Here is a 527,536-nt window from a genome sequence, read left to right on the forward strand (position 1 = left end):
AGAACTAATCAATTGAGAAAAAGTTTGAAGCTCTAGGAGGAAAGACCCTCCAATACCACAGCAAGTGCATAAGTTAGTGATTTTCCCAGTGCTTCTCCAAAAGGACTTGACTTATGTAACTATACTGGGAATTGAAAAAATACCCAATATTTGACTGTTGGGCACAATTTCCAGGTTGGCATTGATGCATAGGAACCAAGAATTGTCATTCCTCTTGCCCCATTATAGTGTGGAGCATGTGAAAGTTAGGTAATAAATCTAATCTATGGGTAGTCCTCAGCCAAGTCTAGTTCATAGTCCATTGTGCCTACAGATTCAACATACCAATTAAATACCTTCAGGAGTAGGTGATTTTCCTTACTCCTGACTGTATTTAATTGGTATGGACTTGGTGTTTGGAAAATCCCTACTGTGTTTTCTTAGTCTATGGAATTAGAATTACTATCAGAAGGAAAATTAAGTGGAATCTTTGAAACTACTCCCACACTTTTAACAACAATAGTAAGTAAATAGCACTGTTGCCACTTGGGGAAAGGGGCAGAGATGAATGCCTAAAAGATCTGAGGATTAAAGACCCAAAGAACTCAGATCGGTGGTCTTTATTATGTCCCCATTTAATTGATCAGTCTGTTTCCTCCAGATGGGTCCTGGAAGATAACCGTACTACTATGAACTCCAAGCTGCAGCCCCAATTGCAGTTGTTTTGCCAAACATGATATCTGTTAAAGCATCTTAGTAAGGCCTCCCTCCAATTGACGTTATGTGGCCACTGATCTGGTAAATACTTTCTTTGCCATCCCCATTAGAAAGGGTCAGAAAATTCACATTCATCCTGGATACATAAGAGTGTACTATAAATATTAACCCCTCTGTCCTTCCTCTTACTGTAGTCAGAAAGTATCTGGATCTTCTGGATGTAATACTGCATTGGTCCACATGTTGATAACATTGTGTGATTTGGACTGGATGAACAAGAAGTCAAAAGCTCATTGAAGGCCTTAATAAGATACCTACCCTCTGTGGTCAGGAGACAAGCTCTATGAAGATTCAGGGCCTGCCATATCAGTGAAGTTTTTAGAGATCCAGTGGTCTACAATAGCCCTTTCACAATAACATTGCATCTCATTTTTTTCTACTAAGAGGAAAATGGTGATTGGTAGGCCTTTTCAGATTCTGGAGGCAGCATATTTCATATAATTCATTTACACAAACAGCTTTCATCTTGAGGCCTAGAACTAAAGGACTCTGTAAGAGGTTTATGCTGCAGTGCAAGTGATTCTCCTCCGTGTACCCCACTACCTGATAGACCCAGTGTTGTTAAAGCTATCCAGTGATGGAAAAAGATACTGTGTGGTGCTTATGGGCATGCCTGAGGGTAGAGAATCACAACATAGGCCCCAAGGATTTTGCAGCCAAGCCATGCCACCTGTAGTGGGAAATCTTGTGTTGTTTGAAAAAACAGCTCCTTCAGCTTCTGGTGATTGTGTGTCCAGAACTGAGTTGGGATCTGGAAAAACCCACAAAATCATGAGGTCAGGCAGACCCACCAACAATCCAATAGATTGAAATGGTACCTGGGAAAGGATAGGGCCTGAGGGCATAGTAATTTGAACTAGCCCCTGTCCCAATTTTATTCTCCACTGTTGACCAGCACCTCTCCTTCAGCTAGTAAGTAAGGCAGTAGGAAGAAAAATCCTTCCTGTGGGCAGAGTTTTTAGTTTTGCACATGGACATCCACTTAGGGTGTGTGTTTGTGTGTGATTGTTAATTTGGGGTGTCAACTTGATGAAGAGATGTCTAGGGAACTGATAAATCATTACTTACAAGTGTGTCTATGAAAAAAGATTAGTATATGGGTCAGCATACTAAAAGCGAAAACAATCTTGGATTGGATGGGCAGGTACCATCTAATCAGTTGGAGCCCTAGATGGTGAAGAAAAAAGGAAGATAGGAAGAGGGAAAACTCTAGCTCTTTCTTCCAAAGTGGGGTGCTTCCTCTCCCATTGCTGCCCTTGGACATCAGAGTACCAATTTATCAGCCTTTGGACTCTGGGACTTAACACCAATGACCTTCTGGGTTCTCAGGCCTTTGGCCTTTCTTCTGAAGCTTTCAAACTTGAACTGAGCCTCACCACCAACATCCTGTAGTCTCCAGTTTGCAGATGACCATCAAGGAACTTCTCCGCCTTCTGTGATTGTGAATCAGTCTAACGAATAAATATATTCTATTGGTTCTCTCTCTCTGGAGAACCCTAACACAGTATGAAAATAGAAGTGGCTCAAGGTAAGACTATATGTGGAATCACAGACAATGGCTACTATCTTTACTATTTGGTTGAAAGTATCAGGAAGATCAGAAGCAAGGACATTTAGGGAAGAGGCATGCAAATGGACCTATGGGATTAGCATAGAAATATAAAAGTTCATTGTTGCATTTGAGGGTTTTTTTTTTTTTTTTTTTTGGTCATATATTATCCATCAGAGATTCTGTCACAGAATAGAGCATTATACAATTGAATAGGCAAATGACTTGGCAAAGAGTCACTCTGTCTCTGTAACTGGCCACTAGTGTTGGCGCAGTGGGAACTTGGAGTAGCCTTGGAATCAGGGATGGAGGTTAAACATGGGCTTAAGAGCAAAGGATCCTCCTCACTAAGGCTGATCTAGCTACTTCTTCTGTCGAATAGTCCAAATACCAGTAACAGACCAAAGCCAAAGACCCTGGCACTGTGAAACTAAGAAGCCATTTTGGTGACAAATGACATTTGACTCCTTCCATCTTGACAGGGAATTAAATTAAGCCTGACTGGAATGGATATTTATTCTGGGTACAAGCTTATCCTTCCTAGCTGTGTGGCTTCAGCCAACATCCTTATCAAAGGACTTAAAAAGGTTTAGTTGACTACCTAGTTATTGTTGTAAACTTTTTTACTGCTGTGACCAAAAAGACCTGACAAGAACATTTAGAGGAAGAAAAATTTATTGGGGGGCTTACAGTTTCAGAGGTCTCCATCTATAGATGGCTGACTTTATTCCTTAGGCCTGAGATGAGGCAAGACATCACAGCAAAGGCATGTGCAGAGGAGAGCAGCTGGAGACATGACACCAGGAAGCAGAGAGAGAGACTCCAGACTAGGGACAAAATATATACCCCAAAGGCATATATGCCCTCAGTGACCCACCTCCTACAGCCACATTCTACCTGCCTTCAGTTATCACCCAGTTAATCCCTATTAGGAAATCAATGCATTGATTATGTCAAGACTTACACATAAGCCAGTCACTTCACCTCTAAACTTTCTTGCATTGTCTTACACATGAGCTTTTGGGGGACATCTCACATCTAAACCAAAACACTAGGGTCCTGTATAACATCACAAAGGACCAAGAAATCCACTGTATAGTAAAAGATGTGCTGCAGTGAATACAGATCCATGAGATCCACTGATCTTGGACCTTGCCAGAAAATCTAGTCACTGGAATGATCTTTTAAAAGTACACCTGAGCACCAGCTTGGGTGTGATACCCAGCAAAAATGGAGCACCATACCCTGGAATATAGTATACCTTAATTCAGTAATCATTGTATGGTTTTGTGTCCCCACAAGTATACCACATAGGACCAGGCCCCACTTCCACCACTCCTAATGATCCACTTGGGGAATTTGTACTTGTGGTCACAAGTCTAGGATCTATCAGTATAGAGGTCTTGGTTCCCAGAAAGGAAATGCTTTTCCTTAAGACACAGTCATGTTAACTTTTAATCTACAGCTGCCTTCTAGTCTTTTCAGGCTTCTCATATCAAGAGAGCAAAGAGTTGGCAAAGAAAGAATTCCCCACCCACCCTGCCACCATGCCTTCACAGTTCATTGAAGTCTGGCCCCCCCCAAAAAATGTCTTTCATGGCACCATAAAGAATAGCTATTATGGCTTATGTGGTGGAAATAATAGCCACTTTGGAGATACGTTTTATTGAGACCGTGATGCTTGGGTTATTGCTTCTGACTTACAGATCTCTCAGTAGACTCTAAAACCAGATGTTAAGTCTGGTGTGTATGGGGGTGGGGAGAGGATAAGAAGGAGGAGGCATGAAACTGAAGAGTAACTGATTACTGCAGGTGAGGAAAGGTAGGGATACCTACTAGGCTACTATCTATGTATGATCACAGGATTTAGAAAAATGTAATCTCTATATCACAATTATTGACCATAGTAGGTTGCTCCATAGATATTGAAAGGGTTGAAAAAGGTAACTCTGACTTCTCCCATTTCAACAGTCCATACCTTAACATGCCCTGCAATTTGAGCCCATTTAAAAGTAAACCTTTGGCAGTGCTTGAAAGAATCCCATGCACTGCATGTCCCAGGAGATTAGTTGCATGATTTCTAGTGTCAAAATGCCTGGTTTCTAAACCTACCTTGGTCCCTTATTTAACCTAGTAATCCCCTGAAGCCTTAGTTTTCAAATCTGTAAATTGGAACACCAATGGTACTTACTTTCTAGAATGACTGTGACAGTTGTATGAATTAATCCATGTAAAGTGCTTAGTACAGTGCCAAACAGGTCAGCAGCATTTAGTAAATGATGGGGGTTTTGTTCTTCATTTGTTTTGTTTTTAACTTATGTGCCTTTGCTCTATACAAATATAGAAGAATTCCATACACATATAGAAGGAGCCTGACTGGTTAATAAAAAATGTTTTTCACTTTCACGGGTTTGTTCTGCTTGGAACCTTACCTTCTGGAACCTTTCCACACACTTTCCTAAACTGTTCAAGTTCCTGAATTTTGGTTTGTTAAGACCTCACCTCACCAGCACTCCAGCCTCCCCCAGGGTTGGGGAGGGGCTGCATATTAAAACACAGAAATTTAGATCACAGCATTTTCCACAGTAAAGCTATTTTAGTTTCAGGAGGCAAGAATTCTAATTATTATGTTTAAAACTCTTTGTAGTCTATCTTCCACTTCCTGGAGTTTATTTTTATTGGTGCTTTCATGTTCCTGTGAAAGGAGAAGAGACTAGGACTCAAACCTCAAAGTAATTGACTGTAGAACTATTAATGATACATGTTAAGATTTTTTCCCCAAGGACCCCCAAATTTGGAAGCTAAAATAGATTATTTTCATATTCTGTCTTTTGACACTCACCACCACCACTCTGTGCCCGATGTGTACCACCCCAAGCCCCAACCCCAGAGGGCTGGCTCTGTAATAAGAACCTTAGGCCTGTCTTAGTTGTCCCATATTGGCTTTAATTAGATGTCATTTCCTAAACATATGGTGTATTTCATCCCAGTTATTTGTAGAAGCCAGTTACTGATTATTCCTTTTACCCTTAAGCTGCTTTCTAGCACCCTAAAATGGAACATAGAATTAGAGACACTGGTAAAGTTATTTTTAGAGTGAAAAGAATTTTTAAATGGCTTTATGATGTAGATGTTATTATCTTTACAGTTTTCAATGGGCCAGTACAACCTATGTCCTTTTCAAAGTCTCTTCCAATGTACTTTTCATACAATTGCAGTAAAATCAAACCTCAAATAGCAGATTTTTAGATGGTAGAGATTAGCAGTTTTGCAGTTTTGGAAGCTTGAAACAATTTGCAGATGTGCTTGTTTAGTTCTCTAACAGTGACAGCCTAAAATAGGCCATGGTATACCAAGATCTCATGCACACATCCCCATTCACTGCTTTCAGATTCATTAGTTAACGCCTTTAAATGCAGCTATCACTTATTACAAGCCCAACTCACAGGAGCTCATGATGATTTCTATTAGGTAGGAGAGGTACTGGAGGACAGGAGACACAGAGACGGGTTTCAAAAGATACTGAACTGCCACTGGGCACAGCTGACTCAAGAGAAAATGTATCTGGAGCAGGATTTCTCATCCTTGGTGCTGTTGACATTTTGGACTGGATAATTTGTCCCTGTGGGGGACTGTGCTATGCTTTATAGCATACCTGCCTCTACCTTCTAGATAAGTGTAGCAGCCTCCTTCCCACCTGTGACAGCAAAAATGTCTCCAAACACTGTCTACCCTTCTTAGAATCTACTCTCTTCCCTGAATGCCAACATTGTTCAAGATGCTGTTTAGGGGAATATGAAGTCAATTTAATGACTACAAATCTGCATTTTTTGAAGAAATAACAAGAATATAATAAAATAATAAAGAAAATTTCAGTGTGTTTCCATGGAATAAATACTGATTTGCAAACTTTTGTTCTCTGTTTTGGGTGTACAACTGTATGCTTGCTCATATTAGCTATTGATATAAAATGTATTTCTTACCAAGAGTTGCAGTCAACAACGTTTTAGAATCTATATTCTATTTTAACATATCCCAAACATACACATTTCTCCTAATGTCTGATGTATTCATCTCCTATTGCTGTAACAAATTACTACAAACTCGGTTACTTGGAACAACACAAGTTTATTTTCTTGCAGGAGGTGAGAAACTCAACATTAGCTTCAGTACACTAAACCCAAAGCGTCCAAAGGGCTGGTTCTTTCTGGGAGCTTAAGGGGAGACTCTTATCTGGCTTTTAGAGCTCCTTCCTCCATCTCAAAACCAGCAGTGAAGCATCTTTAGATCTTTCCCTGCTTCTTTTCATCTTGCTTCTTTCTCTCTTATCTTTGCCTCACTCTTCTAGGGACACTTGTGATGACATAGAAGCCATCTGAATAACAGGGTAACCATCTACCTGAGGATCATTAATCACATCTGCAGAGACCTTTTTGGCATATAAAATAATGTACAGGTTCCAAGAATTAAGACATAGGTGTCTTGGGAGACATTCTTCATCCCCACCACACTTGACCTTTGGTCTGCTGCTTCCTCCATCATAAGATGCCCATTCTCCTCTGTACCCACTCACATCTACCCCTACATGAAGGCTTTCACCTCACATCCCAGTGTTGGAGATATAGAGTGAGAAAGGATCTCATGTTTCTTGTTTGTAAGATGAAAACTTTAGGCTAAATCTATGGTGTCCAAGCCTATTTTCTGACATTCTTGAAAACTTTGTTCACACACAATTTTACCTGGTGTGACAATATGTGATTAAGATGAAAGCTGCACTGTCCTCCCCATTTCAGTAATTTGCTCAATTTGGTGTCACCAAACTGAGTTTTGGAGTCCCCCCCCCCCACACTTGTATCAACATCTAATAGATACAGGGATGCCTGAGAAGCTTCCACATAGCTCCTACTTTAACAAGGAATGTAAGGTCTGAAGATATAACTGCTACGGGCTCTCGGCCTCTCCCAGTGATCACTGAAGTCATTGTCATCGCAAGGGTAGACTGGAAGCTAACAGATAGGCTTTAAATGTCAGCCCCTTGATGGCATATAATAAATCCTCCTTAGTAATTCATAGTTGGTGCCGTTACATATATTCTCTGGGCCTCAATTTTGTTAGCAAAAGAAGCATTGGAGGAAGCCTTCACAAATGCTTCCTGAGAAGCTTTTAAATTGTAGAAAGGAATAGGGCATTATGGTAGACAGAACATTTAAGATAACCCCTAAAGACCCTTGCTTCCTGTTATACAAACCCTGAATATTCCCTTTTCTTGATGTGTCAGGACATGGGAAGATGATGAGATTTCACTTCTGTGAAAAGGTGGCAAACATGAAAGGATTTTGTAGATATGATTAAGTCAGTGGACTTTGACTTAATCCAGAGGGATATTATCCTAGATGAATCTAACTTAATCAGGCAATTTCTTTAAAAGATGGTCCAGGCATTTGCTGAAGGGAGGGATTCAAAGCAAGACAGGCACACTTCTGCTCACCCTGAAGTAGACTACATTATAGAAAACCACAGCCCTGAGGGAGCTGAAGAGATGAGAGAGACCCTTAGCTGACAGCCAGTATGAGGACCTAAATCCTAAGGCTGCAAGAAAATGAATTCTGTCAAGAAGCAGGGAGCTTAGAAGAGGATTGTGAGCCTCAGAAGAGACTAACCCTGTCCCACATGTTGACTGCAGCTGTGCCTGAACAGAAGATGGACTCCAGACCCATAGAAACCATGAGGTTATAAGTGAATATTATTCTAAGCCCTTACATTTGTTGTGATTTGTTATGTGACAGAACAAAACTTATTTCAGGCATTGAAGGGAATCACCAAAGCAGAATCTGAACTATGCTGATGTAAGACATGAATATTAATATAAACTTAACATTAAACTTAAGTGATTTTATGCAACATCCCGGAAAAAAAGTTGAATGCATTTTTGTTAAATAAGCAAGACATAAAAGGCTAAATATTGTATGTTTTCATTTATATGACATTCTGGAGGAGAGAAAGTTATAAGGATGAAGAACAAAACAGTGATACCCTGGGGTGGGGGAAGGGAAGGGATTTACTTCAAAGGGCAAAAAGAGAAAATCTGGGTGAGTGAACTGTTCTGTTATGATTATAGTGGCAGGTACACATTTCTATACATTTGTCAAAATCCATAGAACTGTACATCACAGAGCTAATTTTACCAAATATACAAATTTAAACTTAAATGATGTTAAAAGACTTACAAATTACTCACTTGGATTTTTGGAGGTCTAGAGAGAGTGGTTTTATAGTCTTGTCCTCTAAACTCTTCTGTCACTTTTATGAAGTCAGAATCCAGACAGGGAAACAGTACCCACACTAGGTATTTTAACAGTGCTATAATTGGATGTCCTCAAAGGCCCATGTACTAAAAGCTTAGTCCCCAGCTTGTGGTGCTTTTGGGAAGTGGTCGAACCTTTAGGAGATGGGACCTAGAGAAAGGAAGTGAGGTCACTGAAGGTGTGTCCTTGAGGGAGATTATTGTGACCCCAACCCCTCTTCTGTTCCTGTCCCCTTTGTTCTTCTTGGCCATCATGAAGTGAGCAGTTTTGCTCCACCACACACTCCCTACCATGATGTTCTAGCTCACAACAAGCCCAAAAGTAATGGAGCTAATAATCATCCATGGACTGAAAAGTCTCTGAAACTGTGTGCCAAAATAAATCTTTCCTCCTTTAAGTTGATTTATTTCAGGTGTCTTGTCACAGCAACAAATCTGACTAACAGAGAAGATGAGATTTTGATTCAGACAATGGATTGATTATACAGGTAGAGAACTAAAACAGCAAAAAGCAATGTTAGAGTAATTCAGAAGTAATTGTAGAAATGAAACCTAAGAGGCTAGCGGGAGAGCCCTGAGGAGCAGGTGCTGGCTGGCTTCTGGCAGCATCCCTGTGGGGACTGGCCCTTTCTGAAAGAACCAAAAGAAGCTGGTAGACATCAGCAGTTGAAACCAACTGTCACACAATTACTTGGGTGACTGTCAAAAAAAAAAAAACAGAAAAAAGCAATAAGTTCTTTTCTCACCTTCTGGTCTCCGTATTGACAGAACTTAACTGGGAACCAGCTGCCAAAGGCTCATTCAAAATATAGTTTGCAGAGTCCTAGCTCCAGTATTAAAAGAACTGTGTGTAGAACAGAGAATTTGGAACCCAGACTCCATTCATAATTTTAACCTGATGTGCTGGCCAATGAATGAGCAGTGTCCAAGCTGCAGATGGAGATTGGGAACATGAACATGGTGTGCAAGTTCAGCTGTTCTGCTGATGGCCAAGGAGTCACTGGCATCACACCAGTTATCCAGTGTTATCCTTAAAGTTAAGCAAAGCAAAATGATCTAAGAGAACTTATAAACAGGGGAAATTGCTTTAGTCATTCCTAAGTATTCAGTCACTGTAATCACGACTGGTGGTTCTTTAGAAATGTGATGAGAAAAATGTGGCAGAAATCCGTGAGCCAAGAAGGTCCAGTTTATTCAGTGCTGAGACATGGCCTATAAATCAACAGTCCTTACTCATCAACAGTAAATACTGTGTCTTTTGACCTAGGACTTACATGCCTGCTCTTACCCACACCTAAAAACAAAAATCCCAAAGAATTTCATCTTCTGTTAAAATTAAATTATTCTGCAACCCTTAAAATGTTTTCCTGAAGCTTGCCTGCTTAATAGATCCCATCATTACTTTTCATTAGCACTAAATAAAGCAGAATGAAGTTCTTCATATGAAACTTCAGAGTTTTTGCCATGATAATTCAAGTGCCTACTATTAATACATTTCTTTTTTATTCAATAAACTTATGACTTACATAGAAAGTATTCATTGCTCAATCAAAATTGGCATTACCAAATAAAAGTGAGTTGAATTATCATATTCTGTGGGCTGCTTCTATGAAGATGAAAGTATCCATAATAGAAGATTTCTAATTAATAAAGAATGTCACCTATCCATGAAGGTGTCCTATAGACTAACAGCCTGGAAATTAAAAAAAAAAAATTCAAGAATTCAATTTCCATGTTCAGAGTAAGGAGGATGCTGTCCTACTGATCGCTGGTAATCATCAGAGTTTCCAACCCAGGAATCGAAATTTCCAGTGAAACAATTTGTTGGTAAATTGTTTTACAATAGCTTTTCCCCCGCTTTGTTTAACCCACTTCTGTGAAGTGAAATTTATAAAATAATTAAGAAGCAAAATCATCTATTTTATGGCTGCTCATATATTAGATCATCTGGCAGATGAGCAAGAGAACAGGTGCAGAAATGAACTGTTCTATTAAAGAGAGAAAAGATTTGGCCTTCAGGAGTGTGAAGCTGCAAGAGAGGGAATGGTGGTGTAATATTTGAAAAGTAAACCAGAACTTGAAAACCAGGCTAAGAAGGTCTGATGTTGTTCCCTGGAAGCTTTTTAAGTGCATTGACAATGTCTTGTGTTGAGTATTTGATAAATGCACATTTAATCAGAGTTTGAATTATCTGGTTCTGCCAATTTGGAAAATGGTTAGGGAAAGAAACACTTAAGAAATCATCAAGTGTTCCAGTTAAGCATAATTGAAGAAAGCATTTTTTTACTCCAATGTTCTCAAAACTCATTGAAAAATCTAACAATAATGGAACAGTAAGAAAAAGACCCCACCCAAAATATAACCAAATGACCATTCCATCTTCAATAAAATAAAGAAATGTTTGCAAGTTCAAGCCACAAACTCTGAAACATACTTGACAGTATTGTGAAATCGAAGTGAAGGAGAAAAGTGAAAGTTGAACCTATGTTCTAAGATCTTTAATTGGAAACATTTCCCTGAAAGGAAATTTTACATTGTGGAAAAGTCTATCTAAAGAAAAAAAATCTTAGTGTGGTCAACCTAAGAATGTAGATGACCCAGAAGAGAAGTAGGGGATGTCTCTAGAGACAGTTCCCTAACCACAGAACAGCACGGAAATGGGGCTGAAGAAGGACTCTGTCCATGTGTCACCCCCATGCATTTCAGGCCTCTTACTCTGGGAACACCACATGTGTTCAGAGCCCCTCTACTTTAGATACCAGTACAGAAAGCCTTTGACTGAAAGCCTTGGCTGCCATATTGCCTCTTGAATGCCAGCAAACTAGATAAACTTCCAGAACAAAGGAAATAAAAGATATGTGATCACTGACATCATTAATCTGAAACAAAGCCAAGGGCTTTGTTCACTCCACTCCTCTTCACCCATTTTTTCGACCCCATTTGACAGTAAGTAATGACTATTAAGAAATAACATGTTACATAAGTCCATAGATATTACTACAAAAGTGGGTGGGAGAGGAAGAAAGGAAAATGCACTGAAAGACAAGCAGAAATTAATCAAAGAACTCAGAGTTATGTATAGTTTCAAAGAAATGTCACATGGGATAATTTCTTTAAAAAGAGAAGACAAAAAGTATAGACAATAGCATGTGAGTATACTTCACAAGAAAAAGAAAGGAAGGGAGGAAGGGAAGGAAGGAGGAAAGAAAAAAAGAGAAAGATGAATGAAAACCTCCATAAGGCACTGGGGGCAACTCAATATATGACCCGAGGAAGTCACTCAATTTCCAAAATAAGCAACATGGTTGGAAAAGTCACTTGTGTAGTAGAGGGAAAATCTAGTTGGCTGTATTCTTCTCCACAGTTGCAATTTCTATAAAATAGGTGATAATGGATTCAAATTGGAAGGTTTGTGATTTCATGTTTATCTTAATAGAGTACAGCTGGATAAATGTAGAAATATTTGTAAATATGTGCATATATACCAATACACACACATATATTTCTTTTTTTTAGATAACCAATATTTTTTATTGGTTGTTCAAAACATTACAAAGCTCTTGACATACCATATTTCATACATTTGATTCAAGTGGGTTATGAACTCCCATTTTTACCCCGTATACAGATTGCAGAATCACATCGGTTACACATCCACGTTTTTACATATTGCCATACTAGTAACTGTTGTATTCTGCTGCCTTTCCTATCCTCTACTATCCCCCCCTCCCTTCCCATCTTCTCTCTCTACCCCATCTACTGTAATTCATTTCTCTCCCTTGTTTTTTTTTCCCCTTTCCCCTCACATCCTCTTATCACATATATTTCTTTACTCCATTGGCTGAAATGGTCTAAAGGAAGGAAAAGGAAAGAAGTACCATACCCAAAGGCAATGAGGACACCCACTCAAATCTTGGATTCTAAATATCAATAACCAATAAAGCGGAACAGGTCTTCTTGGAGAAATGGGAAATTCTAGGTCTGGGGCAGGGATATGCAAGATGGGCCTGGAGCAACTTGTAGTGACAGGAAGTACTGCTTAAGAGCCAACTGAAGGATCTCCCAGTGGCAGAAACTAAAACAATTTTAGTAACAAAATAAATAACATAGGATTGCATCATAAACCAAAGTACAAAATAATATCCTGGAGTCCATACTGATGCAAATAAATGATTGAGTAAATCAATTCATAAATAAGAACAGGGGAATATGTACAAAAGAATTCCAAATGTATGTAGATGTTTCCACTCCAAGTAGATAAAACATAATTCCCTACCTTTCAAGTACAGGCTGCACACAGTGACTTTCATCCAAAGAGTATATATGGAAATGGACCTAAAAGAGTGGAGAAACCTGAAACACTGAATTAACTGTGTGGTTGTTTGTGTCAGCTTTTGTCTCACTGTGACCAAAAGATCTGACAAGAACAACTAAAAGAGGAAAAGTTTATTTTGGCTAATGATTTCAGAGGCCTCAGTTCATAGGCAACGTCATTGCTCTGGGATAGGGGTGAGGAGGAACATCACAACAGAAGGGTGTGGCAAAGGAAAGTGCTCAGGACATGGAAGTAGAAAGAGAAAGCTCTGCTCACCAGGAACAAAATACAAATTCCAAAGGCACCCCCCCCTCCATAGCCCAGTGATCTACCTCCTCCAGCCACACCTTACCTGCCTACAGATACTGCCCAGTTAATCCATATCAATAGATCATACCTCTCATCATCATTTCACCTCTGAACATTCTTGCATTGTCTCACATATGAGCTTTTGGAGGATACCTCATATCTAAAACATAATAGTGATCAAGATAACAGCATCACTGATAAGTCATGTTGGTAGTATGTGCCCTTGATACAATGTGATAAGAATGATACTTTTTCTCTCTGCTCTGTTGTCCAAGAACCCCAAACCCTAATTTCATCGTGAGAAATACATCAGGCAAATTAAATTGAGGCCCATCTACAAATCACCCTGAGCTGTATTCCTCAAAACTGCCAAGGCCGTTCAAAACTTCTGGTACAGCCAGAGGAGCCTAAAGAGACATGATGGTTTAATGTGATATGATGTCCTGGATGGGATTCTGGATCAGAAGAAAAAAATCAGATTAAAAACTAAAGGAATTCAAGTAAAGTATAAACTTTGGTTAATAATAACTCATCAATAGTGGTTCATTAGTTTAGACCAATATATTAACAATAAGGGAAACTGGGTATTGGGCATCTTTTTAACTTTTCTGTAAGTCTAAAACTATCTTAAAATTTAAAAATCATAAAAAACATTTTCATAATATATTTATTTCACAAAATAATTTAAGGCAGTGTTCCTTGAAATATGCTCCCCATATGTTTTAAAATTATGATTCAACTTATAAAACTTGAATGCATACCAACTTTTTGGAATTCATCTAAATTTAGCAAATACACATTCCTGAAACAACTTCTGTATATGAGGCTCTGTGCTAGGCACCTCAGGAATTGCAGAAATGAACCACAGCTCTTCTGGAAAGTAATGTATGACCTTGCAGAAAACAATTCATCCTGTAAGTTGACACTTTCTGCAAACATGCATAGCAGTTCTCAGAAATCATCAGAGTTCAGCAATAAGCAGCAAAAGCTCTTGTCGGAGCCTCACTCCCACTCTTCCTGGTGCCTTCATCTTCCTCCAATCTCTGCTTTACTCATGTACCAGTAGGCAAGCCCACAAATATCCAGCTAAAGCAAGTCAAGGGTTTATATAAACAAATTTTCAAGAAAACAAAGCACCCAAATGAATAAACCAGATGGAAGAAAATATTCATATTTTTCTAAGTCCTTTACCTATTCAATTGGCTTCATTTTTAAACTTTTTATTATGCAGTAGCCTTGATACTTTAATTAGCCAGATAATTGTCTTCTAGCTTTAATCATACATTTGGGGATTGAATAAAACCCTACTGTTTGTCTTTTTGAAAGGAATATATTGAGATTTTACCAGCAAGGGGAAAGAATATGAAAAAGTCATCTAAGTATCATTCAGCACAGTTTTGAAGGCCCCACCCTGCTAGAAGGTGTTTACCTGTAGACAATCATAGACTGTCTAATTTCTTGGATAATTTGTAAAGTCAAATAGGCCAACTCCAGAACAAGGAATAAAATGAAAAGGAAACACAATTTAATCCTTAATTTATAGAAGCAAAGAAGCAGTGTGGAAGTGAGGGCAATTATTTGTAAAGGTCTGATAGTTGGAGTAGAGTGATCAAAGTGTTACTTAAAGCACATCAGTGGTAGCCCTGACACATTTATGGTAGTGAAAGGATCCATGCAGATCCAATAGGAGTTCCATAGAAATGAAGTTCAAATGTATATAAAACACAAAAATCTGTTTTTTAATGGTACAGTGTTCAAAATTTATTCCTGATTCTCTTCCCTGCATCCCCAAACCGCGGCTTCCAATCATAGAACCTGCAGTGGCAGCATTCTTCACTTGGCGTGTGTGTCCAAGTTCAAAATTTGGAGTAGTTGGAAAGATAATCTGACTAGAAGAAAAGCAAAACTCAATAACAAAAACGACTTATGAAAGGAGGAGAAAAGTCAAGGTGAATTTAGTTTTCTAAAGATGCTATGATCTGGCCAGGGGAAGCAACACATTTTGCCAGTTGGCTTCATGCAATCTCAGATTAGGCCCAGACACACGTGGAACTTCTTCCTGGAATTGTATGGCCACGCTTCTGTGTTCCTTAGGATTCCCCAGCTTAATCATCTAAAAGTTCGGAACTTGTCCCTGGCCTCTCAGTTCATGCATGTTTCATCAGAAGCAACAGCGCTGAGACGCTGCTCTCCTCCTAACAGGACTGAAAAGTGCATCATGTTCCTGGCAGTCCTTGTGTCCTGATCTGTCCCTTGGCAAATTCTGCCACTTCTGGGAAGACCTATTGCTGCTTATGTTTCAGGCTTGCCCTTTCCCTCCCTCTTCCTTTCAGTCAGACATTCTTTCCTCAGCATGCAGAGAATTCCCCTTGGATTTTGCTAGAAAGGGTCAGTACACAGCTAACATTTATGGGCTGGTCCATATCCACATTCCCTAGACAAACTAGAAATCTCAATAGGCTTGCAGGGAGTTAATGCAACATGCTGATCATCCTGACATTTCACAACCACGAAGGACTTTTCTGTAGAAAGTAAATGGAAAAGAATTCAAGTGTCAAAAGATTAGAACTTAAAAAATAAAAAGTCAGAGCAACATTGGCAGCATATGAATAAAAGCACAGGGGAGTTTCCTGATTCTTTTAGGAAGAGTCAGCTTATGCCTAAGAGAGATGCTCACATCCCAAAGTTTTAAGCAACTTACACACTGGGCAGGGTGGAAGTGGAGGAGCAAAAGGAGATGCAAACTGTCAGCCACAGTATTTCATGGCCATTCATCTGACAGCAGAACTGCTGAACTGATAGGCATCTTTCATTTAAGTTCAGTTGTCTGGGCTGGTACTTAAAGAATAATGATAATAATAATGACAACTTATATGAAGTATATTGTAGCTAAGTTTCCACTGCTTTATGTAAGGTTGTTATGGTGTAGGTATGAGGTATCCCCTAAAAACTTATGTGTGAGAAGATGCAAGAACTTTCAGAGATGAAATGATTGAATTATGAGAGCCTAAACTTAATCAGTGCATTAATCTATTGATAGAGATTAACAGTAGGCAGGTAGGGTGTGGCTGGAGAAGGTCAGTCACTGGGAGTGTGACTTTGGGGTATATATTTTGTCTCTAGTGAGCAGAAATGCTCTCTGCTTCCTAATTGTCACATCCTGAGCTGCTTTCCTCTACCACATTCTTCCACCATGATGTTCTACCACATCTTGGACTGAGACCTCTGAAACTGTGAGCCCCAAATAATCTTTCCCTCCTCTATATTGTTCTTCTCAGGTCTTTTGGTCCTAGTGATGAAAAAACTGACTAAAACAGGGGCTGGGGTCATAGCTCAGTTGTGGAGTGCTTACCTGACACATGTGAGGCACTGGGTTCTATCCTTAGCACCACATTAAAAAAAATAAATAAATGAAACAAAGGTATTGTGTCCCTCTACAACTAAAAAAAAATTTTTAAAAAGACTAAAACAAAGCTTTTCTTTCTAGTGACTCAATATTGTCTCAAAACTAAATTATAAATTGGGGTGATCAGACATAGTCTTAGACCTCCATTTCTAGGCCAGCTAAAAAATTGCATGATATAAAACGGTGTTAGAGTTTCTACTACAAGAATCCCAAATAGAAATCTTCTCATCCAATGCCTTATTAAAATAAGCAGTTGATCCTTTAATTCTCTGGAAGATATATATTCTCTTTCTCTTTGTGCTTCTCTGAAAGTGAGAGGATATGAACGTCTTTCATCTTCCAGACTTGCCAGCCACCTTGTATGTAGTGGTACAGCTAAAACAACTGGTAAACTACTGAAAATGCATTTTTTTTGGGGGGGGGGTGTACATAGGCATTGCTCTAAGTTTCTAATTGTCCTCTTCTGCCACCTTGGCTCCATTCTTGAGACTCCCAGTCTGCCTCATCTGTGTTAGGTGCTGGGGTTGCTATACAAAGTACAATAAAATGAATTGCTTAAACAACAGACAAATATAGAGTATACACATCTGTGTGCAGTGGGAACATGAGGTTAACGGAACAATTCTATAAACTGGGCCCACTGTACTAACCCCCATATACTTTTTTTGGTACTGAGGAGTGAATTCAGGGACACTTAACCACTGAGCCACATACCCAGTCCTTTTTAGTGTTTTATTTAGAAACAGGGTCTCATGATTTGCTTAGCACCTTGCTGTTGCTGAGGCTGGCTTTGAACTTGCTATCCTCCTGCCTGCCTCAGCCTCCTAAGCTTCTGGGATTACAGGTGTGCACCACTGTGCCTGGCCCTAGCCCTTTTTATATTTTATTTGGAGACAGGGTCTCTCTGAGTTGCTTAGGGCCTCACTAAGTTGCTAAGGCTAGCTTTGAACTCGCAATCCTCCTGCCTGCCTCAGCCTCTAGAGCCATTTTAAAAATAAAAAAGCAGCTTACCTTTAGTTCTGCTTGGCTTAAATTAATAGGATATGTTATATTCCTAGTAAAAAATCTGTTATCTGCAGGAAAAAAGAAGGTCCCAAATGTCCATAAGAAGAATAAGTTACTCTAAAGGGGCATAAAAGTTTTATGACCCTTACACAGACCAGATCCCAGAACCTAGAAAACAAGGATAATTTCCCCAATCATAAAATCTGTAAGAACAGTTTCCAATTAGAGCTGGTCAGCATGGGCCAAAGTGACCTAGCATTGTTATGTGTAGTAGGGAAAGTCTGATGTCATCTGCTGTCGGTTGATAAAAGTCAAAAGGTGGATCTGGGTGGGATTTTCAGGAAACTTCCCTGGGATCCCCCCAATAAAACCAGAGGACAGAAAGGGCATGTCATCCTTTTCCTCTTTAAGCAGACCCATACTCTCCCTTAAGAGTGTTCCCTTTTCTTGTCTCTTCTAATAAACTCATGCCTGCTACTGTGATCTGAAATCTTTCCAGCATGATTGAAAGAACCAGTAAAGAGGGGGCCTCCTTGGCTGCCTGAGCTTCTCAACAATTGGGAGTCCTGTAACAGGGCCCATTGCAGATGTGGTATTAGTGACCAGGCTAAGTATGCAGACAAAGACCATCCCTTGGAGGGATGACACTATGGAAGAGAGCTGCCTGCCCATGTGGATCCTCCACTTACCTTTGGTCTGTTAAATAAAATCCTGTCTTACATGAACCACTGAGGGGGTCTCTTTATTATAGCAGCCTAGCTTAAACCTTAGTTAGTACATCAAAACTCATTTGGTAATCTGTTTCATGCAGATATATATGAGACATTCTTCTGCAACCCTTAATTACCCATCTAAATAAACAGGTAACCAAACAAAATATTTTATTGAAAATCAAGTTTTTAAAATTTGGTTTTATCTAATTAAATGGATGGCTAAAAAATAAATGAGCACATATTTTAATATATGTATTTAGTATTATTACCTAGGATGGCTTGCTTCTTCATGTGTTTTTCTTGCTCTCTGTTTTCTATGAGTGTTTTTCATATTTGTGGTTCAAATACCAGATTTTACACAAGATACTACAGAGAACACAACACAATTTTAGCCATCTCTTCTGTATGGTTTGATTGCCAAAGTCAGGTTGTATGTTTCCTATTTTAGAAAAGATTGTCAATTTACACAGAGTTGATCTTCCTTTTGAACACATTAATTTGGTAATAGTGACTAAAATATTATATGCAATGTGACAGAGTAGGAGAAAAAAAATTCTTGGGAACTAATTATTTGAATTCTATTATTCATTCCATAAACAATTATTGGATTTGTTACGCTGTGAGAGTGCTGTGCTCAATGCTCCACTGACACTTAGGCCTTGGTTTCTGTGCCTATTGCCTTTAATGCATAGAAGAGAGGAAAATCTTATATAAAAGTGTAAGTACTGGGATAGAGGCATTGGTAAGACAGCATTTCTTAAGAATTTCTACTGTAAGCCCTCCTCCCAATTTGTCACTATAATATCTAATCAGCTTAGAAAAGAATAAAAATGTCACCACCAAAAATTAGGAGTAAGAACCAACTGTTAATAAAATTTGAAGGTGAATCAATACAGTCAGAATTATGGAAAACTCTGCTCATCTAGAAATAAGTATGAATTGTCCCACTTTTGTCTCAACTCATCACTCCCTAGATCAGACATAGAATTGTTCTAAGGAGAGACTGATAGGTGTACCAAGTGTCTCCTTCTCACAATATAACTATACAAAGGAGGAAATCTGTTCAGTGCTGGCACTTGGGCAAAGACAGCATCCGGTCTTTGAACTGAGAAAGACGTTTGAGAAAGTAGGTAGAAAGTGGAACCAGGACGGTAAGGCTGTGTTTAATACAACTCTTCCGTTATCTACTGCAGCCCTGATGCTGAAATCTTCTCCCCTGTCCTCGCTGCTGCCAGCACGGTTGTCATGTTCTCTGACACTGAACAGATGGAATATAAGGAAGACTATAATGCATAAAGGTTTTTCTGATTCCTGTCTCTGCCCCCCTCCCTGACAAATGCTTTATATGTTTAGATGCAGCATGTCACTCCCTGGATACCTTTCCTCTATTTCCTAGGAATTGCAACCATTTATAGGGTAAGAAAAGAAAGCAGAGAGAATAAAGAAAAAGAGGATTGGGAAGCAGTAGCACTATGGCTGTACCCAAAAGCTGTGCTGGGAAAGCAGATGACACCCTCCATGAACAAAACAGAAAGAACTTCAGATAAAAATAAAGAGAAAGTACAATATGTAAAGAAGACTAATGATAGTAATCCAACCTAAGAATTGAGATGTTTCTGATGAAGAGACAAGAACAATTGAAAGATAAGCAATAATTAATAACATAAGCCTGACCATCCCTGTTTTCGACTGATCGCAGCTCATTCAGCTATAGAACAGGTAATTTCAGGCTGCCATTCGCCTGCGTCTCGCAGACAAATTACTCAGGCTCAGTGCTAAAGACCCGCGGAAACTGCTTCTTGGAGCCTGCTCCTATCAGAACAAACACCGAGCCCGGAGCGGCTGAATTCCGGCTCCCGGAACTGCACTGGCCCAGGGCTAAAGAACCCACGGAAACTGCTTCTCGGTCCGGGTCCTGCTGAATACTGTGGAGGTAAATACCAACCGAGCCTTCACAGGCAGTGGCAACAGGATTGAGACGGGGCTTGTGAGGGCCGGTCAGGACTCACCCATTGCTTTGGTCACCCGGCAAAGGGAACGAAATGCTGCCATTCGCATGGGATACCAACATGGCAGAGATCTGATGTCATCAGAAAGCGGCAGAGGAGAGAACTTCATCGATACCAGCGGCGACAGAAACAGTTGGTCTCCTGGTAAAGAAAGTGAGTCACAAACACCCGAGTCTCTCTCGCTTTGTCATCAAGCCAGAGGGGCAGAGCAGAGCCGCCGCCCACGCCCAGAATAGGCCCAGCAGCCTGCCGGCGTGCCAGTCACGTCACCCCAATTGGAGAAGGGGCAGAGCAGAGCCGCCACCCGCGCCCGGAACAGGCCCAGTGACCTGCCGGAGTGGTAGTCACAACACCCCAATTGGAGTAGGGGCAGAGCAGAGCCGCTGCCCGTGCCCGCAAGGTAGGCAGACCTGTGACTGACCGGCAGAACAGGCCCAGAGATCCGCGGGTGTGGTAGACACGTCACCCCAATTGGAGTAGGGGCAGAGCAGAGCCGCTGCCCGTGCCTGTAAGGTAGGCAGACCTGTGACCGACCGGCAGAACAGGCCCAGCGGCCCGTCAGCGTGGTAGACAGATCACCCCAATTGGAGGAGGAGCACAGCCTCCGCCCGACCCTGCAAGGGAGAATTTTCAACTATACAAGAGCAATATAAATATATAGGGGGAAAATTTCAAAAACACAACAGTTTCACCAAGCAGAAAGAAACGCAAGCAGTATGAAAAGACAAGGAAAGAAAGGACCACAAGCAATGCAGGTCAACTCAACTTTAGAAGAGGTAATAGCTGCAGCAGATGGAATGTCAGATAAAGAATTCAGGATATACATGCTTCAGATGATCTGGAGTCTCAAGGAAGACATTAGACAGCAAAATCAGACAATGAAAGATCACTTCGACAATGAATTACATAAACAAATCCAGGAAGCAAAAGATCAACTATACAGGGAGATAGAGGTTATAAAAAACAAACAAACAGAAATCCTAGAAATGCAGGAAGCAATAAACCAACTTAAAAACTCAATGGAGAATACTACCAGCAGAGTAGAACACTTAGAAGATAGAACATCAGACAATGAAGACAAAGTATTTCAACTTGAAAGAACATAGACAGCTCAGCAAGACTGTTAAGAAACCATGAGCAGAACATCCAAGAAATATGGGATAACATAAAGAGACCAAACTTAAGAGTCACTGGGATACAGGAAGGTATAGAGGTCCAAACCAAAGGAATGAGCAATCTATTCAATGAAATAATATGAGAAAACTTCCCAGACTTGAAGAATGAGACAGAATCCCAAATCCTAGAAGCCTACAGGACGCCGAATGTGCAAAATCATAAGAGATCCACACCTGGACACATTATAATGAAGATGCCCAACATACAGAATAAGGAGAGAATTTTAAAAGCTACAAGAGAAAGGAAGCAGATTACATTTAGGGATAAACCAATCAGGATAACAGCTGATCTTTCAACACAGACTCTGAAAGCTAGAAGATCCTGGAATAACATATTTCAAACACTGAAATAAAAGGGGTTCCAACCAAGAATTGTGTATCCAGCGAAATTAAGCTTCAGGATGGAAGATGAAATTAAAACCTTCCACGATAAACAAAAGTTAAAAGAATTTGCAGCTAGAAAACCATCTCTTCAAAACATTCTCAGCAAAACATTACAGGAAGAGGAAATGGAAAATAACAATGAAAACCAACAGTGGGAGGTAGGACAGTAAAGGGGGGAAAATAATCAAAGAGGAAAACAAACCATGTTTAGTAACATAAATAAACAAATATGGCTGGAAGAACAACCCATATCTCAATAATAACCCTAAATGTTAATGGCTTAAACTCACCAATTAAGAGACACAGGCTAGTAGAATGGATCACAAAACAAGACCCAACAATATGCTGCCTACAGGAGACGCAGTTGATAGGAAAAGACATACACAGACTGAAGGTGAAAGGTTGGGAAAAATCATATCACTCATATGGACTTCGGAAACAAGCAGGAGTGTCCATACTCATATCAAATAAAATAGATTTCAAGCCAAAGTTAATCAAAAGGGATAAAGAGGGACACTACATACTGCTCAAGGGAACCATACACCAACAAGACATAACAATCATAAATATATATGCCCCAAACACTTGTGCAGCTATGTTCATCAAACAAACTCTTCTCAAGTTCAAGAGTCTAATAGACCACCATACAATAATCATGGGAGACTTCAACACACCTCTCTCACCACTGGACAGATCTTCCAAACAAAAGTTGAATAAGGAAACTATAGAACTCAATAACACTATTAATAACCTAGACTTAATTGACATATATAGAATATACCACCCAACATCAAGCAGTTACACTTTTTTCTCAGCAGCACATGGATCCTTCTCAAAAATAGATCATATATTATGTCACAGGGCAACTCTTAGACAATATAAAGGAGTAGAGATAATACCATGCATCTTATCTGATCATAATGGAATGAAACTGAAAATCAACGATAAAAGAAGGAAGGAAAAATCATGCATCACTTGGAGAATGAACAATAGGTTACTGAATGATCAATGGGTTATAGAAGACATCAAGGAGGAAATTAAAAAATTCTTAGAGATAAATGAAAACACAGACACAATATATCGGAATCTATGGGACACATTGAAAGCAGTTCTAAGAGGAAAATTCATTGCTTGGAGTTCATTCCTTAAAAAAAGAAAAAACCGGAGGGAGGGCTCGGGAGGGAGCCTCAGCCTGCTCGGGCCCCCTGCAGGGTTTCCATCTCTCAGCCCAGAGATTTGGCGTTGGGAGAGAAGACACTGAAAAGAATGGAAATTATAACGAACATACAGAACTCTTTAATACGAGACTATTAATTTGAAAGAAAAGCCATCGAGGAAGTCCTCAAGATGGCGGCGAGGGGAGTGCATTGTCCCCGTGTGCTGCTTCACTGTGTGGGAGTATGACAAGTCAGGACGGCTAAAGGATATTTTGTTAGGAATTTCCAGCAATAGTGGGGTGCTCCGGAACCTGGAGGAAGGATTTCCATCGCACGAGGATCGGCTACGGGGACTCAAACGCGAGAGGTTTGTCGCATGGAGGGTAACACTGCTTATTCAGCAAATCGCCCCGTGGCTAAAGTCTGGGATAGAGACGCAGGGTTACAGCGCTGCAGTTTCTGCCAGCCGCGCAAGCACCGTACTCAGGGCTGAATTCTGGGTTCGAGACGGGGGAAGGAAGCGGTCCATCTCGGCTCTCCACACCGGTCAGACCACAGAGGAGGCCAGCAGCCACCATGTTGGTAAACTGACGTCACCACCCCTGTTTTTGACTGACCGCAGCTCATTCAGCCATAGAACAGGTAATTTCAGGCTGCAATTCGCCTGCGGCTTGCAGACAGATTGCTAGGGCTCAGCGCCTGGGTGCTTCTTAGAACCTGATCTTATCAGAGTGAATACCGAGCGCGGGGCGGCCGAGTTCCGGCTCCCGGAACTGAGCCCGCGGTGACTGCTTCTTGGAGCTTACATTTATAGGAGCTTACACCGAGCACGGAGTGGCCGAGTTCCGGCTCCCGGAACTTCCCTGGCCCGGGGCTAGGAGCCCGCGGAAACTGCTTCTCGGTCCGGGTCCTGCTGAGGGCCGGTCAGGACTCACCCGGTGCTTTGGTTGCCCGGCAAGGGGAATGAAATGCTGCCATTCGCATAGGATACCAACATGGCAGAGATCTGATGTCTGCAGAAAGCAGCGGAGGAGGGAACTTCATCAATACCAGTGGTGACATAAGCAGTTGGTCTCCTGGTAGGGGGGGTGAGGCACAGTCACCCGAGTCTCCTCAATTTGTCATCGAGCCAGAGGGAAGGAGCCGGGCCGCCGCCAGCGCCCGGAGCAGGCCCAGCGGCTCGCCAGCGTGGTGACCGCGTGACCCCAATTGGAGAGGGGGCGGAGCGGAGCCGCCAGCCGCAACCGCAAGGTGGGCAGACCCGCGACCCAGTGGTACATGGGCGTGGTAGGAGGGGCAGGGCAGAGCCGCAGTTCGCACTTGCAAGGTAAACAGACCTGTGTCAGCCTGGCGGGTCAGGCCCAGTGGCCTGCCAGTGTGGTACACACGTCACCCCAACTGGAGTAGGGGCAGAGCAGATCCTTCTCCCACGCCCGGATCAGGCCCTGCCGGTGTGGTGGTCACGTGACCCCAATTGGAGTGGGGGCGGAGCGGAACTGCCACCCGTGCCCGCAGGGTGAGCAGACCAGTGATCAACCTGCAGATCAGGCCCAGGGGTCCGCAGGCGTGGTAGGAGGGGCAGGGCAGATCCGCCGCCTGCGCCTCCAAGGAAGGCAGACCTACAACAGACCGGCGGATCAGGCCCAGGAGCCTGCCGGCGTGGTACAAACACCACCCTAATTGGAGTAGTGGCAGAGCAGAGTCGCTGCCCGTGCCAGGAACAGGCCCAGCGTCCTGCAGGCGGGGTAGCCATGACACCCTAATTGGAGTAGGGGCAGAGCAGAGCCTCCACCCGTGCCCGAAAGGTGGGCAGATCTGCGACCGACCAGCGGGACAGGCCCAGTGGCCTGCCGGTACGACAGACACGTCACCCCATTTGCAGTAGGGGCAGAGTAGAGCCGCCGCCCGCGCCTGCAGGGTAGGCAAACCTGCAACCGACCGGCGGATCAGGCCCGGTGGCCTGCCGGCGTGGTACACTCGTCACCCCAATTGGAGTAGGGGCAGAACAGAGCCGCCGCCAGCTCCCAGAACAGGCCCAGTGACCTGCCGGCGTGGTAGCCACGACACCCCAATTGGAATAAGGAGAGAGCAGAGCCGCCGCCCGCACCTGCAGGAAAGATACGCAAGCAGTATGAAAAGACAAGGAAAGAAAGGACCACAAGCAATGCAGGTCAACGCAACTTTAGAAGAGGTAACAGCTGCAGCAGATGGAATGTCAGATAAAGAATTCAGGATATACATGCTTCAGATGATCTGGAGTATCAAGGAAGACATTAAACAGCAAAATCAGACAATGAAAGATCACTTCGACAACGAATTACGCAAACAAATCCAGGAAGCAAAGGATCAACTATACAGGGAGATAGAGGTTATAAAAAACAAACAAACAGAAATCCTAGAAATGCAGGAAGCAATAAACCAACTTAAAAACTCAATGGAGAATACTACCAGCAGAGTAGAACACTTAGAAGACAGAACATCAGACAATGAAGACAAAGTATTTCAACTGGAAAAGAACATAGACAGCTCAGCAAGACTGTTAAGAAACCATGAGCAGAACATCCAAGAAATATGGGATAACATTAAGAGACCAAACTTAAGAGTCATTGGGATACAGGAAGGTACAGAGCTCCAAACCAAAGGAATGAGAAGTCTATTCAATGAAATAATACAAGAAAACTTCCCAGACTTGAAGAATGAGACAGAACCCCAAATCCTAGAAGCCTACAGGACGCCGAATGTGCAAAATCATAAGAGATCCACACCTAGACACATCATAATGAAGATGCCCAACATACAGAATAAGGAGAGAATTTTAAAAGCTACAAGAGAAAGGAAGCAGATTACATTTAGGGGTAAGCCAATCAGGATAACAGCTGATCTGTCAACACAGACTCTGAAAGCTAGAAGATCCTGGAATAACATATTTCAAACACTGAAAGAAAATGGGTTCCAACCAAGAATTGTGTATCCAGCGAAATTAAGCTTCAGGATGGAGGATGAAATTAAAACCTTCCACGATAAACAAAAGTTTAAAGAATTCGCAGCTAGAAAACCATCTCTTCAAAACATCCTCGCCAAAGCATTACAGGAAGAGGAAATGGAAAATAACAATGAAAACCAACAGTGGGAGGTAGGACAGTAAAGGGGGGGGGAATAATCAAAGAGGAAAACAAACCATGTTTAATAACATAAATAAACAAATATGGCTGGAAGAACAACCCATATCTCAATAATAACCCTAAATGTTAATGGCTTAAACTCACCAATTAAGAGACACAGGCTAGTAGAATGGATCACAAAACAAGACCCAACAATATGCTGCCTACAGGAGACGCATTTGATAGGAAAAGACATACATAGGCTGAAGGTGAAAGGTTGGGAAAAATCATATCACTCATATGGACTTCGGAAACAAGCAGGAGTGTCCATACTCATATCAAATAAAATAGATTTCAAGCCAAAGTTAATCAAAAGAGATAAAGAGGGACACTACATACTGCTTAAGGGAACCATACAACAACAAGACATAACAATCATAAATATTTATGCCCCAAACAATGGTGCAGCTATGTTCGTCAAACAAACTCTTCTCAAGTTCAAGAGTCTAATAGATCACCATACCATAATCATGGGAGACTTCAACACACCTCTCTCGCCACTGGACAGATCTTCCAAACAAAAGTTGAATAAGGAAACTATAGAACTCAATAACACTATTAATAACCTAGACCTAATTGACATATATAGAATATACCACCCAACATCAAGCAGTTACACTTTTTTCTCAGCAGCACATGGATCCTTCTCAAAAATAGATCATATATTATGTCACAGGGCAACTCTTAGACAATATAAAGGAGTAGAGATAATACCATGCATCTTATCTGATCATAATGGAATGAAACTGAAAATCAACGATAAAAGAAGGAAGGAAAAAGCATACATCACTTGGAGAATGAACAATAGGTTACTGAATGATCAGTGGGTTATAGAAGACATCAAGAAGGAAATTAAAAAATTCTTAGAGATAAATGAAAACACAGACACAACATATCGGAATCTATGGGACACATTGAAAGCAGTTCTAAGAGGAAAATTCATTGCTTGGAGTTCATTCCTTAAAAAAAGAAAAAACCAACAAATAGATGATCTCATACTTCATCTCAAAATCCTTGAAAAAGAAGAGCAAAACAACAGCAAAAGAAGTAGAAGGCAAGAAATAATTAAAATCAGAGCTGAAATTAATGAAATCGAAACAAAAGAAACAATTGAAAAAATTGACAAAACTAAAAGTTGGTTCTTTGAAAAAATAAACAAAATCGACAGACCCTTAGCGATGCTAGCGAAGAGAAGAAGAGAGAGAACTCAAATTACTAGCATACGGGATGAAAAAGGCAATATCACAACAGACACTTCAGAAATACAGAAGATAATCAAAAACTATTTTGAATCCTTATACTCCAACAAATTAGAAGATAGTGAAGGCATAGATAAATTTCTTAAGTCATATGATCTGCCCAGATTGAGTCAGGAGGATATAGAAAACCTAAACAGACCAATATCAATTGAGGAAATAGAAGAAACCATAAAAAGACTTCCAACTAAGAAAAGCCCAGGTCCAGATGGGTATACAGCAGAATTTTACAAAACCTTTAAAGAAGAACTAATACCAATACTTTTCAAGCTACTTCAGGAAATAGAAAAGGAGGGAGAACTTCCAAATTCATTCTATGAGGCCAACATCACCCTGATACCTAAACCAGACAAAGACACTTCAAAGAAAGAAAACTACAGACCAATATCTCTAATGAACCTAGATGCAAAAATCCTCAATAAAATTCTGGCGAATCGGATACAAAAACATATCAAAAAAATTGTACACCATGATCAAGTAGGATTCATCCCTGGGATGCAAGGCTGGTTCAATATACGGAAATCAATAAATGTTATTCACCACATCAATAGACTTAAAAATAAGAACCATATGATCATCTCGATAGATGCGGAAAAAGCATTTGACAAAGTACAGCATCCCTTTATGTTCAAAACTCTAGAAAAACTAGGGATAACAGGAACATACCTCAATATTGTAAAAGCAATCTATGCTAAGCCTCAGGCTAGCATCATTCTGAATGGAGAAAAACTGAAGGCATTCCCTCTAAAATCTGGAACTAGACAGGGATGCCCTCTCTCTCCACTTCTGTTCAACATAGTTCTCGAAACACTGGCCAGAGCAATTAGACAGACGAAAGAAATTAAAGGCATAAAAATAGGAAAAGAAGAACTTAAATTATCACTATTTGCAGATGACATGATTCTATACCTAGCAGACCCAAAAGGGTCTACAAAGAAACTATTAGAGCTAATAAACGAATTCAGCAAAGTGGCAGGATATAAAATCAACATGCATAAATCAAAGGCATTCCTGTATATCAGTGACAAATCCTCTGAAATGGAAATGAGGACAACCACTCCATTCACAATATCCTCAAAAAAAATAAAATACTTGGGAATCAACCTAACAAAAGAGGTGAAAGACTTATACAATGAAAACTACAGAACCCTAAAGAGAGAAATAGAAGAAGATCTTAGAAGATGGAAAAATATACCCTGTTCATGGATAGGCAGAACTAACATCATCAAAATGGCGATATTACCAAAAGTTCTCTATAGGTTTAATGCAATGCCAATCAAAATCCCAATGGCATTTCTTGTAGAAATAGACAAAGCAATCATGGAATTCATATGGAAAATAAAAGACCCAGAATAGCGAAAACAATGCTAAGCAGGAAGTGTGAATCAGGCGGTATAGCGATACCAGACTTCAAACTATACTACAGAGCAATAGTAACAAAAACAGCATGGTACTGGTACCAAAACAGGCGGGTGGACCAATGGTACAGAATAGAGGACACAGAAACCAATCCACAAAACTACAACTATCTTATATTTGATTAAGGGGCTAAAAGCATGCACTGGAGGAAGGATAGCATCTTCAACAAACGGTGCTGGGAAAACTGGAAATCCATATGCAACAAAATGAAACTGAATCCCTTTCTCTCACCATGCACAAAAGTTAACTCAAAATGGATCAAGGAGCTTGATATCAAATCAGAGATACGGCGTCTGATAGAAGAAAAAGTTGGCTACGCTCTACATACTGTGTGGTCGGGCTCCAAATTCCTCAATAGGACACCCATAGCACAAAAGTTAATAACTAGAATCAACAAATGGGACTTACTCAAACTAAAAAGTTTTTTTTCTCAGCAAAAGAAACAATAAGAGAGATAAATAGGGAGCCTACATTCTGGGAACAAATCTTTACTCCTCACACTTCAGATAGAGCCCTAATATCCAGAGTATACAAAGAACTCAAAAAATTAGACAATAAGATAACAAATAACCCAATCAACAAATGGGCCAAGGACCTGAACAGAGACTTCTCAGAGGAGGACATATAATCAATCATCAAGTACATGAAAAAATGCTCACCATCTCTAGCAGTCAGAGAAATGCAAATCAAAACCACCCTAATATACCATCTCAACTCCAGTAATATTGGCAGCCATTATGAAGTCAAACAACAACAAGTGCTGGTGAGGATGTGGGGAAAAAGGTACACTTGTACATTGCTGGTGGGACTGCAAATTGGTGCAGCCAATTTGGAAAGCAGTATGGAGATTTCTTGGAAAGCTGGGAATGGAGCCACCATTTGACCCAGCTATTCCCCTTCTCGGTCTATTCCCTAAAGACCTAAAAAGAGCATGCTACAGGGACACTGCTACATCGATGTTCATAGCAGCACAATTCACAATAGCAAGACTGTGGAACCAACCCAGATGCCCTTCAATAGACGAATGGATAAAAAAAATGTGGCAGTTATACACAATGGGGTATTACTCTGCATTAAGAAATGACAAAATCATAGAATTTGCAGGGAAATGGATGGCATTAGAAGAGATTATGCTAAGTGAAGCTAGCCAATCCCTAAAAAACAAATGCCAAATGTTTTCTTTGATATAAGGAGAGTAACTAAGAACAGAGTTGGGATGAAGAGCATGAGAAGAAGATTAACATTAAACAGGGGTGAGAGGTGGGAGGGAAAAGGAAAGAGAAGGGAAATTGCATGGAAATGGAAGGAGACCCTCATGGTTATACAAAATTACATACAAGAGGAAGTGAGGGGAAAGGGGAAAAAAAACAAGGGGGAGAAATGAATGACAGTAGATGGGGTAGAGAGAGAAGATGGGAGGGGAGGGGATGGGGGATAGTAGAGGATAGGAAAGGCAGCAGAATACAACAGACACTAGTATGGCAATATGTAAATCAATGGGTGTGTAACTGATGTGATTCTGCAATCTGTATACAGGGTAAAAATGGGAGTTCATAACCCACTTGAATCAAAGTGTGAAATATGATATATCAAGAACTATGTAATGTTTTGAACAACCAACAATAAAAATTAAAAAAAATAACATAAGCCTAAAAAGCTTTTTTAAACTGAAAAATAACTACAATTACAAATGTTGGAAGAACTCTAATTTTTAAAAAAATAATTGAAAAAGGCTTACTCTCTTAAACATGTCCTTGCAACAAATTCTGAATTTTATAATTTATTTATATAAAGAAAAAATTATTTATGTATCCAGACAAAACTATAATGCGACAGTTTCTATATATAGCATGGAGTCAAAAAAGCTTACTCCAAAAGGGATTCAACATGCAAAGATTTTTGGGGGGAAACGACTGTGAGGGTGAAAGGGCAGGGAAGCCAATAAAGCTTTACACCATGATGGAACTCAGACTGTTATAGAGACAGAAGGAAGAGAGAAGACTCTGGCCCAGTATTAAGAAGGTCCCTGGCAAGCCAATGGGAAGTTTTTCAGCCAGCGTTGCCTATCAATTAAGTCCTACAAGTCCCTCACATCCATTGCAGGATCTTCATTAACATTCCTGCCACACTCACATTCATTGTCTCCCAGCACCAGATGGGAAACCCTCAGTGTGAACAAGGTGGGAAAGCGTGTTCTCAGTGTGAACATGGTGGCAACTCAGAGCAGCACCAAGGGTCAGTCAACTCCTTTCCCTGCAGCAGGAGGTCAGAATGACAAATTTTCACTACTGCATGAGGTCAACCAAAACCTTGAACCTGGGGAAGCTAAGTATCAACACACTGTAAAAGTTTATAAGCACTTGGAAGCAAAACTTAATAAAGGACAACAAAAGCTACCCCCACCAAGCTTTGGAAGAGAACTCCAGCATTTAGAATTTCAAAAGAGAATATTCAAAACGAAATTCTCCTCTTCCTGAAAAATGTTATTCTCTCTTTAGTTGTCCCTACCCTGCTTTAATATCAGAAAAGATATTTGCAACATATATAATCAACAAAGACTCATAGGTGTAATATATACTAGTCAAAAAGAAAGACATAAAGCTAGTAGAAAGATATGTAAAACACTTGAATACTCAATTCACAAATGAAGAAATCCCCAAAATCTTATGATCACATGAAAAAGTGATTGACTTCATTGTAAATCAAGGAAACAGAAATGAAAATCAGAATGAAATACCACCACACATGTACCAAAATAGCTAAAATTTAAAAGATTGGCAATATCAAGTACTGGCAAAGTTAGAGAACAGTGGGAAATTTACGTGCCTCCCGTGGGAATATAAATTGATACAGTCAATAGCGTTGCATCATCTACTTAAGGAGAAGGTATATACATATCCTATAATTGAATATATATCCTATGTATATATTCATCAGAAATGTATACCAGAAGACATGTACAACAGTGTTTATAGCAGCAATTTTCATAAGAGTCACCCATTAAAAATGACTCAGATATTTAAGAACAGTAGAACAGATAAATGCATTGTGAAATATGAATTCAGCAGAATATATACATTGGTAAGAATAAATCCAAAGTTAAATGCAACATTGTGCATGAATCTTACAGATGTAACATTGAGCTAAGGAAGCCAGACATCATAGAATAAACATTAAGTTGCTTTCTCTTATAAAGTTCAAAAGTAGAAAAACTTAATTTATAAGGATTATGGATGCACATGTAAGCAAGTGAATGTCATCAAACTAAAGGATAGGAATTTTATGGGAGAGGGTTTATAATTGGCAAGGGGATCATACAGGGTTTCTGGGAGAGCTGGTAATGGTTTTTTATATATATTAATTTCTTCTAGTCTTTTATTCCAACATAATATTCACTTTTCAAAAGAATTCATATTTTTCCCTTAGTAGTTTAATTATTAAATTTCCAAAGCCACAAATACAACAGACATTCTTGGTACAAAACATAGCATGACATAACTTTTAAGATAATGTGTCTACATATTTACAGGTTTTAATAAGTAATAGTTTTGATCGCTATGAATACCCAAATATTACTATAATTCTTGTGTTTATTTTTGGTTGTGGGAAGGTATATATCACAATCTTTGTAATTTTAATTGTTTGTAAATATATAATTCAATGACATTAAATACATTCACAATGTTTTTCATTATAATCTATACCTAAAACTGTATCATTATTTCCAACAAAAACTTTGTATCTATGAAACAATAGCTCTTCCCTGGGAACCTCTATTCTCCCTTGATTAATTTGCTGCTTCTAGGTATCTCACATACACTCATACCATCATACAACATTGTTTTCTATGTATCTGGCCTATTTCACTAGGCCTATTTTCAAAGTTCATTGAAACTGTAACACATGTCAAAATTTTATTCCTATTTATGGCTGTATATTGTGTGCACATAGCACATTTTGTTTATACACTTTCATCTGTTAATGGACATTAGATTGTTTCCACATTTTAACTATTGTGAATAATTTGCTATGAATATTGGTATGTAAACATTTTTGATTTCCTGTTTTCAAATCTCTTGGTAATATACTTATGAGTGAAATTGTTGGGGCCATATGGGCAGTTCTGTATTTAACACTTTGAGAAACCACCAAACTTTTCCACAGTGGCTATATCATTTTACATTCTCACCAGCAATGCATGAGGATTTTGATTTCTCCACATCCTCACCATCATAGTTATTTTCTATTTAAAAAATATATAGCCATCCTAGTAAGTGTGAAATGGCATGTGTGTGGTTTTCTTTTGCATTTCACTGAAGACTAATAATGTTGAACATCTTTTCATGTGCTTGTTGGCCATTTATATATCTTTGGAAAAATATCTACTCAAGTCCTTTGGTCAATTTTGAATTGAGTTGTTTACCTATTTGTTGTGGGGTTGTAGAAATTTCTCATATATTCTGCATATTAATACCTTATCAGATATAAATGATATACAAATATTTTCTCCCATTTTGCAGACTGATTTTTTATTTTCTTGGTATTTCTTGCATAAATATTCTAAATTTTGATAAGGTCTAATTTATTTTTTCATTGTTACCTGTACTTTTGGTGTGCTATCAACAATATTGTCACCGAATCCAATGTCATAAATATTTTCTTCTAAGAATCCTATAGTTTTAGATTTCATATCTAGGCCTTTGATTCACATTGAATCATATTGTGATGACCTTTGATTCACATTTTGAATGTAGTATAAGGTCCTAATTTCATTATTTTGCACATGAATATCCAGTTTTCCCAGCATCATTTGTTGAAAAGACAATAATTTTTATTGAGTGGTTTTGGCACTCTTGTCAAAAATCAATTGACCATATGGAAGGGTTAATTTCTGAGCTCTCTATTCTATTGGTCATGAAGCAGGCCAGAGACCCCCACCCAGATGACCCCTGCCATAACTAAGTTTCTCCAGAGACCCTAAAAAATTCTGTTTAGCATAATTGTTCTTAGACTATCAACAAGAATTTCTACAACAGAGTTTTCGGGTGCACAGAGTGTGACAATGGACTCAAGGACTCCAGCCTGCATCTGGAGCCTACACAGAGGCAGTTGCATCTCAAAGGACTATAGTTGGGTCCCATCAAGCCAGCTGGTGGGAAAAGGGGAGGGGGACTCTCCCTTTTTCAGACACTGATTTTCACAGTGTCCTTGGCTTGAATTGGGTGCCCAGAACAGTGAAAAGGCTGCTTTTACATGAACTTCTACAGATTGTGAGCCTCTGAGCCCCTCCAATTACACACTAGGTATAAAGTTATAAGACTTTCTGAACTTGATTCAGAGGGGTGATTTGATAGAGGCAAAAGGCCTCCTTTTGAGCCTGGCTGTAGCCAATAAACCTGCTTCCTGCTATTCCTTGGTGTCCAGACTCATCTGCCCTACTTCAGTCCAATATATGTCTTTATGATAGTACCTCACTATCTTAATTACTATTGCATTGTATAGATCAAGTGTTCCTTAACCAAAAGTACTTTATATTTTAGGTTTTTTGGATTTTGAAACACATACATCCATATTATGAGCTATCTTGGGTACAGGATCCAAGTCTAAATACAAAATTCACTTATGTTTCTATTACAACTTATTCACATGAAGAGGGTTTTATAAAATGTTTTAAATAATTTCGTGCATGAAGCAAAGGTTGTGTATCATAGCAGAAGGAACCAGCAGGGTCTTTTTTCCCTTGAGGACAGCATAACAGTGCTCACAATGTTTTGGACTTCGGAGCATTTCAGATTTCAGATTTTTTTATAAGGAAGGACCAAGACCTACAGTGTTTCAAAGTTGGGAAGTATGAAACTACCATCTTTTTAATTTCTTTTTCAAAATTGTTTTGGCTTTTGGGGGCAGCTTGCAATTCCATATGAATTTGAGGACTGGCTTTTCCACGTCAAAAGGCTTGGAATTTCTAGAGATTATATTGAATCTATAGAATGGTTTGGGGTGGTATCAATGTCGTAATGTTGTCTGCCTATTCTTGAACATGGGATTTCTTTCTATTTATTAAGGCCTTCTTTAATTTCTTTCAGCTATATTTTGTAGTGTAAAACATCAAAGCCTTTCACTGACTTGATTAGATTTATCATATAGTATTTAACTCTTTCAAGTGCTATTATAAATGGAATTGCTTTCTTAATTTCTTTGTCAGATTGTTCATTGTAGCTGTATAGAAACATAACTGATTTTCTTGAGTCAGTCTTATATCCAGCAAGTTTGTTCAATGTGTTAGCTCTAGTAGCTTTCTTATGCACTCTTTGGGATTTTTCTATATATAGGATCATGCCATCTACAAATAAAGATAGCTTTACCTCTTCCTTTCCAATTTGGATGATTTTTGCTTCTTTTCTCTTATCTAACATTCCAATATAATACTAAATAGTAGCCTTGCAAGTAGGCATCCTTGCTTTATTCCATCTTTCACCATTGATGATAATGTTAGCTGTGGGTTTTTCAGCAGTATACTTATGATGTTGATGAATATCCCCTCTACTCCTATTTTTCTGCAAGTTTTTAATCATATAAAGGTTGGAGTCTGTTAAGAATCCTCTCTGCATTGGCTCAAATGATCTCATTTTTTTTTACTTTTTTCTTTAATGTTATGTGTTACATTGATTGCTTTTCGTATGTTGGATCATCTCTGCCTTCTTGAGATCAATCTCACTGGGATTATGATAAACAATCCTTTTAATATGCTATTGTATTTGATTTACTAATATTTTATGGAGGATTTTTACATCCATATTCATGAGTTATATTGACCTATAATTTTCTTTTCTTGTGATACCTTTATCTGGCATTGTTATCATAGTAAACCTGGTCTCATAAAATGAATTACAAAATGTTCTCTCTTTAATTTTTTTGAATAGTTTTTAAAAGATTTTTTTAATTCTTTTTTTTAAGCAAGAGCAACTTTTTAAAAAAATATTTTTTTAGTTATACACAGGCACAATACCTTTATTTTGTTTATTTATTTTTATGTGGTGCTGAGGATCAAACCCAGTGCCTCACATATGTGAGGCAAGCACTCTGTCACTGAGCCACAACCCCCAGGCCTGTTTTTTTAATTCTTTAAAGGCTTGGTAGAATTCACAGCTGAAGCAAACTGTTCCAGGGCTTTTTTTTTTTAATAAAGGTTTTTGGTTACTTATTCAATCTCTTTCCTTATTATAGATCTGGTGAGATTTCCTTTTTCTATTTCTTCTTAAGTCAGTTTACATAATTTGTGTATTACAAGGAATCTGTCCATTTTTTTCAGGGTTAACTAATTTGTTGGCATATAATAATTCATTGTATCTGATTATTTTGTCATTTTTTTCCTGCTATGGTCAAAAGACATAACTAGAACAATTGGAAAAGGAAAAGTTTATTCGAGGGCTCATGGTTTCATAGGTCTCAGTTCATAGATGGCCAGCTCCATTCCTTAGAGTTTGAGGTAAGGCAGAACATCATGGTAGAAGGGTGTGGCAGAGGAAAGAGGCTCAGGGCACCACACTGGGAAGCAGAGAAAGAGAGAATCCACTCACCAAGGATAAAATATATACCCTAAAGGTATGCCCCTAAAGACTGACCTCTTCCAGCCATACCCTACCTGCCTATAGTCACCACTCATTTAATCCCTATCAGGGAATTAATTCACTGATGAGGTTAAGGATTTCATAATCCAATTGTTTCACCTCTAAACCTTCTTGCATTGTGTCACACATGAGCATTTGGGGGCTACCTTACATCTAAACCACAATACAAATAGAATAATTTTATCTCTGTAAGGTCAGTAGTAATGTCCCTGCTTTGATCTATGACTTTATTTATTTGTACCTTCTCTCTTTATTTTCTTTGTCAGTCTAGCTAAAGAGTTGTCAAACTTGTTTATTGTTTCCAAGAACTGACTTTTGGTTTCTTTGCTTTTCTCTATTGTTTTTCTATTCTCTATTTTGTTTATCTCCACTCAACTTTATTATTTCCCTCTTTCTTTTAGCTTTGAGTTTAGTTTATTCTTCTTTTCCTAATATCTGAAGATGTAAAATTGTTACCGACTTGAGATTTTTCTTCCTTTTCGATGCAGGCATTTACAGCTACAAATTTCCCCAAGCCCTGCTTTTCACTGTCTTGGTAGGCATGTTGTGTTTTGGCGGTCATCTTGTGTTTTTTGTTTTCATTCAACTCTAAGAATTTTCTAATTTCCTTTTTGACCCATTGGTTGCTTAAGAGTGTGTTGTTTAATTTTTAGATATTTATGATTATTTTAGTTTTCCTTCATTATTGGTTTCTAACTATATCCCATTGTTATTGGAGAAGATTCTTCATATGATTTCTATTTTTAAAAAAATCTATTGAATCTTCTTCTTTGGGTCTAATATGTGGTTTTTCCATGGAGATATCTCACATGTACTTGAAAAAAATGCATATTCTGCTATGTTTGGGTTGTGTTGTGCACATGTCCAGTAGATCTCATAGGCTTGTTGTGTTGTTGAACAACTCTTTTTCCTTACTTCTCATATTTCATTGACCTAGCCATTATCAAAAGTAGGGTATTGAAGCCTTTAAATATTATTCTAGAACTGTCTATTTCTCCCTTCAATTCTGTGCATTTTGCTAATATATTGTGAGAATATAATATATAGGTATATACTATTCATAATTATTATATCTTATTGCTATATTGAACCTTTTATTAATATATGATATTCTTGTCTCTTGTAATATTTTTGGATTAATTGTCAATTTTGTTTGATATTAGTTAACCCATCCAAGATCTTTTTTGGTTACTATTTGTGTGGAATATCTTTTCCCCTTCTTTTACTTTACCTCTGTGTTTGAATCTAAAATAAGTCTCTTGTAGATATCTCTTGTAGATAGAATTAGAACACTTTTTTTTAAAAAAGCTATTCATCCAGTATTTTTCTTTCAAATGGAAAATGAAATACATTTACATTTAAAGTAATTCATTATAAGTAGGGACTTATTTCAGCCATTTGTTTTCTATATATGCTATGAGTATTTTGTTCTTCCTCAAAAGAACATTATTACCTTGTTTTGTCTTTAACTGATTTTTTTATTTTGGTTTCCTTCTCATTTCTTCATGTGCATACTCTGTAGATATATCCTTTGTGGTTTTCATTGTACTTACATTTACAATTTTAAAAGTCATAATAATCTAATTTAAATTTATGCCAATTTAACTTCAAAGCATATGCTCTGTTCCTATATAACTGCCCTTCCCTTTCATTATTAATATCATAGATTACATCTTTATACTTTGGGTATTAAATAACATAATAATTGTTTTTATGAATTTGTCTTTTAAATCACAGAAACTCAAAGTTGAACTTATAAACCACTTTTTTTTCAAGAGGAGAGACATTTAATACAAATTATATGAATACTAGCTTTTATAATTATGCCCACTTATCTTTCCTGGAGAGCTTTTTATCTTCATCTGACTTTGAATTACTATCTAGTGTCCTTTTGTTTTAACCTGAAAGATTCTCTTTAACATTTCTTGTAGGGTAGTTCTAACTAAAGGGTTGTTAAATTTAAAGGACAGTTTTGGTAGATTTTTTTTTTCTTTTGGTATTCGGGATTGAACTCATGGGCACTTTACCACTGAGCCATATCCCAGCACTATTTTGTATTTTTTTGTTTTGTTTTGTTTTGTTTAGAGACAGGGTCTCACTGAGTTGCTTAGTGCCTCGCCATTGCTGAGGCTGGCTTTGAATTTGTGATCCTCCTGTCTCAGCCTCCTGAGCCACTAGGCTTACAGGCATGCACCACCATGCCTGTAAGTTTTGGAGGATTTTTATTTTAGCACTTTGAATATATCAACTCACTGCCTTTTAGGCCCCAAGTTTTCTGATAAGAAATCAGCTGATAGTTTTATTGGGTGGGGTCACTTGTATGTGATGAATCACTGTTTTCTTGCTACATTGAAGATTTTTTGTCTTTGTCTCCAGAGTTTGAATTTATTTCTCTTAGAGTTTGTTGAGCTTCTTAGATTTGTAGAGTTATATCTTGCACCAAATATGGGGAATTTGGGGCTATTGTTTTGTTGAATAAGCTTTCTATTCTCTTTTCACTTTCTTATCCTGGAAGTTTCTACAATGCATATTTCGTTCTCCTTGATGATATCTCACCAAGTTTCTTTGACTCTGTTTATTTTTCTGCATTCTTTTTTTTCCTTTCTGTTCCATATACTGAACAATCTCAATCAAACTATCTTCAAATTCATGGATGATTTTTTTTTGTGATAAGAACTGTTATTGAGGGTACAACCAGAGAACTGAGCGAAAAGTTCTGCTCCATTTGTGTACAATGAATCAAAAAGCATTCTGCTGTCATGTATAATTGATTAGAATAAATAAATAAATAATTAAAAAAACTGTTATTGAGCTGGTTAGTGATTTTTTTCAATTCTAGAATTTCTATTGGTTCTCTTTTTTTTTTTTTTTTTTTTTGGTGGAGGTCCTGGCAATTGAACCCAGGGGGCCTTGTACATGCTAGGCAAGCCCTCTACCAACTGAGCTGTATCCCCAGCTTATCTATTGGTTCTTTGAAAATGCAATTTCTATTTGCTTGTTGATATTTTAAATTAGATGTTACTTTCATTTTTTCTTTTAGTTTTTTAGACATAGCTTTTTAATTGGTTTTTTAAATTGTTAATTTAAACTTTGCCTACTTTTGGTCTAATGCCTGAATTTCTCAGGGACATTTTCTATTGACTGCTTTCTTTTCTTAGGGGTGGATATACTTTCTTGTTTCTTTGCATATGACCTAATTTTGTTATTGAAAACATCATTGAAAATGTACAGCTCTGAAAATCAGATTTTCTTCCCTTTCCAGGGTTTATTGCTACCATCTTTTTCTTTCCCCTCTGAAGTAATTCAGTAAATTCTGATCCTTGCTCAGTTAGCTTAGTGGTCAACTAATGACTAGACAGAGATTTCCTCAAATGCTTAGAACTTATAAGCCTACCAGTTTTTAAGAAAGGTGTGTGTGCAACCAACAATAAAAAATTAAAAAAAAAAAAAAAAAAAGAAAGGTGTGTGTGTGTGTGTGTGTGTGTGTGTGTGTGTGTGTTGAGGAATCCTCCCAAAGCTCAGCCAGGCAGTTGACAACTCTGCCTTAGCCATCATAAGTATTGCCTCAAGATTAGCTAAAAGTGAGAGCTTAGATCCTTCTCAGGTCTTCTTTGAGCATGTTTCATAGTTTTTTTTGTGTGTGTGTCTTTTTAGATTTTTAGAAATGAATTGGAGCTTTTCAAAGCTCCTTATGGATATATTTTTCCTGAGCTTTTCCTTTTAAGTCTTTTGATGAGCTTATTATTTGCCTCAATTGTTTGCCCACCTCCAGGAGCAATATAAAAAAATTGCCTCTGGTTGTTTTCAACCAAAGACCCTGGGGAAATACTGTTCACTGGGTGAACTCTAATCAGGTCAAATAAAGTCAGTCTAGCAAGTGTGTCTTCCATTTGTTATGACAATTCTCTGAGAATGAGGCTTTGATGGGGCTGCAGCACCTTTCTGTTCTTTCCAGGGGCTGCCAGCTGCTGTTTTTCACCATGCTTGTAAGTTATTAATTTTCAGTTTCTAAGGACCTGGAAAGATAGAGAGAATAGCTCACTTCTTTTTTACTGAAATTTGGCAGTTTTCTTGAATAAACATTTCTAGAATTGTTGCAAGCCTTCAGTTAAGTTCCAGAGTTCTGCAATAATGAATTTTGACACTTTTCCAATGTTCACATGAATTCTAGGGGGGGAAGGATTTTCAGTTGTCCTTACTACGTTTTCATTCTGGATATATGACTTTTGACGCTTGGCCAATTTATGATATAGTGATTAAATTTCTCTGAATTTCTGAATTTCTCCCTGGAGACTCCTAGGGTTGGTTTCTTTACTAATGTTTTGCAACTGAACTTACATGTTTTACAAATGAGGCTTGATTATTTAAAGGGCCTAAGAGTTTCTTCTTTGAGATCCCTGTAGACAAGATGTCTCTTACAGAATTTGGTGGTTCATGCTGGTGATATGGAATGGTTCAATTAAGGGCCCTAGGGAGTTTGCACAATGGATATTTTCCTGACCACTAGTGTTTGCCTGTACTCTTCTTTTTCTTGCTGCACCATATCCTTGACTTTAAATAAAAGCCTGCCTGACTCTACTCTGATAAAACCTTTCAAATAACCCAACTTGGGTTATTTGCATATATCCATTCAATATAATGCTATGCAGCTGTAGAAAACTATGGGAAATGTATCTGTGAAATGATATGCAAAAATGGCCAATATATTTTTTAATAAAAATTCAGGTGCAGAACTATAATATAGTATACTAGGAGATAAATACATGGGTTTGTAATTGTATTTATTTGCTTTGCATGAAAAAATACTGCAAGGATACACACATTAAAAAATTACTAATAAGTAGTGGAAGCAAGATACTTCAACTTAATTTTCATAAGTTTTTATTTTCAAACTTATGAATATAATACCAATTAAAATGGAATTTTAATGTAAGATTAGAAAAAGAAAAATTAAGTCAAGGGACCCAAGAGGTATAATAATGTATTAAAGTTGCTCATAATAAGTACTAAAAAATAAAGATGGAAAAATAATAGACATGCCAAAGTATAAACATGAACAACAAAAGTAAATAGCACAAAATGAATAGATGAAGTTTTACCTGGATATTATATAAAAGGCTTTGATAATTGCTTCTTCTCGGAATTTCCAAAAAGCAGTGCACATGGCATTTTGTGCAGGCTGCTTCATTTTCTTGGGGGCTGTTCTGTGTATTTTGCAAAGTTTAGTGGTATTCCTGAACTCTACCCACTAGATAACAGTAGCACTTCCTTCCACCAGTTGTGACAACCAAAACTGTCTCTAGAAATTGCCAAATGGGGAGGAAGCACCAAAGTCACATCCAGTTGAGAATCACTGTTTTGACTGATCTCAGTAGTAATTAGATTTTCTGAGAGGCTCATTAAAAACATTTAAAATTTTTCTAGTGAATATTTTCATTGAGATGTCAAATACTTTCCCAGTTTCTTAAATTGTTATCATAATTCTGATTTAGTCAGGATGCTACTTTATAAATTCTTTTCAGTAACTTTAATGATTTATCAGAAACATTTTCTTTTTTAATGAGATATTTAAAATGTTGAATCATTGGGTCTGATTTTGAAACTTCTTGTGTAGGATCCTATCTCTATTTTTTTTGATGTTAGAGAAATAGAATCAAAACTCGCATTCACATACACATTTTTCAGTACAGTTTCTTGTAATTGAGGGGTGAAACATGTCTAATGTGTTTGAAGTAATCCTGTTACTGACTTTTTTCCTTTACTTGTCTGGAATTCTTGAAATCTTTCAAGAAATTGTCCAGAGGTTGGTAAGGCCAGCAATTAGTTAAATAATTCCACATCTGTCTCAATTCCCATCTGATGACCTAAACCCAGAGACCCTGCCACTGCAGCAAATCACAATTCTGACAGCTCAATTTCTGGTAGGTATGTAGAAATACAGGAGGCTTCTCCCTCAGCTCTACCCAGCATCTTCTGAGAGTGATGCATATGGTCATAAGTACTTTAAAATGGTTGTTCCATTTCTGAAAAAAGTAACCCAAGAATCTAGAACCAGGAGACTGGTTCACAAATTACAGCACATCCCTCCACCCGAGTTTAGAGTCAAATCTCCTTCCACCTTCCTGTCTTCTTCCAGCGGGTTTATTGTTAATGTGATTAATTGCAGTTACGGGAGGGAGCGAGGAAGCACACATTCCCCCCAAGAATCACAGTGGTCTACCCTGTTTCCAAATTCAAGTGAAAGGGATTTCATTATTGGAAGAGAGATACAGGCAAAGCACGAAAGTGAAGCCAGTTGTATAACTGGGACAGAATAATTATTTTCATTCTGGGGGAAAAAAAAAAAAAAAAAAAAGGACCGTAAAGACAGGATGCTCCGAAATGAATCTTCAACTTACAATGGGATCGTAACCACAGTCCCTTCCCTCTTCCCCGACGCCTTCAGATACTTGGAATCAATTCTCCTGCGTGAGTGCGTGCAAGACCAAGCGCACCGCCAGGAACTCGCCCAGGATCACCGGCTAAATAGCAAACAGATGCCTGGCAAGCCAGAGACCTCACTGACGAGGGCACAGCTTGGGAAGCCTGTTCCAGCCCAGTGGTTTCCGGGTGGAAAGGCTGTCCGGCCGGCTTGTTTTATCCTCTTTGCTTCAAATGGGCGGGTTTCGAAAGCAGGAATAGAATCCCCCTCGCCCCCAGCAAAGCTGCGGAGAGTTAGATCCAGCTCCGGGCAGGGAAAATCCTGCAGCAGAAAATTGGGGAAGAATGGAGGCTTCCTTGTTCCCCCTTCCCGAGGTAAAGCAGCCCTCCCTTCCTCTTCTCCCTTGAACTGCAGACTAGGTGCTCACATAGTTTTTTGTCGACCTCTCCTGCAGCCCAACTTCCTAAATTCCGGAAAGACTCCAGGACCCCAAACCTTGTTCCCAAGTTCTCATTCTCTGTTCCAGCCTCATGCATCCTGTCTTAATTCAGGAGGCCAATTTGGGGGCCATAGTTTTGGCTTCAGATATTATGAAAGCGCAGTTGCCTCTCTCAGGGTCATTTCAAAGCGTTTCCCCAAATATTCCTGTCCTCGACTCCTCGCCAGCACACGAGGCCCAAGCTGGTGGCCAAAAAAATTTTATTGCCGGGAGCTCATCGTGGTCAAGCTTGGTATCACCCCAGCAATTCTGAACTCCTCGAAAAGGTCCAGATTAGAGTTTGGTTCTACAGCTCCCTCCTGCACTTATCCCGAATGCTTCTTCTGCGTGGTCATTCACTTTGGACCCCCAGGGGCGCGCATCTTGGTGCGCCCGGTCCGCCTCTTCCCAGCGATCTGGTGGGGCGGGTTGGGTAGGCTGGGACCTGGATCTGATTAACTGGGAGGGGGAAGCCCTGGTCCCAATCACTTTCTTTTGTCGCAGTTCTCTTAGGCTTCTCGAGGAGGAGGGTAGTACAAGAGAGAAAGGGCGGAGAGTGTGGGGGGTCCCACCAACCAATACCCTCGCTGGGGATTGTGTCTCTTCTGCTATCTCGAGTATCCTATCTCGCCAGCGCCACACTCGCGTTATGGAACCCCCCTCCAGCTCTGGCTTCTATGTGAGCCGTGCGGTGGCCCTGCTGCTGGCGGGGCTGGCTGCCGCACTCCTGCTGGCTCTGGCAGTGTTAGCTTCTCTGTATGGCCACTGCGCGCGTGTCCCGCCGTCGGATCGGCGTAGCCTAGAGGTCCCAAACGCCGCGTCCTTCTCTCCCCTCGGGCAGGAGGGGCCATCGTCAACGCAGGAACCCGTCCCTACAAGTGAGCCGCAGGTGACAGCCACCTCGCAAGACTGGCGACCTCCGGGCCCCTGGGACCAGCTGCGCCTGCCACCCTGGCTGGTGCCGCTTCACTATGATCTGGAACTGTGGCCCCGGCTGCAGCCCGATAAGCTCTCCGTGCAGTTGTTGCGATTCAGTGGTCGAGTGAACATCACGGTGCGCTGCGCGGTGTCCACTAAGAGACTGCTGCTGCACAGCCTCTTCTTGGACTACGATCGCGCTGAAGTGCGGGGTCCCCTGTCCCCAGGCACTAGGAATGACACCGTGGGCCGCGTGCCGGTGCATGACGTGTGGTTTGCTATGGACACTCAATATGTTGTGCTGGAACTCGGTGAAGCTCTACAGTCTGGTAGCCGCTATGAACTGCACCTCAGCTTCTCTGGCCCAATATTCCAGGAAGTCAGGGAGGGGCTCTTCCTCAACACGTACACCGACCAGGGCGAGCGCAGGTAAGGGCTGCCTAGCCCAAATCCCCTGTGTCCCTCCTCTGCGTCTTGGAGCAGGCTGCAGATCCAGCTGCCCATAGTGTCCAGGTGTTCACTTCCTGCCCTTTTCATAGGCATTTGCCTCTTGGACTTTTTCTTCCAGAGCCAGAGGACGAACGCCTCCTTTCTCTCATTTCCTCCTGAAACTGCTAGGAGTTAAAGTTTCCAGACCTAAGTTCCTCCTCTGATTAGTTTTCTTCCCTATCCTGCCCATCTAATTTGAGGTCTCTGCCACCCCAAATGTTCATCGTTTTCTTCAGAAAGCCCCTTTCTCTCCAGCCCAGAATTTCTTCACCCTCCTACTCCCGAAAAATCCCTTGCTACTCAAAGATTGGTGCTTTGACCAACAGCCGCTGTAATACTTGGAAGTTTGTTGGAAATGCAGATTCTCAGGCTCTACTCCTAACCAAGGAGCTCAGAATCTTGGGATTTTAACGAAAATTTTAACGAAATTCTTGGGTTTTGTGGGTATTAAAGTTGGAGTAGCGTAGGGTTAAAGCGCCCTTCTCTTTCTGAGGTTCTTCCCTACCCAGAGCGCTCTAGGTGCTCACTTCCCTGCTCTGCCTCTTTTTCGGGTCACTTTTTAAGAGCTGCTCTTGCAACAAATATACCCACATCAGGGTTGTTTGTTTCCAGGTCCTTTGGTTTTCTGCTAAGGCTTGCTCTCCACAACTTTGGGATTCATCCCCTTCCACTACTGTCTGGGGCACTCATCCCCTGGCAAGTAGCATCTTCTCCTACCCTTTCTGTATTTTGTCAAGCTCTGCAGAACGTCAGAAATGGGTACTTCTGAGATTCCTCTTCTGGGAAAAACTAAATAAATAAAAGCGATGACAAGACACGTCCTCTCTGAGTTTCAAGCCCACACAAAGAACTTGTGTTCCTTTTCCACTCCTTTGAGATAATGTCTCCCAAAGGGGGTATTTCCAGCCCTGTTTAAAAAAAAAATCATCCCTTCCTTACTCTGCCATCACATTACTGAAAACCAGAGAACAATGGGGAAGTGGCATATATGGAACAAAGGAAACAGTTTATCTATTTTTTTTTTAACCTGCCATCTTATCCTTTATTCATTCAGTGGAGGAGCATTTGTGGATTATAGGACTGCATGTACTTTACCCATTGTTATTAGAGAAAATGTTCTCAGAGGTTCTGGGAAGGGGGGACAGTGAACCTATTAAATCACCGTCTAAACAATCTCTTGCAATTTCTTTTCCAGTTTCAAAGGTTTTTAAATAAGTTTAATGACCTGCCTTAGTGGATATGTAATCTGTAAGTTTTGTTTTTAAGGACAGTATGCTTGTTTGTTTGTTTGTTTGTTTTCAAAAATGCATTAATACTTGAAAAATAGCCTCAAAATTTTCTCATTAGGATGATGTCTTACCCAACTCATACACATGTAGACCTATCGAAATAACTGTATTTCAGGGTGCAAGATCTTTCAGAGAAAAAAATAGAAATTCTGCATAGATATCTGACAATATTTTGTTTTGCCACCCAGTAAATCTTAATTTGTTCATCCATATCCCCTCCCTCCCTTCCTTCCTTCCTTCTTTCCTTCCCTCTGTCTTAGTGGGAGTATGACTCAGACAAAGTAGCAAACATGGTAAAGGAATACATTTCTCTCTTGTGCCAATCAACTCTAACAATAAGTAGAAACCGTGCTTTCAGAACATTAAAATTGAGGTAGAGGGGCTGGGGTTGTGGCTTAGTGGTAGAGTGTTCATTTAACACATCTAACATGTGCAAGGCCCTGGGTTTGATCCTCAACACCACATTTAAATAAATAAATAAAATGTATTGTGTCCAACTACAACTAAAAAATAAAATGAATATAAAAAATTGAGGTAGAGTTTCAAACTTGTGGTGTTTTGGAAGAGATGTAGCCAAGAAGTTGTCCCTTTGGTCTTTGCATTTGAAATCACCAGGAAAAGACAGCTGTAGTTAAACATGAAGCCAAGGTCATGAAGAACCTGGTATGGCAAATTTGGGGATCCCAACAGATCTGTATTTGAAACTGAGCTGTGTGAATTAAGCCAGTTTCTTAGCCTCTGTGAGTCAGTTTTCTCATTCATTCATTTCATGGAATAGATATAATAACTGTCAACTGCTGGGAGCCATTAGCCAAGTAGGTATGACAATTTCCTTGCCAGTGTACCCCATGTTGCAGTGACATTGAATGTAGGTGACCTTGCTCAAGGACCAGGGCGGATTAGGGTGTTCCCGGTTTAGGATAATCGGGTTTAGGGCGTTCCAGGTTTAAGATTATTCCTGCTGGGAATAGGGCGTATCCTGCTGCCTGAGTTCCCCCTGAGTTCTCACGGGATTCAGACAGTATATTTTGGGAGAGAGAAGCCCAGTGGATGTGGATTTGGGCAGAGAATGTGGATTTCCCCAGAACGTGATTGTAGACAGCTGGTGTGAGTTCGGGAATAAAGAGTTGCTGTTTGAATCTACAAGCTGTGTGGTGGCTCGTGATTGTGTGCCCAGCCAGACTGCGGCAGTCAACTTTTAGAATATTGTAAGAATTAAGTGAGAAAGGAGGTGCACAGCTTGGGCAGTGATACCAGCTATTATAGGTCAGGTCATCATTGTTGGCAGCAAACAGCCCCCTCATTATCTAAACATTAAAACTGTCAAATTCCTAGATTTGAGTCTGAAAGGTCCCAGACAGGAACAAACCAGGGGCCAGGGTGCTACAGTCTGGCTGGGCACAAATCACGAGCCACTGAAGCAGGAACAAACTTTATTTCTGAACTCCACCAGCACACTCCACACACGCTCCCCGGGAACTATCCCGAACCCCATGCGACTCGTCCAGGAACCAGCCACCAGAAATATCTCCTCCGGAAATCCCTCCTCCTCCACTTCCCCAACCAATGGGAACTCTCCGGGAATCCCCAGGAATCCCCATGAGAACTCCAAAGTAGTGTGAGAACTCCAAAGTAGCGGCCAAGGTGAATAGTAATGCCTCGCCTGTCAACCAGAACTATTGGCAAAATGCCAGGGGCCATTCTGACTCAGCTGTGGCTCTCAGCATCTTCACCCTTCTGTTTAATTAAACAACAAGCAATGTGGCTTAGGGACCGTGCCTGTTAGGTTGTCCAATACAACATATGGTCCTTACCCGTCATCGGATGAGCTGACCTCTAGGCATCAGCCTCCTGTCTTAGGTTGGTACCACTGCAATTGGATCATACCTGTCACTGACTACCGGTCTAGCATACAGCCATACTTGTGGATAGGCCTTTGCACCAGTGGGGGGGTGAGGTTCTTTGCCTCACCTCTGTTGGCCCCCAAACTTGGCCATCACTAGCAGAAGGGAGGAGGATACAGAAATGCCACGACACTAAGCCAATTGACGGCTCCTTTGAAAAATTATACCACCGGTGACACCATCAGCAAAGATACTCCAGCATTACCACAATTCGCTGCACCAACAGATAGTTAACAATGTATAAAAGTGATATATAGTCCAGGCAAGTTCTGCAAGCAGTTCAAAGCAGAGGAATCTATCAATATGTCCATTTCCTCCCAAAGTAAATCGAATCCTTGATTGAGCATTACTTGTTGAGTTATTATTCATTGATGCATCAGTTTATACAGTTTGTTGTGATAACTATCAAAGAAGCTGTAGTTTGGTTTTATCTTTGTCTTCACCTGCACTGGGATGAAGATAGGAATTCTGGCAATGATGCTAAAAAAAAATTATGTAACATTCCAAATGGTACTAAAAGAAAGCAATTTTCTGACCAATTTACATTATCCTGAACAGAATTACTAAATATAATGAAAAGGAAAGGTGAAAGTAAACAAACAGATCTGTTAACCTCTTTATTTGTTCACATATTAAAACAATCCTCAACAGCTGTTTACCCAATTTAAATTAAACCATTTAAATCACGTGAATAAAAAAAAATTCGGATCCATTTTTTCATGTCCATATGATATATGGACATACACACACACACAGACATACAACACAAAACACAAGTGTACACACAAACATGCAACACATAAGACAATAGTAAAGACCTTGTAGCTTTACACAGGTGAAATCTCCATTGCAATGTTTAAAAACTCCACAGTCAAAAAATAAAACTGATCAGAAAAACATTAACCTAGGTCTGTATGAGCTCAAAAAATAAAATAGAAATTTATGATGTGGAAAAATGCAATAATAAAATAGATATTGAAAAAAGCATCCTGGTTAATCACTGTCACAGATGTAAGAATAGCCAAGCTGGAGTTCTAGATATCAGCTATTATGGATTTGAGTCAAATCATCTTCTTTTTGGTCTGTAGAAATCGCTTTGGTTAGTCTCTCTGGAATCCAAATCGGCTGCTGTTCTCCCTGTGGAAACACACAAACAGAACCCTGACTCCAGACAATCACTGGGTCAGGACCTTTCCATTGTCCTGTTAGAATATCCTTCCAAAGTACCTTAGGCTTATGTACATTTTTTGGATACATATGCCTTTCCGCAGCTCTAAGCCCTGATGAATCCAAATTTAAAAAGTTTAGAGTAAAAAGCATTATTTTAAGTTTATCTTTGGGGGATATATACCCCTTTCCAATTCCCTCTTTTTGCTTTAATAAGTACATTTTAATAGTTTGCTGAGCTCTTTCAACTATGCCCTGTCCCTGAGGATTGTATGAAATTTCTGTTATGTGAGTAATGCCAAATGATGAGCAAAATTGTTTGAAAGAGGTAGAGGTATAGCCAGGACCATTATCTGTTTTTAACTGTTTTGCAACACCCACAGTGGCAAAATTTTGTAAGCAATGAGCTATAATATCTTTAGTTTTTTCTCCAGCATGAAGGGAACCCATCAAAAATCTGGAAGAAGTATCATCTGTAACATTATGCAAATATTTTAATTTTCCAAATTCTGGCAAGTGTGTGACGTCCATCTGCCAAATATGGTTAGGTATCAATACTCTAGGATTGACTCCAAGATTAACTTGTGGTAAAAATGTCACACAATTTTGACATTGTTTTATTATTTATCTAGCTTGTTCCTTAGTTATTTTAAAATGCTTTTGTAAAGTATTAGCATTGACATGGAACCTTTTATGAAAATTTGTTGCTTCTTCTAGTGTAGAGAAAATATGTATGTCATGTGTAGTTTTATCTGCTAAATCATTGCCCAAACTAAGGGCTCCAGGCAATCCTGCATGTGCTCTGATATGTCCTATAAAGAATGGATCTTTTCTTTCCCAGATTAGACTTTGTATAGTGGAAAACAAAGAGAAAACAGTAGAGGAAGGAGAAATCCTATTAGCATATTCAAGGGATACTATAGCATTAACTATATACTGACTATCAGAAAATAAATTAAATACAGAATCTTTAAACATCACAAAAGCTTGTAATACTGCATTAAGCTCTACCTTTTGAGCTGATTGTTTGGGTACTAAAAATGTAAAAGTTTGATCAGGGGTAACTACTGCTGCTGTACCATTATTTGACCCATCAGTGAATACATTTGGAGCATTCATGATAGGTGTTTTTCTTGTCATTTTTGGAAACACTACAGGATGCGAAGACCAAAAAGACAATAAAGGATTAGATGGTAAATGATTATCAAATGAAACATTATATTTACACATGATTATTGCCCAAGTATTTAACTCATTAGCTAACTCATCAATTTGATCCATAGTATATGGAGTAATAATTTTATTGGGAGAAATTCCAAACACTCCCTTTGCTGCTTTTATTCCTTTGAGTATTAATTGTCCTACAGCCTCAGGATACCTAGTAAGAATAGTGTTAGGAGAATAAGATAAATGTATCCACAATAATGGGCCTTCTTGCTAAAATATTCCTGTAGGAATATTTTTTGTTGGTAGTACAATAAATAATAAAGGCAAACTTATATCAATTCTATCCAAATGCATATTTTCCATATATGTTTCAATAATTTTTAATGCCTTTCTTGCTTCAGGCGTTAACATGCGGGGTGAATTTGGATCTGATGGACCTTTTAGGATATCAAATAAAGGTCCCAACTCTCCTGTTGGAATGCCTAGATAAGGCCTTATCCAATTTATGTCTCCTAATAACTTTTGAAAGTCATTAAGTAATTTGAGTTGATCTACTCGTATTTGAATTTTTGGTGGATGGACCATGGTTGAGGATAATAGAACTCCTAAATAATTAATTGGAAAATTTAATTGTACTTTATCTATTGCTATCTCTAGATTATAATTTTTTAATAAATTTGTAAGTGTGGCATAACATTCTAGCAATGTGTTTTTAACTTTGTGTGCTAACAATACATCATCCATATAGTGAAATATTTGTAGTTCAGGATTTTGATTTCTAAGTGGCTGGATTGCTTTGTTAACATAAATTTGACACATAGTTGGGCTGTTAGCCATCCCTTGAGGGAGTACTTTCCATTCATATCTCTGATCAGGACCTTCATGATTCAGTGCAGGGATAGCAAAACGTGGACTATCCTCAGGATGAATTGGATTTGAAAAAAAAAAACAATCTTTAATATCTATAGCTAAAATGTACCAGGTTTTTGACAAAGCAGACAATTGAGGAATCCCCGATTGAGCAGGTCCCATAATAACCATCTCATTATTAATGGCTCTTAAATCTTGCAATAATCTCCATTTACCAGATTTCTTTTTAATGACAAAAATGGGAGTATTATAGGGAGATATGGAAGGTTGTATATGTCCCTCCGCTAATTGTTGTTTGACCAGGTCATGGGCTACTTGTATCTTTTCTTTAGTCAGGGGCCACTGAGGAACCCATAGTGATCTTTCTGATTTCCAAGTAATTTTTATTGCCTCAGTGACCCCTTCTTAAAACCCAATCCAAGTCTATTTATTCCTTGATCTATTTGAATTGGTGCTGCTATACCTTGTTCTTGTTCTCCTAATCTTTTTTCTTTCCTGAAACCTTGTCTAGCCCTAATAGTGGGCACATTTGGATTGATGTTATTTGTTAATGTCAAACCTAATTGATCTAGGACATCTCATCCCCATAAATTTATAGGAAGATGATCCAATATATATGGCTGTATAATTCCTTCACATCCTTCAGGATCCTTCCAATCTAATACCATTGCACTTCTATGGGGATTAGTCGCCACTCCTAGGCCTCGAAGCGTTTGAGTGGCTTGTTGTAATGGCCAATGTTTTGGCCTTCTTGACGAGATATGATTCTAAGGTCTCCACCTGTATCCAGTAGCTCATTAAATTCATGTCCTTGAATATTTAGTTTTAGCATTGGGCGAGAATCTAAATTTAAAGACAGCATAGCCCAATCTACACCTGTGGAGCCTAATCCCCTGGAACCTCTTTCTATACTACTACTGGAAAATTTATCATGTAGGCTGGGTATTATTAATAACTGTGCTATTCTATCTCCTGGTGAAATTACTGATATACCCTCTGGAGAACTAGCTATAATTTTTATTTCACCTTCATAATCGGGATCAATTACCCCAGGACTTATCATAAGTCCTTTTAGAGTAGAAGAACTGTGTCCTAACAATAAGCCTACTGTTCCTTGGGGAAGAGGTCCTTTTACTCCTGTGGGAATGATTTGAACTCCCATCTCTGGAGTTAGTACTGCTCTGGCGGAGGCGCAGATGTCCAATCCTGCACTCCCTCTGGTCAAGTACAGGGCATGCTAATCTTTGAGGTCCTGTCTCAGGATCCCATCTATCAACTACGGGGGTTGAGGGCCACTCAGCTGTCTCTATAGGTGGAGCTGTTGGTTGAATTATGCCCTCTGGTGATAGAACGGTGTTAGTAGCAGCCTCCTGTTGTAGCTTTTTCCCTAATAGCTGTTTCTCCTCTAAGCTTTCTTCCTTTAAATTTTCTTCCTCTATCTGACTAGCTCAAGAGACCTTCTCTTTTACTTGATCTAAAATGTCTTTCTCCATGGTCTGAACCTCTAACAATTTACTTAACACTCTTTCGGTTTGTTTTTTACTAATTTCTAATCTACTATAAAGATAACGCAACCCAATAAGATAACACAAAACCAAACCAAAACAGAATGAAACAAAAACAGAACAAAAAAATCATTGTATCAATTTTCCTATTTTCTTGACATGTGCATTTGTGGTCTATTTCTATCTTTTCCTCAGGGGCAAACAACTTCAAACCTTGAGCCAACCATTTTTCCCAGTTTGCCTGAGAAAGTTCTAGGGATAGGCAGCTTGAAACAAAAACAAAACAAATCAAAACAAGAACACATTGTTTTTTGAAATGGTCACCCGTTCTCTAGCCTTCCCTTAGGGACGAGCAATTTCACTTACCCCCGAGCTTCAGGCGTTCCCCGCACGGGCCGCCAAATGCCGCAGTCTGGCTGGGCACAAATCATGAGCCACTGAAGCAGGAACAAACTTTTTTTCTGAACTCCACCAGCACACTGCACACACGCTCCCGGGAACTATCCCAAACCCCACGCGGCTCGTCCAGGAACCAGCCACCGGAAAATCTCCTCCGGAAATCCCTCCTCCTTCACTTCCCCAACCAATGGGAACTCTCCGGGAATCCCCACGAGAACTCCAAAGTAGCATGAGAACTCCAAAGTAGCGACCGAGGCGGATAGTAATGCCTTGCCTGTCAACCAAAACTATTGGCAAAACGCCAGGGGCCATTCCAACTCAGCTGTGGCTCTCAGCACCAGGGAAGTGAGGAGTTATTATCACATTCATATAGAGTTTTTTTTAATTAGTTGCTCAAGACAATACAATGATCTTGACATATCATACATTTGAATCCAATAGGGTATGAATTCTCATTTTTCCACATGTACACATTGCAGGATCACATTGGTTATACATCCATGTGCATACATACAGCAATCCTAGTGTCAGTTGTATTCTGCTGCTCTCCCTATCCCCCCTCACCTCCCCTCCCATCACCTCTCTCTACCCATTCTACTGTGACACTTATCTCTCTCTCTCTCTTTTTTTCTTCCCTCCCCCCTCACACCATCGCATATGTATTTTGTGAAATCATGAGGGTCTCCTTCCATCTTCCGTGTAATTCCCCTTCTCCCTCCCATTCCCTCTCACCTCTTTTCCTTGTTTCATGGTAATCTTCTTCTCATGCTCTTCTTCCCTACTATGTTTTGAGTCACCTCCCTTATATCAGAGAAGACATTCGGCATTTGTTTATTAGGGATTGGCTAACTTCGCTTAGCGTAATCTGCTCTAGTGCCATCCATTTCCCTGCAAATGCCATGATTTTGTTATTTTTAGTGCTGAGTAATATTCCATTGTGTATAAATGCCACATTTTTTTTATCCATTCATCTGTTGAAGGGAACCTAGGTTGGTTCCACAGTCTAGTTATTGTAAATTGTGCTGCTATGAACATTGATGTAGCTGTGTCCATGTAGTATGCTCTTTTTAGGTCTTTTGGGTATAGTCTGAGAAGGGGAATAGCTGGGTCAAATGGTGGTTCCATTCCCAGCTTTCCAAGGAATCTCCATACTGCCCTCCAAATTGGCTGCACCAATTTGCAGTCCCACCAGCAATGTACAAGTGTACCTTTTTCCCTACATCCTCGCCAGCACTGGTTATTGTTTGACTTCATAATGGCTGCCATTCTTACTGGAGTGAGATGGTATCTTAGAGTGGTTTTAATTTGCATTTCTCTGATTGCTAGAGATGGTGAGCATTTTTTTCATGTACTTGTTGATTGATATCACTCTTAGCAATTATAAAGGAGTAGAGATAACACCATGCATCTTATCTGATTATAATGGAATGAAACTGGAAATCAACGATAAAAGAAGGAGGGAAAATCCTACTTCACTTGGAGAATGAACAATATGTTACTGAATGATCAATGGGTTACAGAAGACATCAAAGAGGAAATTTAAAAATTCATAGAAATAAATGAAAACACAGACACAACATATCGGAATCTATGGGACACAATGAAAGCAGTTCTAAGAGGAAAATTCATTGCTTGGAGTTCATTCCTCAAAAAAAAAAAAAAAAAAAAAAAAAGGAAAAACCAACAAATAAATGATGTCACACTTCATCTCAAAGCTCTTGAAAAAGAAGAGCAAAACAACAACAAATGTAGTAGAAGACAAGAAATAATTAAAATCAGAGCTGAAATCAATGAAATTGAAATAAAAGAAACAATTGAAAAAATTGAAAAAACTAAAAGTGGTTCTTCGAAAAAATAAATAAGAGCAACAGACCCTTAGCCATGCTAACAAAGAGAAGAAGAGAGGGAACTCAAATTACTAGCATACAGGATGAAAAAAGCAATATCACAACAGACACTACAGAAATACAGATGATAATTAGAAATTATTTTGAAACCTTATACACCAATAAAATAGAAGATAATGAAGGCATTGATAAATTTCTTAAGTCATATGATCTGCCCAGATTGAGTCAAGAGGATATACACAGCTTAAACAGACCAATATCAATTGAGGAAATAGAAGAAGCCATCAAAAGACTACCAACCAAGAAAAGCCCAGGACCAGATGGGTACACAGCAGAGTTTTACAAAACCTTTAAAGAAGAACTAATACCAATAGTTTTCAAGCTATTTCACAATATAGAAAAAGAGGAAGCACTTCCAAATTCATTCTATGAGGCCAACATCACCCTGATTCCTAAACCAGATAAAGACACTTCAAAGAAAGAAAACTACAGACCAATATCTCTAATGAACATAGATGCAAAAATCCTCAATAAAATTCTGGCAAATCGGATACAAAAACATATTAAAAAGATTGTGCACCATGATCAAGTAGTATTCATCCCTGGGATGCAAGGCTGGTTCAATATAAGGAAATCAATAAATGTAATCCACCACATCAATAGACTTAAAGATAAAAACCATATGATCATCTCGATAGACGCAGAAAAAGCATTCAACAAAATACAGCATCCGTTTATGGGATAAGAGGAACTTACCTCAACATTGTAAAAGCTATTTATGCTGAGCCTCAGGCTAGCATCATTCTAAACGGAGAAAAATTGAAGGCATTCCCTCTAAAATCTGGAACAAGACAGGGTTGCCCTCTCTCACCACTCCTATTCAACATAGTTCTTGAAACACTGGCCAGAGCAATAAGACAGACAAAAGAAATTAAAGTTATAAAAATAGGAAAAGAAGGACTGAAATTAGCACTATTTGTGGATGACATGATCCTATGCCTAACGGACCCAAAAGGTTCTACCAAAAAACTTCTAGAACTAGTAAATGAATTCAGGATGAAAAAAGCAATATATAAATATATAAAATCAACACTCATAAGTCTAAGGCATTCCTGTATATCAGTGACAAACCCTCTGAAAGGGAAATCAGGACAACCACCCCATTCACAATATCCTCAAAAAAAATACTTTGGAATCAACCTAATAAAAGAGGTGAAAGACCTTTACAACGAAACTACAGAACCCTAAAGAGAGAAATTGAAGAAGACCTTAGAAGATGAAAAGATATACCTTGTTCATGGATAGGCAGAATTAATATCATTAAAATGGCCATATTACCAAAAGTACTCTATAGGTTTAATGCAATGCCAATCAAAATCCCAATGGCATTCCTCACAGAAATAGAAAAAGCAATCATGAAATTCATCTGGAGAAATAAAAGACCCAGAATAGCTAAAGCAATTCTAAGCAGGAAGAGTGAAACAGATGATATAGTGATACCAGATTTTAAACTATACTACAGAGCAATAGTAACAAAAACAGCATGGTACTGGTACCAAAACAGGTGGGTAGACCAATGGTACAGAATAGAGGACACAGAGACCAATCCACAAAATTACAACTACCTTATATTAGACAAAGGTGCTAAAAGCATCAATGGAGAAAGGATAGCATCTTCAACAAATGGTGCTGGGAGAACTGGAAATCCATATGCAACAAAATGAAATTGTATCCCTTTCTCTCACCATGCACAAAGGTAACTCAAAATGGATCAAGGAGCTAGGAATCAAACCAGAGACTCTGTATCTAATAGAAGAAAAAGTTGTCCCTAATCTCCATCTTGTGGGGTTGGGCTCCAAATTCCTTAATAGGACAACTATAGTACAAGATTTAAAATCAAGAATCAACAAATGGGACATATTCAAACTAAAAAGTTTTTTTCTCAGGAAGAGAAATAATAAGTGAGGTGAATAGGGAGCCTACATCCTGGGAACAAATTTTTACCCCTCACACTTCAGATAGAGCCCTAATCTCCAGAGTATACAAAGAACTCAAAAAGTTAAACAACAAAAAAACAAATAACCCAATCAACAAATGGGCCAAAGACCTGAACAGACACTTCACAGAGGAGGATATACAATCATATAGAGTTTAATTTTGCAAGAATTAACTTTATTTGAATGATTGAATATTTGGTGTTCTCACTCCTTTTGATGAGAGCAGTTGTTGTAAGTAAGGGAGGATAGAGAGGACTTCCAACATAGGGAGAAAGGCTTGGAGGAGAGAGAAAAGGACAAATAGAGAGAACAAGTGTCTTTAATTTTCACCATCCTCTTTCTGACAGGAGATAACCCTCAGACAAATTTTCCTATGAGAATAGTTGCTTAGGTAATGTTCCTAGGAAAAACCACCTGGAAAATGGGGAAACATGCTTGGAAGGGAAGAAGGCCAATTCAGGGTGTGAGATCAAAGAAAGTCCCATGGAGTAAACTTCTGGAGAGTATGAACCATCTCTCATACCTGTCCCTATTAAAAGCAAGGAAGCAGTAGTATTTATTCCCTCCACATTGGTTGTAGATTGGCCCTGAGACTTAGTTAATTCCCAGATACTCTGTTCTTTAGAAATGTATGCAAAGAAGTTCCGCAAGGAGTTTGTTCTTCCTTTTATGATTGATATGACTGTGAAGGCAATGTTCTAATGTTCTAATTCATAGAATAGAAGTAGCTTAGGCCAGTAGGCCTAGATAGTACAGGCAGTCCCTGTGATCTTTTTGAGGCCAGAGGGTATCTAAACTTACTCATATGGCTGAGGATATTGACTGGAGAGTTATAGAGGGGCCACTATACTACAGATCAAAATAACTGTTACAATGAATGCTGTAGAAATGGTTGCCCAAAATATAGTTCCAAAGAGAGTTAGAGCCAGGTTCAAATGATTGGCCGTGCAAGTAAGAGCCCACACGAGGGACATATCACCACTGGGATCCACTGCATCTTGACTATTATGAAGAAATGGTTCACAAGTCACACTAGTACAGAAAATGTGGTCACATCTGTCTGGTGAATTCAAGAAGTCCTCTCTTTTCAAGAGGCCTTCTCTTTCTATCCCCTTTTCCAATATGGCATTTGAGTATATAAGGAAATATTATCAGTTTTCATGTCCTAAGGAAAGAGTCAAGAAAGAGAGTTTAGACTATCCTTTTGAATAAGATTGATTTAAACTGATAAAATAATTGGTAAGCTTGCATTTTTTTTCTGTACTATCAGTGAAAACATGGGTCCCAGAGAATGAAGAGATTAGTTATAAGACAGTTTGTTTTGCACGTCTGAGTTCTGGTAAGTAAATTTTGATGATACTCTATAATCTTCTCCAAGAAAAATAAATAGCTGATCCAGAAAAATGACCAGAGTTATAACATTTTGATTCATCCAAAGCTTCTAAACAATTATTATCAAGGACTCCATAAAACATTGCATTATGAAACTATTCTTTGTACCCACTGCTTCTGACCTTTGGAACACATTGCAGAGAATGTTCCTATATTGAAAGCCAGTTAGCTTATTGAAGATTGCTTACTCATCTGATAATAGTTGAATTGGGAAAGTAAAAAAAGAAAAAAACATTCTTTTCTGGTAAGTACTATATGAATCACTCAAATATTTCAGAACTATAGAATGGTTATAGGTTGACTTCCACCATTGATGACTTTTGAATAAAAATTTAACAAATAAAGAAATAAGGAGGCCTTTTCTGAAATTATCATCCTGAGGGTAAAACTAGATACACCACTACTGAGAATATTTGGGGACTATGTTCTGTTTCTACCCCTTGAAGATGAGCTTGGTCCTCCCGGAGACACTTTTTCATAGTACTTATCCCAGTGAATTAACTGAAACACTTGAAATTCCTTCAATAGGATGATATTGTATCATTGCTAGTTATGCAAAAAATTTTACATCCATATATTCATTTAATATGTGCAAAATTGACGTAAGGAAAGTTTGAACATAAGAGGCACAGTATCTAACACTATGAAAAATAATTTATAGCCAGGCGTGGGGGCACACATGCCTGTAAGCCTATTGGCTTGAGAGGCTGAGACAGGAAGATTTCAAGTTCAAAGCCAGCCTCAGCAATAGTGAGGAGGTTCTAAGAAACTCAGTGAGACTCTGTCTCTAAATAAAATACAAAATAGGGCTGGGGATGTGACTCACTGGGTGAGCGCCCCTGAGTTCAATTCCAGTACCAAATAATAATAATAATAATAATAATAATAACAACAACAATAATAATTTATGAACAATAATAAGAGTAACCTCCCTTTGTTGTTGGCATGAGAAGGCATGTTCAATCTTGAGAGGGTTTGGAATGAGATCTTTAAAATTAACATGCAGGAAATGCCTTCCTTTTGTTTAAGAAATCTGAAGTTCAGATTTTCACTTAGAAATTTCAGTGCTTTCTGAAGTTCCCACAGCATTTTTTGAGAGAAGAATAAGAACTAAGCAGGCTGTATTCTATGCCCCTCATCTTCTCTCTTTCTTTTCCTATTCCAGTTGTTTAATAACTAATGTTTATATTATGTATTTTTTCCTATCCTTTTACTTTTAACCTATATGTGTCTGGATATTAAAAATGAATTTCTATTGAAAACATAGAGTTGACTCTTGCTTTTTATACAGTCTAACAATCTGTCTTTTAATTGGTGGTAGACTGTTTATGTTTGATTTAATTATTGATTTGGCTGGGCTTAAATCTACACCTTGCTCTTAGTTTTCTATTATCCCATCTGCTTTTGCACTCACACCTGTGCTTGGTCTCTTCCTCTCTTTCTTGCTTCTTTTGGATTGAATATTTTTTAAATTCCTTTGAATCTTAATTCTTGGCTAATATGTTCTATTTGGGGAGGCGGGGATATGTGCATGGGAGGATTCCTCTAGTGTTTATAATATGCATCCCCAACTTACTATAGACTAGAGTCAAATGTTATCTACCACTTCATAAATAATCTATGAATCTCAGAACCATTTCCTTCCAGGTTCTATTATCCTTTGTGCTATAGTTGCTAAACATTTTACACTACATAGATTATATATCGCCATATATATGTATATATACAATCCCTAAACTACCTCTTCCTTCTTTTCCTCCTCCCTCCCTTTCTTCCTTTTCTTTTTTCTTTTTTTGAGACAGGGTCTCCTTAAGGTTGCTGAGATCAGCCTTGAAACTGTGATCATCCTACTTCAACTGAGGTGTTTGTCCTGCAATGGGCATTATTGATGACTTTTGAATAAAAATTTAACAAATGAAAAATTCTCTTTGTTTATTTTCATCTCTAGTGCTCTTCATTTCTTTGTGCACATCTAAGTTTCCATACTGTTGTGCTCTCACATGAAGAACTTTAATATTTCTTCATATTCAGGTCTAATAGTGATAAATTCTCTCAGCTTTTGTTAATCTAGGAAGTTATTTTTCCTTCATTTTTGAAAGAACTTTCTGCTGGATATAGAATTACAGGTTGGCAGATTTGTTTTTACTGTTGTTTTTAATTTCAGCAATTCAAAGATGTTATTTCATCATCTGGCTTGTATAATTTCTGCAGAGATGTCTGTGACTTTAATTTTTATTCTTTTATATATGATTTGCCTTTTCTGTATCTGTTTTTAAGCTTTTTCTTTATCACTTGTTTCAAGAAATTGATTTGCCTCAATGTGGTTTATCCTGTTCAGGGTTCATTGAGTGTCTTATATTTGTGAATGTAGAGTGCTTATAAAACTTTCAGACATTATTTTATTTTAACATTTGCTTCTGTCTCCTATTTTTTACCTATTATCCTGGGATTCCAATTACCCATTCGTCTGCTTCATCATTCCCTAGCATATCACTGAGGTCTTTTTCACTTTTTAAAATACTTTTCCTCTGTGTATTTGATTTTGGGTAGTTTCAATTGCTCTGCATTCAATTTTTTTTTCAATCTGCTTTTAGTCCCATCCAGTGAAATTATCATGCAAGACATTGCATTTTTTTGTCATTAAATTTCTACATTTTTATGTAATTCATTTTGTTCCTTAATACATTAGTATTTTGCTTTATATCCTTGGGCATATTGGATTTATTTGTAATTATTATTTAAATGTTTTTGTCTGCTAATTTTAGTATCTCTGTTGTTTTTTATTTCATTTATATTGACTTCATTTTCTCCAGATAATCATGGACATTTTTAAAAAATATTTATTTCTTGGTGTGGATGGACACAACACAATGCCTTTATTTTTATGTGGTGCTGAGGATGGAACCCCTGTCCCACCCTTGCTAGGCAACCGCTCTACCGCTGAGCCACAATCCCAGCCCTCATGGACATTTTCTTACTGCTTTCTTTTTCTAGTGATTTTTGAACATTTGTATTGAAGTATAATTGACATACAGTACACTGTATGAATTGAAACAATACGACTAGAGAAGTTTTAGTATATATCTGCAAATGTGGTAGTAAAAACTATACCACAATCAACATAATGGGAATGTCCATCACCTCCAAAGTTTCTTGTGTTCTTTATAATCTCTCCTTTCTCCACTTTAGGCAACCATGCACCTACTTCCTTTAACTGTAGATTAATTCACACTTCCTGGTGTTTTAAATGAATGGAATCATATAGTTTTTCTCATCTGACTTCTTTTACTCAGTAGAATTACTGGTCATATGGTAGGTGAATGTTTAAGTTTTTCAAAACTATGAAACTGTTTTCTAAAGCATTTATTTGACCGTTTAAAATTTCCATGAACAGTGTGGGAAAATTCTAGTTACTCCACATCTTTGCCAACACTTAATATTGACAGACTATTCCATTTTAGTCATTTGATGTATCAGGCTTTTAGTGTTACATCTGAGAAAACATTTGAATATGAATTGAAGTTTTCTGAGTTTTATTACATCTGAGAAAACATCTCAACATCATAAAGATTTCCTTCTATACCTTCTTCTGGAAGTTTTAGGTTTCATAGCTATAACTATGATTCATTTAAAGTTTTTATATATATGATAGAAGGTATGAATTGAAGTTCTCTCTCTCTCTCTCTCTCTCTCTCTCTCTCTCGCTCTCTCTCTCTTTGGCATTTGAAAGTTGAACTGTCACACCAAACTGTTAAAAGTTTGCTCTTTCTCCATTGATTGTTTTTGCGTCTATGTAAAAAAAGGGTCAGTTGTCCATATGTATATAGGTGTATTTTTCAATTCTTATTCTATTTCATTGACTTATTTGCATATATTTATTCCTGTTCCATGCTGTCTCGATTATTAGCTTTAAAAATATTCTTGAAATCAGATAATATTCATTTCCAAATTTTGTTCTTTTTAAGTTATTTTGGGTACTCTAGGTCCTTTGGTTTCCATATAAATTTCAGAATTATCTTATTAATTTCTAAAAAAGAAAAGAAATGAGAAAGACTGCTGAAATTTCAAGTGAGATTGCATTGAATATATATAAACATTTGGAGAGAATTAAAAAATTAAGGAGTGGGATAACTGGGTCAAAGGTGGTTCCATTCCAAGTTTTCTGAAGACTCTCCATACTGCTTTCCATCGCAGTTGCACCAGTTTGCAGTCCCACCAGCAATGTATAAGTGTGCCTTTTCCCCCACATCCTTACCAACACTTATTATTGCTTGTATTCTTGATAATTGCTATGCTGACTGGAGTGAGATGAAATCTTAAGAGTAGTATTGATTTGCATTTCCCTAATTACCAGAGATTTTGAACATTTCTTCATATTTGTTGATCAATTGTATTTTTCTTCTGTGAAGTGTCTGTTCAGTTCCTTAGCCCACTTTATTTATTTATTTGTGTGTGTGTGTGTGTGTGTGTTAAGGTTTTTGAATTCTTTATATATCCTGGAGATTAATGCTCTATCTGAGGTGCATGTGGTGAAGATTTTCTCCCATTCTGTAGCTCTCTTTTCACATCATTGTTTCGTTTGCCGAGAAGAAGCTTTTTAGTTTGACTCCATCTCATTTGTTTATTCTTTATCTTACTTCTTGCACTTTAGGAGTCTTGTTAAGGAAGTCAGTTCCTAAGTCGATGTGGTGAATATTTGGGCCTACTTTTTCTTCTATTAGGTCCACTGCACAGCAATGTTGATTAAAACGATAATTACTCATGACCCAGAACACTCTATTTGTGCTTTCTTTTAAGGAATTAACAGGAAATAAAGGAACTTCTTGTTTCTCTGCAAATAAAAAACAATTTTGAATTTCTAATTGTTTATTGCTAGTTTTTTTTTGTGGTTCAATCTTGTATGATATAAACTTATCAAACTTCCTTGCTAGTTTTTGCAGCATTTTTTTTGTGAAAAGAATGTAATTTTCTATTATATTTTCTACATCGGTTATCACACTATTTCCAAGTAAAGATGATTTATTTCTTTTCTAGTTTATGTGGCTTTTGTCTTATTTTAATGGATAGTGTCTTTGATACAATATTTAATAGAAAAAAAATAAGTGAAGATATCCAAGTATCCTCTTATTTTATTGCAAAAGCATTTAGTCTTGCATCATTAATTCTTTATGTGGGTTTTATTTTATTTTATTTTATTTTGTAGATATCTTTGAATAGATTGAGGAAGTGCTTTCTGAATTTTTAATTTTCTGAGTTTTATTGGAAATGGATGTCAGATTCTGTCAATTTTTTTCTGCATATTAAGATGATCTTATGATTTTTCTTTAGTTTGTTAAGTTACCATTACATTGATTTTTTTAAAAGTTGCATTTTTGTAATAAATCCACTTGGTCTTCATACATTAGCCTTTTTATATATTATTAGATTTGTATGCTAAAATTTTGTTTAGAATTTTTGCATCTGTGTTCATGAGAGATCCGGACTTTTTGTTTCCCTGCAATGTCTTTGGGTTTGATAACAAAGTAGCATTGACTTTAAAGAATGAATTCAGAAGTATTCCCTCTTCTTCAATTTTCAGAAAGAATTTATGTAATTTTTATTACCTTTTTCTTAAACGCCTGGATGAATTTCACCTGTGAAGCCATGTGGGCCTGTGAATTCTTTGTGAAATGTTTCTTAACTGCAACTTAAATTTACTCAATAGATATAGGGCTATTTAGACGATTTCTTCATGAGTGAGGTTTAATAGTTTGTACCTTTCAAAGGACTTATTCATTTAAACAAAGTTGTCAAAATGTTTTCTTTTTATTATTTTAAATTCAGAACCACATTACTTCTTTCATTCCTGATACTGGTGATTTATATCTTCTGTCTCTGGGAGCTGGAGCCCTTGTCTGGTACTAATAGGGAACAGAAAAATGTGAGTGACGGGAAAATGAGGTTAAGGGAATAATTCTGTAAATGGGGTCTACTGCATTGACCCCAAATGCTTTCTCTTTTTCTTTTTTTTTTAATGTAACTTACTAGCAGTCATGCCTGGCTTAGATCAACAGAATATGTTTGTTACACTCCTCAGCAAACAATCTGTTCACTGCAAATGAAATGCAGAACCAAACTGCTGATGAAAAAGAGCACAAGTTAGGGGCTGAGATTGTGGTTCAATGGTACAGCATGTGTGAGGCACTGGGTTCGACCCTCAGCACCACGTAAAAAGAAATAAAATAAAGGTATTGTGTCCATAAAAATCAAAACAAATCAAATCCTACAAGTTACCCTTAGTAAGATAAGGGCACTTTTGTGACCCTTACAAAGACCAGATCCCAGAATGCAGGCAGATAAGGATAATTCACCCTAACCATAAATTTGATAAGAACAAGTTTCAATTAAAACTGATCATCAAGGGCCAAAGTGAATTAAAGTTGGGATGGGGACTTAAAAGTCTGCTGTCCATCACATTCCACCATCATTTCTAACCCCATGACCCCTTCCTTCCCCTCCCACCCCTCTGGCCTAACTAAAGTTCATCTATTCCTCCCATGCTCCCTCTCCCTATCCCACCATGAGTCAGCCTCCTTATGTCAGAGAAAACATTCAGCATTTGGGTTTTTGGGGATTGGCTAACTTCACTTAGCATTATCTTCTCTAATTCCATCCATTTACCTGCAAATACCATGATTTTGTTCTCTTTTATTTCTGAATACTATTCCATTGTGTATATATGCCACTTTTTTTTTTTTATCCATTCATCTATTGAAAGGCATCTAGGTTGGCTCCACAGTTTAGCTATTGTGAATTGTGCTGCTACAAACATTGATGTGGCTGTGTCCCTGTAGTATGCTGCTTTTAAGTCCTTTGGGTATAGACTGAGGAGAGGGATAGCTGGGTCAAATGATGGTTCCATTCCCATTTTTCCAAGAAATCTCCATACTGCTTTCCATATTGGCTGCATCAATCTGCAGTCCCATCAGAAGTGTACGAGTGTCCCTTTTCCCCAACATCCTCATCAACACTTATTGTTGTTTGTCTTCATAAGAGCTGCCATTTTGACAGGAGTAAGATGAAATCTTAGAGTATTTTGATTTGCATTTCTCTAATTGCTAGTGATGATGCATTCCACTGTCATATATAAATAAAAATTAATTAAGAAAAAAGAATTTTAAAAAAAGGAGATAAGTTGGATTACTCAAATAAACTCCTTTCTTCTTGATTCTAAAAAAAAAAAAAAAAAAAGTCTGTTGTCACCTTGCTGTCAGTAAAAAGTTAAGACATGAACCTGGGTAGGATTATCTGCAAAGCCCTGGGACTCCCCAGTAAAACTGGAGGGCAGGAGGGGTGTGTTGTCTTTCTCTCTGAGAGGACCCATTATTTCCTTGATAATGTCCCTCTTTTTCCTTTTCCTGTCCCTTCTGTTTCTCTGAGAGACATGTCTGAAATCTTTCTAGCATGATTATAAGAATCTGGGTGAAGAGGAAAGCCTGTGAAAGCCTGCTTCAGTTCTGTGACAGGCCAGTGCCCTGTAACATTTGGTGTTAGGCCTGGTTTTACATACCTTATCTAAACTACCTCCATTATATGCCTCAGGTTCCTGGTGACTGAGGGAAAGTCTTGAGACAATTCATGGTTCTTTGGCTAGAGCACGCTCTAGTAAGGACCAAAAGGTCTCTTGATTAGAATTTAGATGCTACAGCCCTTAAGGATAAGAATTGAGGCTTTCACCTTTGACATTTTGGGGGAAAAAATCTTGCCCACTGGCAATTGAAAGATTCTTGGTGAAGGCCTCATACTTGTAGAATCTGAAAGCCAATGATCATGAGACTTTTCAACCCCAAGTTAAAGAGTCCTCTTTTTCTTCCTTTTACTCTCTAATATTTATCTCCAGACCTAAAGAACACAGTTAAAAGGATCCCTCTACTAATGAAGAGGTAATGCTAATAAAAAGCTATTTTGCAGAAATCAGGTGGCGTTAGATATCTTAAATATAACTCAAGGGGACACCTGTGCCATTATAAAAACTGAACATTGTGTATTTATAGCAACTTTGCTTATTTTTCTAAAGACTTAAGTGGTCTCCACTCACTAATCAGTAGCATGTTGGACCCTACCTTAAACTTTAATGAATTGCTGTCTAAAGAGACTGACTGACAATACTAATTGCTTCTGTGCTGTTTACAGAAAATGATGTTTTGCTGTCCTGTTTATTGTTGTCCTAGCATAATTCCTGTCCTGTATTTGCTTTGTTCAGTCACCCACCAATTGCCACCATGGATCTCTGGATTGCCTTGTTGCTAAATTCCCTTAACTGTCTATGCCTGTACCTGATAGAGAACAAGGACTTCACGTCATTTCACCTAACTTCACCCTCTCTCATACAGAAGCATCCAGGTCAAATCAATGCCCAAATATCCTAAGAGAATTTAGGGACCCAAAGTCATTGACAGGGGAATTATAGGGAACAAACAGATATAAGTAGTGGGAAAATGAAGTTAGGGATTAATTCCATAAGCTGGGCCCACTTTGCTGACCCCACATGCTTTCTTTTTCTAAAAAGGAATTCACTTACAGCCCTGCCTGGCTTAAGTCCACAGGATATGTTACATTCCTTAGCAAACAAATTGTTATCTGCAGGAAAAGTGGAGACCCCAAATGCCAATAAGATGAATATAAACTACTCCGAACGGGGTGAGGGGACTTCTGTGACTCTTACACAGACCAGATCCCAGAACTCAGGGAGATAAGGATAATTCCCCCTAACCATAAAATCTGTAAGAACAGGTTTCAATTAGAACTGGTCAGCATGAGTCAAAGTTACCTAAAGTTGTCGTAGAAGTGGGGACTTGAAAGTCTCATGCAATCCTCCTGTCAGTCAAAAGTCTAGAGGCAAACCTGGATGGGACTCTCTGGAAACCTCCCTGGGATACCCAATAAAACTGGAAGGCAGGAGAAGATTGGTTCCTTCTCTCAGAGAGGATCCCACTTTTCCCTTGACAGTGTTCCTTATTCCCTTTTCATATCCCTTCTAATAAATTCATGTCTGCTACTCTGAGAGACATGTCTGAAATCATTCTGGTATGATCACAAGAATTGGAGTGAAGAGATAAGGGGTCTTGGCCCTCAGCTTTAAATTAAGAGGGTGGAACTTTTCAAGTTTCCTTCTATTTTTAATATTCAATAAGTTTGATAAGTCTTCTTAGAGATTTATCTATTTTCTTAGCCTTATGTAACCAGGTTTTTGTTTTATTGATTTTTTTCTATTATTTCTTTAATTTCAATTATCTATGCCTTGATCTTTATTATTTCCTTTCTTCCCCATACTATGGACTTCATTTCCTTTACTCTTTTTATATTCTTCAGTTTGATACAAGGACATTAATTTAATATCCTCCTTTTCTAATATAGACCATTAGTGTTATAAATTTCCTGATATTTCTTTAGCAACTTGTCACAAATTCATTCAGTGCAAAATATTTTCTAAGTTCCATTTTGATTTCTTCTTGGCTTCATGCGTTATGTAGAACATTGTTATTTTACTTCCAAATATTTGAGCATTTTCTCATGGTTTGTACTGAGCTCCCAACATTTAAATTTTTATGTTATTGAGCACTGGATTTTTGTTGTATCGCTTTAAAGAATATTGATCTGTAAGATGAGTATGTAAGTTACTTGGTGATCCTCTTGAGCCTTGTTTTTAAGCTGAGAGCAACTCTGCCATGACTTCTACTTTAGTGCCTCTTTAGCTCAGTACTAGACATTACCTTTCTTACTTCTTCTACACAAACCACCTATTCTAGGAATTTCTATGCTCTGGTTTGTTGGAATTCAAACAACTCCTAGTACTATGTGAGCTCTTGGAATTGTTCAGCTTACGTTCCCTGGTACTTATTCCTTCACCAATGTTCTTCCTTTGTCTGACCTTATAAAATGCAGATTAAGGCATACATCCTAATGTAGTAAAAATACAATTTCGTTTTTCCCACTGTCCTTTCACAGTTTAGTCTATGGGATTATCTTTCCTATTCCTGCACGAAGACTCCAGCAACCCATAATTTTCTGCTCATTCTTGGGTGATGATCTACAGTCACAAAGTCAGAGGCAAAAACAAGGAAATCCAGGGGAATTCTATGAAGATTTCCAGAGGTCTTTCTCAACATAGCTGCTTCTCTCTTCTACTCTACACTGAAAATTTTAGCTGTGTAGGTCTTCCTGAGCACTAATCTCTGTCTTCTCAACTTAGTGAAATCATTGGATTCTCTTTCATTTCTCCTCCCTGTGCTATAGTTTAGAAATTGCTTCCCAGAAGAGAGACAGGGTGATTGTGGAGTTCACCTTGTCTCTTCCTGGGGATCACGGTTCTGTGCTTCTTGTTTTCTAATGTCTAAATTCAATTGTTTATTATATTTTGTCAGTGTTTTTAGTTTTTTTTTTTTTTTTTTCAGCATAAGGCTGATTTCAGTCAGATTTTCCCTCCTGGTGGAAAATAGAAGTTTTATCCTGTCTAAATTTGGAAATTCTATTAATTATAAGATTAATGTTAAATCACCTTCATGATACCTTTGTTAGATTTTTAGTATTTATTAAATTGTATACTTGAAGTTAGGCAGGGAACTAAAAAGGGCCCCAGGCTTGGGAGCCTGGACCCTGATTCTAGTACCATCCCTGCCACTTACTAGTAGTCTAAGTTGTGTAAATTTCCAGTGTGTCAGTGTTCAAATCTGTAAATTAAGATGGTGGGACTCTGCAAATTCTCTTCTACTTTCTAAATTTAATTAGAGAGGATCTATATCCCTACTCTTATATCCTTAGGAATACTTCTTTCATTTTTGATCATGGCATTCCCTTGATAAAAGATCAGTAGTAGTTGGGAGATATTTAGAGAAAGGAAAATAGAAAGATCCAGAGAAAGAAGTATGAAATAGTTGCAGGAAATTAGGATTAGGTTTGAGGAAAAAATAAAAGCAATGTGGCATGATCAAAATCAATCTCTTTCTGTACATGTAGACAGAGTGAAGAAAGAATTGAAAAGACTTTCTTGTAGTTTCTTTTTATGCTAGGAAACTTGGTACAGTGCTTAGGGTATGACACACAAAATAGATAATTGAGCAATATTAGGAAAAAATGTGGATGTCTCAAAACAAGGCCAGTGAAGTTAAGTGCCAGGCACATCAAGTTGATGATGTCATAGAGGGAAGAGGTCATTTCATTACCTATGTAAGCATTGAACCAATGGATTTCATTGACTAAGCAGTTTTCTCTGGGAAATGATTTTGATAACCAAATATTTAAATCCTGCATCTTTTGCAAACATACTGAAATGGCATACCTCATAATGCTATAAAAATACAAGTTTGTTTTTCCCACTGTCCTTTTACAGTTTAGTCTATGGTATCATCTTTCCTACTCCTATAACTCCAGTAACCTATAATTTCCTGCTCATTCTTAGGTGACAAATGATCTATTGTCACCACATCACAAATACATTCAGAGGCCAAAAGGAGAAAATCAAGTCTTGTGTAATACTCAAAACTTTGAATTTTATTTACTGTTATCTCTCCTTCTCACCCCACTGCATCCTCACTCCCTACTTCACAGTTGGCTCTGAATGGAAGCCACAAATGTAAGCAGTAGGAAAAACAAGAAAATTCAGTGACCAATGATTCAAATCTTTTATGAAGATTTATGAAGGTGAGGAGTAGTTGATCTCCATTTCTCCACCTCCTGTTTCTAGTCCTCCCTGCTGTTTTGATAGCTGCCACTTAAATCTCACAAGGGTGCAGAGGGCAGGGGCCACAGAACTAGGTGAAACATAGGGCAAGTACTTCTTCTGGCCTAACAAATGTCTTTATCCTTTAAGATATCATTTTGTTAGACTCTTCATGGTTTTCCTGATGTTTCACTTTCTCCTGTCATTCCCCTAATCCAGCAGGATACTTATTTCTGTGTTCTGATGGTCACTGTGACTCTCGGTCCTTGAACATCAAGTAATGAATCTCCACTGTCCTTCAGCTTCTTGCAGGTGGCTCTACTGGACAGGACAGGACAATCCTCATCCTGGCTTACTTTGTCTCAGACCCCACAGCTCTCAAGGAACACTCATACAACCCTTGCCTGGGACTGTAAGTGTCCCAAATTTTTGCTTCTGAAGCAGTCAGTTCTCTTGCCTTTTGCATTTCGCCTGGTAGGAATTGTTAGATTCTGGCCACAGTGTCAATTTCAGCTTTCCCATAGTGAGTTGGACACCAGTCTTTAAGTCTTTTATCCTTAAGAAACACTTTTACTGTTCTCTGAGGGTCTTCTCCCACTAGACTAGGGTTAGAGGATTGACCTTTTCCTATCTCCCTGACTTCATGGAAAGCTTGGCAAAATACCCACTGCCAGCCAAAAGATCTCTTCCCTGGTCTCTTTTGTAATCATTTCTTACCCTTGTCTTTTATATCTAGCTGAGAATCCCAAAAGGACCCCAAGTAAAGATTATTTACTTTGAAGATCTTCAAAGCATGGTTTGGCACCTTTCTTTGGAATGTTGAATCTATTATATTTTGTTGCCTGGTGGAAACTTCAGTTTTCAGATCCTATTACACAAGTAATAAACAAACATGATTTATGGGCCAATCCTTGAACCACAGTCCAGTGGTGTAACATCTGGCTCTACTAAACATTTTGATTTCTAAGTGTGTATTGTGTAAAAAAAAAATTAAGTAGGGGTGGGGGAAATGACTCTTAAAGAGTTTTACTTAATCTTTGACCAGCTCTGCTGTTTAGCACTTATTAACTAGAGCTGCAGGCATACAGAGTTCAATAATTTGGAATGAAATACCTTACTGTGTGTATATAGTAGGTATTTTTTAATAAGGTTGTAGATTTATTCCCCAAGGGCATCATGTGGTTCTTGACCACTGAGATCTCTTCCAGCACCAGAGAGTGGCAAGTCCATGTTTCTTTGGCAAGACAAGAGGGCAGGAAAGTGGCACTGCAAATATTTCCACATTAATTCCCTCACCAGTTGACCACTCTAAACATAGACTTAATGTGCACCATAATAACATGTTTCAGTAAAATTTGAAGGGAGAAGACAGTGGTGGATGGTTCTATTTTTTTGAGGTCTGAATAGCCTTACAGGGTTACTTGACTCCATAGCAGAGGGTGAGGGAAGACAGCACCCTTAGGACACCAGATGTGACTTAGTGAGATCCTATATACTGCTGATTGTTCCTGACCTTTGTAGTTAAGATTGAAAACCAAAAGGACAGTTTGTATAAATCTAAGAGGGAACTAGTTGAATAAGAGTCAAGTGAGTTTCTTCTATTTCACCTCTCTGGAGACCTGAATCATGGAGTTGGAAGGCATTTGCTTGATGTTTGATTTGTTCAAATGGTTACTCTCCAAGCTGGTGTCCTATTTGAGCCTGTAGCATAAAAGTTTGCCACTTTCTTGAAGAGTCTTGTTTTCTCCCTACTCTTCACCTTGTAACTTCTCTGAGATTCCTAAGTTTTGTGATGTCACAGCAGTGGAGAGGTTATCATCAAGCTTTATTTTTTGGTTTCTATTATAAAAACAATAGTCATCTTTTGGTTTTCCATATGTATAAACATGTTTTATATAATTTGGTGTGCTTTTTCACTCTGCACCACAATTTTTATGTTAATATGTCACCATCTGAACAAGTGCTCTGTAATTTCATAGTGCTATTGACTTCCTCAAAGTCATGCATGAACCCCCAAGGGGAGGGTTCCCCAACTTCAGATGACTCAGTCATGGTCACCTCATGGGCTCTTTATCCATCTTTGAATCACAGTTTTAGCATTCTAATTGACCTTCAAGATCATCTAGTCCCATACCTGCCTTTTAAAGAAATGGATTTCTAGAGATTTTAAGCAATTTCTCAAAGTTACACAAATTTGTCTATACTGAAGATACCAAGCAAAAACTCATAAGACTGAATTCTCTTTTGATATTTTTTCCCACTAAGCTGTCAGTTGAATGAATATTCTCTACATTATCCCATGTCTCCTAAAAACAGCAGCTAAAACTATAAACAAATGCCAGTATAAAAAACACTACAGGGCTGGGATTGTGGCTCAGTAGTAAAAGTGCTTGCCTGGCATGTGTGGGGCACTGAGTTCAATTCTCAGCACCGCTTATAAATAAGTGAATATAATAACATCCATCAACAACTAAAAATATATATTAAAAACTCTACAAAATTACTTCAATATTATATATGCTAATATTAAGCTGTTGGTATTTTATAATAGCTCCAAGATTGAGCAAATGCTTATTTAATTGCTATGAAACAGCTTTTGTAAAGTATTGTAAATGATACAAAAAAATGCATAATCCCTAACTTCTAGTAATTTTTATCAGAGAAAAAAACAATTATTATTCAGCTTGTGGTCAGCTCTAACCCTACAACCTCTTTAAAACATTTTGTCCCATCATTCCAGACATGGAACACCTATTAAAACTTAAATATAATATATAATATGCATATAGTTATATCATAGTATTAATAATAATATAATTACATATAATAATGTTAACTATATTAATGTCAGTTAATGTAATAATATATATAAGCTCTAATTTAGAATTTCCAATATATTTTAATACACCTGTGCAATTTCTTTGAAGTAGTCACAGAAATTAAAACTTGGGATTTAGGGGCTAATGCATTTGTAATTAGTGATTCCCAACCCTCCACCCCTACCTTGTAAATACTGCTCTTTGATTTCTTCTCTGATTCATCTGAATCAAGAATGATTTCTTAGATTTAAAGAACTATAGGATAATTCAAATGTGATATTTTGGTAAATTTAGTCCTTAACATTATAAAAGCTCAAACAGCAATAAAATAGTATCATTATTTTTTTACATGGACAAACTGAGACTCAGCAACCTTATGTGATTTGTTCAGGATTTCCCAGTCAGTAGGAGAGGGATCAGGGTCTTATAGTTATATTGGGTGGTGTTAGAGCTCACAGGCTTCCTGCCAGTCCATGCAATAGAGTATAATAAAATAGGAAAAAGCAAATAGCAAAAAATGCTAGTTACAAATTATAGTTTTGTCCCAGTGAAGTTATAGACACACCAAATTATCTGACTATAAGAGGTTTCCAAATGTGTCCCGGTGCCCCATGTGTCCTTCCTAAAGCTGTGTGAATTTTTTTGTTAGAAGAGAAGCCTTATTGTGGGGAAAAGAAGGGTTCCCCAGGGTAAGGAATGGAGGGACACACCCTTTCAAGATATGTTTGTTGAATTCACCTTTTCCAAGAATTGGGCCTGAAGCAAGAATAAAGGGATCAGAGATAGTAAGTCTTAGGATCCTAATTGACAAAAGAATTTAACATTCACAGCAGTCATCTAAAGACAGGGTCCCAGGTCACCAAGTGGCAAGTGGGATAATAGGATTTCAGGTTATTTGCTAAGATCCCTGTTCTTGTCTAACTCAGGCAGTGTTGTGATCCTGACATCATCTTGTTTGTTTAGGGAACCTTGTTCCCAAGATTTTCCTTATAAATTATCAGTGCTCTGTGAGATAATGTGAGTTTTGTGTTTTTCCATGGAAGAAGAATAAGCAGCAGTAGAGATTTGGCGAATATATGTGGGTAGCCACATATAACTAAAAGTTGTTTTGTTCAGTTGGCATGAACCCATAATGTTTACCCCCAAGGGTGTCCAAAACAAAACCTTTCATAAGTTTTCAACCAGGAAGAAAAGGGAACGTTTGGTAAAAAGAAAAGAAATATAGACATTTTTCAAACTGACTTGATGAAGGCTGAAAGCAATATACTATCCTCAAAGAAGTAATCCTCGTTTTAAGAAGGCCAGTTCCTCAAAAAACAGGCATGTGTATTTGCTATGTTTGTTTCTATTTTGTTTATAAAATGTTTTAAAGGTTTATGATGCAATGAGGAAAATATTATTTTGTGGTTGAAAATTAGAGAGTTCTTTTTTTATTTTAGGTCTTACAGGAATTCTAAGGTGCAGTGAGAACTGGAGAGAGTGTTATGGGAGCGCAGTGAGGAAGATGCAGAAAAAGTACCTGGCTCCTTCCCACACACCAGACTTAATTATAAGCCACAATCTCTCGCTCTTTTTTTTTTCCCCCTTCCATCAATTTAGACAAAAATAAATGAATTTTTCTCCAAAATGTATTTCAGGGCCCTCTTAGCATCTCAGATGGAACCAACATTTGCCAGGAGTGTTTTTCCTTGTTTTGATGAGCCAGCTTTGAAGGCAACTTTTAATATTACAATTATTCATCATCCAAGATATGTGGCCCTTTCCAACATGCCACAGCGAGGTAAGTAATACTTCCTGTCATTACAGAAACATAAACCTTGCAATAGCTTTTATGATGATCGTTTTTCTATGCAGTGTGCTAGTAGTTGTGGCCTGTTCGAACTGGGGAGAGCCATCACGTAGGTATGTGTCAGCCCCCACATTTTGGAGATGATAAATCCTGATTCTTTTTGCTTTAGAATCCAGGGCTGTTAACTGTTCTTATACATTGGCAGCCTACCTATCCGATAGTTTGAGTTTCAGCTATTGATCATGAGTGATAACCAGCTAGTGGACTTGGTCTGAATCTGATACACAGGTGTATTTTATTTGTCTCATGTGATTTTTCTTTTGATTAAATTAGTTCCAATTTTTAAAGGTCCAGACATTTCATGTAAAAATATAGATTTTTATTGCTTCAAGAATTCAGCACCTCTAACAACACTGGACCTGCAACTTTTACTGATAGCCATCAGTTGCAGCTGAGAAATGTCTCCCTTCTGCAGGCTGGCCTCCATCCCTTAACCTGTCATTGTCTCCAGCACTCAAGGTTGGCGTACACCAGCCCCTGTCACATCAAATGCCTAGCTCTCATGAACATTTGGGTTTGCAATTTCAGCCATAAGCTCTAGACTGCCTCTGCTGGTTACCTTGCTGAAACCTGAGAATGGTAGAATTGTATCCAGGCAGCTCTAGATTAAGCACTGGGGGAAGTGGGCCAGAGTAGGAAAGAGAAGTGGGTAGAAGAGAGAAAAGGCAGATTGGGGATCAGATTTACAGGCCTCATAAACTTGACCCTTAGACAACCCCATATAACTCAAATTGCTGACTTAGGCCCAAGACTTTGTCCTTAGGTCTCCTCTTAATATACTTTTAATTAATTTATTTGAAAAATTAATTATTGTTAATTAATTGTACATATTTGTGGGTACAGTGTGATGATTTACTATAGGTATGCAATGTGTACTGATTACATCAGGGTAATTAGCTTCTCTATCTCCTTGTCATTACCTTGTGTTTGGAGTCTGGGGTGATTGTAGTTTACAATAATTTAATGCAGTTTTGATGGTGTAGGGATAGTAGAGAAATCTAAATGCTAGAACTTGGGGAGTTGTTGGTAAGTGGCTGGAAACTGACTTGACAAATTATTTTAGAGTTAAATTTTATTGCCTATGTTTACAGTGATTTGGACTAAAACACATTTCTCTAGGTCAGTCTGAAAAAGAAGATGTGAATGGAAGCAAATGGACTGTTACCACTTTTTACACCACACCCCACATGCCAACCTACTTGGTCGCACTTGCCATATGTGATTATGACCATGTCAGCAGAACAGAAAGGGGCAAGGAGGTAAGGAAGATTCATTAGGAAGGAACAAGGAATTGACTGCAATTATTCACTTACTCTGCCTATATCTGGGTGTTATGCCTATATATCCAATTGTCTCTTCCAAGCCCTGTTAATGCTTTTGGTGTGGTTTTGCAAAATGAGAGATAATATTTCCTGCTACTGCTCTGAGGAGGGGTTTCCATGGAAGCCACTCCTCAAGGCAAGTTCTGAGCACCCTCTTCTTGTTTCTGCCTTTGCAGAGGATGGGAAAGAACAGGGAGAGCAGCCACGCTGTTACCTCAAAGCTCAGATTTAGTATATATTGTACTTAGCCTCAAGTGCTAATGTAGTCTTGAAACTGGTGATACTCAAAGTGTTGAATACCAATTGGGGCCCAGGCACCAACCAATCAAAATAGACACCAGCCAGGGGCAACTGCTGTGTCTGAGATGGTACATGCAGGTAAAATGTCATCCCTGCCTAGAAGCTGGGCTGCTGTGTTCCTCAAAGTCTGTGTGGGGTGCTCTGTTCTGAAATACCTGGTTTCCATCCAATAATACCCTCAGTACATCATAAACTTTTAGGAAAATATTAAGATTATTGTGATAACTTTATATACTGTTCTCCTCCTATCAGAGTGCGGAGGTAAGTAAGGCCAGAGCCTTCAGCCCATTTCTTTCTACTTGCATTAGTTTCATGGGGTTGAGAGAGATCAGGCCCTACTGAGTGTGACTGAGCCACACTGGAGCCTGAGATCTTCCAGGCTCATACCATTGACAGGTAGAGATGAGGAACTGTAGGTGAGCCAAGCCATCATGGGGGAAGAATCTGTCAAAGCTGTTCCTTGTACATTCCTTCTAACCTAATGAATTAGTAATACTGTCTTGGATGCAAACATAAGTTTGTTATCTTCCTATGCTATTTACCCCAGTCTGATTTCCCTTACTGAATAATTACTAGGAGATCCTTGACATTCATAGATATAATATTGGTCAAGAAAAATTTTCATGACATACCTCGACAAATCTGCTCAGGCATGACTTGCAAACTAGTGAGAGACCCACAGTGGTCCCTCGGAATCCACCCCTCAGGTTGCTTGTTGTGGTCAGTGCTGCTCAGCCAACAATTCTTAGAAAGAAATAAAATCTGTTACTTCATGAAAGATCACCCTATAAAGAATACCATCTGCTATAGAAACAAGGAGGAAATGATTTGCATGCCTCATAAAGTAATATTCTTAGCCAGAAAACTGAAGTTTGGGTTGAGTTTATCAGTGGAATGTTGCATTTGGCTATGGCTCAGCTCTATAGTGTTGATGAGTCCACCATATACTCTACAGGGATACCAGAATGTTTGCTTGGAATAGTGTCCAGCCTATCTAAACATTGCTCATTAAGTAAGAGATAAAGATTTAGTGGAATGGGGAATGTAGTTAATGTGAATGTGAAGTATGAGGATAAACATAGGAGACTCATAAGTAGGGATGGAAATAACTCTGAGTGGAATTTGGCATACACAGACATTTTCAAAGATATTATTCTTTTAGATGTCAGGACCTGCTGTTTTCAGTAAGGACCACCAGAATACAGTGGTGAGCCAGGTATTATTTGGAAGGAACTTCATAGCTGCATCTCCAAAATAATCCTTACCATTTTGTGTTCCTTGCTGCATTTCCAGGGGCTACACATTCCATAGTTCACCTCACTTTGGGCTGGAAGAATGGTCACTTATGGGAGGAGTGTTGTAAACTGAAAATTAATATGTAAACATGAGTTGTCAATGCTATTATTTTCTGGAAGGCTACGGTTAAAACACACACATTATCTCCACTGTGGCGAAAGATGAATATTATTTCCACCTTTGGTTGATCAGGCTTCCTGTCACCTCAGAAGTTAGAACTTGAGAAGGGGGAGAGTAGGTGTAGTGCAAGGGCAGGGTCTAGTTCTGAGGTCATCTTTCCCTCTGTAATGAGGCCTCTGCAGCTCAGAAGAGGCAGAAAGCAATGAAAGGAACCAGGCTGGAGGCTCAAGAACAGGTGGTTGTATTTTGTGCAAGAGGAACATTCCTGAACCTTCATGTAATTCAAAATTCACATAATTCAAGACAAATTTTCCAGTGGAAATAAAAGCATGGTTAGGTGAATGTGTTCTTGGAGTACATAAGCCTGTAACTATTGTTCAGCTTTTGGGTTTTTTGGGTTTTTTTTTGACATTTCCTCCGGTGTTTTTAGAGAGCTCTTTCTTAAGTTAATTGCATTCACATCAGGACATATATTTTAATATCCTCACCTCTAACTTTTGCTCCAGGCTTTCTTAATTTTATGTATTTTCTTTAGCATTAATAAAACTATCCTATTAAAATTGTTTAGATGCTATAGTTGTAGAGTATTTTATACTTCCATATTACAGTAGTAATGAATGTTAAAATAGTGGAATATTACTCAGAAAAATCACAGATAAAAGTTCCCAAGGACTCAAAAAATAGTGTGGTTACATAAAACTGACAAAAGACAGCAGAGCTTCCTTTTTACCATCTAAAGTGGAAGTGTCCTTTTGCAAGAGAATAAGCAGAGAATATAATTTACTTGCTTTAATAGGTCTAAAATTATTAAAATTTTAATGGACTTTTTAAAATTAGGGGAATTAATTATATTTTAAAATTTGAAAATAAGATGGGACAATTAATATTTTAATTGCTGAAAACCATTTTAAATTTATATAATTTGATCTTCCCTCATTTACACCATATGGTATAACCACCACTAACAGCCCAATTATGTTTTGGGTCATTAGAAATATATCCTGAAAAGGGAAGAATGGATTCAAAGTGTCCTTTTATGTAGAATCTGCATTTTCTATGGGATGGTGGTATGGACCATTCCAAGGGTTGTTTTTCAATTACAGAGTAATGCATATTACTGTCAAAAGTCAACATTACACACTTTTGGATCTTAACTCAGTCAACTGTCTTCTGGGGTTTTCTCAGCACAAGTATTCATTGAAGTGTTTTAAACATGGAGCCTCTGAAAAGGTAAGAATTTGGCTGTAGAGCTATAGGAAGAGGGAGCAAGCAGGCTGCCACTTTTCCAAATCTCTATTGGTTTTCCTAATCACCGCTGAATTGTTTTGATTTAGATACACATCTGGGCCCGGAAAGATGCCATTGCAAATGGAAACGCAGACTTTGCTTTGAACATTACAGGTCCCATCTTCTCATTTCTGGAGGATTTATTTAATATCAGTTATCCTCTTCCCAAAACAGGTGAGGCATCTTTTCTTCCAGTGCAATTGGTTTCTTGTTATGGGGCCCTTGAGTTGAGGTCACAAGGTGCTCATGGGAGCCTTTAAGGACTTACCTTCCATTGTTATGTTTTGCATCATCTGAAACCATAGAGGCCTATCTGTTCTTTCTCTGTGTGGTGCCATGTCCCCAGCAGGGATTCAAAAACTTTGGGGTTTAAATTCCTCCTGGGCACTCACTGGCAGCTCGCTTCCTCCAGATCCTTCTTTCCTTTGTGTTCTGGGCTTTTCTCACATAATGCAAGTGTGCTGTGTGGGGTTCTGGATCCTTTTAGCTAGTGGGCTTGCATGACATACTCCACTTCCCTTCAGTTTTTTTTTTTTTTAATATTCTTTAGCTCTGAGTCATTGGATTAGGACTTGGTGGTCACATCTGTGAATTTTCATTGTATAAAATTGGAATCATGTGTGAATAAAATATGATCCTGAAGGTGATATGTAAATATTTTATTGCTCATAGATATGTGGTATGTATGTAAAATTGTATGAACCACTCAGTTCAGAAAGTTGCTCAAAGTTTTTTTTCTCTCTAAATGGAGAGTATCATGTAAATATGTTTTATTCCTTGGACATGTTAGTGGAAGTCTTAGAAATAGGACACTCTGCCTGTAGTGGCAAACGGTGAAAGAAGGTGGGGAGTAAACATTTGAGGCCTGAGGCTCTGGAACACCAGAAAGCCAGAGGCTTTGCAGCTCTAAGATTCTGCTAAGAGGGAATAGTGAGTGAAGGGATGGAACCAACTTCAGCCCAGTGAGAGATTCTGGAGGTGACATCTGTCATTTATGGGGTTGAAGGCAGCAGAATGGGCTTGCAGATGAAGCTTCTAGCATTTCTTTGCTGGAGGCTCTCAAGGTGAACTTTGTCTAGACAAGAAAAATTCCATTTGTGTTTATTTAGATGAGAGTCCAGAGTTATCTTGTTCCGTTAAGGCACCCCCATCCAACTAATTACCTTATTATCTGTTACACCCACCCACTCACTTCTTTCCTACCCCTAGTTCTCTCTAGTTTACATCACCAATATCTCTATATAGAAGTCCTCGTCTGATTTTACTCCCCTTCCATTTTGCCCCGCATTCTGTCCTTCCATACAAAGCCAGAAGGATCTTTTCAGAGAAAAATCTGATCACATTTTTCAGTCCTCTTTAAATCTGCCTTGTGGTTTCCCAGTTCCCCGAGGATAAAGTCCCAGCTCAGTACCATGTCTTTAGAATGGTGCACCGACCTCTTCAGGGATTTCTCCAATTCCTCAGAGTAGAAAGATGTTTGAACACAGTCTTTGTCCCTTCCTATGTTTCCATCTCCCTCTTGTTTCCTCCCGTTTCTTGCACATGCAATTTGTACATCCTGGACTGTCTTCTACTCAACTGGCTAATTCTCATCAACTCAGTGTCCCCTCCTCCCAGAAGCCATCCTTGACTTCTTCCCTCAGGCTTCCACAGGATCCTGTGCACCCCTCCACTTGAGCCCTTGACAGGCTGTATTCTAATTGTCTGCCCCATTTGATTGGGAGTAACCAGGGTCAGGATCTGGATTGTCATTTACCTCCAGAACCTTGGCAGTGATTCTCTCTGATGGTAACCAGTAAATAAATTCAGGGTGGGGCGTGTAGGATGATAGAGGAATAAATACATGTAATCAGTTCCGCAATGCCACTAGTTCTGACTAACTTATCACCTCCTGAATAGTGAAATTGTATGTGCACTTTAAATATATAAAAGCATAGCACCCTTCATAGCATCTTAGCCAATGTTGCCCTATAAGTACCCATAGGTGCTTAATTAATACTTCATTTCTATTGATAGATGATTAAAATAAGAAGTTTCTCTATTGCTGGATCTTTAGAAGAAAGATAAACTAATGTATCTTAATTATTTCAACTCATGGTGGAGTCACTAACAAAACAAAACAAAAACAACAATGCCTTTCCCACCAGCAGTTCCCACATATGTCATTCTTGGTGAGTCAGAAGTGAGTTATTGGTTAATCCATTCTCTCGATGAATTCTGAGCTCAGAATCTAAGATAATATAAATTGTATTTGTATATCTATAGTAAGTAGTAGCATTTTTTTTTCTGGTGTGGCTATCCTTTTAACTCACTTTTTTTAAAGTCAAAATTTACTGAGCAAATACTGGAAAATAACAATTACTTCCCTAGGTGCCAAGTCAACATAAAAACAGAAGGTGGGTAGGGCTCTGCTCAAGAAACAGAGTTGGGGAAGCAGCTTCTACATGTCAGAAACACAAGTAACAAATTATATCAGCAAGAGATAGAGTATTAGGCAAATAAGAGTCTTAAGAGAAAGAGGATGAAGAAATGGTAATTGAAGTGTCCCAAATATATAAACATCTACAAATAAGTAAGAAAATACAACCCAACAGAAAAACAAGTTAGATGAAAAGAAAAGAGAGTATATGTGGCTAATAAATTTATGAAGAGATGTTTTACTCCATTAGTAATCAGAGAAATGAATATCCAAGGCCACAGTGAAGCATCATTTTATATTCGGTTGTCAGAAAGTAAACATTTTAATAAGTGGCAACTGTTAGAGAAGATGCAGTATCCTTAATGAGAGTATCAATTATTACAACCATTTAAAGCATATTTATTCTCTTTCAGTATTGACATTAGAATAACATTCCTAAGTAAATCCTTAAGAGAAATCTAAATACACATGTACTAGCAGATGTCAACTGGATTATTCATAGCTAGCTGAGCACAGTGGCCCAGCCTCCCAGAGGCTCATAAAGCTGAGCAGAAGGATCAACAACCTCAGCAATTTAGGGAGGCCCTAGGCAACTTAGCAAGACCCTGCTTTAAAATAATAAATAAATAGATAAATAAATAAGGCTGGGGATGTGGCTCAGTGGTTAAGTGCCCCTGAGTTTAATTCCTGGTACCGAAAAAAGTCATAGCTGTACTTTTTATAATAACCCCAAAATGAAAACAACAAAATAGTCATTGATAGGAGAAATGATGAATAAATGATGGTGCAATTTTCCATTATGTAAAATTGGTATAGCAATGAAAATAAAGCACTTATTCAACTACTCTGAATTTTGTTACAAAACTAAACTATATATTTATGTATAAATATATATACATACATACATGATAATATTTCTTTAAAGTAAGGGAATGGCAAATATAAAATGTGATGGAAAACATATAGCTTGACACCCTCTATTTGAAGGGTTGAGTGGTAAATGCACGCATGTTTATATTATTAAAATAATGAGTTAATCATTTGAGTCAAGTAAAACAGGGTCCTGTGTGAATGAATGTTAGTTTATCAGGAAACAAGGATTTCTCTTAAGTCTAACTGCAGCTGAAGTATGAAATGGCTTCTTAGAGCTGGTGAGATTGGACGATTGGACCACAGATTTCAATAACATTCACAGATTGGACAGAGGATTTCCTGGGATAGCAGACAACATGAGCAGAGAAAGACTCTGACTGTGGGGAGCAAGAGGGATTGGGTTGGCTGGCTGGAGCAGAGCAGTTTTTTGTGAGAGAAGTGGGTGGGTTGGTAGGTGGGATGGGTGTGGGTGCAGGTAGTAGGAAGAATAACTGAGGTGGAGGTAGCTAAAGACCAACTGTGCCCATGGCCCGCTGAGCAATGGAGGTGCTAAGCAATGGACTATGGGGCTCTTGGCTGCACACTCCTCCTCATGGGTGTAAACTCAACTTAAATATTCAGCATAGCACAATTTAGCATGTTCATTAACAAAGGTAGCATGGACTAGAAGAATGACATTTCTTCCATTAGAAAAAGAAAACAAAAACATCTATTATTCTAGTTATAAATATAAGTAATAAATAATCACAATGTAGAAAATTTGGAAGAAAATAGAAAAGCACAAAAAAGAAAAGTAATGTCTCCTGTAATGCTGTCAGGCAGATGTAAAACCATGAGTGATATTTTGGTTTATATTTTATCAGTCAGTCTTGATCTCTTTCTATTTGCATTTTAAATGAAAATGGCACCATAGAGTTGACACTGTTTTTGAATTCCTTTTTTGTTTAAGTTAACGGTACACAGGAACAAGATCCAAATAACTAAACATTCTTTTTTTTTTTTTAAAGAGAGAGAGGTAGAGAGGGGTAGAGAGAGAGAGAATTTTTAATATTTATTTTTTAGTTATCGGTGGGCACAACATCTTTATCTGTATGTAGTGCTGAGGATCGAACCCGGGCCGCATGCATGCCAGGCGAGCGCACTACCGCTTGAGCCACATCCCCTGCCCCAAACATTCTTTTATATTATTGTTTTCAAACATAGAGTTCCTACACATTAATTTAACAAAGTAATTTATTTAACCCTCTATGATTGAACATTTGGATTGATTTAACCTTGGCTACCTTGAAAACACTAAATAAAATCCTTATAAGGAAATATTAGCATATATCTGTATTATCTGCTTCGGTATGGATTCCAAAAGTAGAATGGTTTAGTCAAAAGTTATAAACATTTTTTAAAGATTATGAGGCATTTTGCCAGATTATTCCAGAAAGATTGTGCTTTTTGACACTTTTACCCATCAGCTTAGGTGCCAGTTTTCTTATATATGCATCAACACTAATTATTAATCTTGTACATTTGAAAGTATTATAGTATATCCTTTTAACTTTTGGGTTTTTTTAAATATGCATTTTTTAGTTGTTGATGGACCTTTATTTAATTTATTTATTTATATGCAGTGCTGAGAATTGAATCCAGTGCCTCACACATGCCAGGCAAGTGCTCTAACACTGAGCCACAACCCCAGCCCCTTAACTTTTGATTTTTAAATAATTAATCAGATGGGCATTTTAAATAAGATCTTGGCTGTTTAAGTGACTTCTTTGGTGAATTGTTCTTTTTATTTTATTTTTATTCATGTATTTATTTGTGGGACTGGTGATTGAACCTAGTGGGGTTGTACCTCTGATCTACAGTCCCAATCATTTTTATTTTATTTTGAGATAGGTTCTTGCCAAATTGCCAAGGTTGGCCTTGAACTTGCAGTCCTTCTGCCTCAATCTCCCCAGTCACTGGGATTACAGGTGTAATAAGCCATCAAATCAGGCTTATTCTTTTAATTAATTTATTTACTTTGGTACTGGGGATTGAACCCAAGGACACTTTACCACTGAGCCATATCCCCAACCTGCCCTTTTTTCCTTTCTTCCTTCCTCCCTCCCTCCCTCTCCCCCTTTCTCTCTCTCTCTCTTTCTCTCTCTCTCTCTTTATTTTGAGACAGGTTCTTACTAAGTTACTTAGGGCCTTGCTAAATTGCTGAGGCTGGTCTCATATCTGTGATCCTCCTGCCTCAGCCTTCCCAGTTGCTGAGATTACAGGTGTGCTCCACCATGCCTAGCCTTTTTTTTTTTTTTTAATGGGGTCTCGCTCTGTTGCCTAGATTGGTCTTGAACTTCTGGACCTCATCCTCCTAAGTATGTTTTTTCTTTTTTTTTCTGACAGATTCCCTTCCCCTCATAAACATACACACCCATACGCACACACTTTCTAGTTTTTTTTTTGTGTGTGTGTGTGTGTGTGGTATATATTATAAATATTTTTTCTAGTTTGTGGTTTGTCATTCAAATTTGTTTCAGTTATTTTTGATGAACTAAGGCATTCAATATTAAACTTAAATTACTTTTAAAGCAGTTTTAGGTTATTGAAAAAATGTGCAGAAATTGTGGAGAGTTCCCACATACCTCCCCTCTTCTTCGCTTTCTCACTATGGGCTTCTATTGTTAGCATCTTGAATTAGAGTGGTACATTTGTGACAATTGATGAGCCAATGCTAGTACAGTATTATTAGCTGAAGTGTGTTGTATAGTTCCTTGGGTTTTGACAAGTGTATATGATGTGTATCTACTGTTATAATATCACACAGAATAGTTTCACTGCTGTAAAATTCTCCCATGCTCCACCTATTCATCTTTCTCTGGATCGCTGACAACCACTGACATTTTTACTGTTTTTATTATCTTACCTTTTCCAAAATATCATATATTTAGACTCACACAGTATTTAGCTTTTGCAGACTGGCTTCTTGTACTTAGCAATGTGCACTTAAGTTTCCTGCATATCTTTTCATAGCTCTGTAGCTCATTTCTTTTTGTGTTGAATAATACTGAATGTACCAGTTTATCCATTCACCTACTGAAGGGCATTCTAGTTGCTTCCAATTTTTACAATTATGAGTAAAGCTTCTGTAAACATTTATGTGCATGTTTTTGTGTGAATGTAAGTTTTTAGCTCATTTGGGTAAATACCTATGAATGCAATCCTTAAATCTTACTGTAAGCCTATATTTTGCTTCTTAAAGAAACTACCAGACTGTCTTCCATAGTGACTGTATAATTTTTTGCATTTCTACCAGCAAAGAGGAGAGAGTTCCTGATGCTCTGCATCCTTGCCAGAATTTGCTTTGCCAGTGTTTTGGATTTAAGCCATTGTAGTAGCCATTTAATTACCCAATTCTGGTCAAACCCCAGTTTGCATAGTGGTATCTCATTTTCATTTTCATGTACACATATTTAACAACAAATGATGCTGAGCATCTTTACATGTTTGTTTGCCATTTGTGTATCATCTTAAGTGAGGTGTCTATCCAGATCTTTTCCCCATTTTGTTTTATTATTTTGGGGTTTTAAGAGTTCTTTGTATATTTGAATCCATCCTTCATCAAAATAGTTATATAATCAAAACAATTTATTTTCTGTCTTTGCTGTTACTCTCTAAAAAGCCTTCTCTCCCCTCAGGTTATAAATATTCTCTTGTAAGTTTCAGTAATTTTGTAATTTCATGTTAAGATAATTTATAGCTAAAATCTTAACCTTTTTTGGAGGGGATGATTTCATTTTTTCCTCCACTTAAATCCACTTAGATTTAATTGCGTTGCCTGTTTTTGACAACCGTGCAATGGAAAATTGGGGACTACTGATGTTTGATGAATCATTATTGTTGCTGCTACCAAGTGATCAACTGACCGAGAAAAAGACTCTGATCTCCTACATTCTCTCCCATGAGATTGGACACCAGGCATGTGGTAAAATGTTTTTTTTTTTTATTTCACATGGAGGTATTCTCCAGCTGCTCTACCAAAAATAGCATAAAACAAAAACACTGCCACACAACATTTTTTAAAAAACCTTAAAAAATGTGACAGTGAGTAAAATCAAGGAAGGATCTGCTTAGTGGGATTCCAGCTGGACTTGGGCTGTTGGTGATGGACCATAGTGATGAGGCCTCAAGTCCAGGCAAGGGGTAAGGATTTACATTCAGAGATAACTGATCCACAAAGTCTTCTTCAAGGAAAATAAGCATTTGGGTACAATGGTTCACACCTGCAATCCCAGTGATTCGGGAGGCTGAGGCAGGAAGATTGCAAGTTGGAGGCCAGTCTCAGCAACTTAGTGAAACCTTGTCTCAAAATAAAAAATAAAAAGGACTGGGGAAGTAGCTCAGTGGCAAAGCATCCGTGGGTTCAATCCCTAGTAGAAAAAAAAAAAAAGAAAGAAGCCATACAGAGCTCTGAGTATTTGTTTTTCATTCTATCTTAAAATACAGGATACCCAAAAGGGTCGCTAAAAATACACACATTTTATCAAAGAATTGTTTCAAACTTTTACTTAATTTTACTTTGGAAAGAGATTAAATGGATACAGGCAACATATTAGTGAGGAGAGCAATAATTAATCCTCTAGCTGCATCAGCAAAGGCAGTGTAAACATTTACTTTATTAGATCAGTGTTCTTTCACATTGTGATTTTAGAAGGTTAGCCCTTGGATTTGGTGGAAATTCTCACATCTGCATTTCAGTCTATTTCATTTACATGCATTTGTCAAGAAAGAAATCATCTCAAGCATGGAAGTGTTACTTCTTAGTGATGTGGCTCCATAAGAAGTTTGGAAAAGAGCAATTTACTAGGATTGAATAACACCCCAGTGTATAATCAACACACACACACACTTTCACCGGCTTTGATCAGTCATCACAAGTGTCATTTTTTTATTATACCTTAAGTTGCATTCTGTTTTTGAATACAGGCTGCTAACAGTTATTACAAAACTCTGGTTAAATCCCAGTGCATTGTTGGTTTTGGAAATTATTGTTTTTCTTTCTTAGTTCCGTTCAAAATGCACACTTATTTTTTCTGTTCAGTTCAAATAGAAAATAATTACAGCAGACCACATTGCATAACATATGATTACTTGAATGATTTGTATGTGGCATAGATCAAGTCGTGTTTTAAAACATAACACAATGAACTCCTGTTTAGAGTATAATGTGCAAGGATTACTAGGTGGTAACTCAGCAGTCAGGACTTCTGCTTCATTTAACTAAACCTAATAATTTTGGGCAATGTGAACAGTTTAAGAAATGTTACAGTTTGAAAACAAAAATTGCTTTCAATCATTGGATGTGAAAATAATTACAAAAGAGAAATGCATGACTTGTATCTCATGCTAAAACAATGCCTGCTTTTTGGAATCCTGTTTTCAAGTTTTGTTATTTATAGAAAATAAAGTTTAATTATGTCTTTTTGAACTTGCATTTATTTAACATGCAATTACAATAAATATAACTTAAATTTAAGAAAGCTCTTTTTTCTCTCCCATCTCCAAAAGTGGTTTGGAAACTTGGTTACCATGAATTGGTGGAACAATATCTGGCTCAATGAGGGTTTTGCATCTTATTTTGAGTTTGGAATAATTAACTACTTCAATCCTAAACTTCCAAGAGTAAGTATGTTTGTTAAATTTATTTTAAAATTTTCTCCTAATTTATAATTAAAGCATATTCATTGTTGAAAATATATAAAATATAAAAATTAAATTACTAATATTGATATCAGACAGAGGTGATCCATATTATCTTTTTCATATATTTTTGTTCTGGAATTACCTGTTTAAATATTTTTTGAAGTTGGAATTACCTAGAAATTCATAATGCTTTTCTACTCCATTTTATATCATGAGAATTTCTACACATCATTGAATTCTTTTATAAGAAAAAAATTTTAATGGATGCCTAATATTTTATCATTTCATCTTATAACATGTTTGCAAATAATCTTTGCCTTTTATTAGGTTTTGGTTATTTTCACTTATTTTTACTGTTATACCGATACCGAGACTCTCAAATAACTCTCAGACCACACATTGCCATTCCAATTAAGCCTTTATTGCTGGCCAGCAGCGGACACTCTATTCTCTAAAAAGCGAGATGGTCAGAGTGACGTACCCGCCTTCAGTTGGCCTCATATTTAAGCCAAAAAACCGAAAGAGGGACGTTTGGGGGTTTAGCCAATGTAAGCAAGCAAGTACAGGAGCTGAATTGGGCAATTAATGAGACAATGCAATGGTATTATTATATAGTAGTATTTCCCACAGGACTTTCCAGGTTGGCATAGCAGCAAGTAAGCAGAAAGGAAGTGGATCAAAATGACCCTAGTTGAGTACAAGTTAGAGAATGGTTACTAACGCCTAGACAATTAATCTCTGAAAAGGTAAATTGCCCAAGAAATATGGAAAGCAAAGAGAACAATTTTTATATAAGAATTGCTAGGTAACTATTAATGGGTACAGAGTTGGAGCTTTCCCATGGGAGAAGCATTTCTTACATGATATGGAGTCTCAGGGTAAAATGGAGTCTGTTTGGTCATTGCCTAGCCTGGCCTATAATAACACTACCCAGACTAAATTTTAAAGCAGTTTTAATCTGTAGTCTATGGCCTTAAAGATAAGTGATATGCTAATTATTGTGACTCTTGTAGAATACTATTGTTGATATTGCTTTGTGGATTGGAATAAAGAGTAGTATGTATTTTAAAAAATTTATAGATATGAAAGCCTGATGGTTTCAACTATAGCTTTTATTTCTGATGTTTAGTTGTAGTAATTAGGTAGTGCTTTTAGAATGGCATGGAAAAAGCCAAATTGACTTGATTTGATTTAGATATTTAAATATTTAGATATAATGTTATCTGTTGATATAGACCTCTCTTCTCAAGCAAAGCAGAGGTTCTTTTCTTGGCTTGCATTCCCGATACCCACATCCCTACTTGGTTTCTGCCTCCTGTCACTTCTCTGGTCTTTGGGGTTGCTCCTTCCTGCTACTCTTGCTTAGCTACTCTGTCATCTCACTCCTCATTGTTCCAAATCTTGACCTCTTCTCTCTTCTTCCTACCCTCACTCATTCAAACTGCTTATTAATACTTGAGATGCTGATTTCCACTCACCAGATCTTTTTTACAAGTGAAGTCTATTCATTATAAAGAAGATTCTAAGATTATGCTCTTTCTACAGTTGTCCCTCAGCTTTCGTTGGGAGAGTGATTCCAGGATACCCCTCACATTGCAAAGTCTGTAGATTTCTCTTATATGAAACAGTGTAATATTTGCATATAGCTTAAGCACATGTTCCCCAATACCTGAAATCATCTCTAGGTTTCTGGTTGATACCTGGTACAATACAAATGTTATGTGAGTAGTTGTCATGCCATATTGTTTAGGAAATAATTAGAAGAAAAAAAAGTCTGTATGTATCCAGTTCATACACAATTTCCCCCCTATGTTTTTGATCCACAGTTAGTTGAATCCATTGGTGAGGAATCCATGGGTATGGAGGGCCAACTGCATTATTTTTGTAGTAAAATTTCCTTCTTTTATGAAAGATGGTGATAGTAGATATTTGTTTCTGTTGATTGTTTGGCAGAATAAAAAATTGAAAAACCTATTTTGACTCATAAAAACTTTTAAAAATTCCTTTTCCCTGTTTGTGAAATCATAGTGTTTGGGAAGTTCTGAGGTGGAGAGACCTCTTAATGTCCCATTTCCAGGCCATACATCCTGCATTCTGAAAGCTGCCCCTAGTCCCGGCCCTGTCACTCTGCAGTGCCTCCTCTTTCCTCCCCTGCACTGTGCACAGGCCCTGTTGTCCTGAAAAAGGAGTTTAGATGTTATTATATAGAACAGGAGACTGAAATGTTCAATGACTTTCCTAAGCTTGTTTTACTAACTGAACAGAACTGTATTTACAACACAGTTGTCTGAGCCTAGGCTGATAAGTATAACTAAAATAATAAATAGATAATAATAACTAGAATAATGTGGTAATAACAATAATAAAATTGAATTTGGCATTCACCTAGATACCCAGAATATCAGTGTAAAGCACTGAGAGTTCTATACATACATCATCTTATTTAATTCTCAGAACACATATGTGAGTGTAGTTGTTATTTCTATTTTACAGATGAAGGAACTGATGCATCAAGCATCAAGTTACAAGGTCTGAGGTTCAGTGCCAGGACTGTTAACTCCCAGGCTTTCAACCACACTGCTTTTCAGGGAGAGCACACGAAAGTGTTTCTAATCTCAGGGAGCCAGTGTGTGTGTGTGTGTGTGTGTGTGTGTGTGTGTGTGTGTTCATTTTGACTTTTTACTCTACATATAAACTTTGCATACATGGAGTAAATCTTTTCTTCAAAAATCCTTTCAATATACTCAAGTGTACCTACAAAATTGTGTGTGTAATTCTTTTATGAAATAGAATCACACATGGTTAATGTTATTTATAACTTTTCAAAAGCATTTGGTTATATCCCAGATTAACTGCACTTAAATCAATAATGCAGTTTCATTCCCATCAGACAATGAAATTCACCCTTTCTTATTTTTTTAACTTTTTTAAAGTTGTAGATGGACATAATACCTTTATTTTGTTTATTTATTTTTTTATGTGATGCTGAGGATCGAATCCAGTGACTCACACATGCTAGGCGAGCGGTCTACCACTGAGCCACAACCCCAGCCCCCACCCTTTCTTTTCTTAAGTGAATGGATCATTAACATCAATTCAGTTACCTCTTAATGCAACCAGACTGGCTAGATATTACCAGATTCTGGCAAACTTGATGAAGACTTATTATTGGTAATTTTGAAGTTAAAATTGCACCATTTAGTTGATTTTTTTTAATCATTGGTTTCTTAATCACTCTTTTTCTGGGTCTATATTTCTCAATAACTTGTGGAATGGAGTGAGTATAACTCTTGCCAAAAGAACATCAGATCTTGGCACTTGAGGAAATTGCCATGAGCTTTGTGATTAAAAAGCTTAAGTTTTTTCTCTGGAGACTGTGAACTTTGGCTTCCATTTAATTTAGTAATTTGATTGAAATTGACTAATGGAATCACAGAACCATATGCAGAAACATTTTCATTTTTTCTACATCTTGGTCTAATTTCAGCTGCAAGTCATTAAAGCATGATGTGACTGGGTCGTGGTCAAGGGTTCAGAACATTGAGTACCAAGGGTTTCCTGGCTCCCAAAGCTCCAGCTCTGACATTGTCACTCAGTGACTTTTCTTCTTCTTCTTGGTCTAAGGAAATAGCCGATCTGTGGAGGACTCTGCAACGTGGCAGATCTTGTTTGTCTTTACTATTGTAAGCTGAGGCACACTGTTGAATGCCTCTGAGTTTAAATGGGTTTCATGCTGCCATTCAACAGATTATTGAGCATTTAGTGTGTCCTTTTATTGACAGCTATCATCAACTAAGCTCTCTATTATATGCTTACAGATTATTATATACATTATCTCATCCAATCCTCAGAACAACCCTGAAGAAATGATGATGATGATGACAATGATGATAAATAATCACAGCAGTGGAACACTTATTGAGCATGTTCTAATTATTACATACAGTGCATCACAGTTATCTTGGGTGGTCACAGTGATACCTTAAAGATTATGTAAAACCTTATACAAGGCAGTCAAAAGAGACAGAGACAATTCATTCTGAGGGGAGGAAGCCCCACAAAATAGGGAAAAGGTTACATGTAGTATAGAAACGTTCATTAAAATGGTTATAACAGCAAAAGCTAGAAACAACGCAAATCTCTAATAACAGGGGAATGATTAAGTCAATTATGGTCCATTGTACCAATAGCTATGTTTACTTATTTTCTTATTTAGCTTTTGCAAAAGTTCTGTTTGATAAACTTTGAAAAAAAAGGAGTTCACCTCTGACTTGACCACCTGTGAGAATTGCTTCTTATATTTGACTTATTTCTTTCAAGTTTACATTTCTCTTTCACTTACAATGCAGCGGTCCTTATAAGAGTTAATTATGAAGATGAGGTAGTGAAATTTTAAAATGATATGATAAGTAAAGTAGAATATAAAAGTTTTTACAACTATGGGAATCAATATATAGGAAAAAAGATAGGAAAGAATTATACTAACATTGTAGTTATGCTTATATTGGGTGTGAGATTATGGATATTTTTTATTTTCACTATTTTCTATGTTGTGCTTATATGACACTTGGGTCAACAGAAACTCTCAAGAACTCTTGAGTTTAAACCAATACAACCTATTTGCATATGATTTTGGTTTCATTCCTAGATTTACATCAGGGAGAGGTTGTCCTTGTTATGTGTGATAGAGATCTAGTCTCTAGAAGATTTCTGCGATTCTCATTATCCTTAATAAATAGGAGCAGACCTGTGTAGATGTTTCCTCTAAATTCTTGATACTGTGATTCTTGAACTAGCAATATTAGTAGTATCAGGTAGTTTATAAGAAATGGAGGTGTCAACCCAGACCAATTGAGTTAGAACATAATTTGGATGAAATTCCTAGGTGATTCTTATTTACATTAAAAGTTGATACCTAGCTGGGCCTAGTGGTACATACCTATAATTCAGGCTACTCAGAAGACTAAATTATAAGGTTTGCAAGTTCCTGGCCAGCTTGAGCAACAGAGTGAGACTCCATTTGGGAAGGAAAAAAAAAAGTTTGAGACACATTACTCTATGTGATTGGCTTTCTCATTTGGGGAAGAGAGAGTCTGATAATGGCCTAATCAATAGTATTACTAATTTAAAATTAACTGCTATTTAATAGGAAAGAGTTGATCAGAACATTGGACATAGAACACAATTTGAAAGATTATCTGATAACATCCCAAGGGGTGAGACAGTAAACTTGGAGAGCCCAAAGACAGTAGGGATTTGAGGCCTTACCAGGGGCTTGACCTGCTCTACAGGTTATGAACAAACTGTCTGTTTAATTTCTCCATTATCTTTTCTCTGTTTTTTGTCATCCCATATCCCCCTTTGTCCATGATTTCGGTTTCCTTCCTAGATTTACATCAGAGAGAGGTTGTCCTTGTTATGTGTGATAGAGTCTCTAGGAGATTTCTGCGATTCTCATTAAAATGTAATAAACTGCCTTCTCAAAATGCCTATGGATTTCTTTCCAATTGTAAGTTATTATGTCTACATCCTTGCAGATTTACAAATTTAGTATACTTTTGGCTTTGTAAATGTCCATGTAAGAGAGACTGATCAATTTTAAGGAATCACTAATATAATTACCAATCAAATTCCAGAGGATTGAAACTACATAGAAATGCTGTTCTCTGGAAGGCCCTGGCAAGTAGCCATGGGCTTCTTTAGGGGAAATGTACACAACTCTTAGATACCACATTAACTTTATAATGATTCTTTAAATACAACAAGGTATAAAATGGGAAGGGAAGTCTCCTATAGTTTTGTTATTCAAGGAATTATGACTCTAGGCCTACTATGATTCACAGATGCTTCTCTTTTTTTTCCTCCTTCAATAGAAGTTTTTGGAAGTGTTTTAGGACCATTTAATTTTGTGTTTCTATGACACCCCAGAAGTTAATGTGGCTTAATCTTTTCCTTTATAGAATGAGGTCTTTTTTTCTAACTTTTTACATGGTGTCCTCAAAGAAGATCATGCCCTGGTGTCTAGAGCTGTATCCATGAAGGTGGAAAATTTCACAGAAACAAGTGACATAAATGAGCTCTTTGACTTATTTACATACAACAAGGTAAAAGCAGTTAGATATTTTCCTCTGTTCTTGCAGAAAGTTATATAAAATGGATTCTAAGGTTTGTAGATTAATGTGAAACTTAAAACTTTTGATATGAATATCCTTAATTTTATTGAATAAATGGGTTTCAGAAAATGTAGTCAAATTAGTTATAACTTAGAAAATATTAACAGGAACCATTTTATCTTGGAAAGGTTGAAAATCATCATAAATAGATTATTATAAAGACAGATCATTCTGTCTGAGAAATACATTATTACATATAAATACCTGAATCAAAAAATTTTAGTGTACCCTCAATTTTTTATATGTAGTACACTAGCTCACTGTTTACTTCTTCATTAGTGACAGACTACTATTTTATCAGTATATTTAGGGATACTTCAAGCCTTCAGTTAAAGTACAAAATGCGATCAGGAACACAGCCCAGAATATCGCTTTTTAAAATGCAATGTGTCAGTATGTAGATATTGAATTTTGTGCAAATAATGAACAGCTTCTTACATCCTAGGGAGCATCTATGGCCCGGATGCTTTCCAGTTTCCTGAATGAGCATTTATTTATCAATGCACTTAAGGTGAGTTTGCAGACCAGTTGCTACCTGGATGACAGCAAACACATATAGCTAAGGCATGCTATTTTTCAACCTTAACTTCCCTATTTTTACAGTCATATTTGAAGATGTTTTCTTACTCAAATGCTGAGCAAGATGATCTATGGAGGCATTTTCAAATGGTAATCATCCTACTTTTGGATACTTTCTTACTGGGTTGTTTTGTCTGTTATAGTACAAGATTGGGAGGCCAGGGGTCAATGGCAGCTTCACAGAAAAGCAATTTTGCCTTGATTGTGAAACTCCCTTAGGTCAGGAATTGGAATTGTGTCTTTAGTCTTCTCTGTATTCTCATGCCCAAAACAGAGCACAAACTAGATTCATAAATATGTACTCTGTAAATGAATGAATAAATGAAGTATGTAACCACTCATATATAGTCACTTCTCTGTATTCAACCAACCCCAGATGCAAAATATTAGAGAAAATTGGACTTGTACTGAACATATACAGAACTTTATTTCTTGTTATTGTTCCTTAAATCATACAGTATAACAGTCACTGTATTTATATAGTTTTTACATCCCAATAGGTAGTATAGAAATAATTTACAGTATACAGGAAGGTGTGCATAAGTTGCATGCAAACACTACTCTGTTTTATTTAAGGGACAGGAGAATCCATGAATTTGGATATCTCCAGGAGTCTAGGAACAAATCCCCCTCATGCCAAAGGATAACTGTAAAGAAATAAACAGCGTTCTGAATTTGGCCCAGATCACTGGGGATTACTATGTAGATGATGACTAGCATAGCTACTGCATTTCTTTTAGAAGATTGCTACTTCAAAAAGTTTTGCTGATAACTGTGTCTGCATTTGTGATGATCTTTTTTAAACCAGGCCATAGATAACCAGAGTGAGATCCTTTTGCCAGCAACAGTAAAAACCATAATGGACAGTTGGACACACCGGGGTGGTTTTCCAGTCGTCACTTTGAATGTGTCTACTGGTTTCATGAAACAGGAACCATTTTATCTTGGAAAGGCTGAAAATCAGATTCTTCAAGCTCACAAGTAGGTAACTTTGCTTCTCTTTGTCTTCACCTGCCTTGGGCTGAGCTCTGATGGAATGGAAACCAGCCAGTGGGGAGGAAGCATAGCCCTTGATGGGCACATGGCCTACTGCAAAGGAACTCTACATAGGATGCCACTGTGTACCAGGGTGAGACAGAGCCCCAGAGTCCTGAGCAAGGCTGGAGATCTGCAGTTAGGGGCCCAAAGCATGTCCCTCTCCTGGGATTTAGAGCCATGCCAGTGACCAAGGCTTTGGGGTGTTATATGTTGCTCATAGTCTTTTAGATAGAGGTAATGAATACTTTAGATTCTGGGTGAAAGGCAATAAGATAGTGCCACAGGAATTATGGCCTTTAGATGCAGTTAGACCTGCATGGAACACTGATCTCACCAAAATTCAAATCGTAGGTTCATCTTGTTTAGACGTTCTGACTGGCACAGTGGCACACACCTATAATCCTAGCAACTCAGGAAGCTGAGGCAGGAGGATTGCAAGTTCAAGACCAGTCTTAGCAACTTAGAGAGACCTTATCTCAAAATAAAATTTAAAAAGGCTGGGGATATAGCTTTGTGACAGAGCACCGTGTAAAAACAAAATAAAAACCATAAAACTGAGTTTCAGTTCCCTTATCTATAAAATAAATGTATTGACACATCTTAGAGAAGTGTTGTAAAAAAATGAAATATCAAGTAGTTGCCCAGAACTCATTACTTCCTCCTTCCCCTCTTTTACCTTTCTTAATTTGTTAATTTTCAACTGTTTTTGATAGTTTTGGTTTTCACATTTTATTATAGTAGATATCAGCACAAATGAATAATCAGTTTTCAAATACCATCACCAAAATTTTCAGGTTGTCCTACTCCTTCGTTAAAACCCCAGGGGAAAGAAAACAGGAGAACTGAGGGCTGTTTCTCACTGTAATATTCTGTGCCTTTGAAAGAGAGGGAAGTCTTAACTCTGCAAAAAAAAACCAAACACATACTTACACTTGCAAGTCTGAGAGACCAGGCATGTGAAAATTTGAGCAAGACTGGAAATGCTGCCCAACGTCCAAGTCATGTGTCTTTTCAGATGACTAATGAGCTCCCTGTGGTCAGCAGGTTCATCTGGGTCACACCCACCAATGTGGAAAAAAATGTAGGGATCCAACAAATATAAATGTCCTGGATGATTTCTGTTGAGCATATTTCAGATGGGGAGAGAGATAGAGACTAAAAAGTATTTTTAAACATTTATTAAGCATTTTCTTAAACTATCCTTCACCTCTGGGCATGGACTGATTTGGGTCTGTGTACAGCCTTTGAATGCCCTTGAGAGAGGCCAGGTGGTCTTAATTTCACATAAATTGGCCTTGAAGGGAGCAGATATAAAACAGTCTTAGAAGCTACCTACACTGTAAGAATAAATCTGTAAGACACAATAAGAGAGGGGAGTGAGCAAATAGCCAAAGCAAAACTGGCTATTTGTAAAAACATTAGCAAATAATCCTATGAGCAAAAAGTCCAGAGGGAATGAGCGAAGAATTCCAGTTCTGTCTGCTATTTTATCATGTCTTTAATATTGGCTCAGAGTGTGCATTCTTATGTGTTAAAATCAACTAATTTTTTGCTTTTCTTCCCCAAAGTGACACATGGATTGTCCCTATTCTTTGGATAAAAAATGGAGCTCCACAATCTTTAGTCTGGCTAGACAAAAGCAGCAGTAAGTAGCAAATTTTAAAAAACAGCTTCATATATACACATATATAAAGGCAGTGAATAAGATGTTCAAATGTCTGGCTTTTGAGGCCTCATTTAGAACTAAAATGTATCCTTCTTGTAGAACATAGAACTTTAAGGAAAAGTTTTAATTAAAAGCCATTACATGTAAAAAAATATAATTATATGGTAAGACCAATATATAATTTGAATTTTAAAATTTTTTGTTAGGTTTATTGTTAGAACTGCAAATGAATTATATAAAAATGTATTGAAAAAAATTTGTAAATGTACCATTTCAAACTATTCCTATATTTTTTTGTAGAAGTATTCCCTGAAATGCAAGTTTCAGATTCTGACCAAGACTGGGTGATTTTAAATTTGAATATGACTGGCTATTATAGAGTTAATTATGATAAATTAGGTTGGAAAAAATTAAGTCAACAGCTTGTGAAGGACCCTAAGGTAAGGTTATGTTGGGTAGTTTGAATTAAGTACTGTTCATGGTGTCCTCTCTCATCTTTAGAAGGTGAGCTTTCTTATGGGAAGAGACTCCATCCCTATTCCCACCCCTCACCTCCAGCCATACTGAAGAGGTTGTTTTTCTTATTCTTAGAAAAGGGGTGGTTTTGGTTGAATGCATTATGTTTTTGAACATTCGTCTTGCTTTTCCAAAATAATTTTACCTTCAGGTGAAAATCAGAATACATTTTCCTACTAATAATTTTGCAAACTGTGGCAAGTGACTTAAATGTTCTGCTTCCATTTCTTCACTTTAAAATGGAAATATCACTATGTCTTATTTATCATGAGGATTAAAGATGATGTAGGTTTAAAAATACTTAAAATTTCTAAGCCCATATAGTTACTTAATATATGTTAGAAAATATTAACTTTATTCCTGAAAACATATTCATGTGCTTCCTCAGAGGACAGAATTTAATTCATAAAACAGCAATAATGATCCAATATCACTTTACATTATGAAATCACTATGAAATCCATAAACACTAAGGTTGAACAGCTCAAATTAAATAGATTTTAATTGGTTGAATTAAACTGAATCTCCACTAGTAGCAATGGATGGTGGCTTAGGGATCTATGCCGCTGGCTCTACTGTGATGTGCTGTGAACCATGGACAGGTCACTTAGATCCCATTTATAAAACTGCAGTGTTGAATTAAAATATGTCTTAAATGTCTGCTTTTCAAAAATTCTGTGAGGACACAATAAGCCTCTCTCCCTGAGGAAGCCATATGGCATGATGACCCATAGGTTCTGGGTCAGGGAGACTCATGTTCATATTTTTTTGTTCATCATTTACCATAAGTGTGAACTTGGACCTCTTCTTTGACCAGCACCTCAATTTCTTTATTTGTATAGTGGGTATAATATACCAACCTTAAAGTGCTGCTGTGGAGATTAAATAATTGATACCTGTATTATGTTTAACAAAGATCAAACCACAAGTCAGGTTTTCAGAACATTTCAGTAATTTTTAAAATATGTATATTGGGGATTCAACCCAGAGTCAGTCTATCATTGAGCTACATTCCCCAGTCATTTTTTAAGAATATTTTTACTTTGAGACAGGATCTCACTAAGTTGCTGAGGGTCTTGCTAAGTTGCTGAGGCTGGCCTTTAACTTGAGATCCTCCTGCCTCAGCTTCCCGAGTCTCTAGGATTACAAGCATGTGCCTGCACACCCTGCAGTACTTTTTTTTTAAATAAGATTTTAAATAAACTTACAAAATCCACTTAAAATAATATCTTCTTTAAAAATCTTTATCAAAGTGGCTAAATTCTTATTAGTTTCTAAGGGCACTTTACAACACAAAATACTAGGTTATGTAATTTTAGCAATAATTTCTTGAAACCGTAATAGATTTACTTATGGATAAATGGAGGTAAATTCTTTCTACAAAATAATTGGTGAGCAAATAAATCCTACTTTGTAGTATTAGTATTCATCTAGAAAATATAAGTATTAATGCTGCTAGAAAAGTGATGAGACTATTACTGAGGGAAGAATTTAACTTGGCTTGCTCTGATGCTCAGAGGAATGTTGTGAAGATAAATTTTCTAGGACCAAATATGCCAAAGAGCTGGGAGATGTTTAAGGAATGATGTAGGAGGCTTTGGGCACCTGGAGGGTATTGAAGCTGAGTTCAGAGTCCTGTGACCTGGTAATGCCAAGGAATTTGGACAAAAGCTAACCAGTTAGTGCCAAAGGTACCAACCTTTTCATGTATATAAGGGACTCTGTTGGTGCTATGTGACACATCAGTAAAATCTTAAAAAGACAGAATACCTTGGTATTACCAAAGTGGTGTGAAATAATATTTATTTAAGTCCTCCCATGCCAAAAACTCACCTGAACATAATTTGGACACTGTATTACAATTTATTGTATGCTTTCTGTTTTTAGAGAGGCCTTTTAAATATGGCTACCTTTTTATTATTTTTTAATGTGGTATGTTTAGGGAGTACTTTGGCAAAATTCTCTGCTATATTTTAACATTATGATTGATGTCCAGAGGGATCATTTATCAAAAATAGATGTATAATGAATAAATGATGGGGATTGTCCTTAGCAATTACTTTGTGGATGAGATAATTCATGTGAAAATACTTTGGAGGCAGCAATGATATTTAAAATGTTATTTTTTAAAAAAATATTTTATTAAAAGTGTTCTCATCTTTCCCTTCACCTATTTGGGTCTTATTCTGCAGGCCATTCCTGTTATTCACAGACTGCAGTTGATTGACGATGCTTTTTCCTTGTCTAAGTGAGTATGTTTACTTCTCTCATAGTTGTTTTAGAGTATACCTAAAATTCATAAAAAATAATAGCCTCATTGCAAAGAGTTTATTCTTTAGTATACACATGACTTAACTGATTAGAATTAGTTTCAACTTCTGTGGTCATATTGGAATTTTACAGCAGAAAGAGTTGCTGAAAATAAATAGGCTATCAATTGAGATTTCGAAGTCATTTCTTTACCCAAAGGTGATGACTATAGGTATAATTTTAATGAGATCTAGCTTGTATATTAATGCATTGCAGAATTATTGACTTTAAATATATTTATTCAGAGTAATTAAGATGCACTGCTAAGTATTTAACCAGGTAAATTAATTAATATATGTTACAGATTTAAAATTTCCATGCAATAAAATTAAGGGTTATAATGTAGTAAGTTATCTAGCATGCTCTGTGTCTTTGTCCTGTCATATTTCTTGAGGATGTCATGTCTTTGCTGCTTTTTCCCTCTGTGACTTGCAGCTAATTTCCTTATGCAAAACCTTTCTGAAAACCTTCTTTGAGGACACCCTGACTTTGATACTGTTGACTACAACTTCCTAAAAACTTTTCAGCTTCCTGAGACTCCACTTGCAAACCCAATTCTCCTCATGTATTGACTTTGCTTTTTCCTATTGCTGTGAGCATACTGAAGCCCAATCATGGTTATGTCATCTTCTTCCTTTTCCTTTGGATAGCTCATTCATTCTTATGATTTCAGTGACCATTTTATATATGTACAGTACCCAGATGGTATATGATGATTAATAAATGCTCTAAATTGACACATCAACTTTGCTTTCCTCCTGTCTTATGTTTATCCTTTAGTCATTTAAACACTGAACTTTATTTCTATCTCCAAAATGCTCTTGCTATCAATTTCTATGCCTGTGTCAAGAATACCACTATTCTCATTACTCAAACTAGAAACCTAACAGATATTCTCCTTTTGGCTCTCCAGCTCTCATGTTTCACAGGTCTGTATGTATTATTTATTCATTCTTGTTGTGTCCTTTGGATTATTACCTTACAACTTTAGTTGCTTCATGCTAAGTAAAATTTTTGGCATCTTTTGCCTGGCCTATTGCATTAGGACCTATTTCATTAGGCTCTAGGCCTTTAGTTCTTTTGAATTTTTCATTCTGTCTTTGTCAGCACTGCAGCAGTGAAATTTTTAGGCATCAATTGCATCATGTTACCCCAGTTACTTAAATATTGACAGTGCTTTCCCACCAAACCTAAGCTCTTCATTCTGACATTCAAGGGTCTTCGAGGGTTTGAACCACCTCACCTATTAGTTTCCACCTCTCACCACACATAGAGGAAATTCCCTCCCTCTGTTAGGTTGGTCTGCCCATCACACTAATTCCCATGTTACTTTTGTCCTGGGCTGTCTTCTTCCTTCTCTCTGTCCATTTTAATTCTACCCATCCTTCAGTGGTTTTCTCAAGTTCTTCCAAAAAGCCATGAGGCCTTCTCTGACTGTCCTCTCTTTTCATATTTCCCCCTTTCCATGCGAATGCTTCTTTCTTTGCCACTTTATGGTATTCATCACCTGTCCCGGGACCTAATAGCAAGTTTCTGCTCCTCACCAATGCTCTTAACAGTGGGCAAGCGTAGGGTCTTATGGATTATTGCCCACTGGCAGCTGACAGAGCATTAGATAATGACTTTATATATATTGAATAGAAAATATACTCTCATAAAAACACACAATAGATATCTAATATTCTCTTGCCCAATAATTGAGCCAACATTTGGCCTGGACTTTCTACAGCTTCCAGTTTGGATGCATGAATGTACTAGATTGAAATGGAAAGTCTGGCAACACTTCTTGTGTTTCATTTTACTAGTAACATGGAATCTTAAGTAACCTTCTTGCCTTTTGATTTATTCACACACCTTATTGAAGTCAGGCATTGAAGCACGGAACAAATATGGAATCAGTACAAATCATTTAGCAGGTGAAGGTTTTTTGAAAGTGTGTGTCTGTGTGTGTGTTTTTTTTAAACCAAACAGAAGCAATTATATTGAGATTGAAACAGCACTTGATTTAACCAAGTACCTTGCTGAAGAAGATGAAATCATAGTATGGTATGAAGTCTTGGTAAACTTGATAACCAGGGATCTTGTTTCTGATGTGAACGACTATGATACATACCCATTATTAAAGGTAATTTCATGCTTTGTTATGTAGTTTTATTTTCTGGTGCTAGGGATCAAGCCCAGGGCTTTGCACATGCTAGGCAAGCATTCTACTTAGAGCCACGTCTTAGCCCATGTTATGTAGTTTTAAAATAAATTTTCTCTTCCTTTTTCCATATTCTAGCCAGCATCTGAAAGACAGCTCTTTCCCAAAGTAATTGTCAATTCATTCCATGTAGCTATAGTCTTCTTAGTAATAGCTGATTATTCTTAGCTGGTCTAGGAGATAAGTATGAGAGAAATTTGCAAGGGTACTTCATTCTTGGTAAGGTGACAGTGTATTTTAAGAAACCAGAACTGAAGGAAATAATGCATCTTCTTTCATATAGAAAAGGACAGTATCTATTAGAAAGTATTTCTCTAAGAGTTTGTTAAGTAAACACAAGGTCTTTTTAACAGCCCTGTTTTTATAATTGCAATACTTTCATCTACCAGATCAACACTTAAAATCAGAGGAATATATTCCAGAAAGAATAAAAGTTTTGTAGTTGTTTTTAATATTAGGAAGAAAAAGTGGGAAATTAAATTAATGAATGAAGAAATGATATGCCACCATCAATGACAGAATATAAAGAGGAGAATTTTCACTGCTACATCCTAAATAACAGTCACTTATGGGATGGCACCTGTATAATCAAAGCAAGAGCCAGGGAGCCACCCTTTTGATATTTAGGGGCCACAGCGAGTCAAAAAGTGTGTTCATTTCTGGGTCATTCTGTGGGTGGCATTACAAATATCTCAGGTCCTAGATGTTGATTTTTTTTAGTATCAAAAGTACTAGTGGGAACTTAGTGGAGCATAGGGGTGGTGGCCAGTGGCAGAAGGCACTGTTTTGGGGACTGAGTTGGCTTATTGATAACATCTAATGCTTGGTTATGGGTAAAGAAGTAAAAAAATTAATACTTATCTTCAGAGAATTTCAATGATTAACATTTAGTTTGTTCTTAGGAATATGTTACTAATTGTCTAACTTTCATAATCTTGTATTTATGAGCTGGAAGCTCAGAGAACTTTATTTCAATTCGGGGCTTTAGATTGTCCAGGGCATAAATCAGTTCTCATTACTTTGAAGATATGATATAGTTCCTAGGCAAAACCAAATAAGTATATATATATATATATATATATATATATATATATACACACACACATATATATAAATATATTAAGGCTATGATATATATATATAATATTTTTATTACATATAAAGGTACCTTTATTGTATATAAGGATATGATATCCTTAAGATAGACCTGTGGCAAATGTATCACATCCATTTACATATTATAAAACTTTAAAAACTCTATTATATATAAAGACATGATATATATACACACATGTGTATGTATATATGTACACTTGGCATCGAAATGATAAGGTAGAAAGGTTGTTTTACATTTTTATATATTTTCTCCATATGGAAATGTTTTGGTTGATATTAAATGTTAGTTATAGCTAATATTTACTGAGTTCTGACCATGTGCCAGGTAGTGTGCTCATAGACATTATATTACTCAATCCTCACAATAAAGCTACAACATTAGCATTATTATAAACCACTTTTATGTAAGAGGAACTGAACCCAAAAAGTTAAAAAGAAAACAATTATACATTTAATAATAAATAAGGATAATTTCTGAAGAAATATGTAACTTCTCTATTAATATCTTTTTAAATAAAAAGAAATACAATAAAAATGTAGTATTCTGAGTCAGAACTAACTGTATATTTTCTTTGTGGCTTATAGCAGTATTTATTAAAAAGGCTTAACTCAATATGGAATATTTATTCAACAATAATTCGTGAAAATGTAGCAGCTTTGCAAGATGACTATTTGGCTCTGTAAGTATCTTTTTAAGCAGTGATAATTGAATACAATTATTCATATTAATATATGGTTTTCCAGATTCATAAAATATCATCTTAATAACTATTATTCATTGGGAGAGCTTGTACATTATTTGATTGGTGGGCTATATGTGTCCTTACAGGGAATAATAGCTTGGAATAATAACTTTAATTTTTTTTTTCTTTTTTTATGACACAGTTTTCATTCTTACAATAGCCCTGTGACAAATGTATTATATCCAATTACATATTATAAAACCTATCCAGGAAAGTTAAGAAACTTTTTCAGAGACATCCAGCTATTGGGTGACATTCCTAGGTAAAACTAAATAAACAACTATTTCTTATCAGTGATATGAAGATTGCAACCTCATTCTTTTCATTCCATTTTTTTAAAAAGCCAAGAACAAAGAATATCCACTGAGGTTTTAAACAGATTAAAACATCAGACTTTGAAGACTTAGCTATTGTTTTTTTTGTGATAAAATTAATTTATTTTTTTTAGTTATTTATGACAGTAGAGTCAATTTTAACATATGTATACAAACATGGAATATGTCTTATTCTAATGAGGATACCTTGGGTCTTAATTTGTCTGCAAAGTATATGTGTGCACACACAGGAGTATATAACTCTATATTCTCAAAGTTAGGCTACTGGTTGAAACCAGAGAAGAGTCATGCTAAGCAAACTACCCTATGCCAGCAAGTCTGAGAACATGGGAAGGCCACAGGGGGAAAAGTCCCCTCTGTATTATTGTTAACAGGAATTCTATCATGTAATGAGGTCAGTTGGCAGGGATACATAGTGGTCACTAGTATATGAGCATGTTTGAGTATTGCAAATGAATTTCCCAAGGGGAATAAGCACATCATGATGGTCTGGGAAGGAGACAAAAGGCAACCTGGGGCTGTGGTACCTCGGCACACCCCATGACCCAAGGCTTGTGTGTGTGGACGTTCCTTTCTGGATTTAGGGAGGGAATTCCTAGCCACCAAAGTACAGGCATTATAGCTACAACTTCTAGTCAGCATCAGGCTCAACTCAATTAAAGACCAAAAAAGAGGAGATCCAACATGGCGACGGGCGCCAAGAGATCAACTCTCTGACCTCTTCAGCTGCGCGGGCATAAGGAGTCGTAAACTGTCTAAATGCTGCTTGCTCAGGATCACTAGGCAATGCTGAGCTGACGTGGATCTAGGGCGAACAGTCTGGGCCTCTCAGAACACACACCAAACCTGGATCGGCTGCATTCAAGCTCCCGTCCGCTTGCTTCTTGCAGCCAAACTGCCGTGACTCAGCACTAACGACCCGGCTGAAATAACTGGTCAGCCCTTCTGAACTTACGGAGGTAAAAGCCAACCGAGCCTTCATAGGCAGTGGCCACAGGTTTGAAACGGGGCTTGGGAGAGACAGTCAGGACCCACCCGTTGCATTGGTCACCTGGCAAAGGGAACGAACTGTCACCATTTGCATGGGATACCACCATGGCAGAGAACTGATGTCACCATAATGCGGCGGAGGAGATAACTTCATTGAAACCAGCGGCGACAGGTGTGTAATCCCCTAGCCATCCCTCTCCACACAGCGCGGAAACCTTAAGGGCCCCTCCCAGCTGTCCCGTGAGCGTGATAGCCAGACTGAGGGAATCAGGAGTGGCGCGGGACTCGCGGTGCGGAACTCCCGGCTACCGCTCCCACCAGTGCTGATAACTGAGGTCTCTTGCACCAGCTACCAGGGGCGTTGCTACCGGAGGGCAAGCAAATTCGCTGGGGGATCTCAGCCCCAAGCTCTACAAACTTAGGGTCTGAGGGAATGGCAAACAGGGAGAGTGTGCCCAGGCGTTCATGAAAACAGGGCTCCCAGGAGCAGCAGACCTGGCGTGTAGCCAGTATTGTGGTGAGCGTCACCGGTGAGTGGGGCCTGGCTTGAGGAAAAGTGGGGAAGTGACTAGACACAAGAGAAGGCCCTAGGCACTCAGGATTGGAGACCCGCCCAGTCTGGGAGGAAGAGCTGCTGCACAGTGATTGGTTCCCACCTATTGAGAGGAGAAGCTTGGCCCAGTGGACACAGCTCCACCTACTGGAAGATAAGTTAATCAAACTCTAAGACTGCATTTATTAATTTTTTTTTCATTTTCATTTTTTTGTTGTTGTTTTTTAATTTTTTTTTCTAATTTTTTGTTAATTTTTTATTTTATTATTGTTATTTTTTAAATTTTCATTTTCATTTTTTTATTATTATTTTTTTAAAATTTTTTTTCTCTTTTTCTATTTGCTATTTTTTTTCTTTTGTCTTTTATTTCAATTTTCTTATCCCCCTTCTTTGAATTCTACCTGCTTACTCTCATTCTCTTTAGTGACCTATTCCTTCCCTTCTAATATCTTTCCTCCCAAGCATCAAATAAATTTATAAGAGTAACAGTAACTCAGCAGTCAAACAGAACAAGAAGTAACATGAGCAGCATGAAGAAGCAAGGAAGAAAAGGAGTACAAACAATGCAGGACAGCCTAAATACTCAGGAGGACCTAGAGTCATCAGAAAAATGGTCATATAAAGAACTCAAGGAATACCTTAGACAGATGGAATGGAACCTTAAAGAGGATACGAGACAGCAAATTCAAACAGTGAAAGAACACATTGAAAATGAATTACATAAACAGATAAAAGAAGTTAAGCATCTTTATCAGGAGGTAGAGATAATAAAAAAATCAAACAATAATTCTAGAAATGAAGGAAATAATAAACCAAATTAAAAACTCAAATGAGAGTATCACTAACAGAGTGGAGCAGGTAGAAGCCAGAACATCAGATAATGAAGACAAAATATATCATCTTGAAAAGAGTCTAGCCAACTCAGAAAGGCTGGTAAAAAATCACGAGAAAAACATCCAAGAGATATGGGATAACATAAAAAAAAGAAATTTAAGAATCATCGGGATAGAGGAAGGTATAGAGATTCAAACCAAGGGAATGAGTAACCTGCTGAATGAAATAATTACAGAAAACTTTCCAGAAATAAAAAAGAAAACGGATATACAAATTGTAGATGCATACAGGACACCGAGCACACAAAATCACAGTAGACCAACGCCAAGACACATTGTTATGAAGACATCCAATATACAGAACAAAGAGAAAATATTAAAAGCTACAAGAGAAAGGAGGCAGATTACATTCAGGGGTAAACCAATAAGGTTAACAACGGATTTTTCATCACAGACCTGAAAGCGAGAAGATCCTGGAACAACGTATTTCAAACACTGAAAGACAATGGATGCCAACCAAGAATTCTGTATCCAGCAAAATTAAGCTTTATCTTTCATGATAAACAAAAGTTAAAAGAATTTGCAGCCAGAAAACCAGCATTGCAAAGCGTCTTGAGCAAAACACTGCATGAGGAAGAAATGAAAAACAATAACCAAAACCATCAGTGGGAAGTGCCTCGGTAAAGACAGAGGGCGGGGGGAAAGCTAATTATGGAGAAACAAACTAAATTTTAAAGAAAAGATAAATAATCAAACATGGCTGGAAGTACAAACCATCTGTCAATAGTAACTCTAAACGTTAATGGCTTAAACTCTCCAATAAAGCGACATAGGCTGGTAACATGGATTAAAAAAACAAATCCAACAATATGCTGCCTCCAGGAGACACATCTGATTGGAAAAGACATACACAGGCTGAAGGTGAAAGGTTGGGAAAAAATATACCATGCACACGGTCCTCGTAAGCAAGCAGGGGTGGCCATCCTCATATCGAATAAAATCGACTTCAAGTCTAAGTTAATCAAAAGGGATAAGGAAGGAAATTATATACTGTTAAAAGGAACCATTCACCAACAAGACATAACAATTATCAATATTTATGCACCAAATAATGGTGCTGCGACGTTCATAAAACAAATTCTCCTCAAGTTCAAGAATCAAATAGACCACAACACAATAATTATGGGTGACTTCAACACACCTCTCTCACCATTGGACAGATCCTCCAAACAAAAGTTGAATAAAGAAACTATAGAACTCAATATCACAATCAATAACCTAGACTTAACTGACATATATAGAATATATCAACCATCATCAAGTGGATATACTTTTTTCTCAGCAGCACATGGATCCTTCTCAAAAATAGACCATATATTATGCCATAGGGCAACCCTCAGTAAATATACAGGGGTGGAGATAATACCATGCATTTTATCTGATCATAATGGAATGAAACTGGAAATCAATGATAAAAGAAGGAAGGAAAAAAATCCTACATCACATGGAAAATGAACAATATGTTACTGAATGATCAATGGGTTACAGAAGACATAAAGGAGGAAATAAAAAAATTCTTAGAGATAAATGAAAACACAGACACAACATATCGGAATCTATGGGACACAATGAAAGCAGTTTTAAGAGGGAAATTCATCGCCTGGAGGTCATTCCTCAAAAAAAGGAAAAACCAACAAATAAATGAGCTCACACTTCATCTCAAAGCCCTAGAAAAGGAAGAGCAAAACAACAGCAAATGCAGCAGAAGGCAAGAAATAATTAAAATCAGAGCGGAAATCAACGAAATTGAAACAAAAGAAACTATTGAAAAAATTAACAAAACTAAAAGTTGGTTCTTCGAAAAAATAAATAAGATAGACAGACCCTTAGCCATGCTAATGAAGAGAAGAAGAGAGAGAACTCAAATTACTAGCATACGGGATGAAAAAGGCAATATCACAACAGATGCTACAGAAATACAGAAGACAATTAGAAATTATTTTGAAAACCTATATTCCAATAAAATAGAAGATAGTGAAGACATCGATAAATTTCTTAAGTCATATGATTTGCCCAGACTGAGTCAGGAGGATACACACAATTTGAACAGACCAATATCAATGGATGAAATAGAAGAAGCAATCAAAAGACTACCAACCAAGAAAAGCCCAGGACCAGATGGGTATACAGCGGAGTTTTACAAAACCTTTAAAGAAGAATTAATACCAATACTTTTCAAGTTATTTCAGGAAATAGAAAAAGAGGGAGCTCTTCCAAATTCATTCTATGAGGCCAACATCACCCTGATTCCGAAACCAGACAAAGACACCTCAAACAAAGAAAACTACAGACCAATATTTCTGATGAACCTAGATGCAAAAATCCTCAATAAAATTCTGGCGAATCGGATACAAAGGCACATCAAAAAAATTGTGCACCATGATCAAGTAGGATTCATCCCTGGGATGCAAGGATGGTTCAATATACGGAAATCAATAAATGTTATTCACCACATCAATAGACTTAAAGATAAGAACCATATGATCATCTCGATAGACGCAGAAAAAGCATTCGACAAAGTACAGCATCCCTTTATGTTCAAAACATTAGAAAAACTAGGGATAACAGGAACTTACCTCGACATTGTAAAAGCTATCTATGCTAAGCCTCAGGCTAGCATCATTCTGAATGGAGAAAAATTGAAGGCATTCCCTCTAAAATCTAGAACAAGACAGGGATGCCCTCTATCACCACTTCTATTCAATATAGTTCTCGAAACACTGGCCAGAGCAATTAGACAGATGAAAGAAATTAAAGGCATAAAAATAGGAAAAGAAGAACTTAAATTATCACTATTTGCGGGTGACATGATAATATACCTAGAAGACCCAAAAGGGTCTACAAAAAAACTACTAGAACTAATAAATGAATTCAGCAAAGTGGCAGGATATAAAATCAACCCGCATAAATCAAAGGCATTTCTGTATATCAGCGACAAAACTTCTGAAACGGAAATGAGGAAAAACACTCCATTCACAATATCCTCAAAAAAAAGGAAATACTTGGGAATCAACCTAACAAAAGAGGTGAAAGATTTATATAATGAAAACTACAGAACCCTAAAAAGAGAAGTAGAAAAAGATCTTAGAAGATGGAAAAATATACCCTGTTCATGGATATGCAGAACTAACATCATCAAAATGGCGATATTACCAAAAGTTCTCTATAGGTTTAATGCAATGCCAATCAAAATCCCAACAGCATTTCTTGTAGAAATAGACAAAGCAATCATGGAATTCATATGGAAAAATAAAAGACCCAAATAGCAAAACCAATGCTAAGCAGGAAGTGTGAATCAGGAGGTATAGCGATTCCACATTTCAAACTATATTACAGAGCAATAGTAACAAAAACAGCATGGTACTGGTACCAAAACAGGCGGGTGGACCAATGGTACAGAATAGAGGACATAGAGACTAATCCACAAAGTTACAACTATCTTATATTTGATAAAGGGGCTAAAAGCATGCAATGGAGGAAGGATAGCATCTTCAACAAATGGTGTTGGGAAAACTGGAAATCCATATGCAACAAAATGAAACTGAATCCCCTCCTCTCGCCATGCACAAAAGTTAACTCAAAATGTATCAAGGAGCTTGATATCAAATCAGAGACTCTGCATCTGATAGAAGAAAAAGTTGGCTCCGATCTACATATTGTGGGGTCGGGCTCCAAATTCCTTAATAGGACACCCATAGCACAAGAGTTAATAACAAGAATCAACAAATGGGACTTACTTAAACTAAAAAGTTTTTTTCTCAGCAAGAGAAACAATAAGAGAGGTAAATAGGGAGCCTACATCATGGGAACAAATTTTTACTCCTCACACTTCAGATAGAGCCCTAATATCCAGAGTATACAAAGAACTCAAAAAATTAGACAATAAGATAACAAATAACCCAATCAACAAATGGGCCAAGGACCTGAACAGACACTTCTCAGAGGAGGACATACAATCAATCAACAAGTACATGAAAAAATGCTCACCATCTCTAGGAGTCAGAGAAATGCAAATCAAAACCACCCTAAGATACCATCTCACTCCAGTAAGATTGGCAACCATTATGAAGTCAAACAACAACAAGTGCTGGCGAGGATGTGGGGAAAAGGGTACTCTTGTACATTGCTGGTGGGACTGCAAATTGGTGCGGCCAATTTGGAAAGCAGTATAGAGATTCCTGGGAAAGCTTGGAATGGAACCACCATTTGACCCAGCTATTCCCCTTCTCGGACTATTCCCTGTAGACCTTAAAAGAGTGTACTACAGGGATACTGCCACATCGATGTTCATAGCAGCTCAATTCACAATAGCTAGACTGTGGAACCAACCCAGATGCCCTTCAATAGATGAATGGATAAAAAAAATGTGGCATTTATACACCATGGAGTATTACGCAGCACTAAAAAATGACAAAATCATGGAATTTGCAGGGAAATGGATGGCACTAGAGCAGATTATGCTTAGTGAAGCTAGCCAATCCCTAAAAAACAAATACCAAATGTCTTCTTTGATATAATGAGAGCGACTAAGAACAGAACAGAAGAGCAGGAAGAAAAGATTAACATTAAACAGAGACATGAGGTGGGAGGGAAAGGGAGAGAAAAGGGAAATTGCATGGAAATGGAGGGAGACCCTCATTGTTATACAAAATTACATATAAGAGGTTGTGAGGGGAATGGGAAAATAAACAAGGAGAGAAATGAATTACAGTAGATGGGGTAGAGGGAGAAGATGGGAGGGGAGGGGAGGGGAGATAGTAGAGGATAGGAAAGGTAGCAGAATACAACAGTTACTAATAGGGCATTATGTAAAAATGTGGATGTGTAACTGATGTGATTCTGCAATCTGTATTTGGGTTAAAAATGGGAGTTCATAACCCACTTGAATCTAATGTATGAAATATGATATGTCAAGAGCTTTTTTGTAATGTTTTGAACAACCAATGAAAAAAATAAAGACCAAAAAAGAAATACAAAATATACAACATTGATTATTCCCTCAATTGTACCCACTGAGAGGCTAGAAATCTTAGCTCTAGGGTATGTAACTGGAAGGACATAGAACTGAATACATGAGAAGGTGGAAGAAGGTGAGAACAGCCTAAGATAGAATGGACCGGCAAATTGTGTGAATGAACAGAACGGCCAAATGTGCTCCATCAGGCAGCACATATGTTAACCAGACGTATTCTTGGCTCTCCTAAATTAGACTGAAGTGGCTTACTTTTTGTAGCATCCTAGGCCGGTTCTTTTCTTCGAGCAACCTTGGGGAGTGACTGCATTTCCTCAGAATTCCGTCTTTTTGCAGCCAGCTTGGGGTTGGCATGGGTTGGGGGAGGGAGTAAGTTATGTAAATTAATGTCCAGAACTCTCTCTCAGAGGATCTCCACCCTTGGACATTCCACTTTTGCTTATCAGAAGGTCAGGCTAGGCTGGGTTGAAACTATAGGGTGGAGCAACAGCGTTTGGCTTTTGCATTTTCTGGAAATTTACAGCCAGTTTGGCTTCTTTTACCCAGACCCCAAACTTGGAGAGGGTAGGAAGACACACTGCAAGGGATTTCTTACCTGGATTTATTGTTGCTTTTCTCTCTATTATTTTGGAAATTATTTTGCTTTGAATCACAATGTGTATCCTTGCTCAGCTATAAAAATAAATCAAACCAAACCAACACCTCTGTTCTTTTCCTGTACATGCACACAATAGCCAGGAGGAGTAAGGGAAGAAACAGATACTTAAGCAAGGGAAAGCAAACTGCAGAAGGAGCAAAATAAACTATTTTCTTTCTTTTTCTTGCAGAGAGATCCTTATTTTTAAGTGTATTAGATCAGATACTATAAAGACTTTTTTTTAATCCATAAGGCAATTACTGTCAAAGGGAGGAAATTGACAACAGATGTGGAGTGTGTGTACACCCATGTGTGTTTGAGGGAGATGAAAGATGGCAGTAATTTATTTCTAACTTTCAAAAAATACTAGTCTTAGGAGTTTTTTTAGTGCCTGAGAGCCTCTCAGCAAAAGTTTCTCTGAATCTTAAATCCATTTGTCATCCACAAAAGCTATTTTTTAAAAACAGACCTGATATTATTGAAAGGAAGCTTTAAAGTGCTCATTATTTCATGAAGCACTCACTCTTGGAAGAAAATGAAGGTGATACTGTGAAATGAAATGCTTTTCTTTGACTTTTTCCTTCAAGAATATCACTGGAAAAAGTTTTTGGAGCTGCATGTTGGTTGGGTCTTGAAGACTGTCTCCAGCTGTCAAGAGAACTCTTCAGAAAATGGATGAACCATCCAGAGAACGAGTATGAGTGACCCTGTAATTTCCCTTGTTTGTGTCATATTTTAGAACCAATGTCTCTATCTTTTGGATGTTCTCACAGTGGCAGTGATCATTTTGTTTTCACTTGGTTAATATCTCTGTCTAATTTCTTTTCAAATATCCTTTTAAAAAACAATCGTCTATATAGAATGAAATAGTGATTATCAGGGGTAGAGATTTGGAGGAAATGAGATGTAGATCCAAGTATACAAAGGTGCACATCCATAGAATGAACATGTATAGAAATATAATGTAAACCACTACTAATATAATGAGTGATATTGTATTGATTTTGGTATTTTTGCTAAAAGAGTAAATTATAGGTTCTTGCCACAAAAAAATTGTCTTTGCATAACAATAGAAGATTCAAATTCTTAGGTAAATTGTCACCCAGGACCCCTCATTGCTGGTGCATTCTTTCCATAAACATTTAACATAGAATTCTCTCTGCTGCTTGTTTTGAGTCTTATTGGGTTGTTCTTTGTGACTGTTTATTCACATTAGGTCTATGAACTTATCAGAGCATCTCTCCCCCAACCCCCGCCACCCTCTAAATTTGAAGTCTCACTGAAAGCTGAGACTACATTTTTGTCTTCATTACCTCTACCACAGGAGGAATATGACAATGAGTTAGAAGACCAAATTGCTTTTATCCACCTACATCATACTATTCATTTACTTCTCTCTGAAAACTCACTTTTTAAGCTAATTAGATGATCTTTTCTTATGGCATGAATGCAAATGACAGTTCCTGCATTACTTTTCTATATCTCTACTTTGATTTTTATGTCTGGGGTTTCAAATTTTTTTTTTCAAATATTTTTTCTACTTCTAAATATGTGACAACCTGAATAACTTAACTACTGTGAGAAATATCATTGCATGTTATACCTTACAGAATACCTTATCCAATTAAAAATGTGATTTTATGTTATGGCGTTGCCTTGGGAAGTGATAAAGAATGGGACTTTTTGTTAAATGTCTACATTAATACAACAAAGGAGGAGGAAAGGATCCAACTTGCTTATGCAATGAGCTGCAGTAAAGACCCATGGATACTTAACAGGTGATTGTGGTCAACTTATTTTAAAAGTTCCTGGTGGAGGGATTCAATTTATATACCAAAAGGAGAAAAACAGAAATGTGCTAAAGATTTAAAAAGAAACGTGTTTATGAATTGCTAACTTAAAACCATGGGATTTTAATTCAATTTATTTGACTCTGTATTGAATTTTTTAATTTTTTTTTTTTTTTTTTTTTTTTGCAAATGCACTCTTGAAGATATATGGAGTATGCCATCACTACATCTCCATTCACTTTTAATGAAACAAATGTAATGGAAGCTGTGGCAGCATCTGAAGTTGGCCGGTACATAGCAAAGGATTTCTTAATCAACAATTGGCAAGCTGTGATTGAAAGGTAAGAAGGAAGCTGCGATCTCTCTTCTATTTAGGTCACTGACCTGTGCCAGCTTGTGACTGGCATTGACACAGGAGTCTTTTGCACTGCCTTTGCAATGGTTTAGAGAAGCAATGATCTTTCCTGCATTTTGTCTCACCACAAATGGGAAGCCATTACTTACCTTCAATTTTGAATTTCTGTATGAAAATGTATTTGCACAGGATATTTATCTACCTTGGTTTCCCATCACACCCATGAAGAAGTTTGTCTTAAAGAGATGCGGATTTGAGCAGATTGTGTTTTGGTATGTGCATACATGATCCATTCATTTATTTTGTGACTATTTCATCACAGTATCTTTAAGAAATAATGCTCAGCTGGGTGCAATGGAACATGCCTGAAATCCCAGCGGCTCGGGAGGCTGAAGCAGGAGGATACTCAGTTCAAAGCCACAGCCTCAGCAACTTAGTGAGTCCCTAAACAACTTAGTGAGACGCTGTCTCTAAATGAAATGTTAAAAAGGGCTTGGGATGTCCCCAGTACCAAAAAGAAAAAAAAGAATGTTCATTACTATGTTGACCTGGGATGTTGCTCATGTCTTTAATTTTTTGTCAGATTTCTTTTACATAGCTGAATTCTGTATCCTTGAGCTCTTTAAATTTCTTACTTAAGATTCAATTTGCTTGCTTCCTAGCATCTCTGTTGGGTAAAATATATATAAACATGTAAGACTCAAGACAGTACATCCTTCACGACTGGTTTTTCTAAAACATTACTTAACCATTCATTCTGAAAAGCCCAGAATTAATCTGTCCTACCTGCTATTTAGATTAAGCAGCTACAAAGCAGCCAAAAGTTAAGATCCAAGCACATGAAAAGTTGTAAGATACCTTTTCTAAATATATCTCTTTAAAACAAAATATGTAGAATATAAATATTTAAGAATATTGAGTATGATTCTTTTATGCAGCAAAATAATAGAATGTTTTCCTTTTGTAAACATTCATTGAACACCTTTACAACACCAAAAAGGTGGTTTTGATTCAGAAATTTTAAATGTTCAGATGAGAATTTATCTATACTGTACCACTTCTCTGGTTCATAATGGAACATACATATTATACCCATATAATAAGAATATTGTCCTTTTCTCCTATTTTAGATTATCTGTTATTGTTGGTTATTTGCTTTAGATGGTCATTTAGAGGTGAATTTTGACTTCAAGTTCTGCTTGGGTCATTAAAGACTATCCCCTCCTTCCTTAGCCTTAACTTCCATGAGGAATTTGAAAGTCGAGTTTGAATTCAAAATTATGTGCAAAGGTACCCTGATTGCATGAAGTTTCAGAGATTTGAGCCTCATGGGCTGTTTGTTAGTCTCTGTTCTCTCTCCTTGGAGCTTTTGACAAAACCCTCTGTCCCCATGCCCACCTAGGTCTAATGGGCCTGGCTTTTCTGGTCTATAGGTGATAGCCACCTATCTTTTTGTTGTGTTGGTCAGCTTGCTCTCAGTCATTCTCTTTAGCTACCATCCTTGACTCTTCTTCCAGAATCCCTTGATGACCTCTTTGGTAGCAATTTTGGAATTAAAATGTTAGGCAAACAGCTCATTTAAGAAGTGTGTCGTGGTTTGCTTGAGGACCTGTGTTGTAATCACCACAAGGTGTCACACTCTCCATTCCTTCTGAAGCACTGTTGGGGCCCCGAGGAAGACACAGGGTACAGTAACTTCCCAGGCTTACTCTTTAGTAGTGCCTGGCACTCAGCATCCTCATAGGATGTCCTGGAGTGGCTCAAAGTGAAGTGGTGCTGGTCAACCCCAGGAGTTGTCCACATACAGAGAAGGAAGCCTGAGTCCCAACCAGAAACTTCCAAATTTAGCAATGTTTCAGAATCACCTGGAGTGGCTAATAAGCATGAAGATGCCCAAGTCTATCTAACCTTTTCAAATCAGAATCTTCTAGAACAGTATAGAAAATCTGTATCTCTCACTGGCTTCCCAGGTGATTCTAGTTTTGTTTAACATGAGACCAGTAGATGCTGTATTTAAAATTACATGAGGCTGCATTGCCCCAATATGAGAGCCATTAGCAAATATATGGAAATTTACATTAACTGAAAGTAAATAAAATTTAAAAGTCAATTCCTCAATCACACTATCCCTGTTTTAAGAGTTTAGTGTGCTTAGAGAACAGCACAGATACCAAGGACATTTCTGTTATTGTGGAGAGGTTAATTGGACAGCATTGATCTCAGGGGGAAACAGCCACTCCATTCATTATTCTTTCTTCTTATACCATACACAGCCCATGTGCAAATTGAAACTTCAAAACAGTTTTATAGAATCCTGACATAAATAAATGTATGGTGCCACCTGAAACACATATCTGGACTTTGCTGCTCTCTCTCTCGTCTATGATAATGCATTCCTCATATTGGCCTCTTTAGCCCATAGACGTCACTAGACGAGAAAATAAATGATAAGGGCATGCTTCTAATTTAAAAAAAAAATCTTATTTATTTTCTTTATTAAAAATTAGAGGACAATCAGCCCATTCATTAGACAAACATATTGTACAAATGTTAACCATAAGAGAGAAACTGAGTGCCAGGCACATGAAAGGTTTTTTTGCAACTTTTCATATAAATTTAAAACTATTCTGAAATGAAATTTTTTTAAAAATTAGAAGATGCACTGTACATGTGCTCTATTGAAAAGGTGTTAAAGATGGCAAAAATTGCTTTTAATTTAAGTGACTTTAGGTATGTTTTAATTTTTATTCCTCAAAATAATTTAGAGAACAGAAAAATGTTGGCAATATTCTAGTGAGGCTTAAATTCTACTCTTTGAAAAGTTTATTTTATCTGTCAATTTATTAAATTAAATAAGAGCATATTAGTAATTCCTTTCTTAAACTCCAAATGAGTCTTATCATTATCTCCAAGAAGTTCCTAGATTATAAATGCATGGCCTTTTAACTATGGCTTGAATATTTCTATTGTTTACTCAAGAAAACACCACACTAATATAATAGATGCCATATTTATGGCAAATTAATCTTTGTTCACTCCTTTTGCACATTCTACTACAAAATTTCTTTCAGATTCAAACAAGTTTGCTTTCTACATTGAATACATTTATTTTCTGTGTTTAGATTATAGTTTTGTTCAATTTTGCTGATGGTTTTATTTAGAATAGACAGTGATATTTTATGAGTGATTAAAATAATATTTTAATTTAATAATTAAAATATTATATATCTTTAAAATGGCACAGGAATGTTTACTTCTTTGTACATCAGAATATTTAATTATCACTTTCTGAACTGTTATATTTGACATGAATATTAATATGTCACCAGTCTTCATGTAACGATGAAGATAGAATAAAAAGCATAAGTTTAAAAAGATTATGCCAAATTAAGCTTTATATTAACTGTGCAAAAAGTATTTATGCTGGATTTTCTAAAATGTGACAGATCACTTAAGGTTTCTCAAGTGTGTTCCACTGAATGTTATTCATGGAAAACACTGATATGCCTTCTGTGAACAAGGTAGAAATGGCCCAAGCTGTTTAAAAATTGTCGGTTTTAACCCTCCCTTTTGTAAACCTATAAGGTATGTTAACATTGTAAAGTCTTGAAAAGCCCTGCAAAAAGAAATGTGGAGTTTTCCATGCATTTTGAATACTTAGCCTCTTACAGGTACAGTCTTTCTGAACATAAGCTTGGGATATGTGTTAGTCAGCTTTTTGTTGCTGTGACCAAAATAACTGCCAAGAACAACTTAGAGAAGAAAGAGTTTATTTGGGGTCATGGTTTCAGAGGTTCATTCCATGGTCAGTGAGCTCCACTGCTGTGGTCCTGAGGTGAAACAGAACATCATGGTGGAAGGATATAGTGGAGGAAAGCTGTTCATTTCATAGCAGCCAAGAAACATAGAGGGAGGAAGAGGCTAGAGAGAAGATGAACTTGTCTAGGGCATACTCACAGTGACCTATTTCCTTCAACTAGATCCCATCCCCCAATAGTTCATTCAGCCACATGATGAGATCAGAGCCCTCATAAGCCAATTATTGCCTAAAAGCCCTACTTCTGAACACATGAGGGAGTACATTCCAGATCCAAACCATAATAGGATACTCCATTGTCAACAAAATGTCCTTTTGCCAGTAGATCGCACGCTCCAGAAGAAGGATAGAATGGAGAGACATTTTTTTCCAGCTCTTTCATCCAGAAATGGAACTGAAACATGTATTTATTTTTTGTGTACTAGTTGACATTCAAGCATTGGTTTCCTCCTCTGTAAAATGGCAGATGTTGTATCAGACAAATTCTAAGGTTCTTTCCAGTAACAAAATATCTTAGTTTTTTTTTTAATTTCTTATGTCAAGATACAGTTCAAGCTGTTATGGGGAGGTAAAGTGATAAGTACATAGGTCTGATGAATGCTGTGAAAGAGAGATCTCAAGGGCTTTGGAGATTCAAGAGGAAGTGGGGAGTAGATTGTGATTGGAACAGGTGGTTTGGGAAAAACACTCCTTCTATATGAGAACCTGACACCAGGAAATGTCTGGATGCAGGACTGGGAGGCTTATTTGGGTCTGGTCACAAAAACTGATCTGCTGGAGCTTAGAGCACCGGAAAAGGGAAGATAGGGTTGAGGAGATAAGTTTGGGGGTAAGAGGTTGGACATGTTATAACAGGATTTGAATATCTGCCACGGAGTTTGATTTTGTGTGTTCCTCACTGGTGATTTCTTATTTCTAACTTGTGTCTGTGAGGCACATACTGGTTGTGCTTAATGCCGATAGTGTGTTAAGGCTATTAGGGCAATTGCAGAATGTGGGGGGCGGGGGTAGTGGGAAGATCTACAAAGAACTCTATAGCAAAGTGGTGGTTTATTCCTCTAAGAATTATAGAAAGTGTCTCTTCATTGTTTTTCTTGTCCTTTTATTTACTGTGATTTTAGTTTTTTCTGTCTACCCGCTATTCCATTAAAGACATAATATGTCATAGAGTTAAGAACACAAAATGTAGAATCAGGTCAATCATAGGTTGAGAAGAATGCTAATGTGTGACCTTAAACAATTTTTTAAAATCTAAGCTTCAGTTTTTTTATTCCTAACATGGGGATGATAACCATAATCATGTTTAAGATAGTTTATGAAATGCTACTTAAAGTACTCAGCACACAATAAGTGCTTAAAGTTCATTATTATTAATATTATCTTACTGGATTGTATATCTGTTTTATTATGAGTCCTTATGTCAATCAGTTTCTCTTTCTCAATACTGTCATTTTCTACTTTATGACATTGATAACATCCTTTAGCCCTGTTGGAATGCCATGATTAGGATGAAAGAAATGTTTATACTTGTAATAATTGAAGTTTTCACAACCACCCATAAAACAATTCTCAATTAATTTTACAGGCAATTAATTAACCCAGACTCAAAAGTTTTTAATGGGTGATGGGTTTGGTCCTGGCTGTAGGATCTGGAATTAGGATTAGTATGACCAGAGGGCTTTTCACCACTCTCATATGGTGATATCCTTCTGGGATCCTGTGCTTAGGGATGCAGACATGATGGGCATGGGGTGGGGGACTGGTCGGCACATCTAATGCAAAAACAAACATCATCTCAGGATGTCTAGCTTTGGTCCTGGTGGGCATGCAGTGGTCAACACTGGTTTTAAGTACATCCTTCCCCTGTCTCAAGCAGTCATGGGCATGTTTCACCATGACGTGCAGGCAGTCTTGTGGACGTTGTCTCCTAGAGTAAAATCATAAATGTTGAACACCCTGGCAACAGCAGTCCACAGACTTTCTCCTCCCCTCAGCCAGGTCTAGCATTCTTCCCAGGAAATCTAATCCAGATAAATATGTTCAACATTTGATTCAGTAAGATAACTTGATTCTTGTGGGCCTGGAGTGGTCAACTGCTCCCACTCCCATGTACAGGGCATTACACTTGCAGCTGGGGGGATTTAGTTAATTGTTGGATCAAAGATGAATTTTTGAATGCCGACTCCAAGGGAGACTCCTTGTCTTATAAAAGATACCTTTTAGGTTATAGAAAGTCAATAGGTAACAGCTATGGATGGATCCTATGAAAGAACTTGAGCAAGAGTAAAACAATAATATTTTTGTGACTCTTTTATTGTATGTGATAAAAGTGGTATTCATGCCCTTGCCATTCTTGTTAAGTGGGCTTCACGGCTGATAGGAAAACCCTAGTTTTATTTGAATACAGAATTCAATCAATTTCACACCTAACTGGTCCAAAATGCATCCTTTCTTCATCTTCCCTAAACACATGATTTCTCCTACTGCTGTTATATTGCTTAAGTCCTAAGCTTGAAAGCAGGGGTTCATTTTCTCTTCTGCTCTGTTGTATTTCATGATGGAAACAGGGTTGAAAAGGTTGCAGAGGAGCAAAAACAAACTGAGATGTTATCAGAGTACAGTGGCCAGGCCCTGGATTAGACCTCAATGCTTCCCTGATGACCTGGTGGCCATGCTCTCTGCAAGCAATCAGACCTGGCTAGGGACAGTGGGGAGAACTATGAGAAATGGGAGAGGCTGAAAGTCAACCATACTAGAGTGCCAAATCACTGTACCCACACTAAAATTGAATATTAGTTACCATTTTCTTTTTATGAAGGATAAAAGGTTAACTATTGACATACATTGGCTCTTCATGTTAATTATAATAAATCGGAATTCTGAAGTATAAACTATTGGTAATGCATATATTTTTGATTAGTAATAATGAAAGAGAATGCATTTTCAAGAGAGGTAAATCATGTCTTTCTCAAAAACAACTCCTGAGATTGAGGAGATTGGGAAGGAGTGGAGTTGTTTGGGACCCTGGTAGGCCTTGCACACACACTATCTCATTCAATCTGCTAAAGCCTACATCTAACTCTGTGTTCCATTTTTTACACTCTGAAATTTGATAAAGATGATTTCAAACCCAGCTCCATCGCTTGGGGTCACCTTTCTCCTGTATTTGGCAGAAAATCACACATTTGACATAGTAGACAGTTTTCTTCTGTTTTATGTTTGTCTTTAAGAGTGAAGCTTGATTTTTTTGAAACTCAAATTTCTTATGCTTTGGGTTTTTTTTTTCTACTTGTCTCTTTAAAATGGAGCACAAAGAGATATTTACCCTTTCCCCATAGACACAGGTTTGTTTGCTTTGTCCTCTCTTTGCTCCAGTAGCCATAGCTTGACACACTTGGGACCCTAAAAACTGAAAGCTCAATTTTCTCTTTTATTTGAACATATGCAAATGAACTCTTACAATTTTTAATTTCAAGTAGGCATTTTGAACTAAATCAATTGCGTGTATTAATTATCAAGGCAATGAAACCATTTATTTTTCAGTCCATTATAATAATCTTATTTTAATTTAATTTTTCTCTCTTTCTTTTAATGCATCCAAAAGTCCTTAATTTACATTTTTAGCTACAGCAACACTTTGGACAGGTATGTATCTGCTCTTTTTCCATAGCAACAGCTTTTTTTTCAGATTATTCTTGTTAGATATTCAAGGACACTGACTGAAGGGCATTTTTTAATTACCATGCCTATTGGAGGTTGCCATGGGACTGAGTTTTCAGTGATCATCAACATTCTGAGAGTACCTGAAAATAGGAATCCTCTCTCCAAAAACATAACTAATACAACATTTTTAATACAGTGCACGGTACTTTAGTCAGTGGTTCTGAAACTGACCCTATGCCAACTATTGCTTTTTAAGGGCCATAATTTTACATGTTTATTTACTGCCTTATAAATTTTCTTAATTTGAGACATGGAACATGTATTCTAACTACCTCATTAAAAAAATAAGCACAGTTGTTGCTTTTAAAAGAGCTTTTAGTATTTAAATCAAACTTCAAAAACTGTTACACAACTCAGTATTTATAAATGTCTTTAGTGCTAATAGAACTTTCTATACAACAGATTTTCTATTAAAAGATGAAATTGGACTTCATTCCTGTTTTTGCCTGGATTCGGGAGATAGCAATTAATAAGGGTTGTACATTTAATATTTATCTGCTGCACAAAACACAGCTTTATTTTGCAAAATAATTTTGACCCCTGAATCACATTTTTACTGTTTTGTAGGTATGGAACACAGTCACTGGTTACTCTAATGTACGTAATTGGAAGAACCATAAGTACAGATCTACAGATCATGGAGGTAAGCACCTTAAACATTGAAAAACATATGATAATTTGGAAAGCACTTATGATACTATTTGGATTTGCTAAAATTAAAAATAACATGCTTACCTAAATTATTATACTCTATATTTCCATTGGTGGTATTATCACTGTAAAGGAAGTGGTTTTTAGTTATCCTTCTGAAATGGACATGTCTGTCCATGGAGGGTTGGATTTCATTCTTGCTCACCTGAACTGCTACAGTGGACTGGCCTGGGCTCCCTCTCCCAGGTTGCTCTTCCCCTCATGCCTTCCTTTACATTGCTGCCAGTCATTTATCCATTCTTTGGGGTTCTTCATAGCTTTTAGAATAAACTTTAAAAATATTTTAATTAGTACATGATGCCCTTCATCATCTGGCCTCTGCTTTACTCTCTGGCTTCACTTTTGCTTATATTACCACTGAGTATGAGAAAGCAAGAGAGACTAACAAATACCCCACATACTTTCCCTCAAGTATACATAGTGCTTACAGATTTTATTAGGTTATCATTTTTTTTATGTTTTCTAGACTTCAGAAACATTGTACCTTCTGTTTCTGGTATCTTCCCCATCTCTGCTTTGGTTGGATAATTCCTAATTGCCCTTTAAGATCCTGCTCCAACCACATATTCTAGGAATTTTGTAACAAATAGATTTATACCCTGTTTTCCTCCATGCCCCCAAATCATCCTATGAGTGTCTTTATCATAGTGCTTACCACATTATCCTGAAATTAGTGTGTGAATATGATGACCATGTGAGGTTATTATAAGTTCCTCAAGGACTGAGATAATATCAGCCGTATTTGTATTCTTGAAGCCTAACACAGGGCTTTCCATATCTTGTATTTGCTTTCCTCTGGGCTGCGGTTCTTCTTACACAGGCTTTCTTCATGTGGAAGCTCCAACTTAACATGACTTTTTGCACTCTCAGTTGCAGAAAAAGTAATCCTTTCTTACTCACCTTCAGGTTTCTGTCCTGAAAAAAGGACTTTGATTTGTCTTAGCACTAATCATTGTGTGTAGCCGTGGAGGGATAGAGCCTAGGATACTACGATTGGTCTCATGTATCCAAACTTGGAGCTAGCCCAGCTCAAACTCCAGGCACTGGAAATGGGAGAGGTATAGTTCTGGAAGGAAAAAAAAAAAGAATACTATAATCAGAAAGTAAAATGAGAGGGGAAAGAAAATGTCTACAAAAGGACAAAAGGACACCACACACACACACACACACACACAGAGAGAGAGAGAGAGAGAGAGAGAGAGAGAAGTATAACCTTCACATATCCAGTTGCATAGGCAAAATTAGATTTCTAATACTGAAAGTTGGGAAAGACATGGAACAATTGGAACTCCTTTGAATGGCCGGGGGGTGGCAATGTAACATGGTACAATCACTTAGGAAAACAGGCAATTTTTAAATGTTAATCAGACACATATGACATAACAATTCCAATTCTAGATTTCTGCTTGAGAAAATGAAAACCTTTGTCTATAGAAAGATTTATACATAGCAGCTTTATTCACATTAGCCCCAAATGGAAGTCATCTAAATGTCTACAATGGGTGAATTGTAATGTCACCACACAGTGGAACAGTACAAATACAAAAGGAATGAATTTGTGTAGAAATTCAGATGAATCTTAAGTTGATTATGTTGAATACAAGAATCCAGTTGCATTCTAGGAAAATTTAAAATGACAAAAAAGGCAGATCAATGGCTTCCTGGAACAGAAGGAGGGATGAACTGTAAAACACAAGAGGGAATTCTTTTTTTTTTTTTCATGGTGCTGGAGATTGAACCCAGGGCCTTGTGCATGAGAGGTAAGCACTCTCAATGGAGCTATTTCCCTAGCCCAAGAGGGATCCAATGAGACAATTTAGCCAAAAGATGAGTTAACTGTCAAAATATTGTTTTGAGTGATGAAAATGAGTACTGTTTCTTGATTGAAGCCGTGGTTTCAAAGGTCATGGCTCAAACTCATTGAACTATACAGCTTACTGATCAGCTTATTGTTCACAAATTATATTCCAATAAAACTGATTAAATTAAACATCATGGCCTGAAACTATATTAATATGTACATGAAGATGCTGTGTAAACAAAAAAGGAAACTCAACTCTCCCCAAGCAAGTAAACAAACAAAAAAAATGTGTAGGACCTCAAGGCCTAATATTTGATCCTAAGTAAAAAAAAAAAAAAAAAAAGAGAGAGAGAGAGAGAGAGAAAGAAACAGTCTATTATGCAGTAATCATGAGGGAATTCCTGAAGGAATTATCTTTGTTTGGGGTTTGGCTGGCTTGAGGCTGAACTGTCAGAACTTGATGTATCAGGGAGTCCCCACATAGGAGGGAGGAAGGCACACCCAGAACATGATGGGAATGAAGGTTCCAGGATCAAGACTGAGATTTTGTTTGTATATTCCAATGCATATTAGTTCATCTTTGGCTTTACAGAAACCAGTAAATTTGTGGTGCTGTTTAATAAATGAAAGAATACAGTTGGTATAAATTTAACAATCCTCGAACTTCCAAAACTATAGTTACTATAGTTTTGGGAAAATGCACGAAAATTTATTTAGCAGTAGTTATTATTGCAATTCTGAAAATTAGTTATGATGGATATCCTTGTCAAAGTATTAGTGTCCAACAGTCCTACTAGAACATATTAGTCAGTTCACATGATAATAACTAAATAATTACTAAAAAGGAAAATGAAAAAGAAGTCATCTGAGTCCCTTGTCCCTACTCACCCACACAGCTTCCATACACCCTCACACTTCTGGCCTGGTCTTAATGCTCCACTCTGCAAGAAGCCTGGCCTTACACATGCTCTTAAGCACATATGGAATCCATCTATGGTCCTGCAGGTCCCCAACTCTCTCAACACTGCAATAGCCCAATCATCAGCATGCCACCTGTGGTGTGGAGCTGTGGACATGTGGCTCCCACTTCCTGGCAGGTGTGGGCAGGGAAGGAAAGAATGAAAAGCTAGTTCCTAGATCCTTAATCTGTTTTCCACTAGAACTTTTCCATACACAGTAATTAAACTTGATAGCCTGATTACTACTCAATCTCAAGTGCATCAAGGTTTAAGTGGGTTTTATGAGCAGGTACACTATCATCTTATGGTGATATGTGTTCTGAGTTCTAACTCACTGACACAGAAATAGACTTTCAGAATATCATATTCTGTTGTGGTCTGACTTACGTATAATATTGTGGCAAATATTATACTATCCAGTAACTAAGTTCTAGGCCTGATCCAATGAGACAATTTAGCCAAAAGATCGGTTAACTGTCAAAATATTGTTCTTAATTTTTTTTGAACTAATAAATAAAATTACACATATTTATAGAGTAACTCTTTAATGTTTTAATGCATGTATGTTATGTAATGTTCAAATCAGGGCATACCTATCTTCCTCCTCCTTCTTATCTACTCCATCATTATTTCTTTTTAAAAAAATATATACATATTTTTAGTTGTAGGTGAACACAATACCTTTATTTTATTTTTATGTGGTGCTGAGGATTGAACCCAGCACCTCATGTGTGCCAGATAAGTGGCTCTACCACTGAGTCCCAGCCCCAGCCCCCATTATTATTTCTTTGTGATTAAAACATCATCTAGCTTCATTCTTCTGTGTGTGCTTCTCCATTTTCCCAGTATTATTTACTGATATGACTGACCTTTCTCCAATGCATGTTCTTAGCACTATTGTCAAAGTTCAGTTGGCTATAAATGTGTGTGGGTTTACTTCTAGCCTCTCTATTCTGTTCCACTGGTTGATATGTCTGTTTTCCTTTTTCAATAGTTTTTTAGTTGTAAATAAACACACTATCTTTATTTTATTTATATATTTTACGTGGTGCTGAGAATCAAACTCTGTACCTCACACATGCTAGGCAAGCGCTGTACCACTGAACCACAACCTTAGTCCCGATATATCTGTTTTTATGTCAATACCATACTGTTTTAGTTACTATAACTTTGCTAATACATTTTGAAATTAGGTAGTACAATCAATGCCTCTTGCTTTCTTTAAAAAAGCTCAAGATTGTTTTGGCTATTCAGGTGTATTTGTGTGTGTATGTATGATCCTATACAAATTTTAGAATTGTTTTTCTGGTTCTATGAAGAATCTCATTGGTATTTTCATAAGGATTACATTGAATCTGTAGATTGCTTTCAGGAGTATGGACAGTTTATCCAAATTGATTCTTCCAGGCTATGAACATTGGAAGTCTTTCCATTTCCTTTGTGCCCTCTTCATTTTCTTTCATCAGTGTTTTCTAGTTTTTATTGTAAGGTTCTTTCACCTCTTTGACTAATTTTATTTTAGTTATTTGGTAGCTACCAGAAATAAGGTTGTTTTTCTGCTTTTCTTTTCCCCAGATAATTTACTATTCATGTTTAGAAATGCTATTGAATTTTGTTTTTTGGGTTTATATCTTGCAACTTCACTGAATGTTTTATTAGTTCTAATATTTTTTATTGGATATTCGGTATTTTATAAATATATAATCATGCCATCTGCAAACTGTTAATTTGACTAAAATATTAAAAAATAAAAAATAAAATTTGTGGTATATACCCGTTTTGAACTTTGGAAATTGTAAAATTTCCTTTGAGATACAAAAGAGTCTCACTGTATCTCTGTCCACAAAACTTACATAACATTCAGTAAATATTTATGGAGGCTTAGGATGTGCTTTGGGAATAGACAAAGTTCTGTTTCGTGAACCTTCTAATCTGCATTTAACTTTTCTGGGTAAGCATGGTCTTCATCACATTTGTCTCAGTCACCAGTCTCCCCAGGGACACATTATCTAGGTATACACATTCCTGCTACTCTCATTACCCTTTTGCAGAATCATGTTGCCATTTGGTATGAGCTTTGTTTTATATTGTGTAAGTGAAAAGTTAGACTGCACTGATTGGCTTGTCTCTCTGTCCTTCCAGCTGCAGCAGTTTTACAGTAACATGTTGGAGGAGCACCAGAGGATCACAGTTCATGCCAAATTACAGACAATAAAGAATGAAAATCTGAAAAACAAAAAGCGAAATGCCAGGATAGCTCAGTGGCTTCGGAAAAACACATAGTTCGTGGCGACTCTTAAGCATGCCTCTCACATATAATCTTATTTGATCACAGTTTTGATTTCCAATACTTTGTGAGTTTGGAAAATCAAATGTTATTTGTATTTTGGTCACACCCACTATTCAGAGTCCTATTCCTCCTATGTTGTCATGTTTGGCCCCAAGGCTCTGTGAATGCGGAGGATTCTGTGAACCCTGCTGTATTTCTGGGGAAAGTTTTACTTCATGTTGGGCAATAAACCCACAGAATTTACTTTAAACGCCTTGTAAAAACAAATTTACCTAAGAAAGTCTTGCTTATTGTGTTGTGAAAGCCAATGGAATATTAAATCATTGGCATTAATGAAGAGCACATTCTTTTCTGAGGGAAATACAGATTTGCAATACCCTAGGGTTTATTTAGTCCAACATTGAAAGAATAATGAGAACATAATATGACAGTGTAAAAAAACAGCAACCAGAAAAATCATATCAACTAGAGGACAGAGAAGCCATAGAAAAGCAAGTTTGAAAAAGGAAGAGCAGACATTTTTTACAAGCCATACTAAGTGTCCTGAGGGCAGAGAAATGGGCCTGCTCCTGCCCATTTCTCCCTCCCACAGTACTAAGTACCTTAACCCACACTTTGCTAGTACTGAACTTTATGATGTCACAAAAAGACAAGTGATTGTAAGATCCACAAAGTGCTCTTAGGATTCCCCTTGTGGTGGCCACAGGAGAGGAAGGCCCTGCCCTGCAGCTGTTGCATGTCACTTGCCTGTGGAACCAATACTCCATCAGCCAAAGCTTGTGAGTGAAAATAATGATATCAGAAGACAGTGGCAGCCTTCAAATCTGAAGGGAAACCTTCAAATGAAGAGAAATAGGACTAAAAGTGAAACCAGAGCATAGTTCTTAGTTTTGCACTCAGGGGAATAAGTCTGAAATGTGGTTTTATTTGGCCACATTGAATGTGGACCAACTGAAACATTTTTATCATTCTCGTGTGGAATTAGCTTAGTTTTGTTGCACCTGATTAAAAATATGACAACTAAGCCAAAACATTCCCATTCTAGACTTTGTTTGTATACAATTTAATCCCTGTTTTTTTTTTCTTTACATTTTACGTTTTTGTAAAATGGGGGCTAAAAACCTACAGATCTCCTATCTACCTCAGAGAAGTCTTTAACAATGTTATATAAACTCAAGGCAATGTGATCTAAGGCTTTTCCCCCTATTTCTTATGTAAGTTAAGATAGCCACAAACTACGATGCAGTACCAAAGTTCACTTTTGATTTGCTTCACCAGAGGATGTTCCCTTAGCATTGATGGGAGGCTGTGGACTTCAGCATGTGGACAAACCAAAGCATAGTCTCCTCAGACCTGACCATGGGTCAGAGGTCAGAGAGGTTTTCTTTAAAGCCAGCCTTGTAAATTTTAAGCAATAAAATATCTCCATGACTTCAAATTGTTATATGTAAGAGGTTTTTGTTTCTTCTGAAACATTCATTGTCTATTTCCATATTTCCTCTGATAATCAACCTCACTTTTCAGTAACCTTATCTTCACATTTCCTCTCAACTGCTTTTCTTTCCCCCCCTCTTTCTCTCCATTTCTACTCCTTCATTTCCTTTCTCATGCTCCCCTGTGGACCTTTCTCACCCTTCCAGTGATCTCTGCCTTCTGTCTGCATGGTTATCTTCTCTCTCCTTGTTCTTTCATGTTACCCTGCTCTGGATCTGCCCAGTGAACTTGGGAGCTGACACCTGAGGCCACGAGGGTTCTGATGCCTGCAGTCAGTTGATGTCAAGCACTATTGACCTAGTTGAAAGAGCATGTGGGCAGATCTCTCCAGTCTGTGTATTGAAAATAAAAGAGTTTCATTATATCTTAGTTTCCATAGTAATTAAGTAGTGCTGAAGGTGTTTCTCCAAAATCAAATGCACACAGAGAGAGCAGCACATGCACAACTTCAGAAGCAAGAGAGCGGGTCAAGAAGTTCCACACAACCAGAATGCACAGGGGAAAGGGGAGATGGGTGACATGGGGTGGAATAAGAAAGTGGGGTCCAGACATGAAAGGGCTTTGTAAGAGGAGTTAAAGAGTTTGGGCTATACTTTAAGGGTGATGTGAAATCTGAGGGGAGCAAGGTAGAGAGAGAGTTTTGGAGAAAGGAAAGGTGAGAAGCAGGAAGGAACATGAAGGTATATTTGGAAGGAAAAATGGTAGGTCTTTATGGCTACATGTTGAGTTTGTAGAGAATCAAGTATGCCACTCCAAGATATGCTGCTTTGGCACATTGATTATTTTTTACTTAAAGACATTTGTAAAAAAGCAACTGCAAGAATACCTGAGGCATGCCAGGCAAATGCTCTACCACTGAGCTATACCCCCGTCCCCTGACCTTCCTTTTTATTCTTGAAAGTAGGAGATACAACTTCCACATGAAAGGTTCCCTTCTTATGCCAGGAGAAAGACACTCACCAGAGATGGTTAAGAGAAATCCTACAAACCTTAGAGTAACCTTGATCTTCCTGTTACTTTTCCACAATTAACCGTCCCTTTTCCACATACCCTTTGTCTTGCCATATTTTCATGATTTGCTATTCTTTGTCCAACCTAGTACATAAGGGCTGGGCTCTGCTTCATTTTGAATGTGAAGGGTCTCCTATACATGTAAAACTTACTAAATAGAATCTGCATGCCTTTCTCCTGTTAAAAACATCAAATGCCCAAATATTTAATAGTCTTTCCTTTAAATGTGAAAAAGAATTTTGAAAAGCATACATTTTTCTTACTTAGATGAAGTCAGTTATTCTAGATATGCACTACAGTTTATGATACCTTACTTGTTATAAATATCAGCAAGGTAAACATTGATTTCTGTGGTCATGGCAAGACAGTAACAAGTCAGGGAATAATATCAAGGCAGATTTATCCAAATAACATAAATATATTACTTACTATTAAACCAGCTTATCAGCATTCCAACTATAAAACAGTTTCTGTGATTAAATTTGTTAACTTTCTACTCTCCATCCTAAAAAATGGTTAATATAATGTACAACCTATTCATGATGTTTTTCAATTTGGTCATTAGAAACTAAAGTTTTCTTCACAATACTATGCTTTTTTTCCCTGTTCAAACTCATTCATATTGTATCCATTTATTACTTCAAATAAAGAGCAAATGCCTTAGTCTGATGTTCAAGGTCATCTATAATTTAGATTTCTGGGGCCAAGCTGCAAAGCAATTTATTCTGAGAAAAAAGCAAAATGAGATGAGATGTAAAAGTGCCCTTTTCTTTTCTTGTCAAGTCACTCTTTGCACCAATAAGTGTTTTTTTTTTTTTTCCCACCCACATTTTAGTAGGATCAATGTGTCCAAAGCAAAGCCTTCAGGGGGACTTACATGTAAATATAATTGCCTCTTGCACACAAAGAAGTATTGTCAGAGCCCAAGTAAGGTGAGGAGAGTGACCATAGGTGGAGTGATGGAGTTATGATATGATGAGTCAGAGACAAACAGAGCAAGGAGGAATTCTATGCAGGGGGAAGCCTTGCATGGACAGAGTTCAAAGAGAGGGGGAAGGTATCTAATGTGGGTGGTCATGGTGAAGTACCTAGTACAGGGAGGTCAAGTTCTAGTGCAGTAAGAAATGTCCAGAGCTTCAGGGGAGGGGTGCCTAGCATGAGGTATCAGAGCCTGAGAAGGATATCCACACGGGGAGGAGACAGGCAGAGATGAAAGCCTCATTACCCCAGGGCTACAGATCAAACAAGAAAATAATACCTGTGACAATAGGATCTGGGTTTCTCACTGTTGGAGAAGGGAGTTATAAATATTCAAAAAGAAGAAACTAGGATGAACTGTAGTTTGGGATTGGAATTGGAGGTATTGGTATGGACTTCTGGTTTTCAGCATATATAGATAGATTAAAAATGCCTGTAAAGTGTGCAATAAATATCTATAAATGTGTATAGACATATTTTGCTCTTTATCTTTTTTTATATAGATATATATCCTCACTCTTGCACTGAGAGGGCCTGTGAGCATCAAATCTTTGCTATGGACTAAATGTGCCCCCTCCCCACTTTGTATGTTGGCCAGCCCTGAGGTGATAGTATTTGAAGGTAGAGTATTTGGGAGGTAATTAGGTTCAGATGAGGTTGTGAGGTAACAGCCCCCATTATAGTGCTCTTATAAGAAGAGACACCAGAGAATATCCACCCTCTCTCCATGTACACCTACAATGGGAAGGCAACTGGCTATCTAAAAGCTAGGAAGAGAATTCTCACCAGGAACAGAATCATGCAGTCCAATATCAGACTTCCTAGCCTCCAGAACTGTACGAAGTAAGAGTCTGTGGCTTAAACACCCAGTCTGTGGCATTTTTTTACAACAGCTTAAGCTAACACAACCCTAATAACCATGGGTACAGCTGGTACCCAGATATTAACACTGAGAGAACCAGAGCTCCTTGGGAAATGGCTGCCTTCAGGGCTCAGGCAGAAAAGCAACAGAGAAATGTGACATCTTTTAATGCCAAAAGTCAAGGAAGTGCTCAAAGAATGAGAACATACCAAAAGGACACAAAACCCAGCTTGAATGGGTGCCCTCTGTTCAACTCTTGGAAAATTAGATCTTCATAGTAATAAAGCCAGTAAGGAAATAAAATAGAAAATCACAAGTCTATACTTATGTATCTAAATGTTGAACAAATCGAAATTTTAATGAGGAAAAGAATATTTTCATAATTTCCAAGTACTTTCCCATAAAATACTAATTAATTAGGAAAGGAAAGTGAGTAAACATCACATTAATCAACTGATTAATTTGAACATCATCACAATGGCATAAATAAAATTTTTGTTCCATTTAACAGGATGAAATGACAAAAGGACAGCATCCTTTTTATTTTCTTGACAAAAAGCTGCATAACATGAATCTAATAATGAGAAAACATCAAGTTGATGGACATGTCACAAAATAATCTTCAAAACTGTCAAGGTCATAGAAGTCAAGGAAAGATAGAAGGCCTGCTCTAGAGTGAAGGAGAATAAAGATAGGTCACAAGAAATGTAATGCAGTTCTGAATGGAGTCTATCTATGAGTCCTATAAAGGATGCTATAGGGACAACTGGAAAAACTTGAAAGAATCTGGAATGTCCCCTAATGGTCAATGTTTTAGGGGTTTGGTCCTCAGTTTGGTGTTAGTGGGAAGTGGTAGAAAGTTTAAAAGCTGGGTCCTACTGAATGGTCTTAGGTCACTGGAGGCGTGGCCTCAAAGATGACAGTGGAACACAGGTCTCTAGTCTCTCACTTTTTTCCTGTGTCTCCCAGCCACTATGAGGTGAGCAACTACCTCTGCCTCATGGTCCCCACCATGATATGCTTTCTTTCCACCGCCCAACCAACCATGAACTAAAACCTCTTTAGACTGTGAGCCACAAAAGCTTTTCTTCTCTTAAGTTGATTATCTCAGGTTTTAGTTATGGAAATGGAAAGCTGACTGACCCACTGAGGGTTAGATGTTAAAAAGGCATTAATATTAGTTTCTTTACTTTGATGATTGGGCTTCATTTACATAAAATATTTCCTTGGTTGTATGGAATACACAGGAAGGTTTTAATGAGATATCAGGTGGGCAAGTAACTCTCAATGGTTCCAGGAAAAACATCTTAAGCCCAACTTTTCAGTAAGTTTATGAGTAAATAAATTTAAAAACAAGAGTTATGTGTTGTTAGCACTTCAATTCATTATTCTTTCAAACAATCATTTTATTTCTTTCAAACTTGATAATGGCCATACCCACAGTTCTGAAATTACCTATTAAACATTTTAATAAGGCCAGAATGGAAATATAAATTGTTCCAACAGAATTAATTTTTGTTTCAGTCAAATTTTTTTCCATGTTAATGTAAAATAAATAGAAATTATTACACTTTCTCTTTTTTATTAGAGCTTTACAGTTTATACACAGCAGTTGGGTTCACCCCAACAAGCTTACATATGCACAGAAATCAGCTGCAGTTTATGATCCCCCTTTTCCCTCTGCTTTTTGCATTTCATCCTTCCTCCCCTCTCTCATTCTCCTTTCTCCACACTACTGGACTTCCTTTAGCTTTCCTATTAATTTATATTTGATTAATTCTTTATATTATCCTATCCTTCTTACCCCTTTTCTTTTTTAAAATTTTATTTATTCTAATTTGTTATACATAACAACAGAATGCATTTCAATTAATATTACACATATAGACCAAAAATTTTCATGTCTCTGGTTGTACACAAACTAGAATCACACCATTCATGTCTTCATACATGTATTTAGGGTAAGGATGTCCATCTCATTCCACTACCCCCATGTCCTCTCCCTTCTACTCCCTCCCCTTTGCCCTCTCTAAAGTTCCTCCATTCCTCCCATGCTCCACCCCCCATCCCCATTATGAACCAGCATCCACATATCAGAGAAAACATTCAGCCATTGGTTTTTGGGATTGGCTTACTTCACTCAGCATAATATTCTCCAACTCCATCCATTTACCTGTAAATGCTATGATTTTATTCTCTTTTAATGCTGAATAATATTCCATTGTGTGTGTGTGTATATATATATATATATATACACACACACATACATTTTATTTATTCATTCATCTACTGAAGGGCATCTAGGTTGGTTCCACAATTTAGCTATTGTGAATTATGCTGCTATAAAGATTGATGTGGCTGTGTCACTGTAGTGTGCTGTTTTTAAGTCCTTTGGGTATAAACCGTGGAGTGGAATAGCTGGTTCAAATGGTGGTTCCATTCCCACTTTTCCAAGGAATCTCAATACTGCTTTCCAGATTGGTTGCACCAATTCACAGTCCCACCAGCAGTGTAAAAGTGTGCCTTTTTCTCCACATCCTCACCAAAACTTATTGTTGTTTGTATTTTTAATAGCTGCCATTCTGACTGGAGTGAGATAAAATTGTAGAGTAGTTTTGATCTGAATTTCTCTAATTGCTAGAAATGTTGAACATTTTTTCATAGATTTGTTGATTGATTGTATATCATCTTCTGAAAAGTGTCTGTTCAGTTCCTTGGCCCTTTTATTGATTGGGTTTTTTGGTGTTAATATTTGTGAGTTCTTTATATATCCTAGAGATTAGTGCTCTATCTGATGTGCATGCGGTAAAAATTTGCTCCCAAAATGTAAGCTCCCTGTTCACCTCACTGATTGTTTCTTTTGCTGAGAAGAAGCTTTTCAGTTTGACTTCATCCCATTTATTGATTCTTGATTTTAATTCTTGACTATAGGAATCTTATTAAGGAAGTTGGGGGCCTAAGCCAACATGATTGAGATTTGGGCCTACTTTTTCTTTTATTAAGCACAGGGTATCTGTAGTATAGTTTAAGGTCTGGTATCATGATGCCACCTGCTTCACTCTTCTTGCTTAGGATTGCTTTGGCTATTCTGGGTCTCTTATTTTTCCAGATGAGTTTCATGACTGCTTTTTCTGTTTCTATGAGGAATGTCTTTGGGATTTTGATTGGGATTGCATTATATCTGTAGAGTCCTTTTGGTGGTATGGTATTTTTGACAATATTAATTCTGCCTATCCAAGAATAAGGGATAGCTTTCCATCTTCTGAGGTTCTCTTTAATTTCTTTCTTTCTTTTTTTTTTAGCATTCTGTAGTTTTCATTTTAGAGGTCTTTTACCTTTTTCATTGATTCCCAAGTATTTTATTTATTTATTTTTTTAGTTGTTGTAAATTGGGGTAGTTTTCCTAGTTTCCTAGTTTCTCATTCAGAGGATTTGTCACTGATGTACAGAAATACCTTTGATTTATGGGTGTTGATTTTATATCCTGCTACTTTGCTGAATTTATTTATTAGTTTCAGAAGTTTTCTGGTAGAATTTTTGGATCTTCTATGTATAGAATCATGTTGTTGGCAAATAGTGATAGTTTGAGTTCTTTTTCCTATCCATATCCCTTTAATTTCTTTCGTCTGTCTAATTGCTCCAGCTAGAGTTTCAAGAACTTTGTTAAATAGAAGTGGTAAAAGAGGGCATCCCTGTCTTGTTCCAGTTTTTAGAGAAAATGCCTTCAATTTTTCTCCATTTAGAATGATGTTGGCCTGGGGCTTAGCATAGATATCTTTTCCAATGTTGAGAAATGCTCCTGTTTTTCCTAGTTTTCTAGTGTTTTGAACATGAAGGGTTGTTGTATTGTGTTGAATGCTTTTTCTGCATCTATTGAGGTGATCATATAATGCTTACTTTTCTTTATTTTACTCTAGTTTCTGCATATGAGAAAAAACATTCCACCATAGAGTTTCTGAGTTTGGCTAATTTCACTTAGCATGAGATTGGTTATCTATTTTCATCAATTTACTGACAAATGCCATAGTTTATATATATATGCATATATTTATTTAAATACCTTTATTGTATTTATTTATTTAATTTTTTGTAGTTGTAGATGGACAGAATGCCCTTATTGTATTTGTTTATTTTTATGTGGTTCTGAGAATTGAATCCAGTGCCTCATGCATGCCAAGCAAGTGCTCTGCCACTGAGCTACAGTCCAGTCCCATGTATTTATTTATTTTTATGTGGTGCTGGGGATTGAACCCAGTGCCTCACATGTGGTGGGCAAGCACTCTACATGGAGCTACAACCCCAGTCCTATATCACAGTTTCTTAATCCATTCATCTCCTGATAGGCATTTGGATTGATTCCATAATTTGGCTTTTGTGAATTTTACTGCTATAAATATTAAGGTGGGTATATAGCTATAAAATGCCAATTTTACATCTTTTGGGAAAAATACTAAGAAGTGGGATAACTGAGTCATATAGTGTTTCCATTCCTAGTTTTTTGAGGAATCTCCATACTGCTTTCTACAGTGGTTGAAGTAGTAGCCTGCAGTCCCACCAACAATGTACAAGTATACCTTTTCCCCCCACAACCTCACCACCATTTGTTTTTGTTTGTATTCTTGATGAATTCCATTCAAACTGGAGTGAGATGACTTCTTAGTGTCATTTTGATTTGCATTTCCATGATTGCTAGAGTTTTTAAATTGTTTTTTTTTTTCATGTATTTGTTGGCCATTTGTGTTTCTTCTTCTGAGAAGTTTCTGTTTAGTTCTTTTACCCATTTATGGGTTGGGTTTTCTTTTCTTTTCATTTTTTTTTTTTTTTTTTGGTGTTGAATTTTTTGAGTTCTCTGTATATTCTGAATATTAATTCCCTATCAAATGAGTAGATTTTCTCCCATGCTGTAGGCTCTCTCTTCATGCTCTTAATCATTTCCTTTGCTGTACAGAAGTTTTTTAGTTGGTGGCATCCCACTTATTGGTTCTTGGTCTTATTTCTTGCACTTTGAGGGTCTTGTTAAGGAAGTCAGTGCCACCAACCTTATGATGGAGTGATGATCCCTATGTTTTCTTCTAGCAGTTGTAATTTTCTGTTCTAATGCCAAAATATTAATCCATTTTGATTTGAGTTTTGTTCACGCTGAGAGAGAGGGGTTTAAATTCATTTTTCTACATATAGGTATCCAGTTTTTTCAACACCATTTGTAAAAAGAGCTGTCTTTTGTCCAATATATATTTTTGGCACCCTTGTCAAAAATACATATGTGGATTTGTCTCTGTCATCTATTCTGCTCCACTGGTCTTCATGTCTATTTTGATGCCAATACTATATTGTTTTTGTTACTACAGTTCTGTCATATAATTTCAGATCAAGTATTGTGATACCTCCTTCTTCATTTTTCTTGCTTAATATTGCTTTGGCAATTCTGGGTCTCTTATTCTTCCAAATGAATTTAAGAATTGTTTTTTTTTCTAATTCTGTGAAGAATGTCTTTGGAATTTTGATGAGGATTGCATTGAATCTGCGTATTGTTTTTGGTAGTATGTCCATTTGACAATATTAAATCTGCTTATCCAACAACATGGGATGTCTTTCCATCTTCTAAGGTCTTCTTCAATTTTTTTCTTCAGTGTTCTATAACTTTCATTATAAAGTTCTCTTACCTCCTTGGTTATATTAATTCCCAAGCTTTTTTTTTTAAAGGTTATTGTGAATAGGATAGTTTTCCTGATTTCTTACTGTCAAAGTTAAGAAAGCTATTAATTTAAGGGTGTTGCTCTTGCATCCTGCTACTTTAAACTCACTTATAAGCTCAAGAAGTCTGGTACAGTTTTTTGGGTCTTCTAGATATAGGATCATATCATTGGCAAACAGAGATTGTTTGACTTTTTCTTTTCCCGTTTGTATCCTTTTGATTTCTTTTTCTTGACAGATTCCTCTGGCTAATATTTTGCAGTCTATACTGAATGGAAGTGGTGAGAGTGGACAGCCTTGTCTTGTTCCTGATTTTTAAAAAATGCTCTTAGTTTTTCTCCATTTAATATGATATTGGCTTTGGGTTTTCATAAACATCCTGTAATAATATTGAGGTATCTAGTTTCGATCTCCAGTTTCTCCGCATTTTTAACATGAATGGGTGTTGAATTTGATCAGAGACATTTTCTGCATCTATTGAGGTAATGAGTGATTTTTGCCCTTAATTCAGTTGAAGTGGTGAATAAATTTATTGATTTGTGTAGTTTGAACCAATCTTGCATCCCTGGAATGAAACACCCTTGATCATGGTGTATTATCTTTTGGTGTGTTTTTGAACGTAGTTTGCTGATATTTTATTAAAGATTTTTGCGTCTATGTTCATCAGAGATATTGGTCTATAGTTTTCTTTCCTTGATGTATCTTTGTTTAGTTTTGGTATCCGGGTTATACTGGCTTCATAAAATGTATTTGGGAGTGTTTTCACTCTTTCAATTTCATGACATCATTTGAGAAAGACTGGTGTTAATTCTTCTATAAAAATCTGATAGAACTCAGCTGAGAATCCATCAGGTCCTGGGCTTTTCTTTTTTGGAAGTCTTTTAATTGCTGTTTCAATTTCATTACTTAATATCAGTCTGGTTAGGTTTTCTATATCTTCCTGGTTCAATTTTGGCAGATCATATGTATCTAGAAATTTGTAAATGTCTTCCAGATATTCCAGTTTATTGGAATATGAATATTCAAAATAGGTTCTCAAAATCCTCTGGATTTCAGAGGATCTGTGGTGATATCTCCTTTTATTCATCTTTGATCTTGTTGATTTGGGTCTTCTTACACTTTGTTTTGATTGGTTTGCATAAGGGTTTTTGATAGTATTTATCTTTTCAAAGAACCATTGCATTGATTCTAAGTATTGTTTTCTTTTTCTAAATTTCATTGTTTCAGCTCTGGTCTTCATTGTTTCCTGTCTTCTCCTGGCTTGGCGGTTAGTTTGTTCTTTTTCTAAGGCCTTGAGGTGGAGCACAAGCTTAACTTATTTGGGATCTCTCTAATTATTTAATGTAGGCTCTAGGTGCTATACATTTTCCTCTTAGATGGGCTCTCAAATGGTTGCAGAAATTTTGATATGTTGTATCTCTGTTCTTGTTCATTTATAAGAATTTATTGATTTCTATTTTCATTTGTCCTTTGATTCATTATTTATTTAAGAGCATATTATTCATTCTTTATGTGTTTATGTGGCTTCTATTATTTTTCTTGCCATTGATTTCTAAGCTTTATTCCATTATGATCTGATAGGATACATGGGATTATATTGATTTTTTTTGTGTGTTTGTGATGATTTGCTTTGTGACCTACAGTATGATCTATTTTGGAAAAACTTCCATGTACAGCTGAGAAGAAGGTAAATACAGCTATTCTGGGATGGAATGTTCTATAGATGTCTATTAGGTCCATTTCCTTTTTAGTGTTGTCTCTTGTGATTAGATTGGAGATATCTTTATTGATTTTGTGTTTTGATGACATGTATATTAGTGATAAGGGTGTATTGCAATCACCCAGTATTATTATGTTGGGGTCTATGTGAAATTTAGTGTCATAGAGGGTATTTTTTCCATGTAATTTGGTGCATTGACATTTGGGTCACAAATGTTTACTGCTGTTATATCTTTTAATTAGATTGTCCCCTTTAGTAGGAAATCATGTCCTTCTTTGTCTCTTCTGATAAATTTTTGCTTGAAATCTGCTTTGCCACAGGATAGCTCCTGTCTCAGCTCTCTGCAGCCAATTGAGATACAAAGTGAACTTTTCAAGCAACAGTGCCTTGTGCAGCCTCTGGGTCAGCTAGGCTTCAGCAATTTATTTTTTATTTTTCATTTTTTTTGCTATTTGGGAGTTGAAATCTTATTTATTGATTGATTGATTGATTTACTTATTTGTTCTTATTAGTTATACATTATACTAGAATGAATTTTGACACAGTATACATATATTGGGTATAATTTCTTATTCTTCTGGTTGTACATGATGTAGAATTACATTGGTCATATAATCATATATGCACATAGGTAATAATATTGGGTTAATTCTACTATCTTTCCTATTTTCATTCCCCCTCTGTTCCCTTCCTTTCTTTTTGTCTAATCCAAAGAGCTTGTATTCTTCTCTATCCACCCCCCATTATGAATTAACATCCTCATATTAGAGACAATAGTCAGCCTTAGGTTTTGGGGGATTGGCTTATTTCACTTAGCACGATAGTCTGCAGTTCCTTCCATTTACCAACAAATGACTTAATTTCATTTTTGTTTATGGCTGAGTAATATTCCATTGTGTATGTATACCACAGTTTCTTTATCCATTCATCTGTTGAGGGGCATCTAGGTTGGTTCCATAGTTTAACTATTGTGAATTGAGCTTCTATGAACATTGATGTGGGTATGTCACTATAGTATGCTGATTTTAAGTCCTTTGGATATAAACCAAGGAGTGGGAAAGTTATATCAAATGGTGATTCCATTTTACTTTTTCTGAGGAATCTTCATACTTCTTTCCACAGTGGTTGCACCAATTTGCAGTCTCACCAGAAATGTGTGAGTGTACCTTTTCCCCCATGTCCTCATCGACATTTATTGTTGTTTTTATTGTTGATAATTGCCATTCTGACTGGAGTGAGATGAGTATTTTTGATTTGCATTTCTCTAATTGCTAGAGATGTTGAACATTTTTTCATATATTTGTTGACCGATCATATTTCTTCTTCTGTGAAGTGTCTGTTTAGTCCCTTAACCAATGCACTGATTAGATAATTTGTTTTTTGAGTGTTAAGTTTTTTGAGTTCTTTATATATCCTGGAGATTAATGCTCTATCTTCGGTGCAGATGGCAAAAATTTTCTCCCATTCTATAGGCTTTCTATTAATGTTCTTGATTGTTTCCTTTGCTGTGAAAAAGCTTTTTAGTTTGATTCAATTCCATTTATTGATTTTTTATTTTGCTTCTTGTACTTTAGGGGTCTTGTTAAGGAAGTCAGTTCCTAAGCCAACATAGTGGACATTTGGGCCCATCTTTTCTACTAATAGGTGCAAAGCCTCTGTTCTAATGCCTAAGTCTTTGATGCACTTCAAGTTGAATTTTGTGCGGGGTGAGAGATAGGGGTTTAATTTCATTTTATTACATATGGATTTGCAGTTTTCCCAGCACCATTTGTTGAAGAGGCTATCTTTTCTCCAATGTATGTTTTCGGCACTTTTGTCTAGTATGAGATTTCTGTATTTATGTGGGTTTGTCTTTGTGTCTTTTGTTCTGTATCATTGGTCTACAAGTCTGTTTCGGTGCCAATACCATGCCATTTTCATTACCATATCTCTATAGCATAGTCTAGGTTTGGTATTGTGATGCCTCCTTGTTGAGGGCCACAGCTGAGTCAGGATGACATAGCATATTGCCAGAAGGGAGTGGTTGAAAGGTGACACCAGCGAGCCATTGAGATGATAATGGTTAGTTAAGCTGTGTATTCAGTTGTATATTAGACCTTTGCTGTCAGGAAATAGGGCGGCTCTTGTTGCCTGGGGCACCGCCTGCTACTTTGGAGTTCCTGTTGAGTTCTCCCAGGGTTCCAAGAGTTGGGGCGGAGCCCGGTGGAGAGCTGGGAGAGTTCCAGTGGGTACGTGGTGTGCCTAGGAGGGCCACGTGCTTGGCATTCTGGGGAGTTCAGAAAATAAAGTTTGTTCCTGCTCCAGTGGCTCCTGATTTGTGCCCAGCCAGACTGCGGCACCTCCTGCTCCACTTTTCATGGTAAGGATTGCTTTGGCTATTCTGGGAATAAGATATGGTCTATTTTATAGAAGGATTTATGTGCTGCTGAGAAGAAAGAATACAATCATTGATATATGAAATATATATATATATATATATATATATATATATATATATATATATATTCTAAAATATTGATTGTATTATTGAGTTCTATAGTTTTTTGGGGTTTTTTTTCTTAGTTTTTGTTTGAAGGATCTATCCAGTTGTGAGAGAGGTATGTTAAAGTCATCCAGCATTATTGTATTTATTGGTCTATTTATTCTTGAAATTGAGAAGGGTTTGTTTGATGCATGTAGATGCTCCATTGTTTGGAGCATATGTATTTATGATTGTTATGTCTTGTTGATATATAATTCCCTTAAGCAGTATGAAATGTCCTTCTTTGTCTATTCTAATTAACTTTGGCTTCATGTCCACTTTATCTGATATGAGGATAGCAATTCTTGCTTGTTTACATGATCTGAGAGAGTGATATGTTTTTTCCAATCCTTTCACCTTCACTCTGCAGATGTCTTTTTCAATGATGTTTGTCTCCTGGAGAAAGCATATTGTTGTTGTTGTTTTAATCCTATCTGTCAGTCTATGTCTTTTGATTGATGAGGTTAAGCTGTTTATATTCAAGGTTATTATTGAGATATGATTTGTATTACCAGTCATTTTGGTTTATATATGGTTTTAATTTGAATAAGTTTCTCCTTTGACTATTTATTTAGCATAGTTCTTCTCTTTGCTAGTTTTCACTTTTTGTTTGTTTGTTTCATCTTCATGGAATATTTTGCTGAGAATGTTTGGTACTGTTGTATCGGCCACGCAGAAGATTAACTGTTCCGTCACTCAGGGAAATTCTCAGGGAGTTAGAAATAAAACACAGATACACAATTTACCTTTAAACCAACTCCGGGATGGCTCCTCTTGCTCTCTGTCTCAAGCTCCCCAGGGGGGAAGCGAGGATCTACCGGAGAGGCTAGCGAGAGTGAGCCAGCATGCTTAGGAGTGGGCTTTTATTGGGGAACTCTAAATTCTGGGGAAAATCCTGTCCAATGAAGGTCAAGGGGAGCAGGGTTACAAGGACAGGTGAGGTGATTGGGTCCCTGGGGTTGTGGAGAGATATGTCTCTAATCGAAAATACTGTCCCTCCAACCCAAGAAGGGCGTGGCAGTCTAGCGGCATGGCTGCTGCTTGACACTTCATCACCCATTGGGGAGTGACTCAGTCACATTCAAGGTTGGTCTCCCACACTGTTGGCTTTCTAGCTGTGAATTCTTTTAACTTTTGTTTATCATGGAAGGTTTTATTTTATCTTCAAATATAAAGCTTAATTTGGCTAGGTATAGTATTTCTGGTTGGTATCCATTTTCTTTTGGAGCTCAGTGTGTATTATTCCACAGATTCTAGCTTTGAGAGTCTAGATTGAGAAATCAGCTGAGATCCAAATTGATTTCCCTCTAAATGTAATCTGACATTTTCCACTGGCAGCCTTTAAAATTCTATCCTTATTCTGAATGTTGGACATTTTTATAATAATGTGACTTGGTGTGGGTCTGTTGTGATTTTTGTATATTTGCGGTTCTGTAAGCCTCTTGTATTTGATTTTCCATTTCATTCTTTAGGTTTGGAAATTTTTTCTGATATTATTTCATTGAAAAAATAGTGTGTTCCTTTATTTTATATCTCTACATTGGGCAGCACTTTTTATCTCGGGTTTTTCTGTACCAAAACTATTCTACCTCCCCCTGTCTGTGCTGAATCTGCACTGTTGGTGCCTGTGGGCCTCTGGGTTAACTCCAATGTATTATTTCTTCTTTGTTTATTGTATCCAAATTTCTAAGTCCCTAAGGCACTTTAAATGTCCAATATTAAATTTTAGTGAAATCCTACTTTTATATCCACCTTGCTGAGAAGCTGTACACCCAATACTTTTGGTCCCAGGCCACAGTATATCTTGGAATGCAGCTTTCCTCTACTCTGCCATCTTCCATCTCTCAATTAGTACATTTTTACTTAAAGGTTTTCGAAAATTTTATTTAAGTTTAAAGTATTTAAACTCCAACATTACTAAAATTTGAAATGTCACTGAGATATTTGGGGGAAAGCTTTAAATGTACCTGGATGAATGTAACCTTGAAGTTGCTATGACAAAAGATTGACTTTTTCCATGTTACAGGAGTGACTAAATAATATATCACATAACTAGTGATAATAATAACATCACACTAACTAGTGATAAATTCATATATTATTCATATCAGATATATATCTATATATTTTAAGTGTTTCCATTTTGACTTAATGGATGCAAACATAAAAATTTTCTTCTAAAAATAGACTAACAGCTCTTTAAACTACTTTCTTCTTTGGAGAAAATCTGACTAGATGAGTAAATGTCTTTGTCTTGATTGCTATGACATGACTTCAAAATTCTAAATCAAATTTAGAGACACAGAATTAAACATACAGAAATTTCTCTTATACTTTATTAGAAAATTGATGTCCTTAGGTTAGGATTTTCAAGATAATAAATTGAAAGCTTTTTAATAGACTTTCTTACATATGCTATGTACTTATAGTATAAATTTTTCTTTTCTTTTTTTTTTTTCTTTTATTTTGTGAAAAATTTTACTTTGTGAAACTGGGCATGGGCATGGTACTGCATGTTTGTAATCTAGCAACTTCAAAGGCTGAGGCAGGAGGCTCTCAAGTTTGAGGCCAGCTTCAGCAACTTAGCCAGACCTTATTCGAAAATAAAAAATAACTGGTAATATAGCTCAGAGACAAAGTGTCTATGAATTCCATCTTCAGTATTGCCCCCACCCCCCCAAAATTTTATTTTGTGAAAAAGGTACTTCGCATGTGTACATAATAGAGGACATATGTGTGTACAAATATGTGTGTGAACACCTTCCTGTCCTGGGTTGAACTTACAAAGCTTGTTCTTTACTTTCTGTAACATACAATGCCAAGCAGAATGAGAATGTCACCATATCTGCCTCCAGCCTGCTGAAAGTGTCCTATTTAGATAACTTACAAGTCCTGGACCCTGGAAGCTCATAAATACATAAAAAGGGGCTCTAAGCATGGGGTCTGAAGGACTTCTGGGTTTTCTACCCCGGTGCAGTGATCACCCTATCACTTAGAAATGGCCACCAATTTTACCATATCTTATGAGAGATCAGAACAGGTGGTCCATCCCATCAGTTCCCACAGCAGGAGCCGTACTGGATGATGCCAGGCATCTCAGGCCTCATTTAGGACAGTGTCCTAAGAGTGCCCCACAATGAAATGTAAACATCATGCCTTCCCGCAACTGTTTCTTTGACTTATCAATAGTGAGCAGGAGACATTCTTAATGGTGATGTCAGGATGTTTGAACGCCTGTGAATGGCAGACAGGTGAGGATACTAGCCCAAGAATTAAATATTTCATCAGGTTAGTGTTCTTCTTCATCACTCCCCCCTAATACATACCCCAATTTTAGAGAAGATATCATCTTATAAAGAAATTCAGAGAGAAGCCATGACCTACCCAATTAGAAGAAGGGTAATTCCGTAGAGAAGTGTTCAGTAGGAGAGGCACTCCCTGTGTGAGCCCCTGTGGGACATCCTGGGCTGTGGGCCATGTCCACTTTGCCTCAGTTTCAGAAAGTCCCATCAGGTGAGGTGTCCATTAGGGTCAGTCGGGAAAACAAACCAGGTTAGTTTTATTGTTGTTCTTGTTTATTTATTTTAACAAAGAGATTTTAATGTTAGGGATCTGTTAAGCAAGGAAGTGAAAAAGCAAAAGAAGAATCCTAAATTATAGTTCAGAAAGTAGTTTTCACCCGTATGACTGGAGAATAATGGGCAATGACTAGAGTAATTAGAATATGGACATTTGTGTAAGGGAGTAGAAGATTTTCTCATTTGTTTGATTTTACCCAGATATCTTTATTCCAAACATCTCTCCCTCCCAACCAATGCCCCAGTTCTCACATTAGGAATTTGGCAAAGCTGTGAATTCATCATGCATTGTAATGATACTTCCTGAAGAGCAGCTACAAGAACGTAGGGATTCTTTTAGACTAATTTATTGTCTTAGAAGTCCTCTCGTTCTCTAATCAAGTCTTAGGTCATTTTGTGTTGCTATAACATATGTCTGAGATTGGGTATTCTTTTAAAGAAAAGAGGTTTATTTAGCTTACAGTTTTAGAGGTACAGAGTCCAAGATTAGGGACCCCAACCATCAGCCTCTGATGAGTGCCTTTGACTATCTCAAAACGTGGTAGATTACAGGGCTGGGGATATAGCTCAGTCAGTAGAGTGCTTGCCTCTCATGCACAAGGCCCTGGGTTCAATCCCCAGCACCTCATACACACACACACACACACACACACACACACAAAGGTAGATTACAGGTGATATGATGTCGGGGGAGGAGAGAGAAACAAAGAAGGAAGGAAAAAGAGAATGAACCAAGAAAGCTGAACTAATAACCCACTCTTGTGATAATGATCCTGTTCTGTGAGATCTAACTCTCCCACTTGATGAGATGGGCATTAATCCCCAGTGACCTAATTACCTTTCACTAGGCTCCACTTTTCAACATCCCCAGTCTGGGGACCAAATTTGCAGCACATAAAACTTTTGTGGACAAACCATATCCAAAGCAAAGCACACCATGTTCTGAGCTGGCCATTTTTGTCCTGTGAGCACTTCCGTTTACTCATAAATATCATCGCATCCCACAGTTCTTCCAGGGAGAGTGGTTATGTAGCACCACTTGTTCCTGAAGGCACATTGCTTCAGTAGGTACAGTTGGCCCATTGAATCAAGGGTTCAACTGTGCCTTTAAACAACTGAGGATCAGTTTTGGAAAAATTGTATCTGTATTTGACAAGTCAGACTTTTTCCCTTATCATTTCCTAAGCCTTACAACTATTGTGTTTACCCAGAATTTATAACATACTAGGTATTATAAGTAATCTAGAGACAATTTAAAGTATGTGGGTGTGCCTAGGTCATATGCAAATACTGAGCCATTTTACATAATAAATTTGAACATCTGAAGAATTTGGTATCCAGGGGTTCCTGGAAGCCATCCCCTACAGATACTGTGGATGACTATATATCAACCACAGGCAGTCACTGACCAATCATGATGGCACTAGGAGGCAGGATATGTTCAAAACTAAAGGAATGACCAAGCCTGCCGCAGTCTGGCTGCGCACACAATCATGAGCCACCACACAGCTTGTAGATTCAAACAGCAACTCTTTATTCCTGAACTCACACCAGCCGTGTCTACAATCACGTTCTGGGGAAATCCACGTTCTCTGCCCAAATCCACCCCCACTGGGCTTCTGTCTCCCAAAAAATACTGTCTGAATCCCGTGAGAACTCAAGGGGAACTCAGGCCGCAGGATACGCCCTATTCCCAGCAGGCATAATCTTAAACCTGGAACCTAAACCGGGAACGCCCTAAACCCGGATTATAAACTGGGAACACCCTAAACCCCGTCCACCCTGGTCCTTGAGCAAGGTCACCTACATGCAATGTCACTGAAAAATGTCCTATTTCCACGAGTCCTTCCACTAAGCAACATGGGGTACGCTGGCAAGGAAATTGTCATACCTACTTGGCTAATGGCTCCCAGCATCTCCCCCCTTCTGATTAATTAAACAACAAGCAATGTGGCTTAAGGACCATGCCTGGTAGGTTGTCCAATTCAACATATGGTTCTTACCCGTCATTGGAAAACTGACCTTTAGGCGTCAGCCTCCTGTCTTAGGTTGATACCACTGCAATTGGATCATACCCGTCACTGACTACCGGTCCAGCATATAGACATTGGCCTCCAAATTTTAGACCATCACTAGCAGAAGGGAGGAGGATACAGAAATGCCACGACACCAAGCCAATTGACGGCTCCTTGGGAAAAATTGCATCACTGGTGACACCATCAGCAAAGATATGCCAGCACTACCACAATTAACATGGGGTGCGCTGGCAAGGAAATAAAAATTGCATCACTGGTTAATCACTGTCGCAGATGTAAGAATGGCCAAGCTGGAGTTCTGGATATCAGCTGTTATGGATTTGAGTCAAATCATCTTCTTTTCGATCTGTAGAAATTGTTTTAGTTAATCGTCTGGAATCCAAATCGGCTGCTGTTCTCCCTGTGGAAACACACAAACAAAACCCCGACTCCAGACAATCACTGGGTCAGGACCTTTCCATTGTCCTGTTAGAATATCTTTCCAAAGTACCTTAGGCTTATGTACATTTTTTGGATACATATGCCTTTCCACAGCACTAAGTCCTGATGAATCCAAATTTAAAAAGTTTAGAGTAAAAAGCGTTATTTTAAGTTTATCTTTGGGGGATATATACCCCCTTCCAGTTCTCTCTTTTTGCTTTAATAAGTATGTTTTAATAGTTTGATGAGCTCTTTCAACTATGCCTTGTCCCTGTGGATTGTATGGGATTCCTGTTATATGAGTAATACCAAATGATGAGCAAAATTGTTTAAAAGAGGTAGAGGTATAGCCAGGACCATTATCGGTTTTTAACTGTTTAGGAACGCCCACAGTGGCAAAATTTTATAAGCAATGAGCTATAACATCTTCAGTTTTTTCTCTGGCATGAAGGGAGCCCATCAAAAATCCAGAAGAAGTATCAACTGTAACGTGTAAATATTTTAATTTTCCAAATTCTGGCAAGTGTGTGACGTCCATCTGCCAAATATGGTTAGGTATCAGTCCTCTAGGATTGACTCCAAGATTAACTTGTGGTAAAAATGTCACACAATTTTGACATTGTTTTATTATATGTCTGGCTTGTTCCTTAGTTATTTTTAAACGCTTTTGTAAAGTATTAGCATTAACATGAAACCTTTTATGAAAATTTGTAGCTTCTTCTAGTGTAGAGAAAATATGTATGTCATGTGTAGTTTTATCTGCTAAATCATTGCCTAAACTAAGGGCTCCAGGCAATCCTGTATGTGCCCTAATATGTCCTATAAAGAATGGATCTTTTCTGTCCCAGATTAGACTTTGTATAGTGGAAAACAAAGAGAAAGCAGTAGAAGAAGGGGAAATCCTACCAGCATCTTCAAGAGATACTATAGCATTAACTACATACTGACTATCAGAAAATAAATTAAATACAGAATCTTTAAACAACACAAAAGCTTGTAAAACTGCATTAAGCTCTACCTTTTGAGCTGATTGTTTGGGTACTAAAAATGTAAAAGTTTGATCAGGGATAACTACTGCTGCTGTACCATTATTTGACCCATCAGTGAATATATTTGGAGCATTCATGATAGGTGTTTTTCTTGTCATTTTAGGAAAAACTACAGGATGCTTAGACCAAAAAGACAACAAAGGATTAGATGGTAAATGATTATCAAATGAAACATTAGATTTACACATGATTATTGCCCAAGTATTTAACTCATTAGCTAACTCATCAATTTGATCCATAGTATATGGAGTAATAATTTTATTGGGAGAAATTCCAAACACTCCCTTCGCTGCTTTTATTCCTTTGAGTATTAATTGTCCTACAGCCTCAGGATACCTAGTAAGAATAGTGTTAGGAGAATAAGATAAATGTTTCCACAATAATGGACCTTCTTGCCAAAATACTCCTGTAGGAATATTTTTTGTTGGTAGTACAATAAATAATAAAGGCAAACTTATATCAATTCTATCCAAATGTATATTTTCCTTATATTTTTCAATAATTTTTAATGCCTTTCTTGCTTTAGGAGTTAACATTCAGGGTGAATTTGGATCTGATGGACCTTTTAGAATATTAAATAAAGGTCCCAACTCTCCTGTTGGTATGCCTAGATAAGGCCTTATCCAATTTATGTCTCCCAATAACTTTTGAAAGTCGTTAAGTGATTTGAGTTGATCTACTCGTATTTGAATTTTTGGTGGACGGACCATGGTTGAGGATAATAGAACTACTAAATAATTAATTGGAAAATTTAATTGTACTTTATTGCTATCTCTAGATTATAATTTTTTAATAAGTTTGTAAGTGTGGCATAACATTCCAGCAATGTGTTTTTAACTTTGTGTGCTAACAATACATCATCCATATAGTGAAATATTTGTAGTTCAGGATTTTGATTTCTAAGTGGCTGGATTGCTTTGTTAACATATATTTGACACATAGTTGGACTGTTAGCCATCCCTTGAGGGAGTACTTTCCATTCATATCTCTGATCAGGACCTTCATGATTTAATGCAGGGATAGTAAATGCAAAACGTGGACTATCCTCGGGATGAATTGGAATTGAAAAAAAACAATCTTTAATATCTATAGCTAAAACATACCAGGTTTTTGGCAAGGCAGACAATTGAGGAATCCCTGATTGAGCAGGTCCCATAATAACCATCTCATTATTAATGGCTCTTAAATCTTGCAATAATCTCCATTTACCAGATTTCTTTTTGATGACAAAAATGGGAGTATTATGGGGAGATATGGAATGTTGTATATGTCCTTCCGCTAATTGTTGTTTGACCAGATCATGGGCTACTTGTATCTTTTCTTTAGTCAGGGGCCACTGAGGAACCCACACTGGTCTTTCTGATTTCCAAGTAATTTTGATTGTCTCAGTGGCCCTTTCTGAAAATCCAACCCATGTCTGTCTGTTCCTTGATCTATTTGTATTGGTGCTGCTATACCTTGCCCTTGTTTTCCTAATCTTTTTTCTTTCCTAAAGCCTTTTCTAGCCCTAGTAGTGGGCACATTAGAATTGATGTTATTTGTTAACGTCAAACCTAATTGATCTAGGACATCTCGTCCCCATAAATTTATAGGAAGATGATCCAATACATATGGCTGTATAGTTCCTTCACATCCTTCAGGATCCTTCCAATCTAATATCATAGAACTTCTATGGGGATTAGTCGCCACTCCTAGGCCTCGAAGCGTTTGAGTGGCTTGTTGTAATGGCCAATGTTTTGGCCATTCTTGACGAGATATGATGCTAAGGTCAGCTCCTGTGTCCAGTAGCCCATTAAACTCATGACCTTGAATATTTAGTTTTAGCATTGGGCGAGAATCTAAATTTAAAGACAACATACCCCAATCTACACCTGTGGAGCCTAATCCCCTGGAACCTCTTTCTACACTATGACTAGGAAATTTATTATGTAGGCTGGGTATTATTAACAACTGTGCTATTCTATCTCCAGGTGAAATTACTGATATACCTCTTGGAGAGCTAGCTATAATTTTTATTTCACCTACATAATCGGGATCACTAATGGCTCCCAGCACAAGCCTAAACTCAAAACCCATTCTTGAGAAACTATTTCCTGGGATTATCTATTATCATTTAGGATCCAATAAGGAAATCAGAAACCTGATTGGCTTTATTTGTTTATTTATTTTGACTGAGAGGATTTAATATAAGGATTAAATCCTTATTACTTGCAGGGCAGGGGCAACAGGGAGGAGGTGGGTTTCAACCTGGAAGTTAGCATGGTTGTCTCATTAATATGAATATAATCTAGGAATATGTTTAGATTTTTCACAAAACTATTCATAAAGCAGCCCTGAGGCTCAGCAGGGCTGGGATCTAGACCCTGAGGGAGGGGGTTGGCTTTGCTGGTGCTGGAAACTCCAAGGAGGACGCCTTGCAGTGAACTCAGACCTCTGGGGAGGAGGCTCTGGCTATCAGGCTGGCGACTCTGTGTGAGACACACTCAACCGGGTCAGGGAGGTCGAGGGGAAAATCTTGGGAGCTGGAATCCAACCGCTCAGGCAAGAAGGAAAATTCATTGCCCTGGTGATACTGATAGAAGCCAGATGCAAACAGAAAGGAGCAGGCCAGCCCCTTCTGCCTCCTCCAGCCCTTAGAGCCCCTCAGTGTCCCCTGTTGGCCAAGCAGGCAAAAACAAACTGGTTTGCAGAGTCTCAGTCCTAAGATCAGAAAGTGGAGAATAAAAAGGTGGATTTAGAACAGAGAGAGAATAGCTTAATATGCAACTCAGGTCAGTATAATTGTTCTGATTGTAACACACTGGCAAACAGAAGCTTAAGGTCACAGTGCTAGCAGAGGCAGGAGCAGAATTTAAGACTACTGTGAAACCCCATTTACTTTTTTTTTCTTTATCTGTTAAGACACGGTTAAGGTGGTATTGCATGTCAAGAAGGCTTCTCTGAAAGTTTTTAACCCACACACATGAGAAATATAGGGTGTCAAGGAGGAAGCTCCAGGATGCAACAGGCATTTCTCCTGAGAAAACATTCCGAGAATAATTTTTATAAGACTAAATTTGGACTTGTATTAAAAAGAAACTTTAAGTAAAGAAATTTAAATAGTTGTTTCATTTACATTCAAACATTGCTAACCATATTTTTATGAGATTTCAAAGTTCTAAAATGACCAGCTTTAGACTATCAAATGACTATCTGGTGTGTTTCCTACTTGCATTCAAAAATTTGAGTCTATAAAGGAAGTATTGTCTAAGGATATTTAGTTGATCTAAGTAAACTTTGTTAATATGAATATAATCTACGAATATGTTTAGATTATTCACAAAGCTATCTGTAAATGAAATGCTGAGTTTCATGTGGTTTCTATAAACAATATATGACCATAAAATGGATTTAAGTGAGTCCAAGGTTACAAAATTAGAAACTTAATACTCTATAAACTCTAATTTCAAATGTCAGATTTGTGAAAAACATTAGCATTAAATTTATGGATACATTTCAAATGTCCTTGTTGGTGGTTTTCTTTAAAAGCAATTAATGTTTTTTTTGTGTGTTTTTTTTTTTTTTGCTGTTTATGTGTTTTCTATTTTTAATATGCAATCTCTCTCCTTTGAACTTCCCTTTTTTAACATTAAAACGATAGTTTTGCTCTGCATTAGTGGTTTTCTCCAGGGACCTTTTGGAAGTATTTTTGGAGTCTGTAAATGTATAGTCAATTCTTAATTATATCTGCCACTGAAAGGGCAGGTCTGGGCTGGAACAGACAAGTCCTCATGTGGCTCTTGTACTCCATGCCTCAGTTCAGTTAAGATAGCTACATTTTTTGCTGGGTTTCAGGTGCTGATGTGTTTTTAGAGAAATGTCTTTGTTTAACAGTGTTTGAGAACTCAGTGGACTACGTGGTCTTCGAGACCCTTTCTAGATTCAGTGCCATATGAACATGCAACTTATTCCTGCCTCAGCAATTTCCTATGCAGACCATCCTGCTCTGCAGCCTCTGTAGGTCTCACAGAGCCCCTTACTTGCCTCTGAAATGACTCCTCTTTGACTGAAGAAGAGGTAGATGAATCATACTTATTGTAGATGATAATCTCCATTTTGGCTGATCTCTGGTTACACAGAAACGTGCTCTTCCTATTAGAAGTTCATTGGACTAGACATGGGGGATGGAAGAGAAGAGGGAAATAATAGGAAAGACAGCAGAATGAGTTGGACATATCTTTTCTATCCTCATATATAAATATATGATCTATGTAACTCTACATAATGTACAACCACAATAATGGGATCCTAATTGGAAAAAGTGATACTTATCCTATGCATGTATAATATTTCAAAATATACTCTACTCTCATGTAAAAAAAGAACGCTTGAAATAAGGTTCTTTATTTTTTTTTTCATTGGGGTTTTTGCACCATCTGCTGGACATATTTATTCTGCACATACAAGACAGCTGCACTGTGCATTAGTCACAGAAGCATGTTTTAAGATATTTAAAAATTGTGAAATATATGCTTATTATAGGAAATGGGTAAACATAGAAAACAGAAAGTATAAAACAAAAACTCAGAGATATCTACTACTAAGATCTAACAGTATTTCCTAACACACAGGAATAGGTTTTCATTTGTGTTTAAATACAAATTTGAGATCAGCGCTACATTCAGGTTATGGCAACAGGAGGAACATGGGACACATTTCAGATGAAGTTCATGGAGTGGGGCTGCTCTCTGTCCCTTTTGTGTTGTTCCTTCGGGCTTCCTTTGCCTTTCATGTATAGCAGAAGCTTTACATTCCAATTTAAGAGGCGAAGGTGAAGGAGAGGTAGGGGTAGCAGAGTGGGTTAGGTTGTGGAAAACCTACGTACATGCTCAGACTCACAGAAAACTGATCACTAAGTTACTGTATTCCCAGTGAAAAAAATGTGTCACTGATCCTTTTTATTGGTGGATATGCACAAGCACGAGCTTGCTAGGTGCTGTGGTGCTCACCTTAAATGATATTAGTATCCTGCCTGGAAGTGATATATTTCTGGTGGGGAAATCAAAAAATGTAAAGAAGTGCAATTGTCCCTTTTTATCATAGAATATGTTCCATGACCCCTGGTGGATGCCTGAAATCTCCAAAAGTACCAAACCCTATACGTTACTTGAACACAAGCATTGTGATACCATGACAATTGACCCGATAACTGAGATGGCTATGCAGCATGGATATGCTGGACAGAAGGGTGATTCGTGTCCTGAGCAAGAGGGAGCACAATGGCACAAGATCTTATCACACTCCTCAAAAAGGTGTAAGATTTAAAACTTATAAATTGTTTATTTCTGGAATTTCCATTTAATATCTTTAGACTCTGGTTGACCCAGGGTAACTGAAACTGGAAAGAGAAACCTCAGATAAGGGGAAGTTTATCTGTAAACTCTAAACAAGCTTAGAAACATAGAAGCAGGGTGCTTATTCTAAGTGGGCAGGTGATGGGGAGGGTTTCATAGTGACGATTCTAGACATGCACTGTGAGGAGAGTGTACCTGGGTGCTGGAGGTGAACACATTCTGGCAGTTAGTGTCAGGTTAATGGACGTGGGCAGTGAACGAGAGGCTGGGAAAGTAGCATTAGGTCATGTCATAGAAGGCCCGAAAAATGCTGAGGATCGCAAAGTACCTCAAAGGTTGTGGTGGAGGAAAATGGCACAGAGAAATATGAATTTTAAGGAGGATAACTAATGGTAGCAATATGTGAAGATATGAATAGCTGAAGGAAGAGAAACCAGGTTAGGGTTAGAAGTTGGCCTCATAAATATGGAGGGTGTGAAGCAGATGAAAATTCAGTGCACCTGAGAAAACAGCACAATCTGAAAAACACCGTCTATGAATAATTACTTCTAAATAAAGTGGAAATTGGCACCAGCCATGAAAGAAATCTGAGCGCAAACATATGGGTCTGTGGATCATTAACAAAATGCAGAACCTTCCAAAATTAACTAGCACACCCTGCAAGGCCAAACCTGCAAACTTACTTGGAATTGCAAACCCCAGACAGGCTTTCCATGGGACCCTTGGGCTGACAGACTTCATGGGGTACAGAGGAAATGGAGCAGAATGAGGAAGCATATGGATAACCCAACCTCCTGTTATGGTGGCAGGGTGAGAACCAGTAGCAATCAACTATGAAGCTGCTGGTATTGATCAATCAAGAGGACTCAGACACCCAGATTCAACCATGCACCCATAGGGAGAATGAATCACAGGTTGAGACTTATGTCCTGAACAGGGGTTGGTGGGAAATCCTAAATTCAACCCACCTAACTGCTCACTCTCTCCAGCTCATTCACCCCCAGCCCCAGGCCTGCCTCTCCTCCTCCTCCAACAAGAACCTGTTCCGGTAAGAATGGGCTCCTTGCAAAGATCACAGATGATCTGAAAGGACCAGAATGGCCCTCTTCAAAATAGTGGGGAAAACAAAGAGAAGAACATGTGGAAGAACAAAAATACCATAAAGCAGAAGGGAATATTGAAAAAACTTCTCCACGGAATGAAAACATTGAGAAAACATTTCTTCTTTGAAAGCAAGAGGTAAAATCAATAACAGAGATATGATAAAAGGAGAGAGGATTAAAAGTAAGCTGGGCTGGCAGAGGCAGGACCTAATAATATATCTTTTATCCTTAAATGCTTACATTAGTGGGGGGAAAGGAATGCAAACTAAGGAGCTAAGCCTATATTTTTAAGACAGCAGAACATACCCCAATATATAAAATCTGCTGAAAATTATGAGAAACATAATATGCAGAAAAACAAAACTAAAAGTTCTTTAATGAGAAAGCTCTAAGAGAGAAGGCACAAATAAACAATTATGAATAAAAAAAGGTAACTATAGATACTACAGACTTAGATGACAGCACAATGATATGATGGGTGAATTCATGCTAATAAGTTTGGACACTTTGGAGAAATATTTAAATTCCTAGAAAAAAAAAATGTAATCTACCAAAACTTTCTCACAAAGAAAAAAATTAAATCCTCTACATTCTCAGATGTTTCTGATCAATAAAGTGTATAGATCTTTCTTTTTGCAAATAAATATATTTCCACAATAACAATTCACCACAATATCATTCTAGTGGTAATATCATACTGTATTATTTTGTTTGATAAAATGGTACCTAAATGCTGACTCTCAACAATTCTACAACCTAGTAATTAATACAATATTTGTTCTTGTATTTGCGTGTGCGTATCTTTATGAAGATCTTCATCTTTCCTCAGAACAAATTCCACAAAGAGGAATTGCTGTGTCAAAGAAGATACCTATTTTAAAGCTTTAGTTATGTAACAAATGGATGTAGTTTTCATTAAAGGAGTGACAGAAGGCATTCCTGGAAGAGAGAGTAAAAGGAGCAAATCTGGGTATAGCAAGTGAAAAATGTGTCCTGAGAGTGGGGAGGTACTCCATGAAACAATAGGTGTATTGTGATACCAGAAACTCATACCACTAGCCCAATATTGGCATAATAGTAATGGCCACCATAGTAAGAGTCATTGCAAATATAACAGTAGTAATGGTAAAATAATTCAATTATTTGATGTAAAACTATTAACTTGCATATCATAATCATATACCACTCACTGTTTAGGTTAGAAGTTGTGTGAAATAATTTTAATGATTTTCCAAATGGAACTGCTGGAGGTCCTGACAACACTTAATCCGTCTTCATTGTCTCACTTCATCTGCCAGCCAGCCACTCTAATTTTGTCATTGGGCTGACACTCTTTAGAGTCTATATTATGTCACAGAAGCTCTTGCGGTGCACTTTGGGGTTTAGCATTATCATAGCCAGGACAACCCCTCACATCCCCAATAAACCTTTCTGAACTCTGTAGGCTTCTCCTTACCTTCAGTCATTACTTAGAGCAGCTCCCGTATCCAGAATGCCTTCTCTGCTCCCTCCCTATCTGGGCTTTTCCTATGCACTTGGAAGATGCTCTCCGGTAGACCTCCTCTAGGGAGCCTTACTTGGCAAGTCTTCCCAGGGAGAGTCCACCACCAGTCCTAAGCTCTCCACTGGTCCAGCTGTGCCTTGAACATTTGCATTGCACATCCTGTACTGTTTTGATTACATATCTCCTAGGAGTAGACCTGAGAGTTCTTTGAAGAGAGAAACCATGTCTTATTGGTCTTTTTTTTTTTTTTTTTGAATACATGCATATATTTAATAATGAAACAATTCATTAACAACAAAAATTATAAAAATTCATGAGACCTCGGTGCTGTGGAAAAAAGTGAGATATCAAGGAAAATAAGCAACTGACCCAGAAGGTATGAGTGAAGTGAAGTGAAGCAAAGGCAAATATGACTAGGATAGTATTATATGATCTGAAAAGGAGAAGGGCTGGAGAAGCAACCAGTTATCTGATTGCTTGGTAATGAGCAGCCTTAATGTATACTGCACAGAATAGAGGCTATGAGCCAAAGGAAGGCAGGAGAGGAAAAGAAGAATATATAACCCAGGGTAAACAGATGGAAGAGAGCAGGAATTACAGAGATGACTCTAAGGCCTTTTGTTTCCTCTAAAGTCTAAAATAAGTCAGAAGTTTTTAAGTGTGTCAGTCAAATTCTATATCACATCATGAGTAGCACTAGGCACCTGTGAAGAAACGGTGAGGGAAGTGGTTTATAAAAATAAAGGGGTGATATGGATCCTGCTCTACAGAGCTTACAACCTATATGAGAAGACAAATTCTACACATAAAACTACTATAAAATGTATTTACAAAGTAACATACATATAAATAAATATACATATGAATAGCCAATATAGGAAAGCTAAGGGGTACTATGTCAATAATTGCTTAGAAGTCCCTAGGAGATCGCTGAAGGCTTCCTAAAGGAAAAACTGTTGGACTTTAAGTACAGTGTTAGTAGAGAGTAGGACATATGCAAAGGTACAGAAGTAGGAATAAATATACCATGTACAATAAGCAAATAAGCTTGATTAGAGTCCAAATATATCTAGTTAAGAAGTGAGTATGATGAAACAATAGAGATCAATTCAGTGAAGTACACTGCAATGTTACATCTGGTCCCTAAACAAAGTGAATACGAAATGAATGTTTTCTTTAGGTAAGGATAAGTGGCCACAGGTCCAGGACCAACTCCACTTCTCTCAAGTTTGGTAAGTAAGATACAGAAACCAGCAATGGGATAGTAGAGAAGCACTCAGCTTCCTTGAACAAGTAGAAGGAACTGCTTTCTGCAAGAACTTGTCCAAAGTGGACAAGTTGTGGCAAGTAGTCCCCCAAAAACAAAGAAGTTAAAAAACTCAATGAAAGTTCCTATGCAGCAGATCTACTATCCTAAGGCCAGCTAGATCCTGGTCATCTCAAGTGTTCAAGCAGAATATACTTGTCCCTTGCTACTAATTCTTGATGGGGAGCATATTATATATGCTTATTAAATTGTTTATTTTTGAACTACCCTGACAATCAACTTTGATCCTAACATTTTAGAAATTAAAAAAGAAGTTGAAAAAAGCCCCAATCTATAGGGAAGGCTCACGTCCCTGAAGGAGGACAGGTCAGTAAGGGCTCAAATTCTTCCCTGTTCTTTTAAGTGGAAAAGCAAAATATCACACCTTGAAAAGAGGCTGCTCTCAGCCAAACCAAGTAAGACTTCTTTCTTTAAGCCTATTGATCTGAAGCTGTTCCAGGAAAGAAAGACAGAAAAAAAAAAAAAAAGAGTTCAGGTCAGATGTTCAGCAGCAGCCAGCGTCCGACCCTAGATCACGACAGTTCTGCTGAGAGGCGCTGGGTCCCAGTGATGTTGAAATTGACTGTTGGGGCCCAATCTTGATGCCATTTGCCTCATTGTGGACGTCAAATAAACCCTGCTGGATCTTCCTATATATTTCTTTGGCTGTGTTAATGAAGGCCTCTTCAACATTGCAGGCTGTTTTGGCTGAAGTTTCCATGAATATAAGTCCATGCTCCCGAGCAAAGGCCTCTCCTTCCTCTCTCTTCACATCCCTGCGGGACTCTAGGTCACTTTTATTCCCAATCAGCATGATAACCATGTTGGAGCTAGAGTGTTGGCGGGCATCCTCTAACCATGAGGTTAGGTGATTGAAGGTTTCACGCCTTGTAATGTCATACACCAGCAGTGCTCCAGCTGCTCCCCTGTAGTAGGAACGGGTGATAGAACGGAAGGATTCTTGCCCAGCTGTATCCCAGATTTGCAGTTTGATTTGTTTTCCATCAATGTTGACCATGCGGGCCCCAAACTCCACACCTATTGTGAGGTCGTGGACAGGCTGGAACCGCTTGTCTGTGAACTGCAGGAGGAGACATGACTTCCCCACACCTGTGTCCCCGATGATGATGTACTTGAAGAGATAAGCATAAGTCATGGTCCCGATTCCGCAGTATTCCGGGTACGCCCGATTTCTACAGCCACTTACCTCCGACTTCTCTAGCCACTCAATCTCTCTTATTGGTCTTTAAATGCTTGCCAAGTGAGTGAATGATTCAGTCACACCAACTGATACCTCCAGAGCTACTGTGATAGCTGAGGCGATCAGCGCCATGCACTTCTGGACCTACACCTGGGTCCCCACTAGGAAAAGAGCAACTCAGTACAGGTTCATAGCAGAATAATGCTTAACCAACAAAACCCACAGTGAGCCTGCAGTCATAGGATCCAGACAATATGGGGTCTTGTTAGAGAATTGGATAAGCCCAGTGAGAGCTATTCAATAGCTTCTGAAGAAGACTTTTAAAATTTAGGAGATAAAACTAGAATGTTTCTACTGTAGCCCTCTATAGATGCTCATGGCTCTCAAAGCCAGTTACTTTTTAATTATTTCACCCCACATCATATCAAATTTATTAAAATTATTTGGCCACAGTAGCAATTTTCTTATATCCTCTTATTTCTTACACAAGGGTAATATACAGACAATTCTGTCTTACAATGATTCAACTTATGATTTTTCAACTTTATGATGGTGGGAAAGTGATATGCCATTTTTATTTAAAATATATTTTTGGAATCACTATCACTTCACAGGAATCTCCTTTTTTCACAGCTGCATAGAAAGCTTACTTTAGGTCTTGGATTTTGTTTTTTTCTAGGCTAATGATATTGACATATTCTTTTGCGATGCTGAATAGCAGCATTCCTGGCCAAGACTTTTAGCCAATTGTGTGATCCCAAGGAGAAAAAAACTATACAATGTACCCTATTATTAAGATACAATGTTCAGCAGGTTAGGTCTAGTTCCTGCATTTTTCTAATTCTAAAGATCAAATCCTGGACCTTTTGCATGCTAGGCAAGTGCTCTACCTCTGAGCAACACCCTCAGCCATATGTGCATTTCTTAACTTACAATTGGTTTATTGGGACATAAGCCTATCATAAGTTGAGGAACCTAAGTACAGTAAATATACCTTTATACTCTGCATTTTTATTTAAAATATACTTTTGAAATCACTATCACTTCATAGGTATCTCCTTTTTTCACAGCTGCATAGTACTCCTTATTTGTTGTACATGTGTGGATTTACCATAGGTATTTAACCACTCTCCTATGTATGGGCATTCTAGTATTTTGCAATTGCAAACAATACTACAATGAATAAGTTTATAAGTTGGGTTACTTAAAGTACAGTGTATATTACAAATTAATATGCAAATAGCTATGAACTGATAAAATAATACAATTCATAAGCAAAAGATTTTTACTTTCAGAATTAATAGATAAACTGAGGAGCTTTTAGCATGTGAATCCTTTATTTGAAAAAGCAACCAATTTTATATTAATTCAACTTATTCTCTAACAAACCTGATAATGTCTACAGAGAAAAAATATATAGTCTCTCTATAAGTCATGTCAAAGGTGCAATATATTCTAGACTAGAAAATTTAATGAGGCATTATTATTTCTGAAGAATACCATTTTATCTTTTAAAATGAAATTATAATATTTAATAGCACTATAAAGTTCTTCAGAAGATTCACCAGTTAAATCAATAGTTCAAAACTATAAGGTTATGCTTAAGAAGTTTGTAAATGACATGGGATAATCATTTTGTATGACATTTAAGTTGAAAAATAATAGAAAGTTACAACTTTGAATACTGTGGTGTAGCATTATTGCTTAGCATCTTCATTATGATAATTTAAAATATAGTTCTAAATTCATTTGAGTCAATGCAATTGAACAAATGAAATTGGTCTTCTAAGGAGAAAGGTACATGTCAGATTTAGAGGTAGTCCTTATGAACCTCAACATGTTCATTTTGTTTTTAATTTTTAATTTTGTTCTAGTTAGTAATACCTAACAGTTGAATGCATTTTGACACATTGTACACAAATGGAGCACAGCTTCTCATTTCTCTGGCTGTACAAGATGCAGAGTCACACAAGTAGTGTAATCATACATGAGTAATGTATGTACTACATTATTCATGTAATAATACATGTAATAATGTCTCATTCTACTGTCCTTCCCCTCTCCGCAGCCCCACCCCTCCCTTCACTCCCCTCTGCACAATCCAAAGTTCCTTTATTCATCCTTACCTACCCCCGACTATGGATCAGCATCCGTTGATCATAGAAAATATTTGGTTTTTGATTTGGGGGATTGGCTTATTTCACTTAGCATGATATTCTCTAGTTCCATCCATTTACCTGCAAATGCCATAGTTTCATTCTTCTTCATGGCTGACGAATATTTCATTGTGTATATGTACCACATTTTCTTTATCCATTTATCTGTTGGAGGACATCCTAGGTTGGTTCCCTAGTTTAGCTATTGTGGCACCTTCATTTTTAAAAAATATTTTTTTTTAGTTGTAGATGGACACACAATACCTTTGTTTTATTTTTATGTGGTGCTGAGGATCGAAGCCAGTGCCCTCCACATGCAAGGCGAGCACTCCACCACTGAGCTGCAACCCCAGCCTGGCACCTTCATTTTTAAGAAGGTTTTTAATGGTACTTTTCTTGGTTGGTTGCCATTTTTACCCTCTATCAGATTTCCCTCCACCTAGTTTTAAAAGCTTTTGCACTTGGCCCCTGATGTTCCATCTTTCTCAGTGTTATTATAGCATCTTGTGGAGTCAGATGGGTGAATAGTAACTTCTGCTGACGATGTAAGAACAAAGCCAAAACTTGGCCAATGAATATGTTTTTGTAGAGTGTGATTATGGAAAAGTCTGGTAGGATTTTTACCTGCTTGGAGTTTTATTAATGCTTTATTTGCAAGAAGGAACACACTTTTGATTATTTAAAATGTACCCCAAAATACAGAAGTGCCTTAATAAATGTCAAGTTCAAGTAAAAGATATTGCCTCTTTGGAAACACCTTAACATTTTGCATCATTGCCAGAAAGATTGCAAGCTCCTTTCACTGATCATTTTATTTCTTTTCCTTGTTCCTTGCAGCAAAAGTAATTAGGAATGGAATGATGGTTTTTACCCTATAATTCACAAATGAACAGGGCTGGTATTAACCTGACAGCAAAGTGGTTTTAATGACTCACAACACAATATCTGAATCCTGGTGGCAGAGGACAATGTTTTGAGGGTTGTAATTTAGAGATTAATACATTTCTTAGACACAGCTTATAAACATGGTTTAGTTTTCTCTTGGGACCACAGTTTTTTTTTTTTTTTCCTGACATGATTTTTAGCTGATTATGTATACAGTGTGCTACTTATACTGAAATATAAAACTAGTCCAGGGGCAATTTGGTGTTAATATTAAACATTTGAAGTTCAGAGGTGAGATTGAGCCATATGGCCAAAACTTAGGTCTAGATTAGTTGCTTATTTTGAATGGAAGATGGGAGAGAAAACAGCTATCATTAACTGATTCCAAAGCATTCTAGAATTGACTCCTGGTGGAAGAACGAGTTAATGCTCACACCCGCCCCTCCCCCACCATGATTATGAAGTATTAAATTGTAGAAGCACCTTGGAGGCCCTATGGTTTTTCCCTTGAGGGTTCTATGGTTTCCCAGCAAAACAAAGAAAATAAAGCAGCACAGTTTCTCTTTCTTTGCAGTATTCCTTCCTTCTTTTCATCCAACTTAAAGGTATGTGCACTTTCTCTTTACCACCCCACTGCTTTTGTTTTACCAGGTGACTCTTACTAAGGAGCAGGGAGCAGTAGAAATGTGGCTGTCAATTGAAAGTCACTTCTTCACAAATGATGCATTTTAAACCTGGTGCCCTCTGAGGTTGATGGAGAAAGAAGAGGTAAAACAAGCCACCCAATGCTGACCTTGCATATATGTTGTTAGATTAATGTGTTGTGGTTAAGAACGGAAGATGACTAGGGTTCCTTTATTGGAATGATATAAAGATGAAAACTAAGAAATGAGCATGGGAGCACGGTAGGGATCTAGGAGAAAGAACCTTCCACACTTGAGTATTTGAGATAATACTTTTCAAGGACATCTATCAGAATAATGCCAAAAAATGGCCTAATCCTCTGGTGTCGTGAGAGAGTATTCCTCTCCTCCATCTGCATTGGGTGGGGCAGGGTAAACAGATAGGTCTTTTTTGTTCATAATCCTTAAAATTGTAAAGAAGAATTTGAATGCATGATTCAAGCCATTCATATTATGAATAAGGCGTAGTTTGGCCCTGAACTATAGAAACTGACCTATAACTGATCCAGAAGGACCCTTGAAAAGATACCAGATTTGAAGTGATACCAGCTTGCTGCAATCAAATCATTAGCAATAGAAACTATGTGGTACTATTGTGTTCTTTGGGTTATCAATTTCTCTTGCTAAGAGTATTTTCAAATTATTTAAAATAAATCATCTGTGTTTTTACATTATTTTACATTGAGCCACAGATGTGTTTGTAAAAGAGAGAGAGAGAGAGAGAGAGAGAGAGAGAGAGAGAGAGAGAGAGAGAGAGAGAGAGAGAATGTAGGGTACAGGAAAATACAGCTCTAACAGTGTTTCTAGGAATCTATGGCTATTGTAAACAGTTGTTTCTAAAGCATTAAACTTATTCATCCAACAACACTCTAGAAAGATTAGATCAAAATTACTTTTAATTTTTGTGGACAAATGGCAATGGAGAGTTTTTTCTTTTAGAGGTTATTGAGCAATCTTGTGGCTTAGAAAACAGCTGATGCAGCTGGGAGGGAGAAGCAAGGACTTAATTGGCTACCTGCACAGTGTTGTGTCTCTACCAAATACACCCCAGTGGGATTTGACTCGGCTGTCAATTATCTCAGTGACCCATCATTTTCAGGAACTAAGGGTAGAGACAGAATGAGATTAATATAGCTTGATACTTTTGTCTGCTATGAATGTCTATGTATCTTGTTTTTAAATAGTTTTCCAGAGATGTTTTACACATAGTGTCTCTGAATAAATGGCTTTATCTGCTCCTGAATAAAAATAGAGGCCAATTTTTGGGCCAGAGATTAAGCTGGATACTTTTCTTATTTTGGTAATTTGGTAGTGTTCTTAGGGGTCATGATGGAGGGCTACTCATTTCATCCTACTCAAGACACAATCAGTTTACATAAAATCAACAATACATGCCAGGGTGCCCTAAAGATGAGTATAAGTGATTAAAGTGTGAGTTAGGTTGCCTGGTGTTCCCTTGATGGTCTGTGCCTCACAGTGAGGGTTGGGATAGAAATGATCTGGCCTGCTTTCCTCTGGTCTTGTTCCTGAATCTTACACAAAGAGTACAAGTTGCCAGGCTGTGTAATTCTGAGGCTTAAAGGTAAATATCATCTTTCCATCATAGATAATTTAGTCATCATGGCTCCTATGCATAAGCCAACTACTTTATCTCATGCTCAACCTAAGAAACAATGATCTATTCCATCCCTGAAGAAATGTCTGGCTTTGGAGAGCTATTTCAAAAGCATGGCACTTTTTAGAAGGAATTTTAAAGAGTCATTTAAGTGTATTTATGACTGCCATGGACCTAATTGTGCCTTGCCCTCAATCTACAGGATGGCAACCTTACTCCAATGTGACTAGATTTGGAGATAAGGCCTTTAGGAAATAAAGAAATCATAGGGTATGGACTGAGGATGTAGCTCAATAGTAGAGTACTTGCCAAGCATGTGTGAGGTGCTGGGTTCAATTCTCAGCACCACATTTAAATACATAAAATAAGTGTTCATCAACAATTAGAAAAAAATATTAAAAAAAGAAGTTATAGGGTAGGTAGGTAGGTAGTCCTACCTAATCTGGTAGGATTAATGAATGACTTTATAGGAAGCACAAGGCAAAGATCCTATCCATCACTGTCTCTCCATACACCAATTAAAGGCCATGAATGGACTTAGAACGAAGGTGGAAGAGAGCTCTTACCAAAATCAAATAAGTCAGCACCTTGCTCTGGAACTTCCCAACTTCCAGAGCTGTCTGTGTTTAAGCTACCCAATATATAGTTTTCTGTTAAAGCTGCCCAAGGTGACTGTAAAAGTGACTTTCTTTTATTTGGACTTCAGAACCCAACCCTGAAGTCAGATGTGGTTCATGTGGCTGAGATGCAAACCTTTGCCCAGCATTTTCTCCTAGCTGTGTGCTGCTGCAGAAGAGGGAAGGGAGTAACTAGAGGTGTCCGCAGTGCCTCCTCCCCAGTCCCTTCCCATGCTTCTTTTTGAAAAGGTTCTGTCTGGCTGACATCAATTACAATTGCTCCCTCAGCAACATCATATGTAGAGATGGTGATCATCATCAAACCTTGAATCAGTGTAATATTCTGAAAACACCATAGTATTTGGGGTCAGACAAGTCTATATGACAAACTCATGTACCCTACTAGTGACTATGTGACCTAAATAATCTTTTGGGGTCTCAATTTTTCATGTGTTAAATAGGAAAAATAATATCTACTATTTATTTCACAGATTGTTGTGAAAATTCAGTGAAGGAATATATGTAGGAAATTCAATAAAGTGCTTGGCATGTAGCATGTACCATAAGCATAATATCACATGACATTGAACACTGGCTATGTACTAGCTTTGGGCTTGCTGGGGATAGAGAAAGGTGTAAGAAAGCTAAAGACCTACTGGAAGCAGGAACTTGCATATAAAAAGGGAACTGACTGTAGATCAAGCTGAATGTAACAACCAACATGTCTCCAGAGCTACTCAGGTTCCTGCTCATGGTGGAGAAAGGGGCTTGTGTCCAAATGTAGACTAAGGAACTCTTTCCTTTAGCTTGCTTGCTTTCTTTTCTCCTCCTCCTCCTCCTCCTCCTCCTCCTCCTCCTCCTCCTCCTCCTCCTCCTCCTCCTCCTCCTCCTCTTCCTCCTCCTCTTTATTCTTTTGTTAATTCCAGGGATTGAACCCAGCAGTGCTTAACCACTGAGTTATGTCTCCAGTCCTAGTTTGTATTTATTTAGAGACAGGATCTCACTAAGCTGCTTAGGGCCTAAGTTGTTGAGGCTGGCTTTGAACTTCTGATCCTTCTGTCTCAGCCTCCCAATATGCTAGGATCATAGTGATGTACCATCAGTCTTGGCCAGGAAGATTGTCTTTTTGTGAAGAAAAATGAAAGCTAACCTACTCAATGTATTTAGTGAAGCAGATGATTTCCATTCTGGCTACGTGTTCTCTTTCCCCACACGGATACCTAATTGCCTTATTTTAGGACCACTCTTAGACTAGCTCCTCTAGGAGTCTGTGTGCTAGGAGTTAGGAATGGGCCACTTGGGGGAGCCTCCTTTCTTTGTGTTGGACCTTATTTTTTATCATTTAAAAGCAATCTGACAAAATGTTAGGGAAAAATTGAGAGTTTGTCAAACTGATTTCACATTCTTTGCATCCCTGTCAAATGCAGTAACTCAGGATATGCTACATGGCCTTCAGTCATGTGCTTGGAGATGAGCATCTTCCACAGCCTGAATGACCCTGAGCTGGGAAATGTCATTTTCATCACCAAGAGCAGTGGAGATGATGGCAGCCGATTACACTGCCCCTTGGCAGGGACTCTTAATCTTCTTTTTGTATTGTGGACTCCTTAGGTTAACAGTGACATCTATGGATTATTTCCCAGAATGATATTTTTAAGGATATAATATAAAGTCTGTAAGATTACAAAGGAAACTAATTAGCTTAAAATACACTTATCAAAATGTTATGATAATAGGGCTGGGGATGTGGCTCAAGTGGTAGCGCGCTCGCCTGGCATGCGTGCGGCTCGGGTTCGATCCTCAGCACCACATACAAACAAAGATGTTGTGTCTGCCGAAAACTAAAAAATAAATATTAAAATTCTCTCTCTCTCTCTTATAAAAAAAAGTTATGATAATAACATGCACTTAATTAATAGCCAAACAATAAGATCTAATATCAAGTCTAAGAACTATAATAATTTTAAATAAGTAATAAACATTAATGAAAATTTGTATATACACAGCAACTCTAATTGACTAATAAAATCTATGGTTTCTTACTCAACAAGGTCACAGATACTGCTAACACTACTGAGGCATGTTGGTTACATTATCATAGAAGGAAATGCCAGAATTTCACTTACAGATTAATGGAAACAAATATGTCTTTTTTTTACTTATCCAAGTTCAAGGTCCACCTGTATTGTCCAGTTAAAAATATTTGCTTTAGGAATACCAAACAAGGGAAAAGAGAGAATTCTGAACCTTTTAATTACTTTTCCTAAGACCAATATTTTGGGCTCACAATAAAATCCAATTACATTTCAGTACCCGGTGAAATTATATTATAATTTTTTTTGCATTATTTGAAATGCAAAGTAGCAAATTTTCTCCTCATATCTTTTTGGAAACCTACATTTTACAAAGGACTTAAAGTGCCTTGGGCAGAGAGTTTGCATAAGATACTCATTTCATGAAGTGCAGTTAAATCCCAGACCATTTCAGGAAAAGTTCTTGCTTACAAAGATGCTCATAATCTTTCCAATGAGGAGAAAAATTGTTATGTGAAGAAACTAGAAGGTTTGGGACCCCTTTTTGGATATGTTCTTGAAAAGTTCCACACGGAGTCTAAAAGAGAGATTCATGGATAAGCAATGGCCTCTTAGGAGGCAGAGAGCCAAAGTTTGAAGTTGAAAGATTCAGATAAGTAAGAGGTGGAGAGATGCTAATGGGTGCAGTGAAGTCAGGTAGCTGTTAGCCCAAGTGTAAGTATGTGCAGTGATGAGCTCAGGCAGGTAGGGTATAGAACACTTTGATAGACATTGGCTAATATACACCAATGATGGTGGGATATTATTGGCAAAGAGGAATTATTGCAGTCTTTTAATAGGAAGACAAATAAATTTCTGTTTCAGGAATGTTAACATGACCAGAATGTATTTGATGAATTAGGGGCAGGAAGAAAGTGTGGACAATAGTTTTAGGATCAAATGGCAAGACTGGGTAGATAAAATTATACTTACTTTCCCTATCCTAATGTTTCCCATAACTACCTAAAGATGGAATTTGCCTGGAGAGCCTATAATGATACAGATTACCCCTGAAAATGATAGCCCAAGTAAGTCTGGGATTCATCAAGGAAATTATGATTTTTAAAACATCTTCATATGATTTTATCTTCTAACAGTTTGAAAAATACTTAACAGGAATGTTTGATCAGATCTGAAAACTTGCATGTGGTAGTGTCAAAGTAAAAATTACTCTGGACAAAGTATAATTTTTAAATAGGCAAGGAAGACTATTCGAAGCTGTCATAATAAAGGACTGAGACCAGAACTCAGTATGAACTTAACTCCACTGAAACAAAGGGTGGTGGGTTCTCAAGGGCTGAGATCAACTACTGGAAAAGAAATGGAAGACAGAAAGGGGTTTATTGGACAATGGGATGCATCAAGTACATTGTATTATTTTGTAAATGTCTTTGTGACTAGGTTACTTGTGTTTGCTAATTAGTACCTAGTCAAAATTAGACTCCCATCCTCTGATGGAGACAGGGGAGAAAGGGACACTATCTTCCTTGATTCAATTTCAAAGGGATAGTTTCCAGGTACTTGAGAAAGACAGACATGGGTTATAAAATGACAGAAAATGGGAGAAGATTTACAATCCAAAGGGAAAAAGAAAGAGTTCATAATTGCACATTTTCTTAAGTAAATGCTTCTAAAGGAAAGAGAGGTCAGGGTTCTATTATCAGGAAGAAATCTGTCTAAAATTTAGTGAAGCTGAGGTCACCTTAGTCAAGGGTAATGTAATGCCACTACTACCACTGCTGCTGCTGCTACTATTATCATCAGGGTAGACTACTCAATAGAGACTGGAAAGGAAGAACTAGTGTTAGGACTATCAGAAAAGAAATATCAACATTCCTTCCTAACCTAATGTTGGGAATTAGAAAGTGGGATACAGAGGTTACAGACAAAGGTGTTGACCCTTGACTCAAAGAGAATGAGGTCCAGTGATAGAAATGGAATTTCCAGCTGTCTAGGAGAGATGTGATGCCAAATGACCCATGTCAACATAGTAGAGCATAACTCTTAGGTTCCTTTGGGAGAAATAGCACCTGGTAGTCGGCATGGTAGCTGATGGTAAGTAGGGAGAATGGCAGGGCTTGTGGAGACCTCTGGAGCATGGTGTTTCCTGATAGAGCACAGCAGACGAACACTGCACTATGCATTCAGCATCAGCAATGTGTGGGCTATACCTCAGTCACACAGAAGTCACACACACACACACACACACACACACACACACACCCTGCATATATATTGAATATGGTATGTATACTGAAGCGTTTTGAAGCAAACCACAGGCATTTTAGCAACTGGGTATTATGAAAACCCCTCACCTCCCATTTAGCCCAAATTACACAGGAAATTTGTCAGAAAACTTGTTGGAGGGGGTCAAGGCTTTTAAAGGTAGCCTGGGAATGATGACTGAAGAGGTGACAGCTGAAACCCTGGGAGGAGATGAGATTTTCAAAAAGTTACTGGGGATATATGACATTAATGTTTTTGCTTCTTTTCAGTTACTTTTTTTAGTGATCGGAAATGACTGAGAAATCAGATAAAAATAATTCCACTCGAGAGAGACCCACAGATCGAAGTTCTCCAGAGAAAAACTGTCAAATTGGACAGAAGCAATTGGTATGATACATGGATTTTATGATTCCATATTGTTTGGTGAGTTCCAAACTTGGGGATCTCTGAGATGCTGGTGGACTTAGTGCAAAGGTGGGTTCAGTCAGAACTCCACCAGATGGGTCTCTGTGCCAGCTGTTGGACTGGTTTCACCTGACATGTCCTCTTTGCCTCTCATGTTCCTTCATTTTTATTCCAATGTTCTTTGTATGCAATAAAATCTCACCCTCAGAGTAGACTACTTGAAAAAAATATATACTCAAGTGTTTTAATTGAACAAACCTCTATTTTGGTCTCATTGTGTCATGGTTCTAAACTTTGTATATATTGACTCATCTAATTCTTATCACAAGATAGTACTGTTGGCCCCATTTTACAAAATGGGAAACTGAGGCTTAGTGAAGTAGGAACTTGCTCAAGGCACACCACGGGCAAGCAGCAGAGCTTGCAAGAGCTAAGCACCTAGTACCTAGAAAGTACTAGGTGTTACCTATTTCGTAGCTGTACCTAAGTGCAGAGCTGTTACATAAGCTCATATCTGTAAAACAAACCCACATATACACAACTAAGATGAAAATTTCAAAGAAACATATTATTTTAGATTGCCTAAACTATTATATTAAATAAATTGTAGGAGAGCCTATGATATCCTGTTACTCATGTTACATGGAAACTGTCCTTTTGTCTCCACGTTTAGTATTTCCAAGTATATGCCAGCCTACATGTTTGGGATACCCAGATTACTTTCTCCTAAAATCCTTCAAGAGAGCATTCCCTTCCCTCGTGATATGTGTGCTGCATTTTTTTTTAAGTCATCAGTATTTGATTGAAGTATTTGATTGCTTTCTTCCCAATTAGGCCTCATTTAATTTCTAATTACAAAAACCCCCCAAAGACTTCCGAAAATTTCCCCTAACACCCTAGAAAATAATTCTAGCAAGACATTTCTATTCAAATCTGGCTTTGACTAAGAGTGGGTCCTCCAGGTGGCTGCGCTCTCACGTGAAGGCCTAGTGATGTCCACAGTCCCAGAATAGGGAGTCCTAAAACTCATCCCAGACCTGGAGGGTAGGGCTGAGCATACTGTGGGTCCTCATTGGTTTGAGACTTTACATAGGCATCATCTGCTCATAGCTGAGGAAGGACCACTGGACCATTATTCCTTCATCCTTATCCATCATAAAATGCTATTTCTGATATTCATCTTCATCCTATTTGGAAAGGACCACCGCTCACTATCAGTTATATAATAAAATTTACATCTCTTTGTATGAATTTCCTGTGGGGCTTGGGAAGAGTCTCATACCTTAGATGAAGCTGACTGTGGTTTTCATGTAAAAAGAGGTTTTGTGTTTCCCCATGATTATTTTTTTACATTTTTATTGTGTAAGTTTTGTATTATGTATTTATTTGGAAGTAATAGCCTAATTTGAGACTATTTATATCATCTTTGAAATGTAATCAGGTCAAACTCTTTGGGTTTTCTACATAAAACAAATATACTTTCATGCCATTATGATTAAAGTCCCAGAAAGTTCTTTTGAAAAGGCAAAATGAATGGTATAATTCCTACTACTAAAGCATTTTGTTTGTTTCTCAGCAACAAATAGAAAGGCAGCTAAAATGCTTGGCATTTCAAAACCCTGGACCACAGGTAGCAGACTTCAACCCAGAAACAAGGCAGCAGAAGAAGAAAGCCCGGATGTCAAAGATGAATGAATATTTTTCTGTGAAACACAAGTAAGCCCATGACTCATTCTATTTTATTAGTGGGATTATAAAATTTTCAGGGTCTCTCCTGGTATGGTGGTGCATTCCTGCAATCCCAGCAACTCTGGAGCCTGAGGCAGGAGAATTACAAGTTCGAGGCTAGCCTCAGCAACTTAGCGAGGCCCTAAGCAGCTTAGTGAGAACCTGTCCAAAAATAAAAAACAAAAAGGGCTGGGGATGTGGCTCAGTGGTAAAGTGTCCTGGGTTAAATCTACAGTACCTGACGACGATGACGATGATAATAATAATAATAATTATTATTATTATTATACTAATAGAAATAAAACTCTCCATTTCTCCTTGATTTTAACTAGATTGACTCTTCTATGATTTAAAAATATCTGAATTAAAATAGTACTCCATATTCCTGGAAGTTAGCAAATATAATCTGAAACAAGAAGAAATCAATTAAAAATAAAAAGCCCTGTACTATAGTAATAGCTTAGTAGGAAATGTGATTAAAAGTAACAAAGATGCATCCTTAGAAGGAGAAATAATATCACCAAGAGAGTGAATTTGGAATATTAAATGGGTGCAGTACTATCATTAAGATTGCTAGTGCATCAGAAGTAGAAACTAGTTGGGTGTGTAGCTCAGCAGTAGAGAGCTTACCTAGTATTAAGGAGGCCCTTGGTTCAATCCTCACTACACACACACACACACACACACACACACATTAAGCAAACCAAAAAGAAAAATTGATAAGTTCAACTGCATTAAAATTAATAACATGGGGCTGGAGTTGTGGTAGAGCGCTTGCCAGGCATGTGTGACTGGTTTGATTCTCAGCACCATATACAAATAAATAAATTAAATAAAGGTCCATTGACAACTAAAAAAATACATATTTTTTTAAAAAATTAATAACATATACTCATTAAAAGATGCCCTTAAAACAACAAAAGAAAAATCACAAAGTGGAAAAAGTTATAAGAGATCAGAATCTAAGATATTTAAAGACTCTTAGAAGTAAATAAGATAAAGATAAACATCATAATAGAAAAATAAAGAAAATAGTGAACCAACATTTCACAGAAGATAAAGCTAATGTGGATACTAAACCTCATCAGTACCTTCTGGAGAAGGGCCATGTATTCCAGATAGGCAGAGTTTAGTATGATGATATCAAAGTTGATGAAGCTTTGGGGCATGAATTGAATGTTAAATGGTACAACCACTATTTAAAAACATCTTGGCATTTCCTATGTGTCTTATGATTCTCATTTTCATTCCTTGGTATATATCCTGGCAAAGTCTTATTATGTATAAGGGGAGACATGTTCAAGAAGTTTCATGGCAGCAATGTAACAGCAAAAACAAAGCATAAATAATTCAAATGACATTCAGTAGTGGAAAATATAAATGACCTGTGCTATATTCATAGAGCAGGCTACATGTAGCAGTAAAAATATCTGAATAAAGCTAATCTGTACCATCATGGAAGAATCTCACATCATGGAGTAGGATAAAAAAGCAAATTATAGAAGAAATATCTCAGTATGCTTGGGGATACATCCATACATTGCTTAACTAAAAGTAAAAAAAGCACATCATCTTTATATCAAGGTGCAGTTCCTGTTGGAGTGGTCATAGAGAAATGTAATGAGTAGTACATGAGGAGGACTTCAAAGCTATAATTATCTATCCATAGAGCATGTGTGTTTTAGACACTTTTATATGTAGGGTAGTTGAGAATTTTATGAGTGATTGTATCATATGGGCAGGAAACCATAAACTCGTTTTGATTTCTGATTAAAGGCTAGGGAGTGTTAAGTTCAGGCAAAGCAAGGAAAGGACAGACACTCTCCGTTGGTTTTAGGAACACCCACTCACTATCAGTTCTTTAGTAAAATTTACATCTCTTTGTATGAATTTCCTGTGGGGCTTGGGAAGGGTCTCATACCTTAGATGAAAATCCTCTTCAGACCACCCTGCGGAAGTGTTACACCATGCAGCAAGTACCCATGCTTTATTAGGAAAGGGGGACAGGGTGGAGCTATATTACCTCACTGAAGAGGAAGAGGCCAGGTGTTTTGCCAGCTTGGAGACAAAGGGTACACAGGTACATAATTTGACCACACCAACAAAGGGCCAGCCTTTTGGACTTCAACTGCTAATAATGAATCTGAGTCGTATAGAGGTGTTTTTGTTATCTAAGGCTTTCCAATAGCTTGGTTGGAATTACATATTTCAAAATGATTTGGTTTGGAGGGGATGGTGAAATTCTCATGAAAGTCTCTGCCCCTTGGCCATGTTGCAGTTACTGACAGAAAACATGGGAATCTACAGCAGGGTGGGGACTCTGGTGGTCTTCATGGTACAGAGTACCTTGCCTTCACTCAGAACCTATGATGTGGTGTCCTATCATCTCTGTCACCTGCATTCTCCCTTCCCACTGGGTAAAAGACATCAGAAAGGAAAGAAGTGGCACCTGTAGAATGTCAGTGGCAGAGTTTTCTTATTTAAATGATTTTGACGTACTCACTGATAGTCCTCATTTTGAGTCATTAAAAAATGTAATTGCAAAAATATCAGAAAGAAGAGTATAATCTATTAGGGGAAATTCCATCAAGAATAGTTAAATTTTAAAGAAAAAATTGTAACATAGGAAGAAGTGTTAGTCAGCTTATTCCTCATAATTCTTTGAGGATTATTATGTTCCCTGGCAATGCTGGGAAAATGAAGAGTTACTCTCCATGACAAGCTGGCTGCACTGGAAATGGTTCAATCACATATTGACTGAAATTCCCATGATGTCACTGCCACCTACTGTTCTGGAGTGTTTCTGGGTCATTTCCAAGGTGCTGTTCACTCAGACTGAAAGGATTGTGTATATGAAGTCACAGCACAATAATTTATTCTCCATGTTGAGGACAATTGTACTGTCATATGAATGTCATTCTTTTCTTACAGAGTTATGAAGAAGTATGACAAAAGTGGCAGGCTAATTTGTAATGATGCTGACCTGTGTGACTGCCTAGAGAAGAACTGCCTGGGCTGCTTCTACCCCTGCCCCAAATGTAACTCCAACAAGTGTGGGCCTGAGTGCCGCTGCAACCGACGGTGGGTTTATGATGCCATTGTCACCGAATCTGGAGAGGTCATCAGCTCACTGCCATTTAATGTTCCTGACTAGGAGCTGTTGAGTTCTTGTGGACTGATTTGTTTCTTCTTTTAAGTCAACCTTTTTCTTTTGGATAAATGTTGGGGTTTGGGCAAAATGTTGGAAAAACATCCGTAAGACTAGAGTTCTCTCCAGCTGCGGAAGAGTGTTCGCCGGGCAATGATTCTATAAGCTTTGGTCTTCTCTCATTTTTTAGCTCGGAATGGAAGAATGTGACAGTGGATGGATCACAATCTCTCCCCAACACCCCCATTTCTACGCTGCCTTCAAATTAAAAATCTCTCCCTCCTTCTTCATATCTGAGAGCATACAGTTTTAAAGATTTTCAGAACTCTGTTGCTGAGAGGTTTGTCTTACACAGAACATAGAATCATAAATTCGTCATGTCTAGTTATCCTTGTAATCTTAGGCATCACTAATTCTAAATCAAAATTGGCATTTGGACTAGAAGAAAAACAGCCTCTGTGTCTTTTAACTGCGTACTCATTTTTTAAAAATTCAACAATTAAAACTAAATTTGGTAATGCTTGGTAATATTATTACACATTTGCATTTTATTTGTAAAAATTGAAAAATTAGGACTTGAATATTCTAAAAGTGGTAGTTTACATTTTTAATTCCAGAATCAGTATTTCAAGATTTTTTTTTTCAGAGAGAGGAAAGTTGAGTTCATATATGAAAAAAAAAAGTTTTTTGTATGTTTCCAAGTAGTTCACTAGGAACGTGATGTGGCCCTTTCAGTTCTGATACATCATAGTATAGGAAGCTGAATTCAACTTTCTTTGAATCCATTTTTTGACTATCTTGTTAATTCTAAGTCAGTGGTTCTCATATTTTCTGTGCATCAGAATCACCCAGAGAACTTGTTCCTCCATAGATTTTGTAGCCTCCCCACCCAGAGTTTCTGTTTCATTCAGTCTGGGACAGGGTTCAAGAATTTGCATTTGTAATAGGTCCCACATGATGTTGGTACAACTGAGATTGGGACCGCCCTTTGAGAATCACTTCTCTAAGTTATATTAGATACATGATGAAAGGAAGTATTTATATGTGTAATTTAATAAATTCTTAAAAAGAAATAAAAGCTTTTGCTTTTGTAGTGAATTTGAAATGTTATAAATAGAGTTTTCAGAATTTAATTTCCCTTCACAATTAGTTTCAAAAACACTTGTTTCTGCACCATACACATGTGCTAGTGAAGACTTCTAACAATTCTGAACTTGTTACTTCACAGTATGTTTTAGGATAAAAGTAACAAAAATCCTAAAAATCAGAACTTCTGTCCACACAGCAAGAACACTTATTCTTTGGCATTGTTCTATATGGAATTTGCTGGGTTGCCCAGATTCAGCTTACTTTTATGGAACATCTACTGTGAGCCAAACAGTGTGTTAACTGCCTCCATCACTACTTTTAAGCATACAACCTTAAGAGGAAGATAAGAGGTGAAATTACCCAAGTCACATCCTTGACTTGGTCACCAGGCATGTGCAACCTCGCCACCTGACGAAAGGGTAGGGGTCTTTTTTCAGTTGATGCATTCTTTTATTCTGAGAGTAATTAATAATTTGTAAACAGTGGAACAAATGAATTGCTTTATTGTTTATTTTAGAATTACATCATTTTAAAGCTAACAGAAACCTTGCAGATCAACTAAATAGTCACGTGGTCAACAAACATCAAGGGAGGTTGCTTTGCGTCAGGCAGCAGGCTAGGTACAGAGGATAGAACAGTGAGTGGAATCCACCAGTCTTCATGAAGTTTGTGGATTCAATCAAACTCTTCTTATTTTTGTTGCCTTTTTTTTAAAAAACTTTTTACAACTGAGGACATTTAGACCTACTCAGATATAATGAGGTGGGTGAGGACACAGAGGAGCTGGCAACCTGGGGTTTTGAACATTAATAAGAGTAGACCACTATTCTTTTCATGATACTACAGATTTCCCAAATGGCCTCATCCTAAAATGTTTCTAGGTTCTTTTCATAATATACAGTCTTGAGTCCCCCTGTAAGTCTCAGGAATCAGAACCTCCAGGACTATTTTTAAACATGCATCCTTGGTAAGTCTCATGATCAGAACACTTGGGGAAACGCTGTTTTATATCATCAGTCACCTTTTTTCATAATAAAAATAATCCTAGGCAAACTAGCATTAAAGTCTTCTTCCCGTTTGTCCCCTCTTATCATTCAGTCTTAAGCATTAATCTGGCTTAAAATGATCTGGTTTGAAAAAGTATATTGGCAAATTAGGTTGGTAAGTTTTCCTAGTAAAGCAAAAAATAAAGTAAAAAAATGCATAACTACTAAGCAGACATCTCATGATACTTGTGTGGAAACCTAGCAAGACACTGATGAGGTGCATTTTTATAAATCAGATTTATTTCATCTTGATCTAATGCTAATTCGGTGCATTTTAAAAAGGCCTCCTGCACTAAATGATTATTACAAAAATAAATTTATTTGAATTGTCAGAAACTTGCTTTGCAAGTGTCTAATTTTTATCACAGAGTGAATAAAGCTCTTTAGTTATTTGAACTAAATTCAGATTAACAAGAAGTGCAGCTGTACTATCTGATTACATTAACCAAGGAAATTGTCTTGTTAGTGTAATAGGATTTTTCTCTTTTCTGCTTGGCTATCTTTCAGTGCTGACAGTGTGTCTTCATGAATATGTATAGAAATTGTAAGGAAAGCAATTTTACAGAAGGTCATTTAAATATAAACTGATGCACACTGAAGGATTTAGACAAGTCACCCTGAGCGCATTTATGCAATGCCATATCACATCAATTTGCATGACAACTTTACATCTAATTTGGAAGACTTTCCATATAGCGTCTAAAACAATCCTTTATGCTGCCCCCCTTCTAGTGTCTACCCTCCATTATAACCACCTAGATCCATTGCATATATAGACCTTGGGATGTTTGATCACAGAAAAATCATTTAACTTTTTCCTTTATAGACTGCTTTGCTTTTCTGGAAAGTGAATGATGCCTACTTTGGAAACTTTTGAACATGTACATCAGCAAGGCTTCAGTGTTTTGGCCATGCAGGCTGTGTTCTAGTTAAGTGGAGGGTGCCTTTTACATTGACTGCAAGGCCAATGATGTCTCCCAGAGGTGTGCAGCAAAGTGGCTCTGCAAGCGGGTACCATTTGGCATGTGGATTTCTTGATGGTCCAGTAGCTGTTGACACTTACTATATGCTAAGCATTGTGTGCTTTAAATTAACTCATATTCTTGTATAACATAATTTTTAAACTTTCATAATTTTTTCTTTTTCCAAATTTATATTTTGATCCAGATATACAAAACTCTTTTTCATATTTTCAGATTTCCTAAAATTCTGTTTTTTTCCACAGTATTTTTCTTTACTCTGTGGAAGGGAGATGACTCTCTTGTCATCACTGTCCATGTCTGACAACAGTGTTTACTACTTAGACTCATACCCAATGTGAAAAAATTTTCTATTTTGTGCTTACAGTTTATAAAGGCAGATTATTTCCCTCCTCCCTATTGTATGGCTGCCTATGTGTACTTTATAAATGGGCCAAATCTTAGGTCAGATATAATAAATTCAGAGAGATCAGTGACTGACTTTAAATGTTTTTCCTTAATAGTGCATCAAATAGCCTTTACATAAAATATTCTACATGGTGACTTTCCATTCATTTATTCATTAATTGATCAAGTACCACCTATATGCCAGGCACTTCACTATACTAGTAATATAATGGGTTAGGGGAGGGGAACACCCTCAGACATGGTGTCCTTATGGACCTGACAGAGAGTAGAGGAGAGAGAGAGAAAATAACCAAGTGATCACATAAACTAATGTGAGAAGAGGGAGAGGTGGTATAGCTTTCAGGCAAATCTTTACACAGAAGTCTTCCCTGAGGGAGCCATCACAGGTATGGGGTTGAATGGTGAGAATTACACATAAGGAGAGTTTTCTGATAAAGACCATGTATAGGGATCTGTGGCAGGAAATGTTAAGAGCATGTTCTGGACACCGGAAGAAGCCAAGTGGGAGGGGAGCATTTAGAAGCCTCTGCAGAACAGACAGTGGTCATATCGTGTCTGGCGTTTGAATCGCATTGAAGAATTTCTTCTGTGACCAAAAAACAACAGGAAACTATTGAAGCACCTTAAGCAATGGAGTGGGTGACATGATCATCATTGCATTTTTAAAAGACAACTCTTGCTACAGTGAGAAAGACAGATGGGAGGACTTTGTCATGGAAGAGAGATGAGGGGTGAGGAACACAGAGGAGCCATAGGTGGCTCCAGGATTTCATGATTGAATAGATGAGGTGGCCATCTGAGCTAGAGGACACTGGAAAAGGACTGATATTGAGGAATGTTCACGAAGGCAATTGCTGGGTCAGATGGTAGTTGTATGTTTGTTTTGTAAGAAGCTGTCAAAATGTTTTCCAGAATGGCTGTATCGTTTCGTATTTCCACCAGCAATGTATGAGGGATCCAATTTTCCCACATCCTGGTCAGCATTTGGAGTTCTTACTATTTTTTTAAACTGTTCTGATAGGTGTGCAGTGATATCTCATGGTGGCATTAATTTGCATTTGCTTAATGGCTAATAACATGGAACATCTTTTTCATGTATTTATTTCCTATCTGTATGTCATTCTCAGTGAAATGTTTGTTAGTGTCATTAGTTCAATTTCTAACTGTATTATTTGATTTTTTTTGTTGTGATCTAAGAGTTTTATATATATTCTGGCAATGAGTTCTTTGTCAGATATGTGGTTTGCAAATGTTTTCTCTCAGTCTGTAAGGTGTTTTTCATTCTTCTAATTTCTTCTCAGAGCAAAGTTTCCATTTGATGAAGTCCAATTGATAAACTTTTGTCATTTATGGATTGTGCTTTTGGAACTCTGATCCAATCCCTTTTTCCCTTGTATTAGTTTCTTTTTCTTTTTCTTTTTTCTTTTCTTTCTTTCTTTTTTTTTTTTTTTTTTTTTTTTGGTACCAAGGATTGAACTCAAGGGCACTCGGCCACTGAGCCACATCTCCAGCCCTATTTTGTATTTTATTTAGGGCCAGGGTCTCACTGAATTGCTTAGCACCTCGCTTTTGCTGAAGCTGGCTTTAAACTTGTGATCCTGCTGTCTCAGCCTCCTGAGCCACTGGGTTTACAGGCATATGCCACTGTGCCCAACCTTTGTATTATTTTCTAAGAGTTTGATGTGATTCATTTTGAGTTTTATAGAAGATGTGCAATGTGAGATTTCAGTCAAGTTTTTTTTTTTTTGGTCTAGGAATACCCAATTGTTTCAGCACCAGCTGTTGAAAAGACTATTTTTCTTCCATTGAACTAGTTTTATTTTTTTTCCAAACATCAGTTGTCCATACTTTGTAGTGCTATCTCTATTTGGGGGCTCTCTATTCAGTTACATATATATTAATTCTGGTAGATATGTAAAGTCTTCAAATTAGGTAGAGTGATTTCTCCTATTTTTGTTTTTAAAAATTGTTTGAACTATTATAGTTCATAGGTTTTTTCCATATACACTTTGGAATAATCTTGTCTATATCTATAGTATATATTCTAGAATTTAGTAGAAATTGTATTAAAATCTAAGTATCAGTTTGGGAAGAATTTGCATTGCTCTTATATTGAGTCTTCCCGTTAATGAACACAGCATGTTTCTTTATGTGTTTAGATATTTGATTTCTCTCATCATCATTTTGTAGTTTTTGGCACAACAGTCCTGTATAACTACCTATTTCATTTTCTGAGCAATTAAAAATGGTATAGCATTTTTAGTATTGTTGAAGGCATATAGACATACTATTGATTTTTATATGTGTTGATCTTGTACCTTCAAATTTTCTGAACTACTTTATAAATTCTCGAAGTTGTTTTTTTTTTTTTTTAGATCACTTGTAATCTTCTATGTAGCTGGAATTTGTCATCTGTAAATAGGGACAATTTTATTTCTTCCTCTCTATTCTCTATGTCTTTTCTGACCTTTCCTTTCTGTTCACTATTTTATATAATGCTGCCAAGAGCAGACATCCTCCCCTTGTCCTTAATCTTAGGGAGAATGCAGTCAGTCTTTCACTAGTAAGTGTGCTTTTGGCCATCTTTTAAGGTAGGCTTGCTAGAGAATATTTATTTCTCTTTAGTGTTCCTTCATCTGAGAATGTCTTGATTTCTACTTTATTTTTGAAGGATATCTTTGCTGGATGTAGAATTATGAGTTGCCAATTCTTTACATTCGTTATGTAAAACATGTTTTGCTATTTCCTTTTAGCTTCTACAGTTTCTGATGAGAAATCTGTTGTCATTTGAGATTTTTCTCTGTAGATAATGTGCTGTTTCTCTCCAGCTATTTTTTTGTCTTTGTTTTTAGCTTTTAGAATGTGATGTGTCTTGGTGAGGGTTTATCCTGTTGTGGTGGTGGTACATTGCTACAGCCTGCCCAGAATGGATCAAGGTCTCTCCTCTTGGTCATGGCTGATACGGGTGAGGACAGAGTGTTTTTTGTGGTCCTTGGCTGGAATAAAAGGACTGTTGTTTAAAAGTTTTCTGTATGAATAGGCGGTCCCTTTTTTGGTCCTTTGAATACAGAGCCCAGGTTTTGAGGGCTTTCTCACCTGTGCCCATTAGCATTTCTGGATTGCCAGAATCTTCATTACCTAGTCTTCAAATACCCAGGGAAATACTAAGTAAAAGAGAACCCAGGGTACTTAGTACTGTGCCATTCCTCATATTTAAGGTCACCAGCTAGCTTGACTTCTTCTCCCCACCTTTCAGAATCATCTTATATTTGTTTTATTCAGAAAAATTGCAATACTTAGCTTGAATTAGTGAGCAGAATAGAAAAAAAGCACAACTTCTCCATCTTCTTGGAAGTTCACTGTAGGGCTTTGATATCAAGGTGATGCTAGCCTCATAAAAGGAGTTAGGGGTACATCTTTTTCTCTTCTCTGGAAGCCTTTGTTTCAGATGAAATGCTTCATTCTTAAGTGTTTGTTAAAAATTGCCAGTCAAATCATCTGGACCTGAAGAGTTCCCTTGTTTTTGTTTTGTTGGGTTTTCTTCATTTTTTATATACAAAGCCTTTAAATAATGCATTCATTTAAAAATAGTCATATTCTGTTATATTCTATTTCTTCTTATGTAAATTTTGGACAGTTATATTTTTTCTAGGAATTATATAATTTATAAAATTTTTCAAATTTCTGAACATAAAGATGTATACAATATACACTTACAATTTCAATTATCAACTCTCAAAAATTATTGAAATGATATTACAAACCAGCATCCTTTCCGTAAATTCCTTCTTCTCTTAATCTACTCAGAATCAGATTCTCTTGTTTATAAACAAAACACCCCAAGTCAGATGTCATCCAGAAAATAGAGAGATGCTTATGTGTAGTTTTAGAAAATTGATTTTCAACAAGTTTGCACTAGAAACTTTTCCTTCCATTTCCTGAGACATGCTCAAAGCCTGATTTAAGAGGTAGGAACTAAGACTTTCCTGCTTCTTTTCAACATACGTGTGACCAATATGATCCCTGTAATCAGAACTGAAAAAGTTTTCACACAATTCATAGAAGTTTTCAACTGATATGGTATAGAAATTACCTTGCTTTGGGTTGTTACTATAAAGAAGTCTCAGAGAAAACAAAAAGTGCAATAAAGAGAGGAAGGGAGGGAAAGATACATTTTCTTCTCATTGCTTCATATTCAGAAGACCATTTTAGCTTTAAATTTTTCCATAAAGTACTTGGCAGCATACTGTTATCAAGTTATATGATTTATATGTTTTTTTTCTAGGTTCTTGAAAGACAAGGGTGTTTCAACGCATTTTGAAATTTTTGATAATCCGCTTTCCTAAAACAACAAAAACTTAAAAAAAAAAAAAATTACATGCATGGTTTTGGCTCCCTCTGCTGGCTATTCATATGTATGTTGGTATTTTATACAGGACAAAATCAAGACAACTATTTTTCAAATACATACATATTCTAAAAAGATTATTTGGAAGTGATTACAATGAGATTTCTTCTTTTTTTTTGAAATAAAATATTTTCTTAAAAATTTGTTTCAGTATTTTGACTTATTGTCTTCAACTTATGATAGACTTCAATTTGGTAAATGTATTTTTATTTTGATATTCTTTTTAAATTTCAGAATTATAACTGAAAACAAGGGATACATAAGCAGAAAACATGAAATTTAGAAAATATTTCATGTAAAATGTCTAATTCCTGTCAGGTGTGGTGGCACACACCTGTAGTCCCAGTGGCTTTGGAGGCTGAGGTAGGAGGATTGTAAGTTCAAATCCAGCCTCAGCAATTTAGCGAGGTCCTAAGCAACTCAGTGAGATCCTGTCTCTAAATAAAATATAAAAAAGGAATGGGAATGTGACTCAGTGGTTAAGTGCTCTGGGTTCAATACCAAAAAAAGTCTAACTTCCATTATATCTCTTTCTCAGGCTGTCTGTGGTGAAAGTACTCAGTTATGCAGACTGGCATTGTTCTGTATTCTCATGGCAATGCTTCCCAGTCAAGCCAGCTCCTCAGTCATTCTCCACAGCTAGTTAAGCCTTCAGACTCTTTAACTTGCCACCTTTTCAATTTGGCAATGCTGCCTCCTTAGAAATAATGGAGGTCATACAATATATAATTCTGACCACCTGATTTTTTCTCCTGCCCCAAATCTTGGTAAGAATCTCTATCCATTTTTCTTCTTGCTGGCATTCCTGTAGTTTGAGTAAAAGAATTTCTCTCCAACAGTCAACTGGAACAACCTCTGGATCCCATTTCCCCGGATTGTTTAGGATCTGCATTACCATTTCTTTTCTGTATCTTTGCAATTTTATTTTTGTTGACTTTTTGTGATCAGCATGTCTTTATGATTGAGTCAGCTAAGGTCTCAAATGCAAATGACTTTGGTAAATTTAAGCCAAAAAAAAAAAAAAAAAGGCTCACTAAGTAAAAAGAAATGCATAAGAATTTAGCCTCAGTAAGAACTGGTACCAGGGTGAATCTGGGAGCTGCACAGCAGCCAAAGACAATGTCTTCAAGGACCAGTTGTCTTGAGCTCAGCTGAGCCAGCCAGGAGAGGGAGCTGAGCTGTTAAATATCAGACTAACCGATAATAGCAACAAGCCAAAGAAGAAAAAGGTAAAGCTTTAGTCACTTACTGTGAAGGAGCAGGCAAGAGTCTAAAACTGAAGGTAGTGGGGCCGCCTTTCACCTTTTCCATGGACAGACACACACACACACACACACACACACACACACACACTACACACACACACTGATTTAGAGTCATGGGAGTCACATGCATCAGCATGGATATGGGGGTTGTCTTAATGTTGAGAGAGCTTCATACAAAGAGCTCTAGAAGTTTTTGTGGACTCTAGAGTGGAGATAGAAGTGGGAAGAGGTAAGGGGAAAGGTTCCAAATGGAAAAGTACTGGGTACTGAGTCAGCATAGGCTCTTCAAGACATTCCCTCCTTTCCACTAGGGAGGCTCAGCAGAGATGCCTGAAGAAGACCTCTGCGTGCCCCCTACCCTGGCCTCAGACATGGAGACTTTGGAATGAAGGTCCCACTGGAGATAGGAATGCAAGAGCATGACCAGTCAAGGGACCTAAATCTTTAACTAAATTGGCTTTCCAAATGAGATGTCAGATCTTCATTGTAAAATGGCTTGAATTAGTTTAATTTTATCCAAGGGCTATCAGTATGATTTAAGAGGTAGAGACTAAGATGATACAAGGCATTTTAAGGTATCCAAGGAAGTTTAAGGATGAAACTTTGCTTTTATGATAGTTGGCTAATGATGAAACAATCCTATATGATCTTTGCCTAAATGTATGCTTCATATGATAAACCTCTGAGAGTCCAGAGAAAAGAGTAAATTGGTGGTTGGGACATTTGAAAGTGTGAACTAAATGGATCAAGAAGGCCTGAGGGTTTGGTTTCTCTACAGTTACTATTGACACTTTGGGAGTCTCATCATTGTATGAGACTATGATTTGGGGCTCTACCTTAGGCATTGCAATAACCAAGATACCTTTACATCCATAATCCCTTCTGGAGAGGTGGAAATCATCAGGGAAGTGTGTCACAAGACTAGGGACAGACAGAGAATGGGCATTCCAAGCTGGAACATTCAGGACACAGGGTGGAATCATGCTGGTGGTACTGTGGTGTGTAGTTATCTATGGCTCTAAAAAGGTAGATAAAGACCCCTGTGGCTATTTGGCTTTTTAGAAGCATCATTTATCTTTAGTAATGCTATGCTGACTCTGATCCTGAAAGAGGTAACTGCACTCATCTCTTCAATTTACTAATCTAAGCAAACAGTAAAAAGAAAGCCTTTTAAAATCCTGTGTAAATAAAAGATGGGCAATTATACTGAAGAGATATATGTTTGGATTCTTTTCAAATGCAGTAGTATGAATAATTTACTTTGGACATTTCTTTACTTTAATACAGAAAACTTAAGTAAATTTTGAAAATATTTAATGAAATAATACTATTTACAAATTGCTACAAGAATGATGTTAATGTTTAGGTCTTCCAAAGTATTTTTGTTGGAATGTTAACTATTTAATACTATGTGTGTGTGTGTGTGTGTGTGTGTGTATTCATACACACACACATATACATATCCATTATATATACATAAATACATATGTATATATATCAACAATATATATAACTGTACATTCATAAATATATATGTATATATATCCATAACTATTTTTCTTTGTTTTCATTGGTTTTGAATAATAACTTTCCTGTTTTCATAAAAATAATTCATTCTCATCATTGGAGATTCAAGTAATACAGGGAGATGCAAAGTAGAAGGCAGAAAATTACAGAAGATCTTACCAAACAAATAAATATCATGAACATTAACCAGACCTAATTCTGGTAATCCCTTTATACTATCTATATGCTATCTATGTAATATATGAGATATGTGATATAAATCTATATGCTATATATATAACATATAGGATATAAATATATAGAAATGCTTTTTATTAAAATGGATAAAAGAAGGGAAATAAACTGAAGAAATCGCCATATTTTATAGGATTGTTTCTTTAACAAGAGATGTTAGATGTTACAGACCCCTCTAACACAGGAGTCACAAACTCAAATGCCTTTAGAAGTAATGACAACATGATTTGGAAAGTAAGTGATAGATGCTAAGTTGCTTATATTGTTTTCAAAATAAGAGTTTTTCTGATTACTGAGTAGATTGAACAAAATGAGTGGGGAAAGTATTTCCACACTCTCTGAGTGACATTAAGACTGCAGCTCTCTAGAGAGCTACCTCTGCACTTTTTAAAAAAAATCATGAAAAATGTAAGAAGTTATAGTCAATTTATTAAAGATGTATTCCATTCATGATACATTTATTATTTTGTTGCCATGAAAGATAAAGCAATTGGTACTCTTAAAATTCTATTCCACCCATTTTGTTCATTTGGAAATCAGTTCTCTTAGCTATATACTAATTTCACATTATAATAATCAAACACTGCAAAATATATAATCAAACATTACAAAATAAATTTAATTTCATAAGCATAATTCCTATTTTAACTACATTTTATTTTATATAGATTTAATGTTCACTATGTGCCATAATATCTCCATTCTGAAATTCTTATTTTCACTAATTGCTTCTTTGGTTTAGTTTCAACTATCAGTTTTTCCAAAATAGCTCATGAGAAGTATGGATACAATCATGTTTGATAATATTTAACTTTTGCTTTCTATTTGAATAGCATTTTGCCTAGACATGATATACTTTTATGAAAATGTTTTAGACATTGCTATGGAGAAGTCTGAGAATTGTTGATTTTTGTACTTTTGTAAACGAGATGCTCATTTCACTTGACTGCCTGAATAATTATTTCTTTTTATTTGGAGTTTGGTCATTTTATTAGAATTTGTCCCAGCATCATTATTCGATATTAGTTCTTCTGGAAAACAATTTACCCTTTCATTAAACTGCAGTTTCAGTTTTTCCAACATTCTAGGGAAATGGTCTTCTATTAAATATTTATTTTGGTCATCCCAAGAGAGGCAAAATGGATTCCCTGCTCCAAATTTGTTTTGGTACCTAGACTGATGATGACACACACATTATTAGAGGAAGGTGTGAAAATATTACATAGATGAGTCTTTCTGGAGAGAACAGGTCAGCTGTCAAACAGACCTAAAAATTGCTTGAAAGAGCAGGGGAGGGCATCTGACTTAGGGTTTTGTGGTGATTAAGGGGTGGGGCCCAGGTGATGGTTTCCCCCAAGTAGTCAGGAGCTTCTGGGCTTTGAATTTCTTACCTGTGCCCAAGAGGGAGCACTTTGGCTTCTTTGCCCAAATGTGGGACAGAAGGGGAAAAGGGAGTAGTGGGCCAGGAAAGCTGTCAGCAGTTAAACATGAAAAATGGAGGCAGACACTATCATAATATTTGAATGTGCTTTTTTATTATTATTTTACTTTTGGTCTATTCTTTGAGTTCTTGGCCTTGGGGACACATTGATCTTTAGATTGGTTTTTCTTTGTTCTCAGTATCTACTTTCTGTCTCATTCTTTTGCATTCACCATAAATAGCCTTCCTCTCTGTCAATAATTAAATTTGCAATTGTGTCTAGTCTGTTTCTTGCAGTTTCCAATTTAGGTAATAGCTAGGAAATGCTGAGTTTTCAGTTCTCAACTTTTTTTCTTTGGTTTTTGTGCTTTTTATCTAATTTTGTTGTTTTATCAAATTGTCTTTTAGTTCTTGTTCTAGGGAATTCATTTCCTGATTATGTTCATCTTTAACATGCACGTGGAATTTTCATCAGTTTTGGGTATGCTATATACTTTTATTTCTTATATTTTCCTGTAGAATCCTGCATAGTTGCCATGGCACTGCTCCCTGTTTTACTTGTGTCTGGCATGGACAGCTCTGCCCCGGCTCTATTTTCCCTGATATTGTGCCAAAGTCTTCTTGCTTCTTTTGCTTATTAATGTGAGACCAATTGGCCTTCCCATCAGAAATGCCATCTTGATGGCTCAGTATTTGTGTTCTATTTACTTTTTTAAAAATTTACTTTTTAATCAAAGCTTACGGGGATTAGTTTTTATTTTCCCAGCTCTGTGATTTTGTTAATAGTCCTGTATTAGGACTCACAACACACAGGAGGGCCATGTCCAACCTGAGGGGGTACCCACAGGCTTCCAAGCAGCTCTTCTTTAATTGTGGAGCCCCAGAGCCTCTGATTCCTCCTGAGTCAGCCATGGTTGTTCACTTTCCATTTCATTTTTTCGTTTCTGCTTAGGACAGGGAAAGGACTCAGGTGCCTGTGGGTTTCTGCAGTGTTAACAATAAGGCAGAGAGCTTGAGGCAAAGTTATTTTCCCTGAGGCTTCCATGTTTTCACTGGCTTGTTGCCTTGGAGTATCTTCTTATTTTCTGTCTTCAATTTGCTAGCTCCCTATTTGTTGTTTGAGAAAATTAGATGTAATTTTAAAAAAATATTTATTTTTTAGTTATAGGTAGACACAATATTTTATTTTATGTGGTGCTGAGGATAGAATCCAGTGCTTCACACATGCTAGGTAAGTGAAATACCACTGAGCCACAATCCCAGCCCTGTCTTAATGCTGTATTTTTTTCCTGTCTTAATGCTGTATTTTTTTTTCTTGCTCAGAGGTGTCAAAAAGGATACCTTAGGGGCCTCTTCTAACCTTCACCAGTTCCTGCATCAGCCCTCAGGTCTCATATTCTCCAGGATTTCCCAAGACTTCCACTGACTGACTGTTTACCTCCAATTTTGCATCTCTGCAAATTGGGGGGATATAAAGAGAATTCTCATGAGTTTGTGAACCCCTTCTTTTCCGAGCATGGTTTTAGCAAGTTGAGGCCCGCCTTTAGGACCCAGCAACAGAATCTGTTTATTTGGCTAACACTTTTTCAATTGTATAATTTGGTTATGCTTTCATTCCTTGTCCGTTTGCTGTTAATTTAGTTTTTTCTGTTGTTTATTTGTGGCACTTACTATTTTTTTTAAAATTTCCTTCACTAGTCATTGGGTAGAAGGCAATCTGTAATCTTGCCTCACTCTCACATGTCTATATGGGAGGCACCATCTAATTTTTTTCAAATGGTGTTCACAGGTGAAAATTGCTGAAGAAACCACTCAGTCTTTCACACATCTTATGTGTGAATATCAGTCCTTTAAATGGCTCAGGCCTCTGGGAAGTAGAATGGAAGAAACTAGGTGCAAATGAAAATGGAGGGGTGATAATTTGAGCTGGTTTTCAACTTTAAGCTTGAGAATAGTTATAAAGATATCTGTTCATATATCATAAAGTGTGTATTTTCTACATTTCAATAAAGGCTTCCCTCCTATCCCCTATTCTATCCTCCTTCTGGTGAAGGGTGAGTGAACATAAATACTGTTGTTTTTTTTTTTTTAAATGGGGAAATGTGGCCTGCAACCTTGATATTATTTTCTTTTCTTTTTTTCTAAGCTTTTTTTTTTTCCTTTTCACATCACAGCCTCTTATGCAAATACTCAGGGAATAGATAATGTTCAAGCATTCTTTATTCCTCATATATCTCACAATAACAGGAACATTCACATAACCAACTCAAAATAAAAACGTGTAATAAACTTCATTCCCCTGGGAATCTGAGGGAAAATGTGGAACAAATAACTACATGTTTACCATCTTAAAGGGTGTTCTTCAGTTACACCCAAATTGATTCTAACACCTATGAGGCAAGTGCTGACTACAGAGCTAAAAACAGGGCTAGAAACTGTGACTGAGTGATGGTGTGGAGGGGGAAGTGTCTGTTGAGTGTTGGGTGAGGAGGAGGAAAGCTGGGCCAATGGCTTTCACAGCAAAGGTTTTAAAACAGCTGAGCAGGAAGCACACGCTTTATAGTTAGCCCGCTATGGGGCAGATGAGGTGGTTCTAGTCTTCTGCCCTATGTGACTCCTTGATGGAGTGTGTTAATCCGCTTTGCGTTGCTGTGGTGACAGTACTTGACAAGAATGACTTAGAGGAGGGAAAGTTTATATTGGCTCATGGTTTCAGAGATTCAGTCCATGGTCATCCAAGTCCATTGCTCTGGGCCCAAGATAAAGCATCAAGGCCGAAGGGCATAGTGGGGCAGCTGGGAATAGTCAGAGAGCAGTCCACATCTACCTCCTGCAGTTAGTCCATTTAAACTAGGATGGACTTGTTGGGTTCCAGCTCTCACAATCCAATCACTTTATCTCAGAATATTCCTGCATTAACATGGGAGCTTGTGGGGGAAGACTCATATCCAAACCATAACATAGATGGACCTGAAAAACTCAGTATTGAGTTGGAGGACTAATAACTTCCAAAATATTTCTTAATTAGTCAACTTATTGCAGGGACAATGTGGGGTACATAATAAAATGTCTACACACCTGCCCAACTTAATAATATATACCACACGTTTAAAATGTCATTTCAGCTAGCCTGGATTTCTGGACTCAGTCAGATTCTATTCCAGTGGGTGAGTAGGTGTTACCCATCTTTCAAAGATAATCACTCACTTTTGAGGGGATGGGATGTTGGAAGATGGATTTGGGTGTGCCTCCTTGTTGTGAGCTCCTTGAGCTCATTTAGGATTGGAGGAGTCTTCTGGGAAAAGGCTCACACTTCTTTCTACTTCACTGAGTATCAAACATATAAATCATGCCTAGCAGGGAGAGGATGAATGTGCAGTGAGGGTACAAGAAGAGAACACAAAGAGGTCTTCGAGTAGGAACCCACCAAAAGGGAGGGACTCCAAAAAGACAAAGCTCATACTCAGAAGGAAGGGTTAACTCCTCTGGAAACTCTGAACTGTTCCTGGTCTTACAGCTTTTGCCATTTACTGACACAGGGAAGTAATCTGGAGGGGCGTACAAGTGGGAACTTAGTCAAGGGTTCCTACTCTCCTATATTTTAGGACTCAGTTCCATCTTTACCAGACCCATGAAGGCTGTGGACTCTGCAGTGGAGCTGCTTAGTCATCATGTTGCACACCCTAGAAATGTAGAGGCGGTGGAACCATAGGATTAATTTGGACCAACAAGAGAGACAAAGAGAGAGAGAAAAAAAACTCTTTCAAAGAGTTTGCAGGCAATTTTTTCTTCTACTCCTAAGTCATAATGACTCCAAATAGACTCTCTGTACAGTACTGATGTGTAAGCTAGGTTTTGAAGCTGTAACCAGTTGTATAACATGCCACCTTGTATTCTATTTCCTCCTGTCCTTTCTTACTTCCCTTTGTCCTCATTCCTACTTCCTTGCATTTACAGCCCTCAGTGAGGCACAAGAATGTAAGTCAAGTTGTTTCCTACAGGACCTGGCTAACACAGAATGTCAAAAAGTTTGTCTTGGTGGAAGTTTGCAGTGAAGGTAGGGACATGGAAAAACTGATGCATTCAGCATGGCTTATTGGTAATAAATGAGAGCAGCAGATCTGGGCTCGGATCTATCATGAAGATGAGTCAATGAATTTGGAGGGTAAGGGTGGAGAGTGGTCATAAAATTTTGCCTTCGGGAAATATAGTTCCTGTTCTATAGCAGGTGGCAACTGTTGGATAACCTAGAGGACTTTTTCATGTACATAGATGCCTGTATTCTAGAGAATGCAGAAATATCTTAGGTGAAGCTCTCAAATATTTAAGGGGCGAAATTATTCACAGTACCAAGCCTTTTTAGAAACAAATGATAATAAGAAGTAACCAATCCATCATTGCACAAGGAGAGAAACAGAGCAAGAGGCCTCTGTGTCCATCAGTGACTCTCTTGTGAGAAACTTGGAAGTCTGTGCTTTATTGTATAAGAAGGGTAGAGTTTTTCTTGAAGGTGCAAATCATATTACCTAATTCTTACCACAGTACAGGGGAGCAGACATTACTCATATCCCCACATTACAGATTAGTAATGGGAAGCTAAGTGAGATTGATATTTTGTCCAAGGTTATAGAATGATTCAGTATTTGAACTACCTTGTTCAAAATAGCAGTTATTTTTCAAGGCAACTGAGAAGGAGGATGTGAACTTCACTATAGATTTGAAACAGTTTAAGCAGGTTAGTAGCTCCACTTCAGGCAATGAATCAAGACAAAAGGGAAATGATTTGAAGATTGAGAGAACTAGAACCTATTTAAAGTTGTGCCAGGTAAGGTAATCTGTGTTTGGATCAGGGACCTATAATTTATGTTGATTCACATACATCTTCTTCAGATATGCATAAATTGGGGGAGTGTGTGGAGTGGATGTGGAACTAAACGTATTTGTATGTATTCAACACACTGTATAATTGACTCAATTATCCATGTGGGGATTATTCACTTTTAATTTGCAATCTGGCTTCTCCTTTCAGTTAAGATGTTTTTGGGCTGCTCCAGGAATGCCAACTAATTTAAATAATAATTTAAGCAAAACATAATTAGTGAGGAAAATTAAATTCAATCTCTTGCCAGTTCTGGAAGATTCTACTGTTGAAATGCAACTCTAATCCATCCACTGTCTTTTCATTCTCCAATGCCTTTTTAGTACCAGCAGATTTTATTGCTTTCCATAGATTACTGCAATAGTTTCCTATGTAATTTTCTTGCTTACCTCTTTCCAGTCCAGAAACTTAAAAAAAAAAAAAAAAAGGGTGTGGGGGGAACACCAAACTCAGTTCTCTTCCCAAAATTTCTTTACTTGAAAACATTTCATGCATAGGGAAAAAAAATTGAAAAAAAAATTAATGGCTGCCCATTTTTCTCCAGATTAAGTGCAAATGCCAAAACCTGTCATTCAAGCTTTTCTAGTCTTAATTCCTGCCTGTTTTTCAAACTCCATTGAACTGTCCATCTACTTCTTAGCCTTTGTACTGAAAAACCCTCCTCATCTCTGCAGGATTACTGCATTTGCCACCTGCTCAGGAGGCTTTCTTGCTTCCACCTCTGAATTCCATTAATGCTCTCCTTGTTTTTCTCTAAGGCATTTGAAAGTATTTGTGAAAATGCTATTCTCTTGGAAGATAATTCATGGCACTGTTTGCAGTGATTCATCTTCTCTACTAGGCTGTGGTGGACTCAAAAGAGAGACCCGAATTCTTGTTCATTTCAAAAACTGGCAAAACTCCAGGACAGGAATTTTGGTATTTTACATCCCCAGTGCCTAGCTTAGTACTTGACATATAGTAGGTACTCAGTGAATTGCAGGTACACACTTCCAAGCTGGGTTATGGAGCCTCGCGGAGCTCAGGGATGCTGATACAGGAGTAGCGGATTGCTCAGTGCCAAGGCTGGAGCTGGCTGCACTAACTCTTTTGAGGAACGATGCTGGGCAAAGGAGGCACACTCCAGGGCTGGGTAGGGATGTGGCAGCTCCTTTGGCAGCCGCCGCAGCGTCTTAAACTTGCGATATTGAAAAAATAATGCTACATATGTGTGTGTGTGGGCACACACACATTACTATATTACATCTAAAGACACAAAAATACAAAAATGCACATATGTACACCTCCAGCCAGGTATGCATTTAAGTATAAATAAACATACAGGTAGAATCTTAACTCCAATACGATTAGAGAATTACAGGGAGGATGACAGTGATGATCCCTCGCTCTTCCAGGAAGGCAAGACAGGTCTCTTTGGGCCTCCAGCCTCAGGAGTCCTAGGAAGCAGGCAACTGCCGGGCAGCTTGGGCCTTCCGGGTTTCCGTCATCCGCTGTCCTGATTGGTCGGGCTAAGCGCAGCTGACAGGGGGCGGGGACTAGGAAGCAGCGAGGATGGCGGCGTCCGCAGCGCTGATCCTGCCAGAGAGTCCCAGGTACTGTCCCGCTGGTCACTTGCGGTAGCCGCCCGAGGATGTCCCTGCTGCCTGCTGTCCTGGCGCTGTGGCGGGGCCCGGGTCGGGAGGAGTGGGCGCGGGACTGAGGAGTGGGAGCGGGACTGCCGACGTTGCATCATGGGCCACGCAGGTCCGCGGAGTGCGTGGGACCGCTTGGTGCTCCACCTTTACGGTGGTTCGTCTGTGGCTGACAGTGCGCCTGGCAGCCGTGGTCTGTAGGAAAGTGCATGGTTGTTGTCACTTCTCAGAGTGCTGTCAGAAGTTCCCAGGCGCTACCTTGAGTAGTGACGAATCACGTGGAAAAGTATTCTATTTCCGTTTTCAAGTTTCAGACCTGATGATGATGATGAGAAAGGCTCTGGCTGGTGCTGGAGGGTGTGTAATACTTAACGTGTGTCGGTATTGAATAAATCTCGGATCAGGGTTTTTGGCTGGTCATATAATCTGGCTAGATTTTGGTAACACTTTGGTTTCCATTTTACTTACTTATTTATTTATTTTTAAAGCAAATTTCTCTGTGTGGTAGGTAAGGTTGGCTGCCCATGGTAGTGATACAAAGTTCCCTTTATTTATTGTTATTTTTGATTTTTGTTTTGAAACCAAGTCTTGATATGTGGCCTGGCTGATCTTGAACTCCAGGGCTCAAGTGATCCTCCTGCCTCAGCTTCCCCAGTAGCGGAGAGTATAGGTGTGCACTGTCACACCTGGTCCAAAGTTCTCTTTTAAAATAACACCATTTAAGTAAAAATGATTCAATTTATTGAAATGTGTTGTGTGGCTACAGAAGAATCACTGAAGTATATAGGCAAATAATCGAAGTTGGAAAATAACATTCGTTCCTGGGTTGGACAGAAATCTTCTCAAGAAGAGAGTTGTCATTTTTAAGTTTTTCCTTCATCCTGGACTCCTTTGTTTCTGACATCCAATTTCTTTCCTCAAATCAGTGGAACCCACACTACCTCAGTAAACCATATTCAATTTGGTACGGAATTGTTCTTATTATATTGTTTGAATTTGACTATTACAAATGAAACAAGGTTTTAAAGCAACCATCTTCTTAGTAATAACATTTTTTTTTTGTATGCAGTGTCCACCTCCCCCATTACTTGCTATTCAGCATTATGTTTTTAGTGTAATTTTCTAAATTACTGTAACCCCTATCTCACTCTTTTATTAGTTCCATTCTGGATTAAGTGGTTACATGAACATCTATGGAGTAGTGCGCCCCTTGTAGTTTGCTTTGCCTACAATAAGAGAAAATTTTCCAAGTGCACCTTTTCAACAGAATACTGTTGGGGGGCATCTTTTTGGAAATGTTCAGATTGCCTTACTCTGGTTACCATTTTCTTTACCTGACTTAACTCAGACTTTCCATATAGCAATCAGAATTTTTGAAATTAAAACTTGTAGACAATGATAGCAAGTATATTTTAAAACTTGTTTTAAAACTTTCTTTTATTAATTTATTTAGCATGAAAAAAGCGGTGTCACTGATAAATGCAATAGATGTAGGAAGATTTCCACGATTGCTTACTCGAATTCTTCAAAAACTTCACCTGAAGGTTTGTATTTTTGTGTTTCTATATCATGTAAAAATTTCTTCTGATGCCACTGAAACTCTTGTCATTTGTAGAATTTGTGTGTGTGTGTGTGTGTGTGTGTGTGTGTGTGTGTGAGAGAGAGAGAGAGAGAGAGAGAGAGAGAAATACAGTGTTTTCCAGTGTGTTCTCAGGAATACTTAATTTGTTGCAGATTTTATAGTGTTCCATGGTCCAAAATCTGGAAAACTCTGTATTCCATAAAGTTAAATTTTTAAAATTATGGAACTTTTCATATCTAATATAATTGTGTTTATGGTAAACACTAAAGGTGAATATGGCATATAACATTTTCCAAATGTGTTTGACTTTGGAAATGTTTTATTGTAGTATGTATTTGGAAAGTAATGTTCTGTGGAACATGCTTTGGGGAAATTCTGATTCATTTTTCCTTTTAATAATTCTGTGGTATTTGCTTTAAACTAGCATTTAATCTTTCATCTAATTTTATTCTCTTATTCTTTTATTTCAATGGTGTGGTTGTTTTGGATGTGTGGGTGTTTGATAATTCATTACTTGGTTGCCAGTCCAACCTAATTTCTTTGTTAGGTTATAAAAATTTGATTTCATCAAACCCATGTTTGTGGAGCACCCAGTAACTGCTCTGCCTTGTACCAGGCATCAACAGCCAATGACAACCAGAACTCTTATTCTTTCTTCTTCTTTTTCTTGGCCAGGAAGTAGTCCCAGAGCCATACCCTACTCCTTATGTTGTATTTGTCAAATCTGAGTTGTCCTTATAGTGCTAGTTCAGATTCTTATCTTTTCCTTGGAATACAATAATTACATTCACATTAGTATCTATGCGTGTAGTCTTCTTACTTCCTATTGTTTCTTCATAATATAATTTTAATTATCTTTCTAAATGTTTTTCTCTCAAAAAAAAAAAAAAAAAGATTGATCAGCCAGGTGCATACATGTTATCCCAGTGACTCAGGCTGAAGCAGGAGGACTGCAAATTTGAGGCCGGCCTGGATAATTTAGCAAAATCCTTAGGGTTTTAGGGGGAACTTGTCTCAAAAGTAAAAATAAAAAGGACTGGGATGTAGCTTAGTGGTAAAGCACCTCTGGGTTCAATCCCCAGTATTAGGGTAAAAACTAAAACCAACCAACCAAACAAACAAAAAACCCCTCCAACCAGTTTTTTACAGTGTTCAGAACCATCAGTGACTACCAGTTGCTAAGTGGAGAAAAGTTCAAAATCCTTAACATTGTGTCTATAATCCATTATAATATAGTTACAGCCTATGGTCTCCCTGCTTTGCAAGTGTTTCAGTAAGACTGTACAATGCTCTTTTACTGCAGCGTGCCATAAAGTTTTCAGTTGTATGCGTGTACTCTTTGGTTTGTTTGCCTTCAGATGTCTAAATGAGAAAACTACTCATGTTGCAAATATTTTGCAATCTCACTCTCACAGTTTTATATTCTCTTTTTGGTGCTTCTAAAACTTGCTTCATTTTCATTACACTTTAGTACTATATAATAAGTATTTGTTTTATGATCAGAAGGCAATCAAATCTCTATACCTCTTCACCAATCTACCCACCCCTGCTTTAAATATCTTGAGGGTCATGTTTTACTCATTTTATATCTCTCATACCTAATACATTGCTACTTACACAGCACTCAATACTGGTTCTAGAGTTAGTTCTTTTCTTTTCCATGGGAAACAAATACAAATGGAGGTCCTTTAAGTTCCTGCCTGTAAGGAATTTGTGATGTAAATGGAAGACTAAGAACAATAATAGCAGTAATATTCTGTGTTATCTGCTCTTCACAAATAGTTACATTGTTCTCTATGTGACTGGTACTCTTCTAATGGATTGGTATTATTAATTCATCTAATCCTGACAGCAATTTGAAGTGGATACTATTGTCAGCCTCCTTTTATCCACAAGGAAACTGAAATAGAAACCAGTTAAATAACTTGCCTAAAGTCGTACAACTAGATAGTAATTTAGTCTGGCTCCAAGATTCCATTCCTTTAACCCATTACACTAAACCTCAGGAAGGAGTATAAGACATTATGTAAATCAGCTCCAAAGTGAATGATGCAGGCAATAGATACAGAAGTTTTATTTTTCTTCCTGAGTCAGTGGTTGCATTCTTAATTGTGTAAAACAATATGGGGGAAAAAAAAACTTATATACAACTTTCATTCTTGATACTGGGAAGGATGGAGCATTTGCATGGAAAATTTGATGCGTAGTTTGTCTTTGATCTTCTCAGTTACCTCTGGAGTTGAGAATAAGTTATTAGGTGTCTAGAGGTAACCATGTAGCTGGATCATTCAATTCTGAATATTGTGTCATCAGAGACAGTGGGATTTGGGTGAGATGTGCTTGTTGAGAAATGAAATAACTGAGGACAGAGCATGTATGTGAAATCTTGCCTGATAAGAGAATGTCAGTAACAATTTCAGTTTTTATTTTGTTTTTTTTTTTCCCCCAGGCATTTTCAGGAGATGATCTTACAGAGAGGTTCCTGTTGTGATAACAGCTCATAGAGTTTTCAGTGTATTTCAGGATCGGCCACCTTTCTTTTATGTACATTAGTTCTATCAAGTTGGTGTTTGCCTTGAAAGAAGCACAACCCTTAGAATAGTGGAACTTGAGGCAGGTGGATGGGTGAAGAGGTTTAGGGAATTGATTGCTACTCTAAATATCATCAACTTGATACTTTGGTTTTACCAAGTTTTTTTTTTTTTTTTTCTGTTTATGGTGGAGTATGCCAGTCTTTATCCAGGTTGCTTCCTTGAATTCCTTAGTAGGGATTAACTTGAAGAAACTAAGACAGCTTAGATTTAGAATATGGGCATGCATACCTGACCATGGACCTGGGAGTCAGTTTTCTTTGAACTGGTTATCTTCCTAGCCCATCCTAATATGTATATTGTGTGTGTGTGTGTGTGTGTGTATTTGGGGTATTTGTTTTGGTTTGTTAAAATATGCAAAGGTTGCTGCTGGCATTTAATGTACAGGGATTTTTAAATATCTTGTAATGTTTCATCTGGCATCTCAACAGTTTGTACTTGGAAATACTGAGGGAAGTTAAGACAAACTTCCCTAGCTGAGAATGTAAATATAAACATTTATGGCCTCTGAGCTCAGGAATGGCTGTTAAAACTCATGTAATAAACCAAAAACATATATATGTGGCTCCACAGAACAGATTTTAGGCCTTCACATAAACCCTATTGATATAACTGTGCTGTATGTCTAGTTCTGAGAATCAGCTATCTGGGTTCCTAACCTGGGAGAGCGGAACCAGCAAACCAGAGGACGAAGGTGCTACTATATAATGGGTCACGTAGGCAGTTTCAAGCAATGACTACTAATCGTGAAATGAAATTGAAGAATTTTGAAAACCAGGTATAAGAAATATGAGAGCAATAGGGAAGAGAGTAGAATGAATCAGACATAACTTTCCTATGTTCATGTATAAGACCAGTGTAACTCCATATCACGTACAACCTCAAAGAATGGGAAGTTATACTCTGTGTATGTGTGATATGTCAAAATACCCTCTGCAATCATGCATATATAAAAAGAAGAAATAAAAAATTAAGTAAAAAAATGTAAAAACACAGGAGTCTGAGATTTTTTTAAGAATTGGACTTAAAAATCATCAGCACTTCTTAAAGCTACTGTAACCAGGGTATCATTGCTCATAATTATGAATTGAGTCATCACAAGAAGTAAGTTTTATCCAGTTTATTTTGCTTGTAGTAGTGTAGAATGGAGGTTACACCTTTTAGAAAGTTATATCATTTTCCTTTCACCCTGGATTCACTTTTTCTTTAAAGTTCTCATTCATATATGAATTACTGAGTCAAGTATGAGATTTGAATACATAAATATGTGCTAAGAGATTGCTATTTGTATTTGTAGGCTGAGAGCAGTTTCAGTGAAGAAGAGGAAGAAAAACTTCAAGCTGCATTTTCTCTAGAGAAACAAGATCTCCACCTTGTCCTTGAAACAATATCATTTATTTTAGAACAGGTATTTTTATTACCTCAAATTTCCTTACTATGATTTGTTTACTACATTATTAGTATTGCTGTGATATCTATGACATTCCAGTTTTTTTCAAAGTGTGCAAGATGGAAACTGTGAATACATTTATTTTATTTTATTTTTTGCTGTGAACACATTTTAATCAAGAATTTCAATATAGTAAAAAATATTTGAATGCATTATTTTTTTCAACAGTGTTTCATTCTACAAAGCAACAGCGCTGAATAGCAGTAGAGATTTATTGATGTGAATCAAGACTTTCTTGATTTCAGACAGCTATAAAAGATTTGAATTCATTGTTACTTGGTGTTGTACTTTGGAAAAATGGAACACATTTAAGAAATTAGATAAATGATTTGGGGGGATATATTTGACTAGGATGATAAACAAACATTTTAGAAAAGAAGTGTTATCATAGTAATTTTTTTCCTATTGAGCTTCCCTTTTGCATTACTTCTTCTCAAATTAGCCTTGAGCTCTCATACCTGAAGTCTTCCCTTATTTGTATTTCTTTTAACCTTGGCTCATCACAGTAGGTCACATGGTTAGTCTTTCTTTATTTCACATATGTCAGTTATGTCACTCACAGGATTTTGAATTTATCCAGGGTAGGGATGATATGTTTTGTATAAGCCCAGCACTTCACTGGGCTTAAAATAGATTCTCAAGAAATTTCTCTTCATTGATTAAACAGACTATTTGTAAAATAAAAGATTAAGTAGTACTTCATGAACATTCTAGTGAACAAATTCTATTAGGAGGACAAATTTTCAGGCATCTATTACAGATTTATATAATTACAGGTCATAAAGATGACTGTGATTCTTATTGATGGTGAGCTTCAACAGAAGAAAAGAATAATTGAATAGGATAGTGCAAAATGGTATTTATGGGAAATTTATTCTGTTCCAGAATAAGGTAAAAAACAGAACAAGTAATCACTGTTAAAAATTTTTACAGTTCTTAAAATTCTGTATTACCTAGGAAATAGAAGGATGAAGATAGTTTTGAAAACTATTTCTTGAAAAACATTTGTTAGTTGAGAAACAAAATCATTGTAAACTTTGAATAGTTAAGTGAAATAAATAAGATGAAATTTTAACTGAGGTACAATTAACATAGCCAGAGCAAAGAAGTTTTTTTGGTTATTAAGTACATGTAGTATTGTTTAAATGGGCAGAATTGAAAATCATTAGCCCACATAATTTAGCTTTTTAATCCTGAATCTTTTATGCATTGATAGTATATGATATTGTTTATAAAACAATCCAAAATGTCTGCAATAAGAATGTGAAATGTTGTTTGATTTAAATCCCTTAAAAGTAATTTTGTATTGATTACAGCTCAAAGTCTCTGTAAGAATAGAAGGATATATGTAATTTTTTTTCCTTTTTAATAGGCAGTATATCACAACGTGAAGCCAGCAGCTTTGCAGCAGCAATTAGAGAGCATTCATCTTAGACAAGACAAAGCAGAAGCATTCATCAATGCTTGGTCTTCCATGGGTCAAGAAACAGTTGAAAAGTTCAGGCAGAGGATTCTGGCTCCCCACAAGGTATAGGATATACTATCTGAAAGACATTTTTAATAATGGACAAAATAAATTATTATACTTAAGAGGATTTAAAGAGATTCTATTTTGTTGAGAGGTAGAGTCAAGCAAATGAAAATAAATACATAGTACTCTTATAAAATTATTTCTATATGTTAGCATATTTGCTACCACAGTATGATTTAATTTTAACTTATAGTTTAGAATATGCCTCTATAACTTTAGGAATGAGATAGTTTTCTTTCCTTAAGTCCATAAGCAGAGTTGTAATTCCTTTATCTGTGTCTCTTTGCATGAACCTTATTTTAATTTTTACTGAATCATGTATGTAATTGTTTTTGTGTATCTACATTAGTGCTAGCAGAATTGCTTATGTGCTGTAGGTACTCAATTAGTATTTGTGAACTTGTGTAGCTAACAGTGAAGAAAATGAATGCTTTGAAAAAAAATATAAAATAACCAAAGTATCATAAAGCTCTTATGATACCTTTTAAAACCTTCAGTTTACTTTTGATGGAGTTTGAGATGATCATACAGATTTTTCCCCATTTTCTGTTAACATGTTGTGTTATATTAATTAATTTTCAGGTGTTCAACCAACTTTGTATTCCTGGAATAAATCTTACCTGGTTATAGTGTATTAATTTTTTCATATATTGCTAGAAATTTGATTTGCTGATTTTTTTTTCTTTTTTGTGTACTGGGGTTAGTCCCAGGGGTACTTTACCTCTAAGCTACATCCTCAGACCTTTTATTAATATATATTTTTATTTTGAGACAGGGTTTTGCTAAATTGCCCAGGCTGACCTTGAACTTGGGATAATCATGTCTCAGCCTCTTGAGTTGCTAGGATTATAGATGTATAACACTGCCCAGCCTGATATTTTGTTACAGATTTTTTTTTCATCTATGTTTGTGAGGGATATTGATTTGTAGTTTTCTTATGATGTCTTTGGCTTTGTTATCAGGATAACAAAATGAATTGGGAAGTGTTTTTCCTCCTCTATTTTCTGTAAGAATTTATAAAGGATTACTATTACTTTGCATTTCTGTCAGCAATATATAAGAGTTAACAATAGTTCCAAATTCTTGTGAGCACTTGGTACTATCAATTACTTTTTGTTTAATATTATTTGTTAGTTGTCATGGACCTTTATTTATTTTTTATTTATTTATATGTGGTGCTGAGAATCAAACCCAGTGCCTCACACATGCTAGGCAAGCACTCTACCACTGAGCCACAACCCCAACCCCCTGTCAGTTAACTTTTAATAGAACCATTCTGTTAGGTTTGTGGTGGTGTCTTGTGTTTTTAATTTGCATTTACCTAATAAAGTATGTTGATAATTTTTTTATGTACTCGCTTGCCATGCATGTATCTTCTGTGGTGAGTATCTGTTCAGATCTTTTGCCTAACTGTATGTCTGTATGTTTAAATTATGACTGATAGAGAAGTCTAATTATGTAATATAATATAAAGAAAAGTCACAGATACAAATCTTAGCATATAGAATTGGAGTTTTTTTTTTTTTTTTTTCTTTTTTGGTTACAATGTGTGGAGGAGGAAGGTGTTTGTTTTCTTTTTTTCAGTTGGTGTTAGGGTTATTTTTATTTTCTAGATATAAGTTCTTTTTTAGATATGTGATTTTACAATATTTTCTGCCAGTCTATACTTTTATTCTTTTCTCTTAACAGTGTTTTTTATAGAGCAAAAGCTCTTAATTTTGATAAAGTCCAGTCATTAAATTATTTTCTTTCTTGATCTTACTTTCTGTTTTGTATCTTAAGAATTTGGCACATGATTCAATGTAATGGAAATTTTCTCTTTTATTTCCTTCTAAATGTTTTATACATTTATGTTTTACATTTAAGCCTACATTTGGTTTTGAGTTCATTTTGTGTTTAAGTGCAGGTTGAAGTTCATATTTTCTGTGTATGGATGCTCCTTGTTTCCAGCATTATTTGTTGATAACATCAACTTTTTGTCACTGAATTGCCTTGCCCCTTGTCAAAAATCCTTTTCACATAGATATGTGTGTCTTTTTTCTGGATTTTTTTATTTGATTACATTGATTTGTCTATCTTTATGCCAATATCCCCCATTTAATTTCTATAGCTTTATACTAGGTCTTGATATCAGATAGCATGATTCTGCTTACTTTATTCTTTTTTTTCATAATTATTTTGAGTATTCTAGTTTCTTCACCTTTCCATGTACATTTAGAAGTCAGCTTTCCTGTATCTACAAAGAAAAAATCCTTCAGGGATTTTGATTGGGATTGGGTTTAATTTATAAATGAAGTTGTAGAGAAATAACATTGAGTATATCTTTTCGTTTATTTAAATCTTCTTTGATTTCTTTTGTCTGTATTTTTTCACAGATTATGCATGTATTTTATTAGCTTTGTAGCTAAGTATTTCATTCTTTTTTGAGCTGTTGTAAATGATGCTGTTATAAAAATGTTGGTTTCCAATTGTTTATTGTTTATTGCTACCATATTGAAATACAATTGATTTTTCTTTATTGACTTTTTATTCTAGGATCTTGGTAAATTCACTAATTAGTAATAGGAGCTTTTTTTTTTTTTTTTGTAGATTCCTTGCGATTGTTTTATGTAGATAGTTACAACATCTGGGAATACAGATAGTTTCATTTTTTTTCTTTCCATTCTGTACAACTTTTCTTCATTTTTCCTGCCTTATTTTACTGACTAGAACTTTGAGTATGATGCTGAACAGGAGTGTTAAGTCTGAGCATTATTTGCTTATTCATAATTTTGGGAAGAAAGCATTCAGCCTGTCATCATTAAGATGTTACCTATAGGTTTTTAGAAAATTCCCTTTATTGTTTTCATCTCTCCTTTTAATTCTGGATTCTTCTGACTGCTCTGTCCTTTACTGCCTCATTTTTCATAATTTGAATTTATTTTTCCTATATCCAACATAGATTTTTAGTTTTCCATCTTGTTTCCCTGCAATTATTTCTTCTTTATTTTCCTTTTGTTTTATAGATTTCACTATTTCTGGCATCTTAGTAATCAAACTACATAGTTTGTGGGTTTTTCTTTTTTGATACTTCCAATGATAAGATGTTTTTCAGAGTCTCTGGCTGATGTTTTTATTTTATTTTATTTTTGGTATCAGAGATTGAACCCAGGAGCACATAACCACTGAGCCACATCTCAGTCCTTTTTATAGTTTATTTTGAGACAGGTTCTTGCTAAGTTACTTAGGGTCTTGCTAAGTTGCTAAGGCTGGCTTTGAACTCTTTTTAAAATTTATTTTAAGTTTTAAAAATTTGTTCTTTTTTATATATATATGTGACAGTAGAGTGTATTTTGACATATTATACATACATGGAGTATAACTTATTCTAAGACATATCACACTTAATTTTTTTTTTTTTTTTTGCAATGCTGGGGCTTGAACCCAGGGCCTCACACATATGAGGCAATGATCTCAGCTACATAATTCCTAGCCCCTGGCTTTGAACTCTTGATCCTCCTGCCTCAGTCTCTAAAGTCATGAGGATTATAGGTGTGTGCTGCTACGCCTGGCTGATAGTGTTTTTCAAAAATAATATTTTTACTTTGTAAGTTTTATAACTTTAGCTTCTGTTTAAGAAATTATTTAATCAGTTGTCATAAACAAAAACAGAAAATAGGCAGACTTGCTTAATTGTATATTAGCTCATTGAGAATGCTGGAAACTATGTTTAGCAAATTCCCGCTGTGACCAAAAGATGTGATAGGAATAATTTTGGAGGAGGAAGAGTTTATCTGACCCTCAAGCTTTCACAGGTCTTGGTCCATAGACAGCCTGCGCCATTCCTCAGGGCTTGAGGTGAGGTAGAGCATCATGGCCGACGAGTGTTGCTGTGGGAAGCAGCTCAAGACGTCACACCAGGAGGCAGAGAGAGACTTCTGTCACCAAGGACAAAATATAAACTCCAAAGGCACCCTCCAACTCATCTCCTTCTTCCACACCCTACCTGCTTACAGTTACCACCCAATTAATCCCTATGAGGGGATTAATGCACTGATTAGGTTGATTTCACCTCTAAACTTGCTTGCATTGTTTCTCTCATGAGCTTTTGGGGGATACCTAATATCTAAATCATAACAGACAGCAAATACATTTTAAATATCTTAAATACTTAATGTAATTATAACAAACATTTATTGTATTTATGATGGACCAAATATTATGCTAAGTACTTTATATCTTATAAAACTCGTCAGTAGTTCTGTTATATATTTTATAACTCAGCAAGTTATCCAAGGTCATGGACCTAAGTAAGTGACAGAACTGGGATGGGACATTATGCCATACCACCACATACAGGTTAGCTACAAATTGTCTGTGTCATGCATTATGCAGAGTGATTTGTACAGTTTGTGTGTGTGTGTGTGTGTGTGTGTGTGTGTGTGTTAATGTATGTATTTGTGTGTATGCTTCTGAGTTTTGAAAAGGATATAAAACTTTAGAAAATGTAAATAACTTTATCTTTTCAGCCCTGTTTCTTTTAAAACATGCTACCTCTCACAGCTATAATGCTATTTAGGATATGGTGGTTAAAATAGCCATGTCTGAAATAGATTATGTCATTTAAATTGTTTAAAAAATGACAAAATGACAGACTTATAGAATGAATAAAAGGTGTATACACAATGACTAATTTTTTATGGTAATTTAGGGACTGATCTATGTGTACTGTCTATATGATACTTATCATTTTAGTTCAAAGTAAATAAGATTTAAGATTCATTTAAATAGTTAAAATATCAAAAGTTATTAATTCAGTTTTTTTTGTTTTGTTTTGTTTTGTTTTTTGGTGTCAGTAATTGAACCCAGGGCACTTAACTGCTAAGTACATGCCCAGGCCTTCTGTTTTTTTTTTTAATTTTTATTTTGAGACAGGGTGTCTTTATGTTGCTTAGGACCTTGCTAAATATTGCTAAGGCTGTCTTTGAATTTGTGATCCTCCTGCCTTAGCCTCCATTTCAGGTGTGGAGCATCTTGCCCAGTTAATTCAGTTTTGTTTTTTTTTGTTTTGTACCGGGGATTGAACTCAGGGGCACTCAACCACTGAGCCACATCTCCAGCTCTATTTTGTGTTTTATTTAGAAACAGGATCTCACTGAGTTGGTTAGCACCTCACCATAGCTGAGGCTGACTTTGAACTCGCTTTCCTCCTGTCTCAGCCTCCTGAGCTGCTAGGATTACAGGTGTGAGTCACTGCACCTGGCCCTCAGTTTTTTTAAAACATAACTTTATTGAGGTACAGTTGAAAAATATAACTTGTATATATTTAGGGTATACAAAATGATTTGATATACATTGTTTAATGGTTACAATATATCCAAACATCAGTTACCACACAGTTACCCATTATTGGTATGTGTATGAGTGTGGAAGGACAGTTAGGATCTACTCATTTAGCAAATTTTAAGTGAATAATATAGTATAACAAACTGTAGTCTTCATGCTGCATATTAGATCCTCAGAATTTTGTCATGTAACTGAAAATATGTACCCCTTGACAAACATCTCCCCATTTCTTCCATGCCCCAGCCCTTGGTAGCCACTATTCTACACTCTTCTGTGACTTTGATTTTTTTTAGAATCCACTCTTTAAGATCATACGGGATTTGTCTTTCTGTGAGTGGTCTATTTCATTTAACATAATGTCTTTCGATTTCATTCCTGTTGTCTTTTTAAAGGCAGCTTATCTTTTTTTTATGCCACATTTTCCTTATCTATTTATTCATCTGTGGACACTTAGATTGTTTACATATCTGAGCTGTTGTGAATAATGCTCCAATGAACACAGTGTGCAAATATCTCATCAAGGTGCTGATTAAATTTTCTTTGGATATTTACCCAGCAGAGGATTTCTGGGTCATAAGACAGTTCTATTTTTAATTTTTTGAGAAATTTCCATTCTGTTTACAACAATGGCTATACGAGTTTACATTCTTACCATCAGTGTACAAGGATCCTTTTTGTCCACACTGTTGTCAACACTTGTCATTTCTTGTCTTTTTGATAATAGCCATCCTAACATGTAGAAATAATATTTCATTGTTGTTTTGATATGCATCTTTCTGAAGATGAGTGATGTTGAGCACTTTTTTTAATATAGTTGGCCATTTTTCCATCTTATTTGGGAAGTACCTATTTGTATGCTTTCCCAGTTTTTAAAAAATTGGGTTGATTTGCTGTTGAGGACTGTGAATTCTTTATACATTTTGAATAATACACCCTTATCAGATATATCGTTTGAAAATGTTTTCTCACATTTTGTAGGTTGCCTTTTCATTTTGTTTGTTGTTTGCTGTACAGATATTTTTTAGTTCAATGTAGTCCCATTTGTTTATTTTTGCTTTTGTTGCCTATACTTTTGGTTTCATATAAAAAAAAAAATCATCACCAAGACCAATGTCAAGGAGCTTTCTCCCTATGCATTTTATAGGAAGTTTTAGTTTCATATCTTATTATTATGTGTTTAATCTATTTCAGATTAAGTTTTGTAAATGGTGTAAGATAAATGTCCAGTTTCATTTTTTTATATATATAGATAGCCAGTATTTTCAGTACCATTTGTTGAAGAGATTATCTTTCCCCATTGTGTGTTCTTGGCACCTTTGTCAAAGATCAGTTGAAAAACACCTTTTCCTCTCTTTTATTATTTAGAGCTAATAAGTGAGAAAGGCAGATAGAAAAATAATCATAATGATAACTTTTCCTAGGATATGATTGAAAAAAATTTAAAGTTTTATCTCCTCTCACTTTTTTTTAACACTTTGTCTTAATCTCTTTGGAGACTTGAGACTGAGATGTCATCACCATTTATGAGGATTTATATTTCTCCCTCTTTTATCAGTGTTGACTGTCAGCAAAGCTCTCCTAACAGGGTTTTCTGATTGATTTTAAAATAATGCCTTGTGGTCATAATATTTATTAAATTCTGAATCCTCTTTCAGACAGAATTAAATACTATGTTTAACTTTGTTCCTGAAATTCTATTTAGAGTGCCTTTACATGTGTTTCTACTCTACTAAATATATAAACTGACATGTCAGATATTTTTGAAATCAATCTATTTTTTTCTGAGAACTTTTTTTTTCTGGGACATAATTCCTAAACTGTGCTATTTTGTATGTTTTTTAATAAAATACCTTTACAAATAAGGTTATTAGAAATGTATAGAAGGCATATTTTAAGCACTGATAGAGGTGCTTGCTCTTTAAAGGGTACACACATTGATTCCTTTTCTTAAAAACATTTATGTATTTTTGAGAGTGTTTTTAAAATATGAATTTTTCCATTGTATCTGTTTGGAATTTTCAAAATGCTTTTAATGGGATTTTTTTTTTCTATTAAGATTGTTCTTCACTTCACCATTTACATGTTGGATTTTATTCATAATATAAATTCTTTCTTTTCTTTTTTTCTTTTTTTGGTACCAGGGATTGAACTGAGGGGCACTCAGCCACTGAGCCACATCCCCAGCCCTATTTTGGTTTTTTATTTAGAGACAGGGTCTCACTGCCTTGCTTAGCCCCTTGCCATTGCTGAGGCTGGCTTTGAACTCGCGATTTTCTTGTCTCAGCCTCCTGTGCCACTGGGATTATAGGCGGCTCGGGAGTGCCACCACATCTGGCTAAATTATTTCTTTATGTAATAAAATTTTATTATCTTCTTGCAGGTTCTTGAACAACTTACATTTAAAAATGGATGGCTAAGATTCCTAAGATAATAATGTTTCTATAACATTTAAGTAACATTAATGTTATAGAAACATTAAATAACATTAACAATGTTTCTAAAACATTCAAAATTTAAGTTATTGTAAAATTTATTTTATTGTTTGTTTGTTTTTGTGGTATTGGAGATCCATCTCAGGGTCTTGTGTATCTTAGGCAAATACTTTACAACTGAGATTGAGCTATATCCCTAGTCCTGCCCTCTCTCCATTTTATTGTTAAGTATAACACTTAATTTTTTAATTAGTAGATACTTGTTTTTCTTTTTATTCACTTTTAAAAATTGTATTTTTCCTTCCTTTAAAAAGAACAACCAGATTCCAGGAGAGATCTATTTTCCTTAATAAAGTACCTTTCATTTGACAGAACACATTAATTTTGGACTAGTTATATACTAAAATCTTTACAAATATTCTCTGAAAAAGGAACAGAAACTGAAGACTGAATAGGAGAACAAATGATCAACAGTCCTTTAAACTGAGTTTAAAATTTTTTTAAAATTGTAACTCATTTAATATTTAAACAATGTCATAAAGTTTTAATTTGATGTTTTGGTTAATGATTACTTTTTAAAATTTATAATGTTGACAGGTCTTTTGAGATAGGAGCATCTCCATTGAATAAATAATATAAAGAAATAATAAAATTATAAACTATGACAAGAAATAGGGAGAGAGAAGAATTCACCATAAGTTATATAATTTAATGCATTAGATTCCACTAGGATCTTGTGGTCATCAGGTCCAGGAAAACCTAAGCAGGTACCAAGGAAATATGTCCAGTGTTCATACTAGCCAACAATTCTGCATTATGTACATTGCTGAGCACTATAGCTTAGGAGGATTTGACTTTCATGCCTGGCTTTCCTTCTCCCTGGCTGTCTTCTACTGTAGTCTTTTCAGTGACCTCTTCTTTCAATAATTCTATTCCTCAGGATGCTATCCTTTGTTTCTCCTCTTAGTTTATATGTTCTATATATAATCTCATCTATTTTTACAGTATCAATTATCTTACAAATACCAATACTTCAAAATATCTCTCCTGAGTTTTAGAGCCACATATAGTACTGTTAATGTAGTCTTCACATGGAGGTCTTCCAGGTATATCAAACTCAGAGTGTCTTGTACTGAACTCTAAATACCTGTTTTTCATGTGAATAAGAAACTAGAAGTTTACATTAAAAATTATGTTTTTTTATGTTATTATTTTATTTAATATTTTAATTTTGTTTCTTTTGGAACTCTAAGGTTAAATGAAAGGCTTTATTATAAAAAGGGCAGAAAAAGCGCATTTTGTGCATCTAAATCTTGAAACATGGAATATAGCTATGAATAAATACCTGAAAGTTTATTCAAGATTTAACTACTTCTTTTTAAAAAATTTTTAAAATTTAAAAAATTGAAAAAAAAACCACCACATTTTTTTAGTACCAGGGATTGAACTCAGGGGCACTCGGCCACTAAGCCTCCCATTCCTATTTTGTGTTTTTATTTAGAGACAGGATCTCACTGAGTTGCTTAGCATTTTGCCCTTGCTGAGGAACTTGCAATCCTCCTGTCTCAACCTCCTGAGCTGCTGGGATTTCAGGCTTGTGCCACCATGCCCAATCTTAACTACTTCTTAATGTTATTGTCTTCATTTACAGGAAAGGTATTTTGTTGTGATTATATTCTCATACAACTCAAAATTTCCTCTCTTGTTCCCTTAGTTGTTAGCATGCTATTCAAGTAAAAGTCAGGTTTCCCTATATGCTTGAATTAACTTAAGAGGTTCTATGGTTTAAATGTTGCAATGTGTTTTTAAATTTCTTTTTATTGAAATATAATTTATCTGTGGTAAGCTGAGATTTTAGGTGTTCATTTTGATGACTTTCAGAAATTATGTGTACCCATTCAATCATTTGAAACAAAGCAAATAGTGTTTCATCTCCAGAAAGTGCTCAGTTTCAGTCAGTTCCTTTTTCCCTCATGCTCACTTTTTGATTTCTACCATCTTAACTTAGTTTTATCTGATACTGTAATTAATTAAAATGGACTTGTATGAAATGTATCTGACTAATGTCATTTAACATATATTTTGGGTTTATTCATATTATTACGTGTGTCAGTAATTCTTTTCTTGCTGAATAGTATTACACTGTAGGAAAATCATAATTTGTTTATCCATATTCCTGTTTGTGGATATTTATTGTTCACAGTTCCTGGATATTATGAATAACATCACTATGAACATTTGTATACAAGTCTTTTAATAGGCATTTATTTTCATTTTCTTTGAGTAAGTATCTAGAAATAGCACGGCTGACCCCTCTTGCCAAAAAGGCTGAGGTTTTCCATTAGAATTTTAGGCACCCCCTGCTACAAGGATTGGGAGAAGTCATATATGAGTGAATATCTCACCTTGTAAAGTCCCTTTCTTTAAAGTTCAAATTCCCTTTATTTTTTGAGTCAACTTTATTTTAACTTCTGCCTGCTTTTAGTCATTCTCCAATGCTGTCACATTTGTAAAAACTATTTTGTCTATAGGTGATGATTTTTATCTTTAAGGAGGTTAGTGTGATATAAGTTACTTCCCAATCATTGTTTGATTTAAGAATCAAAAATGATTCTTATCTAAACAGGAAGAATGAAACAGGTGGTATCGTTATACCAGATCTTAAACTATACTACAGAGCAATAGTAACAAAAACAGCATGGTCCTGGCACCAAAACAGGCTGGTAGACCAATGGTACAGAATAGAGGACACAGAGACTAACCCACAAAATTACAACTATCTTATATTAGACAAAGGTGCTAAAAGCATTCACTGGAGAAAGGATAGCATCTTCAACAAATGGTGCTGGGAAACTGGAAATCCATATGCAACAAAATGAAATTGAATCCCTATCTCTCACCATGCACAAAAGTGAACTCACAATGGACCAAGGATCTAGGAATTAAACCAGAGACTCTGTGTCTAATAGAAGAAAAAATAGGCCCTAATCTCCATCACGTGGGGGCTAGGCCCCAATTTCTTTAATAAGATGCCTATTGCACAAGAATTAAAACCAAGAATCAGCAAATGGGATGAATTCAAACTAAAAAGTTTTTTTCTCAGCAAGAGAAATAATTTGTGAGATGAATAGGGAGCCTACATCTTGGGAACAAATTTTTACCCCTCACACATCAGATAGAGCTCTAATCTCTAGGGTGTACAAAGAACTCAAAAAGCTAAACACCAAAAAAACAATTAACTGACTCAACAAATGGGCCAAGGACCTGAACAGACACTTCTCAGAAGAGGATATACAATCAATCAAAAAATATATGAAAAAATGCTCATCATCTCTAGCAATTAGAGAAATGCAAATTAAAACCACTCTAAGATACCATCTCACTCCAGTAAGAATGGCAGCCATCATGAAGACAAACAACAACAAGTGATGGCGAAGATGTGGGAAAAAGGTACACCCATACACTGCTGGTGGGACTGCAAATTGGTGCGGCCAATTTGGAAAGCAGTATGGAGATTCCTTGGAAAGCTGGGAATGGAACCACCATTTTACCTAGCTATTCCTCTTCTTGGACTATACCCAAAGAACCTAAAAACAGCATACTACTGGGACATCAATGTTTATAGCAGCACAATTCACAATAGCTAGACTGTGGAGCCAACCTAGATGCCCTTCAATGGATGAATGGATAAAAAAATGTGGTATTTATACACAATGGAATATTACTCAGCACTAAAAATAATAAGATAATGGCATTTGCAGGGAAATGGATAGCATTAGAGCAGATTATGCTAAGTGAAGTTAGCCAATCCCCCCCAAAAAACAAATGGCGAATGTCTTCTCTGATATAAGGGGTGTGACTCAAATGGGGTAGGGAGGAAGAACATGGGAAGAAGATTACCTCTACATAGGAAAGAGGGGTGGGAGGGAAAGGGAGGGAGAAGGGGAATTGCATGGATGATGGAAGTAAAACCTCATCATTATACAAAATACATGTATGAAGATGTGAAAAAAAAAATGAATAGCGTTACCTTAGATTAGGTAGAGGGAATTGAGAGGAGGGAAGAGGAGGGGTTGGGGAGATAGGAAGGATAGTAGAATGAAACAGACATTATTATTACTGTGTGTATATACGTGACTGTATGACCAATATGATTCTGCAACCTGTACACTCAGAAAAATGAGAAATTATATCCCATCTGATTCAAATGTATGATATATCAAAGTCATTGTAATGTCATGTATAATTAATTAAAACAAATAAAAATTTTTAAATAAATGATTCTTAAAAATTATAAGTCGTCTTCTGTTCCTTCACTGCCTCAAATCCACTAATGGCTTTCCATGTTGCTTGTAATAGAAGTCGGGTTTTTACAATTGCTTATATGATCTGTAGCCCCCCACCCCCTTACCCCCAGATCCACTGTCTATCTTGTTACTTTCATTTCTTAATATCCTTTACCTGGCTTACTCTGAATGCCTGTGACCTTTTTTTTTTTTTTTTCCCTCAGTTTTTCTCCTGTATGTCCATGTGGTTGGCTTCCTTACCTTCTTTAGGTCTTTGTTTAAATGTGATATTTTGCTTCTTAATATTTACACTTATCTGGCCCACTATATATTTTATCTGTTTACTTTTGTATGTCTCTATCACTAGAATATGAGTTCTACAAGGACAGAATTTTTTGTCTGTTTTGTTCATTGCTATATTTTCATTACTTTAGTGGCCCTTGGGAGATTGTGGATTCTCAATAAATAATTGTTAAATGAATAAATGTACAATATTCTTGTTTACAAATTTTGCTATTTAGAAGTTTAGTATATTTTATTTTCTTATAAATAAGGATATTTCTAATTTTTAGAGAAAAGAACAGTTAAGGAGGAGAGTATGAATTATATTTTGTATTTCCCATTGGTCTTTGTTTTTCATTTTGGTTGTACTTTGGGCTTTTCTTGTGGTTCATTTATTTTTATGGCTCTTGAATTTTGCTGGAATACTAGATTCTAATCATTAAATTTTTTTCCTTTTTAAAAATGAAAATATAGGAAGTGGAATATAGGAAGAATTACTTTAGCTTGAAACAAATGGAAATTCCCCAGGAAAAGAAGTTGATGGATTTAGCTGTTGATGCAGCAATCAATTTAAAGAGCTTTAGATCCAAGAAACCCTTAATCAGTCTTTTTTTGAAACAGAAATGTATTTTCTACTTTATAAGTAATTGGTTGAAACCAGACCATTAACAAATTGAATAAAGATTTTGCTAATGCCAAAGAACTGTGCTGTTAGCAAAATTACTCTTTTCATGTCATAGTATTCAAAGATGTGCACTTGCTAAATAGAGTTGATGTACTTTTTCAGAGTGTTACCAATCGTGAGAGCATTTGTTGTATGACATTTCACTGTTCTTAAACTTATACTGTTATCTTCATGTATTCTTGGTATGCAGAGGAGGCAAACAATTTAAAAGAAGATTTATTGATGTTTTCCCTCAACTCCTTTCACCTTGGATAATGAAGATCAATCTCGTGATTAGGTACTTTGGCTAAATCTGCAAGTTAAGAAATACAAATTCCTTGTCACCCTGTAGTGAAACTAGGCTGACTTTTTGGTGTCTGAACTTGAGGTTTTACTTAAACTAGGAAGTTGCCCTCAGTGGTGGCATATATAATAAAGCATTTCTATCTCTTATTATTATTTGATATAGCAACAACATTAAAAGCACAGAATGCCAAAAGGAGATTGGTGCCTTGTTTTACTTTGGATTTTACAGAGAGTAACACATTCCTAATGTACTCTAGAGAGTGTTTAATAGGTTGCCCTGGTGGAGATTTGTAAGGTAGGCTTTGTGGAGGGAGGTAGTCACTTATTACAGGATAACTTGAACGTAAATTCAAGTTTTCACATCTTTGTAATATATTGTAATATATTCATATCTATGCAGTATAGATGCCATATCATATACTGGTCATCTCGGAGATTCTGATGTTATTTGTGTATTCTTATAGGTGTCACAGTACAGGGTTCTTTCTTTAGGGACAAGCAATGGTGTAAGCTGAATCCTTAGTGGCTTGTTGCTTCCTGTTCTTGCTGTGGACTAGAAGATGGCAGAGGGTGATTGGTGGCAGATAGCTGAGTATAGTCTCCCCATTTCATCTACACATTGGTTTGTTATGTCTTTTAGTACATGGTATCTTTTTAAAATAACAATTTAAAATTATGAATTGCATAGTATGAAACTACTGTATCCTTTTAAGTTATATAGTTCCATGTCTGTATCCATGAGATCATAAACATAATCAAGAAACAGGGCATTTTCATTACCCTCAAAAAATTTTCCATGCCCCTTTGCAGTCTCTTGCACTACTAACCTTAACCTGGGTAACCCCTGATCTGTTTTCTGACACTGTATGTGGCGTTTTCTAGGATTTTATATAAACAGAATCATACAGTTATACTTTTTTGTGTGTCTAACTTTATCTAATGAGTGCAGTGATTTTGAGGTTTATCCATTTTCTTGCATGTATTTGTCGTTCTTTTTTATCACAGGGTAATACTTACTGTATGGATATAACACAATTTGTTAATCCATTTATATGTTGATGGACATCTGGACTATATGTAGGTATTGATTGGGTTGTAGGGTACATGTAGGTTTTACTTTATAAAAAATTGTCAAACATTTTTACAAAGTGGTTATATCATTTTACATGCTAATCTTCAGTTGTTCTATATTCTGGCCAATACTTGGTATTGTCAGTCTTTTGCATTTTAGCTGTTTTGATGGCTCTAGAGTTGTATGTCATGATTTGTATTTTCCTTATAACAGGAATGTTGAACATCTTTTTATGTTTTTACTGCAAACTCATATATCATCTTTTGTGAGGTGTCTGGTCAAATTTTTGCTGCTTTTCATATATATTTCTTTGTCTTATTATTGAGTGGTAAGAATTCTTTATATATTTTGGATATAGGTTTTTATCAGATATATGCATTGTGAATATTCTACCAGTCTGTGGCTTTCTTTTCCTTTTCCTTAATGGTTATTTTTTTCTGTTCTTTCTTTCTTTTTTTTTTTTTTTTGGTGCTGGGGATTGAACCCAGGACTTTGTGCATGAGAGGCAAACACTCTGCCAACTGAGTTATATCCCCAAACCCTTAATATTAACATTTTTTTTTTTTAAAGAGAGAGTGAGAGACAGACAGAGAGAGAGAGAGAATTTTTTTTTTTAATATTTATTTTTTAGTTTTCAGCGGACACAACATCTTTGTTTGTATGTGGTGCTGAGGATCGAACCCGGGCCGCACACATGCCAGGCGAGCGCGCTACCGCTTGAGCCACATCCCCAACCTTAATATTAACTTTTGAAGGATAGATTTTTAAAATTTTGATGAAGTCTAGTTGTACTTTTTTCTTTTATAGTTAATCCTTTTAATCTCCTATCTAAAAATCTCTGTCTATCCCAAGATCATAGAAAATTTCTTTTGTTTTTTCTTCTAGGAGCTTTATAGTTTTTATGCTTACATAAAAACTGATTTTTTATTATTAGTTGTTCAAAACATAGCTCTTGACATATCATATTTCATACATTTGATTCAAATGGGTTATGAACTCCGATTTTTTTGAGTTAATTTTTTTGTGTTGGTTTGAAGTAGGGGTTATGCATTTTTTTTTCCTATTCAGATTTTCAGGCGTCCAGTCTCATATGCTTTGGCACCTTTGTTAGAAATCGTTTGGTGGGTCTCTTATCTGTTTGCCAATGCCACATTTTCTCGATTGTTGAAAGTATTGAAGTTTGGTAGTATAATTCCTCCAACTTTCTTTTCTTTTCTAAAATTGATTTTTCTCTTCTGCATTTCTATTTAAATTTTAGTGTCAACCGACATGTTTGATAAGCCTTTGAATTCACGAGCATGGTGTATCCCTTGATTTATTGATATCTTCTATAATTTATTTCAATTATATTCATAGTTTTTCATTGTTCAGAACTTACACAAATTTTGTTACATTTTCCTATGCATTTGTATGATTATGTTTGTTACTATAAATACCTTTTACATTTTTGTTATTTTTCTGTCTACTTCTATTATGTTGGAAGATTACTGATTTTTCATATTAATCTTTTTTATCATAATCTTCATAAAATCACTGATTAGATTTTTTAAAAATGTTTGTCTTTACCACTAGACTTGGATAATTTTGGCAGAGATTGTAGGTTTATTTTATGTCCTCAGCATCCAAGATAGTATAAAAGTCATGTCCACACTTCTTTAGTTTTTCTCTTTTTTGGCGGTATCTCTTAGCCACATTTGCTACATTTTTTTAAATCTCACAACTTTTAAATATTGCAATATGTTTGGACTTAATTGTTGGTCCCTTTTTTTCTTTCTATCCATATCCCCTTCTTTAGTAATCTTATTTAGGCTTTAGAGTTTAAATTATAATAATTTTTTTGCCTCTACTCTGGGATTGCCTGCTTATTAATTTCAGCTGTCTACTAGGCATCTGAAACTGAACACTAGTAAAATAAACTGAATTTTAGATTATTCTTTTAACACTTTTCTTGGACCCCCATTTCCCCTGTGAAAAGTAGATATTTCTGTTCATTGTTTTTTCCACTGCTATACCCTCAAACCTAAAGTAGTATATTGAGTGTTCATACTTAATGAATGCTTCTTGAATAGATTCTTAGAACAGTCACACACTGAATAGGTAATTCCAGAGTTTTGGTATTCAATACTGGGAAGTAATACGAAGTAGCATGTTTTCAGTCTAGGACTTGTATATGATGAACAGCACTGTTTATTATAGCTGTGACCAGGGTGAATGGGATTTCTTAGCTGAAAGGGGTATGAATGGTAGGCTTGTGGTGTTAATCTGACAGATTTTACAGCAACCATGTTAAACTGACTTTCAGATGAGTCTCAATGTTAGGCTTCTATTTTCTCCCTCTCTTAAGTCCCTTCATAAACAGGGTAGTACCTTTATACCAATACCTTACTTTCTCCCAAAGAGAAAAAGAGAGGTCTCAGACTGAGAGTGAATTTATTTACATAAGTGGTTCTTGATTTATATACTAGTATTTATTTCATGTTTTCCATCAGTACCACTAAAATCTGTTTTAGTGTGTGCCAATTTCAGTCTTCTATTTATCAGTGAATGAATGGACATTTTGATATATGACCTCTTCTACTTCTTGCAGTTAAAATGTAACCTTTGGCAACATTGCCAGCTTTATACTACAGTGATGATTGATGTAATCCTTATATCATTTTGCCATTATTATTTAAGAATGAATAGAAAGCTAGGATGGAAGTGTGATTCTTCTGATACGGAGTATAAGTTTCATAAATGTGACACAATTTATATAGAGGTAAGACTCATTAGTATCCTGAAAACATTGTGCTTTTTCTCAAATTGTATAATTGTTGCTTTAAGGATGATATATATGTATATAATATTTAAGAAAGCCATATATATATATAAATAAAATGCTGAAATTAAAGATTTGTCTTAATGCCAGGGCATAACTTGTTTTTAGCCCTGAGGGAAGAGAGAGTGAAACTTCCTTTATTATTTTTTTAGTTTTAGACATTCCCCTAGTTAAGAATCTGTTTTAGTGGGGGCGTGCTTTGGAAGGATTCATGTAGCTCCTTCCCCCTTCCCTATCTCTTCTTTGCCTCTATGAATGTAGAAACTCTCCTTCACTTGGCTGAGAGCAGTGGGATTGGCCCACAGTAGGATCGGCCCACCCTGGACCACCTATGGAATTGTGAGACAAAATAAACATTCTTTTAAATAAGACATCCTTTTAGAAAAGATAAAAAGAATCTATTGTATACAAAAGTTAAGAATTATCTACATTTCTTATATTTGTTTGGCAATTTAATAATAATTTATAATATTCTTTTTGAAAATTTATTCCACCTTTCAAACAACTAGACCTTTTGAATAGAGAACTTTGAGCCCTGAAACCTAAAAAGGAGAATAAAACTTGGGCTCTTTTGGAGGGTCTTCAAATAACAGATTGTTTATAAGTTTGCTCATTTGATTAATGGACCTACTTTTGGTGATTGTATGTACCCTTTTCACATTCTACATAATTTTCTTTCTAAAAAATTAAGGCAGAAATTGAAGTATAATCATTTGTGCTATAGTGTTGTGCTCTGGTACATAGAATGTTGTTTCCAATGGAATTGGTGGTCTCTCCTATTTCCTTTGGTAAACTGTGAGGAAGTAATCATACAGTATGATGGAGGGAAAGAATGGAAATTTCTATTTTAGATAAGTGTAAAATTATGCTTGATCTATTATTTTAAACAAAGGTTTAGTTGCACACACATTGTTGAGAAGTCATAAATTCTCATTTCAAGAATGTTATATAAATGGAGTAGTACAGTATATAATATTCTGGAATTGACTTTTTTCACTCACCATAATTCTTTCAAGATTCATTCTTTTTTATGTATTCAGTAGATCCTTTTTATTGCTAAGCAGTATTCCGTAGTATGGATATAAACTAGTTTATTTAAACATTTCAGTCTTGAAATCCTATCTGAGTTGTTTTAATTATTACAAATAAAGTTGTTATAAACATCTGTATATTGTATTTATGTGATCATAAGTGTTTTAATTCTCTTGAATAAATGCTTGGGAGTGCACTTGTTGGGTTCTACGGTAGTTTTAGTTTAGTTTTATTAGAAACTACCAATATATTTGCCAGAGTGGCTGTATCTTTTTGCATTCCCATCAGCAGTGTATGAGGTATCTTCTTTTTCCATATCCTTGCCAGCATATGTGTTGTCATTATTTTTTTTAACTGTTCTAATAATTGTGTGGTGATATCATGGTTTCAATTTGCATTTCTCAGATAATTGATCATGTTCAACATTTTTTCTTGTGCTCATTTGCCACCTGCATGTTCTCTTTGGTGAAATGACTCTTCATGTCTTTTGTACTTTCTTTTTTTTTTAAATTTGTTTTAGTTAGTTACACATGACACTACAATGATCTTGACATATCATACATTTGAGTCAAATGGGCTATAATTTCTCATTTTTTTGAGTGTACAGGTTGCAGAATCACGTTGGTCATATAGTCATGTGTATACATACAGCAATACTAGTGTCTATTTTATGCTTCTGTCCTTTATATCCCCCTTTCCACTCCCTTCCCCTTCCATCACTTCTCTCTACCCAATCTACTGTGACACATTTCTCTCTCTCTTTTTTTTTCTTCCCCCTCACACCATCATATATGTAATTTTGTATAACGATGAGGGTCTCCTTCCTTCTTCCGTGCAATTCCCCTTCTCCCTCCCTTTCCCTCCCACCTCTCTTCCCTCTTTTGTACTTTCTTAATTGGATTCTTTATTGTTGAGTTTGAGGGCTCTTTATGTATTTTAGTTACTAATTCTTTGTCAGAAATGTGATTTGAAAGTATTTTCTCCTCGTCTGTAGAGTTCTCATCTTAATAGGGTTATTTGCAAAGCAAAAATTGTTCACTTTTTTGAGGACAAATTTACTATTTTTTTCTTTTATGGATTTTGTTTTAGTTGTTAAACCTAAGAACTGGTTTGCCTAGCTTTCAGTTGTCTGGAACTTTTTGTTTAATTTTTTTCCCCCTAAAATTGTGCAGTTTTATGTTTTTATTTGTGTCATGATCCCATTTAAGTTAGTTTTTATACAAGGTTTGAGAGTTCATTTGAGGTTCATTTTCTTTTTTCTTGTCTGTGGAGTCTTGAAGTGGAAATCTAGGCTTTTTCTTTTATTAGATGTAGTCATTTGGTGCTTTAAATTTCCTTCTTATAAATATGTTGTTCTGTGTCTCACAGAATTTAATACACTGTGTTTTCACTTTCAATTAGTTCAGTGGATATTTTGATTTCCCTTGAGAACTTTCTCTTTTGACTTGTGGATTATTTAAAAGCATGTTGTTTTGTTTGCAAATGTTTGGGGATTTTTCTGTTGTCTTTTTGATTTTCATTTCTCCTTTGATATCATTGCGGTCAGAGAATACTCTGTATGTATCAGAAGTAACACATATATGGCATATATAGCATATAATGATATTTAGAAATAGGTATAAAAACAAAAAAGTGTAAACTTAAATCTCAAAATAAGGATTAAATATCTTTATACAATTTATAGAAATGAAGGCTGGGATATAGCTCTATGTTACAGTGTTTATGTAGTGTGTACAGGCCCTCTGTTTAATCCCGAGCAGTGCAAAAACAGAACAAAGCAAAATTAATAGAAATGAGCACATCACCTACTTAAAATTTCTTGGCCAAAGGATTATAAAGTAAAAACATTTCTGGACTTTATATAAGAGATATGCCCAAACAAATTGATACAGCATATTTGAAAGTAAATAGACAAGTGATTTAAAAGATAAATAAGTGTGTAAAAAAGAAAAGTGAGTTCTGTGCCAAGAATCAGAAGTGATGCTTATGCATTGAAGGGGTAAGACAGGGACATATAGATAGGGAATGGATAGTTATAGATAGGGAATAGGACTCTGAGATTTGTTGTAGCAATGGCATTTAAGAGAATAAACTTAAAGAGAGAAATAAACTTATGTAAGGCTTACAATATGTCTAGAACTGAATCCTAGAAATCAGATACACAGGAAGAGGATAAATTTCTATGCTAAAATACTTTTAGAGATAACAGTTTTTATTACAGTTTTTGCCATATGGGAAAAACAGGTTATGAAATAAATTTAGTAAACATGAAAAGATATTGTTTAACTTCTTTAAAAAAATTTTAAGGTCTTCAAAGGAATTGCAGTATATTACTGTGAAAATAATCAACGTTGATCTTGAAGTAAAAAGGAATGGAAAGTATGGTGTATTTTTAATCTTCTATTTGTCAGATGCTTTGCTGGTACTTTTACACATATCTCAGTGGCAACAAATACTCAATGCAATGGTTAATTAGATTTCCTCTGTTTTACCCAACATGAAGAAACTGAGATTATAAGGATTAAGTAATTTTTCCAATAGCCTGAAATTATGATGGTGAGCCTGGAATTTGAATACAAATTTGAATGATTAAAAAACAAGTAATAATCTTATTATGGAGACTCAAAGATTTCATTAAAAAACTGCATAAGTGTTGGTTAAGTACACATTCAGAAGTTAAGACTTGAAAAAAATAAAAATGCCAGTTTCTTTCTTTTTGCCACAGAGATTCTTTTTATTATATTTATTTGCTTGTCAGAATTCCAAATAAAAATTCTTTGATAAGTAATGGTAGTTTCACTCTTAGGTCAAGTTCATGGAGTTCAGAGATTCCTTGGAAATCTAGGAATGGAACCACTATTTGACCCAGCTATCCCTCTTCTCATACTGTAGGGACACAGCCACATCAATGTTTATAGCAGCACAATTCACAATAGCTAAACTGTAGAGCCAACCTAGATGCCCTTCAAGAGATGAATGGATAAAAAAATGTGGCATATATACACAATGGGATTTTACTCAGCAATAAAAGAGAATAAAATCATGGCATTTGCAGGTAAATGGATGGAGTTAGAGAGGATAAGGCTAAGTGAAATTAGCCAATCCAGGCCTACTGTGAGCCTAGGTCTTGCACAGGTCCGTTTGGATGGATATGCAGTTGCTGAGTATTTTAATGTACAGGTGTATAATATATATAGAATACACTTTTATTTTAAATAGAAGCAAATGAAGTTTAGCCAACTTAAGGAAAAACTCTACCTTAGATTTTGTTGTTTCATGTGTAATTAAAATATTGATAACTATCATATCATTATGAATTCTTAGGAATAATTAAATAGTATACTATAAGACATTCACTTTGGCAAAAGTTGTTGTGCTGCAGTTGTGTACAATGAATCAAAATGCATTCTGCTGTCATATATACCTAATTAAAATAAATAAATAAATAAATAAATAAATTTAAAAATGACAATGAATAATATGAGCACAGAAGGATAATTCTTAGCTATATTATAAATATACATGTACCTACTTGAGTATAGAATGTATAGTTTGAAAAGAACACTAAATTGGAGAAGTTGGGAAAGGAGATGCCTTTAATTCAATATTTGATAAAACAACATTTAATCCTTTTTCAATAAGTTAGTGAGGTATTATTAGCTTCCAATTTGCAAGTGAGTAAATTGAGGCTCACAGAGGTGAACATTTAACTTGTTTAAGGTTAGCTTCTAATGAATTCCATAGTCCATTGTCTATAGTCTTATTATTACTTACCAGTCCAAGTAACCACTATAAGGTAATTTTTACTCACTATAGAAAGTGTTTCTGGGCATGCTTTGATCTGTAGATATCAAAATTAATTGTGTATGTGAGTTTATGAGCATGTATAAAGAATCAACCAAAATGTTGACTCCGTAGGTTATAGTTTTGACTAATTACAAAACCACATACAAGTGGAAATAGAACTGGTTTTTTGCTCCCCTTTCTGCTGCCATTCATTTTCAGGTAAATACTCTTCCTTGAAAGCATATGTATGTTTTGTGCCCAGTCACTTATGCATTATCTTCCCCATATATACATAACCTCTAAAAGTGCCAGAAAGAACAGAACTGTATCTTTATTTTCTCATCACATCCTCTCTCACATAGATAATACTTTCATTGCTCTTTTCCAACTTGGCTTTGAGTCACTACTGTGATTCTAGCTGTTGAGCAGTCTTTCAAGTTAAGTGATTAGTATTCTGGTCAAGTGAAAATTGTTGTGAAGCTGGCATTTTTACTCAGTATAGCCAAGGTAGTTTTGCTAAATCCATTATCAGGGTCATGTTGTTAGAGGCATATAATAATTGCATTTTACAAAACTTCCCTAATATTGATATTTGATATTTGCAGGAAATTGAATCTAAAAATCATATACTTCTGAGGTTGGAGGAAGCAATGATCAGTCAGGTTCCATAAACCACCTTTGTACTGCTTAACATTTTACAGGAAAAATTAAATTGCTCTCCTAGTTTTGTCTTACCTGGTTAAATTGTGCTGTTGTATTAATTAAATCAAAGGAAATATTCTAATTAATTTCCATCATAATTGGGAACCATGGTAAGTTATAGTACTTTGTAAAGTATGAAAACCTGTTGGGTACCACCTGGTGACAAGTAGATATCAGTTCATCACCAGGCTCTATTCCATTCTCACTGTATCTAAATGTGTGAACCTCTTACCATCTGGGTACTTTAGTTTCTCTCTACATTAAAATGAAAGAAGGAAAGGAGACAGGGAGGGAGTGAGGAAGGAAAGTTTTACCTAATACAAAGATTTTTGAAAGATAATGGGAAATCATTAAAGGATTTTTGCCAATATATGCTATTTACTACTTGAAATTTGTAACCATTTTAAAATACTAGCTTTTACAGTGCTATTTTAAAATAAAAATATACTTCAAAAAGCCATTTGCTCTTTTTGTGTACTTCATTGCTTAGAATTTTTATTTTTAGAATAGAGTGTATTTAAAGATCACTTTTACTGTTGAATTTGACAGGCATGGCAAGAGGCCAATCTAATGAGCCCAAAGGGAGAATTTGCAGAGTGTGCAGGTTAAAGGAGGCTTGGAACTGACTTTCCATGAAGAGTAGGCTATCCATGTTCATTCCTGCTGAGTGGAAATTTGCTTAAAGTTGACTGTTTTCTTCCTTCTGTACCATCTGATTCCAATCTACACTTGTCTTTTATAGCTAGAGACAGTTGGATGGCAGCTTAACCTTCAAATGGCTCACTCTGCTCAAGCAAAACTGAAATCTCCTCAAGCTGTGTTACAGCTAGGAGTGAATAATGAAGATTCAAAGGTAAGAAATGGTGTCCCTTTGAAATATGATGTTTTTGTTTGTTAGGTCTTATAATTTATTGATAGCAGAGTCTTTGCTCTTTGGATTTAAAATTTAAACATGAATCAGGTGAATTAAATAAGGATTAATAAATTGAAAGATCTTTACTTGTGGCAGGTTTTGATGTCAGATTTAAATATCATGTCTTTATGTATCTGAAGAAGTAGCCTATCTTGAAAGGTACCTTTTTTTGTAAAAACATTTTTGTTTTGGTGCTGAGACCTGGGAATGAATTGTATGAACATTTTATAATGTTTTCTTTTAAATTCTACAAAGGAAAAATTTGGTGGAGATCATGTAAAATTACAATTTTAAAGTTTTAGGTATTTGTGAATATTGCTGGGTGTTTTATGGTTTAAACTGCATATATATGGTATAGGATCTATTATTTGCTGTTTCTTATATGAGTTTATCTCATTTTAAGATAAACAGTTGAGACTGAAGTGCTATGAAAGATCTGAGGAAGGAGATATTGTTTACAATGGCTGAATGTGATTAGAGAAGAACAGCATTTATGATGGCCATTGAAGGGTGGAAATGATACTTCTTTGGCAATGTTTATTACAACATTCTTTGGCAGTGTTTATTACATCTTTCATTATTGTTTATTGCATTATGCACATATCTGTATTTAAAAAACTGGAACCTGGGGCTAATCTAAGTTACATGACTACAAAATTTTATGCAATTTAGATCTTATGTGTAATTTATTAGTTTATTGCAGTGTTTCAAAATGTCATTTCATGTTTTTACTGGGAAGTCATAAACTTAGTGGTTAAAAGTCAAACTGGTATATTATGCAAGTTAAGAGGGGTGTAATCTTGGTTATGGTACTTAATCTTTGTGTCAATTTCTACACTTGTACAATGGAGATAATTGTTTCTATTTCACATAATTTTTGTAAAGATTTAATGCGTAGTGTATGTAAAGTCCATTGCTTGCTATTATGGTAAGTGCTCAGTAAGTGCTGGCTACTAACATCATCAGTAACACTTTTGAGGGTTTAAATAAATAAACAAATACCCTTGTTTTAGGCCAAAATTCTCACTAAATTTATTTCCTAATGAGATTATTACTTTTTCTTTTCTAATTTCTTGATTCTTACTCCCTTTTTTTCCTTGATCATATTTTTAATATTTATGCTTGCTGGGAATTTGGGAGGGAAAGGACAGCCCACAAAGTCCCTTTTTCTTCTATGAACTGGGGAGCCATTTCTTTAAGTTTAGGAAAATGATCTGGAATGCCCTGGTGTAAATTGGGCTATTCCATGAATAGAATACGTACATCTGTATGTACATACATACTTAGAGTATCTTGTTTTATTCCTTTTGACTACAGTATGTTAAGTTTGAGTATAAATTGCTAGAAGCATTTTATAGATTGGAAGCATACTGTTTTGACCATATATTGGAGATACTTTAAGCATTATGACTTTGCAGTGCTTGACTTTGGGATGCTCAAGTCCTCCCTGCTCCTTTATTATAGCTTCACAATATGCCTATGTATCTGTTATATTTTTAGACAGAGGGAATGAATGAGTAATGCTTGTAATAGAACAGCCATATTTTAAATTCATATTATTCAGGAAGTCAATACAGATGTGAAGCTCAACTCATTTGAGATATGGGCTTTGAGTACATTTATGTTTTTCTGTGTTGCTATTTTGAAATTTTGAATGAATACCATTATATATGCACATTCATTAGCCTTATAATTATTAGTGCTACAGCACCATTTTCATTAACAGACACAGGAATAATAGCAGCACCCAAATATACAGGATATGTCTTTTTCATCTTCTATGCAGACTTCAGTGACTTGTTGTCTGTATTGCCTCTCTTTTCTATGGCATTGTGTGGATTTGGGTTTTATTGCTTCTATCTCCTGAGCAACGGACACTGCCAACCTGCACAGAAACATGCTACCTTCAAGTGATGCTGTGACCTATCTGTAAAGGACAGTTAAATACTATACCTGTTTCGCTCAGTGAACTGCCTTCTAGAAGTTTTGCTTTTTTATTTTGTTTACATTTTCCTGTTTTATTACCTGTATTCTATTCTTCATTCTCTTACTTCATCCAGCTCCTTGATGTTAATTTTTGCATATTAAGGACCATGTATTTCTTTTCCCCCCAATATTTGTTGTTTTAGTCAGCTTTATTTTGTTTCTGTGATCAAAAGACCTGACAAAAACAATTTTACAAAAGGAAAAGTTTATGTGGGGCTCAGGGTTTCAGAGCTCTCAGTCTATATGGCCAGCTCCATTGCTCTGGGCCCAAAGTGAGGCACATCATAACTGACGAAAGGGTGTGGAGGAGGGAAGCAGCTCAGGACATGACTATCAGGAATCAGAGAGAGAGCTCTGCTCAACAAAGACAAAATATAAACCCCAAAGGTACACTCCCAGTGACCACCTCCTCCAATCACATCCTAATTGCCTACAGTTAACACCCAGTTAATCCTTTTAGGTAGATTAATGTTCTGGTTGGTTTAAGGCTCTCATAACCCAATCATTTCACCTCTGAATGTTCTTATATTGTCACACATGTAAGTTTTTTGGGGACATCTCATATCTAAACCATCACATTTGCTTTGTGCAGAAATGAAAATTCAGAATTATTGACAGATTGGAACATTAAATAAAAAGAAACAAAAAGAATATTAAATAAAAATAATAAAATAAAATATTAAATAAAAAGAGTATTCTGTCATGGAGCATGTTTTTCAAACTAATATTTTTAGAAAGGAAGATTAAAAAGTACTGTTTAGTTTATGATGCAAAGTACTATAAAGTACCAAATTGGTGTTTAAGACAGGAAGCATTAGACTATTTTAAATTTAAAAGTATAAAATTCATTTAAATTTAGTTATCCTACAAATATGCATATATTAAACTGCTTTGGAGAGCATTAGCATCAGGGTAAATTGTAAGAAAGTATTTTGATATTGTTTACTTTTGAGCTGTTGAACTGAAAACTTACTGTAATTCACTGAAGAGTAGTTTCTAAGGAGCTCTTTTTCTTCTTTTTCACTTCCAACATTCACATGAAAAATGTAGCCTACAATGAAGGCTACATTTTAATTGCTATCATACTAGATAACATTGTTGGACTGTGGTCTCCTTTCTCTTAGAACATTTCTGTCTCAAGGCTTTCCTGTTTTGCTACTAATTTTATCATGAAACTGGGTGATTGTAGCTTTCTTACAGTATTTTGATATATTTTCAGGTTGTTTTCAGTTAATTGTCTTAGTGTTTGTCTATTGCATTTTTACAAAATAAGATTATTTTCTTGTTGTACATATACTTCAAAACAAGTTTTCTGAAGTTTTTTTTTCCTCTGTTCTTTTCCTTCTTCTTTATTTTTTTTATTTTTTGGTTTATTTCGTTAGAGGGCAGTAGAGCGCTTTGCTTACCTAACCTTTTCAGGCATTCAGTGTTATTTGAAATAACATTCAAAATAACTTGTGAAGTCAGTAGTTATGGGAAATGCAAAGTGTTTGCATTTCTAATCTGTATATAACAATAGATTTCTCTTGTTTCTATCAACAGAATTAATGCCTATTAATCAGATGTGGATAGAGCAAATAAATGAAATCATCATAATTCAGCTTTTGTTAATTTGTATGTGATCATTTGCCAAAATGAATTTTTTAAAAAAGCCTTCTATAGTATTGACTTTTTCGTTACATTCTGTCATTTACAGTATTTTCTTTATGAGAAAAGGGAATACGATAATTCCCAAGAAAATTGAATAGCTCTATTAGGTTATAGTTTAACTAGTTCCAGGCTAATTATAGACTGTTGAATTTTTTTTTTTGTTGTTTACTTATAGAAAATATGTAACAAATATTGCTAACTCTGAATGACATCAGTACTTTAACTTTGAATGTTCTAATGTAAATATTAAAAGCATTGAAATATTTACACGTTGCTCTTATTTCATATCCATCAATGCAATCATATTTAGTTAATATGAGGATTTAACAATTTATCGTATATCTTTTAAGAAAGAATTATTGTGTTTCATTTTGCTTTTTTTCTTTTGCAACAACTGGGATAAAATTACCTTGATGAAATCTTTCATTTTTCTTGATGCTAAAAACTGAATTATACTTAGGCTGTGAAAGGTACTTTTTGGACCAATAATTATGACTTTGAGTAAACTTAGATATCTTTATACCAGTTTCTGAGGTAAACATCTTCATTTTTATTTCCAAAATGTACAATTCATTTTATTAAGAATGAAAAAAAGGGACTTTTTCTCCTGTTTACTTAGTATTAGTCATGATATTATCTCTTAATGCTTAAAATATCCTTTCAGGTATGAATTGTTATTATCTTTATAAATGGAGAAGTAGAGGAAATACAGAGGTTAAATAATTTTTCCAGATTTGTCATTCAAATATTTATTAGGTTTATTTCAGAGTCCTGTGTTGTGTTATCTTCATTGGTAGGGTACTATATCATTTTACTTATTTAATAATTTAGTACTTGATCCTATAATATGAATACATTTCAAGATGTTGAATACATTATAAAATGCAAAGTTTTGTTATTATTTTTCTTAAATTAGAGTTATTTTGATTCTAAATTTTATTTTTCTCTTCTTTTTATTTGATTAAGGTGAAAAAATTTTACACTTTTAGTGAGACACTTATTTACTGTTATGTAGTAAGTAAAGTAATATATGATATCAGTTCTATTGAGTCTACGTTTATTAACAAAGGGCTATATTACATCACTGACAAAGAAATGTGCTATATTACTTGAAGAGAAAAATATCCTCAGATTTATTTAGGAGAGATGTCTCAAAAAAATAAAGTGTGCTAATCAAATCATAAACTCTTATTATAGAAATTGAAATATTTAGAAATTTTTTGTTTTTATATTGGGGATTGAACCCAAAGTTGCTTAACCAGTGAGTCATATCCCCAGCTTTTTTTCATTTTTTATTTTGAGACAGGGTCTTAGTAAGTTGCTTAGGGCTTCCTTAAATTACTGATGCTGGCCTTGAACTTTTGATCCTCCTGCCTCAGCCCCCTGAGTCATTGAATTATAGGTGTACATCACCATGCTCATCTCTTTAAAGGTAATGTTAGAGGCTGGCGTTGTGGGTCAGTGGTAGTGCACTTGCCTAGCATGTATGAGGCACTGGGTTTGATCCTCAGTACCACATAAAAATAAATAAATAAAATAAAGGTATTGTGTCCAACTACAACTAAAAAAGTATTAAAAATATTTTTATTGCTGCATTGTAGTTATAATAGTGGGAATCATTTGACATTTGACAAGTATTTTATTCTTTTTCATGCTATAGTATATGGGATTATTTTCTTGATTTCTTTTTCAGATAGATCATTATTTGTGTCAAAATACAACTGATTTTTGTTTCTTGAAATCTTTTTCCTGCTACTTTACTGAATTTTTAATTTAACTGTGTGTGTGTGTGTGTGTGTGTGTGTGTGTAGTTTCCAGGGTCATGCCATCTATAAACAGGAATAATTTTGTCATCCTTTCCAATCTGGATGCCATTTATTTCTTTTTCTTCTCTGATTGCTGTTGTTACTATTTACTATGAGGAACAGAGGTGAGAAGAGCAAGCATCCTTGCCTTGTATCAGATCTTAGCAGAAAAGTTGTTGTTTTCCCCCGTTAATTATGATGTCGGCTGTGGGCTTTTTACAAATGATCTTTGTTACATTGAGGAAACTTTCCTTCTGTAACTAGTTTATCCATAATTTTTATCATGAAAGAATGTTGTACTTTGTCACATGACTTTTTTTTTGCCTCTATAGGGATGTTCATGTGGTTGTTATTTTTTATTTTATGATGTGTATCACAATGATTGACTTGTGTATATGTAATCAGCCTAGTATTATGGGTATAAATCTCACTTCATAGTGTATAATATTCTTTCTGTAATGTTGAATTCAGTTTGCTTATGTTTTATTGAGAATTCTTTTCATTAGTGTTCATTAGAGATATTGGCCTGTTGTTTTCTTTTCTTGTGGTGTCTTTGACTGTTTTTTTTTTTTTTTTTTCATACTGGCCTCAGAAAATGAGTTTGGAAGTATTTTCTCTACATCTAGTTTTTAGGAAGAGTTTAAGGAGGATCGGTATAAATTCTTCTATGAATGTGTGGTAGAATTTAGCTTCATGTGAAGCCATGAAGATTTTTCAGTACTGGTTGTGGGTTTTCTTTGTTGTTGTTCTTTTTGAGGATTACTACTTGAATCTATTGAATTTTTCTATTTTCTAATTAGTTTATTTCTGCTTAGATCTTTGGTAGCTCCTATGCCAACCCTGCGTTTAGTTTGTTTTTATTTTCTAGTCTTATGAAGTGTAAAGTTAGGTTGTGTATTTGAGATATTTCTTTTTTAAAAAAATTATTTTTTAGTTGTAGTTGGACACAATACCTTTATTTTATTCATTTATTTTTATGTGATACTGAGGATCGAACCCAGGGTCTTGCATGTGAGAGGCGAGGACTCTACCCCTGAACCACAACCCTAGCCCGAGATACTTCTTTTTTAAATGTAGTCATTTATTGCTCTAAGCTTTCCTTAGACTGTTTTTGCTGCTTTCCATAATTTTGGTAAATCATGTTTTCATTTTTTCTCATTTCCATTTTGTTCCCTCCAACATTTTTTTTTTGATGGTGTTGGGTTCTAGTTTCTTTCCATTGTTGTTGTAAGAGATACTTTGTATAATTTTGCTTTTCCTAAATTTGTTAAAATGTGTTTTTGTGAGCTGGTCATGGTAGTGGATGCGTGTAAACCCAGGTACTTGGAAAGCTGCTGCAGGAGGATTTTAAATTCGAGGGCAGCCAGGGCAACTTACTGAAACTGTCATGAAATAAAAAATAAAAAAAGTTTGGTGGCATAGCCTGGTTGTAAAGCACCCTTGAGCTCAATCTCCAGTACTTCAAAATAAAAATAAAATAAATTGTTTTATGACCTAACACATAGTTTATCTTGGGAAATGTTCTGTATGCATTTAAGAAAAACATGCATTTTCTGCTTTCAGAAAAAAAGTTCTGTATATAAAATGTCTGTTAAGTCCATTGGTCTATAGTTTTGTTCAAGTCTGATGTTTGTTTTCTGTCTGGATCATCTATTGAAAGTATGGTAATGAACTCTCCTATTATGGTATTGTCGCCAATTTCTCCTAGATTTTTCAAAAATTTGCTTTACATATTTAAGTGTATATGTTTATAATTGTTATACCTGTGTATTGAATTGATTCTTTATCTTTATGTAATGATCTTCTTAATCTCTAGAGACAATTTTTTATATAAAATCTGCTTTTTCTGAATAAGTATAACCACTCCTGTTTTCTTTTATCTCTTGTTTACACTGAATAGCTTTTTCCATTTCTTCACTTTTAACTTATGTATTTTGTTCAATCAAAACCATGTTCTACATACACCATAAGATTGGATTTTGTATGTTTTTCTTTTTTACCTGTCCGAGATTTTGGATTTTGTATGTTTTTCATATAATCATCCTGTATCTTTTAATTGGTTAGTTTTCCCATTTGCATTTATAGTAATTATTGATAAGAAAGAATTTATCATTGCCATTTTATTACCTATTTTCTGTTTATCTTGTGGTTCTTCTGCCCTTCTCTCTCTCTCTCTCTCTTTTTAACATTCCTTTCTTCCTTTTTTACCCCATTTTTCTTAGTTTGATTTCTTTCTCTTTTTCTTTTGTGTAATTTGTATGTTTTTTTTTTTTCTATGTTGTCTGGAAGCTTATATAAAATACTTACATTATTTCACTTTAAACCGATAACTTATCTTACACGCAAGAACTTTCTGCTTTTTGCCTGTCCTCTTTACATATATTATCGATGTAGCAATCTACCACTATTTGTGTTATGTATTCATTAATATAATTTAGTTGTAGTTTTTTAAAAATACTTTTGATTTCTATAAGATTATAATTGGTTTGCCTACCAATATGATCATAAAATATTTTTTGTGTGATATATATTTATATAATAAATATATATATTTATCTTTGCCAACAAGTTTCATATGTTGTTATATTCTCATGTCACTGTTTAATGTCTTTTTGTTTTAACTTTTTGAGTTCCTTTTGGCATCTGTTTATTGTTTATTTATTTATTTTTTAATAAGACAAGTCTGGTGGTAATATTCTCCCTTGGCTATTACTAGTGTAAGAAAGTTTTCCAACTACCTTTCTTTTTTATGTATTTTCTTTAGTTGTGGGTGGACACAATACCTTTATTTTGTTTATTTACTTTTATGTGGTGCTGAGGGTCGAACCTAGTGCCTCACATGTGTGAGGTAAGCACTCTACTGCTAAGCCACAACCCCAGCCCTCCCTTTCATTTTTGATGGACAGGTTTGCTAGGTATAGTATTCTTGGTTGACTATTTAGTTTTTCTGTATTTTTAGTATATCAGCTAATCCTTTCAGATCTGCAAAATTCTGCTGAAAAGTCTGTTCAGAGTCCTATGAGTGTTTCCTTTGTACATAACAAACCATTTGTCTCTTGCTACTTTTAAACTTCTGTCTTTAACTTTTGATAGTTTTATTATAATGTATCTCATTATGTACCCCAAACATTGTATTTTAATTGATCGAATATATATAGTGAATTTATTTCTGCATATTCTCTTGATAACTTAAATTTACTTTTGTTACTAAAATAACTGCACATTTTTATAATAAAAATTCAGAAAGGTTAAGGGAAAATATCAATTAAGATCAGACATAATTTCAATACTTATACCAGTGTTATATTTGCCTATATGTCCTTCCACTTGTATTTTTTTGTACATCTGTTAAATTGCAAGTGATTTTTAAAGATAGTCATATTCTCATGTCTTATGAAAAAAATTAAAATTTTATTATTAATTTTTAATACTAGATATGGCAACAAGAATGCAATCTCCCAGTTATCCCCCACTCCTTATTATATACCCAAAGGACTTAAAATCAACATACTGTAGTGACCACATCAATGTTTATAGCAGCTCAATTCACAATAGCTAAGCTGTGAAACCAACCAAGGTGCCCTTCAACAAATGAATGGATAAATAAAGTGATATATATATATATATATATATATATATATATATATATATATATATATATATATAAATATTACTGAGCCATAAAGAAGAATGAAATTATGGCATTTGACAGTAAATGCATGGAACTGGAGAATGTCATGCTAAGTGAAATAAACCAATCCCCCCAAACCAAGGGTTGAATGTTCTCTCTGATACGTGGATATTTACACACAGTAAGGGAGTGGGAGAAAAGAATAGAAATTTGGATTAAACAGAGGGGAATGAAGGAAGGGGTGGTGGTATGTGAATAGAAAAGACAGTAGAATGAATGGGACATAAATTTCCTGTGTTCATATGTGAATATACGACCAGTGTAAGTCTACACCATGTATAAACAGAAGAATGGGAGGAATATTCCATGTATCTATAATATGTCAAAATACATTCTAATGTCATGTATAACTAAAAAGAACACATAAAAAATTAAAAAATAATGCAGTATCACTCATTAATCAGATTTTAAAAATATATAGTAAATATTCTTTTTTCCCCTACAATTTTGTCTTCTGAAGAAGAATTCCATAATATTTTGGGCTTTTTACTCACTAATTATTATCAGATGCTTTATAAAGTAAGCTTTGTCCCCAACAGTCCTTCGTCAAGATACTAAATTATTTTTGGCATTTAGACTAATTACTTAAGGTTCAGAAAATTTCTAGATGGGTTATTGGTTTTTCTTTAGTGGAAAATAATTGGTATAGGTTAATAGATGACTTTCCAGAATTGTTTTGGGAACGCTTAAAGACACTTGTAGGTTGCATTCAGATGTTTTAAGCATGTATTAGTCCATTTATTTTTCTACAATGAAATACTTGATGCAGAGTAACTTTATAAAGAGAAAGTTTATTTAGATCATAGTTTTGGAGGCTATAAGCTCAAACAACATGATTCAGACTCTGGTAAGTGCCCCTCCTTAACCAAGTCACCTCATAACAGCTGGAAGTGGTGGAAATAAATATTGGAGGAAGAAATCATATCACCAAACAGGAAGCCAGAGATAGGCTCAGGGGTTAAACTCAAGCTATTATAGCAGTTTGTTCTTGTTAGAGCTACCTTAATCCCTTCTGAAGGCATCATCTCCAGTGATCAGGCGACCTCTTACTAAGCCCCACCTCCTAGAAGTTTCTCTCCTATTACCACACTGGGGACCATGCTTCCAACACATAAACCTTTGTGGATCCCAAAGTCATATCTAAACCACAGTAGAGAGCTTTAGGAGAAAGCATAAAACTACTATTTCAAAAATAGTTTCTTAGATAAGTACTTAATTGAAATAATTTTAGAGGCCAGTGAAAAACCCAGATATTTTTGTAATATTCTAGAGTCTTCTTTTTTTATATAAAACTTAGTATTCCATTGTTGCACAAATTAAATAAGTTTTTGTTATATTTATTTTACTTCATTTTAAAACCACTTGTGGAAGCAATCTGATCAAATATTCTCAAGTGGTTAGAAAAAATAAAAATCACTTTTACTTATCACATCATTGTCTCTATTCTTTGAAAACAAAGCTTCTTTGTTTGGAATCAGATTTATTTGAATATTCTTAGGGCTATGTGATTCCAGCATTCGAATTATTAATTTTATTTTGTATTCTTTTTCATTGTGATCAATTTCTCAATGATACTATCATTCAAGTTGTCATTTTTTTAAAATAAGAGGAATAAAGCCTTTCTTCAATTCTTTTTTTTTTTTTTTAGTTTTGTGAGTCATTTGGCTTTTTTTAAAAAAATATAGCATTTTAATTTATTTTAAAATTTTTATTTGTTCTTTTTAGTTATACATGACAGTGGTTATATGGATTTTTAAAATAATTTTATATATTCAAGTTTATTGATACAAATCATATGTGTATAACTACTTGATAACACAAAGCAAGCCCCCTGCTCCCATGTGTGTGGGTGTGTGTAAGCTTTTTTCCTATCTATTCCTGGATACCTAATGAAAAGTCTCTTTTTATCCATAATAAACCTGTGTAAACTAATAAAAATATATTTTATAATATCTTTGATGAATTAAAATAAACCAAATACTACACATAATTAGATTTACTATTCTTGTGGATAAAATGATAACATAATATTTAAGGAGATAATCCCTTGTAAAAATATTTAAAAATTTTTATGTCCTTAAGAATTAAAATATTATAACCTTTGTTTTATGTGTAAATACTTTCCTTAAGAGGTAGCTTTCTGCAAATGACATTTTGGCTAATTTAAATAATATTTTAAAGATAATAAAGCCATTTTGTATTTACATGAATCAAATAAAAAGTTTTGTAAAGCAAATAAAAAAAGAATTAAAATATTAATTTTTAAAAATTTGTTCTAATTACTTATATTGATACTAGAATGTATTTTGACATATTATACATAAAAGGAGTATAATTTCTCATTCTTCTGGTTGTAGATGATGTAGAATTACATTGATTGTGTAATCATATATGCACATGGGATTGTAATGTTTAATTCATTCTCTTATCTTTCCTATTCCCATTCCCACTCCCTTTCCTTTATTACCCTTTTTCTAATCCAAAGTACTTCTGTAAGTACTTCTATTCCTCTCTAACCACCCACCTGCCCTTATTTTATTTAGCATCTGCATATCAGAGAGAACTTTTTGATCTTTGTTTTTTGGGGGTTGGCTTATTTCACTTAGCATGATATTTTCCAGTTCCATGCATTTACTGGCAAATGCCATAATTTCATTCTTCTTTATGACTCAGTAATATTCCATTGTGTATACATACCACATTTTCGTTATCCATTCTTCTGTTCAAGGACACCTTGTTTAGTTCCATAGCTTAGCTATTGTGAATTGAGCTGCTATAAACATTGATGTGGCTGTGTCACTGTAGTGTGTTGATTTTAAGTCCTTTGGGTATCAACTGAGGAGTGGGATAACTGCATCAAATGGTAGGTTCCATTCTACATTTTCTGAGGAATGTTCATACTGCTTTCCAGAGTACTTGCACCAATTTGCTGTCCCACCGGCAATGTATGAGTGTACCTTTTTCCCTGAATTCTTGTCAAAATTTACTGTTGCTTATATTCTTGATAATTGCCATTCTGACTGAAGTGAGGTGAAATCTCAGAATAGTTTTAATTTGCATTTCTCTAATTGCCAGAGATGTTGAACATTATTTTGTATATTTGTTTAGTATATAACTTCTTCTGTGAAATATTGATTGGATTATTTGGGGGTTTTGGGGGGAGGGGGATGTTAAGTTTTTTTTCAATTCTTTATATGTCCTGGAGATTAGTGGTATCTGAGGTGCAGGTGGCAAAGATTTTCTCCTATTCAGTAGACGCTGTGTTCATGTTCTTGATTGTTTCCTTTGCTGTAATGAAACTTTTTAGTTTGATTCCACCCCATTTATTGATTTTTTATTTTACTTCTTGAACTTTAGGAGTCTTGTTAAGCAAGTCAGTTTCTAACCCTACATGATGTAGATTTGGGCCTACATTTTTCTTTCATTAGGTGCAGGGTTTCTGTTCTAATGCCTAAGTTAAAATATCTTTTAGGGGCTGGGATTGTGGCTCAGTGGTAGAGCGCTCGCCTAGCTTGTGCGAGGCCCTGGCTTCGATCCTCAGCACCACATATAAATAAAAGTATTGTGTGCAAGTACAATTAAAAATAAATATTAAAAAATAAGTAAAATATCTTTTAAATAAAATTTTTGTTTAAAATTTTTGTGTGATTCCTAAATAGGGAAACAAATATCATCTTTACTGTCTTTGCTAGCTCCCCAAATCTTATATAAAATCTAGTCACAGTTGATAATGGTAGAGTTATTAAAATAGAAATATATTAGCATGTTTACAATGACCTACTTCCTTCAGCCATTCCCTACTTGCCTACAGTCAATCACCTACTAATCTTATTCAAATTATTAATCTATCAAATGGATTAGGTTATAGCTTCTATAATCTAATCTTCCACCTCTGAACATTCCCACATGAATTAAACATGAGCTTTGTGGGGGAACCTCATGAGACTCAGTGGTTAAGCATCTTTTCCTAAATTGAATTTAAAAAGTGATGGAGTCAAGATATTAACCTAGGTCTGTGGGATTCCATAGTCTGAGTTTATAATCATATATCATTATAATCATTACATAATGAAAAAAAAAACAAAAACTAGCAGTGACATGGACATTGCTGATGACTATTTTGTGGGAAGTAGATGGAAATGTTTAAGCAAGAGGGAAATATTGAATAGTATTTGTGAGATAAGGAAAAAAAGACATGTATCTGTTAGATTTAGTAAAATGAACTTTCCTGTTCATCTTACCTTGACTTTTGTAATTTCAATTACAATTGAGAGGAGGAGAAAGAAACCTGATTGAAGTAAATTGCGGAACAAATATTGGGAGAGAAAGTAGAAGAAACCGTATAGGTAATTCTTTCAAGAACCAGAAAATAGGGCAGTTGATATAGGGAAAGATGAGTTTAATGACTGGAGATATCAGAGGAGGATTGTATGCTGATGACACAGATCTAGTGGGGGAGAAACTGATGTATGCTAAATAAAGAGGAATATAAATTCTATAGGAAATGTGAAAGATATGACGTCCAGAGACATAAAAGAAAGTGTTGGACTTGATGGAAGTGTGAATATTTTATTCATGTTAGTAGAGAAAGGTTATGTAGGTGGTTTTGGTGGTACAAAGGGAAAATTTTAAGTGTCTGATTACTTCTATTTTCTTAGTGTAGTCATTAGGTTGGAGGAGTGGAGATGGCTAATTGGTTTGAGAAAAGAAGAGAAAGTGTGAAGTTATTTTGAATATTGGACAAATTAACAAAGTATTTTAGATATTTTGCTGTTGCTGAATTGACTGATTGCCCATTTGATATTTGTGACTATAAATCTGAAATGAAAACTGTTGGCTATTTTTGTGGTCTTCTAATAAAAATATTTATGGTACTAAGTTCACAAATCAAATTCATATTCATTCATTCATATTCTCTCTCTCTCTTTCTCTTTCTCTCTCTCTCTCTTTTCACGCCTTTTTAACTGTCTTAAATACTTATGATCCAGAAGTTTGCAACCTGCAAAAAAAATCTCCTGCTTGTTTGTGTATTACATAACTAAAATCCTTTAAGAATCAGATTCTCAAATCTTGTATCATTAAACTTCTTATGTGGAAATGTGGTCATCCTGAGATACTTAATTATTATGAGTCTAGTTTAGCTTTTTTCTTGTTTGTATTTAGCATTAGCTCTTCATCATCTGTTCTGTGTTTTTGATTTATATTTGGGTGACATATTTGAGGATCTGAAGGCAACTGGTCAGTGCATAGAGAATAGTCAATTTAGGTCACCTTATCATATGACAAAGGGTAATGCCCATTAGGCAGTGGGAACCTGTCCCAACTAGAGCAATAGATAAACAGAAGGTTTGGAATAGGGTTGATGAAGCAACATCATCCTTTATTTTATCAATTATTCCACTCTTTGCTACTAGCCAAGAAACAGAACTAACATAGTCTAATTTTTACAAACCCTGCTAACTTATTTCATAACATTTTGATTCCTTAGTGCAACCAATGAAGTAACAAACTAGAATTTTCTTTTAAAATGTAACATTCTAAGTTTTAAAAAATAGGTTGGCATTTTCAGAATTTATATAAATTTTGCTTATATTCAATAACTGTGCTATTATAACATCAGCAAAACTTTATCTTGATTATGATTATTGGGATTGGATAACCAAAGAATATAGTTGACAAATTACATATACTAGATGAAGATGAAATATAATAGCAAGTGAATGTATAGAAAGTACTTCTTATTTACAAATTTCATTTTTAAGGAATATTAGTTTTATTTTTTAAAAATTCTTTTATATTTTTCTAAGCTCACACAAGTTATTTATATTGTAGAAAAATTTTTAAAAATTCAAGAAAGTAAGTAATATTTACCTTTAATCTTACTTATAGGTAATCATTTTGAATGATATATTTAATATATATATTTTCCCAATCCATCCATTGCAAACTAATTTTCTTTCTCAATGTAGCATTATATAATAAAGATCCAGGCCATTGGGCAGGGGGGGTGGCTCAGTGGTAGAGCGCTTGCCTCATACATGTGAGGCAATGGGTTCAATCCTCAGCACCACATAAAAATAAGTAAACAAAATAAAGATATTGCGTTCATGTATAACTAAAAGAAAATTTAAAAAAAAGATCCAAGCCATCCACCTTATAAGAAAATAATACCCCAATTTTAAATGCTGCTTCTTCCTTAGTGAAGGCAATGCAGTGTATGTTCCAGAATAACATGTTCCAAATTCTCAACATAAAACAAACAGAATTGTACAAATTTGTTTTTGGAATTAGCAAAGTTTTATGGAATTTTCTCACCAAAAGAGGTCTTTTATGGTTTGATAATGGGTTGTTAATATAATATTAGATCAACAACAAAAGAGAATATATAAATACAACTTTGTCAGATGGAAAACTTTTGTGCATCAAAGGACATTATCAAGAAAGTAAAAACATAACCTACAGAATGGGAAAAGATATTTTCAAATCATATATCTGATAAGGAATTTGTATCTAGAACATATAAAGAACTCTTACAACTCAACGACGTAAAGATAACCTAATTGAAAAAATGGACTAAGGACTTGGATAAGCATTTCTGTCAAGAAGATATACAGATGGCCAACAAACACAGGAAAAGTTACTTAACATCATTTATTATTAGGGAAATGCACAAAACCGTGATGAGGTACCATTTCATACCTACTATGATGGCTATGATTTAAAAAAATCAAAAGGGATGTAAGCCTGGCAAGAATGTTGAGAAAGTAGGGTCTTCACCCATTGCTGGTAGGGAAGTAAAATAGTATTTCGGCTGTGAAGAGTTTACTCATTCCTAAAATTTTAAGCACAGAATTACCATATGATTCTATAAATATATGCCCCAGAAGAACCAAAAATAGGAAGTCCACAAGCCCATATGCATGAATATTCATATAGCACTATTCATGATAGCTAAAAGGTGGAAATATTGTCTCAGTCCATTTGTGCTGCTATAACAATATACCTGAGACTGTATAATTTATAAGAAACAAAATTTTATCTCACCATTCTGGAGGCCAGGAAATCTGAGTTCAAGGTGCCAGCATTTAGTGCCCAGTAAGGGCCCTTCCTCCTTAGTTCTCACATGGAACAAAGAGAGTAAACCTACTCCCTCAAACCCTTTTATAAAGACCCTAATCCCATCCATGAGGGCTCTGCCTTCATAATTAATCATCTCCTAAAAGCCCTACCTTTTAAGCCTATCACTCTAGTGATTAAGTTTTAATATATGAGTTTTGGGAGACATATTCAGACCATAGCAAACCCAAATGTCCTAATGGATGAATGGATGAATTATAAAATATATATTATATATGTATATAAATATATATATATATATATATATATATATATATATATATATATATATATATATATACAGAATATTACTGAGCTATAAAAAGGAAAGATGTATTGATACATGTTGTTACATGTATAAACATTGATGACATGCTAAGTTAAAGAAGCCAGACATTACAGTTCACATATTGTATGATTTCATTTAAATAAAATGTTCAGGGAGGGAAATTCATAGAATTAGAAAGTATATTAACAGTTGTCAGGGTCTGAGGGAAGGGAGGAGGAGAGCGAGACATTAATGGGTATTTATTTTTGGGGTGATGAAAATGTTCTGGAATTAGATTCTGGTGATGGTTGTAACAACATTATGCTTGTTTTTGGAAGCCACTGAATTGTACACAGACTGTAAAATGATTCAACACACACACAACACTTACCCCTTATAAATATACAACAACCCTTTAATTTTACTGATAGAAAATCTAGTCTCAGTGAGGTTATAGTTTGTTGGTTGATATTTGACACAGCCAGATAAGAACTTAGTCTAAAATAGTAGAATGAATATAGGTGAGAAGTGAGAAGATTGAGTTTTATTTTGCAGGCTTTGTTTAAGAATCTGAATCTTTCTATGGCAAATTTCCCAATTGTAAAATGTAGATAGTAATACTTGCTTCATAGGATTATTGATAGAATTAAATGAGATAAAGTCTGTGAAATGCCTATGGTAGTGGTTCTCACATTGTGGGTGTCTAAAATTAATGTTAATTGAATTTGAAATGCTATAGTTTAACATTATGTTGAGAAGACAAGTTATTCTGCAAAATAGTTTTAGGAATATACTATCTTAAAGAAGAGTTGGATATTGTCTTGGTGGATTATACCATAGTTTGCTTCTAGGAAAAAACTGTTCAGTACTACAGTATCGTGTTTTGTAAACTGATTATTAGAATTGAGACTGAGTTATCTGTAGCTATTATTTATAATAAATCACTGTTCCTTTTTTCGCAATTAGTAGAAATAATTCTCAAATGAACATAGAGGAAGAACACCATTTCTACAAATCTTCAGGGGTAGTATGGCAATGTGCCAACTATAAATGTAGTCTTATATTAAATTATCTCTGCTTTGATATCACCATGTTCAGTTATGCTTTATATTTACCTAGTAGTTTTCAGTTACAGGGCTCAAATCTCTATAAATTTGAGCCTCAAATAGTTCAATTAATCATTATTTTTTTTGGTAAGAGAAGAGGAGAATGGTCTTATTTAATTGTCAATGATCTATTAAGAGAAAAAAATGGTTTCATCAAAATATGGCCCCTATTACAGCATGGTCTTATTTGAAAGTGAGAAACCAAAAGTTCTTTTGCCTATTGTGAATGATGGTTAAATGTTTATCCCCATTTTAATTTGAGTGTTCTCTGTAATTTTCAACTGATTGTTTGTTTTTTATTTTGCCTCTTTTAATTCTAAAGTACAAGAAAATATGAAAATTCTATGTATGTAGTTTTTTTGAAATATTTAAATTTATCAGAACTTTTTGCTGTAGACAGATAAGTACAATAATTTATAGATGTCTTACGTTTGTCAGTGTGTATTGTGTTTCCAGTTACCATCCAGGTGTTTTAAGTCAGCATGGTACTGACTATTTAATAATAAGACTTCTGCCAGATGATAGTATTCTTATGCTTCTTTTTTATGATACCCATGTCCTTTGTGAATAAAATACTACCTAATCCTATATTTTGGCTATATGTTTTTTATGAGTGGTAATCTTCAGAGGAATAAAAAAATAAAGAATTTTTTTTTCCAAAAAACAAAAACAAAAGGTAAAAAGAACGAATTTTTGGAGATAGATATTATATAGGTTAAGAAGGGAAGGGGCATTGGAATAGGAAAGACAGTAAGATGAATCAGACATAACTTTCCTATGTTCATATATCAAGACATGAGTAGTGTAACTCCACATCATGTACCACCATAGGAATGGGATCCTAATTATAATAAGTTGTACTCTGTGTATGTATAATGTGTCAAAATATACTCTGCTGTCATATATTATCTAAAAAGAACAAATTTAAAAAAGAAGAAGTCTAAAAATAAAAATTAAAATGACTTTATTACTAGTATTTCCTAAAAATGATAAACATTCCTCAAGAGTGAAAAAGTAAACTTATAAGTTGTCTTGGGTCAGTTAGTGTGTGACAGGAACCATTTGGAGATTGAAGGGACATCTGATTAATGAGTGATATTACATAAAATTTGCAGGCAGCTGTGCTACCTCATTATTTTTCCTGTAAGTGCTACCTCTTTCTGAGTGGGTAAGGCCAAAGTCGAGGGTCTTGATAGGTGTAGTGCAAAAACTGTAACACTATACCTGATACTACCATGTTAAAATGATCCAGAAAATAATAATAATAAAGAACATTTACTCCACAATTAAAATGTGCCAATATGTATTATTCTGTGTGATTTTGTATTTTTTCTCATTGGTCTTTTCAAGTTAATAAGTGAGTCACTCTTTTAATTGGTCCAGAAGGACTGAAAATAACTTATAGTTTAATAAAGTAGGCATTGTGTTTCCATGGTGATGACTTTGCCACTTGTCTTATGTGAAGTCCCTGGATCCTCAAACCCTATTTTCACAGTTTTTATGGTATTATCTTGTTTTTAAATACTTTGTTTTGGTAACTTTTAAACTCTCCTGAAGGTAGGTAATTTATGTCCATTTGCCAAGTGTTAGAAGAGAAAGAATGACAATAAAGGATTGGGTTGAGAATCATTCCTGTTTTTTCCTAGTAGGGCTTTCTGGGTGATGGAGTACTTATAGTACTAGAGATGTAGAGAGTTTTGGGAGGTAAAAATGAATCTTTACTGAATTTTTACAGATTATAGATACACAAATTTCAAGTAGGTGACAGGTCAACTGACATTTTGATTGACCTGCAGAAAGTGATAAATTCATAGAACATAGAGACAGTTTATTCTTGAGAGAGGAGGGAGTCCTTTAGAAGTACACATTGGTTTCCATCATAATATTTCTGAATAAGTCCATGACTGTCGTATTATTTTTTTAACAGTTTGTTGAAACAGTTTGTAATTTCTTTAGTTAAATATTTGGAATACATATGTGTGTCTTTTAACATTGGAATAGTCCTTAGCACACATAAGACCTGGAACCACATGAGGCCTTGGCATGCATTGACTGAGGAAATAGCAGATTGACTTTTTTTTTTTTTTAATTTCATATGCACTTTAGGGTTTACACTTATTTAGCACAATAATGAACTTAATTGTCTGAATTAAATAATCTATTTCTGTTAGCTGCACTTACAGCTGAATTCATACATGTGAATCATAGTTAAATTCACAGAGATTAAATATCATGTTACTCCACTGTATTAACTGATAATTGTTGTACGTTGTCCTCCGAATGTTTTGTTATTTATGCATTTAGAATCTTCTATTCTTTCCCGTTTCCTAGAATGTAATCGTACTACTGTGTTCATTAAGAAAGTCTTCTGCCTGTTAAACAGTTTCCTACCGATAGTATCACAACCTGTTAAGAGAGAGAGAAGGTTCTTAAATATAAACTCATTGATATTCTGTATTTGTTAGATAAGTATATTCTTGTAAAAATCTTGTAGATAAACAGGCATTCTATGTGTCCTAGTGAGAAAAGGAGAGGATAGGATAGTATAAGTGCTAGGTTAATTTTAAAATTAATAGAGGGAGAAAGGTGAGTATGTTGACCTAATGAGTGCCTCTTTTGAAGAATTCTAGCATGTTTCTTCTATCTCTTTGAAATATATTAAGCCGAATTCTATTGCTGTCAGCCAAGTTATTTTTAATTTTATTTAGATTCAGATATGACTGCCTCCTCTGGTTTCCACTCTTGTAGGCTTTCCTTACACTGCTTTAATCACAGGAATTTACCTTCCTTTATTTTAGTAGCCTTAATCATCCATTAATTTTTCTTCATTTTAGACCATTAAAACATATCACATCATTAGTATAAGAGACTTTGAAGTCAATTATGCTAATAAATTAAGATCCTAATTTTTTAGAACTATAATATTTAATTTATTTTATTTTAAAAAGGTCTGGCTATAAATTATAATTCAGTTTCTTTTTTTCTTCATATTGATAATATTATAGAATGTGCTTAGACTTTATTATGTATGTCCTGAGACAAGTCATTTTACCTGTCTGATTTTTGTACATTCATACATAACATGAAGAGTGTGAGTTAAGTGATGTCTATCATCCAGCACACAAACACCTCTATATTACTATTTCTGACAGATATCGGAGAATAAAGTAGTGATGGACTGAAGGTGGCATTGGGATGTAGTCAGAAATAGCACAAGCTTTGCAATTACACTGTGTGCCACTAAGGAAGTAACCCGAGAATCTTAAGGTCACCTTTCTTATTGAGGCCCAAATTCTGATCTAAAAGTTGGGATGGTAATAGCTACTTCATAGACTTTTCACAGAATTAAACATAATTGCAAAATGTAGACGTGTATATTATAGTGCATTTTCTTTCATTGATATTTTTCAAAGGTGTAAATGACTTTGAGAATTTTTTTAAAACAATACAAGTAACAATGGTGTCCTGGGAAAGAACTTTCAGTAAACTGAATGTAGTTAAAAATGTAAGATTTCACTTGGTTGAGAGAATTTGTTTAGCATGCAATTCTCTCAATTAAAAATATGATAAGCAAAAAAGGGGGTTTTTGAGAGACATCCATACTCTTTTCCATAATGGCTGTACTAATTTACCTTCCTACCAAAAATGTATGAGTTCTTCTTTCTCTGTATCTTCATCAGTAATTTTAAAAATCATGGTCATTCTAACTGGAGTAAGATGACAATCTCATTGTGGTTTTTGATTTGTATTTCCCCGATGTTAATGATGTTGAACATTTTTTTCATATACTTGTTGGCTATTCATATTTCAGATAATGTTTATTCAGATAATTTGTCCAATGTTTAATTGGGATTATTTGTTTTTTTGTTTAATTGTTTGTTACATGTTCTGGATATTAATCCCTTATTGGATGAATATAATTTGCAAATATTTTTCTAATCCATAGGAAATCACATAACTATTGATTTTTTTCCTTTACTGTGCATAGGCTTTTTGTTTGATATAATCCTATTTGTCTAGTTTTTGCTTTTATTGCCAGTACTTTTGGAGTCTTAGCCAAAAATTTTACAACTATCATATGATTGAACATTCTAACCACTGAAAACATATCCAAAGGAGATGGAAATCATTCTATCAATGAGATACCTGTATATACATGTTTATTGCAGTATTATTCACAGTAGATAAGATATAAAATCAAATGAAATATCCATTAAACAATGAAGTAATATTAAAGTGTGGTGTATAAACACAATGGAATATTATTCAACTGTTAAAACAGTGAAATGCTGTCATATGCAGGAACATGGGTGAAACTGGATTATGTTAAGTGAAATGAGCCACACTTAGAAAGACAACTACTGCATATTTTTAATTCATTTGTGGAAGCTCAAAAAGTTGATCACATAGAAGTACAAAGTAATATAGAGGTAACTAGAGCCAGGAAGGGGGTAGGGGATTTGGAATAGAGAGAGGATAGATAATGGGTACCAAAACATGGAGGGAAGGATGTAGCTCTCATGTTGTATAGCACAACATGGTGATTATATTTTGCAACAGTTAATTATACATTTCAGAATAACTGGAAGAGTTTGAAGGTTCTAGCATACAGAATTGATAATTTTTGAGGAGACAGAATTGGTAATTACCCTGATTTGATCATTAGACATTGTACCACTTAAATAAGTTCAAATATTGTATGTAAAATTTAAAAACAATTTTTTTAGTTGTTTATGGATACAATACCTTTATTTTATTTATTTATTTTTATGTGGTGCTGTCAAACCCAGTGTCTCACACGTGCTAGGCAAGCACTCTACCACTGAGCCACAACCACAGCCCTGTATGTCAAATTCTTAAAAGGTAGATTTAAATATATTATTGATGAGTTTGTCTGCATAGCTTAGGTAGAATTTTCTTCATTTTTAAGGCTAAATATATTACACACACATATGTTCGTGTATACATGCACACACATGTACATTTTTCATTGTTAGACATGTTGCTATTGTGAATAATGCTGCTCTGAACATGGGTGTACATATATATCTCTTTGGACCTTGCTTCAGTTCTTTGGATATATACCTAGAAGTGGAATTGCTAGATCATTTGGTAAATTGTTATTAATTTTTTGAGGGGTTGCCATACTGTTTTTTTCCAGCCTAAACCGTTTTACATCCCAAGAACAGTGCACAGGATTCCCAGTTCTCCATATGCTCTTTAACATCTGTGTTGCTTGTTCATTTTTGATTTTTTATTTCTCTAGTGATTAGTGATGGTGAACATTTTTTTCATATGCTTATTAGCCATTAATATATTTTCTTTAGAACAATGTTTATTTAAATCCTTTGCCCAATTTTAAATCAGAATTATTTTTGTTATTAAGCTTTAGGGATACTTTTCATATTCTGGATATTAATCTTTTTCTCATATATATTATTTACAAATATGTTCTCCCATTCTTTGAATTGCTATTTTACTCTGTTGATAGTGTCTTTTGATGCACAAAATTTTAAGTTTTCATACAGTCCAATTTGTTTTTTTCTTTTGCTGCTTGTGCTTTTGATTTTGTAGCCAAGAAATCATAGTGAAATCCAATGTTAAGAAACTTTTGTTCTACATTTTCTTCTAAGATGTTTATGGTTTTAGATCTTACTTTTAGGTATTTATTCCATTCAGTGGTTTATTGCTGATGAGTCAATTAGGGTTAGCTAGATGGTTTTGCTGATTTAATTTAGGTAAGACTTGATTGCTTCTTCTTTGTCTATGGTTAGCTTGTAGGTTGTCTGGAAGTTGGTTGTGTAGGTTAGGTAGCTGTGGTCTGTGGTGATAGGGTGGCTAGAATACTTTTCCTTCATCATCTAGTAGCCTAGCCTGATCTTGTTTATATCATAGTGTTTGGAATAAAAGAGGAAGCAAAAGCACACAAGACTTCTTGAGGCCTAGGCTCAAAGCTGGCCTTACTATTGCTTTATCAAATTTAGTTCACCAAACCAACCTATAGGTCACTTAAGATTCAGGGTGGAGAACTCTATTATTTGGATGGAGATGCTATGGTGATGAGAGTTGGTATAATTCTTGACTCTTCTTTGAGTCATTCTTTCTTTTCCATTGCCATCTTTAACTACTTCGGAGGAGGACATGAGGATATATGCTCTTTAAGCATCCAGTTAAGTCTGTAGAAATTTGGGCGCCTAGAGGCCTTTTAGCATTTTGATTAGTTTTGGTCCATTTTAGTCCAAGTGTCATCACTTTTGCAAGTATACCTCTCTTAAAACCTTTCTGGGCCTGCTATTACTCTAATTCTGTTCAGCTTTGCCAAAAGTCATACTTGGAATTGTTTTTGGAACATGTCTTTCTCTAGACTTCCTTTAGGTATGTCAGACTGACTGCCATGAGACAACTCCCTTAAGAATGAAAAAGGCCTTTTTACTTTTACAGGGTCTAGTACCTTCATCATTCTTTCAGATGCATTAACAAAGGTTTTTACAGCTACTCCTTTATTTGCTCCACAGTTTCACGCTATATTGTATTTGGAGAATGTTTTGCCAGCTGAGTGAGAGACTAGAGAGGAGAGGCATTTATGTTTTCTTACCTGTCAAGAGTCGGTTTTAGTCTTCCATTCCTGGAAGATTAATTTTATTCATATCTTTGTAGTTTTAACTTTCACGAATCTCACAGATTTGGAGAGCTGCATCTAAAGCTTTAAGGATTAATGTACATTATGTAAAGATTTTTGTAATAAAGTGTCAATTGCCTTATAATTTTTTCCCTTAGTTCCTATTTTGTTGACAAACAGTTTTGTCATGTTTGACAAGTAGCAGGTGCTAACATCTCTTGCAGTCTTGTTGCAGGGAATAAAGGGCCTAGGTCACCGTGTTCATTAATTAAATCCAGGAAATTTCATTTCTCCTGTGGCTAATCATTTTCATTTGACATGAATCTGTCATCTGTGCCTCTAGTTTCCCTGCTTCTATCTTTGTCCTCTACAGTATAGTTTTCACAAAACAGTATAATTTTTAAATAATGTAATTTAGATTATGTTATTTCTTTGCTCTTTATATTTTAAGAGCTTGCCCTGTAATTCAAAACCAAAGGCCTTAGCATAGTCTGTAAGAGCCTGTGTGATCTAAACTCACACTGCCTAATTGACTTCATCTCTTAACATTTTTTTCTCCCTGCTTACTCTGTTGTAACCATGAAGTTGCCCCTTTTTTCTGGAACACTCCAAAAATGCTCAGGCCTCATGGTCTTTCTGCTTTTTGTTTCTTATTTCAGAATGCTCTTTCTAGATATCAAAGTGACTGCTTTTTCCCATCCATGAAGTCTTTATTCAAACATCCCATGAGAGAAGCCTTCCCTGAACCCATTGCAAATAATTGTAGTATCCATCCTGTTACTCTTTATCTAAGTTCTGAGCTAGGTACTAAGTGGATAAAGAAGGTAAGAAAAAAAGATGTAGTTGTAATGCACTTACTTGAGAAATACATTAAGATGTTTAAGCACCTAAAATGGTGTCCCAAACACTAGATGCTTATGAATAGTACTGAATTGTGGAAGTATATTAAAAGTGCAGTGTGTGCCCATAGATACTTGGACTAGATCTTGTCTAGATTCCCGGGAAAGGCTCTAGAGAGAAACTTTTTAATGAGGCCTTAAAAAAGTAAGTGATGAAAGGAACAGACAGTTTGGGAAAAAGGAAGAGTATATGCAATAACTTACTTTGAAACTTAGAATCTTTTTAATATATTATTGTCTTGCAATATATTGTTCAGAAAAATGCTTCATTCTTCTCCCTTGTTCATTTTATATGAAAGTCTTGTTTTATAACATGAGTAGATGGTTCCAAAAGCATTGTATTATAACCTTTAAGATGGTGACCAAATGAAGATTATTTAATATTTTAAATCTTTATACAATATAGACAATTATACCATGTACATATAGTGGATCAGTCAAGATACTATTTAATCCACAAAGGAGAAAATTTACCATGTTTGTTGACCTGGATATAATTGCATAAAATTGTGAACTTTTATTTCAAAGTGATTGTGGTGGGCACTTTAGTGTCTAGTGAGTATGCTCCCTTCTTAAAGTGCTTGAAGACAATTCAGGATGGAAAAATGATGGAACAGGGATAGAAGTACCTAATGTGGTGCCTCACACACTAAATGCTCCTAAAGAGTAATGAATTAAAGAGCTTGGTTCCAAGTGCATTGGGACAGCAAACAACAGATTGTTTTTTTCCCTATTTTCTTCCTTCATTAAATATTTGATTTCATCCTCTGCATAGTAAGTAGATGAAACTGTAATAGACATGTGATGGAGATGGTGGTGAATATTTAGATAATATGTGTTTGAGTATTATGATGACTTTTACTATTGGTCACTGTTTTGAGGAAAAACTGAATTTTTAAAAAATGTAAATTCTGAAAATTTTCCACAAATTTATTTATTAATATTTAACGTTTGTTCTGGCACTGGCAGTGAGTACTGACCCTCAAATAGTAACTTAACTTCCTAGCATCAGAAGCTGCATCAAAACATGAGGAAGATAAGAACCTGGTCTTTTTAATTAAATGTTATAGATAAGGCTAGAAAGACAGGAAAGCAACTGAAGATGGATGACTCTGTTAAGTAATGGTAGCAGATTTCTACACTTTAACAGCTGTTTTGATTGTATGACATATAAAGATTTTGTTTAAGGAAAATCACTGAACTGCTGTTTGTGAAAATACAAAGTAATATTGAAAATGAACACATCTGTTGATATCAGAAGCTTTGTTAGCTAACTTTTTAAGTCACTATGATAGTCTTTTCTCAGAACCTTGGCATGTGAAACTTACAGAAAACTCCATGACCTTAGTCAAGGCAACATGCATTCTCATCACCTTTGGACTAAAATTGGGAAGAGTCTGTAGAAGAATGTTTTAGTTTCTGTGTTCTTCTTCTCCCTTGTGGGAAACAGTGTGATTCAGTACCGTCTTTCTCAACTACCAGTTTGAGAACTGGTATTGTTCTTTGATGAAAATATTACTACATGGCTGTCAATTGTTATTTTCTCAGAAGCTTATGTCTTATTTTTCATGTTAATATAATTTTATTTTTCATGTTAATATAATTTTATTTTTCATGTTAATATAATTTTATTTTATAAAATAATGCAGATGGTAAATAGTAGGCTTTGGGAAAAAAATCTATCATTTCTTAGAAAATAAAGTGTTGGCATCCCCATGAAGTCCACCAGTTTTTCTGTGTTAATGTACATACTGAGATCAGAAAGTCTGGGAACTACTGATTTAGTGGAAAGAACATAAGCTTTGGATTCAGTAGACCTGGTTTAAAATCTTCTCTAGTATGGTTCTTATCTTTCTTATCTTTTTAAATTGAGAAGTGAATACTTATCTCTTAGTGTTGTGAGGATTGACTGAGATAATGTATATATACCCATGTAGTGCTAGGTGTATAATAGGAGATGAATAAATTGGGTTTTCTCTCTCCTTTCTTTTCTTTAAAAAATTTTATCAGAGAAAAAGTTTATTCGGTGCTCACAGTTTCAAAGTTTTCATTCCATAGACCACGGACTACATTACTCTGGGCCCATGAATCCAAAGCTTATGTTATTTCCTAACATCATGGTGGAAGGAGTTGAAGGAGGAAAGCAGCTCAGGACATGGCAATCAGGGGGTGGAGAAAAGGGTGTGTGTGTGAGTGTGTGTGTGTATGTGCGTGTGTGCGCGCGTGTGCGCACAAGCTACCTAGCTAGCTTTGCTCACCAGGAAGAAAATAAAAACCCCAAAGTTATGCCCTCTGTGACCTCCCTCCTCCAGATATACCCTATCTGCCTAGTTACCATCCAGTTAATCCATAACAATGGACCAATCCTTTAATTAGGTCACAATTCACATAATCTAATAATTTCACCTCTAAATGTTCTTGCATTGTCTCACACAAAAGTTCTTGGGTGATATTTCATATCTAAACATAACATATGCATATCACAATTTCCATTTTGCAGATGAGGAAAAACTGAAGCTAAGATGGTTAAGTGACTAGAATAGTTAAGGCATGATTAATACGCAATACTCAGAACCAGATCTTATGATAACTAGTATAGTTATCTCTATTTATTTATTTGTTGGTTGATATTTGCTATTACTTAGGACCTAAACAACTTTACTAAAACACAGTGCATTGGTAAGAATTTTACTTTTTTTGTACCAGGGACTGAATCCAGGGGCACTTAACCACTATGCCATATCCCTAGTCCTTTTTTTATTTTTAATTTTGAGACAGGGCTTTGCTAAGTTGCTTAGGGCCTTCTAAATTGCTGAGGCTGGCTCTATGAACTAATAATCCTTCTACCTCAGTATCCCAAACCTCTGGGATTAATCTATATTCTTTAAATTGGAAGCTTTATAAAAGAGATTGATTTTCCCAAGTTCATATCAATAATTTTTAAATTCTGAAATAGGATATATCTAAACCAAACTCACTTGCTTGTGATGAAATGCAGTAAAAAGAATTGTTGCTCTGGTTGTTGAATGAAATCAGCCAAAAGTAATCTTTCTTGGTGTGTATAGTTGTAATAAGCAGAGATAAATTCTTATAGGTTTGTGAACAACAAAGATTCTTTGATTTACATATTTTAAAGAACTTTTTCCAATTATTTTAAACACCTGGAGATTTCCATGTAAAGTAATTCAGCTGGACAAAACATATGCAAATCAATTCTCTTTGATATCTACCTATCTATCTAGTGTGTGTGGGTGTGTGTATGCGCATGTGTGTAAAATTTTAATTGGTCTCAAGCTGTACCTATTAGTAACTGTTGTCTCTGTACTTAGCTACCAAGATACTAGGCTAAGTTGTGATCTATCCCAGTAGCTTTTGCTAAATTTCTTTTCTTCTTTTATTTATTCTAATTTGTCATGTATGACAGCAGAAGGCACTTCAATTCATATTACAAAAATAGATCATAGATTTTTATGTCTCTTTTGTACACAAAGTAGAGTCACACCATTTGTGTTTTCACGCATGTACTTAGGGTAATGATGTCTGTCTCATTCCACCATCTTTCCTATCCCTCCCTCCCTATCAAAGTTCATCTGTCCCTCCCACACTGTCCCCCTATCCCCGTTATGAATCAGCATCCTTATATCAGAGAAAACATTCAGCATTTGGATTTTTGGGGTTGGCTTACTTCACTTAGCATTATATTCTCCAACTCCACCCATTTACCTGCAAATGCCATGATTTTATTCTCTTTTAATGCTGAGTAATATTCCATTGTATATATATATATATACCACATTTTCTTTATCCATTCATCTACGAAGGCTATCTAAGTTGGTTTCACAATTTAGCTGTTGTGATTTGTGTTGCTATAAACATTGATGTGGTTACATCACTGTAGTATGCTGTTTTAAAGTCCTTTGGGTATAAACTGAGGAGTGGGATAGCTGGGTCAAATGGTGGTTCTATTCCTAGTTTTCCAAGGAATATTCGTATTGCTTTCCATATTGGCTGCACCAATTTTCAGTCCCACTAGCAATGTATGAGTGTGCCTTTTTCCCCACATCCTCGCCAACACTTGTTGTTATTTGTATTCTTAATAGCTGCCATTCTGACTGGAGTGAGATGAAATCTTAGAGTGGTTTTGATTTGTATTTCTCTATTTTTTTTGCTACAGATGTTGAACATTTTTTCATATATTTTTTGATTGTATATTTTCTGAGAAGTGTGTGTGTTCAGTTCCTTGGCCCATTTATTGATTGGGTTATTTGTTTGTTTGGTGTTAAGATTTTTAAGTTCTTTATATATCCTAGAGATTAGTGCTGTATCTGATGTGCATGTAGTAAAAATTTGCTCCTATTGTGTAGACTCTCTGTTCACTTCACTGATTGTTTCTTTTGCTGAGAAGAAGTTTTTTTTGAGTTTGAATCCATCCCATTTATTGATTCTTGATTTTAATTCTTGCACTATAGGAGTCTTATTAAGAAAGCCAGGGCCTAATCTGACATGATGGAGATTTGGACCTACTATTTTTCCTATTAGGCACAGGGTCTCTGATTTAATTCCTAGGTCCTTGATCCACTTAAAGTTGAGTTTTGTGCATGGTGAGAGATAGGGGCTTAATTGAATTTTGTTGCGTATGGATTTCCAGTTTTGTTAAATTTCTTTGTGATAAGGAAGAACATATATATTGGAGTGGAAGGTGATTAAGCTCTAGTCCAGCTGGGTGGATTTATAAGTTCATTACTTGCCATTATTGAACTTGCTAACTCAGAAATAAATTAGGTTGAAGATTTTAAACTATAGATAACATGACTACAAAGGTGTGCACTTTGCTCTATGCAAGGACAGTTTGTATACTATCTTGTCAATTTTGTGTGATTAAATTCAGAAACACCAAAGAAACAAATAACCCAATCAGTAAATGGACCCAGGACCTGAACAGACACTTCTCAGAAGATGATATACAATCAATCAAAAAATATATGAAAAAATGTTCATAATCTGTTGCAGTTAATCCTATTGGATCAGAGATCCTACTCTTGTAACCTCGTTTAACCTTAATTACTTTGTTAGAGGCCTAATCTCCAGATAGAGCCACACTGGGTTTTATGGCGTCTAATGTATGAACTTTGGGGTACATATTTAATTCATAACACTTGGTTATTCAGTATCTGCCCATGAGAAGTGGTCTCTCTTACCCTTTTTTGATGAAATCACAATTTGGGTATATGCATTGCTGTGGGTAACTTGTGGTGACATACTCATTAAGAGTGTCATCCTGAGCTCCTTGGGAGCTTTCATGCATCCCTTGTGGCAGAGAGGAGCTTGCACACTTAAATAGTTTCATAATCTTGTTCTGGGACTCTAGCACCAGTAACTCTATGTACTTGAGTCTATTTCTTTGTAAAATGATGATAACAGTAGTTGCTCCACAAAGTTGGTAATAGTCATAATTGTTTAAGGGAAATATGTTGTAAACTATAAAGTAAGATGCAAAGATCAGTTATTACTTATGAAAATATATGACATTTTTTCTTATTATTATAAAACTTCAGGACTTGAACCCAGATCTTCTAGTTCCCAACTTAAGACTCTGTAAGTGGCCAAACATGTCCCTTTCCCCAGGATAACTGTAATTCTGTGAGAGCAAGCACTCTAGGGAAAGTTCCAGCAAGTTTTATTTGCACCACCTCTTGCAAATAAACCAAAATACTGTGCTTTGTTTTATGAATGATCATATTTAAATTCAATGCTGATGGGTGCCAAAATGAAAGATTTTGCTCAGTGGTGTGTCTAGAACTTGCAGAATAACCTAAAACTGTAAAAAAAATACATTTTCAGCCAGCTACTTTATATATATATTACATATTGATAAGTATGTAAAATCATAAATATCCTGTATTGACTTCCTAGCTGATATTTTTTATAGAGAGAAAATTTGATTTAATATCTAAGCTGTATGGAGGTGGGGAGGAAAACTTTGGATCATTACAGGAGTGGGCAGGATATTTACACTGCTTCGGGAATGAAAGTGAGGAAAGGAATAGAGAGAGGCAGAGGGAGAGGGAGAAAGATTATGTATAAAGAAAACGTCTATGCTAATGCTAATTGTATTTTGTAGGAATATTGATGTTGCCTCCTTTGCATCTTCAATGTGTGCTAGGAATATTTAGCTTTTGATTCTATAAAAACACAGGAGCTCCCTTAAATTTGAAGCCTTTGCTCAGTCTGACTGTTGTTCTATGCTATGTCTTCAGAAAGAAATATTTAAGAGCTTTTTCTTCAGTTTAGTCTGTTTTTTGAGGAAACAGAGCTGAGTTCCTACACACTTTGAAAAAGATGGTGTTTTGTGTTATGAAGTCATTCCTCTACTGTGTCTTCTGTAGCTGCAGCCCTGTAGTGCAGACTGGATCCATGGAGAAGAGGGCCACAGAGACCTGTACTTCTGAGTCCTGGCTTTGCACATGTGTAGATTAAGTTTAATACTATTTTACTCCCTTAATTTACTTATCTGAAATAGTGAAGACTTTGAAGCTAAAATTCTGTGTTCTCTAATTTTTTAAAAAGTGATAGCTTAATAGTATTTCAGTATTATTCTTGCAAAATTTTGAGGAATATAAGGATTGGATTAATATGAGAAGACATCTTTACTCATTTTATATAATATCAGGTCTTTGACTTTTGCTTTTGTAAAGTTTGTAAAATTTAATTAAACTACCTAAAATTATGGCACATTATAGTCTTCATTGAAGTTTATAATAATGTAAATTAACGCATATAGACCTATTTTGTATGCATGTTTTCTTTTAGTATATTTTGAAATTTTTAGGTAAAACTGTAAAGGTCAAGACAAAGTCAGATAATCTTATTCATCTAACAGCTTGTTTCCCCATTTGTTCCATTTTTAAAGTGGCTTACAAATAAAAAAAAAGCCATATTAATGCGTTAACATTAACCTTCATTTCTTAGAAATCAGGATATTCCTAACTTGTGCTTACTCTAGCAATCTGACTTCAGCATTATTTCTCTTGAGTACAGTAATTTTCAATTTCCCTGTTATTTATGCCTTTTAAATGTTATATAATCCAACTTAAGCAAGTTAGTATTAGAGTAGGAATATAATCTTTGAAATTTTCCTGACTTTTAACATTGTAATTTTCTACTTTGCTTTGGTGGGCTGAATCATGTGATTTAATTTATATAGTTAGTCTAAATATATTTACATTTAAAGAGCTGGTGGTTATTTTCAGCTATTACCTTACACATAACATTAAAAAAGGATCTAATTTGCATCCTGGATAATGAAGTACTTGGTATTTGCCCTTGACTTTTGAAAGCTTTCATTTTCACCTTTCTAGTTATCATCAGAAGTAATTTCATAAGTTCTAGTCAGTTCTTAGCTTTCAGTAGATGAATTATAGTTTCATAAGCCATCTACCTTCTCTGGATGTATTATAGATATCAAAGTAGAATTGCATGTGCTCACTGAAGAAGCCGTAGCATTCAGTATTAACTATACTGTTGATGCATATTTGAATTTTTTTCTGAAATGAGGACAATCAGAACACTAATATGGATTAATTCATTTCTTTATTCAATAAACATTTATTGAAAGCATACCATGTACCAGTTACTTCTAGGTATTGGGAACATGGTAATGAAAACAAACTCTTTGTCTTCTTTAGAACATTCATTTTGGTAAGTAGAAAAATAGGTGAAGTGAAGATATGCTGTAAAGAAAAACTGAGTATGGAGATAGAGAGTAATAACAGGGTGGTTATTGAGTGGTTAAGGGAATACCATTTTCTTTCTGATAAGATAATATCTAATTGGAGACCTGAAAGAGGTGTGCATATCCCAAGGAAGAAAAAGCCAGTGAGCAGAAACAGCAAGTGAAAAGGCCCTAAGATGGAAATATTCTTTCAGTAGTCCTAGAATAGCAAAGAAGCTAGTGTGGCAGGAGTGGAGTATATGTGAGAAGAAAATTTTGGATGATAAAGTAAAGTAAAAAAGAGAGTGAGGGGATGTGGAAATATCTGTAGGACTTTGTAAAAATTTTGGATTTTACCCTGAATGAAGGATTTTGAGCAGAAGTACATGATCTGAATTATAGTCTACAAGTATCACTATGGCCACCATACAGAAAATAGGTCACAAAGGAGCAATGATATAACCAATGGACAATTAATAGCTTATTACAATAATTCAGCAAAGAAGTGATGATTATTTATACCAGAATTATGGCAGTAGAGTTGATGAGAGGGGAATTCTGAAATACTTTGAAGGTAAAGATTGTAGGATTTGTTGGTGGGAAATAAAGTTTGAGAAAAAGTGATTCATTAATGGTGTCTGTGAAGTTTATCTGGTTAACTTTTGTCTCTCTCAGTTGTCTATGGTTATGTTTACAGAAACACTTTCCTAACCATTTCCCCCAAATAGTAGCCCCTTAGCCATTCTGATTCAATGTTTATGAAAATTAGTATCATCCTTCAAAAATGTTGATATAGCCCATTTAAACATCTCTATAAAGAGTCAATTTCTAAGTGTTTATTAAAAGTTTGAAACTCTTTAAAACAATTTAACCTAGTGGGTCAACTTTTTTTCTTTTAGAAAACTGTATTTGTGGCAGATGTGATAAAACATGAAAATATAGCTTGTTAACTAAAAGATATGAAGTAGTATTTTACTAGGGAACAAGTCTGTTTTTCTGTTTTTGGTCTTTCTCAGCTCCTTTCACTTTCTTTAGGTCTCATTTTGAGTGTTACCATTCAGAGTGGATTTCTCTCATTGCCCCTTTTAAATCACTTCCCCATTGCTTCCTGTTTTTTACCTAATTTGTCCCCATTGTATTTATCATCATCATCATCACACACACACACACACACACACACACAAACATATATATATATATATATATATATATATATATATATATATATATATGAGTGTATATATATATATATATATATATATATATATATATATAGTGCTTGTATTACCTTCACTAAAATAAAAATTTCTTAAGGACAGAGGCAAGTTTTTAGAAAACTGCTGTAGTCTCAGTGACACTCAAATAAAACTTATCATGCCATAGTTACTCCTTATATAACTATACATGAACTGAATGAATACTTGGTTGTAAACAGATGTCTTTATGTTATGTGATTGGTGTTTATTAAGAGGCAGAATTTAAGAATAATCGGCATCCTTATGTGTTACTGGTGGGAATATGAAATGGTGAAGCCACTATGGAAAATAGTATGGTGATTTTACAAAAAACTATCCATAAACTTACCATAAGGAAGTTCTACTTCTGGGTGTATACCCCAAAGAAGTAAGATCAGAAACTCAAATATTCATATACCCATGTTTGTAGCAGCATTATACACAATGACCAAAAGTTGGAGGCAATCAAAGTGCCCATAGACAGATGAGTAGAGAAACAAAATGTGGACCGTGTGTGTGTGTGTGTGTGTGTGTGTGTGAAATAGAAGTTTTCACAGCCTTGAAAAAAAAATGAATTCTGATGTGCTGCAGCATGGAGGATGGATCTGGAATATCTTATGCTAAATGAAGTAAGCTAGTCATAAAAGGACAAGTATTATACAATCTCAGTTTTATGAGTGGTCAGTTTTGTGGGGAGGAGGTAATTTATGGGTATAGAGTTCCAGCTGGGAAATATGAAAATGTTCTAGAGGAGTACAGTAGTGATAGTTCAACAACAAATATAAATGTACTTGATTACAAAGAATTATGTACTTGAAAATAGTTAACTTGGTAAATTTGATGTTATATTTTACCATGTGGCAAGGGAGAAGGAAGAAAGGGAAAATAAAGAGAGGGAGAGGGAAGAAAGAAAAAAAGGTTGATTTTGAAAGCAGGTTGTTTTGAACTTGGATCTTACCTAGACCTTGTTGGCTTTGTGGAGTTGTTAACTGTTCTACTGTACGCTTTAACAAATATAATCTGAATCATTTATGGTAACATGAAAAGCCTCATAATAATATGGCAAACTCCCTAACATGGGAGGCTTTTAACCTGAGGCTTTTAATTTTGTTTTTCTTCATTTCGTTACTTAAGCTCACATTACTAATGGTTATTTTTCTATATTTTTAACTTTTGTTATGTATATAAAATTTTTATTCTGTAGTCTTAAATTCTATATAGTTTTCTGATGTTTAAGTCCTATAAGGTTGTACTCTTAATGATATAATTTTATATCCTTATTTTATTATTTAAAAACAATTCCTAGTTATTAGTTCTCATGTTGTCATTCTCAAGAAATGTAATTTATTTTTTATTGTCAGTGTCTCTCCCAAGTCTAACCAAGAGACATAAACCATAAAGTAATTCAAACAGGGAACAGTTATGGGAAGAATAATTAAGCTATGGTAGGTGAGGAGGAACTATAGCAATGTAAAAAGAATTGTAACAGATATCCCAGGGTTGAAGAAGAGTGTGGAAGAAGGGAACAATGTGGAAAGGGACCTTTCTCAAGAAAGGAGTTCAGATCTTATTAGAGAAGATCTTAGTAGTGCAGCCTTCTGGATGTTGAACAGTTTTTTGGGTTGCTGGTCTCCGAGTGGGAGCACAGTTGAGCTGAGGTTCCTGGATCGGTATGAGAAGGTAGTCAGGAGGCCACTGGTTTGCAGCACAAGGCGTACAACATGTAATTGAGAGAGTCTCAGCAATGTGATGAAGACTGTGATCCAGTGGAGAACAGTCCTCATGCAGATGAGAAACTTGAGAGGGATTGATAACATTGTTTAGACCAGAAAAAAGCTGGTATATTTACAATAGGGTATGAGAAGGGAAAAATAAAAAGACTTAAGAAACAAGTTTTTATCTCTCTTCTATAGACCTTCCATTAGTATCTTCTTTCTGTTTTCATTGTTTTAGCTGATGCTTTCATCATTTTTATTCTGGTGAACTACCTCATTCTCCTAATTTATATTCCTGCCTTCAGAACTTTTCTTTCTCAATCTAGTGTCATTTTACTAAACAAAGTTCTGACTTGACATTTTGCGGCTTAAAGTTTCTTAGTAACCTTGCACTGTTGAATAATCAGGCTCTGTAGGTCTGCACTCTCTCCATTCTACTAGTTTCTTTTCATCCCACTTTTCTCTAGCCATGATAGACACATTCTATCTGGAATTTCTCAAAGATTTCCAAGCATCATATCCTAGACCTTGGCATATTTTGTCTATTCTAGTGTTCCTTACCTTTTCATCTGGAAAAATCTACTACTCTTTAATGAAAACTTAAATGCCACTAATCTTTTCCTGTTTGTCCTAGCCTTCTTCTGAGCAAGGTAACCATTTCACATTGAACATTATTTTATTCATTTATGTATCTCTCACCCCACAGTGGAACTGAGTTTTGTTACCTTATAAAACTCTTACTTTTGGAATTTAATGACAGCATTTAGTGAATGCCTAATAAGTATCTGTTATATGCATGAATAAGCCTAAATTCATGCATTTAATATTTTTTCTGAGATAATGTGATTATCTACCATAATTTAAAAAGATAGCGTTCAGAAACTTTAATTGAAAGTGATTGGGATTTGTGTATTTCATATCTGCAAAAGATATAATACATTCATTTCTATAATTCTTTCATTTTCCTAGTGCTTAAATATATATTGCTAGTGCTAGATAGTACAAGTTGGAGGTAAGAAAAGGTAGAGGTAGAAATGAGCCAATTGCTTAAATGAGTCATGGAACTGAAATTGAAACCTCTTCATTTTGGAGTGTCTTCTTTTGTTCTTTATAGTACTATAAGATCAAGATGACAGATATTTGCTTAGAGAGCTCCTACTATGTAACAAACATTGTGTTAGACCTGTGATTCTAGGTTCTCTTTGACCTCTAAATTAATAAGATTTAAGACTTAAATAAAACATTTAAAAATTGTCCGAACGTGGATGATTATGTTTAGTGTTTGAACTTGTAAAATTCTTGTATGTTAAATAAGATACAATAAAATTAGAAACTACTTAATGAACAGAATGCTATGCCCCCTAAGGATACAAAAATGTATTTTTACATGTGTCTGCACATAAACGTGTGTATGCACATACACATGTATGCATGTTTATAAATTTTAAAAAATTGCCACTTAACTGTTGTATGGTTGAGGATGCCCCCTTTCCGAGTGTATGTTTCTGAAAAAACCATTCACCATTCTAATTCCTAAGAAGCCCTTAAAAGTATAGTACTAGGAAATACAGCCTTTTTGACAGTTTATTTTCTAGCCTAGATAAGACCTTATGGAGTTGATTCTGCTTTTCCTGGTAGCCTTAGGAAATGTGGTTTGATAATAAAATTTATTTATTTATTTCAATTTTTATTTATTTATTTTTAGTCATACATGACAGTAGAATGCATTTTGGTATATAATACATACATGGAATGTACATACATCAGTCATATTGTCTATTCTATTCTGCTGCCCTTCCTATCCTCCCTACTCCTCCCCTCCTCTCCCATCCTTTCTCTCTATCCAATATAATGTGACACACTTTTTTTTTTTTCTCATTACAGCACACACACCAAAAAAAACTTGATGGGATTATCACCACCTCCACTGCACATTCCCAAACAGACTTTCTTCTTTTTTTTTTTTTTTTAATTTTAATTGTTGGTTGTTCAAAACATTACATAGTTCTTGGTATATCATATTTCACACTTTGATTCAAGTGGGTTATGAACTCCCATTTTTACCCTGTATACAGATTGCAGAATCACATCAGTTACACATCCATTGATTTACATATTGCCATACTAGTGTCTGTTGTATTCTGCTGCCTTTCCTATCCTCTACTATCCCCCATCCCCTCCCCTCCCATCTTCTCTCTCTACCCCATCTACTGTCATTCATTTCTCCCCCTTGTTTTTTTTTCCCCATTCCCCTCACTTCCTCTTGTATGTAATTTTGTATAACCATGAGGGTCTCCTTCCATTTCCAAGCAATTTCCCTTCTCTTTCCTTTTCCCTCCCACCTCTCACCCCTGTTTAATGTTAATCTTCTTCTCATGCTCTTCCTCCCAACTCTGTTCTTAGTTACTCTCCTTATATCAAAGAAAACATTTGGCATTTGTTTTTTAGGGATTGGCTAGCTTCACTTAGCATAATCTGTTCTAATGCCATCCATTTCCCTGCAAATTCTATGATTTTGTCATTTCTTAATGCAGAGTAATACTCCATTGTGTATAACTGCCACAGTTTTTTTTTTTTTATCCATTCGTCTATTGAAGGGCATCTAGGTTGGTTCCACAGTCTTGCTATTGTGAATTGTGCTGCTATGAACATCGATGTAGCAGTGTCCCTGTAGCATGCTCTTTTTAGGTCTTTAGGGAATAGACCAAGAAGGGGAATAGCTGGGTCAAATGGTGGCTCCATTCCCAGCTTTCCAAGAAATCTCCATAGTGCTTTCCAAATTGGCTGCACCAATTTGCAGTCCCACCAGCAATGTACAAGTGTACCCTTTTCCCCACATCCTCGCCAGCACTTGTTGTTGTTTGACTTCATAATGGCTGCCAATCTTACTGGAGTGAGATGGTATCTTAGGGTGGTTTTGATTTGCATTTCTCTGACAGCTAGAGATGGTGAGCATTTTTTCATGTACTTGTTGATTGATTATATGTCCTCCTCTGAGAAGTGTCTGTTCAGGTCCTTGGCCCATTTGTTGATTGGGTTATTTGTTATCTTATTGTCTAATTTTTTGAGTTCTTTGTATACTCTGGATATTAGGGCTCTATCTGAAGTGTGAGGAGTAAAGATTTGTTCCCAGGATGTAGGCTCCCTATTTACCTCTCTTATTGTTTCTTTTGCTGAGAAAAAACTTTTTAGTTTGAGTAAGTCCCATTTGTTCATTCTAGTTATTAACTCTTGTGCTATGGGTGTCCTATTGAGGAATTTGGAGCCCGACCCCACAGTATGTAGATCGTAGCCAACTATTTTTTCTATCAGATGCCGTGTCTCTGATTTGATATCAAGCTCCTTGATCCATTTTGAGTTAACTTTTGTGCATGGCGAGAGAAAGGGATTCAGTTTCATTTTATTCCATATGGATTTCCAGTTTTCCCAGCACCATTTGTTGAAGATGCTATCCTTCCTCCATTGCATGCTTTTAGCCCCTTTATCAAATATAAGATAGTTGTAGTTTTGTGGATTGGTTTCTGTGTCCTCTATTCTGTACCATTGGTCCACCCGCCTGTTTTGGTACCAGTACCATGCTGTTTTTGTTACTATTGCTCTGTAGTATAGTTTGAAGTCTGGTATCGCTATACCGCCTGATTCACACTTCCTGCTTAGCATTCTTTTTGCTATTCTGGGTCTTTTGTTTTTCCATATGAATTCCATGATTGCTTTCTCTATTTCTACAAGAAATGCTGTTGGGATTTTGATTGGCATTGCATTAAACCTATAGAGAACTTTTGGTAATATCGCCATTTTGATGATGTTAGTTCTGCCTATCCATGAACAGGGTATATTTTTCCATCTTCTAAGATCTTCTTCTATTTCTCTCTTTAGGGTTCTGTAGTTTTCATTGTATAAGTCTTTCACCTCTTTTGTTAGGTTGATTCCCAAGTATTTTTTTTTTTTTTGAGGATATTGTGAATGGAGTGGTTGTCCTCATTTCCATTTCAGAGGATTTGTCGCTGATATACAGGAATGCCTTTGATTTATGCGGGTTGATTTTATATCCTGCCACTTTGCTGAATTCATTTATTAGCTCTAATAGTTTCTTTGTAGACCCTTTTGGGTCTGCTAGATATAGAATCATGTCTTCTGCAAATAGTGATAATTTAAGTTCTTGTTTTCCTATTTTTATGCCTTTAATTTCTTTCGTCTAATTGCTCTGGTCAGTGTTTCGAGAATTATGTTGAGCAGAAGTGGTGAGAGAGGGCATCCCTGTCTTGTTCCAAATTTTAGAGGGAATGCCTTCAATTTTTCTCCATTCAGAATGATGCTAGCCTGAGGCTTAGCATAGATTGCTTTTACAATATTGAGGTATGTTCCTGTTATCCCTAGTTTTTCTAGAGTTTTGAACATAAAGGGATGCTGTACTTTGTCGAATGCTTTTTCCGCATCTATCGAGATGATTATATGGTTCTTTTTTTAAAGTCTATTGATGTGGTGAATAACATTTATTGATTTTCGTATATTGAACCAGCCTTGCATCCCAGGGATGAATCCTACTTGATCATGGTGCACAATTTTTTTGATATGTTTTTGTATCCGATTCGCCAGAACTTTATTGAGGATTTTTGCATCTAGGTTCATTAGAGATATTGGTCTGTAGTTTTCTTTCTTTGAAGTGTCTTTGTCTGGTTTAGGAATCAGGGTGATGTTGGCCTCGTAGAATGAATTTGGAAGTTCTCCCTCTTTTTCTATTTCCTGAAATAGCTTGAAAAGTATTGGTATTAGTTCCTATTTAAAGGTTTTGTAAAACTCTGCTGTATACCCATCCGGTCCTGGGCTTTTCTTAGTTGGTAGTCTTTTGATGGTTTCTTCTATTTCCTCAATTGATATTGGTCTGTTTAGTTTGTCTATGTCCTCCTGACTCAATCTGGGCAGATCATATGACTTCAGAAATTTATCGATGCCTTCACTATCTTCTATTTTATTGGAGTATAAGGATTCAAAATAATTTCTGATTATCTTCTGTATTTCTGAAGTGTCTGTTGTGATATTGCCTTTTTCATCCCGTATGCTAGTAATTTGAGTTCTCTCTCTTCTTCTCTTCGTTAGCATGGCTAAGGGTCTGTCGATTTTATTTATTTTTTCAAAGAACCAACTTTTAGTTTTGTCAATTTTTTTCAGTTGTTTCTTTTGTTTCGATTTCATTAATTTCAGCTCTGATTTTAATTATGTCTTGCCTTCTACTTCTTTTGCTGTTGTTTTGCTCTTCTTTTTCTAGGATTTTGAGATGAAGTATGAGATCATTTATTTGTTGGTTTTTTTCTTTTTTTAAGGAATGAACTCCAAGCAATGAATTTTACTCTTAGAACTGCTTTCAATGTGTCCCATAGATTCCGATATGTTGTGTCTGTGTTTTCATTTATCTCTAAGAATTTTTTAATTTCCTCCTTGATGTCTTCTATAACCCATTGATCATTCAGTAACCTATTGTTCATTCTCCAAGTGATGCATGATTTTTCCTTCCTTCTTTTATCGTTGATTTTCAGTTTCATTCCATTATGATCAGATGAGATGCATGGTATTATCTCTACTCCTTTATATTTTCTAAGAGTTGCCCTGTGACATAATATATGATCTATTTTTGAGAAGGATCCATGTGCTGCTGAGAAAAAAGTGTAACTGCTTGATGTTGGGTGGTATATTCTATATATGTCAATTAAGTCTAGGTTATTAATTGTGTTATTGAGTTCTATAGTTTCCTTATTCAACTTTTGTTTGGAAGATCTGTCCAGTGGCGAGAGAGGTGTGTTGAAGTCTCCCATGATTATTGTATGGTGGTCTATTAGACTCTTGAACTTGAGAAGAGTTTGTTTGATGAACATAGCTGCACCATCGTTTGGGGCATATATATTTATGATTGTTATGTCTTTTTGGTGTATGGTTCCCTTGAGCAGTATGTAGTGTCCCTCTTTATCCCTTTTGATTAACTTTGACTTGAAATCTATTTTATTTGATATGAGTATGGACACTCCTGCTTGTTTCCGAAGTCCATATGAGTGATATGATTTTTCCCAACCTTTCACCTTCAGCCTATGTATGTCTTTTCCTATCAAATGCGTCTCCAGTAGGCAGCATATTGTTGGGTCTTGTTTTGTGATCCATTCTACTAGCCTGTGTCTCTTAATTGGTGAGTTTAAGCCATTAACATTTAGGGTTATTATTGAGATATGGGTTGTTCTTCCAGCCATATTTGTTTATTTATGTTACTAAACATGGTTTGTTTTCCTCTTTGATTATTTTCCCCCCCCCTTTAGTGTCCTACCTCCCACTATTGGTTTTCATTGTTATTTTCCATTTCCTCTTCCTGTAATGTTTTGCCGAGGATGTTTTGAAGAGATGATTTTCTAGCTGCAAATTCTTTTAACTTTTGTTTATCGTGGAAGGTTTTAATTTCATCTTCCATCCTGAAGCTTAATTTCGCTGGATACACAATTCTTGGTTGGAACCCATTTTCTTTCAGTGTTTGAAATATGTTATTCCAGGATCTTCTAGCTTTCGGAGTCTGTGTTGAAAGATCAGCTGTTATCCTGATTGGCTTACCCCTAAATGTAATCTGCTTCCTTTCTCTTGTAGCTTTTAAAATTCTCTCCTTATTTTGTATGTTGGGCATCTTCATTATAATGTGTCTAGGTGTGGATCTCTTATGATTTTGCACATTCGGCGTCCTGTAGGCTTCTAGGATTTGGGATTCTGTCTCATTCTTCAAGTCTGGGAAGTTTTCTCGTATTATTTCATTGAATAGATTGCTCATTCCTTTGGTTTGGACCTCTATACCTTCCTGTATCCCAATGACTCTTAAGTTTGGTCTCTTGATGTTATCCCATATTTCTTGGATGTTCTGCTCATGGTTTCTTAACAGTCTTGCTGAGCTGTCTATGTTCTTTTCCAGTTGAAATACTTTGTCTTCATTGTCTGATGCTCTATCTTCTAAGTGTTCTACTCTGCTGGTAGTATTCTCAATTGAGTTTTTAAGTTGGTTTATTGCTTCCTGCATTTCTAGGATTTCTGTTTGTTTGTTTTTTATAACCTCTATCTCCCTGTATAGTTGATCTTTTGCTTCCTGGATTTGTTTGTGTAATTCATTGTCAAAGTGATCTTTCATTGTCTGATTTTGCTGTCTAATGTCTTCCTTGAGACTCCAGATCATCTGAAGCATGTATATCCTGAATTCTTTATCTGACATTCCATATGCTGCCGCTATTACCTCTTCTAAAGTTGAGTTGACCTGCATTGCTTGTGGTCCTTTCTTTCCTTGTCTTTTCATACTGCTCGTGTTTCTTTCTGCTTGGTGAAACTGTTGTGTTTTTGAGATTTCCCCCCTATATATTTATATTGCTCTTGTATAGTTGAAAAGTCTCCCTTGCAGGGTCGGGTGGCGGCTGTGCTCCTCCTCCAATTGGGGTGATCTGTCTACCACGCTGACAGGCCGCTGGGCGTGTTCTGCCGGTCGGTCGCAGGTCTGTCTACCTTGCAGCCGTGGGCGGCGGCTCTGCTCTGCCCCTCCTCCAATTGGTGTTTCGTGTCTACCACGCCCGCAGGCCCCTGGGCCTGTCTGCTGGTCGGTCGCCTGTCTGCCTACCTCTCGGGCGCGGGCAGCGGCTCTGCTCTGCCCTTACTCCAATTGACTACCACGCCGGCGGCGGCTCTGCTCTGCCCCTACTCCAATTCGGGTGACGTGTCTACCATGCCGGCAGGCCGCTGGGCCTGTTCCGCCGGTCGGTCGCAGGTCTGCCTACCTTGCGGGCATGGGTGGCGGCTCTGCTCTGCCCCTAATCCAATTGGGGTGTCGTGACTACCACGCTGGCAGGTCGCTGGGCCTATTCCGGGCGCAGGCGGTGGCTCTGCTCTGCCCCTACTCCAATTGGGGTGACGTGTGTACCACGCCGGCAGGCCGCTGGGCCTGATGCGCCGGTCGGTTACAGGTCTGCCTACCTTGCAGGCGTGGGTGGCGGCTCTGCTCTGCCCCTACTCCAATTGGGGTGTCGTGACTACCACGCCCGCAGGTCGCTGGGCCTATTCCGGGCGCGGGCAGTGGCTCTGCTCTGTCCCTACTCCATTTGGGGTGACGTGTGTACCACGCCGGCAGGCCGCTGGGCCTGATGCGCCGGTCGGTTACAGGTCTGCCTACCTTGCGGGCACGGGCAGCGGCTCTGCTCTGCCCCTAATCCAAATGGGGTGACGTGTCTGCCGCGCCGGCAGGCCGCTGGTCCTGTTCTGCTGGTTGGTCGCAGGTCTGCCTACCTTGCAGGCGCGGGTGGCAGCTCTGCTCTGCCCCTACTCCAATTGGGTTGTCGTGACTACCACGCCGGCAGGTCGCTGGGCCTGTTCCGGGCAAGGGCGGCAGCTCTGCTCTGCCCCTACTCCAATTGGGGTGACATGACTACCATGCCGGCGGGCCGCTGGGCCTGTTCCAGGCGCGGGCGAAGACTCTGCTCTGCCCCTACTCCAATTGGGGTGACGTGTGTACCATGCCGGCAGGCCGCTGGGCCTGATCCGCCGGTCTGTCGCCGGTCTGCCTACTTTGCAGGCGCGGGCGGTGGCTCTTCCCTGTCCCTCCTACCACGCCTGCGGACCCCTGGGCCTGTTCTTCCAGTCGGTCGCAGGTCTGCCTACCTTGCGGGCGCGGGTGGCGGCTCTGCTCTGCCCCTACTCCAATTGGGGTGACGTGACTACCACCCCGGTGGGCCGCTGGGCCTGTTCCGCGCGCAGGCAGCGGCTCTGCTCTGCCCCTCTGGCTTGATGACAAAGTGAGAGAGACTCGGGTGTTTGTGACTCACTTTCTTTACAAGGAGACCAACTGTTTCTGTCGCCGCTGGCATCGATGAAGTTCTCTCCTCCGCTGCTTTATTATGACATCAGATCTCTGCCATGTTGGTATCCCATGCGAATGACAGCATTTCGTTCCCTTTGCCGGGTGACCAAAGCAACGGGTGAGTCCTGACCGGCCCTCACAAGCCCCGTCTCAATCCTGTTGCTACTGCCTATGAAGGCTCGGTTGGTATTTACCTCCACAGTATTCAGCAGGACCCGGACCGAGAAACAGTTTCCACGGGTTCTTTAGCCCTGGGCCAGAGCAGTTCCGGGAGCCGAAATTCGGCCGCTCCGTGCTCGGTGTATGTTCTGATAGGAGCAGGCTCCAAGAAGCAGTTTCCGCGAGTTCTTTAGCACTGAGCCTGAGTAATTTGTCTGCGAGACGCAGGCGAATGGCAGCCTGAAATTACCTGTTCTATGGCTGAATGAGCTGCGATCAGTCGAAAACAGGGATGGTGACGTCAGCTCTCCAAGATGGTGGCCGCTGGCTTCCTCTGTGGTCTGACAGGTGTGGAGAACCGAATTGGACCGCTTCCTTCCCCCGTCTCAAACCCAGAATTCAGCACTGAGCACGGTGATTGCACAGCTGGCAGAAGCCCGCAGAATCCGCAGCGCTGTATCTTTGCATTGCTATCTCGTCGTTTCCCAGCCTGCGCCGCAGACTCTAGCCGCGGGGCGATTTGCTGAATAAGCAGCGTGACCCTCCGTGCGGGCAAATCTCTCACGTTTGAGTCCCTGTAGCTGATCCTTGTGTGATGGAAATCCTTCCTCTAGGTTTTGGAGCACCCCAATTTTGCTGGAAATTCCTAACAAGATAGCTTTTAGCCGTTCTAACTCGTCATTCTCCCGCACAGTGACGCGGTACACGGGGGTGATGAACTCCCTTCACCGCCATCTTCCGATTATATCTGATAATAAAATTTAAACATGACATTTGATATTTGTGACATATACTTAGCAGCAATTAGCTGTAGATTGTGAAATACAAGAATGTATTTGCATAAACCTTTTCCATTTGAAAGGGTTACAAAATATAACATTATATGCCTTAATTTTTCAGTGGCGTCAGATATAAATTTTTGTGTAATGCACCTGAACCAGACACTTATGGGTCATAGACACTCTATATTAAAGGAAAACAAAATAATCATGTTTTGAAATATAGTATATCAGTCTTCTGATTCCATGTTTATTCGTTCAATTTTATAATCTTATGATCAAAATATAATAGCTTAAAAAGGGAGCTGGGGATATAGCTCAATTGGTAGAGTACTTGCCTTGCATGCACAAGACCCTGGGTTCAATCCCTAGCACCACAAAAATTTAAATAAAGCTAAAGAAGAACCACTATGTTATCAAACAACTTGCTATGCCTTGCTGAGTTTGCAAAATATAAACCGTAAAATATATCCTCAAGAAGTTTATAATGCAATAAATAAGAATAAATACACATAGCACCTTCAATGTATTATTAAGTGATACAGTATTAAGATAATAAATGTTGCAGAAATTTTAAGATTTTAAAACAAGGAGATTTTAGAGAGAATCTAATTCATTATCTCATTTTACTGGGAGTCAGAAATAGGGATTAGTTGCTATCTCAGATATAGTATTGGATGTTGTCAGAACCTGACTTTAGCTTAGTACTCTTTTTATTCGTAAGTACCCATGAACATTTATGGCATGGGCTTGATTCAAGGCAAACAAAGGAAGTGGGATATTTAAGGGTATAGGTAGATGATGGGGAGGAGAGCTGGTGTTCCACAATGGAAGGGACAATATGGAAATTCCAAAGACCTGCTGAAAAGTAAAGGAAATGGCCTGATGAAAGTAGAAGGCATAGAGTAGAAGTTAATTTTAGTTAGTAACCTGGGCTTAGATTAAGGAGGAACTTGAAAACCAGATAGTTATGATATGGTAGATGCTGGCTGCTTTTATAGATTCTGTAAGCAGAATAACTTGATTATAATTTTGTCCATTGGAATATTAGTCTGTGATATTGAAAGATTGAAATGCCAAGCATAGTAAAGAAGTTATATTCATAGAAATGAAATAAAAATTCAAGTCCATAAGAAATTACTTGTAGAATAATTATTGGAATACATAACAATTTATATAAATAATACAAAAGAAGAAAGTAGACTGATATTCTCTCTGCATAGAAATAAAATAATCTGGAAGACTAAGACAAATTGAGTTTTTGTTTTTGTTTTTTGGTATGTGAAATTAAGATTAAATTTGTAGTTCTAATTTTAGTTTTTCAAGAAACCTCCATACTGTTTTCCATAGGTAATAGAATTACCATATGATCCAACTATATCATTCCTGGATATATGTCTGAAGGAATCAAAATTAGTACAATAGAGATACCTGCATACCCATGTTATCGTGACACTATTCATAATATTTAAGTTATGGAATCAGCTTAGATGCCCATCAGTGGACGACTGGATAATGAAAACATGCTAAATATATAAATGATGGAGTACTGTATATCCATAAAGAACAAAGTCATGGGGCTGGAGTTGTAGCTCGTGTTAGAGTGTTTGCCTAGCATGTATGAGGCAGTGGGTTCGATTCTCAGCACTGGACATAAATAAATAAAATAAAGGTGTATCAACAAATGAAAAAAAAGGTCATTACATTTGCAGGAAAATGGATGAAATTGAAGATTATCATATTAAATGAAATAATCCATATTCAGAAAGACAAGTATCGCATGCATGTTCTCTCTCATAAGGTGCAGATGGCATGAAAGTAAAAGGGGGGGACTATTAGGGAAGGGAATAAATGAGGAGCAGGAGGAAGAGAAAGAGGTTGATAAGGAGGGTAAACGTGATCAAAGTATGTTATTTGTACATTTGAAATTGTCACAATGAAAACCATTATTTTCTATAATTGATATATGATAGTAAGGAGTCAGAAATATAGCACTATACTGAAAAAGCCAAAATACAGATTTTGAAATTTTGTCTATATGATCATGTTTAAATTATTAGGGCATATGAGTTTACTAAAGAAATAGGGCTAAAAATGCCTAGTGGATGCAGTCTCAGAAATGTTATGTACAGTTGAGGGGAGAAAAGAGAACACAGGAGCAAAAGGAGACAGAAAAGAATGAACTACAAATGTAAGTGTGGCAGGAGAATAGTTTAGGGTATTTGAACTTTGGTCTCAGATAGACTTAGTATGGAGTCTACTCTCTGTTTTCGGTGAGGATTGTTTTTAAGTTATCTTTTGAAAAATACATTATTTCGTGTGTAAAATGGGACAGTAGTAGTTCCTACATTAAATGAATCTGGAAAGGACCTTAACTCACTCAGTGCTTGATATGTAGGTACATTCAATAAACATATAAGGAGAAAAAAGGGCCATAAAATCCCAAAGAACAAAGAAATGTCATTGTGTCTGAAAAACAAAGACAAAAACAAAACGAAGCAAAACAAAACATACAAATAAATTTTAACAAGTAACCTCTAAAGATGAGATTTGATTAAAGTACAATAATAGAAACATAAAGAAGTTAAATTAGATCCATATTTATATATAGGTTCTGCAGCAATGAGTCAGTTCTAAACAAGAATTAAATAGAATAAAAACTAAGGAGGCTTTTACTATTTTATCTTTGAGCAGTTAATAATGAAATCTTTAAATTTAGTGTTAATAATGAGTTGTACCTGTTGTATTTACACTTAGAAACTGTTAATTTATCTCTGTACATTAACAGTTATATGTATATCAACATTTTTGATTAGAACACTACTATATTCAGTTTCATAAAAAATATGGTGAATATCATTTAAAACTAATCAGCAGTAATTTACACCTGAATTTGTAACTTGTCACTGCTCCATTGCTTAGGCATTTTTAAAATGTACTCATGCTCATCAGATTTCCTATCCAATTAAGTTACTTATTTATTGTTTGTTTAGGACCTAGGTCTTATTGACATAAACTACAATAAGAGAATTTTTTTAATTCCATTTTTCCTGTTTTAATTTTGGAATAATCGTTTTACTTTTCACAAACAACTCTAGTGGTATCTCATATTTTTAATATAGTTAGCATCATGTCCATAGATTCTTTATCTACATATTCAACTGACCTCAGATTAAAAATATTGGGGGAAAAAGCATCTGTACTGAATGCATGCAGACATTTTATTCTTGTCATCATTCCCTAAGCAATACAGTATAACAACTACTTAGATAAAATTTATATTATGTTAGGTATTATAAGTGTCTACAGATTATTTAAAGTATGCAGAAAGACATACATGGGTTACATGCAAAAACTGTACCATTTTATTTGAGAGATTTGAGTAAATACATGAATTTTAATATTTGCAGGGTAGGGGTAGGAGGTCCTACAGTTTTGGAACCAATTCCTTCCAAACATCAATGGAAAGCTGTGTTTGTCTAGAAATGCCAGTTTATTATAAAATTAATTCATAATTATTTCATAAATCCTAAACATTTACCTGAGTTTGCCCTCTGATCTTAGTTTGTTTAAAGAACAAATGTAGGAAAACCAAAATAAAAATTAGAATTTTTTTGTCTAAGAAATGAGTTTTTTGGGGCTGGGGATGTGGCTCAAGTGGTAGCGCTCTCGCCTGGCATGCGCGGGGCACCAGGTTCGATCCTCAGCACCATATAAAAATAAAAAAATAAAGATGTGTCCACCGAAAACTAAAAAATAAATATTAAAAAATTCTCTCTCTCTCTCTCCTTCTCTCTCTCTTTAAAAAAGAAATGAGTTTTAAAAACTCTTGTATATGAAATTAACTCATTTAATTTAATTTAATTGATATGTAGGTACATTCAATAAACATATAAGGAAAAAAGGGCCACATTAAAGTAAGAATCAATTAATTAATTAATTTAGAGACACCTAGGGGACTATATATATGTTGTAGATTATATCAGCTATTGACTACATTTTTTATTCTTGTCACATTAAAGAATTTTAGGAGAAAATGAAATTATACTAGCTAAATTATATTGTTCTTGCTATGCCCTCATTTTAATTACAAAACTGTTTCTCAGGTATACTTCTCTGTTAGATTAAATTGAGATCTCTGGAAGTAGTGTGTGGGTGTATGTTCTGTGTGTGTTCAGTATGACTTCTCAATATCTTTTATCTTCTGAAGTTGTATGAAATAACAGTACAAAGTAGATTAAAAGTAAGCTAGGAATTTTTAATTATGTGAGAGATTAGTAGAAGTGGAATAGTTTATGTTTGATATGCTCCTAAAATTTTTGAGTCACGACTTTAAAAAGTGAAATCACAGTTCTTCATAAAATCTCACCTAAAGAAAGAGAGAAATAATAACAGGAATTCTGTTCAGTTGATTTCAACAAACAATTTTAGAGAACCATTGTTTTGAAATAGCATTAATATTCTGATGCTGCTGGTTCAGGGACCATTCTTTGGCAATAACTGTTACAGTTCATGTTAGAATCATTTCATGTGTTCAGAGGAGAATGAGAAAGACTTTTTTTTTTTAATTTAAGAAGACAGTCTTTAACTGTTAGCTTTGACTTTGCTTACTACAGTGGTATTATATTATAAAATTGCCCAACATCTCAACATTTCTTTATGTAAAATTTTTAGTATATTCATCTAATGATTCAGTAATTATTTATTTAACGTCTACTTTGTGCCAGGCATATTTAGGACTGGAGAAAAAGAGTAAGACACACATCTCCTGCCCTCTGGGAGTTTACTTTTTTTGGGAAACAATATAGTAAAAAACAGGTAAACAGGCAAATTATGTAGTTGCCAGTTAAAATGTTATATGAAGGACTCAAAAAGGAAGATTGGTAAAATTAGAGAGCTAACTTTATTAAGAATGGGATTGCTGAAGAGATAACCTTGAGCCTGAGAACCTGGAATAGAAGAAACTAGGTCTTTTTCAAGGAGTAGGAAGATCATTATTTTAGCAGAGACAATTGAATGTGTGTAGAACCTGAGGCAATAGTTTCTTTATTTTAGGAACTGAAAGTGCACTAGCAGGGCTTGGTGACACAAGCCTGTAATCCCAGCAGCTCTGGAGGCTTAGTCAGGAAGATCACAAATTCAAGGCAAACCTCAGCAATTTAGCCTGGCTTTAAGCAACTTAGTGAGATCCTGTCTCAAAATAAAAAGGGCTGGGTATGTGGCTCAGTGATAAAGCACTCCCGAGTTCAATTCCTGGCTCAAAAAAAAAAAAAAAAAAGAACCCACAAAAAATATTGAAAGTACACGAGCCAACTAGTAAGATTGGGTGGGGATGGGAACTAGAAAGGAAGGTAAGAGAGAAACAGGAGAGAAATTAAGAACAATCTGTAGGTTTCTGGTTTATGTAAGTGAATGAGTGATACCATTACATACTGAAGTGGAGGAAGAGTGTGTGTGCTTAAGGTCAGGAGAAAGTACAGCTGTGTTTTGAGAGCATTTGGGCAAAGAAAAGTTCAGTCAAAGTAATTAAAATAGTTGCCACATTAAAGTAAGAATCCACAGAAAAGCAACTTTATTGCTGAGAAATTTAGAATATTCCTGAGATATAATAAAATTTAGGGAGCAAAACAGAATTATAAACAATCACCAAGGTTATCAAGGATTAAGAGGAAAACAATCTACTGGGGTGGGGGATATTGACAACTAAAAAGATTAATAAGCTAGAAAGTCAAGTTTAAAAGGGTGAAAATTCTAGCCAAGTGAAAAATAGGCAGATTGTCCAGAAGGTAAGTGAAAATAAGAGATTAATACATAATTATAAAGAGATTATTGATAAGAGAGGTCATTGGCTCACCAGAGAATATAGAAATAAGTTGATTACCTTGGGTTTACAGTATCTAACATTATGTTGAAATATCAAATGTTAGTATTCTTAGGGGAGACGCTGGAATTGAAAGAAAAGTTGCTCCTAGAGGATCTAAACCCCCAAAACTCCTTGAAAATAAAATTTAAATGCCTGAAGTAGTTTTGAAAACCTGGGTGTAGGTAGCTTATGCCTTACAGTTTCAATGACTATATAGAATATTAACTCATTAAAATGAAAGTCAATTTTGTTTTTATTTTTAATGTGCTATTTTCCAGTTCTCCAAAGGACTATTGAGAGGACTAAACTAATTTGTATCTTATGAAAGAGAATTATAGGCTTCTTTGAAGTTAATAAGTGTACAGACTTTCTGAGGAGTATTAATTTAAACTTGAATTTCTTGGTGTTGTGTTCCTTTACACTTGAAAGAAATACACCATTTCTGTTTTGTTCCTCAGTATATAGCACAATACCAACCACATGGTAAACATTTAACAAATATTTATTGAATAAATGAAAAAATAAAAATTTTAAATTTGGTTTTAGAATACCTGGAAAACTGATAATTTGTAGTATCCTAGGAGATTTCTCTCTACCTGTTACTGTGTTTAAGTATGTATGGTTAGAAGATTACACTTGAATAGGATTAGTGCTTATCAGAAATGAGGTAGGATGTCTTTTGTGATAGCATTTTTCCATTGCAGAGCATGCTGGTGTTATTTTAAAATAAATAAAATCACTGTTGGATTTTGTGTGATTTTAATTTTGATCTTCTGCTCTTTAAGGTCTGTAATCACAATTTACCGTGTTGTTTCTAAATTCCAAATCCTAAAGTATTGAATTAATAATGATGCTTTTGAGAACAAATATTATTGGTGACTATTGAAAAAAATTTTATGGATCTTAGATGGGCGTTTTTACTTGGATTTATTTGTGAAAATCCAATTGATATACTTTTTATTGTAGTTGAGACAATAAATCTGGTCCAAAATTCTCTAAATTTTGATCTAGCAGGTCAAAGTCTTTTGCATTCACTTCCTAATTATATAGCTATATAATTTTTTATTTTCTTAATTATGTATATATTTATTTATCTGCAAGCTCTTGATTAAAATCAGCTTTATATTATAATAATTCCAATGTACTTGGGCTCCTTTTTCTCATTCTGTTATTCAGTGATTATTTCCTTAAATATTTATTTCTGTGATCTTTGTTACTTATATGTAGACAAATTCTAGTGGTTGCAGTTTCAACTACAAACAACCTTTCAATATTAACATTACTGTTTAATAATCACTCATAGGGTTGAATCTCATTAATCTATACGTGGGTGTAGAATTAGGATCTAATGAACACCAAGCCTAAAGAATCAACATCAACTTTTATTCCAGTAGCAATCAAAGAATGACTACTTACCATGAGAAAACAGACTGAGCAGAAATATGTCAGAATGACTGTTGTGCACTATTACTATAAAGCAGTTATAGGATAATTTTTAAGGGTTGAACTATTTTTAATAATATGTGTGAGAAAACATTTTATGGGCTTTTAGCTAGAGGATTTTATATAAAAATGATTATAGAGGAACAGCATTAGATTTTTAAACTTGGAGGCAATGTGATATCATGGACTTGGAACTTTGGGTTAGATGCTTTGTATTGTTAACTTTGTGACTGTGGACAAATTACTTTACCTCTTTAGACCTTAACTTCTGTTTTGGAAAATAGGAATAATGTGACTTCCTAACAAGAATTTTGAAATAATTGAATGCAATTACATGCACAAAATGACTAATGAGAGTTTTGGCATACAAAGATGAGCATATTCTGTTGCTAAATATAGAAAAGGAAATCTAAATAAAGTTTCTTCATTATTTTCTAGAGCTTTGTGCCCATAGATTACTATATTGTCTAAACTTAAGTGATCACAATGTTTCCAACAATGGAGTATTTTTGGGAGGTGGTTTACCAGGGATTGAACTCAGGAACACTTGGCCACTAAGCTACATCCCCAGCCCTATTTTGCATTTTATTTAGAGACAGGGTCTCACTGAGTTGCTTATAACCTCCACGGTGCTGAGGCTGGCTTTGAACTCGCGATCCTTTGAACTCTCAAACTGCTGGCTTTACAGGCATGACCACCATGCCCGGCAACAATAGAGTTTTTTAACAACAAAAGTTTAATTTTGTGCTGAGGTCCTAGTTGGCTGTTAGGTAGATGTAAGAAGGACAAGGACAAGCATGGGGCATTTAACAGGACCTCAGGTCCTACTTCTAGCAGAGCATCAACATTTTTTTCATTTTACTATTTATATTTGCACATAAGTTCTTGAATAAAAGTGTGTATTACAAGAAAGTTTGAAAAATCGAAAGCACGTTTAAGCAATCTATTCTTTGGCTTTCCTTTCTTTGGAATTCTACCTTGCTTTATCCTGGGGCTTTCAAGTTTGTGGTAATGAGTGGGATAAGAGTGGGGATAGGGCAGGGAGGAATTGCAGTCTGTTTTATTGCTTGGAGTTCTCAGAGAATAAAGTATAACAAAAGAACAAGGGTTCTAATCAAAGAGGGAACTCTTAGTGGAAAATTCCTTTACCTCCTTAGCTCTCAATTTGATCTTTATCCACACAAAGCTACGTTTTCATAAGTTTTCCAACTGTACAAATAACAAATGCAGGCATCGTGCCTTTGGTTATGTCCTCCTGTTTTTATTGAGATCTGTTTATTAGACCCTCCCTATTTTCATTATCTTTTTCTCTATCTTAGATTTTGATCCATCACTTTACTCTCTTTTCAGGGTACATAAGTTCTTTCTCTGCTAACCTTGCCAGCACCCACAAGCAAGAACTTTGGCCCTGAATTAGTGTTCTCAAACACTTTGCCACCAAACATTGTGAAGAAAATAACACAGTGCTCTAATTAGTTACCTACAATTTCCTAAGCTCTGGTATCCATCCCTTCTGGTCATCTAGGTGATTTCTCTCTTCTTCATCTTCAGTAACTTTCTCTCTATTGACCACTTACCATCAGCATTTAAAGATGCTCAAATGAACCCAAGTATCAGACAAAAGTAAGAAATCAATCTCCTATTTTAGCCAAAGCCCTCTTTCTGCCTTTCTCACACCAAATATTTTAAACAAATTTTTCATTTTCACAGTCTTTAGCCCACTTCAATACATTTTATGCTCCCATAATCAAAATTACTTTTGTAAATTTGTTTAACTTCCCTACTTAACAGCATTCTCATTTCCTTATGATAGTCTTATATCCCTAACCAAATATTCATGTAGTTTTACTCCTCTTTTCTGGCCATCAGCACTTTCTTCTTTTCATGAAATGTATTTAGTTTTCTCTTGCCTCTGTTAGATTTCTCTATCTGGAACACTCTCTTCACTTTCCTTAAATCCTTGCACTTACTGATTAATCATTACATCACCTGAAGGTTTTCCATGACCTGACTTCACCCAATCTTCCTGTTTTATGCCTCTTCTTCAAATCACTTGTCACATTTGTAATAATTAATTTAATGTCTTTCTTCCCTTATTAAAAAGTCTTTCTTCCCATATATTTTAATGTTAGCTTCTAGAGATTAGGGATCTCACTGATTATATGATCTGATACTTGGAAGGAGCTTAAGAAATGTTTGTTGAAGAAATGACTGGATAAATTAGCAACTTTATCTTTCCATAGTTCAGTGTAGCAGTTGACTTTATTAAAGTTTCTTTTCCTTGGTTGTGTAATGAATTTTAAGCTGAGATGAAACTATTAATTCCTCCACTTGAGTTATTAAGCAGTGCAGCCAATAGTGCATAATTGCTGCAACAGCATATATAGTTCTATATTGTCCTTTACTTTTTGTATTAAAAATGACCAGGCATATATAATAATTTCAGGTATCTTATTAAGAAGGTAGTTTGATTTTTTATGGCATTTCAAATTAATCAAATCTATATCTATTGAGTAGTGTTTGGTTATGTATTTAAGTAAAATGTTAAAATATAAATAAGTGATTCACATTTCTAAAAAGCAAAACGAAAAACTTTAAAAACAATATGGAGACAGTAGGCCTGGGTCCATCCCACCACTGACAGAAACCCGCCTGAGCTCCGGCACAGGACTACCTCTTCTGACCAGCAGACCACCAGGAGCTCAGGCTTGGCCCAGATCAGCACATACCAAAATATGTGGGACTCAGGCCCAGGTTAAGTCTGAGTTCGCCACTCCCCGCCCCTACCTGGGAGCCCAAGCTTAACCCACTTCCATCTTAGGACACTGTAGACATCGCCATAGCATCCCCCATGCAGTAGTCCCTACTTTTTTGACAACAGACAGGGCTTAGAAGCAGCTGCATCTCAGAGCAGGCACCCCAAAGACAGTGTAAGGCCCACACATTCAGTCCTATCTCTGTAAGACATTGCATTCCATCTTGGGGCACCTCCACTATTATCTCGAGTTACCTTGGCTGTTGCCGCCACCACCTTTAATTGCAGTAGCATACATTGAGGGACACCAGCAGGGTCTGGAAGCCTAACATCACAGAGAGGTAAAGATAATCTGCATGGATACTACAAGAATATAAGGCTGAAACTGGTATATTTCAGATCCACAATGCAAGAAAGGAAGAAACATAGACAACATGGAAAAAGAAGGGAGGAAAGTGCCGCAAACAAAGCAGGTTACTATAATAACATAACCCATGGACTTGATGGGTTCTGTTATTGATGAAATGTCAGAGGAGTTCAGAAGGTTCATAATTAAAATGATCTGTGAATTAAAGAATGACCTAAATGAGTAAATACAGGCAAAAATTGATCACTCCAACAAAGAGATAAGAGAGCAAGTACAGGTAGCAAAAGATTACTTCAAGAGAGAGATAGAGAGCCTGAAAAAAAAATCGAGTCTGAAATCCTTGAAATGAAGGATACAATAAATCAAATAAAAAAACAGAAAGCATAACCAACAGACTAGATCACTTGGAAGAAAGAGTGTCAGATAATGAAGACAAAGTATACAATCTGGAAAATAAAGTTGATCACACAGTGAAGATAGTAAGAAACCATGAGCAGAACATCCAGGAATTATGGGACAGCATCAAAAGACCAAATCTAAGAGTTATTGGAATAGAGGAAGGCACAGAGTTTCAAACCAAAGGAATGCACAATCTCTTCAATGAGATAATATCAGAAAATTTCCCAAGCATGAAGAACGAGTTGGAAAACTAGATACAAGAGGCTTATAGGACAACAAATGTACAAAATTACAACAGATCTACACCAAGGCACATTATAATGAAAATGCCTAGCATACAGAATAAGGATAGAATCTTAAAAGCCACAAAAGAAGAGGAATCAGATCATGTATGGGGGGAGACCAATTCATATCTCTGCAGATTTTTCAATCTAGACCCTCAAATCCAGGAGATCATGGAACAACATATACCAAGCTCTGAAAGAAAAAGGATGCCAACTAAGAATCTATTATCCAGCAAAACTAAACTTTAGATTTGATGATCTTCCATGATAAACAAAAGTTAAAAGAATTTATAACTAGAATACCTGCACTACAGAACATCCTCAGAAAATATTCCAAGGGGAGGAATTGAAAAATAATGATGAAAATCAGCACAGGGAGGTGTTACACTAAAGGAAAAACTAAACAGGAGAAACCAAATAAAATTGAATACCAAAAATTTTAAGAAAATAGCTAGGAATACAAATCATGTCTCAATAATAACCCTGAATGTTAATGGTCCAAACTCACCAATCAAAAGACATAGACTAGTAGATTGGATTAAAAAAATACCAACAAGGCCCGCAAGGTAGGCAGACCTGCGACCGACCAGCGGAACAGGCCCAGCGGCCTGCCGGCAAGGTAGACACGTCACCCCAATTGGAGTAGAGGCAGAGCAGAGCCGCCGCCCGCGCCTGGAACAGGCCCAGCGACCCGCTGGCGTGGTAGTCACATCACCCCAATTGGAGTAAGGGCAGAGCAGAGCCGCCGCCCGCACCTGCAAGGTAGGCAGACCTGCGACTGACCGGCGGAAGAGGCCCAGCGGCCTGTCGGCGTGGCAGACACGTCACCCCAATTGGAGTAGGGAAGAGCAGAGCCGCCGCCCGCGCCCGCAAGGTAGGCAGACCTGTGACTGACTGGCGGAACAGGCCCAGCGGCCTGCCGGCAAGGTAGACCCATCACCCCAATTGAAGTAGGGGCAGAGCAGAGCCGCCGCCCGCGCCCGCAAAGTAGGCAGACCTGCGACCGACCGGCGGAACAGGCCAAGCGGCCTGCCGGCAAGGTAGACACGTCACCCCAATTGGAGTAGGGGCAGAACAGAGCCGCCGCCCGCACCCGGAACAGGCCCAACGACCCACCGGCGTGGTAGACACGTCATCCGAATTGGAGTAAGGGCAGAGCAGAGCCACTGCCCGCGTCTGCAAGGTAGGCAGACGTGCGACCAACTGGAAGATCAGGCCCAGAGGTCCACTGGCATGGTAGACACGTCACACCAATTGAAGGAGGGGCAGAGCAGAGCCACCGCCCGCGCCTGCAAGGTAGGCAGACCTGCGACCTACAGGCAGAACATGCCCAGCGGCCCGTCAGCGTGGTAGACAGGTCACCCCAATTGGAGGAGGAGCATAGCTGCCGCCCACCCCTGAAAGGGAGAATTTTTAACTATACAAGAGCAATATAAATATATAGGGGGGAAATCTCAAAAACACAACAGTTTCACCAAGCAGAAAGAAACACGAGCAGTATGAAAAGACAAGGAAAGAAAGGACCACAAGCAATGCAGGTCAACTCAACTTTAGAAGAGGTAATAGCGGCAGCATATGGAATGTCAGATAAAGAATTCAGGATATACATGCTTCAGATGATCTGGAGTCTCAAGGAAGACATTAGACAGCAAAATCAGACAATGAAAGATCACTTTGACAATGAATTACACAAACAAATCCAGGAAGCAAAAGATCAACTATACAGGGAGATAGAGGTTATAAAAAACAAACAAACAGAAATCCTAGAAATGCAGGAAGCAATAAACCAACTTAAAAACTCAATTGAGAATACTACCAGCAGAGTAGAACACTTAGAAGATAGAGCATCAGACAATGAAGACAAAGTATTTCAACTGGAAAAGAACATAGACAGCTCAGCAAGACTGTTAAGAAACCATGAGCAGAACATCCAAGAAATATGGGATAACATCAAGAGACCAAACTTAAGAGTCATTGGGATACAGGAAGGTATAGAGGTCCAAACCAAAGGAATGAGCAATCTATTCAATGAAATAATACGAGAAAACTTCCCAGACTTGAAGAATGAGACAGAATCCCAAATCCTAGAAGCCTACAGGACGCCGAATGTGCAAAATCATAAGAGATCCACACCTAGACACATTATAATGAAGATGCCCAACATACAAAATAAGGAGAGAATTTTAAAAGCTACAAGAGAAAGGAAGCAGATTACATTTAGGGGTAAGCCAATCAGGATAACAGCTGATCTTTCAACACAGACTCCGATAGCTAGAAGATCCTGGAATAACATATTTCAAACACTGAAAGAAAATGGGTTCCAACCAAGAATTGTGTATCCAGCGAAATTAAGCTTCAGGATGGAAGATGAAATTAAAACCTTCCACGATAAACAAAAGTTAAAAGAATTTGCAGCTAGAAAATCATCTCTTCAAAACATCCTCGGCAAAACATTACAGGAAGAGGAAATGGAAAATAACAATGAAAACCAATAGTGGGAGGTAGGACACTGAAGGGGGGGAAAATAATCAAAGAGGAAAACAAACCATGTTTAGTAACATAAATAAACAAATATGGCTGGAAGAACAACCCATATCTCAATAATAACCCTAAATGTTAATGGCTTAAACTCACCAATTAAGAGACACAGGCTAGTAGAATGGATCACAAAACAAGACCCAACAATATGCTGCCTACTGGAGACGCATTTGATAGGAAAAGACATACATAGGCTGAAGGTGAAAGGTTGGGAAAAATCATATCACTCTCATGGACTTCGGAAACAAGCAGGAGTGTCCATACTCATATCAAATAAAATAGATTTCAAGTCAAAGTTAATCAAAAGGGATAAAGAGGGACACTACATACTGCTCAAGGGAACCATACACCAAAAAGACATAACAATCATAAATATATATGCCCCAAACGATGGTGCAGCTATGTTCATCAAACAAACTCTTCTCAAGTTCAAGAGTCTAATAGACCACCATACAATAATCATGGGAGACTTCAACACACCTCTCTCGCCACTGGACAGATCTTCCAAACAAAAGTTGAATAAGGAAACTATAGAACTCAATAACACAATTAATAACCTAGACTTAATTGACATATATAGAATATACCACCCAACATCAAGCAGTTACACTTTTTTTCTCAGCAGCACATGGATCCTTCTCAAAAATAGATCATATATTATGTCACAGGGCAACTCTTAGAAAATATAAAGGAGTAGAGATAATACCATGCATCTCATCTGATCATAATGGAATGAAACTGAAAATCAACGATAAAAGAAGGAAGGAAAAATCATGCATCACTTGGAGAATGAACAATAGGTTACTGAATGATCAATGGGTTATAGAAGACATCAAGGAGGAAATTAAAAAATTCTTAGAGATAAATGAAAACACAGACACAACATATCGGAATCTATGGGACACATTGAAAGCAGTTCTAAGAGTAAAATTCATTGCTTGGAGTTCATTCCTTAAAAAAAGAAAAAAACCAACAAATAAATGATCTCATACTTCATCTCAAAATCCTAGAAAAAGAAGAGCAAAACAACAGCAAAAGAAGTAGAAGGCAAGAAATAATTAAAATCAGAGCTGAAATTAATGAAATCGAAACAAAAGAAACAATTGAAAAAATTGACAAAACTAAAAGTTGGTTCTTTGAAAAAATAAATAAAATCGACAGACCCTTAGCCATGCTAACGAAGAGAAGAAGAGAGAGAACTCAAATTACTAGCATACGGGATGAAAAAGGCAATATCACAACAGACACTTCAGAAATACAGAAGATAATCAGAAATTATTTTGAATCCTTATACTCCAATAAAATAGAAGATAGTGAAGGCATCGATAAATTTCTGAAGTCATATGATCTGCCCAGATTGAGTCAGGAGGATATAGACAACCTAAACTGACCAATATCAATTGAGGAAATAGAAGAAACCATCAAAAGACTACCAACTAAGAAAAGCCCAGGACCGGATGGGTATATTGGAAAGCAGTATGGAGATTTCTTGGAAAGCTGGGAATGGAACCACCATTTGACCCAGCTATTCCCCTTCTCAGTCTATTCCCTAAAGACCTAAAAAGAGCATGCTACAGGGACACTGCTACATCGATGTTCATAGCAGCACAATTCACAATAGCAAGACTGTGGAACCAACCTAGATGCCCTTCAATAGACGAATGGATAAAAAAAATGTGGAAATTTATAAACAATGGAGTATTACTCTGCATGAAAAAATGAAAAATCATAGAATTTGCAGGGAAATGGATGGCATTAGAACAGATTATGCTAAGTGAAGCTATCCAATCCCTAAAAAACAAATGCCAAATGTCTTCTTTGATATAAGGAGAGTAACTAAGAACAGAGTAGGGACGAAGAGCATGAGAAGAAGATTAACATTAAACAGGGATGAGAGGTGGGAGGGAAAGGGAGAGAGAAGGGAAATTGCATGGAAATGGAAGGAGACCCTCAGGGTTATGCAAAATTACATACAAGAAGAAGTGAGGGGAAAGGGAAAAAAAATACAAGGGGGAGAAATGAATTATAGTAGAGGGGGTAGAGAGAGAAGAGGGGAGGGGAAGGGAGGGGAGGGGGGATAGTAGAGGATAGGAAAGGCAGCAGAATACAACAGACACTAGTATGGCAATATGTAAATCAATGGATGTGTAACTGATGTGATTCTGCAATCTGTATACGGGGTAAAAATGGGAGTTCATAACCCACTTGAATCAAAGTGTGAAATACGATATATCAAGAACTATGTAATGTTTTGAACAACGAACAATGAAAATTTAAAAAAAATACCAACAGTATACTGCCTCCAAGAGACTCATCTCATAGGAAAACACATCCACAGACTGAAGGTGAAAGTTTAGGAGAAATCATGCCACTCACATGGATTTCGGAAGCAAGCAGGCATTTCCATCCCATATCAAATAAAGTAGACTTCAAGCTAGAGTTAATCAAAAGGTATAAAGAAGAATACTACATACCGCTCAAGGGAACCATACACCAAAAAGACATAACACTAATAAATATATATGCCCCAAACAATGGAGCAACTATGTTCATCAAACAAACTCTTCTCAAGTTCAAGAGTCAAATAGACTACAACACAATAATTGTGGTTTACTTTAACACACCTCTTTCACCACTGGATAGATCTACCAAACAAAAGCTGAACAAAGAAACTATAGAACTCAAGGAATGTCTTAGACTTAACTGACATTTATAGAATATTTCCTCCTTCAATGAGTGAATACACTTTCTTCTCAGCAGCACATGGTTCCTTCTCTAAAATAGACCGTATTCTATACCACAAAGCAACTCTTATCAAATATAAAATAGTAGCGATACTACCCTGCATTTTATCAGATGGAATGAAATTTGAAATCAGTGATAACATAAGAAATAAAAGTTACTTCAACACCTGGAAACTAAATAATATGCTACTGAATGAACAATGAGTTGCAGAAGACATCAAGGAAGAGATTAAAAAATATTTAGAGTGGAATGAGAATACAGATACAACATATCAAATCTCTGAGACACTATGAAAGCAGTTCTAAGAGGAAAGTTTATTGCATGGAGTTCATTCCTAAAAAGAAGAAAAAGTCAATAAAGAAATGACTTAACATTACATCTCAAAGCCTTAGGAAAAAAAGAACAAATCAACACCAAAAGCAGTAGAAAATAGGAAATAATTAAATTCAGAGCTGAAATCAATGAAATCGAAACAAAAGAAATTATCAAAACAAAAAGTTGGTTCTTTGAAAAAAATAAATAAAATTGACAGATCCTTAGCCATGCTAATGAAGAGAAGGAGAGAGAAAACTCTAATTACTAACATGCATGATGAAAAAGGAAATATCACAACAGATAGTACAGAAATACAGAAGATAATTGAATTATTTTGAAAACTTGTACTCCAATAAAATAGAATATGAAAGGCATTGACAAATTTCTAGAGTCATATGATTTGCCCAAATTGAATCAGGATGATATACACAATTTAAACAGATCAATTTCAAGCAATGAAATAGAAGATGCCATCAGAAGCCTACCAACCAAGAAAAGCCCAGGACCAGATGGATACACAGCCGAGTTCTATAAGACCTTTAAAGAAGAATTAATACCTATACTCTTCAATTTGTTTCAGGAAATATAAAAAGAAGGAGCACTTCCAAACTCATTCTGAGAGGCCAGTATCAACTTTATCAACTTTATTCCAAAACCAGGCAAAGACACATCAAGAAAAGAAGACTTCAGACCCATATCTTGAATGAACATAGATACAAAAATTCTCAATAAAATTCTGGCCAATTGAATACAAAAACATATCATAAAGATAGTACACCACGATCAAGTGGGGGGGGGGCGTTCATTCCAGGGATCCATGTTTGGTTCTATATATAGAAATCAATAAATGTAATTCATCACATCATTAGACTTGAAGATAAGAATCATATGATCATATCAATAGATGCAGAAAAATCATTTGACAAAATTCAGCACCCCTTTATGTTCAAAACACTAAAAAAACTAGGGATAACAGGAACATATGTCAACATTGTAAAAACTACCTCTGCTAAGTCCCAGGCCGACATCATTCTAAATGGAGAAAAATTGAAAGCATTCCCTCTAAAAACTGGAACAAGAAAGAGATTCCCTCTTTCACCACTTCTAATTAACATAGTTCTTAAAAAACCTGCCAGAGTAATTAGATAGATAACAAAATTAAAGGAATACACATAGGAAAAGAAGAACTAAAATTTGCCGACAATATGATTCTATACCTAGAAGACCCAAAGAATTCCACCAGAAAACTTTTAGAACTAGTAAATGAATTCAGCAAAGTATCAGGATACAAAATCAACACTCATAAATCAAAGGCATTTCTGTATATCAGTGACAAATCCTCTGAAAGGGGAATGAGGAAAACTAACCCATTTACAATAGCTTAAAAAAAATCCCTTGGGAATCAATTTACTGAAAGAGGTGAAAGACCTCTACAATGAAAACTATAGAATGCTAAAGAAAGAAATTAACGAAGACCTTAGAAGATGAAAAGATCTCCCTTGTTCTTGTTAAGGCAGTTGATATTGCTCAAATGACCATACTACCAAAAGCACTATACAGATTTAATACAATTTCAATCAAAATCCCAATGACATTCCTCATAGAAATAGAAAAAACAGTCATGAAATTCATTTGGAAAAATAAGAGATCCAGAATAGCAAAAGCAATCCTTAGCAAGAAGAGTGAAGCTGGTGACATCACCATACCAGACCTTAAACTATACTACAGAGCAATAGTAACAAAAACAGCATGGTATTGGTACCAAAATAGACTTACTATAGACCAAAGGTACAGAATAGAGGACACAGAGACTAACCCACGTAATTGCAATTATCTTGTATTTGACAAAGGCGCCAAACACATACATTGGAAAATGATAGGCTCTTCAACAAATGATGCTGGGAAAATTGGAAATCCATATGCAACAAAATGAAATTAAACCTCTATTTCTCATCATGCACATAACTCAACTTAAAGTGGATCCAAGAACCTGGGAATTAAACCAGATACACTGTGTCTATTTGAAGAAAAAGTAGGCCCAAATCTCCATCATGTCAGATTCAGAGATTCGGCCCCAAGTTCCTTAATAAGACTCTTACAGCGCAAGAATTAATATCAAGAATCAATAAATGGGATAGATTCAAACTAAAAAGCTTCTTCTCAGAAAAAGAAACAATTAGTGAAATAAATAGAGAGTCTACCCAATGGGAGCAAATTCTCACCACACACATACACATCAGATAGAGCACTGATCTCTAGATATATAAAGAACTCAAAAGTCTTAACAGCAAAAAACAAACAAACAAACAAATAGCACAATCAATGAATGGGCCAAGGACTGAACAGACACTTCTCAGAAGATGATATTCAATCAATCAACAAATATATGAAAAAATATTCAACATTTTTAGCAATTAGAGAAATGCCAATCAAAACTACTCTAAGATTTCATCTTACTCCAGCCAGAATGGCAGCTATTAAGAATACAAACAATAACAAGTGTTGGCGAGTATGTGGGGGAAAAGGCACACTCATACATTGCTGGTGGGACTGCAAATTGGTGGTTACTATGGAAAGCAGTATGGAGATTCCTTGGAAAACTGGGAATGGAATCACCATTTGACTCAGCTTTCCCACTCCTTGGTTTATACCCAAATGACTTAAAAACTGCATACTACAGGGACACATCAATGTTTATAAAGCAGCACAATTCACAGTGGCTAATTTGTGGAACCAACCTAGATGTAGATGAATGGAAAAGAAAATGTGGTATATATACATGATGAAATTTTATTCAGCAATAAAAGAGAATAAAATCATGGCATTTGCAGGTAAATGGGTGGAGCTGGAGAGTATAATGCTAAATGAAATTAGCCAATCCCCAAAAACCAAATGCCGAATGATTTCTCTGATTTAAGGATGCTGATACATAATATGCTGTGGGAAGAAGGGGGGATGGGAGGATTAAATGAACTCTAGATAGGGCAAAGGGGGAAAGGGAATGGAGGGGACATAGGGGTAGGAAAGATGGTGGAATGAGATCATCATTATTACCCTAAGTACATATATAAACACATGAAGGATGTGACTCTACTTTGTGTACAACCAGAGATGAAAAATTGTGCTCTATATGTGTAATATGAATTGTATTACATTCTGTTGTCATATACAACAAATTAAAATTAAAAAATATAAGGGAAAAACAATATGGAAATACATATATTCAAAGGAAACCCAAGAAATTCCATTTTTTATTTTCTACTTGAATATATTTGACACTTCTCAGCTTGTAGTACTCTAATAAATATTACAAGACCTTTATAATTAGAAGCTATTTGATAGTTAAAAGCACAGCTACTTACTTGCACAGCTACTTTATTGATGTAAATCCCCAGAAGATTATCTCATATGGTTGTGCCAAAGAGGAGTGACAGAATTTGGGCTATTACTACCAAGTACATTAAATAGTCCCTTAATTACTTCACCTATGAACAGTTACATGCAAATATAGTCCCAACATGTTCTAATTAAAACACACAACAAAAAAATGTGGAAATTAATTCAGTTTGCATTTAGCTGAGTTAAGAAACCATATAGTAGTAATTAAATTCTGTCCTTTTTAACAAAGTATTTTTATAAATAAAATTGCTTGTTCAAGTACTTGCATTTTAATTAAAACAGCTGTATGCTTGTGTTATAAGCAAAATTTTCCTCTTAGATACTTCCTTTATATGTTACACTTTGTTTTCTTTAAATTACAGTTCTGTGTCTTGTGTAGAATTCTAAGAGAATATTAATAATGTACTTGACCCTGCAATCACAGAATAGTGTGGTAATATAGGAACTAAGTGACACATTTTTCCTTCCAAGTATATAGATCCATAGCACAGACAGGAATTTTTAGGGTGATCTAACACATCACTGTCAGTTACAACAGAAATTTGACTTCATTAGTTTCTAATAGTTGTACTATAAGGCAACCTAAATGAATGCTGGTATCTACTTTGCAGAAGAAGTGCCTGAGTTTACTTGAATAATTATGATTTATAGTAGAGGGGAAGTAACTTGTCTATGATCTACCTTATAGGGTCATACTTTAACTGGAATTGCCTCTCAGGTATACATATATTTTTCTTATTAAGCCCACTTGACTTAAACTATGTTCTACAGGATAAATTTAATGGGGAGGGGGACATGGGATTTATATTTAATGAGTTATTTCTGCTTAATTAGAAATAAGAGCCAAAAGGCTTAATTTTGCCTGTGTTCTACAAATAATTGTGAGATATTCATCTTTCTTGTGTCTATTATTAATGAAGGTGGTGTTTTGTGAATATATTAGCTATATAATTAGTTAAACCATGTTTAATCAGAATAATAAATTATATTTATTATATTTTAGAGTTTATTCTAAGTAGTTGAGGGTTCACCTTCCAGTATGGAAGACAATATATGGCAGATAGTGTCTGTCATAACTTTTGTGACTGGAATTTTGGGTACATGACTTGACATCAATCAATTGGAAATCTTTCTGCATTGTGACTGCATTTATGAAAAAAGTGACCCAGAGAAACATAGAATGGTTTAGAATTCAATCCTCAAGCAGCTGTAGAAGCATCTAGTGTCTCATACCAGTGAGTGTACTGATGGTGCAAGTAATGGTGGCAGTAATGCATTCTAGCAGAGGCTTCCTAAGCTGAATGTCTTTTTTTTTTTTTTTTTTTGAAGCATGATTTTGAATCCATTTTTTACTTTCTACACTTCTTTAGTTTCAGCGTGTTTTTCAAGTGTGTTATATCAGCTTTATCATTTTTGTGAGCTGAGTTTTTTTCTGCTTAAGTTAACTAGAAGTTGCTTTCACTTTTTGAGACCTAGAACTCTGATTACTGTGATTATTCTTGTGAAAAATTGGTCTTAATCTCTAACTATGTGGAACAGTAGCCTATTTTTTTGATAGCCATAGCTGTCAAAACCTTGAATTTCATTTAATACTGTAAAAGGAATTTGAAAGGAAGAAAATAAAATTTTCTGTTGTGTAAGTCATTGTATCAGAAGAAAACAATAGTGAGAATCTAATGAAAAGTATTGTTTTCAAGAAATTGTTCATATTTTTCAGCAGAATAAAACTTAAAGCACTTTTTCTAGATATTACTGTTTGTTCATATTATCTTCATTACGATAGAGGTAATGTATATTGGCATTAATTCTGATCCTCTGAAGAAAATTCCTTGATGTTCCTTTGAAGAATGTATCCTTTTTGCACTTAGAGTAAGACCATACCCACCAGCTCAGATGTGGTGTATGTAAGCTATACCTAAACAATCAGCACCCTCCATCTCTCTTTTTCTTTTTCTTAGTTCTTTTTATTTGTATATAATATTAGAATTCATTTTGATGTAATTATAAAAGCATGGAACATAATTTGCTCTAATTCAGTCTCCAGTACTTCCCCTTCCCCCTCCCTTCCCCCTCCCTCATGCCTTTCCCTCTTATGATTTTTCTCCTATTTACTTATAGTTCTTTTTTTATTAATTGTGAATGTACATAAAGGTGAGATTCACTGTGGGTATATTTATACATATACATAGAATATTTAGGTCAGATCATTCCACTGTTCTTTTCTTCTTCCTCCTCCCTCTTCCTCAATTTTCTTCTCTGCTGCACTGATCTGTCTCCTATTTTCTCCCGTAACTTTGTCATGGTAGTTAGTTCAGATCCAATGAGTGTACGTTAGGATACTTTTAAATTCAGGTATAGTGGCTTCAGGCAGCAAAGTTTCAGGTATCACATGGAGCCTAAGAAGAAATGCAACATATCAGAAAGTAGAACTGAGAGGGTGGATGGAGCAAAACGAAGTTCTCATAATATATTTTGAGGCCTAAGTCTAGCTATTTCTTTTCTTTAATATATTTTTTAGTTGTTAATGTACCGTTTTTTTAAATTAATTAATTTATTTATTTATATGCAGTGCTGAAAATTGAATCCAGTGCCTCACACAGTCTAGGCAAGTGCTCTACCACTGAGCTACAACTCCAGCCCCAAGACTATTTCTGAAGCTATTCCTGCTCCTACACTTTCAAAACTGTGGCCCAATATATTGCCTTTTTGCTCATTCTAGTTTGGTTTATTATTTTCTGCCACTGGCAATCAAGAGTCCTATGTCCTTAGAATGTCATTCCTAAATCATTTGAGTTGGGATCCTAATATATTACTACCACACTTTTAGTATTACCTTTTACTTACATGTTAGTTATATATAACTTCTGTACCTGAAATATTAATAATAAAAATTAACTAATATTTGAAGGTGAAGTATGAATTGAGAAAGGGAAGAATGAAAACTCATACCTGAAGTCTTGTAAGACATGAATTAGCTAAATTTTTATGTTCTATCTTATTCAAGTCTATGGAATACAAGTTGGGAAATGAAAAAAAATCTTTTAGGTCATGTAATTCATGTGTTTTATAAAGTCAAACATTTGGAAAGTATATATTTGTTTTGGAATAAGCACTGCCTTACATTTTATCCTCCAATTTTCTCTTATTATAAACGTAATGGCTTTGACATTGCTACATGGAGGTTTTCTGTCAAAAATTATGGGTGAAAACATGAATTTAAGGATGAAAATCGAGCTAATTTCCAATTTTTGCTTATGGATATTTTAAGTAAGGAAATATATTTATCATTATTGCCATTAGCTCCCCCAACCTAATTTTTTATTCCTTTGCTTACCTTATGCTAATCTTCCCTTATCTGAAATTGAAATCAATTTTAATTTATCTTCTTGTTTGTACCACATGTGTGATTATTGAAATAAAAAAAGAATTTCTGAAAGCACTTCCTAGGAGACATAACCTCCAGAGATTTCTAAGAGTAAAACTCTAAGAAACCTATATTAGTCAGGATTCTTTGGGGTGCTAGCATCTGACACCGAACATAAATTAACCTAATTAAAATAAGATATTTACTGGCTCAAGTGGTTATTATGGAGTAAAAGTTAAATATCTAGCCTCTCATGGAAGAATCCAAGGGTTTGTATACCACCATATTTAGGTCTTACTTTCCTCTGTGTTGGCTTTATTCTCTGACAAGGCTCTGGCCATGAACTGCAAATGTGTAGATGTGTATCATTTTTATCATTCTAGATTTCAAATAAGTATGTGTTAGAGTCTGTAAACAAGTCAGGATGGTGCCTGGCAAAATGCCAGAGGGAGTGGTTTGTGAAGTAATGCCAGCGAGCTATTAAGTGTGGAGATTCCTTATTGGTTGACTGATGTATCTAGTTTATGCTAATTAGATAAGCTGTGTGGAATGTATAAATACTGCTCCTGTCCTGCAGTAAACGGCTTCCACTCCTGCTGTATCAATCTACACAAGTTGTTCGTCACCCCCCGGTTATTTTGCTGCAGCCGGACTGCGGCAAGTATGGGTGACTATGGTTTCTCCTGGTGGCAATTAGTAATGTCCTGGAAAAAAATACATATGTACATGATAGGTAGTGACTCTGCTTGTTTCTCATGACCACTAGCATTTGGGGAAGGAAGGCCATGAGATTAGTGGCCATCAGAATAACACTGAATAGAATGAAGACATTTCTAAAAAAGAAAAGATGGCAGTTGGACAAGTGTAGATGTTCTCTTAAGTAAAACTGATCTCCTTCCCATTGCAAGCTGTTGTTTTTACTTTTTTTAATGTTCTTTTTACTTTCGCCATCTATTATGCCATAATTGAGTAAATTGCCTCCTTTTAACAAGACTAAAATAAAGTGTCTGTCAGGTTTGAATATATATGTCCAGTGTAAATTACATTACACTGGTCTCTGCTAATATGCAGTTGTGATCACTTATATTGAAGGATTAGGAATTTTGGCTCTGGGTGGGACAGTAGGTATTTTGATGCTTAGCAAGGTAGCAAAGTGGTAGACAGCCTAGACTGGAAGTTATATTGTCCCACGTGGGAGTCCTGGGACTCTACCACTTCTCATCTGTATGACCTTAAGCAATTTAATTAATTTTTCAGACTGATTTTTAACCTATAAGATAACAATAAAAATTAAATAAAGTCAAATATATATGTGCCCAGTACATAATTGTTGTTCAATAAGTGATAGCTGATTTAATTTTCCTGAAACTACTAATGGTAATTACAAACATTGCCCTTGTTCCCATGTGGCCCTCGTTATATAGAATTAAGTATTCAAAGTGATCTATAGGTCTGCTACATTAAGGCTCATATCAAATTTTATTAACCAGCCTGGGAGTATTACTACTGTTCCTAACATTGTTTCTGTGGGGAAATGGATTTCAAATTTTGTCAGCTTGAAGGAAATATACTTTTCAAAGTCCTGTTTTAACTTGTGATTTTTAAAGTGGTGGAGGATTGGCTCAGTATTAGAAAATATCGTTATAGTAAGCAGGCAAAGAATTCTCCTGAAGTTCAGTTGACTATTGTTATGAAAGTTGATCTTAAATGAAAGTTACACAGATATGCTAGGATAAATGTACATAGCCAGAGAAGATGGACAAGTAAGTTATTGTCTGTGTTTTATTAATAATATATAGTGGATGTATATTTTAAAAAAAATTAAAAAATACTTATATTCACAAAATTTAAGGTTGATTTATCGATACTTATTTTAAAAACTGATTTGCCATTTTGAACAGTTTGTTATCAATTAAAATAAAATCAGCTTGGAGTGGTGGCATGCACATGAAGCTACTTCAGAAGCTAAGTCAGTAGCATCACAAATTTGAGGCCAGTCTCAGCAACTTTTATTTTGAAACTCTGTTTCAAAATAAAAAATGAAAAGCCAGGATACAAACTCAACATACAAAAATCAATAGCTTCTATAAACTAATAATGAACCTGCTTAGAAAGAAATTGACGAGATATCCCATTTACACACACACAAAAAAATACCTAGGAATAAATCTTAACAAGGAGATGGAAGACCTCTATGATGAAAACAATAGAACATTGAAGGAAGAAACTGAAGAAGATGCAAGAAGATAGAAAAACCTCCCATGTTCATGAATAGGCATAATTAATATTGTTGAAAGAGCCATATTACCAAAAGCATTATACAGATTAAATGTAATTCCCATCAAAATACAAATGACATTCTTCACAGAACTAGAAAAAATAGTCCTAAAATTCATATGGAATAATAAAAGACCCAGAATAGCCAAAGTAATTTTAGGCTTAAAGAACAATGCTGGAGACATCACAATACCTGACTTCAAATTATATGCATGGTATTGGCATAAAAACAGACATATAGGACAATGGTACAGAATATAAGACACAGAGACAAAGCTGATCTTTGAAAAGGTGCTAAAAATATATGTTGGAGAGGCGGCTGGGGTGTGGCTCAGTGTTAGAGCTCTTTCCTCCCAGGTGTGAGGCACTAGGTTCAATCCTCAGCACCACATAAAAGTAAATAAACAAAATAAAGATACTGTGTCCATGTACAACTAAAAAATGTTTCATATATATATATATATATATATATATATATATATATATATATATATATATGAAAAAAAGGACAGCCTTTTTAACAACAGTAGTGAGAAAACTGGTTATTTATATGAATAAGAATGAGATGAGGTCCCTGTCTCTCACTTTGCATGAAAGTCAACTCAAAATGGATCAAAGACGTAGGAATTATACCTGAAACTATACAACTGCTAGGAGAAAACAGAGGCAACTCTGCAACATATTGGTGCAGGCAATGACTTCTTCAACAGAATTCCTAATATCAGAAATAATACTAAGAATTAATAAATAAAATGGTATCAAATTAAAAAGCTTTACCACAGCAAAGAAAAGAATGTAAAGAGAACTTATAGAATGGGAGAAAATCTTTGCTAGCTACTCTTATGACAGGGGATTAATTCCAGAATATATAAAGAACTCAAAAAATGTAACACCAAAAATAAACAACAAATAACCCAATTCATAAATGGAAAACCAATTAAGAAGTACAAATGTTCAACCAATATATGAAAAAATGTTCAACATTTTTAGCAATTAGGAAAACAAGAATCCAAACTACACTGAGATTTCATCTCACTTCAGATAGAATGGCAACTATCAAGAATACAAACAATAATACATGCTAGAGATGATGTGGAGAAAACGGAACACATTTATACTATTGATAGGATTTCAAATTAGTACAACCACTATAGAAATCAGTATGGAGGTTTATCAAAAGACTAGGGTTGAATCCACTGTCTGGTGCAGCTCTACCACTCCTCCATGTTTTTCCTAAAGAATTAAATCCATCATAGTATAGTGATACATGCCTACCTGTGTTTATAGCAGCACAATTCCCAACAGCTGAATTATGGAACCAGACCAGATGCCTGTCAATACATGAATGGATAAAGATAATTGTGGTATATATACATGATGGTGTCTAATATGCAATGGAGTTTTATTCAGCCATTAAGAAGGAATGAATTTATGTCATTTTCAGGAAAATGGGTGGAACTCTTGAGTATTATGTTGAGTGAAATAAGCAAAACTCAGAAAGCCATAGATCATTTTTTCTCATATGTGGAAACTAGACAGAAAAAAGGAAAATACAGGTGCAGGTGGGAGGAAATCTCATGAAAAATGAAGGGAAACCAGCAGAGTTGAAGAAGGAAACATGGGGGAAGGAAGAGAGAAGGGAAAGGGAAAATACTTGGGAATGATATTGACTAAATTATATTGTTTATTACATGCTTGTACAAATATGTAGGAACAAATCTCACTATCAATTATAGTGCACCAATAAAAATGTAGATACATAAAATAAACTAGTATTTAACTAGGAAAAACAAGGTTTGAGGAAGAGTTAAGAGATGGAATAAGTATTATGATAAGTAAAAATGACTGAGGATGTAGATTAAGCCCCTAATACCTCAAAAGAAAAAAAATGGATGAATAATGTTAGACAAACAGAATTATAATGATGACTTTCTACTATAAAAATTCTATAGCCAATCTTTTCCTGCTTTGATTATAGATGATATTGAAGAGTCATAATTATCGAGTTGATATTGTATTTACTTTTAAGGAAAAAATACGGTTTATGTCTATAGACAGTGCATGTTTATATTCAAATATTTTTCATGCTGTTAGTCTCAAATGCTAAAAATGAGTGTATGAATGACTTGTCACAATCATATGTTTGGAAAAGCACTTACTATAATATATTTTAAATGATGGCTTTTTATCTTCATATATAAGGATCCATATTAGTAGTTTTCAGATTTGTCAAGAAAAGATACTGAATAAAGCCTAAAAAATAATGGATATTTGTTTAATATGACAGATGATTTACCAAATAAAGCTTAGAAGTTTTTGATATACCAGTATTCCTCTGTTTCAATTTGTGTTAACATAAAAATAGTCTGATATATATTTTCCTTTTATAGATAGTCAGTAATTTATATCAGAAGTGTATGATCAAGAAAGCATAGTCTTTCTGTCAAATAAATATAGTTTTCAACATTTTATGTAGTAAATACTTTGGGAACTTTTTAAATAAGTGGTTTTCTTTCACAAAGTTTGCATATTCTAGTTTATAGTCATAGAAACTTCAGTTTTAAAAGAGACCATAAATTCATCTCATTCATACTCTGTTCATTTGATGGTAGTACACTTGGAAGTTTTAATAAGTTATCATCTAAGACAATGTTTTTTACTTTCCAAAATGTCATGTATTTCATAAAAATAGTACATGAAATTACAGTAAATTTTTATTTGTTTGTTTATTTTTGGTACTAGGGATTGAACCAGGGCCTTCCACATGCTAGGCACAGTACATTTTAAAATATTTCTTACCAGTGAGAATTATATGTAGAAAATTTATGAAAGAATTCTTCTACTTTTTCTTCCTTTCCTAAAATAACAATAAAGAGCTAATTTCTGTGTGGTTCCCCATGGAAATAGCCAGTTACCCTTTGAGTTGACTCTAGTTTAAAGATACAGAAGCACAGGAAGATTACATGAGTTGCCTAGGTTATGTATGTGTCAGTAGGAGAGGTGAAATGAAATACTAAGCCCTGATTTATAAGTTTGTACAGCCCAGAATTATGGATGTATTCCTTGTGGTTATTACCCAGGAGGCTTGACAATCAAAGATGTAAAGAGTATTTCTTCTCTCCTTCCTACCGTCCTCCCTCATCTCTCTCTCTCTCTAAACACACTTAGTCTCTATAATTCTGAGAATGTTTTTTATTACATAGACACACATCTTACATCATCTTGATTAGTTTCTTTAAAACCTCAGTGTATAGCCTTATATACTCGGCAATGTCCACTACTATCCTTGAGGAGAAAAATTTTAATATTAGACACAGCTTGAGGGAAAAACCTAGAAGGAACAGTTTAATTTATTACTACGTTTTAGTTTTCCCTTTGTAGTATATTGGAAATGCATGCTTTTAGTAGATATTCACCTTCAGAAGCCACTCTCTTGACTTTGACATTTAAGAATTCCTAATACTATATTGAAATAGTTGTCTCTGTGGAAATTGTTTTTTAACTTGGGATGACCATGCTGTGTGTGTGTGTGTGTGTGTTTAACAGACTTTTCTAGAGTAGTGTTGGACTTCACAGAAAAATGATGAGAAAGGTATAGAGATTTCCCATATATTCCCTTCTCTTATTATAGGTTGAGTATCCCTGCTTCCCCAAACCCACAATGCTTCAAAGTCTGAAAATTTATTAAGTGCCAACATGGTGCCACAGTGGAAAATTCCACACCCAATCTCATGTGATAGGTCACAGTCAATGCAGGTATTATAAAAACATTGTCTATAATTACCTTCAGGCTATGTGTTAAAAGATACATAAGACGTAAATGAGTTTCATGTTCAGACTTGGGTGCCATTCTAAGGTATCACATTACACATATGCAAATATTCCCCAATCTGAAAAACATCCAAAATCTGAAATACTTCTGGTCACAAGCATTTCAAATAAGGGATAATCAGCTTGTGTCAACATTCTCCACCAACATGTTATTGGTTACAATAGATGACTCTCCATAATATATCATCACCTAAGATCATAATTCATATTAGGGTTCATATTTGATGTTGTACCTTTTATGATTTTAGACAATTTTTTTAAAGAGAGAGAGAGAGAGAGAGAGAGAGAGAGAATTTTTGATATTTATTTTTTAGTTTTCGGCAGACACAACATCTTTGTTTGTATGTGGTGCTGGGGATCGAACCCGGGCCGCACGCATGCCAGGCGAGCGCGCTACCGCTTGAGCCACATCCCCAGCCCCTAGACAAATGTTTGTAATGATATATATCCATGTTTGTAGTATCATAGAGAGTATTTCCACTGTCCTAAAAATCTTCTATATGCTTGTTTTGCCTTTTTCAAAATGTCACACAGCATGTAGTCTTTTCATTTTGGCTTTTTTCACTTGTTAGTGTGCATTTAATGTTCCTGTGTGTCTTTTAAATATGTCCACTGAAAATAATCTATTGTCTAAATGTGTCACAGTGTATTCTTTTACCTTTGAAAAGACATCTTGAGGGTTTCAAAGTTTTGGCAATTATGAATTAAGCTGCTATAATCTTCCATGTGCAGATGTTCTGGGTGGACGTGAGTTGTCATTTCCTTTGGGTAAATACCAGGGAGCTCCATTGCTGAATCATTTGGTAGTAGTCTATTAAGTTTTGTAAGAAACTGCCAGTCTCCCAAAGTCACTGTATCATTTTGCATTCCCACTTAAAATGAATGAGAATTCCTGTTGTTCTACATCCTCACCAGCATTTGGTGTAGGCAGAATCCTGAATTTTGGCCATTCTCATAAATGTGTAGTGATTTCTTACTGACTTAAATTGCATTTGCCTGTTAACATATGAGATGGAGCATCTTTTCATGTATTTGCCATCTGTATGTCCTTTTTGGTGAAGTATCTGTTAAGTTCTTGGTTCATTTTAAGATCTGGTTGGTTAAAATGATCTTGGATCATTTTAAGATCTGGTTTTCTTTTTTCATTTCCTCAGTAGTGTTTGTTATAGCACAGAAAGTTAAATTTTGTGAAGCCCATCTCATAACTTCTTTCTTTCATGGATTATTAGACTTTGATTTTACATCTGAAAAGTCTTTGCCGTGACCAGTTAGTATATTTTCTTCCAGGAGTTTTATAATTTTGTATTGTACATTTAGGACTATGATCCATTTTGAGTTAATTTGTGAAGAATGTACGGTCTATCGAGATTTATTTGCTAATTCATTCAAGAGACTATCTTTTTTTCTCCATGCATTGCCTTTGTTCATTTGTCTAAGATAAGTTGACTATGTGGTTCTATTTTGGTGCTTTCTATTCTGTTCTATTGATCTACAGTCATACATTGCTTAATGATGGAGATATATTTAGAAAAATGCATTGTTGGGTGACTTTGTCATTGTGTGAATGCTGTTGGGTATCCTTACATGAACTGAGACAAGGCCTCTCAATGCAATTGTGAGATATAGTATAAACACAAGGTATATGAGACTGTTGCAGAGTAATATGGCACACTGTTTTATAGTAAACTTTTTTTTTTTTGGTAAGTAGAAGGAACATACTCTAATAAGGAAAGCACAGCAAATAATATATAAACCAGTAACAGTTGTTTATTATCATTATCAAGTGTTATTATGTACCATGTGTAGTTATATGTGCTATACATTCATGACTGAGAATACCACAAACATGTGAGTAATGTATTACTCTATGACATTACATCAGCTATATCAGTAGGTTATTGATAGGATTTTCTCAGCTTCATTAGAACTTATAAGACCATTACTGAATATGTGGTGTGTATATATCTTGTTGGATTTATGCCTAAGTTTTTCATATTTTGGGGTGCTTATATAAGTGGTATTATGTTTTTAATTTCAAATTCTACTTTGTTTTGCTGGTATATAGAAAAATGATTGATTTTGTATATTAACCTTGTATCAGGAAATCTTCCTATAATCACTTCTTAGCTGGATGATTTTTGTTGTCAGAGTTGTGGGGTTTTTTTTGCCTATTTTATGTTTTCTACATTATGAGTTTATCTAGTGAGTTAGGAAGTACCTTTTTCTGTTTCTACTTTCTGAAAGAAGTTGTAGAGGATTGGTAGAATTTATTCTTTAAGTATTTGATAGAATTAATCAGTGAACCTTTATTCATATTATCCATTTCTTTTTGTGTGAGTTTTGGCATATTCTGTCTTTCAAGGAATTAGTCCATTTCATCTAGGTTATCAAATTTTTGTGCAAAGAGTTTTATTTATATATATATATATATATATATATATATATATATATATATATATATATATATATATATTTTACCAGGAATTGAACTCAGGGGCACTCAGCCACTGTGCCACATCCCCAGCCCTATTTTGTATTTTATTTAGTGATAAGTTCTCACTGACTTGCTTATAGCGCCTTGCTTTTTCTGAGGCTGGCTTTGAACTCCCAATCCTCCTGCCTCAGGCTCCTAAGCCACCAGGATTACAGGTGTGCACCATCAAGCCCAGCTATAATACACTTTTTTTTTATCCTTTTGATGTCTATGGAATCCATAGTGATGCCACCTTTTTTATTACTGGTACTAGTAATTTGTATTTTTCCTTTTTCTTAGTTAACATGGCTTTGATTTTATTGATTTTATTTATTTTACATCACTTGAGAAATAAATATAGTATATATTCAAGATATACCATTTGATATACTTTTACATTATGTACTCACTAGCACAATCAAATTAACATATCCATCAGCACCCATAAGTATTATTTGAGTGTGTGGGGGAAGGGGAGTGAGGTTTCAATTTCATTGATTTCTGTGCTATTTTTTTCTTTTCTTTTTTCGTTTTGATTCTCTTACCTCAGATCTAATTTGTTCTTTTGTAGGCTCTTAAGTTGGAATTTTAGGATTATTAATTTTAGACCTTTTTTTCTTACATATGAATTCCCTCTGATATATAATTTTCTTTCTAAACACTACTTTTGCTGCATCCCACAAATTTTAATAAGTTGTATTTTTATTTTCATTTAGTTCAAAATATTTTTCTCTCTTGATTTCTTTTTGACCCATTCATGTATCATTTATAATAGGGTTGTTTAATCTCCAAGCATTTTGGAATTTTCCAGCTATGTTGCTCTTAATTATGTTTAGTTCAATTTCTTTATGCTTAGGAATAGCTTTTATATGATTCCTATACTTTTGAATTTCTTAATTTGTTTTATGTCCAGAGTGTGGTCTGGGTTAGAGAATGTTCCTTATGACCTTGAGAAGAATGTGTATTTTGCTGTTGTTGGATGTTATAGTCTATGGATGTTAATTGTATCTTATTGAGTAATGGTGCTGTTGAGTTAAACCATGTCCTTACTGATTATCTGCCTGCTGGATGGGTCCCTTGTTTTTGATACAGGTTGCATATGATTCTTATATTTGCTGCTCTCTATGTTGTTTTTTCCCTATATAGCTTCTTTCAGGATTTTGTCTTTATTTCTTAATTTTTTTTTAGTTTTAATATGATATTCATATATGTAGTTGTTTGTTTATTTGTTTTTAATTTTTTCTGCTTGGTGTTATCTGAGCTTCCTGGATCTGTAATTTGGTATGTGACATTAATTTGAGAAAACTCTCTCATTACTGGTTCAAATATTTTTCTTCCTTTTTCCCTTTTCGAAATTTCATCATGTGTTATAATTTTTGTAGTTGTCTCACAGATTTTTGATACTGTTTTGTGTATTTTCAGTCTTTTTACTCTTAGCTTTTCAGTTTTGTAGTTTTCCATTAAGGTGTTTTCCAGCTCAGAGATTCTTTCCTCAGTTTTATCTGCTTTACTAATAAGCCTATTAAAGGCATTGATTCTGTAATGTGTTTTTGACATCTAGCTTTTCTTTTTTAGTTCTTATAATTTTCATCTCTTTGCCTGTACTTTCCAATTGTTCTTACATACTGTCTTCTTTACCCATTAGAGCCTTAACTATAAAAAATTTTTTCTAATTAGTTATATATGACAGCAGAATGCATTTTGCCTCATTGAACATAAATGGAGCACAACTTTTCATTTCTCTGGTTTGGCTGAACATACTGAACTAGATAAAAGGAACTACTCTAACTAGACCTGTAGAACTGTATTGGTAAGGTGTGGGGAAGGGGAAGTGTTCTGTTGTCCTATGATTAGGTGTCAGTCTTTTAGCAAGCATGTGCCTCTGACTTTGAACTTCACAAATGTTTCTCAGGTTTGTTTGTTATTCTTGTGGTTGTAGTTGTTTTGTCTTCTTCCCCTACCCTCCTGTATTCACTTAGACAATGGGTGGAGTGGGTTGGAGTTGGGCATTTTCTTTCTCCCACCTGGAAGGATAACACCTGCTAAAGTTAGTTAGTTTCCTCCTTGGAAGTCTGTCAGGTTCAGATGAAACTCCAGTTTCTCTTATGGGTAGACTTTGTTAAGAACAGCAGAGTGATCTGGTGTATTTCAAAATGATTTCTTTTTTCCTTCCTTTGCCAGAAACATAAGTGAATTTTTCCTAAGTATCATTGTGAGAACCACATTATGCTCCTGGAGGTCAAACTTGACAAAAGTAAGGGGCCTCTCTATGGATACATCTCCTTGGAGTTTTCTGATTTCCCAGTTGTGGATACTAGACTCTAATGATTAGTCAATTATTGTTCAAGTCTTCTGATACTGCTTTCCATTTATGGTTTTCTCATCTGGTAAGTTGTGATTCTCTGTATTCACTTGTCTGTATCTCACTTCTCTTATGAATCCAAGAAGACTTGTTGATTTTTCAGTTTCTTCAGCTCTGTACATGTGGTCAAGATGGAATGATGACTTTCAAACTTTGTGTGTCAGACCATAATTCCTTAGAAATAATTTTAATGTCACAAACTGACACTGACTGTACTAAGACAATAAATGAAGAGAGTAAGAAGTTGTAGTTGGTGAAAGCAAAGTCCAAGAAGAGTTTGATTTATCCAAAGTCCCCAGCCTATAAATGGCAGCACTGTAGCTAGCACCTAGATAGGTTGTCTCTTAATCAAATTCTCTATTACACTAAATTCTACTTTTGTGAAAGGTAATATGAATGATTCAGATATAGAAATATTATAGTGAGGCTTAAATTATTGTTTTCAATCTAGTATTTATTTGGGTGTTTTCCCCCTTCTTTTCTGTACATTTTAAAATATTTTTTTTTATTTTAGATCTGGTTACTTATGGTGTTGAATATTTAGAGGAACACCTAACATTTTTGAGAAGGAAATATGCAATAGTATGATTTTCTATTTTATGTTATAGGTCAAAGAGGAGCTAGAGCACAAATTTGACTTCCTGTATATTGATTTGAATTTATAGAATATGTTAAAATCATTAGTATTATGCAAACAAAAAATCATGCAGTGAAGCTTGTATACTTGCTTTAGAAGAATTCAGCACTGTAATTAAATTTCAGAGTTTAAAATCATTATGCTCTACTTTAATGTTAATATTTTTTCTTTCTTATAAGGTTGTCTGCATATAAGGCTTTTATTTACTGTGGAGGTCATGGTATCTGATATTTAAAAAGACATTCAAATTTAACTCATTTTTCTGATGAGCTCCCAGGTTCCCATAGCAATTTTAGACAACACATGCTGTTTTACTGGAAGAGTAACTACAGGATATACTCTGATCATTCTCTACCTCCCATGGTAAACCTTCTGTTTGTTTTGTGAATTTGGTAGTTAAAAGGTTCATGATAAAACTTGCCATCTCTGTTAGAAGCTGCTAAATCAGACAGTAATAAAATGGGTGCCAAGCTCCAGCAGTTCTTCTTTTTATTCCATTAAACATAGATTTCCTAAATGGTCTTGACATCTGGTTTGTCCAAAACTTCTTATTCTTAAAGCACTAAAATCAACAACATCAATTTTAAGTTCTAAATGAAAGGGAAGAACGGGCCTCCTCATAAGTAAAAATGTCCCTCAAACAAATGAAAGCAAACAGAATTTTTCAAGAAAATTCACTTTTCTGACCATGATGTAATTTTCCTGGTAATAGAAAACAATTCCCTGCAGTCCCTTCCTATTTAATTTTTAAAGCAGAAAAGTACATTAAATCTTAATTATCTATACCATCTATTGTAGCATCTGGTGTTACTGAATTTTCATTTGCATCTAAAAGCAGTGCAGTAATTATTCTTTACCTGGAGGAATAGATTTCAACATTTTATTTCATTAGATAACTTTTCTAGTCTTTCAGTTTTAATATTTGCTGAAAATTTTCTCATAAACATATGCATATACATACACATCTATGGGCACTCACCTATATGTGTTTGTACATCTGTATTTTTTTAAGTAGTATTCTATTTCATATCTTGGAAAAATATAATAAAAGAGGTCAAGATGATTTGTTTTAAAGAAACTAAGCTGTTAAAGTAGTATATTTTCTTTGCATCATGAATACAAGGAAAACTGTATTTTTTAACTTAGACATCTTTTACCATCTACTTTATATTCATTTTGTTTCCTTGATTCTCTCAGTTTTATGTTTGCTTCCTATTATTCTCAGCATTTCTTATTTCTCTAAAACATTTAATTCCACATCTACTGTTTTCTTTTCCTTCCCTTGTAAGCTTATATTATTGTGTTTGAAAGTAAAAATGCAAGCAGTTTAGAAACAAATTTGAAAAAAAATTCGTCATACCTAGTTATGAAAATTGTTTTCCGGAATTACTAGCTCATAAATTATTCTCATGTCAAACATTCAGGATATCAGCCACTAGGTGCTTCATATTTATTTTATGATGTATGGTACAGTATGGTGATGTATTGTGCAAAATCCATGGAAGAGTTTCTTACAAATTTATTATTATTTTTTGGCCAATCAAAATGCTTCAACTTTCTAATCCATTTGCTCCTTTGAATAGTCTTAAGAGTTGAAACAGTAATTTCTGTTTGCTTTCTAAGTCAGTGACACATATACATATTTATCATTAACTTTTAGCACTGTAAAAATATAGAAATGAATGAATTTGCTTACATAATTAAAGAAGAGAAAACCTTGTTGGGGAATTCTGAAAATAGGATTGGTGAAATAAAAATAAAATTCATAAGCAATAAGCAAACCTCTTTCACAGATTTTTAAATGTATTATATTCAGTCCAATTTTCTTTGGGAAGCAAGGATACTCCATGCTGTTGGGCTGGGAGGCATGAAGAAGAAGTCAGCTGTTTTTTTTTAATCTCCCTTCCCCCCACAAATTGTAAATACAAATATTACATCCAAATAACAGCAAAGATACAAACTAGGTTTTTTTCTTTTGCTATTTTAAAAAGGCTTTTATTAAAGAACTTAGATTACCAAATTTGAGAGAATATGTGAAGTACTTTTCAAGTGTTTTTGCTCTTTTTCAATTGAACTACTTGAATTAGACACATTTCTTTATTAATAATTATAATTAACACATTTGTTATCTATGTTATATGAAAGCAAGCTAGAATACATGAGGTTGTTTTTTGTTTGTGTTTGTCTGTTTGCTTGTTTGTTTTTTGCTCCCATATTCTTGAATTAGAATGGAAACATTTAATTTTTATGGTTACTAACAACTCATAGCTAGGTATGAGTTGTACCTATGGTCCCAGGTACTTGGGAGGCTAACACAAGAGGATCACAAGTATGAAGCCAGCCTTGGCCACTTACCGAGTTCCTGACTCAAAATAAAAACTGAAAAGGTGGGGATGTGGTTTAGTGGTAGAGTACCCCTGGGTTTGCTCCTCAGTATCCCCTCCACACACAAACACACAATTCCTTAGCTGTGTTTTGAATTGAGGTTGATATGAATTCCATTATATTTTGTTACTAATAGTTTAGCTGAATCTACATATCCAAATCTTGAACCACTGAAATGAATAATCCCCTGTGTTAGAGAAGGATGTGAATATTCTTAGAGATTTCTTATCTTTCTGGATTTTTTGTAGGTCTTCAGGAAGTTGCATAAAGATAATATGATTCTCTCTTATTTATCAATTTCTCTCAATTGGTTTCAGAACAGTACAACATCTGAGAGAGGAAAAATCAAGTTTTTTAATGTTACACTCTCTGCCTTTGTCATAGTTTACCATTCTTTTTTTCGGGCATTATGTAATGAGTCTCACCTTCCATGGGCTGGACATGATATAGATCTCTGGGACCCTCTATTATAGAATTATACTTTATTGGAGATGGCAGATGAGAGCACAGACTCCTGAACTGTACTATTCTAGGTTGTATTATTTTGTAAATGAATGATAAGTCATTTCATCACTTGTTTAAATTTTCTCCTTGCTAAAATGAGTATACTTCCTCTACATTAAATGAGTTAATACATGAAAACATTTAGCACTGATGGTTGTAAAAGGAACATACAGGCTACTATTTCCACCATGGTGCAAGGTGATTTGACCAGTTTTATTTATGTATAAACATTTTCTTTCACTTTAGACCTTTTTCCTACTTATTTATAATTATAAGACTTTTGAAGTGTAGGGGTCATAGGAATAACCTTGGTTTGTGTGATACCTTGAACAATATCCTTTAATAATTGAAATATGTTAAAACAACTACAGTGGAAATAAGCATACAGTTTTCTCTATATATCTGCTAGATAAGTAGAGGTAGCAGTGAACACAATTTTTTGTTTTGTTTTGTTTCCTTCTAGTTCATTTGTTGTTGAGAAAAATAGCAATTAAAACTATTTCCTATTGTTTTATCCTTCAAATGTAGAGTCATATCAGTTTCTGTTTAAATCTTTATTAGGGTTTATTCTTAAGTTTTTATAGAGATTTAGTGGTGTATGTATGGGTTGCAGATATATATCACCATTTAATTGTCACTTATTAGATCAAACATTGGAAAAGTCTTTAATTGTGAATGTTAATTTTCTAAATTTTTATTTCTGTTTTTTGATTTATTTCCTAGTTGCCTTTTTTTCCCCCCTGGTGTATTTATTTCTTACTCCTTTCCCATTGTCATTCAGTTTTTTCTGTCTTACCCTAAAGCTTTTCAAAGGTATACAATCAGATTGCAGTTACCGGTCAGTTGTGGTTAAATCAGCTCTTCTTCTTTATTTATAGTTTGCATATTATATGCTATATTTTGACTCATTTAATAAATAATTATTCTTTCTTTCTCTTTGTGTTTCTGTATAGAAATTTTTATTTTCATTTGGTTTTCCTCTGACTTTCATAAAAAGAAAAGACTAATGTAACACTATGAATAAGTGTATACTCAGGCTTTATAAACTCATCACTTAATATTTTCATTGTTTTACACTAGAAAAGATTATCTTAACTGACTTCTAACAACACAAATTGCCAATTATCTATCAGTTAAGATTGATTTCAAAGTAGTAGTTCTTGGTAAGTCAACCCAAAAGCTCCAACATGATTTTTAGTTCTAATGAAGTGCTTTGCAAATATTATTATCCTTATTGGTACAGGAAAAATAGACCAGGAGAGTTAAAGCGACTTATTTGTCCATTAATATGGCTGGCATGTGGTAGTATTGTTATCTGCCTCCTAGTTAAAATTTTTATACTTTGTGTACAACCCATAGATATGAAAAATTGTGCTCTATATGTGTAATATGAATTGTAATGCATTATGTTGTCATATATAACAAATTAAAATTTTAAAAAATATTAAAAATCTCAATAGACAAATAAGAAAAATAAAAAAATATATAGTTATCTGTTTTTATCAAACCTAACATTTGAGTCTATTAAAGTTAAGTGTATGTGTACATTCCTGAGTATGTACACAAATGCTTATACCTACATATGTGTTTATATTTATATTTATAAATCATTTTTCTCTGAGAAAGTTAATAATTATTATTTTTATTTAAAAAGTGAATGACATATTGTAGGGATGACAGGAGAGGAAGACCTGAAATAAAATGTTAACTATAGAGAACATATTCAATACTTTGAAAATTGCCTATAAATCAGGGTACATTTGTTATAGTGGATCATATTTCAAGCTTATTGTTAGTTTGATATTAACATTAATCCAAAAACATGAATAGTCCATCATAATCAGGGTGCTTATACCCATATCTAAACAAGCAAATCCTGTTACTTTTACTTTTATAATCTATACTAAATGTAACCACTTCTTACTACTTTTATCATCATCATCATCTTAGACCTTCAGAGAGATACCTTGGATATTTTATCTAAAATGGGATCCTGTTTTTAATGTCTACATTCTCTTCACTTCCATTTAATTTTTCAATAGTACTTTTTTCTTTTTGATATTATATATATTTATTTTGTTTTCTTCTTACCTATGCTTTATTTGTCTCCCCATTGGAATGTAAGCTTCATAAGAATGAGGATTTTGTCTTTCTTGTTAATCTGATGGTCTCCAAATGGAGAAACCTGGTATACCTTAGGTATACAGTAACATGAATTTAGAAAGACTTGAGTGCTGTAGACAGACAGAGACTTGGTCTTGTCAGGTTTTCACAGTATCAAATATATTACCTAAACATATTTTTGTTTAATATATCTCTTAAAATTTGGAAATGTATGAATGAAAAAAGTGAGGTTTTGGTGGTCCACTTTGGAAAACTATTTTCTAAAACCTTTTTCTAAGAAAACAAATTTGTTTACTAAAATGGACTGTACATATACCATGTAACTCAGGAATTCCACCTTTAGTTGTATACCTGACTAAATGGAGACATGTATTCACCAAAAGACATGGTCAGTTGTGTTCATAGCATTATTATTCATGGGAGTCCCAGTATAGAAAATACTTAAGTGCCCATCAGCAGAATTAGGCAGATGTTTTGGTATGGTCATACAAAAAATACTATATATTGGTAAGAATATAAGAACTATAGTTAAGAAACATGTAAATGTAATGTTAAGTAAAATCAGAAGAACAGATATTATCTTATTTTACTTACATAAAGTTCAAAAGTATGGTTTTAGATATCAGGATACCCTTGAAATGGTAGCACTAGAAGGAAACATGAAGAGGGTACTGTTGTGGTTTTATAGTTAAAGATATTGCAACATGATAATCCCTGACTTAATAGTGCTAATTTAATGATGTGGCAATCAATATATGGCTGAGTAAAATAAATACATAAGTGCTTTGAGTGAATTAAGAATGGAATCATTAATTTCATTGGTTTATATAGAGAAAGACAAAACTATAAATAAATTTATTACTTTTAAATATTGGCTTTCATCATGAGCACCAGATGTTTCTGTAAGATAAAACTCAGTTTCTTTCTTTTTAATTAACAGAATCTCAAAACCCATATAATTTCATGATGAAGAGGGTAAGCAGTTTTTAAGAGGGGAAATTATATTTTCACTTAAAAACTCAATTTTTAAGTATAATTATATTTATGAATTAATGAGCTATCAGGTATCTCATTATGAATTGGATAGCATTTGGCACATTATCAGATTGACCAAAATGTGAAGATGTGACAAAATATTTGTGTAGAGAAGTAGATTCATTTATTTCTGGTGATAAAGTAAATTGGTGTAGCCACTCTGAAGGATAGTTACCTGATTCACAGTAATTTTGAAGATCCATAAACCCTATGACCTTAAAATAAGTGTTTCCAAATGTCAACACTAGAGGAGAACATGCATGTGCACGATAATCATAACATTTGCTATAATGAAAAAAGTGAAACCATATTATGTTCTATCCTATCTGTATAATTAAATAGGTTTATTTTTACAGTGAGAAATCATAGCAGTCAAAATGAAAGAATTAGGCTTAATGTCGCCAACAGTTACATTTCTGAAAAATAGTTTCTACTAATGCTCAAATCACATAGATAGATGAGATTTTTATTGCTTTTTAATATAAGTATGGAGAATTTTAAATAAATGGATTCCAAAGATCAAAGAAGTTTCTTTAACACATTTATTGGTAACTACATTTTACACACACACACACACACATACACACACACACACAAGCAGTCAACTATTCATGAAATAAGATTATATCATACAATAATTTTTAAAACTTAAAATAGAAGGCAACAAAGTGTGTGTCTAAGAGCTTAGACTTGGATCATATAGAACTGCACTTGATTTCCAACTCTGGACTTTCTGAGCCTTGGTTTTCTTGTGGTACTGGGGATTGACCCGAGGGCCTTTTTCTTGCTAGACAAGTGCTTTATCACTGACTTACTAATCTCCCCTCCTTTTTTATTTTTTTAAATTTTGAAGCAAGATCTTGCCAGGTTGCCCAGGTGCCTTCTAAATTGCAATCTTCTTGCCTCTGCCTCCCAAGTAGCTGGAATTACAGGTGTGTGGTGCAATGCCTGGCTCTGAATCTTGATTTTCTTACTACATGTAATATAGTGTAATTCTTTGTGTTGATTAAATGAGAATATATGTAAACTACTTAACATACTGTCTTTATGCACACAATTCTAAGTAAAATATTGCCATCATTATTTTAATTCTAACTTCTTTCCTCTCAAACATAAACTAGTAAATATTATTTGAGTTTCTGTGTCAGTTCTCAAAAGTTGATTTGGTCCAAAATGTAACTTAGAATAATATAAATAGTACATACATTGTAGCCATGATTTGATAGGAAAATACAAGAGTACCAATTTGAAAAGCTAGAAACTATTATTTTCCCTCTTAAAGCTTTAAGAATAGAGATAGTAATCTTCTCCCCAGACATTTAATTATTTTTTGAGGCATCAAAGTAAATATATGCACATGTCCAAGCCAGTGGTGATGGTTCCAGGTGCTTGGGAGCTGGAACTTTTTGCAGAGTGAGACTTGCAACTGTATTGAAGATGTGGAAGTAGGTTCCAAAGAAATGTGGTCATACAGCATTGTGTGTGTGTGTGTGTTTGCATTTATTTGTGTATTGGTGATGTTGACAGGGGTGGTTGAAGGGTTACACCAAATAAGTGTAACATGAAGACAGGCCAGGGTGATGGATGTATAGAACTTCAGATTTGGGGGGAAAAAAAGAAAACATTTAATCTATGCATTATTTCAAGAAATTGCTCCTGGCATTTTTTTGAAATTAGATAAAAGAATTTATCATGTTTTTGATCCCAACTTTATTTGTTTTAATAAAACTTACTGGAAGTTTAGTGTTTTGCTTTAATATGATAGTGGTGTATAACAGTACAGACATTGAAGGCAACCAGCAAATCCACATTAGAATTTTAATGATTATAGGAATTAAAGAATATCATAAGTATGTATGATACTTATAATTAATTGTTTTAGGACTTACATAATAAAACTCATGCCGCAGTTCTTTTGGGTCAATTATTTTCTAAAACAAGCTTGGTGTTAATGTTCTTGGAACAGTGGGTCTGTAACTTCTATCTTTGTAAATCACAATATGATAGGAAGTTCTTTCTATAAAATAAGGATTTAGTAGATATATTAATGGCTATCTGTAAAGTTAACATACTTCATTTCTTATTGGTTTGTCACCTTTTATCGTCCTGCTTTCTTCTAGATAAACATTTTAGTATTACTTGCTAAGAAGCCTTAGGGTCTGAAAGCAGTCTATTCTTTTTATTTTGAAAAGTTTAAAGACCTTGTGAATATATTTATGATTACCACTGACAAAATTGTTAATAATTATTCTACTAACAGGAGTTGTAAAGATACCAGAGTCAAACACATGTGAACACTAGGCTCCCTTGTTAGGTGAGTGACTTTTTACTTCACATCAGTCTTATAGCTTTCTGTTGTTGTGATTCAAATGTAGGCCCCAGCAAAATGGCGAATTAGTACAGACCTTTTGGATCATGGTGAAAATAGTCACTGAATATTAAAGATTTGTGTAAGGATTCTTAACCTGTATGGGTTCTGTCTTCAGAAGATCTGTGAACTTCCTGAAGTTATTTGCTATATTTTGTATATATGTACATACTCATTTTTTCCAAAAAGTATATATGAGTACCTTCAAGTCAAAAAAGTTGATGACCGATGGATGAGTAACTTCTTCAGGTTTTTTACATTGCATAAACATTTGCGATTTCATTTCCTTGGATTATGACATACCATGGGTATTCATTTATCAGTCTTATTTTAAAGTTAAGAAAATTCATGACCTTTCCATGATACAGTGTTTTTGATGTGAACTTGTATTTTAATACAAACACAGTTTTAATAAATGTGTTGAATCAAATGTGTTCTTTTATGTAATTTTATATACCTGAATTCATAATTAACATATAAAAAGTCATTTTATATATTTTACATTCAGTTATTTTCATGGAGTAGAATATTTTAAAGCAAAATTTGAGTGGAAGTTTTAATTTTCATACTTACAAAACACAACCCTAATTCATTCTATAAAAATGGGATTTCATCATTTAGAAAATGGTACAGAGGGTATCTTTTTAAAAATGTTGATTATCGTGAGCATTTGTGAATACTTTGTTCTGTTAGAATTAGATTTTGTGATAAAACCAGACTTTGTCTTTAAGGCTTTAGTAATTGCTTTGTGGACTTTCATGTTGACAATTGACAACTTTTTACTTTCAATCATAGAATCATAGAGTTAAATATGAGTAAGAGAAGAATTAGAAAATATAATTGCAGTCTCACCTTACCTCAATATGTTTGAATTAGGCAGTGAGTAGTGGATTTCACAATTACAGCATCAACTGTTATGAAATTTACCAGATACATTAATGAGCTAATGTGAAGCTGCTTTTGTTGACTTAGAAATTAGTGTTTTGAAAGAAAAAAAAAAAAACGTTATTCTGTCACCGAAGAAAGCAAGCATAATGGTTATGTTAATTACTAAAAATATTAGAATTAACAGTCATTGAGTATTTACCCCATTACAAGCATTTTTAGATGTCATCTCCTTTGATTTTTACAACTAAATATTAAGTAAGAAGTAATGTTGTCACTTTGATGAGGAAACTAAGTAGCTTGTTCAAAATATTCTACTTGAGTTTCAAAACTGGGCAATAATAGGTGCATTGAAATTTGTGAATCTCTGACTCTTTTCTTTTTTAAGCATTTTTACTTTCCCATCTGTATCTGGTTAAATTATTGCTTCAGGACCCCAGTTCTACATACTTATAACACATAGGAATGCAACCAGTGAAATACATGCCACCCACTTTCCTCTTTATAGGGAAAGCAATGTGTAGCAGACTTTTATCATGGAATTTTAGACAAATAGCATGTCTTTTATAATCTTATTTAAAAGATAAGCAAAGCAGATTTCCTGAACTTCCCATTTCTCCTTGTTTAAAACCAACTATAGGGCTTGAAATTGGTTGAGGTTTTGGAAGTCTTTTCTGCACAGACTTTTATATCAATAGAGATGGATCCTCTACTTTCTTAATGGTTTATGTAAACAATTCCTAAAATGTAATTGTTAATGTAGTTTTTACTTTGTTTTTTTTAGGACAAAGAATATATTTTATGGATATATTATAATTACACTTGTGCTATCTTTATGGTAAAGCATTACCTTCACTTAAAAATGGTTAATTCTGTAAATAGATACCAAATTGTATGTTATAGAATATGAGAAAATTAAATTTAAAACTTCACTTTTTACTCAGCATTTTATAATGCTCCCTTTATACAGAGAAATTGGTTTATATTGAAGAAAGTACCTCAGAATAAGTGTTACAGCTAGTATTGATGCATTTGGCTCAAATTTATTTATGAGGGAGTGTCATAGAAAATAATATTTTTGTGTTTTGTTACATCTCACTACTTTATACAATGGAGGAATTTTTAAAAATCCATATACTTAATATTTTGTGTATTCAAGAATAGTCCTAAATTTAGAAGATTTTTTATATATTCTTTTTTTGTTTATAATTGTTAATTTAATATTTCCTATATATTTATAAATCATTGTAGCATTTGAGTTTTTTAGAAAAAAATTCCTTCGTGAAGAAAAGTTGGGGATGAATATTACAAGATACACTGAGTGCCTGGGAAGAAAACAATTTTTTTTTTTTTCCGTCTTAGTATAGGGACAAAAGAGAAAAGCTTCTTCTGTGACCCTTCATGGGAAAGGAAAAGCTTATCATTTATAGAATTTGATATCAAGGAGACAGTTGTTCTGAAGTAAAACAATCCAGACCATTACCACACTGATAATTTTCTTCAGTTAGATAGATTAGAGGTTTAATCCTAAGAACTCAGTATCAAGTATTCTCGGGTACAGTGTTTTTTACTTACAAAATAAACATTTTAGGAAATATTTTTTCCTTTGATTTATATTTTTAATCATTAAAATAAGGTTTTTATTGTCAGAAAAATAGTACATAACAAACTGATCAAGAAGAAAGCTTGAATTTTTACAGTTTCAATTAGTAATAGTTTCTGTTGTGTTTCTGTTAACTTGGAAGATTATTTTATTCACTTCTCAGTTATCTATGTTAAAAAAAAGTAGAAAAACTGATTAAATGAAACATGTAACATGTATAGAATATTTGTTTAGAGTGTAAAGTTTTGTTCCTCTGTTGTCAATGGAAAAGATAAGTCTTATTGTCCTCATTGGAACAGTATCATAATATTAAGTTATGTTTTTAAGACCCGTATTTTTTTTCACTGAAACCATTATACTTAATCACCAGAAAATATTAAACGTGTAGACTAGAACTTTCTAAAGTATATAAATTAATCATCAGTTCTAAATTATAGTTTTGTTATTAAAGTTTTTAATCTTTTAAATTCTATATCATATCTTTGGTACAAATAAAACGAAAACTTTGCTATTGAGATCATAGGATTTAGGAGGATATTTTGCAGGGGATAAATTTTAATAGATCATTTTGGATATACTTTTTAGTAAACAAAGTCATTAAATAGGCATTTAAAAATTGCATATTTTTGTTAAAAGACTTTTAAACTTTAAAAGTAATAGATTAGCAGTAAGGATATTTGGCAAATATCAGCAAGTTTAAGAAGTAAATAATCTTCCCAATCCCATCATGCAAATCAACCACTCTTAACAGTAAATATTTATAAATACTGACTGGTGTAGATTTAGGTTGTTCATAAATTGTCACACATTGCATAGATTGTGTGTGGACATAGTGGAAGGGTAACTATCTGTAAACCAAGGAGAAAGGCCTTGGGAGAAACCAATCCTGCTAACTATCTTCTGCTAACTCTCTTGATTTTAGACTTCTAGCCCACAGAACTATGAGAAAATAAATTTTTGTTGTTTAAACTACCCAGTCTGTGGTATTTTGTTATGGCAGCCCTATGAAACCAAAACAGAGAATAAAATTCTCTCCCCTCCCTCGCCCCTCCCCTTCCCACAATACAGTTGACAGAATAACAGCTCCCCACATATGGTAGATGCTAATCCCTGTACCCTATAATTGTTTTTTTAAAAAAGATAAAGTATTTTTGTAGCTTTGTTTAATTAAGGACCTTGAGGTGGAAAGATTACTCTGGATCTGATTATCTATGTAGGCTCCTAACATTATCACAAATGTTATGCGGCAGGAAAAGATAGACACATAAGAGTTGGCAATGTGACTACTAAGATAGAGACATAGCCAAAAGTCAGGAGATTCTCAGAAAAAGATTCTCAGAGGGAGTGCAGCCCTGTTGCCCTTGTTTGGTGCCTAATAAACTGTTTTTAGACTTTATGGGGTTAATAAATTTTCTGTTGTTTTAAGCCATCAAGTTTGTGGCAATTTGTTACAGTAGCCACAAGAAACACACACAGAAACATACATAGGAAACACAAAACATACCAAATATTTCTCAGCATGTACTGATATGATCTTATACTTTTGAATCATGTGATTTTTTGCCTTTTAATTTGTAAAGTAATATTACATTGATTATTTTTCTGTTTTTGAACCATCATTTTATTCTTGGATAAATTGTCCTGCTGTTTTTTAAAGAGTAAAGATAGTCTCTAGTTCACCTTTTTCATCTACTATCTTTGTCAGGTTTTGCTCTTAGGGTCATGTTGCATTTATTTAAATACATAGTATGAGTCCAGAACATACTAACCTTAAAGGATAGACATCAAAGTTGAAACTTCCTATGACAGGCAGTTGGGAACTATTTTTTATTCTTAAGCAGAAGAAACCATATGAAAGGACAGTTTTATATAAGAACTACTAATACATCCATAAGTCACTTATAGTTACCTATGGAGAATAATCAGGTATTCAATACCTTCCATATCATTTTTTAAGATACTCATGGTTATATATGCAGTTACTCATAGTTACATTGCCAGTTAGTCACAGAACACTGGGGAGAGCCTGTTTTCAAGATTCCTTAGAAATGTTATGAAAAAGAGGTCTTAGTTGTGCATAGGAAATACTTGTGTTGCTCTTTGAAAAACTCTACTTTTTCAAAGTCTACATCTCTTGACTGTGGGCTGTGTATAGATTAGAAGGTTATAGTATAGTGTTGCTTTTTGCAAGTTGCAGGACAGCTTTCATTTTTATAAAAATATTTCTAAATTTTAATTGTGTACTTTCTGTTTAATTAATTATTTTTGAGATGGCCCTCTAATTGTTTTAGACATTATAATTTAGTTGTTGTAGCCAATAAACTGTATTTACATGGTAGAAAATCAAGAGGAAAATAAGGATGAATTTATGGAGTTCTTTATTTTATATTCCCTCCCTCCCTCCCTCCCTCCCTCTCTCTCTTCCTCCCTCCCTTCCTTCCTTCCTCCTTTCCTTTCCTTTCCTTTCCTTTCCATTCCTTTCCTTTCTTTCCTTCCCTCCCTTCTTTCTTCTTTCTCTCTCCCCCTTTTCTCTCTCTCTCTCTCTCTCTCTCTCTCTCTCTCTCTCTCTCTCTCTCTCTCTCTCTCTCTCTCTCTCTTTCTCTTTTCTCTTTCATTTTCCCAGAGGAAAAATAACTATATAGACAACTAGATGGAAAAACAGGCAGGCAGTTCAACAGAAAAAAATCTAATCTGTATTGAATCTTTATGAGAAAATGAACTAGATTCCCCCTTGATCTGCACCTCTTCTAACTGAAGGAGTGGATGTAGGTAAACCTTGGTGCAGCAGCCAGTATCAATAAGCACATAATAAATTTCAAGTAAATATGATGAAAGGAGGAAAATATATGTTAATGCTCCTACTACCTGAGGTATTAAGGCATTAGGGGATTGCACAGAACATATTTAAGAAGAAATTATGATGTCCTACTCTCTGTAGTGATAGTTAAATCTAATTTAAGTCTGTAATTCTGTTCTCAAAAAAAAATTCTGTAAGAGTTGAAGAGAATAAATAGTAAGATAATATATATGGATCTTAAGAAAAGATAGTTTTGACTGTTGGAATTAAATTTTAATAGTTTAATTTGTAAATCTACTCATCCCCAAATCTCCCTTGGTAAAATATGAAATCTTACAAAATAGGTTAGAATTATTTTGGTCAACAGTTATAGTTTCTATACCTATCAGCCTATCAAACTCTTATATTCCAAATGATACTAAATTGACTCATGGACTCTTTTAATTAAAGGGGAATATGCTTTCAGAAGTAGAGTCTACTTATAGTCATAAAGTTGACAGTGTTTTATGATGGAATTTAATGTTTGTTCAGGAACATGAAGGTGGACAAAAAGATAATCTTAAATTATCTCAGTTCTTCATTTTGACCTTTTGTTCATAAAAGAAAGTAGAATTCAAAAGAAAACAGCATTTAGCCTTTTTATATTATGGTTTATTTTAGTTGATTGGTATCTTCAGATTTTTCTTGATTAGAGTATATAAAACATTTAATAGTATTATTTAGTTTTTTCTGTTTCTTGTTTCTTTTCAGTTTGTCTTTTACTATATTTTCCCATCATCTATAAATTATATATGTAAATTTTTATGAAAGTCAAATATTTTTGTAATAAAATATGCTTATTGAAAAGAAAGAAGAAGATAGGATAAAGTGTGAGGAAGTAAAACTTTTATTTTAAACAAGGGAGTATGGACTTCTATTTATTAGTATTGAGAAATGTAAAAAGTAAGTTAAATGCACATACCAGAGAAAAGCGTTTTCATGTACTGAGATAACGTGAGGCAAAAAATAATGGAGCATGTTTATTCACCTTTACTTATCATTTATTTAACAATATTTATTGAGCTCCAAACTAGGTACTGGAGACTATTTTAGGCTCTGGGAATATATTTTGTAAACATCCTATTGAATCGAATATTAAATTTATAATTGGAAACTTTAGGAGTTATAACAAGGGAAAGCTCATGGTGCTTTTGGAATATAGTCCTGGGAAACTTACTAATCCAGGGAACCTCAGGAAAGATCTGTGCGACAGAGATCATAATCCAAGACTGCAAGATTGAGTCAGAGGCCAGAAAGAGTGTTATAGGAAGCAGGAGATTACTGTGTTCAAAACCCCTGGAAAGATGCATTGTAAGGTACTGAGAAAGAAGTTCATGATCACTGGAATGGAGGCAGTGAAATAAGGTGAAGTCAGACTGGGATGATTGAAAAGATAAAATATGAAATCATATGATTAAAATATGGTACTCATTTTAACCTTAAGAATGAAGACATTATAATTGGTGTTCCTTGCCAAACTGTTGTTCTGAGTTGCCAGTGTCATTTTTCTTCAGACTGAAGAATTTCTGTTAGCATTTCTTATAATTCATGTCTACTGGCAACCCATTAATTTTTGTTTTTCTTATATGTCCTTATTTTACTTTTATTATTGAAGGATAAATTGGTTTCTTAACTCTGAGTGTGTTATTCCAATTACTTTAACTCCTATAGATTCTGATGGGAATTCACCTCTCAGTCTTAGCATTTTTTTCCTTTTATGGTGAGTATGTCATTTTTTCCATGGCTTCTGTGTCAGCTTTCATCACTATGACAAAATACCTGAGAAAATCAACTTAAAGGAAGAAAGATTGATTTTGGCTCATGGTTTCACAGGTTTTAGATCATGGTCTCTTGGCTTCTTTTGTTTCTTGACCTGTGGTGAGGCAGAACATCCTGGCAGGGAGGGTATGGCAGAACAAAGATACTTACCTCATGGTGGCTCTGAAGGGGGTGGGCAGGGACAAAATATCCTTTCAAAGGCATGTGTTCAGTGACTCATCTCTTCCAAGTAGACCTCCTAAACTTTCCATCATCTCCTAGTACTACTAACAGCTGGAACCAAGCTTTCAACACACGAGCCTTTGGGGGACATTCTTGGCCTAAACCGTAATACCTTTTTAAAAATTTTGTTTTATCTTTGTCTTTCAGCTCTTTGGCAATATTATTTCTAGTAGAAATTTTCCTTATATTTTATTGAATTTTGGGGACGGTTTTCCACCAAATTTTAGAATATTTTAATTTGTAGTTTTTCTTCCTTTTTTAATCACCTGTCTTGTTAAGATTCCAATAACACATATGTTGGATCACTTCCTTTTTTCACACAGGTCTCTGATATTTCAATCATTTTACTCTAGTCTTTTCTCTTTCTCTTCTGGATTGAATAATTTCTTTTAAAACATATTCAATTTTACTGATTCTTCTGCCATATCTAATTTGTGGCTGTGTGCACTGAATATTCTATTTCTATTGTTAAATTTTCCAGATTTGGAATTTCTGTTTCTTTAGTATTCATTTCGCTTTTGAGATTTCTTCTTTGTTCACTAACTGAACACTTAGAGTCCCCCCCCCCATTCTTTGAACATTTATATGAATTATTTTATCTTCTTTGACTTATTTTATCTGTTAAATTCAGAATCTTGGCCTTTAAATTTACTCCTGACTTAGTTGTTTTTATCAACTGTGGTTTTTGTTTGTTTGTTTTACGTTTTTCCTTTATGTATTTGTAACACTTTCCTGCTTCTTTACATGTCTAGAATTTTTTGATTGAAAACTGGTCACTGTTACTAATATGGTGAAGTGACTATTTTTTCAGTTACCTTGGTTTTCTGTTCTAATAGGCAAATAGTTTGCCTGCATTGAAACTGTAAACTTTGTCTCCTGTGAGGAATAATGCTTACAGCTTCTCACTGCTGTTTTTTAAGCTTCAACTCCTGTAGGTCTTCTTTGTACCTTGTACAAACATATTTTAGCATTCAGCCCAAAGATTTTGGCAAAGACAGTGTTCACCTTCTCTATTATTTCTTTGCTTCTTTGTATTCCCTCCTAATTGACAGTGGCTAGGCTGGCTCTTGGCTCTATGTTCTGATACATAAAGCCTGTTAATATTCATCTTTCTCCCACTCAAGCTGCAAATGACTGATGAATGCACTCAGTTAATAAAAGAATCACAGATTCAAAAATCAGAATTTTTTCCTCCTTGTCCTGCCTTTTCATTAGATTTTATAACTCGCCCTTGCTTGTGTATAATTTTGCTGTCAGCTAGGAATTTTTAGTTTGTTCTGTGATTTTGGTCTCATGCCTTGTGATGTTGGCTCTCTACCAAGATTTTTCCCTTTAAATTTTCAGCTGCTTTTCCAGCTCTAAACTCCAATTTCCAGTACCTTTAGTCTCCGTGGCTCCCTGCCCTACATTTTTTTTGTGTGTGTGGCTGTGTAGACCTGTGGTCAATAAACCATAAACTCTCAATTATTACCTCCTCCACTCTCAGTCTTCAAAATTAAGCTCTCTTTGGTTCTATGTCTGCTTCAGAAAATTCTAAAATACCTTTAAGTAGTAGTATGTTTTAATCTTGTTTTTTTTTTATCATTCTTATCTCTGGGGTTTTATGTAACCACTCCAGTTTTCCACCATTGCCAGAAGGTGAACTTTTTTATCTATTTATTTTAAATAGTACATTTTTTAGAAGTCTTCTAAATAGCCAATAAAATTTAAGTGAGACTTTAAGATTTAAGATTGAGATATTGGCACCTGAATTAATGGAAAGGTTTTCCTGTCTCCCTTTCTCCCTCCCTCCCTCATATCCTTCCTTTCTTCAATTAGTGGGGTATTTTAAATACTTATTCTAAATTTTAGCTATCTTTCTAAATGCCCCTTTGAGTGCTCTAGGACTTGGATATTTGAACAGCTTTTGGTGAAACATTACCTTAGATACTCAAGGAAGAAACCTAGGATTCTTTACTTAATTTCTTTTCCTTATTTCACATCTATTTCTTAGTATATTAGTTCTTTTTAAAAATTCTATCCTGAATTGGACTTCATCTCTCCTCCCTCATATCTGCTGCATCATTTATTTCAAAGTATTATCCCCTTTACTTTTCCTGACTCCCACTGGAAGCCCTATAATCCATTTTCACACAGTTTAAAGTTGACCTTAAAATGTTATTTGGGTCACATTACTTCCTGCTTAAAACACTTTTCAGTAACCTTCCGTTGTACTTGGAATAATTTTCCAGGCTGTTTTCTATGGCTTATGTTACTTTGTCCTATCAGACCCAAATCTGTATCTCTCCAACCTAATTTTATTTGTTGACTACAATCATATTAGGTGTTCTCATAGTTCCTCACACACTAGTATTTTTCTGCTGCAGTTTATTTTACATGCTTTTTCATTTGCCTGACATTCTTTTTCCAGCTCTGCACATGACTAATTTCTTCTCTCAGTTCTTAAATTGAATCATATATTCTTAGACATACCATGACTGCCATGCCTGTGCTTGTCTGATTAGTTTTATTTTTTACCACTAATTATAGCTTGACGTTATTTTGACCATTTTATTTTATTTTTGTCCATCATTCTAAAATTTGACTTTTATGAAGTTAAGAGACAAGTAGTTTAGTTTAAACTAGATGGTCTATAAGGGATGGGGGAGGAAACCTTTAAAACATAATTTATTTTTATCTATCTTACATTTTAAATATAGCCAAAAAGTTATTTTTGATTCTATTAAACATAGTTTTCAGTGTATTATACTAGACTGTAAATGTGCTTCAGATTTTTAAGTGCTATACTACTTATCAACTGAAAACTTATCTTTTGTAAACATGATTTATCACTTTCAAGTGATTATACATGAAATACCTCAGCCATTTTATATTCCGTCCTCTCATGTCTAACATTTTGTGTTATGTATCCTTGTAATTTCTTATTTGTTTTTAGGAATTCATGTGGTATGTTTCCTCTAGAGTACATACAGAAAATTTTTATAGTAGAACAATTTTGTAGTGATTGGGCCTGAAGAGCTGTGCAGACAGTTGTGTATATTAATGTGCTCAGGTTGTGGGTAGGATCTTGAGGCTTTAGGATTCATACTCTCATTCATGAACTGTGGAACACTGAGTCTCTAAGGTTTTAGGGAAATAAGAGGCCAACCTGATAAAACTTAACTAATCTTTATTTCTTACCTTCACTCCAGTCCCCTTGAACTTGAGGAAATTCATCTTTTGCCCTTATCTTTTTTAAAAATCTTTTTTTTCTTTTAGTTGTTGATGGATCTTTATTTATTTATATGCTGTGCTGAGAATTGAACCCAGTGCCTCACACGTGCTAGGCAAGTACTCTACCACTGAGCTACAACCCAAGCCCCACTTTGCCCCTATCTTAAAATGTAATAACTTTCCTGGAACAGGTGGAATAATTGGAGAATTCAAGAATATTGCAGAAACACTTTAAGTACTATATACTGCTGTGCTCAGAATACCTGAGTTGTTCTTCTTTCCTGGTCAGCTTCAATGTAGACTAAGGACATGGTTTGTTTCCATAGCTCAGTTGCTGCTTCTATCCTTGGCCAATAGTACTTTGAGGCTTCCACTTCCTGTGTACTCTCAGAGGAACTGCCAAACAGAATGATTCCAGAAGTCTTGCCACTGCTTCCCGAAGTTGCTCCCACCATTACCTTCCATGTAATCTTGGATAAATTCTTTGCTTTTCTAAGCACAATTCCCTTGTTAATCAAATGAGATAAATGATAGCTCTTACCTCATAACATTATTGTAAGAATTTAGTGAGTTGAGAAATAAACATTGTCATCATAATTGTTAAGAAAATATCATGGCTTCTATCTAGTAGCACCATTCAGAATATTATACAGAGGAGCATATGGAAGAGGACTGCTTTTCTAAGCATTCTAGAATAATAGGTCTTTCCTGAGATATATGTTCTCTCAGTGTCCTCTACACTCTCTATATTATAGCTTTCACTCATTATATCTGTCAAAATAGAACATTCTCTGAGGTTCTTATGTATGATTATTTCCCTGAAGGGTGATGAAATTAAAAGATTCAAATTGTGACTGAATTGAATTTCTCCAGGCCTCATCCTGGGGGGTCACATACAGTTACATGCTTTTAGTGATGATAACAAAGTTCCAGTGATTCATGTCCTATCTACATAATGTCAGGCTTCTACCTTCCTGCAAATATACCCCAGTTAATTCTGTTAGTCCCTGGGGCTTAACTAGTGACCACAGTACATGTCTTTATACATGTACTTTTTTTTTTTTTTGCATTACAATTCTTATTACACATATATACCACAATTTTTTATATCTCTGTTTTTATATAAAGTAGGTTGACACCCATTCAAGTCTTCGTACATGTACTTTGGATAATGATGTCCATCACATTCCACCATCCTTGCTAATCCCCTGCCTCCTGCCTTTCCCTCCCTCCCCTCTTCCCTATCTAGAATTCATCTAATCCTACCATGCTCCCCCTCCCTACCCCACTATGAGTCAGCCTCCTTATATCAGAAAACATTTGGCATTTGTTTTGGCGGGGGGGGGGGGGGGGGGGGATTGGCTAACTTCACTTAGAATTATCTTCTCTAACTCCATCTATTTACCTGCAGATGCCATGATTTTATTCTCTATTATTGCTGAATAAAATTCCATTGTGTATCTATACCACATTTTTTTAATCCATTCATCCACTGAAGGGCATGTAGGTTGGCTCCACAGTTTAGGTATTGTGAATTGTGCTGCTATAAACATTGATGTGCTGTTTTTAAGTTCTTTGGGTATAGTCCGAGGAGAGGGATAGCTAGGTCAAATGGTGGTTCCATTCCCAGATTTCCAAGGAATCTTCATACTGCTTCCCATATTGGCTGCACCAATTTGCAGTTCACCAGCAATATATGAGTGTACCTTTTTCCCCACATCCTTACCAACACTTATTATTGTCTGTCTTCATAATAACTGCCATTCTAACTGGAGTGAGATGATATCTTAGAGTAGTTTTGATTTGCATTTCTCTGATTGCTAGAGATGATGGGCATTTTTTCATATACTTTTTGATTGATTGTATATCCTCTTCTGAGAAGTGTCTGTTCAGGTCCTTGGCCCATTTGTTGATTGGGTTATTTGTTTCTCTGGTGTTTAGCTTTTTGAGTTCTTTATATACCCTAGAGATTAGTGCTCTATCTGATGTGTGAGGGGTAAAGATTTGCTCCCAGGTTGAAGGCTCTCTGTTCACCTCACAGATTGTTGTTGTTTTTTTTTTTGCTGAGAAAAAAAAAAACATTTTAGTTTGATTCCATCCCATTTATTGATTCTTGGTTTTAATTGTTGCACTATAGGAGTCTTATTAAGGAAGTTGGGGGCTAATCCCACATGATGAAGATTAGGGCCTACTTTTTCTTATATTAGATGCAGAGTCTCTGGTTTAATTCCTAAGCCCTTGATCCATTTTGTGCATGGTGAGAGAGATGGATTTAATTTCATTTTGTTGCATATGGATTTCCAGTTTTCCCAACACCATTTTTTGAAGATGCTATCTTTTCTCCAGTGCATGTTTTTGGCACCTTTGTCTAATATAAGATAATTGTAATTTTGTGGGTTAGTCTCTGTGTCCTCTATTCTGTACCATTGGTCTACCAGTCTGTTTTGGTGCCAATACCATGTTGTTTTTGTTCCTATTGCTCTGTAGTATAGTTTAGGTCTGGTATAGCGATGCCACCTGCTTCACTCTTCCTGTTAAGGATTGCTTTAGCTATTCTGGGTCTCTTATTTTTCCAGACGAATTTCATGATTGTATTTTATATTTCTATGAGGAATGCCATTGGAATTTTGATTGGAATTGCATTAAATCTTTATAGTGTTTTTGGTAGTATGATCGTTTTGATAATACTAATTCTGCCTATCCAAGAGCAAGGTCTTCTTTGATTTCTCTCTTTAGGGTTTTATAGTTTTTGTTGTATAGATCTTTCACCTCTTTCGTTGTTTCCCGAGTTTTTTTTTTTTTTTTTTTTTTTTTGAGGTTATTATAAATGTCGTAGCTTTCCTCATTTCCCTGTCAGAGGATTTGTCACTGATGTGCAGAAATGCCTTTGATTTATGGGTGTTGATTTTATATCCTGCTACTTTGATGAATTCATTTACTACTTCTAGAAGTTTTCTGGTGAGGTTTTTTGGGTCTTCTAGGTACAAAATTGTATCGTCAGCAAATAGTGCTAATTTAAGTTCTTCTTTTCCTATACATATCCCTTTAATTTTTTTCATCTAATTGCTCTGGCCAGTGTTTCAAGAACTATGTTGAATAGAAGTGGTGAAAGAGGGCATCCCTGTCTTGTTCCAGTTTTTAGAGGGAATACCTTCATTTTTTTTTTCCATTTAGAAGATGTTGGCCTGAGGCTTAGTGTAGATACCTTTACAATGTTGAGATATGTTCCTGTTATCCCTAGTTTTTCTAGTGTTTTGAACATAAAGAGGTGCTGTATTTTGTGAAATGCTTTTTCTGCGTCTATTGATATGATCATATGATTCTTATTTTTAAGTCTATTGATGTGATGAATTACATTTATTGATTTCCTTATGTTGAACCAACCTTGCATCCCTGGGATGAATCTCACTTGATAATGATGCACAACCTTTTTGATATGTTTTTGTATTTGATTTGCCAGAATTTTATTGAGAAATTTTGCATCTATGTTCATTAGAGATATTGGTCTGTCATTTTCTTTCTTTGATGTATCTTTGCCTGGTTTTGACAAAAAAGGTAATATCACAACAGACACTACAGAAATACAGAGGATAATTAGAAATTATTTTGAAATCTTATACTCCAATAAAATAGAAGACATTGAGGCATTGGCAAATTTCTTAAATCATATGATTTGCCCAGATTGAGTCAGAAAGATACACAATTTAAACAGACCAATATCAAGTGAGGAAATAGAAGAAGCCATCAAAAGCTTACCAACCAAGAAAAGCCCAGGATTGGATGGATATACTGCCGAGTTCTACAAGACCTTTAAAGAAAAACTAATACCAATACTCTTCAATTTATTTTAAGAAATAGAAAAAAAGGCAGTAATTCCAAACTCATTCTATGAGGCCAATATCACCCTGATCCCAAAAGCAGGCATTCTTAATTTTTTTTTATTGATTGTTCAAAACATTACAAAGCTCTTGACATATCATATTTCATACTATTAGATTCAAGTGGGTTATGAAATCCCATTTTAACCCCAAATACAGATTGCAGAATCACATCGGTTACACATCCACATTTTTACATAATGCCATATTAGTAACTGTTATATTCTGCTACCTTTCCTATCCTCTACTATCCCCCCTCCCCTCTCCTCCCCTCCCATCTTCTCTCTCTACCCCATCTACTGTAATTCATTTCTCTCCTTGTTTTTTTTTTCCCATTCCCCTCACAACCTCTTATATGTAATTTTGTATAACAGTGAGGGTCTCCTTCCATTTCCATGCAATTTCCCTTTTCTCTCCCTTTCCCTCCCACCTCATGTCTCTGTTTAATGTTAATCTTTTCCTCCTACTCTTCCTCCCTGCTGTGTTCTTAGTTGCTCTCATTATATCAAAGAAGACATTTGGCATTTGTTTTTTAGGGATTGGCTAGCTTCACTAAGCATAATCTGCTCTAATGCCATCCATTTCCCTAAAAATTCCATGATTTTGTCATTTTTTAGTGCAGAGTAATACTCCATTGTGTATAAATGCCACATTTTTTTTATCCGTTCATCTATTGAAGGGCATCTGGGTTGGTTCCACAGTCTAGCTATTGTGAATTGTGCTGCTATGAACATCGATGTGGCAGTATCCCTATAGGACGCTCTTTTAAGGTCTTCAGGGAAGAGTCCGAGAAGGGCAATAGCTGGGTCAAATGGTGGTTCCATTCCCAGCTTTCCCAGGAATCTCCATACTGCTTTCCAAATTGGCCGCACCAATTTGCAGTCCCACCAGCAATGTACAAGAGTACCCTTTTCCCCACATCCTCGCCAGCACTTATTGTTGTTTGACTTCATAATGGCTGCCAATCTTACTGGAGTGAGATGGTATCTTAGGGTGGTTTTGATTTGCATTTCTCTGACTGCTAGAGATGGTGAGCATTTTTCATGTACTTGTTGATTGATTATATATCCTCCTCTGAGAAGTGTCTGTTCAGGTCCTTGGCCCATTTGTTGATAGGGTTATTTGTTATCTTATTGTTTAATTTTTTGAGTTCTTTGTATACTCTGGATATTAGGGCTCTACCTGAAGTGTGAGGAGTAAAAATTTGTTCCCAGGATGTAGGTTCCCTATTTACCTCCCTTATTATTTCTCTTGCTGAGAAAAACTTTTTAGTTTAAGTAAGTCCCATTTGTTTATTCTTGTTATTAACTCTTGGGCTATGGGTGTCCTATTAAGGAATTTGGAGCCCAACCCCACAATATGTAGATCGGAGCCAACTTTTCCTTCTATCAGATGCAGAGTCTCTGATTTGCTATCAAGTGGCCCTTCGGTAGCCACGCCCCTGGTAGCTGGTGCAAGAGACCTCAGTTGTCAGCTCTGGTGGGAGCGGTAGCTGGGGGTTCCGCGCCACGGGTCCCGCGCCACTCCTGATTCCCTGGGTCTGACTATCGAGCTCACGGGAGAGCTGGGAGGGGCCCTTAAGGTTTCCCCGCTGTGTGGAGAGGAAGGGCTAGGGGGTTACACACCTGTCACCGCCAGTTTCAATGAAGTTATCTCCTCCGCTGCATTCTGGTGACGTCAGTTCTCTGCCATGGTGGTATCCCATGCAAATGGCGACAGTTCGTTCCCTTTGCCAGGTGACCAATGCAACGGGTGGGTCCTGACTGGCTCTTCCAAGCCCCGTCTCAATCCTGTGGCCACTGCCTATAAAGGCTCGGTTGGTATTAACCTCCGCAGGTTCAGAAGGGCCTACCAGTTGTTTCAGCGGGATGGTTTCGTGCTGAGTCACAGCGGTTTGTCTGTGAGAAGCAGGTGAACGGGAGCTTGAATTCAGCCGATCCGGGCTCGGTGTGTGTTCTGAGAGGCCCAGACTGTTCGCCCCAGATCCACGTCAGCTCAGCATTGCCTAGTGATCCTGAGCAAACAGCATTTAGACAGTTTACGACTCCCTATGCCCGTGCAGCTGAAGAGGTCAGAGAGTTGATCTCTCCGCGCCCGCCGCCATGTTGCTAAAAACCATTCTTAATTTTTTAGATCTCTATTCACAAGTCAATTGCTCTTAGTTTTCCACTCCTTATAAAAGTTAGGTTATACAAACCCCTTTTCTCTTACCAGTTCTACCATACCAGCCTATTATAGATATTCAGGCCACCTCTGAATTCTGGGGCTACTTCAGTAGCACTTACATTTCATTTCATTAGTAGTTATAATGTATTAGAAACACTATTGTATCATAGAGGTATATGTATTATACCTGTAATATACTGCTGTCAAGCTCTGCAATTTAACTATATGTGTAAACCCCTTGTATATTCTAATAATATACCATATACTATTAGAGATTTTATACATAGCTATATTATTCGAGGTTTTCTCTGATTTCACTTTCATTTTGCACAAGTTCATATTGTTTCAGTGCCCCAGACCTAAGATCTAGGTAAGTTCACTGCTCTAATGCAAACTCTTTAAACTCTCTTTTGCCTTCTAGTTTCACAAAAATAGGTAGCAGGTTTACTATTCTTGGCATAATTTAGAGTTGATCACTTAAAAAGTATCACCAATTAAGGTCACTGTCAACAGAAATTTCGTGGTGATCTATTCTTATTAAAAGCGCCCTGAGCCTCTTGTAAGTTTCTTCCTTGATGAAGCATATTTCTTAATCAACATGACTTGGGCTCCTATGAGCAAATATTATCCACCAATAATTTTGATTACTTTCTATTAAATTATGATTGCCCACTTTATTTTCTATCAGTTCATTTTAGGTATGCTCTTATTTTCCTTCGTCTCTCTTTCACAGGATTGTAGTTTGATTTAAAGTCTCCATGTTTTTACATCTTTAATTTGGTACAACCTGCAAAGATTTCTATTCAGTTCATGCTTCCTACCACTTGAACATAAAATAGTACTGTTCTTGAAAATCTCCATTTATGTGTTTTGTCTTATATGCCTCCATCTTCCCATCCACTATTACCTGTGGGGCTTAGGATCATGGTCAGAAATACTAAGACCATCCACTTAGGTGTTATTCCTGTTATCTTTTATTCCCAAGGTATTGGCTTCAGGATTTTTTTTCTCATGTTATCACATGTCTTACTTTTCTGACTCTTTTGGTGATGCTGATCATTCACAGCTTTTCAGCTTCTCAACTTAGAAGCAAGGAATTTTGAAAAGTCACTTTCATTGCTTTTTATCATAAAGAAGACAAGGAGAATGAATTAGTGTTTCTTACCCAGGGACATCAGTATATGTGTACTCTAGGTGGGAACAAGACATCATGTCTAGGTAAAATTACTTATCACACTGCAGGTACTTTTCACTATGGTAATTTTAGCTGAACTAGGTCATGTTATTTTCAGTAAGGCAAGAGAAGGAATAAAATGTTATCAGAACAAATGCACATATGCGTACATTTTAATAGAACTTAAAATCATTTATAGGAAACTGGAGTTAGAAAGTTTTTTTTATTGGAATGAAAGATGTGAATATAGTTACTGTCACTATGACTCCTTAGGCCTCACGCCATGCTATCCTTAAAATAGAAAAAAAAATATTATAATATTTGCTTTTGGAGGTTAGTACAAATAAGAGGTTTTCAGCCAAATAATTAAAAATCATTGTAGTTTGATTTAAAAAATGTGCTTCCAGTTCACCTTTAAAAACTGAGTTTGGGGAAATGAAATACAGTTTGATATTAGGCACAAAGCTACTGTTTTGATCACTAACATCATTTGTGTACGAGGCCAGAGTTTTATATTATTGACTGTGTACAGTGACACAAAGTAGAGGTTAATATATTAATTTAGGCATTATAGTTAAGGTAAGGAAATATTATACTTATCACTTTTTTATTGGTTCTTTTCAGTTACACGTGAAAGTAGAATTCATTTTGATATAATTATAGAAGCATGAAATATTATTTTTATTCTAATTTAATTTTATTCTAATTAAGACCCCATTCTTATGGCTATACATAATGGGTGGAATCCATTATATTCATATATGTACATAGGGAAATTATTTTAGATTCACTCCACTGTCTTTCCTTTTCCTATCCTTCCCTTCCTTTCATTTCCCTTTGTCTAATCTACTGAACATCTATTCTTCCCCATTCCCCTCTTATTGTGGGTTATCTTCTGCATATCAGCAAAAACATTTGACCTTTGTCTTTTGGGGACTGGCTTAGCATGATAGTATCCAGATCTATCCATTTACTGGCAAATATCATGAAGTCTTCTTTATGTCTGAGTAATACTCCATTGTGTATGTGTACCACATTTTCTTTATCCATTCATCTGTTGAAGGGCATCTAGGTTAGTTCCATAATTTAGCTATTGTGAATCGAACTGCTGTAAACTTTGATGTGGCTGTGTGACTATAGTATGCTGATTTTATACCTAAAGGACTTAAAAACAGCATACTACAGGGACACGGCCATATCAATGTTTATAGCAGCACAATTCACAATAGCTAAATTGTGGAACCAACCCAGATGCCCTTCAGTAGATGAATGGATAAAGAAAATGTGGTACACATACACAATGGAACATTACTCAGCATTAAAAGAAAATAAAATCATGGCATTTGCAGGTAAATAGATGGAGTTGGAGAATATAATGCTAAGCTGAGTAAGCCAATCCCAAAAAACCAAAGGTCAAATGTTTTCTTTGATATGAGGATGCTGACTCATAATGCAGATGGGGGTATGGGGAACATAGAAGGAATGGAGGAATTTTGAATAGGATAAAGGGGAGGGAGGGGGCAAGGAGGTAGGAATGATGGTGGAATGAGTCAGACATCATTACCCTAAGTACATGTATGAAGACACAAATAGTGTGAAAATACTTAGTGTACAATCAGTGACTTGAAAAATTGTACTCTATATGTGTAATATGAAATGAATTGCATTCTGCCATCATGTATAACAAATTAGAATCAATAATTTAATTTAAAAAAAGAAAAATAAATAAATAAATTCTTTGAATATATAACAAGGAGTAGGATAACTGGGTCAAATGGTGGTACCATTCCTGATTTTTTGAGGAATCTCCATACTGCTTTCCAGAGTGGTTACCCCAATTTGCAATCCCACTAGCAATGTATAAACATGCCTTTCCCCCCACAACCTCGCCAACATTTATTGTTACTTGTATTTTTGGTAGTTGCCATTCTAATTGGGGTGAGATGAGATCTCATTGTAGTTTTAATTTGCATTTCTCTAACTGCTAGAGATGTTGAGTATTTTTTCAATTTTTGTTGATTATTATTCTTCTGAGAAGTGTCTGTTCATTTCCTTTGTCCATTTATTGATTGGTTATTTGGGTTTTTTGATGTTATACTTTTTGAGTTCTTTATGATATTGGCACCAAAACATGCAAGAACACCAATGGAACAGATAATACACAGTCAAATCCACAAAAGTATAGATGTCTCATACTAGACATAGGTCCCAAAAATATACACTGGAGAAAAGATACCCTCTTCCACAAATCATGCTAGGAAAACTGTAAATCCATATTTAGTAGAATGAAATTAAACCCTCATCTCTCACCCTGAACAAAACTCAAAGTGGATCAAAGACCTAGAAATTAGACTAGAAACCCTGCACATATTAGAAGAGAATGTGGGCCCAACACTCCAATATGTCAGCTCAGGCATTGACTTTCTTAACAAGACTCCTAAAGTGCAAGAAGTAAAATCAAGAATCAATAAGCAGGGTGGCATCAAACTAGAAAGCTTCTTCACAGCAAAGGAAACAATCAAGGTCATGAAGAGAAAGTCTAAAAAGTGGAAGAAAATCTTTGGCACCTGCACCTCAGATAGAGTGTTAATTTCTAGGATATATAAAGAACTCAAAAAACTTAACACCCACCCCCCCAAAAAAAATCAATTTTATATGCAGTAACTATTTTTCTTATTTCAAGGAAAAGAATTACAGGTTTTTTAAAAAATGTTTGAAATTTTGTTTGTTTTAATAATAAAGTATATTTGTCAAAGAACTTTTAATAGGCCACTGCTTTTCTTTTTCTTTTCCAAGTTTCAATTAAACCTCGAGAGATAATAGTCTTGTTGTGATTTTTAAATGAATGCTTTTATTGTTGCATAAGCTGTATTTTTTAATGAATTGTATGAATGTAAATGAAGATTAACTCTGAATTCTGATCCTTTTTCTCTCAATCTTTTTAAAATAGGACCTTTAGGATAACTGTGACTATCTTCTTGTAAATTTCATGTCATTACTCCTCATGATAACCAAACTTTATTTTTAATTTTGTGTTATCTTTCTGCACTGGCAAAGAAATGAGTTCAATACGGTGAATAAAATATATTCTTGCCTTTGGAAACAACTTATTTTGGTAGTCATATTTTATTTTGATTCCCTGCTTTTTATATGATTAGGGTAGATTGTTTGATCTTATAGAATAGTATTTTAAAATGTCTGCATATAAAGGAGTTGTGCATTAAGAAAAAACTGTTTTGCCTTTATATGTAGACATCAAAGAGGTAGTACATAAAATATTTAAAATGTACATTTAAAAATTTATCTACTTTTTAAAAATAATTATTTTTCATTTTCTTGGGTAATTTTCTGTTGCTATAACAAAATGCTTGAGACTGAATAATTTGTAAAGAATAGAAATTTGTTTGGCCCACAGTTTTAGAGTCTGGGAAGTCCAAGAACATGGGCCAGCATTTACTTGGCATCTGGTGAGTGCCTTCTTGCTGTATCATACCATGTCAGAGGGGCATCACATGTTGAAAAAAAATTAAACAGGCTATTTCATATTTCTTTCTCTTCTTATAAAGAATTCCATGTGGAAACCCTACTCTCTTGAATTCATCTTATCCTACTTTCCTCCCAAAGGCCCCACCTCCAAATACTATCAGTATATGAATTTGAGAGTTAAGTTTCCAACATATAAACTTTGAGTGGACATATTTAAACCATAGCACCCTTTGTACTATTTTTTAAATTTCTACTTGTAGAATGAAAGATATAGGCAGTGAACTGGTATTTAAGATCAGTCATTTATTTTGAGTCAAGGGTAGACTACTAATGGCTAAGACTTACGTAGGCATTTTGGGATCATTCTCTAAGTGACAGGTATTCACGTGTGATAAAACTGGACATTTAAACTGACATTGTCACTATTGATAATTCTGGCGGAAGCAATATTGATTGAATAAATGTAAAGATTGAATTTACCTTCTTCTAGCAAGGTGGGCACAGAGCAGAATGAAGTATAAAAGCTGACAGCACCACAGTATTAAATCTATTCGACTATACTTCAGAGAAAAGAAATGGCAGTGATTAAGGATACTGTTCAATTCAATAGGCATTTATTAAGCAGCTCTATAGTCCAACACTGTATTAGCTACTAAAGGATACAATAGAAGAAGACAGTATATTTTTGCCCTAAAGAATTTGTCATCTAATTTGGGAGACAAATGGTTCATATATGAAACATCTGGAGAACAAAATATGACAGTATATAATTGAGTGTGGAATTATTTGTGCAACAGAATAGAAGCATAGTTTTTTTTTTTTTTTTGGTCTAGCAAGTGAAAAGACATATCTGTATCATACAGAATTGTATGTGGCAACATAAAGAAACATAGCTGGGTTTATTGAGATCTTTGATTATTTTTAAGTGAAAAAAAAAACAGTAATTTAAAAAGTGCTTATTTAAAATATCCTTTAGCCAAGCTTGGTGGTGCATATCATAATTCCAGCAGCTCAGGAGTCTGAGGCAGAGGAATCACAAGTTCCAAGCTAGCTTTACCAACTTAGTGAGGCTCTGTCTCAAGACAAAAAAAAATTAAAATTAAAAAAAAAAAAAGACTGGGATGTAACTCAGTAGTAAAGCATTCCTGGGTTCAATCCCCAGTAAACCCTACATGTATATAAAGGATATATATACACACACACACACAAACATACACATATCCCCACCTCACTTTTAGATATTTGATCATTTCAGAAGAAAGACTAAATAAATTTAAGAACATTTTTAAACATTTTACTGCTTCAAAATATTGAGTATAAACTTTCTTAAGTTTTATTTATTTATTCTTTTTCTGCTTTGAATATTATAAAGATTCATTCACTGTGTTTTGCAGTAAGTCTTCTTTCTATATGTGATAAATACAGTTAACTTTTCCATTGTCCAGGTATTATGAATTTGTTCATTAAAAAGTAGGCTTCATGGGCTGGGGATGTGGCTCAAGTGGTAGCACGCTCGCCTGGCATGCGTGCAGCCTGGGTTCGATCCTCAGCACCACATACAAATAAAGATGTATCTGCCGAAAACTAAAAAATAAATATTAAAAAATATTTCTCTCTCTCTCTCTCTCTCTCTCTCCCTCTCTCAAAAAAAAAAAAAAAAGTAGGCTTCATAGAGTGCGGTGACCTCAGCATTATGTAAGGAGGCCATGTAACAAAGCAGCCTTACTTCATTTTGATTTTTGTTATTTTTTTCCTCTTTCATTGCTTGTTAAATGATAATGGTCTAGTGAGTTCTTAAAATATTTTGCTTTAAAGATACAATTTTGGCTGGGAAGCTTTCTCCTGTTCTTTGACACTCCTTTAGTATTTTTCTATCATACTTTCATATGTCTTGTACGTTTCATGACATATTCTGGGGTTTTTAAAATTAATTTTTTTGATTTACTAGATTGGCTTCCTTGTGCTGTCACCAGTCACACAATTCTTGGTAGACCATAGATTTTTTTAATGAACACTTATTGGATAAATGAAAATACGAACTTATGTTTTATATCATGATGATAGTGAAAATTTACTACATTATGTTCTTATAGTAAACATGCAGGAGTGGGAAACATCCTGCAGTTGTGTCTAGTGGAAATAGATCTTTAAGACTCAGGGATGGAGGAAAGTTGTTTTAAAGAGAGAGAGAGAGAGAGAGAGAGAGAGAGAGAGAGAGAGAAAATAAAACAGCCTTCTGTTTTGTTAGTTCCCTCTACAATTTTTTCCAAGAAAATTGATATGAAAAGCCATGATATCCATGTCTCTGTACCACCAAGTTCTTGAAGTTACCTTGATAAGCACATGAGCTCCTTGAACCAATCCAAATGTAGCTATGATAGATGCTGTGTGTGTGTGTGTGTGTGTGTGTGGCCTTTGTTTTTTAGGGATTGGCTGGCTTCACTTAGCATAATCTGCTCTGATGCCATCCATTTCCCTGCAAATGCCATGATTTTGTCATTTTTTAGTGCTGAGTAATACTCCATTGTGTATAAATGCCACATTTTTTTATCCATTCATCTATTGAAGGTCATCTAGGTTGGTTCCACAGTCTAGCTATTGTGAATGGTGCTGCTATGAACATCGATGTAGCTGTATCCCTATAATACTCTCTTTTAAGGTCTTTGGGGAATAGACCAAGAAGGGGGATAGCTGGGTCAAATGGTGGTTCTATTCCCAGCTTTCCGAGGTATCTCCATACTGCTTTCCAAATTGGCCGCACCAATTTGCAGTCCCACCACCAATGTACTATTGTACCCTTTTCCCCACATCCTCGCCAGCACTTGTTATTGTTTGACTTCATAATGGCTGCCAATCTTACTGGAGTGAAATGATATCTTAGGGTGGTTTTAATTTGCATTTCTCTGAAGGCTAGGGATGGTGAGCATTTTTTCGTGTACTTGTTGATTGATTGTATGTCTGGAGGCAGTATTTAGTCTCTCTTCTTAAGGCTATTTCTGAGGCTAGCTTAAGTAGTTCAAGCCTCAAATAAATATAGCTTACTCCCTATTGCTCTATACTCTTATGATGGTCTTGCTGGTTCTTAGAGCCTATCAGATGTTCCAAAGTAAGGTAAAACTAAAATTGACAGCTTTGTTAATAGGTGTTAGCACTATTATCGTCAGCTTTTTTGCCACTGTGACCAAAGTCCTGACAAGAGGAAGAAAAATTCATTTGGGGCTCACAGTTTCGGACCTCATGGTTCTAAAGTCTCAGTCCATAAATGGCCTGAATCTGTTGCTCTGGGCCCAAGATGAGGCACAATAATATGGCAGAAGGATGTATCAGAAGAAAACCACTCTGGAGGTGGCACCAGGAAACAGAGAGCTTTACTCAGGGACAAAATGTATACCCTGAAGGCACAGCCCCAGTGACTTGCTTCCTTTAGCCACACCCTGCTTGCCTATAGTTACCACCCAGCAAATCCATTCAAATGGATTAATGTGATGGTTAAGTTAAGGCTCTCTCATAAGCTGATCATTTCACCTCTAAACTTTCTTGCATTGTCTTACACAGGGACTTTTGGGGGGATATCTAACAAGTACTATTATTTTGGCTAAATGTTTTTTACTTTAAGTAAAATTATTAGTTCAAGGACACCTTTCTGATAAATTTACTGACTGCTCATTTGGAATTTCTGATGTTCAAGTTTATAATAAAATAATTTTTATTGTCAGCTCACTTTTTTTGACCAACCTATATTTTATTTATTAATTATTTAAACACTAGGATTTGGGGGATATTTAGGAATTCTTAATGTTTTATTATTTTAAACTATTTTCTTCAAAGTCATTATGTCAGAAATCAGTATATATTTAGTTTTTACTTCTGTGATATTTCCTGGCCATGAATACAGATATTCTCCATCTCAGTTTAAAAGAGTGAAATTTGAAGTTTTTGTTTTTGTGAACAAGACTTTCCCAAAGATGTTTATAATACAAATGGAGTCAATCTGATCTTGACTGTCTTCTAACTATAATCTGACAGACTTAAAACTAACTCAAATTATACATATAATATATTCATATTGTTGTCAGTATTATAATTTTAAAATACGACAAGCTTTTTTTCCATTAATTATACTTGGATATCTTAATCACTTCAGGCCATGCTCATAATTCCTGTCTATGGCATTATTTAATAAAAATGGGAGGATTAAAGGAAATATTTTAAAAACCAGTATTTTCATTGGCATTTGAAAATTCAAGCACTTTCATTAATGTGTCCCCAGATAGATTGCCTCAAATAAATCAGGATATTATCTGCTTGTCAAGGTCCACCTCAAATGTACTTCTCTTTTGAAGCCTTTCCAATGAGAATAATTCTTTACCATCCTTATAATCCCTTAGCACCATTTTTTACCCCCACTGTTCTAGCAAAGCATAATATTATGGGGTCAGACACTTTATTTTATTTTTTAAATACATGACAATAGTGGAATGCATTACACTCATTATTACCCATATAGAGCACAATTTTTCATAACTCTGTATGTAAAGTATGTTCACGCCAAATTATGCCATTATACATGTATTCTTTTTTGCATTACAATTCTTAATACACATATATACTACAATTTTTCATATCTCTGTATATAAGGTATGTTGACACCAAATTTAAATCTTCATACATGTATTTTGCTTAATGCTAAGTGAAGTTAGCCAATCCCAAAAAAACAAATGCCAAATGTTTTCTCTGATATAAGGGGAGTGACTCAAAGTGGGGTAGGGAGGGAGAGCATGGGAGGAAGATTATTTCTAGATAGGGAGGGTCAGGCACTTTATGCCACAGAGTCTTTTCTCCAGCAAAATCTTACCCAGAAAGCTCAATATATAAAACAAGTAACATGTAACTTCTCTAGTTGAAGCAGGAGGGGGAACCCTGTACACCTCTTTATACCTTCTGCTGGCCCAAAAGTACCTGTCAGGAATACAATTCTAGAAACTGACTATTGAAAGAATACAAGGTTTAGAATCAGGATACTAGCTTTTATCCTTGGGAAAGGAACTCAAGTCTCAGCCCCAATTCCCTTACCTCTATGATAATAGCATCAAACCCTTGTTTGTTGAGAAGATTCCTAACATAAGTTAGGAAATGACTTACACAGTGTCTGGTCTGTAGACTTACATAAATATTTGTTGAAGTGGCTTAAATTCCCAGAACAACCTAACTTGTCAGAGCCAGAACTAGAACCTGGCAAACAGGTCAGTTTGTCTCTCATGTGTACCAATTCTACTGATAGGTAACAGGTATGTGTTTGTATACTTTAACAAAACTTTTAAATGGCTTTTTTTCTTAAACCATACTGCATTCCAAATTATTATTTATTAGATATGATCAGAGTCTTCATGGTCATTGAGTCTCTCTGTTAAACCTGTAGCGATTCTCATCATTTGCTTTCAGAGTTGTATTCTTCATAGTCAAAGAATATATATCTCCAGATATTAGGATCAACTGAGGAGATAACTAAAGGCCAGATGACTGTAGGTGACATGAATCTGCCTTTTTTTTTCCTGTAAAACTGTAACTAGTTATGATCTTTTCATATGGGTTTCAGAAGGCTCTAAGAAAATAACTTTCCCAGGGCTTGCTTAGGAACAAACTAAGTTAAAGCAGGGTATAAAGGGAGCAAGAGCTTTGTTGTCTTAAGAATAATTATACTTTGTATTTTATTTCTTCCCTAAATAAGTGTTCTTACATATATAGTCTTGGCACTGATTAGTAAAGGTTGTGTCTGTGACAAATGAAGTCCTTTATGTTGGTGGAGTGTAAGCACAATTTGTGGTGGCTTACAAAACTGTACATGTGAAGGAATCTGCAGTTTGCCATTGTCTGTTTTAACACACAGTACATCCTTCTTGGATTGAAGATTCAAAGGAAAATTAATCTCGTAGGACAGAATAACTTTGCTTTGTTTATATTTGATGACTCAACAGTTTTTAGAGATTTTACTATGCAGAAATCACATGATCACTCAATATTTAAAAAGTAGCTCCAGGTTTTAAATCAGCAGGTAACTTTTAATATCTTAAGCAACATTTTCCCTTTATGTTGAAGTACTCAAGTTGTTCTAAGAATATCAGATTTACTAGCACTTGATACCTCAGTTCTTGCTGATGATTTTTCTTTCTCTTTCCACTCTTCTGATTTCTTAGGAGACTGAGGGAGAGAAACTCTTTAAATAGAAATACCCAAGTTTTGTGTGAAATTCTCCATGGAACATTACTAAGAGCTAATGGTGAAGAAGAGATCCTGATAGCTGCATCAGGCTAGCTAGTTTTAGGACGTGATGATACATATTTCACAAGAAAATGTTTTAAATATTTCAAATGTCACAATTTAAAAAGAATTATATTAATGAACAGTTCTCAAGGAGAGAGGTAATTTTTAAAGTATTATAATTCTTTATGTTTGGGATAGGCAGATTTCTGTGCCTCCATTCTTTTCTCTTTGTTCTCTATTTTCTTTTGATCTCCTAACTTCTCCTTTCTCTTCCCATATTCTTTTCACTCATATTTTTTCTTCTTTTTGCATTATCACTTCAGTTGCTTCTCATTTTTGTACATTTACACTATACAGTTATGTTCTCATATTTACGCACATTATTCACTTAACATTGTCTTCCTTTTGTTAAACCTCATAAAGTGAACTTCTGTTTTCTGTTTATTCTTCCTTGTGATCATTTTTATGAAGCAAAGTACAAAGAAATTCAAGGCTGCCAATACCTTATGATTACTCAACTCTTGTACTGTGATTACATGACCAACCATTCTGGATACCATAGAGGCCTATCACTTTTTGTGTTTAAATAGTTAGTATGACAGGGCTCTTAAGTTGATTTGTGCATGGATTCTGATAAATGATAGCTGCTATTGTTTCCATTGATTTGATAAACCCTTTATGAACCTTTTAAATGCTTTGGAAGGGTATAGTACCAATAAAGTCCATTCCAACATAATGACAAATGCTGTAATAGTCAGCTTTCATTTTCTTTCTGACTTTTAAAATGTATTGCTCAAAGAGAGTTAAAGCTCACGTAAGAGCTCTGTTACTAATATGAGCTGCTTTTAGCTCTGGAATTATAATATGACTTTAATTTTTTCCTAGAAACTTTAATCTTCTCCCCTTTTCTGCATTATTCATCAATTGATTATGATAATCCTAATGACTTACACATTTATGAAATAAATTTATGATAAGAGGCTTTTTGGAAGAAAAATCAGAATTTGGATGGGAGAGATATAAGTTCATTTTAAAGAGTATTTTTGTTATTAACTCTAACAAATCCTGTGAGGATTGTTGGCTAACTAGGTGTATAAAATCTACTATGATCCTTGTGTGAAAAGAGTTATTTTAAGCTAGCAATCCTGAGTGAAAGCCATGACTTAAATTGAGTATAAATTTGTGAGTGACATTCAGAAACAAGCTTTGCTGTTCCCTTTCATGCTAAATTAAAGAGATAATAGTTAAGGACCTCATTGATCTCTTCAACAGAAGACATATACTTCCTAGACAAATCAACTTGTTAATGCAATATGTTGCTATGAGGATGCTAGAATTTTGTTAAGCTTAAAGAAAGAAGATGCGTGGAAAGCTAAATGGAGAGCTTTCAAAGAAGTTTAGGATTATCCAAATGGTTTGTCTAAACATTTAAAGATATTAAACAGATCCATATTTATAAATGACAGAAATGGTTACTGGTTTAAATTTTATGTGGTGGCACTATGTAAAAGCCAAGTCTCCTTCTTATGCCTGATTCTATGCTCTGCAGGACTAATTTCCTAGGAGTTTGTCCCATGTAAGTAGTTTAAGTTTGGGTTTTTCTTATTATTGCCAATAGAAATTACTTTTTCTGGAATAAGTAGAATTAACAGTGTTCTGTTGACTATGAGCTCCTGGGGAGCCTACACATTTTTTTAAAAATGTTTGAAACCAACTGTAAAATTAATGTTGAAATACATTACTAATTCTGAAGCATAGTGGGTACTTGCTTTTGAGGTTCTCAGAGCATATGGTTAAGATTTATTGATTAAAACTTAGTGGGACTTTAAGTTGGTTTCTAACTGTTAGCAGATGTAACTTTTAAACCAGTTAAAAGTGGTCAGAATTTATATGATAGAATCATCCAAGAGTTGAAAGTTGCCCAATTTAGGTTCATTGAAAACTACTGTTTTTTAACCTATTAATCCCCAAAATGTTCTGCTTTGTTATGTGACCCAGTAAATATGAGCCGTTTTTCTGTCACCAGAGCTGTGAACAATCTGGTCAACGATTTCCTGATAATGTTTTATTATAGTTGTTGTAGGTAATTCTGGAAATAGTATTTTAAGAACTGTCTTGCTCAGAAGCATCATTTCTTCCAGGAAATAGCCTTTCATATTTGTCTGAAAGTTCAAGGGTATGGCATCCTGTTGGAACTCTGGGATGTTACTATTTTCAGACCTTGTTTGTGTGCAACATGAGCTATATTGATTTCCAGATAAAACAAACTTATTCAAAACAGGAGATTATAACATTGTGGAAGCAGATTGTTTTTGCATTTATTAAATCTACCTTGATTACAACTAAGAAAATTGCTTTGAAACAACAGTAAGCCACATTCCTCCCCTCTCACCCCTGCTTTTAAAAAAAAAAAAAAAATGAGACTGCGTCTTGCCAAGTTGCCCAGACTGGCCTTGAACTTGTAATTCTCTTGTCTCAGCCTCCCCAGTACCTAGGGTTACAGGCATCTCAATAATGTATATTCTGGCTCTTTAGTTTTGCTGTTGTTTAATATATTTTCCAGAGTTTCTGTGATATTTTAGAATTTGGTGGTGTTAGTACAAATCATAGGATGGCAGACTAAACATCACCATTAACTTGCAAAAAGTGCAAAATGAGTTTATTGCAGTTTTCTTTTAATAAATATAATCAAATGAGCTTTGTTCATAAATTGACCGTGTAATAAAAAGCACATTATCAATTTCCATCAAAATACCAATAACATTCTTTATAAAATTAGAAAAGATAATCCAAAAATTCATATGGAATCACAAAAGACCCCAAGCCCCAAATAACCAGTGTAGTCTTAACGGGCAAAAAAAGTTGGAGACATAACTACATCTGATTTCAAGAAATACTAACAGCCCTAGTAACCAAAACAGCATGGTACTGGCATAAAAGCAGTCAAATAGACCAATGGAACAGTCCAGAGATCCCAGAAATAAACCTATGTATCTCCAGCGATCTGATTCTCAATAAAGGCACTAAAAACATACATTGAAGAAAGGCAACCTCTTCGACAAATGGTGCTGGGAAAACTGGATACCCATATAAGAAGATTGAAACTTGACCCCTGTTTCTCACCCTGTACAAAAAGCAACTCAATATATTAAATGTAAGACTTGAAACTATTAGGAGAAAACATAGGGGAAACTCTTCAAAGACGTTGGTTCAGTTCTCTAATTGCTAGAGATGTTGAACATTTTTCATATATTTATTGAATAATTGTGTATCATCTTCTGAGAAGTGTCTGTTTAGTTCTTTGGCCCATTTATTGATTGGGTTATTTTTTTTTTTGGTGTCAAGATTTTTTAGTTCTTTATATGTCCTAGAGATTAGTGCTATATCTGATGTGTGTGGGTAAAAATTTGCTCCCAAAATATAGGCTCTCTATTCACCTCACTGATTGTTTCTTTTGCTGAGAAGAAGCTTTTTAGTTTAAATCCATCCCATTTATTGATTCTTGATTTTAATTCTTGGAGTCTTACTAAGGAAGTCTGGGCCTAATCCGACATGATGGAGATTTGGGCCTACTTTTTCCTCTAATAAGTGCAAATGCCTCTGGTTTAATCCCTAGATCCTTGATCCACTTTGAGTTGAGTTTTGTGGATGATGAGAGATATGGGCTTAATTTCATTTTGTTGCATATGGATTTCCAGTTTTCTTTTCTCCAATCTATGTTTTTGGCACCTTTGTCTAACATAAGATAACTGTAATTATATGGGTTAGTCTCTGTGACCTCTATTCTGTAGCATTGGTCTACCAGTCTATTTTGGTGCCAATACCATGCTATTTTTTGTTACTATTGCTCTGTAGTATAGTTTAAGGTCTGATATAGTGATGCTACCTGCTTCACTCTTCTTGCTAAGGATTGCTTTAGCTATTCTGGAGATTTTATCTAACTCCAGTCAGAATGGCAGCTATTAAGAATACAAACAACAGTAAGTGTTGTGAGAATGTGGGGGAAAAGTCACATTCATACATTGCTGCTTAGACTGCAAATTGGTGCAGCCAATATGAAAAGCAGTATGGAGATTCCTTGGAACACTGAGAATGACCCAGATATTCCAATCCTCAGTCAATACCCAAAGGACTTAAAAACAGCATACTGCAATGACACAGCCACATCAATGTTTATACCAGCACAATTCACAGTGGCTAAACTGTGGAACCAACCTAGATGCCCTTCAGTAGATGAATGGATAAAGAAAATGTGGATATACACAAAGGAATTTTATTCAGCAAAAGAGAATAGAATTATGGCATTTGCAGGTAAATGGATGGAGTTAGAAAAGATAATGCTAATGCTGAAAATTGGTGCAGCCAGTTTGGAAAGCAGTATGGCGATTCCCTAGAAAACTGGGAATGGAACCACCATTTGACCCAGCTATTCCCCTTGTTGGACTATACCCCAAAGTCTTAAAAACAGCATACTACAGGGACACAGCCACATCAATGATTATAGCAGCACAATTCACAATAGCTAGACTGTGGAACCAACCTAGATGCCCTTCAATGGATGAATGGATTAAAAAAATGTGGCATTTATACACAATGGAATATTACTCGGCACTAAAAAATAACAAGATCATGGCATTTGCAGGGAAATGGATGGCATTAGAGCAGATTATTCTAAGTGAAGTTATCCAATCCCTAAAAAACAAAGGCCAAATGTCTTCTCTGATATAAGGGGGGGGGGTGACTCAAAATGAGGTAGGGAGGAAGAGCATGAAAAGAAGATTACCACTAAATAGGGAAGAGATGGGAAGGAAAGGGAGGGAGAAGGGGAATTGCAGGGAAGATGGAAGGAGACCCTCATTGTTATACAGAATACATATATGACAATATGAGGGGAAAAAAAAGAAGTGTGTCACATTATATTGGGTAGAGAGAAGTGATGGGAGGGGGGATAGGAAGGACAGCAGAATAAAATAGACATTATTATTGCTGTATGTAAAAAAAAGAAAAAAAGATAAGATAATGCTAAGTAAAGTTAGCCAATCCCCCCAAACCAAATGCCAAATGTTTTCTCTGATGTAAGGCTGCTGATTCATAATGGGGTTGGCAGGAGGAGCATGGGAGGATTAGATGAACTCTAGATAGGGCAAATGTGGGAGGGAATGGGAGGGGCATGGGGGTAGAAAAGATGGTGGAATGAGATAGACATCATTACCCTAAATACATGTATGAAGAAACAAATGGTATGACTATACTTTGTGTACATCCAAATATGAAAAATCGAGTTCTATATGTGTAATATGAAATGTAATGCATTCTGCTGTCATAAATAACAAATTACAATAAAAATCTAATTAATGAATTTTTTAAAAGACACGGTACAGGAAATAATTCTCTGCATAAGACCCTAAAAGCACAGAGAAACCAAAACAAGAATTAACATATGGGATTACATCACACTAAAAAGCTTCTATACAACAAAGGAAATAATCTATAGAGAAAATAGACAACCAACATAATGGGGAAAATATAACTATCTGATAAAGGTTAATCTATAGAATATATAAAGAACTCAAAAACTTTTTAGAAAGCTAAGTAATCCAATTTAAAAATGAGCAAATGATGTTATCCAAATAGATACTTCTCCAAAGAAGGAATACAAATCATTGACAAATACATGAAAAAATCATTAGTCATCAGGGAAATGCAAATTAAAAGTACAATGAAATACTCCTTATCTCATTCCAGTTGGAATGGTTATTCTCAAAAAAAGACAACAACATAGAAAGGCTTGTAAGAATGTGGTGAAAAAGGAACTCTTATATACTGTTAGTAGGAATATGAATTAGTAGAGCCATTGTGAAGAGTGTGCAGGATCCTCAAAATAATACAAATAGAACTACCACACAATACAGCTATCCCCCTTCTGGATATGTATTAAAATGAAATTAAATGAGCATAGCAAAGAGAAGCTTGCTTTCCCATTTTATTGTGGCACTGTTCAAAATAGATAAGATATGGAATTTACCTAGGTACCCATCAGCAATAGAATAGATAAAGAAAATGTAGAATATATACACAATGGATTATTATTCAGCCATCAAGAAAAATGAAAATCTGTCATTGGTGGCAAATTGGATGGGACTAGAGGATATTATGGTAAGTGAAATAAGCCAGACACAGATAGACAAGTATTGCATGCTCTCTACCATTTGTGAAAACTACAAAAAAGAAGACCTAAAAGTAGAATAGTGATGACTAGGGATTAGGAAGAGAGGAGTGGAAAAGATTATTGATTTGATCAGTGCACACTGTATACATGTATCAAAATATACAGAATTCCATTAATAAGTGCAATTAGTGAATATAAAGAACAAAAGGAAAAGACTAAGCTTTTAGCATTTTGGTTTTTTTTTTTTGTTATGGCATTTAAAAATAATAAAAGTTATTTGCTGATATAAAAACATATTTGAGGTAATAGCTGCTTATATGATTGAATTATTTTCAAAGAGTCATCAGCTTACAAATCTTGCATAAATTTATATTCTGTAACATTTATCTATACTTTAGAATAAAAGTTTAGTGTGGTAGTGATTTTATTTTACAAATTCCTGAACTTATGATAAAACTAAATTGAAAATTATGATTTTTTAAAGTAAAACTAAAATATTTTATCTGTTTTAATACTACTACCAATGAGCAAAATAATTCGTCTGGGGGATGCTGGGGATTGAACCCAGAAAAAATGCTCACACTTCACTATTACTGTTGACTCTGCCAAAGCTTTCCATTTCATTATTTAGGACTTTATAGGCTACACCAGCCGATAATATAAATAATATAACTGCCTTGAAGTTACCTCTCAGATCTTATTTCCTACAGTGTTTGCTTCTTCATTGAGTTCACTTGAGTCACACTATCCCTCTTAGTGTTTCTCAAACATGCCAGGGACATTTTCTTTAGGCTCTTTGTACTAGTTACACCCTCTACCTGCAATGCCCTTCATTCAGAAAACCACATAATCATTTTCTCAGTTCTCACATATCAGCTTCTCAGTGAGACCCACCTTGATCATTTTATTCAAAATTCACGATATTCTGCACTCTCAATATCTTTGTTACCCTATCCTCAAAAGTCTACTTTTAGGTCAATTTTAGGTTTCCCATAAAGCTGAGAGTAAGATACAGAAATTTCCCGTACAGTTCTTGTCCCCACACATGCATAATATACCCCATTACCAACATTCCCCATCAGAGTGGTATGTTTATTAACAGTTGATGAACCTGTATTGACAAATCCCAATCCCATAGTTTACATTAGGGTTCACTCCTGGTGGTGTAGATTGTATGTGTTTGGAGAAATGTATAATGACATGTATCTACCAATATAGTATCATACACAGAGTATTTTCACTGCCCTAAAAATCATCAGTGGTTCATCTACCCTTAGCCTCTGACAATCATAAATGTTTTTATTGTCTTCCTAATTTTGCCTTTTTTGAGATTTACTTCTTTCACTTGGTATTATGAATTTAGGTTCTTCCATGTCTTTTCATGGCTTGATGGATCATTGGTTTTTGTAGTGCTGAATAATATTTCATTGTCTGAATATATCACAGATTACTTATCCCCTGTGAGACCTCTTGGGTGTTTCCAAATTTTAGAATCTATAAACAAGGCTGTTACAATCTTCCATGTACCAGTTTTTGTGTGAACATGAGTTTTCATCTCTACATGGGAAATAACAAAGAGCACTCTAGCTGGTTTATATAGTAACAGTATGTTTAATTTTGTAAGAAACCACCAAACTGCCTTTCAAAATGACTATATCAATTTTCATCACCCCTACTATGTGCTACTCCACACTCAATATTTGTTTCTGTCATTGTTCTGGGTTTAAAAAGATTGATGCAGTCCCACCAGCAATGTACAAGTGTACCCTTTTCCCCACATCCTTGCCAGCACTTATTGTGGTTTGACTTCATAATGGCTGCCAATCTAACTGGAGTGAGATGGTAACTTAGGGTGGTTTTGATTTGCATTTCTCTGACTGCTAGAGATGGTGAGCATTTTTTCATGTACTTATTGATTGATTGTATGTCCTCCTCTGAGAAGTGTCTGTTCAGGTCCTTGGTCCATTTGTTGATAGGGTTATTTGTTATCTTATTGTTTAATTTTTTGAGTTCTTTGTATATTCTGGATATTAGGGCTCTATCTGAGGTGTGAGGAGTAAAAATTTGTTCCCAGGATGTAGGTTCCCTATTTACCTCTCTTATTGTTTCTCTTGCTGAGAAAAAACTTTTTAGTTTAAGTAAGTCCCATTTGTTTATTCTTGTATTTAACTCTTGGGCTATGGGCGTCCTATTAAGGAATTTGGAGCCCAACCCCACAATATGTAGATCGTAGCCAACTTTTTCTTCTATCAGGCGCAGAGTCTCTGATTTGATATCAAGCTCTTTGATCCATTTTGAATTAACTTTTGTGCATGGTGAGAGAAAAGGGTTCAGCTTCATTTTGTTGCATATGGATTTCCAGTTTTCCCAGCACCATTTGTTGAAGATGCTATCCTTTCTCCATTGCATGCTTTTAGCGCCTTTATCAAATATAAGAAAGTTGTAATTTTGTGGATTGGTCTCTATGTCCTCTTTTCTGTACCATTGGTCCACCTGCCTGTTTTGGTACCAGTACCATGCTGTTTTTGTTACTATTGCTCTGTAGTACAGTTTGAAATCTGGTATCGCTATACCTCCCGATTCACACTTCCTGCTTAGAATTGCTTTTGCTATTCTGGGTCTTTTGTTTTTCCATATGAATTTCATGATTGCTTTCTCTATTTCTACAAGAAATGCTGTTGGGGTTTTGATTGGCATTGTGTTGAACCTGTAGAGAACTTTGGGTAATATTGCCATTTTGATGATGTTGGTTCTGCCTATCCATGAACAGGGTACATTTTTCCATCTTCTAAGATCTTCTTCTATCTCTCTCTTGAGGGTTCTGTAGTTTTCATTGTATAAATCTTTCACCTCTTTTGTTAGGTTGATTCTCAAGTATTTTCTCTTTTTTTTGAGGATATTGTGAATGGGGTGGTTTTCCTCATTTCCATTCCAGAAGTTTTGTTGCTGATATACAGGAATGCCTTTGATTTATGCGAGTATGGAGATTCCTGTGAAAGCTGGGAATGGAACCACCATTTGACCCAGCTATCGCCCTTCTCAGTCTATTCCCTGAGGACCTTAAAAGAGCATACTATAGGGATACTGCCACATCAATGATCATAGCAGCACAATTCACAATAGCTAGACTCTGGAATCAACCTAGATGCCCTTCAATAGATGAATGGATAAAAAAAAAAATGTGGCATTTATACACAATGGAGTATTACGCAGCACTAAAAAACGACAAAATCATGGAATTTGCAGGGAAATGGATGGCATTAGAGCAGATTTTGCTAAGTGAAGCTAGCCAATCCTTAAAAAACAAATGCCAAATGTCTTCTTTGATATAAAGAGAGCAACTAAGAACAGAACAGGGAAGAAGAGCATGAGGAAAAGATTAACATTAAACAGAGACGAGTGCGGGGAGAGAAAGGGAGAGAGAAGGGAAACTGTATGGAAATGGAAGGAGACCCTCATTGTTACACAAAATTACATATAAGAGTTTGTGAGGGGAAAGGGGAAAAAAAACAAGGGAGAGAATTAAACAACAGCAGATGGGGTAGAGAGGGAAGATGAGAGGGAAGGGGAGGGGGGAGAGTAGGGGATAGGAAAGGTAGCAGAATACAACAGTCATTAATATGGTATTATGTAAAAATGTGGATGTGTAACCGATGTGATTCTGCAACTTGTATTTGGGGCAAAAATGGGAGTTCATAACCCACTTGAATCAAATGTATGAAAGATGATATGTCATGAGCTTTGTAATGTTTTGAACAACCAACAAAAAATAAATAAATAAATAAATAAAAAGATTGATGGATGGATGGATGGATGGGTGGGTGGGTGGATGGATGGATGGATAGATAGATAGATAATTATTTAATAGTTGTTTTAATTTCTCTAATGAAATCTTTTCATATTTTTATTTCTTATCTGTGTATCTTTTTGGTGACTCTGTTAAGGTCTTTGACCCATTATTCAGGCAACTTGTTTGTTTTATAATTGATTTTTAAGTATTCTTTGTATTTTTTTTTTGTAAGTCTCTGTCAAATGTGTATTTTTGCAAATATTTTCTTCCAGTCTGGGCTTGGCTTTTTATTCTCTTGACATCATCTTTCACAGAGCAGAAAAATGTAATTTTAATGAAATCTAGCTTGTCAATTATTTATTTTATGAATCTTTTCTATGATGTTTAAAAAGTTATCACCAAGGCTGTGTAGGTTTTTTCCTCTACTTTTTCTCTTTTCAGTAGCCTGCATCATTTTATAACAAATGATATAAAAATATTAATAACAAAATGCAGAAATAAAACACATTAAAGGGTGTTTAAAGACTTGGATGTTCACAAATAATGTATGTTTACTAAAGAAAGGAAATAATTTTTTTTAAAATCACCAGACCTGAAAAAGCTCTTAATCTTCACATAGTAGGATTGAACGAGTATCAAGCCGAATGAATAAATAAAATAATTATATCCCAATGTATATATTTGAAATTTTAGTTTACTAAAAATAAAAGAAAAATCCTCAGCATTCCAAACAGAAAGAAAATGAATCAAAGTGGTATTCAGCTTCTTATCAGCAACCCTGAGTTCTAGGACACAATGAAGGGAATGCATTTAGGATTCTGTAGGAGTGAAATATATTGAAAACTAGAAATCTATATGTCAGTCAAATTATCCATTAACTGTGGAAGCAAATAAAGATAATTCAGAGATCAAGAACTCTGAAAATATATTTTCTTTATTCCTTTTTTTTTTGTGGAGGAGACCTAAGGATATACTCAAATTAAAGGAGGGAGAAAATCATTATAGATGAAGAAGTGAGAGCCAAGAAACAGTAAATCTAACCCACGATTGAATTAGGAAAGTTAAATATGTGGAATGCACAAATAACAGCTTTGCAGTTGTGCCAGAAATCAACTGAGTCAACTCAGAATTCAAAATCTAAAGCAACAGTCCTACAATTAGTAGCCAAAGGGAATTACAGCTTTTATAATTGTGAACCCTGAAGGACCAAAAATACTCCTCAAAGAAATTAAAAAGTATTCTTTATCAATCTGTTCTGTTTAATCTATAGTTTTGACTGGTGAACTACTTATTATTAGCTTACATTCTTTCTTCATAATTGTATCAGTATGCCTTGTTTAAGAAAAAGAAAAGTAGGGTCTAGCACATTTCAGAAATGAAGAAATATGTATAAAAGGTACAGATCTGAAACTATATTATAGAAGTCATTGTTTTGTAAGTTCTCTTTTAAATATCTGTGTACATTTGAAGAAGTTCATTGGTAGGATATAGATAATTAGATAATGAGACTTTTGTGTATTTTATTTTTCCAGTGGAATGAAAAGTCTCAGACCCTGTAGAGACTGCTGTTACCTGACTCTCCTCTAAATGGCTGGTTATTAGAGCTGTTTCCCCTTTTCTGCAGCACTTCTGAGGTTCCAAGTCAACTGTTCCTTGTGCTCTGTTTTAGGACTGATGCTGATTTTTTTTAGGTAGTTCATAGCTTGATCTATGTGTAAATTATTTAAGGATGAATGCAGTTCCAGCCAGATTGACTTATCTAAATGCATCATTACTGGACACTTCAATAGCTTTTCCACTTGAACCCTGAATTTTGCTTTATTTCAAACATACTTGCATAAGCAGTCTACATAATTCCTGATTTACTTGTTTTACTATATTAAAGTAATAATTTTACCCATCTTCAAGGGCACAGGTATTAGATAAATTCTACCATGAGAATTTATATGGGTATAACAATTGGTAATTTTTCCTGTCTGTGTGACCTTGTTTTAATTTTTTTTTTTTTGCACTCTTTGATAATTTTTAAAAAACTGATTTTTTTTCTTATAGTGCTGTTTTTAAAACAGGCAGTTTTTCAAGCATAAGACTAAGGGTGTCTGTTAGTTAACATAGCTGCCATACTTGATTGGCATAGATGTCCAGTGGCATTCTGTCTAGTATTTCTTCTAGTATTTCTATGCAGAATCTTGTGTGACTCTGATGCTGCTGAAAGTTTTCCTACATTCCGTGGTTAATTCTGCCTCCCCTTGTTATCTGGCTTTTGTAGCCCATGTCTGTTCAGACTCCCATCTTCCCAGCTTCAAAAATTTAGCCTCTTTCACTTACTTTCTCCCTGTCAATAGGGACCCGACCTTTCAGATACACTAGCATCATTGATTATGATCCTCCTATTTTTGTGTATCTGTTAATGTAAAATCTCACTTTGCCAGTTACTAAGGATTCTTTTTTTAAAAATATTTTTTAGTTATAGGTGGACACAATACCTTCTTATTTTATTTATGTGGAGCTGAGAATCGAACCCAGGGACTCACACATGGAAGAGGAGTGCTCTACTGCTGAGCCCCAGCCACAACCCCACTAAGAATTCTTATAGAATCCTTAAAACCTGAAATACTTTAAAGTTTTGATTTTCTTTGAAAAATCCCTCAAATGACTTCCCATGTGAAAACAATAACCCAAAGCCTAACTACATGTTATTTAATCTGTTCCATTATTCCTTCTCTTACCTCACTATCTAATCTCCCTTTTGATTACTAAGTTTCAGTTATACTGTCTCTTTGTTGTTCTTGAAGACACAAAGCACACATTCTTCCCAGAAACTTTGCACTTAATGATGCCTAAATCCAGTTTTCTACTTTGAGATATCCTCATGGTTTATTCTCTTCTTTCATATCTTTACTTAAATGTCATCTTATTCGTGAGACCTTCCCTGGGCACCATATGAAATAACAACTCCCCACAGCCCCAGCAAACTCTATGCCTGATAGCTTCAGAAAAAAACTATATAGTTAGATAAGCTATACATTTTACTTGTTTATTGTCTGTGAGCCTCCAATAGATGCAGACTCCACAAGAGCAGAGGATTTTAGTTTTACAAACTATTATATTCTAAGTGTCTAGAATACTGCCTGCCCCATCATAAATACTGAATAACTGTGGGAAAACGAATGCTATGAATTTACCTAAAACGTGCTTTATACAGGTATACTTTTCAACTAGAATAAACAAATCCTTTCTGGTAAGAGCAAGGAATTATAGTCTGATTGCCTGAGTTCAAATACTGTTTTCATGACTTTGCATATAACTTTACTTTGTCTTACCCTGTATTTCATAGGATACTTGAGAACTAAATGACTAATATATATAAAGCAGTTAAAACAGATATACTATTATACACACACACACACATACTATTTATATATACTGGTACACATTAGTACTCTATAATTTTATTTCTAAAGAAATCATCAGCATCACTCTATTTTCTTTTGTTATTTTTTCTGCTTATTGATCTTTGCTTTTAATGAACATTTATGCCAAGATTCTTTTGAGGTAGAGAGTATTCACTTGTTTATCTTTTTTCAATCATGATTTTGATATTTTGATTTAAGAGATTTCCTTTAGGGTAGTAATATTTAGCCTATATATCTACAATGTTATACCCACTTCTGGACACCCACTTGCTGTATCTCAAAGCCCTTTCTTTCTACTCAGGGCTGCTTCCAGTCAACCCAGTGTGCCAAGAATAAATCACAAAAGGCAGTTTACATGCCGCTGATAACAAAAGATATATGCAGATGTAGCCTGGGCTTCTGAAATAGTACATAGTCCCAACATGTTGTTGAGTATTAGAAGTAAGGGTTTCTGTCCTTCAGGATATGACAGGGCAGTCTGTCTGTAACTTTCTTCACCTTGCATATAAAATTCAGCTCAGTATGAGGTGCCTCTTCAGCTTGGTACAGTTAATCACAATTGACTTCGATGATTTCTTTGCTAGGAAAGGAGTGTGAAATGCTTTCATTCATTTCAGAAGTAGTCGTTTCACATGTATCTTAAAACAGTGCTTTACATACAACTTGATTTTTCTTTTTTGTTAAAAACATTACATTTTATACTTTTTGTTATTTTCTGGATTGTCTTGAATACTACATTATTCATGTTCAACTGTTACTTCTGAATTGATTTACTTGGAGATTTTTAAGTGTCAATGACAGTTAGGTTAAAGTTAAAGTAAATAATACACTGGCTAATGGTGATTTTAGAAGAATGAGAGCATTTTAGCCATCATACTAAAGTAATTTTACCTCTAGAAGTCTGAAAACAGAAGAAAATTGCCCATTGTTTAAAATAAATGTGTCTTCATACTAAATCTACTAAGTTAGTCTATGTATCTATATGGAGAAATACAATATACATAACAACCCAGTCAGCTACGAAGTTGCACACCTGTGCAACTACCTCCTATTGAAGAAATAAAACAGTACCTGCATCCCCAGAAGCCTTTTTTTCTGGCTCCCAAACACCACTACTCTTCTGCTCTCCAAAGTTTACTAGCCACTTTCCTACTGTTCAAGTATACTTTTGTCTATTTTAAACAGTTTGTATAAATGCAGTCTGTTAGAACATACTCTTTTATCTCTAGGTTTTGTTTTGTTTGTTTTGTTTTTGCCACCATTACAATATGAGGTTCCTCCATATTTTGTGTAGTAATAGTTTATGTATCTCATGGTAAGTATTCTATCATATGACCATACAAGATTGTATTTAACCATGTTTTAATGCAGGAAATGAGTTAGTACTATAGATGGTGTACACGTACATGCATTTCTGTTGAGTGTATCTGAATTATTGGATCACAGGATCAACTTTGGTGATAATGCCAAACAGTTCCCAAAAGGGTTATACCAATTTCTTCCCTTAACCTACCTGTCTATGAGAATTAGGGTTTCTACATAGCTTCTGTAACACTTGATATTGTCAGTGTTGAAATCTCAGCCATTCTGATGATCTTGTAGAGAGCATCACAATGAACTTTAGTTTGCGTTTCCCTGGTTATTAATGAGTTGGCCACCTTTAAATATGTTAATTGACTATCTAGATATTTATGCAAAGTGCCTTTTCAAATCTTTTATCCATTTATCTTTAAGACCTGTTTTTAAAACTTATTTGTAGAAATTTGAGATTTTATTGATAGTATGGTACAGTTATCTTTTCCCACTCTATAGTTTACCTTTTAACCATCTTTAGGTATCTTTGATGAAAAAAATTCTCAATTTTCATGTGGTCTAATTACTTTATTTCTCAATATTTTTCTTCATTATTCCTGTTTTTTTTTTTATTTAAGAAGTAACTTCACTCCAAAATCTTGAAATATTCTGTAATATTATTGTCTACAAATTTTATTGTTTTAATATTGTCTTCCATGACTGTATTTGGTATCAATAATAATTTTGGAGTTGCTTCCTCTATATATGTATAATATGTTTATATGGATCATATATGTACAGTTACTCACTTTTACATAAAAATCTCAGAAAATAAAAAATATTTAGGTAAATGTACATTTTATATATATATATATATATATATATATATATATATATATATATATATATATATTTCTAATATTTTTCTATTCCCAGTATTTTATTATATATCCCCTGATTTATGCATACCGGGTTTTACATCAATCTTTTTAGAATCAAATGGTATTATCAAGTGAATTATTTTAAACTGTCAGGTAGGAAACTTAACTCATTAATAGTCCAGCCAGAAAGCTTTAATTTGAAAGTTTCCCTTGATATTTGAGAAAATAATTCTATCTATAAGGCAGAAAGTGTTCCCCACATTTACAGATATAGTAAACCACCATAGTCTCCAATTAATTAGGCATATGGCAGACACTCTGTAAATCTGTGAGTTCTCCAAAATGCAGTTTTAATCATTTATTTCCCCACTTTAAATAAAGCTTGAACCATGAAAATTTAATAAAAATTTAGCTAGTTCATTCCGTCAGCTTGCTTGTTTCCTTCCTTCTTTCCTTCCTTCCTTCCTTCCTTCCTTCCTTCCTTCCTTCCTTCTTTCCTTCCTTCTTCTTTCTTTCTTCCTTCCTTTCTTCTTAAATAACTGAACAGATGCTTTTTTATTTTTAAGAATTGTCCTGTTTTTCAGTACATAAATTTGTGAGTTGGATGACTTCATCACTGTGCCTATTCAAGGTTCTCCAACTCTTTTTCTCTGTCTTGAGAAGCTTCTTATATTTGGGATCAGCAGTCTTCAAATTAGGCAATTTAGATTGTATTTTGGAATAGACATATTTTTATTATCTGTTTTCTGAAGGAATTGATATATTTTAAAAGAAGTCTTCTATCAGCTCAAACTCATCCTTGTTAACTTATTTAACCTTCTACCTATACATATCTTGGAAAACTTAATTTGGAATCTTTGTTTAGAAAAAAACAAAGCAAAAAGAAATGAAGTAAAAGGAGGAAGAGAAGGGAGAGGAGAAAGAGAAAAAAGAAAAGAGAAATAGGGATTACTTTTGGTTCTTAAGTAATTATCTTTCTAATGTTAGAATCCTCCTCTCCTCAACAATAAAAATCCTTTGAGCTTTTTCTTTACTCTGTAAGGTCAAAAGAAAAAGAGTTTAAAGAGTATCTTAGAATTAATTGGTTTTTGAAACAATCAGGAAGGAGATAGGTTTCCTAGATTATTCAAGCATCTGGTTTCCCAATAACCTGTACTCTGTAGCCATTAGTTTTTGAAGGTGATTACATAGTTACTAGAAAAAAATGAATTCTGTTTAGAAGCAGTTTTAATGCATATGGAGCCTGAATAAAATGCTTTTGGTTTGGATAAAAGTAGAAAAACTAAAGCAAAAGTCTGGTATAGTTAAAATATATTGTACTTGAGCCAGTGAATTCAGTTAGTAACGCATTTCATTAACATGCATACATAGTTCTGAAGGTTGGTAAATTTTTTTACCAACACTATTGTGTGTAGTAGTGTTATAAAACTAATAGTTATGATAGTCCAATGAGCTTACTAATTACAGAATAAAAACACGATAAAATTTTCCAAAATGATCAAAAATGTAAAAGACAAAGAGACTGGAGACATGGATATGAACCTGTACCATGAGCACAGAACTGTCTCTAGGTCACATCATCCACTTAAATCTACTTGAGGGTACCATGCTCAAGCCACTAAAATAGAGCTCCTTTGGTAACTGATGACAACTTCCTTATTATCAAGAAATTGCATTTAAACAAAGAATTATCAAAGTTTTTTTCCCTCAGATTGTTGAGTACCAAATCAACTACATTGGGATACTGAAATCAGCCAAGTAGAAACTGATGTATCACTGAATTTACCTTCACTTCTTTTCACCAGAAATGTATGCTGTCTTGTATTGCTTTTCTTTAGTGCATAAAGGCTCAAACATTTTTCTTTAAGCTTAATTCCACTATTCCAGTATTCACATCAGAATATTCATTAAATAATCATTCTTTTGAGACCTTGAATTCCTCTTAAAATTTTAAGAGGGAATGGAAGTTTATTTTGTTTTTGCAATTTTGTTATGTTTTAATACATGTGCCCTGATCTAAAGACTTACAGAATTTCTGGGAGTGGCCCTCTGCATAGATATTTTTTGATAGAAGTCCCTGTTTGGTTTTGTTAGAGCCAAAGGAGAATTACTATGGCTTTGCTATGCAGATAATCTTGTTTTACTTTACTTTTCCACTGACTTTAAAAAGAACACTAAAATAAATTTTAAAAATCTATCATTTGAGACAAACATATATGTTGCCTTCTCTTAGATCCTGAAACATATTAACAAAATTGAAATTGAACAACCTACCAGAGGAAAAATGCAGCTTCTCAGTGTACATATTGTTTAAAACAAAACATAATTAATTTTCTGATATATTGTTTGAACATCCTAGAGATTTCTAAAATCAAGAAACAATGAGTAACAACAAAATAGAATACCCATCAAAACAACAAAGTAGAATACCCATCACTATACTTTTAAACTATCAAAATGCCAATGATATTATCTTCATTTAGCGATTTTTGTTTTTAGTGAAAAAAAATATTTATTAGAATATTTTATTGGTTCTCTTCAGAACAGAGTTGTCAGCCATATTCTAAGTCAAAATTTTCACCACATATTGAGACTTGTATGGTTGGGATATTTCAAATAACTAAATAATTATAAATAAGTTTACATTTTATTGGAATATTCTTTCTTATGCCAGCAATTAGGTAGGTTCCCAAACATTATTCCAGTGATTACTGTAGTTCATACTTGGATCTTTCATCTGTCAGACATCTGGATAAATCACACAGCATCGCCATAACAAACCACAAAGTCCAGTATTACAGTTCTCATTTGTCTCATTGTAGGATTTTAATTCTAAACACATTTGTTGCTGCACAATGATTGTGAAGTTACTGTGGTATTAAATAAAATATAACTTTTACTTTTAATGGCAATAAAATATACTAAGTATTTTGATAAGAATGTAAAATTGACTAGAGAATTTAGAAATGAGAAGATGTATTAAAGGTCAGTTCTGCTGCCTTCTCCCTTTAACCACTCTGGGCTACATAAAATTTGAAGTCTGAAAGATTACTGGCGAAGCTGAGATGATTGACAGATTTATATTAAATAAAATATATTATTTTGTAATTAAAAAATATTTTTCTATAGTCAATTAAAATCTTAAAAATAGCATATGTAATACAGGTCAGATTTTAAGCTGCTTTTAATATGGTTTGTGCTTCTTGTTATATTTCTGGTTTCTGAGGAATTCTTGGCAAGAGATCAAGTCCACATCTGATTTTATGAAATGTAACCAACAATGAAACAATGGCAGTGTAGTAATAAGTCACCATAATGACTCAATTAACTGTGATTCACAAAAGTCATTTTTAACAATCAGGTTTGTTTAATGGTATGTTTGTCATAAAATTAAAATTTGTTTCCAGAATTTTTAAAGGTTTATATTATTGACCTTTTTTTCAAATTTGATTGCATGAGAAATGATAATTCATATTCTCCCCAAACTTTTCTGTACTGTCATAGTTGATCCTTTTTATTCATTGCCTTCTTTGAAAAAGAAATCTGAACTTTTACTCTCAACCATCTAATTTTCATTATCTTATGGCTACTTCATTTGCTAAGATTCTGGGGAAAAATACATTGTTGTCTTTTAGTTTGTAAATAAACCTTTGAACCTGGACCAGAAACTAAATCTTTTTGAGATTCACTAGATGGAAGGGCATAGTAATAATGTGCTACTCTTTTTTTTTTTTTTTGGTTGTTCAAAACATTACAAAGCTCATGACATATCATCTTTCATACATTTGATTCAAGTGGGTTATGAACTCCCATTTTTGCCCCAAATAAAAATTGCAGAATCACATCAGTTCACATTCACATTTTTACATAATGCCATATCAGTGACTGTTGTATTCTGCTACCTTTCCTATCCCCTACTATCCCCCCTCCCCTCCCCTCCCATCTTCCCTCTCTACCTCATCTGCTGCTGTTCAATTCTCTCCCTTGTTTTCCCCCCACCCCCCTTTCCCCTCACAACCTCTTATATGTAATTTTGTGTAACATTGAGGGTCTCCTTCCATTTCCATATAATTTCCCTTCTTTCTCCCTTTCCCTCCCCCCACTCGTCTCTGTTTAATGTTAATCTATTCCTCATGCTCTTCCTCCCTGCTCTGTTCTTAGTTGCTCTCCTTATATCAAAGAAGACATTCGCATTTGTTTTTTAAGGATTGGCTAGCTTCACTTAGCGTAATCTGCTCTAATGCCATCCATTTCCCTGCAAATTCCATGATTTTGTCATTTTTTAGTGCTGCATAATACTCCATTGTGTATAAATGCCACATTTTTTTTTATCCATTCATCTATTGAAGGGCATCTAGGTTGGTTCCACAGTCTAGCTATTGTGAATTGTGCTGCTATGATCATTGATGTGGCAATATCCCTATAGTATGCTCTTTTAAGGTCCTCAGGGAATAGTCCAAGAAGGGCGATAGCTGGGTCAAATGGTGGTTCCATTCCCAGCTTTCCCAGGAATCTCCATACTGCTTTCCAAATTGGCCGCACCAATTTGCAGTCCCACCAGCAATGTACAAGTATACCCTTTTTCCCCACATCCTCGCCAGCACTTATTGTTGTTTGACTTCATAATGGCTGCCAATCTTACTGGAGTGAGATGGTATCTTAGGGTGGTTTTGATTTGCATTTCACTGACTGCTAGAGATGGTGAGCATTTTTTCATGTACTTGTTGATTGATTGTATGTCCTCCTCTGAGAAGTGTCTGTTCAGGTCCTTGGCCCATTTGTTGATTGGGTTATTTGTTATCTTATTGTTTAATTTTTTGAGTTCTTTGTATACTCTGGATATTAGGGCTCTATCTGAAGTGTGAGGGGTAAAAATTTGTTCCCAGGATATAGGCTCCCTATTTACCTCTCTTATTGTTTCTCTTGCTGAGAAAAAACTTTTTAGTTTAAGTAAGTCCCATTTGTTTATTCTTGTTATTAACTCTTGGGCTATGGGCGTCCTATTAAGGAATTTGGAGCCGGACCCCACAATATGTAGATCGGAGCCAACTTTTTCTTCTATTAGGCGCAGAGTCTATGATTTGATATCAAGCTCTTTGATCCATTTTGAGTTAACTTTTGTGCATGGCGAGAGAAAGGTTCAGCTTCATTTTGTTGCATATGGATTTCCAGTTTTCCCAGCACCATTTGTTGAAGATGCTATCCTTCCTCCATTGCATGCTTTTAGCCCCTTTATCAAATATAAGAAAGTTGTAATTTTGAGATGAAGTGTGAGTTCATTTATTTGTTGGTTTTTTCTTTTTTTGAGGAATGAACTCCAGGAAATGAATTTCCCTCTTAAAACTGCTTTCATTGTGTCCCATAGATTCCGGTATGTTGTGTCTGTATTGTCATTTATCTCTAAGAATTTTTTGATTTCCTCCTTTATGTCCTCTGTAACCCATTGATCATTCAGTAACATATTGTTCATTTTCCAGGTGATGCAGGATTTTTCCTTCCTTTTTTTATCATTGATTTCCAGTTTCATTCCATTATGATCAGATAAGGTGCATGGTATTATCTCCACACCTTTATATTTACTAAGAGTTGCCCTATGGCATAGTATATGGTCTATCTTTGAGTAAGATCCATGTGCTGCTGAGAAGAACGTGTATCCACTTGATGATGGTCGATATATTCTATATATATCAGTTAAGTCTAGGTTATTGATTGTGTTATTGAGTTCTATAGTTTCTTTATTCAGCTTTTGTCTGGAGGATCTGTCTAATGGAGAGAGCGGTGTGTTGAAGTCACCCATAATTATTTAACTCTTGAACTTGAGGAGAGTTTGTTTTATGTACGTTGCAGCACCATTATTTGGTGCATACATATTGATAATTGTTATGTCTTGTTGGTGGATGGTTCCTTTTAACAGTATATAGTGTCCTTCTTTATCCCTTTTGATTAACTTAGGTTTGAAGTTGATTTTATTCAACATGAGTATGGCCACTCCTGCTTGCTTCCGAGGGCCATGTGAGTGGTATGATTTTTCCCAACCTTTCACCTTCAGCCTGTGTATGTCTTTTCCTATCATATGAGTCTCCTGAAGGCAGCATATTGTTGGATCTGTTTTTTTAATCCAGGTTACTAGCCTATGTCTCTTGATTGGTGAATTTAAGCCATTAACATTTAAGGTTACTATTGAAATATGGTTTGTACTTCCAGTCATGTTTATTTATTTATTTATTTTAGTTTGGCTAGTTTTTCCTCTTTGGTTATTTTTCTCCCCCTTTACTGAGATACCTCCCACTGTTAGTTTTGGGTGCTATTTTTCAATTCCTCTTCTTGTAGTATTTTGCTCAAAATGCCTTGCAGTGCTGGTTTTCTGGCTGCGAATTCTTTTAACTTTTGTTTATCGTGAAATATTTTAATTTCATTATCAAATCTGAAGCTTAATTTTGCTGGATACAGTATTCTTGGTTGGAATCCATTATTTTTCAGCGTTTGAAATACGTTGTTCCAGGATCTTCTCGCTTTCAACGTTTGTGATGAAAAATCAGCCGTTTACCCCTGAATGTAATCTGCCTCCTTTCTCTCGTAGCTTTTAATATTCTCTCCTTGTTCTGTATGTTGGATATCTTCATAATTATGTGTCTTGGAGTTGGTCTATTACGGTTTTGAATGTTTGGGGTCCTGTAGGCTTCCAGGATATGGCAATCCATTCCATCTTTCATATCTGGGAAGTTTTCTAGGATTATTTCATTTAATAGGTTTTCCATTCCTTTGGTTTGAACCTCCATACCTTCTTCTATCCCAATGACTCTCAAGTTTGGTTTTTTATGACATCCCATATCTCTTGGATAGATTGCTCGTGAGTTTTAAGCATCCTTTCTGTGTTGACTATATTCTTTTCAAGTTGATAAACTTTGTCTTCATTATCTGATGTTCTGACTTCTACTTGATCTAGTCTATTTGTAATATTTTCGTTGGAGTTTTTAATTTGGTTTATGGTTTCCTGCATTTCTAGGATTACTCTTTGATTTTTTTAAAAAATCTCTATCTCCTGGTAGAGCTCGTTCTTTACCATTTGAATTTGTTTGTTTAATTCATTTTCAAAATATCCTTTCATTGCTTGGACTTGCTGTCTCATTTCTTCTCTAATATTCCGTTCCATCTGAGTTAGGTATGCCTTGAGTTCTTTCTCTGTCCATTTTTCTGAATCCTCTAGGTCCTCCTGTAGATTTAAGTTGTCCTGCATTGTTTGTAATCCTTTTTTCCCTTGTTTTTTCATGTTGTTCACGTTACTTTCCAGCTCTGTTTGGCTGCTGTGTTTCTGCTTTCTCCTATAAATTTGTTTTGGTTTTGTATATCTCTGTTGTCTCTCCTTTGTGATGGGAGACTATGCCTAGAAATGTTGGGCTTTATTGTACTTTAAAGCTGATTCATTCAATTCATAAAAGGCTTCCGGATTCTGTATGCATATAGTGATTTGTTGTCTGTACTTAGGACTTTATGTTTAGGTTAGGTGCTATGATGGTATGAGGGTTAGTATGTCTTGGCTACTTTAGAAGATTGCTCTACTGAAGGGGGATACTAACAGGTGATTGGATCAGGGTGTTGGTAGTAGCTAGGTATTTAGGAGCCCTATAGACAGCCTCAAAACATTCACCTATTTGCATTTAGACAATTACACGTAATGTAAGATGTAATGCTTGGGATGAAAGTTGGGGAGTAGGGGAAGGAAGGTGCTCTTAAAAAGAAAGAAGGAGAGAGAGATAGATAGATTAGAGGAGAATGGAAAGAACAATAAATCTTGAAACAGGAAAGAAAGAAAGAAGGAAAAGGGGAGAAAAGAACAAAGAGAGAAAAAAAAGAGAAAAAAATTGAAGTCTTAGAGATCCATTTTCTTCTCTTCCAGTAGGTGGAGCTTTGCCCTCCGAGCCGAGCTTCTGCCCTCTATTTGCCGATAGCAATCCCTATAAGGCGGCTCCTGGGAGTCTCTCAATCCTGTTAGTCCAGAGCCGTTTCACTTCTCCGGCCCCTCCCCCCTTCCTCCTGCCAGCCAGCCAGCCAGGTCCTGTTCTCCAGAGGCAGTTCCCCAAAGATCTGGATACACTTGCAGCCCCACCGCGTGTCCTATTTCCCGAACGACTGAGCGCTCTCTCCGTCATTCATCTAAGCCCCAGTGCTGTGGTGCGGTGATCTGGGGACCAACCGTTTAATTTTTCTGGACCCCTTTGGTGGGCATGCCCCCGGAAACTGGCGGCTAAGACCTTGGGTGTCCCGCTGGTGGTAAGGGGAGTTGGGGATTGGGAATCCCCTCTGCTTCCCTACAGACACGCCCCCAGGGAGATTCCCGAGGTTTCCTGGCAGCTTGTATCTGGAGGGGGTGGGAGTCACACACCTGCTAAAGTGTATTTCGCTGGGAAGGAATTCCGTCGGCCGAACTCCGGTAACGTCACCTCTCTGCTATGGCGGGCCCCAGGCTCCTTGCCGGAGTGTCCGAAGGGAGGGGTGGAACTGGTCTGTCTCTGGTTGGTTTCAGCTCCCAGTTCGCTACTTCATGAAGGCCTGGCTAGAGACCTCTTCCTAGAGTCCCTGCGCCGCTCCTGCTGAGCTGCGCCTCGGGGGCTAGCCGCCCAGTCGCAGGTGCCGCGGGCGGGAGGTCGCCAAGTCGTGTGGGCAGCGGCTGGCGGGTCCGGACCTCTGCGCCGCGTTGCGGAGATTCACTCGTCTGGTGAAAACTGTCACCTCCAAAAATCCTACCAATTGCCGGCCGGTCTCTCTTCAGTGGAATTTCTCCAGGACCCTCTCAGCAGGTAGAATCCAAGCGTATCGGTGCGTCTCTCTGACCCCGTTACTGAGGAGGTACTGAAAGCGCTGCCTCCCCGCCCGCCGCCATGTTGGATCCTTCTAATGTGCTACTCTTCAGGTATGAAAATAACCACTGGTTTCCAACCCATACCCAATCTATATGAAATTGAAACGATGGGGCATTTTTGCATATTTGTTTAGATCTTAGATATCCTCACTGTTCTATAAGTTAGTAGACAAGGTTCTTATACACAATCACAGAAAGAAGTAGTACTAGACAGAAGTAGTCTGGAAGAAGAAAGAAAGGTCCTACTTTGTTTAAGATGGATAACTGGGCATACATAATTACTTCTTTTCCCTTCTGAGACCTTACTAAAAAGAAGAGCACAGAAGCACATAAAGGAATAGATCCATGTAGCAAAGAAAATTAGACACTCACCAACACTTGTAGGTTTTCAGGAAATAACTGGAAGAAGGAAAGTTGGGAGAGAGTTGAGTACTGAAACAGGTTATGAGGAAGCTGCCAAGGAAGGTACAAGTCAGTATATCTAAACCCTAGAGAGTCTCTGGACTGAGATACTGTAAGTATGAAAGACAGAAAGAAGTTACAGAACTGAAAACAGAAAAATTAGCTAAAGGTCTATATCTGAAACTATGACAGTTGGTTCCCTTACCAGTCTCAGAAGACAAGGAACAGACCATGTGTGAAGATGCAATGTTTCTGTAGAGCATCTTGGTTTTCTACAACTAAATCTACATTATTTGGAGTTTGGGGGGATTACAGCTTGACAGCTGGCTTCCTACCCATTCACTAAAGTTTCTGCTTAACGATAACCAAGATAATAAAGTACACAGAGCTCCTAGTTAATACTACCAAAGAGGCAAGGAGATGCATGACACCTGTTTTCATTATTATGCTTGTGCATTGTTTTCTGAAGCCCTCATTCCAAATACATGATTTTCTGTTACGTTATCATTAATTTTATTGTTCATTATTTGTACAGATTTTACACAAATTGAAGCAGACTCTGTTTTCAACAGTTGTTCAGTTCAGTACTTAGGAATCTACCAGAAACTATTTTTTTTCCTCTGAAGACATTTTCATTTGCTAGCATATTGATGGGATATGAGTCTCTAGCCATATCACCCTGAATGTGTCTGATCTCATATGATGGGATATGATTTAGGAATAATTAGACATTCTTTACATTTTATAATCTTGCATTCAATTTAATACTAGTATTAAGCTAACACTGATACTTAGTGGTATACATATGCTACCTGCAGATTCAGATTGATTTTTACTCTTTTTGGTTGCATCATTTTGCTTGTAAGAGATACGGAATGTTTTATTGAAACATTGAGAAATGTTGATCTCATTAAGTGAAAGAGAACATATTTCTTGTCTTTAAAATATTTTGTAATATGAATTGAGTGTAGTGTTCAAAAACATTACAGGTAGAATCACTCTTAATTTTTCTCATTTCCTTAAATTTTCATGGATATGTATATTGAGCTATTTTTTTCAATCTCAGCTAAACAAATTAACCCAAATATGCATGACTGAAATTACCTTCTATAAAAATTTCTAGAAGTATTTGAAAACTATCCCAAGGGTGGCAACTCGTAATATTTTACTTTATTAAAATGCTGTACCTGGCTTCCAGATGGATATGTGATTAGAAGAAAAGAATCTGAAATGTAATATAAGTTAACCATACTCTTGTAAAGTCCACAGTTATCTTGTATCATTGATTTGGGGGGTTGTTGATTATATAAAAAATACTATTTTCATGTTCCTGAAGATGAGCAGCACTGATATGATTATGCTGAAGTATAGTTTGGTTTTAATTGATTTTAATCTGTAATAGACTTTAGTGTTTTGTATTTTGGGTGCTATAAAAATTACCTACCCCTATATGTCCATCTGAAGATCTTAATTAGTGGTCCTTGGATTTATGTTTAATGAAATCAAGTAATGTATATTTTCTCCTGTCTCAATATGACATTTGAAATAAGATCCAAAAAAGTCTTCTAGGTCAAAGAGCCTTAATTTGAGTATATAACTGGTGGTCTACTGAGTGGAAAGATTTAATTTACCTCTTAATAATATCTTTAACTTACATACTACCCAGTTCCAAATGCTTCATACCATAGAAACATGTATTTACTTTCATCTGAAATTTATGAAAGGAAAATGCAAAGGAGGGCATTTTAGCAAACTAATAAAAAACAGCTTTAACAATTAGTTTGTTCTTAATGACTACATAGTAAATGGACAACTCATATAGACCCTCAAAATTTTTCTTGGCAAGGGACCCTCTACCTGAAATTATGGATTTATGGTACTAGATTGAGACTATTCTGTTCCTCTAATCCTACTGTCCTCTCTTTAGTTAGAAATCACATTTGAACAGGAAAAAAGAAATGTACTCCTGCTTTTGTTATTTATTGACCATAAGCCTTGAGTCTCTCTGGACCTCTATAGTAGACTCTCATTTGCTTGTTTTAGCTGAAGTTTTTTCTGACCTGATATTGCCTTTAATCTAACCAGATCTCTTCTGATTTTTAGTGTAGTTTTTTCTTTTGGAAATATCAGTTCTTTTTGAAATAAGGTATGTTTCTGTGACAGAAAAAATAAGACATCAAATTGTGAATTAAAGGAAGACTATTGTGCCTTCTGTTCAATTTTAATTGAAACATTAACAACAGAAAATTTGAGGAGTCTTATATATGGACTACATAATGTAGCTCCAAGGTAAAGATTCTGGTTTATTTCACTTTGAAACTAATTAGATTTCATATAGATGTTTATGTTTAAATAACTTTTCCCCCAGAATTTTGAAGATACTTTCCTATTGATTTCTGTTATCTGATATTGCAAAAAAGAATTCTGATATCAATATGGTTCTTGCACCTTTGTGGAAAATCTGTTTCAGTCCCTTTCTCCTCTTGAGGTCTCTATCTGGAAGATTTGGTGATTTTTATCCTCAAAGTTCTTAAGGCACACCAAGATCTGATTAAGTGTTGTTATTAGTGTATTCCCTCAGGTGCCTATCCCCATCTCCCTTTTATCTGAATGCTTGGATTTATCTTTAGCTAAGGAAAATGTTCTCCTTTTATCTCTGTGATTACCTTTTCTACCTCGTTCTTTCTGTTTTATTCTTTTATTAACTCCTTGAGCTTCTAAATCTGTCTTCCATTTCTCTTTTTTCATTTTTGTATTCTAGAGAATCTCTTTTCTGTCTTCTTGCTCAATGATTTGATCTTTTGTTTGATCTTTTAAATTTTCAGTTTATTTTCTTTATGTTTTGTTTTGTCATTATTTTGTCAGATATGTTCATAATTTTGTAGAACTCTTTTTTCATAATAACTTATTCTTTTCTTTTGATAGGCTATCCTTTCGAATTCCAGTGAGAATAACAATTATATTTAAAGCTTTATTTCATTTCTTTTATTCTACCTAAGGGTTATTTCTTTAATTTGTTTAATGACTTTCTTGCTAATTTTTCCTTAAATGTTTGGTGATTCTTGGTTGGTTTTAAGTGTGTATAGCTGAAAGCCTAGATTGAGAAGTCTTGCGACTGGAGAGTATTTATTCCTCAGCCCACATGAGAATTCCTCTTAAGTATCATACTGTGAATATGGAGATTCTCATTAGACAAACCTTTATGCAATTACTGTAGGGCAAAAGGAAGGGGTATGTCTGGGTAGGATGTTTCTTGTAGAAGTTGGTGAGGTTCCTTCCCATAAGTGACTGCTACCTTATTCTGTTCCTTTAATCCTACTGTTCTTTCTTTAGTCAGAAATCACATTTGAAAAGAAAATAATGTACTCCTGTCTTTGTTATTTATTGACCATAAGCCTTGAGTCTCTCTGGATCTCATTTGCTTGTTTTAGCTGAAGTTTTTTTCTGATCTGATATTGCCTTTAATCTAACCAGATCTCTTCTGATTTTTAATGTATAGAATGTCCTTAATTTTCCTGATCTACATTCTTTCTTATTTTCCTGCATTATTAATATTTCTTCTTTTTAAAAATACATTGTGGACTGGGGTTGTAGCTCAGTGGTAAAGTGCTTGCTTCACATGTGTGAGGCCCTGGATTCAATGCTCAACACCATATGAGATAAATAAATAAAAATAAAGCTATTGTGTCCATCTACAGCTAAAAAAGTATTTAAGGTGAAAGGAAAGAGGTGCATGTGTTTTATTTGTCATTGAAATCCATTCTCTTTAAAAGTAGAATGCAAATTATACAGATTTTAAAATTAACTGAAACTAGAAAGTTGATGAAATCATTTTAATGGAGTCTTATTAACATATTTGAAAAGGATAAAAAATGTGTGAATTTATAGAGGTGTTTATTTAGCACTAACATCTATCCTGACTTTATTCCCCACTCCCCCCCAAAAAAAGAAGTTGAAACTACTGCTTTAAAGAAGTTTCTTGGTAAATGTTTATTGTAGGTCATCCTGTTTAAGAAAAATTTTCTTAAAGTGGTATTTTTATTTGGTGGTAACAAATAGTCTATTCTGATATATTCAATACTGGGTATTGACTCATTTTATTAAATAGGCATGTTAGTTTCAAAAGTAGTATGGCATGTCAGAATTTTGGTAAATTTTAACTTACCAATATGAAAGAAAAAAATGCTTATATATTTTAATGATGATTACAAAAGAACTTTACTGTTTTCCTTTAGGCAAGATTCAGTACAAAGAAACGATCTGGTGTTATAGTAATGGTCATGCAAAGCAATAGCTAATCTTCACAAACAAATTAAACGCTCAAATGGACAGAGATTTGTTTAAACCTCAACTTAATTAAATACATTTTTCGGAAAATGGATGCAATTTAAAATTAGACCTCAGGCTTGAATGTGTCATATTTTTCATAATTACATTTTGAAACAAAGTTTACCAATAGGTGTTTAAAAGAAATAAGAAAAGATTTTTGTTACATAGTTCAGGTTTATTTGTAAGCATTATATGTTTGTCATTAAAATAATCCAAAATAGGAAGATGTTGTGAAATGGCATGTTCTCCTTCTGGAAATTGGAAATTATTAACAAGATTGCTTTTGTACGTATACTGCCTTGGAGAGACTTAAAAATTTTGATTTCATTTTTCTTTCTAGCAAAACCAATTCCTGCTTTAAAGACATCAGTAGTCTATGGAAATCTGTTACTTTTATTTTAAAAGTGCACCTGCTTCCAAAACTGATTAAAAACATAGTTTAAAAAGAAAACTACCATAATGAATTACATTTCTTAGTACTACCTCATTTGCTGTTATGACTAGTTTTGATTAAAAAGAAGTTGATTATGTTCAAAACTGTTTATTGAACAGAAAAGCTGGATGCAATCAGAAATCAGAGATGTATCCATGAAGACACTAAATCTGAAAATCTTAATGTAACAATTACTATTTCCTAATCTTGCCTAGGGCAACACTGAATAGTTCTGCACATATCTGAGAATTTTCTTGTTTTTTTTAATCAATAAATATTTGATTTATTGGTTAAATAAAGAGCAACAGTTTTGTGGCCAGTGAGGAGCAGCAGTTCATTACAGTCCCCACTCTGGTCTGAGAGAGGTCACAATTTTTCTCAACCAGGATAGGAAGCCTTTCCTTGACTCAGCAGTATGTCTGATAGCAGTCATTGCTCATTTCTGTTCAGCATCTCAGAGCACACAAACTGACTTCAAAAAGAATGTTCTGCAGGATTCATCCACAAGTCTGGGAAGTATGATCTTTAGATGAGTCCCTCAGAGTCAGTGTCACCATAAGCCCATCTCATCCAACAACCATGTGGATGGCAACAGAGACCACCAACCCTAGCAAAAGTTTCAGTGGTCGAAGTAAAAGAATGCTGCTTGAAAAGTCAGCTCTGTTTACTGAGAGGAAGGAATCATAAACAAAATCTCTATGCCTGATCTGGACCAAGGACAATTTATTTTTATTTTTATTTTTTTATTTTTAGTGTTGTGAGCCTTCTTATTTTTGTAGTTTGGGAAGGCATGAGTGATGTAGATGTGTATTCTAACTTCATCTTTGTAAAGCTCTCTTATCAAATTGATCAGTACACCTACCACTGGGCACCTCTCAAAATGTTACCATGATTAGAAGTTTTCATTTCAGTGCATTTATTTGACACCTTTATAGTTATTTTTATTGACCAGAACAGCTGACTCTTGCCTTTTTTTTAAAAAACTTTTTATCCATTTTTTTCATTTTCACCTTGCATATTATTATGTGCAGATCTCTGGTTTCTTTATTCCTATCAACCAACCTTCTTCACTCCAATCCTACCACCTCGCTTCTAATTGTCTGTTTTTATCTTATCAATTTAAATCATTTTTATTTAAGTGAATTCAGTGCTTTCATCTCTTATAGACCTCTCTTCAACCTCTAGTACTATACTGGCCAGGCACTCTTAGTGTTTTAGCTTCAGAAATCTTTTAGTTTTATAATAATATTATCTAATATTTCATGAGCACTTACTTTGTGAATACAATATTGTAAGCACGTTTCATGTTATATAATCTTGACACAATCTTTAAGGTAAATTACTGTTTGTCTTGCTTTACAGACCAAGTGGTTAATAATTTGTTTGAGGCCAGACAACCAAGTGCTGCAAGCATGCTTCAAGCATAAGCCAGACTCAGCAGCTCACATTATCAGTCTCTATATGCTAGATGATTCTTCTGATAGTTTTCTCTTATTTTTTTCAGTTTGGGTCTAGATTTTTAGGCTTCCATTTAATTCAGACTTACCCATTAAGTTTTCTACAGACTCCCTCAATCTGCCCAAGCATTGGCTTATATAGTTTTTAACACAGTGGGGTCTTTAATACATATTATGGACAAATTTCTTTCTGTGCCTTTGAAAAATTAAAGAGAATAATTATTAAAAGTTTCAAAGGTAAGACTAAAAGGATTTAGAAGTGGCATACCTATGTTTTTATTTTATTCATAATATTTAATTTCTTAATTCCCAATACTATAAGAAGGCATTATACTGCCTGAATTTCATCATTAGCAGTTAAAATATGATTTTTTTCAGAGTTGAAGACTGAATTTAGGGCCAGGTTTTTAAAATTGAGACATAATATTTATAAATCTTTATGGGTACATTAAGGTAGTTCAGCATACATATGCCCTGTGTAATAAATCAGGATGATAAGCATTTTTGTCTCTTCAACCATTAATCATTTTTATGTGTTGAGAATTTCATGTTCTTCTGGTCATTTTGAAATATATCAGATTATTTTAATCAATAATTACCTTACTGTGCTAAAGAAGAACCAGAAGTTATTCTTTTACTCTGCTTCAGTGTCTGGTTTTTTTGTTATTTGTTTTGATTAGTTTTACCTGACAGTAGAATGTGTTTATGCACTTTGATATGTCATACATAGATGGGATATAATTTCTCATTTTTCTGAGTGTGCATGTTGCAGAATCATATTGGTCAATATGTAGTCACATATATACATACAGTAATAAGGTCTATTTCATTCTACTATATTTCCTATCCCCGCATCCCCTCCCCTCCCCTCCCATCACTTCCCTCTACTTAATCTAAGGTAACACTATTCTTCCCTAGTGCCCTCTGCCTTATTGTGAATTAGCATTCGCATATTAGAGAAAACATTCAGCTTTTGGTTTTGTAGGATTGGCTTATTTGTCTTAACATGATATTCTCCAACTCCAACCATTTACTTTCAAATGCCATAATATTACTCTTCCTTAAAGCTGAGTAATATTCCATTGAGTACATATACCACATTTTATTTATTCATTCATCTATTGAGGGACACCTAGGTTGGTTCCATAGTCTAGCTATTGTGAATTGAGCTACTATAAACATTTATGTGGCTGCGTCTCTATAGTGTGCTGATTTTAAGTCCTTTGGGTATAAACCAAGGAGTGGCATAGATGGGTCAAATGGTGGTTCCAGTCCCAATTTTCTGATGAATCTCCATACTGCTTTTCATAGTGGTTGCACCAACTTACAGTCTCACCAGCAATGTATGAGTATACCTTTTTCAGCACATCCTCACCAACACTTATTGTTGCCTGTATTCTTGATGATTGCCATTCTGACAGAAGTGAGATGAAATCTTAGAGTAGTTTTGATTTGCACTTCTCTAATTGCTAGAGATGTTGAACACTCTTTCATATATTTGGTGATCAGTTGTATTTCTTCTTCTGTGAAGTGTCTGTTCAGTTCCTTGGCCCATTTTTTGGTTGGGTTATTTATTTTTTTGGTGTTACGTTTTTTGAGTTCTTTATATATACTAGAGATTAATTGTTTATTGGACTGCATGTGGTAAAGATTTTCTCCCAATCTGTAGGTTCTCTCCTCACATTATTAATTGTTTCCTTTGCTGAGAAGAAGTTTTTTAATTGTCTTATATGTGCAAGGCCCTGGGTTTGATCCCCAGTACCAAAAAAAAAAAAAAAAAAAAAAAAATGCTTCAGTGTCTCTTATTGGAGTTCTTTTCATTCTGTTCTTCTATAAGATTGACTTATTACCTCAACAAATGAGTGATAATGTGTCATATTTGTCCTTTATGTGCCTGGCTTATTTCACTTACAATAAATTTGAACAATTTGCAAATATTTTCTCCCATTCTGTAAACTGTCTCTTAATTCTGTTGATTATTTTCTTTGCTATACAGAAGCTTCTTACTTTAATATGGTTCCATTTATCTGTTTACTTTTATTACCAGTGCCTTTCTGATCCTATCTGAAAAAAACATTGTTTACACCAGTGTCTTGAAGTGTTTCCCTGTTTTCTTGTAGTAATTTCATAGTTTGGGGCTTAATATTTAAATCTTAATTCACTTGGATTGATGTATTGTGTATGGGAAGAAGAGATCGAGTTTCATTCTTCTGCATATGCATAGCCAGTGTTGCTAGCACTACTTATTGAAGAAACTGTCTTTTCCCCCATTGTTTATTCTTGGTTCCTTTTTCAAAAATCAGTTGGCTATATGAATATGAATTAATTTTTGATTTCTCTATTATCTTCTATTAGTTTGTGTGATTGTTTTCATGCCAGTACCATGCTGTTTTAGTTATTCTGACTTTGTACTCTGTTTTGCAGTCAGAGGGGGCTTTTTTGTTTGTTTGTTTTTGTACAGGGCATTGAACCCAGGGGCGTTTAACCACTGAGCCATATCCCCAGGCCTTTTTTGTGTTTTATTTAGAGACCGAGTCTCACTGAATTACTTAGGATCTCACTGCTGAGGCTGGCTTTGAACTCACAATCCTCTTGCCTCAGCCTCCCAAGCCACTGGAATTACAGAACTGAGCCACCGCACCAGGCTTGAAGTCAGATATTGTGATGCCTCCAGCAATTTTTCTCCCTCAAGACCACTTTGGCTGTTCTGGAACTTTTCTACTCTTTCCGAAGAAAGTCATTGGTATTTTGATGGGAATTGCATTGAATCTCTAAATTGCTATGGATAGTATGATTGTTTTATAGAACTAATTATTTCAATTCATGCACATAGGATATCTCCTTTTTAGTGTGTATATGTTTATACATCCTTCATCATTTCTTTCATCAGTATTTTATAATTTCCATTGTAGAAATCGTTCATTTTTTAAGTTTATTCTTAAAAGTATTTTACTTTTGTAGCTATTGTGAATAGTATTGCTTTCTTAATTTCTTTTTCAAGAAATGCATTATATAAATTCTAACAATTTTTTGATGGAGTATTTAGGGTTTTCAATTTTTAGACTCTTATTGTCTATAAACATGGATAATTTCTTCCTTTCTAATTTGGATATCCTTGATTTCTTTCTCTTGCCCAATTGCTCTTGCTAAGACTTTAAGTACAATATTAAATAAGAGTAGTGAAAGTGGACATCTTTGTCTTCTTCCCTATCCTATAAGGCCCAGGTTTTTAGAATGTTAGTTATTGTAAATGTATAAATGTACTCATAAAGCGGATTATTATTTAGGTATTAGTTGTCAAGTCTATGTATTCCCAAGTCTTTCACTCTGGAATAAGCTAAAAATACAGTGCATTTTGTTCTCTATATTTTGTACCAACAGAATGAAAATAAATTTTCAAAGCCTCATTAATCCTTTCCAAAATGATTTAAGGTAAAAGTTAGGCCCATTTGTACAGTATTTGGCAACATTTCTAGGACAAATCTTTTACAATCTTGCATGCAAAACTGGTCAGTGTAAATAAAGTATCATTAGGCACCATTGTTTCCTTTTTTAAAAAGAGTCTAAAATTTGAAAACAATGCTTTGAAAATTGTCCTTTTAATCACTCTAAGAAAGTAAAAAAACTGAAATTGTTTAATATGGATTTGGTATTGTTTGTCATAACTAAAAATATTTTTTATTATTTTAAAAATTGTTTGATATGGTTTGATATTGGTTGTCATGACTAAAAGTTTTATTATTTCAAAGCTGTGCACTAATATGTAGACAAGCTTTTTTTTTTTTTTTTAGAACATCAATAGTTTATATTTTGCTCTTGGAGAACTGTATTAAATACTAAGATGTATTTGAAACCATACTTCCTGGGAAAATGAAGAGTTAGGGAGAGCAGGAGTTTATCCAGAGTGTGAACCTATATATACCTGGTATTTAAAATGCCAGAGATTCAAGCCAGGAGTGGTGATACATATAACCTGTAATCTGAATGACTCAGGGAGCCAAAGTAGGAAGATCACAAATTCATGGTCACTCCAAGCAGCTTAGACCTTATCTCAAGATAAAAAATGAAAAAGGGTTTTGGATGTAACTCAGTAATAGAGTGCCCCTGGGTTCTGTCCCAAATTTCAAGGTGTGTGTATGTTGCGGGGGTGGGGTGGGGGTGGGGTGTCAGAGTTTGAGAGTCTTTAATGAAGTAGCCCTTAAATTAAATCAAACTATTTCACATCCCAGCTGCCTCTTGGCATTTAGGATTCACCTGGCCCTGCTTTCTAACGTGTGCATTCTTTCTAGCAGTTAAACTACAGAACATAGTGCTGCAGGAAGAAAGAGGATTTTATTTTGCATATTTGTCTAACTATAATTCAGGCCAAATTTTGAATGGATTGTGAAATGATAGTACTGTTTAGTATTCTAGTTGTTCTCTTTAGTAACTACAAAAATTACTGCTTAGTGAAAATTTAGCTAGTCAGTATTTCTCTTCACTAATCTAGGTGAATAATTTGTCAATTCATTTCACAGCACCTAACATTACTGTAACCTTCAGCAAAGAACTTTGCATGCAAAGTTTATTTTCTACAACTCTCATTCTCCTCACCAGAAGATGAGGGACCATTAACTACAGTGCAATGCAAAGGACAAGTCAAGGCTTAATTTTTTTTTTAATTTTTTATTGTTGGCTGTTCAAAACATTACATAGTTCTTGATATATCATATTTCACACTTTGATTCAAGTGGGTTATGAGCTCCCATTTTTACCCCATATACAGATTGCAGAATTACATCAGTTACACATCCATTGATTTACATATTGCCATACTAGTGTCTGTTGTGTTCTGCTGCCTTTCCTATCCTCTACTACCCCCCCTCCCCTCCCCTCCCCTCCCCTCTTCTCTCTCTGCCCCCTCTACTGACATTCATTTGTCCCCCTTGTATTATTTTTCCCTTTCCCCTCACTTCCTCTTGTATGTACTTTTGTATAACTCTGAGGGTCTCCTTCCATTTCCATGCAATTTCCCTTCTCTCTCCCTTTCCCTCCCACCTCTCATCCCTGTTTAATATTAATCTTCTTCTCATGCTCTTCGACCCTACTCTGTTCTTAGTTACTCTCCTTATATCAAAGAAGACATTTGGCATTTGTTTTTTAGGGATTGGCTAGCTTCACTTAGCATAATCTGCTCTAATGCCATCCATTTCCCTGTAAATTCTATGATTTTGTCATTTTTTAATGCAGAGTAATACTCCATTGTGTATAAATGCCACATTTTTTTTATCCATTCATCTATTGAAGGGCATCTAGGTTGGTTCCACAGTCTTGCTATTGTGAATTGTGCTGCTATGAACATCGATGTAGCAGTGTCCCTGTAGCATGCTCTTTTTAGGTCTTTAGGGAATAGACCGAGAAGGGGAATAGCTGGGTCAAATGGTGGCTCCATTCCCAGCTTTCCAAGAAATCTCCATACTGCTTTCCAAATTGGCTGCACCAATTTGCAGTCCCACCAGCAATGTACAAGTGTACCCTTTTCCCCACATCCTCGCCAGCACTTGTTGTTGTTTGACTTCATAATGGCTGCCAATCTAACTGGAGTGAGATGGTATCTTAGGGTGGTTTTGATTTGCATTTCTCTGACTGCTAGAGATGGTGAGCATTTTTTCATGTACTTGTTGATTGATTGTATGTCCTCCTCTGAGAAGTGTCTGTTCAGGTCCTTGGCCCATTTGTTGATTGGGTTGTTTGTTCTCTTATTGTCTAATTTTTTGAGTTCTTTGTATACTCTGGATATTAGGGCTCTATCTGAAGTGTGAGGAGTAAAGATTTGTTCCCAGGATGTAGGCTCTCTATTTACCTCTATTATTGTTTCTTTTGCTGAGAAAAAACTTTTTAGTTTGAGTAAGTCCCATTTGTTGATTCTAGTTATTAACTTTTGTGCTATGGGTGTCCTATTGAGGAATTTGGAGCCCGACCCCACAGTATGTAGATCATAGCCAACTTTTTCTTCTATCAGACGGCGTGTCTCTGATTTGATATCAAGCTCCTTGATCCATTTTGAATTAACTTTTGTGCATGGCGAGAGAAAGGGATTCAGCTTCATTTTGTTGCATATGGATTTCCAGTTTTCCCAGCACCATTTGTTGAAGATGCTATCCTTCCTCCATTGCATGCTTTTAGCCCCTTTATCAAATATAAGGTAGTTGTAGTTTTGTGGATTGGTTTCTGTGTCCTCTATTCTGTACCATTGGTCCACCCGCCTGGGTCTACAAAGAAACTATTAGAGCTAATAAATGAATTCAGCAAAGTGGCAGGATATAAAATCAACCCGCATAAATCAAAGGCATTCCTGTATATCAGCGACAAATCCTCTGAAATGGAAATGAGGACAACCACTCCATTCACAATATCTTCAAAAAAAATAAAATACTTGGGAATCAACCTAACAAAAGAGGTGAAAGACTTATACAATGAAAACTACAGAACCCTAAAGAGAGAAATAGAAGAAGATCTTAGAAGATGGAAAAATATACCCTGTTCATGGATAGGCAGAACTAACATCATCAAAATGGCGATATTACCAAAAGTTCTCTATAGGTTTGATGCAATGCCAATCAAAATCCCAACAGCATTTCTTGTAGAAATAGAGAAAGCAATCATGAAATTCATATGGAAAAATAAATGACCCAGAATAGCAAAAACAACTCTAAGCAGGAAGTGTGAATCAGGCGGTATAGCGATACCAGACTTCAAACTATACTACAGAGCAATAGTAACAAAAACAGCATGGTACTGGTACCAAAAAAGGCTTAATTTGAAAATAGAAGCCTGCAGTTTTGAGGCTCACTTGTTTACATAACAGACAGAGCATTGTGATCTCCTTTGATGATGGTTACTTCTGAGCACTGCACCATATTGCTAATTTCTCAGTTAACTTTCTTAATACATATTTTTCCTAGTTAGGAACTTGATGGAGACATTTCTGTCAGATTTTGCAAAATGTCTTAAGCTCCTTGAAAAGTAGGTGTCATCTAAATGCAAAATATGGCTAGTTCTTTTGATCTGAGACATCATCTGATTTTTTAAAGCAAATCTATACTATTGTAGATGCCAGGTAGCTACATAGCTTACTGTGAATAAGTTCTTGTCCTAAAAATCTCAGAATATTTAAAATTTCATTTTGTTTTCATGTGTTTATTGAAAAGAGTAGGGAAAATATTTCTGATATTAGTACTATGGCTTAACCTCTGGATTCAGTCACCAGTAAAATGAATTCCACAGACTCATTCTCTTACTGACATTTTTTACTACTTTCAAAACAGTAATGTAAGTTTGTATTATTAGTGTTCTCTATTCTGGAGCATTACATTGAAAAATAGCTAAAAGTTGCAATTTTAACATGAAACAGTGTTATGTGAAAAGAGAGACCAACCTTTCCATGCTTTCTGCCTAGAGTTTATAATAGTCTACATATTGAGTTTTTTCACGTGACCCAAATGTCAGGACTTTTCATGCATTTCTGATAGTGCTATTAAAATGGACTTTGATTATATATGTAAAGATACTCTTAAACACCACAACAAGCATTGTATTTTTACAAAATCATTGACTTTTTCCCAACTATATGATAAAAGAGTAAATTATTTTTCAAAACTATTTTGGTAAATCCTACCAATTTTTTTTTTAAACCAGATATGACATGAAAGTAAAAATCACTTGCAGTCACTTTAGGGTTAAAAATGTTTAACCTGTTTTTATGTTATATTCCAGCCATCAATGGAATAATCTGTCTTAATTCCCTGTTCCATTAACTTGTGATTGTGAAGCAGTCATATGTGACCTATAATCAAAAAGTGATGTGTTGGTTAAATGCTCTCACCCTTCTGTTGTTTTCCCTCACCCCTATATAGGCTAGGAAATGCCTCTGAAACCTTTGTTTATTTTTCCAGCACTATAACAGAATTCTATAAAGCAATCTTAAGTTCAAAATTATTATTGAGATCTTAACAGGATATTTAAAAGTTTGTTTTATTAACTTGGCCTAGGTCACAAAACTCATTAATATTAACGACTAGAGAGGCACTTAGCCTCTCTAATCATTAACAGATACAAAACATTAAACCAAATTGTGAAGCTTTGTTATGCTATGAGTCATTCCAGGCAAAGACTACATATAATAAACCAAAGTGGAACAGTCTCGTTATGATGTTTCTGATCCAAACCTTTGGCTTCTTACTGTAAATTGAAGTTTTTAAATTGACATTCAAATAAAGTTTTTATTGCTTCATATGAATACATGAAATGAACTAGTCATGGTTCAAAATAACAGTTATTACTTATAAACTATAGAAAAGAGATAAAATGTGGGGCACAATTAAATTTTTTAAGTATCAATCTTAAAATCACATTAATTTCCTTTTAAGGAAGTTCATATGATGTAAGTCATTACCAATGTTTGTGAAATTTATATAACTATGAGCTGCTATGGTGAATTCTATTTATCCTAAAGATAGAATCTGGCAGCCTCTGTAACTGTCACCAACCTTTCCTATAAAACAGAAATGTATTAGATTATAGTGAAGAAATCCTGACATTTCAACCTTGAGATTGGCAGTGAACATTATTCAGAACAGCTGATTTTACTTACTTTTACTTACATATAAACAACAGGTCCTTAAACTGTCAGTGGTGAACTTAATGAGCTCACTTTTGGTAAATAGATGAATAATTTAAGACATTTGTCTACAAAAGTGATTTGCAAATTTTCTTCTGTAAAGGGCCACCTAGTAAATAGTTTAGGCTTGTAGGCTATACAGACATAGACTATACTTAAATGAACAAGTGTGGTTGTGTTCCAATAAACCTTTTTTTTACAAAAACTGGCAGCATCTAAGATTTGGCCCCAAAACTATAGTTTACTAACTCCTGGTCACTTGATTTCCTTACTTTATACTCACCCCTCTGATCAGCTAGACTTGGCTTCTCCTTATCACTCCACCAAAAGTACTTTTTGCTATTGTCAGTAACATTCTCCTTGTCATTGAATCCAAAATAAAAACTTATTAGTCCTTTGTCTTTGTTGATTTCTTGGAAGCTATTGATACCCTGATCACTCTTCCCTTCCTGAAAGGTTCTTTTTCTTAAGGTCCACAGTAAACCTTTTCTAGTTTTTATCCTACATCTCAAGGCATTCCCTTAGGTATTGATGTGCCTTTGGAATTTATTGTTAATCATCTCAACATATTCTCCTTGGACCATACTTTATGCTCCAATCACAGGAATTCCTGAATGCTACTCCTTCCTTAAGGACTTTTGAGTATTTATCTATAGCCTAGATCTCTAACTTGAATATTGAGTCTGTATATTAAAATGGCTGATTGGCCTTTTCTACTTGGTTATCTAGACATACTTAAAAATCAATATTTATTAACTTGAACCCATAATTCCCACCCTCTGATCCATCCCCAAGCCTGCTTCCCTCAAATTCATCCCATCTGAGTGAATAGCCCTACCCATCTTTCAATTGTCCAAGCCTATCCTCCCTAACAAGTCTTTGATACCTAACTCCTTTTATCTCAACACATTTCTCAATGAGTTTTGTGTATGCTGTCTCCTAAATGACTGTTAAATCTACATATTTGATCAAGCTCTCATGTATATACATTAACATATGTCAAAAAGGAAAGGTAGCAGAATACAACAGTTACTAATAGGGCATTATGTAAAAATGTGGATGTGTAACCGACGTGATTCTGCAATCTGTATTTGGGGTAAAATTGGGAGTTCAAAACCCACTTGAATCAAATGTATGAAATATGATATGTCAAGAGCTTTGTAATGTTTTGAACAACCAATAAAAAAAAAGAAGAAAAAAAAATAAAATAAAAAAAAAGTGAATCTGGCTATCAGCAGCATATGCCACACTAATGGAGGGTCTAATGTTCTATGTAAAACACCTATGTAAAGTATGAGACCTCTTTACTTCATTTATTTGACTTTCTCGTTATATATTTCCTTTAACTGACCCTGAAATTAAGCTTACTAGATATGTTTTGATGCTTTGATTTGTAAAAACATTGTGTATTTTATGAATATTACAACTAATTTCATTTTTTCAACACATATCAACAAGCAAGTTTTGTAGACAAACAACAAGCAATGTGCTAAGGTATTGAAGGTTATAGCTGAGCTGAAGACAAAGCATACAATCTTTGCCTTCTTTGAGTTTTAGAGTCCAACAGAGATAAATAAGTAAAAAGTACAAAATAATATAATTACCATAATAGGGCACAAGAATAGATGCCAGATCCAGACTGTAGAGTCAATAAAGTATTTCTAGTAGAAGAGATGTCTGAGATATAAAAGACAAATTACTAGAAGTGGGGCAAGGTAAGGGGATATTCCTATCAGCACAAAAGAGAACATGAAGGGAAAAATGAACCAGGTAGGATAATCTAAACTAGAAATAATGGTGATCTGATTTAGGGTAGAAGTAGTAGAAAATTATGAAAAATGAGAGCTTGATCAAATTACCTGATCTCCCTTTGCTTTAGAGGAAAAAAAGTGATGGAACACAGTACGTGATATTAAGTGTTTGCTAGTATTCTTTTAGATTATCATTTCTGTTTTATAGTCTGCATTTTTTCCTTTTGTTCACTGAACTGATTAAACATTAAATTTAAGAAACGGCCATCAAAGTGTCTCAAGAGTATCTAATAGGTAAAATTAACAAATGTTTTTCTTCATTCAAGAAATGCATATTGTATCTGGGGGTATAACTCAGTGGCAGAGTACTTGTCTAGTAAATGGGAGACCCTGGGGTTTGATCCCAGCACTACCAAAACAAAAGGAAAAAAAGACCAAAAGTGTATATTGAAAACCTTCTATGTTCATATTCTGTATTAGATACTGGGGATTAGAAATATATATGCATATGTCATCCTATCCTTAACCTCAAGGAACATACAGAATGTTTTTGAAGCCTCCCTTGTAGGAGTTATAAAACCAAAGCAAGTAACTGGAGTGCTAGGTGAGGGTGAAGAAAATTCATACAGGAGATAACATTTCACAGAGTCTTAAATTATGAGTAAGAAATTTCCAGGAAGAAGAAAAAAATTATATTCAATTATTGTTTTAGTCAACTTTTTCTCAATGCTGTGATTAAAGGACCTGACCAGAACAACCATAAAGGAGGAAAGGTTTATTTAGGTGCTCATAGTTTCAGAAGTCTCAATCCATGGACAGCTGGCTTCATTCCTCTGGGCTCAAGGTGAGGCAGAATAACATAACTGAAGAGTATGGCAGAAGAAAGAGGGTCACATGATGATCAGTAAGCAGAGAGGTCTCCACTTGCCAAATACAATATATACCCCAAAGCCATGCCCCAATTCCCACCCCCTCTAGCTACAATCTTTTACTTCAGTTAACACTCAGTCACTATCAGGATTAATTCACTGATTGGATTAAGACTCTTGCAAGCCAATCATTTCTCCTCCAAACCTTTAGTGCATTGTCTCACATGTGAGCTTTTGGAGGACATCACATCTAAACCATAACAATTATTTTTCAAATAAGAACATATAAAGCATGAGTCAAAAATCTTCTTATTTTTGAAGGAAAGTCAAAGTATGCTAGTAGCATTGTTTTTTACATATTATGTTTAAATATATTATGTTTGTGTCATGCCTGATTACTTTAAATTCTGAATTTAAAAATCTAACAAATCAATTACTTAAATTGTGTTTTTTGTTTGTTTTGCTTAGTAGAAGTTATACTGATAAATACTACAATGTGGATAAACATTGAGAACAGATTAAATAAATGAAACTGGCCAAAAGGCCACGTATTATGTGATTATATTTAAAATTTATATTGTTTTCAGGTTGATTATTGGTTGCCTAGAACTGGGAGGTGGAAGTAGAGGATGAATAGGAAAGTTGGTAAGATGGTACCTAAGGGCATGAGATTTCTTTTTGAGGTGATAAAAATAGTCTTAAATAAATTGTGGTGATTGTTGTACTACTTTGTGAATACAATAAAGTATTGAATTACACACTTTAAAATAAAGAATTATGCCAAGCATAGTGGTACATGGTAATCCTAGTGGCTGGGGAAGCTGAGTCAGGAGGATAGAGAGTTCAAAGCTAGCCTTTGCAACCGCAAGGTGCTTAGCAACTCAGTGAGACCCTATCTTTAAATAAAATATAAAATAGGGCTGGGGATGTGGCTTGGTGGTTGAGTGCCCCTGAGTTCAATCCCTTGTATAAATAAATAAATAAATAAATAAATAAATAAAATAATGAATTGAGTAGCACATGAATATTATCACAATGCTTTTACATACACAAAGTTAAACTCTCCAATAGTATTATTTTCCCTGTGTTAAAATTAAACCCTCGCTCCATTCTTTACTCAAGTATCATAATACAGACTATTGTTGCTATCTATGTTGAACTTACAGTAGATGCCACAGACACTGTATTTTCAACATAAAATGGAAACTGTATTTATGAGCTACAAACATGCCAAGGATTGTAGTAATATACCACTTGTTAAAATCTTCCAGTTTATAGAAAAATCATCATCAGTTCACTTGATGATTCCAAGAGGATTTTGCAAGTGATTATCAGGTAATTAAGTTAGTAGTGAACTCGTGTAGATGGGAAAAGGAACTGAGTTCTCATTTCGCATGTATTTGGATCAAAAACATCATAGGTTAAATTTTCTGCTGGAAGGTTACTGCCTTAAATGAACAATTACACAATTTAAAATAAAGAATTATGCCAAGCATAGTGGTACATGGTAATCCTAGTGGCTGGGGAAGCTGAGTCAGGAGGATAGAGAGTTCAAAGCTAGCCTTTGCAACCGCAAGGTTGCCCATTTTCAGTTGCCCATTATATGATAAATTTAGGGCAGTTCATAACATGAAGCAAATATGGAACTTGCCCCTTTTATTTTGCTAAAACAGAGCTTTCAATTAGCTGATAAGAAGTATAAATTGTGGGGCTGGTATTGTAGCTCAGTGGTAGAGTGCTCGCCTAGCATGCATGAGGCCCTGGATTCGAACCTCAGCACCACATAAATGTAAAATAAAGATATTGTGTCCACCTAAAACTAAAAACAAATTTAAAAAAAGAAGTGTAAATTGTAACTAAATTGTGATATTAACACTCATGCGCATATATTAGTCCTATTTCCTTGAAGAATTATATGATAGCACAAGGTAGAAAAGAATTAAACCAGCACATTTTTAAAATATTTTTCATTTTGTAGATGGACACAATACTTTTGTTTTATTTATTTATTTTTATGTGGTGCTGCAGATCGAACCCAGTGCCTCACACCTACTAGGTGAGTGCTCTTCCACTGAGCCACAACCCCAGCCCCAGCATGTTTTTAATTGCCTTTTTTGTACACTGTGAATTATATTAGATTATTTAATTTAGGATACTCTTTAATATAAAATAGCTCTTGAAAATACACATTCATCATACAAATTTTTCTATAAATTCAATAAAGAAAGGAGAAACCCCAGTTTGGGCACTGAGCTCAGAGTATGTAAAACTACACACTGGAAACAATACGATTTCAATTTGGTGTTTGTAATTTACCCACAGTTCCTTGGCTAGCATACTAACACGTGTTTTGAGAAGTTAATGTAGCTATTCTAAATGATAATGTTTTAGTAATAAGATAAGTACTTATAATAAATTATAATTTCCAGAAAAAAATATAGCATCATCCATATTATTTAGTACAGAGGAGCTCCATTTTTAAACTGTCACTGTTCTTCTTAACCCACTGTTCTCAACATAATTTCTCACTGTTTAAAGAGCTTCATGTAATCATATTCAAAACCTCTTATCTTGCTGATTATATTCAGCAACCATAGCTAAATATTTCAGTACCAAAGCTGAAAATCATAATGACATATCAGCACACACATAATAAATTACAGTTAATGAATATTATAGGAAGTACATTTTGATTGGCTTCAAGTTTGTTCTGTTCATGCATAGCACATTGTATTTTTAAAATAAGGAAAATATGGTGATGATATGACTGCCAAACATTATTTTGAATATACAGGAGCAAAACAATCATTTTAGCCAGAATGAAAAGGGCATATACAGATAACAGGTCAAATGTCCTAACAGCCAAAATAGATATATCTGACTTAACATTTAGTGAATATATGTATTTTATGAACACTCTTCTATGGTTTTTGTAAGATTTCTGACCAAAAATAATTTGTTGTCATGTTAGTAGCTAAGACCATTGCATTTTTCAGCCAAATATGTATAAAATTCCAAATCTTCTGTTTAACTAGTTCGTGGTGGGAGTCTTTAAGTGTGAGAAGCCATTTTTAAAGTTAAGTAGAGAATCAATATTTAGAGTTTAATTAGTATAGTATTTAGCCCATTTATTTTCTATGTAAGCAAGAGTTGTGAGACTGATATCATCATTGGGTCAAATATTACAATATTTGTAGTTAGACAAATTTGTGTAATCAGACAAAATTCACTTATCCTGATAGTTTCTATATATGATATTTTTCCCTTGAGGGGAAAATGATATGATGTCAGCTGTACCAAGTATGAAAGGATCTAGCCAAATGAAATAACACACATGTATGCATGCGTGCAGGTGGGAGTGCTGTTAAGAGAATCCAGGGAACAGCATGAAGAAAAACCCAGAGGGCATTATGTAGAACACCCTGGTACTTCAGTACTGCCAGTGTGTGCAGTGTATTTAAGGATGCTGGAAGATGTGTCAGTAGGGTTCATTGACCAAATTTTGGAAGTTTTAAATGCCATGTTAATGAGCTTGGAATTTGCTTTCTTTTTATGCTGCTTATATTCTTAAATAGATAAGTGTTTTTGTCAAATTGTCCTTTTCAATGATTTAAAAAAGAAAAATTTGATTGATTTAACCTCAAGGAAAGTGCCTTTTGTGTTTTGTATTTCATGTATGTTACATGTGTTCTTTTTTTAAAAAGAAAATTTTAAGTTGTTAGTGAACCTTTATTTTATTTATTTATATGTGGTGCTAAGATTCGAACCCAGTGCCTCACATATGCTAGGCAAATGCTCTACCACTGAGCACAACCTCAGCCCCTATCTGTTATATATACGTTCTTTTCAGTTTGGCACTGTCCTCTTCATGATGCAGGGTCATACCTATGAATTTTTGGAAACTTCTGGACTGGGCAGTATTTTAATGAAAAGTCTGTAGAACCACAAGATTTGAGGGAGGCATAAAAATCAGCTCCATATTCTTATGAAAGTAACCAATTTTTCTTGCTCCATTTCTGTGTAGTATGTTCATTGGGCTAACATTTTTTAATTTGTTTAATTAGAATTAGAAATTTAAACTGGGCAATATTATGTTGACTTATGTGAAATTTTTACAGTGGAGCTTTTTGTTTGTTTGTTTTTATTAGTGTAACCAAAACAAATGAAATTTGATTATATTTTTTTTCAGAAGATCTTTGGAAAATGGAAGACATTATAATTACTAATACTTCCTATTACTTAAAATAGCTTAATACCTTATCAGCTTTATTTATCAAAAATTTTATCCTTAGCACAATTTTTATATATTTGTGTGTTACATGAGTAATTAATGGAAATAATTTTGCAAACTCATGGGGGAGCAGAGTTTTTTTCTCTAAATCATCTTGATACTCAGATGAAAGGCCACAATAGGCTTAAACTACCACATTAATACAGTGGAAAGAACATTGAGTAGTCCCAGCTCTTTAAACTTTCTGTGAGTTATTTTGCCTTTGTGAGTACTACTTTCCTCATAATAAGTAAGAGGGTTTAGCGAGCTTATTTCTAAAGCTCTTTCTTTTTTTTATTTTTTTTTAATTTTAATTAATCTATTTATTCTACTTAGGTATATATGACAGCAGGATGCATTTTGATTCATTGTACACAATTGCGACACAACTTTTCATTTCTCTGGTTGTACACTATGTAGTGTTGCACCGTATGTTCAGTCATAATGTACCTAGCCATCTCACTCCACCATCTTTCCTGCCCCCATTCCCCCTCTCTTCCCTTTGCCCAATCACAGTTTCTCCATTTTTCCCATGCCCCCCCCCACCACCACCCACTGTGGATCAGCATCCACTTATCAGAGAGACACTCAGCCTTTGATTTTTTAGGGATTGGTTTACTTTGCTTAGCGTGATATTCTCCATCTCTATCCATTTACCTGCAAATGCCATAATTTTATTCTCTTTTAATGTGGAGTAATGTTCCATTGTGTATGTATACCATGGTTTCTTTATCCATTAATTTATTGAAGAGCATCTAGGTTGGTTCCACAGCTATGTCTCTGTAGTATGCTGATTTTAAGTCTTTTGAGTATAGACCAATGAGTGGGATAGCTGGGCAAATGGTGGTTCCATTCCAAGTTTTCTAAGGAATCTCCATACTGCCTTCCAGATTGGTTGCACCAATATGCAGCCCCACCAGCAATGTATGACTGTGCCTTTTCCCTCACATCTTTGCCAACACTTATTGTTGTTTGTATTCTTGGTAACTGCCATTCTGACTGTCGTGAGATGAAAAAATCTTAGAGTAGTTTTGATTTGCATTTCTCTAGTTACTAGAGATATTGAACATTTTTTCATACATTTGTTAATCAGTTGTATATCTTCTTATGAGAAGTGTCTGTTCAGCTCCTTAGCCCATTTATTTATATTTTAAGCATTCTTTTTTTTAAACCTTTATTTTATTTATTTGTTTTTATGTGGTTCTAAGAATAGAACCCAGTGCCTCACACATGCTACCACTGAGTCACAACCCCAGCCCTAGCCCATTTATTGATTGGGTTGTTTTTGTTTTGGTTTGGTTTGGTTTTGGTGTTAAGTTCTTTTTTTATCTGTAAGTATATATTTTATTCCCACAAAAATCTTTGCAAATTAACTATCTTGTTATTAGTTCTACAGAGATATCACTTCTTTCAAGTTTATTTTTTTTTCAGTGATGAACCTTTTATTTTTATCTTTTTTCCACATTTATCTTATATATAAAATATGTAGTAACATATTTACTATGTATATCATATATCAAATTATTATTGTGATTGCTTTCTTTTTTGGTTTATTTTGTTGATTTTATTTTTTTAAATACATGACAGTGGAATGCATTACAATTCTTACTATACATATAGAGTATAATTTTTCATGTCTTTGTATATAGAGTATGTTCACGAGCTCTTTCTTACTGATACTTTGTAGTTCTAGCTACCTCAGTTCACTAGTTTAAATTGCCTATACAGGTATACTTTTCAATCTTCTTGAGTCATAGAACTAAAAAAAAAGGTCTTCGACATGATGCAAGTAAGCTGCCTCACAGAAAAGTAGATATTTTTTCTTGCCCTCTGCCGAGGATCCTTTTGCATGTAACTCTCAAGTTGGCAAACTTTGAATCACAGCTCCTTGTAACATGTATGAACCCTTTGATTGCCAAGATTGATTCCACAGATGGAAAGGGGATCAGTTTCTGGCTTACTATCCCATGAAATTCTTCCCATATTCGGGAACTTAGTTACAAACATAGAGAAGGGTCTTTCCTTGGTCAATAAATAGTATATTCCTTCCCATGACTTTTGTATCTTTCTATTATGAACACTTGTACTTTACTCTTTAAATATTTACTAATTGATTGAATATTATGGATGACAGAAGTGGCTAACACTTTGATGTATGGGCAGAGTTTTGAGATTTAGTCAGTTTGTGGTGGGAGCTGAAATTATATTTCTAATTATTGAACAATAGTCAACAAATAATACTGGAATATATTTACAATTATCTATAATTATACATATAATTATATGTAGTTATAGAGAATATAATTTATAGAAATGTTTATTTAGTAAATAATAGTGTATAGTGATTTTTGTTCAATAAACCCATTGAGTAGGACTTGAAATAATCACCTAAATTTTATCTCCACCTGTCATTTCTACAATTAAAAAGAAAACTTCCTCTTTAAATACCTAGCATAGTATTTTTAGATTTGACTTGCACAAGAGATTTATGGTATTTTTTTCTACCTCCTGATTTTATGAGTGAAAAGATAATTTTATCATTTCTGATTCTGAAATACAGATTAAATTTAATAGCTAAGCAATGTAAATTTGGTGTAATTCTTATCTAGTTTATATCTGTTTTACTTAGAAGACATTTCTGCTTGTATAATTTGTGACGAGGTTAGTGCACTTCTCTCTTGAAAAATGTATTTGTGTTCCTAATTCCTAACTAATGGGAAAATGGAAGATATTTTTAGTGTCAGCTTTCATCAAGTAAGACCTTTCTGAAGACCTTATTAAATTCTATTTCCATGGGAATTTTGCTAATGGGTCTCTACAATCACCATTATACAGGTGATTGTAGGTAGGATTACAAATTAAAAACGTAAAGGAATGGATGAACAAATACATCTTTCTTAAGACACTGGCAGAATATTAATCTTTGTACTTTCATTTTTACTTTGCTGTATTTTCAGATCAAGTATAGAAATTCTGGTATTAAATTAAAGTTTGGTATTAATGTGTGAGATTCACTTAGACAATATAAGTAATGAGTTTCCTAAGTGGGTTCTTAGTTATAATTTTATAATAAGGCAGAAAAGAGAGAGATAGTAAATCTTCCAGTCTCTGTATATTTAGTTAACAATAATAGTGACTTCAATGAGTTTTATACACAATGGAGGATTGAACCATTTTAAGAGTAAGACACCCCATTTTATTGCTTGTATACTAACTTACCAATATATTTTGCAATGTCATATTTACTGAACATTTCAAAATACCATGCCAGAAACATTTGTGAACCTGGTGATACTCAACATTTGTTGGAAACCTACCTACCCTAAATACTGAGTTGCTTAGGGCTCAGCCTTAGGCTCATACTACATTCTTTTCCTGAGCAATCTCAACCACTCTTTTTTTTTTTTTTAACTTTTTTTTTTTTTTTTTTTTTTAGAGAGAGACAGAATTTTTAATATTTATTTTTTTTAGTTCTTGGCAGACACAACATCTTTGTATGTGGTGCTGAGGATCGAACCTGGGCCGCACGCATGCCAGGCTAGCGCGCTACCACTTGAGCCACATCCCCAACCCTCAACCACTCTTATAGTTTTAAGTATCGTCAGTTTATCAGAGACTTCCAAATGTATATTTCTTAACTCAATCTCTTTTACAGCTTTTCAGACTTATTTTCTTATATTTTCAGGGAAATCTTGCAGACATACCAAGTTAATTGTGCTTGAAACTACTTTTTATCCTCACCTTCTTCAGATCCATTATACTAGTATTTCTAATCCCAGTTCCATTCATCCAGGTTTTTTTTGTTAGAAACCTGAATGTAATTCTTGACTCCTTTTATTCCTTCACCACCTCCTAATTCCAACTCAAATCTGTTGCCAAGTGCTATCTCTTATATCTCTAAACTTAACCTCAATTTTTTTCTACATTTTTCTATCACTGCTGCCATCATGTTAGATCAAATCACTCTCTCTTGTGTGGACTAATGCAATTATAGCCTCCTAAGTGGTTTCTCCATATGCAAGCTGTCCAATTCTAATCCATTAATGCCGCAGTCTGGCTGGGCACAAATCACTAGCCACTGAAGCAGGAACAAACTTTATTTTTAAACTGCAGGAAAACACTTCACACAGCTCCAGGGGAATCGTCCTGAACGCCAGGCTTGTCCAGGAACCCCCAGCCGGAAATATCTCTCCCGGAAATCCCTCCTCCTGCACTTCCCCAACCAATGGGAACTCTCGGGGAATCCCCGGAAATCCCCACGAGAACTCCAAAATAGTGCGAGAACTCAAAAGTTGCGGCAGAGGCGGATAGTAATGCCTCGCCTGTCAATCAATACTGTTGGCAAAATGCCAGGGGCCATACAGACTCAGCCGTGGCTCTCAGCACATTAAAAAATAAAGAAAGTCAAAGTAAGTTGTTAGTATGTAACTATTCTTGTATCACTTTTATGTCTAAAACTATCCAGTGACTTTCCATTGATCTCAGAATGTAGCTCTCTTGTCTGTCCCAAAGGAGGTGATAGGGCCTTAATTAGTTCACTAGGGCTGCCATAACAAAGTGACTTAAACAACAGAAAGTCATTTCTTCACCATTCAAGAGGATAGAAGTCCAGGATCAAGATGTGAATAGGGTTGGTTTCTTCCAAAGCCTCTCTCCTTCGCTAGTAAATGACCATCTTCCTCATGGTTTTCACATATTATTTCTTTAATATGTGTCTCTGACCTCATCACTTGTGAGGATACTAGTCATGCTGGATTAGAGAACGCTCTCTGGCCTCATTTTACCTTAATTACCTCTGGTTTCTATCTCTAAATACAGTCACATTCCGAGGTTCTAGGAGTTAGAACTTTAACATGAATAGAACTTAACCTGACGGTTGTAGAATGATAAGCACATACAAAAATGTACTAATGTCAACAATGTCTCTTATATTCATTAAAATGTTGCTTCCTCTACCATATTTTCATCAAAATCTTAACTGTTATTACATCAGCATGTGCCCTTAAATATCTTTTGCAAAGGCACTGACTGCTTTGGAGTATTTCTTCAGGGGAGCAGTATTGTATCTTGTTCCTCTCTAGCTACATTTCTTTCCTAAATCCTACTCCTTCTGTGGCCTTTGCCCACCAAGCTCTTTTCTATGGCAGACTCTTCACTCATCTTCTTTCCTCTGGAATTGTCTTTGCTCTAAAACCCTTTTCTGTTCCTTCCTTCCATATCCCTATTCATGTGTGTTTTAGTCATCTTTTTTGCTGCTGTGACTAAAAGACCCAACTAGAACAATTATAAAGGAGAAAAAGTTTATTTGGGGATCACAGTTTTAGAAGTCTTAGTCCTTAGAAGGATGGCTCCATTCCTCGGGGCTCAAGGTGAGGCAGAACATCATGGCAGAGGAGTGTGGCATTTGTAAGCAGCAGCTCACATAATGATCAGAAAACAGAGAGAGATTCCACTTGCCAGACACAAATATACATGAAAACTACACCCCCAGTGACTACCTCCTCCAGCCACACCCCACCTGCCTCCAGTTACCACTCAGTAAATTCCAGCAGGGATTAATTAAGTAATTAGGTTAAGGCTACAGCCCAATCATTTCGCCTCCAAACCTTCTTGCATTTCTCACGCATGAGCTTTTGGGGGACACCTCACATCCAAACCATAAAAATCTGACTGATTTTATTAGGTCATGCTTTAAATTTTTAGATGTTACCTTTTATTATAAAGAAATATAACTCTGTAATTTTGTTATCTCATTACATTTAAGACAGTTTTTAGTCTGATAACTAATTCCCTGCTTCCACTCCAAATTCCAGATTCTGAATCCCGTAAAGGGCCAGGACTACCCATAACAAACACTTATCAAAATACCATAGAAACTCTATAAATAGCTGATGAACTAATGAATTGAGTGAGTAAATGAATGAATGAACTTACTTTGTGAAATTATGCTAGTCCTGTGGGGATGTTAAGTAGAAAAAATATCAACATAGTTCCTGAAAAGGACACTCAGAAGCAAGATATATTTATCAGACATATCAAGCTCTTCCTGGAATATTCTTCCCTTAGTTATCTTCAAGTTTGCTTCCTTTCCTTCCTTTTTTTTGTGGCAAAATCTGTTTAACAAAATTAGCCATTTTAATTGTTTTTAAGCCTACAATTCAGTGTCATTAATCACATTGACAATGCTATACCTGTCACTATATTTTCAAAGCTTCCCATCATTATACACAAATCCTGTATGTAATAAGCAATAGCTCCCCATTCCCCTCTTCTCAGCCCTTGGTTATATCTAATCTACTTTGTGTGTCTGTAAACTTACTTATTCTTGATATCTAGATTAATGTTAGTGGAATCATAAGGTATTTGTTCTTTTATACTTGGCTAACTTTACTTAACATAATGTTTACAAGTTTCATTCACAGTGTAGCTTGTATTAAAACTTTATTCTTTTTATGGCTGAATAATATTGCATTGCATTTATAATTGCATTTTGTTCATTCATTCATCTGTTGATAGACATTTGGGTTGTTTCTCCCATTTGTTTTTTTAAAATATTTATTTTTTAGTTTTAGGTCTACACTATATCTTTATTTTATTTTTATGTGGTGTTGAGGATTGAACCCAGCACCCTGTGCATGCCAGGTGAGCACACTACTGCTTGAGCCACATCCCCAGCCCTCCCATTTGGTTTTTATAAATAATTCTGCTTCAAACACTGGCATACAACTATCCACTTAAGTCTCTGTTTTCATTTATTTTGGATACACACACACACACACACACACACACACACACAGAGAGACACAACCAAGGAGGGCAATTTCTGAGTCACATACAGTAAGTTTTAATTTTATCAGGATCTGCCAAATTATTTTCCAGAGCTATTGACTCATTTTACATTCTCTGCCAGCAATATATTAGGGTTCCAGTTTCTCTCCATCCTTGCCAATACTTATTTTCTTTCATTTTTTATACCCTTTATAGTTGGTGTGAAATGGTATTCATTGTAGTTTTGGTTTGGTTTTTCCCTAGTCACTAATGATGTTGAAAATATTTTCATTTGCTTATTTGCAATTTGTTTAATTTTCTTTGGAGAAATGTCTATTATAATCACTTAAATGGGGTTCTCTTTTTTGTCATTAAGTTTGTAGTTCTTTATATATTCTTAAACTCTTATCATATTTATACTTTGCAGATGTTTTCTCCCAGTCTGCAAGTTGTCTTTTGATTACTTTATGACTTCTAAATCTTAACCATCTCAGTGAGGCCTTTTTGATCTCCTAATGTTGTTTCTATCTCCTGCTCCCTACACACACACACATTCCCTATTCCTGCTTTCTTGGCCCCTTTCTCTTGCTCTCAAATCTTTTCTTTCTTTTTCTCCAGGGACATTCATAATACATATATTGATTTTTGTGATATTGTCCCTTAGGCTGTCTTTTTTTTTTTCCCCATTCCTTAAATTGGTGATTTCAAATGCCTTGTGTTCAAGTCTACTGTTTCTTCATTGAGTCCATTTAAGTCTGTTGTTGAGTCCCTCTAATGAATTTATCAGTTCAATTATTGTATTTTTCAACTCCAGAATTTCAGTTTAATTCTTTTTTATAGTTTCTTTCTCTTTGCTGAAATTTTATTTTGTTCTTAAATCATTTTCCTGGTGTTATTTCATTGTATATGTGTTTTCTTATAATTCACTGAGTTTGGGCATCTTTATGACAAACTTTAAATTCTTCAGGTTTCTTTGGACTCAATTTTTGGAGTGTTGTTTTGTTCCTTTGAATGGGTCATGTTTCTGGCTTCTTTGTATGTCCTGTAATTTTTTGCTAGGAGGTGGACACTTTCATAAACAACTACCTCCCAGTCTTTGCAAACTGGCTTTGTGAGAGGGAAGGCCATAACCAACCATCTTAGCTAGGTGCCCTCCAGGACCTCTCAAACTTTCTGATACATTGTTTCTGGCATCTTCCACACAGCACTCTAATATAGTGCTCACCTCTGTTTTAAATTCCTTTTAAATGTGGTGCTGGTCCTGTGAGTACTTTCAGTAAAGTGAGAGGATAACCAGTTTTCGGGGGCAGCCCCCAGACAAGAAAGAATATTGGACAACTGATTCATTCTTTTGTTTCTGTCCTGAGAGAAGAGCCACAGTATGAGGGATTTCTCCCTGGTTGTCCCACTATGCCATATAGAGGTGCATGAATGTAAGCACTGAATACTGCAAAACTTCTTATAGCTTTTCCTGGGATCTCTTCTTGGTTTTATAGTGATTCTTGGGTTTATAGTGATTTTTAGAGTTCTGTGGCTCTCAGCTAGTCTCTATAGAGTTCTCACAGAAGTGATCTGGTTCTATATATTGTTTATTTTGTCTTTGTGGGATAAGGACAGCTTGTAGCTTCCTAATCTACCATTTTGCTAATGTTACTATGGCTATTGTTGTTTTAAAAAATGTGTTCTCATAGGTATATCCCCTCTCCTTCCTCAATGTAACATTTTAGGGAATACCACCTTGAAACAAAGTAAAATGCAAGGAACAAGAACCTGTCTTCGGTGCTGCTTGCAGGGATACAAAAAAAAATCAATCATTCACGTAATGGTTCAGCTTTTATTTTCTCTTAACTTGGCAAGGAAGTGAAACATTGCCTTGCCTTCCCTAAATCTTAAGGGCAAATCTAGTTCTATTGTGCCCCTTTAACTTCTAGGAGAACATATATTATTACTAGGGCATGCTGGTTAAACCTTTGGAGATTTAATAATATGTGCCAATTACCAACTTACTTTTCTAATATAACATAACATTCATAATATATCATTCCTACCGGATGAGGCTTTACAGGTCTATGTTTCTTCATTTTTGAAAGATTGACTACTTAAATGAATGTATAAAAGAAAATTAAGAACTGTGAAATTTGTTCTTTTGTGCTTAGTCTTCACGAAGAAGTATAAGATGCTGTTTCTTTACATAGCCTCATTGATTTTCCTGGAGTTAGCTGGAGATAACTTGGTTTCAAAATGTTGATTTTTCTGGAGATAGAAAAAAATGGAAACAGGGCTGGGGCTGGAGCTCAGTGGCGGGGTGCTTGCCTAGCATGTGTGAGGCACTGGGTTTCATCCTTAGCACCACGTAAAAATAAAATAAAAGCATGCTGTTCATCTACACCTACAAAAAAACATTTTAAAAAAAGAAAAAAAAAAGGAAACATAGAAACTGAGATCTAGAATTAAGTACACTAATTATTGCCTTTTGCAACTTTTTTTTAGTTCACAGTAACCACTTTATGTCATGTTAGCCTAATAGAAGGATCAGGGCAAGGCTGCACATTCTTGAAATTCTGTCCCCATTAATTTTCACTTCCCCAGAGGAATATTGAATAAAATAATCACACTTCAATAATATTTAGCAACTAGCTAGAATTGTTTCCTCAGATTATAGAATCAACCGAAAGCAGGTTGAATTAAATAAGGTTGGGTTTACTTTAATGTTGCACTTTACAGCATCATCATACATACATATACGGTATTACTTATCAACCATATCACCCATAAAGGTTTGTCTAATGCAAGTGAGGTGAAATGAAGGAGAGTGTTTCAAGTCTTGGCTTTGAAAATGTTGTGTTAATTGTTAACTTTTGCTGAGTCTGTACATTAAAGAAGGTAACAATCTCAGCATGTTAAGATCATAACTGTTAGATTAGTGCTTGGAGGCAGTAGCTGTGCTGATGTGAGGCATTAATGGCTGAATGAGTTCAATCAGATATGCCACCTCCAGTATCTTTGTGTAATGATATTTACTAGATTTCAAATGGACTGCTGAGAACTATGAAATATAATCTTATGTATTATCTTTGTCTTAAAAAAATAGACAATGAAATTGTTCTCTTGCTGGCATATATTTTATTAACCTTTGTGGAGTCAACTTAAGGAACATATATTCTGATAGAGTTGAAACCTTTTGTTAAAGTGGAGTTTTATTAAGTGCATTTGTGAGTTCTAGGAATTGTGGGGTTGAGTAAAGTAGGTATGTTTAAAAAGGAAAACACTCAGAATAATATTACAGCATATTCTAAAGATAGCTAGATAGAAAAGGTGCAGTGTAAATTATGTGCAACTAAATTATTTTTTTCTTTGTTTTCCTTCATTACAGAGCCTGGAGAAAATTCTTGTGGAATTCGATCACAAGGAGTTGTTTGATTTCTATAACAAGGTCTGTGTTTTAAAAATAATTTTCTGATATATAAGGGTTTTCCTAATTTTTCCTTCATTTTTATGAATTATTTATTTTAAATGTCTATCACAGAGCTAACTTCTTTAAATTTTCCTTCTGAACATCTTATGTTTCACAGTAGGAAGCATAGGCAAGATGAAGAGAATCTGAAAAACTAAATCATGAAGAAAATGAAAATGGTTTTAATTAAAGCAATAGCATTGTTGCTTTAATGTAAAGCATTAAGCATTGCACAATGTGAGACCCCTAGACACTGACATTTTAATATAGACCATGTGAAATACTTTGTTTTCTTGGTCCAAGAGTAAAGGAAAACATGGAAAGGAAGATGCCAGGTCTGTGATTTATCTTTGAGTATATTTTATGTTTCTTTGAAAGAACTGATTTTGCAATCCAGGAAAATGCACTCCCCCTATATGCCCCAACTTAAAAATCTTATCATGTAGTGATATTTAAAATGAAACAGCTGGAGATATTTAAAACAGTAGTATTTACAAGTCCCCCCCCCCTTTTTTTTTTACAAATTTGAAAACTTAAATAGCAAGCATAAATTCTAATATGTTAACATAAAAAGAAAAATATTCTAAGTGCTATTTTTATTTCTATGTGAATGAGTTTGGTATACAAAGTTGCTGGTGCCATTCTTTCCCTTTTATTTGCATGTTTCTAAACAACACTTCATATGAATTTCTCTTCCTTCACCAACTTTCTATATTTTTTTCTTTTTTCTTTGTAAATAGCTAGAGACCATACAAGCACAGCTGGATTCTCTTACATGATGTTTGTGAAGACTGGTTTCTTCATCATACTCCCACCACCTCATTATTTTGCATTGAAGAAAGATTGCCTGGATGTATTTTTTGGAGGATTCAGTGACTTACTTTCTATAAATTATACAGCTTATCACTTCTTAGACAAATAACAGCCAAAGGAGATCACTGTTAGGAGTTCAGAGGTTCTAATATACTTTCTCTAGTTCTGTGAGCCAATAGCAGTTGTTAAAAAACACTTTTACTTCAGAGAAATCAAAAGTGAATACCATATTATTTTTACTGTCATATTGTTGCTTCACCTCTTTATTTTTTACATGCTCGATTATCTCTTTCTGTATCAAGAAGAGACCATAGATAGATAGTATAATGGGTACCCTAACAGAATGTAGATCTTTTTATTACGTTAATAAAATTAAGAAACAACCACATGCAAAGACATTATGTCATTTTTCCTATGATGAATGTATTTTGATTGAGAAATAATATCAGAAATAAATTTAAAATGGAGCTAGCAGTATTATGTGAGTTAATTCCAATGTGAGCTTCTCTGTCTGCTTCTGAGTTTAATGATTTAATAATAGTCCCAGGTTTGTGTGCTTTTCTTTGTACTGCAGATTAATAATGATTTATTTCATAGTGTGGGAGATAGATTTGGATAATGAATAAAAACAATTGTAATGAGTACTAAATGGGCATTCTTAAAATTTCAAATCAGATACATTTTGTATTCTCTTTCTATGACTATGTTATTTGGTTTCAATCAATAAAATTTTTATGTTTTGAGATTATTTGAACTGGAGTGTACAGTATTTTTATTTTATAGTATATTTGATGACACAAATGTGACTTTGATTGCCTGTCAAAAAATCAGTTGTATTTTTTATGAATGAAAATATCTATCTTGTATATTTTTCAAGGAGAGAAATAGGGAGAGAGAGGTTCAAATATGACTTTTTCACATGAGGAAATTTGGTTTCAGAAATGTCCTAAGGCTTAAAAAAATTACAATTAAAGCACATTTGTCATAGGTAGTATCTGAGTAATACCAGCATTAAAATGTCTTTCAAATAAATGTTCAGTATATGGAATTTATGCCCACATGCATTTATAAATGTTTTCCAATGTTGTTGCTTAACAAATTGAAAGTTTATTTCAGAAGCAAATATAATAATCATCATTCATAATTGATTGATTTTACAGGTTTATAAAACTCCAACTTTTATTTTTAATATATCAATAGGTGTATTTGTAATGGAATTGGGATTTTGTTTTGTTTTTGAGACAGGATTTCACTGTGTTGCCCAGCCTGGCTGTGGACTCCTGGATTTCCTGCTTCAGCCTCCCAAAGAGCTGGAACTACAGGCGTGTGCCACCACACACACAGCTTTCTCTTACTTTGGTGTGCTCTATTTTGATAGTTCCCAGATGTAATTACCTGAGGTCTCAGCAATACTGTAAATATTTTGGTAAATATTCTTTTAGACTTATTTTCTTGAACATATAAACATGCATAATCCCAAGATGAATATAGATAGATAGCAGTTTTATTAATGGCCAAATAAAATTCCCAGGGTAAGTGTCCAAGTTAAATGTTCAGTAATGAACATTTCTCAAAAGTAGCTCATTTTGTGTTCCCTTGAAAGAACTGGTTTTATACTCTGTAAGAATATGTCTAAATCTATACAAAAACATGGTCAGTAGTATTCTGTCCATTAGACAAGATCAACAAAGACACTGAAGAAAGAGCATGAAGGTCTAATTCCAATGAAGAACATAATTATTACTGAAATATATTTAATTGCAGATAACTTTATTCTCTACGGCATTTCCCTTGTTATACTCTGCAAGACAAAGAAAATGTGATGCTTTCAAAGTGCATGCTACTTTTTTTTTTAATTAAAAATAATGGGTCAGGGGATTAGTGAAGACTGGAATCTTCTATCTCAGAAAATAAACATGTGCTGCCTAACTATATTTTGGTAAGTGACAGACCATGTGTATGATCGTTTATGTTGTATAGTCTAAGGGTATAGTAGACCATAATATCTAGGTTTGTGTAATCACACTCTATGATGTTTGCCCAATGATAAAGTCACTTAATAATGCATTTCTCAGAACATACCCCTTCATTAAGACACACATGATTGTGTCTATGGGTATTTGTTAGAAGAACCAATGTACGATTTTTTATACCTACTACAAATATTTGCAGTTCCCTGATTGTAAAGTACTATATGGTTATTTTAAATTAGTAAATACAAAAAAATCATGAGGGCTTGGGCTGTAGCTTAGTGGCAAAGTGCTTGCCTAGCATGTGTGGGGCCCTGGGTTCTATCCTCAGCACCACATAAAAATAAAAGCAAACAAAATAAAGGCATTCTGTCCATTTGCAACTACAAATTTTTTTAAAAAATCATGAATAACTAATCTAAATTATAGAGTCCCATCATTCAGAAATGGACATTAAGGGCAGTGTAGTAGATTTTTTGCATTTTTTTCCTATTTATAAATCTTTCTCATTCATTTTTCTTCCTTTTCTAACAAGTTGAGGCTATATTATAAATATAACTTCATACTTTCTGTATAACATTACAACAATATAATTTTTCCTATCCTCAAATATTTTTCAGAACATCACTGATATATATTCAATACCTAGCTCATCATTAGAATGAGCGTATTTTAGTTATTCCCCTATTGTTGGACATTGACCATATTTTACTGCATAATCATCATCACTATGTAATCATCACCGTCACCTCAGTGTATATTCACAAGTATTCCATGCATCTTAATCTTGTACCAAGGATAGTTTAGAAATAAATTTTTTAAGTAATACTGCATAAACTTCTTTCTTAAAAAAAAAAAATAGCTTCACATAATGATTATATCCCACTTTTTTGCAAAAATATTTGGTATAAAATCTACAATGATTATGCAGTAAAATACAGTAAATTATTTCCAATTTTGAACATAATAAAGAATTCACTGATAAATATCATTATACAGAACCTTAAACTATATCTCTCATTATTTTATTAGTATAGATTCCTAGAAGTGGGAACACTATGTCAAAAGTATAAAGATGTGTTGGGCACAGTGGTGCACATCTGTGATCCCAGGGACTTGTAGTCTGAGACAGGAGGATCTCAAGTTTGAGGGCAGCCTCAGCCATTCAGTGAGACTCTCAATTACTTAGTGGGGCTGTACTTAAAATAAAAAATAAAAAAAACTGGGGTTGTATCTCAGGGGTAAAGCACCCCTAGGTTAGATTCCCAGTACAAAAAAAAAGTATAAAGATTTATTTTCTATTTTTATCTTTAAGGGTATTTTATTATAAAATAATAGTTGCTCGTTGTTAAAAAAAAAAAAAAAGAAAAAGAAAATTGTTGTATTTTGCCATCTCGACTCCTTAGAAATACTTACCTAATTGTTGCAAACATTTGGTTTATAGTTTATCAGATATCTACTTAAGATGTCTGAAAATACAAATAGAAATAGTTTTTAAACATATTTATGTTTATTTCAAGGCCTTCAATGTATATTTGCTAAATTGTTACCCTGAAGAGTTATATCAATTTGTACTCCCAACATTAAATAATAACTCACATCAAACTACCTTCATCAGCTCCTTCCTCCTGTTGTACATTTGACCCTCAATGTTCTTCCTAACAGGGTTATGGTTTGGGAAGAGTGGATTAAAGATGGGAACAGTGCTTTTTAATTGAGACAAATCAGGTTGATAACTCCAGAAGGACTGAACAAGAAATCTATTTAAAAATCAGCAAATATGAGATACAATTGTATAGTATTTAGGTGTATGAGCTTTAAAGTCAGAAATTAATATTGTCAATAAATAAACAATGAATGCAATGGTGCCAAAAACCATGTATGCTAACCTCCATGTTGACAGTGAAAATAAACGTAGTTTCTGATCTCTTGAACTATAAGTGTTGGTTAGTAAAAATAAGTAAATACATATGCAATAAATCCACAGTGTAAGGCAAAGTATGACTGAATCCTTTTAACAGAAAATGAAACATGGAATCAAACTTAGATTGGAACATCAAGAAAAGATTCTCTGATGAGTGAGATTTGAGCTGAATCCTATAGAATGAATTATAATGAAACATAGAATTCTTCTATAGAAGAATAGAATGAAAAGTCATTCTGGACAGAGAGGATGGCCCGTGCAATATCCCAGAGATTAGAAAAGTGTATTTCAGGAACCAAAAGAAGATCAGTGTGGCTAGAGTGAGGTGAACAAGAGTAGTGAAAGTGCTACAATTGGAGAGTTGGACAAGGAGTTATCCTCTAAGTCTTGTCATTTGTACCACCAAATGTATTGCAAATAAATGTCTTCAGATCACTATCCCATCCAAGCAACAATCATCTTTTCCCTGAACTAACCTGCATACATTCTAGCCCTCCTCTACTCTGGTCTTCCAAATGTTTTTTTAAACATTAAACCTATTATACCATTCCCATGTTTAAAACCCTTCAAAGGATCCCATTATACATCAAATAAAATTTAATGATCTGGCCCCTCAGGACACTGCAAGAGTTACATTCTAGTTCTACTACTTGTTGCATATATGTTGAGCAAGTTACTTAATTTGCTAAAACTCACTTTCTTTAGCTTTATAATAGGAATAATAATCTAAATAACAGGAGTTATTGGAGGATTAAATAAAAGTTCATGTTAAAAATTTAGTATAATCTCTGATTCCCAATAATTGTGTAATAAGTGTTAATGACATTTTTTTAATTACTTAAAACACACACACACACACACACACACACACACACACAGGCTTTCTGCTGAAATGATTCCAGGTAAAGTTTGAATTAAAGTCAAACTTGCAGAAACCTTGTTATGAAGCTCCTTCACTATGAATTTATTTGGAGTTCTGATCACAACTTCATTGTATACTCATTTGATTTGAAATAAGATAATAAGTATATTAAGAGAACCAGAATCAAAACATACTTTTTCTGAGTTCCTTTTCATATGGCCCTTTCTGGCTTTAAGAATTTTTTTTTCTCTGCCAGGTGTGATGGTACACACCTGTAATCCCAGTGGCTCAGGAGACTGAAACAGGAGGATCACAAATTCAAGCCTACCCTCAGCAACTTAGTGAGGCCCTAAGAAACTAAGGGTCTCTGTTGCAAATTTTAAAAGGGGCTGAGGATGGGACTCAGTGCTTAAGTGCCCCTGTGTTCAATCCCCAGTAACCCCCACCCACAACAAAAGAAATCTTTTTTTCTATGCAATGAATTTTTATCTCTTCTTTCTTCTCCATCTCTCCCTCTCCTTCTCCCCCTCACTCTCTCTCCCTCTCCCTGTCCTTTCTGAGCCCACCATGAGCTGAGCAACTTTCTTCTGATAGGCCATTTGCCCCTGGTATGCTGTACCACCTTGATCTAGAAAATGCAATCAGCCATCTGTGGACTGAGACTTCTGGAACTGTGATCTCTCCTCTAAGTTGTTCTTGTCTGGTGTTTCGGTTACAACAATGAAAAAGCTAACTAAAACACTTGGTAAATACAATTTTATTAGAAAACAGCTGTCTTTCTACTGGACTCATTCCAGGGACTTTCTCCCTTTTTGACTTTGAAGAAAGAACTTGCCATGTTGCAAAGAGAAGCTATGGACAAGACCTCAGGGTGAGGTACTTTAACAGCTGAAGGAGAACAATAGCCTGCAAGAGGTTGAGGCTCTCAGTCCTACAGTCACAAGGAAATAATTCTGCAAACAGCCCAAATGAATGTGGAAGTAGATTCTTACTTAAGCTTTCAGATGAGAACACAGTCCAACTGACACCTTGAGTGCAGCTTTGTGAGATTCTAAACAAAGGAACCAACTAAGCTCCCATGATAATCATGAGAGAATAAACCTCTGTGTTTGTAGTAATTTGTTATGCTGCAATAAATAACTAGAATAACAGCTACTCTCATTGGTTTATGCATAACTTTGTATTTGCTTTTGCACTACAACAGCAAATTTAAGTAGTTACAACACTGATCATATGATCTGCTAATCCTAAAATATTCACCACTTGACCCTTTAGAGAAAAAAGTATGCTGACTTCTGTTTCATACTGAACTTTCTAAACTGGGGCATTCCTAGAGGAGTATACTAGTTGGTAGAGGACTCAAAAGGTCATAAGATGGTCATAGTATATATTTCTGCAGCTTCAGCTTTCACTTTAATTTTTGTCAGGCACATAACCATCCAACTAGGAATTTTTTCCCTCCATCCTTTAGCACTAATTCAGCCATGTGACTAAGTTTCACCAATGAAACAGACTTAAAGCTAAGTCACCTTTGAATGAGAAGACAATGATTATGTTGCTTTAAGGGTTAGGGAGCATAAAATGAAAGACACCTGGTTCCCTGAATGTCGTTGTGGAGCACTAGCAAGTACAAGCCCTTGACATTGAGACTGTTACATTAGAAATAAAACAACTTATTTGAGCAGCTATATTTGGGGTCAAATTAAGTTATAAACAATAGTTTAACCTAAAGCCTGACTAATAATGTAGAAACATAATTTTTAACTGGGCAGAATATAAAATATATTTTAAAGATGTACATATTTTGCAATGTATAATTCAGGCTACATGTAAATGTTAAAGAGAAAATGGGAAACTTAAAAAAAAAAACTGCTTGCTGCAAGATAAACTCTCAGAGCCACTCAAAGTTCGTATTTCTCCTCCTCTTCCAATGTGGTCACTTTGAAAAATTTGAGAAACCAGGGTGTATATTGTAAAACTGAATTCTTCACATAATTCCTTTTCTATTGTTGAATAAAAGAGCTAGGACAATTCTGACTTGTTCAAGCTCATTAGTTGGAAGCTGCTCAGGAATTAAAATTTAAGTTTCATATCAGTCAATTTTGCTTCCCTAAAACTTTGATTTTTGCTATCATTATGCAAATAGTCTACTCAATAGACCAGCCTCATTTAATGCTAAATTTAGAAATGCATTAATTTGAAGGATTTTACAGTAAAGCTTAATGGCATTTATAATTTTGGAGAATTTAGGGGATTTTTATCATCCTTCCTTCCCCCACACACCTTTGAAATCTTTTTGAAGCTCCTTTGGATCTCTCTCAGGTATGAGGTTGCTCTAGCTGATTAGAGGCCTGTAATCCAAGTCCAAGTAATGGCAATTCTCACAGCCTGCTTTGTCTTATTTGAGAGGGAAAATTATTAGTTTTTATTTGAAAAGAAATAGTCTGCAAAGATAAGCAAGGGGTAGCAAGTCCAGTCTATAAATCTGCAAGGAAGAGGATGCTACAGGATTAGAGACACTGTTTTAATCTCCAAGGCAGGAAAGTTAATGAATATATAATAATGTTCCCTTACTGAAACTAGAGTTCAGTCATTTTTAATATTTTTTAAATGAGAATCTGAGACTCTAATTTTTTAAATGACTTGATTTTTAAGAAGATTTTTGCTTCAAAAACATCTAGGTAAAGGAAAGCAGAATGTGATAGCAATAGATGGTAAATTTTATAGTTGCATTTATTTATTTTTATTGATGTTTTCTTTGGGATTTTTTATTTGACAAATAAAAATTGTATATGCATTTATTTTGGAAATTAAGTTTTGAAGACACAATACATCCTACCTGAATTGTTTAAGGAAAAGTCAATAAAGTTTTTCTCATCTATAATAAATGTGGATTTTCAGGGAGAAATGGAGTTCAATGATTTTTCAAGGTCTTTCCTCATGTCTCCTTGCTTCTGAAATTTCCAGTTCTCTTTTGTGCTCTATTGGTAGTCCAAATTACAGAGTCTTCCTGCAGCTTTAGCCAGGCTGGCTACCTACAGACAAAGCACAAAGTTGTCCCCAGAAAAAGCTAGCTGTAACACTTCACCTTGGACACTCCAGCATTCCCCTGCATCCAGGAATGGGGTTATGCTTTGGCAGAGAAGCAGGGTAATTTTCCAAATGATCAGAGAAAGAGTGACTCATGCATTCAAGACCATGTACTCTACATTGCAATCTAGCCTACTGCATGCTGATGTAAGTGGTTCTGTGATCATCAGGATACTTAAGAAATATTGGCTGAATGAATTAATGGAGTACATAAATAGTTTTTCTCCCTTTGCCTCCCTTCCTTTATTTGCACACCACTCACTGAAATCACTTTAAACCTCAAGTTGTACAAGAGAACTTTTCAAACAGTTTTAACCAAGTACACTGGTGTTTCCATTAGGAAATAACTAGCTATTCTATAGCTAGCCCTCTCCTGGGGAGAATCTCCTAAAGTCACTGATCACTTTATTCACTGACCAGGAGATGTACATGAGGAGAATACAAGCCTAATAACTAGCTTGGGACCCAGATTTCTGCCACCCAGAAGGCTAGACCTAGTTCTCCCATTGCTGTAAAGAGATTTATGATGGTCATGAAGTTGACCTAGACATGCTTCTGGGTACCGATGATGCGAAGACTGAAAATAATTACATTCCTACCAAATTTAGAGGTTATTTATGTGGCAGAGGCAAATGAAGCTCTTCAGGGAGACATCAATAACATTCTTGTATTGAGATGTGTGTTCAGTATGTATAGATTTTGTGAGCTCATTACCCAAAGGACTTTAATTTCCTGCTGAAAGAGTGTGTCTTGATTAAAGACATAGACACATTCATATACACACTGCCTAGAGAAGAGACTCCATGATGTGGGAAAATTCAGTGACAAAAGTATAAGAAAGAAGTCTCGCTTTACATGATGTGGGTTGTTGTAAGTTATCATAAATGTATTAGCTGGTCAAAAATCGGAAAAAGTTCACAGAGGTTGGACAGAATGCAGGAAAGATGCAGAGAGCTCTTCAGTAACATTTTAGTTAAATATTCCCTATGCAACTCCTTAGATGTGTAGTGCAATGTGAAGGATCCTTTTCATCTCCATAGAATGATGATTTATAACTGGCCTTGCTACCTTGTGGCAGAACGCCCTGTGAAACTGTAAAGTGCAGGTCCCTCTTTGTCAGAGTTTAGTACTTTCTACTGCAGAGTATATTCTATTCTTTACTTGTGTGATCTGAAGTAACTAGAGTAGTAAAAAGAAAGTCAGCAGATGTATCGACTTTGTGGACTTGCAAATTACCCAGGGTAGACATTCTTCACACAGCAGGCTTGGAGGACTCTGGAGGTGCCCACCTTTGCTCAATATGCCATTAACCTCCCTTATATGTTTGGGTCAGCGCTCTTGTAAAGTTCTGCTTGGCAGGCTCAGATGTGTTGATAGGTGCCCTAAGCTGATAGACCAGTAGAGTGTGACCACCATCTGTGGGGTTATCCCTTCAGGCACTCAATGAGAATTTGCCTAAATTCACTGATTTTACAGTGCTGTGATTCTATACTAGCTCCCAGGAACCACTCTTCTCATTTCTAATTGTCCTGAATCATTTTCCTTGGGTTAATGCCATCCCCATAAATGCATCCTTACTTTTGCGAATCCCTTTTCTTTAGTTTGTATTTTCAGTTAAATTTATAGTTAAGATAATCTCAAAACATTTTAATTATTCTATTTTAATTCCAAAGTCTATGCAGAGGATCCAGGTTACAAATGAGTCTGATTGAAAAGATAGAGCCACAACGAATCAAATTTTCTTTCCATAGAATATTTCTTGAGATGTGAAAAATTCCCTATAATTAAATAGTTACTCATTTCATAGGCTTCCTAAGGTAAATATGTCCTTTAGATTTACTAAAGGAAGCCACCTCTACTCCAGGAGGTGCTCCATATATGGCATCACAAAGAACACTTTGCAGGGAGTGAAAGTTTCATAAGGGAAGAAATGTTTCCTCCTCTCCATATACTTCCCTCCCCCATGTCCCTCAAGGAAGAATGATTCGCCACTGTTTGGTCATTTATAAAATGTTGGTTAGCCATGTTTACTGGTGGGCAGAGCAATTGCAAGGAGACTGTGGCCATCCATGTATGGTGCTCCTCCTCTCTTGACCTTACTCCTTCCTCTACATGTGTTGGAATTTCCAGTGAACCAGAGATACCTCAAAGTCTGACCATCTTTCTATGCCTCAGCAAAGCCTGGTTGCTTTAGTTTCATGTCATGTAGCTGGAAGGAACTAAAGTTACTCCAAAATTTGAGCTGAAGCTTTACGATGGAGAAGGGAAACTGGGGCGGGGACATCCTTCTTAGGCCTTAAGAATGAACCAGGTGCTCTAACCTAACTTTACAAAGTTCTGGAAGACTTTGTGGCTTTGCTTCCCATTTGCTATCCAGATTTCTATATGCAGCTCCCTTGGGAATGTCAAGAGTTGAAGAGTGATGATTTGGACATTTTAGAGGTTCTTGAGTCAGTGCCATTAATGCAATCACAATTTCACCTCTGTCCCTTACAGCCTTTCTTCTTTTTCTATTGTAAACATTTGTAGAGAGCCATGGAGAAATATATCAAAAGCATCACTCATACCTTTTAACTCTCAAGTGGGTATTGAGTAGGAAGAGAAAGCTTTGAAATCAATGACTCTGGCTCACTCTGAAGAAGACCAGTTTGACATTTCCAACCTTCCATTACAAATAAGCAAGATTCCAACTTTTCCAAAAGCAGAGGAGAGCCATCACCGAGTTAGTCTCAAAACTTCATTGGTAATCTACCTACCGCAACACACCAGTGGGAGGCTTTACTTCCAGCTCCTAGCAGGATGGAAATTGATCTCAAACTCACCTTCCTCTAAATTCTTAAAGAATTTGAAGTTTAGCCTCTCCCTTTTGCTCCCTAGGAAACTAAAAAGTATGAAAGTCCCCTTGATAGCCATGATTTTGTCTTTTAGACTTTTGTTTGGTTTGTGTAAGGAAAAGAACAATTGAAAACACTGCTCCTCTCTTTCCAGACTAAGCATTTAAAATACAACCCAGCTAAGTAGGAAACCAAGAAAAAAAGGATGGATGTTAACTGACAGATCAAGTTACCCTTCTGTGCTCCAGTAACAGATGTCCAAGCCACTTCAGGGCTACCTTTGTGCTTCTCTTTCTAAATGTGTTTGGTCATCTGCAAGCAGGGCTGATTCACATCATATGAAACCCATGGGATTTGCTTAAGGCAAGGGAATGAATGAATTAAAGGTTTCTTCCATATATTATTTCACCCTGAAGTATTTAACCCATCTCAGTGTGTATCAAAAGCAGAAGAAACTTATTCTGCAATACCAAATTGTTTCTGCCTCAAACAATTAACTACTGCCATGCCTGAATCAACGTCAGTATTTATTGGCTGAACTTCATCCACAAGATGTGTCATATGCAGGACAAAAAAAAAAAAGTTTTAATTATATTAATGGCATTTAACTTTAAAGAACATGCAGCATTTCAGTTCCCTGCAGGGGGCTCTGAAATGTTTTAGGATGTTTCAGAGTAATTAAACTTATTTGCCTCTTTCTGCTTCTCCTTCAGGACTGACATTGTGGGGGTGGAGAGCCAGATGGCAGGAGGTTTCCTCCCCCAAACCAATCAGCATTTCCTCAATTTTATGCCCCCTTCAGCCACAGCTTGTTCCCAGCTTCCTCCCTACATGAATCATCAGCAGTCCTAGGACAGGCAGAGAGGGAACCACAGACCACCAAGAACTTACCCTTTACCCAGAGAGAGACTTCAGATCTCAAGTGGTACCCAAGATGTCCAGGCAGAGCCCTGGTATATTCTAAAGTGAGACTGATGCTGCAAAAATGTAATAAATAAATGAATGAATCAACTGATGCTTTGCACACATGCTCAAGTTTCTTCATTTATTAAAGGAGGAGGAGGAGGAGGCTGGATGTGTAGCTCAATGGTAGAGCACATGCCTGGTGTGCTTGAGGACCTAGGTTTGCTTCCTAGCACTACAAAAAAAGTGCATGGGGGAGAAATGTGCAAAGATGTGAGAGTATATGTGTGCATCACACATATGTGTATGTGTTTAAGTGCATGATATTTAAGTAAAAAATGGATAAGTATTTTTTGGTAGCCTTATGATTATCACATTCAAATAGGTTGCTATACAAACCCTAAACTGGAAAATTCTGTTTGCTTAGTCATTCATTCATTTATACATTTGTTTATCCACTAACCACTTAATAGGCCAGTAAGTGAGGTACTTCTGGAATTTTCTTGCTGTACTTGAGTATCAGGATCTACAGGAAAGGCATTGCCCCAGGTCCTTAGGTGAAGGTTGATCCAGGAGCAAAGAGCTGTCCCTACTGACTTCTCCAGAAGTTTTTTGGAAGGAAGGAAAATGAGAAACATCAGTGCAGATCATTTCTAAGGATCTATGACTGGTCCTTGATTGATCAGACACAGAATTACCTTCAGCTCCTTAGTTAATGAGACTATCAACCTGGTTGATAGTTTCCTTCTAGTTACTGTGCTAGATACTGGGAATTCAAAATAAATAAGACAGGGTCTCATCTCTATGACCTTAATATCAGGTTGAACATCACCCAGCTTAATGGGGTAGTAGGTGTAATACTGAATACATCTACCACAACAATGACCCACTCAAGGTGTGTAGCACTTTGTAGTCTACAAAGCCCTTTCTTACACCCGGGCTCACTGGATCCTAGCAGTATTTTTATTTAGTAAATTGGACAAATGCTTCTACTTTAAAGATAAACAAACTATAACTAAGCACTTGTCAAGTCGCATAGCTTAACTCGGACTAGAACTCAAAATTTCTGACCCCTAGTTTAGGGCTCTTTTGATACAGTGCCAATTATCAATTTTTGCTTTTTGACTTCACATTATTGCTTTGGTTGCTTTCATAATGGTTGGAATCCCTTTAAGCTCTTCCCCTTTGTGTGAGCACCATAGTAAACTTTCATAGTAAAAGGTGCTAGAGGAACTATGAGGGAAGAAGGGGCTCACTAACAGGTTCCAGATACAGCACCATCAATCACTGGTATGGGTGTGAGGGAACTTCATGGTCTTTTGCTTCATCCCTGTACCAGAGCACACAGTCCCTTGGCGAACTTGCAAGCCTGGCCTCACTGAAGATCACTTTCCCCTGGTGCTCCCAACACAGACAAAGAATGCTCTAGGCCTTTTGTTCAGAACAATAGCTCCAGCCCCTCTCCATTCCCCCTCAGCTGCCCAACTACCTGCTTTCTGCCCTTCAGATTTGCCTGCCTGACCTTGACACCAGGTGTGCCAAGCCTCAAACCCACTGTGACTCACCTGCTTCCCAGAAGGTTGCTTTCTGGTCCAAACAACCAGAAAACTTCTCTCCCATCCAGTGGACTGCAATTACACCTGGACTGTGTATGAACTGCAGCCTTAAGGAGGGGGAATCTCTTTCAGGTTCATCTTCCCTCGGGCACTCTCCCTCAGCCCTGTGGTCTCCTACAAAGTTTCTACTGTGATTTCTGTCTCTGGAAAGGACCTAGATTGACACACTCATCAAGCGCTGGTGTGGACTCACAGACAAGGTAAAGGAAAGAGTTAAAAATTCTATGGGAAGAAATTTTGTCATGTATCTTTGATCACTGCAAGCACCTGCTTATTTGATGCCCAACACATAGAAAGTCCTGAATATGGACTGATTAACTCAGCAAAATTAAAGTTAATTTTAATGCTTCTGTTTGATGGGATATAATAACAGCTGATTGAGATGTCCAGCATGCAGGAAGGAGTCAGAAACTTGTTCATGCATGTTACCATTTATTTGTTCAATAAAACTGATTGACTTCTGACTGGGAGCATCACCACTGACCCCACCTGGGAGGCCAACTGATTGGTCGCTACTAGAGAACAAGCTAGGGGAACATTTGGGAAGAAAGAATGAAAACAACACAGAAACCTGAAAAGAACCAGGAACATTCCAAGGGATACAGTCATTTCTAATTCTCAGAGAAGATAAGTGATTTGCTCAATGTCATGTAATGCCTTCTTAGCAGAGCAAAGAATAGAAAGCAGGTCTCATAATGCTCAGTCCAAACCCTGGCCATGACATTGCAATGCTTCTCCAGGTGGAGTGGGAAGACATGATGACATGCATCACCATCTCAGTAAGTGCTAAAAAAATACCCCAACGCATGTTTATCCCTTCCCTAGTAGTTCTAAAAAGAGTTCATTTTGAGGATCCAAAAAATACTCCTGCCAGTACTACTGCCTTTTGTTAAACAGCAGTCTGTAAAATAAGTTGAATTAAGAATTCGACTACCCTGGAGGTAATCAGTCACCTTTTAAACCACAGCATCCCAACCTTCTGAACCAAAACATAATGTTCCCTGTCCTACCTTCCCCAAGGCATCACTGGTTTCTCTGCTGCGGGCTTCTAACCTCCTGTAAAGCCTCTCCATCACTCCTTTGAAGCATCTAAGGTTCAATTATGCTAATGATCTTCTTTTAGTACCTTGGTTAACTTAACAGGACATTTTGCTATTTCTGATCAAATATTTTCCAGTGGGCCAAAGCATGGAATCCTTGCACAGGGAGAGACAGCAGAGCCACATGCTCCTCTGAAGCTTCCTCAAATGCATAACTTCTAATGTGAGTCCTATAATGAATGTATGGGCATATGTGACACACTGTGTTTCATTAATTTTTCATCAACAGATGGGTCACATATGAACTCATGAAGGGTATGCATGTAGCAAGAGCTCTATGAGCTAAGCCATGTTTAGAATGCCTTTGTTGGCTATCATCGGGAAGAGGCCTGTGCTGATTAATTGGTTTGGGATGTGCATACACCTCTGTGCTGGAAAGCAAGAGGCATAGGGTCCAGAGGAAATGTGCCTGCCTGTGAATGTCCTGGGAGAGGCCAGATGCTCTGCAAAGAGTTTCAGTGAAATGGTAGCTGCACTTTCAGGCCAGATCTGACTGGAGATGTGCCTTACCAGAGTTGCAGGTGCATGGGAAATAAATTCCCCTCACAGAGGATTCTGGGGCAGTGAGGATGGCTCTGTTTGCCTGGCCAATGAAATCAATGAGAAAGGACACTGCCAGGATTGAAAATGCTTACTTAGACCGTGCATTCCATAGCCTGGGCTTAAATCAATACCAAGATATCTCTGGCCTGATGGTTTTCCTCAAAGCCAACATTTTTACCCTTTTTTTCTCTCCCAACTCTCTGAATCTTTGCATATGTACTGCTCTAGAGAGCTATGGTTTCCTCAGGGAATACCCTTCTTTTACTTTTATCTCCTTCTTCATTTATTCAAGGGCCGTTGTGCTAGACTCAGAGAATACAGCAACCCTTCATGAGGGGGATCCACTTTAATGAGACACCCTGGTTAGCCAAGATCTCATCAGCTTCTCTTAACACCTCCCATAGGATTCTGAAACAAATAAATTCAGATTATTGGACTTCTAGACCTGATGTCATTGAACTGAAACTGTATAATTAAAATGATATATTTTAAAATTTTTTGTTGTTTTTGATGGAACTTTGTTTTATTTTATTTTATTTATTTATATATGGTGCTGAGAATCAAACCTAGTGCCTTACACATGCTAGTGCTCGCTCATTGAACTACAACCCCAGCCCAAAATGATATTTTATTATATGTAAATTAAATCCCAATAAAGTTTACTAAAAATAAAAAATAGTTTTCTTACAGTTAGTTTTCAAACACAGCTGAATTTCAGCATCTAGTAAGTGCATCACAGTGGAACAAGCTGGGCCATGCCAAGGTTTGGGTCCTGGCCAGCTGCTGGGTCTTTGCAGTCAGTCTCCATCCTGGCCTCAGGCAACTATTGAGCTGCTTTCTGCCATTATAGATTAGTTTTGCCTGTTCTGGAACTTTACGTAAGTGAGAAGAGCACAATATATACTCTCTTGTGCCTGGCTTTTTGTTGTTGTTGTTTGGCATAGTTTTGAGACTTATACACAACATTATGTGTATCCAAAGTTTCCTTCTCTTGTTAACACTGTTCCACTATGTAGATATGTTATAAAATACTTAAATATTTCTCTGATCATATATTGATGAATTTATGGATTATTTCCAGTTTAGAGCTATTGTAGAGAAAGCTGTTGTGAAAATTTCTCTTTCAGGAGACACATGTTTTCCTCTGTTCGTGGAAATGCCTAGAGATAGAACTAACACATTGTATGCAAAGTGTTTGTTTAATTGTATAGGAAATTGCCAAGCTGTTTTCTGAAATAATTGTACCATATTATATTCTCATCACCATTCTGTGAGGGGTCTTACTGATTTACATCCTCACCAATACTTGATATTTGTATTCCCATTGTATGACCATTATCATGTGGAACAATTTTTCATGTACTATTGGCCAGCCATTTATCTTTTTTTGAGAATTGTCTTTTCAACTATTTTTCTCATTTAAAAAATTGTATTGAGGGCCTGGGGTTGTGGCTCAGTAGTAGAGCGCTTGCCTAGCGTGTGTGAGGCACTGGGTTCAATACTGAGCACTGCATATAAATAAATAAAATAAAGGTCCATTGACAACTAAAAACTATTTAAAAACTTGTGTTGATTGTCTACTCATTGTTGATTCATAAGAGTTGTTTATCTATTTTTTGGAAACAACCCTTTTGTCATATATATTTACTGCAAATATTTTCTGTCAGTGCTTTGACTTTGAAAAACAGACTGCTTTATTTTTTGAAAAATCTTCTCTTCAATGTTTTTCTTTTATGGTTTGTATATTCTGTATCCTAAAAAAATATTTGCCTTCTCCAAAGTCAGTGTTTAGTTCTATAGTTTTTGCTTTTATATTTAAATATATACTCATTTCAAGATAATTTTGACAAATGATGTGAGAGAGGGTCAAGTTTCATTTATTGTTAAATGGATATCCCATTTTTATAACATCATTTGTTGAAAAGAATACCTTTTCCCCATTGAATTATTGTGGTACCTTTGTCAAAATCATTTGACCACTGATTAGGTTTTTCTGGACTCAATTTGGCTCCCTCTGTTTCCCTCTCTCTCCGTGTGTGTGTGTGTGTGTGTGTGTGTGTGTGTGTATTCTAAGAGTGCTTAGTATATTCTAGGTAATTTGAATTTTTCTATAACTTTTAAAATGAGCTTGTCAACTGCTACAAAAGAAAAGTATGCAATTTCCATTGAGAATGCATTTAATCTATATAGATCAATTTGGGAAGAATTATTCTCTTAATAATATTGAGGTTTTCATTTATTTGAGTCTTCTTTAATTTCTGTCAGCAGTGTTTTATAAATTTCAATATACTGCTTTACTTGTCTTGTTAAATTTATTCCTTAGGGTTTTATTCCTTTTTCCTTTTTGAAGTGGAGGAGGGTACCATGGATTGAACTCAGGGGCACTTGGTCACTGAGCCACATCCCCACCCCTATTTTGTATTTTATTTAGAGACAGGGTCTCAGGGAATTGCTTTGAACTTGCCATCCTCCTGCCTCAGCCTCCCAAGCCATTGGGATTAAAGGAGAGAGCCACTGCCCCTGGCTAGGGTTTTATTTCTTTAAAGCTACATTACATGGTATTTTTATATTTCATTTTCTAATTGTTCACTGCTAATATATAAAAACACAACTGATATTTCAAATTTGATCTTTATCCTGTGAGCTTGATAGATACTCACTTCTTAGTTCTAGTAATTTTTTGAGTATGCCATTAGATTTTAACACATGTGGTCATGTAGTATGAGAAAAATTATGGTTTCACTTTTTCCTGTATGATCTCTATGCACTTTTCCCCTTACCTCATTATACTCACTTTGAACTCCAGGACAATATTGAATAGAAATGATAGGAACAAACCACCTTGCTTGTTCCCTGTCTGAAAAGTGTGAGTCTTTCACCCTTAAGTAAAATATTAGCTCTAAACTTTTGGTATGTGACATTGATGAGATTGAAAAAGGGGTTTTGCTGAGAATTTTTGTCATAAATGAGTATTGAATCTTTATAATTTTTTCTGCATTTAAGTGGAAAATACATTTTATTTTGCCTTTATTTTATTAATATAGTGGATTACATTGTCTGATTTCTAAAAAAAAATTTTATTAGTTTGATTATTTATTAGTCTTCTTATTTATTTTTATTAGTTTTTACAGTTGTACATATGATTGGGATTCATTTTGACATGACATAAGCATGAAATATAATTTGCTCCATTTCAGTCCCAGGTACTTCCCCTTTCCCTCCTCTCCCCTCTCTTTCCTCACCTGTTCCCTTCCCTCTACTTACTGATCTTTTGTCTTTTTATTTGTAGCATATCATTATGGATATACATAAATGGGAAATTCACTGTCACTGTGGTATATTTACATATGTATATAGGAGATTTGGTCAGATGCATTCCACCATTCCTCCCTTTCACATTGACTGATTTTTGAATGTTAAACCAAACTTGCATTCCTAGGATAAACCCAATATTGTATTATGTAGAATTAGGGCTGTTTGTTTGACATTGAAGAAATTCACTGTAAAGATTTATGATAGTCTTATTGATAGAAAACTATTTACACAGTTAGTTTCTTTATTATGTATACAAATTTTATCTTCCTTGGTTCAGCTTTGATAAATTGTTTCTTGTAAGAAATTGTTTATTTTCTCTAATTTCTCAAATTTATTTCTATAATATTGCTCTTAATAATCTATCAGTAGTTTTTTAGTATTTGTAGTTTTCGTAATGATATTCTTCCCTTATTTCTGATATTGATAACTTGTGACTTTTTTCCTTGATTATTCAGGATAGACATTTATCAATTTTCTTGGTCTTTTCAAAGAAACAGCTTTTGGATAAGTAAATTTTCTCTATTACTTTTCTGTTTTCAGTCTTATTAATTTCTACACTAATCTTTATTACTCATTTTTCTTTTCCTCTGCTTCTTTGTGTTTAATTTATCCTTTTCTTGCTTCTTAAGATGAAGTTCAGATTACTAATTTTGAGTCTTTCTAATACAATCATTTCATATATGTTTTAGCTATATCTCATAAATTACATTTTATTTCCATTTTCAAATATTTGTGAATTTGCTAAAAAAAACTTTCTTATTTTCTTACTAAATTCTGGCAAAGGCTAAGAATATACTTTGGACAATTTCTATTCTTTTATAATCATTAAATCTTGTTTGTGGAACACAAAATTGTCTATTGGAAAATGTCCCATTGCATTTGAGAAAAAGGTGCATTCTGCTATTGTTGGGTAGAGTGGTCCATAAATGTGAAACAGGCCAACATGGTTGACAATGTAGTTTAGATCATCACTATCTTTACTGATTTTTTACTATTTGTCCTATCAATCACTAAAAGATGAGTATTAAAGTCTTTAACTTAGTTGTGATGAGTATATCTCTCCTTTCAGGTATCAACCTAAAGTAAGTAACAGACAGACACTGTGAAATGTTTGTTCGGGAATAATGAAGAAGTGCAATCTGAGATAGGAATGCTACACTGGACCACAGGCATATCTGAGGACTTGGGGCAAGAAGCTTTCAAAAACAAAGTGAAAGAGTTGACATGAGCTGTTTTGAAAGAAATCTTATTAGCTACAGGAGGTAATTCTGGCTATTAGGGAGATGTTTTTATAAAAGTGACTTTCCTGAAATTCTCGCAGTTGCAGAAGAGACCTCGTGATAGGCCCTGCCATAGTCGTGTTTGCATGAGTCCCTTCCTTCATGGCCTCCTGGCTCTATTTTGTTTGAGTTTGACATGCAGTGTGTCCATTTTGGTACTGGCAACTTCCACACAGCTTTATTGGATTTTGCCTCATTTATTTTGGAACTCTTGTATTTGGTACATTTATATTTAGGATTGTTATATCATCTTTAAAATTGGCCCATTTGTCATCATTATGTAATGTTCCTCATTGCTAGTTTGTTTGAGATTAAGATAGTTTTTATTTGTTCAGTATTTGCATGATACCTTTCCTTTCAAATGGGTTTTTTGACCCTGGCATACAGTTGGATCATGCTGTTTCCCCTCTTAGTCTGCTTTCTATTGCTATAACAAAATACCCGAGACTGGGTAAATTATAAAGATAGAGGTTTGTTTGGATTCATAGATCTGGAAACTAGGAAGTCTGATAGCATGGAACTGGCAAGGTCCTCATGTTGTTTTAAAACACAGCTGAAAGTGGCAGGGCAGCTGAGTTGTGTGAAAGTAATAAAAGGGGGCCAAACTCCCACGATAGGTAATACCTTTCCAAGAGACAGGTATTAACCCTTTCATGAGGACTCTGCCCCTATGACCTAAACTCCTCCCATTAGGTCCCACCTCTTAATGCTGCCATATCAAGAAACTGAGTGTCCAACACATGAATTCTCTGGGTCACAGTCAAAACATAGCATTCTGCCTTTGGGACCCAAAATGGAAGTCCTTCTCAAAATGCAAAATATAATCATTCCATTCCAGTAGCCTCAAAGTCTTCAATTGTTCTGGCATCAATTCAAAAGTCCAAAGTTCAAGTAGAGTCTCATCAGAGACTCAAGGCCAACAACTCCTTTCAGCTGCAAGCCTGCAAAATCAAGACGTGTTATCTACTTCCAATAGAAGGTGGAAAGACAAGGATAGGGTAGAAATTCCCAGTCCAAAGGAGAGAAACAGGCCAGAAATAAGGGGTACCTGGCCCAAGGTAGTATGAAAACTAAGAAGATAAACATTCAGTCTTAAAACTTTAAAATAACCTTTCTTCCCTTCTGTCACCTCCTGGACACACTCCAGGAGCCATGTTGCCGCATCCCTCTGCTTTGCTGGAATACCTCATGCTTCAGCTCTCCTAAGGTGGAGTTCCACACTGGCACCCGTGGCTTTCCCAGCTTTCCCATGGGTGCTGTATGCTCACAGTAGCTCTGCCAAGGGCATTTCCTATGGTGACTTTTACCTGTGGCCGGTTTCTACCTATCCTCTCAGGCTGCCCGTGGCATCCTATGAAATTCAGGTGGAGGAGCCACATACCCACAGCTCTTTCTGTGTGCCTGCAAATGAGCACCAGCTGGACTGTGCCACCTGGAGCAGCCAGCTGGGCCACCCCTTGGGGTTGCTTGGTACTTGGCTGGAATAGACAAGAAATGCTGCACTGGGAGTTGGAGGGCTGCATCCAAAGGTGACCCTGGGTAGGGAGTCCATGAAGGGCACTTGAGGCCAGTTTCCTGAAATCATTCTGCCCTCCCATAGCTCTGGGAATATGATGGAAGAGGTAGCTTCAAAGATCTCAGAAATGCCTTTGAGGCCTTTCTCCCACTGCCCTAATAAATAACACCTGGCTCCTTTCTGTTGGTGCTGATCTCTTTTACAAAAAGTTGCTTGGCCATACTCTCTCTTACTCTTATCATCCTCTTCCAAACATAGTTTTTTGCTTTTCATATGGCCAGGCTGCAAATTTTCCAGATTTTTACACTCTGCTTTCCTTTTAATTATAAATTCTGCCTGGAGGTCATCCTTTGCTTCCTCATGTCAGTGTAAGCAGTTAAAAGTAATCATGCATCATTGTGAATGCTTTGCTGTTTAGAAATTTCTTCTACCAGAAATCTTAGTTTATTACTTCCAGGTTCTCCCTTTGACAAAGCCCAAGGACATGGACACAAGGAACTCACATTATTTTGCAAATGTATACACAGATGACCTTAATTCCAGTTCCCATTAGGATGGTCCTCATTTCCATCTGAGACCTTGTTAGAAAGGCCTAGCCTGTCTAACTTGTCTCAGCATTCTGGTCATGACCACTTACATAATCTCTAAGAATTTAAGTAATTCTCTAGTCTTCTTGCCTTCTGAGTACTCTCCAGAATCACTGTTGACACTTTTCATTAGTTCATTCTCTGTTTCTATAACAGAGGAGCCAGGTGCTGAGACTGAGAAATTTATAACGAACAGAGGTTTATTTGGGCTCTTGGGCTTAAGGTGAAGTAGCCCCAGGGTATGGCATTGGTCAGGGCCACATGATGGTTTCCACTCCTGGCAGAAAGTAGAAATGCAAGCAGGTAATCCAAAAGAGAGAAAAGGGTAGCCAAACTCTCAATATCACTAACCTACTCCCAGGAGACAAGCATTAAGCCATGTGAGGACTCATGCCCTGAAACACCTCCCACCAGGCCCACTTCTTAACATTGCCACATCCAGGAATTTGGTTCCCATCATATTGAGATTAGGAGGATACAATCCAGCTATAGCGCCCATCCCTACCTTATAGTCTCTTGCTTTTAGCTGTTTCAGGCTACTCACATTTTCAGTGATCATTTATATGGTTGGATTAAAATCCATTTGTTCTCATTTTTTTCCCTCTTTTTCTGCATTTAATTGAGCATTTTTAATTTTTCATTTAATCTATTAACTTACTTTTTAAAATACTTTTATTAGTTGTTGATGATGCTTTGTTTATTTATTTGTATGTGGTGCTAAGAATAGAACCCAGAGCCTCACACATACTAGGCAAGTGCTCTACCACTGAGCCACAACCCCAGCCTTTAACTTACTATTTATGCCTTAGAAATTTAGCGAGTTTCCTTAAGTTTACAATATACATTTTAAAAAATATTTATAGTTTTAGATGGACACAATACCTTTATTTTATTTATTTATTTATTTTTGTGTGGTGCAGAGGATTGGACCCAGTGCCTCACCCGTGTGAGGCAAGCGCTCTCTCACTGAGCTACAACCCCAGACCCTACAATATGCATTTTTGAAGTAATCTGAATCCACCTTCAGAAAATATTTTACCATTTTATGCATAGTGTATGGATTTTATAACAGTATATTCCCAATTCTTCCCATTCCTTATTCATGCTACCCTTGCATATTTTGCTTCTAGATATACTATAAATACATAGTTACCATTTTGTTTTACACAGTTCCTTATCTTTTAAAGCAGAGAGGCAATCTATCATTTTACCTTCTTTCTTTCCATTCCCGACCTCTCATTCTTTTGTTGGAAATTCTCACTTCTGATCTATGTCATCTTCCATCTGCCCAAAGAATTCCCTTTAACATTTTTCACCAAGTAGATCTGTTGGTAATGAGTTGATAGTGAGAGAGTTTTTATTTCTCTTCCATTTAAAAAGATATTTTCACTTAATATAAAATTCTGGTTGCATAGTGGTTATTTTCAGCCCTTTAAGATCTTACCCCATCGTCTCCCTGTTTGCCTAGTTTCTGACAAGACACTGACTCTCCTTTTATTTTGTTCCCTCTTATTAATGTTTTCTTTTCCTCTGACTATCTTCAAGCTTTTCTCTATCTTTGGCTTTCAGCAGTTTGACTGTGATATGCCTAGGTATTTCACTTTGATTTTGTTTTAATCCTCTCTGGTGTTCTCCAAGCTCGCTGGGTCTGTGTTTGGTATCTGTCATTAATTTCGGGAAAGTCTCCATCATTATTTCTTTGAGCGTTTATTTCGATCCATTCTGTCCTTGACAAATTCTAATTATGCCCACATAGTCCATTGGATGGTGTTCTACAGATCTTTGATACCTGTTTTAGTACCTCACTACCACCATCTTTTTGTCTTTATGTTTCAGTTTGGGTAAAGTCTATTGACCTTGCTTCAAGTTCTCTGATTCTTTTTTTCTTAGCTGCATAAAGTCTGTCTACTCTTGAGTCTGTTGAAGGCAACCTTTATCTGTTACTGTTTTTTTTTTTAATTTCTTACATTTCCATTTATTCTATATTTTAGTTTCCACTTTTCTTCTGAAATTGACTATCTGATGCTATATATTGTCTAGTTTTCCCATTAAGCCTTAGACACTATTAATCATAGTTGTTTTAAATTTCCTGTTAGTCCCAAAATCTGTGTCATATCTGAATTCAGTTCTGATAATTATCTCTTGAAAAGACATCACATGTCTATGATTAATAAAATATTGCTAACTTTTTCATTTGCTTCACATTGTAATATGGCTCAGAATGGCACTATTACTGATCCTGTCCTTATTTAAAATGTTGACATTTTATTCATCATAAATTTTGTTAATTTTCATTTTTAAACTATTAAAACATTATTTATAGTGACTACTAGACTCCTCTTAAATTTGTGCCTGAGGTAAGTATCTTACTTGGCTACCCTAATCCAGGTCTCCTGCTTGCTTCACCTTGAAGCTATAAATAGAAATTTTAATAAACTACATTTACATAAATAATTCAAATATCAATGCTGAAGAATTTTGGCATGAAAAAATACAATGCAAATTTCTGTTGTAGATAAAAAGCAGTAAGTGTACACTCCACCTGAGTCTCAGATTGGGGAAATGTGTTTCCCAAGTATTCCTTACAGAAATTTTTCCTCAAGAAAATTATTCATGGCCTCACAAAGATTAATTCCGCTGTATAGTAATAAGGGGTCTTTCAGAATCTATATGTGAAGACTCAACTAGAAGCAGCTTGTGTTTTCTTTTTATTATTTATTTACTTATTTTTGGTACCAGGGATTGAATACAGAAGTGCTTAATCACTGAGCCACATCCTCAGCTCTTTTTATTTTTTATTTTGAGACAGGGTCTAGCTAGTTGATTTAGAGCCTCACTAAATTGCTGAGGCTGGCTTTGAACTTGTGATCCTTCGGCCTCATCCTCAGGAGCCACAGGGATTACAAGCATGGGCAGGGCAACTGAGGTGTTTTTGAAGATGACATGCCTATTCTCTTCTGAATACAGTCAAAAGAGTTCTGATGCCTGTTTCCCATAGGAAAGAGTAGCCAGGGTTGACCAGGTCCTCAAATTGGGGAACTAGCATACAAAAGACACCTCCCACACCCCGCAGCTCCCATGCCCATTTAACAGGGTACCACTTCTGGAGAAAGTGCTCAAAGTTAACACTTTCCCACACCATTCTCTCCCAAGGGAGGGAACCCGGGAGGAAGAAATGAGTTGGAGGATGACACAGGCGGTCTCCTTTGTCCATTCTCATGAGTAGTCCAGCCTTACCTGTGTTGTGGCAATCATGCAGAGAGATGGGAAGCCTGTGTAACCATCATCCCCCACACCCCAGGAGATCATGTTTTGAACAGGACATGTGTAGCTGCTTGTTATTTGTCTGTTTTGCTTTAGCACTGCGAATCTCACTGTGATCTTTTTCCCCCTATAATTCTTTGCATTAGAAAAGGCTCAAGGAGAAAAATAAAAAGACACCTTTTATGTGTCAGTGCTGGTGAGATAACTGAAAAGATGAAACTGAAAACTGAACCATCTCCTTAGAGACTCAGAGAGTGAATCCCAAGACAGAAAGGCCACAAGTCTTTGTGATTTGATCATAGACTCCACAAACCATTTGTGGTTCCAGGCACTATTCTGAGAGTTCAAAGATAAAAAGGACTCTCCCTACCTTCTGGCCACAGTCAAATAGTGAGACATTTTGGGTCTAAAACACAAGGCTGCATGACCAGGATGTTTTAGGGAGCACAATAAAGATTTCCTTTCTCCTTAAGTGATGCTCTCCATTATTAAAAGCTTTGAGTTATAAAAGCACCCTTTATAGGATATGATTAACTCTTCCTGTGTTCTAGGATTCAATTCTGGTGCTGAATTCAGCTGACTGGTGATGCCTGCGGTAGACAAATAGGCACAGAACTTACGTTTTCCATGGGAGGGAAGTAGCTCTTGTTAAGACTTTTTCTACAAGATTATAACTATTAAGTCAAAATGTCTTTTCAGAAATATTTCATTTTCACTGAGAAGAGCATGCTGTACAGACTAGAGGAAAAATTCAATAGAGCCCCTTAGGAAGTGTCAAGAACTCTTATTAGCACATGTCACTGTTATCGTACATTATTTACCTCAGTGCCCGCTCCACAACTTTTTCACATCAATGCTACACACAGGAAATATTTGTCCATCAAATTGAAGTAAAAGTTAGAGGGCTTTTGAACCCTCAACAAGGCTGCGTACAGCTTGAAAAAAATAGAAAGGTACATGTATCCACAGGAAAGAGCTATCTATATCCATGAGAATAGAGAGACTTTCACCTCAGTTAAATACACGAAGATCTGGACAGTGAGCAGTAGAAGTTACTGCATCTTGGGTCCATTCCACGAAGGAGAAAACGAGCATTGATTGGATTCTGGAGATGAAATATTTCTCATTGGGGTGACTGTTTGGCTTTTTTATGAAATACCTAATTAAGATCCTTAGCTGACTTACGTACTAAAAAGATTTTGCTGTCCTGCTATATAATCCAAAATAAAGTTCTAGTTTATGAAAAAGCATAATTTCATGTTGGTTAAAATGAAAAAATTCCTTTCTAGATTTTCATGTTTCAAAAAATTCAGGTAAGTTTATGCTATAGTTTGGATGTACTATGGGTTAAAGATTTAGTCCCATTTTGCACTATTATGGAGTGGTGGAGCCTTTAAAAGGTGAGGCCTAGTGAAAAGTCTCAGGCCATTGGGCGTGTGCTGTTGAAGGGGGCAGTGGGACCCTAGCCCCTCCACTTTATCTCGTTTGCAAGTCCCAGGTATGAGGGGAATGATTTTCTACATGCTGCTGCCACGATACGCTGCCTCACTACAGGCCCAGAAGCAATGGGAACAATCAATTATGAACTGAAAGCTCCAAACCTGTTAGTCAAAATATACCCTTTCTCTTTATAAGTTGATTATTTCAGGAATTTGTTACAGAAACAAAAAGCTGAATAACACAGTTCTTTGAAGCTAAGTCAAAAATACTCCTCTGTCCTTCTGTTTGTCTCTCTCTTGGTCTCTCTTCCTCTCCCTAGCCACATACTTATTCCACTTACAGTATAATCTAGCCTTCATTTGACAGGAGACTAAAAATCAAAAATGCTTCAAGTTTGAGTAGGTCTTATGGAAGGAAAGGCTCTCCCAGCAGACTTCCAAAAGCCTCTGGTATCTGCAGCAGCTTTCAGTGCCATATTGAGCCTGTGGTAAGGCCTTTAAGATTTTGGAACAAGGCCTTTGATGAGTGCCTGTTCTGCTTTGAGACACTGCTCTTTTCACTTTGTTGGACTCTGGTGGATTTTGAACATGGAGCACTGGCTGACCACATGATCCAAACTACCTACCATGGATGCTCTCTGCTACCCCTATCCACAAAGGAGGGAAGGCCAAGAAGCATTGCATGATTGGATGGCAGTGCTGTTTATGAAATGAGGGCCTGCCACATCTAATATGCCTCATGGAACATTCCCTGTGATCAACTACCTGAGAGGGGAAGATATTAAAATTCTGACCGAATTAGTTGATTTTATATGATATATTGACAGCTGCAGATGTAGGAAATGGTCAGCTACAGTGTTATGGTTCCACTCAAGGTGTCTTGAAAGACAATAGGGTAGGAAAATCCTCACAGTAGTCACAACTTCAATACAAACATAAAGTTGTAGTTTATGTAATAACCTAAGCCCACGAACATACTAATATACACTACGGTAGTAGGAATTTGAACCCTATACAAAGATTGAAAACCATGGTCACCCTACAGTTATATGTGTGAAGTATATGACATTCCTGGTGGCTGTACAGCCACAGTTCATCTTCATACACAGAGTTGAGGGAAGTCCCAGCCAGGAATTACAGGTTTCACCCGTTACAACCTTAGCGGAAGAAATAGATTGATGGAGAAACAGGGTGAAGTTACTGAACTTTTCTCCAAAGTTCAATTCAATTCAGCAAACATTTATTAAGCAAGCTCTTCCCCTGGGCTAGAGTCTATGCCAGGTATTAGTAGTAGGGAACATATGAAACATGTTGTCTATCCTAAGACTTGCTAGGATGTAGCCTTGCTACAGTCAGGAACTGAAATGAAAATAATTTACGCTAGGACCCCAGGTCAGGATGGTGTTGTAGATCTGTATACAGCTACGCTAAGAGACTGACATGCTGTTGAGTCCAGCGAGCCAGATGGTCATGAAACATAATAGGGGCTTGGTTAATCGTAAGTAAATAGTTGATTTTTAAAATTACAATCCTGAGCCCTCTTTGTGTAATTGGTAGCAGATAATGCCAAAAGTCAGTCCCAACAAACTCCTGATAATGACCAGAAACTGTGGGCATGATTTAGCACCCATTTTTTTCTCAAGAACTAAAATATGGAGGATCATACTCACGTGCAAAGTTAGATCAAATTAGCACACTGTCATGTCTGTGATATGTGGTGGCTTGGTTCTCAATTTAGTTCTTTAAGATTTTGCTAAAAGGTACTTCCAGTTTCTTCTTTAGCATGCATAGTTTATTGATCAGTTATAGACTTAAGCCAAGTTTACATAGAGAATTAGAGTTTGTGTGAGCCTCTAATTATTCTAAGGTTTCTCTTTCATCAGTGGCTGTGGTTGTCACAGGATCTTTTTCCTGCTTCCTCTGGACAGTATGTTGATAGGATCTTTCAAGTGACATTTGTGTGCCCTGATATACATAGCTGACCTCAGGGTAAATTGACACAAAAAAAGGAAATTTACTTTGTGCTGATTACTTGCAAAAGTTCAACTCCCTTCTATAAACAGCCTGTATTTTTTAATCTCCAGTATTAATTTTCTTCCTGTTGTTTTATATTTTTCCAGGGCTTATGGTTGTTATTTGAAAAAGGATCAGTTGTCTTAGGAGCTCACTTCTTCTATAGTAGAAGCAAATCCTTCTGGATACTGTATTTTGCATTTCAAGAATACTGATTCGACTTTTTTAAAATGCAGATTTGACTTATAAGTACAATGTTTCATTTTTTTCCATGTATCAGTTTCATCTTTTTTTCTATTTGGTTTTTATACTAATCTTATTTATTTTGAAGTTCTTATTTGCAAACTTCAGTATTTGGTTCATTTTTCAGTCTGTTTCTATCAACTGTTTTATCTCTTGATTACCTGTCATTCTTCTGTTTCTTGGCTCTACTTTTTTTTAATATTTACTTTTTAGTTTTAGGTGGACACAATATCTTTATTTGACTTCTTTGTGGTGCTGAGGATAGAACCCAGTGCCCATGCATGCCAGGAGAGCACTCCACCTCTGACCCACAATCCTAGAATCTTGTGGCTCTACTTTTATTTTTTATATGCTGAAATTTTAAAAATTGAAAGTAAAAATTTGAATTTAAAAAATTCAATTTTTGTGAATTTAAAAAATTTTAGAGATCTCAAATTAATATCTTTCACCAGTTGATACAGTCTTTTTTGAAAAAACTACATATACAGCAAAGGGACTAAATATTAAATTCAATTAGGAATTGAACTAAGGAAATGCTTACTTATAATATTTACAGGTCTCATTTTACCTCTAGTTCATCCCTGCTTTTAGAGTATTACCCTCCAAATTTTCCCATTGAGAGTCTGGTACTATTGGGGACCCCCACCTGGGTAAATACTTAATGCAATTCTTTGTTTCCTCAACATTGTGACATTACCCCAACTTCTAGTCTGTTTTTCAGGCTTTCTGTTTAAACGTTTTGGGACCCCAATTGGTACAGCTTCAAAAGACAGCTTTTTAGGCAAATGTTGCAAAAAGTTGGAAGTATACCGAGGTCCCTTGGGTCTCTAGCCCTATGAGACTGCCAAAAATTTCTGGTTACCCTGCCTCTGACCAGGTGCCGAAAGATTGATTCTCAAGCTTTTGGGACTTTAGCCAAAGTCAACATGCCTGCAGGGGAAAAGCAGCAAAGACTTCTCCTTAGTCTTTCTCCAGAATCTTGACCTCTTTTATCCTCTTCAATGTCTTTATACTAATGATTCCTTAAAAAAAAAAAATTCATGTGAATTTTTGTTACGGAGCATCTGTTATCAGTGTTATCAATGAGAGCCTGGGTTTGTCACAAGCCAGAACCCTGTCTTATGAGAAAAAATACTAGTAACATAAATAAAATAATAGAAAAACAAACCAACTATGAAAATATACCATGAACAGAGAAGTATGGTTCATTCTAACTTCTGCATTTGCTCTGGACAGCCAAAACAATAAAGGGGAAAACAAAACAAAACCCAGAGAGGAGAGAGAAAGAAAGATGAAGAGGGAGACAGGGCACAGAAAGATGAAGAGGGAGACAGGGCACAGAAGAGGGAGAGATATTTTACAAACATGCTTGATAATCTCCCCATCTCATCACATGTAACAGCAAGGCTTCACATTCTGGCCATAAAGGTAAAAGGTGTGACTGTGGGGAAGATGCATCTTTGGGGAGAGGAGGAGAGCACTAAATCTGGGTCCTCTGCTCTGTCTCCAAAATCTATGAGGCACAGAGGGCTCTGGAATAAAAGTAAATCAACTGCTTCCCAAAAGGAGTTTTGTTTTTTTCTTTTTTCTTTTCTGTTTTCTTATGTCCTAACAGTTGCTGAGGGAAGAGTTTTAATAATACACTCAATATGATATCCTCTGTTTTTTTGCCCCCTGCCTGGACCTTGTGCCAACTTTAAATCTCTTCAGTTAGTGCTGACCAGGTGGAAAGTTGTAAGCAAGAGAATTGGGAAAGTTTTGTGCTTCTCATAGTTTGAAACTGACCCCACCGGTCACTGTCCTCTGCTAAATATATTAATATCATCCTGAGAGCTCTGCCACTATGTTGAAAATAGGAAAGAAAATCTTTTATGGGGATTATTATATCAACTGGATCCAATCAGGCCTGAGTCCTTTTTTAATAAGGTAAATGAAGAGATTGCCATCTCATGGCTTCCAAGCATGAATAGTTAAATTATGTGTCTGAATGAAATGTTAACACTATTGGCATGCAGAGATTATAGAAATATAAATTTTATCATAAGAACAGTCCCAATAGTGTAGCCTTAAAAATACCAAATTCTACTTGCAATTTTCTGTCAGAGACTTAAAAATTAAGTTTCCTTCCCTGGAATAGTTTAACTGTCAGAATGGTTATTTCTGTTATCTGCCCATCCAAAATTATTCAGTTAATTTAATCCCCTCAAAATTGGTGGATTTTCACCAGGGGATTTAGCCAGGGGATTTTTCCAGCTCTGCTGATACCAACACTTAAAGTGATTATATGTATAATCTATTTTCATTCTGCTACTTCATCTTAGAAAATATTGTTTTCCTAGTTTCTCTATCTGTAGCGGAAGAGATCAGGACTAGTTTTGCTATTAGGATTCAACTTGGTGCCATTTATTGGGAAGCAATAACCTTCTGAATTGCTGCTAATGTCTTTTTGACAGTGGATTTCTTCCAAAATCCTGCTACACCCCTGCCAGAGCTGTTCACAGTTTAGAGAAGAGGAGGTATTAGGTTGTTGACATAAGAAGCCTTGGGTAACCCAGGGAATAGTTGGGAGTTTTAGTCAGAGGTCTTTGTACTAATACAGCCTCTCTAAGCAACTCTGTTCAAAGTGATAGAAGACCAGAAAAGAGAATGGGTAGTGTTATTTTGTTCTTCCTAAAATTTTCAATGGCAAAGAATAGTAGGAATTGGCTCAATTAAATTATAGAGGTTAAAGTTTAAGCCCTATTCACAACAGGAAAGGGTATACAATAGAGTCTAGCTAGCCTTAATAAAGCTGGATGGTGTATTGTGCTCAGGTACCCCCCTTTACCTCCTATCCCTTGCTTTATGTTGCACAAGGGCCCAGAGAATAGTGTTTTATTGAATATTAAAAATATTAGATATGGTTCTCAATGGTTTATTTCTAAGAATAGAGTATATTTCTTAATTCATTTTACACTGCTATAACAGAATATGAGACTGGGTACTTATAACAAATAGAAATTTATTAGCTCAGTTTTACCTACTATGGAATTCAAGATCAGGGCAGATATATTTTACAAGGACCTTCTTACTGTCTCATCACATGGTAAAATGCAAAGGGCACAAATGCAAGAAAGCAAGGTCCCTCCTTCTTATACTGACATCAATCTGTTTCTAAAGATGGAGCTCTTATGAGCTGTATACCTTCTGCTAGCTCCCACCTCCCAACACTGTTGCATTGGAGATTAAGTTTCAGTATGGGTTTTGGAAGGGACAAAACATTCAAACCATAGAAAAACCCTAATATTTTAGAGACTATTTATCAAAAATAACCTCTGTTCACTTGAGTTTTTAGGATATGAGAAGTTGAAGATAAAAACATGGTGCAGTATTTCTGCATTTCTTTCTGTCTCCACTAAACATGGGTAGAACCCCTGTTTCTACCTGTGAAGGATTAACAGCTGTACAAGTGTGCACAAGAGTCCTTTGAGTCTTTGGATGGTCTGTTTACGTAAGGAATTCAAGTAAAACATAGACATAATGAGGAAAGAAATTAAACACACCCCATAGTAGTAGAACAACTTTCAAGGTAAAATAATCCCAGGAAAGTGATAAGACAAATAATTCTCAGAGCTCACACACAACTGGGATTGCTTAACTACTGCCTATCCAAAGAGAAGAGACATTGTTGAATTTGACATTTAATCTCTGTTTACTCCTTAAAAGATCAAGCCTTAGAAATGGGCCAAAATTTCCCTCAAAGGAAGGTTCCTATAAGCCCTTTTAAATAAAGTTTAACAGAAAGAAAGAAAGAAAGAAAGAAAAGAAAAAAAAGTTCAAATTAATGTGAAAGTAACTTAACTACCTGCCAGAAAATGGTTAATGCTAACCATTTAGAGGCATACAAAAAAATTGAGCAATTGAGCAGTCAACAATATTAAATTCTCAATCCTAACACTAGTAAAAATTACTACATATACAAAGAATCAGGAAAATGCAATCCATAACTGGAAGCAAAATCCATCAATGCAAATAAATCTGTATGACAAAATTGATGGAATTATCAGAAAAGGATGTTAGAACAGCTATTATAACTATTTTCTGTTTGTTCAAGTAATTAAAGAAAATATGAGCATAGTAAAGAAGGAAATGGAGGAAATAACGAAGAATTAAACGGGACTTTAAGCAATGAAAATTACAAGAACTGAAATGAAAAAAAAATATACTGAGTTTGAGCAAAGAACAGACCCTGCAGAAGAAAGGTAACAACTTCAAGTTATAGATAAAACATAGAAAGCACCCAAAATAAAACAGAAAATACTTGAAAAAAAATGAGCAGAACATTAGTAAGTTTGGGGGCAATATTAAATGAAACTGTTAAAAATATATATGTAATAGTAATCCTAGAAGGAAAGTCAGAGCCAAAAATATATTTGAGGAAGTAATAGCCCCAAATTTTTATAATTTGACAAAAACTTTAAACCCACAGTTCCAAGAAGCTCTATGAGCTCATAAGAAACTTAACAACAACAACAACAACAAAAAAAAAAAACAGACTGAGGCACATCATAATCAAGTTACTGAAAACTGATGATAAGAAGGAAATCTGCAAAAGCATCCAACTCCTAGTTGTCACTACTTACTAGTTGTCACTAGCAAAAAGTAAAAAGCTGAACAGATTGAAAAATCAAAAACTGATCTTAGGTCTTCCAAAGACGTGAGGTCCAGGGCAAACTACTGCCCCTCCAACTAGAAAGACAGAAAAAGTGTGAAAAAGAAACATTTTTTTCACAGTAGAAACCCACAACCAGAAATCCCTATGGGAACCAATAGGAGGGTAGGAAAACCTAAATTGTAATTGATAAATTGCTATAAGTTCAATGTGGACAATGTCTGAAAGTTGAAAACTTTGGAGTGACCAGTTATAAGACTAAGTGGGACTTACAAGTAAGACACAAAATTCACTTTTGTTATTTTTACCTCCAAGAATATTGCCAGGTTCTTACAGTGAATATTGGTGAAAATTCCCTTCATACTTCTGGCAGGGGAAGAAAAAACCCATTTTGAAATATGCCAAAGTCTTTGTTGTTCCTAACAAAGCCCTCCTTTAGGAGAAACTATTTTGCTAGACTCATCTATTAGGATTTTATCAGAATCCAAGTGACCTGAGAGAAGGGAAATACCCATCCTCAGACTATTCTAGCCATTCTATCCCACTCCACAAAACCCATCCCTTGTGGAGTTCAAGTCTCTTATGGCACAGATTCCAAAAGAGACTGAGACTTAATCACAAGTATTATAGAATGCTTCTTCCCCCTTCCTCACATCTTATCATCACATAGCTAGAGGCCTAGTTGTTGGAGTTTCTTCTACTCAGTACAACATATCTTAAACAAAAATATGCAAGGCATACTAAAAGTAAAAAAAAATACATATATATATGATTTGAAGAGACAGAGCAAGCATCATATTGCAAGGATATCAGTAATACTAGACTGGAAATTTAAAACAATTATGATGAAAATGCTAAGGACTCTAATGGAAAAATAGACAACATGCAAGACCAGATGGTTAATGGAAGCAGAGAGATAGAAATTCTAAAAAGCAATAAAAACTAAATGCTACAAATAAAAAAACACTAACAGAAGTGAAAAATACTTTTGGTGGGCTCATTGGTAAACTGGAGACAGCTGAGGAGAAAAATCTGAGTTTGAGGATATATCAACAGAAACTTCCAAAACTAAAAAGACTGAAAATATTGGAAAAGAATGTTCAAATCTATGAGACAACTACAAAAGGTAGCATACACATGATGGGAATAACAGAAGGAGAAGAAAGCGAACAGAGGAAATATTTGAAGCAATCATCACTGAAAATTTCCTCAAATTGTCAGATTCCACACCACAGATCAAAGAAACTCAGAAAACACTAAGCAGAATAAATGCAGAAAACAAGCAAGGAAAAAAACTACATCTAACGGTATTATAGTCAAACTACAGAGAAGATTCTTAAAATAAGCCAAGGTTACAAAACATCTTAACTATAGAGAAGCAAGGATAATTGTGAGAATTCTGTATTCTGCAAAATTACCCTTTAAAAGTATTTAAGTCAGTTGGGGCTACCATCACAAATTACTAGTTTACAGACTAGTTTGCTCATAAATAACAGAAACTTCTTTTTAATGGTTCTGGAGCTGAAAATCCCAATTAATGTTGCCAGCATTAGAGGAGTAGGGCTCTCTTCTAGGTCATGGAGGGCCAGGTTCTTGTTCTCTCTTCACATGGTGGAAAGAACCATCCAGCTGTCTGACTCTTCTTTAAATGCACTAGTCCAGTGCACTAGGGCTCCATCCTCAAGACCTAATCACTCCCCAAAGTCACCACATTCAAGTGCCTTCAAAATGAGGTTACAGTTTCAACATATAGACTTGGGGGACACAAGCATTCAGACTATAACAAAAAGCAAAGGAGGAATAAACACTTTCTGAGACAAATACAAATTGAGGAAATTTGTTGCCAATATAGCTGTCTTGCAAGAAATGTCTTTAAAAAAGTTCTTCAAAGGGAAGGAAAAGAATATAGATCAGAAGCTTGGGTCTATATAAAGAAATAAAGAATATTAGAGAAGGAATAAGTGAAGATAAAAAGGATTGAGAATAACAAAAGCACATTACAGGGGTGGGGCTCAGTGGCAGAGCACTTGCCAAGCATGTGTGAGGCCCTGGGTTTGATCCTGAGCACCACTTAAAAATGAAACAAAGAAAGACATGCTGTCCATATACAACTACAAAAAAAAATTTTAGAAAGTACATTACATACACAAAAGTAGGTGTTCCAGAAAGAGAAGAGTTCTGTGATTAAGTAAGTTAATGAAACATTAAGCTACATTTCATGGTCTCTTCCTCTTAGACATATGTAATTAATATTGTCATATTGAAAGTCTCTGAATGATCCTGCAGTAATAAAAACTGTGCTCCTATTTTACTCAGAGTTTCCCTCTCTTCCTGATCCCCCTCTCTAAAAATTAAATATGATCTAGTGATTCAAAGAATCCAGGTCAGGGGGTGATGGACTCAGGAGCTTTTGAGACCTCTTTGTCTAGTCTCCAACACTTTCCGGTCCTCAGTGTCATGTCAGTGACAATTGTACTGTGTGGGCTGGCTTACCTTTCTCCTCTTCCCCAAGACAGGAAATCACAGCGGATCAGTTCATCATCCCTGACTTTCCCCACATCCCCAGCAGGTTCGCCTGCACAGGACCACTCAGTGTGCCCGACACACTTGGGCTCCAAACACTCTGCAATTGTGCTTCTGAGAGAACAAACACTGTAAGCATATGGACATAGTCAGCATCTCTATTTCTTGTAGAAGACACATCCATCTTTTTCATTAACTCTGCTTATTTTTTTCCTCTCCTTTATCCTCAAGGTAGTCTCTCTACCATTTATTTTTTGAGCTTTAGCGATGCAGACATGGAAGATAGAAGAGGTTACAGGCAAGATGCAAGGAGAAATTTGGGAAGAGAAATGCCAAGGGGCAAGAGAGAAGTAGAAAAAGAGAGAAAATGGGATTTTAAGAATGATTGCAGTGAATAGTACGTTGTCCTCATAGTGTTTTAATAAATGATAAAGAAATGAAGAAGGGAGGGAGGGAAAGAGGCGGGAACAACGAGTTATCTTGAAAATTCTTTTGTGGCTGCTGGACTGGAGTTCTTTTACCATAATGCAGCTCCTAGATGGACCTGGTGAGTCACTTTCAATAGTGTAGCAGGTTTAACAGCCCACACACCCTAAGTAGAAGATTATGTAGGCTTGAAAACATAAATCCTGGGATACTGCCAATCATGCAGCTTCTTTTTTTGAATACTCATTGATTAGAAAGGAAAGAGGAAAAGAGAGAGCAGATTCTGGAACATAAAGTGGGGGAAAGAACTGCAGCTCTGAAATTAGCATCTTAGTCACTCAGGTAACCACCTTCAAATCTGAAAGCATGGATTAAGAGAGACTCTGAATGATGCTGTACTGTGAAGACAGCTTTCCTTTCTAAAAGAAGCAGCCAGAAAGCTTAACTTAAAAAAGGAGAAGAAAAAAAGAAAAGAAAGAAAGAAAGAAGAAAGAAAGAAAAGAAACGGAAGGAAGGAAGGAAGGAAGGAAGGAAGGAAGGAAGGAAGGAAGGAAGGAAGGAAGGAGGAAAAAGAAAATAAGAAAGAAAGGCAAAACAAATAAACAAAAAAAGCCGAACTTTCCTTGGGACAAACTAATCAAGGGGAAAAAAAAAAGCAGATTGAAAGCCAAGGTTGAACAGAAGAATGCAACAAATGGAAATCAGATAGCTCATTAGACAGTAACATTTCAATTGGCATAGTTTGAAAAGAAATGCAAATAGCGAGATGTATTTTTCAATGCTCAGAGCTTCAGAGAAAAAAAATATTGACAAAACTCAATGCTAAAAAAGATGTCAGTGGATGGGCACTTTTATAAACTGAATTGGTAAACCTTTCTGGAGGACAGATTGGCAATATGTATCAAAACTTAAAATTTCAGTGACACAGGCTCCCTTAATATTGCTGTTCTCTTTGGAGGAATTTTCTCTGTGAAGATAAATAAACAAGTGCATAATGATGTATGTCACAGTTTTTTTTTTTTAAGTTATTTTTACATAATAGCAAAAAAGGCTCTCTGAATAATTTAATTATCCATCAGTAGGAGAGCTTGGTTTAATAAATTAAATACATTCATATAGCCGTACTCAATGCATTGTATGGTTCTTATAAGCGGAGTCTTAGGAGTCAGACCCTCTGAGTTTAAGTCTGGCCCTACCACTTACTACTTGTATCATTTTGATCACCTTATTTAATGTCTTTTTGCCTAGATTTTCTAATCTGTAAAAAGTTTTGCAATCCACAAATCTATAAAATAACTTCATAATTCATGAAATCTACTTCACAGAGTTATCTCAATGAGGAAGTGAATTGAAGGTCTTTTCATAGAGTAAATGCCCAGTATGTGTTAGATATTAGTAATATTCTGCAAACATAAATTACAGTATCCATATTAACATGGAAAATTGTCAGGCTGAATGAAATTTACACCCTAGCTAGAGATGCAGCTTTCCATTTATGTAGATTCATTTATGTGTGATTATAGAAAGAGTTCTCAAAATATGTTTACTGTAATTTTAATATTGGATATTTCTGATGGTGGTATTTTGGATTTTTTTTTTCTTATTGTCTGGCTTAATATTTTATTAACATATAATGTAATAAGTCCTAAAACAGCAAGATAGGAATTTAGACTAGTTTTTCTGCTGAGGAAAACTAAATTTCTAGATGAAATAGAAAATTCATAATCTTCAAATACTAAAGAGTTAACTGAAGAGTGAGTACCCTCACCATCCTGAGGCAGCTGGTTTGACAGAGGGTGGAACAGCCTTTTGAAGACTCCACTGCAGCTGGTGTTGGTAGAGGGCTGAGGCATGATTCTTCAGAAGGCTCTACATGTTCTGAATCCAGTATCAGATACATGGTGCTGTTTCTCCCATAGTCAGGATTGATGAGTGCAGGAATCAAGGGGTGAAAATGGGAATGGTACCACTCACTATTATGCCCAGTGACTTACCAATAAAATTCTCCCTTCTTGTTCTCATGACACATGCTCTCTTGGTCTAGAGATCTTAGTTCCAGAGGGAGATACAACAAGATCCCATTGAATTGGACACCAAAGCTGCTATCCTGCTACTCTGGATTCCTCGTATCTCTGAATTAATAGGCAAAGAAGGGAGTTACAGGGATGGCTGGGGTGATTGATCCTGAGTAACAAGGGAAAATTGGACTATTACTCCACAACAAATATAAAGAAGACTATATCTGAAATATAAGAGCTTCCTTAGGACATCTTTCAATGATCTTGTGTCCTGTGATTAAGGTCAATGGAAAATGACTCCCAATCTGAGCAGGACTACTAATGGTCCAGACCCTTCAGATATGAAAGTTTGGGTCATCCCATTAGGTAAAGGACCATGACCATCTAAGTTACCTGCTGAAGGCAAAGGGAACACAGAGTTAATAGCACAAGAAGGTAGTTACAAATACCAGCTATGACCACATGATGGCTTATAGCAATGAAGACTGAAAATGTCACATTTCCTCATTTTGTTATGAATATGTGTATCTCTTTGTTTTCTTTCCTCTCTTATTCTCTTATCATGTACCATAAGATGTACTGATTTAATATCATAGCATTTAAATATCATTCATTTTATATCATAGGGTTTAAGTTACAGAAGATCAAGGAGAAGATAAACATCACTCAGAGATTTGACCTCCTTGTCTGGGGTAGGGGTCAGTGGATTCTTGGTGGTATGCAGAATAGTTATATCATGTTAGATGCAATTATAACTTTATTATTGTCTTTCTTAGAGATTGATAATGGTTTAAGATGTATGGTTTCCAAGTTAACAAGGGAGAGACTTGTTATTATTAATTTTGTGTATCAAATGGATAGCCATTGATCCCCAGTAGCTAATTAAACATTATTTCCTGGTGTGTCTATGAAGGTCTTACTAGAAAAGATAATCATTTGACTTTGTGGACTGAGTAAAGCAGATGGCCCTCCCCCATGTGGGTGGGCCTCATCCATTCCATTGAGCACTTGAATAGAACAAAAAGACAGAAGGTTGAATTACCTCTTTTTGACCAATTGATCCGGAACATCAATCTTCTCATGCCCTTGGTGCTCTTGGTTCTCAAGTTTTCAAACCTGAATTGAAATATATAGTACTGGCTCTCAGGCTTTTGAATAATGCCACTAACTTTCCTAGGTCTGTAGTTTATATGCACACATTTCTCATTGGCCTTGTTTCTCTGGAGAACCCTGACAATACAGAAAGGAATAACCACACCAAAATCTAGGAAGAGGTAAGTTACTTTCATTCTGAGGGAATTTGTTAATATAGAATTTTAAAACTTCACATTTAACTGTAGTTTTGAGAAACAGAAATTAATACCAAAGACTTACAGATTAGGATGGAATCTGATAATCCAAGTACATTTTAAGTTGGTGTCCTGAGTGGGTTCATACTCAAAGTAAGACTAAGCTGAAAGCATATCAGTCTTTCTTACTCTTCACTCTTTTTCTTTCCTCCTTTTTTCATTCCTTCCTTCTTTCCTTCTAAGACTTATAACCCAAATTAATATCACCTAGTTTGTCAAAAGCCTCCAGTCTCTGAATGTGAATTAAGCTTGTCACAGACTGGTAATGCATCTATGCTCCAAGGAAGATCAAACAAAACTTATCTCTAGAGAAATTGTCTCATCTTAATTAGCTTCAAATTATTTATATATATAAATATATAAATATATTTTATATATATTTTATTGTCTCTATAATAATCTATAAAATATATATTATTTATAGATTATTATAGAGACAATGACCAACATGCAACAGATAACCAGACATACAAGGAAATAAGATATTTTGAACAAGAACCAGCTCAAAGGCATACTAACATAATCAGATTTAAAAGATTGCAAATATCAAACACAAACTATAAAACTTGATCTGCAGAAAATAGGAGACTCTATAAAGAGTGATGTAGAAGATATTTTTAAAGGTCAATTCACCTGTATGGATAAAAAATGATAGAACTTAAATAAGGAATTCAATAAGTGCGTAAACTGGCCCATTAGACCCTTCCAATGAGAGAATTAGTAAATTGGAAAATAGATCAAAAGAAATTATCTAAACATAAAACAGGAAGACCAAAAACCTAAAGGAAGAAAAGAAAAAGAAAAAGAAAGAAGATTGAATGAGACACAAATGATAGAATAAAAACACCTATAATAATTTAAAGTAAATAAAAGGAGAGAAGGAAAAGAATGGGACACAGGCAAATTTAAAGAGATAATTGCTAGTTATTTTGTAGAAATAAAGCCATAGATTCAAGAATCCATCAAATGCCAAATGGTATAAATAAAAAAATCAACACAATAATGAGGAAACTATAAAATAAACTGAATCAAAGAAAAAAGTCTTTAAAAACAGACAAAGAAAATAGGCAAGTCATCATCAAAGGAACAACAATTAAATTGACAGCTAACTTTTCAATAGCCACCTGGAAGCTTAGGAAGCAGTAGAGCAATAAGATCAATGAGTTGGAAGAAGAAAATCTACCAACTTAGAATTCTATACCCAAATACTGTATTCTTCAAGAACACAGAGGGAATAAGAACAGACATGAAATGTAGAAATAATTTTTTTTAAATTGAGACATTTTTGCCACTGGTAGATTCACATCCTAGAAAATTCTAGGGCAAAAAGAGAGAAATCCCAGAGGAAAGCCTAAATGTAGGAAGAAACGAAGAGCAAACACAGTGGAAAATATGTAGGTAGAATTAAATTAACTTTGGTTATATTAATAATTATAATATTATCTCATGAGGTTTTTATAATACATAATTAAAATAATCTCTCTCTTTGTGTACATATATAAATATAATGAACAAGTGGAGATTTAGCAACATTCTTCTCTTTAGTACTGAATCATTGTAGTAAGAATGACATTTATCATTGTGGCTAAAATAGGCCCAGGAAGATTTTTGAGGGCCACTTTGACTTAACAGACCTATAGTTGGGAGAGATTGTTGTCAAGGAAGATATAGTGGACATCATTTTTCCCCCCTGTAATCACCTTTATTCCATCTTGAATAACATCATCCCTTTTCTTTGAGGGAATTTGTCCCTCAATTCATCTGTATATTTTTAATGGTCAATTATAAAACACAATAGTCATGGAGATAGGCACATAACCTAAACCAACGCAATCAGAATCTTTCCCTAGGAAGTGGTGTTGTAGAGAGAGGTGGACTCCTCTCTGATAAAATGCTATGAATTGTGGGAGTAGCTGATGACTAATTTCCAATCATGTGAAGGAAGCTGATCTCTGAATCACATGAGAGAATACAAGAAGGAATTGAAAAATAAAAAACGTGCTCATGTCCCAAGTCCTTTGTTCCAAAGCTCTGAGGGTCAGTTCCTCCTCTTCTAATATATACCTTTTTGCCTAAGCCAATCCAAGTCATAATTGTGCTGCCAATTGTAGAGGGAAGGCAGGACAAGCAGTACTGAGGGACAGTGTCTAGGGAAGGTTAGGCTATTAGAACAAATCTACATAACAGTTCAGAAGCTAGGGATCTAGGGTCAGGTGACTTACTTGATCAAGAGGGATCAAAGCAATTAACTGCTACAGATTAGAGTTAGTTAGAGGCTCATTTCTGGGATTTTGTTTGTTTGCCCTCTGCTTTTCATGGGAGCAGAAAAAACACACCAAGGGATTCTTTGGATGTTGCACAGAACTCACAGAAGCTACAAGTTATCTGTGGATAGCTGTATACAACCAAGAGACCTGAATTTAAAAATAAAAGATTTTCTGAGATCATGTGGGGAAAGACGTGAATGACTGAATGACTTTTATTTATATCTATGAATCACCAGTTTTTAAAATTTTTACCACATATCTATGTTTACTCACTTCTTACATATTAAAATCAGTATTAGTTTGTGCTATAGTAGTTAGAAAACTTAGGTATGTTTTGATAATGTTGCAGAACTTGGGAGTAAGAGTGAGATAAATCTCATTTATGCTTCACTGCTCTCTTGGTGGCTACTACTCACTTTGTAGGCATATTGTTCACCCCAGGGGGATTTGAGTGGGACTTTTCTTATAGAACTTATTGCTGAGACATGAAATTGTTATCTTGGCTTTGCAACCCAAGTGTTTCTTTCTTTTTATTTATTTATTTATTTATTTTTACTCTTTTTTTAAATTTATATATGATGGCGGAATGCATTACGATTCTTATTACATACAATCCTGTCTCCTGCTCTCCGCTTCCCCCTATCAAATTAGGTGCTATTGTTTAGTAACTTTCAAGAACAAAGCCATTCTACCTTCCACAGTCTGAGAGGATCTCTTTGTAACACAGGCACTTTGTACTTTGTCCTAGGGCAGGTAACTCTAGGAGGGAAGCAGGGACTCTTCCCTTGAATTCAGAATTAGAGCTGCTATCAGAAACCAAAATGGAGGGCCAGTTGGGAAGTTGGCTGCACGCCTTGTACCAGGAAGGAAAAAGCCACATCCATACCTCGATCTTAGCTTTTTCTGGTACAGGAGCACCAGGAATGGGAGGAACAATAGACTGGCATGCTGGGTGCTGGGTACACAGCATCCTAGATAGGGCTGAGGTAGGTGAGGTGGCAGGCAGCTGTCCTTTTTTGCCAGCATCTGAATTGGAAGGGCTGGGGTAGGCAGGGTTGATAAGTAATTCTGCTAGAAAGTGGTCCACACTTTTTTTTTTTTTTAACGCCTGGGAAGAATCTGAAGCCACTATCAGAGGTCCAACTATATCTTTAATATATCTTTAATTTTTTTTATAAAGCTCCCAGGTAAGGGGCTGGGTTGTGGCTCAGTGGTAGATCGCTCACCTAGCACACGTGAGGCACTGGGTTCAATCCTCAGCACCACATAAAAATGAAATAAAGATATTGTGTGTCCATCTGTAACTAAAAAATAAATATTAAAAAAAAGCTCCCAGGTAAGGATTTCAAGTTTCTCCTTATCTAAACCAATGAACACTCTAGTAGTTAGGATCTCCTCTCTTCTGTTTGCTTTCTGTCAATCCTCCATGTCTACTTACTTTCCCAAGCACAGCTTTGTCATTCTGGGGTAGAAGGTTCATAAATCAGAGTTGAAAACATCTATCTGTGATGTTTCTTTTCTCAGAACTTTCTGACTCACAGTAGGATCTTTGATGTGCCAGAGGAGTTCAGATTCACAAATGCACCTACTAGATACTAGACATTGGGGAATATTCTGGAGACACAGGCCCAGATAAGACAGGATTGCTCTCTGCAAACACAGAGCTTGTTCTCACCATCTACTGCTCTGAAACAGGTGAAGGCTTTGCCAGAAGTTTGGTAAAGTTCTACCTTAAGCACTGGTGATACTTATGGCTTTAGAAGGATGTACAAGCCAGAAATACAAATGTAACCTTTCCTGACCCAGAAAGTTCAGGGTGAGTGATGTAGTTGTGAGAGCTCAAAGTGTCTTAGGACCTGAGAGTCCTTCCAGCCCAGGGATGGTCATAGAGAACCAGAAACACATACGGCAGACCCTCAGAGTTGTTCATCAGAAAGGCCCCTTACATCTCCTTGCAGGTTCACGCTTTTAACTTTCTTGCCTATTGAGCCTTAGCCCCTGACTGGAGATTTGAAGTCCCAATTTGATCTCAGAGTAATGTGATGCTCTAGGCTTCCTGATAGATGGACATTTTACTCCCCCATGTTTTCCTGTTACGCTTCTTGCAGAAAAAGATTATCACTCTGACCTTTCTGTAGCTGCCCAGAAGATGTTATTTTGTTCTTAATTCTTGAATAGCTTCCCTATTGGGTGATTCAGGATTGTATAAAAGGAGAAAAGCAATCAGGTTGGAGTATGGTTTGGGATACCCATGGCTGTGGATTCAGCAGAAGCAGAGAGAGGCAGATGTGGGCAGAAGCAGGGCCTGGGTGTGTGGTGGCAGGGGGAGGTAAAAGACAGAGTCTGAGCACAAGGGGCTTGAGGGGTAAAGGAGCAGCACAGCAAGTCCAGTCTGCCCTGCAAGTGGGGTCTGTGGACCCAAACCGAGGGAAGGGTGAGCCCTGTGGTGAGCCCTATATGACTTTAGGCCCCTCCATCCCCACAGAAACCCTAGGAGTTGAGTCCAAAGAACTAAGTCCTGTTCCTAAGACCACACGGTCGATCAAATTCAAACTCAGGACTTCTGACTACAAAATTTCTGCTCTCTGCACCACTCAATCCCTCTTGCTGGAGTGGTGCTGTCCTGGACACAGGGACAGATCTGGACCCTACCACCCTCTGTCATTTAGGAGTTGGTCCTGGATTTCTAGATTATATTAGCCCCTCTGGTGTCCTTAGACAGTTCAATGACCAGCACATTTATTCTCTGTTTTTTTGTCCATCACACAGGTCCCTTTAGGTACATGGAAGATTGGTAAAAATATTCAATGTGTTTCTTAAAGACATGAAGTGACAGATATAGAATATGTTGCTTGAGAAATTTCAGAAAAAAGGAGGATGAAGGCAGGAAAGAGAGAGGAGAGGAGTCAGAGTTTTGAATTTTGCTCGTAGTATCAATCTAGGCATAAATACACAGGGACAGAGTCAAAGGGAGGTGGGACAGAGCTTAGCTCTATTCTCCTCTATTCTTATTTATTTATATGGGGGGGGGGGTACCGGGAATTAAACTCAGGAGCACTCGACCACTGAGCCACATCCTCAGCCCTATTTGTATTTTGTTTAGAGACAGGGTCTCACTGAGTTGCTTAGCACCTTGCCATTGCTGAGGCTGGCTTTGAACTCGATCCTCCTGTCTCAGCCTCCTGAGCCACTGGGACTACAGGTGTGGGCCACCGCGCCCAGCTTCTCCTTTATTCTCATACTTCACATCTACTCTCTCTGCAAGGGTTAAAAGCTCCCACAAGGCCAGTGGCCCCAAGTAGAACAAACTTCCTCTTAGCATTGAGAATTATGAGCAAATCAGAGATAGGTGGGTTTGCCTGGGATGTCATGGGAGAAGATGAACCATCAGCCATGTCACCAGATCAACCTGCAACCCCCACACTTCAATGTTTCTTTGTGGAGCCAGGGACTCAGCCCAGCTGCTCCTTGGTTTGAGCCTTGTGTCCTATCACAGACCCCTCATCTCAATTCTTTGTTCCAAGTAAAGGTTCCATAACTTTTTTGAGATAGGATGATTTTTGAGTTTAATTTGCATGTGTTCCCCTGTATTTACCTCTTTCACCCTCTTATTAGTGGAGAAATAGGGCCTTCCTATTTCTGTGCCTCAGAGATTTTTTTTGTGAAAAAGAAAGCAAAAGCTAAAAGTCTGTCCTTTGCAAAAGTCTAAGGTAATTTTAAAAAGAATACAAAGGGCCTGTATAAGTTTCCTAGGGCTACCTAGGAACAAGTTACTGCAGACTTGGTGGCTTAAACAATACAAATTTATTCTTTCAGAAGTCTGAAATGTAGAAATCCAAAATTAAAGTGCCAGCAGGGTTGGTTCCTTTGAGAGCCTCTGAGGGAGCTCCATCTCATGCCCCTCTTCTAGCTCCTGTCAACTGTCCACAACCCCTGTGACCTTGGCTCTTACTTCATGTGGCCTTTACAGTGTGTCTCTGTGTTTTACATCCCTTAAAGACCCTTGTCATTGGATTTAGGGCCTGCCCTAATCCAAGATGAACTCATCTCCATATCCTTACCTTAGTTACGTATACAAAAAGAACAATGAAAAACAAAAAACAAAACACCTTATTCTAAATAAAGTTACATTCTGAGGTTCCAGGTGGACCTAACCTTTGGAGGGATACCATCCAACCACTATAGAGTCTAATGGGTAATGAGTGAGAAGGAGAGATTTTTGTCTTTGAATGAAAGATATTGGAGTTGTGGGGATGGAGGAAGTGAAACCTAGGCACCATTTGGAGGCCACATCCCAAGGAAGAGAAGAAATTCTGAGGGGGAGATCCATGGAGCACCTACACAGGCTGAGCCCATGGCCCTCCCTCCTCACCCACATCCCTAGTCTGATGTGAATCTGTTACTTGGCTAAGAGCCATCAGATTTCAAGGGATTAGGATGGGTTCAGCCACATCCTGAGAAGCAATATTGATATCCAGGCAGTTCAAGGATCCCTCCCTTACTTCTAAAGTATGCCTCCTGGGATTTTAGCATAGTCTGGGATGAAAGGAGCCCTGACAGTAACTGGATTGAATCTTCCACCAGACACTTGGATTGACAGCTCAGAGTAGTTGGATTATAAACTGAAAGAACGTGATGTGAAATTTTCCTGATTAAGATTTACTGTTAAGCTGTTAAATTAAATCCTCAAGTACAATCTGCATGGAGTGAGCACTTGATCAGTTAGCCTAGATTTTATCCATGTGGCTCTCCCTCCAGGTTTTCCTGTGAGTGCTAAGGTCCACAGCTCTGGTCAGCTCTGGGAAAGGACACACTGAAGTTGCTGGGCTGCACTTATGGGGTATAGAGTGTCATATCTATGGATGGAGGTGGTGACCTCTGGACTATAAAGACTGCTCCTGATCTGAGCCATGGAATTCAGCTTCCATCAGAATCCAGGGATACCTTTTTTTCTAGTTGGAATCCACCCACTACTTTTCATCTGGAAGAATTTCAGTAGAGGGCTGGGGATGTGGCTCAAGCGGTAGCGCGCTTGCCTGGCATGTGTGCGCCCCGGGTTCGATCCTCAGCACCACATACAAACAAAGATGTTGTGTCCGCAGAAAACTAAAAAATAAATATTAAAAAATTCTCTCTCTCTTTCTCTCTCTCTCTCTCTAAAAAAAAGAAAAAAAAGAATTTCAGTAGAGGAAAAAAAAAAGGCGAGTAGGAAAGTGTAAAGGTGAAAACCATAGGGCAGGTACAGTGCAAGGCTTTGGAGTAGGGAAAGAAGTGCAGCTGGGTGGTCATTCCCATCACAAAGATGCAGAGCCGTCCAGGTCTACTTTGGGCTGGTTTGGTTTTTGAAACAGAACATTTTTTTTTCTGCTAATAAGCTAGCAGAGCTCTGTTCCTCTTTTAATAAGAGGGCGGATGATGTGGTTCTATTGACACCTTCCTGTTTTTTCCACTGTAGCTTTCCTATCTTCTCACACCTTTCAACAACAGATTTACTCTTGTTGACTCTGCTTTCTTCCACCTCCCAATTTCTATAAGTGTTTAGGTCCTTCACACGAGCCGGGCACAAAGCTGCGGCCATTTTTTGAATGCTCACTGTATGTATGTGTTCAGTGTCTCCCTGCTCCCAGGGAGTGGCAGGACCAAACCACCCAGGGCTCCAGATATTTGCCTGTTGGTAGAAGTGCCTCCAGGCCTACCTGATGCTCCAAGCAAGCCATCAGGTAGTCCCCCTAGGATTGTAGCTGCTATTTTCAGCCCAGCAATCTGAGCAGGGCTCTCAAAAGAAAGAGTTATAGCAAACCTTGCTTTTACCCCTCCCTCTTCCAGTGATTGCAATTCCCGACTCCGCTAGAGGTCTAGATTGCAAGATAAGGAAGGAGCTGAGCCAAATTTCTGGTCGCTTCTTGGCACCGAACTCCTGTGTTTTTACAGCAGCCACAGGCCCTACATCCTTCCTGGAGACTCCAGGGTAGAATACAAACAAATTTACCTCTTCTACTTCCCCTGCCCCTGGCATGGTGGCTGTCTTGATTTGCTACGCTCAGAGACTCCTTTTACTGGGTGGGAACTTCCATATGGCCCCCATTATAAGGGGATGGTTTTTGAGGGGCTCCTGGAAATGTGTTGCAGGTGGGCTCCTGGACACTTGGCTGGCCTACTACCTCTTCAGCTCTGTTTGCTTTGCCTAATTGTGTTTTCTCTGCTGATTCAGGTAGAGTTATTCTTCCCCTTGTCCCTGTTCTACATGGTGCATCTGGTACCTATTTGCTTGGAGAGGGAGGGAGCAGGGTGGTTAATTGAATGCTTGGCACAGGGCAGCAAGAAATAAACGGAGGAGAAAAGTAAGACCCGGGAGAGCTTAGAGAATGCGCGGTTGGTTGGAGCCTTTGCATAGCACCAAAACTCTGCACTTGGTTTCTATCCAGAAACAGAGCTTCAAAAAAGGCCCAGGGCAGGACTTTGATGTGATCTAAAACTTGCAGGGCCCATGGCTACTCCCAGGTAGCCAGGGTACCATGAGGCCCCAGCTGTGGGGAAGGGAGAAGGAAAGCGCCCAGAAAGATCACCTGAGTCTCTTCTTGTTCCCACCTATTTGGAACTGGGTCTCTCATTCTGCAACAGGAATTTTGGCTTCAGATCCTGATTTGGTTCCAGGATAGTAAGAAGAAGTAAAAGTGAAGCCGCACCACTTGGAATCCATTTCTGGCAGGGGTCCAGGGCCAGCCCAGCAAAGAGGGCAGAGGCACTCTCTGTCTTTCTGTGCCTCTGACTTTTGAGAGACCAAAAAGAGTATGGGCCTTAGAGTCACAAGGTTTGAGCTTCAGATGTCAGCTCTTCCTCTAGTAAAACCCGTTCACATCTGTATAATGTGCCAGTTTGCGTATTGTACTGATCAGGGGATGAAGTGGTTCAAAACACAGCTCAGCTCACACCTCTCTTGGGCCTCCATACATGCTCCATAATGCACAACTTAGCAGGAAGGCAGTGCAGAACCAGAGTGGCCATCAGTAGCCCTGCTTGATGGGGGAGGAGACCGAGGCACAGATTTATCCCCGGTCTCACAGCCAGTATGTGGCAGAAATGGCAAGCCTCGTGGCAGGGAGCCAAGCCCAGAGCCTGCACCTGGTGTGTGCATGGCCAGAAGAGGCACACCCTGACCAGTAGCCCTTGCTCCTTCTTCCTCAGGCCTGCCAAAGCAGGTCAGTGTGTTATTCTGGCTGCCACCTGGAAGGATGATGACATTGGAAGCCAGCAAACAAGTGCAAAGCTGAATGGATAGCAAGGGGAGGAGACTGAGTCAGGGGCAGAGGTGTCCACAGAAGCAAGGCAGCAGGGCCAGACTGAGGTGATGGGTAGGAGCATAGGAAATACCGTTGGTGCTCAGCCCTGCTTCCAGATGCCCCTCCTCCTTAGGCAGTGACTCCCCTCATGGTGGCGCCCTTGAAATCCAGGCTGCCTGTGACCAGCTCTTGTGCTCTGGCTGTGGGTTTGCTCCCACAGCTTGCCCTTGGCAGCTGTGGCAGTCTTCTTTAAACATCTCCAGATTTAGGGCTCTTCCATCTGATTGGTCTTCTCCAGTGCCTGGTGCTTTCAAGTGGGCCCAGCACGCTCCTGGCACTTGGCGGCCATCCCTGCCTCTCCTTGATGAGCGCCTGCGTCTCTAATTTGGGTCCTGACCGCGCCCTCCCCGCCCCCTGCCCACACACTGTCATTATTGTGGTATTGCGGCTCTGACAGAGAATAATAGGTGGCCGCCCCTCTCACTGGCGCTGGGCCAGAGCACAGGCCCCAACTGCACTGCCACCTTGTGGACTTGATCCAGCCCCTTGGAAGGGAGACTTACTTGAGGGTTTTGTTCCTGATGGCGGACACGGAAACTTCTGGGAAGAGAGTGCAACTTGAAGCAAGAGAAGAGTGCACTTCCTGGGTGGATTTGAAGGAATCACACTGATTTGTCTGCCCAAGACACTCCACTCGAGAACAGGGAGAAAAGAGAATCAGAGGTGGATGGAGGAGCCAAGCCTCACAGAGCAGGTTGTGTGGCTGACCACTTCACGAATTCTCTGGAGTGTCTCAGGGCACGATTCCTTATGTTTTACACACTAGCCTGCACAGGTTGAACTCTGGCCCAGGAAAGGGGCACTTTCACATGTCACCTAGGTACTCCACCGCCCTGGGTGGAGGCAGCTGGCTGAGGGCTGAAAGGAAGGGCTTTGGGTCTCTCCAGGGTGTGGGCTCCAGCTCAGCCGGTTACTTTCCTGCTCTGAAGTTCAGTATCCTCTTAGGAAAACAAGGATAACAATACCCTCTCACATGAAAATGAGGGATCAGCTAAACTGCGTGGCATATGTAAGTTGGTCCTCAAGAAAGCATTGGCCCTTTTTTGTACAGTTATTTCTTTGGTCCCTCCGCCCTTCTGATGTAAAGCCTTTGATCCATCTCTTTTACCTTCCACCCAGAGCCGATGCCCAGATACTCTTCTTGTTGTACTAGGCACCATCAGGTGGGGGTTGCTGTTAGTTGGCCAGCGAGGGCAGGGAGGTCTAGGTCTGACCCAGGGGATCTTCAGGAATGACTGTCAGTACCTTGTTGCTCATTAGCTATAAGTCAGCAACCATGACCTGAGAAGGACGTGTAAGGGATCAGACCTCCTGGGACTAAGGATCTTTGTTACTGTACAAAGAAAGCAACTTAGTCCTGAATGCTGACAGGGTGAGGGGAATGGAGAATGACTAGAAACAGATGGTGACTATCAATTATGGCCTTAAGATCAGTTGGGACAGGAGACTCAGCTTGTTACCTTTTGCATTAAGTCTTGGGGGAGGATATAGCCTCAAAAAAGACTCAGATTGGGATTAGAAGGTTCATGACAGATGTGAGAGGTACAAAGGGCATCACTTTGCCCCATTTCAACTTCTCTCTGTGCCACTCCCTCCTCTATTGACTTGCAGTGACTAGTTCCAGACAGGCTTCAAAATGGCTTTGCTCAGCAGCAATTCGACAGGGCCCACGCCTCAGGACTTCTCAGAAGCTGCTATGTATAATGTCCACAGAATCCACTGGGAACTCACCAACGGGCAGCCTGGAGATGTGGGTGGTTAGTGCTAAGGGGTCACCTTTGACCCATGGAAGACCAAAACCTATGGATAAATATGTGTCCGTATCATTGCCTTGCAGAAAAATCCAAGGTGCAGCTCATAAGAATTTCCAGAAGATCCCAGGGGATTGATTATTGGTTTCCAGAGGCACAGCCAGCTCAGGCACACATCTTTGCCTTTCCCACTGTTTCCATTCTACTGCTCAGATCCTTTCTCCATTCCTGGAATTACTTCCCATAGAAACTACCTCCAGGTAAGCCTGTGTCTCAGGCATGGCATTTAAGGGGACCCTGGCTAAAATGGCCATGTATAAAGTATAAAGAGGGAGGGGAAAGTATGGAAAAATATTTTCATGGAATGGAAAAATGGGCACATTAAAGATGTATCATAAAACTGCCAGGTGTACTGGAATTGGGGTATGCAGGAATGTATTTAAGGTAAACCCACCAGCACCTTTATATTTTCAGCCATACTTTTTATCATCTCAGGTGTGGTCACAAAGTATGTAGGTATGGATTTAATTTTGAATGAGCTTTTGCCAGATGAATTTGATGAAAAAGGAAAGGCAAGAAAATAGGGAAATTCATAAAACAGTAATTAGAATGGTGAACGGTGGAATTAAGCAGAACAAAGAGCAAGAGAGGATATAAAGGGAAAAATATACATATGCATTTTTGTGTCTTTACATGTATGGTGTATATTTTTGTATCTTTATAAATGTATAAAATGGTAGGGTCAGGGCTGGGACTGTAGCTCAGTAGTAGAGCACTTTTCCCTCATATGTAGGGTACTGGGTTCGATCCTCAGCACAACATAAAAATAAATAAATAAAGATATTTTGTCCATCTACAACTAAAAAAAATATTTAAAAAAATGGTAGGGTCAAAGGATTAAAACCAGTGAGTATGGATTATTGAAATACAGATTTCAGGACAGGTACATAAACTAACCATGATAGGGCAAGGGACATAAGCATGAGAGTGTGGCTGAGGTGGAGCAGAGATTAAAGATTGTAGGAGGTGAGGAGGTCATGAAACTCAGAGGGCAAGGTATGCAGTGAGTCACTATTCTACAAGGTAGTTAAAGTCACCAGGAATGGTGATAGGAATAGGGTGGAGTGCCAGGTGCTGAAGTTAGTAATGAATGAAAGGGAGTAGGTTGGGAGATGATAGTAGGAAGTACAGGTGGCAGGTGATAAAGTGTGGCATGAATTTCAAAGGACACGGATGTTTTGAAGGAGAAGGAAGGAGGACTGAATTGACAACATAATGTTTCCCTACCTCTGGGTCCTCTGATATAAGGAGAAAGTCCTCCACTTGAAAGGCTGCAGATAAGGGGACAGCCACATTTCCATAAAGCAAAGATTCAAAGATACCTTACCTAAATAAATAAATACATAAACAAACAAATGGATTAATAAATGAAATTTTAAAAGATGCAGGAGAATTTACTGATGACAGATCCCAAGTCTTAAGATACATAGTTCATAAGGTTGTTAATATGAACAGGGAGTGAAATATGGAGATAATTTGTGATTTTTGAGAAATTGAAAGACAATTTGATGTAAAGTGAAGAATAGAGTTGTGAATATAGTGATGGTGTTGATGGTGATGGTTTATGGTGATGGTGATTGCCAGAAGAATGAGAGTTCAAAGGGCAAGTATTAGGTAATATCATAAGGGGCACTGATTTGGAATAAAAATGTCCTTGAGTCTCACCCTGCCTCTACTATCAACTAGCTCTCAGCCTTAGACAAAACAACCACCTTTCTTCTGTGGTCCATGGTTTCTCCACCTATTATAAGGGTTAGATGAGACTAGTGGTTGTCCACTCTGAGGTGGCAGGGTGGTCACGCATAAAGTATGACAGTTTCCTGAAGGGCTTTTTCAAAATGTGTATTTGAGCTTCCCCAAGAAGTCAAATCTTATTTTTAGGGAGTAAGAACCCAGGATGTGCATTTGAAAAAGCTCTGCAGGTGATTCAATATATGTTCCCTCTACCCCCAGTCCTATTTTCTTTCTTCAGGGAATTGCTTTGCCAAGAAGCTAGTCTTTCCTCTCCCAAATGTCATCGCTCAGAAAGTGATAGTGGAAAAAGATGCGGTTTGTCAGTCAAGGCAGGGTCAAAGCAGTTATCAGAAGAGACCAGACACCCTGAGCTCTGGCCTCAGTGGGCGGATGGCCAAAGACCAGGCAGCTTTATTTTTACAGCTTTATTCTTTGGGCATTTTCCCATTCTAATGCATCAGAATGAGAACTGAATCAGCATAGCTCAATTTTTTGTTTTGTGTTGTATTTTGTTTTATGCCAGACAACACAATTTGCTGTTGCTCAGTTGGGGCATTGGCTTCCCTTGAGGAGGTGGTCTATTGGCTGGTCACTGGGGAAAGTGCAGGAAGAAGGGGCATGCAGAGCACAGCACTGTGTCTTAGTCATCCCTGTATCCCGGATGCCTAGAAATGTGCCTGGCACATACCAGGAACTCAACAGATCTTTGTTAAACTGAAACCTAAGGAAAAACAGCAGTAGACCAAAAAAAGACAGCAATTTAGAAGACTTCATTTGTTTTCAACTGCAGGGGAAAAACAGCTGCAAGAAAACTACTATTTTATGCTAAGCCAAGCTAGCATTAAAGTTGAAGGACAAAAGAGAACCACGACATGCAAAGACTGCAGACCCTCTCTGAGCAGATGTACTTGAGCATTTCTAGCAAGAGGAAAAATGAACCTAAAATGTGGTCAACAAATAACAAGATGGTGGTTAATAAATAAACCCATAAATTAATGGTTAAATCTAAAAAGTTGTTAATAGCAAGAAGTAGAAGATAATCAATAGACATGAAAATCCAAATCTTGACATAGTGGCTTTGGGATAAGACAGGATATAAAAAAAAGTTAAAAAAAAAAAGTATGGTATCAGACTTGTATCAGATCAATATGTTACATCTCAGTGATAGCATAGAGATATCAACAAATACCAGGTATTCAAAGAATATTATGTTTAAATATATGTTAAAATTAAAGGATCATAACCAGAAATAAAAAGAAATAGGATGCATAATATTCAACTTACTGGAGGAACAAAATTAAAAGAATTTAAAAATCAATTAAACAAATGGTACAGAAGGGAAAATTAACAAGGGGTTTTTTTTAAAGTAGAATAAATGGAAAATGCAAAATAAGACTGTAGAAATATATCCAATTATATAGTAATCATATTAGTAATCACAATATGTGTAAATAGGTTAAATATGTGTGATTATGTGACAAAGAGTCTGGCTTTTTCCCTACAAGGCAAGCTCCATGAGATCTTAGATCATGTCTTGTACATACTCTCTCTCATCATTTTTATCTATAGAAAGAGTGTACCTATAGAAAGAGAGACATGTACCTCATTGTGGGCTTAATTTGTATTTCCCTGACTACTAGTAATGTTCAACACTGTTTGCCAAGTTATTTAGCCATTTAAGTATCTTCTTTCGTCAAGTGCTTATCCAAAGTTAGGTCCATTTCATAATGAGATGGTTGTCTACTCATTGTTGCTTTGTAGGAATTTCTTAGATTCTCTAGATATAGTCACCAAGAAATCCTAGTATGGATTTCTAACTCACTTCTGTGTGAAAGAGGAAATCGTACTGAAGTTACAAACAACTTGGAAGTAAATGAGTAGGGGAGTACAGCCTAAAGCTTGTGGGAAAAAATGATCCTCAGAGGACATTTTATAGCCTTACATGTTCTAATTAGATGACGAGAGAGGTTTTTAAACAAATAAAACTTATGAATTAAGAAGCTAGATGATGACATACAATAAAGTAATCTCCAATCCCAGGAAAAGGTAGGAGAGAATTACTAAACATGCAGAAGTACAGGGGGGTAATGGAGTAAAAGCAAAAGACAAAAATTCATCAAGGCTCCAATTATGAAAGTGGTGGAAATTCATGCAACAATATTAAAAACAAGAAAGATGTTGTAACCTGCTAGGGGACTTAAACCATAAAAACACCATGTTTAAGTTCATTTCAATTAAATTTGAAAAATCTAGATTTTAAAAATGGATTATTCTTTAGAGAAACAAAAATTATTTCATTGACTAAAAAGAGATATAATTACTGAAACATTTAAAAGTTAGTCAAAGTTAGTCATAAAACTTAGTTCACCAAAGAACAGATAATTTTGGAGTTGTAGCACTTAATTTAGAGCATAGAATAAAATTGGAAGTTTCTCAATACATCTATGAAGATTACATAACCATATGCCAACACTAAACAAAACTATAGATCAATCACCGTTATGAGTAAGATTATAAAAATTCTAAATAAAACATTGGCAAAGTAAATCCACTGTGTATTAAAAGAATACTACATCTTAACTAAGTAGGGCTTATCTTTGGAATGCCAGTATATTTCTTTACTTCTGTTTTATTTTTAATTTTTTTTTTTTTTTGGTACTGGGGATTGAACCCAGGGGCACTTTACCATTGAGCTATACCCCCAGTCCTTTTTACTTATTAACTTTTTAAATTTTGAGACAGGGTTTTGGTAAGTTGCTCAGGGTTTCAGTACGTTGCTCATGATGGACTTGAACTTGTGCTCCTCCTGCCTCAGGCTCCATGGTTACTGGGATTACAGGCATGCACCACCATGCTCAGCTCTATATTTCAATGTTAGTAAATCTATCAATGTAATTAATTTGATAAAAAAAATTTGGAGAAATCATTACATCATCTTGATGGATTTTTAAAAAATATTCAACAAAGACCCACTTATGATAAAGAAAAAATTTAACAAAATAGAAATGAAAATGAAAACAGCTTCATTTTAATGAAGGAAAGAAACTTTACATAAACATCATGCTCAACAGTGAATCACTAGCTTAAAATCAGAAACAAGGACAGTAAGATACTGACACTATTATAACTCAACATCTTAGCTAATTGGATAAAACAAAAAAAATATAAATATCAAAAAGAAGAGATGAAATTGTTTTTACTTACAGACAATATAATTACCTATTTAGAAAATCCATGCAAATCAACTGATAAATGATTTGAACTAAGAATACAATTCAGCAAGTTGGACAGATACTATTCCACATTAATAAGCAATTGTGAAAATGTCATGAGGGAAAAAATGACATTTAAAAACACTCTAAGTTACTTAGGAATGAACTTAATAAAAAATGTCTAAGACCTACTGGTAAAAACATTGAAAACAATCATCTAAAGATTTAAGGAAAGCTCATGAAAAATTACTTAGGCTTCACTATAGAGGGCGTTATTAATGGGACCAGTCTGGTTGAGATATGTCCAAACTGCAGTATTTGACCAATGACCTTCTATCAAGATCATGAGTCAAAGTTATGTAGGTTTCCCCAAATTTAAAATAATTCCAGTCATCTGTCAAAATTGGATTATTAGCTCCTTCCCTTGATTGACAGCAAGCTATTATGTTTTTTGTTTGTTTTAATTTGATTTGATAGGTTTTGCAGAACTGAAGCTGTCCTTGAAAATGACCTCTAGTTATGTATTTATCAGTCAGTTCAAACATGTCATATAGTTGTTTTAGTGTCCAAAAAGGAATATAATGAGTTGGAGGGATAAAGAGAGCTCTTGGCTGGTCTTGAGGCAGCAGGGAAAGACTGAGTTGGCTACAATATGATCACTGGTGTCAACCAATGATCACAGGAGCCATGGAGTTAGTATTATTAAAGAACATGGGGGTTAAAGCAACCCCTGTTCTCTGGCTATGCTGAGATATTTTCTTAGCATCTCTTGTGGACTGAGTTCACGTACCATTTTCCTCATTGCAAAATCAGGCTGGCATCATTGAGGATGGCAGCTTTCAGGCTCTCATGGCCTTATACATGTGGGGCACACATTTGAAACTGGCCTTGCAGATGTATCAGGACCTAATCTTTATGCCTGAGCTGGGAACTCCAAGACATCAGTTCAGCAGATCTTAGGAATGTTTTTATGAGCGCTTTAAAATTTGGGGACACAAACAGTCAAAGAGACTTTGATGTTGGAACACTGAGAAAAAAAAAGACTTTGGACCAGCTCCAAAGTCTGAAGTGCAGGTGTAGGATAGAGAAGTTTCCCATGAAGTTGATAGCTTATCTTGAGGTAGAAGGAAGCCACAGAGCCAAGTTCCTTTGCAGAGCTGGGGTGACTTGGAAGAAATCAGGGTAAAAGAAGACACTCTTAACAATTTAACTCTTGACTCCAACAGGAAACTACCAAGCACATGGCCGCAGGATTGCACTTTTTTTTCTTTAACCTTCATTTGTTGGTTTGTCCAGTGAATGTCAATAGTGTGTCTACCAGGTTTCAATCTGTAAAATACAGTCCAGGCTGACAAGTCTAGAAATAAGGTCCTGGAAGTCAGAAATAGTCACAGCTGCTTTGGGGACATGCCCATTTCTTCTGGCCACCTTTTGCTGCATAGATAGTGCAGACTGTAGCTTAGGTAATTTTAGCTGGGGCAGAATCCAGGATAGCATTCCTGTTGGTTGTCTTTCTCCCTTCTTCACTTCCCCACCCCTTGACTGAAGAGCAGGAAATCACCTGCCTTTTACAGGCCCATTTTGATCTGTGGCAGATGACTCAGGCAGCAGCATTGACAGTAGTAGATAGTTTCCGGTCTTTAGAGCAAAGTGCAACCCAATATCCCTTCGACTACACTTGGGGAAAGCTGGAGAGCTCCCAGATAGGTGGCTTGCTAACTTTCCTCCTTTACAATCAGTGAATAAAATTTTGAGTTCTGTTCTGCAAATTCCACATTTCCTGCCTGGTCAGGTATAGTCAACAGCTGTGTTTGGCATCTGGGCAAGGCTTGGGGGACATCAGTCAGCCAGGCACTGTTTCTGCTCCACTTTCAATTTTTGTGTCTGATCTCAAGTTCATTGCTCAGCTTTTCCTTCAGTCAAGTTAGGATAATGACATGCACTGTCTCTGCTTGAAGGTGCGTTGTCTCCTGTGGGGAAGGAGGCTGAATGAGTTAGTTTCAAAACATGATGAGTAGATCCATGCAGCAAAGGGACCAGCCCATTATTCAGCTGACCAGGTTTCTTTTAGGTAAAAGGGAAAACACAGCCGTTACCTCTCAAGCGGAGGCTTTAAACGAGTACTCAGAGATTTTTAAAGCCACAATTTAAAATTATAATCATATTAAAAAACCAATAGGTTTGGCAGTAATGAGATTTTTTTTCCAGAATTCTTATTTTGCACATGACCCTTAATGTGCCTCCTTCACCTTCTCTTCAGAATATAAATTGTCAGACTGCTCATGGGTTTTGACATAAAGTTCATTCGGCTCTGGCCATCCTGGAAGGGGGAGATTTGTTTTCTAAGTAATTTTTACATGCTGCTCTCTGAAGCAATTGGAAATTGTATTTGAATAGAATTCAGTGTATTTATTAGACTTTTAGAAGTCAAATATCATAGGATAAAATGGAAGGCCACAAAAAAGAAATATTGTTTGCATAAAACCAATGTTCCCAACTCTGCCAAATTTTGTTCCAGAGGTTAATAACCTTCTGTTTCAAAACAGGAAAGAAGCTGAATCACAGGGAGTCACCTACACACGGGCTTTGCTAGATAATTATTCAACTGACAGTTCAGAGAGTCAGCTTAACAAACCCTGCTCCATGGTCTCTGAAGACTGAATTTATTATGTCTTAAACATGAAAAAAAATTCCCATTGGGATTTTTCAGACCCTGGTGCTTTTAGAAAAAAAAAATGCGGTTTACCTGTTTAAGGACTTGGCAAAGAGGATAAAAAAAAAATGCCTTTCTTAACAGTTACATCTCAGGCTTTAATTATTCCTATTTTTGATCTTCTAGCTATAGATCTCGAATTAAAGAGTCCTCCTTTAATGTGGGTAGCTGCTTTAAAAAAAAAACAAACTTTTTTCAACTCATAGACTTGGAATCTTTTTCTGCATGAACAGTTCAGGTAGAGAGAGAAAAAGTGCCAACTTATGGCCTTTGTTTTCATCTGAAGCTGGTGGGTAACTTTTTGGAAATACCTTGAGTATCTTAAGTCACTCACACTGGGAAAGGCATGCGGAAGGCTCAGTGGCTCCCAAGGGTGTGCACAGCGTCATGGTCATGCACCTTTCTCCACCTTGTGTTACCAGCACTTAATGCCAGGATGGATTTGGTTCCCTGGAGGCCTCATGGGCATGAGGACCAGGATCTGGGTATGCAGAGGGTATTGCGTGGTGCTTCTGAATATTGATTCCAAGAGTTCTACCCAAGAGCCAAATAAGACAGGCTCACCTCCGAGAACTACTTAAATTCAACTCCTTTGCTATTGTCACTTTTAACTACTGAGGGGATACCCAGAGAGGTCTCCTATGTGCCTCTCATATTTAGGCAGTGTTCTGGACATAGCAGAGCTGCTCCTTTTTCTTGGTATATGGTGTGTGGAGTTGATCTTGTTGGGGCTGGGGTTAGCATATTTGAGTATTTTGGATTTTTAAAAATTTAAGTTTATATCTGTTTGTAAAATATACATTCCTGTCTGTATACATGGGGAAGGGCGGATATACAGAAATGTGAGTAAACAGTTCCGGAAAGAGAGGAACTGTCCCCAGAACAGGAAGGATAAAAGGCTGATCAGGGAAAACAATAAACAGGCAGAGAGAATCAAGCTTGTGCTGCAAAATGATGGACTAACTCAGTGTCCTGAGAGGACAGCTGACAGGGCACTCCTCAATCCCCTTCCTCCTGCGATGAGACATCTGAAGAACCCGGCTAGATGGCACTGAGGCTAAAGGAAACAATAATGAAGTGGTCAACATGCACAAGCCACTTACTATGGTCCAGATTCTGTTTTGAGTGCATTTAGTGACCATGTAAAGAAGGAGCAGACATTACTCCCATTTAACAGATTTGGAAACTGAGACAGAAGCTAATACACTTAAATCCAGATGGTCTAAGACCAGAGTCCATGCTATTAATAGTAAGAAGATGTTAAGTAAACACTAAGTGAAAATAGGAAATGCCATGATCGAGACTTGAAGGACATCGGAGAGGAAGAGAAATCCCAGGGGAGGAACTGAAAGTTGTCAAAGGAAGCAGAGGGGGAGACTTTTTTCTGTATGTTTTTGGAACTAGAATCACCACTGTGTCAAGGTGATTCTAGTTCAAAAAACATACAGAAACATACCAGCTGGATGTGAACACTCACTGGGGACAAGAGATGACCAGTGGGAGTCAAGTGAAAGTGGTCCTGGTCTGTTGACTTCAGTTCATCCCAGCCTGACTCCAAGTGGGTGACTGGGAAAGGCACAGCAGTGGAAGTGGAGATGGTCCGGGGAGGGGCATCACCTGCTTTGGTTGCCATTGATGGGCGATTCCAGACAGTTAAAAGTGTTGCTTTCCAGCCACTGGGGGCTCTGGGAGAGAAGCTCATGGACACAGCACATCAGCAACAAATACTCAACTACAGAACACGGGCTCTATCACGATCTTAGGAAGGGATTTGTACTAGTGTTTTAACTTCTCCTCCTCCTAAAGGAGGGAGAGTGAGTCGGAGGGGCTCAACAACTTGCTCCCATCTCTGCAGCAGTTAAACCCCAGAGCCAGGACCAGTTAACCCATGACTATGCCCTCAATCCCATGGTTTCAGCCACAGCTATAAGTGAAGTACAAGTGAGACAGGTACAGGTGCCTAGTCTGTCTTATGTGGCATCAGGTGACCTCTTCTTTCATTATTAAGCTTGGGAGCATTTGAATGCTCAAACCACAACTAAAAGTTATTTTATGTTTCACATAGAACATTAATGAATCTAGGTGTGATTGAAGTTATCAGGGATTTCAGGAGGGTGGCAAAAATGACTCATTTCTCACTTCTATCTATGAATGGTAGAAGTGGTGCTTTGGGACTTTGGAGTGAAGTGAAATCATAGGTGCAAAAATTAGAACTATTGGCTCACGGCCAGTGAACTGCCTTATGCCCACCCTGAACCAGAATGTTCCATGGTCCGTGCCCCTACTCACAAAAGAGACATGTAGGTCAAATCAAATTGAGCTCCAGGGATACTGTGACTTCAGAAGAGGCTTTCGGGAGGCCGATATGGAAAGTAATGTGATATGGCAAGATTTGCATTACTCAACACTTTCTACATGCCTGACACTTGGCATGAATTGTTTCATTAAATTTGCATACCCATCTCATGGAATGGGGACTTTTATCTAGACCCATTTTACAGATGAGGAGATTAAAGCTTTTGTAGAGCAAATCATTTCTCCATGTCATGTGACCCCAGAACTTAAAAGGGTAATCATGAGGAATACTCTCTCCACTTTGATTACATCACATTATGTACATCTGCCACAATGGATTGAGTTTGGAATCAGACCTGCCATCTGTGGTCTAAAGGGAAACCTGATTATTTCTCAGGCCTCTGATCCTTGGCCTCTGAGGCCGTGGGAGTGGTGAAGAGGGAGCTCACTCAGCCCCAAGAGGAAGGAAGCACCTCATCATTTCCCCGAGTGGAACCTCCCTCTTCCTCACCTCCAGATGAATTTGGAAGAGCTCCGGGATTTGGCCTGGGATTAGGGTCTGGGGTATAACAAGGAGTCTTCAGGCTATATTATTTTAGGTCAGGTCAGTGTGCTCCCTCTGGGGATGGAATGTATTTTTAAATACAAAATCTAGGTGACTGGGTGGAAACATCAAGATCTTTTTGTAGCCAGAAAATGTTTTGTAAACTGGAACCAGACATGCAGGGATTCGCAGATGCAGTTTCACTCCTAGGGAGAAGCTATGATGTGAGCATGGGATTCAGGCAAAGGTACATACTCTGCTCACCTGGAGTGCAGGGCTAAACATTCCAATAAGCAGCCTCCATGTTTTCTTTTCAAATGGCAGGAAAGAATTTTGGAAGTGAACTATCTTTGGAGACCGATCATTTAACACAATGTAATCTTTATTTGTTTCACATCCAGGTAGCTGAGACATGGGGCTTTCCCAATCTCATTCCTTGAAAGACAGAACTGGGACTTCTATCCATGTCCCTGGAGGTCCTTGTTTAAATTCCAAGTGTTGCTTATGTCCAGTGACTTCCTCATGCCATCAAGTGCTTGAGGTCCTCATCCAGCTCAGGGTCATTTGAGCAAACCCCTCTTCACGATCCCTCTTCTTGGAAGAGAAAGTGATGTTTAATGTTTATATTGTCCTAAAGCATGATGTGTAGTATTTCATTAGCATTTAAACATCCAGTTCCCTGCTTCCATGAAAATAAAACAGAAACCTCTCCTGCTTCAAATCTCTCCAAATTTGTGCCACATCCATGTCTGAGTGCACAGAGTTTAAAGAATAGAATGAATATTTTTACATCTTTTAAGATACTGTAATACCTCAAGACTATCATTCCAGACTTCTGTGGGCATTTTATATGACACAACCTAGTTGAGACATTAAAAGAAAAAAAATTTTTCATTTGATCTTTTGTTTCTAAAAGTAAAGTATCTGGTTAATTGAGAAGTTTTGGTGTGTTGAATTCTGGTTAGTTGAGGTCTTTTCACCAACATGTGGATTGTTCTATCTTTGTCCTACCAACCTTCTCAAACACATTGTGAAGAAGAGTTACTGTCATAGAAACTTCTTGATATTTATGAAAACACTATGCATTTTTCCTGACCTAGGGCATGTCCATCATAATTCAAACAGGAAAAAAGATAAAATATCTAAGTGTCTGATGCCTGGCCTAGAATACAAATCTACCCAGCTGTCTTGTATCCTTTCATCATCTGCCCAATTCTGAGAGCTGAAGGGATCAGGCAAAACAGGGTCTTGACCTCCACCAGGGCCTGGTGTGCTGTGGTGCCCAGAGCGAGACCTGGGCACTTCCTGGCATTGCTTCGGTTTCTTAAGTTTCCAAATGGACAGCTGTTCTGGTGGGAGGAATCCGACACCTGTCTGTCTCCCTCTGAGGCAATCAGGTTACTCAATCTGTAGAAACACTCCAGCTTGGCTGCCCGCTTCATCCTCTCTGAATCTGGTGATTGCCTCATAAATCAGGGCCTGTGTCTTCCTTCCTTTAATCAAGTAGAACAGCAACAATTGGCATGTATTCTTAATGTAATCGCTCTTTTCTTGCTGGGCCCTGGGAAGCAGGTCTCCTCAAGGGGTCAATTGTTGTTTTTCCAGGCTTGTTTTCAGGGGAGGAATGGAGACCTTTTCCAGCAAAGTTACGTAAAGAGGGAATTAATGCTAAGGTGTAGCAACGAGGAAGGCCGAGGCTCCTGAGAATGCTATGACAGGAGTCAAGGTACAGACAGCTCCCACGGAACTGGGACAGGAGGACGATTCAAAGGGGTAGAGGAGGTTGGGAAAGTGGGGCTCTCAAAGTCATTGCCACAGGTGCTGGAGGGTCCTCAGTCACGTGTCCCACCATTAAGATGAAATACCTACATTTTCTGTGGGAGTCTCTCACTGTCCACCCTCAGTGCTTCCTTGGCCTACTGCCCCATTTTCCCCTTAATTTTACCCTCTTTAGTTCCAAGGCTACTTCATGACCCTTCAGAAGTAATTTCACCTGCCAAGAGGAAATTCTTCTGATTCGTGATTAGTGTGAGAGAGTTTAATTGGTTCAGTCCCCTCTCTTGCACGTGCCTGTTCTCTCAGTGTGCAGCTTGTGTTATTGGAAAGTTATTAGTTAGTTCTTTGTGTTAGGTCTCCAAACCCTGGTCCAATCAGCTGTGTGAGAGGGGTGTGAATGGAAAGGGATGGATTAAAATTAGGCCACCTAAACAGCAAAGGCTTTGCCTGGGTCAACTTCCCTTTGAATAAAGAATGGTCTAGCTAGGTATCATGCACTCACAAATACAACCGGCCCCATATGGATATTTGCAAGACGATCTAGAGGAGTCATGAGCTGTCCACCAGCTATCACTTCCATAGAATACCTGGTTCCTTACCAGACTAGAAAAAGCTGGGAAAAGGTGAGAAATGTGTTTTTGACTCTAACTGTCCAATATTTATCTTTCAATTCAAGGTCAAAGCCATGGACTATATTTCAGAGTAGAATGAAAGATACACTACAGCCTCTAGGCCTGCCCTGTGCTCCAAGCCATGCCCTGGGTCAAAACAATCTGTCTCTGTCACATTCTAGTGCATGCACAGGCACACTCTGGGAGGCAGGACGTGTTGGGGAAGATATGAAACTGCCCTGTGCCTTGATGGAAAGTCTTCCGATGCTCCTTTCTTGTTGGCCTGAAACTTAGAAGCAGGAGTGCAGCTCCTGCCCTTTCAGACAGAAAAGCCTACAGAGCTGCTATTGTTTCCCTCAGGTAACAAATGCCAGAGGCCTGAGCCAGCCGAGCTGTCCTGAAACCCAGCTGCTTCCGTGCCAGCAAATGAGAAGGGTGCTTTGTTTTAATTGTCACATTTGCTGTTTGGAAGGATGCTCTTTGACCACAGAGTTTTGTGGGTGACCTTTCCATAAGAATCACATGCAAATGCCCCTGCAAAAGGTTGTGGAGATTGGTCTGGAAAGGTTATCTCCATCCGTCTAGACTGTTGTCTTCACACCAAGAGCGAATGCAGAAGAGGAGCACAGGATTGGAGTGCAGCAAAGGGGAAAGGTCATCTGGTCTACCACCCGCCTGTAGAAGCCCACTCTTTTTACTTCTGGCTTCCCACATTTTACCTCCACCTAGAATGACCCTGCTGGCTGATACTCCATCCCGGATCTTCCCCATTGCCTGCTGCCTCACAACAGGCTCTCTTTGAGCAGACATAACACATCCTCCCAGAGCCTAGAGATGAGCCATGCAGTGGAATCACCCATGTGAACATCGAGCTCTGTTAATAGGTTCTTAAAGGGTCTGTTGAGGGGAACTTGTACTGATGGTTCACTCTCTGAAACACGCTTGTTAAGTAACTGCCCTTTCTGAAACAAATATTTAAAAAATTCCTTGGAAACTAGGTTGCAATTAATGTGCTCCTTATTACCACGGAGCAGTCTGATAACCCCTTATCCCCATTCTCTGCCTGGCAATGAGAGAGATGGTTTATAAATAAGACAGATTTAGGCTGCTCAAGCAAAAGGCCTGTGCTGTAATTTATGTGCATGGAGGGTGGATTTCTTGCCCCACCCTGGTCACTCCCAGCAAAATCAGACTGTTTATTTTCCTTCTGGATGGAGGCCTTGAGACAGCATCATTAACCTCAGAGGTCACGTGGGGCGGGGGCGGGTGGGAAGAAGCTGCAGCCTGTATCCGCAGCCTGTGTGAGGTGTGAGGGGATTGCAGTGGAGGAGTGTGAAGCTCTAATGAATCATGTCAGCTGTTGACTCGGGATTCACAACAAACAGCTGTGTGTTCAAGCCTCAGCCGGGTCCTTGGGGAAGCAGGTGGTGGTGACGTGGGGGATGGCCTGCCCCAACCTGCCTCCATTAGCTGTAATTATGCTTATGACTTCTGCTTGGGGGCAGCGAGAAGCGATCGAGGCCTGCCGTGACTACCAGGGACCCTCATTTTTAGCCGGTGGTCAGTCAGCTGTAAAAATGGGCCACAGTTGGCAACAACAGAAGGAGTCTGAAGCCTGAAGCAATTTTTTCTTTGAAATCAGCTTCTAAATTGCAGGGAATCCAAGTAAATTGACACATTTACTAGCTTGAGCTCCTTTCCTATTCCTGCTTCAGTGCTTCAGCTGGGCCTCTCCTTGCTAGAGCAGTTCTGGGCGTGGGGTGGGCTCCCCAGCTCAGGACTGGAGCCTCTGATCTGCCTGGAGGCAGTCACAGGCACTTAGGTGATGATTTCTGTGTGCATGCACATTTTCATTATCAGCCTTAATGAGTGCAATTCAGTGTTATGGACTAAAAACATTTTTTTTTCATAAAAGAAACCTGTAACCCACCAGGGAAAACCCCTGTAAAATAAAAAGCAGAGAAGTACCAAATGCTGTTTCCAAGATAAATACTACAGGCACTTTCCCCAGTCCACCCTCCTGGGAAGAGAAAGCCACCACCTCAGGCAGCAGAATTCTCTCATAATTTAGCTGGTTTAAATTCTAAGGCGTTTTCTTCACTAATCAAAAGCAAAATTAAATGACAGAAAGCCCTCATCAGTTTAGCATTTGATTGGTTACTTAGCATGTACAGCAACATATTCCTCACTAGGATTCTGGGCTGCAGACTGGACTAGGCAGCCCTCAAGCAAGGAAAGGTCATTGCCCAAAGATGACATCAGACCTCCAAGAGTTTAGGATTGGAGCTGCAGACGCAGGCATGGATTCAGTGCGGCAGGAGTTCAGACCTCAGTTCAACTACTTTAAGCTTCATGACCTTGGATGGGAAATTTATCTTTCTAAGCCTTGGATTCTTCATCCCTCAATGGGGTAATAATAACCATCTAATTGTTAGCTTGGGATTCAGTGATGGTATAGTGGCACTGTCATACTGTAAATGCACAGTGAGGGTCCTGTTTTTAATCATCACTGAAAATCAACATGAACCACATTTTCCATTTGCAACGCAGGTGGAACTCAGACAGCGAGGGGTTTCACTCTGGTATTATCTTTGATGCTTTCGTTCTCTGCAAAAAGTCAGAAAGCCAGCCAGGTTAGGTTCTTCCAGGTGCCTCTACGAGGCCTTCTAAGCTCTGACTTCTCCTTTGCTGTAGTCTTCCTCTTTCCCCTCTCCTCTCCATCCCTCTTCATGTGCTGAATGAAGTATTTCCTCTGAGAAGCCTTCCCTGAAGTTGCTCAAAAGTATCTCTTCTTCCTTGGAATTTCTAAAGTATTATTAACACTACTTGCCACTTGATGTAATGGATGTTCATTAACTTTAGTTGAAACTGTATCACCTTTTAAGCCAAATGGCTATAATTTGCAGGATTGGAGTGGCTTTTTCTACTCCTTTAAATTCTTCTCAGTATGCAGCCCAATGTTTGGCTCAAAATAGATGCTCAATAAATGCTTATTGATTTACAAACTGGTATGAAAACACATAGGAGGCTGAAGAGTTGAGCAAAGATCAGAGTTTTCTCTGATTATGTCTGGCATCAATTCAGCCAACCAAAATTTACTGAGTACCTTTCTAGGCCTGGTGACACTGCAGTGGTCAGAACGTAATTCTCTGCTTCCACGGGCCTTACAGTCTCATGATGGTTGTTGATGGGGGTGAATGTATACAATGTGTATTATTATTAGTGTTTCTTTGGCAGGTGGGTGAAGGATGAGGAAGTGGAAGATACAGCTGTTTCAACAAGTATCGTGGTAGTTTTTACTCTATCACCTTAGCTAAACTAGAGCTGACCCCCTATCCTGAATTTCCTGTCTTGTTTAGTTCCAATTGACCATTGGCTACCCGGAACATTTTGAATAAAACTTGAAAGGTGGAGGTGGAAGCAGGAGCCATAGTTTTTAAACTCTTAAGGTAGGTGCAGGGTTCCAAGCACACATGGGTGCTCTTCTGCTGGCTCACATGGGAGGTGTGGACCATCTCCTGGTTCTGCAGCTCTTCTCATCTTTCAGCTTTTGCAATTCCAGGTCAGGCAGCTGTGTTGCTCTGTGGCAATGGGGCAACAGCCTTTCTCTACAGGTCACCCTTGGCACTGAGGTGCCAATAAATAAATCTTCCAGGTTCTAGTTGACAGGTGAGTCTTAGTTCATCTTTGTGGTTCCTGTTTGTCCTTGACCTGATGCATATCCTGCTTCCTTCTTAGCTGAAGGCTTGGCAGACTAAACTTCAGTGCCTGCGGGCTTGACCCTAGATTACCAGGATAATCTGCCACCACCTTCGCAGAGGGTCTAACTCTAGCAACTCCTCATTGTAATTTACCCACAGCACTCATGCTTCTCTGATCAAACCATGCCTGATCTATTCAATATAGCAGAAAGCATTCCTGGAGTCCACTCTACAGGCAAGTTGACAGCCGTACCTTGTCTAAGAGAGTTTACATGGAAATGAATTCAGTGGGGACTTTGAGAGGACTTTTGGAGAGGAGTGACCTCTCTCTCCTGGGCAGTTCCATTTAGGAGAGGGATTGATATAGAAGTAGTGGGGTGTGTGCGACATGACAATGACTAGAAGAACAACTTGTTCAACGTGAAATAGGCACAATGAAGATGCAAAAGCTGCTTCAAGTTGCCACAGCCAGAAGTGAATGTCGCAATTTGCTTTCAGCTCAGCAGAGACATACTGCCTGGCTTCTGTGAACTAATGATGGGGAGGGACACCAGCAACTCCCATTTCCCAGACTGGAGGATATGTTTTTTGTCACAGGGGCTGCAGCCTGCCTAGTATTTTAATGAAGTGGCCCAGAGGCCAGCCTGGGGCTACCAATGTTTCCGCTGAATGGCCCATAAGAGGCTGAGCTGGAGAGTGTCTCCATGCTGTGCAGGGGCAGGGACTCACAGCCGCCACCAAACAGCAGCAAGGCTGTGTGGGTCTGAGGCAGGAGGAGATGAGGAAAAAACATGCAAAACCGAAGTAAAATATACGGCAATGTACATATTCATGTGAGGAAAACATGGGGACGTGGGGAAGGCAAAGCAGAAACAAGTGAACCTCCCAAGGCGCACTTTTATAGAGCGATAAAATGAAACCTCCATGTCTGTCACCATTCAAAGTGCCGTCATTTTATCATCCTTCCCACGCAATGCTGTGCTATTTTGGGCTCCTGTTATTTTTTTCCTCTCTCACCTCAGTATGCCCAAGATGTCTGACAAATGAACGGGTAAGAAAATGCTTTATTTTTCCCAGCACGGATGGAGAATTTATTATGGGATGCGGATTGTGGCGCGTGCTGCCTCCTCATGATGTCATGCTTTGCCCTGCAATAGATTTTGGCTGAGAGCAGGAACCCAATTAATTTGCCTGACACGGTCTCCTGCCTAGGAACTGAAGTCCTGTTGCTCTTTGCTGGTGTGATTCCTTTCCTCAGCCGCTGATCCAAGCAGAACAGAAAAGATCGCCGGCCGCCCCTCTGCACAGCCAATGCTCTTCCCTCCCTTACACACAGTGTGCCAAAGATTGCTGTGTTCTGCTTTGTCTAGTTTCCTTTGTTAAAACACAAAACAAAACAAAACCTTGGAACTCTCCAGAGGATAAGGAAGGAGAAGCAGAGGAAGTGGAAGCATTTGATGTTATCTTATTGCCATCTGTTCACTTAAGTTAGATATTTAATCAAATGAACAATTGAGAACCTGTATGAACCAGGACACTAATGATCCTCCTCATTCATCCTACTCCTTCCCTCACTGTGCTTTCAGATAAGGCCTCCTTGGTTTTAGGAACTGATGGAAACTTCACCACTTGTGTGTGTCTTCCCACTGCTGGAGAGGCCAGAGCTGCAGGTGGGGCCCAAGCAGGTCCAGACACGGCATCACCTCTCAACCTGCATTGTCCCGGTTAGCAAAGTGCCAGCTGTTCTTGGCATAAGTCACTCTGCCTGAAACCCTGGGACTGGGACTGCCCTGATCAGAGGCCACATTGTTTCAAGAATGGTATTTTCAGTAATGGGACAGGCAGCTAAGCTTAAGGAAGGAAGCTCTCAGAAGTCTCTGGGAGGGCACATGTTCACTGGAACTCAGGTCAAGAGGAAATGGTCACAGACTGGTCACCGGTCAGCTTCAGCAGCCACGTGCTAAGATCAAGTCATTTCTCTCTGGAATTTGATGACACTTCACCTTAAAAGGAGAACTGAGCCATTTGGGGGGTATCAGCTTGGATCTGTTCTGTGATAACAAAAAGTTATGTTTCCCTGGGAGCGTTTTGAAAGCCATGGCAAAATAGTGACTGCCTGGTTTGATACTCCATTTCCAGGTGCCCCAGGCCTCCTCATTTTTCCTACATCCTCAGGCAGATGCTCTGACATCCTGTCTTTTATTTCCTTCTCTATGAGGGCATCAGAAGTAAATGAGTCCTTCGATGCTTGGAAGATTTATTTCACGCCATCAAATGCATGACTTCCTCTCTCCAAACCATATCAATCCTACCTCACATGAGTCTTCTTTAACCATTTTAACCATTTTGCTGAACATTTTACTGTTCCTGTGTAAGCTCTGGGTTCCCCTTTGCTTCTAAGACCACAGTGTTTCTGTCTGGAAAGCTCATCTGATAGTTCTGGTATTCCAAGCCCACCCATTCTTAAGGTTAATTGAGCACATATGCCACATCTTCACGAAGCAGTGGCTGGGACACCGATGTTCCAATCTCTTCCCCACAAGTGATCTCCTCCTCTAGATTTCCACAGCTATTTATTTTAACTTGTCTTAGAGATCTCATTCATTTTTGTATCATATAACCCATTGTCTAACTTCATAGTATAGTGGTTATGGTTAAGTAGATGGGTGCTGAAGGCAGGTTTTCTGATTACAAACCCTGGCTTAGGCATTCACTATATGAGCAAATTACTCAGTCTCTCTGTGCATTTGTTTCTTCATCTGTTTGATGAGAACAATAAAAGTAACTATCACACAGGATGGTTGCACAAATGAATGAATCCATGTTCAGTGACTGGCAGGGTTCAATAATATTAATTGTTAATAATAACAATTATTATTGTTGTTATTATTATTTTTTCTCCTTTAAACTTCCTGATGGCAGGAGCCCATCTTGTCTCTCTTTCCATTCTACCAAATAGCATCTTTCATATTAGTATATATTTATGAAATAAACAAATGATCAGAGAATCAAGAAGATTTTTTTACAAATTGATCCAATTTCCTTCCATTAGTTTTGAGTTAAAAGGAATTTGATAAAACTGACTTAGACTTCAGATGATGCTATTAACACATTTTCTTAAATTTACTACATCAAATGATCATCCTTTCTGTGAAGCACTGAGCACTGCTTAGTAATTTGTCTGAACCTAGTGAAAAGAACACACACATTCAACAAGTTTCATGAAGTGGATTTATTACTATAGACAAGCGACCAGGGACAACAGAAGCCTGTGAGTCATCCCCCAATTCTCCTGGGGCAGCTGGTGCCTTGACCATGAGTAAACCAGTGGCACCTCAGCTGAGGGACTTGGGAGAGCAGCTTGCCCCCAGGTTTTATACCACAGGGGCCACCCCCTATGCTTGGCTAGCATGTGGAAGGTCATCTTGATTCTAGGGGGACTCAAACAGAGCATGGGATGTTCCAGCCAGTCCTCCCTTTCTCAGGTAATTGCTTTCCCAGCACGCTTAACAGTTATTCTTGAGAACTGTAAATGGAAAAGTGGGAAGAACTGCGTTGCGTTGGTCTAAGATTACCTGGAGAACTGTCCTACACTTTCCATCTCAGGATGTCATCTCATGCTATTGGTGCTCAGAGGAATGTTGATACTCTCTGAGTGGCATTATATAGAGATGGCATAAAGCCAGTCCGGGCCCTTCTTAAAAGTCCACAGTCTAAACCAATTGTTCTAGTCACAGCTCAAAAATGAATAAATCATTGTTGCATCTTGGCCTGTCCTGTAGGACTTGGCATTTAGCAATATTGCTGGTCCACCATGTAGCAACTGGCCAGTTGGTGGGATTTGGAAACAAAATTTCGATATATAAAAGCACTTCAGGTCTAGGATGGGGTTAGAGAACCCATGGAATTATTATCATAGGCAAAATATAACTCCTCAAATTTTGCGAAGTGTCCCCACACAAGTAGTGAGGATCATTTTTTAAAAGAACCTGGTTGTTTCTCTTGGGACCCTGCTGGTTCTTGTTCCACCTCTGTTCAAAATTCTAGAGCAGAGGAGAAAATGTGGTGATGGAAAGAAGAGGGGCAGCAAGAGTTAGAGCTCATGAGCAAGTGAGCTGTCATTAGAGTGCTGGAGAGGAATCACCGCAGAGAAAATTACCAGGAACAAAAAGAGATGATTTCAACTTTGACATCTTTCCCCACTATTACCACCATGAATGAAACGACAAAAGAAACTGTCTGCAATACCAATTAACTGAAGGAGAGTGAAGGAGGCCTGAGCCCAGACAGGTCAATCTGCAAAGGAGGTGCAGCCAGCCAGGTGCCGGTGGTGAAGAGAAGTGTGGTGGCTGCTGAGTTGTGCCAAAGCATTCGTCGTCCTTCTTTTCCTTCTTGATGAAAATTTTGCAATTTTTAATACCACAGCAGAGTAAATAGAACTGTGACTTATATTCACAATTTATGTGGCTGTGACACTTTTATCATGGTTCTCAAGGGCACACAGCTTTATTGCACTCGAAGAAGCTGCAGAGGCGAGGGAAGGAACCATGCTCACTTCATCTCTGAGGCCATCTTTATGGCAGATGTTTGTCTATTTAAATTCATTCATTCAACCAAAAAAAAAAAAGTATTCTGTGAACTGGGTGGGAGTCTGGAGTGGCTTACAGAACTATGCAGGGAAGACTATTCACTCAGGGAGTTGACAGGGAAACCAGGAAGGAGAGGAAATCTTGAATAAATTATAAAAGTCAAAATCCTGCCCAGCAATAGCTTAGACGTGACTGTAATGCAGCATAAAATTTCTTTGTGATTTATTTGACCTGGGTTAACAAGCACCAGGGCAAGGGAAATGCGTGCCCCTCCTGCCAGGCTGACTGCCTCCACCAGGGAGCCAAGCAGAGAGCCCCAAGTGGCAAGCGCCTCAGAGGCTTCATTTAGACCGCTTTCAAACTCGTGAATACAGCAGATTTCTGTTGAAAGCAAATATGATCACATTAGTTTATTATTAGTTTAAATAATTTAAGGATCAAATAAAATCTTCACAGAGTTGGTTGCAGTGTTAAGCACAAATGTCTCGGGAGCTAGCAATTAACTGTGCCCAGATCACAAGTGGCGCAGGCGGCTCGGGCGCCGCACCTGCTGCACGGCAGTCTTACTGCGCATGCCATTAGGGGAGGCGTCAACCAGTGAGGTGCTGGGGGAAAGGAGATTTTCCTTTCTGTGCAGGTGGGGGACAGTGGGGAGGGAATTAGCAGGAGCTGAGCTGGATAGCAGTGGCAGCCTGGATAGTCTACACAGTAGTGACCTCCCTGGCCGGGTCCTTTGCATTAGAAAGTCAAGGGTGCTTTGTGACCAGTTTCACTGGGAGCTGCCAGCTCACAAGAGGAGGTTCTGAATTACAGAGAAGATGTGCCCAGTCTCACACCATAGCCAATACTCCTCTGAAGGCCTGAAACCTCGTCCAAAATGCAGGATCCCCTTCCTTGACTGATATAGTGTCAGAGTATCCAGTCTTTACTAGTCCAAAGGCCCCACTCACAAACCCTGGTCTCCCTACAGCCTAGGGAAGATCCCAATGAACACCTTGTCCCCGGCTCAGGAATAACTAACACAGTGCTCTGGAGGTGTCTGACAAAACTGTTCAAAGGGCATCAAAACTATTGTTTATTATAGACGGACAAAGTTGGGAGTGCAAATAGAGAGGATTCTGGCAATGTCTGCTTGCATTTTGAAGGAATTTACCTTTGGAACCAGCAACCTGTTTCTGGGGCTCTATGTAGAGATACCCTTAGGCATGTGTATGAAAAGGCTAGTCACTGTGACATAAGAGCCAAAGATTAGTCAACCCCAGTTTTCATTAATAGGGAAATGTTTGAATAAATAATGGTAATCTACAAGATGGAATACTATGCCATGATAAAAAAAAAATCTATATGAATTTATATGGGAAGGTCTCTAGGATATATTTAAAGTTATATTTAAAAAAAAGGCAGAACCGTGTATATTGTGTACTATGTTCTATAGCTGTGTTTCTCAACCTTTTTTTCATTACCATCTCCCTAAGAAACCTTTTTAGGACTTTTTTTCCTAATCCCCACCCTCTCGTGAAATTTTAATGCTGTGTGTATCTGTTTATGTCCTGTGTGTATAATGTATATCTGTGATTTATACACAAAAGACTAAAAATTTTTCACTTCCAAAAAACCAATTTTCGCCCCCTTGGGAGTGATATCACCTCCACTGAGAATGCCTGTTCAATAAAAAAAGGAGAAAATAAGTTTATTATATAATAAAATGGAGGGGAGCATAAGAAATTAAGGAAAATAGTTATGTATAAGGAGGGGATGGAATAGGAAACGAAGACATAGGTGTAAGATTTCTGTAGATGTTCATTTTTATGTAAATCTGACTTTTGAACTATGTAAATGTATTGCATATTTAAAAATTAAGTCACTGAGAGCTAGGCATGGTGCCTGTAATCCCAGCAACTCAGAAGGCTCAGGCAGGGGCATTGCAAGTTCAAGGCCAGCCTTGGCAACTTAATGAGACCTCTGTTTCAAAACAAAATAAAGAGTGGGGGTATAGCTCAGTAGTAGAATACCCCTGCCAACCTCAGTACCCTTCATTCAAAAGGAAATCAAGTCAGGCTGGGGATGTAACTCAGAGACAGAGGATTGCCTAGCATGTGTGAAGCCCTGGGTTCCATCCCCAAACAGCATCTCACACATAAACACACACACACACATACATACACACACACACACACACACAGTCAAATCTAAAGACACAAAAATACATTTTCCAAAAATAAATAATGAGCTGGGTGGTGTGGCACATGCTTGTAATTGCAGGTACTCATGAGGTTGAGGCAGGAGGAAGGCAAGTTTGAGGCCAGCCTGGGCAACCTAGCAGACCCTCTCTCAGAAATAAAAAATAAAAAGGGCTGCAGTTGTTGCTCAGTGATAGAGCGCCCCTGGGTTCAATCAATAAAGTATGTCTGAAGAGCTGCCAAACAAAACAAGCAAGCAAAACCTCCAGCACCATTAACGCTCTTCTTTGCACCCAGGCTGGGCCCTGACCTGGCCTGAAATCAGTCTTGCTCAAGGGCTATGGCTTGAACATAACACACCAGGGGGCCTCCACTCCGGAACAGTCTTTTGTCCTCCAGGTTTATTTTTCAGCACAAAAGGAGACTGACGGTATATCCTGCACCTGCATATGGGCTGTTTCAGTATGGGTTAATTTTGAAAAGCATGGCCTCTATTTTAAAATCATCTGGGTGTTTCAAAGCAGAAGCAAGAGGCTGCAGAGGAGCTACGGGGAAGCAAGCACTGTACTTCAGAGAGAAATGAGGGAGGATGTCGCTCCTGGCCTCTGGTCCCCCCAAGGAGCCCACAGCTCTTCTCAGGAGGAATCCGGATGGGGCCACATAGACCTGGCAAGGGGAGGGAAAGGGCAGAGATCCTGTGCCTGCACAGATTCCCGTCACAGGGAGCCCCAGGTCAGCTTCCTCTGCAGAGTATTTCCTCCTTTCTGAGTGAACTCTCCTTAGGAGGAAAAGCCAGGCTGTGGGCTGATTAGTAGACCAGAAACTCCATTGTGGGATTAACAAAACAAAACCAAAAATTGTGCTGCACTTCAATGTATCAGCAACTTTAATTTGATTGTGTAATGAGGCAAGATAATAAATAAGATTTGCATGATTGAGCTCTTCCCTTTGCTTAAATATCAAACATTGTAATGCATATTTGGAATAAATGGTTGCTTTTGAAATGAGTTTTTGTTTCAAAATGTTGCAAGAAGTTACCTAGAGAGAAGAGTCTGTATGTTTAAGTCAAGTTCTCATTGAGCTTCTAAATCTCAGTTTCCCTATAGAGCAGGTATTAATGTAGCCTGCTATAAATATCCAATAGTACTTCTGTGAAGTGAATCATTTGATATAAGGGATGTCTCGTAAGTGTAAGATACTATTACTGTTAACACAGTCATTTGTAGGAGAGGGTGGGAATCCTGGTCTAGGATCATGTTGAACTGAATTGAACTGTCTGCTCCATGGAGGGAGATTCTCCAATAAACATATTCCTTTCAGTAAGACAGATTTCACTTCTTAACATTTTTAGAAATGTGGAAGACACTAAAACTATCCTGAGTATCCATGCAGATAGCTTGGATATCCAGGATATTGTGCAGAAAATGGCAGCTTGTGGTGCTGGATTTTTTTTGCCCTTTTGTTCCTATTTCCCTGTTGGGTCTCAACTTTGTCACTTAAATATTCTATTTTCTCTCCCTTTTCCTCCCTGGATGTTGCTTTTTTTGGAAAACACACAGAGAAAGACAACATGTTTTAGAATGGTGTTATGGTTTGGATTTTGAATGTCCCCCACAACCGTGGATGTGTTGCAGATTGGTCCCTAGCCTGTGGTGCTTTTGGGAGGTGGAAGAATCTCTAGGAGGTGGAGCCTAGTCAAAGGAAGGTAGGAATTGGGAGCATGTCCTTAAGGGATATTGGGAAACTGTCCCCTTCCTAGTGGCTCTCTTCCACTTCTTGGCCACCATGAGATGAATAGCCTCCTCCACCTCCATACCATATTGTATTGCCTCACCTCAGGCCCCCAAATAAGGGACCGAATTACCATGAACTGAAACCTCTAAAACTGTGAGCCAAAATAAACCTTTCCTCTTAAAATTTTTACAGGTATTTGTTGCAATAATGGAAAGCTGACCAATACAGATGCAAACTATCTTTTCATGATAGGCCATACCAATGAGGAGTCCTATACTGTAAACATTGGGGTGGCTCCTTTCAGAATAGCCTGTATTTCAGCAGCAGCATCTTGTATCAGTGAATCACCACCTGCTCACCCCCCCAAACATGTGTTTCTGGCAAAAAGAATTGGAGTGACTGGGGTTGTGGCTCAGTGGTAGAGAGCTTGCCTCGTATGTGTGAGGTACTAGGTTCAATTCTCAGCACCACATATGGATAAAATAAAATAAAGGTCCATTGACAACTGAAAAATTTTTTTTTAAAAAAAGAATTGGAGCTTTTCTTGTTTTCAATTAAAGAAAAAGAATATGGTTATTGTAGAAAAAGTTTTAAAATAAGCATAAAATAAATGTAAGCAAAAGAGAGAAATAACTATCACTTAAAATCCTACTACTTTGAGATAATAAATATTAACATCCAGGCTTATAGACATCTATGATTTTATTTGTGTGTGTGTGTGTGTGTATATATATATATATATATATATATATATATATATACACACACACACATATATATATGTATATATATATATATATAAATGAATATATTTATTTATTTATTTATACATGGAGAGAGATATACATATAGATACATGTTGTTATATGTGTGCATGTATTTATGTATACATATTCATGTTTAGTTTTGTTTATTTTACTTTTATACACAAGTCGGGTTACACTTCACATTCTGTTTTGTGATGTGCTCTATGTCTTTTCTTGAAGCTTGATAAAATATTGCATGCCAATAAACATGTTTCTTATCCATTGCTCTTGGTTTTCAGATTTAAAAAGTTATTTTAATTTTTGCTCATGATATGCTTGATGTAATGAATATCCTTGCACAGATTCTTTGTACAAACTCTCAATTCTTTCTTTAGGATGAATTTTGAAAGATAAACTTACTTTTTGTGTTGAAGTTCTGCACATGATGTCATATATCAGTGTGTACTCTTCCAAGACGTGTGTGACAATGTCCCTTTGCCAATTAGCATCAGTGTTTCTTTTTTAATTTAATCTTGAAAACTTTTATTTTTAAATATTATTTAATGTATGTGTGAAGTCGTACATTTTATTTTATTTATTTTTTTTAGAGAAGCAGGAACTTATTTATTTCCTTATTGCCTAGTTTTTAAAATTATTTATTTTTATCTTTTTTATTTATATATGACAGCAGAAAGCATTACAATTCTTATTACATATATAGAGCACAATTTTTCATATCTCTGGTTGTATACATAGTATATTTACACCAATTCCTGTCTTCATACCTGTACTTTGGATAATAATGATTATCACATTCCACCATCATTAATTACCCCATGCCCCCTCCCTTCCCCTCCAACTCCTCTGCCTTATCTAGAGTTTGTCTATTCCTCCCATGCTCCCCTCCCTATCCCACTATGAATCAGCCTCCTTATATCAGAGAAAACATTAAGTACCTGAAGAGACACTTCTCAGAAGATGATGTACAATCAATCAACAAATACATGAAAATATGTTCATCATCACTAGCAATTAGAAAAATGCAAATCAAAACCACTCTAAGATTTCATCTCACTCTAGTCAGAATGGCAGCTATTATGCATACAAACAACAATAAGTGTTGGTGAGGATGTGGGGAAAATGGTACACTCATACACTGCTGGTGGGACTGCAAATTGATGCAGCCAATATGGAAAGCAGTATGGAGATTTCTTGGAAAATTGGGAATGGAACCACCATTTGACTTGGCTATCCTTCTCCTCGGTCTATACCCAAAGGACTTAAAAACAGCATACTACAGGGACACAGCCACATCAATGTTTATAGCAGCACAATTCACAATAGCTAAATTATGGAACCAACCTAGATGCCCTTCAGTAGATGAATGGATAAAAAAATGTGGCATATATACACATTGGAATATTACTCAGCAATAAAAGAGAATAAAATCATGTCATTTGCAGGTAAATGGATGGAGTTAGAGAAGATAATGCTAAGTGAAGTTAGTCATTCCCAAGAAACCAAATGCAGAATGTTTTCTTTGATATAAGGAGGCTGATTCATAGTGGCATAGGGAGCGGGAGCATGGGAGGAATAGACCAACTCTAGATAGGGCAGAGGGATTGGAGGGGAAGGGAGGGGTCATGGGGCTATTAATGTGCATTTTATTTTTTAAATAAGAGGACAATACTTAATATTGAAGACAATGTTTAATATGTGGGGGTTTTGCCCAATTTTAAAAAGTAAATAATTTTTACTTTTTTGTTGATTTGTAACATCTCTTTATTCTTATCAGATATTAGTTGCTATCTTTGTTAGTTTGGGCTGCTATAACAGAGTAACATAGATAACCTTCTCTCTCTCTCTCTCTCTATGTTCACATATATATTGACACACATACATTTATATGTGTAGTATTGGATATATATAACATACATATGTGTATAAATATATACATGCATATATATCTAATACTGCCACATTGAGAGTTAGAATTTTAGCATGCTAAATTGAGGGTGTGTATAAACATCCAGTCTATATCATTTGCTCAGTCCGTCACCTATTACTGACTGCCCTTTCTGGCTCCTGTATATTCTGCATCCAGTATAAGCTGCTACCAGATCAATTTTGCCTAAACCCCATTTAAAAAGAAGTTGAATTTTAGCATCTGCTGTTTCCCCACTGAACTGTCCAAAGTTTTCTCTATTGTGGAGTAGGGTACTGGGGATTGAACTCAGGGGCAGGGCACTTGAACACTGAGCCACATCCCTAACCCAGTTTTGTATTTTATTAGGACAGGGTCTCACTGAGTTGCCTAGTGCCTTGCTAAATTGCTGAGGCTGGCTTTGAACTCATGATCCTCCTGCCTCCGCCTCCCTAGCCACTTGAATTACAGGCATGCGCCACTGCACCTGGCTAAGTTTTCCCTATTTTGTTTACCAGGTTCTATCTGCTTCCCCATTTCGACTTAATCAGAAATTTCATTTCTCACAGCCAGTTAAAGCAGGATCATTCCTGCTCCTAAAGATCCAATTAGGTTATTCTCATTTCTCAAATCTTAGATCAAGTATCACCTCCTTCTAGAAGTTTCCCTGATTTCTCCAGCTCTCATTGTTCTCCTGGGAACTCCTAAAGAATTTGCTGTGTCTATCACATATTCTGGCATCTTACCTACATGCTTGCTCTTTTTTTATAGTTTGTTTATTCACATATTAACATTTTTTTCCGTGGTTTGGTGAGATAACTGAGTATTGGGGGCATTTTATTTATTTTTAAATTAGCAAATATTGCATATATTCATGGTGTACAATATCAAATGTTGAAATATGTACTTTAGACATTGTGGAATAGATAAATCAAGATAATTAAAGTATATGATAACTCACTTTTTTTCTTAGTGTGGTGAGAATATTTAAATCCTATTTCTTTTTAGTGATTTTCATATATAAAATACATTGCTATTAACTATAGTGATAACGTTGTGCAACAGATCTCAAGACCTGGTATTTCTTATACTCCTTATAAATATCATTTAGAGACTGGTTTCAGAGATGATGAGTTGTTAATCATTTGGCTAATTGGCAAGTTGAGAAACAAAGGTCATAAAAAATATTCTGTGCTTGGGGTTGGGGCTGTGGCTTGGTGATAGAGTGCTTGCCTAGCATGCATGAGGCACTGGGTTTGATCCCCAGCTCCACATAAATGCAAAATAAAGATATTGTGTCCACCTAAAACTTAAGAATAAATATTTCAAAAAATATTCTATGCTCAAAAGCAAAGCTAGAACCTACAATCATATAGAAGTAACTCTCAATGATTTTTTTTCTCTTGTACTTTTTTCCTGATATTTTAAACCAGAGAGCAGTATATTCAAAGGGAGATTAAAAGGGGTCTCCTGGTTACCTGTCATCCAGCTTCATATTGTATGTGCTTCATAAGGGATCATATGAAAATGGGTAATTCTTGAATTTGTTTATAATACTTTAAAGGAGACATAGGTATGGACCATCCATTGTCAGAAAGAAAGTTCATCCATTCACCAATTATGAGTACTCATGGAGCCCAAAGAGTTGGGGGGAGAGGACAGAGAAATGTCCATGTATTCCATCAGTGAGATCCTGAGTGTGTTGTTGGAGAAGGATTAGGGTTCAGTTTACTCAAAGTTATCTCCTAGCAAAACAATCTTACCATTATTGACCCTCTTGGGCTATCATGGTAATGAAGCCTTTAAATATTTGCTCTAACTTCCTGAGACAGGATGAATGGAGGAGGGAAAGAAGAAGAAGAGGAGGTAAGAAAGTTCCATCCTGCCACAGGTTAAAAATCTAGTGTCTGCAGAGTTTGGGGGGCCACGGGAGGCCTTGTGTAGCCATAGTAAGATGAGACCCTAATGTCCAAATCTTAAGTGTGATAGTGAAGGGGTTCTGAGCCGCCTTAATGTTTTCATTTCTTGGCTTCCACCCATATGATGAAATAGGGGAGAAAATAGATGTCTCTGGAATTCACGGAGTAAGAATATCACACCACTGAGAGTACTGAGGTTTTGTAATAATGCCAATGCCTATTATTTCAGTATAATAATGCTATGACTATTTCTTCTTAGAAGAGCTCCAAACGTTTAAGGGCTATTCTTCTTCCAACACAGCCACATGAGGCAAAGATGGGTGTCATTTCACCATCTCTTGATTCAGATTCTATAGCTGATAAGCATGTGGTAACTTGTTCTAGACCAAAATGGTGGTCATGAAGGGGCCCAAACTTCTCCTCAATCAGGGTATCTGTGGCTCTGGGAATTTATATTATATATAAAAAAAGGAAATCTCTTTTTCAGTCTCAAGACTTCCTAGGGCCAGCTGCTCTGGATGGTGGCACAGGTTGCTCCTTCTGACTCCCACACACTGCTTGCTTGTGCTTGGAGGCAATGGCTGGGTTGTGCAGTGCAGTGCCCTGCAGGAGGTCCTGTTGCAGGGTCAGGAAGCAGAGAGTCCCCCTGGCCAACTGTGTCCTACAAAACTACTCTTTCAGAACTTGAACCAACCATTATAAATGGAACATTTCCTCTACAAACACGGATTTCTTGCTTATCTTGAAAAATCAGTCTGACAATGTTGGATGCACACATTCTGTCACGGGAAGAAGCTACTGGGGTTGGTTGAAGTTGGGCTCCATTTGCTTGAGTCCCCACTTACCTGATCTAGTCACTTCCAATATCTGCTGGAACTTGCAAATGGAAGGGATAAAAAAATTGGGTGCCCAAAGTCCCCCACTGCTGCTCATTCCCTGGAGAAACAGAACTGAGAGCAGAGCACACTCTTCAAAAAAAGATAGGGGACTGATAGGAAAAGTTGTTTTCCACACCTTCCCCTCTGCCTCTGAAGAAGCAGCGAAGATGCCCTGAACTGCTGAGAAAGGAGGATTTGGAAGACTAGTGCTTTTCTCTCATGCACAAGCATTGGAGGAATGATGTGCACCTGAAGCTTTTCTGAATGGGAGAGTTTTCCAAGTTTACATCCTAAGTGGAACAGCTGCACAGATGGGATGCTTGGGGGTTCTTGGGCTTTAATTGGAATGAAGCCTTCAGTCCTCCCTACCAGGTTTCAAAGACCCTCAGGACATCATCTCTGCCTGAGAGAGACAGAAGGAAAGGCACTCAGAGGGCTCCTTTGTGCTTCCATTTCTCGAATCCCCTAGCTTCTGAAATTGGCTTTCTTCCTATATATATATTTTGTGTGTGTGTGTGTGCTGGAAATATTTTGCATTTCGACACATCCTTGTGCTGTTTGTAGTTAGCTCTTTATGATTCTGCTGTAGTCTTGTCTCTTCTGGCTAGGGCAGCCACAGCTGCTCTGAGGCCTTCTGATAGTTCTTGTTTACCTCTAGGGGGTATTCTTTCTTTTAAGACAAGATTTTGTAGCATACTCAGCCTGTGCAAACAGTTACATTCTTTTCCTGGGGCCAGTCAGTGGTTCCTCCAATTCAGGAAGACTTGAAATGAAAAGAGCCTCCTGAGTCTACTTGCAGACTGCACTTTGTCTCCCAGAAGGCCCCTGCAGCCATCCAGTGGGTACCTGCTCTAGGAGGTAACCAGTGTCTGTTTCCACTCTTGAGAAACTGGATTTATGAGAAAAAGGACAAAAAAGGGTGAGTTGGAACACCCTTGCAAGAGTCAGGAAGAAAGTGCTGCCAGTTTCTGAGCTGCTAAATACCAATTCCAGTGCTATGCCATAAAACCCTGTCTATAGCTAATGCTCCAAGCAGGCAAAAACAACTCATGAAAGTCTGGGAGCAAAGGGCCCTACTTGGAGAGCAAGAGCAGAGGATTATCTTTCTTGCAGTAATAAGTTCATAACTACTTTTTGATCATGTTCATTTAAAATAAGAAAGCTATGGACATTGTAGGACCTCAGGAGGGGCCAATAGGGTTTCCAGTGGGTATTTTCATCAGTAAGTACATGTGATACAAACACATCCCACACAATTTCAGGAAGTTCATAGACCCACTGATACCTAGCTAAAAGTCTATTAGAAGTCCAGAGCCTAGGCAGAATATCTGGTTACATCTTTCAGTGGAGGGTACCCCAAAGTTCTGAAGAGCTCCTCTCCATCCCCCAAGCCAAGTAGCATAACGGGATAGCTGCAAATAGCACAAGGATGTCTAGATGCAAAATATTTCCAGTGCAAAAAAAAAAAAAAAGTGAAGGGAGCCAATGTCAGAAGCCAGGGGATTCCAGCAATGGAAGCACAAAGGAGCCCTCTGAGTGCCTTTCCTCCTGTGTCTCTCATGAAGAGATGTCCTGAGGGTCTTTGAAAACTGATAGGGAGGACTGATGGCTTCGTTCCAATTAAAACTCAGAAACCCTCAAGTAGAGGCCATTTTCTGGATAAATGAGGTAGAACCCCTCCTTCTTTTCCCGAATATTTCTTTACACTTGATTGTTTGCTTGCTAAGTTGTTCCTTCTCTGATGCCCTAGACACTTGTCGTGGGTACAGGAGAGCAAAACTAGAAACGTTTCGCTGATGTCTGGCTTAGGGTAGAGCTCTTACCAGTGAGGACTCAGCAAAGCTGGAGGACATGCTCCAATCCACCAAGATTTGTGAACTAGAAAATAAATCCTGCAGCACTGACTCTATGTTTGGCCTATGATAATAGAGGCCCCTTGTGACCTAGAAGCTGGTGTCTTTGAATTGATTTATCATGCAGACTGTGGGGAACCCTTGGCTTTCCCTGCTAACTAAAAAGGGAAAGACTTCCTGGCCACATTTCTCTCTCAGTGGCAGAAAAAGCTTCATGGAGCCACAACAAATCTCTTGGCAGTGTTGCTGGTGGTGGCCTTGGCTCAACACCTGGCCAGAAGCCTGGGGCCTGGCCAGCAGGGGGAGGACACTGTACAGGCACTGAGGGGTGTTTCTGCAGGCCTCACCCTCGCCTTTAAAGTTATAGCTCAGAGCCTCAGGGTCAACTGCAGGAGCAGAGGGGGTTTCAGTCCCATTTAATTGGGACCCAGAGTTTGGAACTTTAAGCAAAATTGAAGAGCCTAAAGAGTTCATTCTTAATCCAGCTTCATGCAGTGCCATCTCTTTTGAGTACCCCTTAAATGCATACCCCTCCCGTACTCAGTCAGCTGGGCCAAATCTGCTGTTTTTTAGAAAAGTTTGTGATTTGCATAATTCCTGCACTACCTCTATCCTATAAAACACACATGTTATTAAAGTCCTTCCTTCAGAATTACAAGGTACTTTTACATTTGAAATTCAAAATGGCCCTGTGAAATAAGCAGACTTAGAATCTCTCTACCTATTCCCCAAACTCTCTCCCCATTTGGCAGATTAGGGACCTAAGATTATTAGAAGACAGAGCATTGGTATTCATTAGACAAAGGCATGACCTTCTTGTAGAGTCCTGGGTCTGGATCAAATTGAGACCTTGCCCTTGACTTGCAATGTTGTTTCTTTTAACTGTTTTAGACCATTCTGAGCCTAACTTTCCTTATCTATAAGATAGAAATAATGCAAAGCATTTAATGAAAACTAAATGCAAAAACATGGTAGGTTTTCAATCATGGTGATCATACAGGCTGTAATCTATGAACAGTCCATGCACTGTATTGTTTTATATTTTATTTGCTCATATACCACTCACATGCAATAACTCTTCAGAGTCAGTCACCATTAATGATGACCCAGTGTGAAGTTGATGTGATATTGCCAGGGCATTTCTCAATGTCCTTACACTGAAATGATCCAGGCTCATTAATTTTGTTCCTACATTATTTTGAAGTAGTGTGAACCAAAAGGGCACTTTCCATTCTCATTCACTTGGCAAACCATTGCATGTTGACTGCCAGAATCTCCTTGGTTACTCTCAGCTATGGATTGGTGGAATATGTTAATATCAATGCAGATGAAGCAGAGCTGAGGATTTCATATTTTCAAAATGAATGTCTTTTTCTTTTAACTCAGAACTTGCCATTGAGGCCTCTTACAACCTCCCAATCCTAGGATTTGCAGTTGCCAGTTCCACCTCCCACACATCCACAGTCACAGTCTGGTCAGTCCAGCGATTGCATACTTGGTGGCTCTATATCAACTACAGAATCTTAGCTTGGCCACATACTGTACAAACATCAATCCATGGTGCCCACCAGAAGACCCCCCTCCTCGATAATGCCCTTCCTCACCATCTGTCTCCACAAGTAGAAACCCTACCAGAAGTCATCACTCAGCCCATACTGGAAGCAACTGCCTTCTCTCAGAAGCCCGACACTTGTCTGTATCTTTCATAAGACCACTTCATAATTTGAAGAATATTCATGGAATCCAATTTACCTGATTTAGTACTTTTGCTCATAGAAATCTCTTTGAAGGCAAATTCCCTGCCTGATTAATCTTTGTAGTCCCTTGGTAACTTTAACATATTTTCAAATGAATTAGTGAATTAAATGAATAGATTAAAATCTTTTAAAGTGCAGAATAAAATGGTGGGAATACTTTGAATTATAGAAAAGTTTGGATATATTGAAACAATGTTGTCATATTGCTCTCAAGTACATATTGTCAACTAGGCTGATCTAGTCTGTCTTCAACCATACCTTTAGGGAACCTATTTTAGTGAATAATTAATTTATTATTAATATTATATCAATTGTTTATATGTATTTGGTACTTCCAAAATACTTTCAGGTCTTTGGAAACAGCTTTTTTTCTTCTGTAGTATTTTAATATTTCTATTAAAAATGGGAACCGAATTTACACTATTAATTTCTCGTTCATAGATAGTACATAATGTTTTAGCCCAACTCCTCCCCCAGTAACCAAAATACATTCTGGAAAACATTCCAGAGATGCTACAAGAAAACAATTAATTTGTGGTCAAATAATTTTAGGGAATATAATATTCTATTCCTTTTTTTAAAAAAATATTTTTTAGTTGTCAATGGACCTTTATTTTATTCATTTATATATGGTGCTGAGAATTGAACCCAATGCCTCATACATGCTAGGCAAGTACCCTACCACTGAGCCACAACCCCAGCCCCTTATATCCTATTCTTTACTCTTAGAGATTCCCATAGGAATGCTGTATTAGATTCTACAGTAAGAAGGTTTCCACTTCCACTTCAAATGAAAGACCATTTTTTGGAGCCCAGGCCAGAGGACACCTAGGAGATTAAGACATTGTTCCTGCCTTTAGGACACACCTGAAAACAAGTCATGACCAGATAGGGTGATGATGTTTGGCAGCTCACAGGAAACCCCTCTGTCAGAAGTACCATCATATTTACCTCCAAATGGCAATTTGATCTAGTTGAACTTAATGCAACTTCCTTGGCCTTAGTGACACTCCATTTGGGGTGAGAGCTGAGGAGAGGTTTGTAGAGAGGAGGAAAATATCCTGACCTGTTTGGGCCCCATTCACATCACCTCTGACAATCGTCTTCAGCTCCTCTTTTGCGAGCCTTCTTCTCATGGCTCCTCTGGTAGCATGGTTTGCCTTGTCTCCACCTCCCTTTGTCATTACCTCAGGGCTCATCCACTCACAGTTTCACAGAGACCCAAAGGCTAAACCCAAAGGCTCTCCTGAAACACAGCCCCATTTCCCACTGCCACAGTGGTCCTCCACAGGTCTTACAGAGTGGAAGAGAAGGTAGTGGTTGAATCCCAACCTGTGATGGCCCCCGCGGCCAGGACAATCATGGGCATTGGGGTATGGGTGGACTGGCACACACTTTCTTGTTGCTGGAGACGGGGTAAAGCCCCTGTTCCTCTTCACCTCTGAACGACACCATGGTTCAATGACTCTATATCCTTTATACAACAACAGAGGTAAATCCCTCTGAACAGATGGGAAAATGAGGCACTAAGAAGTAAATGTGTGGTGAATACGCAGACAGGAGGAGCCATGGTCAATGTCAAAGCTAAAAAAAAATATTATCAGTCTGGATTAAAAAGTTTTCACTAGGAGAGGTGGTACACACCTGTAATCCCAGCTACTCAGGAGGCAAAGGCAGGAGGACTGCAAGTTCAAGTCCAGCCTGGGCAACTTAATGTGGCCCTGTCTCAAAATTTAAAATAAGAAGGGTTGGGGATGTAACTCAGTGTTAGAGTACCCCTGGGTTCAATCACCTTCAGGGCAAAAAGAAATAATAAGTAAGTAAGTAAATAAATAAATAAATAAAAATAGAGCAAGTTAAAACACCAGCTCTCTTTTTTTTTAAATTTTTTATTGTTGGCTGTTCAAAACATTACATAGTTCTTGATATATCATATTTCACACTTTGATTCAAGTGGGTTATGAGCTCCCATTTTTACCCCATATACAGATTGCAGAATCACATCAGTTACACATCCATTGATTTACATATTGCCATACTAGTGTCTGTTGAAAACACCAGCTCTCTTGTTGATAATGACATAATTATCATGTGACTGGGTGCCCACTGCATGCAATATGATGCATGGGACCCCAGGAGATAAAGGAAGACCGAAGCCTCCACCAGTGAAGGGGATGGTTCCATATAGCCAAGGGGAGAAACCATGATGGGCACACCAGGATGCATTTCTGGCTTCCAAAACCTGAGGAATCGATTATTTTCATAAACATGGTGGTCACATTTTATGCAACGGATGCTTTTCTGAAGACCTTGCATAATTCAAGACAAATTTTCCCATAGCAATAAGTGTAAAGTCAGGTGTGTTCCGGGAGAGCATAAATCTGTAATTACTGTGTTGCCTTTTCCCTTTAAAGCTGCTTTTTATTTTCTTAGCATTATCTTTAATATTTTGCAGAGCCTTTCCCTACATTAACAGCACATCAGAGAGTGTGGATGGGCTTCGATTTGGCATTTTATCACATCAACCTCCCTTGCAAAGATTTCGATTTAGAAGAGCTTTTCATCAGCCTTTGCATGAGCACCCTCACTCAGGATCTTTTAGACAATGCTACTTTAATAGACATTCAAAGACAATAAATTATATCGGCAGAGATTAAAATATCAGCAGAATAGTCACCAAGAAACTATCTAACTCTCAGATATATGTAAATAATAAATAGATTCACAGACCACAGATCCTGATAAAAGGATAGCAAACATTTCTGTGGCCTGACATATGGGAAACGTGTGAACTGTTTCTAGGACCTTTGCCAGTTCTGGAATTATGCAATTCTTGATAGTTTTTTTTTTTAGAGGGTTCACATTAATTCCAATTTTGTGAATAAAATGAAACTTTACTAATACTATTTATGTGCCATGGCTTCAGATTTGCAGTTGAGATTTTTATGAAAGTGGCCATGCTCTGATAACTAAATGGGATCCCATGTGCCTGATGATTTACACTGGAAATCTTGCAGGGTAGGGGCAGGGCCTGAGCAGACCTGAAGGGAGGAGGAGGTGGGGTGAGGCTATAGAGTAGGCTGGAGCCAGGAGAAGGCTGGTGATAAAAGGAAGGGGTTTTCCACCTCCAGGACAGGGCCCTGCCTGTTGGCTTCCTCTAACACAAAACAATGAAATCCAATAAACTGCCTCTTTTTTTTTTTTTTTTCCATCTACTGGAAAACACCCTGGGAGGGGAACTCCAAGGTTGTGAATTCCCTGAATAGCTCCAGGGCAGTGGTCCTTAAAATGTGTCCTTGATCAACAGCATCAGCACCACCTGGGGTCCTGATTCAGGACTGCTGGGGTCTGAGGTCCTGCTTTCCAAACAAACTCCCAGGGGATGCTTCCGGTCCAGGGACCACACAGAGTAGCAGGCTGTAGGGGGCATTTAGAGCCTATCTGCCTCCTCCCAATATCTTTTCACTTAATTGTAAGAGCCTAAATCTAACTTTATGTTATAATTAGAGAAGAGGTTTAATACAGCCTGACATTATGAGTAATGAATCCCTCCGAGGAGGAAATGATTGATGAGCTGCAAAGAACTATCTCTCTTTGATTGTGGAGAGAGGAAGATGGTCCTGACTTTGACTCAGAAGAGAGGGCATGACACAAACAAGAGTCCAGGGAAACCAGAATCGTTATTGAAAGCTTGACCATTGCAGGCAGGGCCAGCCTACAAGGACTTGCTACCAAAGCCTCTCAGAATATCTCATGTTTCAGGCTGCTTTTGTTATTTAATATGTCTGACTTCATAGAAAGGAGCTTTGTTTTAAAAGGTGAGCTAATTGAGGCATCAAGGTATTTGATTCCTCAAGGAATGCAATGTAATTTTTAACCGTTTCCAGAACAAGGCTTAAGCAACCAAATTGTTCAGAAACCACTACGATTAGTTTCCAATTTCTAAGCATTTTTTTTTTTCATTCTGGATAAGAAGTTGAAAATCATGAGGGAGCATGCTTTTCTTCTCCAAAAACCACAGGTCCATTATATGTCAAAATATATTGAGCATCTTTGGGAAATGAGATGACAAGTAATTTTCACATAAATTTCATCTTGGTATGCACACAAAGGCCAGCAGGCAATACATAGTGACAGGGTGGCTGTGCATGGGATTACAGAGATTGATTTTTCTTCTTTAAACATTCCTCTAACTGTGGTTTTAATGATGTTTATACAATAAAAACATTCATTTTAGGAGACCCAAATAGTCTCTGAACTGTTTCTATTGTGCATTGTATTGGTAGGGATAGAATAAGCTCATTATTCCGGTACAGTCAGGAGAGTGGAAAGTGATTAAACCTTTTGATAAGAAGATAAATGATAGGAAATCCATCTGAAAGCTCCCAGTGCCCAGAGTCAGTCTCCACACGAAGCCAGCACAAAGCCTCCCTTCTGTGCTGGGTGCCTGGGCAGCCTCCTCCTTCCAGCTGTTGTCCCGCGTGGGCGTGACACTTTTTGAGACACACACCTGGGGCAGTGGTGTGTTGGCCCTTTGTTATGTGCCCCTATAACACTCATCACTCTTGGAGTTACTTGTTCAGTGTCCCTTCCTGATGCTCTGGGCTGGCAGATGTCAAAGATCATTCTCATTTGCACAGCCTGGTATACGTGCAAGCTTGCTGGGCGATTTTTTGGATGGATAGATGGATGGATGGATGGATGGATGGATGGACGGACGGACGGACATACAGATGGATGGGTAGAATGATGGATGGAGAGAAGTATATAAAACTTAAGAAGTAGCATAGTGGCACACACCTTACAATCCCAATGATTGGGGAGGTGGAGGAAGAAGGATCACAAGTTGGAGGCCAGCCTGGGCAACTGTTTCAAGATAAAAACTAAAAAGGGTTGAGGTTGTAGCTCAGTGGTAGAGGGCTTGCCTCACAAGCACAAGGCCCTGGTTTCTCTTCCCAGTACAAAAGAAAAAAAAATTAAAAATGAAGGCTTAATTGAGTGCTTGGCCTCAGGCCATACCTCTATAAAGGCTGATAATTGACAAAGTTGGATCTAGTCCTAGTCCTGTCTTTAGACTAGTAACTCTGTTTAAGTCATTTACCATCCAAGGCATAGGCTTCTCATTGGGGAAGTCAGAGGGAGTCCATCTTTCTCAGGAAATTTGTGTGTGCACAATGATTTATGTGAAAATCCCTTAAAAATTAAGTCCATCGATCCCTATGCTTTTAGACAGCACAAACCACATTCAATTTCTCTGCTTCAGGTACCATTCCTCTTCTTTGGGCCCTTGAAGGCATTCAGGCATGCAAGTTCTCCAACTCCCTACTCCCTCTCACTTCATATCAGGCTGTGCAGAGCAGGGTCTGGATTCAAATCCTGAGCATAATATCAACAAAGCAGGGTACTGAGAGATTATGGAAATAGCACCTATATCAGAGCCCACCTATTTCTCATTGTTGTCCTTCTGCATTTCTAGCAAGGCCTTGCATGGTTAGATTTAGGACTGGCCAACTCTTAGGATTAATCACCTCTTACTTCATTGAAGCTTCAAAGTTTTGAGTACAGAGATACAGATTTTTAAAAATCTAGATGTCATTTTTTTTAAGTTCCCATTTTTTATGGGAACTTGTAAGAAATAAGTTCCTTATTTCTTACAAGTAAATAAACAAAAGAAAACCCCCAAACTTCACATTAGTAATTCTGATTATGCTTTTGAGCCCTTGTCTGACAAATTAACAACTTTGTCACTTCGACAAGCCATATTAAGCTCTCTGTACTTTTGGAATTAGTTGTGATAGGTTGACAGAACTCCAGAGAATGTTGAAGAATACATTTGACTTTATTGCCAGCTTACTATAAATTTTGTCTCACTCATGTGAAAGCAATGGCACTTTGTAATCCTGAATCAGGAGTTTATCAAATTAGAGATTTCTCTAGTGTCACAATAAATTAGAGCACAAATTATTTTCTTGAGTAATACTAATAAAATGAGGCTGATGGTCCCATTTGCTGTCTTGTATGTAAAATGACATTGCTTACATGGGTTTATTTTTAGCAGGTCCATTACCCAGGAGGAAAGGACAAATTCGTATTTGAACCCCAAATTTACCATACTAATACTAGCTAATAAAGATTTAAAAAGAGGGATGACACAATGGAAGAACTGTGAGTTGTACAAATCTTTGGTAGAAGTCAAAGATATATAAATTCCATTCCCAGCTTTTGTATTTACTTGCTGGTTCTGTGTCTAAAGTGGACATCTGTTGTTTTTGCCTGTCTGTCACCCAGGTCCCTGTCTTCAAGTAACAGCAACTCTTTCCCATTCGCACTCTGGGCTTTCTCCAGCCCAAGGGACATTAAGAGTTGGGTGATTAAGTACACACTGGACAATGCAATTTAAAGTAGGTCAGTGAAATTCAATCTGTGACTTTTATTGGAACTAGTGAGAAGAATCTCTTAAATTTCACTGGGGTTGTTCAGGTCAGAGTGTCCGGTGGTCATTTTTGCCCCCTCCTAGGAGAATGAATTCATTGCCAAGAAGTGGAGAAAGATACATTTAGGACATCACTGACCGAGCATCTAGATGCAGTTACACTTGGAAAAAGTAATCACTTTTCAAATAAAGGAGTTAATCAATCTTCCCCCTCCTCTGCATTTTTCTTTCCTATTTCCCTCCTCCCTTCTTTCTTTCTTCCTTCTTTCTTTCCTGTTTCTGCCTTGGTTTTTATCCTTTGCAACCAAAAGAACAGTGAGTGACCTTAGCAAATGCCTTAACCTTTCTGGGATGAAGAATACAATTGATGAAATGAAATGAAAGGAGGTCCTTTTATCAAAGTGTATTTATGACTCAAGTGCACAGTTTAGAGGCAATGAAGCACTTTTGGAAGTATATTCCTGGACATCAACTAAACTTTCAGAAACTAGAAAGAAGCAACACATCTCCAGACCTTTCTCAGCTCTGCGTCCAGGGAGCAGTGGCCTCATTGCCATCAGCGGTCATCTCATACATCCAGCTGGGTTGGTGAATGGACTAACTGCTCTCATCGTGTCATACCTGTACCAAGGGGCGGCAACTTAATCCTTGCTAATGCCCTGCAGTTTATGAAGTATATGTAACTGGAACATTGAATGACCTGGACTCAGTGGGGAGTAGGTGACAAACAATTTTATTCTTTCTCACTGTGGACCATTTTCTCCAACCAGTGTTTTTTTTTGTACTGGGGATTGAACTCAGGGGCACTGGACCACTGAGCCACATCCCCAGCCCTATTTTTTTGTATTTTATTTAAAGACAGGGTCTCAGTGAGTTGCTTAGCACCTTGCTTTTGCTGAGGCTGGCTTTGAAGTCACCATCCTCCTGCTTCAATTTCCCTAGCTGCTGGGATTACAGGCATGCGCTACGGATCCCGACTCTCCAACCTGTGGGATGAATGTTCAGACAAATCCCATGACTTTTTCTGAAAATTATAGATAATAAAAAATTCTCCAGTTACTCTCAGTTTTAAAAATAGTTTCACTTAAATAATGAAAGTATCCAGTTTGCCATAATAATTAAAACTTTAAACTTAAATTCAAAAATTAAATCTCCTTCTTCCTAACTTGGGCCTAAGCAGAAGGCTTACCATTCTCCTCCTACTAGGTTCTTCTCCTCCATTTTGCTTCACCAGGCTTCTTCGGGCTCCTGCAGAGACTGAAGATGGTGGAGGAGAGTGGTGAACGATGAGAAACATCATATTTGACTAGCAAAGTGCACGTTACTTCTTGGTTGAGCAGGTTCCCAACAGGAACCTTTTTGTTGGTCTTTGTGAGGTACGTTCTCTTCTTGGGAAACTCCATCTTCGTAAATCACCTTTCTCATTCAGCCCATTCAACTGTCTACTGCCTCCATTGGATCTCATTTTTTTTCCCAGGTGGCCCATAGGTTGGGTCTAAGATTGTATCACCACCGTTCCCTTCCTGAGGTCCTGCACCCAGTTGTTGGGAAACTGTCGTTATCAAAGTGTAATTAGGTCTCAGAGAACTCTCTGTACTCTGCCACCCAGTCTGCTTTGGCCAGGCTCTTGCCGGTGGGCTTCTTCAGGTGCAATATGACCCCACATACTCCAAGCAACACAGGTCAAACTCTCTAATTCTTCTGAAGCTCCTTTTGGTTGGATTGGAAAGAGACAAGTCAGCCTTTCTTTTTAACCCAATGCAAACAAGGAGCACCATGGGCCTCAGAGCACATCCTCAACTCTCTCCAAAGCCTGGCAGCCTCCTTAACACCAACTCTTTTGTATCCTATGTGAGGATTATGGATAGGGGACAAATCTTTGCAAAGACCTGCATGCATGGTCTAAACCTCACATTGGATTGGGATTTCCTTGGCTCCCAGGTCTTACTGATACTTCTCAGCCTCTGGGGCCTCCACCAGAACAGAGAGTCCTATTTTAATATCATTTAACATAAGTGAGTCCTATTTTAATATCCTAGTCCATGTCTGTGGTCTTTTGCAGAATTTTCTGTTTCTATTTCTAACTGTAAGTAGAATGTTCTTGGTGGTGCCATCTTACACCCTGATCCTTGGGTCTTCACCCAAAGTAGCTCTCTGTCTGAGAACCAGTAGGATCGGGGGAATGAAAGCCATTTAGCTTTTTGTAGTATTCTTCCAGACACCTGCCCCTATGCTCATTGAAAGGACAACAATTACATCTGATGAGACTTTGAGCCATTCTTACTGGTATCTTGAATCATTATTTAGACTCTAATAAAATTTATAGGTCCAAACACCTTTGTGAGTCAGACTTACAAAGAGGGACCCTTAAGAGGTTAAGTAACTAACCCAAGGTCACACGGCCCAGCTGTGGCAAGAACTCAGACTGTGACCACCAGTCCATGACTCCAGCCTCTAGACCTTGCAGTCTTCTTTCTAAACTCATTATCATCTGTTAAGATCTCTTCTCCCATTTTGCACGCAGCAGCCAAGATGTCTTATGGATTCATATTAAACAGAATGAAAACATTTCTAGAATTCATTTCCATTTCCATTTCCATCTCTAAGGAGGTGTTAAATTCGGAGTATTTCGCTGATCGTTTTCCCTCCAGCAGCAATAATTGTTTTGAAGAACTTGACACACATTTCACCAGGGCTCTGTGCTACTGAGTGGGCAGGGAGCAGTGAGGAACTGAATTCTGAGAGCCAAATTTGCATTGTGCTACGCCTCTAGAGTGAGCCGAACACCCCAGTCACATTAACAATAATGATAGGTGTGTGCTAAGCTCTTCCTTGTTGCCTGAAATATATTTCATCCTTTGGGGATCTGTTCTGATCCTTGGCCCTTCTGTGCACCCAACCTCCACAGCATTTGCTCTGCTCTGTAATTTATAAAAAAATGTGTGTTGCACCTGGGTGCTTCAGAAAATTTAAGATAATTTAAAAGCATTCGACACCAGCTTTAAATTAAAGCTCCCCAAATCCCTTGCCTGACGAGTGTAATTAAACTCCGACCCACACAGGTGAGTCTTTTAGTACATCTTAGGGATCAGGAGGCCTGGGCTGGGTGTGAGGTAGAAGCATTTCCAGAGATTGGAGAGAGAGAATGATTGTTTTGCAGGCAGCAGGGCAAACTAAGGGCAGACCAGAGAGTTTATTAATAAGGCCCGACAGAGCACCTTTATTCCAGGATGCTCTAAATGCTTAACAGACAGTATTGTTTTCTTCTTACTCTTCTTGTCACGGAGGAGGGGCTTTTGCTTCCTATCTGACACCCTGATCTGCACATTTTAGACTGACTTGTATCCCCACCCCATCCACCAGCTTCCCAGAAGACCAAGAAGGCGAAGGAACCAGAGCTTTTCCCAATGCTGGGATCATATTTGCTCAGCTAAGGGGGTCTTCTATGTGCCAAGCACTTGAGGTTGGACCTGGATAATCTGCTTAAACCAAAAAACGATAACTTCCCATGCTAACTTAGATTTTATTTTCCAGCTGTGTTTCAATTCAAGTCCCTGAAACCATGGGATGCCACAAAAAGCATGGAATTTGGAATTAGGGGGATCCGGGTTTGAATCTTGACTCCACCACGTACTGGGTAAGTTGCCATCCAGCAAGTCACATCTCTACCTGGCCCCGTCCCCAGAGGCGGGCAGATAACAATGCCCACTTTGCAAGAGCTGTCTGAACAATGAAACAAGATAAACTCTGATTCTGCCTGGCACAGGCTGGACACTATTGTGGGTTTTCAGGGCTGTGCCACCTCTATGACACAAGCTAGGTAGTTTTCAAGTGATGCTGAGTCACTTGGCAATTTTTCCCAGGGTGGCAAATCTTTCTGTTCTTCCTCTTATTTCTAAATCTCAGAATGAAGATTGCTCATAAGCTCCCAGGTGAACACAGCCTGTGCTCTAAGATAATCAAAAGGGATTTAGAGGAATAAAATCATTCAATTTTGACAATAAAAAAAAGATGAGCTTTGGACCTGAAAGATAGATGATGGCTTGAAGTGTGGATCGGTGGCGCTGGAGCCTCTCCCTGGGATGGTTCCTAGAAACATACAGTCCAATATGGTAGCTTCAAGGCTACCGAGCTCCCTTTTCCATTTACATCCAGTCATTGTTTGGATTTTGGATAATGCACACAGAGAAGCCCAGGGGAGACATTCCCAGAATGAATGAAAAATCACACTGCTGTGGAGAGAGGGCCCTTGTGTCTTAATAAAACTGTGTCTTTATAAAAATTTCTTTGTTGAAGTCCTAACACCCAGCACTTCAGAATGTGACTGCATCTTGAAACTGAGCCTTTAAAGAGAAATTAAGTTAAAACAAGGGCATGAGAATGGGCCCTGATTCAATGTGACTGGTGTCCTTAAAGGAAGAGGAGATGAAGTCACAGTTACGCACAGAGGGAAGGCCACACAAAGATATAGAGAGAAGATGGCCATCTACCCACCAAGGCAAGAAGCCTAAGAAACAGAAACCATTCCTGCTGACAGCTCAGTCCAGACCTCTACCCTCCAGAACTGTAAAAGAGAAAATTTCTTTTTTTTTCTCTTTCCACATTTTTTAAATTGGTGCATTGTAGTTATATATAATAATGGGATTTGTTATAATAATATAATTTGGCCAGATCACACCCCAGCACCTCCACCTGCCTTCCTTCCTCCTACTCCCTGGTCCCTTTCCTCTACTGATCTTCCTTTGTTTTTCATGAGATTCCCTGCTCCCCCCTTTCTTTTTCTTTTCCTCTCTAGCATTTTCATATGAAAGGAAACATAGGACCCTTCACCTCCTGAGTTTCACTTATTTTGCTTAACATAAAGGTCTCAAGTTCCATCCATTTTCCTGCAAATGACATAATTTGGGGGGTGGTGCTTGGGACTGAACCCAGAGGAGATTTAACACTGGGCTATGGCCCTATCTCTTTAAAAAAAATTATTTTGAGACAGGTATCACTAAATTGTTTAGGCTGAGGCCTCAAAATTGCAATCCTCCTGCCTTAGCCTCCCGAGTCACTGGGATTATAGGCATGTGCAGCCATGCTCTGATAATTTTATTTTTCTTTATGACTGAATGAAACTATATTGTGTATTTATGGAGCATTTTTTTTATCCAGTCATCCACTGATGAACACCAAGAGTGGTACCATTATATACCGCTGTATACCACTATGTGAATTGTACTGCTATAAGCAGGAGTATGCATGTATCACTATTCTATGATGGCTTTAATTCTTGAGGATAAATACTGAAGAGTGATATAGTGGGGTCATATGGTGATTCTATGCCTAGTCTTTTGAGGAACCTCCATACAGATTTCCATAGTAGTTTACTAATTTACAATCCCACCATCAGTGTGTTCCTTTTTCTCCACAGCCTGAGAGAGAAAACTTCTTTCATTTTTTTAATTGATTTTGTTTTTTTAAAATACATGACAGCGGAATGCATTATAATTCTTATTACACATATAGAGCACGATTTTTCATATCTTTGTATATAAAGTATGTTCACGCCAATTCATGTCTTTAGACATGTACTTTTTTTTGGCATTACAATTTTTATTACACATTTATACCACAATGTTTCATATCTCTGTTTGTATAGAAAGTATGTTGACACCCAATTCATATCTTCATACATGTACTTAAAATTTCTATGGTGCAAACCTCTCAGTCTGTGGTACTTTGTATTGGCAGCCCTAGAAAACAAATACAACCCCCAAAGATGAACTTGCCCAGGTCCAATTTTCTGACTGCTCGGCTGTCTGGGCTGGGAGCTTGTGACTGATACAGGCAGCCAATGAGCTTTCATGACAGAAAGCTAGGTGAGCCGGCCACCCAGCCCTCCCTGAAACCATGCTGGAGGCACAGGCAGAGGTGTGGGGCCCTCCCATCACCCTTGCTGTGGTGGCACTTCAGCCAGTGGCTCCTTTCTGCTTGGTTAGCTCCTGGAGGACAAGCTCCAGTTTCCACACCTGCCGTTTACTCTCTTTCCCTCCTGAGTTGGCATCTAGAATACAATGACTTTGATTTCTCAGCAACTGAGAGCAGGAGCCATTTTTGCTTTGAAACCACAGAACTGTTAAGTTGCAAAGATGACCATGTTTTTTTTTTTTTTTTTTTTTTTTTTTGGCAAAATAGGCCCCCAAAGAGCAAGGGGCAAGGAAGCCAAAGACCAGGAGAAGCTTTGTTGTCATCTGAGACATTGAGACTTTCAAAGTGACTCAGCAAAGCTGTGTACCCAAAACTTTATCAATTATGCATCATAAATAAGTCACTTAAAGGCACGCTGTACTAATTGAATATTACTTTAATTCATAGTACAGTATGGAGTGATTGCAAATGCCAACCCCAGCCCCTTTCAAAATGCAGAGGTGAGCAGAATGGATTGCCCTTGAGAGGCCTTGCCATTGGGATAAATGCCCAGAATGTGCAGCACTGTGAGGCTGTGAAGAAGCCAAGACAGCTTGGGCTTTTTAGACCATCTTTGTACCTGTCTTTTTTTTGTCATGTGATTGTAGAAATCTGGATGCAGCAAATCCCTGTTCTTCTTCTTTGCTCAGTTTTGAGTCCACGAAAGAGCTAGCTGGTTCGGTTCCCGACAGCCTGTGGAAGAAGGGCACACCTGGGCCTGTGACATGTGCCCATGTGCACGGCACCATCCTCTAGAGAGCCTCCACCTTTGCCTTTGAAACCCGAGGTTCATCCAGAACACACAGATCATCACAGATCATCTTAGACCATTCCTTACAGGAACCACGAACCAGCCAGGTGTCTTGTTATATTGAAAGAAGGCTGGGCAATAAGAAATAGAATGGCAGAAAAATTTGGGTTTTAACAGAGGAGAATTAAGCTGCTTGCAGATAAGTTTCCTAAATGATGGTTATCTCTGGGAGGTGAGATTACTGGAAACTTTTCCATTTTCTGCCCCTTTCTCGGTATCAGCATACATTTATTTTCTAATAATAATAAGAGATGAAGCATACAAATGTTTCCTTTCTACACTTGAACCTGATGCCCTGTACTGTGGCCATAGTTGGCCATCTAAATTGCATGCAGATTGAATGGCATCCAAGCCATGACCTGCCAACCGCCATCACCTGCAGTCTGATTGCCAGACAGGCCTGTGAGTTGCAGAGAGCATCCACAGAAGGGAAAATTCACAATGTATCCTCTGGCAAGTGAGAGATCCCTGGACAGAGCAGGGTGAGAAGCAAAGCCTCAGCCACCTGTCTAGGCCCAACTTTGTCTGCCCTGGCCTGACCCTGTGTCCCTCTGTGAAGTCTAGTCCTTGTGACCAGAGGGTAGGGATGAAGCAGATTTCCTTCAGAGAATAGCTGAGTGTTCCCACTTAAACCCAGCTTCTTCCTGGTGGCTGCCCTTCTCTTCCCACTGCCTATGCAGCTAAAGAAGGGAGGAGGAGAAAACAAGAGAATGAACAGTCAGTATTTGTCAGCTGTGAGCCAATATTCTACATAAAATAATCTGTTTGCATCATCACAAGAACTCTTGACAGATTGGTAGGGTAATCTACTGTTAAAAATGAGGAGACTAACTGATGTGTGAGAGGTAAAAATTTGCTCCCAGGATGTAGGTTCTCTCTTAACCTCACAGATTGTTTCTTTTGCTGAGAAGAAACTTTTTAGTTTGAATCTATCCCATTTATTGATTCTTGGTTTTAATTCTTGCGTTATAGGAGTCTTATTAAGGAAGTTGGGGCCTAATCCCTCATGATGAAGATTAGGGCCTACTTTTTCTTCTGTTAGATTCAAGTTCTCTGGCTATATTGATGCACTTTGAGTTGAGTTTTGTGAATGGTGAGAGATAGGGTTTTAATTTTATTTTGTTGCATATGTATTTCCAGTTTTCCCAGCACCATTTGTTGAAGAGGCTATCTTTTCTCCAATGCATGTTTTTGGCACCTTTGTCTAATATAAGATAATTGTAATTTTGTGGGTTAGTCTCTGTGTCCTCTATTCTGTACCATTGGTCTACCAGACTGTTTTGGTGCCAATACCATGCTTTTTTGTTACTATTGCTCTGTAGTATAGTTTAAAGTCTGGTATAGTGATGCTTCCTGCTTCACTCTTCTTGCTAAGGATTGCTTTAGCTATTCTGGGTCTCTTATTTTTCCAGATAAATTTCATGATTGCTTTTTCTATTTCTATGGGGAATGCCAATGGGATTTTGATCAGAATTGCATTAAATCTGTATAGTTCTTTTGGTAGTATGGTCATTTAGATAATATTAATTCTGCCTATCCAAGAGCAAGGTAGATTTTTTCCATCTTCTAAGGTCTTCTTTGATTTCTTTCTTTAGGGTCCTGTAGTTATCACTGTATAGATCTTTCACCTCTTTCATTAAGTTGATTCCCAAGTATTTGATTTTTTTTGAGGCTATTGTAAATGGGGTAGTTTTCCTCATCTCTTCCTCAGAGGATTTGTCACTGATATACAGAAATGCCTTTGAGCCAGGTATGGTGGTGCATGCCTGTAATCCCAGTGGCTCAGGAAGCTGAGGCAGGAGGATCGTGAGTTCAAAGCCAGCCTCAGCAACTTAGCAAGGCACTAAGCAACTTAGCAATACCCTGTCTCAATATAAAAAAAATAAAAAAGGGTTGGGGATGTGGTTCAGTGGTTAAGTGCCCCTGAGTTCAATCACTGGTACAATGAAAAAAAAAAAAAAAAAGACTAAGGCTACAGATACAAGACATAATTCAACTAATGTCCTATAGACAGGAAGCGAGACAGTTCAGATTTGAATCCAGGTCCATTTTGGTGTATCCTTCACTTCTGGTGCATCCTTCAGGATTACAAATCATTCTAAGACTTCTGGTCTGTTATCCTGGTCTGTTATTTTTCTAAAACTTCTGGGGTATGGAGATTTTTGCCTGGCTTTGAGATAGATGTGAAGCAATGAAGCTCTGCAGTCTGTAAAACACCATGGTGCAAGAGGGCTTTAAATGAGCCAATCCAGGGCCAGAAAATTATGAGTAAAGTGGGCCTATAGCCTTGATGTCTCTTCTTCTGGCTTGACAGGGACAACTTGAGTGTGGAATGTTTTCCCCGCCATCAGCTTCCACCTTGTTCCCCTCCCTACGATGGCACCTAGTACTGCTGTTGAAAAGTGTTGTGAATGAATTGACTGTTCATTGTGTGAAGTCTACATGTGCAGTGTGTGCGTGAATCGCATAAAACATATCATCACTGTGACATATATTTATAACCTGATTTAATTGTTCTTTTTCAGCATGAAAAGTTATCATAGATCTAAATGTCTGATCACTATTTTTAAAAAGCCAACTGTGACATTTTAGGGTTCATCCAGTGGTAGGTGGGGGTTGAAAGGTGTGAGGTGAAGGCAAAAAAAAAAAAAAACAACAGCAACACTACACGCTCTAAAGACATGTGATCCAGAGGAGCAGGTGTTTTTCAAAAACACCCTTAAATTAGGGCATAATACCTAAAATTCAAAACATTTGTGTAGCACTTAATTATTGTCTGAAGTGCCACACTTTGTCTGTGTTCAAGGGAACCCAAAACTCTCTGTGCTGTGGTGGGTGGCCCTCTGTGCTCAGGGGCTCTGTGGCTGCCGGCTCTCCCTGGCCTCTCACCACCTGCTGTGGGATAAGGCCTGTGTAGATGGGCCCTGAGTGACGCCTGGGAAGCTCCTGTCCTCTGCAATGGAAGTTGTAGAACAAAAGCCAGCTTGGTTATGAACAGTGGCTATATTTTTAGAACCCCAAATCAGGACACATGACTTGATCAGAGGATAGACTATTAAAAAATAAGGAAGTGCCCCAAAACGTAGGGAGTAGGCTGTCGCACACAAAGCGCTACGGAAGACAGCCTCTTCTCCTTCCCCTTCGTGGTCCTTGTTCTGGACACAAGTGGACCCACGTGGAGACAGCTTGTGACACTGGGTGCTTGCTGGGTTTCATGGGCTGGCTCTAATGAAGCTACTCACTTTTCAAAACTTTAATTCCTTATTGGACTTGACCTTTTGAGGCGCCTTCATAAGTATGCATGACCATGGCCCAAACTGGAAAGAGACAGACAGACCCTGAGTTGATGAATTGAGGCTTGTTAGTACTGAGAGATGAGATGAAGTGTTTGATCAGGACTTGTCCTGTTTAGTGCCCTTTTCTGTCTCCAAGGAGGCTGATGATTTAGTTGCTGGAAGAGAAAACCGAAGAGCTATTGCTGGGATGGGGATCTTTGCAGTATTGATGCAAACGGTGGGACCTTATACCATGTGGTCTTCCTGCCTCAGTCATCTCAGGATATTTTCTTTAATATATTGTGTGCAGGTGAAAGAAGCTCCAGCCAAAACTGTCTTTATCCAAACCAGAATGAGTTGATTCATTTAGGCTATAATGCACCAAGGTTAGGACGGCTTCAGGCATGGCTGGATGTGGGGAGGGGTAGTGCAATGCCCTCAGATTGCACTTTTCTTTATATTTTTCCATGAGTTCCTTCTGTCTTAACTTCCTGTGGTAGTATTATGGTAGCAGTAGCACCAGCACCTGTATTGTCTTCAGTTTACACAGCATGTACAGCCTACCCCACCTTTCTTTAGCTTTTTGGCAGATCCAATGTAGCAGAAAAGTAAAAGTCCATTTCCACCAAGTTCAGGGCTAACTCTGCATGGCAGAAGAGGAGAACTCGTGGAGGGCAGTGACCATCCCTGAACTTGGTTCAGAAAGATGTATTTGGTAGTGTTTGCATCTTGATGTGCAGAGTATTTCATGGACTTCTATTCAGATTATAAAATATACATTAAAATGAGGGAAATGTTTTTAAAAATACAAATAAACTGTTCTTTGCAGTAATTGAGACTCTGGAAGCACAGATCACAGTGGCTGTGGAGAGACTAGCATATGTAGGTGCCTGGTGAATTTGTCTCACCACCACTTCTGGCTCCTGCCTGTTCTTCAGGCTGTCTGGCTCCTCTTCTCCAGCCAACTCCCTTAAATTGCTTTCCCTTTAGACAGTCTACTTTTGTCCCTTAATTTATCTGACAACATAACCCAAAGATATAGGCCGAAAAGGAAACCAGAGGGACTTGGTTTAGAATTTCCTGACAGAGAATATAGAATAACCCAAATTTACTGCTAGACACTGACATTTTGTTTCCTCATAGAACCTTTAAAATAGAATCAATATTCTTCATGCATCTGTCTGGAGGAAGGGTCTCAGACAACCTCACAGGGTCACCTTTAGCCCTGAGACTTGATAAACTGCAGCATTCTGTGCTAGGTTCCTTCTGTGCTCTCCCCACATCCAACCTGGCTCTGCTGGTCTCTGGCTCTGCATTTAGCAACCACCTCCCCTCCCCGACCACGGGCCAGCTGCTAACTTGGCTGGAGAACTATGGCTTTGCTGCCTGTTTACCTTGGAATGATACAAAGTAAAGCTGATTTGACTCTCTCTGGCTTACCAGGAGCATTCTCTTTTCCTGCCCTCTATCTCATTAGATTGCCATAATATTGTGATTGTGGCATAACAGCTTATCCCCAAACAGTGCCTAAAAACACCAACACTCCTTTATTTATCTCGTGGGTTTGCAGCTTGGGAAGCGCTCCATGGGGAAGGCTCATCTCTGCTGCCCAAGGAATAAGCTGCGACAATCTGACTTGGGGCTGGAGGTTGAACTCCCAGGATGGTTCACCTGCCTGTCTGGTTGGTGCTGGCTATCTGTGGGGCTTCACCAGGGGCTACTTGGGTTTCCTTATTGCGTGGTGGTGGAGTGAGCATCCCAAGAGACATGGAGCAAAATTTTTCCGTTTTTAAAACTTAGGTTCTAACATAATAGCATTTATGCCATGTTCAATCTGGGTTTCATGGAAACCCAGATACAAAGGGAAGGCAGAAAGGCCCACTTCCCCATGGGAGGAGTATCAAAGAATCTTGGGGTCATGTTTTAATACTATCAAACTGAGTCGAGGGGCCTGAAGCTCCAAGAGTAGTGACTTGCCTGAGATCACTCCAGAAGATACCTCTTTGAGTTGCCTATCCAATTTATTACCACCTTCCATGGGAGTTACTCTTTACCCATGGGTTGAACCCTGACACCCTGTTCATACTGTGGAGCTGGGTCCCATGGAATTTTCATGTTCTATGTGATGGTGCCCTCTGGAGTTTTGCAATATTGCCATCCTGAGAGCCTAGCAGTGACTTGCTCCCAGGGATTTGGAATTAGGATACAGACAGACTAGCATTATAATTGCCTAATTTTACACTTCTTGGGAACCATTTTGGAATCAGAGAACTGTGCAGGGGGCATTGTTGATATCTATTTTATGAAGGGGAAATTATTTCTTTTCTCTAGACCTTAATCTACTGCAAATAAGGAGGATAAATGATGTCGACAGCCTGTGTTCTCATATTTCAGGGCAGGTTGAGAATGCACAAACTTGGCCTCCTGATGCATTTTTACATCTTATGTGCTGGTATTTTGATTCCTCCCTGGTGATACAGAGGACTGAGAATGAAGTATGAGGCTTGTTTTGTGATTGATTCAAGAATGTTTTGAACAACCAATTAAAAAAAAAGAGGAAGTGAGGGGAAAGGGAAAAAAAACAAGGGAGAGAAATGAATGACAGTAGATGGGGTAGAGAGAGAAGATGGGAGGGGAGGGGAGGGGAGGGGGGATAGTAGAGGATAGGAAGGGCAGCAGAATACAACAGACACTAGTATGGCAGTATGTAAAAACGTGGATGTGTAACCGATGTGATTCTGCAATCTGTATATGGGGTAAAAATGGGAGTTCATAAAAAAAAAAAAAGAATGTGAAGCCACAGATTCTCTTTCCTTTAGCAAGGCTGAGGCTGAGCTCTCAAGCATGGATACCCTGGGCAATGGAAAACTCCTGTCTTCTCTCACAGCGCTGCCATGTGGGCTAAAGGGAATCATGGCTGGAGAGGAAACCATTTAATCAATCATGAAACTCTTCATGACATTGCTTTTGGTATTGCTGCAAGTCCTAGTGTTTTAAAACTAGGATGAATCTGCCCCTCAAGGAAAACTGGCACTGTCTGGATTCATTTTTAGTTGTTGTTGTTGTGTGTGTGTGTGTGAGAGAGAGAGAGAGAGAGAGAGAGAGAGAGAGAGAGACAGACAGACAGACAGACAGACTAGTATCTACTGAGCAGAGGGCAAGGATGCTGCAAATATCCAACACATGGTATACCTGACCCCTGCCCAATAAATAATCCAACTCTGAAGCTGGAGGACACAGTGCTAAGTGGAATAAGCTAGACTCGGAAAGTCAAGGGTCAGTGTTTTCTCTCATGTGGAAGCTAGAGATAAATAAGGAATTTTAAAAAGAGGATTTCATGGAAACTGAAGGGAGAACAGTGGAGTGGAGAAAGGGGTTGTGGGAGGGAGGAGTGGAGAGAAAGGAGAGGGACTGCAGAATGAAATTGACCAAATTATGCTATGTGTACATATGAATGTATTACAATGAACTCTAGTTTTATATATTACTATAATATGCCAATTGAAAAATGATAAATAAATAGATGAAATACCAGTAGAGAAGGGGATGGGGCAAAGAGGAGGGGAGGGATAGGGGAATTACTGGGGATTTAAATGGAGCAAATTGGGCTAAATGCACTTATGAATATGTCAACATTTTTGAACCCCAGTATTATATATAACTATAATGCACTAATAAAAATACGCATAAAATGATTATCCAACTCAAACTATCAATAAGGTTGGGATTGAGAACCCTCATTGTATCTTAAAGGGTAATTTTGAACCTGGCAATCTGCAATGAATCAAAGTTTAGATAATGTCTCATGTGTTGATACTAGGTTTTCCTTTCTAGATTGTAATTTTGTAATACATACAAATTCTCAAATACTCCTGCATCTTGAGTTAATTTCATGAGACTAATTCAAATCCCCAAGTTCATAACTGACCAAGATTTTGCAAACATCCATATTTGAATTTCTGGTCAATGCAATCTACCACATGTACAGTCTCTGCTCTTGTTCCATGTCAGCTCAGACATGAGCCTTGGCTGTCTTCACCCCCATTCAAGCATGAGAATTTTGGTTTCTCTCTCTGTGTGTACTCATACCATCCATAATAGACAAGTTGTGTTGGTATGTGTGTGTTTGGGGGGTGGGGATTGGGATTACCAATGTATCTGTTCTTTTTCACCTGCTATGCTAATGGGCTCACATGGAACCAAAAGAACTGAAACCCACTGGATGTATGATGTGTAGACAGTGAACAGACACAAGAACAATAGTTTAAAAATGGAATATTCTGCAGATGAAAAAGTCATGGGAAGTATTTTTCAAACTTTACTTTAACCATAACTTGGGGGAAAAAATTCTGGTATCACAACCCTCCCTATACACCCATTATTACATCTAGTGTGGAAAAAAAATCTTTATGAAAAAACACACCCTTAGATCATACAATGTGCTCTTGGATATTTTATTTTCTATTTGGTAAAATAAACTATAACTGCCAAAATTAGCTTCATGACTCACCAATGGCTCTGTCCTATAGTTTGAAAACTTAATCAGGGGTGATGTCCTAGGGTAAAACCCTGGTCACAGAGTGGGTGAGTGTGGTAAAGACTATGGTGGTTGGAGGGGAGAGAGCTGGGAACTGCATGACTCCCATGTCATATGGTCACTCACAGCAGTACCCAAGGTTCCCAGGGTGGTGGTGGGAGCAGTGGATCACAGAGAGGTTGTCATCCATGAGCCCAAATCATCAGGGAGTCACAGGGAGGTGAACAGATGTCTAAAAGGAACAGGGAGAGTGGGGTGGGGCTTAGGGAGGGAGAGAAGGTTCTAATAAACCTCAGAGGTTATGTTTTTCTCTGAAAGGGAGATGTAGTGGTTGAGAAGAACCCTGATCATCTTTCCAGGCCCAAGCAACTCTGGCACAATACAGTACAGCTGCCCAACACAGGTGAAAAATCCCCGTTGGTGAATTTATTCTTTTGATAAATATTTATTCAACACCAATTTAACACCTGATTCATACCCTTGTGTCCTGTTTTATTCTTAAGAACATCCTTAGCCATCTAAAACCTGATGCTGAAGGATTTACAACTACATTTAGGGCACTGTCTGACATTATCTTCTTTCTCCCACACTTACCTTCTGCATTAATTCATAGTAAGTCCAATGCAGGAAAGCAATTAAAGTAGGTACAAACCCAAACTTCTTATGTAGGTCTTGAAAATAACTCCTATCCTATTATAACAGATTTTAGGATAATACAGTATGAATCATACAGTCAAATACTAGTTTAAATGCCTGAAGGAACACAGGGAATCATCAGTGACTCTACAGCCTAATGATGAAGAGCTCAGGTCATTAGACTCCAATTATTACTTCAAGAATAATGTCCCTGTTTCAGGCCCTTTGAAGAAGGCTACATTTGAAAAGATTACTGGGTATTTATGTTTTTCTTGGTCCAGTAAGCCATCTGTAGCTCTAAAAGAGCAAAACACAGCTCCAGAGGTAGCTATCTTGGCCTCTAAATCTGGTAGCATAGTCTGGAGTCTTTTTAGACTCATGCATGAATTCTGGCTCATTTGCTTAACAGGTTCCCCATCTGAATGTCAGTGTTCAATCTATAATAGAAGGCTCTTATAAGAATTAAGTAGCATTTTGAACCTGAAGCAGATAGTAGAGTATCTGGTATGAAGCAGATACCTAAAAATATTATCTCTTTCCCCACATTTCACGTATTCCTCCCTCCCTGTGGTAGATGGCATTCTTATTTTCAATCCTTCATTCCTCTCTGTGTGCAATTTTTTTTTCATGTAACTTAGAAGTTCTTCCCACTACAGGTGGAATATATTTTTCTGCTCCACTGGTATTGCACTTGGCCACTTGATTTGCTTTAGGTTTAGCCACACGACTTGTTCCAGCCATTGCAATAGAAGCAAAGACACAGTGGAGGCATGAAAGTGTTTTTATGGTGGAGTTTATTCTTTTGTGCTCCCACTTTTTACCATGGAAACAACAGGCCTCAAGAAGCTGCTGGTCCATGGAGGATGAGACATGTGGAGACCTGGACCCAGATGGCAGCTTGAAGAAGTCAAATCCAGCTGAGCCCAGCCTGGATCAGCAGAACCCCAGCTGATCTGCAGATGCAAGAGGGAGACATAAATGCCTGTTGTTGTATGCCTCTAAGTTTATGTAGCATTATTGTAGCAATAGCTAAGCGATAACTACGTTATAGCTTTCACACTCCATAATAAGTGCTGCATATATTAAATAGCAGAGAAAGTAACTGTTCCAGGGAAGCAGTAGTACAAAGTGGATCACAGGCACACACAAAAGGGCTAGAGCTTTGTTCTTCTGCTAAGCCCTAAAAACATTTTGCAGTGTCGTATTCTGAAACTTCTTCTCCATCTGTATTTGAGTAGAGAGGATTTTTTATACTGGAATGAAACTGTTTGGAGATGGCACTATTTCCTTTAAGATAATAATGCCAAAGTTATTGTTTCTCTAAGAGTAGAGCCAAACTATTGTTACTAGAAAAAATAAGCAAACTTTGTGCAAAATCAGATTGTATTGACTTCAAAAGAAAACGAACTGTTATTGGATGAGATCACCTGAGCTATCAGTGGTGGAAAAATTAAAGCAGATCCCCACCAGGCATGAGACAGAGCCCATCCTGACTTACCTTGCAGCCAGCAAAGAAAAGCAGAGGGCAGGGGACATCACTTTGTACCATTTTAGGAGACTTTTATCTCCACTGGTGCTCCTAGTTCATCTTCCTTGGAAAGGGATGTATCCAAACAGACAGATGGAAATAAGAAATTGGAAGGTGCAGAGCACAGAGAGGGGCTATAGGAGAAGAGCGTCAAGAGATAGAATCAGGAGATGTTGGGGCCTCCACAGAAGCTTGGGCAGTTAATGTGTTATGCATTAAAGAAGAGCTGAAGGAATGAGCAGGGACCACCATCCAGTCTGAGCTCCACTTACCGAGTGAGGCATCAAGCACAAGGTGGTGTCTGCCTAGAGAACCCTGAAGAGGGAGGAGCTGTCTGTATTTTCTAATTATTACACTCACGGCACAATCTAGCAGGCACTCTGAGCAAGAACATTGCACTGTGCATGAGGGACTTCCCCTGAGAGCCTATACTCAGAGGCTTTCTTCTCCCACCTCCAGCTTTGGCACCAGGAACAATGGTACTTAAATAAAGCCCCATCTTCCGGCTCATCTACTGTGTCTGTCATGGGATACCTTCTTGACCCTTCAGTAGAGCGTCCTGCTGGGTTAAGACTAGGCTTTTTCTGGGGAGGACAGGGTGGTGGCTCTTCCAAAGAGGAAGCACCTGTTTCCTGATCACCTGGCCCAGCCCTTCCCCTGTAGACTGTTAGGAGGAATCTTTTCAGACTGTACACAATTCCCCAAGCCCAGAAGCCATAATGCATATTCCTCTGCTTGCCCCAGGCCCCCCATCCCATGTAGTGAGGGACATCCCCTAGTGGGACAGACAGAAGGAGGGTGCTGACATACAGGGGTTATAAATCCCTTCAACTTCAAAAGTAAAAATCAGTTTTAGTTTTGTTAAGAGAACTCCCATCTCTGAGTTTCCTAGTTTTTTTTTTTTTCTTTTTCCTCTGTATTATTTGGGGGCATAGATCTAAGGTTTTGTGGGCCTGTTGCTTATACAATTCAGGGGGCCTACTTCATGAAAAGCATGTAACATAACAAAATGGAATTATGCGTCAAAGTGAAAGTTTATGTAGTGTGAGACTGGGAGTATTGGTTTTGAAGCTTGAGCTTTATTAGTTTCATTGTACTTGAGCTAGTTTTCCCCCTTCTCTCTTGGAGAAGAATAGCCAGGAACTGAGCCTTCCTTCCAGGGGAAGTCAAAGCAAGACACACTGCTAGAATAGTAACCAGCTCTGCTCTGTAGCATCACCTTCAGGGAGGGTGCAGGAAAAGGCATGGTCAGACACTGTAGCAGTCTTCCCTTCTAACCACGCAGTGAGTGGGACATTCATGCAAACACCACATGTCAAGTATAACTCTCAGTCCTTTGATGGTCCCCTTGGTGAAGCCTATGGGTAGAACTTCAGGGAGACCCTGTGATATGCCAGAAGCATTTACTGGTGCTTCCTATTTCTCCAGTACCACGCTCACACCTTCCCAAAGGCCACCTTGTCTGAAACAGTCTTTTCCAAGGCTTCCTTTTCTTAAAATGTCCACATTTTTCCAGGTTATTATAGATTTTTGCCCCGCTAACTAATGTAAAGGAGAATAAAAGCAGGGGTGAGTACTTTGTAGGACGGTATGTTATTCAGCTTTGCATTGCTGTGGCCAAAATACCTGACAAGAACAACTTAGAGGAAAGATTTATTTTGGCTCATGGTTTTAGAGGATTCAGTTTCTGGTAGAAACACTATGGTGTAACAATGTGACAGAGGAAAAATGTTCAGCTTGTGGAAACAGGGGATCAGAGAGAGAAAGCAGCCAGAAGGAGCCAGGCACAGGTATTGTCCCCAAGGTCACATTCTCCAGTGACCCACTTCCTCCAGCCACACCCCACCTGATATATCCATCCATTGATTAGGTCAGAGCCCTAATCATTGCCTAAAAGCTCCACCTCTGAACCTTGCTGCATTAGGAACCATAATTCGGGGGAACATCACAGACCCAAACCATAACAGATAACCATCTGAGGGCTTCCCAAAGGCCACTGTATCTGAGATAGTCTTCTCTAAGGCCTCAGAAAGGACACGGAAGAGATAGGTCAGGTGTGGAGATCTATTTTCCCTGTATTCCAGTCCAAATGGAGTGACAGTAAAGGAGGCAAACTGCACATATGGAGAAATACAGACTTTACTAGCTGAGTTTAAAACTCTGCAGAGGATCTCCACTAGGGATTCTGGGAGATCTGAAGTGTTAAATGCCTATAGGTGACAGTAGCCTCAGAGATATTTCTAGGGAAGTCATAAAAGCCATGGGAAACTATGAAAGATTGGTTCTCAGATTGAATAAAGGGAAAATAAATCACTGCTGGCTTTTAAAAGGCAAACAAACAAACTTATGACATCATCCAGCCCTATGGAAGTACTTACTGTATCAAACAGCAGGGTCACAATTAATGCGGAGGACCTGCACAGCGAGGCCTTGGTAGTTGTAACATGGAAGTGTCTTGGCTGAATTTCAGCCCACTCCTACTGCAGGGTTTCTGGCATCATAAATCACTTCTTGTTCAAACTATGAAGATATTTCCTTTTCTACTGAATTCCTTCTGCTTAGAGCATATGTAAGGAGCAAGCTTTCAGAGCAGTAGACACAGTGAAGGACCACGGGTTGGATGGAGAGCCTGTGGAGCCTGGGCAGTGAGGAGAAGGATATTGGGGGACTGTCAGAGGCTGAGAGAGGTCAGGGGCCCCATATTTATTCCTGCAAAGATGAAGAGCAAAGCAGCAGCTTCTTGCCTCTTTCTGGCCACCCTATCCCCCTGATATTCAGATCAGGTATATTTCAGGTGACATCCCCCGCACAACATTGGGCTTTGTCTGAAATCACTGTCCTTGGTCCCCAATTCATTCTGAACCCCTGCTCCTAATTCAGATGCACTGCCCTTGGCTCTTTGTTCCACTAGAAACCCCCGTTCGTCATTTGCACTAATGGGAACAGGCCACTTTTTGTTATTTTAACCACACAGAGAAGCAGAAAGTACCTGTGTGTCCTTCACCACCGAATGTATTTTTAGATGACTCACAAATGTGTCTTGTCTTTTCTTTTTTTCCCTCCGCACACTCCTAGATTTATTCTTGGAAGCAGCCCCCTGCTGCTGACTTTACTTCTCTTCTTGGTTGTGTCTGAGGAGGGTTGCTGTGCAGAGTCCCTCATTATCTGTTTAAGACGAGGAAGGACATGCCATTCTGCTTTGCAAAAGAACACTGGGCTTGTCTGAAGTGACTTTTTTTCCCCCTCCCACCTCTGGGTTGTTCAAGGTGAGGATTTGTTGACCAATTCTAGCCTCTACCTAAGCCTTCTGGGTATGGATTTAAGGATCTTAAGCAAATATATAAAACCTAGGATCTGAGTTCATCATTCTCTGCTTAGAAACCTTTTTTTTTTTTTTTTTTTTTGGCTCCTATGCCAAAGCCCAAATTCTTTGGCCTTACGTAAAAGGCCGGTCACCATTTAGCTGTAGCCAAGTTTTCAGGTCTCTGCATGTTCCACCATGACTGTGCTCTGTATACTCCATGTATGTCACTTGCTCCTTTCCAGCTCATGCAGCCCTCTGCTTTCTTTGCACAAATGGAGTCTTCAGCTGGGAGTGTTCATCCTCTTCCATCCTGGTCTCTTATGCACTGGCATCTCTCCCAGGTAAAATTCCTGGGTCCCTTCTGTACTCTGATGCACATTGTCCATCCCTCTGCTGGGAGTCTGTCAAGGTCTATTTAAATATTTACTCATGTCTGCCTTCTCCATTTGACTCTAGGTTTTTATTCTCACTTTTAAACTTTCAGCTCCAAGTCTGGTCAGAGCTAATGCCCAGAAAATATATGATAGCAAAATGAACAACTCTGCAAGGGTGACTTTCCCTGGGACACTAGATAATTAGCAGTTTTTTTTTTTTTTTTTAATAGGCAATGGTTCTTGCAGAGACAAGATGTTTGGAACAACTCGCAGTATTCTTTCCTTGCCTGGCTCTGCTGGTCAAAGGGGTCACAGTTTCTTGGAGGTAGCTAATGTCTGTCCTGATGATCTGCTTCCGGTTGTTAGCTAAAGACAGCTACATGCCATTGTGTATTCTTCCTCTCTCTTTTTCTTTTAGAGGACAGGAAATTCAGAATGAAGCCAAAACACTTTCTGGAATAATTATTCAACAGACTCCTTCCCCCTACTGCCTCTTCTCCTTCTTGGCTCTTGCCTTCATGACATTAGTTTCAGAGCTGGTATTATTTTTTCATATCTGTGCTTTTAAGTGAAAGCTATGTCACATCCTTTTGGAAGCAGGTGGGGTATAAATAATAAATGAGAAATGAACATCTGACATGATGCTCTCACGGTGCTTCTCTGCCTGCTAAAGCAAGAAGTTTCTCTCTCAGGATTCAGGTATATGCTTCTGTCCCTCCTCAGATGCACACCCTGGGTTCTGGGTCACATTCAAGAATTGACAGAGGTCTATAATTCTCTTTATATAACCCTGGGGGTGGGTGCAGGCAGTGTTTTGCTTGTGCCCTTCTCCAGGGAGTCTCTCACAGATTTCAGGGATGCAGTTCTGTGCATGCACTAAGTTTATTTACATTGTACATAGACCACCCCAGTTTGTCGGACGGGTGCTTTGAAACCTTAAGGTAGATGTTATGGTTTGGATCTTAAATATCCTCCCAAGGGCATGTGTTGAAGGCTTGGTTTTCAGACTGCAGTGCTGGTGTGCTGGCAGGTGGTAGAACCTTTAGGATGTGAAGTCTAGTAGAAGGAAGTGAGATCACTGGGACATAGCCTTGAAGGGCATATTGTTTTCCCACCCCCTTCCTCTCTTTCTGCTTCCTTGGCTGCCATGAGGCAAGCAGCTTTGCTCTAGCATGCATCCCTTGCCATGGGGTACCTTCTAACCACTGATCCAAAAGAAACAGGGCCAAGAGGCCATGGACCTCTGAAGCCATGAGCCCAAATGTCTTTATTCATTTCAGGCATTTGGTCACAGCAATAGAAAGCTGACTAATGCAGCAGGAGATTCTGAAAGGTATAGTAATTAGAAAGATGTTGAGACTCAGAGCTCATATGCCTAATTTCTTGGCACACACAATTTTACATACAATCTTAAGGAGGTCGGGGACTGCAGTTTAAAAACCTGTTATTAAAAAAAAAAAAACTAAGCATGCAAAAAAAATAAATAGATAAATAAAAACCTGTTATTTACAGGATGGCTCAAAGAGGATGTTGTTATGTGGGTGAATAAATATGTGAGGTAATGTTAGACAGAAGAACAGCAATGTCAGTTTTGCTTTACCTGCTTTAAAACTACTGTAATTAAAAGAAGTAAATACAAAAAGCCACAAATTGATCAAAGGAATAGAATAAGGAAGAGGATCCAAGCAAATCTGAAAACATTATATATAATAAAGTGATGATATTGCTCGGGGCTCAATCACAGAAGCAAAACCACTATTAATAAAATAGAGTAGTAGTTCTCAGGTTCTCAATGCAGATGATTTTTCCCCCAAGTGTATTTGGAAATGTGTGGAGGCATTTTGTTTATTTATTTATTTATTTAGATACAGTTAGGGGGAAAGTCATTCATCTAATGAATAGAGACAGAGATGCTGCTAAATGCACAGAACAGCAACCACTGCAACAAAGTATAGACAAACCCCCAAATATCATCAAGGATGAGGCAGAGCTAGCTTGGCACCGAGGTGCATGCCTGTAATCTCTGCTACTTGGGAGGCTGAGGCAGGTGGATAGCATGTTCTAGGCTAACTTTTGCAACTTAATGAGATATTGTCTCAAAATAAAAATGGCTAGAAGTGTAGCTCGGCGGTAGAGTGCCCTTGGGTTAAATTCCCAGTCCTGCACGAAAATAAAAAGCAAATTATGATGAGGTTGAGAAAATCTGATGTCAATGACTTACTATAAGACTTAGACCTCATTGAGTAATGAGAGATCATGGAGAAGTCTATGCAAGTATGTTGCATGTGATCTTAGGGCCTCAGCCCCATTGGTCAGTCTAGCTAGCAATCGGGAAGAGGAAGGACAAACTCAGGAGAACCAGAAAAGACAAATAATCACTGGGGATAAGCTAGAACCTACTTCTGTCTCTCATCCCTTCCAATGTTGACACTGTGGGTGAGATATACGGAAAGCTGTGCTATAGAGCTGCACACACACCAGGCCTAGGACTCAGAGAAGTTGAAGGAGCAGCAAGTGTGAGTGCTGCTCCAAAACAATGATATGCAAGAGCTGGCAACAGCACCTAGCATCCCAGAGTGACCTTCAAGGTATAAAGACTATCACTATCTTCCAGATTTTTCAGTTTTTTTTCAACCAGGGTGACACCCCCAGATCTTTATTTTATTTTAGTCAGGGTCTCACTAAGTTGCCCACATTGGTCTCAAATGTGAGATCTTCCTGCCTCAAACTTCCAAGTAGCTGGGATTACAGGTGTTTACCATCATGACCAGCTCCACTTTCCAGAATTTTCTTGTACCATCCCTGACCTGAAACCATACAAGGAAGGGAATTCTGGAAAACAGAGTTGCAGCTCAACTGAATTGATGGAGTTCAAAGTCATCACAGTGATTTTAAGACAGTGAGGAAGCTGGCCTCACTTAATATTCAGGGTAGAATATTGTGTTTAGTAGATATAGCAGATATTTCCTTGTATCTGCTAGGAAAGCAAGAAGATTAAAGGCTTGTCTTGTGCACATATGATAATAAATTAAGAAAATGGAGAAAATACATGAGAAATAGAGAAAACATTTCTGTTTTCCTAAGCAAATGAAAAGTTGCTTAACTTTACTAATATTCAGGAACATGGAAATGAAAACAATGAGCTTTTTTAACCTGCAAAATTGGCCAAACTTAAAAAGGTGAATGCTCTCCCAGGATATGAGCAGAAGGGTAACCTTGTTTGTTATTGATATTACTGTGAACTTTAGGAGCAGTTTTGAGAAAATTTCAGAAATATTTGCTAATATTGAAATAAATGACTACATAAATGCATGAATTACTATACATTGTCATAGGAATCCATTTTCTGGGAACCTAGTAAATAAACATGTTAGTTTTTAAAGATATAGGTCAGGCCAGGTGCGGTGGCACAGGCCTGTAATCACAGAGGCTTGGGAGGCTGAGACAGGAGGATGGAGAGTTCAAAGCCAGCCTCAGCAACAGTGAGGTGCTAAGCAACTCCTTGAGACCCTATCTCTAAATAAAATACAAAATAGGTTTTGTATTTTGGTGGGCTGCGGCTGGGGTTGTGGCTCAGAGATATAGCACTTGCCAAGCATGTGTGAGGCGCTGGGTTCGATCCTCAGCACCACATAAAAATAAATAAATAAATAACGGTATTGTGTCCATCTACAACTAAAAAAAATATTTTTTTTTAAAAAAGGACTGGGGATGTGGCTCAATGGTTGAGTGCTGCTGACTTCAATCTCAGTACCAAAAAAAAAAAAAAAAAAAGATGCAGATCAGGTTTTAAAAATATAGGTTCAAGTTATTGAGCCTTATCATCAAGGATACAACTAAATACAAAATACATGATGCTACATATTTACATATTTGTAATTTGATGAAGTATAATATTACTATTAACTTGTTTACCTGGCTAATACAAATGATTCACCACATGTGGTTACTGGAAATATAGACAGATCTTATATTTTTAAAAATCCTGCAAAAGATAATGTAAGGACACATGTCAAATTGTTGGCAGTGGTCATATATGTGTGTGAATGCTAGCCTTCCAGTGTGTGTGTAGGAACCACCCAGGGAAAAACAACATTATGTGTATATATATATATATATATATATATATATATATATATATATATTGAGTGTATAATATATGCTGACTTCGGAGACCTTAATATCTGAAGAATGTGTCCATCTTAGACTTGAAGACTAAGTCTCACACATTCTCACATTCTTATACATATGTGTATATATTTCTCATGGAACATTCCCTGTGTACCACCCCACCCCCAAACCCAACCACCAGTTCCACTCCTTAGGCTAATTTCTATATATCTTTTAAGACACAGTGTTGGACCACCTCCTGTAAGAAGCCTTCTTATAGCTGGAGCTCCACAATCTGGAGAGGGGTCTTCCTCTGTTTTCACCGAGTCACACACAATAGGTCAGAGCACATGACCCATTGCATCCTATTTATCTTTCAACTTGTTCATTTTTCCAGCCCTAGAATAGCACCTCAAGCATGATGTGCAAAGCATGTTTGCTGACCGAATCAATTACAGATTTTCCAACGACATTTGGGGAAAATACATTTGTTTTTTGTGGCCACTAGAAATATACCACAATTCTTTTCAGTGTAACACCAGAAACAGTGAAATTGAGGCTTAACCAAGGGGAAAGACTATATTTTATTAAAACTCCATTCCTATCCTCTGTACTCAAGCATCCATATCCTCTCATCTGTGAATACAATTCGCATATTGAGATTTTTTTCTTCTTCACCTGACAGCTGGTACTCTGATATTCTGGGAAAAATATATTTTAATTTTATCATTAAAGCATAAAAATACATAGAGCACCTATTGAGTCACATTAGCCATGTAGAATGTCATGTTTGTTTAAACACATTCCGGTCCCAGAGACTGCTTACAGCACTGTCACTCAGACTAATGGTCTTATATGCCAAGTCTGGATGTTCAAGCAAGCTCAGTGAGTTTGTGTTTACAGCCAGAATCTTCAGAAAAGCTAATGAACACCCAGTGCTACCTGCATGAGCTCAATTTCCCAGGACCTTGTGACAGGACAGGACAGGAAAACATCCTTGTCCTCTCATCACCCTGACAGGGCAAGGTGAAAAACCAGCATGTGGAAAGCAAGAGTGCATTGGACACTTGTCTTAAATTATCTAAATGAAGTCTCTCTACCCTCCAAAAATCTCCTTTTTTTCAAAAAATTAGGGAATTGAGGCTGAGAACATTTAAGTAACTTCTCCAAATTGTCCAATTTATGTGTAGTAGTTATTAAGCACCTGAGTCAGACTATGCTCTCTCTCCTGCCCTTAGATGGCACCTGAGAAATTCTTCAGAGGGCAGGTAATGCCTGTAACTTTAGGAGGCTCCAGAGAGCTCAGGTGAGCTGGGATCTGCTTAGGCAGATGACTGCCAGGCCTCCATTGACATAGGTCCCAGCAGGTACAGACCCAAACCCTGGGCTATATTCCCATGTCCTAAGGCTGAGACACAGAGAGATGTTGGATAATCTCTGCCAGGTATTGGGACCTGGAAGCAATATACTTTGAAAGCTCAGGCTATCTTTTTGTAATGGCCACTTTAGACCCATGTACAAAGAATCTGAGAGGTGCAGTCTCTGGGGATGAAGGAAAACAGCACCCCAGAGGCCAAGTGGGCCCAGGAGGTCACAGAAAGTGCCCTTCTTCTTGACTTTATAGTTCTGGGTGATAGTCTCACATGAAGCCTGGTGAAGTCTGACATCAGGCTTTTTAAGACCTCCCTATATCCAGACAACAAATTCCCTTTGTTCTCACTTTAACCGATCTGAGTGTTTCTATTGTTTGTAACCAAATAAATCTTGAGTATATGTCTTTTTAGTTTGGTCCCCACATTTTACCCTTTGCCCAGATGGCCCAGTGCTCCATGATTCACCAACATTGGGTAAAAGTCACCACAAATCACCATGCCTGCTAAGGTCTTCCAGGATATCCCAGCTGAATGATACTGTTTGTACCCCTGCCTGTTTTAGGTGGAGGGCTCATACAATGACTTCCATTTCCAGTTTACCCTCCTGTGTACTAATATGTGCCTCTCTCTCAAACCACACTTACCCAAGTCCTTATTATATATCAGCATTTTATTGTCTCTACATCCAGAGTACCTTCCAGCCTTGACTTTGGAGGACACATCCATTGAGTGTCAGGAATGAGTTCAACCTTTGAGAAACTCCCTTCTCCCTTCTGAGAAAAACATTTGATTTTATTTGTCTTGGGATACCTACCTGCCTTGGTATGGGGAAGGCAAGCATCCTTACCTGATGGTAGACCCCAACAAGATCATTACACAGGATGCATTAACTCTTCAAAAGAAAGATGGAATGATGTTATCAAGAAGAATAAGAAGGAGGAGGAGGAGGAGGAGGAGGAGGAGGAGGAGGAGGAGGAGGAGAAGAAGAAGAAGAAGAAGAAGAAGGAGAAGGAGAAGGAGAAGGAGGAGAAGAAGGAGAAGAAGGAGAAGAAGGAGAAGAAGAAGAAGAAGAAAGGAAACATGCATCCAGATGTTGACTATCACTTGAGGGTTTTTTGTGCATCCTCTGTTCATGATCACCTACCTCTATGATGTCAAGGCAGTGTCAGGGATGGACTTGTTCCTTCTCCTTGTTTTCCACAGGCTGATTTCAAACTTGGATGTTCTTCAGATGAGGACCCTCATGTTCATTTAAGTCCAATCCAACCTTCATTAAACATGTGTAGGATGGAGTAGTGGGGTCCCCTCCAGGGACTGCCTATCCTTCAGCAAAAACCTATGACCTAGGAAGGATTCAGGATAACCATTGTGCATGTCGACATTCTTTTATTTCACATTTTCTGTCTTTGTGAAAGGCTTCAAATTCTGGGTTCCTCTCCATCTTTGTGTTCCTAGTATCCCATCTAAAACGTGATTGGATGTGCTTTGAAGACCCTATAGACTCTCGTACCACATCCCTTTCTCAAACATCCCAGATGAAAAACAATGGTCCCAGAAGAGGTTTCTTTCCTGAATGTCATGTTTACCTGGACTCAGGTTCTGTGAAGCAAGGAAAGAGGTCTGTGGTGAGCTGTAGGAGGGCATCCACCATCGACAACCATCCTCTCAGCCCGCCGCCTTCTCTGGGTCCCAGGTGAGTACCTCAGAGTGAAGAGCTTCAGGTCTCCCACCCTCACCCACCTGCAAAAGGACTCCAAACTTCTTTATACCAACATTTTGCTTTTCATCCCCAATTTTTGAATATGTGAAGCTTGAAGCTCCAATGAATTATTTATTTTAAAATAAAATTTAACTCCTTCCCACACAGCCCAGATGTTCCTTCACTTTCACTGTTTTGATTTCCTCTTGACACCAGCAATGAATGATGGAAATTAGGTCCAGCAGAGGTATCATTGCCAACAACCTTGTGTTCCTTAGAAGGTTTCTGCCATGTAGATTCTCCCAACCCTTATCCTGAGCTCTGCCACCTCTAGACCGTGGTGATTTTAAGCATGAACTTGGGAAATATGTAAGCCTGCTAATTCGGGCACCATTCTGTCAGCCTGCATATGCTGGCACATCACAGAGATGGATAAAGAGCCAAAATAAAAATAAAACTAAAATGGTATTTGAAGACCTTGAGACAGATTAACTTAGATGTAATTTGAAAAAGAGTGGGATGGGCTTATTATGTTTTTTTTTTCTTAATTTCTTAGTTGGGATTAGGGGACCTTTTTAAATGATAGAACAAAAGGCTCAAATTCTATTTCTTTAATTTCTTACTTCAGATTATTCCAGAGAGTAATGAAAGTTCAACTTGGCTCAAGTATTTTTCCTTTGTGTAGAACAGGCAGTCAATTAACAAGAGGACACTTGGGCTTCTGGGTACTAGAGAGTTTGTTCAGACCTCCTAGGCTTCCACGGCAGGGAGAGGAAGAGGCAGGTATTAAACACCATTCCAAAATATTAAATAACTAGAGAGGAGACCTGGTCCTTGAACTACCTCTAAGAGATATCGTATTACATTTTTTTCGGTGTTTCCTAGGAAACCAGTTCAGCGTAAAAATGTATTCTTTGTCTTCTGTTCTTCGCAAATTGTTTGAACCATCATATCTCATAAAAGGTTGCTTCACAGGCAATTTGAACAGCATTAAAAAAAAAGCTTAATCTGCAGTTTGCTGCACTAAGGGCCATACACCTTTATCAGAGGTTGAGTGCTTCAGATTGTATTTGCTGAAAATGGATAAGATTATGCCATTATTTCTGAAGCGTCCGTGAAATCAAATCTTGTTGTCTTTTCCCCTTCCAAATCATGAGTCTTTTCTCTTCAATATACCCAGTTGCATTTAAAAAAATCTCCTAAAATAGTGTTAGGAGATTCTTATCAGCACTTACACAGTAGCCCATTAATGGAGAAATCTCTCTCTCTCTCTCTCTCTGACTAGATCTGCAGGCATGTGCTTAGACCTCAGACCTGATGAGTGTGTGTGTCTCCAGTGTCACTCAGGTCAGAATCCCCTGATGCCCCCACTACTGTCTTGGGTCTTATGGTCAGTCCCCTATCATTGCACGTTCAATTGTTATTATGGTTTTGTGAATGACTGAGGTACTACTAGCAGGTGCACTGGGGTGGGATCTTGTAAGGACCAAGGAAGAGGGTATTGAAAATTTTTTGTTTTAAGTACTTGAAATTGCAACTACTAACACTATCTCACAGGCTAAAGCCCTTTGGAAAACAAGATGAGCCTTTCAGTAGTATTGGTGTGGGTGTGCACATATGGAATATCTGTGGGATTGGCTGCTTGTGGTTACCATATATTACTGAAAGAATGTCGCTGAAGGATTAGTCTGACTCCCATCCCTCATGTCAATCACTTGGATTACTACAATGTTTGTCAGCTGTCTCTTAGTTCCTGATAGGCCCTCTTGATAACTTTTGAAAAGAGTTCTCATTTCACCTCACCTAACAAGACAAAATACTTAATTATTGATTACAAAGTCACCCAAATGTACACTCCAGATCCACCAATTACTAGTTTGGTGAGTATGGGAAAATTCTTTAATTTTCTGTACTCCAGTTTCCTCATCTGTCAAATGGAAATTCTGAAGGGTAGCTACCTGATAGGATTCTTGTGAGGATTAAATGACCTTGTACCTGAGAAACACCTAGCTTAGTTCCTGGCAGCTGGTGAACCCGCAATTTATGCTACAACTATCATAACATCTATGGCAACCACTTGCAGTCATTTTGTTTCTTTGGTGCATGGAGACTTACCTTTGCTATGTTACGTCTGATAATGATAACTCCATTTAGCAAATTATTTATTATGTACCTACAACTCAGTGTAGATGTGGGCTTATAAAAATGAAAAAGATAAGGCTATTGCCCTTGATTTGCTTACAGTTTAATATGGAGGCAAAACTTTGCGGTAGGTATTAGAAACCTTTATGCACGGGGGGGCTTTGGGAGAAGAGAAAAGAACACAACATAGCCAGGGGCTCAGGAAAGATTTGGTGAAGGCAGGAGGTCTAAACCAGGTGTCAATGTAGTATGTACATGGCTGTTGCTGTAATATATTCCCACTATGCTATAAGATTTATATGAACTCCTATACAGAGTGTGTCAGACTGCTGACTTCCTGTAATATTCATTCTTCCTTATTTCTTCAATATTAAAAATTTTCATTTAAAATATTTAATTGATGAATAAAGATAGAAAATATCTTTATTCAAAAAAATATTTAGCCATCCATTACCTTACATTTCCAGAATTTTGTCATCACTGAAATGTGTACCCTTTGACGGACATCTTTACAGGTCCCCTATCCCCTGGCAACCACCATTCTTCTCTTTGCTTCTGTGAGTTCAATTTGGTTCTTTTACATTTCACATATAGATGAGCTGATGTAGTCTTTCTTTTTTCTATGTCTGGCATATCTTACTTAAACATAATGTCCTCTAATTCATCCATGTTGTTCCAAGTAACAAAATTTACTTATTTTTGTGGCTGAATAGTATTCCACACTGTGTGTGTATACACCACATTCTTACCCATTCATCCTTTGATAGACACTTAGGTTATTTCCATGCCTTGACTCTTTGGGGGAAATACAGCAATAAACATAGGGGTAGAGATAGCTCTTCATCATATTGACTTCATTTCCTTTGCATTTCTACTCAGAAGTGGGACGGCTGGATGACATGAGAGTTTGTTTATTTATTGCTTGCTTGCTTATTTATTGTTTTATTTATGATGGGGATTGAACCCAGGGCCATCCACGTGCTAGGCAAGCATTCTACTACTGAGCTATATCTCCAACCTTGGTAATTCCATTTTTAGCTTTTTGAGGATCTTTTGTTTTGCTTTCCAGTTTACAATTTTACCAGAAGTATATAAATGTTCCCTTTTATATACCGTCATGAAGAATTACCATTTCATATCTTGTCATAATAATAATCATTTTCACAGATGTGAGGTTATATTGTAGCTTTGACTGGAATTTCTCTGATGGCTAGGGATGTAGAGCACCTTTCTAAATGCATATTAACCATATGTAGGTCTTCTTTGGGAAAATATCTAATCAATTCCTTTGCCTATTTTTAAAATCAGGTATTTGTGGTTTTTGTTTTATTTTTGCTACTGAATTTTTGTAAATTTCTTACATATTTTGGATAATAACCCCTTATTAGATATAAGACTTGCAAAAATTATCTGCCATTGTGTAGGTTGGCCTCCCACTGTTATGTTTTGCTGTGCTTAAGCAAAGAAATTTGATATAGTCTGATTTATTTTTGCTTTGGTTGCCTCTGTTTTGTTTTTGTTTTTAGTTGCACGTGAACACAATATCTTTATTTTTATTTGCTTACTTTTATGTGGTGCTGAGGATCGAACCCTAAGCCTCATGTATTCGAGGCAAGTGCTACACCACTGAGCCACAACCCCAGCCCAGCCTCCGTATTTTAGCTTATCAAAAAATCATCACCATAACTAATGTCAAGGAGCTTCTCTCAATATCTTCTTCTAGGACTTTCACAGTTTCAGACATTACATTAAGTCTTAATCTTTCTTCTTTTTTAAAAAAAATAATACATACTCCCAAGCTTAGGCAGAGGACTAGGCCCTGAAATGTAAATTTCTGCACCACCCTTGTTGTTCCATGTGGCCTTAGGAAAGTGCCTGTGGAAAATGAGTTAAACTGTTCCATGCCACCACTGGGATTAGCCCTTAAAAATGACTATATGAGCTGCCCTCACTCCTTCTTTGGCCTTCCTATTCACTGTGAAATTGGCACAACTGAAAGAGCTTGAATCTGAAGGTAAAGCCAAACATTGAAGACTGAAAACAGTTCTACCAACCCCAGACTATGTGCTTTTGAACTTTTACATGAGGGTGAGATCATTTTCTCTTTTCAGCCTGTGTTCTGGGGCTACTTTTTTCAGAAGTTCTTTAATAGAGCATGGTCTCATGCAATGAATTCAGAATCGAGACACCTACTTTTTGTCCCCAGATAGGCTACAAATGAGCAGTGCACAATTCACAAACTCTCATGTCTTAATTTGCTGTTCTCTGAAAGGAAGATGTTGATCTTTCAACATCATGAAATATAGAATAACGATTCTTATATTTTTGTATGATGCTTTATAGTTAAAATAGAATTTTCCCTTGAAAGGAATATTACAAACTTTTGGGTCAGGACATAGGGAGAGGCTTGGGGTTGGACAAGCAGTACTTCATCCAGGCTATCTGCAGCTGAGAATGGAAACACTTTGGCCTGGACAGGGCAGCACTTCAGATGTGTTTAGGGAAAATGACTGTAAGAGTATTAGCTCAAAGAGGAAGTTGTCAAAACAGACAGGCAATTCAAAGCCACCAAGCATCATGCACTGGGGTCCATGAGTTGTAAGGTTCATAGACCAAAGGCAGCTAGCAAATTTACAGAAAAGTTCTCTGCAGTGCATTCTGGGCCCCTTTCTCAAGGCCTGAACATCCTATCCAGAGGCAGCAATTTGGGCCAAGTAATATGGAAGCACCTCAGGTGTCAGGGGAGGCAGAATTCAGTGAGTAGTTCTCTCCAGACCATCCATCTGGGAATGGACAAGAAGGACAGTATTACAGTGTTTCCAGCTCCCAGGCCTCAATGTGGGCATCATGTGGCTGAGATGGCCACACCAGGGAAAAAGAGCCAGAATTCTTTATCAGGCCAGGCAGGGCTGTTTAACCAGGCCCCACCAGTTGCTTTGTTGACAGATAAGAAGTAGTTAAGAGAGACAAAAAAGAGACATTTTCATTATCAGCAGGATGGGGAGTCAAAATCATTTACTTTGATGATTTAGAGGGCTGGGATCTTATTTTCTTTACTAGTCTGGAGAAGAGGGACATATTGGGGTTTAGAGTTTTGCAAACACTAGTGTAACACTTGCCTCATCTGACTTTTATACGAAGTGGACAGGGCAGGCATCAGTAACCTATTTTGCATTTGGGGAAAATGAGGTGCCAGAGTTTGAATGACTGCCCCAAATGATAACCTGCAAAATAGTGAGACCTGCTCAAACTAGAACCCAGGCCCAGGAATTCCCAATGGGATGCACATCCTTCTAAGCTGCTTTATCTTATGAGAGGGGAAAATTCCCAAGCTGCTACATTGAGAATGAATGCCCTTGACAGTACATAGGGGCTGGTCTTTGTTGGGCTGGTCTGGAGCACTTCTCCATCTAGCACCATCTCCCCACCCCACACACTGAACCATGTCCTTGGGCCCAGATCTGTCTGCTGATCTGGCCAGGTAATTAGACAGTATTGTTTTAAGCCACTCTTTCCTGAGGACAGGAAAAAAAAATGATCCCTTTGGTTTCTTGATTAGAAAGCCCAACAGATTGAGTGACAAGGAAAAGTTTTTGATCTTGCTATTATAGTCACCTAATTAAAATGAGATGCAGATGCTCCAACACCTAGTAATTTTCACCTCACTTACTTTGGCTCCAATTACAGCCCTTCCCTACTGACTTACACTGTTTAAATTACAAAGTCAGAAGGAAATATGACTATTTACCTGTTTCTATTCATACATATAAGTCTAACACATTATCTTTTCTCCCCAAGCAAGAAATGTGATCACAGGCCTTCCCTTCACCCTGGAAACAGAGGGGAATAAATCTTTGCTTCTTAAAATTAAACACCAATAAGAATTCAAATCAGCCAACACCTACGTCAACCTTCAATAGACAGTTTTGTTACACACACAGACACACACACACACACACACACACACACACTTGTCCCCAAGAAAGAAGGAGGGAGGTCCTCAGAAGAATGATAGCATTTGCAATCCACACTTCAGAATATGTAACTTCTTTTTTCAAAATTAACCGGTAATTGACCCTGACCCTTTGGATCAGGGAAAGTTAATTGTTTCAAAGTTGTTGCTTTTATTGAGTACATAATTAAGTAAATAGTATTGCAAGGCAGTTAGAATTACTTATATATTTTATACCAGAGCTGCCATAGTTGATTGCAACCAAGCTTCTCTATTTACTAAAATGCACATTTGTGTACTGATAAAGAGCTTTGTAGGCTGGGAACAGGGCTTTAATTGTTAAACAAGAAAACAACCAGCAACCCACAAAGCAAAAAAGAGGACAGTGGAGCTCAAAGAAGAATGTTCATTTTCTTCTCCTTCTGAGCGGGATTTGAGGTCATCTGGTTGGTTGGTGGGGAGGGGGCAGGTGGGAGATGCTGGCTTCTTTAGAGTCCTATCCTGGGGTGGGGGTAATGCATCCCCCAGGGCAGTATGGAAGCTGCAGACCACCCAGGGAAGCCTGCCCTGCCTCTCCTGCTCTCACAGCTTATTAATTTAAGGAGGGTGAGTTTGTGGCAGTAGCAACATGGAGTTTGGGGGCAGTGGTGATGGCAAGAATCTACCTAAGTGGAGGCAATCTCTGCTTTCTGTCACCTGTAATGTTTTTCTGGGTCCTCCCCCGAATCATTCAGCCATTGACATTGGCAAAAAAGTCCAGTTGCACAGCTGTTACCCACAGTGCCAAAGTGGCCAGTGGAGCTGACAGGAAAAGACAATGGTGGATAATTCTTACACATCTCTTGCCTTCCCATTAACTTTTTTTTTTAAATTTTTTATTGTTGGTTGCTCAAAACATTACATAGTTCTTGATATATCATATTTCACACTTTGATTCAAGTGGGTTATGAACTCCCATTTTTACCTCATATACAGATTGCAGAATCACATCAGTTACCCTTCCCATTAACTTTATTTCAGTCCTCTGTGAAAGGAAAGCTGGGCAAAGTCTTCACCCTTGTAAGTCTGTGGCATTCATTTCACCCCCAATTCATCCTGGGTTCCTGTAAGCTTGTTCAATGTCTTCACTGATCTGTGCCGCCAGGGTTGGATGAAGCAGCTATCGTACCTGAGGCTTGCATCCTTTTTCTTCCACACAGGCCGTCCATTGCTGCCCCTGAAGGGATAGGTGTTCCCTAAGAAGAGAGGCCACTGAGTTAGGCTTCAGCTATCCCTGCTTTGCTGAGAGCTCCTAATAACACTGTTGGCAGCAGGGCTCTGCCGACGACACAGGAAGGAAGAGATGTTCCTTTAATGATGGAAAAATATTAGAGCACAATGCCCTTAAAATAGATTGTGTGTGCCTAGCCTTTATTTTCAGGACTTTATTGTTGTGACCATCTCCCCTGGGAAATGCTGCAGGAGGCTTTTTCCCTTCAGTGAAGCAAAGTAATTGTGTAACCTGAGGTGTCCCTGAGAGAGCTTCGGGGATGATGTCAATACACAGGTTTTGGAAACATGACTACATTTTTATGTTGATCAGTGCTTCAGCAGGTCCCACCTTTCCAAACTCCAATTTCTGAAAAATGGAAATGATCGTGTATGTGCTGCCCATCTACAAGGTTGCTATGAGGATCAAAGAATATAATGTTCAAGATTGTTTGCACACTGTAAAATCTGACAAATGCAAAGTGTCACTGTTATTGACAGTTGGAAGCCCTGCCTTCTCCTCCGGGTGTTGGTACCATTCCACTTTTCATTTTATTTTTTAATGAAATAAACTTTAGTTCTATTATTGAAATTCATACTTTTGTATTGACTCAGGATGAGATCTGCAGAACATTCAGTGTCCACACTAGAGAACTGATGCTAAGTTTGGCTGAGATCAGCGCATCCTCTCATCTCCCCATTACATGGTCAGGGCAGTTGTCATGATGCCCAAGAAGCAAAGAACGGATCCCAGATTGATTTTTCATTATGTTCCTCATTCCAGAAACCCTTGGGAATCCTGTCTGAATTTCTTTAGTGTTAGTATCCTGGCATTTGGCCTAACATTCAATGTCACCTTCATTTTTTTTTTCTTTCTGAAAACCATCAGTGAAGAAAATCCTTCTGATTTCATGGTTACCTACTTTTCTCTTTCATTAGCTTCCCTTTATTTGGACCATTATTAGCCCATTAGCAGGTCCAATGACTTGGCTGGGGACAGTGTTAATGATTCTCAAGAGATCCTTCTATCTGATGGTGATTAGAAAGAATAAGAAAGTTGTTAGCCACCTCAGCCAGCATCAATGGGCTGTAAAGTTCACGCTCCTCTGCAAATGCCTTGGTTTCCATTTCTGGTCACAGTTTACTTTTGACCAGAAAATGAATGGGTGGAACCCATGCTTCATCAGGAAAAGGGTGACAGTGCTTCTAAAAGGAACCACCTTCAGCAGACATGGGTTCTGACCTTTGTGACATGTTTGGTATGAGGCACCAAGAGAAAAAAAAAAGTTATAGTATTTGTGTGTGCAAATGTGTGTGTGAATGTGTTTGCAGAGTAGAATGGAGACCTTCTTTCCCTCACCACTCTGCTGCCTCCCTTAATTTGCTCAAATTTCATTTCCATTTACTAGGGGACATCTGTGCATTTTTCTGCCCAGCCACATTTAATGCACATCAGTTCAGCCCTAACCCTCTGTTGAGGTCAACTCTGTTCCTCCTCCAGGCATCTCCAGAGGTGGGGGAGGGGTTAGAGCTAAGAATACACAATACTCTAAATGGAATATTGAAGATCCCCATCTGTCTGGCAGTCCCAATCAATAAATATGACCCCTTTCATCCACTTCTGTACGAGAGACACGTTACCACCTGGTTTTAAGACAAGCATGAGATGTGGGCTTCTATGGGTTACTGAGTCCAAA

The 527,536-nt window shown here is 36.7% G+C and overlaps 4 protein-coding genes across 5 annotated transcripts; 3 read left to right on the forward strand and 1 right to left on the reverse strand.

Moving 5' to 3' along the window:
- The first annotated feature begins 44,097 nt into the window (after positions 1 to 44,097).
- On the forward strand, positions 44,098 to 129,648 carry Lvrn (laeverin). The gene is made up of 20 exons (XM_027941124.2): positions 44,098 to 44,795; positions 74,547 to 74,689; positions 75,878 to 76,017; positions 79,131 to 79,257; positions 86,178 to 86,332; positions 87,923 to 88,036; positions 94,018 to 94,161; positions 94,676 to 94,741; positions 94,834 to 94,899; positions 95,618 to 95,790; positions 97,416 to 97,492; positions 97,814 to 97,953; positions 100,222 to 100,277; positions 102,311 to 102,464; positions 104,244 to 104,338; positions 113,369 to 113,476; positions 114,392 to 114,559; positions 114,775 to 114,912; positions 123,034 to 123,109; positions 128,080 to 129,648. Exons 1-20 carry the CDS (start codon positions 44,098 to 44,100, stop codon positions 128,218 to 128,220), a joined length of 2,979 nt encoding a protein of 992 aa, XP_027796925.2. The 3' UTR covers positions 128,221 to 129,648.
- A 12,581-nt stretch (positions 129,649 to 142,229) lies between these two features.
- On the forward strand, positions 142,230 to 176,090 carry Arl14epl (ARF like GTPase 14 effector protein like). Of its 2 annotated transcripts, XM_071611840.1 has the most exons (4): positions 142,230 to 142,345; positions 170,561 to 170,678; positions 172,273 to 172,412; positions 175,356 to 176,090. In XM_071611840.1, the coding sequence occupies exons 2-4, from the start codon at positions 170,583 to 170,585 to the stop codon at positions 175,576 to 175,578; spliced, it is 459 nt and encodes a 152-aa protein (XP_071467941.1). In that variant the 5' UTR covers positions 142,230 to 142,345; positions 170,561 to 170,582; the 3' UTR covers positions 175,579 to 176,090. The 2 variants fall into 2 exon arrangements, with proteins under 2 accessions (XP_071467941.1, XP_027796934.1); XM_027941133.2 differs by lacking the exon at positions 142,230 to 142,345 and having other exon boundaries at positions 170,595 to 170,714.
- Positions 157,787 to 160,061, reverse strand: LOC114097250 (ras-related protein Rab-2B). The gene has a single exon (XM_027941132.2). The coding sequence runs from the start codon at positions 159,990 to 159,992 to the stop codon at positions 159,342 to 159,344; it is 651 nt and encodes a 216-aa protein (XP_027796933.1). The 5' UTR covers positions 159,993 to 160,061; the 3' UTR covers positions 157,787 to 159,341.
- An 18,259-nt stretch (positions 176,091 to 194,349) lies between the features above and the next one.
- Positions 194,350 to 400,169, forward strand: Commd10 (COMM domain containing 10). The gene is made up of 7 exons (XM_027941158.2): positions 194,350 to 194,420; positions 195,913 to 196,003; positions 199,930 to 200,040; positions 201,455 to 201,610; positions 225,061 to 225,171; positions 398,522 to 398,581; positions 399,343 to 400,169. The coding sequence occupies exons 1-7, from the start codon at positions 194,380 to 194,382 to the stop codon at positions 399,379 to 399,381; spliced, it is 609 nt and encodes a 202-aa protein (XP_027796959.1). The 5' UTR covers positions 194,350 to 194,379; the 3' UTR covers positions 399,382 to 400,169.
- Positions 400,170 to 527,536: the final 127,367 nt, after the last annotated feature.

This window comes from Marmota flaviventris, chromosome 5 (assembly GCF_047511675.1).
Source record: "Marmota flaviventris isolate mMarFla1 chromosome 5, mMarFla1.hap1, whole genome shotgun sequence".
Lineage (NCBI taxonomy): Eukaryota > Metazoa > Chordata > Mammalia > Rodentia > Sciuridae > Marmota > Marmota flaviventris.

Bases quoted from the DNA above. Each gene is read 5' to 3' on its own strand.
- Commd10 (XM_027941158.2), top strand. From the start codon at position 194,380: ATGGCGGCGTCCGCAGCGCTGATCCTGCCAGAGAGTCCCAG. The intron at 196,004-199,929 runs GTTTGTATTTTT...TTGTATTTGTAG, and splicing joins TTCAAAAACTTCACCTGAAG to GCTGAGAGCAGTTTCAGTGA. The intron at 200,041-201,454 runs GTATTTTTATTA...CCTTTTTAATAG, and splicing joins TATCATTTATTTTAGAACAG to GCAGTATATCACAACGTGAA.
- Lvrn (XM_027941124.2), top strand. From the start codon at position 44,098: ATGGAACCCCCCTCCAGCTCTGGCTTCTATGTGAGCCGTGCGGTGGCC. The intron at 97,493-97,813 runs GTAAGTAGCAAA...ATTTTTTTGTAG, and splicing joins CTGGCTAGACAAAAGCAGCA to AAGTATTCCCTGAAATGCAA. The intron at 114,560-114,774 runs GTGATTGTGGTC...GCACTCTTGAAG, and splicing joins GACCCATGGATACTTAACAG to ATATATGGAGTATGCCATCA.
- LOC114097250 (XM_027941132.2), bottom strand. From the start codon at position 159,992: ATGACTTATGCTTATCTCTTCAAGTACATCATCATCGGGGACACAGGT.
- Arl14epl (XM_071611840.1), top strand. From the start codon at position 170,583: ATGACTGAGAAATCAGATAAAAATAATTCCACTCGAGAGAGACCCACA. The intron at 170,679-172,272 runs GTATGATACATG...TTTGTTTCTCAG, and splicing joins AAATTGGACAGAAGCAATTG to CAACAAATAGAAAGGCAGCT. The intron at 172,413-175,355 runs GTAAGCCCATGA...CTTTTCTTACAG, and splicing joins TATTTTTCTGTGAAACACAA to AGTTATGAAGAAGTATGACA.